This window comes from Phyllobates terribilis, unplaced genomic scaffold (assembly GCF_046119375.1).
Source record: "Phyllobates terribilis strain yellow unplaced genomic scaffold, ASM4611937v1 Scaffold_7__3_contigs__length_470593459, whole genome shotgun sequence".
NCBI lineage: Eukaryota > Metazoa > Chordata > Amphibia > Anura > Dendrobatidae > Phyllobates > Phyllobates terribilis.
Genome location: NW_027362767.1, coordinates 197,622,874 through 198,180,816, shown reverse-complemented (window position 1 = coordinate 198,180,816; position 557,943 = coordinate 197,622,874). Strand labels below are relative to the sequence as shown.

Here is a 557,943-nt window from a genome sequence, read left to right as displayed (position 1 = left end):
GGACATGGCCAAGGTAAGGAAAGCTGAAAAACGACCACCTTTGAACAAGAAACATAAGATAAAACGTCAAGAATGGGCCAAGAAATATCTTAAGACTGATTTTTCAAAGGTTTTATGGACTGATGAAATGAGAGTGACTCTTGATGGGCCAGATGGATGGGCCAGAGGCTGGATCAGTAAAGGGCAGAGAGCTCCACTCCGACTCAGACGCCAGCAAAGTGGAGGTGGGGTACTGGTATGGGCTGGTATCATCAAAGATGAACTTGTGGGACCTTTTCGGGTTGAGGATGGAGTGAAGCTCAACTCCCAGACCTACTGCCAGTTTCTGGAAGACAACTTCTTCAAGCAGTGGTACAGGAAGAAGTCGGTATCGTTCAAGAAAAACATGATTTTCATGCAGGACAATGCTCCATCACATGCATCCAACTACTCCACAGCGTGGCTGGCCAGTAAAGGTCTAAAAGGAAGAAAAAATAATGACATGGCCCCCTTGTTCGCCTGATCTGAACCCCATAGAGAACCTGTGGTCCATCATAAAATGTGAGATCTACAGGGAGGGAAAACAGTACACCTCTCGGAACAGTGTCTGGGAGGCTATGGTGGCTGCTGCACGCAATGTTGATCGAAAACAGATCAAGCAACTGACAGAATCTATGGATGGAGGCTGCTGAGTGTTATCATAAAGAAAGGAGGCTATATTCATCACTAATTTTTTTTGTTTTTGTTTTTGCATGTCAGAAATGTTTATTTCTAAATTTTGTGCACTGATATTGGTTTACCTGGTGAAAATAAACAAGTGAGATGGGATTATATTTGGTTTTTATTAAGTTGCCTAATAATTCTGCACAGTAATAGTTACCTGCACAAACAGATATCCTCCTAAGATAGCCAAATCTAAAAAAAACCCACTCCAACTTCCAAAAATATTAAGCTTGGATATTTATGTGTCTTTTGGGTTGATTGAGAACATAGTTGTTGATCAATAATAAAAATAATCCTCTAAAATACAACTTGCCTAATAATTCTGCACACAGTGTATATCACAGTGTCTTATGACTGCCAGCCACAGGCTGGTCTTCATAGGAGTACTGTAATGGCAGGCATGGTTGTCTTCGGCAGACCCCCTAGCTGTCGTGGTAAATCCCATTGCGGGGGGGGGGGGGGGGTAGGGTGGCACAAGGGGTGGTCTGCCCCCTGATCCACATGCTTTAAATGCCACTGTCAGACATTGACTGCAGCATTTAAATTGTTAACAGCAGCAAGCGGAGCTCCCAACTTCTTTTTCAGATGGGTGCGCTCCGTAAGCCAGAGGCGCTTAGCTTTTCCTGGAACTGGAGCAAAAATTCAGTTTGGCACCCCTCTTATATAGGAACTGGCCTTACAGCAATCAATTGCAATATCAGGTCAGATCCAAATACAATTGTATTGTATGAACCTACATCCCTCAGTATGTCCTTAACAATGGTTAGCAGGTACTGGGAGTTGGCATTACCAGCCATCATCAGACTGGGGACCATACAGGAACCACAGTATGGATGAGATACAGTCAGTATCACAAATAAACATTTACATCCTACTACCTCTTCTCTGATTGGAGCCTTTTTCTTTTTTTCTTCATCTGGTCCTGATGCCAGGATGACTTTTCACAGCCACAGCTCTTCTCTGCAGACTTCCATCTTCTCCGGTCTTCTGCAGCACATCCCAACACAGTGCCCTTAAAAATGACAGAGTCATTATAATGCTACTGAATAAACCCCCCCCTCATTCTGCCCCTCTCATTGAACATGGTCTTGACACTGTCCCCTCTTATAAAATATGGCCTCCACACTGTCCGCCCTTATGAGCTTTTACTACCACTGTCCTCCCTTATTAGCTATAACCGCCACACCCTATCTTAAGTTGCCCCCTCCAGGCTACTTCCTTTCTATAATGGGCCCCCTCTGCACATTATCCCCTCCCTCTTTGTCCCCTCTATACTGCCCAGTCTCTGTATTGTGCCCCATCCTCACACTCCCCTCCTTCTGCCTCCTGTCCCTTACTTGCTGTGCCCACACACTGTCCCACCATGCTGACACATATACATTATCCCCTTCCACACTAACCAGTCTCTATACTGTGGCCCCTCACACTTCTCCCCTCCATATTGCCCCCTCACACTTTCCCCCCTACTTTCTCCTCACACTATTCCCCCCATACTGCCCCCTCATATGTTTCTCTCAATATTGTCCCCTCATAAGATTCTACCTCCGAGTCCCAAGTTAAAACTCATCTGTTTCTTCAGCTCCATTGAAGCGCTTACCTTACCTTAGGCTGAAACACACAAGTACAGTTGAATGCAGGGAGCTGGCATTTTCCATGTTCTCCAAGTTGGCAGTCAATTTGACAACCTACATAGAGAATGGTTGAATCCCAATCCTGGGAGCTTTGAAATTTCCACCTCCTTGGAGACACCTAGAACTGCTGCATTAGGCAGCCTGACAGCAACCCACTGCTGGTTGCATCATGGGAAAATGCCCCGCCTGCTCCACCTAGTTAGGCCCCTGCATAACCCACCTGAAAAAGCACTAAATAAACACTAAAATCAAATTAATATATGCACTGCAATGTAAAAACAACTGAATGTACATATGTTTTTGGCTTTAGAGCTTTTTTTAAGTGCTTCAGGTTTCAAAAGATGCAATGTGGTTGAAAGAAGTGTGGCGCCCCTGCAGGTCCAGTTGCCACAGAGGTACTGCATCTCAGCCAGAGGTGTGGTACCTCACTCTCAGGTAAGGAGGTAGCACTACCCGGGACCCAACCACTCACATCCAACACTACATCACTCCATTAGGGAAGGTCCAGATAGCTCCTAAGGGAGAACACAGGCCTGGTCCCTGTCAGGGGGGTGGAACTAAGTAGAGGAGGTGGGTGGAGGAAGTAGTTTAGGGGAGCACTGAAGTGTGGCGCCCCTGAGGGTTCAGTCGCCACAGAGGTACTGCACCTCACCCAGAGGTGTAGTGTCTCCTTCTTTCAGGTAAGGAGGGAGCGCTGCCCAAAACTCCAACACCTGCATCTGTGGCACCCCAGGGGTCTGGTTACCACAGTAATAGAAATATTATGTCTGAGAGCAAGTGGGAGGTTTCTCTGGTCAGGAGCCCTAAGCATGCAACACTGCCCGCCCAGACCTGGGAGGGGAGGAATCTGCCCTTATAAACTGGGTCTGGGGCAGGATTAGGTCAGACAGAGTCTGAGAGTCAGAGCTTGGAGAGGGAAAGATACAGCAGGAGCTCTGTAGGAACAGTAGCTGAAGACCAGGGGGTGGAGCTGAGCAGAGCTCGCCCTGGCTGAGGACACTACAACCGGACACCGGAGTCCGAGGCTGTGGGGACTGATATACACCCAGCAGCAGAAACCAGTCGGCAGGGGATTCCAGGTCCTCTGGCCATAGAAGCCCGGAGACTCAGTCACAAGAAAGGGACCGGGTCGCCGCCACACTGAGACTACCACCCCCAGCATCCCACCAGAGGCCCGGTTCCGGGTTCCCCACGCGGCCCAGGGGGCGAGTCAACTTTGGCGTAGTCGGCAGGATTTCGTGCCCGCAACCACCGGGTACTGCGTGCCTGAAAAAGACTTTTGTACTTACCTGTGGCGAAGTTTCCCGCCGTCCGGAGTCGTTTCCCGCCATCGGATGCCATCTTGGGTCGTTTCCCGCCGTCTTCTGCTGTCTTCCCGCCATCTTAAGGACGCCGCGCGGGAAGAAGAGGGGCGTGGACGCCGAAATCGCGCGAGATTCGAAGCTCCGCCCCACGCACTGATGCTGCGCAAGGTCCTGGAAGGGAGGAAGAGCGACGCTGACGTCATCGGAGCGCGACGCCAGGTCCTCTACCCCGACGATTGACTGCGGAGCCGCGGCCTACGGAAGAAGAGCATCGCAAGGTAGGCCACGGTCCACTAGGGGGGTAGAAGGATGTCGGATACCGAGGGGAGCTCCACCGCCACACCGGCCGCCAGCGCAACCGCTGCAGCGGTCATGCCATTCACCATGCCCTATATCCCGGGGGCAACCTGGCTACCCCAGTACTCAGGGGAGTCACATACCCTAAGTGACTTTAGGGAAAGATTGGATAGCCTCTTCCAGGTATACCCCCTCACGGAAGAGCAAAAAGTAAGCATCCTGGTGGCCCAGTTAATCAGGGCAGCCCAAAGGGAGGTAAAGTCCTGGTCACCTGGGAAGAAGAGGACTGTCAGAGAAATACTAGCCCGGCTGAAAGACACATTTGATACCCGAACCTCAGCCGAAATAAAGCTCAGATTTTACGGGTGCAAACAGCGGGCACATGAAAGTATAAGAGACTATGCTCTAAACCTACAAGAGGCCCTGAGAGCCATTAAACAGGCAGACCCTGACAGCGTGGAGAATGAAGACAAGCTGTTGACCGAACAATTTATTGAGGGTCTACTGTGCAATGCCCATCGAACCCAGTTGCGGGCAATGGCCTTACAGGACCCTGACCTGGAATTTGCACAGTTCAAGGACAGAGCCATCCGGGTGGTCCGAGAACCGGCACCAGGTGGCGCTGTGACCCACAGGCGCCCTGCTATCACTTATCACCAGGACGCGGCGCCCTTGTCTGCAGGGCCTGTGGGAGCTGATGCGCAGGCTTTGAACAATAACCCGGCCACAGACCTGCACCATCAGGTCCAAGAGCTGACTAAGAGCGTTGCCGCGCTAACCAGAACTGTGCAGTCTTTGCAGGTCTCTTCTCCAGGAAAGATCCAGCTGGCATCCAGACCGGAGGACGTCCTGTGGCGCCGACTGAGGAGGACCCCACCGGCCAGAGGAAGACCCAGCGACCGGTACAACGAGGACAGACGACCCATCTGCCGCCGCTGCAATCAACCCGGACATATGGCAAGGTACTGTCATTTAAACGGGCACAACCTGGGGTAGAGGGCCAACCCCCAGGCCTAAGATCATCAGGCCCATCGAACTGGCGTGACAAGTACGTAGGGGGACGTCCGGTCTTGCCTGTGGTACTGGACGGCATTCCTATGAGTGCCCTACTGGACACCGGGTCACAGGTCACCACCATCCCGTACGTGCTCTTCAAGCAGTACTGGAATGACTCGGACATAACCTGCTACCCAGATGACGACCTGAGCATTATCGCCAGCAATGGTCAGCCTGTGCCACAGATAGGATTTAAAGAAGTGACCATCAAGGTCGGTAAAGTTGAACTGCCGGCACAAGGACTGATCATTGTGGACATTGACCGTCGCGAGAGTCACCCAAAAATAACCCTTGGTACTAACGTAATTGAAAACTGTTTTGCAGAGGTAATTCTTATTTTGCAGCAGGTTGCCAAGAATGCCAGTTCCAGCCAGCAGCGTGTGCTCCAAAAAGAGATCCGGGCACTGATGAAGCGGCAACAAGTGGAACTATCTGGTGGTGAGATAGGTAGCGTGAGAATGTGTGACCCGTTCCTTATTGCCATGCCCCCAAAAAGTGAGATGATGATTTGGTGCCGGGCAGCTATTGGTCTAAGAGGTAGAGACTACCAAGCAATGGTAGAACCCGTCTACTCAGACAGTAGGCCCACCATTTTGACAGCACGGGGGGTGGTCGATGTACGTCATGGGAGGGTGCCCGTCCGCATCATAAATATCGGGGAGAGAGAAGTATACCTGCCCCTGTATGCCACGCTAGCCAAATTGTTCACCATAAACCAGAACTCTGTACAGGCCGTGGAACCCTTGCCTCCATCTCAACCAGAGGAAGGTAACGGCTCTAAGAAACCAATGGAGGACTGGTGTCAGCAACTGCATTTGGGTACTGACTCCACTCCCTCACACCAAAAACAGGGAGTCTACCGGGTGGTTCAGGAGTACGAGAGAGTGTTTAGCAAACACCCGCTAGACTTTGGGCGAGTAAAGGGGGTAGAACATCACATCCCAACGGGAGACCATCCTCCCATAAAGGAGGAGCACGCCAAGGGGATGTTAAAAGACATGAAGGAGGCTGGGGTAATTAGGGACAGCTGTAGCCCCTGGACAGCTCCACTAGTCCTAGTGAAAAAGAAAGACAACACCATGAGAATGTGTGTAGACTACAGGAAGGTCAACCGTATCACACACAAAGATGCGTACCCGTTACCAAGGATAGAAGAGTCCTTAGCCGCATTAAAATCTGCTAACTTCTTCTCTCCTTTGGATCTCACGAGCGGGTACTGGCAGGTTCCTGTAGCAGAGGCGGACCGGGAGAAGACCGCATTCACCACCCCGATGGGTCTCAGCGAATTTAACTGTATGCCGTTCGGGCTCTGCAACCCACCAGGAACCTTCCAACGGTTGATGGAATGCTGTCTGGGACACCGGAATTTCGAGACGGTCCTGTTATACCTAGACGATGTCATCGTTTATTCCAAGACTTACGAGGACCACCTGAAACTCCTGGCAGAAGTGTTTGATGCCCTGGCAAGCTACAGCCTAAAGGCGAAACCCTCCAAGTGTCACCTCCTGAAACCAAAGGTGCAATACCTGGGACACGTGGTGAGTGCTGACGGAGTGGCTCCCGACCTCGATAAGATCACCGTGATTAAAGACTGGCCAAGACCCTCCAGCATAAAGGAAGTGCGGCAGTTCCTCGGGTTGGTAGGCTACTACCGAAGATTCATTCCCGGTTTCATCAAAATGGCAGCCCCTATGCAGGACCTCTTGATAGGTCAATCTCGGAAAGCCAAAAACCAGAAGCCGCCCTTCAGGTGGGAAAAGCTGGAAGAAGAGTCCTTCTGCCAGCTGAAGATGGCCCTCACGGGGGATGAAATCCTGGCATATCCTGACTACAGCCAGCCCTTTATCCTCCACACGGACGCAAGCAACATCGGGCTAGGAGCCGTACTGTCCCAGATCCAGCAGGGGAAAGAACGGGTAATGGCTTACGCCAGCCGAAAGCTACGGCCCACGGAGAGGAACCCTGAGAATTATAGCTCATTCAAGCTGGAGTTCCTGGCAGTGGTGTGGGCAGTGACCGAAAGTTTCAAGCATTACCTTGCCTCTTCCAAGTTCACTGTGTACACGGATAACAACCCGTTGACACACCTGGACACTGCAAGGCTCGGTGCCCTGGAGCAGAGATGGATGGCCCGCCTGTCCAACTATGAATTCACCATTAAATACCGGGCGGGACGCTCAAATGCCAACGCGGATGCCCTGTCTAGAATGCCAAACTTACCGGACGTAGGGGAAGATCCAGAAGATCTGGAAGAAGTCGAGCTCCCTGCGTTCCACCGTCATGGGATTACCCTGTATTCCCACCGTGTGAAGGACAGGCGCTCTGTGACGTTCAATCCCTTGCCCCACTACAGCTGGGCGGAAACGCAAGACAGTGATCCCGCAGTGCGTCTGGTGAAGGAAATGCTGACACAGGCCGATGCCCGTCTTGACCCAGACGCTCCGGAGGAGACCAAGCAACTGTGGAAGGAGAAAAGTAAGCTGTTCCTCTACAGGGAGAAGCTGTGCCGAAGAATGGTTAACTCTCGAACACATGAGTTGACCTGGCAGGTAGTGGTCCCAAGACGAGCCGCGGCTATGGTTCTGGAGGCATACCACAACGGAGCAGGACATTTTGGATGGAAGAAGCTGGAGTACTTGTTGCGTGAACGGTTCTACTGGGTAGGCATGAGAGGAGCCATCGAGAGGTGGTGCAGGGACTGTGGCCCGTGCAACCTCAGAAGAAAGGACCGTGCCAGCCAGAAGACTCCCCTGCAGCCCATCATCACCAGACAGCCACTGGAACTGGTAGCCCTGGACCATGTGAAACTGGCTCCGAGCAGATCTGGGTATGTCTACGCCCTCACAATCGTAGATCACTACTCCCGGTTCCTGGTGGTGGTTCCCGTCAAGGACTTAACGGCTCAAACAGCAGCTAGAGCCTTCCAGCAGCACTTCTGCCATCCACACGGGTACCCGGAGCAAGTGTTGACATACCAAGGACCAGCCTTCGAAGCAGAGGTCTTCCAGGAGTTCCGTAACCTGTATGGCTGCAAGAAGATAAGAACAACGCCCTATCACCCCCAAACCAATGGACTCTGCGAGAAGATGAACCAGGTGGTGATAGATCTGCTAAAACATTGCCCCTGGAAGAACGCAGCCTGTGGCCTGAGAAACTGCCCGATCTGGTGGACCTGTACAACCACATCCCGGTAGGTTCCACCAACTGTACCCCGGCTTATCTAATGAGAGCAAGACCTGGTAAGCTGCCTATTGACCTGGATATGTGAGTCCTGACACCTGAGGACACCTCGCCGGAGGCAGACTGGGATACAGAACGGCAGCAGCAGAACCAGAAAGTACAGGAGAGCGTCGAGCGAAGTCTCTGTCAATCAAGAGAAAGGCAGGAGAGAACTTATAACCAACATGCTCCCGCTGTTCCACTGGTACCTGGAGAGCAGGTCTTGAAAAGAAAAAGGTGGCTCCATAAGTTGGACGACCAGTGGGAAAAGGACCCGTACACCGTACTGACCTCAAGCCACAATAATCCAAAGGTGTACGTCATCAGCAAGGATGGAGGAGAGACCACAGCCACTGTCTCCAGAGACCACCTGAAAAAGTGCCCCGAGAAGTTGCAAAGCACAGATGAAGATCAGGAAGACCCTCAACCCGTAGAGGAAAAGGAGGAAATGATCAGCACCGTACTCGGAGACTTTCCCCGGTCCTGGACACAAGTAAACAATGCTATCGTGGTGCCCATCCTCACCTTTCTCCAGCGAGCCCCTCAAGTGCCTACAGAAGACCAGGTAGAGCTGGAAGAGCAGCCGGCCCAGGAGGCAGAAGAGTCCACACCAGCAGCGCAGGAGGATCAACCCTCTGCTAGTAGTGAGCCTGCCGTGCCCCTAGTGAGCCAAAGAGTACGCAGACAGCTGCCCAGCTTACCCATAACATGCCCTACACCCTGTAGTGCAGGACCAGTTAGTGAGCTTCGTAGGTCCACTAGAGTCAGATGCCCGCTCGCTGGAAAATATAAAGTAATGCACTGTAAATTTACCTGTTTCTTGAAAATGTTTATGGTTTTTGTTGTTGCCTGTTATTAATTATGTTTCTCAGTTACCCTGCAGATTTATTTGGACTAACAGGTTATGGACGCTGGATAACCGGAACAGTTTTGTAGATAGTTGCACATTGTGCCTCTTGCGAAGATGGCCGCGGAAGAGAAAACCTGTCTGGTGTGGCCTCCTTGCGGCCCAAAGTAGCTAGCTTCAGCCTTGCAGCCACGCCCAAGACCAACGCAAGGGGTTTGCTTTGGACAGGTCCCCTACTTCGCTTAAAGCTTCACCTTGGGTGACATGGACACCCTCTTGTTTCACAAACTTCACCTTGGGTGATATGGACACCCGGTTGCGGACATGCCGTGACCTTCAAAGAACTAAAGCTTCTTGTAAATATGTTATTGTATTATCGTTTATACCCTTGTATTTATGTTTCTTTAAAAATGTGTTTAGTCCCGGAGTACTAAAATTTTACTAGGGGGGAATGTGGCACCCCAGGGGTCTGGTTACCACAGTAATAGAAATATTATGTCTGAGAGCAAGTGGGAGGTTTCTCTGGTCAGGAGCCCTAAGCATGCAACACTGCCCGCCCAGACCTGGGAGGGGAGGAATCTGCCCTTATAAACTGGGTCTGGGGCAGGATTAGGTCAGACAGAGTCTGAGAGTCAGAGCTTGGAGATGGAAAGATACAGCAGGAGCTCTGTAGGAACAGTAGCTGAAGACCAGGGGGTGGAGCTGAGCAGAGCTCGCCCTGGCTGAGGACACTACAACCGGACACCGGAGTCCGAGGCTGTGGGGACTGATATACACCCAGCAGCAGAAACCAGCCGGCAGGGGATTCCAGGTCCTCTGGCCATAGAAGCCCGGAGGCTCAGTCACAAGAAAGGGACCGGGTCGCCGCCACACTGAGACTACCACCCCCAGCATCCCACCAGAGGCCCGGTTCCGGGTTCCCCATGCGGCCCAGGGGGCGAGTCACATCCAACACTACACTACTCCAGGCCGGCTGGAAGGACAACATGCATGTGCGTAGCTGCTCAGCCCTGTCCCTGGCTGGAGTGGGGAGAACCCAAAGGTAGGGGGGAACCAGTAGTGGGTGTGGGTGGAGGAAGTAGTTTAGGGGAGCACCAAAGAAGGAGATATAAAAAGGGAAGCCATCTTAGGGTGGGAGTTCTAGTCAGTAAGAGGAGAGAGGACAGTCAGTCAGGGAGCAGAGTCTCTTTAGGAGCTCTGCTCCACAAGTAGGGCCCAGTCCTAGAGGCCCAGGAGGGGAGCAGAGGAGTAGGCTCCGATCTAAAGAAGGGATCCCAGGGAGTACGGCGAGTGCAGGACAGTACCCGTACGCCCCGCATCTGTCAGAAGACAGAGGGATCGTAGGCCGCAAGAAGGGAACTGGCCCCTGGACCAGTCGTGTAACTCCAAGTCTCGGCTGGGAAAACCGGAGGCTTCTGGCTTATATAGTCAGTCGCTGAAGCCTCATTCTAATCTCCTTGAGGGTCAAGCAGGTCCGGGAACTCCGACAAGACAGGAGGGACTTCAGAACACCCGAGCGGGACTAAGAGTGGGGAAGCGCAGGGCAGGAGGGAGAAAGACCCAGCGTGAAGACGGTCTAGCTAGGGACACAAGGAAGTGGGGTTCTGTCAGGTGCTCCTAATCTGCCTGAGGAAGAGCTGAACCCCTGCCTGGTGAACGCAGTGCGATGTGGGAGGCTGGCACCCGTACAGTGCACCAGTGGAACTGTCATAAGAACTGTGAGTAAAAACTTGGATGACTGCACTGTACTGCCTCCGTCCATTCTTTCATCTGCGCCCTCTTGCCTCCCGGCACTACAACGCCCAGCGCAACTCACACTACCTACACTGCCCTGGAGCTAGCTCTACCTGTGGAGAGCCACACCATCCCTGCTGCCGTAACACCAGCTCCAGAGGACTGCTCCGCAGCGACGGCTCCCTTTAGCCGCATACCACAGGTGGCGCCACTAACACTCTACAAATCCCCTATAAATAGCGTTAAGCATTCTGATACTGAAATATAGGCTATCGACCGATATTCGCTGTATCGGTGTTCCGATACTGAGTTCCTATACTTTTAGAATATCGAATACCGGAATCGGAAATTCCCATAATGCAATGAGCCAGTTTGATGTTATTCAGCCAATGAGGATCCTAAGAAGTGTGGGCACATCCTGTTAGGCATGTTAGGCATGCTAACTAATGGCATGGCTGTGATTGGCTGCTGAAATGATGTCATGATGCACTATAAAAGCCGCCGCCGCCATTTTGGGTTCACTCTGCTGTGAATTCAGTTAGGGATAGGACGCTGCTGTTCTGAGGGACAGTTTTAGCTACCTATTTGCTCTATTGTGCTTTACCCAAGCTACTTTATAAACTGCTGTGCCTTGCAGCACTAGTGCACAGTTCTCTGTGCTGTTCACCGCTGTCTGCGAGGTCTCTGTGTGTGTGAGTGCAGCTCATGCTGTAGTGTGTTCTGCAGCCACGTCCGGTTGTAGACCGCTCAGCGTGCGTCACTGCCTCATACATTGTCCTTTTTTGCATTAGTGCTGCTCATTTTTCCTGATTTCTCCTATTAGTGTGGTTCCATCCGTATCCAGCTAGATTGCTTCCAAACACACTATATAGGAGTAGATAGAGAAGCTTTCTTTTGCCTTGCAGCGCTAGTGCACAGTTCTCTGCACTGTTCACGGCTGTCTGCGAGGTCTCTGTGTGTGAGTGCAGCTCATGCTGTAGTGTGTTCTGCAGCCACGTCTGGTTGTAGTCCGCTCAGCGTGCGTCACTGCCTCATACATTGTCCTTTTTTGCATTAGTGCTGCTCATTTTTCCTGATTTCTCCTATTAGTGTGGTTCCATCCATATCCAGCTAGATTGCTTGCAAACAAACTATATAGGAGTAGATAGAGGAGCCTTTCTGCAGCCTTGTGCCCTGCAGCCCCAGCCCGATTAGTATTAGCCTATTTTTTGTAGCCTCATCTATTGCATTGTAGGTTACCTTCCTGCATTGTAATAGCTACAAAAGTTTGTGATACTATCGGTTTTACATCTTTGGGCAAATCCAGTGTCTTTTTGTGAAAAAAAAACTTAAATAAAGTTCACCAAACACTCCACTTTACAGTTGTGTAGGCCACATTAGCTCATGTTAAAGTCTAGTCCACACTTTATAAAATTAGTGTTTCTTATACCTGTTAGCAGCTGTTCAGGAATAAGCACACTAAGCCCTTAGTAATTTTCTGCCTATCTTTATCAATCTACCAATATGAAGAAGGCAGGGAGTAAGGCATGTGGTCGTGGGCGTGGGCGTGGAGTTTCTGCAGGGAGAGGACGTGGGGATTCTGTGCCGGCTGTGGGCACCAATGACTCAGCATCCCCCAGTTTTACCAGGGAACAGTCCTTTATGCGCAGCTTTGTAGGAGCTCGCCGTACCCCACTGCTGCGGGAGGACCAAATTGAAGCCGTTGTTGGATGGATGGCAGCTAACGTATCGACTTCAATTAGTTCCAGATCCTCTCAGGTCCTGAGCACTGAAGAGCACCCATCTGTCTCTTCAACACCTGCCAAATTGCTCAGGCAGTCAGAGAGCCCTGGACAAGAGCCATCTCTACTTCTGTTCTCTGAATCTCTTGGCTTGGAAAGAGGGGGCCAGCCAAGTAGAATTCTAGAATTTGAAGAAGAGGTAGTATGCAGTGATGCGCAACCGCTTTGTCTCTCTGAATCTGAAGAGGCGGGTGGGCCAGTGCCTATGGTCTGCACACCTCAGTACGCATCTGATGATGAGACTCAGGTGCCACTTTCCGGTGCGTACTGTGCTCTCGAGACTACACAGGAGAAGCAGTTGTTTGAAGAGGGTAGTGTAGATGATGAGGTCCTTGACCCATCATGGCGTGAGGTACAGGAAGGTGGTGGGAGCAGCTCTGAGGAAGAATCCCCGAACGGCCCAAAAAGGAGGGAGAGGGAGGGGGCAGACTTGGATGCCTGTAGCCTCCACTTCTGCACCCATTAGGAGCATGCATCTTCCAAAACCCAAAACGGACGCTCCCAAGACTTGCAGTGCCTGGTCCTTTTTTGACACAGTTGCAGATGACATTTGCTTTGTCCAATGCAAGCTGTGTAATCAGAAAGTGAAAAGAGGGAAAAGTGTCAGCAACCTCAATACCACAAATATGTGGAAACATGTGCAGACCAAGCACGTGGTGGAGTTACAAAGACACACTGAAGATCTAGGCCTACCTACAGCGCCACCTACCACCTCTTCAGCTCGTGTTGTAGCCTCTTCCTCCAGCTCACACACAGCTGGTTCGGCTTCCTCACAGGATCGCCATGGAAGAACCTCTGGCACTGTTGTACAGAGACACAGTGTCATTCCACCCACAGCACCATGTTCCTGTCATCCTCACACTCCCAGGCCAGTCTACAGCCATCGTTAGCACAGGCATGGGAGAAAAGGCGCCCATACTCTGCAAACCACCCCCGAGCACAGGCTCTGATTTCTGGCATTGCAAAACTACTGTCCCTTGAAATGCTATTGACTCGCCCAGGGGAATGGGGATGACTCGGTATCCGGGCCTTTAGCCTGGCCTTGTAGGGATGTCGCAGTGGTCGGCTCCCGGGCCCATACCCTGGGGTCGCTCCTTAAAAAGGGGTGGATAATTTGTTAAGTTTATAAAAGAGTTCGTGACACCACCTGTGGCTTCTGGTGAGAATCACCAGCGCTGCGCAGTCCACTGAGGCCGGTGATAAGGCAGCCTGATGGTATAGCTCCCCACAGGTGGAGCTAGGCCTCAGGGCAGTGTATGACGGGGAATGCAGGACAGGCGAGACCCAGCCGGGTCTGAGCAAGAACAGGGACAGACACGAAAGTCACTTCAGTACCTTTTACTGGTGGAAATTCAGGCACATCCCGGAGCACTGTAGGGTGAAGGGTGCATGTCAGGATCCTCCCCAATGAGCGGGTTTTGGGCCTCCTGTTTCTTGCCTCTGCGTAGTAAGTTTCTGACCTGCCTGGAGCTAGGCCTAACTTTGCTCCTGTCCTGCGCTGGCTGACCTTGTGGTAGGGCCTTTTCTTGGAGTACACGCTCCTTAATTGTGGGCCTATGTGTCTCCTGGCTCTGTTACATATCAGCACTTTAGCGATCCTGGGACTTGTAGTTCTCCAGGGATTCCGGTTATATCTTACTGGGTCGTGGAGATCCCGGTAAGCTTCGGACCCGGTGTCCGGTAACTTCTTCGGGGTGAGCCAGTTAAGCTCCTCTGCCCCCTATGCACTAACTCTCCTCTCGCCTTCGGCCTACTCGGGCCCACACTAGGCTACTCACACTAACGGCAGCTTGCCGTGCTTCACCGATCTTATGGCGCCGGCACACCTAAAGCTAACCTCTCTGAGCTACAACTGAGTCTGGACTGTGCTCCACTGCAGACTGACCTCTCCCAGACTTTTGCACTGCAGGAACTCTCTCAACAGGTTTGCTTTCTGTCAACTCCAGTCTAGACCAGACTAACTGCTGCTTGGCCCCACCTTCTCTATTTATCTATCCCTAATGGGCTCCCTCTGGTGGTCTGAGGTGGAAGGTGGAGATGTGTGAATGGTTATGGGGGCCTCTTGTGGAGGAATCCTTCAATACACCCTTCTAGGATCTGTGATACCAAGCGCAGTTGGGCGTCACACTATCATTCAGGCTGGTGAAGACTGACACCTTCCGTAACTTGATGGCATTGGCAGTCCCACAATACAACGTGCCCAGCCGCTTTTATTTCTGCAGACAAGCTGTCCCTGCCCTGCAACAGCATGTGGAGGGAAAAATTAAACATGCGCTACAAAACTCCGTCAGTAGCAAGGTCCACCTGACCACCGATGCGTGGACCAGTAAGCATGGACAGGGACGATACCTTTCCCTCACTGCCCTTTGGGTAAATGTTGTGGAGCCGGGTACAGATCTTGAGAGTGGTGCTGTATGTGTTCTGCCAACTCCAAGGATTGCAGGAATCCAGTCTGTACACATTGACTCCTCCTCATACTCCAGTTCCTCTGAATCAGCGCTGCAGGAGCCATCACGGTCTACCTCCACATCGACCCGTGAACGATTACCTGTTACGACCGATAGGGGCACAGCCGTGGCAAAACGTCAACAGGCCTTATTGAAATTAATTTCTTTGGGGAATCGAAGCCACACAGCGCAGGAGATCTGGAATGCCATCAAGCAACAGAGTGACATGTGGTTTGTGCCAGCGAATCTCCAGCCAGGCACGGTAGTGTGTGACAATGGCCGAAATCTGGTGGCAGCTCTGGGACTAGGCAACCTCACTCACATCCCATGTCTGGCACATGTGCTCAACTTGGTCGTGCAGAGTTTTTTGAGGGACTATCCGGATCTTGATGCACTGCTGCACAAGGTCCGCATAGAGTGCGCTCACTTTCGGCATTCCAGCATCTCAAGATCGCGCATTGCAGCTCTGCAGCGCCGATTACGCCTTCCGGAACATTGCATGATATGTGACCTACCCACCAAGTGGAATTCAACGTTACATATGTTGGAGAGGTTGTGTGAGCAGCAGGCAGCAGTAATGGAGTACCAGCTGCAGCAGGCGCAAACAAGTCGCATTGCGCGCCGTTCACACTTCACCACCACTGAGTGGGCCTCTATGAAGGACATCTGCCACGTTTTGCGTGCCTTCGATTATTCCACACGGATGGCGAGTGCAGATGATGCACTAGTCAGCATGACTATCCCCCTTATCTGCCTGCTTGAAAAAACACTGCAAGCACTAAGGGAGGAGGTTTTGGAAGAGGTGGAGGATGAGGAGTCACAAATGCCATCTGCTTCTGTACAGTCTGCGCAACGTGGTTCCTCACAAAGACCTAGGCAGGGGACACTTTGTGAGGAGGATGAGGAGGAGTCAATGGAGGAGGAAGACATCTGTCCAGAGGAGGGAGGTACACAATGCTCTAGTAGTCAGTATCTAGAGCGAGGGTGGGGTGATGCAGAGCAGGCAGAGATCACGCCTCAAGCAGGGGACAGCGTTTTTTGGCCAGTTGGTAGTCTGCAGCACATGGTTGATTTCATGCTGCAGTGCCTGAGAAACGACCGCCGCATCGCCCACATTCTCAACACGGCTGATTATTGGGTGTCCACCCTTCTAGAGCCTTGCTACCGGGACAACTTACAAAGCCTCATAACACCGTTGAACCGGGAGCGTAAAATGCGGGAGTACCAAGATACACTGGTGCATTCCATCATGTTCTCCATTCCACCCGAGAGCAGTGCTGCTAGTGCTTTACAAAGCAGCTCAGTGTGTCGAGGCAGTGGAGGAAGCTCTGCACAAAGCGGGAGCAGAAGCAGCGCCTCAGCACAAGGCAAGACCAGTATGGCCGAAACGTTGCAAAGTTTTGTGTCCCCGCCACAAATGTCTACACCATCACAGACGGCTCCAGTCAGCAGGAGGCAACGTTTCCGTCAGATGGTGACAGACTACATGTCTTGCCCTCTCAGTGTACTCCCAGACGGCTCTTCCCGCTTCAAGTTTTGGGTCTCTAAGCTGGATACATGGCCACAGCTTAGCCAGTATGCATTGGAGGTGCTGGCTTGCCCTGCTACTAGTGTATTATCGGAACGCGTCTATAGTGCCGCAGGTGGTGTACTAACAGACCGTCGCATCCGACTATCCTCCGATAACGTTGACCGGCTTACTTTTCTGAAAATGAACAAGGGCTGGATCTCGCATGAATTTGCCAGTCCTCTTCCAGATTAAATAATTGGTTGGCAACAGTATCCAGGTCTCCTCTTGTGTTCATGTTTCTACCACCTGAACTGTAATCCCTGGGCTCCAACACCGCCAGTTGCTGCTCAGAAGTGCCGTCTGCACAGTCAACACTTGCTCCAGTGTTATTGGGGTTCAGTAACGTCAGCTGATCCCCTGCTGTGCGTCCGGCAATTTCTCCTGCTCTGTCCACATTCACACTACTACTGATTTTAAACTTGCTCCAATTAGGCCTCTGGCTCCTCTCTGTTTTCAGTATTTACCCTGGGCTCCAACACCGCCAGTTGCTGCTCAGAAGTACCATTTGCACAGTCAACACTTGTTCCAGTGTTATTGGGGTTCAGTAACGTCAGCTGATCCCCTGCTGTGTGTCCGGCAATTTCTCCTGCTCTGTCCACATTGACACTACTACTGATTTTAAACTTGCTCCAATTAGGCCTCTGTCTCCACTCTGTTTTTAGTATTTACCCTGGGTTCCAGCACCGCCAGCTGTTTCCCAGCAGTGTCTTTGGCACGGGTACTCCCTCCTGCCCAGCCTGGTTCCAGCACGCCAGCTGTTTCCGGGTAGTGTCAACGTCACTTTGCCTCCAATACGTTGTCCTGTCGTGTTGCGGTCGGGTTAGCCGACTCTATAGTGCCAGCAGTTTAGGTGACTCCTATGTGGGCTGCGGGATCTGGCAATGAAGGCTGGTTCCATAGTGCCAATAGGACAAGCACCCCCTGTAGGAATGTGGGTTTCGGTAACTCCAGCCGGCTCGCGGCCTTGCAACTTTTTTTTTTCATGTGTACCTTCTGCTGCCTATCTGAGTTCCAGTACCATTAGCTGGTTCTTTGGAAGTCAATCTTGAATATGTCCCCCTGGTTCCAGTAACATCAGCTGGTTCCAGGCAGTGCTTTTGGCTTAGGTGCCTCCTTCTCGGTATCCGAGTTCCACCAACGTCAGCTGGTCCTTGGTAGTGCTTTCTGGCACAGGTACCTCCTGCTTAGTAACCGGGTTCCAGTACCATCAGCTGGTCCTCGGTAGTTCCATTGGTTCTTGTACCTTCTGCTACCCATTCGGGTACCAGTACCGTCAGCTGGTTCTCGGCAGTTCCTCAGCCTTCTTGTACTTTCTGCTACATTTCCAAGTTCAAGCTTTTTGAAATGGTTTTTGGTAATCACTCTAAATCTCCCTGACGACGACCCTGAAGACGACCCTGAAGACTACCCTGAAGAAGATGAGGACCCCGAAGACGACGATCCTGAAGACGACGACCCTGAAGACCACCCCGAAGAAGACGAGGACCCCGAAGACGACGACCCTGAAGACGACGACCCTGAAGACCACCCCGAAGAAGACGACGACCCCGAAGATGACGACCCTGAAGACCACCCCGAAGAAGTCGAGGACCCCGAAGACGACTACCCCAAAGACAACCCTGAAGACGACGACTCTGAAGACCACCCCAAAGAAGACCAAGAAGATGACCCTCAAGAAGATGACCAAGAGGACAAAGAACAAGAAGACAACCACCAAGATACAGAAGAACAAGAGACAGAAGACCAAGAAGCAGAAGAACAAGAAGCTGCAGAACAAAAAGCAGAAGAACATTAAGTGACTCGCCTCTTGTCGCCCTCCCTGGGTTTTTGGGGTACTCGGAGCCGGGTCAGTGTAGGGGTCGCGGGGGATGCAGTCGTGGCCTAGATCCGTTCCGTGCCCAGAGCCGTCACATTAAAAATAATGGGCTTTCAAGTAAGAGTGGTATTTCGACTACGCCACCTGCGGTTTCCGGTGATGGACACCAGCACTGCTACAGTCCACTGGGGCTGGTGTTACGGGCAGCTAAGATGGGACAGCTCCCTGCAGGCGGAGCAGGCCTCAGGGCAGTGTGAGAAGGAATGGTGGGTGCAGTGCCGCGCAGGAAATAACAGGCTGAGGCGGTGTGTGAAGTCATCCAGGGCTTTACTCACTTTAGATGAACTTTCAGCCGCAAAGCTTCTCTCTGCTACACATGGAATACTGCGGCCACCGGGAAGGGGGTCCAGCACTTCCCAGGTAGAACAGGAGCACCTGTCGAGACCCCTCTGGTGTGTGTTCCTCTCCTTTGTAAGTTCTCCTACTAAGTCTCCTCCTGACTGTGTGTGGTACGAACGTGGTGTAAGGCTGGGTCCCACTGGATAAACGCAGTGTGAGAGATACAGGTGGCGACTCCACTCCGTCCGTATCCCCTTGGGATCCACTAAGCCTCTGGGCTTTTCTGACTGAGACGTGAAGTAACAAAGTCAGATATCGGGGGCCGGTCACCCCTCTTGCAGCAGGAATCCCTCTGACTAGGCCAGAATAAAGAATACAGGTGGCGACTGCGCTCCGTCCGCATCACCCTGGGATCCTTTTGCCTGTGAAGCCTATCTCCTCTGCTCCCCTCCAGGGCCTTCTTAGGTCAGGACCTTGACCGGGTAGAGACAGTGGTTAACTCTGACCCGCTCCTCGTCTCAAGGCCAGAGTACGAGGACCGCGAACCTTCCGCCAGCTATTGCCTCTAGCTGGACCCTGACAGAAGACCCTCAATCAAAAACCTTGAACTTAAGATGGCCGTAGATTAAATATGAATCAATAAGTGTTTCCTAAAAGTGTGTCCTCCACCCTCACCCACTACATGGTTCCCCCTATCTTTGGTTCCCCCCATCTCCTCTATCCCGGGCCGGGGCAGCACCCTGGTGCATTTAGGCCCCCTTAGGACAGGAGTGTTGAGTGGTGAAGTGGGGTCCTGAGAGATGCTCCATCCTTACCTGGAAGAGGAGATACCACACCTCTATCTGAGGTGCAGTACCCCTGTGGCGACTGAACCCTCAGGGGCGCCACATTAAGCATAAGACTAAAAATCAGAGCAAAAGATATTATCTAAATTAACAACAGGATTTGTCCGCGTTCAGTTTGGCCTGCAGCAGCAGGTATTTTCCAGGGGCACCACGAGGAGGAACGGACTCACTCCCATACACTGCTTAGTCTTCTTCTGCTTATAATCTTTTGTGACAGGCAGAACGGAAGGTGTAATCTTCAAACTTTTATAGATAACAACTACAGGAATGCCTGTCACAAATAAGAATATGATGAAGAAGAAGAATATGAAGAAGATGAATAAGTAGAATATGAAGAAGAATAATAGTTGAATAAGAAGAGTATGAAGAATGTAAAAAAAAAAGAATAATAGGAAGAAGGTGAAGAAGAAGAAGATGAAGAAGGTGAAGAAGAAGATATTGGGAATCCTGCAGAAAATACCTGTGTGAATTGCGTTTGCGAGTGTGAACGAGCTGCGTGTGTCCGGAGCGTAAGTGCGAGCGAAAGTAAGTGTGTGACTTGTTTTTCAGTGACTTTGGATTCAGGGAGTTTGGAAGGGAGGACTTAGGACTGAATTGCTGACTGTATTTCATTCTTTCTTTACTTTACTTTTTACTTCATTAATCCACCTGACCTACTTATCTGATTCCCCCGTCCATACTTGATACTTAATTGATCCCCCGTCCATGCTTAACTGATCCCCCGCCGATATCTAATTGATACACTTGCACATCCCTAATTGATCCCCGTCCATACACCTATATATAAATAATTGTGTTTTGTACTTGTATATATATACTGACTGTATCCCCATATTTAGAATGACGTCCATGTTGGCCGGAGCCGTGCAGTGTACATCTTGCGCAATGTATGCATTCCGTGAGCAACAGCTCGAGGATCCATACTGCTGCGAGAGATGTGAGCATATCGTGCACTTGGAAGCCCAAATTCTGGATCTAAGTGCTCAGATAGCGATACTGAGGAGCATCGACAACATGGAACGGAGTTTGCTGCTCACCGAGCAAACACTCAATGGGTCAATACTGGGGGTGGAGCATAGAGGGGAAGTGCAGGCTGAACAGGCAGGGAGCTGGATAACAGTTAGGAGGGATAGAGGGAAGAAGTATAGGAAGGCTGGTTCAGAACCGGCATTATTGGAGCACGACAGATCCTCTGACCGCCGGGGGAGTGTATGCTCCAGTAATGAGGGGGAGGGGGGAAGTGTAGGGCAGGCAAGACAGGTTCTGGTAGTGGGTGACTCTATTATTAGGGGGACAGACAGGGCAATCTGTCACAAAGACCGGGATCGCCGAACGGTGTGCTGCCTCCCTGGCGCTCGAGTCCGGCACATCGCGGATCGGGTTGACAGGTTACTGGGTGGGGCTGGCGAAGACCCAGCGGTCATGGTCCACATCGGCACCAATGACAAAGTGAGTGGTAGATGGAGGGTCCTTAAAAATGATTTCAGGGACCTAGGTAGGAAGCTTAGGGCAAGGACCTCCAAGGTAGTTTTCTCAGAAATACTACCAATCCCGCGAGCCACACAGGAGCGCCAACGGGAAGTTAGGGAGGTGAATAAGTGGCTAAAGAGTTGGTGCAAGGCAGAAGGGTTTGGGTTCATGGAGAACTGGGCCGACTTCGCGGTCGGCTACAGGCTCTACCGTAGGGACGGGCTGCACCTCAATGGGGAGGGTGCAGCGGTGCTGGGGAAGAAGATGGCTAATAGGTTGGAGGAGTTTTTAAACTAGAGACGGGGGGGGGAAACCAAGGAAATAGGTGGGATGTGAGGCAAGCAAGGGGGAAGGGGAGAAGTGAATATAATGAGGGTGGAGAGGGGGGTGGGGATAGTACAGTTAGATTGTTAGAGAAGAATAGGATGCTAAATAACCCCAAAGTTTTATCTTGCATGCTGACCAACGCAAGAAGCCTGACCAATAAGGCGGATGAGCTGCGGGCGCTTATATCGGAGGAGAGGTATGACATCGTAGGTATAACAGAGACTTGGCTAGACGATAGCTACGACTGGGCGGTAAATTTATTAGATTATAGTTTATTTAGAAGGGACCGGAAACAGGGGAAAGGCGGAGGAGTCTGCTTATATGTAAAGTCATGTCTAAAACCCAGACTAAGGGAAGATATAGGAGAGGGAGAAGAGGGGGTCGAGTCCATGTGGGTAGAGATAGAGGCGGCAAAAAATAATAATAAAATATTACTGGGGGTCTGCTATAAGCCACCAAATATAACAGAGGAGAATGAGAATCTGCTATTAGGACAAATAGACAAAGTAGCAAAACATAATGAAGTGATTGTAATGGGGGATTTCAACTACCCGGATATTGACTGGGAAACAGAAACCTGTAGATCTCAGAAAGGAAAAAGGTTCTTGACAAATATTAAGGATAATTATCTCTCCCAACTAGTGCAGGAACCAACGAGAGGGAAGGCCGTGTTGGACTTAATATTGACTAATAGGCCTGATAGAATAACTGAGGTACAGATAGGGGGGCACCTAGGTAATAGCGACCATAATATTATCAACTTCAAAATGCCCTTCAGTAGGGTTATCAATAAGGGAACAGCAAAAACATTAAACTTTAGGAGGGAGAAGTTTGATCAGCTGATAGAAAACCTTCAACTTATTGACTGGGACAAAGTTCTTAATCAAAGGAATACGAATAGTAAATGGGAAACCTTCAAAAGAATTCTGAATACTCAGTGCGAGAGGTATATACCGTATGGGAATAAAAGGGCCAGAAATAAGAGGAAACCAATATGGTTGAACAAGAACGTAAAAGGGGCGTTAAATAGCAAAAAAGAGGCATTCAAGAGATTAAAACAGGAAAACAGTAAAGAGGCACAATGTGTTACAAGGAAAAAACGAGAACCTGTAAAAAACAAATAAAAATAGCGAAGGAGGAAACAGAGAGACGTATTGCTAGGGAAAGTAGATCAAATCCCAAACTGTTCTTTACGTATATAAATAGTAAAAGGATTAAATCGGATAATATTGGACCGATAAAAAGTGAGGAAGGCAAAATCATAGAGAAAGATGAGGATAAAGCTAATCTATTAAATAATTTTTTTTAGACAACTTTCACAAAGGAAATAGAACTAACAGGAGAAATGAGAAGTGACAAGCTTAATCCTCCACTAAGTATGACAAATCTAACCCAAGCTGGAGTACAGAAACGCCTCAGTAACATTAAAATAAACAAATCACCAGGACCTGATGGCATACACCCACGGGTACTAAGGGAACTAAGTAATGTGATAGACAGACCGTTATATCTTATATTTAAGGACTCTGTTGAGACTGGGTCTGTGCCACTTGATTGGCGACAGGCGAATGTAGTGCCAATATTCAAAAAGGGAGCGAAAAGTGACGCCGGAAACTATCGGCCGGTGAGTCTGACGTCCGTTGTGGGCAAAATTTTTGAAAGCTTCATTAAAGAGGCAATTACGGAGCATCTTGATGCTAATAATCTTTTAATCCCGAACCAACATGGATTCATGAGGAATCGCTCCTGCCAAACAAACCTGATTGACTTCTACGAGGAGGTTAGCTCTCGAGTAGATCAGGGGGAACCAGTGGATGTCGTGTATCTCGACTTCTCAAAAGCGTTCGATAGCGTGCCACATAATAGGTTGGTATACAAAATGAGAATGATGGGGCTGGGGGAAAATGTCTGCAAGTGGGTAGCTAACTGGCTAAAGGATAGAAGGCAGAGGGTGGTTATAAATGGAATATACTCAGATTGGGTAAGCGTCACTAGTGGGGTACCACAGGGGTCTGTACTAGGCCCAATGTTATTTAATATCTTTATTAACGACATAGTCAACGGGATAAATAGTAAAATATCAATATTTGCAGATGACACAAAGTTATGTAAAACAATTAATACGAAAGAGGACAGTGCAGACCTACAGAGGGATTTGGATAAGCTGGGTAGGTGGAGCATTAAATGGCAAATGAGGTTTAACGAGGAGAAATGTAAGGTCATACATATGGGAAGGAAAAATGGAAGTCACCAGTACTCACTGAATGGGAAATCATTGGGGAATTCAGAGATGGAGAAGGACTTGGGCATCTTGATTGATAGCAAACTAAATTGGAGTGCCCAAAGTCAGGCGGCTGCTGTAAGGGCAAACAGGGTAATGGGATGTATCAGAAGAGGTATAGCTGCAAAGGATGAGAACATTGTTCTTCCACTGTACAAAGCACTGGTCAGACCACACTTGGAATACTGTGCTCAGTTATGGGCCCCAATATATAGAAAGGATATAAATGAGCTTGAAAAGGTACAAAGGAGTGCAACAAAATTACTAAAGGGAATGGAGGGACTGCAATACCCAGAGAGGTTGGCAAAACTAGGACTATTCAGCCTGGAAAAGAGAAGGTTGAGGGGGGACATAATAAATGTGTACAAATATGTTAGGGGACAGTATAGAGATCTTGCCCGGGATTTGTTCAAAAGGAGGGATATTACGGTAACAAGAGGGCATTCACTAAGACTGAAAGAGAAAAGGTTTCAGCACCAGCATAGGAAGGGGTTCTTTACGGTAAGAGCAGTGAGAATATGGAATTCACTGAGTGAGGAGACGGTAATGTCGGATTCACTACACCAGTTCAAGCGGGGACTGGATGCATTTCTAGATACCAGGCAGATTTCAGCGTATACTTAAAAATAAAATAAAATAGTAGGTTGATACGGGGATTTATTCTGACTGCTGGTTTCAGAGTCGGGAAGGAATTTTTCCTCAGGTGAAGATTGGCCAAATCATTTGGGGTTTTTGCCCTTCTCTGGATCAACTTTAGCAATTACAGAACTAACAGGTCGAACTTGATGGACGCAAGTCTTTATTCGGCTTTACAAACTATGTTACTATGTTGATGAAAAAGATGCTGCTGCTGAGGATGATGAAGAAGAAAGTGTGGGAGAAGTAAAAAAGAAGGTGAAGAGCATGGAAGTAGTGAAACATAAATATCTGACAAAATATAAAAAAGCTTAACATAGTCAATATCTTTGTAACTCCGAACGTCTTAAAAAAAATATTAATTCCTGCTATTCCATTTGATTGGGCTAAACCTCTATGCCTTTAATGTCTCCTCCACCTCCCCCAATACATTCTACATTATTCTTAGTTGTTTTCCTTCATATAGAATTAACCTACAAGGAAAGAAAGGGTTTATTTTCATTCCGATATTTGTGTCCCATTGACTTGCATTGGTTTCCGGTATCGGAATCTGTGATATCCGATATTTTTTGGGTATTGGTCCGATCCGATCAGATACTTCCCGATATCGGAAGGTATCGCTCAACACTACCTATAAATAATCCCCTTTTGGGTGACCGCCCTGGGCCACGGACCGGACCAGCCACCATGATATCCCCCACCGGCATCCAGAGGCCCGGCTGCCGAGTACCCCACGGCCCTGGGGGCGCGTCAGAAGGAAGAGTATAAAAGCAGGGTAGAAACATCTAGACAGAGTTTTGAGGAGTGAGAGGGAAGTGAGGGGGGAGAAAGCAGCAGAGGGAGAAGGAGAAAGTTCTGGGGAGCAGAGCAAGTGAAGAGTTCACCCCAGGCAGCGGAGCAGAGGACGCCAGAGTCCTGGGTTGTGCGGGCATTGCACGTCCCGGCAACCGAATCTGGGGGACAGGAAACTGCAAGTTTTCTGGCCACAAGCAGAAGCCCGGCAGCACAGCAGCATAACTAGAACCCGGAGCTGCACCCAAGACGGCAGTACCCTTTATAGGTTCCCACTGCCTGCTAGTACGGAGCTTAGGGCAGGGGTGAAGAAAAGGGGCCGCATGATAGCTCACAGGCAGCGGGGCCTGCAACCGAGAAGCGCAGCAGGCAGGCCGCCAAACACACCTGACGGGGTGGACTCTGATTGCTTCCAGGCTGACCGGACCCTCCTGGACCTAGTGACCAGTGCCCCGGACTCCACAGCTTTCTCTGTAGCAAAGGTAACCGGACTGCATTCCTCGTGTCTTTCTTCTTCGGCGCCTCCCCGCAGCTGTGCTACCACCGCGACTATCATCACTGCTGCTGCCCTGCTCTCTGCACCCTGTTTCCCCCGCCACCATCCTCCATTTAAACTTTCTCAATCCCCGAGGGGCCGCTTCACCCGTGGGAAGTGTTTCACCCCAGCTGCTATACCATCTATCTACCAGGGTCCACACAGCAGTGCTGGTCATCCCTGACCAGGCAGCACAGGTGGCGTCACATAAAGACTACGAATCCCCTGTAAATACTCCCTTCATCTGCTCGGCCAGGGCCACGGAGCTGGGCCACTGCCACCGTGACCTCACTGGAAGACTGCCGGCCCGGCTACCGAGTACCCTAGGCCATTACTGCTGCTGCACTAGCTTAGTCAATGCAAGTTTTTTTTTAAAAAAGCAACTTTTAAAGACATTGCAAAAAACAACCAAAAAAGCCTAAAAAGACGCTCCAGCAAAAAAGATGTTACCGTGTCCTGAAGCAACCACCCCATGAACAACTTTGGCAGGTTGAAACAGTTTCTGAGCCTGCTTCAAGGACTGATACACGATATACAGTAATTGACAATATAATTTACGTAATCGTGTGTCATATGTCGGGAAGGGGTCAGGAGGTTGGATGAAAAACTTGAATGTGAACTGAGGCACCAGACAGAACAAAGCAAACCCATCAAGGACTGTTTGGCACTTAGTGGTACTGCTCCATGTCCATAGGAACTGGTTCACACAGCAACAAGCATTGCATCTATTGGTCATCTGTGCTGCTCTCACAGTTGTCACATGTTATTACTATGAAGTGGTTGGTAACAGAGTCCAGATGCTTACACATAGTTTCACCACATGGAAGAGAAGTGTCAGCAATTCTGCTGTTGTAGTGGAACAGTTTATATATTTGGTTCTACTATACATAGTTCACTAGAAATATCCATCTGTTTAATATACAGTAATCCGGGTCACTGTTTCCTCTGCATTAGGACTATGTCTAAATAATTTCTAAAACCAGGAGCTAAGTGCTACTGCTAATTCTGTAACCTGCCTTTGGATGCCCATAGCAAATGCAGCCCCAGCATACTGTACACAAAGCATACCATTTTACCAAGCTACATCCTATACATAAATCATAAAAACCAAGGAACACACCAGACATGTCAGGGATAAAGTTGTGGAGAAGAGTAAAGCAGGGTTAGGGTATAAAAAAAATAGCCCAAGCTCTGAACAACTCACGGAGCACAGTTCAATCCATCATCCAAAAATGGAAGGAGTATGACACAACTGCAAACCTACCAAGACATGGCTGTCCACCTTACCTGACATCCCAAGCAAGAAGAGCACTAATGAGAGAAGCAGCCAAGAGACACACGGTCACTCTGGAGGAGCTGCAGAGACCCACAGCTCAGGTGAGGGAATCTGTCCACAGGACAACTGTTAGTCGTATACTCCACAAATCTGGCCTTTTGGGAAGATGGACTTTTCAGTTTGCAAAAAGCCATGTTGGGGACACAGCGAGTAAATGGAAGAAAGTGCTCTTGTCAGATGAGACCAAAGTAAAACATTTTGGGCTAAATGCAAAACGCTATGTGAGGAAAACTAACACCAGACATCACCCTGAAAATATGGCGGTGAGAAAACTAACACCAGGCTTTTCTTAAGTAGGGACAGGGAAGCTGGTCAGAGGGTCATGCTTGAGAAAGGCTCATTATTTTTTGAGCTGAAACGTCTCCACACATGGGCTAATAAAATACGTTATTTTTGGAAATATTTTTCAGAGTGCTCTATTTTGGGATTCTTTATATACACACAGATATGCTTACTTTTTGTACAGGATGTTGGAACGCTGTCATTATAAATATTATTAACCATAACTCACATCAAAGAAGTATAGACAGAGTTCTGTAGTTGGTAAAGAGTAAAAATCCAGAGATTCCACTTCTTAAATGAAGAATCAGTCCTTAGTCATTTCCATTAAAAGGCATAGTGTGATGGCCAATAAGATAAAATTCATATCTTTCTTACACGTCTCATACTGATGTACAGAGTCCTGACTCCTAGATATAAGATCCGTATTGTGGAAAGGCTTAAATGGCTGCAGATATACAGTTCAACTCATTAATTAATAGAAAATCCTAAGCAACAGGTGTGTGCCAGGAAGGAGTTAAAAAAAAGGCCAAGCACAGTTTAAAGTGAAAAACATAAAAACAACTGCCATAATGTCATAAGTGAAGAGACATTATATCTGTGTCACCCTGGCCTGGATGCCACAAAATGTAATAAAGCTGTGTCTGAGAGCAAGGGGGAGGTTCTCTAGTCAGGGGAACATTAGCATGCAGTACCTCCTGTCTCAGGCCAGTAGGGGAAGCAGGCTGCCCCTATAAAAGCTGGTACTGGGGGCAGGGTTAGGGAGAACTTGAAGGCCTGTCTCAGGACTGAGACTTGTCCCAGAGCAGAGCAGAGACAGACAGTTGTGTTGCACCTAAGAGGAAGTGTGGCAGTAGGAGAGCCACAAGCCAGAGACAAGAGGCGAAGTGAGCCTGTCTTGGCAGAAAGAGGACTTAATTTAACAGACTTTGGTGTCTAAGGCTGGAAGGATTCCACATTCTCCAGCAGATAACCAGTTCGCAGGGGACTGTATATTCCTTGGCCTAAGAAGCCTGGAGGCCCTGCCACAACAGAAGGGACCAGCAAAGCCGTACAAGGCTGGGAGCAGAAAGGAACCCACGTCGCAGGCCATACAGGCGAGAATACAAGGAAAGCTCGGAAACGTGGGCTGTTACCCTATAACGAGGAGATAGCCAGAAGGAGCGCAGAAAGCACGGTAGGCCTACGCCCTCACCCTGACCAGGGCCAATTTCCCCGTTGCTCTCAGACATCCAGGTCCCTTCCTAGCTGGGACTGTTTGTGGGTCAGTTTACCTGTTCAAGTAAAGACCCTAGACTGCAACCTGTTGTCTGTGTGCTCCTTCGCGCCTCCAGCACTACCGGTACTGGGACTCTCACTACCATCACTCCCACCATCCATTATACTGCCCTGGGGCCGCACTCTTCCCGTGGGGAGTCACACTACCCTAGCTGCACACCTCATCAGCCCCAGCGGTCTGCATGCAGCGGCGGTTCCTAATAACCGCAATCCACGGGTGGCGTAGTCGGACATAATCATCAGCACATAACGGACTACCACTGGCCTGACCACCCTGAGCCACGGAACCGGGTTGCCACTACTACTCCCATCGTTCCCCTATTGCCGGATCCGAGTGCCCCACGGCCCAGGGGGCAAGTCAGCTTTGGCGTAGTCGGCAGGTTTGTTACCAACCCGCCACAAACGGGTATTGCGTGCCTGAAAGAGACTTTGCACTTACCTGAAAAGAGGTTTCCCGCCATCCGGAGCCGTTTCCCGCCATTTCCAGCCGTCTCCCGCCATCTTCCATCGGTTCCCGCCATCTTCAGACGTTTTCCCGCCATCGAACGCCATCTTCAGGACGCCGCGCGGGAAGAAGAGGGGTGTGGACGTCCAAACCGCGCGAGATCCGAAGCTCCGCCCCACGCACCGACGCTGCGCAAGGTCCTGGAAGGGAGAGAGAGCGACGCTGACGTCATCTGGACGCGACGCAAGGTCCTCGTCCAGAGCAGCAGCAGCGGAGCCGCGGCCTACAGAAGAGGATCGTCGGAAGGTAGGCCACGCTTAACTAGGGGGGAGGAAGATGTCGGACACAGAGGCGCCCATTACCACCAACGCAGCTGCAGCAGCGGTGATGCCCTTTTCCCTGCCCTACATCCCTGGAGCGGCCTGGCTGCCCAAGTACTCAGGGGAGCCCCATGCCCTAACTGACTTTAAGGAAAGGCTGTACAGTTTGTTCCAGGTTTACCCCCTGACAGAGGAACAGAAGGTCAGCATATTGACAGGGCAGTTAACTGGCGCAGCCCAAAGGGGGTAAAATCATGGCCCACTGAGGAGAAAAGGACTGTGAAGGGTATTCTGGCCCGGCTGCGGGGTACATTTGACACATGTACCTCCGCTGAGATTAAAATGAGGTTCTATGGATGTAAGCAGCGGGCACAGGACAGCATCAGAGACTATGCCCTAAATCTGCAGGAAGCCTTGAGGGCTATCCAACACACTGACCCTGGCAGTGTGCAGGAAACGGATAAACTACTAACAGAACAATTCATAGAAGGTCTGCTGTCCAGCGCCCACAGGGCCCAACTGCGCCTCATGTTCTTTCAGAACCCTGATCTGACCTTTGCCCAATTTAAGGACAGGGCCATAAGGGTGCTCCGTGAACCTGCAACCAGTGGCGCTATAAACCCCCGGCGCTCTGCTCTCACCTACCACCAGGAGGCGGCGCCCTCCTCTATGGACTCCGCGGGGGCTGATGCACTGGCCCTGAACCAAGTCCCGTCGAAAGACCTGCACCACCAAGTCCAGGAGCTGACCAGGAGCGTCGCGGCGTTGATCTGGACCGTCCAGGCGTTGCAAGTGGACCCGTCAAGACCCATCGAGCTGGCTTCAAGTCCGGAGGATGTCCCATGGCGTCGACAGAGGAGGATCCCGTCATTCCGAGGGAGGCCCACAGACCGCTACGCAGAGGATGGACAGGCCATTTGCCGTCGATGCAACCAGCCCGGACACATTTCCAGGTACTGTAATTTAAACGGGTCCAACCTGGGGCAGAGGGCCAACCCCCAGGCATAAAAACAAGCTGTCAAGCACATTTCCAAGTGATGCTAAAATCGTTGGAAAGCACTTGAATAACCCGCATGCAGAAATGCATGTGAAGAACGCTTGACAAACGCTTCTACCTGGTGGGAAAAATGCATGTACAATCCGCATGTACAATCCGCATGCATATTTTCTGCCAGGGAGAAGCGGAAAAATTATGCAGCATTTCTGCATCGTGGGCACATAGCCTTATACCATCTAATGTCAGTACACAGCACTGTATATACAATGCTGGTAGACGAGATACTGTGACTACAGACATCAGATGTATACAGTATATGTAGCACCCTGAGGACTCGGCTGCTACAGGGGTATTACACCTCAAGCCAGAGGTGTGGTATTCCACTCCCGGGTAAGGATGGAGTGTGGAACTGAGCTCAGATAGCTGCATACACTACATACATCCCATTTCCGGGGGACAGATCGACGGTACTCCCACCAATATATGTGCAGGTACGACAGTGTCTGTCCCTGGCTGGAGTGGGAGGGGGGTGGAACATCCCAGTAGTGTAGGGGCAGATAGGGGGAGCAGTCTGGGTAAGGCTAGGAGCTCATTGGGTGCTGGTCACCTGAGCTCACACATAGAGGGAGTATATAAGGTGGGCACCATCTTAGATCAGGGTCAGTCTGTCAGAGTTTAGTCAGAGGAGCAGAGCAGAGAAGCTCAGCCAGAAGGGCTGACAGGGAGTTGTGGTTCCGGCTGGGCCCAGCTCCAAGGCCAAGTCTGAGAGAGAGAGAGAGGAGTCAGAAGGACCCAGAGAAAAGAAGAAGGAACCCCAAGACCCCAGAATACAAACAGCAGGGTGAAGGGTTGGCACCCAGGGTACCGTATCCCAAGCTGGTGGAGGCCACTAATCCTCAGCCAGAGACCGGAGGTCGTGGGCAGGATCTGCCACGACCCTCACTAAATCCACTAGGAAAGCATACCAAGTATAGGGTCAGGGAACCCAGAAGAGGTGTACCCACCAAGAGACCCGAGGGAGCCGGACATAAGTGGATCCCTAGTGAGAACGGCCAGAAGAGAGGGAAAGTCAGACAGGAGCTCAGGACCACGCTCCAGAATTGCTTGGGGGTTGGCCGAGTCCAGGACCTGGTGGACGCAGCACGGCTCGGGTGGTCGCTTCAGGCCAGAGTGACCATAAGAACACCGGTAAGTAAAAACCCCTGAACTGCACAGCCCGACTCTGAGTCTTCTTGCTTAGCTCTCCTGCACCTTCACAACCACCATCCTCTACATCTGACCCCCTGAGGCTATACCCCTCCTGTTGGGGGTTATACTACCACAGCTGCACACAAACCACCAGCCTCAGCGGACCCTTCTGCAGCGGCGGCCTTTTGACCGCAAATCAACGGGTGGCGTAGTCGACATTAAGAACATTTAACAACATCTGTAAAGACTGCCACACACTGAGTTTGACACCCTGGGCACGGACCGGGTCGCCGCCACTCGGAGACTACAACCCCCATCTGATCCGGCTCCGGGTAATCCCCAAACAGCACTGGCCCAGGGGGCGCGTCAACTTTGGCGTAGTCGGCAGGATTCCGTGCCCACAACCACCGGGTACTGCGTGCCTGAAGAGAAGTTCAAATTTACCTTAAGAAGAAGTCTCCCGCCGGTTCCAGAGGGTCCCCGCCATGGGACGCCATCACGGATCGTTTCCCGCCGGTTGCCCGCCATCTGCAGCTTTTTCCCGCCATTTCCAGAAGATTTCCCGCCTTGGAAGAGCGGACGCCATTATGGGCGTGCCAGAGGGTGGCAAGAGGTCACCTCCCATCGTGGGCCAGGTCAAGGAATGGCGCCAAAAGCGGAAACCGCCCCCACCAACAGAGACTGTGATGCTGGAGATGTCCATCAGCGTGAGAGAACTGCCCCTGGAACTGACAATCACAAAGTTGCCCCGGGACCACCTTCAATGTGGGCGGAGACAGAACAAGAGAGCGAAGATGGGTGCAGCCTGGGGGAGTCTGGAGAGAGCGCACCCGGAGACAAGAAGTCTGGAGAGGACTCCGGAGAAGTCGTACCCGGAGATGGAAGGAGAGTCAGGCAGCACCGACCCAGTGGTCAGGAGCCTGCTGCAAGCAACAACCCCACTAGGCTTAGTGGAGATCCTGGCACAGCTTCCCCGAGACCGGGAGTGTGCGCAGACCGCGCTGGAGCGCCTCGCATGGAGGATGGCCGAGGTGCAGCGAGAGACGCTGACGGAGTGGAGCCGAGAGATGGCCCTGCAGGCAAGAACCCGCCAGCGAAGCACGCCACCCGAGACGAGGAGACAGACCGCCTCTGAGGATGGTGCAGGAGGAGTGAAGGCCGGAGACGGCGCCGAGGAGGGAGCTGAACAGATGGAGGCAGGTAAAGGGGACGTCACTACCCCGAGCCGAAAAACCGCGTGCCTGCCCCAGCTCCCCGTCGCAGAGCCCGAAACTCCCCCTGCCGTGCCCGTCGCTGCATCGTCACCGCTCCAGACAAGGCCTCAAGCAGAAGCCGCGGCCGCGACCCCTGTGACGTCACGCGCCTCAACCCTGAGCGCGGCAAAGCAGGAAACACCACCGGCCTGGTCGCAAGGTCTAGTACCCCCGGGCGCCGCAGTACCAACAGCGCCCTCTACCTCCACTGAGCCACCGGCCTGGTCGCTGGGCCAAGTAACCCCGGGCGCCGCCGTCTTCACGGTGCCCTTTACGTTCAGGGTACCCCAGGCCTGGTCGCAAGGCCTGGCGAACCCGGGCGCCGCTTCCACCACCGCGCCCTCAACATCTAGAGTGCCGCACCTGGGTGAAGACTTGTTTGCCCAGCATACGTGCCCGGATGGGCAGCCCTCCATATGGCCACCGGAGTATTACCAACTGGAACTCCAAAAAGCAAGGCCCCTGTGCGAGCCCCTGATTCCGGCTCCGAAGCCCGTTAAGAGGACCCCGCTCCCGCTGGAAGAAGCGCAGTTCGAGTGGGACCCCACCGGAGGAGACCTCATGGGGTTCACTCAGGAAACTCGGGCAGCCGCAGCGGAGCGTGCGGAGTGCTGCCGCCAGCAGTTGGCAGTCTTCGAGCAAGAACGGAGAGAGAGGCGGGTCCGTGAGCAGCGGCTGCAGGAACAGAGCGCAGGGCAGAAGAGCAGGACCAGGAGAGACCCCCGTGCAGCTCATGGTCCCCGTACCACCGGGACTGTGATAAAGTTTCAATTGCAGCACGGGTGGGGCTTCATCAGGGATCACCACACCCCCGGCGACGTCTTTGTGACCAGGAGAGACGTGGAGTCCCATCTGCCGGAGGGACACAGAGGTCGTGACCTATATGTAGGGGACGAGGTCACGTTCACCCGGCACAAGTGTGCCAAAGGACCCTACGCCCTCCATGTACACCGGCTGACGGAGGAGGAGCTACGGTGTGAAGAGGAGCAAGAGGATCCGGACGGGTCTGAAGGAGGAGCAGGAGTACGCCGTCATTAAATTACGGTAAAGAGACTATACATAGTTACCCGCCAGGGTATAAGAACTGTTACTGCTGCTAGTTAAAATATAGTCCCCGTTGGGACCAGCAAATTGAACTGAAACCCGTGTGTCCCTATTCCCACTGACCGAGGACTGAGAGCGGTCATTCCTTTTCTAATACCTGGCCGAGGACTGAGAGCGGCCATATTTCCCCTTGTATATAGTTGCGCTTTCTAAGGCGCCCCCTACCGGTTTTATAGGAAACTGTTGTTTTTACTACAAGAGACTGTCGCACTTTACCCGGTCACAAGTTGCACCGTGGCCGGAGGAACAAGAGTGTTATTTATGAAAAGCTTTATATGAAAAGTTTATGCTGATAATATATGATGTTTTATATGTTTATGTTTTATGAAAAAAATGTATGTTTATGGATGTTTATTCTCTTACAGCCCGAGGACGTGCTGTGATTTACCAGGGGGGAATGTAGCACCCTGAGGACTCGGCTGCTACAGGGGTATTACACCTCAAGCCAGAGGTGTGGTATTCCACTCCCGGGTAAGGATGGAGTGTGGAACTGAGCTCAGATAGCTGCATACACTACATACATCCCATTTCCGGGGGACAGATCGACGGTACTCCCACCAATATATGTGCAGGTACGACAGTGTCTGTCCCTGGCTGGAGTGGGAGGGGGGTGGAACATCCCAGTAGTGTAGGGGCAGATAGGGGGAGCAGTCTGGGTAAGGCTAGGAGCTCATTGGGTGCTGGTCACCTGAGCTCACACATAGAGGGAGTATATAAGGTGGGCACCATCTTAGATCAGGGTCAGTCTGTCAGAGTTTAGTCAGAGGAGCAGAGCAGAGAAGCTCAGCCAGAAGGGCTGACAGGGAGTTGTGGTTCCGGCTGGGCCCAGCTCCAAGGCCAAGTCTGAGAGAGAGAGAGAGGAGTCAGAAGGACCCAGAGAAAAGAAGAAGGAACCCCAAGACCCCAGAATACAAACAGCAGGGTGAAGGGTTGGCACCCAGGGTACCGTATCCCAAGCTGGTGGAGGCCACTAATCCTCAGCCAGAGACCGGAGGTCGTGGGCAGGATCTGCCACGACCCTCACTAAATCCACTAGGAAAGCATACCAAGTATAGGGTCAGGGAACCCAGAAGAGGTGTACCCACCAAGAGACCCGAGGGAGCCGGACATAAGTGGATCCCTAGTGAGAACGGCCAGAAGAGAGGGAAAGTCAGACAGGAGCTCAGGACCACGCTCCAGAATTGCTTGGGGGTTGGCCGAGTCCAGGACCTGGTGGACGCAGCACGGCTCGGGTGGTCGCTTCAGGCCAGAGTGACCATAAGAACACCCGTAAGTAAAAACCCCTGAACTGCACAGCCCGACTCTGAGTCTTCTTGCTTAGCTCTCCTGCACCTTCACAACCACCATCCTCTACATCTGACCCCCTGAGGCTATACCCCTCCCGTTGGGGGTTATACTACCACAGCTGCACACAAACCACCAGCCTCAGCGGACCCTTCTGCAGCGGCGGCCTTTTGACCGCAAATCAACGGGTGGCGTAGTCAACATTAAGAACATTTAACAACATCTGTAAAGACTGCCACACACTGAGTTTGACACCCTGGGCACGGACCGGGTCGCCGCCACTCGGAGACTACAACCCCCATCTGATCCGGCTCCGGGTAATCCCCAAACAGCACTGGCCCAGGGGGCGCGTCATATACACATTGTTATATGTACACACACATATAGATGACAATATGTATTATAACATCTGATGTCTGTGTGGCGCCCTGCTGCACATTGGTGCCACAGATCCTAGAGGGGTGCATGGACGGATTTCTCCACAAGAGGCCCTCATAGCATTCACACACCTCCACCCTACCACCTCAGACCACCAGAGAGAGCCCGGATAGGGGTATATATTCGGAGGGTGGAGTTAGGCAGGCAGTTCCTCTGGAGAGTTCAGTAAGTACAGGTCTGAATACAGAGTCAAGGTCAGTCTAGAGAACAGAGTTCCTGCTCAGAGCCAGAGAGAGACAGAGTTCTCAGTTCAGTTCCTCTAGTGAGAAAGCCTAGAGTGGAGCTCAAGTTAATGAGCCCAAGGCGTGCCGACGCCATAAGAGCGGTGAAGAGTAGCGAGGCCTACTGCCAGTGTGAAGCCTAGTGAGGACCCCGAGCGTGGCCGAAGGCGAGTGGAGCTACATAGGGGGCAGAGGAGCTTAACCAGCTCAGCCCAAGACCATATACCGGACACCGGGTCCGTGTCTGCAAGGATCTCTAGGACCAGCAGAAACAACCGGAACCCCTGGTGAACTACATGTCCCAGGAATACCAGAAGCTGACCGTTATCCCAGGGTCAGGAATCACAGAGGCCCAAGAGACCAGGGAGTGTGATCTCCAACAGAAGGCCCTACCACCAGGTCAGCATGTGCCAGACAGAGACCAAGTTAGGCCTAGCTCCAGGCAGGTCATAAACTTACCAGGAAAAGGCAAGAAACAGGAGGCCCCATACCCGCTCACTGGGGAGAGTCCTGAAATGCACCCTTCACCCTACAGTGCCCTGGATCGTGCCTGAAAACACCACCAGTAAAGGTACTGAAGTGAACTGTTGTGAGTGTGCCTGTTCTTCTCCTGACCCGGCTGGGTCCTCTCTGTCCTGCATCTCTCCTCCTTACGCTGCCCTGAGGCCCCGCTCCACCTGTGGGGAGCCGCACCAACTAGCTGCCTGACCACCGGCCTCAGAGGACTGCAGCAGCGCTGGTGATCCTCACCAGACACCACGGGTGGCGTCACGAACATTTCCCTATCCCAAATAACCTTTCCCCCCTTTTTAAGAGTGATCCCAGGGTACGGGCCCGGGAACCGGCCACCGCGGCATCCCCCAAAACTAAGAGCAAGGCCCGGGCGCCGAGTCGTCCCCATCCCGCGTCATCTGTATTACTGTGTATCATATACCAGTCACATTGTTATGGATCCGGGTGGTGGAACCTCTGTGCCGCGGCAGGCTGAAGTCTCTAGGTTAGCAGACAGGTAGACACGGCAAGTGACAGCGGGAGCCTCCAGGTAGGCTATCAGGTGGTCACGGCAAGTGACAGCCAAGCAGGCTGAAGTCTCTAGGTTAGCAGGCAGGTGGTCATGGCAAGTGAACCAGGCAGGTCCTATGGCAGTCCTGCCCCCACCGGAGTACTTCACCAGATTACCAGTTCAGCACGGGTTTTGTCTGGAGCCAGGGTAGACCTAGCAATAGGGAGTGAGAGAGTCCGGACAGCACATGGAAGGAGATTTTCTCCGAGTGCAGCATTCCCACCTGCAGGGTTAGGGGCTCAGTGACGAGCAGGATGGTCACCGGAAGGAATCTTCCATCCACGGAGGCGACGGACAATGGTTCAGCCAGAAGTTTGGTGGGAATTCGGTATCTCTCTACCAGAGACTGGGAAATGAGGTTTCCAGCAGCTCCAGAATCCAGATGAGCAATTTCAAAGAGACGGTTCTCTCCCCAGGAGATAGAGACAGACAAAGTCAGGGATGGAGAGGGCTTACTTTTGCCTAGGACGACCTCTCCGAGTGGTCCTAGACACTGAAGTTTCCTGGCCTCTCTGGGCAGGAACGGATCAGGTGCTCTTTACTGCCACAATAGAAACAGCTCCCCTCGGCTCGACGTGACTCTTGGCGAGATTTAACCATCTTGGTCTGGTCATCTGCATGGGTTCGGCCGAGTGTGCCTGGGGAGTGACTGGTTGAGAGGCAGGTCTCTGGAAAGTAGGAGCAAGGCGGGGGGACTTTCTCTCCCGGGTGGTCTCTTTGGTGCGTTCTTGGAACCGGATGTCAATCGGGGTAGCGAGTGACACCAGGTCATCCAGGGTGGTAGGAATGTCCCGACCGGCTAGCTCATCCTTAATCCGACCGGAAAGACCCTCCCAGAAGACGGACACCAGAGCCTCGTTATCCCAGGCAAGCTCAGAAGCGAGGGTACGGAACCGTATGGCATATTGGCCCACGGTGAGACTCCCTTGGCGGAGACGTAGCAGAGAGGAGGCTGAAGAGGTTTTTCGCCCTGGTTCATCAAAGACTTTCCGGAAAACAGCGAGGAAAGACGACAGGTCGGACACCAGGGGATCGCCTCTCTCCCACAAGGGATTTAGCCATGCCAGTGCTTCCCCAGTGAGATGGGATATGATGAATAGAGATGAGCGTTGTTCTACTCGAACTGTTCGCCAATCTCAAATTCGAGCTGTTTTGGGCGGTGTTCGAGCCGTTCGGCGAACACGAACAATTTGAGAAAAATTCGGCTGTTCGAGGTTATGTTCGATAACTGTTCGTGCACCAAAATCATAACTGGATTTTTTCTCAGTAATGATGAAAATTAATGTTAATACGCAGTTTGAGTGTACAGCGGGGTGGGGGGAGGGGCAGGGGATGGATCTCTGCAGGAACAATGAAGATCTCCATTTTTTTTTCTCTTTCCCGCATTTACAGTGGGGAGGTGCAATCTGTCAGCCTATCAGCAGCGCACACACGGAGCGAAGTGCTTTTTTTCACACAAGCAAGGGCATGTGTCATTGGCAGTGTATGTCACATGTCCTTGCCCTATAAGACCAAGCCATTTTCCCCGTCGCCACCATTTTCTCACTGCTGCAGCTGCGTGTTAGACGGCACCGCTGTTGCTGTGTGCGCTATACCTTGTTAATTTCAAGCCAATTTTCGCACAAATATACAGATAGCTTGGGAGTAGGGAATAGTTGTGATTGCAGTCCTTTTAAGGACTAGGTTACAGCATTTCCTACGACTTTTATCAGGGAGGTCTGTGCTCTTAAATAGATCGGTTGTGGGAGTAAAGACTAATTGTAATTGCAGTCCTTTTCAGGACTAGGTTACATGAGTTCCTATCAGTTTTTGCGAGGCAGGTCTGTGCCAGTGCTGTGCAAGTTTTTTTCACAGCATTTGGCTGAATCTAGCAAAGCTAATCCTTTTTGGCCTATTGCAGAGTGTGTTAGTCAGTGGAGTAGCCTATCTGTGTTGCAAGATATACCACCTGTGTATAGAATACCAATTTTTTTACTGCACCTAGTGAAGTAAAATCTTTTGGGCATAGCATCATTCTATTAGTCCATCTATACTGACCTCCATCAGGTTGCAAATTAAAACTAATTTTTATCTGCATCTACAGTACCTCTGAAAAAATATTTGGGCTTCTAGCAGTGTGTGGGACTTGTTCTATTAGTCCATCTATACTGACCTCCATCAGGTTGCAAACTGAATATATTTTTTTCTGCATCTACCTCTGAAAAAATATTGGGCTTCTAGCTGTGTGTGGGTCTTGTTCTATTAATCCATCTATACTGACCTCCATCAGGTTGCAAACTGAATATATTTTTTTCTGCATCTACCTCTGAAAAAATATTTGGCCTTCTAGTAGTGTGTCGGACTTTCTCTATTAGTCCATCTATACTGACCTCCATCAGGTTGCAAATTAAAACTAATTTTTATCTGCATCTACAGTACCTCTGAAAAAATATTTGGGCTTCTAGCAGTGTGTGGGACTTGTTCTATTAGTCCATCTATACTGACCTCCATCAGGTTGCAAACTGAATATAGTTTTTTCTGCATCTACCTCTGAAAAAATATTGGGCTTCTAGCTGTGTGTGGGTCTTGTTCTATTAATCCATCTATACTGACCTCCATCAGGTTGCAAACTGAATATATTTTTTTCTGCATCTACCTCTGAAAAAATATTTGGCCTTCTAGTAGTGTGTCGGACTTTCTCTATTAGTCCATCTATACTGACCTCCATCAGGTTGCAAACTGAATATAATTTTTTTCTGCATCTAGCTCTGAAAAAATATTTGGCCTTCTAGTAGTGTGTCGGACTTTCTCTATTAGTCCATCTATACTGACCTCCATCAGGTTGCAAATTAAAACTAATTTTTATCTGCATCTACAGTACCTTTGAAAAAATATTTGGGCTTCTAGCAGTGTGTGGGACTTGTTCTATTAGTCCATCTATACTGACCTCCATCAGGTTGCAAACTGAATATATTTTTTTCTGCATCTACCTCTGAAAAAATATTGGGCTTCTAGCTGTGTGTGGGTCTTGTTCTATTAATCCATCTATACTGACCTCCATCAGGTTGCAAACTGAATATAATTTTTTTCTGCATCTAGCTCTGAAAAAATATTTGGCCTTCTAGTAGTGTGTCGGACTTTCTCTATTAGTCCATCTATACTGACCTCCATCAGGTTGCAAATTAAAACTAATTTTTATCTGCATCTACAGTACCTCTGAAAAAATATTTGGGCTTCTAGCTGTGTGTGGGACTTGTTGTATTAGTCCATCTATACTGACCTCCATCAGGTTGCAAACTGAATATATTTTTTTCTGCATCTACCTCTGAAAAAATATTTGGCCTTCTAGTAGTGTGTCGGACTTTCTCTATTAGTCCATCTATACTGACCTCCATCAGGCTGCAAATTAAAACTAATTTTTATCTGCATCTACAGTACCTCTGAAAAAATATTTGGGCTTCTAGCAGTGTGTGGGACTTGTTCTATTAGTCCATCTATACTGACCTCCATCAGGTTGCAAACTGAATATATTTTTTTCTGCATCTACCTCTGAAAAAATATTGGGCTTCTAGCTGTGTGTGGGTCTTGTTCTATTAATCCATCTATACTGACCTCCATCAGGTTGCAAACTGAATATATTTTTTTCTGCATCTACCTCTGAAAAAATATTTGGCCTTCTAGTAGTGTGTCGGACTTTCTCTATTAGTCCATCTATACTGACCTCCATCAGGTTGCAAATTCAAAATAATTTTTTTCTGCATCTAACCCAGCCAATAGTTTTGGCCTAATACCACAGTTTGGCCACTCAGCTCTGCTCGGTTACCATCCATTGTTTTTTTGTGCAAACAACTCCAGAGTTGTGAATTAGTTAACCACCAAAATGAGTGGAAAAAGGCCTGCTGCTGGTGGAAAGGGGAATAGGCGTGTTGGGAAGGGGAAAAAAGGTTGTGTCCGTGGGGTAGGTGTTAAAGCAACAGTAACATCTGCAGAAGAAAGACCATCTTCCAGCCAAACTAAAATGTCTACTTCTTTTAGCGGACAATGTGATAAGATCCCTTTCTTACAGCCACGCCAATCGCTACAAATTCCAGATGAGGCACAAAAACAGCAGGTGCTTCAACGGATATCAAGTGCTCCTTTAAGTGGGCTCTCCTCCACATCAACTTCAACATCACAAATACTCCAGTCCTCAAAGGTGTCACCCAAATCGCACTTGCTTCCTCACAGCTCCCAAATCTCCAGCTGCCCGTCTGAGTATGAGGTAGAACAGATGGTTGAGTCTGCAGAGCTGTTTACTCATACTATAGCCTGGGAATCAGAGGTCGACTCCAGCGCTTCTGTGAATCCAGACGAGGAAATGATCTGCACTGATGCCCAGAATCTTTATGAGTCGGATCCAGGACCAGACACAGAAGGTTCTGACTATAATGTAGACCCTCATTCCCAAACTGTAACTCCTGTTGGTGGAGACAATGAGGAAGACGATGATAAGACTCAAATACCTGATTGGAGCGACAACTTTAGTTTTTTGTCAGGGCAGGAACAGGTTGGCTCTGAGGACGACGGGTGTGATAACGCACAGGGTGATGATGATGAGGTCGGAGATCCCACTTACTGTCAACCCACAGTCAGCCAAGAGATGAGGTCAGCAGAGGAGGTGGAGGAAGATGCTAGTGACGACGAGGTCAGGTTGCGCCTTCCTGGACAGAGACGTAGTACTGGAAGCACGTCAACAACTGCATCCTCAAACACAACTCTGCCTCTCACCACAAGTCGTGGTGGCTCTTCAGGTCGCATGGGTGCTAAGCCTTGCATAGCCTGGGCATTTTTTCAGATCGATAAAGATGACCCAACTCATGTTATCTGTAACATTTGTCAGCAAAAGCTAAGTAGAGGCCAAAAAATACATAGTTTGAGTACTTCATGCATGAACCGGCACATGGACATGAAGCATAAGTTGCAGTGGGAAGCTCAGTGTGCTACAATGCGGCCTAGACGGCCGGGCCAACCACCGTCTGCCATATCTTGTGCATCCGCGGCCTCTTCATCCTCTGTGACTGGGGGGACAGCAGTCACACCTATTTTGGGGCGCAGACCTGCCACCTCTTTACCCGCAACAGCCAGCGTGATTGGCAGGTCATCATTTTCTTTGGAGGTGGTAACACCAGCTGGTGTTGAGCGCTGTCCGACATCGATAGCACCACCTTTGGATCAAGGCAACCTAACATGTCCGCCTGCATCTTCCTCACAGACCGGCAGTTTGCCGGGGACACCCTTATCAACCCCGTCTAAGCACAATAGCCAGCCCTCGGTCCCTCAGATGTGGACAAGTAAAAGACCATTTCCTCCTAGCCATGAGAAAGCTAAGAGGTTGAATTTCACCATCTGCAAGCTCTTGGCTACAGAAATGCTGCCTTTCCGCCTGGTGGACACAGAGGATTTTCGAGACCTTATGTCCGTCGCAGTGCCCCAGTACCAGATGCCCAGTCGGCACTACTTCTCAAAGAAAGGTGTGCCTGCGCTCCACCAGCATGTCGCACACAACATCACCGCTTCTTTGAGAAACTCTGTGTGTGACAGGGTGCATTTCACCACAGACACTTGGACGAGTAGGCATGGACAGGGGCGTTACATGTCGCTGACTGGGCACTGGGTAACTACGGTGACAGCAGGACAAGGGGCTGCTGTCCAAGTCTTGCCGTCCCCACGAGTTGTGCGTCAATCCTCTTTATGTCAAAGTTCCTCCACTGCTTCTGCCTCCTCAACCTCCTCTCGGTCTTCCACCTGCACCCAAAGCCTGTCTGGTCATGCCACAAGCTTTCTAACTGCGCAGAAGGGATCCTGCACACCTCCTTACTATGCTGGCAGTAGGGCTCAACGTCATCAGGCGGTTTTTACATTGAAATGTCTGGGAAATGTGAGTCACACAGCTGAGGAGTTGTGGTCAGCTCTGGAGAACCAATTTCATGAATGGTTGTCTCCACTGGACCTGAAACCAGGGAAGGCCGTGTGCGACAATGCTGCAAACCTGGGTGCGGCCCTTCGCCGGGGCAATGTCACACACGTGCCTTGTATGGCTCACGTGTTGAACCTGGTTGTCCAGAAATTTTTAGCCCACTATCCCAGACTAGATGGCCTTCTGCAGAGGGCACGGTCGCTGTGTGCTCACTTCCGCCGTTCGCATCCCGCAGCTCAGCGACTTACATCTCTACAGAAGTCGTTGGGCCTGCCACTTCACCGGCTAAAATGCGATGTGCCTACCCGGTGGAATTCAACTCTGCACATGTTGCAGCGACTGTGGCAGCACCGACAAGCCCTGGTGCAATACGTTCTGACGTATAGCCTGGGCCAACGAGATTCAGAGGTGGGGCAAATCACGCTGGAGGAGTGGTCTCAGATCAGGGACCTATGCACCCTTCTGCACAGTTTTGAAATGGCGACGAAGATGTTTAGTGCTGACGATGCCATTATCAGCATGACTATTCCGGTGATTTACATGCTGGAGCACATGTTAAACAGAATTCGGAGTCAGGTGGTGGCACAAGAGGAGGTGGAGGAAGTAGAGGAGGAGGAGTTGTATGCGGAAGGGCTAACATCTGCAAGGTCCAGAAGGTCGGCAGCACCAAGGCGGCAGGCATGTGAGGGTGGGGGAGATGGTTTTACCAGGGCGCATGGTAGCAGCCAAACTAGTGAGGAAGGTGCAGGAGCCCAGGAAGAAGTGGAGGACGAACTGATGGAAGACTCATCAGATGAGGGAGACCTTGATCACATTTCTGTTGTGCGAGGTTGGGGGGAGAGGACAGAGGAAGGAAGCATGATTGTTACCTCGCCACCAACACAACAGGGACTTGGTGCTCCTGGATGCGCAACACACATGAGTGCCTTCTTGCTGCACTACCTGCAACATGACCCTCGAATTGTGAGAATTAGAAATAATCCTGACTACTGGGTTGCCACACTGTTAGATCCCCGGTACAAAAGTAAATTTGCAGAAATTATTCCTGCCATAGAAAGGGATGCACGCATGCAGGAGTATCAGCAGAGACTGTTGCAGAATCTTACATGTGCTTTTCCACAAAATACCAGTGGTGCACGTAGTGAATCTCACAGTTCCAACTTGCCAACCGTGGGACCGTCAAGTGTTCAGCACTCAAACCGTAACAGAACCACAGTATCTGCTGGTAACATCAATTTTGCGGAATCATTTCACCACTTTTTTAGCCCATCCTTTGCAAGGCCACAGGAGACAAGAAGTCTGACACATAGTCAACGCCTAGAGACGATGGTACAGGAGTATCTCCAAGTAAACATTGAAGCCACGACTGTGTCACTGGACCCTTGCTCTTTTTGGGCTTCCAATCTGGATAAATGGCCGGAGCTAGCCACTTACGCCTTGGAGATCTTGTCATGCCCCGCAGCCAGCGTTCTGTCTGAACGTGTGTTCAGCGCTGCTGGTGGTGTGCTGACAGATAAGCGCACGCGGCTCTCCACTGATAATGTAGACAGACTCACGTTCATAAAGATGAACAAATCATGGATCCGAAACGACTTTTCTACCCCTGTGTCATCCTGGGGAGAGTAAAAGCTTGATGATTGGTTAAAATCACCCTACCAAACGTTTTAAGCTTTCAAATTACTAATCATGTTTATCTGTATCTTGACTGGAAAATAATTTGGGCTTTGTAGCAGTGTGCAGCACTGATCCTATTAGGCCATCTATAATAAGCTCCACCAGATTTAAAATTAAAAATAATTTTTAGCTGCATCTAGCCCGGAAAATAATTTTGGGGCTCCGAGATGCGCAAGACACATAAGTGCCTTCTTGCTGCACTACCTGCAGCATGACCCTCATATTGTCAGAATTCGAAGTAATCATGACTACTGGGTTGCCACACTCTTAGATCCCCCAAACTTTTCGATCAACCTTTTCATTTTAATAAAGACCAAAAAAATGGTCATTTTTGAAATTATAAGCATTAGCAGGTTGTTAGAAACTGAAATCAAACAGTTTTCAACTCAAAACTTTATTCTAGGTGATGTTACATTTTCACATAGGACCCCTTGTTCGAAAGGAGCTTCTGAACTCTCTCGTCCATTGAATTTGTCAGGTTTTGGATGGTTTCTGCTTCAATTGTTTTGCATGAGGACAGAATACCCTCCCAGAGCTGTTGCTTAGATGTGAACTGCCTCCCGCCATCATAGACACTCCTTTTAATGATGCTCCAAAGGTTCTGAATGGGGTAGAGGTCAGGGGAGCATGGGGGTCACACCATAAGTTTGTCCCCTTTTATGCCCATATCAGCCAGAGATGCAGATGTTTTATGTGCAGCATGAGATGGTGCATTATCATGCAGAAAAATGATCTTGCTGTGAAATACACGGTTCTTCTTCTTGAACCATGGCAGGAAGTGCTGTTTGAGAAAATCCACATACATTATGGAGTTCATCTTTAGCGCCTTCAGGGATCCTAAAGGGGCCGACAATCTCTCTCCCCATGATTCCAGCCCAAAACATTACTCCACCTCCTCCTTGTTGGCGCTGTAGCCGTGTTTGCGTGGGGTGTCCATCAACCAGCCATCCTCCACTCCATCCATCTGGACCATCGAGCGCTGCACGGCACTCATCCGTGAACAAAACAGTTTTGAAATCAGTCTTCATGTAATGTTTGGCCCACTGGAGCCGTTTCTGCTTGTGTGAAGTGGATAGAGGAGGTCGACAGGATGGCGTATGCACAGCTGCAAACCTCTGAAGGACCCTGCATCTTGTTGTTCGGTGGACGTTGGAGGCACAAGCAGCTTCAAAAACTTGTCTGCTGCTATGACAAGGCTTTTTTGCCGCTGCTCTTTCAACCTGACGTAATTGCCTGTAAGAAAGAGTCCTCAATTTGCCCTTATCAGCACGCACACGTGTGTACTGTGAATCAGCTACATACTTCTTGATTGCCAAGACACTTCATCCTGATCATCGCACAATGTTGATTGTAGTCATGCCTTGACCTAAACACTCCACAATTTGTTGCTTCTCAGCAGCCAACACATCCTTTTTCTTTCCCATTTTGGCAGAAAATGTAGGCTGCTTAATAATGTGAGAGAGCCTTCTTAAGTAGTCTTGCCTTTCATTGGACACACCTGCCAAACTAATTAGCACAGGTGTCTGCAATTGCTTACAGTGATATAAAGAGCCCTGACACACATCACCATCAATGAGTTTAACTGACAAACAAACAAATTCTTCCCTTATCACTCCTAAACACTTTTTGCATAATAATTTGGAACGCGGTGTACATGTGCTTTTCCACAAAACACCAGCGGTTCACGTAGTGAATCTTACAGTTCTAACTTGCCAACCGTGGTCTGTATGGAATTGTTCAATAAAGGGCCCAAAATTAAGATAACATAGATGGGAGAGGTCTCTATGAATAGGAATTCCTAAGTATTTGATACCCTGTGAGGGCCAGGCAAAGGGAAAGTTGGACTGGATGGAATCCTATATGGATTTGGGGAGGGAGACATCGAGGGCCTCAGACTTCGCTGCATTGATTTTAAAATTTTACCATGTAACAAAGTGATCTATTTCAGCCATAACAGCATGGATGGATATATGTGATTGAGTGATATATACTAGGACATCATCAGCAAATAGAGAGCACTTGTACTCGGTGCCTCCCACCTCAATCCACCTAATATTGGGGTTATGGCGAATTGATGAGAGCAGGTGCTCCGTCACTAGGATGTATAAGAGAGGGGACAGAGGACATCCCTGCCTTGTCCCATTGGTGGATGCTGGTGGTTGTAGTCTTCGTGGCGGCGACCCGGTTCCGTGGCTCAGGGCGGTCAAACCAGTGGCGGAACTATTTATGTGGTTTTGATGTTTAAATGTCCGACTACGCCACCCGTGGATTGCGGTCAGAGTGAACCGCCGCTACAGGGCAGACCGCTGAGGCTGGTGTTGTGGGTGCAGCAGAGCGTAGCATAACTCCCCACGGGAGGAGTATAGCCTCAGGGCAGTGTATGCGGAGGATGGGGGTGATGGTGCAGGGCAGCAGCAGTAACGACACGGAGTCAGTGATGCAGTCCAGGGCCTTTACTCACAGTTCTTATTATCCAGACCACGTCTGCAGGTAACGGCTGCCCACGTCGTACTGTGCTCACCAGGTGAGGGGCTCAGACAACTCCCAGATAACTTTGGAGCACTTCACAGGACCCCCTTTGTGTGTCCTTTGTCTGGCCTTTCTTACCAACACTTCTGTCCGGCTGCCTCGGGCCTCCTCTTGGTAAACTTGGCGCCAGTTTCCCTGACCCTATGTGGTGCCTTCCTAGCGGGTGTAGCGAGGGGCTGTGCCACATAAAATGTCAGAGCCTCCGGTTTCTAGCTGAGGGTCGTTTCCTGCCTCCACTAGTTCGGGGACCGGTCTCCCCCTTTGGCCTGACCCCTCCACGCAGGTGGATTCGGGCGTGCGGTGGCGACTCGCCCGTCCGCACCCCTGGGATCCCTTCATTCCTCGTTCCTGGAGCCTTCTCCGCTCCTCTTCCTTCCTTCTCCCTCTTCCAGGCCTGGGCCTCTGTTACTAGGCCCGCCTCCGGAGCAGAGCTCACTCAGAGCCCCTGCTCCCTGCCACTTCTGCTCAGACTTCTCTGCACTGAACTAAGATGGTGCCCACCTTTTATACTCCCTTCTCAATGCACCCAGGAACTGCTTCCTCCCTGCTCCTGCACTACAGGGTTCCCCTTCCTCAGTGTTCCCTCCCCCCACTCCAGCCAGGGACAGGGACTGTCGTGCCCATCTCAGGGGCATATTGGTCGCCCTGCCCCACGGCAATGTGGTGTAATGCATGCAGGTGTCGGGTCCTGATCCACACTCCATCCTTACCTGAGAGTGAGATATCACACCTCTGGGTGAGGTGCAATACGTCTGTAGCAACCGAGCCCTCAGGGTGCTACAGTTCCATTTATCTTCAGCCTAGGTGACGTATTGCGATACAGGGCCGTGATTTTGGCTATAAAAGGGTCCCCTAGACCCCTACCCCAAGCTTTTTAAGAGAATCATATATGGCGTGCCAGGAGACTCTATGGAATGCTTTCTCAGCATCCAACAAGAGTATCTAATTACAAATTTTTAACTGCATCTAGCCCAGGAAATACTTTGTGCCTAGTAGCAGTGTCTGCTAGTCAGCGGATTATCCCGGCTGTTAAGCAAGCTACACCACCTGTAGTTTAGACACTTAATTTTTTCAAAGGAAATGCTTCGGGACCATGGGATACTCAGTGAAGAGCATCAGGAGGCACCCCAAGGCATAGGGGCTGGGACTGGCAGTAGGATGCCTTGCGGTGGACAGCCGAGCTCGATCCTTATAAAAGCTTTTTAACTGCAGCAGCTTTAGTGGACGCTACTGGAGCTGGAATTACGCGGCTGCTGGCATGAGACTTGCCCTCCAATAGATCCTTGTAAATGGATTTAAAGTGTATTCATTCAAATTAGAGAGACAATTTAAATTAAAAAGCTTAGAGCTGCCTCCACCACAGGGGGGCTCGCTCGACCCACCAGCGGACAGGCACCAGTATTGGGAGAGGGGGGCTGGCCATCAGGGTTCACCGCGGCTCTGGCACAAACCCGGCGACACGGAGGTGGCACGGGCAGGAGCGGACTGGCCGTGTCGGCTTCTCAGTTTTTGGATTTTAGTAGGGCATGACATGCCTATATCTGTGTCTCCCCCTCCTTTTACTCCTCCACCTCTTTTATTTTCGCATGACTATATGTACTTGTCACTTTTCCATGTGTTAGTTGTGTCTTCTGAGCAGTTTGTCAGCTTTTGGACACCTTTGAAGGTGTTTTCTATGTGTTTCTATGTGTTTTTGTTTGCCTGCCATTGGTTTTAACGGTGTTCGAAGGTGTTCGACGAACAGTTCGACGAACAGTTCGGCGAACACACGGGTGTTCGACGAACCGAACCGAACTCGAACACTACGGGGGTGGCTCAACACTAATGATGAATGCCACTTTGGCCCGGTCGGAGATAAACTGATGTGCTAAGAGTTCAAAGTGCAGGGTGCACTGGTTTATGAAACCTCGAGCTAAGGCGGGGTCGCCACCAAAACGAGGAGGTGCAGAAAGCCGGGGACTGGGGCTGGATGCCATGGTATTGGTGGGCAGCGGCGCTGCCGAAGCGGGAGTCGTACGACTCGAGGTGGACGCAGGAGGAACAGTCAGTGTGTCCAGGCGGGAGTTGACACTCCGCAGGAAGTACAGGATGGTTTCCTGTTGGGATTTCTGACGGGACACCTCCTGGTATAGGTCAGAGAGCGAGGGAGCTTGGGTGCCGCCGGGTTCCATGGTCCGAGCAAACTGTTACGGATCCGGGTGGTGGAACGTCTGTGCCGCGGTGCAAGGAGGGACCCAGAGGGGCATAACTAAGTATCAACTCAGACCGACCCTGGTCGTACGGCGGCTAACGACTCTGTGACCAGGGAGGGACCGAGCAGAGGGACCAGGTGCTACTCTGGGGATGACCTTGTAAGAGAGCAGGTGGCTCCCACGGGTCAGAAGACTGGGACTGACCGGTATAGCGGATGGGCACAACAAGCAGGCAGAAGTCTCTGGGTTAGCAGACGGGTGGTCACGGCACGTGACGGCAGAGCAGGCTGAAGTCTCTAGGTTAGCAGACAGGTAGTCACGGCAAGTGACAGCGGGAGCCTCCAGGTAGGCTATCAGGTGGTCACGGCAAGTGACGGCCCAAGCAGGCTGAAGTCTCTAGGTTAGCAGGCAGGTGGTCCCCGCAAGTGACAGCAGGAGCCTCCAGGTAGGCTATCAGGTGGTCACAGCAAGTGACGGCCAAGCAGGCTGAAGTCTCTAGGTTAGCAGACAGGTGGTCACGGCAAGTGACAGCAGGAGCCTCCAGGTAGGTTATCAGGTGGTCACGGCAAGTGACGGCAGAGCCTCCAGGTAGGCTAGCAGGTAACCGGCAGGTAACAGGCGAGTGCTCCCAGGTGAGCAGGCTAGCAGGCACGGCAGGTAGCAGGCAGGTAACTGGCAGGTGCTTCCTGGTAAGCAGGCGGACTTGCCCATAGACAGACTGGCGGATTGAACGGAAGACAGACTGTCGGGCTGGAGAGTAGTCAGACTGGCGGACTGGAACAGTAGTCAGGCTGGTGACTGGACCTGAGGTCTGAAGCAGAGGTAAGTATGCTGTGCATCAACTATTGGTCGGGCGCCTTCATTTTGGAGGAGGTGCCTTATATATGGGAGGTCCTCAGCTATTGGCCGGGGACTCCTTAGGACGGCGCGCGTGGCCCCTTTAAGAGAGAGGGAGCGCGCGCGCGCCCTAAGCACAGTGCCCGGGAAGCTGCGCGCGCCGGCGGCAGCAGCAGGAAGAGGAGCGCAGGAGGATGCCACGCGGGGAGCGGGGAGGTGAGAGGGACGGCGTCTGTGCCTGGCAGGGGGCAGAGAAGCCGATGCTACACACATATTTTCCAGGGGCGAACATATCATTGGTGCAACCAGTGTAGTCACACAGGTACCCAAGAGGTAAGGGGGCCACTACCACCTCCAAAATATGTGGAATGATGCATTATGATGAGCTACTGGTCTGTAAAGGGCCCATATACTGCTCCTGCACAGGCCTCTTGTGTCTGTGTCCACCAGTGATCCTGTGTACTGGATGTGTACAAACATCCGATCTAATATACAGGATAATATGAGACTGGTGTAATATCTGATGTCTGTATTCATAGTGTAGTATATAACTGGCACATCCTATACATGACATTGGATGTCTTTAGTCAGAGTATATCATACACCAGTCACATATTCTCCTATATACTGGAAGTACAGGGTGGGCCATTTATATGGATACACCTAAATTAAATGGGAATGATTGGTGATATCAACTTCCTGTTTGTGGCACATTAGTATATGGGAGGGGGAAAACTTTTCCAGATGGGTGGTGACCATGGTGGCCATTTTGAAGTTGGCCATTTTGGATCCAACTTTATTTTTTTCAATGGGAAGAGGGTCATGTGACACATCAAACTTATTGAGAATTTCATAAGAAAAACAATGGTGTGCTTGGTTTTAAAGTAAATGTATTCTTTTTTACAAGTTTATGACCACTTGTAAAATGTGTTCAAAGTGCTGCCCATTGTGTTGGATTGTCAATGCAACCCTTTTCTCCCACTCTTGACACACTGATAGCAACACCGCAGAAGAAATGCTAGCACAGGCTTCCAGTATCCGTTGTTTCAGATGCTGCACATCTCGTATCTTAATGGTATGGTGTGGTATATGGTGAACTGGGGTACACCAGGACTAAGGCGGGTCTATTCGCTAGGAACACACAGGCCGCTAAATCGTAGGGATTCAGCTTAGTTTTACTGTAGGGACAGCTTTCCCCTATCTTTCCTTAGTACATGTTGCAGATCATAACACAGACCCCTTGTGAGACCATATGCTGGTGCGGTTGTCGCTGGGTTGCTCCTAATGCAGGGCAATGCCAGACCTCATGTGGCTGGAGTGTGTCAGCAGTTCCTGCAAGATGAAGGCATTGAAGCTATAGACTGGCCCGCCCATTCCCCAGACCTGAATCCGATTGAGCACATCTGGGACATCATGTCTCGCTCCATCCACCAACGTCACGTTACACCACAGACTGTCCAGGAGTTGGTGGATGCTTTAGTCCAGGTCTGGGAGGAGATCCCACAGGAGACCATCCACAACCTCATCAGGAGCATGCCCAGGCGTTGTAGGGAGGTCATACAGGCACGTGGAGGCCACACACAATACTGAGCCTCATCAGGAGCATGCCCAGGCGTTGTAGGGAGGTCATACAGGCACGTGGAGGCCACACACAATACTCAGCCTCATCAGGAGCATGCCCAGACGTTGTAGGGAGGTCATACAGGCACGTGGAGGCCGCACACAATACTCAGCCTCATCAGGAGCATGCCCAGGCAGTGTAGGGAGGTCATACAGGCACGTGGAGGCCACACACAATACTCAGCCTCATTGTGACTTGTTTTAAGGACATTACATCACAGTTGGATCAGCCTGTAGTGTGTTTTTCCACTTTAATTTTGGGGGTGACTCCAAATCCAGGCCTCCATTGGTTAATAAATTTGATTTCCAATGATGATTTTTGTGTGATTTTGTTGTCAGCACATTCAGCTTTGTACAGAACAAAGTATTCAATGAGAAGATTTATTAATACAGATCTAGGATGTGTTATTTCAGTGTTCCCTTTATTTTTTTGCGCAGTGTACTATGTACAGACATCCGAAGTTATATACAGGATAATATGCAGCTGGTGTAATATCTGATGTCTGTAGTAATGGGTGAAATACACAAAACGCTGAAAAAACGCTGAAAGAAGTGACATGCTCTATTGTGCAAACAAACACGCAAAGCACAAAATACTGGTGAAACAAAAACCGAGCTGTGTGCAGGAGATTTCTGAAATCTCATAGACTTTGCTGGTACTGTAAAACGCAGCTGAAAATTTACATAAAAAAGCATAAAAAAAATGCAATGTGTGAACATAGCTTTACAGACAGCAAACTATCTGTAATTACATAGGTGTGTTCTATCCCAATAACACACCAGTTTTCATTTTTTTAAAGCCTTGTTACCATTAATTTATGAAGCAGACAGGGGTAAATATGATACTGATGAGCCGCGACTCATGGGCCACCGTTGTGTGCTTGCCCCCCAGGCTAAAATTTGCCAGCCAGCCCCCTGCCGCTAATTATGTCTCTGATAAACGATTCCTTGGATCCCCAGGGGTCCAAGGTGAACAGTTACTGGATCCGTGATACCTTCCAGCGAGCAGGAATAGAATCCTCTGGGAAAACACTTATTTTCTCTTGTAACAGTGTTCTTTATTCTATGCACTTCTGAACTCCTGGGCAAAGCACTTCACTGCTCATTATATGAAGAAAGAGCAGTCTCTCAGTTTAGCACAGATTCAGGAAGTCTCTGTGCTCCAGAGACTGATACTGTGCCTTGAGCAGCTTGTACTTGCAGAGAGGGCACTGCTCTCCCATGCACCTTCATGATGCTCCATATTCCTCACATTTCACTGCTCCACACACTACACTTCAGAAGCACCTGCTCCCCTCTGAGGGATTGTGCACAACCTCCTGGTTTAGGCAAAAGTGCACAGTCCCTCAGTAAGGAATCGGGTACAACATGTGGATGCGGTTTCCCAGCAGAAAAAAACAACCCTCACCATAGCTGGCAATATATATAAAATTATATTACACATGCAGGCATTTTGTGGCACTACAGACACAGGTGCCACACTTCCACGGGCGGTCTTTGCACTAACCACTCCGCTTATCAGATCCCTAGAGAGCCTGGCCTTCACCCTTTAGCCCATGTACAGGGATATGGCTTTACAGAGGGACCACAGAGGGCCTGATGACTGGTGGAGCGAGCTGGTAGTGAAAGGGTAGTATAAACCTGGTCAAAACAAGTGAAGTCAGAATCGTCAGGCAAAGGTCAAACAATTTGAGGTCAGCAACTGATTAACACACAGCATCAGGACAACAAAAGTATACAGACAGAACCAGACCTGGGTCAGGTGTAAGGGTTTGGCCCCTAGTCAGCCTACCAACTGAATTACACTGTTACTCTAAGAGACAATACCCCCCTCTGATTTGTGTGTACGTGTACTAGTTCTTTCCCCCCCTGCAGCCTGCGGTGTGTTGGTTGGGACGTGGGGCAGTTGGTGTCGGTTGAGCAAGGGACGAGGGGGACTCGTGGATGCTGTGAGAGACTTTTGCCCTGGTGAGCCGACTGCTGCCCTGAGAAAGAGACAGGCAAGACTGCAAAGAAGAAAGCTATGCTTCTGGAATGACACGAACCCAGACAGTCCCGACCCTCGGGGGTGTGAGGAGTGAAGAGGAACTGATCAGAGTGGCAGAAAATCTGCAGAGTTCCCTGAATGTTATGCAAGAAAAGTTGACTCAAATGGAAAAATGGATAGGGACCGGCCCCGCTTTGGAGGCCGCTTACCGGCCCTTCAAAATCCTTATCGGGCCTTTCCTCATGTTCCCGAACCTAACCCTTAACCCTCCACCTACTACGCCTGGGTGTGGACCGTTCTACCAAGTTCCTCAATATCTTCCACTGGTGGGCCCTTGTTCTGGACCGATATATCCAAAACCCCAGCGTCCCCCACCGATGCCAGCTGGTCAGGTTCCAAGGGCGCCTTCTAAAGAGTCGGAGTGATTTGCAAAGACACCCAGAACCGCCGCTAAACTTCCGGTTTTCGAGGTAGAGGGACAAGCCACCCAGCATAATTCTGAACATTTGGTTGCAGGATGTCCCATCCTGCGAGCTGAGTTTGAAAGCATCCCAGTGGACTGCTTAGTGGATACTGGGTCACAGGTAAAGACCATGCCGGAGTCATACTTCAACCGTTACTTTCAAACAATGGCCAATTCAGAGCAGGAGACGTTGATCCGGGTAACAGCGGATAATCAGCAACCGATCCCCGTCCCAGGAGTCGTGTGTATGAATGTGCGGCTATGTGGACAAGATGTTGGAAGAAAAGGTATTTTGCTGGTTCCCGAGCCATTCAAAGAAGATGTACCGGTGATAATGGGCATGAATATCCTGCAAGAGTTGGACCATATCATGTTCACTAAACGGGGGCCTGGCTACTGGAAACAGGCTACTCTGCACAAACCTACCCAGAAAGCATTCCAACGGTTGATCTGTGTTTGTGGGACACAGAAGAGCGTACCTGTGCACCAGTCTGTGGGAGTTGTTTGAGTGCTGGGAAGGATATCCCTCGCCCTCCCTCCTTGTCGAGAGACCATTCTACCAATGCCAGTGGGAACCTTCCGCAACCTTGAAGGCATGGAGGTGGTCATCGAACCAGTGAGCCTAGGAGAAGTAGGCCAGAATTCCCTGGTAGCCCATACATTAGCAGTGGTCCATAATGGACGAGTACCCATCAGAGCCGTGAATGTGGGACAGAGAGAAGTCCAGGAGTGGAGCTGGCTCTTGTGTATCTACATCGAAGTGAAGTGCCGAGTCAGAAAGAAGTGACACTGACACCAGTAGATGATGCTGTCTGGACCCTGGCAGTCACGGCTGCAACGAAAGATGGCCCGACCTCGGAATGGAATGAGTGACCCATCTTATCCCAAATGGAGGTAGATGTGAAGGCTCTCGATCAAGATCGCATACAAGCAGTTGAAAAAATGCTGTGGGAGAATCAGGCCGCATTTGCCCACCACGCCGATGACTTTGGCTGCACAGACGCCATCACCCATGATATACCGACGGGGGACACTCCTCCGATTCCAGAAAGATATTGACAAGATACCTCCCAAGCTGTACCAGGAGGTGAAGATCTTGTTGAAACAGATGTTGGAGTTGGTGCAGAATAGTCAGAGTCCATGGGCAGCCTCAGTAGTGCTTGTCAAGAAGAAGGACAGAACCATTTGTTTTTGCGTGGACTGCAGGTGGTTGAACGCGTGCACTGTGCGAGACTCGTATCTACTGCCCACATTGAAGAGTCATTGACGGTCCTAGGGAATGCTAAATACTTCTCCATTCTGGATCTAGCTAACGGGTACTGGTAGGTATCAGTGGCAGAAAAAGACAGGACAAAGACAGCATTTATACTCCCCATGGGACTGTTTGAATTTAACAGAATGTCGTTCGGACTATCCAACGCACCGGATACATTTCAGTGGCTGATGGAGAAGTGACTGGGCACCCTGAACTTTGAAGTGACTCATATATATCTGGATGATATCATTGTGTACTCCGCTACCTTTCAAGAACATCTGAACAGACTCGGGCAGGTACTCGGGCGATTTCCGGCCTATGGCCTGAAGGTGAAGCCAAAAAAGTGTCATCTGTTCAAGAAGTAGATCAAGTACCTGGGCCCGAAGGTGTCCCAGAGCGGAGTCCTGCCATCACAAGAAAAAGTAGCTGAGATCAAGCAATGGCCACACCCAGAACCCTGCGGGAGTTAAAAGCCTTTCTTGGATTGGCCGAGTACTATTGGCGGTTCATCAAAGACTATGCAAAAAGAGGGGGCGCACTGATTGAGCTGTTAAGAGGGACAGCTGGGGCACCCAAGAATCAAAGCATACCCTGGGAACAGAAGCAGGAGGAGGCCTTCCAGACCTTGAAATAAGCCTTGACATCGGCCCCCTTCCTAGCTTATGCAGATTTCGATAGACCATTCCTCTTATACACGGATGGCAGTCTCTATGGACTCGGGGCAGTCCTATCACAGATAAATGGATGGACATGAAAAGGTTATCGCTTCTGCCAGTCGGTCCTTACGGGATACAGAGCAAAATTCTCACAACTACAGCTCCTTCCACCTGGAACTCCTTGACCTGGTGTGGGCTATGACGGAGAAGTTTGCAGAATACCTGACAAGGGCCAAGATCCTGGTACATACTGACAACAATCCGCTGACCCATCTGGACACTGCCAAGCTGGGAGCCCTGGAACAGCGTTGGGTAGCTCGCCTTGCAAAATTTGACTTCTCGATCTCTTACCGCTCTGCCATGGAAAACACCAACGCTGATGGCTTGTCAAGGGTAACCTTCGATAGTCCGGAAAGGGACCTCGATGAACACCTGGAGGAAGAGAAGATTCCAGACTTCTGCAAATTCACACCCCCAGCAGTAGTGGCAGAGTCAAGTGGGGAGGCCTGCTCTCTACCCAAGTCACTAGGGAGAACTAACGAAGAATAGGGTCGAGTACAAGATGAAGATGCAGAGTTGCAGCAAGTGAAAAGCTGGGAAGCCCAGTGAAAAGTACCCCACAAGGAAGAAAGCGCTGACCTAGATGCCGAAATGAAGTCCGTGCTGCGCCAGTGGGATAGGTTGAAAGTTCGAGGAGCTGTTCTATACTGCAAGTGGCAACAGCTTGCTGACTTAGAGGCAAAATGGCAAGTAGTAATCCCCGGGAGAGTGGCACGAGAAATTGCCGAAGAAGCTCATGGGTTCGGAGCCCACTTCGGACAGGGAAAGACCTACCACTGGCTGCAGCGCTACGTATATTGCCCCCAGCTGGAAGCCACGGTTGAGAAAGTTTGCCGAAAGTGCAGAGTGTGTGACCTCACCAAAAGCACAGAACAGTGGGCACCTGTACAAACCATAAAGACCAAAGAATCGCTTGAAGTGTTAATGATAGACTACCTCCTCGTGGGACAATCAACTAGAGGTCCACAGTACTGCCTGGTCATGACTGACCACTTCTCCAAGTTTGCAGTGGTCACCCCAACTTGGGACCAGACAGCTGCTTTGGGTCTATGGGTGTCCAAAGCGGATTCACTCACACCAGGGAGCGTGTTTTCAGGGTAAAGTGATGGAGGAACTGTACCGACTGTACAGCATCGATAGGTCCCGAACAACCCCACATCACCCCCAAGGTAATGGGGCCTGTGAGCGCTTTAACCGGACTCTACTTCAAATGTTGAGAACATTAGAGGAAGCCAAGAATGCACATTGGCCTGACTACATGACCGAATTGGTCTGGACCTATAACAATCGGTTCCACACCACCACGGTTTATACCCCGTACATGCTAATGTTTGGAAGAGCCAGCCGAGAAATCATCGAACTAAATCTAGAACAGCCAGAGGATATATTTGGACGATCTACCACCTCATGGGTAAAAGAACATCGCCATCGGCTCCAGACCATCTGCCGGCTAGCAGGCCAGCGATTACAAGAGAAGACATATAATAGCCGACCTCTAATTCAGGAAGTTACGCTCCAACCAGGAGACCAGGTGCTGATGCGGGAAAGATGTCCCAAAGGCAAGCTGAGTGAACGTTGGGAGGTGCAACCATACAAAGAGATCAAAAGAGTGTACCCCAACAGCCCGGTGTATGAAGTACAAGCTGAAAATGAAGAATCTGCTCCGCGAACTCTACATCGTAATATGTTACGGCCATGCCGGTCTGAAGATCACCCATCTGTCCCAGGGCTGGATTCCCCAGTTCCTTCAGCAAGGCTGGCTTTCCCTGACAGTGACTTTAATGAAGACTGGTGGGCTGTTCCTGAGACTGCGGAAAGTCCCCAGTCCATGGATACTGGTGTTCCCAAAACAGAACCATTGCCAGTTCGCAGACAAGAGGAACCCCAGGGTCTGTCCGATATTTCTGTTGAAAAGAACGGTCTTACCATTACTGTTCCCATTGAAGATAGTCATGACCTCCGGAGATGTGGTAGGCCTAATGCAGGGGTTCCACCAAATAGGTATGATGCTGATCAGTTCATTTGGTCCACCTGTATATTTTGTGGGCAACGATGCGCTGCTGTATAAACAGTTGCATAGAGTCTTTTTTATCCCTCTACCTGGACTATGCGGCAAGGCTGAGGAAGACCGCTTTTAAGTGGTCGAGGCATGTAGGGGGTTGGCCCCTAGTCAGCCTACCAACTGAATTACACTGTTACTATAAGAGACAATACTCACCTCTGATTTGTGTGTACATGGACTAGTCCTTCCCCCCCTCCCCTGCAGCCTGTAATGTGTTGGTTGGGATGTGGGGCAGTTGGTGTCGGTTGAGCAACGGACGAGGGGGACTCATGGATGCTGTGAGATACTTTTGCCATGGTGAGCCGATTGCTGCCCTGAGAAAGCGACAGGCAAGACATTAAGTCTGTCCTAACAAGAGAAAAGATAGTGCCCGTTTACCACAGGATCGATCTCCAGCACCATGTCAGAAGGAGAAATGCGCATCTCATGTCCAGGGTAATTCTCCCCGAATGCCTGTAATCTGACTGAGGAAAACGACTCTGTGGTACCAGTAATCCTTCAACATTGAAAGTGGGAATGAAACTTGCCCGGATCTGGGAGAGGATGGATCTATTAACCTGAAGGAAGAGCTCAACACAGCAAACTCTGCTTCATTGCATCAGGACCAAGTAGCAGTTATAAAACCTTCTTCTAAGACTACAAATCTGTGAGTGACAACGGTGTCAAACTGTTTTAGAGTTTAGAGCAGGTTCCTCTATTTAGGGCGCTGTAGCAGTGGGGCCCGATTATCTGAAGCCAGATAGGAAATTAGCAGAGAGTTGTTGATAGAAATGGTTTTGTGCTGTTTGTATTGTAATTTGCATTGCTATTTGCACGGCCTGTATGACGGGCTCCAGCTATCTCTTCTTGTAACCACCATTGTATTTATCATTACAACTGTTAGTCTTATTTTCCGGCATATAATCCTCTCTCTCGCAATAAAGCCGGTGTTTTGTTTCTGTCTCCTCGTCTACGGTACCATATTTGAGACCTGCCTTGCGGTGTTCTTTGGACACCACTACACAGGTATCACCTATAACTGGCAATGACAGGCATGGACCAATAGAGATAGAGATGAGGCTAAGCTATTGACTCGCCCCCTGGGCCGTGGGGCACTCGGATCCGGGCAATTAGGGAAACGGTGGGAGTAGTAGTGGCAACCCGGTTCCGTGGCTCAGGGTGGTCAGGCCAGTGGTAGTCTGTTATGTGCTGATGATTATGTCCGACTACGCCACCCGTGGATTTGCGGTCATTAGGAACCGCCGCTGCAAGGCAGACCGCTGGGGCTGATGATGTATGCAGCTGGGATGGTGTGACTCCCCACGGGAAGAGTGCGGCCCCAGGGCAGTGTAGTGGATGTTTGGAGTGATGGTAGTGAGAGTCCCAGTGCTGATAGTGCTGGAGGAGCAAGGAGCACACAGACAACAGGTTGCACTCCAGGGTCTTTACTAGAACAGGTAAATTGACCCACAAACAGTCCCGGCTAGGAGGGGACCTGGATGTCTGAGAGCAACGGGGAAATTGGCTCTGGTCAGGGTGAGGGTGTAGGCCTACCGTGCTTTCTGTGCTCCTTCTGGCTATCTCCTCCTTATAGGGTAACAGCCCACGTTTCCGAGCTCTCCGTGTATTCTCGCCTGTATGGCCTGCGACGTGGGTTCCTTTCTGCTCCCAGCCTTGTACGGCTTTGCTGGTCCCTTCTGTTGTGGCAGGGCCTTCAGGCTTCTTAGGCCAAGGAATATACAGTCCCCTGCGGACTGGTTATCTGCTGGAGGATGTGGAATCCTCCCAGCCTCAGACACCAAAGTCTGGTAGATTAAGTCCTTTATCTGCCAAGACAGGCTCACTTCGCCTCTTGTCTCTGGCTTGTGGCTCTCCTACTGCCACACTTCCTCTTAGGGTGCAATACAACTGTCTGTCCCTCTCTGCTCTGGGACCTGAATCCTCAGACAGGTCGTCCAGTTCTCCCTAACCCTGCCCCCAGTACCAGCTTTTATAGTGGCAGCCTGCTCCCCCTACTGGCCTGAGACAGGAGGTACTGCATGCTAATGTTCCCCTGACCAGAGAACCTCCCCCTTGCTCTCAGACACAGCCTTGTGGCATCCAGGCCAGGATGACACACTATCATCTACTAAGCTACTTATTTTCCTAACACAGAAGTGAAGGTGTTAATTATGGAAACCATCAGTTGTTCAGGTACAGGGTATCAAGTCACACAATATTAGCAGTAATGGCGATAACAACAACTCAACAGTTTCAATATCTTATTCTCTATTCTATCTAACTATTTTCAAGTGTGAACTGCGCTTTGATGTATTCAAGCTTTAGCTTTTACGGGCTGCACTTGCATCGATAGGCCCATCACTACAATGGTACTTCAAGCGGTTTCAGTTATCACATAGGCACTAACGGTGGTAACTGGTCTTTCCCGCTAGGCCACAAGTCTTTAGTAGCCAGTCATTTAATACTCTATGTGTGCTCCTCACACTGACCAGCCCTGGTCCACACCCTGTACCATGCGCCTCCACTGGAAGTAACGGCCCAGTTCACTCGTATCTCCTGGACACCACAGCAGATGTCCAGCTCCGTATGATGATAAGGATTAGATCTTCGGTGCTTGACCTGCAGCGTCCAGATATTGGGTCTCAACTGGGGAAAACTGGGCTTCATGTCTTGACTGGCACAGTCTGGATCTGGGGTCTTGTCTGGTGCCGTCTGTACTTCAGTGCTTGACCTACAATGTCCCGCTGGTCTCGGTCCCCAGCCACTCCTTGGTCATTCTGACGCGCCCCTGGGCCTGTGTCGCGCTGCGTTGCACACGCGGGAGCTTACCCGGAGCCGGATCTCTTGAGGGTTGTAGTCTCGTGGCGGTGATCCGGTCCGTGCCCAGGGAGTCAGACTAAGTGGCGCTGTATTAGCGGTAGATGTTGGACGACTACGCCACCCGTTGAGTACAGCTAAGGAGCTGCTGCTGCAGGGCAGACCGCTGAGGCCGGTGGTAGGATTGTGCAGCGTGATAGTATAACCCCCAACGGGAGGGGTATGGCCTCAGGGCAGCCGACGTGGATGATGGGGGTAGCAGGAACCACTCGGAGACGGTACGGTGTAGTTCAGGGTCTTTACTGGTGACAAAGATAGACCCTCCCGGAGTACTGGCTAGCGATTGGGGCCTGGTCAGTCCTTGAGCAGATGGGATCTCCCCTGGCCAGGCGGAGTTGTAGGCCTCCCAAACTAACGATACTCTTCCGGCTACCTTGCTAGAGGCGGTTTTAAGTAGCCCACGTCCCTGAGTGTACCGTGCGGTGCTCACCCGTATGGCCGGTGACTCGGGGCCTTCTAGTAGCTTCCGCTCCACGACGGCGGTGCTGGTCCCACGCGTGTGACCGTGCCTTCGGGTTTCTGGGCCAGAGGACCTGCAATCCCCTGCCGGTCGGTTTCTGCTGCTGGATAGGAGTTAGTCCCCACAGCCTCGGACTCCGGGTCCGGTGATAACTTCTCAGTCAGGGCGAGCTCTGCAGCTGCCAGCCCCTGACTCCTTGTAGCACTGCTCCCACAGAGCTCCTGATGTTCTTTTCCTATATCTGCTTCTCTGTCTCTACTTCTTCTCTACTCACTCACCCTGCCTCAGCCCTAGGTTTATATAGGGGAAGTTCTTCCCCTCCCAGGACTGGGCAGGAGGTGTGGCATGCATAGGATCCCTGACCAAGAGACCTCCCACCTGCTCTCAGACATAACATTGCTGTTACTGTGGAAACCAGACCCCTGGGGTGCCACAATTCTGCCTCTGCCTTCCACCACTCACACGTGCTTCATCTCTTACTGGTTGGTGCCAACTGGCTTCCCACATTGCCACTCCACCCTTTTATATGTGGTAACCGCGCCACAGCTACCACCTGACCTGGTGCTCTCTTCAAATCCATTCCCCCAGGAAAACATCCTCCATCTTCCGGTTCTACCTTACTCGGCTTACTCACTAGATGGTGACATTTGGTCACAAGTGCCGGGAAACTTTGATGATCAGTACCTTTGACTCTCCACACCCTTACAAATGTTTACCCAATCTTTCTTCCTGGACGGCTCCACAGTTACTGACTATGAAACATACCTGCTGCACTGTCGCCCCAGGTCACCGCTAAGAAAGGTGCAATGCCGCCCAAAGACAGAATCAAAGGGAGCAAGCACAGATATGGATGTAACAGTCAGACAATATTAAAACATGGGACTTTTCCCTTCCTCTAGATCAACTTATAGACTGAACTCAGTGGACTATAAGACTACCTTTAACCTAAAAACTATGACCAGATGAAGCTTGGGTGGCAGAACAAAGCATAAAAATGTCAATCGTTTAACAAAACCTCAATAATGTAAAATTAAGTAGTATTTTTTATTTAATCCTTTAGGTACACAGATTTAAAATAAACATCCAAAATGTTTTTTTTATCAAATATCTTACAACGAAAGTAACCACCTCTCTTTTCTATTCTGTACCCTTCTCTATACTGCTCTACCAATACTATGCCAAATCTCTATTCTACCTCCACCCTATACTGCCCTTCTAAACTATGCCCCCTGCCTTTACTGTGCCTCCTCTCTATACTGCCCCCTCTATACTACTGTATGTCATAACATACAATCCAAATGCCAGCAAATCAATTTTAAAAGGGAAGCAACTCTTTATTAATGACATCAAACAATTAACTTAATGACAGAATTACAAAATATGAAGGACTAATAGAATTTTTATTTTTTTTTATAAATATACATCAAATTATTATGGAAATTCATACCTTGTGGGAATCTTGTGTTCAATTTCGTTATCCACGATGCCTCTTTTTTAAGCAATAGCTTTCTCTAATCACGCCTATGTTTGGGTCTATTAACCCCTTTACGCCCGAGGGTGGTTTGCACGTTAATGACCGGGCCAATTTTTACAATTCTGACCACTGTCACTTTATGAGGTAATTACTCTGGAATGATTCAACGGATCCTCCTGATTCTGAGAATGTTTTTTTCGTGACATATTGTACTTCATGATTGTGATAAAATTTCTTCGATATCACTTGCGTTTATTTGTGAAACAAACGGGAATGTGGCGAAAATTTTGAAAATTTAGCAATTTTCAAAATTTGAATTTTTATGGCCTTAAATTAGAGAGATATGTCACACAAAATAGTTAATAAATAACATTTCCCACATGTCTACTTTATATCAGCACAATTTTGGAACCAAATTTTTTATTTATTAGGGAGCTATAAAGGGTTAAACGATGACCAGCGATTTCTCATTTTTCCAACAAAATTTACAAAACCATTTTTTTAGGGACCACATCACATTTGAAATCACTTTGAGGGGTCTTTATGACAGAAAATACCCAAAAGTGACACCATTCTAAAAACTGCACCCCTCGAGGTGCTCAAAACCACATTTAAGAACTTTATTAACCCTTCAGGCGCTTCACAGGAATTTTTGGAATGTGAAAGAAAAAAATTAACATTTAACTTTTTTCACAAAAATGTTACTTTAGACCCAATTTTTTTTTTGCAGGGGTAACAAGAAAAAATGTACCCCAAAATTTGTTGTGCAATATCCCCTAAGCATGCAGATACACCATAACAGAAGTTTAGAACATTGAGCCTTAAAAATACAATTTTCACATTTTTGCAGCAAAAATGTTTTTCAGCCTCCAATTTTGCATTTTCATGAGGGTAACAGGAGAAATTGCACCATGCAATTTGTTGTGCAATTCCTCCTGAGCACGCCGATACCCCATATGTGGGAGAAAACCACTTTTTGGGCTCACGGCAGGGCTCGGAAGAGAAGGAGCCCCATTTGACTTTTTGAATGTAAAATTTGCTTGAATAATCAGCAGACGCCATGTTGCGTTTGGAGAGCCCCTCTGTGCCTAAACAGTGAAAAAACCCCACAAGTGACACCATTTTGGAAACTAGACCCCTCAGGGAACTTATCTAGATGTGTAATGAGAACCTTGAACCCCCAGGTGCTTCACAGAAGTTTAGAACATTGAGCCGTAAAAATAAAATTTTCACATTTTTCCCACAAAAATGTTTTTCAGCCCCCAATTTTGCATTTTCATAAGGGTAACAGGAGAAATTGCACCATGTAGTTTGGTGTGCAATTTCTCCTGAGTAAGAAGATACCCCATATGTGGGGGAAAACCACTGTTTGGGCTCACGGCAGGGTTCGGAAGGGAAGGAGCGCCATTTAACTTTTTTAATGTAAAATTTGCTTGAATACTTAGCGGATGTGCCCCTGATGTGCCTAAACAGTGGAAAAACTCCACAAGTGACACCATTTTGGAAACTAGACCCCTCAGGGAACTTATCTAGATGTGTGGTGAGCACCCTGAACTCCCAAGTGCTTTACACAAGTTTATAACATGGAGCCTTGAAAAAAAAAAAATCAAACGTTTTCCATAAAAATGATGTTTTAGCCCCAATTTTTTTATTTTCGCAAGTGTAAGAGGAGAAAATGGACCCCAAAAACTGTTGTGCAATTTCTCCTGATATTTTCCCCATATGTTGGGAAAATACACTGGGCGCACAGCAGGGTTCAGAAGGGAAGGAGCACTGTGTGACTTTCTGAACGCAAAATTGGCTGCATTTGAGAGCGGACGCCATGTTGCGTTTGGAGAGCCCCCGATGAGCCTAAATAATGGAAACCCCCCACAAGTGACCCCATTTTGGAAACTACACCCCTCAAGGATTTTTATCAAGGGGTGTAGTGAACATTTTGAACCCAGAGGTACGACACAGAATTTGATAACATTAGGTCATCATATTGAATAAGTTGTCATTAGTCTAGAGCACAAGTGCTCACTACTTGAGTTTGCACCATGTATCGCACGTGCTCGAGTGACATGCTCAAGTCCCCGCTCGCATGCTTCACGGTTATTAGATACCCAAAAAAAACATGCGGGGATCGCTCGTGCATGGCAGGCAATCCCCATGAGGTTTTTTGGCCACGAAGTATATGGGGTTGGGACTCGAGCATGTCACTCGAGCACCTGCGATACTCAGTGCATACCCGAGCACCCGATGCAAACTCAAGTAGCGAGCACTTGTGCTCAACACTAGTCGCCTTATCGTCATCTTTTTTTTTTACTTTTGAAAAAAATCCCAACCCCAACCCTAACCCTAGCCCAACCCTAACCCCAATCCCAGCCCCAACTCCAACCCTAACCCTAGCCTAACCCTAACCCTAGCTCAACCCTAACCCTAGAGTTTATTTTTTACGCCGTTGCCCGTGCAGTATAAGTGATTAGACGACTTTATTCTTCGAGTTGGTGCGATTACAGCGATACCAGAATCATATGGGGTTTTTATGATTGACAGCTGTCACACACTAAAAGACGCATTTTTTGTAAAATCTAGTTTTTGCATCGCCTATTTTGAGAGGTATAATTTTTCCATATTTTGTCTGACAGAATCATGTGACAGCTTGTTTTTTGCGGGATGAGTTGACGTTTTTATTAGTACCATTTTCAGGCACTTAACATTTTTTGATCACTTTCTATTCTGATTTTTGGGAGGCAGAATAAACAAAAAACAGCAATTCCAGAATTGTTTTTATGTTTTTTTTTTATTCTGCTCCGTGTGTGGTAAAATTGATAAGGTAGCTTTATTCTTCAGGTCAGTACGTTTACAGAGGTACAACATTTATATAGTTTTTCTATGTTTTGGCGCTTTTACGCAATAAAAGCTATTTTATAGAAAAAAATATTTTTTTGCATCGCTTTATTCTGAGAGCTATAACTTTTTTATTTTTCGGCTGATGGAGCTGTATAACCACTTGTTTTTTGCAGAACAAGATGTCGTTTTCAGCAGTACCATTTTTATTTATATTCGTCTTTTTGATCACTTGTTATTCCATTTTTTGTTTGGCAATATGATGATAAAGCATTGTTTTTTGCTTCATTTTTTATTTTAATTTTTTTACCGTGTTCACTAAAGGGGTTAACTAGTGGGGCAGTTTTATAGGTCAGGTCGTTCCGGACACGGCAATACCAAACATGAGTACTTTTATTGTTTTTTTGTTTGTTTGATGGGTACATTATATTTTTATTTTTGGTGGGTTATTATTATTATTTTTTTTTTTTAAATATTTTTACAATTTTTTTTTTCATTTTTTAACACTTTTTGGACTTTTAGTCTGTCTCACTATGGGACTTTCACTTTTTTTATTCTGATAGCCTTTATAGCATGGGGATGGAGCATATCCCTGTGTTGTACAGGCTGTCAGCACTGCAGATGCAGAAAATACTTTGGTCATGCACTGCGCATGACCAAAATATCTTCTTGCTGTCTGGTGACCTGGATGTTTATAGGGGGACCCTACGTAAAAAAAAAATTCTGGGGCCCCCTCTATCTAGCCAGTAAGGGCTAAGCAAACAGCTGTGGGCTGTTATTAATAGACAGGGAACATTTTTGGCTAATGGCCCCTTCCCCGGCTACTAATATCAGCTCCCAGTGGTTGGCTTTCACTCTACTGATTATGAAAATGACGTGGGAGCCCACGCCATTTTTTTTTATTTTAGGCTATGTGGGCACAATCCAGACGTAGCAGCGCTTTGGACGCAGCATATTTTTGCTGCGTTCTATTGAACGCAGGTAGATCCACATGTGTTCAATACACTCTAGTGGTCAAATTTCTGTTGCAGAGACTAGCGACTCCGTAAGAGAATTTGACATGCTGCGGTCCTGAAAGACGTGCCGCATGTCACTATGCACGCATAGTGGACATGGGAATTCTAGAAATCCCATCCACTATGCTGTAACATCTGGATGCTTCGGGTTTGACTCTGCATATACACGCAGCTTCAAACCAGCAGCTGCTCCTGATCATGGGCACATACCCAAACTCACCCGCAGCATGTCAAATTCTGTAGCGGAGCCTAGTCTCCGCTGCAAATTTTGACCGATTGAAGTGTCATTACATGCGGTGGATTCTCAACAAAACAAAAGTGTGGCATTAGAACACAGCGTTTTGAACGCCGCTAAAATACGCTGAGTCCAAAGCGCTGCTGGTTGCTGATCGTGGGGGCGTGGGGGCTAACCAAACAGCTGTGAGCTGTTATTAATAGCCAGGGAACATGTTTACCTAATGGCACCTTCCTAGGCTAAAAATAGCAGCTCTCAGCTGCCCCAGAAATGACATGAATGGGAATGCTAATGAGATTAAGGTTCATGTAATTAGCTGACCCCTAGCCCTTTTGTTTAGTGATGAAAAGATGTCAATCAGACCCTTTCATTGCTAAACCTAAGTATAGTAAAGAGTTAAATAAACACACACACTGAGAGTAAAACACTTTATTTGAAATACAACAGACACATTCTTTAATCATTTAATTAACCAATATACTCACCCAAGGTCTGAAGGTAATCCAAGGGTTAAAGCAATGTCCCACGTTTATTTTTTCAAATATCTTTATTTAGCTCCAAAAAGCATTCATTGCTGTACAAAAACGCATAAAAAACACATTAAAAGCTTCAAAATCGCAGCAAAACACCCGTTTTTTCGGCAGCGTTTTTCCTGCCAAGAGATGCAGAAACCTTAAGGAATTTTCTGCATTCAGAACCTGAACGTGCGCACATAACCTAAATGTACTAATGGTGGCTCTGGTGATATATTCATGTATGTAATTTTTTTTCAGCCTTTCAGATTGGTTCAGTATCGCAATGTGGCACCCCTGCTCTGTACTGTACACCCTCTTCATATTGTGCCCTCACACAATCCCATCCATGCTGCCCTTTCTCTTTACTGTGCCCCTCTTCACACTATTCCTCTTTACTCCCCTAACTGTTATTACTATAATTTATTATTATAGTGCCATTCATTCCATGGCGCTTTACATGTGAAAGGGATATACATAGCACAAACAATTACAATAAATTTGAACAATACAAGTCAGCGACTGGTACAGGAGGAGCGAGGACACCGCCCGCGAGGGCTCACAATCTACAGGGGATGGGGGAGGATACAGTAGGTGAGGGTAGAGCTGGTCATGTAGTGAATGGTGGAGTGAGGGTTACTGCAGGTTGTAGGCTTGTCGCAAGAGGTGGGTCTTCAGGTTCCTTTTGAAGGTTTCCACGGTAGGCAAGAGTCTGATGTGTTGGGGTAGAGAGTTCCAGAGTAGGGGGGATGCACGGGAGAAATCTTGTATACGATTGTGGGAAGAGGAGATAAGAGGGGAGTAGAGAAGATGATCTTGTGAGGATCAGAGGTTGTGTGTAGGTAAGTACCGGGAGACTGGGTCACAGATATACAGGGGAGACAGGTTGTGGATGGCTTTGTATGCCATGGTTAGGATTTTGAACTGGAGTCTCTGGGCAATGGGGAGCCAGTGAAGGGATTGACAGAGAGGAGAGACCGGGGAATAGTAGGGGGACAGGTGGATTAGTTGGGCAGCAGAGTTTAGGATAGATTGGAGGGGTAGAGGGGAGGCCACAGAGCAGGAGGTTGCAGTAATCGAGGCGGGAGATGATGAGAATGTGCACTAGTGTTTATGCAGATCCGTGGTTGAGGAATGTGCGGATCTGGGGGATATTTTTGAGTTGGAGTCTGCATGAAGTGGAAAGGGCTTGGATATGTGGTTTAAAGGAGAAGTTAGAGTCCAGGGTTACCCCGAGGCAGCGCGCCTGCGGGACTGGGGAGAGTGGGCAACCATTGACTTTGATGGATAGGTCAGTTGGAGGGGTTGAGTGAGACAGTGGAAAGATGGTGAATTCAGTTTTGTCCATGTTAAGTTTTAGAAATCTGTCAGAGAAGAAGGATGAAATAGCAGACAGACATTGTGGGATTTTGGTTAGTAGTAAGGATATATCGGGTCCAGAGAGGTAGATCTGTGTGTCATCAGCATAGAGGTTTTACTGAAAGCCATGCTACTCTATGAGCTGTCCCAGGCCGAAGGTGTAGATGGAGAAGAGTAAGGGTCCTAGGACTGAACCCTGGAGGACACCGACAGATAGGGGGCGAGATGAGGAGGTGGTATGTGAGTGGGAGACACTGAATGTCCTGTCAGTTAGGTATGAAGAGATCCAAGATAGGGCCAAGTCCGTGATGCCAAGAGATGTGAGAGACTGTAGTAAGAGACTGTTGTGGTAAAGCGACAAGCTCGGCTCTCCAGAGGCAGACACAGGACACACAGTTCGGGTAAACTTCCTGTGGGTTTATTGTGCGGCATAAACTCCAGCAGCCTCCCATAAAAAATAAGCAGTCCCTCTCTGGGTTAATGGGAAAACAAAAGATAAAGTATAACAGAGTCCTTTCGCCCGAGAGACTCTGTCCGCTACAGGTAGCACAGTGTAGTCTCAGCAACATCAGTCCTTCGGTGTTGCTCTCTGGCTTCAGCCCAACACAGCCTGGAGACTTCCCTCTCCAGACCACACACTACACCCAGGAAACAATAGCGACTGAGCATTTAAACCTTGCTCTGCCACACCCTGATGGAGGTAGGGGGAATGGCCTCCCACCCTCTTTGCCATTCCCATAAAAGCACACCCTTTAAGAGAGTTAACCCCCAGCATATAATATGCTGGCAGAAATTTAGTAGATTTCAGTTCACACAGGAGAGCAACCTGCGTGACACATACCTCTCCTCGTATATCACACCAGTGACTCTGTCACACCGTTTACAGTGGAAGTCACTTTGATCTCCAGCTGCAATATGGAGCTCTTACTTGTCCCATTGTTCTTGCCGACCAGTGTGACGCAGCAGTATAACATCAGCAACAGTGACCTCATCACGCCGCTGTACATTCGGTCAGGGGACTGATTAGTGCTCAGTGCTGGCATGCTAATAGTTCAGTTGTATTAAAGGTTTGAATAAAACTGTATCTAGGAAGCAACCAGGTCAGCATCCTGCATTATATCGGTCTGCTGAACAGACTGCCATTTTAACAACCGGTTCAGGTGAACCTGTAAGATAAATCCAAATCCCACCCCTCACTGATCTAAATCTGGGAAAGATGGAAGAGTGGTGCTCCTCTTCCTGTCCACAGTTACATATAGTTACATATCTACATAGGTTGAAAAAAGACCCTGGTCCATCAAGTTCAACCTTCCTCCCCCAATTGTACATTTTGTCACTAAATTAACTAGAACCCACAATGTTATGTGTATCAAGGTAATCATCCAGCCCTTTTATAAAGCTGTTGTAGTGTCTGCCATTACTACCTCTTGTGGTCGGCATTCCACAGTCCGACTGCTCTAACTGTAAAGAATCCTTTCCTATTTAGCTGCCGGAATAGCCTTTCTTCCACCTGTAATGAGTGCCCCCTTGTCCTTAGTATGATCTTTGGAAGGAATAATTCATGTGCTGGTCCTTTGAACTGACCACACATATATTTATACATGTAAATGAGATCCCCTCTGAGGTGTCTTTGCCACGGGTGTGTCAGATGTCTTCATCTGGCTGCAGAAGGTCACTGCGTTTGGCATTGCAGATGCAATCCTTCTTACTTTTGGACCCAGCAGCATCCTTCCTCCTGCTCTGATTGACACACCCTGGTCTGGGTATTTGTAAACTCTCAGACTGCTTCAGGGAGTCGCCGATGATATTCTCATTTTTCCTTTTGAAGGCTTGGAGAAATAGCATTTGGTTAGCTTCCTCTCTGGTGCCCTTGGAAGACATTTGGTGTTATCTCTCTGGTGTCTGCTCAAGCTAAGTTTTCCCCCTTTGTTTGTCTCCCTTGTTGTCTTTAGTTAATAGTGGGGACTGACCAGTGCTTACCACCTCCCTATCTAGGACCTAGCTCTAGGGATATACAGGAATTAGGTTTCCTGTTCAGCGATGGGAGAGGAACCTATATAGGGAATTTAGGACCCTTAGGGTGATATTAGATCTGCCTAGGGGTCTCCACTCCCCTTTTCCCTGCACTTAGTCTTTCCCACACCGTATGTGACAGTCTTTTTTCTAAGCTAAACAAGCCCAAAGCTAAACATCACACCAAAGAAGCCCAAAAGGATTTCCTAGGTTAGATGCAGTAAAAAATTAGAATTAGATACACAGGCGGTGTAGCTTCATTCACAGGTGGGCTACTCCGCTGACCACGAGACACTGCTACTTGGCCCAAAAAGATTTCCTGGGTTAGATGCAGTAAAAAATTCGAATTAGATACACAGGCGGTGTAGCTTCCTTCACAGGTGGGCTACTCCGCTAACTACCAGACACTGCTACTAGGCCCAAAAAGATTTCCTGGGTTAGATGTAGTAAAAAATTGATATTAGATACACTGGTGGTGTAGCTTGCTTCAGATGGGCTACTCCACTGACTACCAGACACTGCTACAGGCCCAAAAGGATGGGCTGACTTAGATGCACTAAAAAATTGGTATTAGATACACAGGTGGTGTAGCTTGCAACACAGGGTACTCCAATGACTAACAGACACTGCTACAGGCCCAAAAGGATTGGCTGAGCTACATTTCGCCAAATGCTGTGAAAAACACTTGCACAGCACTGGCACAGACCTGCCTGGCAAAAAGTGCTATGAACTGCTGTAACCTAGCCCTCAAAAGGGCTGCAATTAGAACTAGTCCCTACTCCATAAACCTATCTCTCTATGTAACTGGAAATTCGCTCGCAATTCACACAGTTATACTGTATAGCGCACACAGCAGCAGCGGTGCCATCTAACATTCAGCTGCAGCAGTGAGAAAATGGTGGCGACGGGGAAAATGGCTGGGTCTTATAGGGCAAGGACATGTGACATACACAGTCAATGACACATGCCCTTGCTTGTGTGAAAAAAAAGCACTTCGCTCCGTGTGTGCGCTGTTGATAGGCTGACAGACTGCACTGCCCCACTGTAAATGCGGGAAAGAAAAAAAAAATGGAGATTGGCATTATTTCTGCAGAGATCCATCCCCTGCCCCTCCCCTGCCCACTCTACACTGAAACTGTCTATTAACATTGATTAATAGTGATGAGCGAGCACTAAAATGCCCGGGTGCTCGAAGCTCGGGTCGAGCACATTGGAATATTCGGGTGCTCGACCCGAGCAATGAGCCCAATGTAAGTCTATGGGAAACTCGAGCATTTTTCTGGCGGTCTGCATAAGGTCAAAAATTTCCCAAATCTATGGGAACAGTGCTCAGTTAAACGTCAGGCAAGCAGAATATATAGGCAGACAGGCAGGCAGGGTATATAGGAGGGTGAATAAAAAACATAGCAGGGCACTTGCAACACACTAGTGCCCTCCGATTTTCATGCACCCTTCTCTTTAAAAAAGCCGGCCTGCAATTCATCAGTGGCATACACTGGTACCCGACAATTTAGAACAGAAAGAATAGAGCATCACACATAGATTAGATAGATAAAAACATGTCAGTCACATATATGATAAGTACAGTGACAGTGTTGGTTTCTGTACTTGTCATTTAGTGTTAAAATAAAGGATTTATTAAAAAAAATAATAGTGTTTTCATGCACCTGTCTCTTTAAAAAAGCCGGCCAGCAATTCATCATCGGTACCTGACAATTTAGAACAGAAAGAATAGAGCATCACACATAGATTAGATACATAGAAACATGTCAGTCACATATATAATAAGTACAGTGACAGTGATGGTTACTGTACTTGTCATTTAGTGTTAAAATAAAGGATTTATAAAAAAAAAATGGCGTGGAGTTCCCCATAATTTTAGTCTCTAGCGGAGATTAAGCAGACGGCTGGGGCAGATGTTTGAAGCCTGGGAAGGGGGTAATACCCACGGAGCTTCCCAGGCTACTAATATCAGCCCCCAGCTGAATACCTAGCCTTTACTAGCTATTAAAATGGGTAACCCCCAAAAAAATTACATGGGGTCCCCCCTATTTTAATAGCTAGCAAAGGTTAGGCTGACAGCTGGGGGCTGATATTAATAGCCCAGGAAGGGTGCCATGAATATTGCCCCCCTCCCAGGCTAGAAACACCAGCCGTCAGCCGCGCCAGAAATGGCGCATCCATAGAATGTGCCAATTCTGGCACCTAGCCTCGCTCTTCCCACTGCCCTGTAGCGGTGGCAGTGGGGTAATAGGGTTGGGGTTGATGTCAGCTTATAATGCCAGTTGACATCAAGCCCAGGTTAGTAATGGAGAGGCGTCTATAAGACACCCCCATTACTAACCCCATAGTCAAAGTTAAAAAAACACAAACATCCAGAATAAAGTCCTTAATTTGAAATAAAGACACAATTCTTTATTGTTCTAAATTAAACCCTACTAACCATATCGCCCATTCCAGCTGAAGCCAATGATCTCCTTCAATAAAAATAAAATAATAAACCAACCTCATCCTTACCTTTCCATGGTTCCCAGGACAGCTTCACCTCTGCTACATTGACATGACAGGCTGGAGCGTAGCAGAACGCTGCCATCCAGCTTGCCATGCCGCAGACACTGAGAAGCTCCTCAGTGAAGCTACTCAGTGTCTGGCTGTGACGGCATCCAGATGAGCCGAGTTCATGTCTAATGAACTTAGCTCACCTCATGCACGTCACTGACAGCGTGGGAGAATTCTCCTGAGCATAAATCATAAGGAAGGGGAAAAAGGGGGGGAAGAGAGTGTGAATAGATATAAAATATAACTTTTAATATAGATTCAATTAAAATACTAATATTTTTTTATATGGTATAAAATCGAATTCTTACATACATCCAAATGGATGCATATGGGGTCGATATTAAATTGTAAGCTCAGGCTGGCATATCAATACGCAGGACATAGACGTCCCTGACGTGCGTTTCGCCGGGGGTACCAGCTTTTTCTAGAAAAAGCCGGTACCCCCGGCGAAACGCGCATCAGGGACGTCTATGTCCTGCGTATTGATATGCCAGCCTGAAATCCTCTGTTCCCTTCCCTATCCACCCACTATGTCCCCGTCTGGTAACATAGCATAGCGTCTCATTGAATTAGATGATTACACTGACCGCGTGCATACCACGTGTACGCGACCAGCGTGCGAGACTGCTTGCCGGTGGTAGGGGCGAGAATGCAGCTACGATTATAGCTGCTGCTGATAGATCAATGCTCGCTCCTAACATCGTTGCGGAGATTGAGGAGTGCCAGTGCAGCCTTGCATATAACTGCCTTGACAGATCCCTGTCCGCTCCTCACACCGCTGCGGGGTTTGATAATAAGGGTGCTGGACACCGTTATTAACGGGGACAATACACCCCCATAATATCTTTTGGGTTGATTTTTGCGGGAATCAAGCCTCATTCATCTGTGGAGTCACTTATAATATAAGAGTGACCTTTATTAATATGTGACAGTAGATATTCTTATAATAGTTACAGCTGTCACATTCACAGTTATCCACAGCGTTCAAACTGTATATTTATTTATATTTATCTCAAATTAGAATGTAGCGGTGACCCACAATTATCTCTTACAATTGTTTATGTGGAGTTAATAGGGAAATATACACCTAAAAGGGACAACACAATATAATTCCCCACCTTTAACTTTGAGGGACATGGGTGGTGGATCTGTATAAATTTATTGGCTGTGACATACAACACAGGACTTATAGGGTCTGAGCTTACAATTTAATATCGACCCCATATGCATCCATTTGAATGTATGTAAGAATTCGATTTTATACCATATAAAAAAATATTAGTATTTTAATTGAATCTATATTAAAAGTTATATTTTATATCTATTCACACTCTCTTCCCCCCCTTTTTCCCCTTCCTTATGATTTATGATCTATTTTGGTGATGTTCACCAGTGTGGATATTGTCCAATAAATCGGACTTTATTGAGTTTAAAAGAATTCTCCTGAGCTCACCGCTTGAGCAGGAGAATTCTTCCATGCTGGGATGGCATTGGGATGACAGGCTGGATCGCAGCAGAACGCTACCATCCAGCTTGTCATCCTTCAGAGACACTGCAGAGCGCAAACATGCTTGTGCTCTGCAGTGTCTCTGAAGCACTACCTGCAGTGTCTCTGAAGTGCTGGATTGCAGCAGAGCGCTACCATCCAGCTTGCCATCCTTCAGAGACACTGCAGAGCGCAAGCATACTTGCGCTCTGCATTGTCTCTGAAGGATGACAAGCTGGATGGTAGCGCTCTGCTGCAATCCAGCCTGTCATCTCAATGCCATCCCAGCATGGCAGAATTCTCCTGCTCAAGCAGTAAGCGCAGGAGAATTCTCCCACGCTGTCAGTGACGTGCATGAGGTGAGCTTAATTCATTGGACATGAACTCGGCTCATCTGATGCTGTCACAGCCAGACACTGAGGAGCTTCACTGAGGAGCCTCTCAGTGTCTGCTGCATGGCAAGCTGGATGGCAGCGTTCTGCTACGATCCAGCCTGTCATGTCAACGTAGCAGAGCTGAAGCCGTCCTGGGAACCATGGAAAGGTAAGGATGAGGTTGGTTTATTATTTTACTTTTATTGCAGAAGACATTGGCTTCAGCTGGAATGGGGCGATATGGTAAGTAGGGTTTAATTTAGAACATTAAAGGAATGTGTCTTTATTTCAATTAAAGGACTTTATTCTTGTTTTTTTTTTTTTTTTTTTTAACTTTGACTATGGGGTTAGTAATGGGGGTGTCTTATAGACGCCTCTCCATTACTAACCTGGGCTTGATGTTAGCTGGCATTATAAGCTGACATCAACCCCAACCCTATTACCCCACTGCCACCGCTACAGGGCAGTGGTTAGAGGGAGGCTAAGTGCCAGAATTGGCACATCCTATGGATGCGCCATTTCTGGAGCAGCTGACAGCTGGTGTTTCTAGCCTGGGAGGGGGGCAATATTCATGGCACCCTTCCTGGGCTATTAATATCAGCCCCCAGCTGTCAGCCTAACCTTTGCTAGCTATTAAAATAGGGGGGACCCCATGTAATTTTTTTGGGGGTTACCCATTTTAATAGCTAGTAAAGGCTAGGTATTCAGCTGGGGGCTGATATTAGTAGCCTGGGAAGCTCCGTGGGTATTACCCCCTTCCCAGGCTTCAAACATCTGCCATCCGTCTGCTTAATCTCCGCTAGAGACTAAAATTATGGGGAACTCCACGCCATTTTTTTTTTATAAATCCTTTATTTTAACACTAAATGACAAGTACAGTAACCATCACTGTCACTGTACTTATTATATATGTGACTGACATGTTTCTATCTATCTAATCTATGTGTGATGCTCTATTCTTTCTGTTCTAAATTGTCTGGTACCGAAGATGAATTGCTGGCCGGCTTTTTTAAAGAGACGGGTGCATGAAAACACTATTGTTTTTTTTAATAAATCCTTTATTTAAACACTTAATGACAAGTACAGTAACCAACACTGTCACTGTATTTATTATATATGTGACTGACATGTTTCTATCTATCTAATCTATGTGTGATGCTCTATTCTTTCTGTTCTAAATTGTCAGTACCGATGTATGCCGCTGCTGAATTGCCGGCTTTTCATGTTTCACTGTGAGCACTGTTCCCATCGATTTGGGCAATCACTGTAATGCCACAACCACCATGGCTGTGGCATTACAGTGAGTGGCAGACAATCCCTGCATGATTGGTGCTCTAAATAGCGCCAGACATGCAAGACGGGGACCCGAGCTCCCGCCCGAGCATCTCGAAAGTACTCGGCGAGCTCCAAGCATCTCGAGTACTGAGATGCTCGGGCGAGTACTGAGCAGTGACGAGCATGCTCGCTCATCACTATTGATTAACAGTATTACTGTGAAAAGATCCAGTTACGCTTTTGGTGCACGAACAGTTATCAAACATAACCTCGAACAGCCGAATTTTTTGCAAATCGTTCGAGTTCGTCGAACGACTCGAACACCGCCCAAAACAGCTCGAATTTGAGATTGGCGAACAGTTCGAATCGAACACCGCTCATCTCTAATCACAAATAGAAGCTAATGGGGGCGAAACCGAGAACCAAAACATTCAGTGACATAACAAGTAGTAGCTTATGGGGGCAAAACCAAGAACCAAAACATTCGGTGACATCACAAGAAGTAGCTCATGGGGGCGAAACCAAGAACCAAAACATTCCATGAAATGACAAATAAAAGCTAATGTGGTCGAAGCCAACAACCATAACTTTTGGTGACATCATATGAAGCATGGAAACCAGAGAAAATAGGTATAGGAGGTCCTAAACAAGTAAACAAAAGAAAGAAAAAAAACCCTTAAAAATATTCTTTATTATAATACTTGTTAAAATTTGGAAAATTTAGCAACATATATAAACATACAAAAACCAGAAGATATATCAAGCAGGGTGATAGGGTGTTCAATTCTAAAGTCCCTAATAGGATCATGTGTTCATCCCTACCTATTGTGGAGGTTGGCACCCCAAACTATAAGCGATATGGCGCCCCTGCTCACCGTAGACTGACCCTATTGGCCCTGGTCCTTATATGACCCTATTTTTTCAATTGAGCACCAACCAAATATCATAAGACACCTTAAACACTAAAATATCCCAATAGTGCTACTACACCAGGTATACACACATATGTGTAGGCCACTACAATAAAAGATGCCCAGCAAAGATATCAAACAGGCTATTATAAAATATATTTTTTCTCTAAAGTCCCTAAAAGGACCCTATTTTCACCTCTACCTAACTCGGAGGTTGGCACCCTAAATTATAAACTATATGGCGCCCCCGCTCTCTGTAGACTGACCCTATTGGTCCCTTCTGTATAATGATTGGGTAGTGACAGAGACCAAAAGGACCATGCCTGTAACACCAATCATCCACCATCTCCAATTTTGAATATAAAATGGAAATACAGTACAGACCAAAAGTTTGGACACACCTTCTCATTTAAAGATTTTTCTGCATTTTCTTGACTATGAAAATTGTACAATCACACTGAAGGCATCAAAACCATGAATTAACACATGTGGAATTATATATTTAACAAAAAATTGTGAAACAATTGAAAATATGTCTTATATTCTAGGTTCTTCAAAGTAGCCACCTTTTGCTTTGATGCCAGCGTCAGCCTGATCCCGGGCCCCCTGGTGGAGCCGCCGATCCCGGGCGTCATCAACAGCGGCCCTCTCCAGGCCCGGTCGCAAGGCCTGAACTCCCCAGGTGCCTCCCAACCGCATGCGCCCCCGGTCCCGAAGCCACAACCCCTTGGGACTGACCTGTACAGCCAGCTCGCCGAACCCGAGTACCAAGAGGACCCGGACGGGTCTGAAGATCACCACCATGAGGAGCAAGGAGCGGCTGGAGGGTATCGCTACCAGTGAACAGTAGCATACCAGTGTACATAGTTACCTGTCAGGGTACAGAGACTGTTTTGGGACTGTTTCCAGATTAAAGCGTGGTCTCCGTTGGGACTGATATGGAACTGTTAAAAGTTGCCCCCTTTCCTAAATCTGGCTGAGGACGGAGAGCAGCCATCCCCCTTCCCAAAGCTTGCAGAGGACTGAGAGCGGCCATCCCTGTAAATAGTTGCGCTTCCTAAAGCGCCTCCTACTGGTTTTATAAAAAGACTGCAACGTCTACCTCAAGACAAGTTTGCTCAAGTTTTGCACCTTTAAGAAAAATGGACGCCTGGTTGCAAGTTGCACCGTGGCCAGGGCACAAGAATATGTCTTACTTAAAAATGTTTTATATGAAGAGTTTTATATGCTGCTAGGTGATAATGCAAATGTTTTATATGACGTTTTATATGACAAAAGAGTTCCGGTAGTATTGACAATATCTAGTGAAAGAAAAATGTTGAAAAAGAGAAAAGTGTTTCCCATAAAGGGAATTGAACAATGTCGTCCGTTTTCTAATGTAAAAAGTTATTGAAAAAGTTTTGCATGTCTTGTAATGAAATGTCTTTACTCTTTTCCAGCCCGAAGACGTGCTGTGGTTTACCGGGGGGGAATGTAGCGCCCCAAGGGTTCGGCCGCTACAGGGGTATTGCACCTCTCCCAGAGGTGTGATATTCTACTCCCGGGTAAGGATGGAGTGTGGACCAGGGCTCAGTTAGCTGCATGCATCACACACACCCCATTTCCGGGGGACAGCTCAACGGTGCTCCCATTTATATAGTAATGCAGGTGACGCGCCCCCTGGGCCTAGTGTTCACATGTGTGGGATACCTGGAGCCGGGTCTCTGGGGGTTGTAGTCTCCGTGGCGGCGACCCGGTCCGTGGCTCAGGGTGGTCAAACCAGTGGCAGTCTATTTGTAAGTTTTAGGTTAATTGTCCGACTACGCCACCCGTGGATTGCGGTCAGGGTGTACCGCCGCTGCGAGGCAGTCCGCTGAGGCTGGTGTGGTGTGTGCAGCAAAAGATGGGATATCTCCCCACGGGAAGAGTATAGCCTCAGGGCAGGGAATGTGGATGATGGGAGTGATGGTGCACGGGAGTCCCAGTACTAGTAGTGCTGTATGCAATGAGAAAGCAGGAACGACTCAGAGTCTTTGCAGTGCAGTTCAGGGTCTTTACTGATGATATTAAGGCAGACCCTCCCGGGAGTACTGGCTAGCATAAGAGGCCTGGTCAGTCTGTGAGCAAGCAGGAGTTCCCCTGGCCAGGTGGAGTTGCAGGCCTCCCCGTCTATCTGCACTCTTCCTGGCTACCTTGCTGTAAGCGAGTGGAAGTAGCCCACGTCCCTGAGTATACGGTGTGGTGCTCACCCGTATGGCTGGTGACTTGGGGCCTTCTGATAGCCTCCGCTCCTCGATGGCGGTGCTGGTCCCTTCCTTGTGACTGAGCCTCCGGGCTTCTATGGCCAGAGGACCTGGAATCCCCTGCCGGCTGGTTTCTGCTGCTGGGTGAATATACGTCCCCGCAGCCTCAGACTCCAGTACTTGGATTCTTCTGCCAGGGCGAGCTCTGCTCAGCTCCAGCCCCTGGTCTTCAGCTCCTGCTCCTACAGAGCTCCTGCTGTTTCTCTCCCTGTGTCTGGAACTCACTCCAGGCTCTGACTGACTAATCCCGCCCCTGACCCAGTTTATAAGGGCAGATTCCTCCCCTCCCAGGACTGGGCAGGAGGTGTTGCATGCTTAAGGGCTCCTGACCAGGAAACCTCCCACTTGCTCTCAGACGTAATATTTCTATTACTGTGGCAACCAGACCCCTAGGGTGCCACACAGGCACGACAGACCATGTCCCTGGCTGGAGTGGGGAGGGGGGAGGAAACTCAGTGATGTAGGAGCAGAAGGGGACAGTTTCTAGAGCATAGGTAGGAGCTCATTGGGTGCTGGTCACCTGAGCTCACACTCAGAGGGGAGGTATAAAAGGTGGGCACCATCTTAGGACAGGAGTCAGTTCAGAGTGAGAGGAGAAGACAGGGAGCGGAGGCTCTGTAGGAGCTCTGCTCAAAGGCAGGCCTAGGGTGAAGGCCGGAGCCTGGCAGGAGGAGGAGAAGTAGGCCTGGAGAAGAGGCTACGGAAGGAGGAGAAAAAGGAACAGGAAAGGAGGAGAAGTGACAGAGAAGCAGAAGGGCTCAGAAACAAGAAGGCAAAAGGACTAACGTGAAATCGGGTGACGGGTCAGGCAAGAAAAGGGTACCGGATCCCAAATTGGTGGAGGTAAATTATCCCTCAGCCAAGAACCGGAGGTCGTGATCATTACTTGGTGCGACCCCCTGCTAAACCTTGCTAGGAAGGCACCATATAGGATAGCGGGAAATTGGGCCCCCGTTTACCCGCATAGATCCGCGGCAGCTGGACAAAAGCTTGGTCACTGGTGGGGCACGAGCCAGAGGAAGGATAGAAGGGAGTCCTGTGCCATGCTCCTGAATTGCCTGGGGGTTGACCGAGCCCCTCACCTGGTGGACGCAGCACGGCTTGGGCAGTCATTCCCTGCAGAAGTGACTTGGACTATATGAACTGTGAGTAAAAGACCCTGGATTGCAACACGTTGTCTTTGTATTTCTTGCCGCGCCAGCACTACCGGTGCTGGGACGCCCTGCACTACAATCCCCACCATCTGCGCTCACTGCCCTGAGGCTACACTCTTCCTGTGGGGAGTTATACTATCTCAGCTGCACACACCATCAGCCTCAGTGGACTGCCTTGCAGCGGCGGTTCATAATAGCCGCAATCCACGGGTGGCATAGTCGGACATTACCTAAAACATATAAAAGACTGCCACTGGTCTGACCACCCTGAGCCAGGGGACCGGGTCACCACTACTACTCCCAGCATTGCCCTGAAATCCGGTCCCGAGTGCCCCACGGCCCAGGGGGCGAGTCATAGACATGTCACCACATCAGCAGGGTCAGCCTCTTTTAAACATTTATCCCATGATTCACTTAATCCAACACATTGCGACCACTCTTTGGCCAAAATATGGTAAGAAGCCTGCTCGCTCCCTGGAATTTCTACAGAAACACTTACAGCCTCTTTTTTCTTAAAGAGAGGCATGTTTTACGCAATATCACACTATCACACAGAATCCATTCTACTTTAAAAAAAAATTCTGAGCCTTCGGCGTAGCCTGCCAACTATGCCAAATTATGTACGGCCAAGTTTTTAGCAATAAGGTTCGGATACGGCTTTAAAGAAGGAAACCACTTGTAATATAACGCAATTTTATTTATAATAGTTCATTTGAAAGATAAAATACAGAATCAAAGGAATAGTATGATATTATGATATTGCGTACACTTTTGTAGATTAAAGGTTACAAAGGTTAAATACTTATAAAGGTTCCATACTTACTATTAGATAGAAGAAGAAAAGATTTCCTTAGTAGCATTTACATCATCTGTCCGGAAACTTCAGCTGGAGAAGCGTTCAGCGATGGGCGGAGAATGCGTCCTAGGTCCTACACTGTGAAGAGCATCCTCTTCACAGGTCCACAATGCTTCTGCCATAACTGAATTCTTCAACAGCTTTTATATTTTAGAAAAAGGCTTACACAACCTAATATTACGCAAGCATGAAAATTCATAGGTTGTTGTCCAACATTCCAATCCCGTGACAGTGGCCAGCTAGCACAGATAAGCAATACCGGACAAGACCTGTTCACGGACCATTCTACTTCTGTCATAATGTTTACATATGATAAGAGTAAATCCTACACCGGGCTATAAATCAGAACAAGGTTTTCTTCCCAGACAGTATATTGTTTTTAAGAAGCTATGTATCAGTGAGATACATTCACAGATAAAGTATACCTTAACACAGAAAATATAATCAGAATATTAATTAAAGGTTGGATACATCATAATGGGTTTCAGATAGCCACTTATATTTTTGGTACTACCATAAGCTTCTCCATCTTAAGCCATATGCCTGTAGTCTTATTTACAATATTGTGCAATCGTCTGTCTCTGGTTCTAGCAAACACAGCCTATACAAAGTCTAATTCCCTTCAGTAATAAAGATTAAACCTCAGACTGTTAGCAAACTTAAACTAAAGCTATGTTTTAGTATGTCTGGACTAATGACCCCTAGTCTACTGAGGTAGGATACCTACAAATGCTGACATGTCTGGTTCCTATTTTATTTCAATATGGATTTGAAATATAAAATAGCCATTTTTCATGTTCATACTACAACATAGCCACCACTCGCATCTCTGGTAACATGGTCCCCCATCCCCAACCTGGTATACATGGCCCCCATCCTTATCCTGGTATATATGGCCTCCACCACCATCCAGGTATACATGGCCCCCACCCCCATACCGATATACATGGCACCCAATCAAGGTATACATGGCCCTCCATCACGCTGTACACATAAAAAAGGATTCTACTTACCTTACTTCCACTCCCTCACAGCGCTGCATCCTGTTCTGATTCCAGCTGATGATTTCAGCATGTAAGCAGTACATTACGACACTGCTATGCGCCCTCACATGCCGTAATCAGCTGCCAGAATATTCACTGTTCCCCACACCCTGGACTATGGGCGTAGCGAGTAGTGAATATTCATTCCCTTTAATAGTGGGCACATATGATTGCCCAGCTGCAGGAACCCGGCAGCTGTGGCTAACACTGTGCCCACTATTAAAGAAAATGAATATTCACTGCTCCACATGCCCATAGTCCCTCCCACCTCTCGGCTTCAGTGCATAGAGGTGGGAGGGACTATGGGTGTGGGGAGCAATGAATATTCATTTGCTTTAATAGGGGGAACACCTGTTAGCTGCAGCTGCTGGCTCCTGCCTGCTGTGACTTGTTCTTCCGCTGCTGCTGCTGCCCCTCCATCCACAACAGTTGCATCCGCACTTTAAGAAGCACACCCCTCTTTCCTCCAAAATTTTGGAGGAAAAAAGTACGTCTTATAGTCTAAAAAATACAGTACACATATTGCAGAAGAAGGAAGAAAAGCACCAAACAAAACAGGAAAATAAACAATTACAACCGAACATACATTTAATTACAATATAATCAATCCTAAAAAGATTTTACACAATACTATAAATACAGTGGTGTGAATGTTTGTCCCTTAAATGTTTCAGATCACAAAATAAATTTAAATATTAGACAAAAATAACTCAAGTAAACACAAAATGCAGCTTTTAAATTAAGGTCTTTATCATTAAGGAAAACGAAATAATCGAAACGTACAGGGCCCTGTGTGAAAAAGTGACTGCCTTCCCCTTTCCTTAAAGCATAAATTAATTGTGGTTCATCACATCTTTAGGAATCTGAGTTCAATTTCCCTAGCCACACATAGGCCTTATTACTGCCACACCAGTCCTCAATCAAGAAATAACTTAAATAGGACCTGCCTGATAAAGTGAAATAGACCAAAAGATCCTCAAAAGCTAGACATCATGCTGCAATCCAAAGAAATTCAGGAACAAATGAGAAACAACATAATTGAGATTTATCAGTCTGGAAAAGGTTATAAAGCCATTTCTAAAGCCATGGGACTCCAACGAACCACAGTGAGAGCCATTATTCACAAATTTCGAAAACATGGAATAGTGGTGAACCTTCCCAGGAGTGGCTGGCCGACCAAAATTACCCCAAGAGCGCAGCGACAACTCTTCCAAGAGGTCACAAAAGATGCCACAACAACATCCTAAGAACTGCAGGCCTCACTAGCCTCAGTTAAGGTCAGTACAAAAGTCAGGAACCGGCACCAAATGTCCTAAGCGTACCTTTGCTGCAGAACACGAGGGACAGGAGCAGCTGCAGCAATCACCCTCATCAGCAGGTGCAGCACCATCCACGATAAGAGTCGATAAGAATAAGGTGTGACACCTGGACCCGTAGAAGCATGTATACCATGCGAAATGGCCATCGTCCAGTGATGGGCCGACATCCCTGCATCCTTGATTTTATTTGTACATGGGTTCTATTTTACCTCTAGCGGAGTGCCAACCCGTGCATTTCTCCTCGTATGTATCAGTTAAGGTCAGTGTTCATGACTCCACCATAAAAAAGAGACTGTGCAAAAATGGAATGCATGGCAGAGTTCCAAGATGAAAACCACTGCTGAGCAAAAAGAACATAAAGGTTCATCTCAGTTTTGCCAGAAAACATCTCAAGACTTTTGGGAGAATACTTTGTGGACTGACAAGACAAAAGTTGAACTTTTTGGAAGGTGTCTGTCCCATTACATTTGGTGTAGAAGTGACACAGCTTTTCAGAAAAGGAACATCATACCAACAGTAAAATATGGTGGTGGTAGTTTGATGGTCAGGGGCTGTTTTGCTACTTCAGGACCTGGAAGACTTGCTGTGGTAAATGGAATCATGAATTCTGCTGTCTACCAAAATATTTAGATTTGAGAGTCCTCAGTGGTTGATATCTTTTAATGGCTAACTGAAATCATGGTAACAAATTGCAAGCTTTCAAGACTACTTAGGTCTCTTCATCAGGCTAGTATACCACAAAATCTTAAGAGTCACATATTTATACACAATAAGACACAAAAATAATGCAATAGATAAGACAGGTGATGGAAAGCAGAGTTATTATGGAAGAGATACAGTTCTGGCTATAAATAATTTAGCAGTTAATAGATAAGGAGTGTGAAGGTTTTATTGTCCCGTGACTAGGTCCAGTGTTATGATGGCCTCACAAGTCTGAGGGGCACATTCCTTAGTTGATGTAGAATGACATAAATCCATGCGACGCATTCATTCCTGCTCTGAAAGTGTTAAAGGTCATCATCAGTTTATATTCTGAGATTCTTCTTTCTCTTTGAGATTTGAAGTTACCTTTTAATACCAGTAATTTCATGTCTTTTATGCTGTGATCAGGGGAACAAAAATGCTTGGCGACAAGTAGATCTCAGGCAGCTCTCCTTAGCGCCTCCAGATTTGGATTGTAGGCGACTACTAGAGGCACCCGGTTGCTTTCTTGTTTGGTTTTGTAATGTAGGAGATGATTCCTTGATATTCTGGTGGCTCTTGTAATCATTATTTTTCTATCTACTGGCTAACACGGTACAAGAATATTTATTTTCCCTGCTGTCTACCAAAAAATCCTGAAGGAGAATGTCCGGCCATCTGTTCGTGACCTCAAACTGAAGCGCACTTGGGTTATGCAGAGGGACAATGAGCCAAAACATACCAGTAAGTCCACCTCTGAATGGCTTAAGAAAAACAAAATTAAGACTTTGGAGTGGCCTAGTGAAAGTCCTGACCTTAATCTGATTGAGATGCTGTGGCATGACCTTAAAAAGGCGGCTCATGCTCGGAAACCCACCAATGTGGCCGCATTACAACAATTTTGCAAAGATGAGTGGGCAAAATTCCTCCAGAGTATTGTAAGATACTCATTGCCAGTTATTACAAACGCTTGATTGCAGTTGTTGCTGCTAAGGGTGGGCCAACCAGTTATTAAGTTTAGTCGGCAATCACTTTTTCACACAGGGCCCTATAGGTTTGGATTTCTTTTTCCCTTAATAATAAAGACCTCAATTTAAAAACTGCATTTTGTGGTTACTTGTGTTATCTTTGTCTAATATTTAAATTTGTTTTGTGATCTGAAACATTTAGGTGCAGCAAACATTCAAAAGAATAAGAAATCAGGAAGGGGGCAAACACTTTTTCACAGCACTGTATATTGCACAGTATTATAAATATGAATACTAGAAAAACATTGCACAGTAGATATAGCGCACTACATTCTACAATAATAATCCTACACTAGATATAGTGTGCCACATTCCACAAGATTAATCCCACAGTAGATATAGCGCTCCTGTCAGGATTGGTTGTGCCGTACCTGAGCGGACCCCTCGCGCTTCTGGGTGGGCTCCAGCTCTCCAGCAGGTCACCCATTGCACCCACCCACTCCACTCCACTCCACTCCAGCAGGTCACCCCCCACTGGTCATGGGGGGTGGGGTTTCACCTCCAGGGGCAGAGCTTGCGGGGGTGCTCGCTCAGTCCAGATATCGCATTCTAAGAGATACACTCCTAGAATGCTGGGAGGTGGGACGCCTCTGCTCCCAGTGATTATGATGTGCGGGGACCCCGGGATGCCGGGTCCCCTGGTGTTAGTTGCTGCCAATGGGTGCGGGACTCCGTACCTACTGGGGAAGTCAGATAGTGGGAGGTTCCCTCCAGTCTTTGCTACCCTCCTCCAGTGTCTCTGTGGTCTGGGGGTGGAGATTGGGCGTTGCCCCAGCATGGTCAGGTGACTGGTGGGAGGCAGATTTAAACCTGCCATTTCCTAAGGTCGGCATTTCTATGCTTCTGAGGTGGTTCATGCTTTGGTGCCTGTGCTTGGTTTATTATTGTTCACCTTAGTTAATGCAGTTGCACTGTGGTTTTTTGGTTCTGGTGAGTTTGCCCTGTCTGATGTTCATGTGTTTGTTCATCCGCCACGGTGCTGCTCTCCTCTTGGGAAGGGCTCTGCTAAAGTTCTCCCTTGCCAGGACCAGGAGGCGGGTGAAGAGTATACCCGACACTCAAGGGTGCGCGGCAGTGCGACGGCTAGCGCCAAGTGTGACCGACACACTGCTCTTACTGGTTAGCAGAGGGTAATTTCACCATCACCCAGCGTTACAGCGCAATATTCCACAAGAATAATCCTACAGTAGATATAGCGCACCATATTGCACAAGAATAATCCTGTAAGCTCATAATTAGAAAGTATTATTTCATAGAAAACATGAACAATATAAATCCAACATCAGACAGAATAGAATAAAAACCAGCAATCACAAATAGACATTGTAGTTGAGAACTAAATTTAACCCCCTAAAGGGAGAGTAATTCCAAGGAATAAATGCAGAACACCTCTCTCTGTAGAAGTTTCAGACGCACTGATTGCGAATCCGCTGGAGTCACTTCCTCTAACACCAAACATCTTAGGTCACAGTTTTTCTGACCCATTTCTTTGAAATGGGTCAGAAAAACTGTGACCTAAGATGGTTGGTGTTAGAGGAATGTGTCGCGACCTTGGTGTCGCCAAATTTCTGTTCTTTTTCATTCTTTTTGACAGTGGCTGCAATGGATTTCATCCTGGACTCAAATAGTCTAATCGAGCAGCAATGTTCATTCAGTCTAATGTTAATTAATCTTGACTTCTGTTCAACGTAGATGTTTCCACAAGGGCAATTTAAAGTATAAATCACGTCAGAACTGTTACAACCTCCAATATTCATGGGTATTCCCTTTAAAGGGTGGGGAAAGCTATCTCCTCTAATAAGCCCTGAACAGTTCTGGCATGATAAACATGGAAAAGTACCCTTTTTTGAGTTTGATGATTAGAAAAAAAACTTATGATATTTAGCTGCAGAAGCAGATATCTCATCTATTTCTTTCCCAACCTGTAAAACATTCTTTCATGGGTATCCTCTTGTCACAAACTTTTTTTCTTCTCATATTCTTCTCGCCTTCATCATTTAACTCTTAGGAATCGTTTTAGGGGCATGGCCGCTGTCACGTCACAAATTATTATGATCCGTTGGTTTAGAAAATATTGTTGTAGAAAAACCCTGAGTACTTTTCCATTTTTCCACATCTAAATAGTGTATTAAACATTGATCAAACTCAATATGAAACTGATTTAATTGATGACATTTATCGAGTTATTCATGTAACTCAACTCATTTTTGTGGCTCTCCAAGTGAGAAACACTTTGTCAATGTAACATACCCAGAATAAAAAAGAATCCGCCCATTTTGAATTATAGGCAAACGATGTTTCAAAATTAGACCTAAATATGTTAGCCAACCTTGGGGCTACAAGGGACCCCGAATCGGAAGTAATTTTTCTTCAAAATTGTTTCCAGAAGAGTCATCAAAAACTTAATCTGTTGGTTAAAAGTTTAGGATTCTCAGATAATTTGTCTTTAACAGCTGCCATGCTCTCAGTAAATGGGATATTAGTGTTGTGTGATTTCTACTTACTTGGGTGCATCGTGAGGCAACACAGGAAGCGTTTCCATTTAAATGTCCGTGCTCGTTTGTTGGTGCTTCATAAACCAGCCACAAGCAAAGGAAAAACAAATGGCCTTCTAGGGCAGGCAAAATAAAACAAACAGTCCTTCACAAAGGCTCTTTAGAGCCAGTCCAGATCACACAAGCTGAATAGCATCCAATATACCGGCTCAGTCTGGATATAACACACAGGAGGATTCTTCCTCCATACACGCAGACCATGTGTCAAACAACAGACTCCATTTTAATATGTGAACCACACCCAGAGGTGAGGTATGTGAGTAGCCAGACCAGCCCATCTCTCAGGTTGCCCGTAAAACCTGGCTTGGATGCACCAAACAATCCTCTTGGTGCTAACATGCACTAGAGCAACACTCCAGGATTACTTCACAGATGACAACCATCTCTGTGACACATACCTCCCATCAACTATGTGTAGCTGCCTTACAGTGTACAAACTCTCTATATCAAAGGTGGCCAAAAAAGTCACATCATCAGTGTTAACAATATTTAGTTTACTCAAAAAAACATTAGTGTCATTTAAACAATTAGTTTTTTTTCTAATGATCTGCTGTAAGAAACCATCCAGGTATATTCTATAGGTTCAAAATACAGAATTAACGCTAGACACAATAGGGCGTCCGCGAGGATTTCTCAAATCCTCAGGGATTTTAGAAAGTAAATACAAAACTGGTATGTTTTTTTGGATAGTCATTCATTGACAACATGGAAAGGAGTCTGCTGCTCACTGAGCAGCAGCTCACTGGGGTAGATGTGGGGGAGGGTGGTAGTCGGGAGCTGCAGGACAGTGAGGCCGTTAGTTGGGTGACAGTTAGAAGGGGGGGGTAGAGGGAAGAGTGCCAGGGAGGCTAGTCCTGATCTGGTACACCCCAATAAGTTTGCAAAGTTGACAGATGAGGGGAGTGACGGTACAGGGGTAGCACTGCTGCAGCAAGGCATGTCCCTTGAAAGCCGGAGGAGTGTCAGCTCCAGTAAAGAGGGAAATAGGAGAGTATTATTAGGGGAATAGATAGGGCAATCTGTCACAAAGACAGGGATCGTCGAACAGTGTGCTGCCTACCTGGCGCTCGAGTCCGGCACATCGCTGATCGGGTTGACAGATTACTGGGAGGGGCTGGTGAGGACCCAGCGGTCATGATGCACATTGGCACAAATGACAAAGTTAAAGGTAGGTGGAAGGTCCTTAAAGATGATTTCAGGGAATTAGGCTGCAAGCTGAAAGCAAGGACCTCCAAGGTGGTATTCTCTGAAATACTACCAGTACCACTTGCCACGCCAGAGAGGCAACGGGAGAATAGGGAGATAAATAAGTGGCTCAAGAACTGGTGTAGGAAGGAGGGATTTGGGTTCCTGGAGAACTGGGCCGACTTCTCAGTTGGCTACAGACTCTACGCTAGGGACCGGCTGCACCTTAATGGGGAGGGTGCAGCTGTGCTGGGGGAGAAAATGGCTAGAAGGTTGGAGGAGTGTTTAAACTAGGGATTGGGGGGGAGGGTATTCATTTTTAAGGTGGGGAAGATAGTTCAGATAGTGACCTGGGCACAAATAAAGAAATTGGGGGTGGGGTTAGAGCAGTCAATAAAGTAAGAAGGAATAGAGGTACAGAGAGATACATAAAATGCATGTACACTAAGTATGCCAGAAGCCTCACCAACAAAATGGAGGAATTAGAATTAATTTTGTTGGAAAATAATTATCACATGGTAGGGATATCTGAGACGTGGCTGGACGAGAGCCATGACTGGGCAGTTAATTTACAGGGCTATAGTCTGTTCAGAAATGACCGTACAAACAAGCGAGGGGGGGTGTGTGTTTATATGTAAAATCATCCTTAAAACCTGTCTTGCGGGAGGATATATGTGAATCTAATGAAAATGTAGAATCCCTGTGGGTGGAGATAAGGGGACGGGGAAAAAAAAATAAATTACTAATAGGGGTTTGTTATAAGTCTCCAAAAATAATGGAAGTAGCGGAGAATATCCTCGTAAAGCAAATAGATGAAGCTGCGACTCAAGGAGAAGTCATTATTATGGGGGACTTCAACTACCCTGAAATACATTGGGGGACAGAAACATGTAGTTCAAGCAAAGGTAATAGGTTTTTGACAACTATGAGAGACAATTACCTTTCACAACTGGTTCAGGACCCAACAAGAAGGGGGGCACTGCTAGACCTAATATTAACCAATAGGCCAGACCGCATATCAAATATACGAGTTGGGGGTCACTTGGGTAATAGTGATCATAAAATAATACGTTTTCATGTAACCTTTAATAAGATGTGTAGTAGAGGGGTTACAAGGACACTAAACTTCAGGAAGGCAAATTTCCAACGGTTGAGAGATGATCTTAGTGCAATAAACTGGGACGATATCATGAAACATAAAACTACACAAAGCAAATGGGAGACATTTATTAGCATCCTGAATAGGACCTGTGCACAATATATACCCTTTGGGAATAAACATGCTAGAAATAGGAGGAAAACACTATGGCTAAATAGAGCTGTAAGGGGCGCAATAAGTGACAAAAAGGAAAGCATTTAGAGAACTAAAGCAAGTAGGTAGTGATGAGGCATTAAATAAATACAGAAAATTAAATAAATTATGTAAAAAACAAATCAAGGCAGCAAAGATTGAGGCAGAGAGACTCATTGCCAGAGAAAGTAAACATAACCCCAAAATATTCTTTAACTACATAAATAGTAAAAAACTAAAAAATGATAGTGTTGGCCCCCTTAAAAATAGTCTGAGTGAAATGGTGGATGAGAATGAGGAAAAAGCCAATATGCTAAATGATTTTTTTTCAACCATATTTACACAAGAAAATCGCATGACAGAAAACATGATCAGTGATAACAAAAATTCTCCAGTAAATGTCACTTGCTTAACCCAGCAGGAAGTACGGCAGCGTCTAAAAATCACTAAAGTTGACAAATCCCCGGGCCCAGATGGGATACACCCGCGAGTACTGCAGGAATTAAGTAACGCCATAGATAGACTATTATTTTTAATCTTTAAAGATTCCATAATAACAGGGTCTGTACCACAGGACTGGCGTATAGCAAATGTGGTGCCAATATTCAAAAAGGGGACAAAAACCGAACTTGGAAATTATAGGCCGGTAAGCTTAACCTCTACGGTGGGTAAAATCCTGGAGGGTTTCCTAAGAGATGCTATACTAGAGTATCTGAAGAAGAATAACCTCATGACCCAATATCAACATGGGTTTACGAGGGACCGTTCCTGTCAAACTAATCTGATCAGTTTTTATGAGGAGGCAAGTTCTGGACTGGACGAAGGAAATGCAGTGGATGTTGCGTATATGGACTTTTCAAAAGCTTTTGATACGGTTCCACACAAAAGGTTGATACATAAAATGAGAACAATGGGGATAGGGGGAAATATATGTATGTGGGTTAAGAATTGGCTCAGTGATAGGAAACAAAGGGTGGTTATTAATGGAAAACACTCAGACTGGGTCTCAGTTAACAGTGGGGTACCACAGGGGTCAGTATTGGGCCCCCTTCTTTTTAACATATTTATTAATGACCTTTTGGGGTGGCATACAGAGTAATATTTCAATATTTGCAGATGACACTAAACTCTGCAGGGTAATCAATACAGAGGAGGACAATTTTATATTACAGGAGGATCTATGTAAACTAGAAGCTTGGGCTGATAAATGGCAAATGAGCTTTAATGGGGATAAATGTGAGGTAATGCACTTGGGCAGAGGAAATAAAATGTATAATTATATGCTTAATTGTAAAACACTGGGCAAATTTGTAACTGAAAAAGACCTGGGTGTATTGGTGGACGACAAGCTCACGTTTAGTGGCCAGTGTCAGGCAGCTGCTGCAAAGGCAAATAAAATAATGGGATGCATTAAAAGAGGCATAGATGCTCATGAGGAGAAGATAATTTTACCTCTATACAAGTCATTAGTGCGACCACACTTAGAATACTGTGTACAGTTCTGGTCTCCGGTGTATAGGAAAGACATAGCTGAACCAGAGCGGGTGCAGAGAAGAGCGACCAAGGTTATTAGAGGACTGGGGGGTCGGCAATACCAAGACAGGTTATTACACTTGGGGTTATTTACTGTGGAAAAAAGAAGGCTGAGGGGTGATCTTATTACTATGTACGAGTATATAAGGGGACAGTACAAAGACCTTTCTACTGATCCTTTTACTCTGAGGCCAGAGACGGGGACAAGGGGGCATCTTCTACGTCTGGAGGAAAGAAGGTTTAATCATAATCACAGACGGGGATTCTTTACTGTAAGAGCAGTGAGACTATGGAGCTCTCTGCTGCATGATGTTGTAATGAGTGATTCACTGTTAAAATTTAAGAAGGGCCTGGATGCCTTTCTTGAAAAGTATAATATTACAGGTTATAAATACTAGATTTCTTGATAGGGCATTGATCCAGGGAACTAGTCTGATTGTCGTATGGAGTCGGGAAGGAATTTTTTTCCCCAATGTGGAGCTTAGTGTTGCCACATGGTTTTTTTTTGCCTTCCTCTGGATCAACATGTTCGGCTATGGGTTGAACTAGATGGACTTGGTCTTCCTTCAACCTTAAAAACTATGTAACTATAAGCTTTTTTAAAGGTCCAAAGAAATGAGATTAGCTTAAAATGCTGAATCAGTAATCAAATCAATATCTCCTCCTACTCCATTCATTAACTGCTCTTAGGAGACCTTTTACCCACCTTTTCATGAACTTCATTACTGACCTGCCAAAAGTAGACTGATTTTTGGCCAATGGTGGACAGATTTAGCAAACTGTCATTTTGTTCCTTTGTCTGGTTTGCCGAACTCTCTTAAATCGCTTATTAAACTCTTTGTGTGCATTCTGTAAGACAATTAATATTAAATTGTCCTTTTAATCATCACATCACCCAGAGACCAATGATCAGACTGAACGTGCCAACCATATACTCAAGCAATATCTTCAGTGTTATGTCTCTGACCATGAATCTGACTGGGTGAAATACCATCGACTGAGTTTGCCATTATTAATCAAGAATCCATTAAGACCTCTCAGTTTTTCTGTAATCCTGCGTTTCATCCTCGATTTGGTCCTTTTTAAACCTCTAAATTTGATAATCCATAGGTTGGTAAATCTGTAGACAAGTTGAAGCTTATCTGGTCTGAGGTCAGAGGAAAACTGTGAAGGACACAAAGTAGACAGACTGCTTTTTCTAATAAGAGACAAACATAGGGCCCAAGCTTTGCTATTGGAGACAAGGTGTAGCTTTCCACCACAAATATCAAAATCAATGTGGGACCTAAATTCGTTGATCACTATCAGATATCTGAGATTATCAGTCTGGTAGCCTTCCGGCCAGAACTTCCTCCCTCCTTCCGGATTCCAAATGTGTTTCACAAATCCTTGCTAAAGACATATTGTTTGCCCATACACCCTGTTAATCATCCTCCCCTACCATGTTGGTTAGAAACAGCCATGAGTTTGTAGTAGAAAAATCCTTGCTTCCCATATAGAGGTCCGTGCAATACCTTATACACTAGAAGGGTTTTGGTCCAGAGGAGAGATCTTGGGAGCTGGCTAACATCAATGCCGAAAATCTCATCAGTCATTCTCTGACAAGTCTTGCCCTAAGGATCCAAAGGCCCCTCATAAAAGGAGGAATACTGTGACATCCGTAATGGATCTTATCCGCTCATTCTCTGCTTTAGTCATTGGGCATCGCATAGTAACCATACGGTAGCCCTTTTTTACTACTAGGACTTGTTGTTCCTTATTCAGGGGTAAAAAGATGGGACCTGATAGATGGAGTAGCCAGTGCAAAGCTTGTCCATGATAGCCCTTTTTACAGCTGCCAGACCTCCATTGATGGCTCTTTCTCGCTGGGATCTTGCTGTATGATAGTTAGTGCAATAATATCACTGTGCAAATAAATAAGGTGCTGATCAGGGAGATGAGGAGGTGTCCTGCACCACTTCTGCTATATGTAATTATATGTACGACCTTATTCTGGCAATAACACCATCTCCCCTACATCCTTGGGCCCCAGTGCTGCAAAAATAGCATATTGTGTGGTGTATTATGGCCGATGTATGCCATGGTATAGGCATGTTATAAACTCTCATTTTCTGAGTGAATCCAGATTATGGTGTGGAGACGTGAGTGTGTTGGACATCTGGATTTGGGATATCTGCTCTTTTCATACAACCTATGGTCTATACATTATACGCCTGGCACCCCGTAACAAGCTTCGTCCTATCTCTTCATTCTGGGTATATGATATGACCGAGATACAATCTGCATGGATGATATTTCTGTCGGAATATACAGAAATCGAAGTGTCCTTCCATTATAGGCAATTGGCCTTCTTTGCACTAGACTGGAGCTGAAGTGTGTCCCTTTTCTCGGTCACAGCAGGCCGACACGTGACCTCATTGTGTATAAATGGTGTACTGAATGCTAGAAATGGCAATAATAGGAACAGAAAGGAGGTGTGCTGGGCAAGCAGAAAAAGGAGAGGAGGAGGAGGGGGTCTGTGTCTCCATCTGATGTCAGCCCTCCCTCCCTCCTACATCTGGAAAACGCTTCGTTTGACGAAATAGACACAGAGGCCATACTACATACATCATATCTACAGACAGAATATGAATATATGAGGGGATCCTATGGGTCAGTCGCACAGGTGGATTGTTGTATTGTGTGGCAGTTCTGGGAATCCACGGGAGCTAGAATACATGAGTGATCGAGGGACTGACACCTGCAGATATTAGAGGAAATCTCTACATGGTCGGAGCCAGAGGTGCATCGATTACTGTGGTGTCTGCCGGATTATTGTGCCAGGCTGCAAGTGGCGGCAGGTATCCATAGTGGGCATTGTACTGTAGAGTCCAAGCAGAAAGGCGTCCACGAGCGGAGGTATGTATGTGTGTGTGGCGGTCATTTATTATTCCCTGTATGTCTGGTGGTATACTGCTCTGTATGCTCCCTCCTCTTCTTCATCATGTGTTTCACACACTTTCATGGAGATTTCACTGCTGTTTAGATGCACGTTCTTCAGGTTACTCCATAACTACAAGGTGAATTGCTGCTTCTCTGCTCTTGATGCTCGCTGGTCACTATTTTATATATTTCTTTGTACTTCTGCCCGTGCTGTTTCACTTGGCCCTATTTTATGTTTCTTTGTCAGCTGCTTGTCCCTGCTGTTTCTGACTGGTCATTATTCTATATATTTCTATCTACTGCTGCCTGTGATATTTACACTTGTCACTATTTTACATAATGTGATTCATTTCAGTGCCTTGAAAAACTATTCATACTGCATGAAATTTTCCACTTTTTTTCACGTTACACCCACGAACTTAAAGAGGTTGTCCATTACTTTATCATTGATGACCTATCCTCAGGATAGGTGATCAATGTCCGATCGTGGAGGCCGCCGGCCGGAAATGCTCATTTGCGGAACTAGCCGTTTTCTGATAGTGGCTGCCGCAGGGTACTACACTTCCGCCTCCTATTGATTTGAATAGGAGGCGGATATGCAGTACCAAGCCTCGGCCAGTACCAGAAGATGGCCAGCTCCACAGAATTCCTAGCTGGCGGCCTCCGCCACTGACACCGATGGCAGCTGATCAGAGGGGGTGCCGGGTGTCGGACCCTGGCCTATCAGACATTGATGACCTATGCTAATGATAAGTCATCAATCAAAAATAGTGCACAACCTCTTTAAATGTATTTTATTGGAATTATATGTGATATACCAACACAAAGTAACAAGTATTTGTGACGTGTAAAGGAAATGATAAAGGTTTTCTAATTATTTTAAAAATACAAAACTGATAATTGTGAGGTACCTTTGTATTCAGTCCCTCAGTCAATACTTTGTAGGACCACCTTTCTCTGCAATTACTGCTGCAGTCTTTCGGGGTCTGTCACTCCAGCTTTGCACATCTAGAGGTGACATTTTGCCGCTTCTTCTTTGCACGCTCGCTCTCGCTCAGTGAGATTGGATGTAGATGTCTGTGATCAGTAATTTTCAAGTCTTGCTGCAGATTCTCAATGTGATTTAGGCCTGGACTGTGACTGGGCCATTCACACATAGGAATATGCTTTGATGTAAACCAGAGCTGGGCAAAATGTGGCCCATGGGCCACATCCAGACCTCTGGCTGTTCCAGTCCCACCCGGGAACCAAGATGGTTGAAGGTTTGAAAACAGTGGCCCAGGGGTCACACCAGGCTCTCACCTGACACCCGTCCTCCGCCTGCTTCCTAGTGTCACCGCTATCCAGATCCTCAGGGATGCAGACACCAGTGAATACATTGGTGGGGGAAGGATCTTCTTCCACCAATCAGCGTGTACAACCGAGACAGTATATGCGATGACATCATTACATTGCATCTCCTGTATGAAGAGTCAGTGCATCGGAGACAGGAGCTGAGCGCCAAGGGAACAGAAGCAAGGTGAGTATGTGTTTTTTTTCATATGTGTATGAAATGTTTGTATGTATATAGGAGGCTATATGGGTGCTCATACTGTATATAAGGGGCTTTGTGGGGGCTCATATTGTATATAGGAGACTATGTGGACGCTCATACTGTATGAAGGGTGCTATGTTGGGGCTCATACTGTATATTGAGAGGTTATGTGAGGGCTCATACTGCATATAGGGGGCTATGTGAGGGCTCATATTATATAGAGAGGCTATGTGGGGGCTCATATTGTAAATAGGGTGCGATATATGGGGGTTGTCCTGCAGGAAGGTGAACCTACACCACAGTCTCAAATCTTTTGCAGCCTCTGTGATGGTGTGATATGGTATGTGGGTATCATTTTGTGTAAAAGTCCCTCCCCCGACCTGTGAATGAGGAGAGGGACTTTTAAATATCAGCCAGGAGAGACACTGGTCAGCTTCTGTGTGGGACAATGACGTGAGCACAGCATGTCAGAGAGAATGGGAGAAACCTGGATGACTTTCAAAATACTGCTGGAGGAATATATATGGAGAAGCATATGGACTATTTTATCCTCTGTCTGCTGGATTGTTGGACTCTCATCTTCAGGGACATTTATCCCGTTACCGGACTGCATTTGTATTTCTGGACTATATTATCCTAGGTGTGGTGGATTGTATATGGACCTTTCAGTTTTGCCTATAATAAAGGTCTGGGAATTGTTCAATCTCCTCTTGCTCTGTTGATTGTGTGATGTTGGAGAAGGACCCCGTGACAACTGGTGGCAGCGGTGGGATCAACAGAGCGCAACCAAATGTAGAGCCACCTGTTGGTATATGCAACAGTTGTGGACTTCTTTGATTGTGTGAAGGAGGACTTTATGATGAACTGATAGTAGATGGTGATGTTGTGTATAGTTTCCTTGTTTACTGTATTGTAAAAAGAAAAAAGTCTCACTTGTATTTTTCCTGTTTCGTTCTTACTACCTAATGCAGTACTGTGTGACTGTGCGTTTTTTCCTTTACCTCATGTTCTGAGAAGTAAAAGCTTGTAATCTGCTCTGTGACGTTTCTACCGCAACTGTGGGTATCCAGAAGCTGTGCAACAGGTTATGGGCCCAGGCACCGGGGACCCCAGGCACCGAGGACCCCAGACACCCAGGACATCGAAACTCTCAGCAAGACCCTGGTGAATGCAGAAGAATTCTTCAGTACAATTCTCTCCAAAACAAGTAAGACAAGCTAAAGATGACAAGTAGCACAGAGCTAAAACTCACAGTAGCTAAGCTGAATAATGAGAATTATCAGTTATGGAAGTTTAAAGTAGAAATGTTATTGTCTAAAGATGATTTATGGGAAGTAATCACTACAGATAGACCTGATGAGCATAATCAGACATGGGATAAGAAAAATAGACAAGCAAGAGCTACCATCATCCTATTAGTGGATGATGCTCAATTAATCCACATAAGGAATGAGGATACAGCAAAGGGAATGTGGGAAGCACTAAGAAAGCTACATGAAAAACCCAGCTTAAATCACAAGTTATTTCTGCTAAGAAAGCTTTACAGTATGGGACTAAGTGCAGACAATGACATGCAGAAGCATATATTCTCTATTATGGAAGTGATATCACAGCTGAGATCAATTGGTGAAGATATTAAGGAAAGCTATGTAGCAGCAATATTATTGTGCAGTTTACCGGATTCATATACTGCTTTGAGAAATGCACTAGAGACAAGACCTGAAACAGACATTACATTAGAGTTTGTGAAGACCAGACTCATAGATGAATATCAAAGAAGGAAAGAACAAACAAATGATTCTTCTACTGAAAAAGATAATGGAAATGTTCTTAAAGCCACAGAATCAAAAAGACCCTATAATAAAGAGACAAGAGAATGTTTCATATGTAAGAAAAAAAAGGACATTTAAAGAAAGACTGTACTATATGGAAAGCAGAACAACAGAATTTACATCATAAAGAGAATACACAGAAGGTAAAAAACACAATTTTTCATTCATGTGAAAATAATTGGAATGGCACATTTAAAGTGACTGATAAGAAATCATTGTTGGGTTGGTTTATTGACTCAGGAGCAACAAGTCACATGACAAGTAATAAAAATTTCTTTACTGAACTTATAAGAAGGAAGCCATTTATCTTGCAGATGGAAGCAAAATAACTGCACAAGGTGTTGGACAAGGAATGCTAAACTGTTCTAACTAGTGTTGAGCGAGCATGCTCGATACTGCTTGGTACTCGCCCGAGCATCTCACTACTCGGGATGTTCGGCGAGCACCGAGCATTTCCGGGTTACTCGGGTGGGAGCTCGGGTCTCCGCCCTGCACATTTGGTACTCTTTACAGAGCCAATGAACATGCAAGGATTGCCAGCCAGTCACTGTAATGCCGCAGCCATGTTGGTTGTGGGCATTACAGTGATTGGCTGGCCGCACAGCGTCACCTCGAGTATTTAAAACAGAGCGCCGCCATCTTGGACACAGTCGCTCCGGATCAGCCAGTGTAGGGTCAGTGCTGCTGAGTTAGGGAGAGATTTATACTCCGAAATAGTTAGTGTAGGGTCTCTAAAGCCTGCCAAATCAAACAAACAGTCCTTCTCAGGATTAATATCCATCCCAGATATCAGGCAGGCAGGCAGGTTGTATAGGAGACGCAGTAGTTATACCAGCAAACGCTGCATTACAGTCCTGTGTGCTCCTGTTGGTCAAATTGCTAGACTTATCACCCCGGTCTCAGGGGCCAGGAAAAATTATTTATTTTTTCATCTAAATCTTGTATTTTTTTTTCCTCAGACTGTCCAAATACGCGTCATATTAACCTTTTGGTATCCCCCCCCCCCCAAAAAAAAAAAAAAAGTTGAGTGTGTCTGTGACTGTTCAGACACAAATATATCTTTTTGAAAGATTCTGGTGTAGGCCAGAAAAATATAACTGTGGTTTTGCAGTTCCACGGGTCAAATCTCTGTATTATCCTGTTTTTGGCATTTTTTGCCGTAAAAAAAACAGTAATAGTGTCTCCCTGACTGGTCAGACACCAATATATCTGTTTAAAAGAGTCTGGTGTAGGCCAGAAAAATATAACTGTGGTTTTGCAGTTCCACGGGTCAAATCTCTGTATTATTCTGCTTTTGTCATTTTTTGCCGTTAAAAAAACAGTAATAGTGTCTCCCTGATTGTTCAGACACAAATATATCTGTTTGAAAGATTCTGGTGTAGGCCAGAAAAATATAACTGTGGTTTTGCAGTTCCACGGTTCAAATCTCTGTATTATCCAGCTTTTGGTATTTTTTCCGTAAAGAAAAACAGTAATAGTGTCTCCCTGATTGTTCAGACACAAATATATCTGTTTGAAAGATTCTGGTGTAGGCCAGAAAAATATAACTGTGGTTTTGCAGTTCCACGGTTCAAACCTCTGTATTATCCAGCTTTTGGTATTTTTTCCGTAAAGAAAAACAGTAATAGTGTCTCCCTGATTGTTCAGACACAAATATATCTGTTTGAAAGATTCTGGTGTATGCCAGAAAAATATAACTGTGGTTTTGCAGTTCCACGGTTCAAATCTCTGTATTATCCAGCTTTTGGTATTTTTTCCGTAAAGAAAAACAGTAATAGTGTCTCCCTGATTGTTCAGACACAAATATATCTGTTTGAAAGATTCTGGTGTAGGCCAGAAAAATATAACTGTGGTTTTGCAGTTCCACGGTTCAAATCTCTGTATTATCCAGCTTTTGGTATTTTTTCCGTAAAGAAAAACAGTAATAGTGTCTCCCTGATTGTTCAGACACAAATATATCTCTTTGAAAGATTCTGGTGTAGGCCAGAAAAATATAACTGTGGTTTTGCAGTTCCACGGTTCAAATCTCTGTATTATACAGCTTTTGGTATTTTTTCCGTAAAGAAAAACAGTAATAGTGTCTCCCTGATTGTTCAGACACAAATATATCTGTTTGAAAGATTCTGGTGTAGGCCAGAAAAATATAACTGTGGTTTTGCAGTTCCACGGTTCAAATCTCTGTATTATCCACTTTTGGGCCTTTTTTACATGAATAAACAGTTTGAGTGTGTCGCTGACTGTTCAGCCCCAAATATATCTATTAAAAAAAGTCTGGTATACGCCAGTAAATTAGAACTGTGGTTTTGCAGTTCCACAGTTCAAATCTCTGTATTATCTTGCTTTTGGCCTGTTTTACGTAAAAAAAAAAAAATAATGTCTCCATGTCTGTTCAGTCACAAATATACCTGTTTAAAAGATTCTGGTGTAGGCCAGAGAAATAGAACTGTGGTTTTCCTCTTCCACGGTTCTAATCTCCTTTTTATTACCCTTTTTCCATTGATAGTGCGAGTGTAAGCTATTTCACTTCATTTACAATGGGCAAGGCGCGTGGCAAGAGACGTGGAACTGGACGTTCTGGTGATGGTGCGTGTAGAGGACAGGGCCGTGGCCAAGGTGAAAATGTGCCACAACCAACAGCCACATCTTCTCGCTCCCACTTCTTGACCGAATTACTAGGGATCCACACTACAACACCAGTATTGCAAACTGATCAGTGTGAACAGGTTATTAATTGGGTAGCAGATAATACCTCCAGTTACCTGGGCACTACCACCTCTGGTCTGTCTTCCACACGGTCAAGTTTTAGTAGCCGTGAGTCTCGACCGCATACTCCTCCTCACCCTGATGCACCTTTCCTCCCACCATGCCGAGTGTCGTCAGGCAGCAACTGATCCCACACTTGGACACTCTGAAGAGCTGTTCACTGGTCCATTTCCATATTTGTGCCCTTCGCCTGCTCCGCTTGAAGTGGTGGTAGAGGAGATCCCATGTAACGATGCCCAAATATGTGAACAGCCACGGCCACAGGAAGTCGACGCTGGCAATTTGTTACAAGAGGTGGACGATGACGAGACACAATTGCCACGAAGTGAGGAGGAGGATCGTGGTGCGCAAGTGGAAGAGGAGGAGGTGGTGGATGATCTAATAACTGACCCAACGTGGCAGGAGGACACGCAGAGCGAGGCCAGCAGCACACAGGGGGAGGGAGGCAGAGTACCCCAACAGGCAGGAAGAAGCAGTGTGGTGGCCGCACACAGAAGGCGGGCAACCATTCCTCGTAACACCAACACGAGGGACGTTGCCAGTACAAGCGGTAGGTCTTCCAGAGTCTGGAATTTTTTAAAGACTCTGCTGATAACCCCAAAAAGGCCATTTGTACCACCTGCCATGCCAGCATCAGCAGGGGTGACAAAACTATCAGCCTGACCACCACCAGCATGATCAGGCACATGGCAGCAAAGCACCCGACTTTGTGGGGCGAACCCCAGGGTCCACGACCAGTGTCAGCGGGTTTCACCACTGCTTCTTCTGCTGTTGTGAGTGTAATAGAACCCCCAGTTGTGCGTGTAAGGAAATCCCCTGTCCATACAGCATGCAAAGATGCCCCCTCCTCTCAGTCTTCACTTGTTATGGCAGTTTCTCAAGAAACAGCATCAACATCCACGTCCACATCCCACCGCAGCGTTCAGTTGTCCATATCCCAGAACTTTGAACGAAAGAGCAAATTCGCAGCCAACGCCCCACAGGCCACAGTCTTAAATTCGCACATTTCACGACTGCTTGCGTTGGAAATGCTGCCTTTTAGGCTGGTGGAGACGGAATCCGTCCCTCGGTACTCGGTCCCCAGCCGACACTATTTTGCCCGGTGTGCCATCCCCGCACTACACAAGCACGTGTCCCAAAACATCTGCCGTGCCCTCAACAACGCAGTTACTGGGAGAGTCCACCTGACAACGGACACGTGGACAAGTGCTTGTGGCCAGGGACAGTACATCTCCCTGACGGCACACTGGGTAAACATAGTGGAAGCCGGGACCCAGTCAGATCTTGGGATGGAACACATCCTCCTCACACCGATGATTGCGGGCCCTATGTCAGTCAGAGTTGCCCCCACAGTGTACAGCTCCTGCGCATCATCCTCCTCCTCCTCATGTTCAGCCTCCATCTCAGATATCACCACATCAGTTACAAGCTGGAAGCACTGCAGTACTGCCTCAGCCAAGCGGCAACAGGCTGTGCTGAAACTCATAAGCTTAGGTGATAAACCTCACACTGCTTGTGAGTTGTGGACAGCTGTGAAAGAGCAGGCAGATCTGTGGCTGAGACCGCTGAGCCTACATCCAGGAATGGTCGTGTGTGACAATGGCTGTAACCTGGTGGCGGCTCTGAGGCAAGGCAAGATCACACACGTACCATGCCTGGCTCATGTGCTTAACCTCGTGGTTCAGCGGTTTCTGTAATCGTACCCTGAGTTCCCAGATCTGCTCGTCAAAGTACGCCGCCTGTCAGCTCATTTTCGTAAGTCGGCTACAGCTTCCGCCGCCCTTGCTGTGTTGCAGCAGCGTTTGCAGCTTCCGGCACACTGACTGGTGTGTGATGTCCCCAAACGTTGGAACTCTACCCTCCACATGTTGCAAAGGATTTGTGAGCAGAAGAGAGCAGTTGTGGAGTACCAGCTGCAACAAGGCTGTCGATATTCAGGTCAGACTCCACACATAAGACCTCAGGAGTGTACCTGGATATCTGACATATGTACCATCCTGACAAACTTTGAGGAGTCCACCAAGATGGTGAGTGGCGATGATGCCATCATTAGCGTCAGCATCCCACTTGTCTGTCTTTTGCAACACTCTCTGCAGAGAATTAAAGAGGAGGCATTGCAGCGAGAGTATGATGAGATGGATCAAGAAGCCATAATGGGTGATTACACACATCCCAGCCTCATCTCATCCCAACGTGCATTGGGGGACAATGAGGGAGAGGAGGAGGAAGAACAGGAGCTGGTATCATGCGCTGTAGACAGAAGTACCTGTACAACTGTCATACCGTCGGTTCAGCGTGGGTAGCCTGAGGACAGGGGGGGAGGAGGAGGAGGAGGAGAGCATGGTCAGTTGTCATCTTGGTGAGGACACAGAAGTCTTGCCCGTTACCAGTCTGGCATGCATGGCTGACTTTATGTTACGCTACCTTAACTGTGACCCTCGCGTTGTCATAATGTTGGATGACAGTCATTACTGGTTGGTGACACTTTTAGACCCCCGCTACAAGGAGAACTTTCACTCTCTTATTCCTGAGGTGGAGAGGTCTACAAAAATGTGGCAGTACCAGAAAGCCCTTGCTGCACATCTGTTAAAAAAAATTCCCATCTGAACACGCTAGCAGCAGAGGTCACAGTTCGTTGACCAACCAAGGCGTACAGGCGAGAGAGACGCAAATCCAATCCAGCAGAGGCAGGGGAACACTGTCAACATTCTGGGACAGTTTTCTGAGACCCGCCCAGGTTACAGGCCCTGAGGCGCAGTGTACTCTCACAAGGAGTGGAAAGTTTCAAAAGATGGTGAGGGAGTACCTTGCCAACCGTACCAGCGTCCTCCATGATTCCTCTGTGCCTGTTAATTATTGTGTATCCAAGCTGGACACTTGGAGTGAACTCGCTCTGTACGTCTTGGAGGTCCTGGCCTGCCCTGCCGCTAGCGTGTTATTGGAGCGTGTTTTTAGTGCCGCTGGGGGAATCATAACTGATAAGCGCACTCGCCTGTCAACTGACAATGCGGATAAGCTGACCCTTATCAAAATGAACACGGGCTGGATTGGGCCAGACTTCTCATCACCACCAAATGACAGCAGAGTAACATAAAGTCAATTCCACTGTGTTATTTCAGGAGGTGTATTCCCATGCACCGCTTCACACCCACACATGGGTATATGCTTCCTCATTTCGGCTGTTTTTTGCTCTTCTCCTTATCCTCAGCCTCCACCACTACTATACCACCAGGGTGACCGTGGTCCGTGTTGCCAGCATTGCAAGTTCCTCCGTCCTAATTTTTGCCAGCTTTTGCTTGGAAGGCATAGGCAAAGACTATGGGAGACCCACTCCCCAATATTGGGAATAATGTTTTTAATATGCTGTACTGCATATCTCTTGTAAGGGGCATTAAAACCGTCTTGTTAAGCTACTCTGACCTTCACGTCTCTTCCAAGGGGCATTAAAACCATCTTGTTGAGCTACTCTGACCTCCACGTCTCTTCCAAGGGGAATTAAAACCGTCTTGTTAAGCTACTGTGACCTCCACAACTTTTCCAAGGGGCATTAAAACCATCTTGATAAGCTACTGTGACCTCCACCACTCTTCCAAAGGGCATTAAAACCATCTTGTTAGGCTACTGTGACCTACACCACTCTTCCAAGGGGCATTTAAACTGTCTTGTTAAACCACTCCGACCTCCATGTCTCTTTCAAGGGACATTAAAACCGTCTTGTTAAACCACTCTGACCTCCACGTCTCTTCCAAGGGGCATTAAAACCATCTTGTTAAGCTACTGTGACCTCCACCACTCTTCCAAGGGGCATTAAAACCATCTTGTTAAGCTACTCTGACCTCCACGTCTCTTCCAAGGGGCATTAAAACCATCTTGTTAAGTTACTCTGACCTCCACGTCTCTTCCAAGGAGCATTAAAACCGTCTTCTTAAACCACTCTGACCTCCACGTCTCTTCAAAGGGGCATTAAAACTGTTTTGTTAAGCTACTGTGACCTCCACCACTCTTCCAAGGGGCATTAAAACCGTCTTGTTAAGCTACTCTGACCTTCACGTCTCTTCCAAGGGGCATTAAAACCATCTTGTTAAACCACTCTGACCTCCACGTCTCTTCCAAGGGGCATTAAACCGTCTTGTTAAGCTACTGTGACCTCCACCACTCTTCCAAGGGGCATTAAAACCGTCTTGTTAAACCACTCTGACCTCCACGTCTCTTCCCTTTGCATTAAAACCATCTTGTTAAACCACTCTGACCTCCACGTCTCTTCCAAGAGGCATTAAAACCGTTTTTTTAAGCTTCTGTGACCTCCATCACTCTTCCAAGGGGCATTAAACCATCTTGTTAAGCTAATGCGACCTCCACCACTCTTCCAAGGGGCATTAAAACCGTCTTGTTAAGCTACTGTGACCTCCACCACTCTTCCAAGGGGCATTAAAACTGTCTTGTTAAGCTCCTCTGACCTCCACCACTCTTCCAAGGGGCATTAAAATCGTCTTGTTAAGCTACTGTGACCTCCACCACTCTTCCAAGGGGCATTAACCCGTCTTGTTAAACCACTCTGACCTCCACGTCTCTTCCTCTGGGCATTAAAACTGTCTTGTTAAGCTACTCTGACCTCCATGTCTCTTCTAAGGGGCATTAAAACCATCTTGTTAAGCTACTGTAACCTCCACCACTCTTCCAAGGGGCATTAAAACCATCTTGTTAAGCTACTCTGACCTCCACCACTCTTCTAAGGGGCAATAAAACCGTCTTGTTAAGCTACTCTGAACTCCACGTCTCTTCCAAGGGGCATTAAAACCATCTTGTTAAACCGCTCTGACCTCCACGTCTCTTCCAAGGGGCATTAAAACTGTCTTGTTAAACCACTCTGAACTCCACAGCTCTTTCAAGGGGCATTGAAATGTTGTTTTTAATTAACTCTAACCTCCACGACTCTTCCAACAGGCATTGCATTTTCTCCTTATTTTAGTCAGCTTTTGCTTTTCAATGCATAGGCGAACACTAAGGGAGACCCACTCCCCAATAATGGGTAGAAGGTTTTTAGTACGCTATAATCCACGTCTGTTTCAAGGGGCATTGCAGTTCCTCATAATTTTTGGAAAGCCTTCCATTCACTGCTTAGGCCAACAGTGTACAGGAGACCCAGTTGCTATAAATGGAAAAAACGGTTTAGTTAAGGCCCTCTGACCTTCATGTCACTTCCAAGGGGCATTGGAGTGCCTCTAAATTTTTGGTAGGCATTGCACTCACTGTATGCCCTATAACTGTGTAGCCGAACTGCTCTTTTTGGTACAAAAACATATCCTACAAGATATGTGTGGTTAACTGGCCTGATATTGATGTGAATGGTCCCTGTTCCTACTGCTCTTTCTCCTTTGCCACCACCTCATCCATCATTCATCACCTGAAGCTTTGTTTTAATGGCAGTCATAGAACTGGGATAGTAGCAGGAAAACATACAGCAATCCTCGGAGGAGGTAGGATATGCGCCAAAACGCTGACCACCTCAGGCCTAGCCGCTACTACATACATGCGCTTGCATTCCAAGGAACAGAAAGCTAAGGAGATGGATGGCCTCATGATCATGAATAATTTACTCGTTGTGTAGGAGGCCGACCACTGCTGCTGTCTACCTTCTGAACTTTGTGTTGAAGCCTGATTGACCCAGGACCCGCAATCCTCTATGTCTGTAGGACGTGTTGCATCCCAGTGTCCAACTGTGTCCCGGCTTCCACAATATTAACCCAGTGTGAAGGCGTCAGTCAGATGGACCATCCCTTGCCACATTCACTTGTCCACGTGTTTGTGGTTAGGTTGTCCTTCAAATAGGGGTGGCTGGAGACCGTTTATGGACACCCCGCTGCCCCTAGGCGGCTGGGGACCGAGTATGGACACCCGGCCGCCCTCTAGCGGCAGGAGACCAAGCGTGGTAACCCGGCCACCGGGCGGCTGGGGACTGAGTATGGATACCAGGCCGCCGACGCAGCCATGACGTGGTGGCCAGATTCTGCCTCCACATGCCTAAAAGGCCCAATTTCAAGTGCAAGCAAGCAGTATGGTATTGCAGCCTGGGGGTGGGTGGGTGGCAGGCTGCATACTTGCGCTTGCATTGCAAGGAATGGGGGAGGTACAATTGAACACTGCCCTGGGATAAGGACTTGCACGGGGATAGTTGCAAGTCTGCATCTTCTGATGCGGCAAGGATCACTTCTGATGGGCACACTTTTAGGCAGTGACCTGGGTGTAAGAGATGCTTCCAGGGGTCTTCCCCATGCTGTTCCCATGTCTTTTCAGCACTGTATGCATGTGTCACACAGCACATGGCCAGATAAGGTTGTAAAATGTTAAAATTACATTTCCAGGTGAATGCATTTGTCACGGTTGAAAGCAATAGAAAAGTGCAAAAACGCATAAAAAATGCTACTTGTGAACATAGCCCAAGGTGTGGAGGACTATTTTTGTTTTTTGTTATTTATTTTACCTTATACACAAGTCTTTACCCTGGAAAGGAGCTTCCATACCATATTTCACAGGAAAACTGTTTCAGTTTTGTTTTTGAACGTTTTATTGTGAGCCCGTAAAAGTGGCTTAATACCTCTGACCACGTTGTTGACAGCTGTGACCTGGGGGTCATAAATGCTTCCTGGGGCGATCCCCATGCTGTCCCCGTGTCATTTGAGGACTGTCACTATTGTTTTGGGCACTTTTTAGGCTTTCTACAGACTGCCGGGGGTGCCGCAGCAAAAATGCTCGGGTCTCACATAGACTAACATTGGGCTCGTTGCTCGGGTCGAGCAGGCGAGTATCACTGAGCTTCCAGCACCCGAGCATTGTAGTGCTCGCTCAACACTAGTCAGCATGGTTACTGGCCTCGTTCAGCGACCAAACCATCCTCCTTTTATATAGGTAAGAAACCTCACCTCTCATTATCATCCAAGAGCCTCCCTCAACCAATCGTTTAAATGCATTATAACCACGCTCACTTTTTTTTTTTAATATCTAGTTTTTATTAACATTTTCAAAGAGGAACACAACATACCAAATCAAGTTAATAATCAAATACCTGCTCGCAGACAGGGTATGAAGTAATGATTTTCACTTGTTTGATTGGTAAAGCAAAACAATGTAAATAATATAAACAATATAAAAACTTAATAACATTGTAACTTACAGTACAGACCAAAAGTTTGGACACACCTTCTCATTTAAAGACTTTTCTGTATTTTCATGATTATGAAAATTGTAAATTCACACTGAAGGCATCAAAACTATGAATTAACACGTGGAATTATATACTTAACAAAAAAGTGTGAAACAACTGAAAATATGTCTTATATTCTAGGTTCTTCAAAGTGGCCACCTTTTGCTTTGATGACTGCTTTGCACACTCTTGGCATTCTCTTGATGAGCTTCAAGAGGTAGTCATCGGAAATGGTTTTCACTTCACAGGTGTGCCCTGTCAGGTTTAATAAGTGGGATTTCTTGCCTTATAAATGGGGTTGGGACCATCACTTGTGTTGTGCAGAAGTCAGGTGGATATACAGCTGATAGTCCTACTGAATAGACTGTTAGAATTTGTATTATAGCAAGAAAAAAGCAGCTAAGTAAAGAAAAACGAGTGGCCATCATTACTTTAAGAAATGAAGGTCAGTCGGTGCGAAAAATTGGGAAAACTTTGAAAGTGTCCCCAAGTGCAGTTGCAAAAACCATCAAGCGCTACAAAGAAACTGGCTCACATGAGGACCGCCCCAGGAAAGGAAGACCAAGAGTCACCTCTGCTTCTGAGGATAAGTATATCCGAGTCACCAGCCTCAGAAATTGCAGGTTAACAGCAGCTCAGATTAGAGACCAGGTCAATGCCACACAGAGTTCTAGCAGCAAATACATCTCTACAACAACTGTTAAGAGGAGACTTTGTGCAGCAGGCCTTCATGGTAAAATAGTTGCTAGGAAACCACTTCTAAGGACAGGCTACAAGCAGAAGAGACTTGTTTGGGCTAAAGAACACAAGGAATGGACATTAAACCAGTGGAAATCTGTGCTTTGGTCTGATGAGTCCAAATTTGAGATCTTTGGTTCCAACCACCGTGTCTTTGTGCGATGCAGAAAAGGTGAACGGATGGACTCTACATGCCTGGTTCCCATCGTGAAGCATGGAGAAGGAGGTGTGATGGTGTGGGGGTGCTTTGCTGGTGACACTGTTGGGGATTTATTCAAAATTGAAGGCATACTGAACCAGCATGGCTACCACAGCATCTTGCAGCGGCTTGCTATTCCATCCGCTTTGCGCTTAGTTGGACCATCATTTATTTTTCAACAGGACAATGACCCCAAACACACCTGCAGGCTGCGTAAGGGCTATTTGACCAAGAAGGAGAGTGATGGGGTGCTACGCCAGACGACCTGGCCTCCACAGTCACCAGACCTGAACCCAATCGAGATGGTTTGGGGTGAACTGGACCGCAGAATGAAGGCAAAAGGGCCAACAAGTGCTAAGCATCTCTGGGAACTCCTTCAAGATTGTTGGAAGACCACTTCCGGTGACTACCTCTTGAAGCTCATGAAGAGAATGCCAAGAGTGTGCAAAGGAGTCATCAAAGCAAAAGGTGGCTACTTTGAAGAACCTAGAATATAAGACATATTTTCAGTTGTTTCACACTTTTTTGTTAAGTATATAATTCCACATGTGTTAATTCATAGTTTTGATGCCTTCAGTGTGAATGTACAATTTTCATAGTCATGAAAATACAGAAAAATCTTTAAATGAGAAGGTGTGTCCAAACTTTTGGTCTGTACTGTACATCAGTTTAATCAGTATGTAATCCAGTTGATACTCTGACTTATTTAAGCCATCTTGTTAGATTAGACCACCTATGTTAGTGACGCGCCCCCTGGGCCTGTGTTGTGCAGGGGATACCCGGAGCCGGATCGCTGGGGGTTGTAGTCTCCGTGGCGTTGACCCGGTCCGTGCCCAGGGTGGTCAATTCAGTGGCAGTTTTAGTATTGTGATAATTGTCCGACTACGCCACCCGTGGATTGCAGTCAGTGGGGACCGCCGCTGCAGGGCAGACCGCTGAGGCTGGTATTGTGTGTGCAGCTTAGAATGGGATGACTCCCCATGGGAGGAGTATAGCCTCAGGGCAGTTAGTGTGGATGATGGGAGTGATGGTGCACGAGAGCAGCAGTAATAACTCAGAGTCCGTGCAATGCAGTTCAGGGTCTTTACTGGTATTATGAAGCAGACCCTCCCGGGAGTACTGGCTAGCAGTAGGGGCCTGGTCAGTCTGTGAGCAAGCAGGATCTCCCCCTGGCCAGGTGGAGTTGTAGGCCTCCCCGTCTATCTGCACTCTTTCCTGGCTACCTTGCTCTATGCGGGTAGAAGTAGCCCACGTCCCTGAGTATACCGTGTGGTGCTCACCCGTATGGCCGGTGACTTGGGGCCTTCTGTTAGCCTCCGCTTCACAATGGCATTGCTGGTCTTTTGCTTGTGACCATGCCTCCGGGCTTCTATGACCAGAGGACATGGAATCCCCTGCCGGTAGGATTCTGCTGCTGGACCTGGATGTCCCCACAGCCTCGGACTCCGTGTCCGGGTTTAGTGTCTTCAGCCAAGGCGAGCTATCTAGCTTCCAGCCTCTGGCACTCGCTCCTGCTCCTACAGAGCTCCTGCTGTCACTTTCCCTCTCCAGGCTCTGACTCTCCTAATCCCGCCCCAGACCCAGTTTATAAGGGCAGATTCCTCCCCTCCCAGGTCTGGGCGGGCAGTGCTGCATGCTTAGGGCTCCTGACCAGAGAAACCTCCCACTTGCTCTCAGACATAATATTTCTATTACTGTGGCAACCAGACCCCTGGGGTGCCACATTAGTATTATAGACCATTACCAAATGATCCCTCCATCCCATTCTCTCTCTCCCTCCATTAACTTAGGCGTAGTGGTCCTAGGTTACCCTTAAGATCCTCCAGAATGTACCATGCTGTGGAAGTGAAGGGTTCCACCATTTTCCTTTTTTCATCTAACGAGCAGCAATTTACATTAAACTGCTTCCATTTTGGAAGAAATTTGCCAGCCTGCGTCTCCTTATTGCTAAGGGCGTCCTGTTGCTCCACTCCCATAAAACGTTTCATTTGAGCTGTCAGCTCTTCAATGGGCGGTGCTGGGGTCTAGCCAATGTTTAAGTAATTGTTTTTTTGCCAGGATAAGTAGGGTGTGGAGCAATTTGTGAGGGTTTCCCCTCTTCCTCTTTGGGTTTCTGTGTTGTTCCAAAAATGTAACAAGGCTAGACAGGGGGAGAGAGTATACCCCGGACCCCAAATGGTATTGATCATATTTGATACTTGTCCCCAATACGAACCTGAGGCCGGGCATGACCATGAGGTCAGAGAATGGAAGGTGGCATTTAGGGTAAGCTGTTAGCCTGTTTGAAAGCAGATCTTTTTGGGGTATGTTAAAGGCATAGATGGCGCCATGCATGATTTTATACTGCGTTTCTCTCCAAGCTTCGTTTATAATGTGTTTTCTTAGCAAATTCCAGCCTGACCTGATCTTATCAGAGATTTCCTCATCTTCCATCTGTTGTCTCCAATATTTGAAGAAAGTATCTGGGTGAACTCCCAGTAGATTAGATCTCATTACAGAATAGAGGACAGATATTGAAGGGGTACCCATTGGAGATAACAGAATGACATCCAATTCATTTTGAGAGACTTAAAAGGTCACATCTTTTAAATTGGCCATAATAGATAGTTTGATTTGTTCATATTGGAAATAATGTTGGGGAGGTAGATTGTATCTGTCCAAACACTCGGTACATGTCATCCATCTCGGCTCAGTTGGATGGAGAAGATGAGATACGTTGTCTACACCCCTGCTTGCCGCCATTTCAAAAATAGTTTATTTTCATTACCCTGGAGGAATTCTTGGTTTTGCCATATCGGAAGGTATTTTGAAATCCTGAAAGAAAGGTCATATTTTTTCCTGACTGCCTTCTAAGTGGAAATAGTGTCCCTAAGGATTGTTGACTTTTTAACTGCCAAGGGAAGGGAGGTGAAACGAGAGTGAAGGAGGGCAACCAAGTCAAGGGGGTATGCATAGTCGGCTTCCAACGTGCAGTCAGAATATGTACATCTCTTATGAAACCAGTCTATTATATACCGGAAAAGGCAAGCAAGATTGTAGGAAGGCCCTATTGAGTGTAGATACAGTACAGACCAAAAGTTTAGACACACCTTCTCATTTAAAGATTTTTCTGTATTTTCATGACTATGAAAATTATACATTCACACTGAAGGCATCAAAACTATGAATTAACACATGGAATTATATACTTAACAAAAAAGTGTGAAACAACTGAAAATATGTCTTATATTCTAGGTTCTTCAAAGTAGCCACCTTTTGCTTTGATGACTGCTTTTCGCACTCTTTGCATTCTCTTCATGAGCTTCAAGAGGAAATGGTCTTCCAACAATCTTGAAGGAGTTCCCAGAGATGCTTAGCACTTGTTTGCCCTTTTGCCTTCACTCTGCGGTCCTGCTCACCCGCAACTAAACGCAAACCGAATGGAATAGCATGCCGCTGCAAGATGCTGTGGTAGCCATGCTGGTTCAGTATGCCTTCAATTTTGAATAAATCCCCAACAGTGTCACCAGCAAAACCCCCCCACACCATCACACCTCCTCCTCCATGCTTCACGGTGGGAACCAGGCATGTAGAGTCCATCCATTCACCTTTTCTGCATCGCACAAAGACACGGTGGTTGGAACCAAAGATCTCAAATTTGGACTCATCAGACCAAAGCACAGATTTCCACTGGTCTAATGTCCATTTCTTGTGTTCTTTAGCCCAAACAAGTTTCTTCTGCTTGTTGCCTGTCCTTATCAGTGGTTTCCTAGCAGCTATTTTACCATGAAGGCCTGCTGCACAAAGTCTCCTCTTAACAGTTGTTGAAGAGATGTGTCTGCTGCTAGAACTCTGTGTGGCATTGACCTGGTCTGTAATCTGAGCTGCAGTTAACCTGCGATTTCTGAGGCTGGTGACTCAGATAAACTTATCCTCAGAAGCAGAGGTGACTCTTGGTCTTCCTTTCCTGGGGCGGTCCTCATGTGAACCCATTTCTTTGTAGCGCTTGATGGTTTTTGCAACTGCACTTGGGGACACTTTCAAAGTTTTCCCAATTTTTTGGACTGACTGACCTCCATTTCTTAAAGTAATGATGGCCACTCGTTTTTCTATACTTAGCTGCTTTTTTCTTGCCATAATACAAATTCTAACAGTCTATTCAGAAGGACTATTAGCTGTGTATCCACTAGACTTCTGCACAACACAACTGATGGTCCCAACCCCATTTACAGTGCTAGCCAAAAGTATTGGTACCCCAGCAATTCTGTCAGATAATACTCAGTTTCTTCCTGAAAATGATTGCAATCACAAATTCTTTGGTATTATTCTCTTCATTTAATTTGCTTGCAAGGAAAAAACACAAAAGAGAATGAAGCAAAAATCAAATCATTGATCATTTCACACAAAACTCCAAAAAAGGGCCAGACAAAAGTATTGGCACCCTCAGCCTAATACTTGGTTGCACAACCTTTAGCCAAAATAACTGCGAACAACCGCTTCCAGTATCCATCAATGAGTTTCTTACAATGCTCTGCTGGAATTGTAGACCGTCCTTCTTTGGCAAACTGCTCCATGTCCCTGATATTTCAAGGGAGTCTTCTCCAAACTGCCATTTTGAGATCTCTCCACAGGTGTTCTATGGGATTTAGGTCTGGACTCATTGCTGGCCACCTTAGAAGTCTCCAGTGCTTTCTCTCAAACCATTTTATAGTGCTTTTGGAAGTGTGTTTTGGGTCATTGTCCTGCTGGAAGACCCATGACCTCTGAGGGAGACCCAGCTTTCTCACACTGGGCCCTACATTATGCTGCAAAATTTGTTGGTAGTCTTCAGACTTCATAATGCCATGCACACGGTCAAACAGTCCAGTGCCAGAGGCAGTAAAGCAACCACAAAACATCAGGGAACCTCCGCCATGTTTGACTGTAGGGACCGTGTTCTTTTCTTTGAATGCCTCTTTTTTTTTCCTGTACACTCTATGTTGATGCTTTTTCCCTAAAAGCTCTACTTTTGTCTCATCTGACCAGAGAACATTCTTCCAAAACGTTTTAGGCTTTCTCAGGTAAGTTTTGGCAAACTCCAGCCTGACTTTTTTATGTCTCGGGGTAAGAAGTGGGGTCTTCCTGGATATCCTACCATCCAGTCCCGTTTCATTCAGATGCAGACGGATAGTACGGGTTGACACTGTTGTACCCTCGGACTGCAGGGCAGCTTGAACTTGTTTGGATGTTAGTCGAGGTTCTTTATCCACCATCCGCACAATCTTGCGTTGAAATCTCTCGTCAATTTTCTTTTCCGTCCACATATAGGAAGGTTAGCCACAGTGCCATGGGCTTTAAACTTCTTGAAGACACTGAGGACGGAAGACACAGGAACATTCAGGTCTTTGGAGATGGACTTGTAGCCTTGAGATTGCTCATGCTTCCTCACAATTTGGTTTCTCAAGTCCTCAGACAGTTCTTTGGTCTTCTTTCTTTTCTCCATGCTCAATGTGGTACACACAAGGACACAGGACAGAGGTTGAGTCAACTTTAATCCATGTTAACTGGCTGCAAGTGTGATTTAGTTATTACCAAGACCTGTTAGGTGCCACAGGTAAGTTACAGGTGCTGTTAATTACACGAATTAGAGAATCATCACATGATTTTTCAAAGGGTGCCAATACTTTTGTCCATCCCCTTTTTTAGGTTTGGTGTGGAATTATATCCAGTTTGGCTTTATGACAATTCTTTTTGTGTTTTTTTCATTAAAGACAAATTAAATAGAATAATACCAAACAATTTGTGATTGCAATCATTTTCAGGAAGAAACTGAGTATTATCTGACAGAATTGCAGGGGTGCCAATACTTTTGGCCAGCACTGTATAAGGAAAGAAAGCCCACTTATTAAACTTGACAGGGCACACCTGTAAAGTGAAAACCATTTCCGGTGACTACCTCTTGAAGCTCATCAAGAGAATGCCCAGAGTGTGCAAAGCAGTCATCAAAGCAAAAGGTGGCTACTTTGAAGAACCTAGAATATAAGACATATTTTCAGTGGTTTCACACTTTTTTGGTAAGTATATAATTCCACATGTGGTAATTCATAGTTTTGATGCCTTCAGTGTGAATGTACAATTTTCATAGGCATGAAAATACAGAAAAATCTTTAAATGAGAAGGTGTGTCCAAACTTTTGGTCTGTACTGTACGTCCGTGTGTTTCAGAAGTAATGGTTAATGGTAAGGTTTGTAGTTTATTCACAATCCTGGCTGTACTGATCATTTTTACTACATGTGCCCTACCCATAAAAGATAGGAGCAAATCATGCCATGATTTTAATTGGTTGATGATTTTTTTTTATAAGAGGAGGGTAGTTTAAGGTGTATATAGATGAAGGTAAATGGCCTATTTTAATTCACAGGTAGGTGATAAGCGAGGGTGCTAAGGGTATACCATCTAAGGACTCAGCTGGGTAGAGTTTTAATCCCTTTTCGGCTAATGGGAGTATTTCACATGTTTTTACATTGATTTTAAATCCTGAGCAAGAACCAAAATTTTTAAGTAAGTCTAACACTATAGGCAAATGTTGAGTGGGGTCAGACATAAATAGAATGACATTGTCTGCAAAAAAAGCCGCCTGGATTGATTTCCTTGTAAACTGAATACCTGTGAAAGTGCTTGGATCAGACAAGATACAGACTAAGGGTTCCAAAGCTAAGTTGAAGAAAAGGGGGGACAACGGACAACCTTGCTCGATCCTTTCTCAAGGGGGAATGTAGCGGACAGGAAACCTGGGGTGTATACCTGAGCCCTTGGAGATGAATATAGATTACGAATATAGTTAAAAAAAGGGGCCTGCTAGTGACATTTTTGTTAAGACCATATATAGCCACTGCCAGTTTATTTTATCAAAGGCTTTTTCCGCATCCAAGGAAACAATCGCTGGGGAGCCCTTTAAATCTGGTGAGAAGTGATTTTATCTAGTACCAGTAGTACTTTTCTGATATTTAGTGTGTCCGAGCGACCTTTTACAAAGCCCTCCTGGGCAGGAGCAATGAGATGGGGTAAGATGGAGGCCAGTCTGTCAGCCATTATTTTAGATATGATCTTAATATCAGTATTAATGAGAGAGATTGGTCTGTTATGAGATAGGGAGTAGTGGGTCTTTATCTGGTTTTAGTAGTAATTTAATATACGCTGTGTTTGCAGAAGGAAGAATGGAGTCGTCTTGCGATATTTTGTTAAAAATTGATTCCAATAATGGGGAAATTTCCTCTCTCAAGAGATTTAAAAAATTCATTTGTGTAACAGTCTGGGCCGGGTTCTTTGTTCATTTTTAGATTCTTAATTGTATTTGTGACCTCTTCCAAAGAAATAGGTTTGTTTAAAATAGATTTTTGTTCCTCTGAGAAGATGGGTAACTTAACCCTATCTAAAAGTGTAATTGAAGGGGGATGGGTTTGTTTTGAATTTTTGTAGAGGTTTTTATAAAAAGAACCTAATATATCGTTTATTGTTTTAGGGTTGGTGTGGATTTCTCCGTTGGTATTTTTTAATTGAAAGATTCCCTGTGGTTTTCTCAACCCCTTAGACAAATTAGCCAACATCCGCCCCGATTTATTTCCGAATTTATAAAAAAAAGCTTCAGATTTAGATAAGTGAGATTTTTCCCTCAGGTCTGCGTATTGATTTAATTCCGCATGTTTTTGCGACCAGTGGTTTTTATTTATGGTGGAGGGGTCAAGCAAGAAATTGGTGTAGGCTTGTTTTAAGTCAGTAGAGAGTTCCCCATATCTCTTTAGAACTTTTTTTTTGTGGGAAAATGTATACACCAAAATTTTTCCCCTGAGCACCGCCTTGGCTGACTCCCAAAGTAACATCGGGTCGTTTTGGTGTTCCGTGTTGTCTGACATAAATTCTTGCCACCATAATTTGAGGGAAAAGATGAAGGCGTCATCTTTACCACACTCACATATTATCCAGCGCTTGGATAATATACCGAAAGGCCTTTGTGGAACTGGAACCTGATAGTTGCATCGTTGCACAGAACTTCAGTGGATCACTGCCAGAACTCAGTGCAGTAGCCCTCAGCAAGATTTTTTTTCCTTTAAAAATGCTTGTTTGCTATATTTTTGTTTGAGACCAAGGTCCTCTGGGAATGAATCACAGCGCATTGGTTTTATTATGTCACTTTTGCGCAATGAACCACAGGGCTGGGTCTTTTCTCTCCAACCTAATGATCCGTGTTTAAGGTCTGTTGAAGAGTTTTTTTTCGGCTATGGGGCTATTATATGACGATCCTGATCGAATCTCATCTGCTGAAGCAGAACTCAGGCATTTGGATCAGGGGTCAGGTGATGTTGAAAATTATTGCACACACTTCAGGAGATGGGCCTCAGAAGTTAAATGGAATGATCCTGCGCTGAAATGTTTATTTCTTGATGGTCTGAGTGAAAAGGTTAAGGATCTGCTAATTGCATTCCCTGCACCTGAGACTCTGCAGGATGCCATGCAATTAGCTGTTCTGGTGGACAGGAAGCCGAGGTGCAGGCTGAATGAGGTAAAGACTCCTGTAACGTCAATTCCTAGTCCCCAGAAAATCTGCTCAGACTCCCTTGAAATGTATTACTCACAAGGTTGCTGCATTTCCCCTCACTATCAATGGAGTTCAACAAGAAATTTTGGACTTGGTTGTTTTAGATAATTTATCCTCTCCGGTTGTTCTAGGATTGTCTTGGTTAAAACTGCACAATCCTTTACTGGACTGGTCTACTAATATGATTAAGTCTTGGAGTCCGAAGTGCTATGATAAATGTTGTAATAGTCGCATTGCGGCTGTGGAAAAAGGGGAATTACCTGTACCTATTCAAGATTTTTGGAGGGTTTTTCGGAGGAGGAGTCACAAGTTTTACCTCCTGATAGGGATTATGATTGCGCCATTGAGTTTGTTCCGGGAGCTACTCTTCCCAAGAGTCGCTTGTTTAATCTGACTATCCCTGAAAGAAAGGCCTTGGAGGAGTACATAGAGACTAGCCTGGCTGCTGGTCACATTAGACCTTCTAAGTCGCCTGTGGCAGTTGGATTTTTCTTTGTGAAAGAAAAGGACGGGGTTTTACGTCCATGTCTGGATTTTCATGAAATTAACAAGATTACCGTATGCAATTCCTACCCATTGCCGTTAATTCCTGACTTGTGGGGACTTAGTGGGGACCAAGTGGTTCCCTAAAATTGATCTCCGGGGGGCATACAATTTGTTACGAGTGAAGGAGGGTGATGAATGGAAAACTGCTTTTAACACTCCGATAGGTCATTTTGAGAATCTGGTGATGCCTTTTGGTCTTACCAATGCACCTGCATTTTTTCAGAACCTTATTAATGACATCCTGAGACCTTTGATTGGTAAGAATGTGGTTGTGTATTTGGATGACATTTTGATTTACTCACCAGATCCAGAGTCCCATTGGCAGAGTGAACGTGAAGTTTTGCAGTTATTGAGTGATAATGCACTCTTTGCTAAGCTGGAGAAATGTGAGTTCGCTGTGCAGAAAATTCGTTTTTTGGGCTACATTGTCTCCAGCGAGGGCTTTGAGATGGACCCTGTTAAGGTACAGGCTGTGCAGGTATGGCCTAGGCCTATTGGTTTGAAATCTATACAGAGATTTTTGGGTTTTGCCAATTATTACAGGAAATTCATTAAGAATTTTTCTGTAATTGTTAAACCTCTAACCAATCTCACCAGGAAAGGTGTGAATACGGTCCAGTGGACTACTGAGGCCATTCAAGCGTTTGAGTATCTCAAAGAGAGGTTCAGTTCTGCCCCTATCTTTATGCAGCCTGATGAGACCAAGCCTTTTTTGGTCGAGGTCGATGCTTTATCGGTGGGGGCCGGAGTAGTTTTGTCTCAGGAGAACAAGGGTGGAGTACATCCTTGTGTCTTCTTTTTGAAAAATTTTTCGGAAACCGAACTGAATTATAATGTTGGAAATCAGGAGTTGCTGGCTATTAAACTCGCGTTTGAACATTGGCGTCATTTTTTGGAAGGCGCTAGATTTCCTATACAGGTTTTCACAGATCATAAGAATTTGATCTATCTGGATGCTGCCAAGCGCTTGAATGCCCGTCAAGCTAGGTGGGCACTTTTTTTTTCTCGGTTTCATTTTTCTGTTACCTATATCCCTGGTACTAAGAATGTTAAAGCCAATGCTTTATCTCGCAGCTTCTCTCCTACGGTTGGTGCCGAGGAGGAGGAGAGCATTTTACAGAAAGGAGTTGTGGTGGCGGCATTGGACTCCATTTTGGAGAATGGGATTCTGAAAGCTCAAGATGATGCTCCATCTAACACTCCCCATGGGAGGTTGTTCGTGCCTAGAGCCTTTAGGAGAGATTTTTTTGTGGAGTGTCTTGAGCCTCGGTTGGCAGGTAATCCAGGAGACTAAGAGACTTATCAGTCGCAGTTTTTGGTGGCCTGGATGGCAGAAGGAAGTGATCAAGTGGGTGCGTCAGTGTACTGTGTGTGCTAGGGCAAAGGCTTCACATACTCCTGCTGCGTGGTTGCTTTGCCCTCTGGAGGTTCCTAGTGTGCCTTGGACGCATCTCACAATGGATTTCATTACTGATCTTCCTGTGTCCGAGGGTTTTACTGTCATCTGGATGGTCGTGGACCGTTTTAGTAAGATGTGTCATTTGGTTCCATTCATTAAGTTGCCCTGCGCCAAGACACTCGCTAAGGCTTTTGTTAAGGAAATTGTCAAGCTCCATGGTGTTCCCACGGATATTGTTTCTGATAGAGGACCTCAGTTTGTGGCTCACTTTTCGCGTGCTTTTTGTGACAGGTTGGGAGTCCATTTGTCATTTTCGTCTGGTTATCATCCTGAGTCTAATGGACAGACTGAAAGAAAGAAAGAACCAGGATGTTGAACAGTTTTAGCGTTGTTTTGTGGCGGACAATCAAGAGGTATAGTCTGAGTTTCTGCTTCTCGCAGAATTTGCTCTTAACAATCATACATCCTCCTTGCTGGGTGTTCTCCTTTTTTTTGTTGTACTGGGAGACATCCATCTTTTGGTTCGTTCTCCAAACTGGGGTCGGCGGTGCCGGAGGAGGAGAATTTTTCCGGTGATTTGGAGAGAGTTTGGACTAATGTATGTTGCAACCTTCAAGAGGCTAACAAAAAGTCCAAGAAGTATTTTGACAGGAAATGTAAGGAGGTTTTGTTTACTATGGGTGACATGGTTTGGTTGTCCTCAAAGAACCTGCGGTTGAGGATTCCCTCTAAAAACCTGGGTCCTAAGTTTGTGGGTCCATTTAAAGTTCTTCAGGTTGTTAATCCGTCTGCTGTTAGGTTGGATGTCCCTACTTCCTGGAAGATTAATCCTGTGTTTCATGTTTCCTTGTTGAAAAAGGCTGATGTATCTGATAGCGACGCCACTGTCACAGTTCCTCCTGTGGTGGAAGACGGCGAATATGAAAATTCTCGTATCTTGAATTCTAGATGGTATAGAGAGAGATTACAGTATCTTGTCTCCTGGAAGGGTTTCGGTTTCGAAGACAAATCCTGGGTAAGGACGGATGATGTCTCTGCTCCTAGGCTTGTTAAAGCTTTCCACAGGATGGTTCCCGATAGGCCTGGGCCTGGAGGATCCTCATAGAAGAGGGGGTACTGTTAGAACCCTCCTGTTTGTTTTTTTCATCTTGTGTTTTGCGGTCACGTGACCATCTACCTTTATATTCCAGCTCCGCCCTTCTGGCTGTGCTGGACTTCAGTTGTTTGACTGTTTCTCTAGCCTGGTGCTTCGGTGCCTTTCTCTGTCAGTTCGCTTTGTCCTTCTGGGACCTCTAGTACCTTTTGTCAGTTTGTCTTTTTGTGTTCTGCAACAACTTCTCTGTTTAGGAGGTGTCCCATTTTTGTCCCAGTCCTTAGTTCTTTTAGGGACCCCTCCCTTAATGCTTTAGGTCTTCGTTCAGACTAACCGAGGACTAAGGCGGGTCTGTTCGCTAGGAACAGGCAGCCCGCTACATCGTAGGGATTCAGCTTAGTCTTACTGTAGGGACATCTTTCCCCTATCTTTCCTTAGTACATGTTGCAGATCATAACACTTCCTGTGCCAGGTTGATGATCTTAGCCTCAGCAACCTGAATCCTGTAGGGTTCGTCACAGATCAGACCTAAACTGTCAAAAAAGGCATCAACAGAAGACCGTTCTGGGGCTTATGGAGACAAGGAAAATGCCCAGATCTGAGGACCCCCTCGCAGTAGAGACATGATTATTCCCACTCACTGGCACTCATCCCCTGAAGACCGGGGAAGAAGGGTAAAAACTAATCTACAGCTCTCACTGAACACCTTACACTGGTCTTTCTCTCCTGAAAATGTATCAGGTAGGGCCATTTCAGGTTTGGGAGAGACCAACTGCACATCAGAAGGTACTGACATCACAACCACTGCCGGCAGTGGTGGGCTATAGAAAGTATTCATAAGATTAATTATCTGACCCTGCAACTGATATTGTCATGACTCCAGACACTGGCATTCCTTAGCCAGAATCTGAGTCATCTGTGTCAAATTCACCACTTTGTCACAAAGCGTGTGAACAGGATCCATTAGTGAAAAAAAACAAACTCATAAGCCAGCCATAATGTGGCACTGAGTCACTTCCCACAGACAAGCTGTGAGTCGGGAGAGTCAAGGAGTCAGAGGTCAAAAGCCAGGAGGGTACGTGATAAACAGAGGGAAAAAACAAAGGTGTAGTAAGGTAACAGTCCGAGGTCAAAATACAAGGAAGATAGCAGATCTGAACATAGGAGTTAAACAGATGGATGGTCAGAACAAGAACGATCCAAGGTCATGCAACGAAACATCAACAATCAAAACACTAAGCACAGAGAAAACCAACCACATGTTATGGGTCCGGGTGGTGGAACCTCTGTGCTTTGGTGCAAGGAGGGACCAGAGGGGCATGACTAAGTGCCTACTCGACCTGACCAAGGTTGCACGGCGGCTCAATCGACTCCGTGAAACAGGGAGGGACCGAGCAGTGGGACCAGGTGCCACTCTGGGACCGACCTTGTGTGAGAGCAGGTGACTCCCACGAGTCAGATGGCAGGAACTGACCGGTACAGTGGATGCACACGGCAGAAAGACTGATGGGTGGTCCGGATAGATAAGCAGGCTGGTTCGGCAGATAGCCAGACGGGTGCTCCGGGTAAGCAGGCTGGCGGGCACAGCAGGTAACTGGCAGGTGTTTCCAGGTAGGCAGGCTGGTGAGTATGGCAGGTAACTGGCAGGCAGACTGGCAGGCAGGTAACTGGCAGGCAGACTTGCGAGCAGGACTGACAGGCAGACTGGCAGGCAGGACTGACAGGCAGCGGGGCCTGAGGGCTGAAGCAAGTGTTAGCTCACAAAACAACAACCTTGCACAGGCACCTCCATATTGGAGGAGGTGCTTTAAATAGGGGAAGTCCTCCGGCCATTGGCGGGGGACTTTTTAGGACGGCGTGCGGCCCCTTTAAGAGGGAGGGAGTGTGTGTGCGCACTAAGCACAGTGCCCGGGAAGGTGCGCGCAGTGCACGCCACAGTAGCTACAGAACGGGAGCCGGAAGACGTCGGACCAGGGCCGTGGCGGTGAGGGGAATGGCGTCTCTGCCCGGCAGGAGGCACAGACGTCGATGCTACAGCACGCTTACCTGAAACTACATCTAGCAGAGGTCTGGGACTAACAGCCCAGCTAAGTAGCCAAGCAATACCCTGGGACATGAACACTTGGAGACAGTAAGCGCTTCCCAGTCACAGATTGGACAGCTGAGCTGTCAATCAAAATACCGACAAATCAGCACGCCCCTGCACCAGACTGTACTAGAAAAAAGTATTGTCTGAAATTAAATTCAATTAAAGGGGTACCCTCATGTTACTAAATTGTTATAGTTTGTTAGCGTGAAAATAAGTACGTTTGCAATTGTGATATACCCTAGAGCAGTGGTTCTCAACTCCGGTCCTCAAGACCCACCAACAGATCATGTTTTCAGGATTTCCTTAGTATTTCACAGGTGATGGAATTATCACCTGTGCAATACTAAGGAAATCCTGAAAACATGATCTGTTGGTGGCTCTTGAGGACTGGAGTTGAGAACTACTGCCCTAGAGCCATATATCTAATGCCATCATGCATGATATGCCACAGACCCGTGCATCCTATGCTTATCATGCACGATACACTCCAGAGCCGTGTACCTAATCTCATCATCTGTTATACCACCAAAGACGTGTATCTAAGACCCATCTTCTGTGATACGCCTCAGAGCCATGTATCTAAAACCCATCCTGTGTGATACGTCCCAGAGCTGTGTAATTAATGGCCATCACATTACACAACTGATCACACAGAAGTGAATGGAGCGGTGTCACATATTACACCACTGCTCCCAAAGAAGTGGACGGAGCGGCATCACACATTACACCACTGCTCCCATAGAAGTGGATAGAGCAGTGTCACACCTTACACTACAGCGCCAACAAAAGTGAATGGCGTGGTGTCACATAATACACCACCACCGAGACAGAAGTAGATGGAGTGGCGTCACACATTACACCACTGCTCTCATGAAAGTGGACAGAGTGGCGTCACACATTATATCTTTTCTCCTATAGAAGTGGATAGAGCAGTGTCAAACATTACACTACTGTGCCCAAAGAAGTGAACATAGTGGTGTCACATAATACACCATTGGTGTTACAGAAGTAGAAAGAGCAAGGTCACGCATTACACCACTGTGCCCATAGAAGTGGATAGAGCAGTGTCACACATTATAGAGCTGCTCCCACAGAAGCGGATGGAGCGGAGTCACAAATTACACCACTGCTTCCATAGAAGTGGACAGAGCAGGGTCACACATTATAGAGCTGCTCCCACAGAAGCGGATGGAGCAGAGTCACACATTACACCACTGCTTCCATAGAAGTGGACAGAGCAGGGTCACACATTATAGAGCTGCTCCCACAGAAGCGGATGGAGCAGAGTCACACATTACACCACTGCTTCCATAGAAGTGGACAGAGCAGGGTCACACATTATAGAGCTGCTCCCACAGAAGCGGATGGAGCAGAGTCACACATTACACCACTGCTTCCATAGAAGTGGACAGAGCAGGGTCACACATTATAGAGCTGCTCCCACAGAAGCGGATGGAGCAGAGTCACACATTACACCACTGCTTCCATAGAAGTGGACAGAGCAGGGTCACACATTACACTACTGCTCCCATAGAATTGGTGTGAATGGCGTCACACACTACTCATATAAGATACTGAATATCTAATTCCGTCTTGTGTGATACACCCCACTGAGCGCTATATCTAATCCCATCATGTGATACACTACACTGAGTCCTGTATCTAATCCTAACATGTGTTACACACGTGTTATCCCAGCACATGATACAGCAAGCAGCACCAACTAACAGAATTGACACGTGTCAGAGACACGTGTCAGAATAACTTTGCGGCCACCAAAAAAATGGCTCCTTCATCTTCCTTTATCCTTTTTCAAATGCCTAGCCTAGAAGTGGAGGAGAGATATCAGACACAAGAAAACAGACACCGCCCACATTTACTGCAGTCGTAATGCAAGCTAGTTGTACACTAGGTTTTCATGACAAATTTCAGCAGCTGCTCCCCCTAGTGTTTAAAAATGGAAAGTATCAAACGTTTTAAATTTATTTCTCATATTTTATTCCATTAAAAAAAAAGATAATATATTTTTTTAAATGAAAACATTAATATTTTACAATTTTTCAATTGGTGCAAAAAATTTTTTTGATGGCACCTTCCCTTTAAATTCCATCCCCATCGTTATACATGGTGGTGGCAGCATCCTGCTTTGGGGAGGTTGTTTTTCAGCAGGGACAGGGAAACTGGTAAGAGTTGATAGGAAGATGGATGAAGCTAAATACAGGGCAAATCTGGAGAAAAATATGTTAGAGGCTGCAAAAGACTTGAGATTGTGGTGTAAGGTTCACCTTCCAGCAGGACAACGACCCTAAACATCCTGCGAGAGCTACAATGGAGGGTTTAGACCCGAGCATATTCCTGTGTGTGAACAGCGCAGTCACAGTCCAGACACAAATCCCAGAGAATCTGTGACGAGACATGAAAATTGCTGAACCCCAACGCTCAGCCCCCTTTAACAATACAATAATGTAACTCTTACAACTGGATGGGTGAGGATCGGTCACAGCTTTATTAACTCTTTACACTCATTCCATTAGAAAAGCATTTTATTCCACAATAATTCCGCTTGTTGCAGCATGCCCTGTGTCTCCACACCGGCAAGTTGGCCAACAAGTGTAACTGTCCAACATGTCCTTTCTATTTCCAGGCCACAGAGGATCCTGCATACTCGTAGGCAGGACTCTGACTCCCACCCATCATCACTAACACTTGTTCTGTGGCGCCCTGAGGGTTTGGTTGCTACAGAGGTATTGCATCTCACCCAGAGGTGTGATATCTCACTTCCAGGTAAGGATGGAGTGTGGCTCAGGACCCTAACACCCACATGCACTACACCACATTTCCGGGGGACAGTGCGACAATGCTCCCGGGTGTGAGCACAACTGTCCCTGTCCCTGGCTGGAGTGGGGGGAGGGAACACCTAGAAAGGGGGAACCCGGTAGTGTGTGGGTGGGTAGAGTAGATCCCGGGTGCACTGTATAGGAGAGTATATATGGTGGGCACCATCTTAGAGTCAGGGGGAGTAGAGAAAGAGAGTAGAAAGTGAAAGGGAGCAGAGGCTCTGCATGGGCTCTGCTCCACAGGCAGGCCAAGTCTTAAGGCCTGGGCCTGGAGGAGAAGGAAGGAAAGGAGAGGAACGGAGGAGGCTCCAGGAGTGGATTGAAGGGACCCCAGGGGTGCGGACTGGCCAGCCGCCACCGCACGCCCGCCGCTACCAGAGTAGGGGGGTCAGGCCAAGAAAGGGAACCAGATCCCTCATCTAGTTGAGGAGAGCAACTACCCTCAGCTAGTAACTGGAGGCCGTGGCATTGCATGTGTTACGGCCCCTCACTACACCCATTAGGAAGGCTCCATATAGGATCCAGGGAAACGGAACATACGTTTGTCTGCCAAGGCCCGAGGCAGCTGGACAGAAACGTGGTCAATTGTGGGGTACGACAGGCCAGAGAAAGGACACACGAAGGGGGTCCTGAAAAGCATTCCAAAGGTACCTGGGAGTTGGCCGAGCCCCTCACCTGGTGAGCACAGCACGATGTGGGCAGCCATTACCTGCAGAAGTGGCTTGGAGTGTAAAACTGTGAGTAAAGACCCTGGACTGAATCACTGGACTCCGAGTCATTACTGTTGATCCCGCGCACCATCACCCCCACCATCTGCACTCACTGCCCTGAGGCTATACTCCTCCCGTGGGGAGTTATACTACCCCCTGCAGTGCACACAACATCAGCCTCAGTGGTCTGCCCCACAGCGGCGGTTCTCAGTGACCGCAATCCACGGGTGGCGTAGTCGGACATTTAAGCGTTACAAAAACTAAAGAAATAGATCCGCCACGGGACCGGGTCGCCGCCACGGAGACTACAACCCCCAGCATTACGCAGAGACCCGGCTCCGGGTATTCCCCTACACACACGGCCCCGGGGGCGCGTCAGTTCCACTCCGTCCTGGAGTCCTAACAGGAATATGTCCAGTCCAGTATCGGTTAGGTGCACCCCATCAGGCCGTATGAGGCCTGCTCTATCTCCTTCCAGCTCTCGGTGTTGTATCACTACACCACCTATTTCTTTTACAAATTTTGCCATCTGAATATTTATTAGCCGCCTTGTCCGTTCGGTGGCCGTGATGTCTCGCGCACCTCGCCATACGCTCTCGGCACCATCTCCGACCATACTATCGTTAGTTTTCTAAAAAATGCTCTGAAGCGCTCAGTGTCTAGCTTCATTATTGCCATTAGTTCTGCGCTTTTGTAATGACCGAGGTCGTTTCCCCCAGCGTGTATCACTAATATGACCGGATCTGTCGCTTGTCTACCTATCTCGATCACCTCCATTAGCACCTGTGGCCATCGCAGACCTCTAATCCCTCTCCAGTTGAAATATGTGTTATGAAACCCCATATTCCTCCCGCCTGGGTGGACTTTCGCCCTTTTTTCTGCCCAGCATATGTACGAGTGGCCTATCACCCACACTGTTGGCTTTGTGTCACCTGTAAGAGAAATAAACGATGTTAGGATAACAAGTCCGGTCTTATGTATCTCGCCAAACACGTGGATCGCCATCTCTCTATCCTCTGAACGTCCGTTTCTGACAGTCCTGCTCTAGCTGCTTCCGTGGCCGTGCCTATGCGGAATGAGTGTGTCCCGCAATCTTTGGGGTGGTTCCCTGCCGATGTTATGCATTTATTAAATATAGCTTGGAACTGGTATCTTGATAATGGCATTCCATCAATGTGTGATAGGAAGAAATTACTTTGTGGCTTGATGGCAGTATATGTTTTTACTATTGTTACCGGACACAGTGTACTGTTAGTGGGTTGTAAAAGCACCCAAGTGCCTTTGCCCGCTGGGTCCGTTTTGGATTTGTGTATGCGTAGGCATCTTGCATTATTGGCTATGACTACGTCCTGGTGTAATAAGCCTCTATTGGTGATGATTTTGGATTGAAGGACTAATTCGCTTATGCGTAGTGCCCCGAAGAAGGCGATAGCAAATGCAGTAGACAGTAGTGTTGCTTCAAATTGTGAGTGGCATGTTACTGGTGTTAGGGATATGATTTGTGTAAGCAGTTTTAGTGACACGGGATGTCTGCAGTCCTGACTTGGCTGAGCCCTTTTCCATCCTTTTAAGGCTTGTCTAATGATGAATCTCTTTGTCACATGTCCCCAATTCAGTAATTGAAAGTGAAATGCCACTCCAGTCAGCCACCGCTGCGCTGACGCTCCTGATATGCCCCTCATCATTAGCTGGTGAAGAAATTCTATGGTGACTTGTAACCTGGCTTGTTCACATTGGTCAACCCGTCTGCCTGCTACTAGTCGTGTCCACTCTTCCCATGCCTTACCGTATGCTTGCCACGTCGACGGGGCAACTGACGCTCTTATTAATGGCATCAGCTGTTCGCCACTATATCCCGGAGGGATTGGGGGCAAGTGGTGCCCGATGGGTGGGCGTTGGGGATGAGCTGTCTGAAAACCTGCCAATTGAATTGTGATAAAGAGTTAGCAGCAGCATTAGACCCCTCAGCATTATAGCTCGCGCAAACCCATATATTGTGTTTTAGGCACAGGAATGCTAGCCGGCGTAGTAGGCCTAGCACTGGGAGAGACTATGATGCCATCTTATTAATGCAGTGCGCTAGGCTAGTGTTTCTTGTTATGAAGCGTATATTTTTGTTCGCCAGGTGCGTACTCCATATTTCTATTGCTACCACTATTGAGAAGAGTTCTAGTAGTGTGTGGTTATTTGTAAACCCTTGTTCTGCCCAATACAGAGGCCATAAGCTTGTGCACCATTGGTTATCTAGTATCGCTGCATATCCGCCTGATTCTGCCGCCGCAGTGAATAATCTTAATTCAATGTTGGATTGCTCCTCTGACATAAATAACGTGTGCCCGTTGAATCATTGTAAGAAGATTTTCCACACCTCTAAGTCTGCCCGAAGCTCCTGGTAATTCTGATTCTATGACTTGGTTTTAATGCACGTTTTGTTGCGAGGGATAAGCGACGAGAAAACACCCTTCCGACTGGCATCACCCGGCTCGCAAACACGAGGAGACCTAGTAATACTTGCATCTGTTGTAGTGTTACTTTTCGTGCCGCGCAAAATCATGTACGCTGGCTAATGGTGGAGTTGTTTTCGTAGAATTATGTATTGCGCCTGGTGGCGTGGATAGTTGTTCGACCAGGGCCTTAAGGGCCGCTATTAAGTTGGTGTTACTATTTCCCATTTCAGTTATCATCATATTGCACTCACCAATTCCTGCGGCTGGAGGAGGGTCTCCGATGTGTGGAGGAACTCCGGCACCAGACTCCAGCGGGGTGAGCGGCGTGCCTCTGCTCGTAGACCTGCGTGAAATCGATGCATCGTGCAGGCTGTAAGCTCTGGAGAGTGCCATTGTATCATTTCTGTCACCCGCAGGATGGGATCGGTGCAGGCGGCTATTGGGGCTCGATGATGCGCTCGACATCTCTGAAATGGAGAATGGTGAGCGCCACCTTGAGGACCTTGACCTGTGACCCCTCCTGTGGGATGCCGATCTCCGCTTTGTTTTGGACGACCGCTTCCTTCGCCAGTGACTTGTGTGCGATGGCGTAGATCTGTCGGAGGAGGAACTACAGCGAGTTCGCCTGGAGCGAGTATGCCTGGAGTCTCTCTGTGCCTGAGGGTGTATGGGGGGTTCTGCGCCATTTACAAGCGTCCCGCCGGGACATGTCGGTGCTATTTGTGGCCAACTGGAGGGCGTCAGGGGAACATTAACTGATAAATGATCAAATGGGCACTGCGATGCTATAGCGGTGTCAAGCGCGTGCGTCACTGCGCTATTATAGGGGTACATGGAGGAGGCGAGGATGGGCGCTGAAGCGTTTAAGCTGCGCGTAGTATCCATCATGGGGGTATTGATACCGGGAATGGGCGATAGATGGGCTGCGGTGATTACAGGGGCCGCAATGTCCCCTGGTTGCGTAATGTCATGTGTTCTGTTTTGGGAACTTTTTCTTTTATTTTTATTATAGAGGTTTCTGCGGGGGGGTGTTTGGGGGGGAGGCAGAGCACAGCCCCTGGCAGAGGATTCCTGTCCAGAGCTCTGCTCTGCCACAGCCCCTGCTGTGTGTTGAGGTAGCGGGGACTGAGTAATATATGGACGGCAGCTTCTTCTGTGAGGCTGCGGGGTGCTGTGCCTAAAGGGCTCTGGAGGGCGGGAGTGCCGGCTGGACCTCTGCTCTCCAGGGCGCTCCTCGGCGGGATGTGGGACAGGAGTGGTCTTGGGGGTGGGGAACAATGGGCTCTGTGCTGTCCCCAGAGCCGGCGGCGGGCAGGAGCCCTGAATCCGCTCTGCGCCCGCCGCCGACCCAGCGGACAGCACTTCTGCAGTTATTAGTGCAGCGGAGCCCTGCGCCCGCTGTGAGGCGCAGGGCGAGCCGCCGCATGAGGAGCAGCCTCCTTCCCTGCCCCGCAACATCCTGGACTGGGGCGTGCGGCCTGCCGGGTCACGTGATGCGCTGCCGGCTCTCTAGCCACGCCTCCTCCAGGAAGCATATCCGGGCCAGAGGAGTCACGTGCCCGCTCCCCAGTTCGTGTGTGCGACCGCTGCGCAAAACCCCCCAGCACCTCGCCGGCCAGTGCCCGTCGCACCGCCGCAGCTGAGCGCCCCCCCGCCGCCATGCGCCCGCTGGACCGACGCGGCTGCCCGCTCCCCGGCCGCCGGCTCCCCGGCGCAGCCACCTGAGATCTCTGCCGCTGTGTGGCTAAAGTGGCCGGGCGAGAACGGGGGACATGGCCGGGCAGCGGCAGCAATGAAACTGTGGGTAATTCCTCCTGCTGGAGTGGGTGAGTGGGCCCAAGGGGAGAGGGGACTGGGTGTTGGGTGCAAGATAGTCCCATGAGAGGTTGAGGGCCTGGGGCAGGGTGCTCCGGGGATTTAAAACTGGGGCCAGGGGGATGAACGCTGAGCCCAGACATTAGGGCCTGTAACCAGCGCTCGCCCCCCTGTGCAAACCCAGCCTGGACCTGGAGGGCCTCAGCAATCTGACCTGATCCAGGATTGTCGATATCGATGTTCGGCTCCGGGACCTACAAAGAAAGGGAGGAAGGTGGGATGTCCCGGCGTTTATGTATCTATGGAACGGCTTGTAGCAGCCCTTCCTTCTGCACTATTGGACCCTTCCGGGGACTTCAGGATCACTGGTCAGTAAGGGGCAGCGAAGGGGGGTCACCAATCGCAACGGCCCGGGGAGGGGCCACCACAGTCAGTGACTCCTTCCTTATTTAGTATGGAGTCTACCATTCTCACTGAGCGAGTGTGCAAAGAAGAAGGGGCAAAATGTCACCTCTAGATGTGCAAAGCTGGAGAGACAGACCCCAAAAGACTGCATAGAAAGCTGGAGAGACAGACCCCAAAAAAACAGAAAGCAGTAATAGCAGCAAAAGGTGGTCCTACAAAGTATTGACTCAGGGGGGCGAATACAAATGCACATAGCAATATTCAGATTTATATTTTTTAAATAAGTATAAAACCCAGTATCATTTCCTTTACATTTCACAAATACTTGTTACTTTGTGTTGATATCACATAAAATCCAAATAAAAAATGTTTAATTGTGGGTGTAACATGAAAAATTGTGGAAAAATTCATGGGGTGTAGATATTTTTTTTAAGGCACTGTATGTACTTGGTGGGGGGAGGGGACCTGTCAGATCAAAGCTTAAAAAGGGTTGTTGTGAGGAAGGACTAATGCCCGTCTGCTGCTGTCCCTAAAATGCTGATAATGTTTAAGCTGATCGCTGGACTACATGGTAACAAGAGCCCGTGCATGCGCGGGGATGGGATACCTTCATTTAACAACCAGCACTGTGCACAACCCGGTCAATACAAACTTCACAACTACATGCAATATTTACACTCATTAGCTCTGGATGAATTTAACAGCGTATTACAGGGGGAGCAAACCAGATGCAATTTTACCAAAAGCAATCTGCAAGCTGCATGAAAAAAACAGTTTTTGTTGTCATTTTGTAAGACCCATATTTTTTGTTCTGTAGATGGAGCTGTAAAGGGTTTGATTCTTTTGCAGAGTGAGAGGACGTTTCCGTTGAGGAGAGAACGAGATGTCTGAAAAACTGCAAAACTGCAATTTAAGTGTTATTATTTTTAAAGTTAAATCCTTTTATATTTTGAAATATTAGACTTTTGCATTGTGTGCAAGATCTTTCTAAAATCCTTATCCTCAACTCTGGTACTGAAAATGAAGCAGGTCTTCCAACTGGAAAATTTGAGAATATAATCCAAAAGTGGAGCTGTTATTGTTACTCAATGTGATGAAAAAATATTAGTGTGTGATATATTCTGACACAATCAAAGATCCTAAATAGAAATCTTGCACTCAATCAAGATTTGCTTTAGCATTATCTCTTCCATTCTCTGTTGTCTCTATCACTTCATCTCTTGACTCTATTATTCTATACACTGATGTGACACAGCACACAGCTCACACAGCACACAGCTCACACAGCACACAGCTCACACAGCACACAGCTCACACAGCACACAGCTCACACAGCACACAGCTCACACAGCACACAGCTCACACAGCACACAGCTCACACAGCTATGGGACCTTTAAACGAGCAAATAATCAACAAATAAGGTCATAGGAACTCATTCCTGATTATCGGCCTATAAAAACAGCCGGGCAATCACTCGACGAATAAGCAAAACTTAGAAGAAGCTAAAGAAACACTAAAGAAACTGTAAAGATAGTTTGTGATTAGTGTGTAAGGAGAAAGAATAATACAGATAGGAAAGCAGATCAAGCCTGTCAGGCATACTGTACAACACATCAGGGTTGTCAATTTGACTTTTGTGTTTTCTGGTCAGTTTATCCAAAAATCATGGACAGATAAAAAATTTTGCAAGCACATTGAAAAACCATAATAAATCATTGTAACTGTAGCTGATATGAGACGTCAGCTGCAGTCACTATAAGCTGTAAACTGAAGATAATCACAGTCAAGATGATCGGTAGAAGTTTCTTCAGTTTAAAAAAATCACGGGCAAAAAAGTGCCCCTATTTTTATAGACTGTCCTGGAATTTCCGGATGGTTGGGGACCCAGCATCACAGGTGTACCAACACAGGAACGGCAGGCATCTGTCCTAAAAAGAGATTATTTTTGGAAGGTTTTTAATTTGAAAAATAATGAAAAGTCTGAAAGTGCAGTGTGTTATTAAACTGCAGGTTACCAGGGGTGGATTAAGAGAAGCCAAGGCCCCGGGCAGTTAAGAAGGAATGGTCCCCCCGCACCCAGGTACCTGATGTATCGTATCATGTGACATGTCACATGATCCCTTTTTCATAGATCATGTGATAGGTCATGTGAGTAACACAGGTGCTCTGGCGCACATCTGTAGATGGAAAATGACAGCACTACACATAACATAGCACTATACATAATAGAGCTGGGGTGGAAGATTAATTTTCCAGAGGGGCCACATGAGACCTCGTGACTGTTGTGGAGACCAAACCAATAGGCTGAAATTAATTCTGCTCAATATTAATATTAACATATTAATTATAATTTATTTTCATATTAATTGTACAGTATGACTTAATATTGAGCAGAATTAAGTACGCTGACATCCCCATATATACTGTATGAGCCCCCACATAGCCCCTCTATATGCAGTATGAGCCCACACATAGCCCCCTACATACAGTATGAGCCCATACATAGCCCCCTACATACAGTATGAACCCACACATAGCCCCCTACATACAGTATGAGCCCACATATAGCTCCCTATATATACAGTATGAACAGTATATATACATACATACATATATATATATACAGTATATAGCCTCCTACATACTGTATAAGCCCACACATAGCTGCCTATACACAGTATGAGCCCCACATAGATGCTGATATACAGTATGAGCCCAATATGGCTGCTTATATACAGTATGAGCCCCACATAGCTGCCTATATACAGTATGATCCCATATAGCCGCCGATATACAACATGAGCCCCCACATAGCCGCCTATATACAGTATGAGCCCCACATAGCTGCTTATATATAGTATAAGCACCACCATAGCAGCTTATATATAGTATGAGCCCCACATAGCCTTCCTTATACAGTATAAGCCCTACATAGCTGCCTATATATAGTATGAGCCAGCACATAGCCGCCTATATACAGTATAAGCCCCACATAGCTGCTTATATACAGTATGAGCCCCACATAGCCTTCTATATACAGTATGAGCCCCACATAGCCTCCTATATACAATATGAGATGAGCCCCACATCGCCTCCTATATACAATATGAAATGAGTCCCACATAGCTGCTTATATACAGTATGAGCCCCCACATAGCTGCATATATACAATATGAGCCACACATAGCCTCCTATATACAGTATGAGCCTGCATATAGCTGCCTACATACAGTATGAGCCCCACATAGCAGCTTATATATAGTATGAGCCCCCACATAGCTGCTTTTATACAGTATGAGCCCTACATTGCCTTCTATATACAGTTTGAGCCCCACATAGCTCCCTATATAGAGTATGGGCCTGCACATAACCTCCTATATACAGTATGAGCTCCATATAACTGCCTATATACAGTATGAGCCCCACATAGCCTCCTATATACAATATGAGCACCACATAGCCTCCTGTATACAGTATGATCCCCACATAGCTGCCTATATACAGTATGAGCCCTACATAGCCCCCTACATATAGTATGAGCCCACACATAGCCACTACATAGAGTTTGAGCCCACACATAGCCCCCTACATACAGTATGAGCCCCCACATAGCCCCTATATACAGTATGAGCCCCCATATAGCCTCCTATATACAGTATGAGCCCCATATAGCTGCCTATATACAGTATGAGCCCCATATAGCTTCCTATATACAGTATGAGCCCCACATAGCCTCCTGTATACAGTATGATCCCCACATAGCTGCCTATATACAGTATGAGCCCTACATAGCCTCCTATATACAGTATGAGCCCAACATAGCTGCTTATATACAGTATGAGCCCCACATAGATGCTTATATACAGCATTAGCCCCACATAGTCTTCTATATACAGTATGAGTCCCACATAGCCTCAGTTGGCTACAGACTCTACGCTAGGGACCGGCTGCACCTTAATGGGGAGGGTGCAACTGTGATGGGGGAGAAAATGGCTAGAAGGTTGGAGGAGTGTTTAAACTAGGGATTGGGGGGGAGGGTATTCATTTTATAGGTGGGGAAGATAGTGCAGATAGTGACCTGGGCACAAATAAAGAAATTGGGGGTGGTGTTAGAACAGTCAATAAAGTAAGAAGGAATAGAGGTACAGAGAGATACATAAAATGCATGTACACTAATGCCAGAAGCCTCACCAACAAAATGGAGGAGTTAGAATTAATTTTGTTGGAAAATAATTATGACATGGTAGGGATATCTGAGACATGGCTGGACGAGAGCCATGACTGGGCAGTTAATTTACAGGGCTATAGTCTGTTCAGAAATGACCGTACAAACAAGCGAGGGGAGTGTGTTTATATGTAAAATCATCCTTAAAACCTGTCTTGCGGGAGAATATATGTGAATCTAATGAAAATGTAGAGTCCCTGTGGGTGGAGATAAGGGGAGGGGGAAAAAATAATAAATTACTAATAGGGGTTTGTTATAAGTCTCCAAAAATAATGGACGTAGAGGAGAATATCCTCGTAAAGCAAATAGATGAAGCTGCGTCTCAACGAGAAGTCATTATTATGGGGGACTTCAACTACCCTGAAATACACTGGGGGACATAAACATGTAGCTCAAGCAAAGGTAATAGGTTTTTGACAACTATGAGAGATAATTACCTTTCACAACTGGATCAGGACCCAACAAGAAGGGGGGCACTGCTAGACCTAATATTAACCAACAGGCCAGACCGCATATCAAATATACGAGTTGGGGGTCACTTGGGTAATAGTGATCACAAAATAATAAGTTTTCATGTAACCTTTAATAAGATGTGTAGTAGAGGGGCTTACAAGGACACTAAACTTCAGGAAGGCAAATTTCCAACGGTTGAGAGATGATCTTAGTGCAATAAACTGGGACGATATCCTGAGACATAAACCTACATAAAGCAAATGGGAAACATTTATTAACATCCTGAATAGTACCTGTGCACAATATACAGTGCCTACAAGTAGTATTCAACCCCCTGCAGATTTAGCTGGTTTGATAAGATGCAAATAAGTTAGAGCCTTCAAACTGCAAACGAGAGTAGGTTTTATGAACAGAAGCATAAATCTTACAAACCAAAAAGTTATGTTGCTCAGTTGAATTTTATTAAATTTTAAACATAAAAGTGTGGGTCAATTATTATACAACCCCTATGTTTAATATTTTGTGGAATAACCCTTGTTTGCAATTACAGCTAATAATCGTCTTTTATAAGACCTGATCAGGCCGGCACAGGTCTGTGGAGTTATCTTGGCCCACTCCTCCATGCAGATCTTCTCCAAGTTATCTAGGTTCTTTGGGTGTCTCATGTGGACTTTATTCTTGAGCTCCTTCCACAAGTTTTCAATTGGGTTAAGGTCAGGAGACTGACTAGGCCACTCCAACACATTGACTTTTTCCCTCTTGAACCAGGCCTTGGATTTCTTGGCTGTGTGCTTTGGGTCGTTGTCTTGTTGGAAGATGAAATTACGACCCATCTTAAGATCCTTGATGGAGGAGCGGAGGTTCTTGGCCAAAATCTCCAGGTAGGCCGTGCTATCCATCTTCCCATGGATGCGGACCAGATGCCAGGCCCCTTGGCAGAGAAACAGCCCCACAGCATGATGCTGCCACCACCATGCTTGACTGTAGGGATGGTATTCTTGGTGTCTTATGCAGTGCCATCCAGTCTCCAAACGTCACGTGTGTGGTTGGCACCAAAGATCTCGATCTTGGTCTCATCAGACCATAGAACCTTGAACCAGTCTGTCTCAGAGTCCTCCAAGTGATCATGAGCAAACTGTAGACGAGCCTTGACATGACGCTTTGAAAGTAAAGGTACCTTACGGGCTCGTCTGGAACGGAGACCATTGCGGTGGAGTACGTTACTTATGGTATTGACTGAAACCAATGTCCCCACTGCCATGAGATCTTCCCGGAGCTCCTTCCTTGTTGTCCTTGGGTTAGCCTTGACTCTTCGGACAAGCCTGGCCTCGGCACGGGAGGACACTTTCAAAGGCTGTCCTGGCCGTGGAAGGCTAACAGTAGTTCCATAAGCCTTCCACTTACGGATGATGCTCCCAACAGTGGAGACAGGTAGGCCCAACTCCTTGGAAAGGGTTTTGTACCCCTTGCCAGCCTTGTGACCCTCCATGATCTTGTCTCTGATGGCCTTGGAATGCTCCTTTGTCTTTCCCATGTTGACCATGTCTGAGTGCTGTTCACAAGTTTGGGGAGGGTCTTAAATAGTCAGAAAAGGCTGGCAAAAGAGATCTTTAATCCACACATGTGAAGCTCATTATTCTTGGTGCCTGAACTACTTCTTAATACTTTTGGGGGACCAAACAGAATTCTTGTGGTTTGAGGGGTTGAATAATAAATGACACTCTGAATTAACTTTTAACGTTTTTTAAAAAAAAACAAAAACAAAATTTGCTGCAGGGCATTTCCCACTTCCAGGCTGATCTACAGTACAAATGTCACAATGCCAAGTTAATTCCGCATGTGTCAACCAGCTAAATCTGCAGGGGGTTGAATACTACTTGTAGGCACTGTATACCCTTTGGGAATAAACATGCTAGAAATAGGAGGAAACCACTATGGCTAAATAGAGCTGTAAGGGGCGCAACAAGTGACAAAAAGAAAGCATTTAGAGAACTAAAGCAAGTAGGTAGTGATGAGGCATTAAATAAATATAGAAAATTAAATAAATTATGTAAAAAACAAATCAAGGCAGCAAAGATTGAGGCAGAGAGAATCATTACCAGAGAAAGTAAAAATAACCCCAAAATATTCTTTAACTACATAAATAGTAAAAAACTAAAAAATGATAGTGTTGGCCCCCTTAAAAATAGTCTGGGTGAAATGGTGGATGAGGATGAGGAAAAAGCCAATATGCTAAATGATTTTTTTTCAACCGTATTTACACAAGAAAATCGCATGACAGAAAACATGATTAGTGATAACAAAAATTCTCCATTAAATGTCACTTGCTTAACCCAGCAGGAAGTACGGCGGCGTCTAAAAATCACTAAAGTTGACAAATCCCCGGGCCTGGATGGGATACACCCGCGAGTACTGCAGGAATTAAGTAATGTCATAGATAGACCATTATTTTTAATCTTTAAAGATTCCATAATAACAGGGTCTGTACCACAGGACGGGCGTATAGCAAATGTGGTGCCAATATTCAAAAAGGGGACAAAAACTGAACTTGGAAATTATAGGCCGGTAAGCTTAACCTCTACTGTGGGTAAAATCCTGGAGGGTTTCCTAAGAGATACTATAATAGAGTATCTGAAGAAGAATAACCTCATGACCCAATATCAACATGGGTTTACGAGGGACCGTTCCTGTCAAACTAATCTGATCAGTTTTTATGAGGAGGCAAGTTCCGGACTGGACCAAGGAAATTCAGTGGATGTTGTGTATATGGACTTTTCAAAAGCTTTTGATACGGTTCCACACAAAAGGTTGATACATAAAATGAGAACAATGGGGATAGGGGAAAATATATGTATGTGGGTTAAGAATTGGCTCAGTGATAGGAATCAAAGGGTGGTTAGTAATGGAAAACACTCAGACTGGGTCTCAGTTAACTGTGAGGTACCACAGGGGTCAGTATTGGGCCCCCTTCTTTTTAACATATTTATTAATGACCTTGTAGGGGGCATACAGAGTAATATTTCAATATTTGCAGATGACACTAAACTCTGCAGGGTAATCAATACAGAGGAGGACAATTTTATATTACAGGAGGATCTATGTAAACTAGAAGCTTGGGCTGATAAATGGCAAATGAGCTTTAATGGGGATAAATGTAAGGTAATGCACTTGGGCAGAGGAAATAAAATGTATAATTATATGCTTAATTGTAAAACACTGGGCAAAACTGAAACTGAAAAAGACCTGGGTATATTGGTGGACGACAAGCTCACGTTTAGTGGCCAGTGTCAGGCAGCTGCTGCAAAGGCAAATAAAATAATGGGATGCATTAAAAGAGGCATAGATGCTCATGAGGAGAACATAATTTTACCTCTATACAAGTCATTAGTGCGACCACACTTAGAATACTGTGTACAGTTCTGGTCTCCGGTGTATAAGAAAGACATAGCTGAACTAGAGCGGGTGCAGAGAAGAGCGACCAAGGTTATTAGAGGACTGGGGGGTCTGCAATACCAACACAGGTTATTACACTTTGGGTTATTTACTGTGGAAAAAAGAAGGCTTAGGGGTGATCTTATTACTATGTACAAGTATATGAGGGGACAGTACAAAGACCTTTCTACTGATCTTTTTACTCGGAAGCCTGAGACGGGGACAAGGGGGCATCTTCTACGTCTGGAGGAAAGAAGGTTTAATCATAATCACAGACGGGGATTCTTTACTGTAAGAGCAGTGAGACTATGGAACTCTCTGCCGCATGATGTTGTAATGAGTGATTCACTGTTAAAATTTAAGAAGGGCATGGATGCCTTTCTTGAAAAGTATAATATTACAGGTTATAAATACTAGATTCCTTGATAGGGCATTGATCCAGGGAACTAGTCTGATTGTCGTATGGAGTCGGGAAGGAATTTTTTTCCCCAATGTGAAGCTTAGTGTTTGCCACATGTTTTTTTTTTGCCTTCCTCTGGATCAACATGTTAGGCTATGGGTTGAACTAGATGGACTTAGTCTTCCTTCAACCTTAAAAACTATGTTACTATATAAAGTATGGGCCTGCACATAGCCTCCGATATACAGTATGATCCCCACTCAAGCCTTGAGCCCTGGGCGGTAGCCCAGATTGCCCTCAATATAATCCGCCAATGTTGGTTATTACTGCTTGCCATTCTTTATCCACAGCCATATATGTTGAGAACACTTTTTAACATTTCTATTTCTGTGTTTGCATTAAAGAGCTCAAAAGGGATTGGATGCAGTCCCAGGAGACCTCAGAGTGCCATACACCATGTTTGGAGGCTTTGGATTCACAGACAATTGATTCAAATCAAATTTCCTGACAAAATTCTGCAAAGCTGGTGAATTCAAAAGATTTTCCAATCTCTAATAGATATACTGTATATGAGATACATAGACAAAAAATATGAAGCAGCACAAGCAAAAGTACAGGTATACACACATGGACAAAATTGTTGGTTCCCATCACATCCATACACTTTTTCAGGCATCCAGTTCACAAGGAGATCAATACAGGCAGCCTTTTTTGCTGACGACGTCATTTTATTTATATCTGATCCCATTCAGCATTTGCCTAAAGTTCTCGAACTACTTAAAAACTTCGGCATTTACTCCGGGTTTAAAATAAATGTCAAAAAATGCAAAATACTCCCCTTAACCGAGAGAGGAATAAAATTATTCCCGAGTGGATCTTTCGGTGGCATAACGTTAGCCCCCTCATATATTACATACTTGGGTATCAAGATAGATCTCTCACCCTCGTCTTTATACACTCTAAACTATCCCCCCCTTATTAAGAAAATTATTAATCAGCTAAAGACCTGGCAAGATCTACACTTATCCTTTATGGGTAGCGCACACTTGGTGAAGATGATAAGTATGGCAAAGCTCATGTATCATCTACAAACCTTACCATTACTTTTAAAACACTCAGACGTTACTATACTTAATAGAGCTTTTAGTCAGTTCATTTGGAAGGGAAAACATCCTAAAATTAATATGAATAAACTGACAGCCTCCAAGGAAGAGGGAGGCATCAACTTTCCATGTGTGTCGCCCAGGGGGATATAGGGGAGACTCAGTACCCGGGCCTTTTACCTTGCTTAGGAGGTCATGGCAGTCGGCTCCCGGGCCCGTACTCTGGGGTCTCTCTTGAAAAAGGGTTTTTTTAGTGTACAGTTTGTTTCGTGACGCCACCTGTGGTTTCCGGTAACGGTTACCGGCACTGCTGCAGACTTCCCGCGCTGGGTCTTCTCCCTCCTGCCCTGCGCTTCCCCACACACAGTCCCGATCGGGTGCTCTGAAGTCCCTCTGGGCAACCTGGAGTTCCCGGACCTACTTGATGCCCTTCACAGTGACTAGGGTGAGACTGAGGCAACTGCACCATGGAAGTGCAGAAGCCTCCAGTTTTCCAGCCGAGACCTGGAGTAACACGGCTGGTCCAGGGACCGGTTCCCTTCTTGCGGCCTGATCCCTCTGACACTTGGCAGATTTGGGTGTACGGGTGCCGTCCTGCACTCACCGTACCCCCTGGGATCCTTTATGTTACTGGAGCCTTTCTCCTCTGCTCCCCTCCTGGGCCTCTATTACTAGGCCCCACTCATGGAGCAGAGCTCCTGAAGAGACTCTGCTCTCCTCCTCTCCTTTCACTGAGTCCAGTCTGACTCACTGTCCTGCCACCCTAAGATGGCTTCCCTTTATATATAACTCCTATTATGGTGCTCCCTTATTCTACATCCTCCACCCACACCCACTACTGGTTCCCCCTCTCTTTGGTTCCCCTTGTTATGATCTGCAACAAGAACTAAGGACAGATAGGGGAAAGCTGTCCCTACAGTAAGACTAAGCTGAATCCCTACGATGTAGCGGGCTGCTTGTTCCTAGTAAACAGACCCGCCTTCGACCTCGGCTAGTCTGAACGAAGACCTATAGAATTAAGGGAGGGGTCCCTAAAAGAACTAAGGACTGGGACAAAAATGAGACACCTCCTAAACAGAAATAGTAGAACACAAAAGACAAACTGACAAAAAGTACTAGAGGTCCAAGAGGACCAAGCAAACTGACAGAGATAGGCACCAAAGCACTTGGCTAGCAAAATAGTCAAACAACACTGAAGTCCAGCAAAGCCAGAAGGGCGGAGCTGGAATATATAGGCAGATGGTCACGTGACCGCAAAACACAAGATAGTAAAAACTAACAGGAGGGTTCTAGCAATACCCCCTCTTTTATGTGGATCCTCCGGATCGTCCAGGCCCAGGCCTATCCGGAAACCTCCTGTGGAAAGCTTTAACAAGCCTAGGAGCAGAGAAATCATCCGTCCTTACCCAGGAGTTGTCTTCGGGACCGAAACCCTTCCAGGAGACAAGATACTGTTATCTCCCTCTATGCCATCTAGAATTCAAGATACCCGAAATTTCATATTTGCCATCTTCCACCACAGGAGGAACTGTGACAGTGACGTCCCTATCAGATACGTCAGCCTTTTTCAACAAGGAAACATGAAACACAGGATATCTTCCAGGAAGTAGGGACATCCAACCTAACAGCAGACTGGTTAACAACCTGAAGCACTTTAAATGGACCCACAAACTTAGTACCCAGTTTTTTAGAGGGAATCCTCAACCGCAGGTTCTTCGAGGACAACCAAACCATGTCACCCACAGTAAACAAAACCTCTTTACATTTCCTGTCAAAATACTTCTTGGACTTTTTGTTAGCCTCTTGAAGGTTACAACGTACATTAGTCCAAACTCTCTCCAAATCACCGGAAAAATTCTCCTCCTCCGGCACCACCGACCCCAATTTGGAGAACGAACCAAAAGACAGATGTCTCCCAGTACAACAAAAAAAAGGAGAACACCCAGCAGAGGAGGATGTATGATTGCTAAGAGCAAATTCTGCATGAGGCAGATACTCCGACCACACCTCTTGATTGTCCGCCACAAAACAACGCAAAAACTGCTCAACATCCTGGTTCTTTCTTTCAGTCTGTCCATTAGACTCAGGATGATAACCAGACGAAAATGACAAATGGACTCCCAACCTGTCACAAAAAGCATGCGAAAAGCGAGCCACAAACTAAGGTCCTCTATCAGAAACAATATCCGTGGGAATGCCATGGAGCTTGACAATCTCCTTAACAAATGCCTTAGCGAGTGTCTTGGCGCAGGGCAACTTAATGAATGGAACCAAATGACACATCTTACTAAAACGGTCCACGACCACCCAGATGACAGTAAAACCCTCAGACAAAGGAAGATCAGTAATGAAATCCATAGTGAGATGCGTCCAAGGCGCACTAGGAACCTCCAGAGGGCAAAGCAACCCCGCAGCAGGAGTATGTGAAGCCTTTGACCTAGCGCACACAGTACACTGACGCACCCACTTGATGACTTCCTTCTGCCATCCAGGCCACCAAAAACTGCGACTAATCAGTCTCTTAGTCTCCGAAATTCCTGGATGACCTGCCAACAGAGACTCATGACACTCACTCCACAAATAAATCTCTCCTAAAGGCTCTAGGCACGAACAACCTCCCATGGGGAGTGTTAGATGGAGCATCATCTTGAGCTTTCAGAATCCCATTCTCCAAAACGGAGTCCAAAGCCGCCACCACAACTCCTTTCTGTAAAATACTCTCCTCTTCCTCGGCACCGACTGTAGGAGAGAAGCTGCGAGATAAAGCATCGGCTTTAACATTCTTAGCACTAGGGATATAGGTAACAGAAAAATGAAACCGAGAAAAAAAAAGTGCCCACCTAGCTTGACGGGCATTCAAGCGCTTGGCAGCATCCAGATAGATCAAATTCTTATGATCTGTGAAAACCTAAATAGGAAATCTAGCGCCTTCCCAAATATGACGCCAATGTTCAAACGCGAGTTTAATAGCCAGCAACTCCCTGATTTCCAACATCACAATTCAGTTCGGTTTCCGAAATTTTTTTCGAAAATAAGGCACAAGGATGTACTCCACTCTTGTTCTCCTGAGACAAAACTGCTCCGACCCCCACTGGTGAAGCATCGACCTCGACCAAAAAAGGCTTGGTCTCATCAGGCTGCATAAGGATAGGGGCAGAACTGAACCTCTCTTTGAGATACTCAAACGCTTCAATGGACTCAGTAGTCCACTGGACCGTATTCGCACCTTTCCTGGAGAGATCGGTTTAGAGGTTTAACAATTACAGAAAAATTCTTAATGAATTTCCTGTAATAATTGGCAAAACCCTAAAATCTCTGCATAGATTTCAAACCAATATGCCTAGGCCATTCCTGCACAGCCTGAACCTTCACAGGGTCCATTTCAAAGCCCTCGCTGGAGACAATGTAGCCCAAAAAACAAATTTTCTGCACAGCGAACTCACATTTCTCCAGCTTAGCAAAGAGTGAATTATGACCCAATAACTGCAAAACTTCACGTACACTCTACCAATGGGACTCGAGATCTGGTGAATAAATCAAAATGTCATCCAAATACACAACCACATTCTTACCAATCAGAAGTCTCAGGATGTCATTAATAAGGTTCTGAAAAAATGCAGGTGCATTGGTAAGACCAAAAGGCATCACTAGATTCTCAAAATGACCTACCGGAGTGTTAAAAGCAGTTTTCCATTCATCACCCTCCTTCACACGTAACAAATTGTATGCCCCCCGGAGATCAATTTTGGAAAACCACTTGGCTCCTACTAACTGGTTAAACAAGTCAGGAATTAACGGCAATGGGTAGGAATTGCGTACGGTAATCTTATTAATTTCACGAAAATCCAGACATGGACGTAAACCGCCATCTTTTTTTTTAACAAAGAAGTATCCAGCTGCCACAGGCGACTTAGAAGGTCTAATGTGACCAGCAGCCAGGCTAGTCTGTATGTACTCCTCCAAGGTCTTTCTTTCAGGGATAGTCAGATTAAACAAGCGACTTTTGGGAAGAGTAGCACCCGGAACAAACTCAATGGCGCAATCATAATCCCTATGAGGAGGTAAAACTTGCGACTCCTCTTCCGAAAAAACCTTCCAAAAATCTTGAATAGGTACAGGTAATTCCCCTTTTTCCAAAGCCGCAATGTGACCATTACAACATTTGTCATAGCACTTCGGACTCCAAGACTTAATCACATTAGTAGACCAGTCCAATAAAGGATTGTGCAGTTTTAACCAAGGCAATCCTAGAACAACTGGAGAGGGTAAATTATGCAAAACAACCAAAATTTCTTGGTGAACTCCATTGATAGTGAGAGGAAATACAGCAGTCTTGTGAGTAATACATTTCAAATGAGTGTTATCAATTGCAACCACAGAAATAGGTGATGACAAAGGTTTGGATTTCAATTTAAGGTTTTCCAAAAACCCTTTATCAATCACATTAAGTGTTGAACCACAATCCACAAATACCTGAAATTCAATCAAATCTCCCTGCAGAGTAGTACTCCCAGAAAGAAATACTCCTGCAGAGCGTAAACAAGCTATACGGGCGTAACTGACCTTTTTTTGTTCTGTACTTAAACGATGCTCACAATACTTAATCAAATGGTCACCTTTACCACAATAAAAACACAATCCCTCGGCGAATCTCCGGTCTTTTTCCTGAGAGCAGAGTGACATCCCCCCAACCTCCATCGGTTCCCCACCGTCAGAGCAGATTTTCTGGGGACTAGGACCTGACATTACAGGAGTCTTTACCTCATTGAGGCTGCACTTCAGTCTCCTGTCTATACGAACAGCTAACTGCATAGCTTCCTGCAGAGTCTCAGGTGCAGGGAATGCAATTAGCAAATTCTTAACCCTTTCACTCAGACCAGCAAGAAATAAACATCTCAGCGCCGAATCATTCCACTTAACATCTGAAGCCCATCTCCTGAAGTGTGTGCAATAATTTTCAACATCATCAGACCCCTGATTCAAACGTCTAAGTTCTGATTCAGCAGATGAAATTCGATCAGGATCGTCATATAATAGCCCCATAGCAGAAAAAAATTCTTCAACAGAACTTAAACACAGATCATTAGGCTGGAGAGAAAAGGCCCAACCCTGTGGTTCTTTGCGCAAAAGTGACATAATAAAACCAATGCGCTGTGATTCATTCCCAGAGGATCTTGGTCTCAAACGAAAATATAACAAACAAGCATTTTTAAAGGAAAAAAAATCTTGCTGTTTACCATAAAAAAACATCAGGCAGTCCTACCTTGGGTTCGACAAAATGCGCTCCAGGACAGCTACTCACATGTTGCTGAAGCTCGGCCACCTCCAGAGACAATCCCTGCAGGCGTTGAGCCAACTCCTGGACGGAAACCATACTGATCCCCGAATTTCTTTCCTTTCAGTTTTTTTTTGGGCTGGACTTACTGTTATGATCTGCAACAAGAACTAAGGAAAGATAGGGGAAAGCTGTCCCTACAGTAAGAGTAAGCTGAATCCCTACGATGTAGCGGGCTGCCTGTTCCTAGTGAACAGACCCGCCTTCGTCCTCGGCTAGTCTGAACGAAGACCTATAGAATTAAGGGAGGGGTCCCTAAAAGAACTAAGGACTGGGACAAAAATGAGACACCTCCTAAACAGAAATTGTAGAACACAAAAGACAAACTGACAAAAAGGTACTAGAGGTCCAAGAGGAACAAGCAAACTGACAGAGATAGGCACCGAAGCACCAGGCTAGCAAAACAGTCAAACAACACTGAAGTCCAGCAAAGCCAGAAGGGCGGAGCTGGAATATATAGGCAGATGGTCATGTGACCGCAAAACCCAAGATAGAAAAAACTAACAGGAGGGTTTCTAACACCCCCCACTCCAGCCAGGGACAGGGCTCAGCAGAACACAGTGCATCTTGCCCTTCCAGCCAGCCTGGAGTAGTGTAGTGTTGGATGCAGGTGTTGGGGTTCCGGGCAGTACTCCCTCCTTACCTGAGAGAAGGAGACACCACACCTCTGGGTGAGGTGCAGTACCTCTGTGGCGACTGAACCCTCAGGGGCGCCACACATGCATTAGAAATTACAACCTAGCTTGCCTTTTTCGATATATAGATTGGCTTCATAAAAGACATACATATTCGGACTGCTCGCTAGATTCTGACTGTGCATCCCCCTACAACTTAACAGTTCTCCTCCACTCATGATTTACCTCGCTACCCTTAGTAATCAAGAAATCTGTGATATTTAGAGATACTATCTCTACATGGAAAGCAGTCAGGAAAAAATCTGGCCTTTCATTCAGAATCTCAAAACACCTTCCTTTGTGGCACAACCCAGAATTCCCCCAAGGTAGTGAAAATAAATTCTTTATAAAATGGCAACAATCAGGTGCTGTGAACATATCTCACCTTCTTCACCCAATTGAACAGAGATGGCTAACATGTGCAGAAACTTTGGGAAAATATGAACTACCCCCACAGAACTATTTCCAATATGAACAGATCAAACTCTCCGTCATGGCTAACTTAAGAGATTTTACCTTTGAAACTTCCCGAAATGAGCTGGATAATATTCTGTCATCTCCAATGGGTACCCCCTCAATATCTACACTATACTCATCAATGAAACCTAACCTTGTGGAAACACATCCAGATACCTTTTTTAACTACTGGAAACAACAATTTGTTGATGTAGATATCACTGAGAAGATTAGAATGGGTTGGAGGATATTCAGGAAACATATTATAAATGAGCCGTGGAGAGAAACTCAGTTCAAAATCATACATGGTGCGATATATGCCTTTAATCTACCAAAAAAGACCCACTTTCTAATAGACTAATTGCATGTCCCAAGAGCCAATATCCACACTCTGACCTCCAACATGGCCTTCGGTCCTGTCCTGCATCGGTTTCCTATTGGGACCAGGTAGCTGACATGATTAACACCACATGGGCACCAGGATATGTCCTTTCTCCATGTTTAGCCCTGCTGCATGTTTGGACAACAAACAACCCTAACAAATTAATAGCGAGTCCCCCCCAAGCTACCACATACCTGGCTTATATTTGCAAAAAAACACCTCCTATAACATTGGCTAGATCCCAATTTCCCCCCCTCCCCATTATGAAACTAGCACAAATGAAGCATTATATGGCGGTAGAACAACAAGACGCCCTATGTAATAAAAAGAAGCAAGCAGGCAAATTCCTTCTAAAGTGGAAACAGTTTATTATAAATTGTTGTTCAATAGAGGACAAAAGGAAAATGGTAGAACCCTTTACATCTACAGCATGGTATATACTAGAAGATCTCAAAAATAACTTAGGTCCACTTCCTTTAACTAAAAATGAAGAAGAAAATGGTGAGGAGAACAATCAATGGGCCCGGACTTTTGGCATAGATATAAATGCATTAATTATCCATGATGGCTTCAATAAGATATAAGACATACTGTCTACTAATTCATTTTGTTGTTTGTTATATCTGTTATTGTGGCGCCCCTGCTGCGCATTAGTGCCACAGATCCTAGGGGGGTGCATGGATGGATTTCTCCACAAGAGGCCCCCACAGCATACACACACCTCCACCTTCCACCTCAGACCACCAGAGGGAGCCGGTAGGGATATAAATAGGGAAGGTGGAGCTAGGTAGTCAGTCTAGTCTAGAGAACACAGTTAATAGTTCAGCAGTGGAGCACGAGGCTCCTGCAAGATAGACTCAGGGAGCTCAGTTCGAGCCCAAGGCGTGCCGACGCCATAAGAGCGGTGAAGCGCGGCAAACTGCCGCTAGTGTGCATAGCCTAGTGAGGGCCTCGAAGGCTAGAGGAGTGAGTAGAATTGGGGGCAGAGGAGCTGTACAAGCTCACCCCAGAAAACATATAGCGGACACCGGGTCCGCGTCTACAGGGCCGTATATCCCCCTGTAGAGACAACCGGAGACCCCTGGAAGACTTCAGGTCCCAGGATCACCCAAGAGCTGATACGTACCAGAGCCAGGAGTCATGGAAGCCCCGCAAGCTGGGAGTGTGTACTCCAAGAGAAGGCCCTACCACAAAGTCAGCCGGTGCAGGACAGAGACAAAGTTAGACCTAGCTCCAGGCAGGTCAGAAACTTACTACGCAAAGGCAAGAAACAGGAGGCCCTATACCCGCTCACTGGGGAGAATGCTGATATGCACCCTTCACCCTACAGTGCTCCGGAATGTGCCTGAGCTTCCATCAGTAAAAGGTACTGAAGTGAACTGTGTGTTTGCCTAACCTTCTTCAGACCCGACTGGGTTCCCCCTGTCCTGCATCCCTACATCCACGCTGCCCTGAGGCATAGCTCCACCTGTGGGGAGCCATTCCACCCAAGCTGCCTTAACAACGGCCTCAGTGGGCTGCCACAGCACTGGTGATCCTCACCAGACACCACAGGTGGCATCACGAACTTTCACATAATTATCCACCCTTTTAAAGAGAGGCCCAGGGTACGGGCCTGGGAGCCGACTACTGCGACATCCCCAAGACCAGGCAACAAGGCCCGGGTGCCGAGTCATCCCCATCCCCTGGGCACGACATCTCTTTCCTGGCGTCACGAACAGGATTCCGTGCCCGCTGCAACGACGGAGTGTTATGCCCGTTGCCACCAGGTACTGTGCGCCTTTAATCAAAAACTGTGTATTAAACTGTGGCGAAGATTGCCGCCGTTGTTGGGCCGCCGTGCGGGAAGAAGGGCGTAACCGCGGGAAACTGAGAGGCGTGCCTGCAAAAGCGCGCGAAGCCCCGGACACGCCCCACGCATCGACGTCAAACCAGGAAGTGCCAGGTCCTGGAAGGAGCCCCGGTGAGCGCTCTGACATAGGACGCAAGCGACGCAAGGTCCTGAAGAAGACCGTCACCTGCGGAGCTGCGGCCTACCGGAAGAAAATAAAAGAAGGTAGGCCACGGTTCACTAGGGGGGAGCTAGAATGTCCGAAGAACAGCACAACGCCGGAGTACCGGTTAACCGCCCTGATGCTCAACCCGTGCCTGATGCCGAGCTGGCCGAAGCAGCAGCTCCACCAGCAGGGCCTGTAACCCCTGTCATACCCATGGCCCTACCGTACATCCCTGGAGTGAAGTGGCTCCCCCAGTACAACGGCAAACCAGATACCCTGTCTGGATTTAAGCGGAAAATATGCGGTATACTGGACATGTACTCTATGACAGTCAAGCAAAGAGCCGCTGTTGTATTAGGACAATTGACTGGTGCTGCTGAGCGAGAAGTAGAAACCTGGTCGGCCACAGACCAGGAGTCAGTGTCCACAATCTTTAAAAAGTTACAGACTGTCTTTGAGAATCGTACTGAGACAGACCTCCGGATGAGGTTCTACAACTGCTCTCAGAAACCGGAGGACAGTGTTCGGGACTATGCCTGCCGTTTACAAGGGGCCCTGCGGGCTCTGAAACAAGTTAGTCCAACCATCATCAACGATGAAAATAAAATGCTGAAAGAACAGTTTAACCGGGGACTGAGATCCCAAGAGGAGAGCAGGACTGTGCGTTGGTGGTCCCTGGATCATCCAGATGCCACCTTGGACACCCTTAAGGACATGGCTATAAAAGGACTGCAGCCCCTGGAAACAACTGCTATCCAATGTTACCAGGGTGGGGCCACCCCAGTGCCTGCAGCGTCCACCTTTTCCCCGGTGGCTGCTGAAGCCAAGGTGCAAGCAACGTCCCCTAGTGAGCTGGACAGCCTGCGCTCTGAAGTGCGTCAGTTGAGCTAAACCCTGACAACTTTACTGAGTGCCCTGCAGCTGCGGACGGAGCCCGAGGAGGAAGGAAGGATCCTACTAGCCGACAGCCCTGAGGATGTCCCCTGGATGAGAAGGAGAAAGAGGACAACTCCACCCCCTGGGAGGATCAGCGACCAACGCCGTCCACCGAGGGACCCTGTCTGCCACCGCTACCACAAGTCAGGTCACACCATCCAGAGCTGTCCTTTAAACGAGAAAACCCTGGGTCCGAGGGCCAACACCCAGGAATAGACTCAGCAGGCTCCTCAGACTGGCACAGCAGGTAAGTGGGAGGAAGACCTTTCCTGTCCATAATCCTGGACGGCATTGCGATACCTGCCCTGCTGGACTCTGGATCTCAGGTAACAATTATGCCTGATGTCCTTTACAAGAGATACTGGTCCATGGACAGTCTCCAACCCCCGAACCCAGATTTTTCAGTGTATGCCTCTAACGGCCTCCCTCTTAACCTAGTCGGGGTTAAGGATGTGACGGTAAAAGTGGGGAGAATGGAGCTGAAGGACCAGGGACTCATTGTAGTAGAGACAGTCTCTAATAACTCAGGACTGAATATGGTACTAGGCACTAACATTGTTGGTAACTGTTTGGAGGAAGTGGTGTTTTTGCTCCAACAGCTTGCTAACGCCGCCAGACGGGGGCAGAGAAGAGCGATCCAGAAGGAGATTCGAGCCCTGATGTACCAGCAGCAAGTAAAGCTATCCGGTGGTGAGATTGGTAATGTGCGGGTAACAGACCCCATACCCATTGCGATTCCCCCAATGAGTGAAAAGCTTATCTGGTGTAGAGCAGCAATAGGACTTAAAGGACAGAGCTACCAGGCGGTAGTAGAACCCCTTAGCTCAGAGCACAGACCTACACTCTTAACTGCCAGAGGGGTAGTGAATGTACGCAATGGGAGGGTGCCCGTCCGTCTTCTCAACTATGGGGAAGATGAGGTCAGATTACCACGCTATGCCACTGTTGCCAAGTTACACGCTGTAAATAACAACTCTATACACACGGCATAGTCCTTGACCTCCCCAGACCAGGTGGAGGATAATGACCCGGCAACCCAGGTGGAGGATTGGTGTCAACAGCTCCATGTTGGGACAGACACCACTCCTGCCCACCAAAAGCAGGGTATACACCGGGTGGTTCAGGAATACGAGCAAGTATTCAGTAAGCACCCACTTGACTTTGGGATGATTAAGGGGGGTCAACACCATATCCCCACAGGTGATCATCCACCCATAAAAGAACGTTACAGGCCTATACCACCAGCACACTACCAGAAAGCCAAGGAGATGTTGCACGACATGAAGGAGGCAGGGGTAGTAAGGGATAGTTGTAGTCCCAGGGCAGCTCCCCTAGTGCTAGTCAGGAAAAAGGACGGAAGCATGAGAATGTGTGTAGATTACAGACCAGTAAATCGCATTACACATAAAGATGCATACCCTTTACCACGTATTGAGGAATCCCTGGCTGCCTTAAAGTCTGCAAATTACTTTTCCACCCTTGACCTCACTAGTGGGTACTGGCAAGTAGCTGTGGCTGAGGAGGATCGGGAGAAGACGGCCTTCACCACCCCGATGGGACTCTGCAAGTTCAACAGTATGCCGTTTGGACTCTGCAATGCCCCGGGAACGTTCCAGAGATTGATGGAGTGCTGCCTGGGACACCGCAACTTCGAGACTGTGTTACTATACCTGGATGACGTGATAGTGTACTCCAAAACGTATGAGGACCACTTGAGGCACCTGGCGGAGGTATTTGAGTCACTGTCCCGGTATGGGATGAAGCTGAAGCCCTCAAAGTGCCACCTGCTCAAGAGAAAGGTACAGTACCTGGGGCATATTGTCAGTCCAGAAGGGGTAGCACCAGACCCGGAGAAGGTCACGACCATCCAGAAGTGGCCGGAGACGAAGAACCTCAAGGAGGTGCGTCAGTTCCTTGGACTAGTAGGATACTACCGGAGGTTTGTAAAAGACTACACTAAGAAAGCAGCCCCTCTGCAAGACCGCTTGGTAGGACAGTCCCCCAAAGGCAGAAATCCCCCATTCCACTGGGGTAAGGAGCAAGCCGAGTCATTTCAGGAGATGAAGGAGATCCTGACAGGCAACGAGATCCTAGCCTACCCTGACTACAGCCAACCGTTCCTGCTGTATACTGATGCCAGCAACGAAGGACTGGGAGCTGTCCTAAGTCAGAAGCAGAATGGCCAAGAGAAAGTGATCGCATACGCAAGCAGGAAGCTCCGCCCGACTGAGAGGAACCCAGAGAACTATAGCAGCTTTAAGTTAGAGTTCCTCGCCTTGGTCTGGGCCATCACTGAAAGGTTCAAACACTACCTAGCCTCCAGCAAGTTCACTGCCTACACAGACAATAACCCCTTGACCCATCTTGAAACAGCCAAGCTGGGAGCCTTGGAGCAGCGATGGATGGCTCGGCTGTCAAACTACCAATTCACAATTAAATACCAGGCGGGCCGCAAGAACGCCAACACCGATGCCCTGTCAAGGATGCCTCACCAGTCAGACACAGAAGAAGAAGTGGATGACCTGGAGGGGATTGAGCTACCTGCCTTTCAACGGAATGGGATGATCCACGAGCAACGAGCCTCTAGGAGGCAGCGTGGGAAGATGTTAAACCCCTTGCCTCACCACAGCTTGAAAGACACCCAGGACAGTGACCCGGTTGTCAGCCGTATCAAGGGGCTGATAACCCAAGAAGGTTCCTCCCTGGAGAAGGATGCGTCTATGCAAGCAAAGCAGCTGTGGAACGAGAGAAGCCGGCTGTTTATCCACCGTGAGAAGCTGTGCCGGAGGTACGTCAATCCAAAAACCCATGAGATGGTATGGCAGATAGTGGTCCCCAAGACAGACATCCAAATGGTGTTGGAGGCCTACCACGATCAGGCGAGGCACTTTGGCTGGAAGAAGCTAGAGACCCTGTTGAAGTGTCGATTCTACTGGGTAGGAAAGCGCAGCTCTATTGAGCGGTGGTGCCGAAACTGTGGACCCTGTAGCCTCAGAAGAAAAGACTACAGCAGCCAGAAGGCACCCCTGCAACCCATCAAGACGACTCGACCCCTGGAGATCGTGGCCCTGGAACATGTCAAGCTGTCACCCAGCAGGTCATGGTACTCCTATGCCCTGACCATGGTGGATCACTACTCCAGGTTCCTGGTGGTTGCCCCCGTCAAAGACCTGACGGCAGAGACAGCAGCAAAAACGTTCCAGGCGTGTTTCTGTAGACCCCATGGATACCCTGAGCAGGTGCTGACGGACCAAGGCCCGGCCTTTGAGGCTGAGTTGTTCAAAGAGTTCTGCCATCTCTACGGGTGTAAGAAGATAAGAACTACACTGTACCACCCACAAACCAATGGTCTCTGTGAAAAGATGAACAACATCGTCATCGACCTGCTGAAGACCTTACCACTTGAGGAGAGAAACCAGTGGCCAGACCTACTACCTGACCTGGTAGATCTGTACAATCATATACCTGTAAGTTCCACCAATTGCACTCCAGCATATCTCATGCGAGCAAGACCAGGAAAGTTGCCCATGGACCTGGAGCTCGGTGTTGTAGAACCAGAAGCAGATGTGACCACTGAGGACTGGGACACGACCAGACAGGAGCAGTACAGAAGAGTACAAGCCTGTGTCGAAGACAGTCTCACTCAGGTGAGGGACAAGCAGGAAGCTCAATACAACAGAGGTGCCCCAGCAAAACCCTTCACACCTGGTGAAGTAGTGTTAAAAAGGAAGAGAAGAAACCACAAACTTGATGAGCAGTGGGAGAAAGAACCCAACCTACACTGTGTCGAATTCAAGATTTGATAATAAGAAAACCTGTTTGATTAGCAAAGACGGGGGGAAGAACAACTGCTACGGTATCTAGAGACCACCTGAAGTTGTGTCCAGATCTGCTAAAGCCCCAAGGAGAAGTGCCTCTCATTATCCCGGAGGAACCTAAAGAAGCAGTAATTCATACTGACTTAGGAGACTTCCCGGCAGATTGGCCTCAATTAGGAGGAGCAGTAATAATACCTGTGATCCACTTCTTTCAACAGCCAGAGGACCCTCCACAGCATGTTGAACCTGTAAGTGCTGTAGAAGAGCCTAGTGCTGCAGAAGAGCCAGCTCAAGAAGAATCCCCGGACGAAGGATCCCCGGTAGGAGAAGAGCAAGAAGGCTCAGCCAATGGTGAACTTGCCAGGCCCAAAGGGAGGTTAAGGCAGTTTCTCAATACCATCACTAGTAGAACAAACCGTGTAGCTGACAATACTGATACCACACAGACCACTGCACTGCGCAGATCTACACGTACTACGAGAGGTCAACCCCCTGTCAGATACACTGAGTAAAATAGTTAAACTTCTGACAAGTGTAGATAGTTGCCCCTGGGGTATTGTATAGCATTGTATTGTATATTACTGTATTATCTTGTATATTGCCATGTATTCATTGCCTTTTATATGCATTTAACTTATATTTTTGCCTTCATTAATGGACAATTCAAGTGATATGGACACTTTACCTATTTACTTCCCATTACCCGTATGGATACCTAAGAACTCTGTGGCTGAGGACTATGTGCAGCCCAAAGACTTTTCTTTGTAAATATTTGCACTCCTTGGAGTGCCCCATTGAGCAGCATCTCTGGAAGAGACTTGGACTTCTAGGTTGCTTATTCTAATACATATATCTATTTATTACTTATTAATGTTATATGCAACGTTTAAGAATGTGCCTCCCATAAAGGGAAGATTGTTGTAGTTCATGCTATATTGTTGTTTCAAAATGTACTTCAGCCCGGGAGTGCTGAGCTTTGCTAGGGGGGAATGTGGCGCCCCTGCTGCGCATTAGTGCCAAAGATCCTAGGGGGCTGCATGGACGGATTACTCCACAAGAGGCCCCCACAGCATACACACACCTCCACCTTCCACCTCAGACCAACAGAGGGAGCCCGTTAGGGATATAAATAGGGAAGGTGGAGCTAGGTAGTCAGTCTAGTCTAGAGAACACAGTTAATAGTTCAGCAGTGGAGCATGAGGCTCCTGCAAGCTAGACTCAGGGAGCTCAGTTCGAGCCCAAGGCCTGCCGACGCCATAAGAGCAGTGAAGCGCGGCAAACTGCCGCTAGTGTGTATAGCCTAGTGAGGGCCTCGAGCGAGGCCGAAGGCTAGAGGAGTGAGTAGCATTGGGGGCAGAGGAGCTGTACAAGCTCACCCCAGAAAACATATACCGGACACCGGGTCCGCGTCTACAGGGCCGTATATCCCCCTGTAGAGACAACCGGAGACCCCTGGAAGACTTCAGGTCCCAGGATCACCCAAGAGCTGATACGTACCAGAGCCAGGAGTCACGGAGGCCCCGCAAGCTGGGAGTGTGTACTCCAAGAGAAGGCCCTACCACAAAGTCAGCCGGTGCAGGACAGAGACAAAGTTAGACCTAGCTCCAGGCAGGTCAGAAACTTACTACGCAAAGGCAAGAAGCAGGAGGCCCTATACCCACTCATTGGGGAGAATCCTGACATGCACCCTTCACCCTACAGTGCTCCGGAATGTGCCTGAACTTCCATCAGTAAAAGGTACTGAAGTGAACTGTGTGTTTGCCTATCCTTCTTCAGACCCGACTGGGTTCCCCCTGCCCTGCATCCCTACATCCACGCTGCCCTGAGGCCTAGCTCCACCTGTGGGGAGCCATTCCACCCAAGCTGCCTTAACACCGGCCTCAGTGGGCTGCCGCAGTGCTGGTGATCCTCACCAGACACCACAGGTGGCGTCACGAACTTTCACATAATTATCCACCCTTTTAAAGAGAGGCCCAGGGTACGGGCTCGGGAGCCGACTACCGTGACATCCCCAAGACCAGGCAACAAGGCCCGGGCGCCGAGTCATCCCCATCCCCTGGGCGCGACATTATACCAATTAAATATGTGAATAGAGTTGTTATAGACCCAGTCTGCGTACGGGCACTCTTAACTCTCTATGTACCAGATTAGATGTATGTTATCTATTTGTGTTTTGAAAAATCAAATAAAAATGATGTTGAAAAAAAAATGTTGGTTCTCTTCTGGTAAAGTAGCATAATCCCAAAAAGGTCACTGAAATAACTTCAATCTGATAAAAGTAATTTTCAATTTAAATGTATTTAATATAAACTAATGACAATCAGACTTTGCTTTTTTGCTTTTAAATCGGTGTTTAACTGAAAAATAAAAAAAAATAAAAATAATGAAAATAGCCTGGACAAAAATGATGTTCAATTAAGATAATATTTTAACAAGTTTTTGAGGCAATCAGTGTAAACAAACGATTTTTCTAACTCTCTATAAGACTTCTGCTACTACTTCTGTCTACAAGTATTTTGGCATGCTGCCACCACCATGTGTGACAGTGGGGATGGTGTTTTGTGCAGTGTTAGTTTTCCGCCACATATGGCATTTTATATTTAGCCTAAAAAGTTCTCCTTTGATCTCATCTGACCAGATCACCTTCTTCCACAATGTGTCCCCTGCACAGATTTTTGCAAACTACAACCGGGACTTGCTTTCAAAAATGGCTTTCTTCTTGCCACTTTTCCATAAAGGCCGGATTTGTGTTTATACAACTAATAGTTGTCTTGTGACTAGATTCTCCCATCTGAGCTCTGTATCTCTGCAGCTCCTCCAGAGTGACCATGGGCCTCTTGGCTGCTTCTCTAATTAGTTATCTCCTTGCTTGGGATGTCAATTTAGGTGAACGGTAATGTCTTAGTAGGTTTCCAGTTGTGCCATACTCGTTACATTTTTTGAAGATGGATTGCACAGTGCTCCGTGAGATGTTCAGAGCTTGGGCTATTTTGTTTAACTAACCCTGCTTTACTCTTCCCCACAACTTTATCCCTGACCTGTCTGGTGGGTTCTTTGGATTTCATGATGCTGTTTGATCCATAATGTCCTCAGACAAATGCAAATGGCCGCCCCAGTGGCTGAAGAATAAATTAATAAATAAAAAATAGTTAAAGCGGTGCATTTAATTTTGTAGTAAAAATAATTGATTATATAATCAATAATTATTAATACAAAACATCGCAGCACCTTCCCTTTAAATTTGATGTGTAGTGTTAATTTATTCACAAAAGAAAGAAGACTGAGGGCACTACCTGATATATTTATATGGGATCATTGATTACACACTAGAAACCTGAACAATGCACTAATAGAGAAAAGAAGTGTGTATGTGAACAATCGGGATCACCACTATTTTTGTGAAATAGTAATATACAAATTTTTTATTAGTCAATGAAATGAGCCACACACTTAAAACATTAAAAAAGCCCAAGAATGGCTATACAGTTCATCTCAGCTGCCCATGTTAGGTCTGGCTGTGTTTGAACACAAACATTTTTAAATATTACTATTTCACAAAAATAGTGGTGCTCCTGATTGTTCACATACACACTACTTTTCTCTATTAGTGCATGTGTTAGTTTTCATCATGCATAGCATTTTTGCCCAAAAAGTTCTACTTTGGTCTCATATGACCAGAACACCTTCTTCCTCATGCTCGCAGTATCCCTACATGACTTTTTACAAACTGCAAACAGGACTTCTTATGGATGCTTTCAAAAATGTCTTTCTTCTTGCCACTCCTCAATAAAGGCCATATTTTTGGAGTACAGCTCCTCCAGAGTGACCGTGGGCCTCTTGGCTGCTTCTCTAATTAGTGCTCTCCTTGCTTGGGATGTCAGGTTAGGTGGACGGACATGTCTTCGTAGGTTTGCAGTTGTGTCATACTCCTTTCATTTTTGGATGATGGATTGAACAGTGCTCCGTGAAATGTTCAGAGGTTGGGCTATTTTTTTATAACTTAACCCTGTTTTATTCTTCTCCACAACTTTATCCCTGACCTGTCTGGTGTGTTCCTTGGTTTTAATGATGATGCTTGATCCCTAATGTTCTCAGGCAAACCTCCGAGGCCACAGAACAAATGCATTTATACTGAGAAGAAATTAGACCCAGGTGGACTCAATTTACTAATTATGTGACTCAGGAATTAGTCACTCAGGATTTTATTTAGGGATATCAGACTGTAAACAGGTAAGTTGATGCAACAGCGCAGAGAAGGATGACACAGTGGTGACTTAACCAACTTATATTTATTTGATTAACACAGGTATATGTTATTCCTACGGCACAATATCAAAGGGTAAAGTAAACAGTAGAATTACAGTAAATTATCAGGCCTTAATGGCAGGGGCGTACATAGAAATTATTGGGCTCCATAGCAAAAGTCCCAATGGGGCCCCCCACCAAAAAAAAATATTTGGTGGAATATGTTTGGACACAGTGCATAGGCATCAATGTAGAAGGGCATACCTTCCATGTATTGTGACACTTAGAAAGTAATTTTGCCCCTATTGAAGCCGCTTAATATCACAGGCTCAACTCAAGGGCCCCATAGTGGCCTTGTAGTCTGCCACCATTAGTGGTAAGCTACTGATTCATAGAAAGATGTTTGCTGGCTTTGATTTTCTCCTGTTTGTATTGCTGATGTCTAGCAGTTAAAGGGAACTTGTCAGGCGGTTCATGCTGCTCAATTCACAGACAGCATGATTCGCATCCTGGCTGCATGACTGTAGCTACGTATATAATACTCTGAAACACTGCAGCGTTTCAGAGGAAATATAATTAGAAGATCGGGCTCGCCATCGGTTGGCTTCTCCCAGTACTGCACCATGTGATTGACAGGTCTCTCGTGGAGGGGATCTTTAAAGTATATTATTCTCTGAAATACCACAATATTTCAGAGGATAATATGCCTGGCTGCAATGCTGCTGTCAGGATGCGATAAATGCTTTCGGGTGGCTTGACATGTTCCCTTAAAAAGCCTCTCTCCATGGGGTCAGGCAAACATCTCAAGGAAAAAGTGATAAAATGAGGCAAGACATTTTTTTTGTGAACATTGATACCTCATACACTTTAGATCTCTGTTGGCTGAATAATGGTCTGGCCAATTGTTCGGCTCACTGCCATCTAGGCCATTTTTCTCATACACTAGAGAGCTCACTATCAGACATCTTTGGTGCCAGTTTATCTTTAGAGAGCAAAAGGAGTATGAAATCGGACATGCCAGATGATTATCTATCCTACATCATAGGTTGGGGGAGAGTTGGGAAGCCCCCATACACATTAGACTGTCATCTGAGCTGCTGATATTGGCAAGTTCAGCTGATGTTGATCTAATGTGTATGATGGCCTTTAGGGCGGCTACCTTCTGTCATGGGTCAGATAGGGATTCCTTCTATGTAGGGGGTGATGGAGGGGTCAACGGCACAGAGCACTGATTATCAGGATTTCTATCTTAAATGTAGACAGGGGTCAGGACCAGCAGCATCCTGTGAGCTGCTCTACTCAGATACAGTCCCCACACTGCTGCCTGGAGCCCGTCCTCCTAAGTCCAGACATCCATCATGACAATGCATTAGTGCAGACTCACCCTCACCGCTCTGCTGCCCTGCTTCTGCTGCTTGATGATGATTGGTAGCAGTACAGCAGGAGAGCAGGATTGAATGACTGAAAGCTCCTCCTCTCTTTTCCTGTGACTCCATTAGTTACTCTCTCAGTCTTCCTATCATAATGAAGCTCCACCTACCTACTGCCTGCGAAGACTGGTAAGACGCTACAGCCAGCAGAAAAATCCCCCACAGCCCTGGCACCTGGTCCCCCAGCTCACGGGCCCCATAGAGGCTGCATGGTCTGCCACTATGGGTGGTACGCCCCTGCTTAACGGTAGTCTTCGATGCTGCGCCGTTAGACCGCAAGTCCCATATCGATGAGTTACTTTGCACACTGGTCACGCTGCCGCCTCATCCCCTGAATCATGGCCCCAATCCCCTTTATAGCGTACATCTACAATGGAAGCTACAGCTTCCAAAAACGTCTCTCTTCTGCGACCTGGTCGTCTCTCTCTCAGCCCTGCCTTGCTCATGTGGCTCAGATCTCCTAGCTCTGGTCTCTGGTTCTGGTCACTCGGCTTAGGATTTGGTTACTCGGTTCCTCACTTGGGTCTAGTTACTTGGTTCCTCACTTGGATCTGGTTCCTTGGTTCCACACTCAAGTCTGGTTGCTTGATTCCTCACTCGGGTCTGGTTACTTGGTTGTTCATTCATAATAACGGTTGTAAGCCAACTCTGCAGTATCACATGTCCGACCTGCCACAGGTCCAGGCGCCAACTCCTCCCCTTCACTGCCCTAATGGGCCTTTTATAATTACGAACAGCGCCACAGCTGTCACCCACCTGACCTGGAGTCTCCTCCAATCTCTTCCCTCAGGTAACATGCACTTCACTCTTCAGTTCCTACTAATGTAATTCTCTCTGCTTTTTCCTTCCTGTCATATTTGATTAGCAGATTGTGGTGCTCGCTTGCAGACACTCAGTTAGGCATTAATTGTGTGAATCTTCTCCATTGTCTATCTCCTTACAAGATTTCAGGGGGTTAAATACTAGTGATGAGTGAACATACTCGCAAGTACTCGCTACTCGCCCGAGCATCTCAGTACTCGAGATGCTCAGAACTCACTGAGTACTTCCGAGATGCTCGGGCGGATGCTCGGGTCCCCTCCCTGCATGTTTGGCGCTCTTTAGAGTGCCAATCAACATGCAGGGATTGCCTGCCACACACTGTAATGCCGCAGCCAAGTTGGTTGTGGAATTACAGTGATTGGCCGCACAGCGTCATCAGGTCTATATCAGACCTGGATCCGCTGTGCTCATCACAGTCTACTCTTCAATCAGGCAGTGTAGGAAGAGGAGCTGCTGAGCTAGGGAGAGATTTGGTTGTTTTTTAGTTAGTGTAGGTATTCCACAAGATTCTCTACATATCCATCTCACCTAACAGTCCTTCTGAGAACTAATCCACCTACAGAGATATCAGTGCTAGGCAGGCAGGGTATATAGCAGACTGCAGTGCACATAGCAAGAGGGTCCATTCCAGTTTTGTCTGCTGGTGCTTTTACAGATATTTGTAGAAACAGCCCCAGGTATCAGGGGCAAGGAATATTTTTTTTGCTTAAAAAGCAATCCAGAGAACACCGTTTTTCTGAGCCATTTGCTTGTTGGCACTGCAGAATACTGCCAGGTCCTTTCCATGTTACAACGTTAAAAATCCATCTATTTAAAACTGTGGTTTGTCCGTCACATGGATCACATATAATTGCGCTGAAAATTCTGCCATTTCTGGCCTCCATTAAAATTTTATTTCAGTGTGTCAGCAAAGTTATTGACACCAGTTTGCTTTTAAAAATAGTTACCTACAGGTCATCTCAGCTATTTAAAACTGTGGTTTGTCCATCACATGGATCACATATAAGTTCGCTCCAAATTCAGCCATTTGTAGTGAGGGTGGCAGATATTATCCTCCATTTAAAATGGGCAAGGTGCGTGGAAAGGGACGGGGAACTGGACATGATGGTGATGGTGCATGCAGAGGCCGAGGCCGTAGGCAAGCTGAAATTGTGGCACAACAAACACCCACATCTTCTCGCCCGACCTTCCTGTCCCAATTCCTAGAGGACCGCAGAACACCACTAATGAACCCAGAGCAGTGTCAAAAGGTTGTTGGTTGGATAGCGGATAATACTTCCAGTCACTTTGCCACCACCACCCTGTCTTCCACACGGTCAAGTCTCAGTAGCCGTAAGTCTGGACCGCATATTCCTCACCCTGATCCTCCTTCCTCCCACCATGCCGAGTGCCCGGAGACACCTGATCCCACACTTGGACACTCCGAAGAGCTGTTCTCTTTTTCATTTATAGATTCGGGCCTCTCGCCTTGTCCACTTCAAGCAGGGCAAGAGGAGATCGCATGTAGCGATGCCCAAATACTTGAGCAGCCACGGTCATACGAAGGTGACGGTAGGAAAGTGTCACAAGAGGTGGACGATGATGAGACACAATTGCCAGAAAGTCAGGAGGAGGACCAGGGTGCGGAAGTGGAAGACGAGGTGGTGAATGTTATAGTAACTGACCCAACCTGGCAGGAGGACATGCAGAGCGAGGACAGCAGCACACAGGGGGAGGGAGGCATAGCACCACAACAGGCAGGAAGAAGCAGTGTGGTGGCTGCAAAGAGAAGGTGGGCAGCTGTTCCCCATAACATCAACACGACGGAAGTTGCCAGTACAACTGTTAGGTCTTCCCGAGTCTGGTTGCTTTTTAAAGACTCTGCTGCTAACCCCAAAAAGGCCATTTGCACCACCTGCCCGGCCAGCATCATCAGGGGTTGCAAAACTACCAGCCTGACCACCACCAGCATGATCAGGCACATGGCAGCAAAGCACCCGACTTTGTGGGCCGAATCCCAGGGTCCAGGAACAGTGTCTGCGGGTAACACCACTGCTTCTTCCGCTGTTTTGCGTTCAAGCCAATCCCCTATCCATAGTGCATGCAAAGATGCCTCCTGCCTTGCACCTGTCATTGCACACTCTCAACTAGCACCATCAGCAAGCACGTCCTTGTCCCAGCAAAGCATTCAGTTGTCCATACCCCAGTCCTTGGAACACAAAGGCAAATATGCAGCCAACGCCCCACAGGCCACACTACTAAATTCCCACATTTCGTGACTCTTCTACGTCTCTTCCAAGGGGCATTGGAGTAGGTCCAAATTTTTGGCAACCCTTGCATTCACTGCATAGGCAAACAGTATGGGAGACCCACTTCCTAATAATGGGAACATTGTTTTCAGGTGGCCCTCCTCTAAGTCTCTTCAAAGGGGTATTGGGGTGCATCCAAATTTTCAAAGAGGTATTGGGGTGCATCCAAATTTTGGGCAGCCCTGCCACTCACTACATATGCAATAACAGTATAGGAGACCCACTCTTTAGTAATGGGAACAACAAAGCATAGCCAGCTGATGGCTGTCTAAGAATAGTGAGGGGTGACTGCTGGCCCTTTAGGGATAGTAAAGGCCGCCTGATGGCCCTATAAAAATAGGCTTTGTGACTTTCAGAGGCCCTCCTTCATAAATGAAACAGGATGTGTCTGATCATGTCTCACACACCACATGGCCAGATAAGGTTGCAAAATGTTAAAATGACATTTTCCAGTGAATGCATTTGTCATGGTTGAAAGCAATGCAAAGGTGCAAAAACACATCAAAAACGCTACGTGTGAACATAGTCCAAGGTGTGGAGGAGTATTTTTGTTTTTGGTTATTTATTTTGCCTTATATACAAGTCATTACCCTAGAAAGGATGGTCATTAACATATTTCCCAGGAAAATCCAGTTTGGTTTCGTTTTTGTATATTTTTTGTGAGTCTGTAAAAGTTGCGTAATTCCTCTGACAACATTGTTCACAGCAGTGACCTGGGAGTCAGAGATGCTTCCAGGGGTCTTCCCCGTGCTGTTGCCATGTCATTTGAGCACTGTTCCCATTGATTTCGGCCATTTCCAGTGCCTCTGCAGACCTCCGGAGGGGCTCGAGTTTCCCGTAGACTTACAATGGGCTCAATGCTCGGGTCGAGCACCCGAGTATTCCAATGTGCGTGACTCAAGCAACGAGCACCCGAGCATTTAAGCTCTCGCCCATCACTACTGAAAACAAATGCACCTCACAATGATCAGATTTATATTTTTAAAGTAATTAGAAAATCTTGTATAATTTCCTTTACATTTAACAAATATTTGCTACTTTGTGTTGGTATATCACATAAACTCCAAATAAAATCCATTTATGTTTGTGGATGTAACGTGAAAAATTGTGGAAAGTTCATGGGGAATGAATACTTTTTCAAGGCCTTTTTCCTAGGAGTATAGGTGCATAGGAGAGGTAGCTTTAAGTGTAGAATAATAACACAATCTGAAGTTCAGACTTATACAGAAGAATATTATGATTCATGTACACTTAATATAGTAGAGGCTAGAGGTTTGTTTGAAAAAATGCAATTAACCATTTGTTAATAAATAACAATAATCTAACATTTTTAACACTAGAGCCATAATAATAACTGGCATCATATCTTCGTGACTTAGCTAGAAAAACCCAGTAATGAGGCAATTATATTATTCTCGATAAAGTGTAGCCAAATGCTCCATACCTTTGAAGATTTTGCAACAGTATAGTTCTTGTAGGCCATCATTTTTTCATAGGAACAGGTTCTGCTTACTGCAGTGATAATTTTGTCCTGGGTGGGAATCGGGGAGCTCTTCCAATTCCTTGTCAAAGCTAATTTAGTATCTACTAGAATTGCGTTTATAACTAGAATGTATGCAGTTACCACTTTACCACTTTACACTGAGAAGGGAGTCCATGAATATCCAAAAGCGCTAAGAAAAGAAATGAGCAGGACTGGCGTCAGCACCTGGGCAAGTGCTGGGGCCCTGGACCATCAGGGAGGCCCACTCTCTATCGGGGCCCGGGCAGCTACCCCAGCAGCTGTGCAGGGTCACTGGTGCTGTTTGATAGATGTCATTTTACCAGACATGGTTGCGTGCAGTGCGCTGTGCCTGCTTGTAATGACGAGACTGGGTTGGCACTGCGACTTTCATTTTACAGCGCACTGCAAACGTCCATGTCTGGTAAATTGATGCCCCTCATACAGCACCGGTGACTCCGTAAGTGGGCCCCCCTGATGGTCCAGGGCCATGTCTATGAAAGTGACAGCCATCAAACACATTCCGGCGGCCCTGCACAGCCACATACCAGAGTAGCTAGATGGGAGACAGGTCGGAGGCAGGTGAGCGAGGCTTGTTGCCAGCTTCCCCAATCCCCATATTTATTTATTTTACTCACTTATATAGCATTAATGCCACAGCGCTTTACAGACATCATTGGCACTGTCCCCATTGGGGCTTATAATCTAGATTCCCTATCAGTATGTTTTTGGAGTGTGGGAGGAAATTGGAGAACCCAGAGGAAACCTACACAAACATGAGAAGAACATACAAACTCCTTGCAGATGTTGTCCTTGGTGGGGTCCTCTCTCTCTCCTGTAGAGTGTAAGCTCTTATGGTCAGCGGGGTTCTCTCTCTCTCCTGTAGAATGTAAGCTCTTATGGTCAGTAGGGTCCTCTCTCTCCTGTAGAGTGTAAGCTCTTCAGGTCAGCAGGGTCCTCTCTCTCTCCTGAAGAGTGTAAGCTCTTATGGTCAGCGGAGTCCTCTCTCCCTCCTGTAGAGTGTAAGACGACAGAGACGACACTGGGAAGATCACACAATATCTCGCCGTGCCGTCACTCTGTCAGTATTTTGTCAGGGACCCGCGAGCACACAGTCCCCACTACTCACTATGGAGATATCGGCAAGTGTCCAGTGAGCGTATGGGGTCACACCTCTGGATTCCAATGCATGGAATATGTGTATACGCCCCCGTACGGTATGGCGTATGGCGTCACACCTCTGGATTCCAATGCATGGAATATGTGTATATGCCCCCGTATGCTTCACGATAGCCCAATTATTATTACTCTCTGCCACCACCAGTCAGATTTGGAATATAATACAGGCCTGGTCAGACGCTTGCGTTCTGATAGTGTATATGGCTTCGGGGGAGGGAACGATTACAGACAAAATAAAAAAGAACTATTACATTTTATATTTAGTCCAAAAGGGAGGCAGTGTTAAGAAAAATATACAAGGATTTTACAAAGGGGACATTTACAGTACAGAATAGACAGTTATATAAAATAAAAAGGATTAGAGAAGAAACTTACTATAGAGTTCGCGGAGACAGATCATTATAGCTAGAGGAGGGGCTCCCCGATTTGATTTGAGCTTTATCGATCCATTGCTTATAGAATCTATACCCCCCTGGCAATGAATGCTCAAATATCCTCTGTGGATTCTTTTATGTCTGAGGGGGGACCTACCCACATGCCCCTTGTGCTGACATCACAGGGGCTGGGCTCCGCCCTTCATGTTTTTATTAAAAACACTAACTTCTGTGATAACTCATCCCTGGTTGCTTGCAGAAGCTTGCAAGCGATGCCATATTTTCCGTTATGAGTTTACCTTTCCGTAGAAATATTCCATATTCCGTATTGGTGCCGGTCTGACTGGGAACTTGTGGCTGGGAATCGTTCCAATTATTTGCCAGTGTGTTTGAAGCCTAACAAGCTATTTCCTCTTTTCTTCAATCTCTGCCCATCTGCTGGGGGTGTCTATTTCGCAGGTCTGTGTTTAATTCTCCCCTGCCTCTGCCAGGGAGAAAGACCCTTGCATTTTAGTTAGGTTATAGCTTTACAAGTCACTTCTGCTGTTGGTGATAATTTGCAGAGAGACAGAAGCTGGACTGTCAGCTCTCCTCTTGTGACAAAGGGTGAATAAAGGAGGGGTGAGAGGGGTTTCAGAGGGAGAAAGAATATTTTCAATATTTCTCAATATTTCCCTGACAGTCAGTGGGGTCCTCTCTCTCCTCTCTCTCCTGTAAAATGTAAGCTCTTATGGTCAGCAGGGTCCTCTCTCTCTCCTGTAGAGTGTAAGATCTTATAGTCTGTGGGGTCCTCTCTCTCTCTCCTGTAGAGTGTAAGCTCTTATGATCAGTGAGGTCTTCTCTCTCTCTCTTCTCTAGAGTATAAGCTTTTATGGCCAGCAGCGTGCTGCCTGTCTCTCTCTCACATTCTTTTCTATGCAATGTGTATTTTCTGAGTAATTACACACTTTCTATTATTTAGAAACAAATTTTTGGGAAGATTCAGCAAAGTCGAATTTCAATAGATTCGCTTATCTCTAATTGCTGCAATAAAAAGATTTTAATTTTCATTGTATGGGGAGTGCGCCTTATTGCGCCTAGGACTTTACCTTCTATGTGTGGACTATATTCATAGGTGGATTATAATGAGGGCTACCGCTCAGGGCCCAAGGCTCTGGGGGGGGCCAATGGCCAGATTGCCCTCATTAAAATGTGTTGTGCGCCGCCGATGCAGTGCACATATCCCAGCAGGCACTGGCAGGCCGGGCCAGGGTGGCCCGGCCCGTTCCCCCAGCAGATGTGCAGGGCCGCCTGCTTCTTTTTCAGCTTTTCTTTTTTTGTTAGTGTGCTGGTCCTGCTGTGTGTGGCCATGTATGCTAAAGTGACATTACCCAGTGCGCCCAGCCTATACACGCAGCGTCAAACCTGCAGAGGCTCCTGACCATGGCCACATACCCAAACTCACCCATAGCGGATCAATTTCTGTAGCAGACACGCTACTCTCCGCTGCAGATTTTGACCGATTGCAGTGTCATTATATGCGGTGGATTCACATGTACCGAGAACAAAACTGCGGTATTAGAACGTCGCGTTTTGGATGCAACATAAATACTTGTGTCCAAAGTGCTGCTGATTGCTGATCAGTGGCTAAGGAACCAGCTGTGAGATGTTAATTATGGCCAGGAAAATGTTTGCCTAATGGCACCTCCCCAGGCTAAGTAAAAACATCTCACAGCAGTCATATAAATTACGCGAATAGAAATGCTAATGAAGATTGAGTGATGGGACAAGCTGACACCCAGCTCTTTTGTTTGGTGATGTCAAGGTGTCAATCAGACCTTTTCATGACCAAACAAAGTAAAGAAACACACAGACATAGTGTAAACATTTTATTTGAAATACAACAGACACGTTCTTTAATCATTTAAATTAACCAATTTACTTACCTCAGCTCTTATGGTAATCCAAGGACTTAAGCAATGTCCCACCAACTTTATTTAGCTCCAAAAATCATTCATTGATGCTCAAAAACGCATCAAAACGCATGTAAATCCGCATGCGTCTTTTTCTGCCAGGGAGAGACAAAAACGCTCAGGAAATTTCTTCTTCAATTCCTGAACGTGTGCACATACCCTTACAAAATATAGATCAAATTCTTTGGCATTTTGATTGTTTATTAATTTGCATTTTTAATCTAATTTATCATATTTATTGTTTTTAAAATATATTTTTTAAAAACGATCTGTTTTTCTGAATTTTCAGGGGAACAATATTTTGGCATGTATTGGTTTGAGATTTGTATTTGAGCCTGATGAAGATCTTGTGCCGAGGTTGAAACATGTTATCCCTTACAGTAAGCGGGGTTACTTATCACTGCTGTGCAGTCTACTACCTTTGGTGTTACATAGTATAGTGCATTCTGCAGCATTTTCTTCAGCGCCTCTCGATATGGCCACGTACAGCGTTATGATCCTTGTGGATCTACTGCTAACCATCCTCGGGATGCAGCAGCCACTACTGACTTCAACATCTGGAGGGTTAAGCAGCCAAGATTGTTGCTGCCACCAGCCCTAACTCTTGTTGCATGAGATCTTTTGTTAATTAGAGCGCCTGCGGTAATCGTGTCGGACTCAGCTCCTGTGCCTGCACAATGACCTGGATGTACTGGTCCGTGCATTTCCAGGAACCCCATTCCCAAATGGCACATACCAGTACATGTAATGTCAAGATGTGGTTAAAGTGCAAAAACTTCAAACATTACTACCGCTACCCAGTGGCACCGTGCATTAGGTATTTTTTTACACTGAGTGCATCTCCCACATATCCAGTAGTAGTGAACGCTCTCCTCACTTGCCTCACTCCTGTGATAAAACAATCAGTTTTTGTCACAACTCAGTTACACATCTGTCGTGACAAACACATAAAGTGACGGAATTAATAAAGATCAGTTATATAATAATTAACAATATATCACATGTCATGGCATTAAATAGCATTATAATGATCTTGATCAGTGGGGTCTGACCACTGGGACCCGCATCGATGAGCACTTTTATCCCTGTTAGATTGGAACAGCAGTGATCAGAGCGTGGCAAACTCAATTTTCACGTTTCTTAGATGTATGCCCCCTATTTCATGTGGAAGCAAATTGTAGTCCATTCCTTCAGAAGGAATGTCAATGTGCTCTCATATAGGTTCCATGGGTGCATGACACCATATTAGCTGTTGGTTTTAATGTTTTGGTATTTTTTTTAAGCAAAATGATTACAATTTTGAATTGAAGGTTTAGAAATATATATATTTTTCCTCTACAGGTCTAGCAGATAGCCCCCTTATGGCGCGGGGGCAGGAAGAGACATCTTTACTATCGCTGGTTGCTCTCGGATTCCTGCTGCAGATGTGCCTACTGCCCCCAGGAAGAGGGTAAGACAAACAGGTCTGGATACTCTGACTGCAAGCAAGGTCTGCTCAGCTCAGTGAGGTGTGCAATTCCTCAGTAAAGTGCCATTGCACAATTAAAACCTGATTTCTACATGTGACTTACGTAACAAATCTTGTTGCAGTCATTTTTCTAAGTGATTCCTCCTTCTGTGAATTATGTCCCCCTGTCCAGAGTCTAGTCTCCTAAGTGCTCGCTCACACTGGCGTATAACACGGCCGAGTTCTGTGCAATGTTTTACCGGACAGCACTCGGCCCAATGTTATTCTACGGGGCAGTGCAGATCAGTGATTATTTTCTCATGCCGATTCAGCTGCATATGCCAATAAGGCCACGGCCCCACTATCAGTATTCGGTCAGTATTTTTCTCAGGAGTGGGAGACAAAACCAGGAGTAGGTGATAAATGCAGAATTGGTGACTTGTTTCTATTATACCTTTTCTCTGATTGTTCCTCACCTGGTTTTGGCTCCCACTCCTGAGAAAAAACACTGACCGGATACTGACCAAATACTGATAGTGGGGCTGTGATAATTGGATCGCACTCATCCATTCAATTCTATGGGTGCAAGTGAAACATCACACTGCACTCGGATGTCATCCGGGATAAAAAGAAAATAATAAATGTTATGTGTCCCTCAAATGCTACCAATAAAAACTTTACCTTATCTAGTCAAAAACATCTACATTTACAAACATCTGTCAATGGCCAGAGTCAGGCTGCTGCTGGAAAGGCAAATAAAATAATGGGATGCACTAAAAGAGGCATAGATGCTCATGAGGAGAAGATAATTTTACCTCTATACAAGTCACTAGTGCGACCACACTTAGAATACTGTGTACAGTTCTGGTCTCCGGTGTATAAGAAAGACATAGCTGAACTAGAGCGGGTGCAGAGAAGAGCGACCAAGGTTATTAGAGGACTGGGGGGTCTGCAATACCAAGACAGGTTATTAGAGGACTGGGGGGTCTGCAATACCAAGACAGGTTATTAGAGGACTGGGGGGTCTGCAATACCAAGACAGGTTATTAGAGGACTGGGGGGTCTGCAATACCAAGACAGGTTATTAGAGGACTGGGGGGTCTGCAATGCCAAGACAGGTTATTAGAGGACTGGGGGGTCTGCAATACCAAGACAGGTTATTAGAGGACTGGGGGGTCAGCGATACCAAGACAGGTTATTAGAGGACTGGGGGGTCTGCAATACCAAGACAGGTTATTAGAGGACTGGGGGGTCTGCAATACCAAGACAGGTTATTAGAGGACTGGGGGGTCTGCAATACCAAGACAGGTTATTAGAGGACTGGGGGGTCTGCAATACCAAGACAGGTTATTAGAGGACTGGGGGGTCTGCAATACCAAGACAGGTTATTAGAGGACAGGGGGGTCTGCAATACCAAGACAGGTTATTAGAGGACTGGGGGGTCTGCAATACCAAGACAGGTTATTAGAGGACTGGGGGGTCTGCAATACCAAGACAGGTTATTAGAGGACTGGGGGGTCTGCAATACCAAGACAGGTTATTAGAGGACTGGGGGGTCTGCAATACCAAGACAGGTTATTAGAGGACTGGGGGGTCTGCAATACCAAGACAGGTTATTAGAGGACTGGGGGGTCTGCAATACCAAGACAGGTTATTAGAGGACTGGGGGGTCTGCAATACCAAGACAGGTTATTAGAGGACTGGGGGGTCTGCAATACCAAGACAGGTTATTAGAGGACAGGGGGGTATGCAATACCAAGACAGGTTATTAGAGGACTGGGGGGTCTGCAATACCAAGACAGGTTATTACACTTGGGGTTATTTACTGTGGAAAAATGAAGGCTTAGGGGTGATCTTATTACGATGTACAAGTATATGAGGGGACAGTACAAAAACCTTTCTACTGATCTTTTTACTCTGAGGCCTGAGACGGGGACAAGGGGGCATCTTCTACGTCTGGAGGAAAGAAGGTTTAATCATAATCACAGACGGGGATTCTTTACTGTAAGAGCAGTGAGACTATGGAGCTCTCTGCCGCATGATGTTGTAATGAGGGATTCACTACTAATATTTAAGAAGGGCCTGGATGCCTTTCCTGAAAAGTATAATATTACAGGTTATATATACTAGATTCCTTGATAGGGCGTTGATCCAGGGAACTAGTCTGATTGTCGTATGAAGTCGGGAATGAATTTTTTTCCCCAATGTGGAGCTTAGTGTTTGCCACATGTTTTTTTTTTGCCTTCCTCTGGATCAACATGTTAGGCTATGGGTTGATCTAGATGGACTTAGTCTTCCTTCAACCTTAAAAACTATGTTACTATGTAACGGAAAAATAGAGAATTTCCAAGTTACAAGTAGCTCAAAGGCGCGGTACAAGTGATATGGTTCCCAAAAAAACAATCCTATAAAATCCATGCTCCCAAGTCCTATGGTCCCTCGTCTGAACCCTTTTGCGTCCCCAAACCATAGTTAACCTCTATATGTACACCATGGCTGCAGAGAGGAGGATCCACTTACAGGGGTTGTCCAGGACTTACTGATCGATGGACTATCTGTTGGATAGTTTATCAAGAGGAGATCAGTGGGGGATTTGACCCCTGATGATCAGCTGAAAATTGCAGCAGCTAAAACTAAGGAAAATACAGGCAGAACACAGCAGCTCCATACATTGTTAATGGCCACAGGCGAATACTACATCATTGAAGTGAATGTGCTGCAGGACTCGGCAGTGGCTACAAGCAGTGTACAGGGCCGCTGTGTTCTGCACACACGTCGCTTAGCTCAGGACGTTACATTTTTCAGCTGATTGGTGAAACTGTCGGAGCCCCAACGGAATCATATAGAGTTTGTATGTTCTCCCCGTGTTTGTGTGGGTTTCCTCCAGGTTCTCTGGTTTCCTCCCACATTCGAAAGACATACTGATAGGGAATGTAGATTGTGAGCCCCAATGGGGACAGTGCCGATAATGTCTGTAAAGCGCTGTGGAATTAATGGCGCTATATAAGTGAGCAAAATAAATAAATAAATATAGGAGATAAGTCATAAATAATTAAGTCCTTTAAAACCCATTAAACAATTTATGGGGCGCGTGTCTCCAGAAGCACAAGTTGGGCATTATGCATTGGGCACGATAATGGCATATTTGCACATCCACTGTGCACTAATTTCTAAAAACGCAAAATAGTCATTACACCCATAGATGAATTCCATCAGTGTAATTTGCAAAATGGGGCCAGTTTTTGGAGATTCCTTAAGTTTTGGTACCTTAAGGCCTCTGCAAATGATGGCCACAAATTAGTCCAGAAAACTGCGCTCCAAAATCAAAATGGCGCTTCTTCTCTTTTGAACCCTGCCGTATGCCGAAATAGTAGTATATGACCACGTATAGGGTATTATATAGAGAAAGGAGCAGCACACTACCCAGTTACATATCCACGGTATGACACCATAAATACAAGTACAAGATAAGAAGACCGCAGCCTCCAGCTTCATCCAGGGTGTTATATCCACCAGAAATGCGAAGCTTCATCCACCATGGTCTTTGCCAAGTGGAGTGATACACATGAACAGCATTTCCTTGTACCCATAAATCACCATTATCCAATCAGATAATCAATTAGAAAGTTGCTACAAATAGTTCTCTATATGATAATATATTCATGATTTAATAATTGACGTAGTTATTACATGGATGCAAGCGCTCGGGACATTAGCCCGCCAGGTCATCATGTGCATCTTTTAAGATCCAGTTAATCAAGGACACACCTCCCCATCACAGTTAAGTCCACTGCGCTGCACAGAGGCTCCGCAAACACACTGTGATCATATGGAGCATAGAGCTGAGTGATGACACCTCTAGTGGTCAAAGAAGGAAATACCAGCTAGAATTCACTGTGCATAGAGAAGCATTAGATTAAGTTCACCAACATATCCAAGGTGGCAAAGTGCGACCCCTACTGGTCCACACTACATGTAAGCCATATAGCCACACTATTCTATATAGAAGCAGTTTATTATAATTAGATTATTTAATCAGCTTGATAAACATTTTCTTATTCACTTGTTACTGTTCTGCTCATAGGGGTGAAAAAAAATAATAGGGGTGCAAAAGCCTCTGAAGAATGAGAACTCTCCAGTAAACCACTGCCGAATGCCCAAACAGCCTGCCCTGACTTACATAGGGCCCGATTCATCATTTGTGGGGGAGAGGGCAGGAGGGGGGCTTTGATGGTTATTTTTTATGCTACTGGCTGTTTACTTCCATTAAATTTGTAGGTTGTTTCTGGTGACCAAGACTAGATGGTAAACTTGGGAAAATCACAAAAATAAATGTGTTTTACATACTGCTGTACTTGCTTTTTTCACTAAAAACACAGCAAAACTTGACACCTGTGTTTCGATAAGCGTATTTTCAGGTTTTTTTTTTGGACCATTCATTGCATTCAATGGGTGAAAAACGCTGAAAAAACTCTGAAAGAAGTGTCATGCTGCTGTAGTAGATTGGCTTACTTGGCTGCACATAGAGGGAAATACAAGAACACTGTCTCTTTCAATCTTCAGTGGTTTATTAACAGCACTCCATAAACCATGGCAATGTTAGCAAAAACAAACACGGCCTTCCCAGCCTAACATGAAAAACAAAACATAAAATATGGCACAGTCCTTGTTGCTACGGGTAACCCCTGCTTCAGGAACAAACAATCCAAGGTTTAGTTTCCTTCACAAGACAAAATAGCTCCAGAGCTTGTGCCTCCAGGCCCACCACACACACAAATGTTCTAAAAGGTTGGGAATTTATAATCTGACCTCCTTCCTTTCTACAGGCATTTAATCACCCTAGCACTAAGATGGCTGATTAACCCTTTTCTATACTTCATGTGCTGGAACATTTTTTCTATGTATATATCACTGGAACTAACAATCTCAGTCTTCTCTCCAGTACTTTGTCAGTGACCTTGTCATATATCCCCCCCACCCTCTGCCCAAAGCTGTAGGGTTTGGCACCTTCAGTCACCAAAAAGGTAAGTCTAAACAGGGCATCTGCTTTGCCGTGCAGCTTCCCAGGTCTGTGTTCCACATGAAAGTTGAAGTCCTGTAGCCCTGAGTTTCAACTCTTGGAACGCCTTCTCTGCTTCAAGAGACCATTTGAAGAAATGGAAAAGCGGTCTGGTTAGAGTGCTAGGGCACAGAATCCACAGGGGCAAGGGCAGTAAAAAACAAACCTTTTATTAAACCACAGCGCTTTTCGGTAGCGAATTGCTACCTTCCTCTGGCGGTATCATGCCCCTGTGGCTTCTGTATCCTAGCACTCTGACCAGACCGCTTTTCAATTTCTGCATCTTCACGTCCCTGCCTCGAGGGTACGCGGCAGGAGCTGCTCTGGACCATTTTTTTCCACTTATTATTCATCTTTGAGGACCTGCGGTGACGCTTACTTGGACCACCCCATCATGTGAACGACTGACTGATCACGTCACCGGACACAACCTTGCAGGACCTGCTTTGACACCCCCCGGGATTGTCCACGTGACAGGTCTCTGGATCACGGGACCGGATCCGAAAAATACCCTCATGCTAGCGGCAAAGCTGTGCCTTCGCTGTGGAGCGATTCACTGAGGTTGTGTAGGGGTGCACAAGCTGATCAGGTGAGAGGCATCCACACAAGAGTTTCCATCAGGATTTCATGTTCAACCACCTCCATACGTCCTGGAAACTCTGAGAACAGGTCCTGGTTCCTCTGAAGTAGTTCTCGGTACTGTTGTTTTTGGGCCAGTGACAGTGTCTCTGCCACTGACATTCTCAGTGTCTCCTTCTGGCTTGTCCAGCCCACATAGAGATTCAAGGGGATTCCTCTGTTGCCCTGTCTCTATAGATATTGGTGACTCGCCCCCTGGGCCGTGGGGCACTCGGATCCGGGCAGTAGGGGAACGATGGGAGTAGTAGTGGCAGCCCGGTTCCGTGGCTCAGGGTGGTCAGGCCAGTGGTAGTCCGTTATGCGCTGATGATTATGTCCGACTATGCCACCCGTGGATTTGCGGTCATTAGGAACCGCCGCTGCAAGGCAGATCGCTGGGGCTGATGATGTATGCAGCTGGGATGGTGTGACTCCCCACGGGAAGAGTGCGGCCCCAGGGCAGTGTAGTGGATGTTGGGAGTGATGGTAGTGGGAGTCCCCGTGCTGATAGTGCTGGAGGAGCAAGGAGCATGCAGACAACAGGTTGCAGTCCAGGGTCTTTACTACAACAGGTAAATTGACCCACAAACAGTCCCAGCTAGGAGGGGACCTGGATGTCTGAGAGCAACGGGGAAATTGGCCTTGGTCAGGGTGAGGGTGTAGGCCTACCGTGCTTTCTGCGCTCCTTCTGGCTATCTCCTCGTTATAGGGTAACAGCCCACGTTTCCGAGCTTTCCGTGTATTCTCGCCTGTATGGCCTGCGACGTGGGTTCCTTTCTGCTCCCAGCCTTGTACGGCTTTACTGGTCCCTTCGGTTGTGGCAGGGCCTCCAGGCTTCTTAGGCCAAGGAATATACAGTCCCTTGCGGACTGGTTCTCTGCTGGGGGATGTGGAATCCTCCCAGCCTCAGACACCAAAGTCTGGTAAAGTAAGTCTTTTATCTGCCAAGACAGGCTTGCTTCGCCTCTTGTCTCTGGCTTGTGGCTCTCCTCCTGCCACACTTCCTCTTAGGTGCAATACAACTGTCTGTCCCTGCTCTGCTCTGGGACAAGTCTCAGTCCTGAGACAGGCCTTCAAGTTCTCCCTAACCCTGCCCCCAGTACCAGCTTTTATAGGGGCAGCCTGCTCCCCCTACTGGCCTGAGACCGGAGGCATTGCATGCTAATGTTCCCCTGACTAGAGAACCTCCACCTTGCTCTCAGACACAGCTTTAATTACACTTGTGGCATCCAGGCCAGGGTGACACATTGGCATGAGAGGATTTTGGAAGGGAGAGGTGGTAGCAGTTAACTGGCAGGTGGGACAGGACTTGCAATAACTTAGGATTTCTCTGTGACATCTGGGCAAATAGAACCTCTGCATGATTCGTTCTTTAGCTTTGTCCACCACTAGATGGTCATCTAAGACATGTGAATGGGCCCTGTCCAACACCCTTTGTCTATAGGGCCCTGGCATCAACAACTGCTCCACTATCTCCTCTCTCACTTTATTAACTCGGTACAATAAGTCCCCACTCAACATAAAATAGTGAAACCTGGTATCAGCCCCCGACTCCTGTACTATGCCGTTTATGCCTGTTACCTTATTGAACGCTTCTTTTAGCGATAGGTTTCTATGCTGGGTGAACCACAAATTTTCTCACGTCACCCCATCTCAAGAATGTCTGCCTCAGGGAATACTACTTTTTCCTCTTTTCCCATTACACGGAAGGGAAACTCGTCAGAGTCTGGGGTTGGTGAGACTTTTTTAGGGCCAATCCGTTTCTTAGCCGAGTAATCCAGGTCTCCACCCCTTCCCCACAAGTCCCAAAACAACACAAAGTCCTGGCCTATGATGATTGGGTGCTACAAATCCGGGACCACACCGACCTCATGGGACTCAGTATGTCAGGCTGTTTCAATGACCACTCTGGCCACCGGATAGTCTTTATCTTCCCCGTGAATGCAGCAGGCACCCACCTTCTTTCCAGGGATCAATTGGAGAGGGAGTGTGGCCCTCACAAAGGTCACCAAACTTCCTGAGTCTAGTAGTCCATTCACTTGCAGGTAATTCACTGTTACAGATGAGCTTGGGGCCCCTCTCCCGGTGGACAGTTCACACTGCAAGCTGGATATGCGTAGAAGGAACACCGGTGTCCCATGCTACAGCTCATTACTCGGTGGTCAGGGGGCAGTGGGCTGCTATATGACCTGGACCGTGACATTTCCAGAAAATTACATCCCCCTATGAGGGCCTTGGCATGACCTCTACTGCCCCCTTGGATTTTGGATGCCTACACCCTTTTTAACCTTTGCTCCCCAATATGGAATGGGTTGCCTCCCCATGGATCCGTCGACCCCCTGATACCTTTCGACCAGTCAGACCAAGTCATCAGCATTCCGAGGATCTCCCTGGGCAACCCAAATCTGCATCGGGCTTGGAAGGGAGTGCACGAACGGGTTCATTACAACTCACTCCACCATCTGTGCTGGGGTAGAGGACTCCAGCTGTAACCACTTTTGGGCAAGGTGCAGAAGATCAAACATTTGGGAGAAAAGGGGGTTTGTCACAGTGATATGCCCAGCGGTAGACCCATTGTGCTCTGACAGACATTGTCAGCACCAAGCACACCAAAATTTCTGTTTTAAATTTTTCATATTCTTTGGCATCCTGTAAGGCCAAATCATAGTAGGTCTTTTGTGACTCCCCCATTAAGTATGGCATCAGGAATACCGCCCATTGCTCTGGCGGGAGTTTCTCTCTATCAGTGATCCTTTCAAAAACGGTTAAAAAGGCCTCTGTGTCATCACACGGGGTCATTTTCTGTAAGGCTATCCTCGCCGCCTTCCGGACGGAGAAATCATCAGCTGACATTAAATTTGGAGCCACTGCTGTGCCACGAACCGCCTCTGCGAGTAAATCAATCTGCTGCTGTTGTCGGCTCTGTTGCTGGTGCTGTAGCTGCTGCTGGTGGAGCTGCAGCTTTTGCTGTTACAGCTGTTGCATCAGCAGCTTACTTGTTTCCTGTTGTGCCAGCTGTTGCTGCTGCTGCTCCCTCCGCTGCTGCTGGTGTTGGCTTTGGACCAGGTGCTTGATTAGCTCTTCCATTTTGTCTGATTGCTGTTCCATGCTCACAGCTGCCTTCACCCCAGACATGCAGTCTGTCCACAGCCATCACACTTGCTTGCCTGCATTCTCCACCAACTGTGGTAGATCAGCTTACTTGGCTGCACATACAGGTAAACACAGGAACACTGTCTCTTTAAATTTTCAGTGGTTTATTAAGAGTGCTGCATACACCACGGTAATGTTAGCAAAAACAAACATGGCCTTCCCAGCCTAACAGGAAAAACAAAACATAACGTATGGCCCACTTCAGGAACAAACAATCCAAGGTTTAGGTTTCCTTCACAAGGCAAAACAGAGCTTGTGCCTGCAGGCCCACCACACACACAAATGCTCTAAAAGGCTGGGAATTTATCCTATGACCTCCTTCCTTTCTACAGGGGTTTAATCACCCTAGCACTAAGATGACTGATTAACCCTTTTCTATACTTCATGTGCTGGAACACCTTTTCTATGTTGTATCACTGGAACTAACAATCTCAGTCTCCTCTCCAGTACTTTGTCGGTGACCTTGTCAAACTGCATTCTGCAAAACCCAAGGTTTTCAAAAAACACTGAGGACAAATAAAGCAAGCTGTGTGCATGAGATTTCTGAAATGTCATTGACTTTGCAGTACTGTAAAGGGCAGGTGAAAATATGCATAAAAAACGCAACATGTGAACATAGTCTAAAAGTTGAACTGAAAATTGTTTATTTTTTTAGGTTCAAATAAAAATAAACATCCATCCCAGAGAAAATGTTCCTACCTGTCCCTAAGGCCATGTTCATGAGCAACATTTTTGCAGAGTTTTTTTACTACCTTTTTTTATGCAAGTAATGAGCTTCTTTTTACAGCACCAGCAAAAGCTCTGAGATTTCAGAAATCTCATGCACACACTTGTTTTTTTCCTGACTGAACTTGAGAACTGCAGAATTTTTTTAAATCTGCAGCATGTCAATTCTTTCAGCAGTTCTTCAGCATTTTTTCATCCTTGGACAGCAAAAAACACTGCAAAAACTCTGCAAAATACTTTTTATTAAACATGTACTGTAGACAAATCACACATGTAATCCGCACCAAAAAACACAGCTAAAAAACACTGCAAAATAGCCGTAGAAACATAGAAGAGCAAGTGTTGGCTGCTGAAGAAAAATGCTGCAAAAACGCTGTGTGTGAAGACGGCCTAAATCTCTGTTTCTAACAAACTGGCTGTTACTCAACCGTTCCGGCCCCAGCGATGCCAGTCTGACTAGGCCGGGTCTCGCTAATGTTTTCCATAGGGACCCAGCAGGCACCGGTGAAGACACATTGTAAGGTCTTACAGGCTTATTGGGTAGTTGATGACCCTCACTGCTCCTTTGGACTTCATTGCCAATGACAACCTCAGCTCTGCTACATGCTGGGAACTCTGCTTCATTGCTGGTCAGTATTATCACTGGTCTCATCACAACCTCAGCTCTGCAACATGATGGAAACTCTAATAACTACTGGTATTGACCTTGTAGCAAACTCAGCCTTGTTACATGCTAGGAACTCTGCTATATTGTTAGTCAGTACTGAATGGAACTCTGTGGCAGACCCAGCTCTGCTTTACTGCTGTGGACTCTGCCTTTCCTCTGTTCCTGCTTAGACTCTGACTAGTAGTCACTATACATCACCAGGTGTCACTTCTGTAACTCTGCTTCAATGGTTTATGTGATTCCAGCCCTGTGCCTTTAGCAGCCATTTGCTTCATCAACCCCCTTTAAGTGTACTGCGCCGTCCTGCTGCACTAACGCATTCAGTCCATGCTTCATCAGTTCTCCTCTACTGGATCAATGGCTTTGAGATCACATCTCTAGATCAGACAAAACAAAGGCTATGATTTATATTTTCTAATATAATATCCCTTACATTATCCCTAACAATGCTACATTATAAGATGTCCCTAAAGTCTTCTATGTACAGCAGTGGATGACAGCTCCAATCACAGTGCGGTCACCGTGTCAGTTCACAGGATGACAGTTTAATGGTCTGATGTATCTTGGGAGGCAGTGAAGCACCACTCTCAATCCTGATGTAAAAATATGTTGTTTTACAGGAAGGAGTTAAATAAAATCCGACTTCCACCAGACTTCTAAATACATTTTGCACTTCGACTAGTCTCCTAAAGAAATTCCTAATGTTGCTGTATTTATGCATTCATGCAATACACGATATCATAAATAGAATTATTTACTATGTAACATTTAAAACTAATAAAATCAATGTTAAAGAAATTCATACCAAATTGTTACATACAGTATATCAAATATAAAAAAGAACATTCACTTACCAATATCTTCAAATACATTGTCTCTGTAAATGGCATTATAGGGAATCTGTCAGTAGAATCGTCCCTCCGCAGCCGTCTATATGGGCATGTAGGTCATAGGAAGCTGAATATCATGACACCTGGATATCTGCGATCTGATATCTTATTCCAGAGAAACCCACATTTTTCTTGATGTGTAAATGAGCTGTTGAGATCTCTGGGCTGGACATAGATCTCCCTGAGAATCTGACCCCAGAGATTAATGAAAATGAAAGGAGGAGTTACCAGTTTGACCAGGCCAGGCGTCAGCACCCGGGCAAGTACTGGGGCCCCTCACACCCATGCTTTAAACTGTTCGCAATACTTACTTCTCCCAGTTCCTCCACTGCCCTGCGTCTTCCTCATATTCTGAATCTGTGACGTCTCAGGGCGGAGGGCACAATGACGTCACCACAGCGCTCTGTGCTGAGCAATGCAGAGAGCTGGAAGACGCTAAAGATACTGGACCTGTGGCCAGTGAGGAAAGGTGAGTATTTGATTTTTTTTTAATGTATGGAGCAATATATGGGGTCCATTATTCTGTATGGAGCATTATATGGGGTCCATTATTCTGTATGGAGCATTATATGGGGTTTATTATTCTGTACGGAGAATTATATGGGGTCCATTATTCTGTAGGGAGCATTATATGGGGTCCATTATTCTGTATGGAGCATTATATGGGGCCCATTATTTTGTATAAAGCATTACACAGTAACATAGTAACATAGTTTTTAAGGTTGAAGGAAGACTAAGTCCATCTAGATCAACCCATAGCCTAACATGTTGATCCAGAGGAAGGCAAAAAAACCCATGTGGCAAACACCAAGCTCCACATTGGGGAAAAAAATTCCTTCCCGACTCCATACGACAATAAGGCTAGTTCCCTGGATCAACGCCCTATCAAGGAATCTAGTATATATAACCTGTAATATTATACTTTTCAAGAAAGGCATCCAGGCCCTTCTTAAATGTTAGTAGTGAATCACTCATTACAACATCATGCGGCAGAGAGCTCCATAGTCTCACTGCTCTTACAGTAAAGAATCCGCGTCTGTGATTATGATTAAACCTTCTTTCCTCCAGACGTAGAAGATGCCCCCTTGTCCCCGTCTCAGGCCTCAGAGTAAAAAGATCAGTAGAAAGGTCTTTGTACTGTCCCCTCATATACTTGTACATAGTAATAAGATCACCTCTAAGCCTTCTTTTTTCCAAACTATATAACCCCAAATGTAATAACCTGTCTTGGTATTGCAGACCCCCCAGTCCTCTAATAACCTGTCTTGGTATTGCAGACCCCCCAGTCCTCTAATAACCTTGGTCGCTCTTCTCTGCACCCGCTCTAGTTCAGCTATGTCTTTCTTATACACCGGAGACCAGACCTGTACACAGTATTCTAAGTGTGGTCGCACTAGTGATTTGTATAGAGGTAAAATTATCTTCTCCTCATGAGCATCTCTGCCTCTTTTAATGCATCCCATTATTTTATTTGCCTTTGCAGCAGTTGCCTGACACTGGCCACTAAACGTGAGCTTGTCATCCACCAATACACCCAGGTCTTTTTCAGTGACAGTTTTGCCCAGTGTTTTACAATTAAGCATATAATTATACATTTTATTTCCTCTGCCCAAGTGCATTACCTTACATTTATCCCCATTAAAGCTCATTTGCCATTTATCAGCCCAAGCTTCTAGTTTACATAGATCCTCCTGTAATATAAAATTGTCCTCCTCTGTATTGATTACCCTGCAGAGTTTAGTGTCATCTGCAAATATTGAAATATTACTCTGTATGTCCCCTACAAGGTCATTAATAAATATGTTAAAAAGAAGGGGGCCCAATACTGACCCCTGTGCTACCCCACTGTTAACTGAGACCCAGTCTGAGTGTTTTCCATTAATAACCACCCTTTGTTTCCTATCACTGAGCCAGATCTTAACCCACATACATATATTTTCCCCTATCCCCATTGTTCTCATTTTATGTATCAAAAGCTTTTGAAAAGTCCATATACACAACATCCACTGCATTTCCTTGATCCAGTCCGGAACTTGCCTCTTCATAAAAGCTGATCAGATTAGTTTGACAGGAACGGTCCCTCGTAAACCCATGTTGATATTGGGTCATGAGGTTCTTCTTCTTCAGATACTCTAGTATAGCATCTCTTAGGAAACCCTCCAGGATTTTACCCACAGTAGAGGTTAAGCTTACCGGCCTATAATTTCCAAGTTTGGTTTTTGTCTCCTTTTTGAATATTGGCACCACATTTGCTATACGCCAGTCCTGTGGTACAGACCCTGTTATTATGGAATCTTTAAAGTTTAAAAATAATGGTCTATCTATGACGTTACTTAATTCCTGCAGTACTCAAGGGTCTATATCATCCGGGCCGGGGATTTGTCAACTTTAGTGATTTTTAGATGCCGCTGTACTTCCTGCTGGGTTAAGCAAGTGACATTTAAAGGAGAATTTTTGTTATCACTAATCATGTTTTCTGTCATGCGATTTTCTTGTGTAAATACTGTTGAAAAAAATCATTTAGCATATTGGCTTTTTCCTCATCCTCATCCACCATTTCACCCAGACTATTTTTAAGGGGGCCAACACTATAATTTTTAGTTTTTTACTATTTATGTAGTTAAAGAATATTTTGGGATTATTTTTACTTTCTCTGGCAATTTGTCTCTCTGTCTCAATCTTTGCTGCCTTGATTTGGCTTTTACAGAATTTATTTAATTTTCTGTATTTATTTAATGCCTCATCACTACCTACTTGCTTTAGTTCTCTATATACTTTCTTTTTGTCACTTATTGCGCCCCTTACAGCTCTATTTAGCCATAGTGGTTTCCTCCTATTTCGAGCATGTTTATTCCCATAGGGTATATATTGTGCACAGATCCTATTCAGGATGCTAATAAATGTCTCCCATTTGCTTTGTGTAGTTTTATGTCTCAGGATATCATCCCAGTTTATTGCACTAAGATCATCTCTCAACCGTTGGAAATTTGCCTTCCTGAAGTTTAGTGTCCTTGTAACCCCTCTACTACACATCTTATTAAAGGATACATAAAAACTTATTATTTTGTGATCACTATTACCCACGTGACCCCCAACTCGTATATTTGATATGCGGTCTGGCCTGTTGGTTAATATTAGGTCTAGCAGTGCCCCCCTTCTTGTTGGGTCCTGAACCAGTTGTGAAAGGTAATTGTCTCTCATAGTTGTCAAAAACCTATTACCTTTGCTTGAACTACAGGTTTCTGTTCCCCAGTGTATTTCAGGGTATTTGAAGTCCCCCATAATAATGACTTCTCCTTGAGTCGCTGCTTCATCTATTTGCTTTATGAGGATATTCTCCGTTGCATCCATTATTTTTGGAGACTTATAAGAAACCCCTATCTGTAATTTATTATTTTTTCCACCTCCCCTTATCTCCACCCACAGGGACTCTACATTTTCATTACATTCACATATATCCTCCCGCAAGACAGGTTTTAAGGATGATTTTACATTTAAACACACACCCCCCCTCGCTTGTTTGTACGGTCATTTCTGAACAGACTATAGCCCTGTAAATTAGCTCTCATGCAGCCATGTCTCAGATATCTCCACTATGTCATAATTATTTTCCAACAAAATTAATTCTAATTCCTCCATTTTGTTGGTGAGGCTTCTGGCATTAGTGTACATGCATTTTATGTATTTCTCTGTACCTCTATTCCTTCTTACTATATTGACTGTTCTAACCTCACCTCCAATTTCTTTATTTGTGCCCAAGTCACTATCTGCACTATCTTCCCCACCTATAAAATGAATACCCCCCCCCAATCCCTAGTTTAAACACTCCTCCAACATTCTAGCCATTTTCTCCCCAGCACAGCTGCACCCTCCCCATTGAGGTGCAGCCCATCCCTAGCGTAGAACCTGTAGCCAACTGAGAAGTTGGCCCAGTTATCCAGGAACCCAAACCCCTCCTTCCTACACCAATTCCTGAGCCACTTATTTATCTCCCTAATCTCCCGTTGCCTCTCTGGCGTGGCACGTGGTACAGGCTGTATTTCAGAGAATACCACCTTGGAGGTCCTTGCTTTAAGCTTGCAGCCTAATTCCCTGAAATCATTTTTAAGGACCTTCCACCTACCTCTAACTTTGTCATTTCTGCCAATGTGCACCATGACTGCTGGGTCCTCACCAGCCCCTCCCAGTAATCGGTCAACCTGATCAGGGATGTGCTGGACGCGAGCGCCAGGTAGGCAGCACACTGTTCAACGATCCCTTTTTTGTGACAGATTGCCCTATCTGTTCCCCTAATAATTGAGTCCCCCACTTCCAGCACCTGCCTGGCCTGCCCTGCTCTCCTATTTCCCCCCTTACTGGAGCTGACACTCCTCCGGCTTTCAGAGGACATGCCTTGCTGCAGCAGTCCTACCCCTGTACCGACACCCCCCCCTCATCTGCCAACTTTGCAAACTTATTGGGGTGTTCCAGATCAGGACTAGCCTCCCTGGCACTCTTCCCTCGACCCCCCCTTCTAACTGTCACCCAGCTAGCACCTCACTGTCCTGCAGCTCCCTACTACCACCTTCCCCCACATCTACCCCAGTGAGCAGCTGCTCAGTGAGCAGCATACTCCTTTCCATATTGTCAATGGATCTCAGTGTTGCCAGCTGCTCATTTAGATCCAGTACCTGGGCTTCCAAACGCACAACGTTCACACATCTCACGCAGCAGTATGCACCCACGACCGGCTGCTCAAGGATTGCATACATGTGGCAAGATGTACACTAGATAGCATTGTCAATAATGGAGCTCATTTCCTAATGGGGATTGCACTAGACAGAAATGTTAAGTATTATTAATTATTATAGCGCCATTTATTCCATGGCGCTTTACATGTGAAAAGGGGTATACATAGCAAATACAAGTACAATAATCTTGAACACTATGTGACAGCGACTGGTACAGGAGGAGCGAGGACCCTGCCCGCGATGGCTCACAATCTACAAGGGATGGGTGAGGGTACATTAGGTGAGGGTAGAGCTGGTCATGCAGTGGTGGTTACTGCAGGTTGTAGGCTTGTCGGAAGAGGTGGGTCTTCAGGCTCCTTTTGAAGGTTTCCACGGTCGATGAGAGTCTGATGTGTTGGGGTAGAGAGTTCCAGAATAGGGGGGAAGCACGGGAGAAATCTTGTATGCGATTGTGGGAGGAGGAGATAAGAGGGGAGTAGAGAAGGAGATCTTGTGAGGATCGGAGGTTGCGTGCGGCTATGTAACGGGAGACTAGGTCAGAGATATATGGAGGAGACAGGTTGTGAATGGCTTTGTATGCCATGGTTAGGATTTTGAACTGGATTCTCTGAGGAATTGGGAGCCAGTGAAGAGATTGACAGAGAGGAGAGGCCGGGGAATAGCGGGGGGACAGGTGGATTAGTCGGGCAGCAGAGTTTAGGATAGATTGGAGGGGTGCAAGAGTGGTAAAAGGGAGGCCACAGAGCAGGAGGTTTCAGTAGTCGAGGCGGGAGATGATGAGGGCGTGCACTAGTGTTTTTGCAGATTCATGGTTGAGGAATGTGCGGATCCGGGAGATATTTTTGGGTTGGAGTCGGCAGGAAGTGGAAAGGGCTTGGATATGTGGTTTGAAGGAGAGATCAGAGTCCAGGGTTACTCCAAGGCAGCGAGCTTGAGGGACTGGGGAGAGTGGACAGCCATTGACATTGATAGATAGGTCAGTTGGGGGGGTGAATGGGATGGCGGAAAGATGATGAATTCTGTTTTGTCCATGTTAAGTTTTAGAAATCTAGCAGAGAAGAAGGATGAAATAGCGGACAGACATTGTGGGATTTTGGTTAGTAGGGAGGAGATATGGGGTCCAGAGAGGTAGATCTGTGTGTCGTCAGTATAGAGGTGATAATGAAAGCCATGAGACTCTATGAGCTGTCCCAGGCCTAAGGTGTAGATGGAGAAGAGCCGAGGTCCTAGGACTGAACCTTGGGGGACATCGACAGATAGGGGGCAAGATGAGGAGGTGGTACGTGAGTGGGAGACACTGAATGTCCTGTATGTTAGGTATGAGGAGATCCAGGATAGGGCTAAGTCTGTGATGCCAATAGATGAGAGAGTTTGTAGTAAGAGGGAATAGTCCACTGTGTCGGAGGCAGATGACAGGTCTAGGAGGAGGAGGACGGAGTAGTGTTGCTTAGATTTGGCAGTAAAAAGAAATGTAAAGAATTAATAAAATACAGACAGCAATTCAGTCCAAATTCCTCCCTTACAAACTCCCTGAATCCAAAGTCACTGAACAACAAGTCACACACTTACTTCTGTTTGCACTTACACTCAAGTCACACTCAGCTCGTTCACACTCGCTAAGGAAGAAGATTTAAAGAGTTTGTTTTTTTTCTCCTTTAGCAGCAAACCAACCTACAACTCAATGCACTTCCAAAAAAGTGGGACCCATTATTATGTATGGAGCATTATATGGGGTTTATTATTCTGTACGGAGCATTACATGGGGTCTATTATTTTGTGTGGAGCATTATATGGGGCCCATCATTCTGTATGGAGCATTATATACGGTCCATTATTTTTTATGGAGCAATATATGGGGTTTATTATTCTGTATGGAGCATTACATGGGGTTTATTATTCTGTACAGAGCATTTTATGGGGCTCATTATTCTGTATGGAGCATTATATGGGGTCCATTTTTCTGTATGGAACATTATATGGGGGCCCATTATTCTGTATGGAGCATTATATGGTGTCCATTATTCTGTATGGAGCATTATATGGGGCCCATTATACTGTATGGAGGACTATGTGGGGCCCATTATTCTGTATGGAGCATTATATGGGGGCCCATTATTCAGTATGGAGCATTATATAGAGTACATTATTCTGTATGGAGCATCATATTGGGCCCATTAAACTGTATGGAGGACTATGTGGGGCCCATTATTTTGTATAAAGCATTATATGGGGCCCATTATTCTGCATGGAGCATTATATGGGGTCCATTATTCTTTATGGAGCATTATATGGGGTCCATTATTCTGCATGGAGCATTATATGGGGCTCATTATACTGTATGGAGCATTATACGCGGTCCATTATACTGTGTAGAGAAATATATGGGGCTCATTATTCTGTATGAAGCAATATATGGGGCCCCTTATACTGTATGGAGGACTATGTGGGGCCATTATACTATATGGAGGACTATGTGGGGCCCATTATACTGTATGGAGGACTATGTGGGGCCCATTATACTGTATGAAGCACTATGTGGGGCCCATTATACTGTATGGAGGACTATGTGGGGCCATTATACTGTATGGAGGACTATGTGGTGCCCATAATACTGTATGGAGGACTATATTGTCCAGTCTACCCTGTGCGCTGTGAGGATTCACCGGTTTCTGAGCTATTGTAGAATTTACAATAGATATCACTCATGTAATGTAAGAAGTGAAATCTTTGCCTTGTACTATATATTTATTTCTCTGCGGTATCTGTGCATCATGAATCGTGGTATGTGTTAAAGAGGCCCACTGAGACTCTTTCGCCCATGGCCCACGAAAACCTGGAGCCGGCCCTGAGTTTGACACATGTAATGACTGACAGTCTGCTCTCCTGATCTCACTCTTTGGCCACGGCCCCACTATCAGTATTTTGTCAGTATTCGGTCAGTATTTTTGCTCAGGAGTGGGAGCTATTTTATTCACTAGAAGAGTGCCATTAATTCCACAGCGCTTTACAGACATTATTGGCACTGTCCCAATTGGGGCTCACAATCTACATTCCCTATCAGTATGTTTTTGGAATGTGGGAGAAAACTGGAGGACCCAGAGGAAACCCATGCACACACAGGGAGAACATACAAACTTCTTGAGGAGAGCTACAACTGCAGATGTGTTAAAAATGAGACAAAGTTTAGCTCTGCTGTAGTTTGTTAGTTACTCAGCTCTGCAGTGAGATCAGGACAGAAAAGTGTCTCATACTGGTAATGTTCCCTTTCATATAAAAAATCTCTTGAGCAGGGGTGTACATACAAATCATAGAGCACCATAGCAGAAGTTCTAATTGGGCCCCCCATGTCCCCCAAAAAGTGTATATTCGGCAGTGTCAGCATATCTCACAATTTTGCAACTTTACAGCCCTTACAAAGTAATTTTCCTCCTACTGAAGCCCTAGATTCCCTTATCATAAAACCCATAAAGTATGATGACTACAAAAGTGCCCCACAAACACTGTATGATATCACTTCAGCGAATTCGTCCACAGTACCCTACACAATCAGAGTTGGATGACCATTCTGTACCCCTCTCAACTCCTCCAGCAAAGTATGGTGACCACAAAACAGTATGATCCCCAATTGTGACCCCCACACAGCCCTCCATGCAGCAAAATGGGTCTACATACAGTATAATTGGCCCCACACCTCTCCAGGTTTCCTGTCTCCAACAGTTTCATGACCCCCACACAGCCCTCTACACTGTATGATGGACCCAACACAAACCTTCACACTGTGTAATTGCTTGCATACAGTATAATGACACCCACCTAGTCCTCCAAATATTATAATGGCTCCTACATAGCCCTCCAAATGTTATAAAAGCCCCCACACAGCCTTTCACACAGTATTATGGACCCCACACATACCTTTACACTGTATAATTGCTCCCATACAGTATAATGGACCCACGTAACCCTCCAAATATTACAAGGGCCCTCACATAGTCTTCCAAATAAGATAATGGCCCCCACATAGCCTTCCATATAGTATAATGCACCCCCATAGTTCTCCATATAGTATAATGCACCCCGAATAGTCCTCCATATAGTATAATGCACACTCCATATAGTATAATTGGCCCCATAGTCCTCCATATAGTATAATGCACAGCCCATAGTCCACAATATAGAATAAAGACCCCACATAGCCCTCCATATAGTATAATGTACCCCATAGTCCCCCATATAGTATAATGCACTCCCCATAGTCCTCCATACAGTATAATGGCCTCACATAATCCTCCATATAGTATAATGCACCCACCATTGAACTCCATATAGTATAATGCACCCCCAAAGTAATCCATATAATAAACTGCACTCTCAATAGCCCTCCATATAATAAACTGCACTCCCCATAGTTCTTCATATAGTATAATGCACACCCATAGTCCTTCTTATAGTATAATATATTCCATAATCCTTCATTTAGTATAATGCACCCCTCATAGTTCTCCACATAGTTTACTGGGCTCCACATAGCCCTCCATATAGTATAATGTACCTGTAACGAGTCTGGGAGGAGGAACCTCTGGGCAACTATACAAGGGGGCGGTCCTTGTAAGGAAGCGGGTGGCTCCCAGGGAAGACGGGCAGGTAGTCACGGCAAGTGACAGGGACAGTCTCTGGGTAGAAGGGCAGGTAGTCACGGCAAGTGACAGGGACAGTCTCTGGGTAGAAGGGCAGGTAGTCACGGCAAGTGACAGGGACAGTCTCTGAGTAGAAGGACGGGTACTCACGGCAAGTGACAGGGACAGTCTCTGGGTAGAAGGACAGCCGGCAGGTGGCTGGTGAGCGCTCCCAGGTGAGCGGGCGAGAGTCTTTGGACAGGCAGGTGGTCACGTCAAGTGACGGCAAAGCCTCCAGGTAGGCTAGCAGGCAGGTAGCAGGTGAGCGCTCCCAGGTGAGCGGGCAAGAGTCTCTGGACGGGCAGGTGGTCACGGCAAGTGACGGCAGAGCCTCCAGGTAGGCTAGCAGACAGGTAGCAGGTAAGCGCTCCCAGGTGAGCAGGCAAGAGTCTCTGGACAGGCAGGTGATCACGGCAAGTGACGGCAGAGCCTCCAGGTAGGCTAGCAGACAGGTAGCAGGTGAGCGCTCCCAGGTGAGCAGGCAAGAGTCTCTGGACAGGCAGGTGGTCACGGCAAGTGACGGAGGAGCCTCCAAGTAGGCTAGCTGGCAGGTAGCAGATGAGCGCTCCCAGGTGAGCGGGCAGGCTGGTCCATAGACAGACTGACAGGTGTCGGAAGGCAGACCGTCGGACCGCAGGCTTGCAAGCAGGTAAAGGGATATCAGGCAGGTATCAAGCAGGAATCTGGCAGGTGACTGGCAGGTAACAGGCAGGAATCTGGCAGGTGACTGGCAGGTAACAGGCAGGAATCTGGCAGGTGACTGGCAGGTAACTGGCAACGGGACCTGAGGGCTGAAGCAGAGTGAAGGCTTTGCAACAACATTGCTCGGGCACCTCCATTTTGGAGGAGGTGCCTTATATATGGTGAGGCCCTCCGGCCATTGGCCGGGGACTCCTTAGGACGGCGCGCGCGGCCCCTTTAAGAGAGGGGGAGCGTGCGCGCGCCCTAAGCACAGTGGCCGGGAAGCAGCGCGCGCTGCCAGCAGAGCGGGAGGAGGACGCCGGGCACGGAGTGGAGGGGTGAGGGGAACAGCGTCCCTGCCTAGCAGGAGGCAGGGACGCCGACGCTACAGTACCCCATAGTCCTCCATGTAGTATAATGGCCCCACATAATCCTCCATATAGTATAATGTACACCATAGTTCTCCATATTGTATAATAAACCCCATAGTCCTCCATATAGTATAATGCACCCCCCATAGTAATCCTTATAATAAACTGCACTCTCCATATAGTTTAATGGGCCCCATAGACCTCCTTATAGTATAATGCACTACCCATTGTCCTCCATATAGTGTAATGCGCTCCCCATAGTTCTTCATATAGTATAATGCACACCACATAGTATAATGCACTCCCCATAGTCCTCCTTATAGTATAATGTACCCCATAATCCCCCATACAGTATAATGCACTTCCCATAGTCCTCCATATAGTATAATGCACGCCTCACAGATCTCCTTATAGTAAAATGCACCCCTATAGTCTTACATGTAGTATAATGCACTCCCCATAGTTCTTCATATAGTATAATGCACACCCGTAGTCCTTCTTATAGTATAATGTATTCCATAGTCCTCCATTTAGTATAATGCACCCCTCATAGTTCTCCACATAGTATAATGGGCTCCACATAGCCCTCCATATAGTATAATTTACCCAATAAACCTCCATGTAGTATAACTGCCCTACATAATCCTCCATATAGTATAATGTACACCATTGTTCTCCATATTGTATAATACACCCCATAGTCCCCCATATAGTACAATGCACCCCCCATAGTAATCCATATAATAAACGGCACTCCCCATAGTTCTTCATATAGTATAATGGCCCCATAGATCTCCTTATAGTATAATGCACTCCACATTGTCCTCCATATAGTATAATGCGCTCCCCATAGTTCTTCATATAGTATAATGCACACCCCATAGTATAATGCACCCCATAGTCTTCCATATAGTATAATGTACCCCATAGTCCTCCATATAGTATAATGGACCCCACATTGCCTTCCATATAGTAAAATGCACCACCCATAGTCCTTCATATAGTTTAATGGGCCCCAAAGTCCTTCATATAGTATAATGTACTCCCCATAGATCTCCATATTGTATAATGGGCCATACATTGCATTCTATATAATCACATTGCACCTCAAAGTCCTCCATACAATATACTGCGCTCCCAAAAGTCCTCCATACAGTATACTGCGCCCTCATAGTCCTCCATACAGTATACTGCACCACCCATAGTAATGCATACAATATACTGCACCCTCATAGTCCTCTATAGAGTATACTACACTCCCCATGGTCCTCCATACAGTATACTGCACTCACCATGGTCATCCATACCCTCATAGTCCCCCATACAGTATACTGCACTCCCCGTAGTCCTCCATACAGTATACTGCACTCCCCATAGTCCTCCATACAGTTTACTGCACTCCCCATAGTCCATCATAGTTTACTGCACTCCCCATAGTCCTCCATACAATATACTGTACTCCCCATAGTCCTCCAAACAGTATACTGCACCCTCATAGTCCTCCATACAGTAAACTGCACTTCCCATAGTCCTCCATACAGTATACTGCACTCACCATAGTCCTCCATTCAATATACTGCACTTACCATAGTCCTCCATACAGTATACTGCACTCCCCATAATCCTCCATACAATATACTGCACTCACCATAGTCCTCCATACAGTATACTGCAGCCTCATAGTCCTCCATACAGTAAACTGCACTTCCCATAGTCCTCCATACAGTATACTGCACTCACCATAGTCACCTATACAGTATACTACACTCCCCATAGTCCTCCATACAATATACTGCACTTCCCATAGTCATCCATACCCTCACAGTTCCCTATACAGTATAATGCACTCCCATAATCTTCCATACAGTATACTGCACCCTCATAGTTCTCCATACAGTATACTGCACTCCCCATAGTCTTCCATAAAGTATACTGCACTCCCCATAGTCCTCCATACAATATACTGTACTCCCCATAGTCCTCCATACAGTATACTGCACCTTCATAGTCCTCCATACAGTAAACTGCACTCACCATAGTCCTCCAAACAGTATAATGCACTCCCATAATCTTCCATACAGTATACTGCACCCTCATAGTTCTCCATACAGTATACTGCACTCCCCATAGTCTTCCATAAAGTATACTGCACTCCCCATAGTCCTCCATACAATATACTGTACTCCCCATAGTCCTCCATACAGTATACTGCACCTTCATAGTCCTCCATACAGTAAACTGCACTCACCATAGTCCTCCAAACAGTATAATGCACTCCCCATAGTCCTCCATACAATATACTGCACTCTTCATAGTCCTCCATACAGTATACTGTACCCTCATAGTCCTCCATACAGTATACTGCACTCCCCATTATCCTCCATGCAGTATACTGCACTCCCCATAGTCCTCCATACAGTAAACTGCACTCACCATAGTCCTCCAAACAGTATAATGCACTCCACATAGTTCTCCATAGAGTATACTGTAGCCTCATAGTCCTCCATATAGTATACAGCACTCCCAATTATTCTCCATGCAGTATAATGCACTCCCCATAGTCCTCCATACAGTATACTGCATCCCCATAGTCCTCCATACAGTAAACTGCACTCACTATAGTCCTCCAAACAGTATAATGCACTCCACATAGTTCTACATAGAGTATACTGCACCCTCATAGTCCCCCATACAATATACTGCACTCTTCATAGTCCTCCATACAGTATACTGCACTCACCATAGTCCTCCATACAATATACTGCACTCCACATAGTTTTCCATAGAGTATACTGTACCCTCATTGTCCTCCATACAGTGTACTGCACTCCAAATTATCCTCCATGCAGTATACTGCACTCCCCATAGTCCTCCATACAGTATACTGCATCCTCATAGTCCTCCATATAGTATACTGCACTCACCATAGTCCTCCATACAGTATACTGCACCCTCATAGTCCTCCATACAATATACTGCACTCCCCATAGTCCTCCATACAGTATACTGCACACTCATAGTCCTCCATGCAGTATACTGCACTCACCATAGTCCTCCATGCAGTATACTGCACTCCCCATTGTCCTACATACAGTATACTGCACCCTCATAGTCCTACATATAGTATAAAACACTCCCCATAGTGCTCCATACAGTATACTTCACTCCCCATAGTCCTCCATACAGTATACTGCACTCCTCATAGTCCTCCATGCAGTATAATACACTCCCCATAGTCCTCCAAACAGGATAATGCACTCCCCATAGTCCTTCATATAGTATAAAGCACTCCCTATAGTCCTCCATATAGTATAAAGCACTCCCCATAGTTCTCCATACAGAATATGGCACCCCCCATAGTCCTCCATACAGTATACTGCACTCCTCATAGTCCTCCATGCAGTATAATGCACTCCCCATAGTCCTCCGTATAGTATAATGCAATCCCCATAGTCTTCCAATCAGCATACTACACTCCCCATAGTCCTCCATACTGTATACTGCTCTCCTCCTAGTCCTCCATGCAGTATAATGTACTCCCCATTGTCCTCCAAACAGGATAATGCTCTCCACATAGTCCTCCATATAGTATAATGCACTCCCCATAGTCCTCCGTATGTCATTTTGACAGATGGCACTTCTAGCCATGATATTCTATGGGGCTGTGCACGTCTGATTTTTCTCATCAGACCGAGTGGTTAGAGGAAAAAATCACAGCATGCACAATTTACTTCTGAGAATCGGATGGCACTTGTTCGTGCATGTCTATGGGACCATGAACATATGACATCTGAATACAGTCCGATTTTCACAGTCTGACATTATGTAGCAGGTGAAGAAACTTTTTTTTTCTCTCCACCTTCAAGAAAATCGGGTCACACTCTGATCAAACACCGATGAGAGTGTGAATATGATAATCAGATTATTTTACTGGAGAGAAAACGGTTGTGTGCACCTGCTCTTACTAGTAAGAACTCTAAAAATATTAGGTCTGTGAGACTCTTTGTAACGGGTCTGGGAGGTGGAACCTCTGAGCTACTATACAAAGGGGCAGTCCTTGTAAGGAAGCGGGTGGCTCCCAGGGAAGGCGGGTAGGTAGACACGGCAAGTGACAAGAACAGTCTCAGGGTAGAAGGGCAGGACGGTCACAGCAAGTGACGGGGACAGTCTCTTGACAGGCGGGTGGTCACGGCAAGTGACAGCAGGGTAAAATTCTCTAGAGAGGCAGGGGGTCACGGCAAGTGACGGCAGAGCCTCCAGGTAGGCTAGCAGGCCGGTAGCAGGTGAGCGCTCCCAGGTGAGCTGGTAAGAGTCTCTCAGCTAGCTGGCAGGTGATCACGGCAAGTGACGGCAGAGCCTCCAGGTAGGCTAGCAGGTGGGTAGCAGGTGAGCGCTCCCAGGTGAGCGGAAAAGAGTCTCTGGACAGGCAGGTGGTCACAGCAAGTGACGGCTAAGCCTCCAGGTAGGCTAGCAGGCGGGTAGCAGGTGAGCACTCCCAGGTGAGCGGATAAGAGTCTCTGGACAGGCAGGTGGTCACAGCAAGTGACGGCTAAGCCTCCAGGTAGGCTAGCAGGCGGGTAGCAGGTGAGCGCTCCCAGGTGAGCTGGAAAGAGTCTCTGGACAGGCTGGCAGGCAGGCAGGTATCAGGCAGGTAACTGGCAGGTACTTCCTTGTCCGCGGGCGGACTTATCCATAGACAGACTGGCAGGTGCTGGTAGGCAGACTGTCGGACCGCAGGATTGCAAGCAGGTAGACAGCACTGGAAGACAAGCTGGCAACGGGACCTGAGGGCTGAAGCAGAGTTGAACGGCTTTGCAACAACATTGCTCGGGCACCTTCATTTTGGAGGAGGTGCCTTATATATGGTGGGATCCTCCGGCCATTGGCCGGGGACTCCTTAGGACGGCGCGTGCGGCCCCTTTAAGAGAGAGGGAGCGCACGCGCGCGCGCCCTAAGCACAGTGACCGGGAAGCAGCGCGCGCTGCCAGCAGAGCGGGAGGAAGAAGCCGGGCACGGAGCGGAGAGGTGAGGGGAACGGCGTCCCTGCCTAGCAGGAGGCAGGGACGCCGACGCTACAGTACCCCCCCTTTAGGCCCCCCTTTCTTTAGGCCAGAGAGAAATTTATCAAGGATGAGAGGGGCATGGATGTTCTCCCGGGGCTCCCACGTTCTCTCCTCAGGACCAAACCCCTTCCAATCCACTAGAAAAAAGGTCTTTCCTCTTACCCTTTTGGTGGCCAGAATGTTCTCTACCTCAAACTCATTTTCAGCGGAAACCGGAGCAGGAGGCGTACTTGTAGACTTGGAAAAAGAGTTAAGTACAACGGGTTTGAGTAGAGATACATGGAAGGAGTTAGGGATCCGCAAGTTGGCCGGGAGTTTCAATTTATAGGCCACCGAGTTGATTTGTTTGATAACTTCCTGTGGGCCGATGAACCAAGGCCCTAACTTGTAGGAAGGAATCTTGAGCCGGACATATTTGGACGAGAGCCAGACTTTATCTCCAGGACGGAATTGTGGTGGATCCAGACGTCTTTTGTCAGCCTGTTTTTTCATCCGCTCGGATGACTGAAGAAGTGCGGATCTGGTACTCTCCCAAATGGAGGAAAATTCGCTAACAAGAGATTCCGCAGCCGGATTGTCCACCGAGGTGGAGACGGGAAACAGGATCCGAGGATGCTGACCGTAGACTATAAAAAACGGGGATTTGGAGGAAGATTCGCTCTCGTGATTATTGTAGGAAAATTCGGCCTATGGTAAAAGATCCACCCAGTCCGAATGGTGAGCATTAACAAAGTGACGGAGGTAACTCGTTAAAATTTGGTTGATCCGCTCTACTTGACCATTGGACTGTGGGTGATAAGCAGAAGAAAAGTCCAAAGTGACCCCCAGCAATTTACACATGGCTCGCCAAAAGCGAGAGGTGAACTGAACCCCTCGGTCGGATACGATGTGGAGAGGAAGACCATGAAGACGGAAAATATGATGGATAAAGTCTTTAGCCAACTCAGATGCAGACGGGAGACCCGGCAGGGGAATGAAGTGAGCCATCTTAGAAAAGCGGTCAGCGACCACCCAAATGACCGTACAACCGGCAGAGACAGGGAGGTCCGTTATAAAGTCCATGGCTATATGCTGCCACGGGGCAGCAGGTATAGGAAGAGGAAGGAGGCGGCCGGCTGGCAGGTGCCTCGGAACCTTGTTGCGGGCGCAGGACGCACAGGCTGAAACAAAGTCTATTACGTCCTTGTGCAGGGTAGGCCACCAGTAGTGCCGGGTAATAAGCTGGAGGGTCTTTTTCTGACCAGCATGGCCAGCTAGCTTAGACGAGTGTCCCCAGTGTAGGACCTTCTCACGATCAGGTACTGTTACGAACATCTTACTGGGTGGAAGACTATTCAGATTCACGGGGGCCACCTGCATTACTTTGGCGGGGTCGATGATGTGCTTAGGCTCCTCCGCTAGATCAGAGACCAAAAAGGATCGGGACAAGGCATCAGCTTTGATGTTTTTGTCTGCCAGGCGAAAATGAAGAATGAAATCAAAGCGGGCGAAGAACAAGGACCACCGGGCTTGGCGCGGGTTAAGTCTCTGGGCACTCTGGAGGTAAGCCAAGTTCTTGTGGTCCGTGTAAATTATTACCGGGTGAAGAGCCCCTTCGAGCAGGTAACGCCACTCCTCCAGTGCCAGCTTAATGGCTAATAATTCTCGGTCTCCTATAGAATAATTGCGCTCAGAAGAGGAGAAGAGTTTGGAGAAGAAGCCGCAGGTTACCATTCTTCCGGAAGACGACTTTTGGGTGAGTACCGCTCCGGCTCCGGAGGAGGGAGCGTCAACTTCTAGGAAGAATTGTTTGTTGCTGTTCTGACGATGCAGCACAGGAGCGGAGGAGAAAGCTTGTTTCAAGGAAAGGAAGGCCTCCTCTGCTTCGGCCGGCCATTCTCTGGGATTAGCGCCCTTACGGGTGAGCGCAGAGATAGGGGCAGTCCGGGAAGAGAAGTGCGGGATGAAGAGGCGGTAGTAGTTGGCGAAGCCCAGGAACCGCTGAATAGCCTTCAACCCCTCCGGTCGGGGCCACTTCTGGATGGCAGACAGTTTCTCAGGATCCATTCGTAGGCCGGTCTGAGAGATTATGTAGCCCAGAAACGGAAGCGAAGTCTGCTCAAAGAGGCACTTATCATATTTTGCGTAGAGAAGGTCACGGAAGATGTCATTGACCAACTCTTGAAAGACGGCGGGAGCGTTACAGAGACCGAAGGGCATTACGAGTTATTCATAGTGGCCGTCCCGGGTGTTGAATGCCGTCTTCCATTCATCCCCTTGACGGATACGGACCATGTTATACGCCCCACGGAGATCCAGCTTGGTGAAGATTCTAGCACCCCTCAGACGGTCAAATAATTCAGGAATGAGCGGAAGAGGGTATTTATTTTTGACCGTGATCTGGTTAAGGCCTCTATAGTCTATACAGGGACGGAGTGAGCCGTCTTTCTTTCTGACGAAGAAGAAGCCTGCTCCCGCCGGGGAGGTAGATTTCCGGATAAATCCCCGGGCCAGATTCTCCTCGATATATTCAGACATAGACCGGGTCTCAGCAGCGGACAAAGGGTAAATACGCCCACGGGGAGGAGTGGTGCCAGGTATCAGGTCGATTGGGCAATCGTATGGTCTATGAGGGGGTAATGTCTCTGCTTCTCTTTTGTTAAAGACGTCCGCATAAGACCAATAGGGAACCGGTAGGCCGGGCAGATTGGCTGGGGTAGGAGAAGGACGGGCAGGATGAACGGGAACTAAACAAGTCTTATGGCAGTCCTGTCCCCAGCGAAGGACTTCTCCGGTCTGCCAATCAAGCATGGGTACATGTCTCTGGAGCCAAGGTAGGCCTAGCAAGAGGGCGTGAGAGAGTCCAGGCAGAACGTGGAAGAAGATGCTCTCAGAGTGCAGCATTCCCACCTGCAGAGTTATGGATTCGGTGATGAGTTGGATGGGATGCAGTAAGAGACCCCCATTCATGGCGGCGACAGATAAGGGTACAGCCAGAGGTTTGGTGGGAATGCAGTATTTCTCTACCAGGGACTGAGAAATGAGATTTCCGGCAGCTCCAGAGTCAAGTTGAGCTAGTTCAAAGTAACAGTTCTCCCCGCAGATGATAGAGACTGACAGTATCAGAGATGGAGAGGGATTACTTTTGTCTAGGACGACCTCTCTGAGCGATCCTAGACACAGGCGTTTCCCGACCTCTCCGGGCAGGAACGGATCCGGTGCTCCTTACTGCCACAGTAGAAGCAGCTCCCCTCGGCACGGCGTAATTCTTGACGGGTTTTGACCATCTTTGTCTGGTCGACCTGCATAGGCTCGGGTGAGTGCGCTTGGGAAGTAACGGAGGAAGTGACGGGATTCTGGAAGGTAGGAGCAAGGCGTGGAAACCTCCTCTCCCGGGTGACCTCTTTGGTGCGCTCCTGGAACCGGATGTCAATCCGGGTGGCAAGTGTTATTAAGTCGTCGAGAGTGGTAGGAACGTCCCGACCGGCGAGTTCATCTTTAATCCGGCCGGACAGACCCTCCCAGAAGACGGACACCAGGGCGTCGGTTTCCCAGGCAAGCTCCGAAGCAAGGGTACGGAACCGTATGGCATATTGGCCCACGGTGAGACTCCCTTGACGGAGGCGTAGCAGAGATGAGGCGGATGAGGTCTTTCGTCCTGGTTCGTCGAAGACTTTCCGGAAGGCTGTGAGAAAGGCTGGCAGGTTGGACACCAGGGGGTCTCCTCTCTCCCATAGAGGATTTAGCCAAGCCAGCGCCTCCCCCGTGAGATGGGACATGATGAAGGCCACTTTGGCTCGGTCGGTGGAAAACTGGTGTGCCAAAAGTTCGAAGTGCAGGGTGCATTGGTTAATGAAGCCCTGTGCCTGACCGGGATCTCCGCCAAAACGAGGCGGGGCGGAGAGGCGGGGACCGGGAAGGGATGCCATGGTATTGATGGGCAGCGGCGCTGCCGGGGTAGTAATTGTGCGAGTGGAAGCAGCTCCCGATGAGGCAGTCAGTGTATTCAGGCGGGAGTTAACACTACGCAGGTGACTCAGGATGGATTCCTGTTGGGACCTCTGACGGGAAAGTTCATGACATAGGTCCGAGAGCGAGGGAGTTTGGGTGCCACCGGCTTCCATGGCCAGAGCAAACTGTAACGGGTCTGGGAGGTGGAACCTCTGAGCTACTATACAAAGGGGCAGTCCTTGTAAGGAAGCAGGTGGCTCCCAGGGAAGGCGGGTAGGTAGACACGGCAAGTGACAAGAACAGTCTCAGGGTAGAAGGGCAGGATGGTCACAGCAAGTGACGGGGACAGTCTCTTGACAGGCGGGTGGTCACGGCAAGTGACAGCAGGGTAAGAGTCTCTAGACAGGCAGGGGGTCACGGCAAGTGACGGCAGAGCCTCCAGGTAGGCTAGCAGGCCGGTAGCAGGTGAGCGCTCCCAGGTGAGCGGGTAAGAGTCTCTCAGCTAGCTGGCAGGTGATCACGGCAAGTGACGGCAGAGCCTCCAGGTAGGCTAGCAGGCGGGTAGCAGGTGAGCGCTCCCAGGTGAGCGGATAAGAGTCTTTGGACAGGCAGGTGGTCACAGCAAGTGACGGCTAAGCCTCCAGGTAGTCTAGCAGGCGGGTAGCAGGTGAGCACTCCCAGATGAGCGGGAAAGAGTGTCTGGACAGGCTGGCAGGCAGGCAGGTATCAGGCAGGTAACTAGCAGGTACTTCCTGGTCCGCGGGCGGACTGATCCATAGACAGACTGGCAGGTGCTGGTAGGCAGACTGTCGGACCACAGGATTGCAAGCAGGTAGACAGCACTGGAAGACAAGCTGGCAACGGGACCTGAGGGCTGAAGCAGAGTTGAACGGCTTTGCAACAAGATTGCTTGGGCACCTCCATTTTGGAGGAGGTGCCTTATATATGGTGGGATCCTCCGGCCATTGGCCGGGGACTCCTTAGGACGGCGCGCGCGGCCCCTTTAAGAGAGAGGGAGCTCACGCGCGCGCGCGTCCTAAGCACAGTGACCGGGAAGCAGCGCGCGCTGCCAGCAGAGCGGGAGGAAGACGCCAGGCACGGAACGGAGAGGTGAGGGGAACGGCGTCCCTGCCTAGCAAGAGGCAGGGACGCCGACGCTACACTCTTTATTCAATATTAGTGTATATATAGCAGTCATTTTCCCATTTCAGACCTAGTGGTCATCTTGTATTTAAAGCAAGAATCCAGGATGCCCTTGCAGAGAGAAGTATTGTTGTGTGCATGCACCGGATTTACTTCCGGGTCTTCAGTGCTCTTTAGCCTTTCCTGGCGCATGCACACTGCAGTGCCTTACGCGCCTGTGTAGGAGTGCAATTGGGGAATCTTATGTGGATGATGTAGGATGCGTCATCGACACGAAGCCGGGAAGGAACTGGCGATTGTAAGAAGAGAGGAGGCACCGGATCAAGACCACATTTTGGGTTAACGCCTATATGGGGAAAATCCTTATTTTTGCTTTTAATTTAAATTCTGAGTACTGGGTCAGCTTTCTTATGCTATTATTAAGAGCAGTAAACATTCAAAACGTGTAAGACCTCAAGGACCACTGTAATATGTTTTTAATCAGGTTTAAATAAAATGAATTTTTTTTTGTCCAATCAAGGTCCTAGAATGACTTTCCTACAGAATACATACTGCATTTGCTGATTCCAGAGCTCTAACTTAATTTTTAAATTTAGACATCTACAGTGCTGGCCAAAAGTATTGGCACCCCTGCAATTCTGTCAGATAATACTCGGTTTCTTCCTGAAAATGATTGCAATCACAAATTCTTTGGTATTATTATCTTCATTTAATTTGTCTTCAATGAAAAAACACAAAAAGAATTGTCCTAAAGCCAAATTGGATACAATTCCACACCAAACCTAAAAAAGGGGGTGGACAAAAGTATTGGCACTGTTTGAAAAATCATGTGATGCTTCTCTAATTCGTGTAATTAACAGCACCTGTAACTTACCTGTGGCACCTAACAGGTGTTGGCAATAACTAAATCACACTTGCAGCCAGTTAACATGGATTAAAGTTGACTCAACCTCTGTCCTGTGTCCTTGTGTGTACCACATTGAGCATGGAGAAAAGAAAGAAGACCAAAGAACTGTCTGAGGACTTGAGAAACCAAATTGTGAGGAAGCATGAGCAATCTCAAGGCTACAAGTCCATCTCCAAAGACCTGAATGTTCCTGTGTCTTCCGTGCGCAGTGTCATCAAGAAGTTTAAAGCCCATGGCACTGTGGCTAACCTCCCTAGATGTGGACGGAAAAGAAAAATTGACGAAAGATTTCAGTGCAAGATTGTGCGGATGGTGGATAAAGAACCTCGACTAACATCCGAACAAGTTCAAGCTGCCCTGCAGTCCGAGGGTACAACAGTGTCAACCCGTACTATCCGTCTGAATGAAAAGGGACTGTATGGTAGGATACCCAGGTAGACCCCACTTCTTACCCCGAGACATAAAAAAGCCAGGCTGGAGTTTGCCAAAACTTACCTGAGAAAGCCTAAAACGTTTTGGAAGAATGTTCTCTGGTCAGATGAGACAAAAGTAGAGCTTTTTGGGAAAAAGCATCAACATAGAGTATACAGGAAAAAAAAGAGGCATTCAAAGAAAAGAACACGGTCCCTACAGTCAAACATGGCGGAGGTTCCCTGATGTTTTGGGGTTGCTTTGCTGCCTCTGGCACTGGACTGCTTGACCGTGTGCATGGCATTATGAAGTCTGAAGACTACTAACAAATTTTGCAGCATAATGTAGGGCCCAGTGTGAGAAAGCTTGGTCTCCCTCAGAGGTCATGGGTCTTCCAGCAGGACAATGACCCAAAACACAGTTCCAAAAGCACTATAAAATGGTTTGAGAGAAAGCACTGGAGACTTCTAAGGTGGCCAGCAATGAGTCCAGACCTGAATCCCATAGAACACCTGTGGAGAGATCTCAAAATGGCAGTTTGGAGAAGGCACCCTTCAAATATCAGGGACCTGGAGCAGTTTGCCAAAGAAGAATGGTCTACAATTCAAGCAGAGCATTGTAAGAAACTCATTGATGGTTACCGGAAGCGGTTGTTCACAATTATTTTGGCTAAAGGTTGTGCAACCAAGTATTAGGCTGAGGGTGCCAATACTTTTGTCTGGCCCATTTTTGGAGTTTTGTGTGAAATGATCAATGATTTGATTTTTGCTTCATTCTCTTTTGTGTTTTTTCCTTGCAAGCAAATTAAATGAAAAGAATAATACCAAAGAATTTGTGATTCAATCAATTTCAGGAAGAAACTGAGTATTAACTGACAGAATTGCAGGGGTGCCAATACTTTTGGCCAGCACTGTAAATAAATTCAATTCTCAGACCAGATACCTAAATATATTCCAACTCCCGACTAAATTCCTATATTAAATTCAGACTCCAAACTAAACCCATGAATAATTGCAGTCAAAATTCCTATTTTGCTCTTTGAAAACACGTCTAAATAAATTCACATCCCAGAGTTTACCACAAACCAAATGCACATTTCAGCACCTAATTACATTTTGTCCCCTAAATATATTTGACGCTCCTTTAATTTTAGTCTGACCCACTTAATAAATTCAGACCCCAGACTTATGCTTTTAAGAGATTCAGGGAATGACAAAATATCATTGGCAAACTGTGGTCTTTTGTAAGGTTGTTTAAACCATCAAGGTCGTTGTCTTATGTAAAACTCTGTAACTATCAAGCTTGTCGACTCCCTGTGCCTTATTTGGAAGAACAATTTGTTAATTTGGAGACCATCCATTTTCTTACCAAGCTATTGACTTTACAACTGGACGCACTCCATTAGGAATACATTTCAATTTCTGTCTTTCAGAGGTCTACTAGTCCACTTGTCTGGACCTACCATAGCTAAAAGTCAAGCACCTGTCATTGAGTGGAGCTCTCTCTAGATAAATTATTTTATAGTGTGTTTATTTCCAAGGCAAACAAATACTAAAAAATAGTCATCCTATATGGCAGGTTAAAAATTACACAAAAGGCAAAAAAGAGTAATAGAAATCAATAAATATGCTTACTTACCGAGATCTCACCTTAGAACTGTGTTTGCAAATATATATGAAGCACTTTCTCTACTCCATACAGTTTTCAAAAGCCATAGAGTCATCAAATGCAAATGTGGCACCCCAGGGGTCTGGTTGCCACAGTAATAGAAATATTATGTCTGAGAGCAAGTGGGAGGTTTCTCTGGTCAGGAGCCCTAAGCATGCAACACAGCCCACCCAGACCTGGGAGGGGAGGAATCTGCCCTTATAAACTGGGTCTGGGGCGGGATTAGAGAGTCAGAGTCTGGGAGTCAGAGCCTGGAGAGGGAAAGTAAGAACCAGGAGCTCTGTAGGAACAGTAGCTGAATACCAGGGGCTGGAGCTGAGCAGAGTTCGCCCTGGTTGAAGACACTAAAACCGGACACGGAGTCCGAGGCTGTGGGGACATCCAGGTCCAGCACCAGAATCCAACCGGCAGGGGATTCCAAGTCCTCTGGCCATAGAAGCCCGGAGGCACGGTCACAAGCAAGGGACCAGCAACGCCATTGTGAAGCGGAGGCTAACAGAAGGCCCCAAGTCACCGGCCATACGGGTGAGCACCACACGGTATACTCAGGGACGTGGGCTACTTCTACCCGCATAGAGCAAGGTAGCCAGGAAAGAGTACAGATAGACGGGGAGGCCTACAACTCCACCTGGCCAGGGGGAGATCCTGCTTGCTCACAGACTGACCAGGCCCCTACTGATAACCAGTACTCCCGGGAGGGTCTGCTTTATACCATCAGTAAAGACCCTGAACTGCACCACACGTCTCTGTGTTTCATCGCCGCACCAGCACCATTAGTACTGGGACGCTCCCGCCATCACTCCCATCATCCACATTAGCTGCCCTGAGGCAATACTTCTCCCGTGGGGAGTTATCCCATACTCGGCTGCGCAAACAACATCAGCCTCAGCGGTCTGCAGCGCAGCGGCGGTCCCCACTGACCGCAATCCACGGGTGGCGTAGTCGGACACTTATTATAACACCAATAGACTGCCATTAGTTTGACCGCCCTGGGCACGGACCGGGTCACAGCCGCGGAGGACTACAACCCCCAGCGATCCGGTTCCGCGTATCCCCTGCACAACACAGGCCCAGGGGGCGCGTCACAAACTTTTCTGTAATTTAGCTAAAGGGCTTATCCACAAAAACTGATGCAGATTATTCAAATAGTTATTTTAGCAGTATATCAGATAAAATCTAACTTTTAATCTATAAATATTAAAATACAAAAGTGAAAAAGTGCAAGTGCTCAACAATAGTTTGACAATCTCTTCCAAGATATTAAACTCATACATAAACATCTTTTCGTCAAGTCTAACTTTTTTTGTTTATTGAGGGGGACTTGGGAATCCTTATTGGCATCTTTTTGGCCTGGATGTACCATCCTTCCCTGTATATTCCTGTTCGGTTTGCTCAAGGTGCTCATTGTGTGTTCAACAATATCTCATCGGTCGTGGTCCATTCTCAGTCACTGCAAAACTAGCTGAGCTTCAGCACCTGGGAATGTCCTCTACACATGCTGTGCTGTATGGGCTCCATCTGTAAGCCCAGAGTTACATCATTCTAGTACGCTGTATGTAAGTCCCCAATCGCCTCTGCAGTTACCAAACAAAGAGCTTTTATTATACTCACAGACGGAGCTGTCCAGCCTGACGGGTGTCTCTGCTCTGGATCGCCGTTCTCCTGCCCTGCTTCATGTAGATGATGCATCCTACGTCACCCACACAGTGTCCTCCATCGCGGTCCTGTGCAGCCGTACTTCCCTCTGTCTTGCCACAGTCAGAGAGAAGTATTGTTGTGCGTATGCAGTGGCTTTACATCCGGGTCATCAGCGCTCTTTGATCTTTCTTGCGCATGCGCACTACAGTACATTACATACTGCGCCTGTGCAGGAGTGCGATTGGGGGATCCTGTGTGGATGACATAGGAAGCGTCATCTGAATGAAGCAGGGAAGGAATATAGTGATTGCAAAAAGAAAGGAGGCGCCGGATCAAGACCAGGGAGGCCCATTAGACTGGATTGCGCCATCTGTGAGTATAATCCTACATCCATGATCTTTTCCATTACTAACAAACTCTCGTTCCTCGGCATCACAGAAACCTGGCTCACCCCCTCTGACACAGCTTCTCCAGCTGCACTTTCCTATGGTAGATTCCATCTTTCCCCCATGCCCCTCTCCAGTGGCAAGAATGGCGGAGGAGTTGGTATCCTCCTGTCAGATAACTGCTCCTTCTCCCCAATTCCACTGCCGCCCTCTCTTACCTTCCACTCTTACGAGGCACAGTTTGTGTGCATCTACTCCCCCTCCAGCTTCCAACTGACTGTCATTTACTGCCTCCCAGGGCCAGCCACTTCTTTCTTCGATCACTTCACCACCTGGCTGCTTCACTTCCTTTCCGCTGACATCCCCACTATCATCATGGGTGACTTCAACATCCCCATTGACACTTCCCACTCATCTGTCTCTAAGCTTCTATCCCTTACTTCCTCCTTTACCCTTGCTCAATGGTCTTCCTCAGCCACTCACAAAGATGGTCACACACTAGACCTCATCTTCACCCGCCTGTGTTTCCTACCTAACCTCTCCAACTCACCTCTCCCTCTATGTGACCACAACCTACTCACTTCTCTTCCCTCTACTTCCCAGATGCACTATCCCCACTCCACAAACTTGCATACCCTCGCAGAAATCTCAAACACCTCAACCTACACTCATTCTCTGAATTCCTTCTCCCTCTTATAGACATAAGCTCCTTACATGATACAGATGTTGCTGCAGCTTTATGTAACACCACAGCAGCTGCGGACCTCAATTTGGTAGCCCCCTTCACACATACCAAAGCTGGCACTATCAACAGGCAACCCTGGCACACCAGCCTGACTAAAGAACTGAGACGGACCTCCAGGGTTGGAGATGGAAAATATCCCACTCCAACGAGCACTTCATCGCATTCAAACAGTTCCTCACCACGTTCAAGTCCACACTCACTGCAGCAAAACAAACCTACTTCTCATATCTCATATCCTCCCTGTTACACAACCCTAAACAGCTATTCAACACTTTCAATTCTTTCCTCTGTCCCCCAGCCCCTCTTCCCTCTCCTCTCATCTCAGCCGAGGACTTTGCCTCATTCTTCAAGCAGAAGATTGCTACCATCAGACAAAGCTTTTGCCTAAAGTCCCCACAGTCCCTTCTCATATCTACTCAATCCTCCTCTTCCAAAACCAGCTTCTCCGCCATTACGGAAGATCAACTTTTCTCTTTACTCTCCAAGTCACACCTCACCACCTGTGAACTTGACACTCTCCCATCTCACTTCATCCCTAACCTTACTACAGCCTTCATCCCAACTATAACCCACCTCTTCAACCAGTCACTAACAACTGGTATCTTCCCATCATGCTTCAAACATGCCTCCATCACACACATCCTCAAAAAATGCTCCCTTGACCCATCCTCTCTGACTAGCTATCACCCCATATCACTTCTCCCCTATGCCTCAAAACTACTGGAACAACACGTCCATTTTGAACTGTCCTCCCACCCGCTTACAATCTGGCTTTTGACCACACCATTCTACTGAAACTGGCCTGACTAAAGTCATCAATGACCTACTAACCGCCAAGTTCAAGCGACACTATTCTGTCCTTCTCCTCTTGGACCTGTCATCTGCCTTCGACACAGTGGACCATTCCCTCTTATTACAGATTCTCTCATCTCTTGGCATCAAAGACTTGGCCCTATCTTGGATCTCCTCATACTTAATACACAGGACCTTCAGTTTTTCTCACTCACACACCACCTTCTCATCTCGCCCCCTATCTGTCGGTGTCCCCCAATGTTCAGTCCTAGGACCTCTGCTCTTCTCAATCTACACCCTTGGCCTGGGACAGCTCATAGAGTCCCACGGCTTTCAGTATCATCTCTTTGCTGATGACACACAGATCTACCTCTCTGGACATGATATCACTTCCTTACAAACTAGAATCCCACACTGTCTATCCGCTATCTCATCCTTCTCTGCTAGATTTCTAAAATTGAACATGGATAAAACTGAATTCATCATCTTTCCCCCATCTCTCTCTGTCCCCCCCATCTGACCTATCCATCAAAATCAATGGCTGTCCACTTTCCCTAGTCCCACAAGCTCGCTGCCTCGGGGTCACCATGGTCTCTAACCTCTCCTTCAAACCACATATCCAAGCCCTTTCCACTTCCTGTCCACTCCAACTCAAAAACATCTCCCGGATCTGCACATTCCTCAACCACTAATCTGCAAAAACACTAATGCACGCCCACATTATCTCCCGCCTCGACTACTGCAACCTCCTGCTCTGTGGCCTCCCCTCTAACACTCTCGCAGCCCTCCAATCTATCCTAAACTCTGCAGCCTGACTAATCCACCTGTCTCCCTTGCTATACCCCAGCCTATCCTCTCTGTCAAATGCTTCACTGGCTTCCCATTGCCCAGGGACTCCAGTTCAAAACCCTAACCATGGCATACAAAGCCATCCACAACCTGTCTCCTCCATATATTTGTGAACTAGTCTCCCGGTACATACCTACAAGCAACCTCTGATTCTCACAAGATCTCCTGCTCTACTCCCCTCTTATCTCCTCTTCCCACAATCACATACAAGATTTCTCCCATGCATCTGTGTCACCCTGGCCTGGATGCCACAAAATCTAATAAAGCTGTGTCTGAGAGCAAGGGGGAGGTTCTCTAGTCAGGGGAACATTAGAATGCAGTACCTCCTGTCTCAGGCCAGTAGGGGGAGCAGGCTGCCCCATATAAAAGCTGGAACTGGGGGCAGGGTTAGGGAGAACTGGATGACCTGTCTCAGCACTGAGACGTGTCCCGGAGCAGAGCAGGGACAGAAAGTTGTATTGCATCTAAGAGGAAGTATGGCAGGAGGAGAGCCACAAGCCAGAGACAAGAGGCGAAGTGAGCCTGTCTTGGCAGATAAAGGACTTAATTTACCAGACTTTGGTGTCTGAGGCTGGGAGGATTCCACATTCTCCAGCAGATAACCAGTCCGCAGGGGACTGTATATTCCTTGGCCTAAGAAGCCTGAAGGCCCTGCCACAACAGAAGGGACCAGGAAAGCCGTACCAGGCCGGGAGCAGAAAGGGACCCACGTTGCAGGCCATACAGGCGAGAGTACACGGAGAGCTCGGAAACGTGGGCTGTTACCCTATAAGGAGGAGATAGCCAGAAGGAGCGCAGGAAGCACGGTAGGCCTACACCCTCACCCTGACCAGGGCCAATCTCCCAATTGCTCTCAGACATCCAGGTCCCCTCCTAGCCGGGACTGTTTATGGGTCAGTTTACCTGTTTTAGTAAAGACCCTGGACTGCAACCTGTTGTCTGTGTGCTCCTTCGCGTCTCCAGCACTACCGGTACTGGGACTCTCACCACCATCACTCCCACCATCCATTATACTGCCCTGGGGCCGCACTCTTCCCGTGGGGAGTCACACTACCCTAGCTGCACACCTCATCAGACCCAGCGGTCTGCATGCAGCGGCGGTTCCTAATAACCGCAATCCACGGGTGGCGTAGTCGGACATTATCAATAGCGCATAGCAGAGTACCACTGGTCTGACCACCCTGAGCCACGGAACCGGGTTGCCACTACTACCCCCATCGTTTCCCTACTGCCCGGATCCGAGTGCCCCACGGCCCAGGGGGCGAGTCACATCCCCCCTACTCTGGAACTCTCTACCCCAAAGCATCAGACTCTTGCCTATCGTGGAATCCTTCAAAAGGAACCTGAAGACCCACCTCTTCCGACAAGCCTACAACCTGCAGTAACCCTCGCTCCACCATACAGCTGCTTGACTAGCTCTACCCTCACCTACTGTATCCTCACCCATCCCTTGTAGACTGTGAGCCCTTGCGGGCAGGGTCCTTTCTCCTCTTTTACCAGTTTGCCGTTGCGTTTTTGTTCAAGATTTTTATAATTGTTTTTGCTATGTACACCCCCTTTTTCACATGTAAAGTGCCATAGAATAAATGGCGCAATAATAATAAATAATAATAATAATAATTAAAGGTCTATGGAATTGGGGACATATACAATGTACTAGAATGCTGTAAAAAAAGGGCTTACAGGTGGTGGCCATACTTTATATTGGAAAAACCCTGTGACAGTTTCCCTTTAAAGTGGGAAACTGTATTTGATTTAGTTTATTCTTTACAGTAAAGTGATTATAGCGCACTCACTGTGTAGTGAGTGGGGACTGTCACAGCCCCCTGCACCGCCCGATGATTGGAAGCGACAGACTGCAGGCAGAATTTACAGTAACTCCATCTTCTCGCTGTAGCCTTACATTCAGGAACTCAATCTAATATGATTTAAACACTATTTACCTGCAGACTACCACTATATCTGCAAGTAAATAACTTTTTTTGTTTGTAGGTAACACTTTTCCTTTAAGACTGTGCAATGTAAGTTGATACTATCTTGGCGTACAAGTCCGCAGTCACTCTATGTGAATACAGACTTGTGAATCCTAACGGCATGCAGATTGCCAGTGCCGGAGGGCACGTGACCACAAGTATGTGACTTGCATACATATTGTCATGTGCCGACTAGATGTGCGTAGCCTCGCTTAATACATATGAATTGAGCGAGGCCGGACACACGTCTAGTTGGAATGTGGCTGGAAGTATGAAAACTTTCCATCACATTATCACCCGCTCACATAGAGTGACTTCTGAGTTAAGCTCAAGCCTGGACAACACCTTTAATAGCTTTTTAGGTCAAGTTCTAATAAAACCTGGTAAAAGGACAATACCAGTGAAGGTGGAATATAATTACTCATTTCCTGTGATGAAGCTCTGACTGTCGCTCTGTGGTTTCTTGCACAGGTTGTCACCTAAACACGCTCCTGAAGTCGTTGATGACAGTAAGGACAACATAACTTTATTCACCAGGATCCTGGACCGACTTCTTGATGGATATGACAACAGATTAAGGCCCGGACTAGGGGGTAAGGATTTGCTTGATCTACTGCTTCATTGAATTGAATGGTTCTTTTGGGGTTCCCGTCGGTATCCTGCTTTTTCTGGGATTCCGACAGAAACCCCCATGTAGTACTCAGAGGAGGGCACTATATAAGTGTAAACCAAGCCTTTAAGGGTTATTCCTATAATTATTATAAGGTCTCCAGTGAATAAACTGCAAGATCTGTTGTTTTGTAACTTTGTCAGTTATTGTAATCTGGCTCATAACCGCAAACCACAAATCTAGAAGAATTTATTATTAGTTGAAAATCATCTGACAAAAAAAAATAATTAAAATGTGCAAACCTCTTACAACAAATTATACAAAGAATACTTCTTTTAGCTGTTTCCATGTTATATGGATTTCTGGGAAAAGAGTTACCAATCAATTACTCATGAAAGCTCACAGGCTCAAGTGAGAGATGGAAGTGAGAATATATTGCTTGTCACCCATCTATTCCATCATCGGATGAACCAAGGAGATCATATACGAGGCTACATTGTGGCTGTATTTGTTTGAGGCCTTAGTAGAGCATCCATAGAGGCACACAGGGAATCTGTTATATCGCTGAAACCCTGGAAAGTCCTACGCAGAGGAGCTGTGGCCACCGGACAGGAGCCCTGTGAACCTCTTACCTGACGCCATTCCCGGCTCCACTCTTCATTGGCTGGTGCAATGTCATCGTGCTAGGGTGACATACATGTGATGTTGGCCAGGACAACTAATCAAAAGAAGAGGCGCGTAAACTGGCAGGTAAAAGGTGGCTCACAAGGCTCCAGTCTGATGGACACAGTCTGACCACTGGATCGATTCGCACAATCTCTTTTAAGCGTGTTGTCCCATAATTGATTTATTATGACCAAGTGTGATTTGTTAAGGGGAAAGACCCCAGAGACAATACCATAAAATCAGCCTATGATCGGTCTAAATGTCTTCCCCTTTAACATTTGCCCAAGTGCATTCAAGGTTTCAAGATGTCTCAGTAACAGAATTGGGCTTGAGGCTTCATGGGAACATAATGTAATGTGAACCTAATTTTCATATCCGTACAAATGGAGCTGCTATGTGTAGCGTCCTTGTCCACAGGAGGAGATGCATACCTTGTCTGAGTATTCCCATTTAAAGAGAACCTGTCACCATGAAAATACAGCCAAATCTGCAGGCACCATGTCATAGAGCAGAAACCCTTCTGCTCTTTCCAGTGGCCAGTCCTATCAGTGACTGACAGCTCCCTCTGTATGCACAGTTATACAAGGACAGCTTTCAGTCAATGATAGGACCGCCTACTGGACCAAAAACCCCAGAAAGAACAGAGGATTAAATGATTAAAATAAAATACTGAATTATTGTTCACATAACTATGCATCAATCTCAGCTTCCCCTGCTGTATGGCTTGCTGCCTGCAGACAGATTACCTTTAAGTGCTGTGCTTCAGGTATTAAATATGTAGACATATTTCTAGTCCTGGTTTGGCAGAATCAATGCACTGATAATACAAGTCCTTCCCCGTTTTCACATCCTTCCTATTCTGGTTCCAATGTCTGTCTTCCATATATCCCTTTCTAAAGTTTGGGTGCTGTACTCCCTATCCTAGAATATTGAGAACAGCTCTTACCAAGTCTACACGGTGCAGGACACTGGTCTTCCTGACCTTCAGCTACACTATAAGGCGTTAGTAGTGATGCATGTATAGGGCAGTTTCACTCCGTGTTCATGAACTGTGTTGTGTTATAGGACTCTTTTTTGCTTGTAATTATCACACTTTCCCTTGGATTCCTGCAACAAGATCCAAAGATGTAAATCTTCACCTTCTTGTAATTCCGCTTTTGATTTTATGGGACCGTTTGGTTTATAAATGGCCACTTACCAGTAGACATGCATGGCCCTATTTTCACGTACCTGCCCCGGTCTGTTTCATTTCCTTCCGCTCCACGTCAGGCTTTGCAAGGAGTCCGGCATGCATTCACGTGTTGCATTTACTGGGTTTTTTAAAGCCTCCCAAAACACACCTGTGTTTGCTATTGCTCTAAGACTTCCTAGTAACTCTTATAGTGTCTGTGCACAGTTCCAGTCCATATTCATCAGGACGTCTACTGATCGCCTGTGGTTTCCTGTACATGAGTCACTTGTCTGCAGATTCCAGTAACCTTGTTACCTGTCAGTGGTCTTCATGACTTTACCTACCTGCCTGCGGTTTATAGTATCACTACCTACCTGCCTGCAGTTTCCAGGACGTATTCCTGGCTGTCTATGACTTCCAAGGTATTAGACTTTCTTGTTTCTCCGGAGTTTTGTTTGCTATCTGTCCCGGTGTTCTAGGACATCTTCTATGTGCCCACCTGCGGTTTTTAGGACGTCTTCCTGGCTGTGTGTAGTTTCTATGGTATTAGACAACCTTGTTACTTCGGAGTTTTGTTTGCTACTAGCCTGTGTCTCCATGCAGCCTTCCCAAGGTCTTCAGTAACTCTACAATCTGACCGAGGTCTTCAGTAACTCTTAAATCTGACCGAGGTCTTCAGTAACTCTTATATCTGACCGAGGTCTTCAGTAACTCTACAATCTGCCCAAGGTCTTCAGTAACTCTACAATCTGCCCAAGGTCTTCAGTAACTCTACAATCTGACCGAGGTCTTCAGTAACTCTACAATCTGACCGAGGTCTTCAGTAACTCTTAAATCTGACTGAGGTCTTCAGTAACTGCAATCTGACCAAGGTCTTCAGTAACTTTGCAATCTGACCGAGGTCTTCAGTAACTCTGCAATCTGACCAAGGTCTTCAGTAACTCTGCAATCTGCTCGAGGTCTTCAGTAACTCTACAATCTGCCCAAGGTCTTCAGTAACTCTACAATCTGACCGAGGTCTTCCGTAACTCTACAATCTGACCGAGGTCTTCAGTAACTCTTAAATCTGACTGAGGTCTTCAGTAACTTTGCAATCTGACCGAGGTCTTCAGTAACTTTGCAATCTGACCGAGGTCTTCAGTAACTCTGCAATCTGACCAAGGTCTTCAGTAATTCTGCAATCTGCTCGAGGTCTTCAGTAACTCTGCAATCTGACCAAGGTCTTCAGTAACTCTGCAATCTGACTGAGGTCTTCAGTAACTCTGCAATCTGACCGAGGTCTTCAGTAACTCTGCAATCTGACCGAGGTCTTCAGTAACTCTGCAATCTGACCGAGGTCTTCAGTAACTCTGCAATCTGACCGAGGTCTTCAGTAATTCTGCAATCTGCTCGAGGTCTTCAGTAATTCTGCAATCTGACCAAGGTCTTCAGTAACTCTGCAATCTGACTGAGGTCATCAGTAACTGCAATCTGACCAAGGTCTTCAGTAACTCTGCAATCTGCTCGAGATCTTCAGTAACTCTGCAATCTGACCAAGGTCTTCAGTAACTCTGCAATCTGACTGAGGTCATCAGTAACTGCAATCTGACCAAGGTCTTCAGTAATTCTGCAATCTGACCGAGGTCTTCAGTAACTCTGCAATCTGACTGAGGTCATCAGTAACTGCAATCTGACCAAGGTCTTCAGTAATTCTGCAATCTGCTCGAGATCTTCAGTAACTCTGCAATCTGACCAAGGTCTTCAGTAACTCTGCAGTCTGACTGAGGTCTTCAGTAACTCTGCAATCTGACCGAGATCTTCAGTAACTCTGCAATCTGACCGAGGTCTTCAGTAACTCTGCAATCTGACCGAGGTCTTCAGTAATTCTGCAATCTGCTCGAGGTCTTCAGTAACTCTGCAATCTGACCGAGCTCTTCAGTAACTCTGCAATCTGACTGAGGTCTTCTGTAACTCTGCAATCTGACCGAGGTCTTCAGTAACTCTGCAATCTGACCGAGGTCTTCAGTAACTCTGAAATCTGACCAAGGTCTTCAGTAACTCTGCAATCTGACTGAGGTCTTCTGTAACTCTGGAATCTGCTCGAGGTCTCCAGTAATTCTGCAATCTGACCGAGGTCCTCAGTAACTCTGCAATCTGACCGAGATCTTCAGTAACTCTGCAATCTGACCGAGCTCTTCAGTAACTCTGCAATCTGCCTGGATGTCTTCCGCCTGCTTGCAGTTTCCAGCATCCCACCTGCTTGCCTGTGGTCTCCTGAATGTCTCCTGCCTGCCAGTGGTTTCCAACATCCCGCCTGCTTGCCTGCAGTCTCCTTGATGTTTCCTGCTTGCCTACGATTTCCAGCATCCCGCCTGCTTGCCTGTGGTTTCCAGTCCTTCAGCTGTCTATGTTCCACATGCTCCACCAACTGCTGCACTGACATCCGTGGCCCGTGTGCAAGATGTTGGGCTACTTTGTGTAACATTTATGATTCCTCTGCTCAATAATCCAGAGTTACTGCCAGCTATGGGGGTTTCCTGTTATGTTATTCGGGAAGGTGGAGACCTCCCATGTCTTCTAGACATCCATTCTGGCATATTGGCTATATCATTAACTGATTTAAAAGGGCTTTCCAACTCTCTGTACCTTGTTTACATCCGGCCTCTGCCAGCACTGCACACAGCTGATCAGTGGGGGTGCTGGGTGTCGGACCATCACTGTTCTGATACTGATGACCTATCTAAAAGATAGCTCAGTAATATCAAAGTTGTGAAACAGCCCTTTAACTGGTCTCCCATGTGGCAGACCTCTTCCTTGTTGGAATATTATATGAACGATAATCATTTGTCGACTCAACATTTACAGAACTTCCTATCCTTTATTTTTGACAGATTTTGAAAAGCTTCTTCTTCTCTTTTCTGGCCCAAATCGTCCCCTCTCCAGAGTTTATAGCCTCCTTCTTCAACTCACAAATTCTGTTTTCCCTGCTTAGTTAAGAGGTCAGCTGTGTGTGCCGGTCTGATGACAATAAATCTAAAGCGTGCTAATTGGCACAATGTTACATCCTTCACTTGGTGCAGGAGCGGCTCTGTGGAACCACAGGGCCATGTTCAGCTACTTTGATAATCTTGGTCTATTGGATTTGTTTCTTTATCCTCTCCAAAAAAATGTTTTGTTATCTTCTGATCACAGCTCAGGTGGTGGTCCTTTGCCATTGGCAATCCACCTCCCCTCCATACCTTGCAGGATGGGCTACTAAAGTAAATTCATTTTTGTGTATAATTGACCTTATGGCTGAGCACACTGAAATAATGGCTCACGTTCAGATGCTGTTGGTTGATCAGTGACAATGGGTTAAAAAAAAGTCATAATTATTTTATTGGTCTTTTCTTATGGTTTTCTTCTGCTATTGTGCAAAATAATGAAATAGTTTTGTTTATATTGTTTTAGATTCAGTGACAGAAGTTAAGACAGAAATATATGTCACAAGTTTCGGCCCAGTTTCGGACACAGATATGGTAAGTCATCCAAGGGAAACGTCTTCAAGGATCCGGGTTATTTTACTACATTCGATGTAGCATTTATTACATTCATTATGTATAGTAAAGTTCAGTAATTGTTCTTCAAGTTCTTGTAAACTTTGTGAACTCAAAAATAGTGATACATTTGTCCTGTGCAATTTTTCAGGATGTGAATAAGTTTTTTCAGAAATGATTACTGACAAAATTCCAATAAAAATTCAGTCGTAAGGAAGAATTCATGATCTAAAAATACCAGGACATATTTTCTCAAAGAACTTACACGAGCGGCAGCATATAAAGCGACTGTGGCAGCAATTAAAGAAGTGTACAAAAGTGTGGGCAGAACTTCAGAATCCCGCAGAGTGTGACTGGTTTATTTCTGATCATTTTCTGCCATTTCTCTAGTTATTGAACATCTTCCCTGTAACCGGTGTACATCGGTGGATGAGCCTGGAAAAATATCAGTAGTGCCGTCTTTTCAGTTCAACAGGACCTAAGGTTTTGATCTTAAAGGGAAAGTATCATATCCCCAGACGCTATGAACCTGTAGATATGGGGTCAATATGCAGGCTGATTGCATTCCAAAGCAATGCCACCACCGAAAACCCGGCTATCCGGAGGAAATTAACTTTATTCCTCCTGGCAGCCTCCAGCTTTTAGTCACAGAGGTGTGCAGCACGGATACAGTCACCGCTCAGTATACAGCATTGACTGACAGCTGTCTGTGCATAATATCACTGCTGTCAGTCAGTGCTGGGGCATTGGGTAAAGCCATCACTCACTATGTACTGAGCGGTGACTGAAAGCCGGGGCTGCTGGAAGGAATAAAGTTAATTCCCTCCCGGTAGCCGGACTTTCAGTACAGTGGGTGCAAATCGTTGAAGTGCTATAAATATACAGATTAGCCCCATATTTACAGGTTAGTAGCGTTTCCTCCACTGCCGCGGTTGCAGTGGAATGTATTGTGCTCAATATGTAAGAGGTAGACGGAGCCCCTCTATGCCTATATGTGCCACCGCATTACTAGAACTGCCTTCCCACGCTCTGTACCGTCACCTCCATCAGGGAGAGCAACATAATAAATAACGTCTCCCGCAGAAGCTGGTTCTGATTCAGACTACAGCATGGTGGATGCCATCTCAGAACTAGATCACCTGCTTGCCATAATGTCACTTCAATATAAATGATGGAACAAAAGTATATATAATATTTTGCAATTTGTCTTCTTAAAGCAGATCTCTCACAATGCTAACTGCATACATTATTAAATATATTTCTTACACCTGATGAGGCTGGTGCACTTACTTACAATACTCATGTCATGTCAGAATGGATGTAATCCTTTCTGAAAGTTTTCTCCTCGGTGCTCTTACTCCCCTCTGCTGCTGTATCTCCTCCCACCTGGCCTGATTGACAGCTCCTCAGTGCCGCTCCTTCTCCTCCCTGCTGCTGAAATCGCACTGCTTTAAAGGAAACATGTAACTTGTGTTTGATTGCTGTAATGCAGATTAATTCTGGCCTCTCTCTCTGTCCCTGACCCCCGCCATCCTCTGGTCACTGAATGTCCGGTGTGGGTGACCTGCGTCCCCCGCCAGAGATCTCCTGCGATCTAACACAGATTAGATCAGTTGTGAGCACTAAAACCTTCTGCCATGTTCCCTTTAAGCCCTAAATGCACAGTACATACAAAAAAACTTATTATGTAACTAATGCACAAATATGTAATACATCTGAAGGGTGAATCAATTTACCCATGACATAATATCCAGGTATAGTAAGTGAAAAAACCACGCTTATTCCACCTGAAACATTGGCATGATGCAAGCTTTGTTTCCTTGGATTGATTTGGACCCAGTGGTAGGTTCTTTACACATCCGCTTACAAATAATGTTGGTCTCCCATGGTTTAATATATTAGATACCACAGTCAATAGCAACCGCAGCATCTCCGGTGTTTGACAGAGGAAGAAGGCTGCTTCTGCTGAGCAGTGAATGCCACAATTGTAGGGGGACGATGATTACCCCTTCATTAGTCCAACAGCCTAACAGTTTGCTGCACATGGGAATTATTAGCTGATTTTTGTACCTGATGGTACAGGGTCAGCATGATTATTCTGCGCTGCTTTTGTGTTATTTTGAAGTTAGTGTGCAATATAAATTTACCACAGTCTCTGATATGAAACAGAAAGAAAATGGAGATGGTCATGATCTGGAGAACCTTTTCTCCAACAGTTACGCCAGCTAGCTCTGCCCTGGCTGGGGGAGGAAGGTTGCTCTGGGCTGGGCAGTTCCATCCATGGTGCCCCCAGGACCACTTTTGCATACAAACATAAGGAATTCTGTGGATGTATAATCAAAATCTTAAACATTTCTTTCTAGACAAAAAAAAGAATGGATTCCAGCAATATTGATTAAAGTACTTGACATTAAAGGGCTTGCCCGGAACATTTACATTCATGGCCGATCCTCAGGGTAGGTCATCAATAGCTGATTGGTGGGTGTGAGCAGCTGTTACTGGGGTCAGCAATGGATGGAAGTGCTTAGTTGCAGAGCTGCACAGCACAGCTCCATTGACTTATTTGAATCAATAGGGGGTGTATGTGCAGTACCGGCAGCTGGCACTATAAAGTTGATGGCGCTGTGCAGTTCTGTAACTGAGCATTTCTAGCTGCCGCTTACCCCAGAAATGGTGCCAGGAGTCGCTTCCCCACTGATCAGATATTAATGACCTATCCTAGGGATAGGCCATGAATATAAAAGTCCCGGACAACCCTTCTAAGTGAATGGGCACTTTTATACTGTTGTTTCAGAATGTTATAGTAGTTGGAACCCCCCATAGTGGAGATTGTAGGTAAAACTATAATATTAAACAATGATTAAAGGGAAACTATCAGGCGATTCATGCAGCTCAAACTGTGGGCAGCTTGAATCAGATCATAGTTGCATGATTGCAGTAAGGTATATACAAGTATCTCTCTGGGATTCTCCAGTATTCAGAAAAAATATACTTTAAATTCAAGCCAGGTACCAGACCGCAGGTATCAGATCTTGGCTGCCTGAGCATTTCACAGAAATTATACTTTAAAGATTTGGCAGGGAACCACAGCCGGAGAGCAAATTAGTCCTGTTCTTCTCAGCTCTGCTGCAGATGATTGACAGGTCTCTGACAGCATACACATGGGGAAGATATTAGAACCCTCCTGTTTGTTTTTTCCATCTTGTGTTTTCGGTCACGTGGCCATCTGCCTTTATATTCCAGCTCCACCCTTTTGGCTGTGCTGGACTTCAGTGTTCTTTGACTGTTTCTCTAGCCAGGTGCTTCTGAGCCTTTCTCTGTCAGTTCGCTTGGTCCTTCTGGGACCTCTAGTACTTTTTGTCAGTTTGTCTTTTTGTGTTCTGCAACAACTTCTCTGTTTAGGAGGTGTACCATTTTTGTCCCAGTCTTTAGTTCTTTTAGGGACCCCACCCTTAATGCTATAGGTCTTCGTTCAGACTAGCCGAGGACTAAGGTGGGTCTGTTCACTAGGAACAGGCAGCCCGCTACATCGTAGGGATTCAGGTTAGTCTTACTGTAGGGACAAGCTTTCCCCTATCTTTCCTTAGTTCATGTTGCAGATCATAACAGTAAGTCCAGCCCAAAAAACTAAAAGGAAAGAAATTCGGGGATCAGTATGGTTTCCGTCCAGGATTTGGCTCAACACTTGCAGGCATTGTCTCTGGAGGTGGCCGAGCTTCAGCAACACGTGAGTAGCTGTTCTGGAGCGCATTTTGTCAAACCCAAGGTAGGACTGCCTGATGTTTTTTATGGTAAACAGCAAGATTTTTTCTCCTTTAAAAATGCTTGTTTGTTATATTTTTATTTGAGAACAAGGTCCCCTGGGAATGAATCACAGCGCATTGGTTTTATTATGTCACTTTTGCGCAATCAACCACAGGGGTGGGCCTTTTCTCTCCAACCTAATGATCCATGTTTAAGGTCTGTTAAATAATTTTTTTTTCTGCTATGGGGCTATTATATAACGATCCTGATCGAATCTCATCTGCGGAGGCAGAACTTAGGCGTTTGAATCAGGGGTCAGGTGATGTTGAAAATTATTGCACACACTTCAGAAGATGGGCCTCAGAGGTTAAATGGAATGATCCTGCGCTGAAATGTTTATTTCTTGCTGGTCTGAGTGAAAGGGTTAAGGATCTGCTTATTGCATTCCCTGCACCTGAGACTCTGCAGGATGCCATGCAATTAGCTGTTCGTGTGGACAGGAGGCTGAGGTGCAGGCTGAATGAGGTAAAGACTCCTGTAATTTCAGTTCCTAGTCCCAAGAAAATCTGCTCAGACGGCGGAGAACTGATGGAGGTTGGGGCAATGTCACTCCGCTCTCAGGAAAGAGACTGGAGGTTTGGCGAGGGATTGTGTCTTTATTGTGGTAAAGCTGACCATTTGATTAAGTATTGTGCGCGTTGTTTAAGTAAAAAAACAAAAAAAGTCAGTTACGCCTGTATTGCTTGTTTACGCTCTGTAGGAGTATTTCTTTCTGGGAGTACTACTTTGCAGGGAGATTTGATTGAATTTCAGGTATTTGTGGATTGTGGTTCAACACTTAATGTGATTGATAAAGGGTTTTTGGAAAACCTTAAATTGAAATTCAAACCTTTGTCATCACCTATTTCTGTGATTGCAATTGATAACACTCCCTTGAAATGTATTACTCACAAGGTTGCTGCATTTCCCCTCACTATCAATGGAGTTCACCAAAGAAATTTTGGACTTGGTTGTTCTCGATAATTTACCCTCTCCGGTTGTTCTAGGATTGCCTTGGTTAAAACTGCACAATCCTTTACTGGGCTGGTCTACTAATATGATTAAGTCTTGGAGTCCGAAGTGCTATGATAAATGTTGTAATAGTCGCATTGCGGCTGTGGAAAAAGGGGAATTACCTGTACCTATTCAAGATTTTTGGAGGGTTTTTACGGAGGAGGAGTCGCAAGTTTTACCTCCTCATAGGGATTATGATTGCGCCATTGAGTTTTTTCCGGGAGCTACTCTTCCCAAGAGTCACTTCTTTAATCTGACTATCCCTGAAAGAAAGGCCTTGGTGGAATAGATACAGACTAGGCTGGCTACTGGTCACATTAGACCTTCTAAGTCGCCTGTGGCAGTTGGATTTTTCTTTGTTAAAAAAAAAGACGGGGGTTTACGTCCATGTCTGGATTTTCGTGAAATTAATAAGATTACCGTAAGCAATTCCTACCCATTGCCGTTAATTCCTGACTTGTTTAACCAGTTAGTGGGGGCCAATTGGTTCTCTAAAATTGATCTCCGGGGGGCATACAATTTGTTACGAGTGAAAGAGGGTGATGAATGGAAAACTGCTTTTAACACTCCGGTAGGTCATTTTGAGAATCTGGTGATGCCTTTTGGTCTTACCAATGCACCTGCATTTTTTCAGAACCTTATTAATGACATCCTGAGACCTTTGATTGGTAAGAATGTGGTTGTGTATTTGGATGACATTTTGATTTACTCACCAGATCTAGAGTCCCATTGGCAGAGTGTACGTGAAGTTTTGCAGTTCATAGAATCATAGAATCATAGAATGGTAGAGTTGGAAGGGACCTCCTGGGTCATCTGGTCCAACCCCCTGCTCAAAGCAGGATTCACTAGATCATCTCAGACAGATGTCTGTCCAGCCTCTGTTTGAAGACGTCCATTGAAGGGGAACTCACCACCTCTCGTGGCAGCCTGTTCCACTCATTAATCACCCTAACTGTCAAAAAGTTTTTTCTAATATCTAATCTGTGTCTCCTCCCATTTAGTTTCATCCCATTGCTTCTAGTCTTTCCTTGTGCAAATGAGAATAAAGATGATCCTTCTACAATGTGACAGCCCTTGAGATATTTATAGACAGCTATTAAGTCTCCTCTCAGTCTTCTTTTTTGCAAGCTAAACATTCCCAAATCCTGCAACCGTTCCTCATAGGACATGGTTTGCAGACCAGTCACCATTCTGGTCGCTCTTCTCTGAACTTGCTCCAGTTTGTCTATGTCTTTTTTAAAATGTGGTGCCCAAAACTGTACACAGTATTCCAGATGAGGTCTGACCAAAGAGGAGTAAAGACCGATAATGACTTCACGTGATCTAGACTGTATGCTTCTGTTAATACATCCCAGAATTGTATTTGCCTTTTTTGCTGCTGCATCACACTGTTGACTCATGTTCAGTCTATGATCTATTAGTATACCTAAGTCTTTTTCACATGTACTGTTGCTTAGCTCTATTCCTCCCATTCTGTATATGCTTTTTTCATTTTTATTGCCCAGATGTAGTACTTTGCATTTTTCCCTGTTAAAAACCATTCTGTTGGTTGCTGCCCACTGCTCCAGTTTATTTAGGTCTTTTTGAATCCTCTCTCTCTCTTCTCTAGTATTAGCTATCCCTCCTAGCTTTGTGTCATCAGCAAATTTAATCAGTTTACCCTCAATTCCTTCATCTAAATCATTGATAAAGATGTTGAACAATACAGGTCCCAGGACGGAGCCCTGTGGTACCCCACTTGAGACATTCATCCAGCTGGATGTGAAGCCATTTACATCCACCCTTTGAGTCCGATCACTAAGCCAGTTATGAATCCACCTAACAGTTGCCTGGTCCATTGCATACTTGGTCATTTTTTCAATAAGGATGGTGTGAGATACTTTGTCAAATGCTTTGCTGAAGTCAAGATATACTATATCTACAGCATTTCCCTGATCCACCCAGTCAGTGATTCTGTCATAGAAGGAAATTAAGTTAGTCTGACATGACTTGTTAGTTACAAACCCATGCTGACTCTGGTTAATCACTTCATTCTTATCCATGTACTTACATACATGTTGTTTAATAATTATTATTGAGTTATTGAGTGATAATGCACTCTTTGCTAAGCTGGAGAAATGTGAGTTCGCTGTGCAGAAAATTAGTTTTTTGGGCTACATTGTCTCCAGCGAGGGCTTTGAGATGGACCCGGTGAAGGTTCAGGCTGTGCAGGAATGGCCTAGGCCTATTGGTTTGAAATCTATACAGAGATTTTTGGGTTTTGCCAATTATTACAGGAAATTCATTAAGATTTTTTCTGTAATTGTTAAACCTCTAACCGATATCACCAGGAAAGGTGCGAATACGGCCCAGTGGACTACTGAGGCCATTGAAGCGTTTAAGTATCTCAAAGAGAGGTTCAGTTCTGCCCCTATCCTTATGAAGCCTGATGAGACCAAGCCATTTTTGGTCGAGGTCGATGCTTCACCGGTGGGGGTCGGAGCAGTTTTGTCTCAGGAGAACAAGGGTGGAGTACATCTTTGAGCCTTCTTTTCAAAAAATTTTTTCGGAAACCGAACTGAATTATGATGTTGGAAATCGGGAGTTGCTGGCTATTAAACTCGTGTTTGAACATTGGCGTCATTTTTTGGAGGGCACTAGATTTCCTATTCAGGTTTTCACAGATCATAAGAATTTGATCTATCTGGATGCTGCCAAGCGCTTGAATGCCCGTCAAGCTAGGTGGGCACTTTTTTTTTTCTCGGTTTCATTTTTCTGTTACCTATATCCCTGGTACTAAGAATGTTAAAGCCGGTGCTTTGTCTCGCAGCTTCTCTCCTACAGTCGGTGCCGAGGAGGAGGAGAGCATTTTACAGAAAGGAGTTGTGGTGGTGGCATTGGACTCCGTTTTGGAGAATGGGATTCTGAAAGATCAAGATGATGCTCCATCTAACACTCCCCATGGAAGGTTGTTCGTGCCTAGAGCCTTTAGGAGAGATTTGTTTGTGGAGTGTCATGAGTCTCGGTTGGCAGGTCATCCAGGAGTTTCGGAGACTAAGAGACTTATCAGTCGCAGTTTTTGGTGGCCTGGATGGCAGAAGGAAGTCATCAAGTGGGTGCGTCAGTGTACTGTGTGTGCTAGGTCAAAGGCTTCACATACTTCTGCTGCGGGGTTGCTTTGCCCTCTGGAGGTTCCTAGTGCACCTTGGACGCATCTCACAATGGATTTTATTACTGATCTTCTTGTGTCCGAGGGTTTTACTGTCATCTGGGTGGTCGTGGACCATTTTAGTAAGATGTGTAATTTGGTTCCATTCATTAAGTTGCCCTGCGCCAAAACACTCGCTAAGGTGTTTGTTAAGGAGATTGTCAAGCTCCATGGCGTTCCCACGGATATTGCTTCTGATAGAGGACCTCAGTTTGTGGCTCGCTTTTGTCGTGCTTTTTGTGACAGGTTGGGAATCCATTTGTCATTTTCGTCTGGTTATCATCCTGAGTCTAATGGACAGACAGAAAGAAAGAAAGAACCAGGATGTTGAGCAGTTTTTGTGTTGTTTTGTGGCGTACAATCAAGAGGTGTGGTCTGAGTTTCTGCCTCTCGCAGAATTTGCTCTTAACAACCATACATCCTCCTCTGCTGGGTGTTCTCCTTTCTTTTGTTGTACTGAGAGACATCCGTCTTTTGGTTCGTTCTCCAAATTGGGGTCGGCGGTGCTGGAGGAGGAGAATTTTTCCGGTGAGTTGGAGAGAGTTTGGACTAATGTACGTTGTAACCTTCAAGAGGCTAACAAGAAGTCCAAGAAGTATTTTGACAGGAAATGTAAAAAGGTTTGGTTTACTGTGGGTGACATGATTTGGTTGTCCTCAAAGAACCTGCGGTTGAGGATTCCCTCTAAAAAACTGGGTCCTAAGTTTGTGGATCCATTTAAAGTGCTTCAGGTTGTTAACCTGTCTGCTGTTAGGTTGGATGTCCCTACTTCCTGGAAGATTAATCCTGTGTTTCATGTTTCCGTGTTGAAAAAGGCTGATGTATCTGATAGGGACGCCACTGTCACAGTTCCTCCTGTGGTGGAAGACGGCGAATATGAATTTCCTCGTATCTTGAATTCTAGATGGCATAGAGGGAGATTACAGTATCTTGTCTCCTGGAAGGGTTTCGGTCCGGAAGACAACTCCTGGGTAAGGATGGATGATGTCTCTGCTCCTAGGCTTGTTAAAGCTTTCCACAGGAGGTTTCCGGATAGGCCTGGGCCTGGAGCATCCGGAGGATCCTAATAAAAGAGGGGGTACTGTTAGAACCCTCCTGTTTGTTTTTTCCATCTTCTGTTTTCGGTCACGTGACCATCTGCCTTTATATTCCAGCTCCGCCCTTCTGGCTGTGCTGGACTTCAGTGCTTGACTGTTTCTCTAGCCTGGTGCTTAGGTGCCTTTCTCTGTCAGTTCGCTTGGTCCTTCTGGGACCTCTAGTACTTTTTGTCAGTTTGTCTTTTTGTGTTCTGCAACAACTTCTCTGTTTAGGAGGTGTCCCATTTTTGTCCCAGTCCTTAGTACTTTTAGGGACCCCTCCCTTAATGCTATAGGTCTTCGTTCAGAAAAGCCGAGGACTAAGGCGGGTCTGTTCGCTAGGAACAGGCAGCCCGCTACATCGTAGGGATTCAGCTTAGTCTTACTGTAGGGACAGCTTTCCCCTATCTTTCCTTAGTACATGTTGCAGATCATAACAGAAGAGACCTGTCAATCACCTACAGTCACCCGAAGCAGCACTGGGAAGAGCCGGACTAATCTGCTCACCGGCTATGGTTCTCGGCCGAATCTTTACAGTATACTTTCTGTGAAACGCTCAGGCAGCCAGGATCTGATACCCGCGGTCTGGGCAGCATGAATCTCATGACAGGTTCCCCTGGAGAAGATAATCCAATAAAGAGAATAAATATCACACATAATTATAGCATTTTGTTTACCATCATCTCTTAATATATTCCCTTTCTAGGAATACACCATAGACGTGTTCTTTAGACAGAGTTGGCTGGATGAGAGATTGAAATTTGATGGTCCAATAAAAACTCTACCCCTGAATAACCTGCTGGCAAGTAAGATTTGGACTCCAGACACCTTCTTCCACAATGGCAAGAAATCTGTGGCGCACAACATGACCACCCCAAACAAGCTGCTGAGACTGACGTACAACGGGACCTTACTCTACACCATGAGGTGGGAGATTTTGTGTGTTCGCCTTTATTCAGACTGTTTGTTATTCAAATCTGAAAATATAACTCGGTTTTATGGATGAACTCAGAGTGCCTGAGACATTCTTGTGAATTTCTAGCTAAACTGCAAAGTATTTAGTATGTTCTGATAATATTAGTGAAAAAGATAATCAGCTCAACTGTCCGGTCAAATGCTGAACAAGTAGAAGTACAAAGAGAAGTCGGTGCTCGTTTCATCCATGTAACGGGTCTGGGAGGTGGAACCTCTGAGCTACTATACAAAGGGACAGTCCTTGTAATGAAGCGAGTGGCTCCCAGGGAAGGTGGGCAAGTAGACACGGCAAGTGACAGGAACAGTCTCTGGGTAGAAGGGCAGGAGGTCACGGCAAGTGACGGGGAAAGTCTCTTGATAGGCGGGTGGTCACGGCAAGTGACAGCAGGGTAAGAGTCCCTAGACAGGCAGGTGGTCACGGCAAGTGACGGCAAAGCCTCCAGGTAGGCTAGCAGGCAGGTAGCAGGTGAGCGCTCCCAGGTGAGCGGGTAAGAGTCTCTCGGCTGGCTGGCAGGTGGTCACGGCAAGTGACGGCAGAGCCTCCAGGTAGGCTAGCTGGCGGGTAGCAGGTGAGCGCTCCCAGGTGAGCGGATAAGAGTCTCTCGGCTGGCTGGCAGGTGGTCTCAGGCAGGTATCAGGCAGGTGCTTCCTGATCCGCAGGCGGACTGGTCCATAGACAGACTGTCGGATGCTGGTAGACAGGCTGTCGGACCGCAGGAATGCAAGCAGGTAGACAGAGCTGGAAAACAGACTGGCAACGGGACCTGAGGGCTGAAGCAGAGGTGAAAGGCTTTGCAACAACTTTGCTCGGGCACCTACATTTTGGAGGAGGTGCCTTATATATGGGAGCTTCACCGGCCATTGGCCGGGGACTCCTTAGGACGACGCGCGCGGCCCCTTTAAGAGAGAGGGAGCGCGCGCACGCGCGCCCTAAGCACAGTACCCGGGAAGCGGCGAGCGCTGCCAGCAGCGCGGGAAGAGGACGCCGAGGACGGAGCAGGGAGGTGAGAGGAACGGCGTCTCTGCCTAGCAGGAGGCAGGGACGCCGACGCTACAATCCATAAGCCATTGCTTTGTACTGCTGTGCTAACCAGCCTTGTTTGCTGGATTCTCTTTAAACTTCTACATTCTGACAATATTGCAGCAATACAGCATCCATTTTGGGACATGATCAGATATCAAAGTCAAATATCAGAATGATGTCAAATTTGAGGCTAACTACCTTGTCTGATAACTAATTTTGATAAGTGACTTTGATAAGTTACTTTTACAACTGTGATAATAAAAAAGTCAATGTTCGCTGATGGGACTTGAACACAAAACTCTATGTCTAGAAGCCAATGCACTAACCATTGAGCTATAAACTCAGCTGAAGAAAGCTAAGTGTTCTATGTGGTTATGTGATTTTCAGTGCAAACCTGTATGAAACTCACTGGGACTTTCACAAATACCTCCTCCAAGCCAAATTCAAATGATGTGTGATTTTGATAAGTGAGTTTCTTCAAACATCAGAATAACGATGACTTTTAATCATCCTGAGTATTTTCATGGTTGATCTCATAAGACAAGTAAATCTATCAGTTACTATCACTTGACCCTATGCCTGAATGGTAAGGTTTCAGGCTCACAGAGTGGAGATTTCAGATACAAATCCGAGGAGCAGAAGATTTTTTTTTTTGTAAATTAAGTTGTAAAAGTCGCTTATCAAAGTCACTTATCAAAGTCAGATGTCAAAGATATGTGAGTTTGACAACTTACTCTGACACCTAACTTATTGTTTGCTAATTATATATTACTACCTAAATAATCAAATAATGAACCTCTAGTTTAATGGTTAGGCATCTGTGTCACACATAGTTTTGGTTTGAAAGGATAATAATTAAAAAAAAGTCAGTGTTCGCTGCTGGGGCTTGAACCCAAAACTCAATGTCTAGAAGCCACTGCTCAGTTGAAGTTGAAGAAACCAAGGAGTTTTATTTGGTTATGTGATTTTCAGTGCAAACCTGTCTGAAACTCATTGGGACTTATGCACAGACTTCAAGCAAGACAAATTCAAATGATGTGTGATTTTGATGTGTGAGTTTGATATCTGACTTTCTTCACACATCAGAAACAGAATCACAATGACTTTTTAATACCCTGACTATTTTCATGGATAATCCCATAAGCGAAGAAAAACTTCCAGACTGGTGACCATCTCCTTTTACACCATAATGATATAATGGTATTGATGTATTTAGCTGGTGGATTGGATTACCTTATCCCTATTACCCTTGGGTACAATTTTTTGGTTGTATTGAGTTGTGTTACCTCCCCCTTTTTTTGGAAATTATTTTTGCCCTGTCTGATTTTTAATTTTAAGTTTATTTTATCCTTGATGTTTTTATGATGATGATTAATAAAGTACTACATTTTAAACCTTTGCAGTTAGAATCTCTTCTTATCTGATCGGTTGATATACCGACTTACAACTGCTTCTCACTAAATTAGAATATCATCAAAAAGTTAATTTATTTCAGTTATTCAATACAAAAAGTGAAACTCATATTTTATATAGAGTCATTACTGCCAGGAACATATTAATGTAAGGGACATATTAACAGAATATTAGCCCCTTCTCCCATGCCCTCTCCTGTAGTGTCCAGAGATGACAATTATACAGTGTCTTACTGCAAATTATCACCACTTGTCAGCACCGAGCTGTCCCATTTTCCTCAGCACAAAAGCCCCAATTAACAAACGCCTGAGAAATAGCTTATGTGAACAATGCCAGCCAAGGAGTGTTATAACTTCGTTAGGAAGCAAACATCTTGTCTCTGAAAGACGCAGGTAATTAAAAAGCAGGCTTGCACTAATTTGCGTGTAACCGTGAGGCTGCTTCCCGAGCCTCAAAGGGAAATTTGCAGACGCGCTGACTCCGATATTAACTATGAAATATTGTGAGTTCCATACGTCCGACAGTAACGGGACCCATATGTTTAGTGACCAAATCAGCCCAGGAATGTATAGGTAGTTTTCCAGGGCTTCAAGCAAAATCAGGGAGCTGTAGCGCAAAAACACCAGAATAGCAGATGGCAGCTATGTGATGTGTGGTCTCTAAATAAAGATAAAATCATAAGGGAAAAAATGGCGTAGTTTATAAGCTTCTGCGATCAACGAGCAATGAGTTATTGCAGAAGTTAGCGTTTTTAATAAAAATGTACAGGCTGGAAACTGGCCCACATGATGTCACCAAAAGGAGCGTGTGGCCAGATTTCCCTTTAGGTATAAGAGAATCCATGGACAGTACAGTAGCACTCATTGCCAGGGGGGAATAACAATTATAAGCAATGGGTCCTGTTCAATAACAGCATAATCAAACTGGGGAGCCGTTCCTCCACCTATATTGAATCGTCTCCGCGATCGTATAGTGTAAGTTATCTTCTTTCATCCTGTTTATTTTATGTAACTGCATATGTATTTTAATGTCTCCTTTGTAACATCCTTATGTATATATTTTTCCTAAACACTGCCTTCCTTTTGGATTAAACATAAAATTTAATAGTTCTGTTTCTTTTGTTCTGTAATCGTTCCCTACCCCGAAAACATATATGCTACCAAAACGCAGGCGTCCAGCCAGGCTTATATTATATTTCAAACTCGGCCGGTGGTGGCAGAGAATATTAATAATTAGGCTATTGTGAAGCTAACAGTGACCGTACGGAGGGTGTTAAACACAGATTCCAGGCTTTGGAATCCCCGAGGTGTGACACCATACGCTCACTAGTCGCTTACTGATACCTACGTAAAGAGTAGTCTGGATTGCGTCCTTGCGACTACAGACGAAATACGGACAGCATGACGGCAAAGGCGAGATATTGCGTGATCTCCTTGGTGTCGTCCCTCTGTGTGTGTTGGAATTCCTGAAAATTACATACAGAGTGATCTATTTCAAGTGTTTATTTCTGTTAATGTTGATGAGTATGGCTTACAGCCAATGAAAACACAAAAGTCATTATCTCAATAAATTAGAATAATTAATAGTGATGGGCGAGCACTAAAATGCTCGGGTACTCGTTGCTCAGGTCGAGCACATTGGAATACTCGGGTGCTCGACCCGAACAATGAGCCCAATGTAAGTCTATGGGAAACTCAAGCATTTTTCAGGCGGCTCCCCCCGGCGGTCTGCAGAGGGCCTAAAAATTGCCCAAATCGATGGGAACAGTGCTCAAATTACATGGGAACAGCATGGGGAAGACCCCTGGAAGCATTTCTGACTTCCAGGGCACTGCTGTCAACAATGTTGTCAGAGATATTATGCCACTTTTACGGACTCACAATAAAACATACAAAAACGAAACCAAAATGGATTTTCCTGGGAAAGATGTTAAGGAACATTCTTTCCAGGGTAATGACTTGTATATAAGGCAAAATAAATACACAAAAACAAAAATGCTCCTCCACACCTAGGGCTATGTTCACACATAACGTTTTTGATGTGTTTTTGCACTTTTGCATTGCTTTCAACCAAGACAGATGCATTCACTGGGAAATGTAATTTTAACATTTTACAACCTTATCTGGCCATGTGGTGTATGACACATCATCAGATACATCCTGTTTCATTTATGATGGAGGGACTCTAAAAGTCACAAAGTGTATTTTTATAGGGCCATCAGGAGGCCCTTACTATTCTTAAAGGGCCAGCAGTCGGCACTCGCTATTGTTAGAGAGCCATTAGCCGGCTATGCTTTGTTGATCCCATTATTAACGAGTGGGTCTCCTATACTGTTATTGCATAGGTCGGAGAGCTAAAAACAATGTTCCCATTATTAGGAAGTGGGTCTCCCATAGTGTTTGCCTATGCAGTGAATGCAAAAACTGCCAAAAATTTGGAGAAACTCCAATGCCCCTTTCAAGACACGTAGAGGAGGTGATATGGTAGATATGGTGGTGAATGATATGGTGATGTAGGATGAGGAGAAGGAGGAGGACAAGAGCGAATAGACAAAATAAGGAAGCGTATACCCATGTGTAGGTGTGAAGAGGTGCATGGGAATAGACCTCCCAAAAAAAGACACAAGATTTGAGTTTGTTTTGCTGCTATCATTCAGTGGTGTTGAGAAGTCTGGCCCAATCCAGTCCTTGTTCATTTTTATAAGAGTCAGCCTGTCAGCATTTTCAGTTGACAGGCGGATGCACTTATCGGTTATAATTCCACCGGCGTCACTAAAAACCCGCTCTGACAAAACGCTAGCGGCAGGGCAGGCCAGGACCTCCAAGGCGTAGAGAGCCAGTTCATTCCACGTGTCCAGCTTGGATACCCAGTAATTATAAGGCACAGAGGAATCACGGAGGACGTTGGTACGGTCGGCAAGGTACTCCCTCACCATCTTCCCAAACTTTGCACTCCTTGTGAGAGCACCCCAAGCCTCAGGGCCTGTAAGATGGGAGGGTCTGAGAAAACTGTCCCAGAACTTTGACAGTGTTCCCCTGCCTCTGCTGAATTGGAGTTGTGTCTCTCTCGCCTGTACTCCTTGGTTGTCCAACGAACTGTGACCTCTGCCGCCAGCATTCTCAGATAGGAATTTTTTTAATAATTCCGCAACAAGGGCCTTCTGGTACTGCCTTATTTTAGTAGACCTGTCCGCCTCGGGAATAAGAGACAGAAAGTTCTCCTTGTAGCGTGGGTCTAGAAGTGTCACCACCCAGTAATGACTGGCACCCAAAATTTAGAGAACGCGAGGGTCACGGGAAAGGCAGCGTAACTGCTAACAGGCTAGACTTCCATGTCCTCACGAAGAGGACGAATGACCATGCTCTCCTCCTCCTCCTCCTACTCCATGTCCTCAGACCATCCACGCTGAGTGGACGGTATGACAGTTGTGCAGGTAGTACTGTCTATAGCGCAGGAAACTAGCTCCTGTTCTTCCTCCTCCTCTTCCTCATTGTCACCCAATCCACTTTGGGATGAGATGAGGCTGGGATGTGTGTAATCACCCTGTATGGTTCCTTGCTCCATCTCATCGTGCTCCGCCTGCAATGCATCCTCTTTGATTGTGAGCAAAGAGCATTTCAGAAGACAGAGAAGCGGGATGGTGATGCTAATTATGGCGTCATCGCCACTCACCATCTTGGTGAAGTCCTCAAAGTTTTGAAGGATGGTACATATGTCTGACATCCATGTCCACTCCTGAGGTCTTATGTGTGGAGTCTGAACTGAATACCAATGGCCTTGTTGATGCTGGTAGTCAACAACTGCCCTCTTCTGCTCACAAATCCTTTCCAACATCTGCAATGTAGAGTTCCAACGCGTGGGGACATTACACACCAGTCGGTGAGCCGGAAGCTGCAAACGCTGCTGAAACACGGCAAGGGCGGCAGAAGCTTTGTGTGATTCCCTAAAATGGGCACACAGGCGGCGTACTTTGACAAGCAGATCCGGCAGCTCCGGGTAGGTTTTGAGAAACTGCTGAACCACGAGGTTAAGCACATGGGCCAAGCATGGTACATGTGTGAGTTCGCCTCGCCTCAGAGCCGCCACCAGGTTCCGGCCATTGTCACACACGACCATGCCTGGCTGTAGGTTCAGCAGTGTCAGCCACAGATCTGCCTGCTCTTTCAGAGCTGTCCACAATTCTTTAGCGGTGTGCGGTTTGTCACCTAAGCATATCAGGTTCAGGTGCCGCTTAGCCGAAGCAGTGCTGCAGTGCTTCCAGCTTGTGACTGATGTACTCATTTCGGAGATGGAGGCTGAAGAGGAGGAGGAGGTGCAGGAGCTGTAGAATATGGAGGCAATCGTGATTGACCCAGGGCCCGCAATCCTCGGCGTCGGGAGGATGTGTTCCGTCCCAAGGACCGACTGGGTCCCGGCTTCCGCTATGTTAACCCAGTGTGCCGTCAGCGAGATGTACCATCCCTGCCAATAAGCACTTGTCAACATGTCCGTGGTTAGGTGGACTTTCCCATAACTGCATTGTTGAGGGCACGGCTAATATTGTGGGACATGTGCTCATGTAATGCGGGGACACTGGGAGAAATAGTGGTGGCTGGGGACTGAGTACCGAGGGACGGCCGCTGCCATCAAGTTGTGGAAAGCTTCCGCCTCCACGATTCTAAAAGGCATCATTTCGAGGGCAAGCAGTCGCGAAGTCTGTGAATTCAGTAGTGAGGTCTGTGGGGCGTTGGCTGCGTATTTGCGCTTGCGTTCCAAGGACTGGGGTACGGACAACTGAACGCTGTGCTGGGACAAGGACATGGATGTGCTTGCTGATGGTGCTACTTGAGAGTGTGCAACGACAGGTGCAGGGCAGGAGGCATCTTCGCATGTGCCATGGACAGAGGATTGGCTTGCAAGCACAACAGTGGAAGAAGCAGTGATGCCACCCGCAGACACTGTTCCTGGACCCTGGAGTTCGGGCCACTTAGTCGGGTGCTTTGCTACCATGTGTTTGAACATGCTGGTGGTGGTCAGGCTGGTAGTTTTGCTACCCCTGATGATGCTGGCCTGGCAGGTGGTGAAAATGGCCTTTTTGGGGTTATTGGCTGATTATTAAAAAACAACCAGACTCAGGAAGACTTAACAGTTGTACTGGCAACTTCCGTCGTGTTGATGTTACGGGGAACAATTGCCGCCTTCTGCCTGCGGCCATCACACTGCTACTTCCTGCCTGTTGTGGTGCTACGCCTCCCTCCCTCTGTGTGCTGCTGTCCTCGCTCTGCATGTCCCCCTGCCAAGTTAGGTCAGTTACTATATCATCCACCACCTCGTCTTCCACTTCCGCACCCTGGTCCTCCTCCTGACTTTCTGGCAATTGTGTCTCATCATCGTCCACCTCTTGTGACAGTTTCCCACCGTCGCCTTCATGTGAGCGTGGCTGCTCAAATATTTGGGCATCGCTACATGTGATCTCCTCTTGCCCCGCTTCAAGTGGACCAGGTGAGAGGCCCGAATCTAAAAATGAAAACGTGAACAGCTCTTCGGAGTGTCCAAGTGTGGGATCAGTTGACTCCGGGCACTTGGCATGGTGGGAGGAAGGATGATCAGGGTGAATATGCGGTTCAGACTCACGGCTACTAAGACTTGACCGTGTGGAAGACAGAGTGGTGGTGGAGGCTAAGTGACCGAAAGCATTATCCATCTGCTATCAAACCAATAACCTTTTCACACTGCTCTGTGTTCAACAGTGGTGTTCTGCGGTCCCCTACTAATTGGGACAGGAAGGTCGAGCAAGAAGATGTGGGTGTTTGTTGTGGCACAATTTCAGCTAGCCCACGGTCTCGGCCTCATCCTCTGCAGGTACTATCATCACCATCACGTCCACTTCCCCGTCCCTTGCCACGCGCCTTGCCCATTTTAAATGGAGGACAATATTTTCCACGTTCAGTACAAACGGCTGGATTTGAACCGCAGTGATATGTGATCCGTGTGACGGAAAACCATAGTTTTAAAGAGCTGGCCTGTAGGTATCTATTTTTAACAGCAAACTGGTGTCAATAACTTCACTGACACACTAAAACAAAATTTCAATGGAGGCCAGAAATGGCAGAATTTTGAGCGTACTTATATGTGATCCGTGTGATGGACAAACCACAGTTTTAAATAGCTGGCCTGTAGGTAACTATTTTTAACAGCAAACTGGTGTCAATAACTTTGCTAACACACTGAAACAAAATTTCAATGGAGGCCAGAAATGGTAATATTTTCAGCGCAAATATATGTGATCCATGTGACGGACAAACCACAGTTTTAAATAGTTAGAATTTTAGCGCTGTAATATGGAAAGGATCTGGCTGTATTCTGCAGTGCCATCAAGCAAATTGCGCATAAAAACTGTGTTCTATGGATTGCTTTTTAAGAAAATAATCAGGATTAAGATAAAAAAAATATTCCTGGCCCCTGATACCTGGGGCTATTTCTACAAATATCTATAAAAGCACCAGCAGACAAAACTGGAATGCACCCTCTTGCTATGTGCATTGCAGTCTGCTATATACCCTGCCTGCCTGCCTAGCACTGATATCTATGTAGGTGGATTAGTCCTCAGAAGGACTGTTAGTTGAGATGGATATGTAGAGAATCTTGTGGAATACCTACACTAACTAAAAAACAACCAAATATCTCCCTAGCTCAGCAGCACCTCTCCCTACACTGCCTGATTGCGGAGTAAACTGTGACGAGCACAGCGGCGCCAGGTCTGATATAGACCTCCTGACGCTGTGAGGCCAGACAATCACTGTAATGCCACAACCAACATGGCATTACAGTGTGTGGCAGACAATCCATGCATGTTGATTGGCTCTCTAAAGAGCGCCAAACATGCAGGGAGGGGACCCGAGCATCCGCCCGAGCATCTCGGAAGTACTCGGCGAGCTCCGAGCATCTCGAGTACTGAGTACTTGCGAGTATGCGCTCTCATCACTAATAATTAACAAAAAACACCTGCAAAAGCTTCCTAAGCATTTAAAAATGTCCATTAGTCTGTTTCAGTAGGCTCCACAATCAAGGGGAAGACTGCTGACTTGACAGATGTCCAGAAGGCAGTCATTGACACACTCCACAAGGAGGGTAAGCCACAAAAGGTCATTGCTAAAGAAGCTGACTGTTCACAGAGTGCTGTATCCAAGCATATTAATGGAAAGTTGAGTGGAAGGAAAAAGTGTGGTAGAAAAATGTGCACAAGCAACCGAGATAACCGCAGCCTCGAAAGGATTGTTAAAAAAAGGCTATTCGAAAATTTGAGGGAGATTCACAAGGAGTGGACTGCTGCTGGAGTCATTGCTTCAAGAGCCACCACACACAGACGTATCCAGGACATAGGCTACAAGTGTCGCATTCCTTGTGTCAAGCCACTCATGACCAATTGCAACGCCATAAACGTCTTACCTGGGCCAAGGAGAAAAACACCTGGACTGTTCTCAGTGGTCCAAGGTGCTGTTTTCAGATGAAAGTAAATTTTACATTTCATTTGGAAATCAAGGTCCCAGAGTCTGGAGGAAGAGTGGAGAGGCCACAATCCAAGCTGCTGGAGGTCTAGTGTGAAGTCTCCACAATCAGTGATGGTTTGGGGGCCATGTCATCTGCTGGTGGAGGTCCACTGTGTTTTATCAAGACCAAAGTCAGCGCAGCCGTCTACCAGGACATTTTAGAGCACTTCATGCTTCCCTCTGCCGACAAGCTTTTTGGAGATGGAAATGTCATTCTCCAGCAGGACTTGGCCCCTGTCCACACTGCCAAAAGTACCAATACCTGGTTTACACACAACAGTATCACTGTACTTGATTGGCAGCAAACTCGCCTGACCATAACCCCATAGAGAATCTATTATAGAGAATCTATGGGGTATTGTCAAGAGGAAGATGAGAGACCCCAGACACAACAATGCAGACGAGCTGAAGGCTGCCATCAAAGCCACCTGGGCTTCCATAACACCTCAGCAGGGCCACAGGCTGATCGCCTCCATGCCACATTGCCGCATTGATGCAGTAATTGATGCAAAAGGAGCCCGACCAAGTATTGAGGGCAGTTACTGAACAGACATTTCAGATTTTAAAAATCATTTTTCAAGCTGTTGTTATAAAGTATTCTAATTTACTGAGATAATGACTTTTGTGTTTTCATTGGCTGTAAGCCATAATCATCATTAACAGAAATAAACACTTGAAATAGATCCCTCTGTGTGTAATGACTCTATATAATAGATCACTCTGTGTGTAATGACTCTATATAATAGATCCCTCTGTGTGTAATGACTCTATATAATAGATCCCTCTGTGTGTAATGACTCTATATAATAGATCCCTCTGTGTGTAATGACTCTATATAATATAGGAGTTTCACGTTTTGTATTGAAGAACTGAAATAAATTAACTTTTTGATGATATTCTAATTTAGTGAGAAGCACTTGTAGATCATGAGGTTATAACTTTCTGTCGGCTGAGTGTCTGGCTGCTGGGATCAGTGATCCCAAGAACGGGGCGCTGCAGAGGTGTCATGTACATCACTGCACTCATTGGCTATGACACTGATGGAAATAGTTGAGGGCTGTTTTCTGTTTTCTTCGGGAGTCCATAGACAATGAATGGTGACCTCCTCTCTATTCTGAAAGGGCTCTTTGGTGCCCATGACGCGGCCCCTGGGCCGTGGGGTACTCGGTGCCGGGTCGGTCGTTGCTAGGGGAGATGTCACAGTGGCGGTGACCCGGTCCGTGACCCAAAGCGGTCATTCAAAAGGGGATTTATTTTTTATAAGGGATTTATGTACAAAGTTTGTGACGCCACCTGTGGATTGCGGCTAAGGGAGCCGCCGCTGCGGAGCAGTCCTCTGGAGCTGATGTTACTGCAGCAGGGATGGTGTGGCTCTCCACAGGTAGAGCTAGCTCCAGGGCAGTGTTGATGTAATAGGTTGTACTGGGTGTTGTAGTGCAGGGGGTGACAATAATCACAGAGACAGTGGGGTGCAGTCTTCGGAGTTTACTCACAGTAGTTAAGTTCCTCAGGTTGCACTGTCCAGCTTACAGCCTCCCACGTCGCACTGCGTTCACAAAACAGGGGTTCAGCAATCCCCCAGATAATTCAGGAGCACTTAATGGGACCTCAAGTGAATGCAAGCCCTACAATGACTAAAATATGTATAAAAACCTAAATAGAAAGCTTTTTCTTGTCATTTCAGGCTGACAATTCACGCTGAATGCACAATGCACCTTGAAGATTTTCCCATGGATGTTCACGCTTGTCCATTAAAATTTGGAAGCTGTGAGTATTTTCTGATTTTTGCTACTATATAAAATAATTTTGACCCCTTCCAACATGTGGCGTACTCTAGAGCCTGTCTGATGCAGGCTGTGCTACACAGACAGAACCTGCATTCAACACCAATAATTGGATCTAACACAGATTGCCATTTTTTAACCACATACAAGAGGTTGTAACTGGCGGAAGCGTTACTTCAGCGCCCATTGCTCTCCCTCCGCCCAACACATGCCTGGCCGCCACCACTAAAAACACAAAACACAACAGATAACACAGCAATAACTCTGAGTACAGCTAATACACCAGATGTTATCTGCAGTCCCATGTAAGCTCACAGATAACATACATACACGGTAAGGCCAGCAGCACTGTTAGAATAGTTTTGTGCTCGAGGAAAGGACCATGGTCCAAACATAACTAATATAGAAGTAACCTCAGTACAAAAGAGGATGAATGCAGATTATTGGCTGCAGATATTATCCAACGTTTCGATCTATGCAAAGGTCTTTTTCAAGGACATCTGTATTAAGGAGAAAACAAATAAGTCCATCTGTGTAGCGGGCGGCGTCCCGAAATATGGGGAAAAAAATCAGGATAGAATGATAAAACAAACTGCTACTTTTGCTATCCAATCTGAAAGCAGCCTGATGTAGAGCCAGAGACCCTGATTCCATGGATGTGTCACTTACTGGGCTGCTTGCTGTAGTTTTGATAACATCACAGTTTTCTCTGCTGAAGATCCAGCAGTTCTCTGAATGTTGAGCTGTGTATAACCCCTCCCACCACTGATTGGCTGTTTTCTGTGTAAACTGTGCATAGGCAGAAAGCTGCCAATCACTAGTGGGGCAGGGTTACATAGAGCTCATGAGTATGGAGGACTACATGGCAGCAGGTTTACTAGTCCTCTAGTGATAATCTCCTGCTGATAAAACTGTGATTTTATCAAAACTACAAGAAGCAGCCCAATGACACATCGTTGGAATCAGGTTCCTTGCCTCTACAGCTTGCTGCTTTCAATTTACATAGCAAAAACCTGGTGACAGTTTCCCTTTATAAATGTCCTGATAACATGATTTTCCATGTTAGTACTATTAGGCTATGTGCACACTGTGCATTTTTGATGCATTTTCGCATTTATTCCACACGGAAATGCACCAAAAACGTTAGGTAATCCGTGTTCCAGCTATTGCAACGACCATCCTGAAGTGCTGTACACATGATCAGGAATTGTCCTGTCAGGATTGTCATTGCGTTTAAATCTGCAGCATGTCAATTCTTTGTGCATTTCTGCAGCGTTTTTCACCCATAGACTTGAATTGAGTCAGTCAAATCCACAGCAAAAAGGCAGGTATAAATATATCTGTGGATTTGCTGCAGATGTTTGCTGCTTATTTGACTTGAGTCAAGTCAATGAGTCAAAAACACGGCAAAAATGCACAAAGAATGTTACCCGGGCCAGGGAAGACTACTCCACCCATCATCCGACAGCCGCTCCTGCTAATAACAGAGGGGTCAGACGCGGCTGAGGGGAGAAGTAGTCTCTTCAGCCGTTGTCTGTGTGCGGGGTTTAAGAAAAAAAGTAAAAATCTACATTAAAATAAAAACACCTTATTCTCACTTGTCCGCCATCCTTCCAATGTCCCCCAGGGACCCGATCACCCGGCGGCCGGAAATACACTGAGAGGAGCGCGCTCGCTCCCGGCAGTGTACATCGATCTAGACAGCAGGCTTGGCTGTCTGGATCCCAGAAACTCACTCAGCTTTTATGCACACACACACTGATTACAAGCAAACAGGTCACAGGTGAGGATGTTACCTTTAGTAGCCATTCAAACCCATTTGTGTCAAATTCTGTGCATGTTATCAGGCCAAAATCACCAGTTTATGTGAACTTTTGATCAGGGTCATTTGGATGTTTTTGGCTGTCATTAATATTTAAAAAGAGAAAACACAGTAGTTTGACAATAAATGGCTTCACCCAACCAATAACCATGAGTGGAGAAAATGTTTTTTTGTTATCAATCATATTCTCTGAAACAAGGCCAAGAAAGCAAAAATTCTGCCGGGGTATGAAAACTTTTGAGCACAACTGTAGCCGCCTGTTTTTAAAGGGACCAAAAGTAATCAGACAATTATCTCAAAAGCTCTTTAATGGGCTTCATGGGCTTTTCCCTTGTTAATCCATCATCAGTTAAGCAGGTAAAATGTCTGAAGTTGATTTCATGTGTGGCATTTGCATTTGGAAGCTGTTGCTGTGAACCCACAACATGTGGTCAAAGAAGCTCTTAGTGGAAGAGGAATAGACCATCATTAGGATAAATAAAGAAGAAATCCATCAGATAGCAGAAATGTTAGCAGCGGCCAAATGAACAGTTTGGTACATTCTGCAAAAAAAAAGGTGCACTGGTGAGCTTGAGAACTCAAAAAGGCCTGGACTTCCAAAGCAGACAACAGTGGTGGATGATCGCAGAATCCTTTTCAAGATGAAAAATAACCCCTTCACAACATCCACCCAAGTGAAGAACACTCTCCAGGAAGAGAAGAGAACATGAAAGCAAATACAGAAGGGTCACCACAAGGTGCAAACCATTAATCAACCTTAAAAATAGAAAGACCAGATTAGACATTGCCAAAAACATCTGAAGAAATGCAGGCATGCATGGATTCCTGTGGCACCGGGTCACTAGTGTTTATTGATGATGTGACTGAAGACAGAAGCAGCCTGATAAATCCTGTGTGTACAGGGCCAGACATTCTGCTCAGATTCAACCAAGGTTGATTGGACGGTGCTACACAGGACAATGACCCAAAACATCCTGCAAAAGCAAAAAAGTGGAATATTCTGCAAAGGCCGAGTCATCACCAGATCTCAACCCATTGAGCCGAATATCATAGACTGAAGACAAAACATAAGACAGAAAGTGTGTTACTCTCCTAGGTTACAGATTGGACTTACCCTGGAGAGGCGTCACTAAGCAGCTAACTTGGTGTTCGCTGGGGCCTCTAGTGGTGAGGTCAGGCTTCTGCGGCAGGTTGCTGCCAGATGCCACTCCAGGGCACTTCCAGCAGTAGCTGCTGACCCTAAAGGTGAGAGACAACCACTTGGGACAAGTTCAGACAGGACGGCCACTTGGGACAGGGATCAAAATCACTGGTCTCGGGTAACGGGCAAGTGCCGCCGATTCGGCCACGGGGTGCAGATACTGCTGATGTGGTTTCAGATTCAGGGTTCTGGCCTGTGTACTCAGCCCCCAGGGAGGATGACAGGTGCAGCAGATGTGGCTACAGGATACGGACACCTCCGAAGTGGTCACAGGAACAAAGGCAACCTAGACTAGACGAAGGGACTCAGGATAAGGGAAACAAGATGTGGAATAAATGGACGGGCAACCTGGCAACATACAGTTGCTCACACTAAACACCTACATAACTACAGGGGTTGCTCAGGCATCTTCCAATTGGGGAGGGTGCCTTTTATTCAAGGTGTCTCCCAGCTATTTACTGGCAGGTGAACATGCATTTGACTAAATGCCTTCCAGCTATTGTTGGGAGCATTTACACACTGCACCTTTAACAACAGGGAGTGCGCACTCACAATCCATACCAATGAGACATAGTGGGGAGGAAGGAGGCAGGAGCAGGAGCAAGCCGAGGGCCGCGCCGAGGGCCGGGGCGGTGAGTAAACCAGAGACTCTGCACGCAGGGAGAAAGGGACAGCATGCAGGGGAGCCGGGCACACCGCGACAACTGAAGTCACTGCAGTAAGGCTACGTGCCCATAATCAGGAGCTGCTGCGGGTTTGAAGCTACGTGTTTATGCAGCCTCAAACCCGCAGCGGCCAGATGTTAAAGCATAGTGGATGGATTTCTAGAAGCCCCATGTCCACTATGCATCTCTGTGCACCTGTGGATCACCCGCAGACACTGACATGCGGCGCGTCTTTCAGACTCGTAGCATGTTAGTTTCTCTTGCGGGTCCGCATGTGGACTCTCTCCATAGATTAACATCAATGAGGAAAATAGGCATGTGAAAAAAAAAAATTTGCATAATGAGGGCGGAAGCCGTGCGGCTGCACTGCAAGGTCGGCACCGCAGCGCCTCCGGATCGTGGGCACATACTCTTAAGGCGGCAAAGCCTCACACTGGAGGAGATCAGCGATAGTGACGTCGATGGCATCCAGACTTTAGGCAGTCATTGCTGCAAAGGATTCTCTACAAAGGACTAAAAATAAACATTTTATTTATGGGAAAGTTATTTGTCCAATTACTTCTGAGCCCCCGAAATGAGGAGGCTTTGAAGAAAAATGGCTGCAATTCCTAAACGTTTCACTGGATATTTTTGTTCAATCCCTTTGATTAAACCTGAAAGTCTAAACTTCAATTGCATCTAAGTTGTTTCATTTTACATCCAAAATAGTAGCCTGCAGAGCTGAAATCATGAAGATTCGAGCACTGGCCAAATATTTCTGGACCTAACTGTATTTTGCCTCTGATGTTAAAACATAAAAAATGCTTTATTCGATTTTGTTTTAGCATTTTTCCTTACAAAAAAGAAGAAAATCAAGATTAAAATCAATAATTATTCACAATGTAAAAAAATATATATACATGCAAATTGTGGCTGGTTAGCTGCAAATAGTACACAAAATTAAGGTTCAGAATCAGAGAGACAATTTATAGAAGGTAAAACAAACTCGGTTGTCCATCAGCACATCAAGTCCAACAGAAGAACAAAATTACGAGCCCTTTTCTTAGGCACACTTCACACAGTCCGTATTCCCACACAATAGGACGTCATGGGAAAGTTCACAGAAAGTAAGTGAAATCCAGCAGTGATATTGAGGGCTCTATGTGAGAATGATCATGATGGTGCTTTGTTCCCTCTGCAGATGCTTATCCCAGCACTGAAGTGGTTTATGCGTGGACCAATGGTTCTGATAAATCAGTCGCTGTGGCTCCGGATGGCTCCAGACTCAATCAATATGACCTGTTAGGTTTAGTAGTCGGAACTGAAACCATTCGTTCCAGCACTGGTAAGTACTGACACATGTATTTATTGTGGGTTTTGCCTCATTAAAGACCTGGAGTTCCATGGAGAATGTCCTCATCTGGATTGTTTGTAGTGGAAAACCTAAAGGGAACCTGTCAGCGATCCATGCTGCCCAAACTGCAGGAAGCATGATCAGCAGCATGGTTGCAGTATTCAGACAGGTATATTATTTTCTGAAACACTCTGGTGTTTCAGAGAAAGCATAATTTGAAGACCTGTTAATCACAATCAGCAGCGCTGGGAAGAGCCGACCAGGGTCCATAGCCAGATACCAGAGTAGTCCAGCTCTTCACAGCACTGCTGCAGGTGATTAACAAGTGCCTCCTGACAGTGGCACAACTAGAGTCCGATGGGCCCCGCTGCAAGATTCGGATTAGGTCCCCTCGTCGCATCTTGGTCAGATGTATGGGCCCTTGTAGTGTTCTAAATGTTATAAGGACATACAAATTGCACCCCTCCCCCGTTATGTAGTAATGTCCCCCATACATATATATATACACTGCTCAAAAAAATAAAGGGAACACTGAAATAACACATCCTAGATCTGAATGAATGAAATATTCTCATTGAATACTTTGTTCTGTACAAAGCTGAATGTGCTGACAACAAAATCACACAAAAATCATCAATGGAAATCACATTTATTAACCAATGGAGGCCTGGATTTGGAGTCACCCCCAAAATTAAAGTGGAAAAACACATTACAGGCTGATCCAACTTTGATGTAATGTCCTTAAAACAAGTCACAATGAGGCTCAGTATTGTGTGTGGCCTCCACGTGCCTGTATGACCTCTCTACACCGCCTGGGCATGCTCCTGATGAGGCTGAGTATTGTGTGTGGCCTCCACGTGCCTGTATGACCTCTCTACACCGCCTGGGCATGCTCCTGATGAGGCTGAGTATTGTGTGTGGCCTCCACGTGCCTGTATGACCTCCCTACAATGCCTGGGCATGCTCCTGATGAGGCTCAGTATTGTGTGTGGCGTCCACGTGCCTGTATGACCTCCATACAACACCTGGGCATGCTCCTGATGAGGCTCAGTATTGTGTGTGGCGTCCACGTGCCTGTATGACCTCCCTACAACGCCTGGGTATGCTCCTTATGAGGTTGCAGATGGTCTCCTGTTGGATCTCCTCCCAGACCTGGACTAAAGCATCTGCCAACTCCTGGACAGTCTGTGGTGCAACGTGACGTTGGTGGATGGAGCGAGACATGATGTCCCAGATGTGCTCAATCGGATTCAGGTCTGGGGAACGGGCGGGCCAGTCCATAGCTTCAATGCCTTCATATTGCAGGAACTGCTGACACCCTCCAGCCACATGAGGTCTGGCATTGCCCTGCATTAGGAGGAACCCAGGGCCAACCGCACCAGCATATAGTCTCACAAGGGGTGTGAGGATCTCATCTCGGTACCTAATGGCAGTCAGGCTAACTCTGGCGAGCACATGGAGGGCTGTGCGGCCCTCCAAAGAAATGCCACCCCACACCATTACTGACCCACTGTCAAACCGGTCATGCTGAAGGATGTTGCAGGCAGGAGATCGCTCTCCACGGCGTCTCCAGACTCTGTCACGTCTGTCACATGTGCTCAGTGTGAACCTGCTTTCATCTGTGAAGAGCACAGGGCGCCAGTGGCGACTTTGCCAATCCTGGTGTTCTGTGGCAAATGGCAATCGTCCTGCACGGTGTTGGGCTGTAACCATTTGTGCAGACACATGCACATTTGTGGCCTGCTGGAGGTCATTTTGCAGGGCTCTGGCAGTGCTCCTCCTGTTCCTCCTTGTACAAAGGCGGAGGTAGCGGTCCTGCTGTTGGGTTGTTGTCCTCCTACGGTCCCCTCCACGTCTCCTGGTGTACTGGCTGTCTCCTGATAGCGCCTCCAGCCTCTGGACACTACGCTGACAGACACAGCAAACCTTCTTGCCACAGCTCGCATTGATGTGCCATCCTGGATGAGCTGCACTATCTGAGCAACTTCTGTGGGTTGTAGAGTCCGTCTCATGCTACCACGAGTGTGAAAGCACAACCAACATTCAAAAGTGACCAAAACATCAGCCAGAAAGCATTGGTACTGATATGTGGCCTGTGGTCCCCACCTGCAGAACCTCTCCTTTATTGAGGGTGTCTTGATAATTGCCAATAATTTCCATCTATTGTCTATTCCATTTGCACAACAGCATGTGAAATTGATTGTCAATCAGTGTTGCTTCCTAAGTGGACAGTTTGGTTTCACAGAAGTTTTGATTTACTTGGAGTTATATTCTGTTGTTTAAGTGTTCCCTTTATTTTCTTGAGCAGTGTATATATATATACATATGTATATATACACTACCGTTCAAAAATTTGGGGTCACCCAGACATTTTTGTGTTTTCCATACTTTTATTTATCTAACGAGTTGCAAAATGATTAGAAAATATCGTCCAGACATTGACAAGGTTAGAAATAATGATTTTTATTAGAAAGAATAATTTTCTCCTTCAGACTTTGCTTTGGTCACAGAATGCTCCTTTGCAGCAATTACAGCATTGCAGACCTTTGGCGTTCTAGCTGTTAATTTGCTGAGGTCAGCTTGAGAAATTTCACCCCATACTTCCTGAAGCCCCGCCACAAGTTGGATTGGCTTGATGGGCACTTTTTGCGGACCATACGGTCAAGCTGCTCCCACACCAGCTCAATGGGGTTGAGATCTGGTGACTGCGCTGGCCACTCCATTACAGACAGAATACCAGGTGCCTGCTTCTTCCCTAAATAGTTCATGCATAATTTGGAGGTGTGCTTTGGGTCATTGTCCTGTTGTAGGATGAAATTGTCTCCAATCAAGCGCTGTCCACAGGGTATGGCGTTGCAAAATGTAGTGATAGCCTTCCTTATTCAAAATCCCATTTACCTTGTACAAATCTCCCACTTTACCAGCACCAAAGCAACCCTAGACCATCACATTACCTCCACCATGCTTGACAGATGGCGTCAGGCACTCTACCAGCATCTTTTCAGTTGTTCTGCGTCTCACAAATGTTATTCTGTGTGATCCAAACACCTCAAACTTTGATTCGTCTGTCCAGAAAACTTTTTTCCAATCTTCCTCTGTCCAATGTCTGTGTTCTTTTGCCCATATTAATCTTTTCCTTTTATTAGCCAGTCTCAGATATGGCTTTTTCTTTGCCACTTTGCCCTGAAGGCCAGCATCCCGGAGTCGCTTCTTCACTGTAGATGTTGACATTGGCGGTTTGCGTGTACTATTTAATGAAGCTGCCAGTTGAGGAGCTGTGAGGCATCAATTTTTCAAACTAGAGACTCTAATGTACTTGTCTTGTTGCTCAGTTGCGCAGCGGGGCCTCCCACTTCTCTTTCTACTCTGGTTAGAGCCTGTTTGTGCTCTCCTCTGAAGGGAGTAGTACACACTGTTGTTGGAAATCTTAAGTTTCTTGGCAATTTCTCGCATGGAATAGCCTTCATTTCTAAGAACAAGAATAGACTGTCGAGTTTCACATGAAAGTTCTCTTTTTCTGGCTATTTTGAGAATTTCATAGAACAAACAAATGCTCCAGATTCTCAACTAGCTCAAAGGAAGGTCAATTTTATAGCTTCTCAAATCAGCCAAACCATTTTCAGCTGGGCTAACATACTTGTGCAAGGGTTTTCTAGGGTTTTCTAAACATCCATTAGCCTTCTTACACAGTTAGCAAGCACAATGTACCATTAAAACACTGGAGCGGTGGTTGTTGGAAATGGGCCTCTATACACCTATGTAGATAGTGCAATAAAAACAAGACGTTTGCAGCTAGAATAGTCATTTACCACATTAACAATGTATAGAGTGTATTTCTGATTCATTTAATGTCGGATTCATTGAAAAAAATGTGCTTTTCTTTAAAAAATAATGACATTTCTACATGACCCCAAACTTTTGAATGGTAGTATATATATATATATATATATATATTCATTCCATCCTGGTATATATACCCCTCATCCTGGGCTTATCCTGGTATATGTATATCTCCCATCCTAGTATGTATGTTCTCCATCCTGGCATATGTCCCCTGTTCTTTCTGCCTCTGATTCTACTCGCCTTCTTCCGCTCACCCGCTGCGTGGTGTCCTCTTCTGAAGCCGGCAGCTGACTTCAGCGTGCAAGAGACAGGAGGGCATGATGTCACTGCCATGCGCTCGCAGTCACGTGCACGCCAATGTCAGTTGCCGACCTCTAATTGGCTGGCAGCATTTATTGCAGCGCCCAGACCTGGCGGGTCTGTGTGCAGCAATACACTTCAGCTGAATGTGCGTCCAAAGACGCACATCCAGTTAAAATTTGCGCTGGTGTCGGTGGGCTGTCTCCTGTGTCTAAATAGGAAGAGATCTGTCAATCACTTGCTGTAGTGCTGGGAAGGTCTCCAGCTATGGTCCCCAGACAGATCTTTAAAGTATATTTTCTGTGAAACACTTCAGCATTTCAGAGAATAATATACTTGTCTGCAATCCCGCAGCCAGGCTGCAATTCATGCTGCCCGCAGTTTGAGCAATTCCCTATAAAGAATTCCTATCTCCAGTCTGGGGTTGCCCTTTTTATTTAAAGAATAACTAAACCTTTTTAAGGCTTTTTCATATTTGAGTTCCCTTATAATTAGAAGCAAATCAGTGGGGGTCCAGGTCCTGAGACCACCACTGATCGCTCAAACTCCAAGTATGGATTCAATGTAAAGCATATGAAGCTTATGCTGTTTATTGAATCCATACCCCTCTCTGTACTTGTGCTCAGACAGGAACTTTGTGGTCATGTCGCCTGAGCTGTGCACCTCAGAGTGGGGTAATTGCGCGATTGGTGGTCGTCTCTGGACCACCACTAATCTAAGAAGCCTTCAGAAGAAGCGAGGCAAAATGCACTTCAGCGTAAAGGGACCCAACGCCTGGTATTCCCTGTGCTCTGATGATCATTGCAGCATTAGGTTATTGTACCAACCTTTGAAGAAGCGTGGCGAAACGGCGGCGTCGGGGTGCAGCCACAGGGTCCATGGATGCTTTCCCTATCTAGCTGTAAGTATGCCCACTTTATATCCTTTCCACATCTAATCTGGAATCTCTACTCTCTGCTCATTATTGATACAGGGTTGTTTCTATTGGTGATCTTTACTGCTGTAAACACTTGCACTTTATTTTGTCTCCATTGTTGGACTTTTTTCACTACTGCAGTAATTGCTATTTATTCACCTTGTGTTACAACTAACTCCCAAATGGTGATATGGATGTAGATTCATTGTTAGTGATCCCAGTTATTTATCCTTTTTTTTTGATTGACAGCATAAATTTATTGCATGCTCAAAATTCACTATTTGGGATAGGTCTGCATCATGATTCCCTGTTTGGCTGAGTTCACATTCTCCTGTTTATTTTATATGTTTTTTAATTTTTTTTGATCAATAAAATATTACATTTTATATTTTTGTGTCTATACTCCTGTATGCCGACGACTGTTGGTCTATAGGCATTGTGGTTTAATAATATTCTACCATCATGTATATTTTTTACACCTTGGGCACAGCTGTGGAGGGTGATCGAGGCTCCAGGCAGCCATCTTGGAGGGGAATTATAGTACTTTTTTAATTGACATTGGGTCTATAATAAAAATGTTACCCATTTATTTTGACACTATATGTACCTATTTGATCACTTTATATTCTATGCCGGGCGTATTGTGCATCCCTTTTTTGAGGCATCACCTTATCTACTTATTTTTTAATTTTTTTTTTCTTTATATTTTTGATTCATAAACTAATTATATTTTATCTTAATTATGGATCTCTTCTGTTTTTGGGTAAGAATATGATACCTGGTAAAATGGGTTGTTAGATTATTTATTGAAGTGCCATGCTTTCACATACTGTATATACGGACATCTTTGGTAAACATTTGTTTTTCTTTCCTTGGCTTGCTCTATATAAACATGACAAAATCAACCTTACTTTCCCCAGCCAATCAGTGGGCCTGCATCGTCCAGACCGCTGCGCCCAGTGATGGGTTGCAGCTGATTGGCTGCTCTTCCCAGTTGTATCCCTACACACGGCCATTGTCAGTGCTGACGGTGCCAAACTGTATAGGATACAGCCCTTTGGCTGGAGGAATGGTAAAGCCCATTTGTCAGTTTTGCAGAAAATAACAATGGAACAGCATAACGCTGAGGTTTCATGCGCTCGTATTTGGCTTTGTCATAACCTATATATTGTACTGTATATGTAGGACTGAGTTATTCTTTTGTTTGCCTCTCAGGTGAATACATTGTTATGACCACGCACTTCCACCTAAAGCGCAAGATTGGCTACTTTGTCATTCAAACGTACCTCCCGTGTATAATGACCGTCATCTTGTCCCAAGTGTCGTTCTGGCTGAACAGAGAGTCTGTGCCCGCGAGGACCGTGTTCGGTGAGTTAAGAACCTATAGAAAATGTACAATAATCCAGATTATTCTGTGTCTTGTCCTCTCCCAAGAGCAGTGTACTCCTGCAATCTGCAGAGGTTTACATGCAGAACTAGCAGCAATTGTCACTCATGGCTCTGTGGAATCTGCGATTATCATGATCGGCTCCCAGTAAGGCCGCGTGCAGACAGCCGCACTTCACAGTCCTTCACCATCTACCCATGTGGCTTTTCACTTACTCTTAGAGCCTATGCTCTGCCTATGAAGATTCAGTATAAGTTTGGGTCGGGAGACCTGCGGTCAGTTCGGGCATTACGGTCTGTATAAAGTCATATGAACCTGTCTAAATCAGAATAAAGCCCACCCAAATCACACAAGCACAATACACTCCTCCATAAATGTCTTAGGGTGTAGTTGGTGTCACAGCATCCGCTGTCCACTTCTTTTGTAGTCACAGGAGACCCCAACAATTTGTCTACTTAAATCAGCCCCCCCCCCGCCTCACTTCCATAGTAATAGGGTAAAAACGTCCAACTACCCTGAAATACATTGAGGAACAGAAACCTGTAGTTCCAGCAAAGGTAATATGCGTGTTTATATGTAAAATCATCCTTAAAACCCATCTTGCGTGAGAATATATGTGAATCTAATGAAAATGTAGAGTCCCTGTGGGTGGAGATAAGGGGAGGGGGAAAAAATAATAAATTACTGATAGGGGTTTGTTATAAGTCTCCAAAAATAATGGAAGTAGTGGAGAATATCCTCGTAAAGCAAATAGATGAAACAGCGACTCAAGGAGAAGTCATTATTATGGGGGACTACAACTACCCTGAAATACACTGGGGGACATAAACATGTAGTTCAAGCAAAGGTAATAGGTTTTTGACAACTATGAGAGACAATTACCTTTTACAACTGGTTCAGGACCCAACAAGAAGGGGGGCACTGCTAGACCTAATATTAATCAACAGGCCAGACCGCATATCAAATATACGAGTTGGGGGTCACTTGGGTAATAGTGATCACAAAATAAACAGTTTTCATGTATCCTTTAATAAGATGTGTAGTAGAGGGGTTACAAGGACACTAAACTTCAGGAAGGCAAATTTCCAACGGTTGAGAGATGATCTTAGTGCAATAAACTGGGACGATATCCTGAGACATAAAACTACACAAAGCAAATGGGAGACATTTATTAGCATCCTGAATAGGACTTGTGCACAATATATACCCTATGGGAATAAACATGCTAGAAATAGGAGGAAACCACTATGGCTAAATAGAGCTGTAAGGGGCGCAATAAGAGACAAAAAGAAAGCATTTAGAGAACTAAAGCAAGTAGGTAGTGATGAGGCATTAAATAAATATAGAAAATTTAAATAAATTCTGTAAAACCAAATCAAGGCAGCAAAGATTGAGACAGAGAGACTCATTGCCAGAGAAAGTAAAAATAATCCCAAAATATTATTTAACTATATAATTAGTAAGAAACTAAAAAAATGATAGTGTTGGCCCCCTTAAAAATAGTCTGGGTGAAATGGTCGATGAGGATGAGGAAAAAGCCAATATGCTAAATGATTTTTTTTCAACCGTATTTACACAAGAAAATTGTATGACAGAAAACATGATCAGTGATAACAAAAATTCTCCATTAAATGTCACTTGCTTAACCCAGCAGGAAATATGGCTGGCGTCTAAAAATCACTAAAGTTGACAAATCCCCGGGCCCGGATGGGATACACCCGCGAGTACTGCAGGAATTAAGTAACGTCATAGATAGACCATTATTTTTAATCTTTAAAGTTTCCATAATAACAGGGTCTGTACCACAGGACTGGCGTATAGCAAATGTGGTGTCAATATTCAAAAAGGGGACAAAAACCGAACTTGGAAATTATAGGCCGGTAAGCTTAACCTCTACTGTGGGTAAAATCCTGGAGGGTTTCCTAAGAGATGGTATACTAGAGTATCTGAAGAAGAATAACCTCATGACCCAATATCAACATGGGTTTACGAGGGACCGTTCCTGTCAGACTAATCTGATCAGCTTTTATGAGGAGGCAAGTTCTGGACTGGACCAAGGAAATGCAGTGGATGTTGTGTATATGGACTTCTCAAAAGCTTTTGATACGGTTCCACACAAAAGGTTGATACATAAAATGAGAACAATGGGGATAGGGGAAAATATATGTAAGTGGGTTAAGAACTGGCTCAGTGATAGGAAACAAAGGGTGGTTATTAATGGAACACACTCAGACTGGGTCTCAGTTAACAGTGGGGTACCACAGGGGTCAGTATTGGGCCCGCTTCTTTTTAACAAATTTATTAATGACCTTGTAGGGGGCATACAGAGTAGCATTTCAATATTTGCAGATGACACTAAACTCTGTAGGGTAATCAATACAGAGGAGGACAATTTTATATTACAGGAGGATCTATATAAACTAGAAGCTTGGGCTGATAAATGGCAAATGAGCTTTAATGGGGATAAATGTAAGGTAATGCACTTGGGCAGAGGAAATAAAATGTATAATTATATGCTTAATTGTAAAACACTGGGCAAAACTGTAACTGAAAAAGACCTGGGTGTATTGGTGGACGAAAAGCACACGTTTGGTGGCCAGTGTCAGGCAGCTGCTGCAAAGGCAAATAAAATAATGGGATGCATTAAAAGAGGCATAGATGCTCATGAGGAGAAGATAATTTTACCTCTATACAAGTCACTAGTGCGACCACACTTGGAATACTGTGTACAGTTCTGGTCTCCGGTGTATAAGAAAGACATAGCTGAACTAGAGCGGGTGCAGAGAAGAGTGACCAAGGTTATTAGAGGACTGGGGGGGTCTGCAATACCAAGACAGGTTATTACACTTGGGGTTATTTAGTTTGGAAAAACGAAGGCTTAGGGGTCATCTTATTACTATGTACAAATATATGAGGGGACAGTACAAAGACCTTTCTACTGATCTTTTTACTCTGAGGCCAGAGACGGGGACAAGGGGGCATCTTCTACATCTGGAGGAAAGAAGGTTTAATCATAATCACAGATGAGGATTCTTTACTGTAAGAGCAGTGAGACTATGGAGCTCTCTGCCGCATGAAGTTGTAATGAGTGATTCACTACTAATAGTGTTGAGTGAACATGCTCGACACTGCTCGGTACTCACCCGAGCATCACGCTACTCGGAATGTTCGGCGAGCACCGAGCATTTCCGGGGTACTCGGGCGGGAGATCGAGTCTCCGCCCTGCACGCTTGGAACTCTTTACAGAGCCAATGAACATGCAGGGATTGCCAGCCAGTCACTGTAATGCCGCAGCCATGTTGGTTGTCGGCATTACATTGATTGGCTGGCCGCACAGCGTCACCTCGAGTTTTTAAAACTGGGCGCCTACATCTTGGACACAGACGGCTGGGATCAGACAGTGTAGGGACAGCGTTGCTGATTTAGGGAGAGATATATATACTGCGAAATAGTTAGTGTAGGGTCTGTAAAGGCTGCCAGATCAAACAAACAGTCCTTCTCAGGACTAATATCCATCCCAGATATCAGGCAGGCAGACAGGCTGTATAGGAGACGCAGTGGTTATACCAGCAAACCCTGCATTACAGTCCCGTGTGCTCCTGTTGCTGAAATTGCTGGACTTAGCTCCAGGTCTCGGGGGCCAGGAAAAATCCTTTTTCTTCATCTAAATGCTCTTTTTTTTCCCTCCTTCACACTGTACAAATACCCATCATATTAACCTTTTGGTGTGCCCCCCCCCTCCCCCCCCCCAAAAAAAAAAAAAAAAAAAAAAAAAAAAAGTGTGTCTGTGACAGTTCAGACACAAATATATCTGTTTAAAATAGTCTGGTGTAGGCCAGAGAAACAGAAGTGTCGTTTTGCAGTTCCACTGTTCAAACCTCTGTATTATCCACTTTTGGGCCATTTGTACCTAAAAAAAACAGTTTGAGTGTGTCGCTCACTGTTCAGCCGCAAATATATATATTTAAAAAAGTCTGGTATACACCAGTAAATTATAACTGTGGTTTTGCTGTTCCACGGTAAAAAATCTCTATTATCCTGCTTTTGGCATTTTTTGCCGTAAAAAAAAACTGTAATAGTGTCTCCCTGATTGTTCAGACACAAATATATCTGTTTAAAAGAGTCTGGTGTAGGCCAGAGAAATAGAACTGTGGTTTTGCAGTTCCACGGGTCAAATATCTGTATTATCCTGCTTTTGTCATTTTTTGCCGTAAAGAAAAACAGTAATAGTGTCTCCTGATTGTTCAGACACCAATATATCTGTTTAAAAGAGTCTGGTATACATCAGTAAATTATAACTGTGGTTTTGCCATCCCACAGTAAAAAATCTCTATTATCCAGCTTTTGGTATTTTTTCCGTAAAGAAAAACAGTAATAGTTTCTCCCTGATTGTTCAGATTGTTTAAAGAGTCGGGTGTAGGCCATAGAAATAGAACTGTGGTTTTCCTCTTCCACAGTTCTAATCTACTTTTTATTACCCTTTTTCCATTGATAGTGCGAGTGTAATCTATTTTACTTCCTTTACAATGGGCAAAGCGCGTGGCAAGGGAGGTGGAACTTGACATTCTGGTGATGGTGCGTGCAGAGGACGGGGCCGTGGCCAAGGTGAAAATGTGCCACAACCAACAACCACATCTTCTCGCTCCCACTTCTTGACCGAATTACTAGGGAAGCACAGAACACCACCAGTATTGCGAACTGATCAGTGTGAACAGGTTATTAATTGGATAGCAGATGATAATTCCTGTTACCTGGGCACCACCACCTCCGGTCTGTCTTCCACACGGTCAACTCTTAGTAGCCGTGAGTCTCGACCGCATACTCCTCCTCACCCTGATGCTCCTTCCTCCCACCATGCCGAGTGTCGTCAGACAGCAACTGATCCCACACTTGGACACTCTGAAGAGCTGTTCACTGGTCCATTTCCATATTTGTGCCCCTCGCCTGTTCGCTTGAAGTGGTGGAAGAGGAGATCCCATGTAGCGATGCCCAAATATTTGAACAGCCACGGCCACAGGAAGTCGACACTGGCAATTTGTCACAAGAGGTGGACGATGACGAGACACAATTGCCAGGAAGTGAGGAGGAGGATCGTGGTGCGCAAGTGAAAGAGGAGGAGGTGGTGGATGATCTAGTAACTGACCCAACGTGGCAGGAGGACATGCAGAGCGAGGCCAGCAGCACACAGGGTGAGGGAGGCAGAGTACCCCAACAGGCAGGAAGAAGCAGTGTGGTGGCCACACACAGAAGGCAGGCAACAGTTCCCCGTAACACCAACATGAGAGACGTTGGCAGTACAACCCGTAGGTCTTCCAAAGTCTGGAATTTTTTTAAAGACTCTGCTGATAACCCCAAAAAGGCCATTTGTACCACCTGCCATGCCAGCATCAGCAGGGGTGACAAAACTACCAGCCTGACCACCACCGGCATGATCAGGCACATGGCAGCAAAGCACCCGACTTTGTGGGGCGAACCCCAGGGTCCACGAACAGTGTCAGCGGGTGTCACCACTGCTTCTTCCACTGCTGTGCGTGCAATAGAACCCCCTGTTGTGTGTGCAAGGCAATCCCCTGTCCATACTGCATGCAAAGATGTCCCCTCCTCTCAGTCTTCACTTGTTATGGCAGTTTCTCAAGAAACAGCATCAACGTCCACGTCTACGTCCCACCGCTGCGTTCAATTGTCCATATCCCAGACCTTTGAACGAAAGCGGAAATTCGCAGCTAACGCCCCACAGGCCACAGTTCTAAATTCACACATTTCAGGACTGCTTGCATTGGAAATGCTGCCTTTTAGGCTGGTGGAGACGGAATCCTTCCGCAACCTTATGGCGGTGGCCGTCCCTCGGTACTCGGTCCCCAGCCGACACTATTTTGCCCGGTGTGCCATCCCCGCACTACACAAGCACGTGTCCCAAAACATCTGCCGTGCCCTCAACAACGCAGTTACTGGGGGAGTCCACCTGACAATGGACACGTGGACAAGTGCTTGTGGCCAGGGACAGTACATCTCCCTGATGGCACACTGGGTAAACATAGTGGAAGCCGGGACCCAGTTGGACGTTGGGATGGAACACATCCTCCCCACACCGAGGATTGCGGGCCTTATGTCAGTCAGAGTTGCCCCCACAGTGTACAGCTCCTGCGCATCTTCCTCCTCCTCATGTTCAGCCTCCATCTCAGATATCACCACATCAATTACAAGCTGGAAGCACTGCAGTACTGCCACCGCCAAGCGGCAACAGGCTGTGCTGAAACTCATAAGCTTAGGTGAGAAACCTCACACTGCTTGTGAGTTGTGGACAGCTGTGAAAGAGCAGGCAGATCTGTGCCTGACACCGCCGAACCTACATCCAGGCATGGTCGTGTGTGACAATGGCCGTAACCTGGTGGCGGCTCTGAGGCGAGGTGAGATAACACACGTACCATGCCTGGCTCATGTGCTTAACCTTGTGGTTCAGCGGTTTCTTAAATCGTACCCCGAGTTGCCAGATCTGCTCGTCAAAGTACGCCACCTGTCAGCTCATTTTCGCAAGTCGGCTACAGCTTCCGCCACCCTTGCTGTGTTGCAGCAGCGTTTGCAGCTTCCGTCACACCGACTGGTGTGTGATGTCCTCACACGTTGGAACTCTACCCTCCACATGTTGCAAAGGATTTGTGAGCAGAAGAGAGCAGTTGTGGACTACCAGCTGCAACAAGGCCGTCGATATTCAGGTCAGACTCCACACATAAGACCTCAGGAGTGGACCTGGATGTCTGACATATGTACCATCTTGACAAACTTTGAGGAGTCCACCAAGATGGTGAGTGGCGATGATGCCAACATTAGAGTCAGCATTCCACTTGTCTGTCTTTTGCAACGCTCTCTGCAGAGAATTAAAGAGGAGGCATTGCAGCCAGAGTATGATGAGATGGATCAAGAAGCCGTAGCGGTCGATTACACACAGCCCAGCCTCATCTCATCCCAATGTGCATTGGGGGACAATGAGGGAGAGGAGGAGGAGGAGGAAGAACAGGAGCTTGTATCATGCGCTGTAGACGGTAGTACCTGTACAACTCTCATACCGTCGGTTCAGCGTGGGTGGCCTGAGGACAGGGGGGAGAAGGAGGAGGAGGAGAGCATGGTCAGTCGTCATCTTGGTGAGGACATGGAAGTCTTGCCCTTTACCAGTCTGGCATGCATGGCTGACTTTATGTTACGCTCTGCCTTAACCGTGACCCTCACGTTGTCAAAATGTTGGGTGACAGTCGTTACTGGTTGGTGACACTTTTAGACCCTCGCTACAAGGAGAACTTTCACTCTCTCATTCCTGAGGTGGAGAGGTCTACAAAAATGGGGCAGTACCAGAAGGCCCTTGCTGCAGAACTGTTAAAAAAATTCCCATCTGAACACGCTAGCGGCAGAGGTCACAGTTCGTTGCCCAACCAAGGCGTACATGCGAGATAGACGCAACTCCAATCCAGCAGAGGCAGGGGAACACTGTCAACGTTCTGGGACAGTTTTCTCAGACCCTCCCTTCGGACAGACCCTGAGGCGCGGGGTACTCAACCAAGGAGTGGAAAGTTTCAAAAGATGGTGAGGGAGTACCTTGCCGACCGTACCAGCGTCCTCCGTGATTCCTGTGTGCCTTTTAAGTATTGGGTATCCAAGCTGGACACTTGGAATGTACTCGCTCTGTACGCCTTGGAGGTCCTGGCCTGCCCTGCCGCTAGCATGTTATCGGAGCGTGTTTTTAGTGCTGCTGGGGGAATTATAACTGATAAGCGCACTCGCCTGTCAACTGACAATGCTGACAAGCTGACCCTTATCAAAATGAACAAGGGCTGGATTGGGCCAGACTTCTCATCACCACCAAATCACAGTAGAGTAACATAAAGTCAAATCCACTGTGTTATTTGGGGAGGTGTATTCACACCCACACATGGGTATATGCTTCCTCATTTCGGCTGTTTTATGTTCTTCTCCTTATCCTCAGCCTCCACCACCACTATACCACCAGGGTGACCGTGGTCCATGTTGCCATTATTGAAAGTTACTCCGTCCTTATTTTTGTCATCTTTTGCTTGGAAGGCATAGACAAAGACTATTGGAGACCCACTCCCCAATAATGGGAATAATGTTTGTAATATGCTATACTGTATGGCTCTTGTAAGGGGCATTAAAACAGTCTTGTTAAGCTACTGGGACCTCCACGTCTCTTTGAGGGGCATTAAAACCGTATTGTTAAGCTACTGGGACCTCCACGTCTCTTCCAAGGGGCATTAAAACCATCTTGTTAAGCTACTGGGACCTCCACGTCTCTTCCAGGGGGAATTAAAACCGTCTTGTTAAGCTACTGCGACCTCCAAGTCTCTTCCAAGGGGCATTAAAACCGTCTTGTTAAGCTACTGGGACCTTCGCGTCTCTTCCGAGGGGCATTAAAACCATCTTGTTAAGCTACTGTGACCTCCACCACTTTTCCAAGGGGCATTAAAACCGTCTTGTTAAGCTACTGGGACCTCCACGTCTCTTTCGAGGGGCATTAAAACCATCTTGTTAAGCTACTGTGACCACCACTTTTCCAAGGGGCATTAAAACCATCTTGTTAAGCTACTGGAACCTCCACGTCTCTTCCGAGGGGCATTAAAACCGTCTTGTTAAGCTACTGGGACCTCCACGTCTCTTCCGAGGGGCATTAAAACTGTCTTGTTACGCTACTGGGACCTCCACGTCTCTTCCGAGGGGCATTAAAACCGTCTTGTTAAGCTACTGGGACCTCCACGTCTCCTCCGAGGGGCGCTAAAACCGTCTTATTAAGCTACTGGGACCTCAACGTCTCTTCCGAGGGGCATTAAAACCGTCTTGTTAAGCTACTGTGACCTCCACATATCTTCCGAGGGGCATTAAAACCGTCTTGTTAAGCTACTGGGATCTCCACGTCTCTTCTGAGGGGCATTAAAACCGTCTTGTTAAGCTACTGGGACCTCCACGTCTCTTCCGAGGGGCATTAAAACCGTCTTGTTAAGCTACTGTGACCGCCACCACTTTTCCAAGAGGCATTAAAACCGTCTTGTTAAGCTACTGTGACCTCCACCACTTTTCCAAGAGGCATTAAAACCATCTTGTTAAGCTACTGTGAAGAACCTAGAATATAAGACATATTTTCAGTTGTTTCACACTTTTTTGTTAAGTATATAATTCCACATGTGTTAATTCATAGTTTTGATGCCTTCAGTGTGAATGTACAATTTTCAAAGTCATGAAAATACAGAAAAATCTTTAAATGAGAAGGTGTGTCCAAACTTTTGGTCTGTACTGTATATTTACACGACCAATCACTTGAACCAACATAAAATGTACACAGTTCACTGTCTTCTTTGTGAGCACTCAGGGCGGACGCCTTAGCAGAATATCCTCAAACAGAAAACAACTGGACCTGTTATTATGACGTCCAGCCACTAGATTTGATCAGCTTCCTAGGTCACCAATGTCTCTGTTACAGGAGCAGAAACAGGTTCAGATCAATCCCAGTATTATTTCTCGGAGCTCTCCTATGGTGTCCACGTTTACCAGAGTCTCGATATACTGGAGCTCACACAGTCTCCATCAGTCCATCTGTATTCTCAGTAATAGTAATGTTCCTTGTGATGCTGTGAATCCTATCTAGCTCTCCCTAACTAACTGAACAGTCTGTGGCGGGTCACACAGTAAAGTTTACTGACGGAGCCTCTCCCTCTGTATTACACCGTCCAATTTGGGTCACTTTTAGGCTCCCAATCCTCCGTGTCTTTCTGGCAGAACCTCTCCTCCTCAAAGTCACCTCACGACGACTCTGTTTTCTACTTCCTATTTTCAGTGTTTCCTTCTCTTGTTCAATGGTGACCTCTACTGGCCGGACTAAATTATTGCGGCATCATATCTTATAACAGAAAACATTAACATACTACACTCCACCGCATTTATAGTTTGGCGTCCCGACAAACGGTTTCTCACTACTCACACTAGTAACATTAGGGGCTGTCCCAGGTACATCAGGAATTTGCACTGTCGGACTCTGCATGTCCGGGGAATCGGCCCCAAAGTCATCCCAACAGTCACATTCAACATTGCTCGGTGAAACCGCCGCAGACGGCTCAGGCGATTCTGAGGGAGAGATAGGTAGGTGTGTCAGACATACACCTCTTTAACCAATTTCGGTGCATGGTGCAACGGATTCCAATGCACCCTTCAGGAACCACTGTATACACACTTCCCCTGGAAATACCCTTTCCACTACTGTGTAAGGCGCATCCTCCCACCTGTCACTTAATTTCCCTCCCGGACATGTGACTTATCACCCACCAGGAACTCATCCTCTTGCAGCAGTCCCCGATCTCAGTGGGGATGATCCTGTACGCTTTCTTACACTATTTGGTGGATTTCTCGCAACTTTTGGCGATGATACTGGACTCACTCACTGGCTGTATGATACTCCGACTCATCCAGTGCAGTCAGTCCCAGTTCTTCGATTTCTCGTCCAGGCCGACCAAACATCATCACGTAAGGCATGTGTAGCGCCCCGAGGGTTCGGCCGCTACAGGGGTATTGCACCTCTGCCAGAGGTGTGATATTCCACTCCCGGGTAAGGATGGAGTATGGACCAGGGCTCAGTTAGCTGCATACAGCACACACACCCCATTTCCGAGGGGCAGCTCAACGGTGCTCCCATTAGACATAAATGCAGGCACGACAGACCATGTCCCTGGCTGGAGTGGGGAGGGGGGAGGAATACCCAGTGATGTAGGAGCAGATAGGGGTTGGGTCCTGAGCGTAGGTAGGAGCCCATTGGTTGCTGGTCACCTGGGCTCATGTTTTAGGGGAAGGTATATAAGGTGGGCACCATCTTAGATCAGGGTCAGTCGGGTCTGTTCAGTGAGAGAAGACAGGGAGCAGAGGCTCTGTAGGAGCTCTGCTCAGAGGCAGGCCTAGAGAAAAGGCCGGGAACAGAAAGGAACAAGAACAGAAAGGAACAGAAACAGCAAGGAACAGCAGGGGAAGAGAGAGAGAATAACAGAAGGGCTCAGGAACAAGAAGGCAGAAGGGACCCTAAGAACCCACGAGAATACCGGGTGAAGGGTCAGGCAGATTAAGGGTACCGGATCCCAAGTTGGTGGAGGAGAAACAACCCTCAGCCAAAGACCGGAGGTCGTGATCATTTATTGGTGCGACACCTCATCAAACCTGCTAGGAAGGCACCATATAGAACAGCGGGGAACGGGATCCACGTTTACCCGCACAAGTTCGCGGCAGCTGGACAAAAGTGGGTCACTGGTGAGGCAGGCCAGAGAAAGGATAGAAGGGGGTCCTGGGCAATGCTCCTGAACTGCCTGGGGGTTGACCGAGCCCCTCACCTGGTGGACACCGCACGGCTTGGGTGATCACTACCTGTACAGAAGTGACCCGGAGAATCTGAACTGTGAGTAAAAGGCATTGGACTGTAGTACGTTGTCTGTGTACTCTTTCGCTCCTCCAGCACTAACGGCACTGGGACTCTCTTCACCATCATCCCCACCATCCACCGCACTGCCTTGGGGTTACACTCTTCCCGTGGGGAGTTATACAATCTCAGCTGCACACACCATCAACCTCAGGGGACTGCCTTGTAGCGGCGGTACCTAATAACCGCAATCCACGGGTGGCGTAGTCGGACATCACTTAACACATCTAAGGACTACCACTGGTCTGACCACCCAGAGCCACGGGACCGGGTTGCCACCACTACCCCCATCGTCTCCCTATTGCCCGGTTCCGAGTGCCCCACGGCCCAGGGGGCGAGTCACATGAACCCTGTGGTGCTATGGACTCTGTTATAGGCCCACATAAGTTCTGGGATGAACTCAGTCCATCGCTCCTTTTGCCTCTGTTCCAGCGTTCTCAGCATCTGGAGCAGTGTTCGGTTGAATCGCTTGCAAGCCCCATTTCCTTGTGGGTGATAAGGCATCATCCGCGATTGCTGAATCCCATAGACCTGCAGCAACTCCGTCATGAGCTGACCCTGAAAGAAAGAACCTTGATCTGAATGCACCCTTTGGGGACACCCATAAACCAGAATGAAATGCTTACAAATCGCCTCTGCTGCGGACTTAGCTGTCTGATCCTTGGTGGGAACAGCCACAGCAAACTTTGTAAAATGATCGGTCATGAATGATGGCCACTTTTGGAGTACCCGACTGTTAGGTAATCCACCATTAATATCTCCAACGGGGCAGACATCACGATCGTCTGAACAGGGGCGCTCTGTTCTGGTGACTTATTCCATTCACATGGCCGGCAACTAGCACACACCTCTCTCACAACTTCTTCAAAGCCTGGTGTGTACTTGAACCTGTGTAACTATTGATAAGTCTTCTCCAGCCCAAAGTGTGCACCCCATGCATGAGCCTCTCGTGCAATATCTGGAGCAACTGAGGATGGGATTACCACCTGCCAATGGTACCCCAGCTCTGCCTCTACATAGATCCAGTGATACAGTACCCCTTCCGCTATTGCCAATCGGTCCCACTGCCGTAGCAGTTTCTGCCCTTCTACGCCCAGCCGAGCTCTCGACCTTCCATCGGGCCAGGACTTTTGACTCAGCCATTTTTTTCCTATTACCCATGACAGCACCACAATGAGAGAGGGGATCCGCCCTTCCAGGACAGGAAACCTACAGAATAAAAGGGCGGCACCTCTCCACCACCTCAGTTGGCTTCCTTTTAGAACCCTCCTGTTTGTTTTTTACATCTTGTGTTTTGCGGTCATGTGACCATCTGCCTTTATATTCCAGCTCTGCCCTTTTGGCTGTGCTGGACTTCAGTGTTTGACTGTTTCTCTAGCCAGGTGCTTCTGTGCCTTTCTCTGTCAGTTAGTTTTGTCCTTTTGGGACCTCTAGTACTTTTTTTCTGTTTGTCTTTTTGTGTTCTGCAACAACTTCTCTGTTTAGGAGGTGTCTCATTTTTGTCCCAGTCCTTAGTTCTTTTAGGGACCCCTCCCCTTATGCTATAGGTCTTCGTTCAGACTAGCCGAGGACTAAGGCGGGTCTGTTCGCTAGGAACAGGCAGCCCACTACATCGTAGGGATTCAGCTTAGTTTTACTGTAGGGACAGTTTTCCTTTATCTTTCCTTAGTTGCAGATCATAGCAGTAAGTTCAGCCCAAAAAAACTAAAAGGAAAGAAATTTGGGGATCAGTATGGTTTCCGTCCAGGATTTGGCTCAACGCCTGCAGGGATTGTCTCTGGAGGTGGCCGAGCTCCAGCAACACGTGAGTAGCTGTTCTGAAGCGCATCTTGTGGAACCCAAGGTAGGACTGCCTGATGTTTTTTATGGTAAACAGCAAGATTTTTTTTCCTTTAAAAATGCTTGTTTGTTATATTTTCGTTTGAGACCAACCTCTGGGAATGAATCACAGCGCATTGGTTTTATTATGTCACTTTTGCGCATTGCCGTTAATTCCTGACTTGTTTAACCAGTTGGTGGGGGCCAAGTGGTTCTCTAAAATTGATCTCCGGGGGGCATACAATTTGTTACGAGTGAAGGAGGGTGATGAATGGAAAACTGCTTTTAACACTCTGGTAGGTCATTTTGAGAATCTGGTGATGCCTTTTGGTCTTACCAATGCACCTGCATTTTTTCAGAACCTTATTAATGACATCCTGAGACCTTTGATTGGTAAGAATGTGGTTGTGTATTTGGATAACATTTTGATTGATTCACCAGATCTAGAGTCCCATTGGCAGAGTGTACATGAAGTTTTGCAGTTATTGAGTGATAATTCACTTTTTGCTAAGCTGGAGAAATGTGAGTTCGTTGTGCAGAGAATTAGTTTTTTGGGCTACATTGTCTCCAGTGAGGGCTTTGAGATGGACCCGGTGAAGGTTCAGGCTGTGCAGGAATGGCCTAGGCCCATTGGTTTGAAATCTATACAGAGATTTTTGGGTTTTGCCAATTATTACAGGAAATTCATTAAGAATTTTTCTGTAATTGTTAAGCCTCTGACCGATCTCACCAGGAAAGGTGCGAATACGGTCCAGTGGACTACTGAGGCCATTGAAGCGCTTGAGTATCTCAAAGAGAGGTTCAGTTCTGCCCCTATCCTTATGTAGCCTGAGGAGACCAAGCCTATTTTGGTCGAGGTTGATGCTTCATCGGTGGGGGGTCAGAGCAGTTTTATCTCAGGAGAACAAGGATCATTGTGCCTTTTTTCTAAAAAATTTTTGGAAACCGAACTGAATTATGATGTTGGAAATCGGGAGTTGCTGGCTATTAAACTCGCGTTTGAACATTGGCATCATTTTTTGGAAGGCGCTAGATTTCCTATTCAGGTTTTCACAGATCATAAGAATTTGATCTATCTGGATGCTGCCAAGTGCTTGAATGCCCGTCAAGCTAGGTGGGCACTTTTTTTTTTCTCGGTTTCATTTTTCTGTTACCTATATCCCTGAAACTAAGAATGTTAAAGGTGATGCTTTATCTCGCAGCTTCTCTCCTACGGTCGGTGCCGAGGAGGAGGAGAGCATTTTGCAGAAGGGAGTTGTGGTGGCAGCATTGGACTCCGTTTTGGAGTATGGGATTCTGAAAGCTCAAGATGATGCTCCATCTAACACTCCCCATGGGAGCTTGTTCGTGCCTAGAGCCTTTAGGAAAGATTTGTTTGTGGAGTGTCATGAGTCTTGTTTGGCAGGTCATCCAGGAATTTCAGAGACTAAGAGACTTATCAGTCGCAGTTTTGGGTGGCCTAGATGGCAGAAAGAAGTCATCAAGTGGGTTCGTCAATGTACTGTGTGCTAGGTCAAAGGCTTCACATACTCCTGCTGGAGGTTCCTAGTGCGCCTTGGACGCATCTCACAATGGATTTTATTACTGATCTTCCTGTGTCTGAGGGTTTTACAGTCATCTGGGTGGTCGTGGACCGCTTTAGTAAGATGTGTCATTTGGTTCCATTCATTAAGTTGCCCTGCGCCAAGACACTCGCTAAGGCGTTTGTTAAGGAGATTGTCAAGCTCCATGGCGTTCCCACGGATATTGTTTCTGATAGAGGACCTCAGTTTGTGGCTCGCTTTTGGCGTGCTTTTTGTGACAGGTTGGGAGTCCATTTGTCATTTTCGTCTGGGTATCATCCTAAGTCTAATGGACAGACTGAAAGAAAGAACCAGGATGTTGAACAGTTTTTGCGTTGTTTTGTGGCGTACAATCAAGAGGTGTGGTCTGAGTTTCTGCCTCTCGCATAATTTGCTCTTAACATTCATACATCCTCCTCTGCTGGGTGGTCTCCTTTTTTTTGTTGTACTGGGAGACATCCGTCTTTTGGTTCGTTCTCCAAATTGGGGTCGGCGGTGCCGGAGGAGGAGAATTTTTCCGGTGATTTGGAGAGAGTTTGGACTAATGTACGTTGCAACCTTCAAGAGGCTAACAAAAAGTCCAAGAAGTATTTTGACAGGAAACGTAAGGAGGTTTTGTTTACTGTGGGTGACATGGTTTGGTTGTCCTCAAATAACCTACGGTTGAGGATTCCCTCTAAATAACTGGGTCCTAAGTTTGTGGGTCCATTTAAAGTGCTTCAGGTTGTTAACCCTTCTGCTGTTAGGTTGGATGTCCCTACTTCCTGGAAGATTAATCCTGTGTTTCATGTTTCCTTGTTGAAAAAGGCTGATGTATCATATAGGGACGCCACTGTCTCAGTTCCTCCTGTGGTGGAAGACGGCGAATATGAAATTTCTCGTATATTGAATTCTAGATGGCATAGAGGGAGATTACAGTATCTTGTCTCCTTGAAAGGTTTCGGTCCCAAAGACAACTCCTGGGTAAGGACGGATGATGTCTCTGCTCCTAGACTTTTTAAAGCTTTCCACAACAGGTTTCCGGATAGGCCTGGGCCTGGAGGATCCGGAGGATCCACCCAAAGGAAAGGTTTATCCTTCATTCAGATGGATTACTCTTTTAAATAAAAATCTGAGCGCAGTGCCTCACAGTGCCTCATAAAGCCTTTTGCGCTTCACAAAGAGCACATCATAATGCCTCATAGCATAGCGCTTTATAGCACATCATAGTGCCTCACAGCGCCTCATGGCACATCATAGTGCCTCAGCATAGCGCTTTATAGCACATCATAGTGCCTCACAGCGCCTCATGGCAACTCATAGTGCGTCATAGCATAGTGCTTCATAGCACATCATAGTGCCTCATGGCACATCATAGAATAGTGCCTCATGGCACATCATAGTGCCTCATGGCACATCATAGCATAGCGCTTCATAGCACATCATAGTGCCTCATAGTACATCTTAGTACCTCATAGCATAGCGCTTCATGGCACATCATGGTGCCTCATGGCACATCATAGCATAGTGCATCATGGCACATCATAGCATAGTGCATCATAGCAGATCACAGTGCCTCATAGCACTTCATAGTGCCTCATAGCATAGCGCTTCATGGCACATCATAGCATAATGCCTCATAGTACATCACAGTGCCTCATAGCACATCACAGTGCCTCATGGCACTGCACAGTGCCTCATAAAGCATCATAGTACCTCATAGCATAACATATCATAGAGACTCATAGCATATCATAGTGCCTTATGGTGCATTCATGGTGCATTCATAGTGCCATATAGCACCTGTTAGTACTTCATGGGGCCTCATAGTGTCTCTCGGTGCTTCAGGGTGCCCCTGTGCCTTGTAGTGCTTTATAGGGTGTCTGTGCCTTGTAGAGCCCCTGTGCCTCATAGTCCCTCTTTGTAAAGGTACTGGTTGCACAACTAAGTTTATGTCTGACAAAACCAAGTTCAGCGACTATAAACTGTGTATGGCAAGTTTACTGAATTCAGGGGGAAAAATATCTTAGCCTCTATTTTGAGACAGAGGGTGGCAGTATTCCTGGCTGGTGCTCAGCTGGCTCTGTGGAATGCTGGTTGGAGGCAGGTGACAATAAGAGCGCTTCCTTAATTTTTGCATGTTAATAATAAACCTTGTAGGGTTTCACTCTTAAAGGTAGGAGGCATCACATAATGCTTATACAGCCATTGTGGGTTTGGTCCACCCAAGCGCAGTTTTATTGCTTTTTACAAGTTGCACAGAAGTCATAAACATAATATTTCTGGTCTTGTCCAAGTACTGACTAAATAGGACAGACCCTTCCTTACTACTCATATACAGCTCCGCTAACCCAGCTTGATCAAACAAAACAATATTTATCCAGGGCAACCACTGATACTTGTGGAGTCTGGCCTGTGTCTCTGATTAGCTCCAAGACGCATACCATCTGCTCTGCTTTCCAGCAGTCTGACTAAGGTGAATGCCTAGCCTGCTCTTTACTGCTTAGCTCTCCAGGGGCCCTAATCAAGACCTGTAAAGCTATTACTTAACCCAGGCCTACCTGGGTTTGCTACAACCCGAAGGGGCTGTACAGACTCCTGAGAGTTAGATCAATAGAAATGGACTCTATAAGATCTGCTATTAAATCTGCAGTTCCAGATTGCTATATAGTAGTATAGGTGTTTAAGGAGGAATACAGTAAGGTTCCAATTCACATGAAACATCAAATTTCCTGAGAATAGTTCTTGGCATAAAATGAGGATTTAGGCTTTTAGTTTGTGTCCTTCCATTCAGATGTTAATGAGCCTTAAGGCTTTATGGAGAATTATAGTAGTTAGGACAACTCTCATACCGAAGGAAGAGGCATTCACAATAGTTTACCTCAACTATTTCGGGATTATGGGCAGATCCATCTAGCGCTGCAGAACTCACTAGGCTGTGAGTAAGAGTTGTGGTCTCCCAAGGTAGAATAAGGAGTCCTGCTATATATCAAAGTTAATAAGCAGTCTGGCCACAACTCTGAACAAGGCAATATTGCTGTTAATAACTCTAATCTTCTACATTCCAGTAGTAGCATGGTCACAGGTACACACCAGTGTGTTGCCTCTAAAGATCCGGTTCCTCTAACCTAACGAAGCTTTAGGCAGTATATAAGAAAGCTCCATTCATCTATACATGGTCACCATGTAAAGGTCTTGTCATACAACAGAGTAGCTTTAGCTTACGTAAACCATTATGGAGGAACTCGGCCTAGATCCCTAATGACACTTATGTCTAATCAGTTCAGATGACGAAGTCTCACCTTTTATCTTTAACAGCACCTCATATAAAGAGGAAGAGAATTGCAAGTGGACTTTTTTAGCCGTAGACTACTGGAACAGTGTCCAGCCTGCATTGAATAAGCAAGGAATGTGAAAGTGAGTTTTGGATCTAGGCCCATTTCCAGTCCAAAGATAGCACCCTGGGATCTGAATCCAGTGCTTACGGCTGTAACAATCCTTCCCTTGAACCCATGGATTCAGGGTCTTCACATTAAAGACTATTATCCCAGTGGCCCTGACTTCAGCATGGTAAGTTAGTGATATTCAAGCTTTGTCGGTTAATCCTCTGTTTATACAGATCCTAGAAGATGGGCCAGTTCCAGAGCTACCCTATCTTCCGAAGATGGCTTCCAATTTCCATAGAAGTCAGGAAATTGTGCACCCTACTTTCTGTGCTAATCCGGGGAATCCATGGCAGAACAATAAGAAAGCCAATGTCCCCATCAAGCATTATGTAAGGTTGTGATTCAGTCTTCACCTTGCACCTTCTATAGACACTATAGGCTTGATCTGGGATCTTCTTGTGTCCTTTTCTTTAGGAAAACTGTTCTACAGGCTGTGGTCCCACCCTAACTTTAAAGTTTTTTCTCTGTAAATATCTCGTTTTGGTGCTGTCATGGGTGATATGAAAACACCAAATTACTTACCAGTAATGTGATTTTCCTGAGCCCATGACAGCACCCTTATATTCCCTCCCGTCACTGGTAGAAGTTGATCACTTCATTTCCTTTGTGGTGTTTGATTCACCCGATGAGAAGGAAAAATCATGGGATATAAAACTATTAAGTAGTGTCCTCTCATGCTCTCTAAACAACTAAGGTGGTGGAGAGGTGTCGCCCTTTTATTCTATAGGTTTCCTGTCCTGGAAGGGCGGCGGATCCCCTCTCTCGTTATGGTGCTGTCATGGGCTCAGGAAAATCACATTACCGGTAAGTAATTTAGTGTTTTACTCGTGACAGCTCGGAGTCTGCATCCTCTAGATCGACCCACTCCTGATGAGTCTTTCCCAACAACGTAGCGACCCATGTCGCCACCCCACTTGAACGTGTCACGTCTATGAACACAGGTAATCGACTCAGATCGGGGATCTCGGTATCCTCGATATCTTCATCCACCACATGCTCGGGTCTGCCTCAAGTCACTCGTGACAATGCATCGTCATCCTCTTTACCAGAACAAAACCGAATTCGGTAATTGAACTTGGACATCCGTGCCACCCACCTCTGCTCCAAGGCTCCCAGTCTGGCATTCTCCAAGTGTGCCAGCGGATTATTGTCCGTCATCACGAGAACCTCCGAACCAGCCATGTACTTTGCGAACTTCTCGGTCATGGCCCACAGCAGGGCCAACATCTCCAACTTGAACAAGCCGTAATTGTCTGGATTTCGCACAGTGTCCCGTAGAGACCGGCTGGCATACACAATGACCTTTTCACGCCTCTCTTGTTCTTGGGCTAACACAACTCCCAGACCATGTAAACTCCCGTCAGTGTACAGGGTGAAAGGTCGGTCAAAACGTGCATACGTTAACAAGGGTGCCTGCACAAGGGCGGCCCAAATCTGATCAAATGCCTGTTGTTGTCGGTCTATCCATCGGATAGGCTGGTTCCTGGGCCCCTGCGCCGTCCCTCTCAACAGCTCACAAAACAACAGTAGTATCCGACTAAACCGAGAAATGCCTGTACTTCCCTCAGGGTCTTGGGCCTGGGCCACTCTCCTTTAGAGAGCCAATGAACATGTAGGGATTGCCTGCCACTCACTGTAATGCCGTAGCCATGTTGGTTGGGGCATTACAGTGATTGGCTGGGCGCATAGCGTCATCGGGTCTATATCAGACCTGGTGCCGCCATGCTCGTCACAGTCACTCCAGAATCAGACAGTGCAGGGAGAGCTGCTGCTGAGCTAGGGAGAGATTCACTTGTTTCTAGTTAGTGTAGGTGTACAGAATATATTAGAGACACATATCCATCTCAACAAGCAGTCCTTCTGAGGACTAATCCATCTGCAGAGATATCAGGCAGGCAGTGTATATAGGCAGGCAGGGTATATAGCAGACTGCAGTGCACATAACACAAGAGGCTCCATTCCAATTCTGCCTTCTGCTGCTGTTAGATATTTCTATACAAAGGCCCAGGTCTCAGAGGCTAGGAATAATTTTTTTTTGGATCTTAATCCTCATTATTTGCTTAAAAAGCAATCCAAAGAACACCGTTTTTCTGCACCATTTGCTTGTTGGCACTGCAGAATACAGCCAGGTCCTTTCCATATTACAGCGCTAGAAATCCAGCTATTTAAAACTATGTTTCCTCCTACACACAGATTACATATACGTTTTCAGAAAATACTGCCATTTCTGGCCTCCATTAAAAATTTCCTTCAGTGTGTCAGTGAAGCAATTCACACTAGTATGCCGTTCAAACTACTTACCTACAGGCCAGGTATTTAAAACTCTGTTCTCTCCATCACAAGGATCACATATATGTTTTCAGAAAATACTGCCATTTCTGGCCTTCATTGAATTTTTTTTTCAGTGTGTCAGCAAAGTTTTTGACACCAGTTTTCTGCTCAAAACAGTTACCTACAGGCCAGGTATTTAAAACTGTGTTTTCTCCGTCATACGGATTACATATACGTTTTCAGAAAATACTGCCATTTCTGGCCTCCATTAAAAATTTGTTTCAGTGTGTCAGTGAAGCAATCAACACCAGATTGCTGTTCAAAATAGTTACCTACAGGCCAGGTATTTAGAACTATGTTTTCTCCGTCACACGGATCACATTCAGTCATTTGTTGTGAGCGTGGAAGATATTGTCCTCCATTTAAAATGGGCAAGGCACGTGGCAAGGGATGGGGAACTAGACGTGATGGTGATGATGGTGCATGCAGAGGCCGAGGCCGTGGGCAAGCTGAAATTGTGCCGCAACAAACACCCATATATTCTCGCTCGACCTTCCTGTCCCAATTAATAGGGGACCACAGAACACCACTATTGAACACAGAGCAGTGTCAAAAGGTGGATAGCAGATAATGCTTCCAGTCACTTAGCCACCACCACCTTGTCTTCCACACGGTCAAGTCTCAGTAGCTGTGAGTCTGGACCGCATATTCCTCACCCTGAACCTCCTTCCTCCCACCATGCCGAATGCCCAGAGACTACTGATCCCACACTTGGACACTCCGAAGAGCTGTTTACTTTCCCATTAATAGATTCGGGCCTCTCGCCCGGTCCACTTGAAGCGGGGCAAGAGGAGATCACATGTAGCGATGCCCAAATATTTGAGCAGCCACGGTCACACGAAGGCGACGGTGGGAAAGTGTCCCAAGAGGTGGACGATGATGAGACACAATTGCCAGAAAGTCAGGAGGAGGACCAGGGTGCGGAAGTTGAAGACAAGGTGGTGGATGATATAGTAACTAACCCAACCTGGCAGGAGGACATGCAGAGCGAGGACAGCAGCACACAGGGGGAGGGAGGCAGAGCACCTCAACAGGCAGGAAGAAGCAGTGTGGTGGCCGCAGAAAGAATGCAGGCTACCTTTCCCAGTAACACCAACACGAAGGAAGTTGCCAGTACAACTGTTAGGTCTTCCCGAGTCTGTTGTTTCTTTTAAGACTCTGCTGATAACCCCAAAAAGGCCATTTGCACCACCTGCCAGGCCAGCATCAGCAGGGGTGGCAAAACAACCAGCCTGACCACCACCAGCATGATCAGGCACATGGCAGCAAAGCACCCGACTTTGTGGGCAAACCCCAGGGTCCAGGAACAGTGTCTGTGGGTGGCACCATTGCTTCTTCCGCTGTTTTGTGCATGCAAGCCAATCCCCTGTCCATGGTGCATGCGAAGATGCCTCCAGCCCTGCACCTGTCATTGCACACTCTCAAGTAGCAGCATCAGGAAGCACGTCCACGTCCTTGTCCCACCGCAGCGTTCAATTGTCCCTACCCCAGTCCTTGGAACGCAAGCGCAAATACGCAGCCAACGCCCCACAGTCCCAGTACTAAATTCCCGCATTTGAACGACTGCTTGCGCTCAAAATGTTGCCTTTTAGGCTCTTGGAGATGGAAACATTCTGCAACCTGATGGCGGCAGCTGTCCCCCAGTACTCTATCCCCAGCCACCATTTTTCTCCCAGTTTGCCATCCCCGCATTACACAAACACGTGTCCCAAAACATTAGCCGTGCCCTCAACAACACAGTTACCAGGAAACTCCACCTAACCACGGACACGTGGACAAGTGCTTGTGGGCAGGGACGGTACATCTCGCTGATGGCACACTGGGTTAAAATAGTTGAAGCCAGGACCTAGTCGGACCTTGGGACGGAACACGTCCTCCTGACGCCAAGGATTGCGGACCCTAGGTCAATCAGGGTTGCCCCCCAAGTCTACAGCTCCTGCACCTCATCCTCCTCAGCCTCCTCCTCCTATTCAGCCTCCATCTCTGAAATGACCACATGAGTCACAAGCTGGAAGCACTGCAGCACTGCCTCGGCCAAGTGGCAACAGGCTGTGCTGAAGCTAATATGCTTAGGTGACAAACCGCACAATGCTGAAGAGTTGTGGACAGCTCTGAAAGAGCAGGCAGATCTGTGTCTCACACTTCTGAACCTACCCAGAGCTGCCGGATCTGCATGTCAAAGTAAGCTGCCTGTTTGCCCATTTTAGAAAGTCACCTACAGCTTTAGCTGCCGTTGCCGTGTTTCAGCAGTGTTTGCAGCTTCCGGCTCACAGACTGGTATGTGATGTCCCCACACATTGGAACTCTACACTGCAGATGTTGGGAAGGATTTGTGAGCAGAAGAGGGCAGTTGTTGAGTACCAGCATCAACAAGGCCGACAGTATTCAGTTCAGACTCCACACATAAGACCTCAGGAGTGGACATGGATGTCAGACATATGTACCATCCTCCAAAACTTTGAGGACTCCACCAAGATCGTGAGCGGCGATGACGCCATAATTAGAGTCACAATCCCGCTTCTCTGTCTTCTGAAACGATCTCTGCTCACAATCAAAGAGGATGCATTGCAGGCGGAGCAGGATGAGATGGAGCAAGGAACCATACAGGGTGATTACACACAGCCCAGCCTCATCTCATCCCAACATGGATTGGGTGACCATGAGGAAGAGGAGGAGGAAGAAAAGGACCTAGTTTCATGCGCTATAGACGGTACTACCTGCACAACTGTCATACCGTCTGTTCAGCGTGGATGGCCAGAGGACAGAGAGGAGGAGGAGGAGAGCATGGTCAGTCATCCTCTTGGTGAGGACACGGAAGTCTTGCCTGTTAGCAGTCTGGCATGCATGGCTGAGTTTATGGCTGCCTTTCCCATGACCCTCGAGTTCTCAAAATTTTGGGTGACAGTCATTACTGGTTAATGACACTTCTAGACCCACGCTACAAGGAGAATTTTATATCTCTTATTCCTGAGGCGGACAGCTGTACAAAAATGGGGCAGTACCAGAAGGCCCTTGTTGCGGAACTATTAAAAAAATTCCCATCTGAAAATGCTGGTGGCAGAGGTCACAGTTCATTAGACAATCAAAGAGTACAGGCGAGTGAGACACAAATGCAATCCAGCAGAGGCAGGGGAACACTGTCAAAGTTCTGGGACAGTTTTCTCAGACCCTCCCATCGCACAGGCCCTGAGGTGCAGAGTACTCTCAAAAGGAGTGCAAAGTTTGGGAAGATGCTGAGAGAGTACCTTGCCGACCGTACCAACGTCCTCCGTGATTCCTCTGTGCCTTTTAATTGTTGGGTATCCAAGCGGGATACGTGGAATGAATTGGCTCTCTACGCCTTGGAGGTCCTGGGCTGCCCTGCCGCTAGCGTTTTATCAGAGCGGGTTTTTAGTGCCGCTGGTGGAATTATAACTGATAAGCGCATCCACCTGTCAACTGAAAATGCTGACAGGCTGACTCTTATAAAAATGAACAAGGGCTGGATTGGGCCAGACTTCTCAACACCACCGAATGATAGCAGCATAACATAAACTCAAATCCAGTGTCTGTTTTTGGGAGGTGTATTCACATGCACCTCTTCACACCCACACATGAGTATACGCTTCCTGATTTTGGCTATTTGCTCTTGTCCTCCTCCTTCTCCTCATCCTCATCCTCCACCACCATATCACCAGGTTGACCGTGGTCCGTGATGCAACACCCACATCATTTTTTTAAAGGGTGTTTATGATGCCCGTAAAAAAATTTTTTTATACAGTATGTTCATGTATACCCCCCAGGGGTAAATGTTTGTCAGCCCATACACTTAGTGCATGGGCATTCCAAGTATAGGAGACCTGCTCCTTTCTAATGGGAACATTTTTTTATGAGGCCCTCTAAGTCTCTTTCAAGGGGCATCGGAGTGCCCCCCAATTTTTGGCAGCCCATGCATTCACTGCATAGGCCAACACTATGGGAGACCCTCTCCTTTCTAATGAGAATTTGTCATTACGGTGGCCCTGCTCTGTGTGTCTTTAAATTCTTAGTGGGGTTTTTCCTAAAATTGGTCAGCCGTTGGACTCACTGCATACCCTATAACTGTATAGCAGATCCTCTCCTTTCTAATGGGAACATGTCATACTTGTTACTGTGGCCCTGCTCTATGTGTCTTTAAATTCTTAGTGGGGTTTTTCCTAAAATTGGTCAGCTGTTGGACTCACTACATACCCTATAACTGTATAGCAGACTCTCTCCTTTCTAATGGGAATTTGTCATTACTGTGGCTCTGCTCTATGTGTCTTTAAATTCTTAGTGGGTTTTTTCCCAAATTTTGGCAGCCCTTGCAGTCACAGCATGGGCATTACCACTATAGGAGACCCGCTCCTTTATAATGGGAACGAACATTTTTTTTACTGAGACCCTCCTCTATGTCTCTTCAAAGGGCTATTGGGTTGCGTCCAAATTTTTGGCAGCCCTTGCAGTCACTGGATACGCAATACCAGTATAGGAAACCCACTTGTTAATAATGGGAACAACAAAGCATAGCCAGCTGGTGTCTCTCTAACAATAGCGAGGGCTGCCTGCTGGCCTTTTAAGAATAGTAAGGGCCGTCTGATGGCCCTATAAATATAGGTTTTATGACTTTCACAGTCCCTCCATCATAAATAAAACAGGATGTGTCTGATGATGTGTCAAACACCACATTGCCAGATAAGGTTGTAAAATGTTAAAATGACATTTCCCGGTGAATGCATTTGTCCTAAAAAATAACATAAAAACCCCCAAAACAATAGGATCTTTCTTTAGTATAAAAAACAGCGTCACTAATTTAGCCTCAATGTAATCACATTGTTCAGCTCCTGCACCTCCTCCTCCATCTCCAAAATTACCACATCAGTCACAAGCTGACATCATTGCAGCACTGCCTTGGCCAAGCGGCAACAGGCTGTGCTGAAGATAACATGCTTAATGCTTAGTTGACAAACTGCCCAGTGCTGCAGAGTTGTTGAAAGCTGTAACACAGCAGCCTGATCTGTGGCTCTCACCGCTGAACATACAGCCAGGCATGGTCGTGTGTGACAATGGGCGGAACCTGGTGACGGAGAAATGACAGCCGGAGTAGATACGGTTTCCCTCCAAGCCAGTCCTTTCACCGAGCTAAAGAATATGGCTGTGGTGAAATACAACTTCCACTGAGAAGCTGTTTCAAATTGAAAAACATTGTGCCCACCAGAGGATTTGATTCTGAGGGCTCACCTTTCTCCCCCGCTCAAGAGCCCCATAGCAGCTGCAAAGTTAGCGTTATCATGAACTCTCCTGAGGTAGAAGCCAAGGCACACCAGAGGATTCTCTGGTTGGACCGCCCAACGCTGACGAGAAGCAGTCCTGGCTAAGAAAAGTATGGGGGAAGGTTCCCGGACACTCTATGGCTGCTTTTTTAATGTGGATCGGACGTGCTTATGCATGTTACTTCTCAAACCGCATTGCAGATCAGGCCATTGCCCAACTCTGTAGTCATGAAATTAAATGCGCAAAGAAAGATGTGTGTGTGTCAAAGCACCACCGACAAGTGTGAGTTGATGTTGGATGGGCTGCCATTGCTTCTGCAACAAGCTGCATTAGAGGACTTCCTAGGTGAAATGTCACCCAGAGTAGATATGGTTTCCCTCTATGCCAGTCCTTTCACCGAGCTAAATACAACTCTCTGCAAAAAAAACTGTGGACTGGCTCCATACCGTCCCTGGCCACATTCACCTGTCCACGTGTTTGTGGTTAGGTGGTCCTTCCCAGTAGGTGCACTAGGGAGGGCACGGGTAATGTTGTGGGACCCGTGCTTGTGGAAGGCAGAGACGATACCGGGAGAAATAGTGGCGGCTGGGGACCGAGTATGGACACCCGTCCGCTGCCGGCATGAGGTTATGTAAAGCTTCCGCTTCCATGAGCCTAAAAGGCCACATTTCAAGTGAAAGCAGCTTTAGAGGACTTCCTGGGAGAAATAACAGCTGGGTAGATATGGTTTCCCAAGTCCTTTCACCAAGCTAAAGAATATGGCTGTGGTGAAATACAACTCAGCAAAAAAAGCTGTGGACTGGCTCCGTACTGTCCCTGGCCACATTCACCTGTCCACGTGTTTGTGGTTAGGTGGTCCTTCCCATTAAGTGCACTGGGGAGGGCATGGGTAATGTTGTGGGACCCGTGCTTGTGGAAGGTGGAGACGATACCGGGAAAAATAGTGGTGGCTGGGGACCGAGTATGGATACCCGGTCACCACCACCATAAGATTGTGGACAGCTTCCGTCTCCACAAGCCTAAAAGGCCACATTTCAAGTGCAAGAAGCTGTCAAAAATTTGCAGCCTGTGAGAGGGTGGGTGGCTGGCTGCATACTTGCGCTTGCATTCCAAGGAATGGGGTAGGGACAACTGAACGCTGCACCGGGACAAGGACGTGGACGGTGATTATTGCAAGTCTGCAACGACAGGTGCATAGCGGGAGGCATCTTCGCATATGCCAAGGATCACTTCTGATGGCCACGCTTTTAGGCAGCGACCTGGAAGTCAGAAATGCTTCCAGAGGTCTTCCCCATGCTGTTCCCATGTCTTTTCAGCATTGTATCCATGTGTCTGATGATGTGTCACACACCACAAGGCCAGATAAGGTTGTAAAATGTTAAAATGACATTTTCCAATGAATGCATTTGTCTTTGTTGAAAGCAATGCAAAAGTGTAAAAACGCATCAAAAACGCTACGTGTGAACATAGCCCAAGGTGTGGAGGGGTATTTTTGGTTTTGGTTATTTATTTTGCCTTATATACTAGTGGCGTAATACTCTGACAACGTTGTTGACAGCAGTGACCTGGGAGTCAGAAATTCTTCCAGGGGTCTTCCCCATGCTGTTTCCATGTCATTTGAGCACTGTACCCATCGATTTGGGCAATTTTTAGGCCCTCTGCAGACCGCCGGGGGGAGCCACCTGAAAACTTCTCGAGGTTCCCATAGACTTACATTGGGCTCGTTGCTCGGGTCGAGCACCCGAGTATTTCAATTTGCTCGACCCGAGCAACGAGTACCCGAGCATTTTAGTGCTCGCTCATCACTAGTACAGACCCGTTGGTAAGATGAATGCTGTCTTCTGCCGGTCTCGAGCCATCATGGGCACCTGCCAGTAGCCCCAGCCTGGTCAAGCGTGGAGAAGCACTTTGCCTTTCCCAGAGCAGACAGGGATTCCTCGATTCTTGGTAACGGGTAGGAGTCATGTACAGTATGTGCATTCAGCTTGCTGTAATCAACACAAAACCGTATGGACCCGTCCTTCATCCATACCAACACGACCAGTGTGGCCCAAGGACTCTGACTCGGGCGGATCACCCCATTATCCAGCATTTGTGCTATCATCCCCTTAACTGCTTGGTAGAGGTTCGGTGGGATCTTGCGATATCTCTCCCGAATTGGGGGGTGTTCCCCGTGAGTATCTCATGTTCCAATGCCTTCATACAACCAAAGTCTTCATCACTCCTGGAGAAAGCAGCCTGATATTCCCACAGTCTAGCCTCCAGCCTGTGCGCCTGCTAGGCTGTTAACCGAGAGTCATCCACTCCCATAATCTCCATAATCTTCCTGCCATTTCACGCAGGTGTGGGGGACTCTTCTGCAGCCATCTGCATTGACAGGGTTCAGGCGATCCGGTGGTCTGTCCTCAGTATGAACTGGCTTTTAAGAATGACTCCTTTACCACACAAATATACATCAGCTAGCTTAGTGCCCACTGCCAGAGTCACCTCATAATTCTGCAGATTTAGACACCTTACTGGTACACTTCCATCTTGTACAATGGCCTAGGTTCGGGCTATCATCAGACTATCCGTATCGTCTTACTGACTCACTGGTTCCAGAACCACCTCTACACCATTCAGTTTTCTGTGTGTCCCTACCGGTATCAACACAAGCCTCTCTTGACCCGGGGCGATCACAAAAGCAGACCCGCATGGGACATACACCGCTCCCACTGTTCTTCCCTCTGCCGAACTCTTCTGAATATCGCACAAATGGACTACCTGCTGCAGGGATTTTTAAGTGGCTTTGTGGGGTGTTGCCAGTTTCCAATACCTTGGACCATCGCACTCAAACAGAAGGGAGTCCAGCTCTCTCAGGATATTCATTCCCAGAACCACCGAGAGGTTCGGTCTCGCCTGTGTCTTCACGAGTACCACTCCTTTGGTTCCCAATTCCTGGCCGTACAGCTGTACTTTCATCCATGCAATGCCCACCAATGGAATTTCTTCATTACTAGCGGCTTTCAGCCTTAACAGTTGTCCCGACTCCGGTTTGACTGTCTCCTCGAAGTGTGTCTTGAAAAATTTCATCGGCATGGTCGTCACCTCCGATCCGGTATCCACCAAGCACGCCAGCTTTTTTCCTGCAAACTGCACCTCCAAAGTAGGAATCTCTGCAATCAGATCTTCGGAACAGACCTTGGGCATTGATTTTCATTCCTGCCTCGCCGTATGCTCAACTACAGTGAGGGTCTCTCTTTTGCCAATGCCGGAACTTCAGCTGGCAGGTTCTTCTGGCAGTCTCGCTGCATATGACCTAGCTCTTGGCATCGCCAACATTGGACCGGTCTTCTTGCTCTTCTTCCAGATGCCTCAGATCTTAACACAATTGACGTCCTTCCTGGGGCATAGGATGCTTGCTCGTACAGGGGAGCAGAGGGGTTAGTCGGCGCCGAGTATATCGGAGGCGTTTCTCAAACCCAAATCTGCTGCATTTGTTCCACAAGCCTTTCCACGGTTTTCTGTAAAACCGCCAACTGTGTTTGTATAGGGTCTGGTCTCGGCCCCCTTGTATTAGCCACTAGAGATGAGCGTTGTTCGACTTGAACTGTTAGCCAATCTCAAATTCGAGCGGTTTTGGGCGGTGTTCGAGACGTTCGGCGAACATGAACGATTTGAAAAAAATTTGGCTATTCGAGGTTATGTTCGATAACTGTTCGTGCACCAAAATCATAACTGGATTTTTTCTCAGTAATGATGAAAATTAATGTTAATACGCAGTTTGAGTGTACAGCGGGGCGGGGGGAGGGGCAGGGGATGGATCTCTGCAGGAATAATGAAGATCTCCATTTTTTTTCTCTTTCCCGCATTTACAGTGGGGAGGTGCTATCTGTCAGCCTATCAGCAGCGCACACACGGAGCGAAGTGCTTTTTTTCACACAAGCAAGGGCATGTGTCATTGGCAGTGTATGTCACATGTCCTTGCCCTATAAGACCCAGCCATTTTCCCCGTCGCCACCATTTTCTCACTGCTGCAGCTGCGTGTTAGACGGCACCGCTGTTGCTGTGTGCGCTATACCTTGTTAATTTCAAGCCAATTTTCGCACAAATCTACAGATAGCTTGGGAGTAGGGAATAGTTGTGATTGCAGTCCCTTTAAGGACTAGGTTACAGCATTTCCTACGACTTTTATCAGGCAGGTCTGTGTTCTTAAATAGATAGGTTGGGAGTAAAGACTAATTGTAATTGCAGTCCTTTTCAGGACTAAGTTACATCAGTTCCTATCAGTTTTTGCCAGGCAGGTCTGTGCCAGTGCTGTGCAAGTTTTTTTCACAGCATTTGGCTAAATCTAGCAAAGCTAATCCTTTTTGGCCTATTGCAGAGTGTGTTAGTCAGTGGAGTAGCCTATCTGTGTTGCAAGCTACACCACCTGTGTATAGAATACCAATTTTTTTACTGCACCTAGTGAAGTAAAACCTTTTGGGCATAGCATCATTCTATTAGTCCATCTATACTGACCTCCATCAGGTTGCAAATTGAATATAATTTTTTTCTGCATCTAGCTCTGAAAAAATATTTGGGCTTCTAGCAGTGTGCAGGACTTGGTCTATTAGTCCATCTATACTGACCTCCATCAGGTTGCAAATTGAATATAATTTTTTTCTGCATCTAGCTCTGAAAAAATATTTGGGCTTCTAGCAGTGTGTGGGACTTGGTCTATTAGTCCATCTATACTGACCTCCATCAGGTTGCAAATTAAAAATAATTTTTTTCTACATCTAGCTCTGAAAAAATATTTGGGCTTCTAGCAGTGTGTGGGACTTGGTCTATTAGTCCATCTATACTGACCTCCATCAGGTTGCAAATTAAAAATAATTTTTTTCTGCATCTAGCTCTGAAAAAATATTTGGGCTTCTAGCAGTGTGTGGGACTTGTTCTATTAGTCCATCTATACTGACCTCCATCAGGTTGCAAATTAAAAATAATTTTTTTCTGCATCTAGCTCTGAAAAAATATTTGGGCTTCTAGCAGTGTGTGGGACTTGGTCTATTAGTCCATCTATACTGACCTCCATCAGGTTGCAAATTAAAAATATTTTTTTTCTGCATCTAGCTCTGAAAAAATATTTGGGTTTCTAGCAGTGTGTGGGACTTGTTCTATTAGTCCATCTATACTGACCTCCATCAGGTTGCAAATTAAAAATAATTTTTTTCTGCATCTAGCTCTGAAAAAATATTTGGGCTTCTAGCAGTGTGTGAGACTTGTTCTATTAGTCCATCTATACTGACCTCCATCAGGTTGCAAATTGAATATAATTTTTTTCTGCATCTAGCTCTGAAAAAATATTTGGGCTTCTAGCAGTGTGTGGGACTTGTTCTATTAGTCCATCTATACTGACCTCCATCAGGTTGCAAATTAAAAATATTTTTTTTCTGCATCTAGCTCTGAAAAAATATTTGGGCTTCTAGCAGTGTGTGAGACTTGTTCTATTAGTCCATCTATACTGACCTCCATCAGGTTGCAAATTGAATATAATTTTTTTCTGCATCTAGCTCTGAAAAAATATTTGGGCTTCTAGCAGTGTGTGGGACTTGGTCTATTAGTCCATCTATACTGACCTCCATCAGGTTGCAAATTGAATATAATTTTTTTCTGCATTTAACCCAGCCAATAGTTTTGGCCTAATACCACAGTTTGGCCACTCAGCTCTGCTCGGTTCCTATCCATTGTTTTTTTGTGCAAACAACTCCAGAGTTGTGAATTAGTTAACCACCAAAATGAGTGGAAAAAGGCCTGCTGCTGGTGGAAAGGGGAATAGGCATGTTGGGAAGGGGAAAAAAGGTTGTGTCCGTGGGGTAGGTGTTAAAGCAACAGTAACATCTGCAGAAGAAAGACCATCTTCCAGCCAAACTAAAATGTCTGCTTCTCAAAGGTGTCACCCCAATCGCACTTGCTTCCTCACAGCTCCCAAATCTCCAGCTGCCCGTCTGAGTATGAGGTAGAACAGATGGTTGAGTCTGCAGAGCTGTTTACTCATACTATAGCCTGGGAATCAGAGGTCGGCTCCAGCGCTTCTGTGAATCCAGACGAGGAAATGATCTGCACTGATGCCCAGAATCTTTATGAGTCGGATCCAGGACCAGACGCTGAAGGTTCTGACCATAATGTAGACCCTCATTCCCAAACTGTAACTCCTGTTGGTGGAGACAATGAGGAAGACAATGATGAGACTCAAATACCTGATTGGAGCGACAACTTTAGTTTTTTGTCAGGGCAGGAACAGGTTGGCTCTGAGGACGACGGGTGTGATAACGCACAGGGTGATGATGATGAGGTTGGAGATCCCACTTACTGTCAACCCACAGTCAGCCAAGAGATGAGGTCAGCAGAGGAGGTGGAGGAGAATGCTAGTGACGACGAGGTCAGGTTGCGCCTTCCTGGACAGAGACGTAGTACTGGAAGCACGTCAACAACTGCATCCTCAAACACAACTCTGCCTCTCACCACAAGTCGTGGTGGCTCTTCAGGTCGCATGGGTGCTAAGCCTTGCATAGCCTGGGCATTTTTTCAGATCGATAAAGATGACCCAACTCGTGTTATCTGTAACATTTGTCAGCAAAAGCTAAGTAGAGGCCAAAAAATACATAGTTTGAGTACTTCATGCATGAACCGGCACATGCACATGAAGCATAAGTTGCAGTGGGAAGCTCACTGTGCTACAATGCGGCCTAGCCAGCCGGGCCAACCACCGTCTGCCACATCTTGTGCATCCGCGGCCTCTTCATCCTCTGTGACTGGGGGGGACAGCAGTCACACCTGTTTTGGGATGCAGACCTGCCACCTCTTTACCCGCAACAGCCAGCGTGATTGGCAGGTCATCATTTTCTTTGGAGGTGGTAACACCAGCTGGTGTTGAGCGCTGTCCGACATCGATAGCACCACCTTTGGATCAAGGCAACCTAACATGTCCGCCTGCATCTTCCTCACAGACCGGCAGTTTGCCGGGGACACCCTTATCAACCCCGTCTAAGCACAATAGCCAGCCCTCGGTCCCTCAGATGTGGACAAGTGAAAGACCATTTCCTCCTAGCCATGAGAAAGCTAAGAGGTTGAATTTCACCATCTGCAAGCTCTTGGCTACAGAAATGCTGCCTTTCCGCCTGGTGGACACAGAGGATTTTCGAGACCTTATGTCCGTTGCAATGCCCCAGTACCAGATGCCCAGTCGGCACTACTTCTCAAAGAAAGGTGTGCCTGCGCTCCACCAGCATGTCGCACACAACATCACCGCTTCTTTGAGAAACTCTGTGTGTGACAGGGTGCATTTCACCACAGACACTTGGACGAGTAGGCATGGACAGGGGCGTTACGTGTTGCTGACTGGGCACTGGGTTACTATGGTGACAGCAGGACAAGGGGCTGCTGTCCAAGTCTTGCCGTCCCCACGAGTTGTGCGTCAATCCTCTTTATCTCAAAGTTCCTCCACTGCTTCTGCCTCCTCAACCTCCTCTCGGTCCTCCACCTGCACCCAAAGCCTGTCTGGTCATGCCACAAGCTTTCTAACTGCGCAGAAGGGATCCTGCACACCTCCTTACTATGCTGGCAGTAGGGCTCAACGTCATCAGGCGGTTTTTACTTTGAAATGTCTGGGAAATGTGAGTCACACAGCTGAGGAGTTGTGGTCAGCTCTGGAGAACCAATTTCATGAATGGTTGTCTCCACTGGACCTGAAACCAGGGAAGGCCGTGTGCGACAATGCTGCAAACCTGGGTGCGGCCCTTCACCGGGGCAATGTCACACACGTGCCTTGTATGGCTCACGTGTAGTGTTGAGCCACCCCCGTAGTGTTCGAGTTCGGTTCGGTTCGTCGAACACCCGTGTGTTCGCCGAACTGTTCGTCGAACTGTTCGTCGAACACCTTCGAACACCGTTAAAACCAATGGCAGGCAAACAAAAACACATAGAAACACATAGAAAACACCTTCAAAGGTGTCCAAAAGCTGACAAACTGCTCAGAAGACACAACTAACACATGGAAAAGTGACAAGTACATATAGTCATGCGAAAAGAAAAGAGGTGGAGGAGTAAAAGGAGGGGGAGACACAGATATAGGCATGTCATGCCCTTCTAAAATCCAAAAAGTGAGAAGCCGAGACGGCCAGTCCGCTCCTGCCCGTGCCACCTCCGTGTCGCCGGGTTTGTGCCAGAGCCGCGGTGAACCCTGACGGCCAGCCCCCCTCTCCCAATACTGGTGCCTGTCCGCTGGTGGGTCGAGAGAGCCCCCCTGTGGTGGAGGCAGCTCTAAGCTTTTTAATTTAAATTGTCCCTCTAATTTGAATGAATACACTTTAAATCCATTTACAAGGATCTATTGGAGGGCAAGTTTCATGCCAGCAGCCGCGTAATTCCAGCTCCAGTAGCGTCCACTAAAGCTGCTGCAGTTAAAAAGCTTTTATAAGGATCGAGCTCGGCTGTCCACCGCAAGGCATCCTAGTGCCAGTCCCAGCCCCTATGCCTTGGGGTGCCTCCTGATGCTCTTCACTAAGTATCCCGTGGTCCCGAAGCATTTCCTTTGAAAAAATTAAGTGTCCAAACTACAGGTGGTGTAGCTTGCTTAACAGCCGGGATAATCCGCTGACTAGCAGACACTGCTACTAGGCACAAAGTATTTCCTGGGCTAGATGCAGTTAAAAATTTGTAAGTAGATACTCTCGTTGGATGCTGAGAAAGCATTCCATAGAGTCTCCTGGCACGCCATATATGATTCTCTTAAAAAGCTTGGGGTAGGGGTCTAGGGGACCCTTTTATAGCCAAAATCACGGCCCTGTATCACAATACGTCACCTAGGCTGAAGATAAATGGAACTGTAGCACCGAGGGCTCGGTTGCTACAGACGTATTGCACCTCACCCAGAGGTGTGATATCTCACTCTCAGATAAGGATGGAGTGTGGATCAGGACCCGACACCTGCATGCATTACACCACATTGCCGTGGGGCAGGGCGACCAATATGCCCCTGAGATGGGCACGACAGTCCCTGTCCCTGGCTGGAGTGGGGGGAGGGAACACTGAGGAAGGGGAACCCTGCAGTGCAGGAGCAGGGAGGAAGCAGTTCCTGGGTGCATTGAGAAGGGAGTATAAAAGGTGGGCACCATCTTAGTTCAGTGCAGAGAAGTCTGAGCAGAAGTGGCAGGGAGCAGGGGCTCTGCATGAGCTCTGCTCCGGAGGCGGGCCTAGTAACAGAGGCCCAGGCCTGCAAGAGGGAGAAGGAAGGAAGAGGAGCGGAGAAGGCTCCAGGAACGAGGAATGAAGGGATCCCAGGGGTGCGGACGGGCGAGTCGCCACCGCACGCCCGAATCCACCTGCGTGGAGGGGTCAGGCCAAAGGGGGAGACCGGTCCCCGAACTAGTGGAGGCAGGAAACGACCCTCAGCTAGAAACCGGAGGCTCTGACATTTTATGTGGCGCAGCCCCTTGCTCCACCCGCTAGGAAGGCACCACATAGGGTCAGGGAAACTGGCGCCAAGTTTACCAAGAGGAGGCCCGAGGCAGCCGGACAGAAGTGTTGGTAAGAAAGGCCAGACAAAGGACACACAAAGGGGGTCCTGTGAAGCGCTCCAAAGTTATCTGGGAGTTGCCTGAGCCCCTCACCTGGTGAGCACAGTACGACGTGGGCAGCCGTTACCTGCAGACGTGGTCTGGATAATAAGAACTGTGAGTAAAGGCCCTGAACTGCATCACTGACTCCGTGTCGTTACTGCTGCTGCCCTGCACCATCACCCCCATCCTCCGCATACACTGCCCTGAGGCTATACTCCTCCCGTGGGGAGTTATGCTACGCTCTGCTGCACCCACAACACCAGCCTTAGCGGTCTGCCCTGTAGCGGCGGTTCACTCTGACCGCAATCCACGGGTGGTGTAGTCGGACATTTAAACATCAAAACCACATAAATAGTTCCGCCACTGGTTTGACCGCCCTGAGCCACGGAACCGGATCGCCGCCACGAAGACTACAACCACCAGCATCCACCAAAAAGGGTCCGGCTCCGGGTGTCCCAAGGCCCAGGGGGTGCGTCAGAACATTTTCATCACCTTTCACAATCACCAATGGGACAAGGCAGGGATGTCCTCTGTCCCCTCTCTTATAAATCCTAGTGACGGAGCACCTGCTCTCATCAATTCGCCATAACCCCAATATTAGGTGGATTGAGGTGGGAGGCACCGAGTACAAGTGCTCTCTATTTGCTGATGATGTCCTAGTATATATCACTCAATCACATATATCCATCCCTGCTGTTATGGCTGAAATAGATCACTTTGTTACATGGTAAAATTTTAAAATCAATGCAGCGAAGTCTGAGGCCCTCGATGTCTCCCTCCCTAAATCCATATAGGATTCCATCCAGTCCAACTTTCCCTTTGCCTGGCCCTCACAGGGTATCAAATACTTAGGAATTCCTATTCATAGAGACCTCTCCCATCTATGTTATCTTAATTTTGGGCCCTTTATTGAACAATTCCATACAGACCACGGTTGGCAAGTTAGAACTGTAAGATTCACTACGTGAACCACTGGTGTTTTGTGGAAAAGCACATGTACACCGCGTTCCAAATTATTATGCAAAAAGTGTTTAGGAGTGATAAGGGAAGAATTTGTTTGTTTGTCAGTTAAACTCATTGATGGTGATGTGTGTCAGGGCTCTTTATATCACTGTAAGCAATTGCAGACACCTGTGCTAATTAGTTTGGCAGGTGTGTCCAATGAAAGGCAAGACTACTTAAGAAGGCTCTCTCACATTATTAAGCAGCCTACATTTTCTGCCAAAATGGGAAAGAAAAAGGATGTGTCGGCTGCTGAGAAGCAACAAATTGTGGAGTGTTTAGGTCAAGGCATGACTACAATCAACATTGTGCGATGATCAGGATGAAGTGTCTTGGCAATCAAGAAGTATGTAGCTGATTCACAGTACACACGTGTGCGTGCTGATAAGGGCAAATTGAGGACTCTTTCCTACAGGCAATTACGTCAGGTTGAAAGAGCAGCGGCAAAAAAGCCTTGTCATAGCAGCAGACAAGTTTTTGAAGCTGCTTGTGCCTCCAACGTCCCCCGAACAACAAGATGCAGGGTCCTTCAGAGGTTTGCAGCTGTGCATACGCCATCCTGTCGACCTCCTCTATCCACTTCACACAAGCAGAAACGGCTCCAGTGGGCCAAACATTACATGAAGACTGATTTCAAAACTGTTTTGTTCACGGATGAGTGCCGTGCAGCGCTCGATGGTCCAGATGAATGGAGTGGAGGATGGCTGGTTGATGGACACCCCACGCAAACACGGCTACAGCGCCAACAAGGAGGAGGTGGAGTAATGTTTTGGGCTGGAATCATGGGGAGAGAGATTGTCGGCCCCTTTAGGATCCCTGAAGGCGCTAAAGATGAACTCCATAATGTATGTGGATTTTCTCAAACAGCACTTCCTGCCATGGTTCAAGAAGAAGAACCGTGTATTTCACAGCAAGATCATTTTTCTGCATGATAATGCACCATCTCATGCTGCACATAAAACATCTGCATCTCTGGCTGATATGGGCATAAAAGGGGACAAACTTATGGTGTGACCCCCATGCTCCCCTGACCTCTACCCCATTCAGAACCTTTGGAGCATCATTAAAAGGAGTGTCTATGATGGCGGGAGGCAGTTCACATCTAAGCAACAGCTCTGGGAGGGTATTCTGTCCTCATGCAAAACAAATGAAGCAGAAACCATCCAAAACCTGACAAATTCAATGGACGAGAGAGTTCAGAAGCTCCTTTCGAACAAGGGGTCCTATGTGAAAATGTAACATCACCTAGAATAAAGTTTTGAGTTGAAAACTGTTTGATTTCAGTTTCTAACAACCTGCTAATGCTTATAATTTCAAAAATGACCATTTTTTTGGTCTTTATTAAAATGAAAAGGTTGATCGAAAAGTTTGGGGGATCTAAGAGTGTGGCAACCCAGTAGTCATGATTACTTCGAATTCTGACAATATGAGGGTCATGCTGCAGGTAGTGCAGCAAGAAGGCACTTATGTGTCTTGCGCATCTCGGAGCCCCAAAATTATTTTCCGGGCTAGATGCAGCTAAAAATTATTTTTAATTTTAAATCTGGTGAAGCTTATTATAGATGGCCTAATAGGATCAGTGCTGCACACTGCTACAAAGCCCAAATTATTTTCCAGTCAAGATACAGATAAACATGATTAGTAATTTGAAAGCTTAAAACGGTTGGTAGGGTGATTTTAACCAATCATCAAGCTTTTACTCTCCCCAGGATGACACAGGGGTAGAAAAGTCGTTTCGGATCCATGATTTGTTCATCTTTATGAACGTGAGTCTGTCTACATTATCAGTGGAGAGCCGCGTGCGCTTATCTGTCAGCACACCACCAGCAGCGCTGAACACACGTTCAGACAGAACGCTGGCTGCGGGGCATGACAAGATCTCCAAGGCGTAAGTGGCTAGCTCCGGCCATTTATCCAGATTGGAAGCCCAAAAAGAGCAAGGGTCCAGTGACACAGTCGTGGCTTCAATGTTTACTTGGAGATACTCCTGTACCATCGTCTCTAGGCGTTGACTATGTGTCAGACTTCTTGTCTCCTGTGGCCTTGCAAAGGATGGGCTAAAAAAGTGGTGAAATGATTCCGCAAAATTGATGTTACCAGCAGATACTGTGGTTCTGTTACGGTTTGAGTGCTGAACACTTGACGGTCCCACGGTTGGCAAGTTGGAACTGTGAGATTCACTACGTGCACCACTGGTATTTTGTGGAAAAGCACATGTAAGATTCTGCAACAGTCTCTGCTGATACTCCTGCATGCGTGCATCCCTTTCTATGGCAGGAATAATTTCTGCAAATTTACTTTTGTACCGGGGATCTAACAGTGTGGCAACCCAGTAGTCAGGATTATTTCTAATTCTCACAATTCGAGGGTCATGTTGCAGGTAGTGCAGCAAGAAGGCACTCATGTGTGTTGCGCATCCAGGAGCACCAAGTCCCTGTTGTGTTGGTGGCGAGGTAACAATCATGCTTCCTTCCTCTGTCCTCTCCCCCCAACCTCGCACAACAGAAATGTGATCAAGGTCTCCCTCATCTGATGAGTCTTCCATCAGTTCGTCCTCCACTTCTTCCTGGGCTCCTGCACCTTCCTCACTAGTTTGGCTGCTACCATGCGCCCTGGTAAAATCATCTCCCCCACCCTCACATGCCTGCCGCCCTGGTGCTGCCGACCGTCTGGACCTTGCAGATGTTAGCCCTTCCGCATACAACTCCTCCTCCTCTACTTCCTCCACCTGCTCTTGTGCCACCACCTGACTCCGAATTCTGTTTAACATGTGCTCCAGCATGTAAATCACCGGAATAGTCATGCTGATAATGGCATCGTCAGCACTAAACATCTTCGTCGCCATTTCAAAACTGTGCAGAAGGGTGCATAGGTCCCTGATCTGAGACCACTCCTCCAGCGTGATTTGCCCCACCTCTGAATCTCGTTGGCCCAGGCTATACGTCAGAACGTATTGCACCAGGGCTTGTCGATGCTGCCACAGTCGCTGCAACATGTGCAGAGTTGAATTCCACCGGGTAGGCACATCGCATTTTAGCCGGTGAAGTGGCAGGCCCAACGACTTCTGTAGAGATGTAAGTCGCTGAGCTGTGGGATGCGAACGGCGGAAGTGAGCACACAGCGACCGTGCCCTCTGCAGAAGGCCATCTAGTCTGGGATAGTGGGCTAAAAATTGCTGGACAACCAGGTTCAACACGTGAGCCATACAAGGCACGTGTGTGACATTGCCCCGGCGAAGGGCCGCACCCAGGTTTGCAGCATTGTCGCACACGGCCTTCCCTGGTTTCAGGTCCAGTGGAGACAACTATTCATGAAATTGGTTCTCCAGAGCTGACCACAACTCCTCAGCTGTGTGACTCACATTTCCCAGACATTTCAATGTAAAAACCACCTGATGACGTTGAGCCCTACTGCCAGCATAGTAAGGAGGTGTGCAGGATCCCTTCTGCGCAGTTAGAAAGCTTGTGGCATGACCAGACAGGCTTTGGGTGCAGGTGGAAGACCGAGAGGAGGTTGAGGAGGCAGAAGCAGTGGAGGAAAAATGACATAAAGAGGATTGACGCACAACTCGTGGGGACAGCAAGACTTGGACAGCAGCCCCTTGTCCTGCTGTCACCATAGTTACCCAGTGCCCAGTCAGCGACATGTAACGCCCCTGTCCATGCCTACTCGTCCAAGTGTCTGTGGTGAAATGCACCCTGTCACACACAGAGTTTCTCAAAGAAGCGGTGATGTTGTGTGCGACATGCTGGTGGAGCGCAGGCACACCTTTCTTTGAGAAGTAGTGCCGACTGGGCATCTGGTACTGGGGCACTGCGACGGACATAAGGTCTCGAAAATCCTCTGTGTCCTCCAGGCGGAAAGGCAGCATTTCTGTAGCCAAGAGCTTGCAGATGGTGAAATTCAACCTCTTAGCTTTCTCATGGCTAGGAGGAAATGGTCTTTTACTTGTCCACATCTGAGGGACCGAGGGCTGGCTATTGTGCTTAGACGGGGTTGATAAGGGTGTCCCCGGCAAACTGCCGGTCTGTGAGGAAGATGCAGGCGGACATGTTAGGTTGCCTTGATCCAAAGGTGGTGCTATCGATGTCGGACAGCGCTCAAGACCAGCTGGTGTTACCACCTCCAAAGAAAATGATGACCTGCCAATCACGCTGGCTGTTGCGGGTAAAGAGGTGGCAGGTCTGCGCCCCAAAACAGGTGTGACTGCTGTCCCCCCAGTCACAGAGGATGAAGAGGCCACGGATGCACAAGATATGGCAGACGGTGGTTGGCCCGGCCGGCTAGACCGCATTGTAGCACACTGAGCTTCCCACTGCAACTTATGCTTCATGTCCATGTGCCGGTTCATGCATGAAGTACTCAAACTATGTATTTTTTGGCCTCTACTTAGCTTTTGCTGACAAATGTTACAGATAACACGAGTTGGGTCATCTTTATCGATCTGAAAAAATGCCCAGGCTATGCAAGGCTTAGCACCCATGCGACCTGAAGAGCCACCACGACTTGTGGTGAGAGGCAGAGTTGTGTTTGAGGATGCAGTTGTTGACGTGCTTCCAGTACTACGTCTCTGTCCAGGAAGGCGCAACCTGACCTCGTCGTCACTAGCATCTTCCTCCACCTCCTCTGCTGACCTCATCTCTTGGCTGACTGTGGGTTGACAGTAAGTGGGATCTCCGACCTCATCATCATCACCCTGTGCGTTATCACACCCGTCGTCCTCAGAGCCAACCTGTTCCTGCCCTGACAAAAAACTAAAGTTGTCGCTCCAATCAGGTATTTGAGTCTTATCATCGTCTTCCTCATTGTCTCCACCAACAGGAGTTACAGTTTGGGAATGAGGGTCTACATTATGGTCAGAACCTTCTGCGTCTGGTCCTGGATCCGACTCATAAAGATTCTGGGCATCAGTGCAGATCATTTCCTCGTCTGGATTCACAGAAGCGCTGGAGTCGACCTCTGATTCCCAGGCTATAGTATGAGTAAACAGCTCTGCAGACTCAACCATCTGTTCTACCTCATACTCAGACGGGCAGCTGGAGATTTGGGAGCTGTGAGGAAGCAAGTGCGATTTGGGTGACACCTTTGAGGACTGGAGTATTTGTGATGTTGAAGTTGATGTGGAGGAGAGCCCACTTAAAGGAGCACTTGATATCCGTTGAAGCACCTGCTGTTTTTGTGCCTCATCTGGAATTTGTAGCGATTGGCGTGGCCGTAAGAAAGGGATCTTATCACATTGTCCGCTAAAAGAAGTAGACATTTTAGTTTGGCTGGAAGATGGTCTTTCTTCTGCACCTACCCCACGGACACAACCTTTTTTCCCCTTCCCAACACGCCTATTCCCCTTTCCACCAGCAGCAGGCCTTTTTCCACTCATTTTGGTGGTTAACTAATTCACAACTCTGGAGTTGTTTGCACAAAAAAACAATGGATGGTAACCGAGCAGAGCTGAGTGGCCAAACTGTGGTATTAGGCCAAAACTATTGGCTGGGTTAGATGCAGAAAAAAATTATTTTTAATTTGCAACCTAATGGAGGTCAGTATAGATGGACTAATAGACCAAGTCCCACACACCGCTAGAAGCCCAAATATTTTTTCAGAGCTAGATGCAGAAAATTTTTTTATTCAATTTGCAACCTGATGGAGGTCAGTATAGATGGACTAATAGACCAAGTCCCACACACCGCTAGAAGCCCAAATATTTTTTCAGAGCTAGATGCAGAAAAAAATTATTTTTAATTTGCAACCTGATGGAGGTCAGTATAGATGGACTAATAGACCAAGTCCCACACACCGCTAGAAGCCCAAATATTTTTTCAGAGCTAGATGCAGAAAAAAATTATTTTTAATTTGCAACCTGATGGAGGTCAGTATAGATGGACTAATAGACCAAGTCCCACACACCGCTAGAAGCCCAAATATTTTTTCAGAGCTAGATGCAGAAAAAAATTATTTTTAATTTGCAACCTGATGGACGTCAGTATAGATGGACTAATAGACCAAGTCCCACACACCGCTAGAAGCCCAAATATTTTTTCAGAGCTAGATGCAGAAAAAAATTATATTCAATTTGCAACCTGCTGGAGGTCAGTATAGAAGGACTAATAGAACAAGTCCCACACACTGCTAGAAGCCCAAATATTTTTTCAGAGCTAAATGAAGAAAAAAATTATTTTTAATTTGCAACCTGATGGAGGTCAGTATAGATGGACTAATAGACCAAGTCCCACACACTGCTAGAAGCCCAAATATTTTTTCAGAGCTAGATGCAGAAAAAAATTATTTTTAATTTGCAACCTGATGGAGGTCAGTATAGATGGACTAATAGACCAAGTCCCACACACCGCTAGAAGCCCAAATATTTTTTCAGAGCTAGATGCAGAAAAAAATTATTTTTAATTTGCAACCTGATGGAGGTCAGTATAGATGGACTAATAGACCAAGTCCCACACACCGCTAGAAGCCCAAATATTTTTTCAGAGCTAGATGCAGAAAAAAATTATATTCAATTTGCAACCTGCTGGAGGTCAGTATAGAAGGACTAATAGAAGAAGTCCCACACACTGCTAGAAGCCCAAATATTTTTTCAGAGCTAGATGCAGAAAAAAATTATTTTTAATTTGCAACCTGATGGAGGTCAGTATAGATGGACTAATAGAACAAGTCCCACACGCTGCTAGAAGCCCAAATATTTTTTCAGACATAAATGAAGAAAAAAATTATTTTTAATTTGCAACCTGATGGAGGTCAGTATAGATGGACTAATAGACCAAGTCCCACACACTGCTAGAAGCCCAAATATTTTTTCAGAGCTAGATGCAGAAAAAAATTATTTTTAATTTGCAACCTGATGGAGGTCAGTATAGATGGACTAATAGACCAAGTCCCACACACCGCTAGAAGCCCAAATATTTTTTCAGAGCTAGATGCAGAAAAAAATTATATTCAATTTGCAACCTGCTGGAGGTCAGTATAGAAGGACTAATAGAACAAGTCCCACACACTGCTAGAAGCCCAAATATTTTTTCAGAGCTAAATGAAGAAAAAAATTATTTTTAATTTGCAACCTGATGGAGGTCAGTATAGATGGACTAATAGACCAAGTCCCACACACTGCTAGAAGCCCAAATATTTTTTCAGAGCTAGATGCAGAAAAAAATTATATTCAGTTTGCAACCTGATGGAGGTCAGTATAGATGGACTAATAGAATGATGCTATGCCCAAAAGATTTTACTTCACTAGGTGCAGTAAAAAAATTGGTATTCTATACACAGGTGGTATATCTTGCAACACAGATAGGCTACTCCACTGACTAACACACTCTGCAATAGGCCAAAAAGGATTAGCTTTGCTAGATTCAGCCAAATGCTGTGAAAAAAACTTGCACAGCACTGGCACAGACCTGCCTGGCAAAAACTGAAAGGAACTGATGTAACCTAGTCCTGAAAAGGACTGCAATTACAATTAGTCTTTACTCCCACAATCTATCTATTTAAGAGCACAGACCTGCCTGATAAAAGTCGTAGGAAATTCTGTAACCTAGTCCTTAAAAGGACTGCAATCACAACTATTCCCTACTCCCAAGCTATCTGTATATTTGTGCGAAAATTGGCTTGAAATTAACAAGGTATAGCGCACACAGCAACAGCGGTGCCGTCTAACACGCAGCTGCAGCAGTGAGAAAATGGTGGCGACGGGGAAAATGGCTTGGTCTTATAGGGCAAGGACATGTGACATACACTGCCAATCACACATGCCCTTGCTTGTGTGAAAAAAAGCACTTCGCTCCGTGTGTGCGCTGCTGATAGGCTGACAGATTGCACCTCCCCACTGCAAATGCGGGAAAGAGAATAAAAAATGGAGATCTTCATTGTTCCTGCAGAGATCCATCCCCTGCCCCTCCCCCCGCCCCGCTGTACACTCAAACTGCGTATTAACATTAATTTTCATCATTACTGAGAAAAAATCCAGTTATGATTTTGGTGCACGAACAGTTATCGAACATAACCTCGAACAGCCGAATTTTTCTCAAATTGTTCGTGTTCGCCGACCGGCTCGAACACCGCCCAAAACAGCTCGAATTTGAGATTGGCGAACAGTTCGAGTAGAACAACGCTCATCTCTACTCACGTGTTGAACCTGGTTGTCCAACAATTTTTATCCCACTATCCCGGACTAGATGGCCTTCTGCAGAGGGCACGGTCGCTGTGTGCTCATTTCCGCCGTTCGCATCCCGCAGCTCAGCGACTTGCATCTCTACAGAAGTCGTTGGGCCTGCCACTTCACCGGCTAAAATGCGATGTGCCTACCCGGTGGAATTCAACTCTGCACATGTTGCAGCGACTGTGGCAGCACCGACAAGCCTTGGTGCAATACGTTCTGACGTATAGCCTGGGCCAACGAGATCCAGAGGTGGGGCAAATCACGCTGGAGGAGTGGTCTCAGATCAGGGACCTATGCACCCTTCTGCACAGTTTTGAAATGGCGACGAAGATGTTTAGTGCTGACGATGCCATTATCAGCATGACTATTCCGGTGATTTACATGCTGGAGCACATGTTAAACAAAATTCGGAGTCAGGTGGTGGCACAAGAGGAGGTGGAGGAAGTAGAGGAGGAGGAGTTGTATGCGGAAGGGCTAACATCTGCAAGGTCCAGACGGTCGGCAGCACCAAGGCGGCAGGCATGTGAGGGTGGGGGAGATGGTTTTACCAGGGCGCATGGTAGCAGCCAAACTAGTGAGGAAGGTGCAGGAGCCCAGGAAGAAGTGGAGGACGAACTGAGGGAAGACTCATCAGATGAGGGAGACCTTGATCACATTTCTGTTGTGCGAGGTTGGGGGGAGAGGACAGAGGAAGGAAGCATGATTGTTACCTCGCCACCAACACAACAGGGACTTGGTGCTCCTGGATGCGCAAGACACATGAGTGCCTTCTTGCTGCACTACCTGCAACATGACCCTCGAATTGTGAGAATTAGAAACAATCCTGATTGCTGGGTTGCCACACTGTTAGATCCCCGGTACAAAAGTAAATTTGCAGAAATTATTCCTGCCATAGAAAGGGATGCACGCATGCAGGAGTATCAGCAGAGGCTGTTGCAGAATCTTACATGTGCTTTTCCACAAAACACCAGTGGTGCACGTAGTGAATCTCACAGTTCCAACTTGCCAACCGTGGGACCGTCGAGTGTTCAGCACTCAAACCGTAACAGAAACACAGTATCTGCTGGTAACATCAATTTTGCGGAATCATTTCACCACTTTTTTAGCCCATCCTTTGCAAGGCCACAGGAGACAAAAAGTCTGACACATAGTCAACGCCTAGAGACGATGGTACAGGAGTATCTCCAAGTAAACATTGAAGCCACGACTGTGTCACTGGACCCTTGCTCTTTTTGGGCTTCCAATCTGGATAAATGGCCGGAGCTAGCCACTTACGCCTTGGAGATCTTGTCATGCCCCGCAGCCAGCGTTCTGTCTGAACGTGTGTTCAGCGCTGCTGGTGGTGTGCTGACAGATAAGCGCACGCGGCTCTCCACTGATAATGTAGACAGACTCACGTTCATAAAGATGAACAAATCATGGATCCGAAACGACTTTTCTACCCCTGTGTCATCCTGGGGAGAGTAAAAGCTTGATGCTTGGTTAAAATCACCTCACCAACCGTTTTAAGCTTTCAAATTACTAATCATGTTTATCTGTATCTTGGCTGGAAAATAATTTGGGCTTTGTAGCAGTGTGCAGCACTGATTCTAATAGGCCATCTATACTAAGCTCCACCAGATTTAAAATTACTAATCATGTTTATCTGTATTTTGGCTGGAAAATAATTTGGGCTTTGTAGCAGTGTGCAGCACTGATTCTATTAGGCCATCTATACTAAGCTCCACCAGATTTAAAATTACTAATCATGTTTATCTGTATCTTGGCTGGAAAATAATTTGGGCTTTGTAGCAGTGTGCAGTACTGATTCTATTAGGCCATCTATACTAAGCTCTACCAGATTTAAAATTAATAATAATTTTTAGCTGCATCTAGCCCGGAAAATAATTTTGGGGCTCCGAGATGTGCAAGACACATAAGTGCCTTCTTGCTGCACTACCTGCAACATGACCCTCAGATTGTCAGAATTCGAAGTAATCCTGACTACTGGGTTGCCACACTCTTAGATCCCCCACACTCTTCGATCAACCTTTTCATTTTAATAAAGACCAAAAAAATGGTCATTTTTGAAATTATAAGCATTAGCAGGTTATTAGAAACTGAAATCAAACAGTTTTCAACTCAAAACTTTATTCTAGGTGTTGTTACATTTGCACATAGGACCCCTTGTTCGAAAGGAGCTTCTGAACTCTCTCGTCCATTGAATTTGTCAGGTTTTGGATGCTTTCTGCTTCAATTGTTTTGCATGAGGACAGAATACCCTCCCAGAGCTGTTGCTTAGATGTGAACTGCCTCCCGCCATCATAGACACTCCTTTTGATGATGCTCCAGAGGTTCTGAATGGGGTTGAGGTCAGGGGAGCATGGGGGTCACACCCATTATGCCCATATCAGCCAGAGATGCAGATGTGTTATGTGCAGCATGAGACGGTGCATTATCATGCATAAAAATGATCTTGCTGTGGAATACACGGTTCTTCTTCTTGAACCATGGCAGGAAGTGCTGTTTGAGAAACTCCACATACATTATGGAGTTCATCTTTACCCCTTCAGGGATCCTAAAGGGGCCGACAATCTCTCTCCCCATGATTCCAGCCCAAAACATTACTCCACCTCCTCCTTGTTGGCGCTGTAGCCGTGTTTTCGTGGGGTGTCCATCAACCAGCCATCCTCCACTCCATCCATCTGGACCATCGAGCGTTGCATGCCACTCATCCGTGAACAAAACAGTTTTGAAATCAGTCTTCATGTAATGTTTGGCCCACTGGTGCCGTTTCGGCTTGCGTGAAGTGGATAGAGGAGGTCGACAGGATGGCGTGCGCACAGCTGCAAACCTCTGAAGGACCCTGCATCTTGTTGTTCGGGGGACGTTGGAGGCACCAGCAGCTTCAAAAACTTGTCTGCTGCTATGACAAGGCTTTTTTGCCGCTGCTCTTTTAACCTGACGTAATTGCCTGTAGGAAAGAGTCCTCAATTTGCCCTTATCAGCACGCACACGTGTGTACTGTGAATCAGCTACATACTTCTTGATTGCCAAGACACTTCATCCTGATCATCGCACAATGTTGATTGTAGTCATGCCTTGACCTAAACACTCCACAATTTGTTGCTTCTCAGCAGCCGACACATCCTTTTTCTTTCCCATTTTGGCAGAAAATGTAGGCTGCTTAATAATGTGGGACAGCCTTCTTAAGTAGTCTTGCCTTTCATTGGACACACCTGCCAAACTAATTAGCACAGGTGTCTGCAATTGCTTACAGTGATATAAAGAGCCCTGACACACATCACCATCAATGAGTTTAACTGACAAACAAACAAATTATTCCCTTATCACTCCTAAACACTTTTTGCATAATAATTTGGAACACAGTGTACATGTGCTTTTCCACAAAACACCAGTGGTTCACGTAGTGAATCTTACAGTTCTAACTTGCCAACCGTGGTCTCTATGGAGTTGTTCAATAAAGGGCCCAAAATTAAGATAACATAGACGGGAGAGGTCTCTATGAATAGGAATCCCTAAGTATTTGATACCCTGTGAGGGCCAGGCAAAGGGAAAGTTGGACTGGATGGAATCCTGTATGGATTTGTGGAGGGAGACATCGAGGGCCTCAGACTTCGCTGCATTGATTTTAAAATTTGACCATGTAACAAAGTGATCTATTTCAGCCATAACAGCAGGGATGGATATATGTGATTGAGTGATATATACTAGGACATCATCACTTGTACTCAGTGCCTCCCACCTCAATCCACCTAATATTGGGGTTATGGCGAATTGATGAGAGCAGGTGCTCCTTAACTAGGATGTATAAGAGAGGGGACAGAGAACATCCCTGCCTTGTCCCATTGGTGATTATGAAAGGTAATGAAAATGTTCTGACACGCCCCCTGGGCCTTGGGACACCCGGAGCCGGACCCTTTTTGGGGGATGCTGGTGGTTGTAGTCTCCGTGGCGGCGACCCGGTTCCGTGGCTCAGGGCGGTCAAACCAGTGGCGGAACTATTTATGTGGTTTTGATGTTTAAATGTCCGACTACGCCACCCGTGGATTGCGGTCAGAGTGAACCGCCGCTGCAGGGCAGACCGCTGAGGCTGGTGTTGTGGGTGCAGCAGAGCGTAGCATAACTCCCCACGGGAGGAGTATAGCCTCAGGGCAGTGTATGCGGAGGATGGGGGTGATGGTGCAGGGCAGCAGCAGTAACGACACGGAGTCAGTGATGCAGTCCAGGGCCTTTACTCACAGTTCTTATTATCCAGACCACTTCTGCAGGTAACGGCTGCCCACGTCGTACTGTGCTCACCAGGTGAGGGGCTCAGACAACTCCCAGATAACTTTGGAGCGCTTCACAGGACCCCCTTTGTGTGTCCTTTGTCTGGCCTTTCTTACCCGCCCTTCTGTCCGGCTGCCTCGGGCCTCCTCTTGGTAAACTTGGCGCCAGTTTCCCTGACCCTATGTGGTGCCTTCCTAGCGGGTGTAGCGAGGGGCTGCGCCACATAAAATGTCACAGCCTCCGGTTTCTAGCTGAGGGTCGTTTCCCGCCTCCACTAGTTTCGGGGACCGGTCTCCCCCTTTGGCCTGACCCCTCCACGCAGGTGGATTCGGGCGTGCGGTGGCGACTCGCCCGTCCGCACCCCTGGGATCCCTTCGTTCCTCGTTCCTGGAGCCTTCTCCGCTCCTCTTCCTTCCTTCTCCCTCTTCCAGGCCTGGGCCTGTGTTACTAGGCCCGCCTCCGGAGCAGAGCTCATGCAGAGCCCCTGCTCCCTGTCACTTCTGCTCAGACTTCTCTGCACTGAACTAAGATGGTGCCCACCTTTTATACTCCCTTCTCAATGCACCCAGGAACTGCTTCCTCCCTGCTCCTGCACTACAGGGTTCCCCTTCCTCAGTGTTCCCTCCCCCCACTCCAGCCAGGGACAGGGACTGTCGTGCCCATCTCAGGGGCATATTGGTCGCCCTGCCCCACGGCAATGTCGTGTAATGCATGCAGGTGTCGGGTCCTGATCCACACTCCATCCTTACCTGAGAGTGAGATATCACACCTCTGGGTGAGGTGCAATACCTCTGTAGCAACCGAGCCTTCAGGGTGCTACAGTTCCATTTATCTTCAGCCTAGGTGACGTATTGCGATACAGGGCCGTGCTTTTGGCTATAAAAGGGTCCCCTAGACCCCTACCCCAAGCTTTTTAAGAGAATAATATATGGCGTGCCAGGAGACTCTATGGAATGCTTTCTCAGCATCCAACGAGAGTATCTAATTACAAATTTTTAACTGCATCTAGCCCAGGAAATACTTTGTGCCTAGTAGCAGTGTCTGCTAGTCAGCGGATTATCCCGGCTGTTAAGCAAGCTACACCACCTGAAGTTTGGAAACTTAATTTTTTCAAAGGAAATGCTTCGGGACCACGGGATACTCAGTGAAGAGCATCAGGAGGCACCCCAAGGCATAGGGGCTGGGACTGGCGGTAGGATGCCTTGCGGTGGACAGCCGAGCTCGATCCTTATAAAAGCTTTTTAACTGCAGCAGCTTTAGTGGACGCTACTGGAGCTGGAATTACGCGGCTGCTGGCATGAGACTTGCCCTCCAATAGATCCTTGTAAAAGGATTTAAAGTGTATTCATTCAAATTAGAGAGACAATTTAAATAAAAAAAACTTAGAGCTGCCTCCACCACAGGGGGGCTCGCTCGACCCACCAGCGGACAGGCACCAGTATTGGGAGAGGGGGGCTGGCCGTCAGGGTCCACCGCGGCTCTGGCACAAACCCGGCAACACGGAGGTGGCACGGGCAGGAACGGACTGGCCGTGTCGGCTTCTCACTTTTTGGATTTTAGAAGGGCATGACATGCCTATATCTGTGTCTCCCCCTCCTTTTACTCCTCCACCTCTTTTCTTTTCGCATGACTATATGTACTTGTCACTTTTCCATGTGTTAGTTATGTTTTCTGAGCAGTTTGTCAGCTTTTGGACACCTTTGAAGGTGTTTTCTATGTGTTTCTATGTGTTTTTGTTTGCCTGCCATTGGTTTTAACGGTGTTCGAAGGTGTTCGACAAACAGTTCGACGAACAGTTCGGCGAACACACGGGTGTTCGACGAACCGAACCGAACTCGAACACTACGGGGTTGGCTCAACACTATTAGCCACCTGTAGGTTACTCCACTGCAGTGCAGGCTTCACTTCTAAGGTCCGTGCTATCGCATCTTCTTGTACTTCAGAATAGGTGACACCAGGGGTATTCCGTGCCTTCAGTAACAATTCACTCCTTAGCGTCTCACTCCGTAATCCCTCGATGAACTGATCCCGAAGAATGCTGTCAACATCGGCCTCAGTACCCACAGTCACAGGTGATTTTTTTTTGATCTCCTGATGAAGTTCCTCCAATGCTATAGCATACTGAATCAGGCTTTCTCCATCTCTCTGTATCCAGGTGAAAAATTGTACTCGCAGTTGCTCTGCCGCCACATGATCAAATGCTTTTTCCAATATCCAAATAACGTCATCGACCATCTTCCGCTTATCTTCGGATTTAAACAAGACAACTTTGTGGGTGTCCACGTCCAGAGCATTCAGCGCAACTTCTGGCTGCAGTGGGGGGCTAACACCGTGCAAAGCAATGGCGTTCTTCAACCTGCCTACCGAATCACTGGATGGCATGTTGTACCCATCGAACTTGGCCAGGTGGTTAAGCAGTTCTCCCGTGGCGGAGCAACCCTCTAACAGATCCCTATCTGACACAATGGGGGAAATGGGATGAAGACCTCCAGAAGGCATGGCAGTGCCTTCTGCTCTATTGGCATTATCCATAGCAAGCACCGTATCCTGACGACTACGCCAAAATGTAACGACTGTAACACCAGTTGTATGTGGGTGTGAATGAGATGCGGAGCTGATATGACTGACTCCGACTCCGATATGATACAAAACAAACTTCTTTTTTATAACTTACAATAAATGACAGTATTTCACTTCTAAAAGAAAATATGGGCCACAAAAGCCAACAATCATAGAATACAATTTATACAGCCTGAGAGATCCCAAGTGCCAGCTTTACAGTAAGGAGAAGGACTACCCCCAGGCTATACCACTCTCAACCTTATCCGGTACAGGGCTTAACCGTAATTCTACCGTGACCGTGACACGTGGTCAGGGGTGGATTAAGGATAACCAGGGCCCCGGGCAGTTGAGACTGTGTGGGCCCCCCCACATGACGGGTCAGGGGTCACCATATACCTGAAACATTCTTTCTGAAAAAAATAGCTGCCGAGTGAAACTATAACCTAAAAAACATCCATTAATCTAAAATTTACCTTCAGTTAAAAAAATACTTTAAGCCATAGTATTGAACAGACCAACTTTAATATGTAAACAAGTCTCTTGCCAATTTTCACAAGGTTTTCATATCAATAGTGCAACACAAACACAGAATACTGTAGAAAACATTTACAATATAACACTTCCATTACAATAGAAACATCAGTCATTATATCAATAAAGTGTCAAATGCATAACAATAAATATATATATATATATATATTTTTTTTTTTTTTTCAAAAGGTGTCAGAACCATAAACTGTAGAACCAAAGTATCATCTCACTAAGCCTAAGCTCAAGCACACCAGATACTTTTGGATATGTAATTTGTTATGTTTTATAGGTTAATTTGACCTTCAACCAAGGAATGTTAGTAAAGATTTGTCTCTGGAAGCGTTACCTATTTCCCCTGTATGAGGTTGACCAATCAAAAACTGGAGGCATGGAGGAAAAAAAAAAGAAAACACCCACAGATTAAGGCAAGACCTCACCTTTTCTGAGTAATATAAGACTCTCCTTCTGTCTCTATTTAGTAATGAACATAAAGTTCTGTGACAAAAAAAAAGACTCCCATTCTATTTCGCCATCAAAAACCCTGCAAATTCATCCTCCCATTACTTCCTATGGGTGAAAAAACGCTGAAAAAATGCTGAAAGAAGTGAGATGTCACTTCTTTCAGCATTTTTCTAATCGCTGAAAATACGCAGCAAACAAAAAGCAACATGTGGGGATAGTGAATTCTGGTTTTTCATAGACTTTGCTGGTACTGCTAGACGCAGCTGAAAATTTGCATAAAAATCTGAAGCAAATATGCAGCAAAACACAACGTGTGTGCACATACCCTTACACTGAGAGCTTCTGACCATTACTCCAGACTTCAGGTCAGTCTGAAGTTGCAGTCACAACATGGGAAGAGCTTAAGACAGTGGCTAGTAAGTATAATAATAGGGTTATGGAACCACTAGTTTAGTTGCACCACTCCAGCACTGAAATTAAAAAAAAAAAAAAGCCCTGGCGTGGGGTTTTAACCAGGTTACAAAACTGTCACTAGCAGTGATTACTGTGCAGGCGGAGGAGAGCAGAGGTGTGTGATTCCATATACTGCTCTGTAGCTATCTCAGGCTGTGTGGAATAATGCCCTGGTACCTGCTATGAGACTAGAGCTGTAGTGTGCGATCAGCACTTGTAACATACAGAGCTCAGCATTTAGCCCAGGTGCCTGAAAGTTATTCCCCAAAGCCTGGGATGGATGCAGAGCAGTATATAGAATCATACACCACTGCATAGCAATCAATAGAAGTGAGTTTTTTTTTTTAACTAGTTAGACAAGAGTATTATATACAGAGAAAGGCAGCTCTCATATCCTTTGGGATTGTGCGCTTTATCCTCTGCCTGACACCTCCTGCATATTATTGGATAACATCATACAGGGGAAAAAGTAAATGCCCCCTTAGTTGAAGGGGAAATTGGCATAAAGTTTACAAGTTAATATCTCTGCAACGGAGATGAGAAATAAAAAAAAACAATGTTTTATTCATATCTGCAGACTAGTGTTGATCTAGCACTAAAATGCTCGGGTGCTGGAAGCTCGGGCCGAGCTCACCGTGATACTCAGGTGCTGGACCCGAGCAACGAACCCAATGTTAGTCTGTGGGAGACCCGAGCATTTTTGCGGCGGCACGCCCGGCAGTCTGTAGAAAGCCTAAAAAGTGCCCAAAACGATAGTGACAGTGCTCAAATGACATGGGGACAGCATGGGGATCACCCCTGGAAGCATTTCTGACCCCCAGGTCACTGCTGTCAACAACGTGGTCAGAGGTATTAAGCCACTTTTACGGGCTCACAATAAAACATTCAAAAATGAAACTGAAACGGTTTTCCTGTGAAATATGTTTAAGGAACTTCCTTTCCAGGGTAAAGACTTGTGTATAAGGTAAAATAAATAGCCAAAAACAAAAATACTCCTCCACACCTTGGGCTATGTTCACAAGTAGCATTTTTTATGCATTTTTGCACTTTTGTATTGCTTTCAACCGTGACAAATGCATTCACCGGGAAATGTCATTTTAACATTTTTCAACCTTATCTGGCCATATGCTGTGTGACACATGCATACAGTGCTGAAAAGACATGGGAACAGCATGGGGAAGACCCCTGGAAGCATCTCTGACACCTAGGTCACTGCCTAAAAGTGTGCCCATCAGAAGTAATCCTTGCCGCATCAGAAGATGCAGACTTGCAACTATCCCCGTGCAAGTCCTTGTCCCAGGGCAGTGATCAATTGTACCTCCCCCATTCCTTGCAATGCAAGCGCAAGTATGCAGCCTGCCACCCACCCACCCCCAGGCTGCAATACCATACTGCTTGCTTGCACTTGAAATTGGGCCTTTTAGGCATGTGGAGGCGGAATCTGGCCACCATGTCATGGCTGTGTCGGCGGCCTGGTATCCATACTCAGTCCCCAGCTGCCCAACGGCAGGGTGTCCATGCTCGGCCCCCAGCCGGCAGGGGGCGGCCGGGTGTCCATACTCGGTCCCCAGCTGCCCCGCGGCCGGGTGCCCACACACGGCTCCCAGCCGCCTGGGGGCGGCCGGGTGTCCATAAACGGTCCCCAGCCGCCCCTATTTGTCCCGGTGTGCCTTATACACAAGCGCGCATACCAAAACATTACCTTTGCCCTCCCCAGTGCATTTAGTGGGAAGGACAGCCTAACCACAAACACGTGGACAAGTGAATGTGGCCAGGGATGGTCCATCTCACTGACGCCTTCACACTTGGTTAATATTGTGGAAAACAGTTGGACACTGGGATGCAACACGTCCTCCAGACATAGAGGATTGCGGGTCCTGGGTCAATCAGGCTTCAACACAAAGTTCAGAAGGTAGACAGCTGCAGTGGTCGGCCTCCTACACAAGGAGTAAATTATTCATGATCATGAGGCCATCCATCTCCTTAGCTTTCTGTTCCTTGGAATGCAAGCGCATGTATGTAGTAGCGGCTAGGCCTGAGGTGGTCAGCGTTTTGGTGCATATCCTATCTCCTCCGAGGATTGCTGGATGTTTTCCTGCTACTATCCCAGTTCTATGACTCCCGTTAAAATAAAGCTTCAGGTGATGAATGATGGATGAGGTGGTGGCAAATGAGAAGGAGCAGGAGGAACAGGGACCATTGACATCAATATCAGGCCAGTCAACCACACATGTCTTGTAGGATATGTTTCTGTTCCAAAAGGAGCGGTTCGGCTACACAGTTATAGGGCATACAGTGAGTGCAATGCCACCAAAATTTTTGAGGCACTCCAATGCCCCTTGGAAGTGACATGGAGGTCATAGGGCCTTAACTAAACCATTTTTTCCATTTATAGCAACTGGGTCTCCTGTACTCTGTTGGCCTAAGCAGTGAATGGAAGGCTTTCCAAAAATTATGAGGAACTGCAATGCCCCTTGAAACAGACGTGGATTACAGTGTACTAAAAACCTTCTACCCATTATTGGGGAGTGGGTCTCCCTTAGTGTTTGCCTATGCATTGAAAAGCAAAAGCTGACTAAAATTAGGAGGAAATGCAATGCCCGTTGGAAGAGTCATGGAGGTTAGAGGTAATTAAAAACAACATTTCAATGCCCCTTGGAAGAGCTTTGGAGTTCAGAGCGGTTTAACAAGACGGTTTTAATGCCCCTTGGAAGAGACGTGGAGGTCACAGTAGCTTAACAAGATGGTTTTAATGCCCCTTGGAAGAGGCGTGGAGTTCAGAGTGGTTTAACAAGATGGTTTTAATGCCCCTTGGAAGAAACGTGGAGGTCTCAGTGGAATAAAAAGACAATATCAATGCCCCTTGGAAAAGTGGTGGATTGCCTTGCACGCACAACAGGGGGTTCTCTTAGATGCACAACAGCGGAAGAGGCAGTGGTGACACCCGCTGACACTGGTCGTGGACCCTGGGGTTAGCCCCACAAAGTCGGGTGCTTTGCTGACATGTGCCTCATCATGCTGGTGGTGGTCAGGCTGGCAGTTTTGTCACCCCTGCTGATGCTGGCCTGGCAGGTAGTACAAATGGCCTTTTTGGGGTTATCAGCAGAGTCATTAAAAAAATTCCACACTCTGGAAGACCTACCGATTGTACTGGCAACGTCCCTCGTGTTGGTGTTACGGGGAACGGTTGCCCGCCTTCTGTCTACGGCCACCACACTGCTTCTTCCTGCTTGTTGGTGGGGTTCTCTGCCTCCCTCCCCCTGTGTGCTGCTGGCCTCGCTCTGCGTGTCCTCCTGACACGTTGGGTCAGTTACTAGATCATCCACCACCTCCTCCTCTTCCACTTCCGCACCACGGTCCTCCTCCTCACTTCGTGGCAATTGTGTCTCGTCATCGTCCACCTCTTGTGACAAATTGCCAGCGTCGCCTTCCTGTGGCCGTGGCTGTTCAAATATTTGGCCATCGCTACATGAGATCTCCTCTTCCACCACTTCAAGCAGAGCAGGCGAGGGGCCTAAATATGGAAATGGACCAGTGAACAGCTCTTCAGAGTGTCCAAGTGTGGGATCAGTTGCTGTCTGACGACACTCGGCATAGTGGGAGGAAAAAGCATCAGGGTGAGGAGGAGTATGCGGTCGAGACTCACGGCTACTAAGACTTGACCGTGTGGAAGACAGACCGGAGGTGGTGGTGCCCAGGTGACTGAAAGTATTATCTGCTATCCAATTAATAACCTGTTCACACTGATCAGTTGGCAATAGTGGTGTTGTTGTGTGCTTCCCTAGCAATTCGTTCAAGAACTGGAAGAGAGAAGATGGGGCTGTTGGTTGTGGCACTTTTTTACCTTGGCCACGGCCCCGTCCTCTGCACGCACCATCACCAGAATGTCCAGTTCCACGTCCCTTGCCACGCACCTTGCCCATTGTAAATGAAGTAAAATAGTTTACACTCGCACTATCAATGGCAAAAGGGTAATAAAAAGGAGATTAGAACCGTAGAAGAGGAAAACCACATTTCTATTTCTCTGGCCTACACCAGAATCTTTTAAATAGATATATTTGTGTCTGAACAGTCAGCGAGACACTGAAACAGTTTTTTTTATGCAAAAAGGTGGATTACACCCAGATTTGAACCGTGGAAGAGGAAAACCACAGTTCTAGTTCTCTGGCCTACACCAGAATCTTTTAAACAGATATATTTGTGACTGAACAGTCAGCGAGACACTCAAACTGTTTTTTTTTTATGGAAAAAAGGCAAAAAAGTGGATAATACAGAGATTTGAACTGTGGAACTGCAAAACCACAGTTCTAGTTATCTGGCCAAAACCAGACTCTTTTAAACAGATATATTTGCGTCTGAACACTCACAGACACACTCAATTTTTTTTTTGGGGGTGGGGGGGGGAAACCAAAAGGTTAATAAGACGGGTATTTGTCCAGTCTGACTGAGGGGAAAAAAAAAAAGAGGATTTAGATGAAAAAAAAAAGGATTTTTCCTTGCCCCTGAGTCCTGGGGTCAAGTCTAGCAATTTGAGAAGCAGCAAACAGGACTGTAATGCAGTGTTTGTTGGTCCAACCACTGCATCTGACGCGCCCCCTGGGCCGAGTGTACACGCGTGTGGGTTAACCGGAGCCTGGTCTCTGGGGGTTGTAGTCTCCGTGGCGGCGACCCGGTCCCGTGGCTCAGGGTGGTCAAACCAGTGGCAGTCTTTATAGGGTTTTTGTGGTTTAATGTCCCACTACGCCACCCGTGGATTGCGGTCAGGGTGTACCGCCGCTGCGAGGCAGTCCGCTGAGGCTGGTGTGGAGTGCGCAGCTAAAGATGGGATAACTCCCCACGGGAAGAGTATGGCCTCAGGGCAGGGAATGTGGATGATGGGAGTGATGGTGCGCGGGCGTCCCAGTACTAGTAGTGCTTTTTACTTAGAAAGACAGAGTGATTACACATGCAGCAATTTTTGTGAAAAAGTATAAATCCATTTATTTTACATATATGCTGACAAACAATTAAAAACAGTTATTTAGCAGACAGTGAGCCATAGTAAATAATGAACCGATCAATTGGGGTGGTTTGCAGGTTTACAAGTATATATCCTGAGTGGCATTAGCATCAATCAAATCACATTGCAGTAAACAGTTTAACACCAGTCTTTTTAGTAATCAGAAGGGCCAGGTGGAGTTGTAGGCCTCCCTGTCTATCTGCACTCTTCCTGGCTACCTTGCTGTAAGCGAGTGGACGTAGCCCACGTCCCTGAGTATACCGTGTGGTGCTCACCCGTATGGCTGGTGACTTGGAGCCTTCTGATAGCCTCCGCGCCTCGATGGCGGTTCTGGTCCCTTCCTTGTGACTGAGCCTCCGGGCTTCTATGGCCAGAGGACCTGGAATCCCCTGCCGGCTGGTTTCTACTGCTGGACTTAGAGGTTCCCACAGCCTCGGACTCCGTTGTCCGGTCGTAGTCTCTTCAGCCAGGACGAGCAATATCTGCTTCCAGTCCCTGGCACTCAGCTCCTGCTCCTACAGAACTCCTAGCTGTTTCTCGCCCTGTGTCTGGAACTTCACTCCAGGCTCTGTCTGTCTAACCCTGCCCCAGACCCAGTTTATATAGGGCAGATTCCTCCCCTCCCAGGTCTGGGCAGGAGGTGTTGCACGCTTAAGGGCTCCTGACCAGGAAACCTCCCACTTGCTCTCAGACGTAATATTTCTATTACTGTGGTTACCAGACCCCTGGGGTGCCACATTCCCCCCTAGTAAATTTTAGTACTCCAGGACTAAACACATTTTTAAGAAAACACAAATACAGGGTATAACAGTAGCATAACATATGTACAAGAAGTTTTAGTCTTTAGAGGTCACGGCGTGTCCGTAACCGGGTTTCCATGTCACCCAACAAGGTGAAGTCTTGGAACAGAGTAGGGGACCTGTCCAAAGCAAACCCCAAACGTTGGCCCTGGGCGTGGCTGCAAGGCTGAGGCTAGCTACTTTGGGCCACAAGGAGGCCACGCCAGACAGGTTTTTCTCTTCCGCGGCCATCTTCGCAAGAGGCACCAAGGTGCAACTATCTACAATGTAGTTCCGGTTACTCAGCGTCCATAACCTGTCAGTCCAAATAAACCTGCACCTGCAGGGTAACTTGAGAAACATAATCAATGAACAGGCAACAAAAACATAAACCTTTTTTAGCATTTACGTATGTACAGGTAAATATATACTTGGCATTAAACTCTCCAGCTAGCGGGCATCTATCCTCTAGTGCTCCCCGTGGACCTACGTAACCCACTATCTGGTTCAGCACTACAGGGTGTAGAAGGTGTTGCGGGTAGGCCTGGCAGCTTTCTGCGTACTCTTTGGCTTACTAGGGGCACGGCAGGCTCACTACTAGCAGAGGGTTGATTCTCCTGGGCTGCTGGTATGGATTCTTCTGCCTCCTGGGCCGGCTGCTCTTCTGACTCTACCTGTTCTTCTGTAGGCCCTTGAGGGGCTGGCTGGAGAAAGGTGAGGACAGGTACCACGACTGCGTTGTTGATTTGAGTCCAGGACCGGGGAAAGTCTCCGAGTACGGTACTGATCATTTCTTCCCTTTCCTCTGCGGGTTGAGGGTTTTCTTGATCTTCGTCAGGGCTTTGCAGCTTTTCGGGACACTTTTTCAGGTGGTCTCTGGAGACAATGGCTGTGGTCTCTCCTCCATCCTTACTGATTACACAGACTTTTGGGTTATCATGACTTGAAGGCAGTACTGTGTACAGGTCCTTCTCCCACTGGTCGTCCAACTTGTGGAGCCGCCTCTTTCTCTTCAAGACCTGCTCTCCAGGTACCAGGGGAACAGCGGGAGCATGCTGATTATAAATCTTCTCTTGCCTTTCTCTTGCTTTGCTCTTCGCTCAACGCTCTCCTGTACTTTCCGATACTGCTGCTGCCGTTCTGTATCCCAGTCTGCCTCTGGCGAGGTGTCCTCAGGTGTCAGGACTCCCATATCCAGGTCAATAGGCAGCTTACCAGGTCTAGCTCTCATTAGGTAAGCCGGAGTACAGTTGGTGGAACCTACAGGGATGTGATTATATAAGTCCACCAGATCAGGCAGTTTTTCAGGCCAGAGACTGCGTTCTTCCAGGGGCAACGTTTTTAGCAAGTCTATCACCACCTGGTTCATTTTCTCACATAGTCCGTTGGTCTGAGGGTGATAGGGCGTTATTCTTATCTTCCTGCAGCCATACAGATTGCAGAACTTTTGGAAGACCTCCGCTTCGAAGGCTGGCCCTTGGTCAGTCAACACTTGCTCCGGATACCCGTGTGGACGGCAGAAGTGCTGCTGGAAGGCTCTAGCTGCTGTTTGAGCCGTTAAGTCCTTGACAGGGACCACCACCAGGAACCGGGAGTAGTGATCTACGATGGTGAGGGCGTAGACGTACCCAGATTTGCTTGGAGCCAGTTTCACATGGTCCAGGGCTACCAGTTCCAGTGGCTGTCTGGTGATGATGGGCTGCAGGGGAGTCTTCTGGCTGGCGCGGTCCTTCCTTCTTAGGTTGCACGGCCCACAGTCTCTACACCACCTCTCGATGGCTCCTCTCATGCCTACCCAGTAGAACTGTCCACGCAACAGGAACTCCAGCTTCTTCCATCCGAAGTGTCCTGCTCCGTCATGGTATGCCTCCAGAACCATAGCCGTGTCTCGTCTTGGGACCACTACCTGCTAGGTCAGCTCATGTGTTCTAGAGTTGGCCATTCTCTGGCACAGCTTCTCCTTGTAAAGAAACAGTCTACTTTTCTCCTTCCACAGTTGCTTGGTCTCCTCCGGAGCGTATGGGTCAAGACGGGCATCAGCCTGTGTCAGCATTTCCTTCACCAGACGGACTGCGGGATCACTGTCTTGTGTCTCCGCCCAGCTGTAGTGGGGTAAGGGATTGAACGTGGCAGAGCGCCTGTCCCTTACACGGTGGGAATACAGGGTAATCCCATGACGGTGGAACGCAGGGAGTTCAACCTCTTCCAGTTCTTCTGGATCTTCCCCTACGTCTGGTAAGTTTGGCATTCTGGACAGGGCATCCACGTTGGCATTTGAGCGTCCCGCCCGGTATTTGATGGTGAATTCATAGTTGGACAGGCGGGCCATCCATCTCTGCTCCAGGGCACCAAGTCTTGCAGTGTCCAGGTGTGTCAACGGGTTGTTATCCGTGTACATGGTGAACTTGGAAGAGGCAAGGTAATGCTTGAAACGTTCGGTCACTGCCCACACCACTGCCAGGAACTCTAGCTTGAATGAGCTATAATTCTCAGGGTTTCTCTCTGTGGGCCATAGTTTTCAGCTGGCGTAAGCGATTACCCGTTCTTTCCCCTGCTGGATCTGGGACATTACGGCTCCTAGCCCGATGTTGCTCGCGTCCGTGTGGAGGATAGAGGGCTGGCTGTAGTCAGGGTACGCCAGGATTTCATCCCCCGTGAGGGCTATCTTCAGCTGGCGGAAGGACTCTTCTTCCAGCTTTTCCCACCTGAAGGGCGGCTTCTGGTTTTTGGCCTTCCTGGATTGACCTATCAGGAGGTCCTGCATAGGAGCTGTCATTTTGGTGAAACTGGGAATGAATCTTCGGTAGTAGCCTACCAACCCGAGAAACTGACGCACTTCTTTTATGCTGGAGGGTCTTGGCCAGTCTTTAATCACGGTGATCTTATCGCGGTCGGGAGCCACTCCGTCAGCACTCACCACGTGTCCCAGGTATTGCACCTTTGGTTTCAGCAGGTGACACTTGGAGGGTTTCACCTTTAGGCCGTAGCTTGCCAGGGCGTCAAACACTTCTGCCAGGTATTTCAAATGGTCCTCGTAGGTTTTGGAATAAACGTTGACATCGTCCAGGTATAACAGGACCATCTCGAAATTCCGGTGTCCCAGACAGCATTCCATCAACCCCTGGAAGGTTCCTGGTGCGTTGCAGAGCCCGAACGGCATACAATTGAATTCGCTGAGACCCATCGAGGTGGTGAATGCAGTCTTCTCCTTGTCTGCCTCTGCTACAGGAACCTGCCAGTACCCGCTAGTAAGATCCAAAGTGGAGAAGAAGTTAGCAGATTTTAATGCAGCTAAAGATTCTTCTATTCTAGGTAACGGGTACGCATCTTTGTGTGTGATATGGTTGACCTTTCTGTAGTCTACACACATTCTCATTGTGTTGTCCTTCTTTTTCACTAGAACTAGTGGAGCTGTCCAGGGGCTACAGCTGTCCCTGATTACCCCAGCCTCCTTCATGTCCCGCAACATCCCCTTTGCATGCTGATAGTGTGCAGGGGGTACAGGTCGGTATCTTTCCTTTATGGGTGGATGGTCTCCTGTGGGGATGTTACTCGCCCGAAGTCTAGCGGGTGTTTACTAAAGACTCTTTCATACTCCTGAACCACCCGGTAGACTCCCTGCTTGTGGTGTGAGGGAGTGGAGTCAGTACCCAAATGCAGTTGCTGACACCAGTCCTCCATTTGTTTCTTAGAGCCGTTACCTTCCTCTGGTTGAGATGGAGGCAAGGGTTCTACGGCCTTTACAGAATTTTGGTTTATGGTGAACAATTTGGCTAGCGTGGCATACCGGGGCAGGTGTACTTCTCTCTCCCCGATATTTACGATGCGGACAGGTACCCTCCCATGGCGTACATCGACCACTCCCCGTGCTGTCAAAATGGTGGGCCTACTGTCTGAGTAGACGGGCTCTACCATTGCTTGGTAGTCTCTACCTCTTAGACCAATAGCTGCCCGGCACCATATCATCATATCACTTTTCGGGGGCATGGCAATAGGGAACGGGTCACACATTCTCACGCTACCAATCTCACCACCAGATAATTCCACCTGTTGCCGTTTCATCAGTGCCCGGATTTCTTTTTGGAGGACACGCTGCTGGCTGGAACTGGCGTTCTTGGCAACCTGCTGTAAAATGAGAATCACCTCTGCAAGACAATTTTCAATCACGTTAGTTCCCAAGGTTATTCTAGGGTGACTCTCATGACGGTCAATGTCCACAATAATCAGTCCTTGTGCCGCCAGTTCGACCTTACCGACCTTAATGGTCACCTCTTTGAACCCCACCTGCGGCACGGGCTGACCATTGCTGGCGATGATACTCAGGTCGTCATCTGGGTAGCAGGTTATGTCCGAGTCATTCCAGTACCGCTTAAAGAGCACGTACGGGATGGTAGTCACTTGTGACCCAGTGTCTAGTAGGGCACTCATAGGAATGCCATCCAGTACCACAGGCAAGACCGGACGTCCCCCTACGTATTTATCACGCCAGTTTGATGGGCCTGATGATCTTATGCCTGGGGGTTGGCCCTCTGCCATATGTTCGGGTTGATTGCAGCGGCGGCAGATGGGTTGTCCGTCCTCGTTGTATCTGTCGCTGGGTCTTCCTCTGGACGATGGGATCCTCTTCTGTCGGTGCCACGGGACGTCCTCCGGACTGGTGGCCAGCTTGATCCTTCCTGGAGGAGAGACCTGTAAAGACTGTACAGTTCGGGTTAGCGCGGCTACGCTTTTAGTTAGCTCTTGGACCTGATGGTGCAGGTCTGTAGCCGGGTTATTGTCCAAAGCCTGCGCACCAGCTCCTACAGGCTCTGCAGACAAGGGCGCCGCCTCTTGATGATAGGTAATAGCAGGGCACTGGTGGGTTACAGTGCTACCAGGTGCCGGTTCTCAGAGCACCCGGATGGCCCTGTCCTTGAACTTTGCAAAGACTAAACCAGGGTTCTACAAGGCCATTGCACGCAACTGGGTTCGGTGGGCGTTGGACAGCAGACCCTCAATGAATTGCTCAGTTAACAGTTCATCTGCATTCCACACACTGTCAGGGTCTGCCTGTTTAATTGCTTCCAGGGCCTCTTGCAAACTCAAAGCATAGTCTCTTATACTGTCTTGGGCCCGCTGCTTGCACCCATAAAATCTCATTTTGATCTCGGCTCAGGTGCGGGTATCAAAAGTGTCCTTCAGACGGGCCAAGATCTCCTTTACGGTCTCCTTCTCCCAGACTGACCAGGACTTTACTTCACGCTGGGCTGCGCCGGTTAGCTGGCCTATCAATATGCTCACTTTCTGGCCCTCCGTCAGGGGGTATACCTTAAATAGGCTGTACAGTCTCTCTTTAAAGTCGCTTAGGGTATGCGACTCCCCTGAGTATTGGGGCAGCCAGGCCGCTCCGGGGATGTAAGGCATTGTAAATGGCATTACTGCGGCAGTGGCCGCGCTGGTGGTAGAGGGTCCCTCCGTGTCCGTCATCTTCCTCCCCCCTAGTTAAGTGTGGCCTACCTTCCGACGATCCTCTTCTGTAGGCCGCGGCTCCGCCGGTGCTGCTCCGGACGAGGACCTTGCGTCGCGTCCTGGTGACGTCAGCGTCGCTCTCTCTCCCTTCCAGGACCTTGTGCAGAGTCGGTGCGTGGGGCGGAGCTTCGGGTCTCGCGCGCTTTCGGCGTCCACGCCCCTCTTCTTCCCGCGCGGCGTCCCGAAGATGGTGTCCGATGGCGGGAAAACAGCTGCGGATGGCGGGAAACTTCTGAAGATGGCGGGAAACGGCCCTGGATGGCGGGAACCTTCACCATGGCAGGTATGACAGTCTTTTGAAGGCACGCAGTACCCGGTGGTTGCGGGCACGAAATCCTGCCGACTACGCCAAAGTTGACGCGCCCCCTGGGCCGAGTGTACACGCGTGTGGTTTACCTGGAGCCGGGTCTCTGGGGGTTGTAGTCTCCGTGGCGGCGACCCGGTCCCGTGGCTCAGGGTGGTCAAACCAGTGGCAGTCTTTATAGGGTTTTTGTGGTTTAATGTCCGACTACGCCACCCGTGGATTGCGGTCAGGGTGTACCGCCACTGCGAGGCAGTCCGCTGAGGCTGGTGTGGTGTGCGCAACTAAAGATGGGATAACTCCCCACAGGAAGAGTATGGCCTCAGGGCAGGAAATGTGGATGATGGGAGTGATGGTGCGCGGGCGTCCCAGTACTAGTAGTGCTGTATGCGGTGAGAAAGCAGGAACGACTCAGAGTCTTTGCAGTGCAGTTCAGGGTCTTTACTGATGATATTAAGGCAGACCCTCCCGGGAGTACTGGCTAGCATAAGGGGCCTGGTCAGTCTGTGAGCAAGCAGGAGTTCCCCTGGCCAGGTGGAGTTGTAGGCCTCCCCGTCTATCTGCACTCTTCCTGGCTACCTTGCTGTAAGCGAGTGGAAGTAGCCCACGTCCCTGAGTTTACCGTGTGGTGCTCACCCATATGGCTGGTGACTTGGGGCCTTCTGATAGCCTCCGCTCCTCGATGGTGGTGCTGGTCCCTTCCTTGTGACTGAGCCTCCGGGTTTCTATGGCCAGAGGACCTGGAATCCCCTGCCGGCTGGTTTCTGCTGCTGGACTTAGAGGTTCCCACAGCCTCGGACTCCGTTGTCCGGTCGTAGTCTCTTCAGCCAGGACGAGCAATATCTGCTTCCAGTCCCTGGCACTCAGCTCCTGCTCCTACAGAACTCCTAGCTGTTTCTCGCCCTGTGTGTGGAACTTCACTCCAGGCTCTGTCTGTCTAACCCTGCCCCAGACCCAGTTTATATAGGGCAGATTCCTCCCCTCCCAGGACTGGGCAGGAGGTGTTGAGTGCTTAAGGGCTCCAGACCAGGAAGCCTCCCACTTGCTCTCAGACGTAATATTTCTATTACTGTGGTAACCAGACCCCTGGGGTGCCACACATCTCCTATACAGCCTGCCTGCCTGCCTGATATCTGGGATGGCTATTAGTCCTGAGAAGGACTGTTTGTTTGATTTTGCAGACTTTAGAGACCCTACACTACCTATTTCGCAGTATAAATCTCTCCCTAGCTCAGCAGCACTCTCCCTACACCGTCTGATCTGGAGCGACTGTGTCCAAGATGGCGGCGCCCGGTTTTAAAATACTCGAGGTGACGCTGTGCGGCCAGCCAATCATTGTAATGCCCACAACCAACATGGCTGCGGCATTACAGTGACTGGCTGGCAATCCCTACATGTTCATTGGCTCTGTCAAGAGCGTCAAACATGCAGGGCAGAGACCCGAGCTCCCGTCCGAGTAACCCGAAAATACTCGGTGCTCGCCGAACATCCCAAGTAGTGAGATGCTCGGGCGAGTACCGAGCAGTGTCGAGCATGCTCGCTCAACACTACTTCAGACACTTGAATGTGAAGTAACTAGTTCGTCTTTAAAAAGGGAATAGTTTAATAAGATGAACCTAGCCCAAACCACATATATAGGCATGCAGGTCCTTGCAACCTAAATCCAATGACACTTTTAGATCTTTTATTTGTTACTGCATACCCAATAAAGGCCCCGTCACACATAACGAGATCGCTAGCGAGATTGTTATTACGTCACGATTTTGGGATCGCTGGAGAGTCGTTTCGTGATCGCTGGAGAGCTGTCAAACATGCAGAACTTCCCAACGATTTTGGCCGCCCCAGCGATCTAACTAATGATCTCGGCGGTCGTTGGGACTAGAGATGAGTGGTGTTCGACTCGAACTGTTCGCCAATCTCAAATTCGAGCGGTTTTGGGTGGTGTTCGAGCCGTTCGGCGAACACGAACAATTTGAGAACAATTCGGCTGTTCGAGGTTATGTTCGATAACTGTTCGTGCACCAAAATCATAACTGGATTTTTTCTCAGTAATGATGAAAATTAATGTTAATACGCAGTTTGAGTGTACAGCGGGGCGGGGGGAGGGGCAGGGGATGGATCTCTGCAGGAATAATGAAGATCTCCATTTTTTTTTCTCTTTCCCGCATTTACAGTGGGGAAGTGCAATCTGTCAGCCTATCAGCAGCGCACACACGGAGCGAACTGCTTTTTTTCACACGAGCAAGGGCATGTGTCATTGGCAGTGTATGTCACATGTCCTTGCCCTATAAGACCCAGCCATTTTCCCCGTCGCCACCATTTTCTCACTGCTGCAGCTGCGTGTTAGACGGCACCGCTGTTGCTGTGTGCGCTATACTTTGTTAATTTCAAGCCAATTTTCGCACAAACCTACAGATAGCTTGGGAGTAGGGAATAGTTGTGATTGCAGTCCTTTTAAGGACTAGGTTACATAATTTCCTACGACTTTTATCAGGCAGGTCTGTGCTCTTAAATAGATAGATTGTGGGAGTAAAGACTAATTGTAATTGCAGTCCTTTTCAGGACTAGGTTACATCAGTTCCTATCAGTTTTTGCCAGGCAGGTCTGTGCCAGTGCTGTGCAAGTTTTTTTCACAGCATTTGGCTAAATCTAGCAAAGCAAATCCTTTTTGTCCTCTTGCAGTGTGTGTTAGTCAGTGGAGTAGCCTATCTGTGTTGCAAGCTACACCACCTGTGTATAGAATACAATTTTTTTACTGCACCTAGTGAAGTAAAATCTTTTGGGCATAGCATCATTATATTAGTCCATCTATACTAACCTCCACCAGGTTGCAAATTCAATATAATTTTTATCTGCATCTAGCTCTAAAAAACATATTTCGGCTTGTAGCAGTGTGTGGGACTTGTTCCATTAGTCCATCTATACTAACCTCCACCAGGTTGCAAATTCAATATAATTTTTATCTGCATCTAGCTCTGAAAAAATATTTTGGCTTGTAGCAGTGTGTGGGACTTGTTCTATTAGTCCATCTATACTAACCTCAACCAGGTTGCAAATTCAATATAATTTTTTTCTGCATCTAGCTCTGAAAAAATATTTCGGCTTGTAGCAGTGTGTGGGACTTGTTGTATTAGTCCATCTATACTAACCTCCACCAGGTTGCAAATTCATTATAATTTTTATCTGCATCTAACCCAGCCAATACTTTTGGGCTAATACCACAGTTTGGCTACTCAGCACTGCTCGGTTCCCATCCATTGTTTTTTGTGCAAACAACTCCAGAGTTGTCAATTAATTAACCACCAAAATGAGTGGAAAAAGGCCTGCTGCTGGTGGAAAGGGGAATAGGCGTGTTGGGAAGGGAAAAAAAGGTTGTGTCCGTGGGGTAGGTGTTAAAGAAACAGTAACATCTGCAGAAGTAAGACTAAACTTAGCTAAACTAAGATGTCTACTTCTTTTAGCGGACAATGTGATAAGATCCCTTTCTTACGGCCACGCCAAACGCTACAAATTCCAGATAAGGCACAAAAACAGCAGGTGCTTCAAGGGATATCAAGTGCTCCTTGAAGTGGGCTCTCCTCCCCCTCAATTTCAACATCACAAATACTCCAGTCCTCAGAGGTGTCACCCCAATCGCACTTGCTTCCTCACAGCTCCCAAGTCTCCAGCTGCCCGTCTGAGTATGGGGTAGAAAAGATGGTTGAGTCTGCAGAGCTGTTTACTCATACTATAGCCTGGGAATCAGAGGTTGGCTCCAGAGCTTCTGTGAATCCAGACGAGGAAATGATCTGCACTGATGCCCAGAATCTTTATGAGTCGGATCCAGGACCAGACGCAGAAGGTTCTGACCATAATGTAGACCCTCGTTCCCAAACTGTAACTCCTGTTGGTGGAAACAATGAGGAAGACGATGATGAGACTCAAATACCTGATTGGAGCGACAACTTTAGTTTTTTGTCAGGGCAGGAAGAGGTTGGCTCTGAGAACGACGGGTGTGATAACACACAGGGTGATGATGACGAGGTTGGAGATTCCACTTACTGTCAACCCACAGTCAGCCAGTTGATGAGGTCAGCAGAGGAGGTGGAGGAGGATGCTAGTGACAACGAGGTCAGGTTGCGCCTTCCTGGACAGAGACGTAGTACTGGAAGCACGTCAACAACTGCATCCTCAAACACAACTCTGCCTCTGACCACAAGTCGTGGTGGCTCTTCAGGTCGCATGGGTGCTAAGCCTTGCATAGCCTGGGCATTTTTTCAGATCGATAAGGATGACCCAACTCGTGTTATCAGTAACATTTGTGAGCAAAAGCTAAGTAGAGGCCAAAAAATACATAGTTTGAGTACTTCATGCATGAACCGGCACATGGATATGAAGCATAAGTTGCAGTGGGAAGCTCACTGTGCTACAATGCGGCCTAGCCAGCCGGGCCAACCACCGTCTGCCACATCTTGTGCATCCACGGCCTCTTCATCCTCTGTGACTGGGGGGACAGCAGTCACACCTGTTTTGGGACACAGACCTGCCACCTCTTTACCCGCAACAGCCAGCGTGATAGGCAGGTCATCAATTTATTTGGAGGTGGAAACACCAGCTGGTGTTGAGCGCTGTCCGACATCGATAGCACCACCTTTGGATCAATGCAACCTAACATGTCCGCCTGCATCTTCCTCACAGACCGGCAGTTTGCCGGGGACACCCTTCTCAACCCCGTCTAAGCACAACAGCCAGCCGTCGGTCCCTCAGATGTGGACAAGTAAAAGACCATTTCCTCCTAGCCATGAGAAAGCTAAGAGGTTGAATTTCACCATCTGCAAGCTCTTGGCTACAGAAATGCTGCTTTTCTGTCTGGTGGACACAGAGGATTTTCGAGACCTTATGTCCATCGCAGTGCCCCAGTACCAGATACCCAGTCGGCACTACTTCTCAAAGAAAGGTGTGCCTGCGCTCCACCAGCATGTCGCACACAACATCACCGCTTCTTTGAGAAACTCTGTGTGTGACAGGGTGCATTTCACCACAGACACTTGGACGAGTAGGCATGGACAGGGGCGTTACATGTCGCTAACTGGGCACTGGGTAACTATGGTGACAGCAGGTCAAGGGGCTGCTGTCCAAGTCTTGCCGTCCCCACGAGTTGTGAGTCAATCCTCTTTATCTCGAAGTTCCTCCACTGCTTCTGCCTCCTCAACCTCCTCTCTGTCCTCCACCTGCACCCAAAGCCTGTCTGGTCATGCCACAAGCTTTCTAACTGCGCAGAAGGGATCCTGCACACCTCCTTACTATGCTGGCAGCAGGGCTCAACGTCATCAGGCCGTTTTTACTTTGAAATGTCTGGGAAATGTGAGTCACACAGCTGAGGAGTTGTGGTCAGCTCTGGAGAACCAGTTTCATGAATGGTTGTCTCCACTGGACCTGAAACCAGGGAAGGCCGTGTGCGACAATGCTGCAAACCTGGGTGTGGCCCTTCGCCGGGGCAATGTCACACAAGTGCCTTGTATGGCTCACGTGTTGAACCTGGTTGTCCAGCAATTTTTAGCCCACTATCCCGGACTAGATGGCCTTCTGCAGAGGGCACGGTGGCTGTGTGCTCACTTCCGCCGTTCGCATCCCGCAGCTCAGCGACTTACATCTCTACAGAAGTCGTTGGGCCTGCCACTTCACCGGCTTAAATGCGATGTGCCTACCCGGTGGAATTCAACTCTGCACATGTTGCAGCGACTGTGGCAGCACCGACAAGCCCTGGTGCAATACGTTCTGACGTATAGCCTGGGCCAACGAGATCCAGAGGTGGGGCAAATCACATTGGAGGAGTGGTCTCAGATCAGGGACCTATGCACCCTTCTGCACAGTTTTGAAATGGCGACGAAGATGTTTAGTGCTGACGATGCCATTATCAGCATGACTATTCCGGTGATTTACATGCTAGAGCACATGTTAAACAGAATTCGGAGTCAGGTGGTGGTACAAGAGGAGGTGGAGGAAGTAGAGGAGGAGGAGTTGTATGCGGAAGGGCTAACATCTGCAAGGTCCAGACTGTCGGCAGCACTAAGGCGGCAGGCATGTGAGGGTGGGGGAGATGGTTTTACCAGGGTGCATGGTAGCAGCCAAACTAGTGAGGAAGGTGCAGGAGCCCATGAAGAAGTGGAGGACGAACTGATGAAAGACTCATCAGATGAGGGAGACCTTGATCACATTTCTGTTGTGCGAGGTTGGGGGGAGAGGACAGAGGAAGGAAGCATGATTGTTACCTCGCCACCAACCCAACAGGGACTTGGTGCTCCTGGATGCGCAAGACACATGAGTGCCTTCTTGCTGCACTACCTGCAACATGACCCTCGAATTGTGAGAATTAGAAATAATCCTGACTACTGGGTTGCCACACTGTTAGATCCCCGGTGCAAAAGAAAATTTGCAGAAATTATTCCTGCCATAGAAAGAGATGCACGCATGCAGGAGTATCAGCAGAGACTGTTGCAGAATCTTTCATGTGCTTTTCCCCAAAACACTAGTGGTGCATGTAGTGTGAATCTCACAGTTCCAACTTGCCAACCGTGGGACCGTCGAGTGTTCAGCACTCAAAACGTAGGAGAAACACAGTATCTGCTGGTAACATCAATTTTGCGGAATCATTTCACCACTTTTTTAGCCCATCCTTTGCAAGGCCACAGGAGACAAGAAGTCTGACACATAGTCAACGCCTAGAGACGATGGTACAGGAGTATCTCCAAGTAAACATTGAAGCCATGACTGTGTCACTGGACCCTTGCTCTTTTTGGGCTTCCAATCTGGATAAATGGCCGGAGCTCGCCACTTACGCCTTGGAGATCTTGTCATGCCCCGCAGCCAGCGTTCTGTCTGAACGTGTGTTCAGCGCTGCTGGTGGTGTGCTGACAGATAAGCGCACGCGGCTCTCCACTGATAATGTAAACAGACTCACATTCATAAAGATGAACCAGGGATTGAAGCTTGAAGAGGACAATTTGCATATTCCAGGTGCCTTCTGGGAAAAGCGAAGAGTCTCCTTCAGCTAGAAAATCGTTGGGTACAGCCGGGACCAGCTGCTTGGAAAGCATCGCCAAACCGCGAATTTGTTTAATTTGTTTATCCTAGGGTATCACAAGAAAGAAGACAGTCATCAAGTCAGCAGGAACAAGGAGCAGCATGGCAGATGTGACAACCTACATGGTGAGCTGCAACATGTGCTACATGTTCACAGATCGACCAGAAGCTGAAACCAACTTCACCTGCCAGAAGTGTAGACTACTCGCTCTTTTAGAAGAAAAGGTGCAGGGACTGGAAGAAAGAATTGTGACATTAAAACTCATCAAGGAAAATGAAGACTTCCTGGACAGAACAGAAGCGTCACTACTGGTCACGGAAAGTGAAGGAAGCGTCAGAGAACCTCCAGAGGCAGACAAGTGGAGGCAAGTGACCAAAAGAAGCAAGAAGACCATGGAGACACCACCAACCACACAACTGAGAAACAGATTCCAAGGACTTGTGGAGGACGAAGATGGCACACCTAAGGATGAGGAACTACCAGCAAGCAAAAAAGAAAAGTGCACCCAGAAACACCCAGAAGCGACAAGAAAAAGGACAGCCAAGATGGGAAGAAGAGTGGTGGTGGTGGGAGACTCACTACTGAGAGGAACAGAAGCAGCTATCTGCAGACCGGACATAACCGCAAGAGAAGTATGCTGCCTCCCAGGGGCGAAGATCAAGGATGTTACCGATAGGATACCGAAGCTCATCAGTTCCAAGGATGTCCACCCATTTCTTCTGATACATGTTGGCACCAATGACACGGCAAAGAAGGACCTACCGACAATCTGCAAGGACTTTGAAGCATTGGGGAAGAAAGTAAAAGAACTGGATGCGCAGGTAGTTTTTTCTTCTATCCTTCCAGTAGACGGGCATGGCGTCAGGAGATGGAACAGGATCCTTGATGTGAACAACTGGCTGAGACGATGGTGCAGACAACAAGGATTTGGATTCCTGGACCACGGTGTGAATTACCTCTATGACGGACTCCTTGCCAGAGACGGACTACACCTCAACAAACCCGGGAAACACACATTCGCCAGGAGACTCGCAACACTCATCAGGAGGGCGTTAAACTAGAAGAAGAGGGGATGGGAAGAAAAACGCCGGACACGAACATGCAACCAGAGAACATACTAATGAAAGATATGAAGTGCGACAAAGAAGGTCCAAGACAAGATACTTGGAAGGGAGGTAAGAAAATTTCTAATACAATCCACAGGGAGAAGATTGGAACAAAACAAAATCGTGTAAACTGCGTGCTAGCAAATGCCAGGAGCCTGACAAACAAGATGGATGAACTGGAAGCAGAAATATCTACAGGTAACTATGACATAGTGGGAATAACCGAGACATGGTTAGATGAAAGCTATGACTGGGCAGTTAACTTACAGGGTTACAGTCTGTTTAGAAGGGATCGAAGAAGTCGGAAAGGGGGTGGAGTCTGTCTATATGTAAAGACGTGTCTAAAGCCTACAATACGGGAGGATGTATGGGAGGGAAATGAGGAGGTCGAGTCCTTATGGGTGGAGATACATGGGGCAAAAAACAATAATAAAATTATCATAGGAGTCTGTTATAAACCACCAAATATAGCAGAAGCCACGGAAAGTCTATTAATGAGACAAATAGACGAAGTAGCAAAAAATAACGAGGTGATTATTATGGGGGACTTCAACTACCCCGATATAGACTGGGAAACCGAAAGCTGTAGATCTCAGAAAGGAAACAGGTTTCTGTCAATTATCAAAGACAATTATTTGTCACAACTTGTGCAGGAACCAACTAGAGGGACGGCCCTTTTAGACTTAATATTAACTAACAGGCCAGACAGAATAACTGAGGTGCAGGTCGGGGGGCACCTGGGAAATAGTGACCCCAACATTATACAATTCCACATGTGCTTCAGTAGGGTGCCCAGCAAGGGAGTCACAAAAACACTGAACTTCAGGAGGGCAAAGTTTCATCAGCTAAGAGATGCCCTTCACCTTATAGACTGGGATAGTATCTTCAGTAATAGGAGCACGGATAGAAAATGGGAAATTTTCAGAACAGTCCTACATAGTCACTGTAGAAGGTAAATATGACGCGCCCCCTGGGCCAGTGTTGTTGGGGATACCCGGAGTCGGATCAGATGGGGGTTGTAGTCTCCGAGTGGCTGTGACCCGGTCCGTGCCCAGGGTGTCAAACTCAGTGTGTGGCAGTCCTTACTGATGTTACTAAAGTTCTTTATGTCGACTACGCCACCCGTTGAATTGCGGTCACTACGGCCGCCGCTGCAGCAGGGTCCGCTGAGGCTGATGGTGTTTGTGCAGCTTAGGTGGTATAACCCCCAACGGGAAGGGTATAGCCTCAGGGGGTCAGGTGCAGAGGATGGTGGTTGTGGAAGTGCAGGGAAGATGGTAAAGAGAGTCAGAGTCGGGTTGTGCAGTTCAGGGTTCTTTACTTACTGCTGTTCTTGTACCGGTCACTCCGGCCTTGAGTGACCACCCGAGCCGTGCTGCGTCCACCAGGTCCTGGACTCGGCCAACCCCCAAGTAGTTCTGGAGCGTGGTTCTGAGCTCCCTTTCTGTCCTGTCCTCGTCTCTGGCCTTCCCCACCAGGGATCCACCTATGTCCGGCTCCCTCGGGCCTCCTGTTGGTGAACCCTTGTCTCTGGGTTCCCTGACCCTATGCGTGGTCTGCCTTCCGGGTGGATATAGTGGGTGGCCGTGGCAGATGCTGCCCACGGCCTCCGGTCTCTGGCTGAGGTATGCTGTAGCCCCCACCAGTTTGGGATCCGGTACCCTGTTGCCAACTCTTCACCCTGTGATTGTATTTGGGCTCTCAGAGTTCCTTCTTTCTCCCCCTCTGGGTCTTTCGTTCTCTCGTCTCTCACTCTGGGCCTGGGGCTGCTCTGCTCTTCTGCTCTCTTCCTCTGACTTCTCTGCAAAGACTGGCTGACTGACTGACTGACTGACCCTGATCTTAGATGGTTCCCACCTTTTATACTCCCTCTATGTGTGAGCTCAGGTGACCAGCACCCAATGAGCTCCTATCTTTACCCAGGCTGCTCCCCCTATCTGCCCCTACACTACTGGGATGTACCACCCCCCTCCCACTCCAGCCAGGAACAGACTCGGTCGTACCTGCACATTTCTAAGTGGGAGTACCGTTGGTCTGCTCCTCGGAAATGGGATGTGTGTAGTGCATGCAGCTTTCTGAGCTCAGTTCCACACTCCATCCTTACCCGGGAGTGGAATACCACACCTCTGGGTTGAGGTGCAATACCCCTGTAGCAGCCGAATCCTCAGGGTGCTACAAATACCTTATGGGAATAAAAGGGCTAGGAATAGGAGGAAGCCAATGTGGCTAAATAAGGAAGTCAAGAGGGCAATGAAAAACAAAAAAAGGGCTTTCGGTAAACTTAAACAAGAAGGCAGCGAGGAAGCGCTAATATCTTATAGGGAAAAAAACAAAATCTGTAAGAAACAAATAAGAATAGCAAAAGAGGAGACAGAGAGACTAATTGCCAAGGAAAGTAAAACGAATCCCAAACTGTTCTTTAACTATATAAACAGTAAAAGGATTAAAACTGATGGAGTTGGCCCATTGAAAAATAACCTGGGTAAAATCATAGAGGGCGATGAGGGTAAAGCAAACCTACTCAATAGCTTCTTCTCCACTGTTTTCACAAAAGAAAACAATTTATCGGAGGAAATGCAGAGTGATAAAGTAAACCCTCCGCTAAATATCACCCACCTAACCCAGGAGGAAGTTCAGAAACGCCTAAATAATATCAAAATAGACAAGTCACCAGGCCCAGATGACATACACCCCCCGGGTACTAAAAGAATTAAGTAATGGGATAGACAGGCCACTGTATCTTATATTCAAGCACTCTTTATGGACAGGGACTGTCCCACTAGACTGGCGCCAAGCAAATGTGGTACCAATATTCAAAAAGGGGTCTAAAAGTGACCCTGGGAACTATAGACCAGTCAGCTTAACGTCTGTTGTGGGTAAATTGTTTGAAGGATTTCTTAGAGATGCTATTGTAGAATATCTTAATGATAATAACTGTCTAACTCCATATCAACATGGATTCATGAGGGATCGCGCCTGCCAAACAAACCTGATGGCCTTCTACGAGGAGGTGAGCTCACAGCTGGACCGGGGAGAGTCAGTGGATGTTGTATACCTTGACTTCTCCAAAGCGTTTGATACCGTGCCACACAAAAGGTTGGTCTATAAAATGAGAATGCTTGGTCTGGGGGATAATGTGTGCAAGTGGGTAAATAGCTGGCTGAGTGATAGAAAGCAGAGGGTGGTTATCAATGGAGTAAGCTCAGGGTGTGTCAGGGTTACTAGTGGGGTGCCTCAAGGGTCTGTCTTGGGCCCTATATTATTTAATATATTTATTAATGATCTAGTGGAAGGGTTGCATAGTAAAATAGCAATATTTGCAGATGATACTAAACTTTGTAAAGTAGTTAATACAGATAAGGATAGGGCACAGCTACAGGAGGATTTAGATAAATTGGGGAGTTGGGCCAAAAAATGGCAAATGGGGTTCAATGCCGATAAATGTAAGGTCATGCACATGGGAAAGAAAAACAGCAGTCACCCATACATATTAAATGGGAAACCGTTGGGGAAATCTGACATGGAGAAGGACCTGGGCGTCTTGGTTAATAGCAAATTAAATTGGAGTGCCCAGTGTCAGGCAGCAGCTGCGAAGGCAAATAGAGTCATGGCATGCATCAGAAGAGGAATAGGGGCATATGATGAGAACATTGTTCTTCCTCTGTATAAAGCACTGGTAAGGCCGCACTTAGAATATTGTGCACAGTTCTGGGCTCCGGTGCTCAGAAAAGACATATTGGAGCTAGAGAGGGTACAAAGGAGGGCGACTAAGGTAATAAAGGGAATGGAGGGACTAGAATACCCAGAGAGGTTGTCAAAATTAGGCCTATTTACGTTGGAGAAAAGAAGGCTTAGGGGAGACCTCATAAACATGTATAAATACATCAGGGGGCAGTACAGAGATCTCTCCCATGACCTGTTTGTACCAAGGATGGTGACAAAGACGAGGGGGCACACTATGCGTCTGGAGGAAAGGAGGTTCCTGCACCAGCATAGAAGGGGATTCTTTACGGTCAGAGCCGTGAGACTCTGGAACTCTCTGGGAGAGGAAGTGGTGATGTCCAACTCACTTAATGAGTTCAAGAGAGGCCTGGACGCCTTTCTTGAGAACAATAAAATTACATCTTATGCTTACTTAATTAATCCAGGGATTTAATCTGACTGCCAGATTGGAGTCGGGAAGTGAATTTTTCCTCAATGATGTAAATTGGCCTATACCGCATGGTTTTTTGTTGCCTTCCCCTGGATCAACGCTGCGGAATAGCTGCAGTGCACAAGAAATAGGCTGAACTGGATGGACGCTTGTCTTTTTTCGGCCTTATAAACTATGTAACTATAAACTATGTAACTATGTAAAAATCATGGATCCGAAACGACTTTTCTACACCTGTGTTATCCTGGGGAGAGTAAAAGATTGATGATTTGTTAAAATCACCTCACCAACCATTTTAAGCTTTCAAATTACTAATCATGTTTATCTGTATCTTGGCTGGAAAATAATTTGGGCCTTGTAGCCGTGTGCAGTACTGATTCTATTAGGCCATCTATACTAAACTCCACCAGATTTAAAATTACTAATCATGTTTATCTGTATCTTGGCTGGAAAATAATTTGGGCCTTGTAGCAGTTTGCAGTACTGATTCTATTAGGCCATCTATACTAAGCTCTACCAGCTTTCAAATTAATAATAATTTTTAGCTGCATCTAGCCCAGAAAATAATTTTGGGGCTCCTAGATGCGCAAGACACATGAGTGCCTTCTTGCTGCACTACCTGGAACATGACCCTCAGATTGTCTGAATTAGAAATAATCCTGACTACTGGGTTGCCACACTGTTAGATCCCCCACACTCTTCGATCAACCTTTTCATTTTAATAAAGAGCGAAAAAATGGTCATTTTTGAAATTATAAGCATTAGCAGGTTATTAGAAACTGAAATCAAACAGTTTTCAACTCAAAACTTTATTCTAGAGGATGATACATTTGCACATAGGACCCCTTGTTCGAAAGGAGCTTCTGAACTCTCTCGTCCATTGAATTTGTCAGGTTTTGGATGGTTTCTGCTTCAATTGTTTTGCATGGGGACAGAATACCCTCCCAGAGCTGTTGCTTAGATGTGAACTGCTTCCCGCCATCATAGACACTCCTTTTGATGATGCTCCAGAGGTTCTCAATGGGGTTGAGGTCAGGGGAGCATGGGGGTCACACCATAAGTTTGTCCCCTTTTATGCCCATATCAGCCAGAGATGCAGATGTGTTATGTGCAGCATGAGACGGTGTTTTATCATGCATGAAAATGATCTTGCTGCGGAATACACGGTTCTTCTTCTTGAACCGTGGCAGGAAGTGCTGTTTGAGAAACTCCACATATATTATGGAGTTCATCTTTACCCCTTCAGGGATCCTAAAGGGGCCGACAATCTCTCTCCCCATGATTCCAGCCCAAAACATTACTCCACCTCCTCCTTGTTGGCTCCGTAGCCGTGTTTGCATGGGGTGTCCATCAACCAGCCATCCTCCACTCCATCCATCTGGACCATCGAGGGTTGCACGGCACTCATCGGTGAACAAAACAGTTTTGAAGTCAGTCTTCATGTATTGTTTGGCCCACTGGAGCCATTTCTGCTTGTGTACAGTGGATAGAGGAGGTCAACAGGATGGCTTATGCACAGCTGCAAACCTCTGAAGGACCCTGCATCTTGTTGTTCGGGGGACGTTGGAGGCACCAGCAAATTCAAAAACTTGTCTGCTGCTATGACAAGGCTTTTTTGCCGCTGCTCTTTTAACCTGACGTAATTGCCAGTAGGAAAGAGTCCTCAATTTTCCATTATCAGCACGCACACGTGTGTACTGTGAATCAGCTACATACTTCTTGATTGTGCGATGATCAGGATGAAGTTTCTTGGCAATGTTGATTGTAGTCATGCCTTGACCTAAACACTCCACAATTTGTTGCTTCTCAGCAGCCGACACATCCTTTTTCTTTCCCATTTTGGCAGAAAATGTAGACTGCTTAATAATGTGGGACAGCCTTCTTAAGTAGTCTTGCCTTTCATTGGACACACCTGCCAAACTAATTAGCACAGGTGTCTGCAATTGCTTACAGTGATATAAAGAGCCCTGACACACATCGCCATCAATGAGTTTAACTGACAAACAAAAAAATTCTTACCTTATCACTCCTAAACACTTTTTGCATAATAATTTGGAACACAGTGTACATGTGCTTTTCCACAAAACACCAGTGGTTCACGTAGTGAATCTTACAGTTCTAACTTGCCAACCGTGGTCTGTATGGAGTTGTTCAATAAAGGGCCCAAAATTAAGATAACATAGACGGGAGAGGTCTCTATGAATAGGAATTCCTAAGTATTTGATACCCTGTGAGGGCCAGGCAAAGGGAAAGTTGGACTGGATGGAATCCTGTATGGATTTGGGGAGGGAGACATCGAGGGCCTCAGACTTCGCTGCATTGATTTTAAAATTTGACCATGTAACAAAGTGATCTATTTCAGCCATAACAGCAGGGATGGATATATGTGATTGAGTGATATATACTAGGACATCATCAGCAAATAGAGAGCACTTGTACTCAGTGCCTCCCACCTCAATCAACCTAATATTGGGGTTATGGCGAATTGATGAGAGCAGGTGCTCCGTCACTAGGATGTATAAGAGAGGGGACAGAGGACATCCCTGCCTTGTCTCATTGGTGATTATGAAAGGTGATGAAAATGTTCCATTTATCTTCAGCCTAGGTGATGTATTGCGATACAGGGCCGTGATTTTGGCTATTAAAGGGTCCCCTAGACCCCTACCCCAAGTTTTTTAGGAGAATAATATATGGCATGCCAGTAGACTCTATGGAATGCTTTCTCAGCATCCAACGAGAGTATCTAATTACAAATTTTTAACTGCATCTAGCCCAGGAAATACTTTGTGCCTAGTAGCAGTGTCTGCTAGTCAGCGGATTATCCCAGCTGTTAAGCAAGCTACACCACCTGTAGTTTGGACACTTAATTTTTTCAAAGGAAATGGTTCGGGCCCCCGGGAGACTCAGTGAAGAGCATCGGGGAGGCACCCCAAGGCACAGGGGCTGGGACTGGCGGTAGTACGCCTTGCGGTGGACCGCCAAGCTCGATCCTTATAAAAGCTTTTTAACTGCAGCAGATTTAGTGGACGCTACTGGAGCTGGAATTACGCAGCTGCTGGCATGAGACTTGCCCTCCAATAGATCCTTGTAGAAGGATTTAAAGTGTACTCATTCAAATTAGAGAGACAATTTAAATTAAAAAGATTAGACCTGCCTCCACCGCAGGGGGGCTCGCTCGACCCACCAGTGGACAGGCACCAGTATTGGGAAAGGGGGGCTGGCCGTCAGGGTCCACCACGGCTCTGGCACAAACCCAACGACACGAAGGTCGCACGGGCAGGAACGGATTGGCCGTGTCGGCTTCGCACTTTTTTGGTTTTAGAAGGGCATGACATGCCTATATCTGTGTCTCACCCTCCTTTTACTCCTCCACCTCTTTTCTTTTCACATGACTATATTTACTTTTCACTTTTCCATGTGTTAGTTGTGTCTTCTGAGCAGTTTGTCAGCTTTTGGACACCTTTGAAGGTGTTTTCTGTAAAGCACACGCCCGGGCTGAGCGGCGTGTGCGTGTGATTCCACTGGACCGTGCCGGAGAGTGAATGCCTGGAGGGGCGTAACTAGGTATTCACCCGATCCGACCAGGGTCGCACGACGGCATACGACGCCAGTGCACCAAGGAGGAACCGAGCAGAGGGACCAGGTGCTACTCCAGGACAGACCCCGGACACGGCTGTTGACCCACACAGGGGAATACAGGAACAGACTGGTTAGGCTGGCACACAGACTGGTGGGTATAGGCAGGCACGACTGGTATGCAGGCAGGCGGGTATGCAGGCAGGGGGGTACAGGCAAGCACGGCTAGAGTGCAGACAGGGAGGCACTAGCAGGTAGGAACACAGGCGGGATAGGACCCAGTACACACTGGGACTCAGGAACAGAACCACCGATGTGGCGGACAAACACAGCAGAGTAAGGCCGCCTAGAGTTGTGAGCGAGAGCAGGGCTAGACGAGACCGCCTAGAGCGGTGAGCGAGAGTAGAGCAGGACGAGGCCGCCTGGAGCGGTGAGCAAGAGTAGAGCAGGACGAGGCCGCCTGGAGCAGTGAGCAAGAGTAGAGCAGGACGAGGCCGCCTGGAGCGGTGAGCAAGAGTAGAGCAGGACGAGGCCGCCTGGAGCGGTGAGCAAGAGTAGAGCAGGACGAGGCCGCCTGGAGCGGTGAGCAAGAGTAGAGCAGGACGAGGCCGCCTGGAGCGGAGCAAGAGTAGAGCAGGACGAGGCCGCCTGGAGCGGTGAGCAAAGGGTCAGAGCTGAGCGAGACTGCCAGAGCAGTGAGCAAAGGGTCAGAGCGGAGCGAGACTGCCGGAGCAGTGAGCAAAGGGTCAGAGCGGAGCGAGACTGCCGGAGCAGTGAGCAAAGGGTCAGAGCGGAGCGAGACTGCCGGAGCAGTGAGCAAAGGGTCAGAGCGGAGCGAGACTGCTGGAGCAGTGAGCAAAGGGTCAGAGCGGAGCGAGACTGCCGGAGCAGTGAGCAAAGGGTCAGAGCGGAGCGAGACTGCCGGAGCAGTGAGCAAAGGTTCAGAGCGGAGCAAGACTGCCGGAGCAGTGAGCAAAGGGTCAGAGCGGAGCAAGACTGCCGGAGCAGTGAGCAAAGGGTCAGAGCGGAGCAAGACTGCCGGAGCAGTGAGCAAAGGGTCAGAGCGGAGCAAGACTGCCGGAGCAGTGAGCAAAGGGTCAGAGCGAAGGAATACTGCCGGAGCAGTGAGCAAAGGGTCAGAGCAGGCCAGAACCGCCGGAGCGGTGAGCAAAGGAAGAGCAGGCTAGAACTGCCGGAGCGGTGAGCAAGGCAGAGCAGGCTACAACCACCGAAGCGGTGAGCAAGGCAGAGCAGGCTAGAACCGCCGGAGCGGTGAGCAAGGCAGAGCAGGCTAGAACCGCCGGAGCGGTGAGCAAGGCAGAGCAGGGGGGACAGGGCTCTGTACACACGGAACAGGCAGGAAGGGAAAGGCAGAACCAGATACCCACAGGGTACTTGCAGTGAAGTAGCGAGTGGACCACAAACTCACAAACGGAAGTACAGTGACAATGAGCAGGAGTTAGGTACGAGTTCAGACTCTGCAGAAAAAGGAAAGGTACGGACATAGAGAAACACAGGTAACAGGCTAGAAGAGTATACCGACAAGAACAGACACAGTAGCAAGATACAGGAGCGGGTCTAGGTATGCAGCCCCTAGAAGGCGGGAGGAACATGCTAGGAGCGTGTTCAGACAGGACAGACAAGATACGGGAGCAGGTCTAGGTATGCGGCCCCTAGAAGGCGGAACGAACAGGCAAGGAGCGTGTTCAGACAGGACTGGAAATACAGCCTACAAGAAAGGCAAGCAAGCAAACACAGAAAGGGACCTGGCACATTCAGAGTGAAAGAGCACACTGAATGAAACACAATGCTCAGGCATGGGTTAATTGGAGCAGCTGGTTTAAATACCAGGTGACAGACAGCAATAGGCTGAGGACGCACAAGGGGTGTGCCTGCAGCAGGTACAAAAAGCAGGAAGTGATCGGGCGCCGCCCTTAAGCAGCAGAAACAGAATCAAACAGACAGCATGAAAGGAAGCCAGAAAGATCTTTGGATTGGAGATCAAGTGCGCGCTCTTGCACAGTGGGAGATGGACCACTATGCAAGGACGCCGCCAGGTATGTTACAGTACCCCCCCCCTTACGCCCCCTCTTTTTCAGGCCTACCAGAATGTTCCGCAGGGAATTCAAGGGCCAATCCTTCACTTCAAGGAGATCACTTCCACTGTCCGCCGGAAAAACTGGTCTCCTCTGGGTAGCTAGGATGCTACCTCCTATCCAGCCATCCTCAGCAACAGACGAAACGGGTGGAGTACCAGGAACAGCACACAAGGAAGTCTCTCTCCACTTATTATCAGGTAGCACCCCAGAGGGTTCAGGAGACAACTGGAAGCCCTCCGCTGGTTTGGAGGGGTGCAGAGACTCGGGGGTAACCTCTGCTTCGGGGTACAACTTGTCAAGCTCACAGGATGAAATGGGCGAGGTATCAGGTACAAGGTGTAGAAAAGTCACTGTCTCTTTGTTATCAGGTGGTACCCCGGAGGATTCAGGAAACAACTGGGGGTCCTCCGCCGGGTCGGAAGAGTGCAGAGACTCGGGGGTAACCTCTGCTTTGGAGTACACTACGTCGGACTCACTGGAAGAAGCGGGTGAGGTATCAGGTACCGAGTATAGGAGAGTCTCTGTCCATTCGCTATCAGGTAGCACCCCGAATGGTTCAGGAGACAACTGGAGGTCCTCCGCCTGGTCGGATCGGTGTAGAGACTCGGGGTTAACTACAGCTTCTCGGTACCCATTGTCAGGCTCACAGGACGGAGCGGACGAAGAATCGGGTACCGGGTGTAGGGAAGTCTCTCTCCATTTGTCATCAGGTGGTATCCCGGAGGATTCTAGGTGGGCAGAAGTCTCTTCGGGCAGGAGAACAGGTGCGCTACCCACGCATATTACCCGTAGGGGCTGCTCCGGGATACAGGGAAATTAAGCTTCAGCAGGGACTTCAAGGTTGGGATCAGGAGGTCTTTGGGAGGACAGACCCAGTCGTGACGGCTTGCCTCTACGCCTAGCACGTCTGGACTGCCTCTTGAGGTTGGGAGAAGTATTCCGAAGAGCGTAGTCATCCTGTGTAGATTCTGGATGGGCAGTAGTCTCTTCGGGCAGGAGGACTAGTGCGCTACCCACACACATTACCCATCGGGGCTGCTCCGGGATATTGGGAAGTGAAGCTTCAGCAGGAGCCTCCGGGTTAGGATCATCGAAGACCATTAGAAAGGCCACCAGGAAGGCCATTATGTCCAGGACGATAGGATCCTGTGCATCCCATAGGGGGGGTGATCCATTTCAAGGCATCACCCGCTAGGTAAGACATCATGAATCCCACCTTAGCCCGATCGGTGGGAAAACAAAGATGGTAGAACTTGAAGTGTAGCATGCATTGCTCCACAAATGCACGACTCTGTCTTGGATCCCCATAGTACCGTGGCGGATCCGCAGGAACGAGTGCAGAAAGATCCATCTGGATGGGTGCGTAATTCGCCTGGATCTCAGCTAAAGAAAAAAATATATATATATATTTTTTTTATTTATTTTTAATGCACGTATTCGCTGGAAAACGTTTGAGAGCGAAGGCCATGGGGCTCAACGGGAACCATGGCCTGAGCATGCTGTAATGCACACGCCCGGGCTGAGCGGCGTGTGCGCGTGATTCCACTGGACCGTGCCGGAGAGTGAATGCCTGGAGGGGCTTAACTAGGTATTCACCCGATCCGACAAGGGTTGCACGACGGCATACGACGCCAGTGCACCAAGGAGGAACCGAGCAGAGGGACCAGGTGCTACTCCAGGACAGACCCCGGACACGGCTGTTGACCCACACAGGGGAATACAGAAACAGACAGGTTAGGCTGGCACACAGACTGGTGGGTATAGGCAGGCATGACTGGTATGCAGGCAGGCGGGTTTGCAGGCAGGGGGGTACAGGCAAGCACGGCTAGAGTGCAGACAGGGAGGCACTAGCAGGTAGGAACACAGGCAGGATAGGACCCAGTACACACTGGGACTCAGGAACAGAACCACAGATGTGGCGGACAAACACAGCAGAGTAAGGCCACCCAGAGTGGTGAGCGAGAGCAGGGCAAGACGACACCGCCTAGAGCGGTGAGCGAGAGTAGAGCCGGACGAGGCCGCCTGGAGCGGTGAGCAAGAGTAGAGCAGGACGAGGCCGCCTGGAGCGGTGAGCAAAAGTAGAGCAGGACGAGGCCGGCTGGAGCGGTGAGCAAGAGTAGAGCAGGAAGAGGCCGCCTGGAGCGGTGAGCAAGATTAGAGCAGGACAAGGCCGCCTAGAGCGGTGAGCAAAAGTAGAGCAGGACGAGGCCGCCTGGAGCGGTGAGCAAGAGTAGAGCAGGACGAGGCCGCCTGGAGCGGTGAGCAAGAGTAGAGCAGGACGAGGCCGCCTGGAGCGGTGAGCAAAGGGTCAGAGCTGAGCGAGACTGCCGGAGCGGTGAGCAAAGGGTCAGAGCGGAGCGAGACTGCCGGAGTAGTGAGCAAAGGGTCAGAGCGGAGCAAGACTGCCGGAGCAGTGAACAAAGGGTTAGAGCGGAGCGAGACTGCCGGAGCAGTGAGCAAAGGGTCAGAGCGGAGCAAGACTGCCGGAGCAGTGAGCAAAGGGTCAGAGCGGAGTAAGACTGCCGGAGCAGTGAGCAAAGGGTCAGAGCAGAGCAAGACTGCCGGAGCAGTGAGCAAAGGGTCAGAGCGGAGCAAGACTGCCGGAGCAGTGAGCAAAGGGTCAGAGCGGAGCAAGACTGCCGGAGCAGTGAGCAAGGCAGAGCAGGCTAGAACTGCCGGAGCGGTGAGCAAGGCAGAGCAGGCTAGAACCGCCAGAGCGGTGAGCAAGGCAGAGCAGGCTAGAACCGCCGGAGCGGTGAGCAAGGCAGAGCAGGGGGGACAGGGCTCTGTACACACGGAACAGGCAGGAAGGGAAAGGCAGAACCAGATACCCACAGGGTACTTGCAGTGAAGTAGTGAGTGGACCACAAACTCACAAACGGAAGTACAGTGACAACGAGCAGGAGTTAGGTACGAGTTCAGAATCTGCAGAAAAAGGAAAGGTACGGACATAGAGAAACACAGGAAACAGGCTAGAAGAGTATACCGACAAGAACAGACACAGTAGCAAGATACAGGAGCGGGTCTAGGTATGCAGCCCATAGAAGGTGGGAGGAACAGGCTAGGAGCGTGTTCAGACAGGACAGACAAGATACGGGAGTGGGTCTAGGTATGCGGCCCCTAGAAGGCGGAACGAACAGGCAAGGAGCGTGTTCAGACAGGACTGGAAATACAGCCTACAAGAAAGGCAAGCAAACAAACACAGAAAGGGACCTGGCACATTCAGAGTGAAAGAGCACACTGAATGAAACACAATGCTCAGGCATGGGTTAATTGGAGCAGCTGGTTTAAATACCAGGTGACAGACAGCAATAGGCTGAGGACGCACAAGGGGTGTGCCTGCAGCAGGTACAAAAAGCAGGAAGTGATCGGGCGCCGCCCTTAAGCAGCAGAAACAGAATCAAACAGACAGCATGAAGGGAAGCCAGAGAGACATTCTGGATTGGAGATCAAGTGCGCGCTCTTGCACAATGGGAGATGGACCACTATGCAAGGACGCCGCCAGGTATGTTACATTTTCTATGTGTTTCTATGTGTTTTTGTTTGCCTGCCATTGGTTTTAACGGTGTTCGACGAACAGTTCGACGAACAGTTCGACGAACATACGGGTGTTCGACAAACCGAACCGAACTCGAACACTACGGGGGTGGCTCAACACTAGTTGGGACGCTTTCACACTGCAGCTATTTCAACGATCCACACCTTGATAGGGACTGTACTGTGTCACAAAGGTGTGCATAAAATTACTTTTCCGCGCCCCCTCATCTCCGATTGGTGGACGCTACTGCATTCTGATTGGGCGGCCTTGGTTTAACACAAGGCCGCCCACCAGACGGGATCGCTACTGCGTCTCCGGTCAGACGGGAACACTGGTGTGTGCATTGTTCCTGTACAGATGTATGGATGTCCATATATTTATATGAATATATATAGAGATGTAAATGGCCATTTATGTGTATGCATATCTGTATGTTTGAGAGTATGTATGTGTATATATAGTTATCTGTATACGTATGTGTATATGAGTGTGTGTGTATATATTTATGTACTTAAAAATATGTATGAGTACATGGATGAATCTGTTTACATACGGGTACACGAATGTATATGCGTGTATGGATGTGTATATGTATGTATGTATGTATGTATGTATCTGTATACGCATGTGTATACATATGTATATATATATATATATATATATATATATGGACTGCTTACTGCGGTGACTACTGCTACTACTGAAAGAATGAGAAACAAAGCTTTTGCATAGTAGAACACACAGTTTATTAGACACATCAGTACAGATATGTCAGTAGTGTAGAAACATGAGTAGTTGCCCACTATAGGTTCTGATGCTGCCAAGGAACAGCACCAGGACCGTTAAAATACTGGCAGTAGTTGTCGCGGCAGGTCTTCGCATCATGGGTGTTTCTGCCATGTCCCACTGGTTAAAGGCCTGCAATTGCAGGATCGTTTGCACGCCATTCACCGAGCTCCACTTCCCCACTGGCTAGGTCCACAGAGTCCACGAAGCCAGGCGGACAGTACGTAATTGCATCACGTTGACGAAGAAAGTTGTGAAGCGTGCAACAGGCCAAAACAACAGAGTCTATTGATTTAAGCTTCATGTTAATTGGCGTGTGAAAAACTCTGAATTGGTTGGCCAGGACAGCGTGTCAGAAAACGTGCTGTGTGGGTGTGTGTGCACGAGACCCCTAAAATATCTGCCCATGCAAAAGCATATATATACAGATAGAAGCCAAGCCCTCCCTCCCTGAAAAGCAATGATAGCAGATAATTGGTAGATGTCCTATAAATGAATTAAAAATGGAAACTCATTTGAGACCCCAAACAATACCTACATCGCTAAAGATGTCTGATTTGTTCAAAGTGGAGTCACAGCCGGAGAACGCTGGTGGGATCCGAAAAACAAGGACGCAGTAGCGACCATCAATCGGGGACGAGGGGCGCGGAAAAGTCCAATTTATGCACGCCTACGTGTCTCTGCTCTGAATCGCTGACGAGGTCGTTGGTTAGGTGTCAAATACAGCGATGCACACTGCCCAGCGGGAGCACAACGACCCAGGAATGGTCCAGGAAGCTTTGTAACGATCAGCGATCTCACAGCAGGGGCCTGATCGTTGCTACCTGTCAGACATAACGAGATCGCTAGCGAGATCGCTATTGCGTCACGAAAAACTGTGACGTATCAATGATCTCGCTAGCGATCTCGTTATGTGTGACGGGGCCTTAAATCAGTTTTGTAACTGGGCTCACAATATGATAACTAGTGGTCATTGTTTTCCTTAGACTAATTGTTCCACTAATCATGTTATCATGCCCTGAGGGACTGAGTGACATTATTTGCAAGAGCAGTGTCAGCAACAGCTATTTGTAAATTTTAGCATCTCTGATAATGCACAGTAAGCCAGGTGTGCACCTTGGCTTCATCAGAACACTGTGCATGGCCGGGTATGCAGCATGGACGCAGGACATAGCCAGCTGCGAAATTTGCAGAGAGCTGTCTGTAAAGGTGGGCTGTGTCCTGTGTCATCATTGCCTGTAGTTAATACACAGTGTGGCGATAAAGTTCGGGTGCATACGTACGTCTGCCTTATTGCGCAATGTCAAGGAGGCAAAGATTTGCAAAGATCCAGTGGTAACAATGCTTTGCAAATAATGTCACTCATGCCCACAGGGGTATACCATGATTAGTGGAACAACTAGCCCAGGGAAAATAACGCCCTCACAACTAGTCCCCCACTACTTAGAAAATTGCAAGCTCTGTTATAAAATTGATCTTCTGTATAGGCAGCAATTAATAAGCCCAAAAAAGCCTAATAAGAAGAGTATAAAGAGATCAATAAATGTGTGGTTACAGATTGGAGATTCTGGAGAAGCAGACAAGTTCCCTTTAAAATAAAAATTTCTTAGAAATTAATAGACATAATTAAAATTAACATATTTTTTTCCTACATTTCTTGGCGCTGTATTCATCAATTATTTGGGATATGTCCAGGGTTTTCAAAAGTTTGCATTAAATGCTTAAAAGAGACAGGTGATTTAACCGTTCTTGGCCTATTTTACTCCTTAGTTAGTTTTTTATCCTTTTCAGTTTGGAAAAAGACCTCTCGCCAGCACAGTTTGATACCATCATACTCAAATATATTCTAAGTATAATTTCAGTCTTACAAAATGTCTGAGTAAAGTTATGCTCATGTAGAAATAGAAACAAATTCGGTTCCGTCAATTCATTTTTTATGATCTTCTCTCTTATAAAGGAGGTGGATAAAAATTTGGAGAACTGAACCAACTCCATCTCAGTTACACCTGGCATTAGGTCTTCTGGATATGAGCAAACAAGATTGCTTCCAGCTTTTTTATCTCCAATGGAGAAAGTTTGGACAAATTTGCTAAAGATCCAAATTTGGAGCAAACATCTGTATATGCTCAAAGACTCAGGCCACTCATTAGGTTATCTAACAGAGTTAGAAAAACTTCAGCTTTGAATTTATCCCTTGGTGTTGCTCCAGAGTTACCATCATCAAAGCGACGATTTCTTTTCCGAATTCGACATACAGAAGAATTATACATATTATGGCCACAAAGCTTGACAGCTTCACTTTCATATGCATCAAATTCCTCCCTCAGACTACTGACAAAGTCTAACAAAGACTGAAGTAAAGCTACAACAGTATTTAAAAGTAAACCTGCCTCTTGAAGCGACAGATTGGTTTTATGAAATCGATCCAAAAATTGCATGCCACACTACAAGAATGAAGGTAGAATCAAGTTCACTGAATTTCTCACCCATGTAAGGGCATACATTTCTAACATGTGCTTGGACCCCATTGTACTTCCCACTCATATTGGCAGCATTATCATCAGACTGACCACGACAATCTTTAATATTAATACCATTTTTAGAAAGCATATCAACAATCAACTCTGCTATTTGTTTGCCAGTGTGACCAATAATAGGAATGAATTGTAAAAATCTTTCAACGGGTCCAGTGGGCAAAACATAATGGACAATAAATGTTAGTTGGTCACAGTTGGAAACATCCACAGAGAGTGAGTAAAATTTAGCTTTATTTAATTCCTGCACAATAAGTGAGAGGACATTGGTTCTTAAGATCTGTAGCAGCTCTTCACACACTGTAGAAGACAAATATGATGTATGCCCCCTGCCTTTATTTACATGTTGTTTTATACGTTCATCTAGGAATTCGTTCACATTCACCATTACTTCCATGAACCCAAGATAATTCCCATTGTGAGAAGAGCCAATTATTTCATCTTTTCCCCTAAAAGGAAGCCCTCTTTCAGCAAGGAACATTATAACTGAAAGGGATCTTTTTAAAACTATACGCCAATATAATTTATCACTTTCCATTTGCAACAGCATCTGACTGTCCACCCGACATGATGTCTGTTGTCTGCTCACTACTGATAGAACAGATTGCTTGTGGAACTCACTATATTCATGAGTAGCTATCCTGTCCTCAGCATGTTTCCAGTCATTGAAACCATACGCAAATCCATCCACCTGCTAGAAAGCAGTATACATGGAAAACAGTACAATTTCCCTTGAGATGGCAAATAGCATAACCAATTTCTTAATGAGATTTCATTTGTTTTTGGGTTTACATGTGTGAACACTTTTTTTGTTACAGTACCCATGATAGTTAGCAGTTGTTAGCACCGCAGAGTTGTGGAAGTCTGCCTCAGAGTTTTGGAAAAAAAATAGCTCCTTTTGCAATACAATATTCTTGCAATTCTTTTGAAATTTCTTGCAATATCTGATGGAAACTCTGAAATAGCTTCCACCCCTTCCTGAGCACACTCCATTTCGTCGATGACATTTTCTGCTTCTGCGTCTGGTGTTTGGGGCACTACAATTAAAAAATCCGTGTGCTCAGAACAGTGAGATGGAGATGGACATTTGCTGTTGTTATTGACATCACATTCAGTCGGCCCATCAGATTCTGTAGATTTTCTTTTAAAGAAAGTCTGTAACTTAGGAATTTTAGAAATCTCTTCATTTATTTGTTGAGCTCTCTGTTGCTGCTCTTTTCTTTTCTGAGCACCCGATTTTAGTGAAGAATGCATCTATGGGCATAGGAGGATAAAGTATAAGTATAAGAATAGTTATAAGAACTTAAAATGGCTGCTGTGTCAGTCTGTGTGTGTGTTTTGTGAGTAACTTACAGTTTGGCTGGTACTTTGAAGAGGAAACGCACGATGGTATGTGCTGTACTTCAATATTCAATACCTAAAAGAAATGATGCAAAAAATAAGTTTTTCTTAACATCAGCTTACACCTGGTGAATTTGATAAGAGTGTGTGTGTCGTGTGTGAGTGTACTTGAGAAACACTTACTAGAAAGTCACTGGGTCTGTGTTTTGTCTTTCTCCAAGAGCTTCTTGGTCCTGACACCTGTTCCATTGATCAAAACATGAGAGAAGTTCCTGTAGACAAACCCCGAAAAACATAATGCGAGTCAGTTCTGACGAGATTGTCATCTACTTTTCTCAGAATGTCTATTTCTGCTTCTCTTAACGTGAAAAAATGGGTGTGGATTTTTCTTTTTAACATTTCTTTTACTTTGTTAGTCCCCTTAGGCAACTTGAAACTGAACGTTAGATCACTTGTACTATATTCGACAGTACTTTTGCATTGCTACATATAGGAAAAATCACTATTGCCTGTGAAGCCCATGACAGTCGCATGTGAAGAGAACCTATCATGTCCATGTCCCCAAATGCTATTAACCTGCAGGTTAATAGTATAGAAAGGTGCCCAACCGCTGTACTGAAAGTGCAGCTTATGGGAAAAAAATGGAATTTAAATCATTCCAAGAATAGTGTTGAGCCACCCCCGTAGTGTTCGGGTTTGGTTCGTCGAACACCGGCATGTTTGCCGAACGGTTCGTCGAAACACCATCGAACACCGTTAAAACCAATGGCAGGCAAACAAAAACACATAGAAACACATAGAAAACACCTTCAAAGGTGTCCAAAAGCTGACAAACTGCTCAGAAGACACAACTAACACATGGAAAAGTGACAAGTACATATAGTCATGCGAAAAGAAAAGAGGTGGAGGAGTAAAAGGAGGAGGAGACACAGATATAGGCATGTCATGCCCTTCTAAAATCAAAAAAGGCTGGAGTAAAAATCAGCCTACCAACACCCAGATGTCATGACAAGAAAATTAAGAAAATAAATATCTTTAGGTAGAATGGCGGTTCCATTCAGAACACTTTCCTTACAAGACGTAGTGGTATCCCCGTTGGGAGTCGTGCCAAAATTGGAAACCAATACATTCGGACTAATCCACCATTTGTCATATCCAAGCGGCTGGTCAGTAAATGACAACATCTACGCTGAACCAAGTACAGTAGTATATACTGTACCTCCTTTGACAAGGCAATCAGGCGGGTCAAGAAGTCGGAAAGGGGCACCCTAATGGCCAAAACAAACATTGAGGGGGAGTTCCGGTTACTTACTACCTGTGCCTCCGAATAGTGTCCGCCTATTGGGCTGCTTCTGGGAAGGAGCATACTATATAGATCGCTGTTTGCCCATGAGGTGCTCCATATCCTGCTCACTATTTGAGGCGTTTAGTTGCTTCCTCGAATGGGTCGTCATGGACGTTTCTAAGGGGGCACATATTATCCATTACCTCGATGACTTCTTATGCCTGGGCCCAAAATATTCGCCACAGTGTGAATACACACGGTAGTCCACCTGTGAGAAGGAGAGAGCTGGAGGGAGAGCGGACACCACAAAGCTGAGGGGTTAGATGGAGAACGAAAGAAGGAAAGAGGGTGAGGGAGATAAGGGAGTACGGTGGAAGGCCGACCTGAGCTTCCTGCTGGACGGGGAACAGCCCTGGGAAGAAAAGCCGCTTGCGCATCCCTTTGAGGTTCCAGGCGCGAGCGGGCAGAGGGACTACGCTGGAGTGCGAAGCCGACACAGCCAGGCCGTTCCTGCCCGTGCGACCTCCGTGTCGCCGGGTTTGTGCCAGAGCTGCGGTGGACCCTGACGGCCAGCCCCCCTCTCCCAATACTGGTGCCTGTCCGCTGGTGGGTTCGAGACCCCCCGCGGTGGAGGCAGGTCTAAGCTCTGTAATTTAAATTGGCTCTGTAATTTGCATGAGTACGCTTTAAATCCTTTTACAAGGATCTATTGGAGGGCAAGTCTGGTGCCAGCAGCCGCGGTAATTCCAGCTCCAGTAGCGTCCACTAAAGCTGCTGCAGTTAAAAAGCTTTTATAAGGATCGAGCTTGGCGGTCCTCCGCAAGGAGTGCTACCGCCAGTCCCAGCCCCTTTGCCCTGCGGTGTCTCCCCGATGCTCTTGATTGAGTGTCCCGGGGGCCTGAAGCGTTTCCTTTGAAAAAATTAAGTGTCCAAAGCACAGGTGGTGTAGCTTGCTTAACAGCTGGGCTACTCCGCTGACTAGCAGACACTGCTACTAGGCCCAAAGTATTGCCTGGGCTAGATGCAGTTAAAAATTTGTAATTAGATCTACAGGCGGTGTAGCTTGCTTAACAGCTGGGCTACTCCGCTGACTAGCAGACACTGCTACTAGGCCCAAAGTATTGCCTGGGCTAGATGCAGTTAAAATTTTTTATTAGATACAAAGGCGGTGTAGCTTGCTTCAGATGGGCTACTCTGCTGACTACGAGACACTGCTACTAGCCCAAAAGGATTTCCTGGTTAGATGCAGTAAAAAATTGTTATTAGATACAAAGGTGGTGTAGCTTGCTTCAGATCGGCTACTTCACTGACTACGAGACACTGCTACTAACCCAAAATGATTGGCTGAGTTAGATGCAGTAAAAAATTGTTATTAGATACACAGGCGGTGTAGCTTGCTTCACAGCTGGGCTACTACGCTGGCTAGCAGACACTGAAGCTTTGGAGCAGACTGATTCTCAGGCTATAGTATGAGTAAACAGCTCTGCAGACTCAACCATCTGTGTTACCCCAAGCCATAGTGTATGTAGTTTATTACGGTTAAAAGGGGGGTGGGGCGACCCGACCCACCTGGAATTGATGATGCCAACATCATGTAAAACAAAGCAAGGGGACTCCAAAAAGAGTCTCCATTTTTTCCAAAAATTGTGGCACAGACACCACTTAAGTGGCATCAATTGCCCCAGAGTTGCTTAAAATGGTTGGTGAGGTGATTTTTTAAAATCCTAAAGCTTTTAGTCTCCCCAGGATGACACAGGGGTAGAAAAGTCCTTGCGGATCCATGATTTGTTCATCTTTATGAACGTGAGTCTGTCTACATTCTCAGTAGACAGCCGCGTGCGCTTATCTGTCAGCACACCACCAGCAGCGCTGAACACACGTTCAGAGAGAACACTGGCTGTGGGGCACGACAAGATCTCCAAGGCGTGAGTGGCGAGCTCAGGCCATTTTTCCAGACTGGAAGCCCAAAATGAACAAGGGTCCAGTGACACAGTCATGGCTTTGATGTTCACTTGGAGATACTCCTGTACCATCTCAGACTTCTTGTCTCCTGTGGCCTTGCAAAGGATGGTCTAAAAAATTGGGGAAACGATTCCACAACATTGCTGTTACCAGCAGATACGGTGTTACTGTTACGGTTTGAGTGATGAAGACTCGACAGTCCCACGGTTGGCAAGTTAGAACTGTGAGATTCACTACGTGCACCACTGGTGTTTTGTGGAAAAGCAGATGTAAGATTCTGTAACAGCCTCTGCTGATACTCCTGCATGCGTGAATCCCTTTCTATGGCAGGAATTATTTCGGCAAATTTACTTTTATACCGGGGATCTAAGAGTGTGGCAACCCAGTAGTCGGGATTACGTCGAATTCTGACAATCCGAGGGTCATGTTGCAGGTAGTGCAGCAAGAAGGCACTCATGTGGGCTACTCCACTGACTACCAGACACTGCTACTAGGCCCAAAAGGATTTCCTGGGTTAGATGCAGTAAAAAATTAGAATTAGATACACAGGCGGTTTAGCTTCCTTTACAGGTGGGCTACTCCACTGACTACCAGACACTGCTACTAGGCCCAAAAAGATTTCCTGGGTTAGATGCAGTAAAAAATTAGAATTAGATACACAGGCGGTTTAGCTTCCTTCACAGGTGGGCTACTCCGCTGACTACCAGACACTGCTACTAGGCCCAAAAAGAATTCCTGGGTTAGATGCAGTAAAAAAGTTAGAATTAGATACACAGGCAGTGTAGCTTCCTTCACAGGTGGGCTACTCCGCTGACTAAGAGACACTGCTACTATGCCCAAAAGGATTTATTGGGTTAGATGCAGTAAAAAATTGTTATTAGATACACAGGTGGTGTAGCTTGCTTCAGATGGGCTACTCCACTGACTACCAGACACTGCTACAGGCCCAAAAGGATTGGCTGGCTTAGATGCAGTAAAAAATTGGTATTAGATACACAGGTGGTGTAGCTTGCAACACAGATAGGCTACTCCAATGACTAACAGACACTGCTACAGGCCCAAAAGGATTGGCTGAGCTACATTTCGCCAAATGCTGTGAAAAACACTTGCACAGCACTGGCACAGACCTGTCTGGCAAAAAGTGTTATGCACTGCTGTAACCTAGCCCTCAAAAGGGCTGCAATTAGAACTAGTCCCTACTCCATAAACCTATCTCTCTATGTAACTGGAAATTCGCTCGCAATTCACACAGTTATACTGTATAGCGCACACAACAGCAGCGGTGCCGTCTAACATTCAGCTGCAGCAGTGAGAAAATGGTGGCGACGAGGAAAATGGCTGGGTCTTATAGGGCAAGGACATGTGAAATACACAGCCAATGACACATAACCTTGCTTGTGTGAAAAAAAAGCACTTCGCTCGGTGTGTGCGCTGCTGATAGGCTGACAGACTGCACCACCCCACTGTAAATGCGGGAAAGAGAAAAAAAATGGAGATCGGCATTATTTCTGCAGAGATCCATCCCCTGCCCCTACCCCTGCCCACTCTACAATGAAACTGTCTATTAACATTGATTAACAGTATTAATGTGAAAAAATCAAGTTACGCTTTTGGTGCACGAACAGTTATCTTACATAACCTCGAACAGCCAAATTTTTTGCAAATCGTTCGAGTTCGTCGAACGACTCGAACACCGCCCAAAACAGCTCGAATTTGAGATTGGCGAACAGTTCGAGTCGAACACCGCTCATCTCTATCCAAGAACCTTTACCGGCCTTCAGTAATACAGGTGTGTATGAATAGTCTACAATTGCAGCTCATAGCACTGCGAGTAGCTGCTGCAAGCACGCCCTGGCACTTTGTAGCTGGCTCTACAGTGATGTACTGCATCAGCAGAAGTCAGTCAAAATGCTAGGGTGGGCTTACAGCAGCCACTCACATACACACATGTATGACTGAAAACCGGCGGTTCTTGGGATGAAGTCTATTTTTTTTTTCATGAGCCACACTTTCAGTACAGCAGTTGGGCACCTTTCTACACTATTAACCTGCAGGTTAACCCTATATCTGCAGGTTAGTAGCATTATCCAACATGACAAGTCCCTTTAAAGGCGTTGTTCACTACTCAGACAACCCCATATCAATCCCTATGTTTCCCCCTTGTAAAAAAAACACTTCTACTCATTGCCGATGCTGTACTAGCGGCAGCGTTGGTACACAACTGGCAGTGGGTAGAAGTGTTGGTATTTTACAAGGGTGAAACATATGGATTAACATAGGGTAATTTGAGTAGTGGGAAACCCCTTTAAAAAGGAGTTAACAGCAGCCGGTAAAGCTCAGCTCCACCCACAGCTGCAAGAGACAGATCCAGCCAGCTCTAAGTCAGAGTTGGGCCGCAGTTTCGGCTGCCACTCACTATGCACTAAGCAGTCACTGAAGCTGCCCAGCAGCACCGCTATGACTGAAAGCCTGAGGCTACCGTGAGGATTAGTTTATTTTCTCCTGGCAGCGGGGCTCTAAGTGCAGTGGCTGCACGGCTTCAGAACACTATTAATCTGCAGATTAACCCCATATCTGCAGGTCAACAGTGTTTATTTTCCTAGAGAGGGCTTGTCTGGTTCCAAACAATAATCTGCAGTCACTATGTGACTGCAGATCGTGAAATAGGGACAGTAGTATCAGGTTGTGTGCCCATAATCAGGAATAGCAGCATTCTGAAAGAAGCTCACCTTCGCTATGTCCAAAACGCTGCATTCTACATTACAAGCACAGTGAATAGGATATATAGAAATCCCATGCCCACTGAGCTTCTGTTTAAGGGCTCTTTCACACGTCAGTATCTCCAGTACAAGTTGTGACAGTTTCCACACGTACTGGAGACACTAACACACACAGACCCATTCAAATCTATGGGTCTGTGTACATCTCATTGTGTTTCCACGGACCGTGTGGTCCACACGGAGACATGTCCGTGTGTCATCAGTGTGACATGTACCGGCTTCTGGGAATCAGCGCTACAGTTAGCCCTGTTCCCAAGCACCGGGGGATGAACACTGGCCTCAACATGGATCCCTGATGGTGCTGCGAGCAGCATGAGCAAGGACAATAACAAGAGTAGTAGTGTCTGCTCCCGCAGGATCCACCTGCAAAATTTAGATTAAAATAATAAAATCCTTATACTCACCTCTCCTAGGTGTCCTGCACTGTAATCCATGCGACCGCTGCTGCAGAGGAGCCAGGGAGAATGAGCTGCTCTGTAGCTGTGCTCAGTGAGTGATAGGACACCGCTCCTGAGCGCAGCTGTGGAACGGCTCATTTTCCCCGGCTCCGTCAGCGGATTACAGCGTGGGACACTTAGGAAAGGTGAGTATATGGAATGTATTGTTTTAATCTTATTTTTACACAAGGACTCTGTGGGAGCAGACACTTCTACCCTCATCATTGTCCCTGCTGTTGCTGATCTAAGCGCCGGCAGGGAACCGTGATGAGGGCAGCGTTCAGCACCCGGCGCTTGGGAACAACGCTAACTGTACACTGATTCCCAGGCGCTGGTCCGTGTGATCCTGATGCAGCACACGGGCGGCAGATGTGTGACACACTCAGACACGGATATCTCCGGTACATTTTTTTCAGTACCGGAAATAGTTGGATGTGTGAAACCAGCTTAATGATATGTAATCTCACCCATGGTGCGGGTTTACAAGACGCAGTATGGCTGCATGTGAATTTCTGTAGCAAAGACCAGTGTCTTCAGTGTATGACCAATAGCATGTCATTAGAAGAGGTAAATCTGTATGTAACTAAACACAAGTGCTGTAATTACAATGCAGCGAAAATACACTGCATCCAAAACGCTACCATTCCTGAATCCTGATCATGGGCATGTACAAGCAGAATTTGCAGTGGCGCTCTGTATCTAAGGGCAAGGAGCCTTTCATTGTGTAAACAATGTGGGGGATGGGAGTGGACTGAAACTACATGGGACAAATTCCCCTGCACACTATGTACCCCTCCACCTTGGAAATTTTGCTTGCATTGCATAATATATTTATACAAATAATAAAATACAAGATGCAAGCAAAATTTCTAAGATGATGGGGGGAGGGAGTAGACAGTGTGCAGGGGCATTTGTCTTTATGTAGTTTCAGTCCACTCCTCTCCCATCCCCAACATTATATACAAATTTTAAAAATGACAATGATCGCCTGCCCTTTCATACAAAGTGCTGCTGGCTGCCTACCAGTTCCACGGCTGTATAGTCACTAGCGCGGGCGGGCAGTTTAAATGATGTTGGGACCGCCCTGCCACATGACGTCAGGCAGGGCAGTCCCAACAGCATTTAAACTGCCCGCGCTAGTGAATATACAGCCGCGGTGGCCAGATGGGAGCGGCTGCATGATGCAGCCAGCATGTCTGAGTGGCTGCTTTGAACTTTGGGACCGCCCCACCTGACGTAATATGGCACTGGCAGGGCGGGGTGACACAGCATGATTCAAACCGCCTGAGGCTGCGGGCCCGCATCGGTGATCAGCTAAACCTTCGGCCAGCAAAGCGGTGACAGAAAAAAAAGCGCATTATAATGGGAGCAATTCATGGGCCGGGGCCTCCCTGGAGACACGGGCCCCGGGCGGTAGCCCAGATTGCCCTCATTATAATCCGCCTATACACGTGGTCCTCTCAGGAATACAATCTTACACCTGCCTCCCGCCTTAATTATAAGAGATTCCGGGTACACTGTTTTCCCCCTGATATATACATATTTACATGACCAATCACTTGAACCAACACAAAATGTACACAGTTCACTGTCTTCTTTGTGAGCACTCAGGGCGGACGCCTTAGCAGAATATCCTCAAACAGAAAACAACTGGACCTGTTATTATGACGTCCAGCCACTAGATTTGATCAGCTTCCTAGGTCACCAATGTCTCTGTTACAGGAGCAGAAACCGGTTCAGATCAATCCCAGTATTATTTCACGGAGCTCTCCTATGGTGTCCACGTTTACCAGAGTCTCGATATACTGGAGCTCACACAGTCTCCATCAGTCCATCTGTATTCTCAGCAATAGTAATGTTCCTTGCGATGCTGTGAATCCTATCTAGCTCTCCCTAACTAACTGAACAGTCGGTGACCGTTCACACATTAAAGTTTACTCATGGAGCCTCTCCCTCTGTATCACCAATTTGGGTCACTTTTAGGCTCCTGATCCTCCGTCTCTCTCCGGCAGAACCTCTCCTCCTCAAAATCCCCTCGCAATGACTCTCTGTTTTCTACTTCCTGTTTTCAGTGTTTCCTTCTCTTGTTCAATGTTGACCTCTAGTGGCCGAACTAAATTATTGCAGAATCATATCTTATAACAGAAAATATTAACATACATATATATTTATATATATATACACAGTACAGACCAAAAGTTTGGACACACCATCTCATTTAAAGATTTTTCTGTATTTTCATGACTTTGAAAATTGTACATTCACACTGAAGGCATCAAAACTATGAATTAACACATGTGGAATTATATACTTAACAAAAAAGTGTGAAACAACTGAAAATATGTCTTATATTCTAGGTTCTTCAAAGTAGCCACCTTTTGCTTTGATGACTGCTTTGTACACTCTTGGCATTCTCTTGATGAGCTTCAAGAGGTAGTCACCGGTAATGGTCTTCCAACAATCTTGAAGGAGTTCCCAGAGATGCTTAGCACTTGTTGGCCCTTTTGCCTTCACTCTGCGGTCCAGCTCCCCCCAAACCATCTCGATTGGGTTCAGGTCTGGTGACTGTGGAGGCCAGGTCATCTGGCGTAGCACCCCATCACTCTCCTTCTTGGTCAAATAGCCCTTACACAGCCTAGAGGTGTGTTTGGGGTCATTGTCCTGTTGAAAAATACATGATGGTCCAACTAAACGCAAACCGGATGGAATGGCATGCCACTGCAAGATGCTGTGGTAGCCATGCTGGTTCAGTATGCCTTCAATTTTGAATAAATCCCCAACAGTGTCACCAGCAAAGCACCCCCACACCATCACACCTCCTCCTCCATGCTTCACGGTGGGAACCCAGCATGTAGAGTCCATCTGTTCACCTTTTCTGCGTTGCACAAAGACACGGTGGTTGGAACCAAAGATCTCAAATTTGGACTCATCAGACCAAAGCACAAAGTCTCCTCTTAGTTGTTGTAGAGATGTGTCTGCTGCTAGAACTCTGTGTGGCATTGACCTGGTCTCTAATCTGAGCTGCTGTTATCCTGCGATTTCTGAGGCTGGTGACTCGGATAAACTTATCCTCAGAAGCAGTGGTGACTCTTGGTCTTCCTTTCCTGGGGCGGTCCTCATGTGAGCCAGTTTCTTTGTAGCGCTTGATGGTTTTTGCAACTGCACTTGGGGACACTTTCAAAGTTTTCCCAATTTTTTGGACTGACTGACCTTCATTTCTTAAAGTAATGATGGCCACTCGTTTTTCTTTACTTAGCTGCTTTTTTCTTGCCATAATACAAATTCTAACAGTCTATTCAGTAGGACTATCAGCTGTGTATCCGCCTGAGTTCTGCACAACACACCTGATGGTCCCAACCCCATTTATAAGGCAAGAAATCCCACTTATTAAACCTGACAGGTCACACCTGTGAAGTGAAAACCATTTCCGGTGACTACCTCTTGAAGCTCATCAAGAAAATGCCAAGAGTGTGCAAAGCAGTCATCAAAGCAAAAGGTGGCTACTTTGAAGAACCTAGAATATAAGACATATTTTCAGTTGTTTCACACTTTTTTGTTAAGTATATAATTCCACATGTGTTAATTCATAGTTTTGATGCCTTCAGTGTGAATGTACAATTTTCAAAGTCATGAAAATACAGAAAAATCTTTAAATGAGAAGGTGTGTCCAAACTTTTGGTCTGTACTGTACATATATATATATATATATATATATATATATATATATATATATATATATCCCTCCTCCTGGTATATGTCCCCTGTTCTGCTGCTGTTTTTTAATGTATAGGAAAAAATTAATTATTATACACAGCAGGGGTGTACATAGAAGTAATGGGGCCCCATAGCAGAAGTATAATGCACTCCTGTGAAAACCCGGGGTCTTCCATGGGTGTAACACTACTCAAACAGCACAGGGTGAGGGTAAAACAGCATGGCAATACTTTATTGAACGACAATGTGGACAATAAACACATAGAACAGCCCCAGCAAATACCCAAGATGGTACAACATTACACAGTCTTACCCTTCCGCTCCGCCTGCCTTGGATAGAACAGCTGCTACTTTGGGACTTCCAGAACCAACTACCTCAACCAGTGGCCCCCGGCTTCTAGCGGGCCCCCACAGAGAGAAGGTAGCGGCAAGCTTAGGAAGCTAGCCGTCCATCGAGGTAAAAAGCCAGGAGACCCGAGAGTCCCACCCTGGCCGCTTCGAGAGTTTCAATGGGGCAGACAACTGGCGAGTCCCAATCTGGCTTCTGGGAATGTCTGCATGAATTCCAGGCGACGCCAAACAGCATATCAACAGGGTCAGGTGACTTCATCGTCCCAACCTCGTCTCCCCAAATGTATCCATGTGCTCTCTGATGGTAAATGGAGCAAATCTGAACCTTTCCAGTCAGGGCCAATACTCCTTAGACCGGAATCATGTAGAATCCAAATCTGTGTCTCTTTGGATGGAGCTGACATACAATCCATCTACTTTCTTGAAGGATGTCTCTCATTCTCCTTGTAAAACCTTTCTGATTCTCCTTGATTCTCTGTCCCAAGTCTCTGACTGCTACAGAAGCACATGTCCTTTTTATGTACATACTCACAGGTTGGGGAAGGGGGCATCCTCATGTCTCAGTGTTTGAGCATTTCATGAATTTGCTTAGTTTGTCCTCCTGTCTTGTGAGTCAATAAGCCACAGGGTCAACAAAGGTTAATCAATTTACATAGTTGGCTCATAGTGGGCTCTTTAAATCAACATTATTGTTTCAGTGTCAAAGAGGAGACAGCAATGAGGGTTATACAAATACTTGTCTGTTCTTATTGATCAGGCACATAAATATACAAAGATAATAGTGTATTTCTCTTGGATTGATAATCTAAATGTCTGGCTTATTAAGATTACAGGCTGTATCGTCACAACTTCCCATAGTCCTCCATATAGTATAATGTTCACCGTAGTCTTCCATATAATATTATGCTCTCTGTATAGTCCTACATATTAGTCTAATGCATAGCCCATAGTCCTCCATATTAGTAGAATGGACAGCCCATAGTCAACCATGTAGTATAATGCACAGCCCATATTCATCTGTGTAGGGCAATGCACAGCCCATAGTCATACATGTAGTATAATACCCAACCCATAGTCATCCGTGTAGTATAATGCACTGCTCATATTCATCCATGTAGTGTAATGCACAGCCCATAGTCATCCATGTAGTATAATGCACAGCCCATAGTCATCCATGTAGTATAATGCACAGCCCATAGTCATCCATGTAGTATAATAGTAACATAGTAACATAGTTTTTAAGGTTGAAGGAAGACTAAGTCCATCTAGTTCAACCCATAGCCTAACACGTTGATCCAGAGGAAGGCAAAAAAAAACCATGTGGCAAACACCAAGCTCCACATTGGGGAAAAAAAATCCTTCCTGACTCCATACGACAATCAGACTAGTTCCCTGGATCAACCCCCTATCATGGAATCTAGTATATATAACCTGTAATATTATACTTTTCAAGAAAGGCATCCAGGCCCTTCTTAAATTTTAGTAGTGAATCACTTATTACAACATCATGCGGCAGAGAGCTCCATAGTCTCACTGCTCTTACAGTAAAGAATCCGCGTCTGTGATTATGATTAAACCTTCTTTCCTTCAGACGTAGAAGATGCCCCCTTGTCCCCGTCTCTGGCCTCAGAGTAAAAAGATGAGTAGAAAGGTCTTTGTACTGTCCCCTCATATACTTGTATATAGTAATAAGATCACCTCTAAGCCTTCGTTTTTCCAAAGTATATAACCCCAAGTGTAATAACCTGCTTTGGTATTGCAGACCCTCCAGTCCTCTAAAAACCTTGGTCGCTCTTCTCTGCACCCTCTCTAGTTCAGCTATGTCTTTCTTATACACAGGAGAACAGAACTGTACACAGTATTCTAAGTGTGGTCGCACTAGTGACTTGTATAGAGGTAAAATTATCTTCTCCTCTTGAGCATCTATGCCTCTTTTAATGCATCCCATTATTTTATTTGCCTTTGCAGCAGCTGCCTGACACTGGCTACTAAACGTGAGCTTGTCGTCCACCAATACACCCAGGTCTTTTTCAGTGACAGTTTTGCCCAGTGTTTTACAATTAAGAATATAATTATACATTTTATTTCCTCTACCCAAGTGCATTACCTTACATTTATCCCCATTAAAGCTCATTTGCCATTTATCAGCCCAAGCTTCTAGTTTACATAGATCCTCCTGTAATATAAAATTGTCCTCCTCTGGATTGATTACCCTACAGAGTTTAGTGTCATCTGCAAATATTGAAATACTACTCTGTATGCCCCCTACAAGGTCATTAATAAATATGCTAAAAAGAAGGGGGCCCAATACTGACCCCTGTGGCACCCCACTGTTAACTGAGACCCAGTCTGGGTGTTTTCCATTAATAACCACCCTTTGTTTCCTATCACTGAGCCAGTTCTTAACCCACATACATATATTTTCCCCTATCGCCATTGTTCTCATTTTATGCATCAACCTTTTGTGTGGAACCGTATCAAAAGCTTTTGAAAAGTCCATATACACAACATAAACTGCATTTCCTTGGTCCAGTCCGGAACTTGCCTCCTCATAAAAGCTGATCAGATTAGTTTGACAGGAACGGTCCCTCGTAAACCCATGTTGATATTGGGTCATGAGGTTCTTCTTCTTCAGATACTCTAGTATAGCATCTCTTAGGAAACCCTCCAGGATTTTACCCACAGTAGAGGTTAAGCTTACTGGCCTATAATTTCCAAGTTCGGTTTTTGTCCCCTTTTTGAACATTGGCACCACATTTGCTATACGCCAGTCCTGTGGTACAGACCCTGTTATTATGGAATCTTTAAAGATTAAAAATAATGGTCTATCTATGACGTTACTTAATTCCTGCAGTACTCGCGGGTGTATCCCATCCGGCCCCTGGGATTTGTCAACTTTAGTGATTTTTAGATGCCGCGTACTCCCTGCTGGGTTAAGCAAGTGACATTTAATGGAGAATTTTTGTTATCACTGATCATGTTTTCTGTCATGCGATTTTCTTGTGTAAATACTGTTGAAAAAAAACCCATTTAGCATATTGGCTTTTTCCTCATCCTCATCCACCATTTCACCCAGACTATTTTTAAGGGGTCCAACACTATCATTTTTTAGCTTTTTACTATTTATGTAGTTAAAGAATATTTTGGGATTATTTTTACTTTCTCTGGCAATGATTCTCTTTGTCTCAATCTTTGCTGCTTTGATTTGTTTTTTACAGAATTTATTTAATTTTCTGTATTTATTTAATGCCTCATCACTACCTACTTGCTTTAGTTCTCTATATACTTTCTTTTTGTCACTTATTGCGCCCCTTACAGCTCTATTTAGCCATAGTGGTTTCCTCCTATTTCGAGCATGTTTATTCCCATAGGGTATATATTGTGCACAGATCCTATTCAGGATGCTAATAAATGTCTCCCATTTGCTTTGTGTAGTTTTATGCCTCAGGATATCGTCCCAGTTTATTGCACTAAGATCATCTCTCTACCGTTGGAAATTTGCCTTCCGAAGTTTAGTGTCATTGTAGCCCCTCTACTACTTATCTTATTAAAGGATAAATGAAAACTTACTATTTTGTGATCACTATTACCCAAGTGACCCCCAACTTATATATTTGATATTCGGTCTGGCCTGTTGGTTAATATTAGGTCTAGCAGTGTCCCCCTTCTTGTTGGGTCCTGAACCAGTTGTGAAAGGTAATTGTCTCTCAAAGTTGTCAAAAACCTATTACCTTTGCTTGAAGTATGGGTTTCTATTCCCCAATGTATTTCAGGGTAGTTGAAGTCCCCCATAATAATGACTTCTCCTTGAGTCGCTGCTTCATCTATTTGCTTTATGAGGATATTCTCCGCTGCTTCCATTATTTTTGGAGACATAACAAACCACTATCAGTAATTTATTATTTTTCCCCCCTCCCCTTATCGCCACCCACAGGGACTCTACATTTTCATTATTCACATATTCTCACGCAAGATGGGTTTTAAGGATGATTTTACATATAAACACACACACCCCCCCTCGCTTGTTTGTACGGTCATTTCTGACCAGACTATAGCCCTGTAAATTAACTGCCCAGCCATGGCTCTCATCCAGCCATGTTTCAGATATCCCAACCATGTCATAATTATTTTCCAACAAAATTAATTCTAATTCCTCCATTTTGTTGTTGAGGCTTCTGGCATTAGTGTACATGCATTTTATGTATCTCTCTCTATTCCTTCTTACTATATTGACTCTTCTAACCCCACCCCCAATTTCTTTATTTGTGCCCAGGTCATTATCTGCACTATCTTCCCCACCTATAAAATGAATACCCTCCTCCCCAATCCTTAGTTTAAACACTCCTCCAACCTTCTAGCCATTTTCTCCCTGAGCACAGCTGCACCCTCCCCATTGAGGTGCAGCCCGTCCCTAGCGTAGAATCTGTAGCCAACTGAGAAGTTGACCCAGTTCTCCAGGAACCCAAACCCCTCCTTCTTACACTAGTTCCTGAGCCACTTATTTATCTCCCTAATCTCCTGTTGCCTCTCTGGCGTGGCACGTGGTACCGGTAGTATTTCAGAGAATACCATCTTGGAGGTCCTTGCTTTAAGCTTGCAGCCTAATTCCCTGAAATCATCTTTAAGGACCTTCCACCTACCTCTAACTTTGTCATTTGTGCCAATGTGCACCATGGCCACTGGGTCCTTACCATCTCCTCCCAGTAATCTGTCAACCCGATCAGCGATGTGCCGGACTCGAGCACCAGGTAGGCCGCACACTGTTCAACAATCCCTGTCTTTGTGACAGATTGCCCTATCTGTTCCCCTAATAATTGAGTCCCCCACTTCCAGCACCTGCCTGGCCTGCCCTGCTCTCCTATTTCCCCCCTTACTGGAGCTGACACTCCTCCGGATTTCAGGGGACATGCCTTGCTGCAGCAGTGCTACCCCTGTACCGACCCCCCCTCATTTGCCAACTTTGCAAACTTATTGGGGTGTTCCAGATCAGGACTAGCCTCCCTGGCACTCTTCCCTCTACCCCCTCTTCTAACTGTCACCCAGCTAGCTGCCTCACTGTCCTGCAGTTCCCTACTACCACATCTACCCCAGTGAGCAGCTGCTCAGTGAGCAGCAGACTCCTTTCCATATTGTCAATGGATCTCAGTGTTGCCAGCTGCTCATTTAGATCCAGTATCTGGGCTTCCAAACGCACAAAGTGCACACATCTCGCACAGCAGTATGCACCCACGACCGGCTGTTCAAGGATTGCATACATGTGGCAAGATGTACACTGGATAGCGTTGTCAATAACGGAGCTCATTTCCTAATGGGGATTGCCCTAGACAGAAATGTTAAGTAAAAAGGAATGTAAAGAATTAATAAAATACAGACAGCAATTCAGTCCAAATTCCTCCATTCCAAACTCCCTGAATCCAAGTCACTGAACAACAAGTCACACACTTACTTCCGTTTGCACTTACACTCCGGTCACACTCAGCTCGTTCACACTCGCTAAGGACAAAGATTTAAAGAGTTTTTTTTTTTTTTCCCTTTTAGCAGCAATGCACCCTACAGCTCAATGCACTACCAAAGTATAATGCACAACCCATAGTCATCAATGTAATATAAGGCACAGTCCATAGTCATCCATGTAGTATAATGCACAGCCCATAGTCCTTCATATAGTATAATGCACAGCCCATAGTCATCCATGTAGTATAATGTACAGACCATAGTTGTCAATGTAGTGTAATGCACAACCCATAGTCATACATGTAGTATAATGCACAACCCATAGTCATCCATGTAGTGTAATGCACAGCCCATAGTCCTCCATATTAGTATAATGCACAGCCCATAGTCCTCCATGTAGTATAATGCACAGCCCATAGTCCTCCATATTAGTATAATGCACAGGCCATAGTCCTCCATATTAGTATAATGCACAACCCATAGTCATCCATATTAGTATAATGCACAACCCATAGTCATCCATGTAGTGTAATGCACAGCCCATAGTCATACATGTAGTATAATGCACAGCCCATAGTCATCCATGTAGTGTAATGCACAGCCCATAGTCATACATGTAGTATAATGCACAACCTATAGTCATCCATGCAGTTTAATGTACAGACCATAGTTGTCCATATAGTATAATGCTCTCCGCTTATCCATGGGCAGTCTTTTATATTGTAACTAGATCCAATTCATTTAAATAGGGCTGAACTGCAATCACAAAAATAGTGCATGGACAAGACTTGTCTTCAGGAAAAGCATAAGACTTTTTTTTAACCCCTTCCCAACATCCGCCGTACATTTATGGCCCAAGTCAGAAGCGGTTGTATGGATCGGAGGCCACTCATAGCCAGGATCTGCCTCTAACAGATGTGGATGGAGTGAAGCTCTGACCGTGGCTGGTAAACTGCTAATTGCAGCTGTCATTTAGAAGATCCTCATGCCCGCCATCACAGAGCTGCCTTGAAACCCAGTCTGTGGTCAGGTTTCAAGACAGACTGTGATTTTTACTATGTACAGCAATTTTGAACTATTGTTGTATGTAGTACAAGCAATCAGACGATCACCGGTTCAAATCCCTTAACAAATACACTAAAAAGTTAAATAAAAAGTTAATATTAAAAGCACATAACCGCTTCTATCACCCCCATTTGAAAAAAAAACACACACTAGGTATCACCACATCCATAAAAGTCCAATCGATCAATCTATAAAATTTAATTAACCTGATCAGTAAACACTGTAAGCAGAAAAAAAATCAAAACGCCGAATTTAGGTTTTTTGGGTTGTTGCAAAAAAATGCTGTAAGAAGCGATCAAGCTGTCACATCCATCCCAAAATGGTATCAATAAAAACGTTGTCTTCCCCCCAAAAATAAGCCCTCACAGAGCTCCATCGACCGAACAGTGAAAACTTTACAGGTCTCAGAATATGTTTTTTTTGTAACCACTGTTGGGATTTGTACTCACTGAGCCGCGTTGGAGGTAGGCATGGGTTCACACAGTGATGCAGTCCGCGGGTTTAAACAAACTGGTGGCTTATTTAGTGTCCATACACCAGTGAAGAAACAAAAGTAACAGCCTTTTTCTGGCACAAAAAGGAATAACAGAACAAAGCTCAAAATAACAAGTCCCTGCAGCACGGCCTCAGCCGTTTAAGGAAAGTGCTTTTTCTCTGCCTCCAGCAGACTCTGAGAAGCACATTCAAGGTCTGCTCACCTTGCCCAACAAACACAGACAGACAGAGACAGACACAGCTGTATTAAATCAGCCTTCCATGATCTGGACTGGAGGTAAGTGAGCAGCTGTTCCTCCCCAGCTCTTTCAGCTGCTCGTAAAACCCGTCCCTGTAATCCGGGCTCATTAAATTCCTCTCAGCACTATGTGTGCTGGAGCCTGCTTCTCCGGGTCCTACATCACCGAAGCTTGGCACTTCGGGGACACATACCTCCCGTCCACAACCTGTCCGGCAGCCACCTTACATACCCCCCCTCTGCCCAAAGCCAGGGGGCTTGGCACCTTCTGTCACCATACAATAAACCCTTGACAAGGCATCAGCATTCCCATGTTGTTTCCCAGGCCTATGCTCTGCCCGGACACTAAAATCTTGTAGAGCCAGGAATGTCCTAGTCACTCTGGCATTGTTCACCTTCTTTTCTCGCATCCTCAGTGGGGCATGGTCTGAAAATAACCTGAACCTTCTACCTAACAGGTAATACCTCAGAGTGTCTAACACCCACTTAACCCCTTTACAGCCCATGACGTACTAATACGCGTCTGTGCCCTGGGCTTTAAGAGCCTGACCCATATTAGTACGTCATGGTGATCGCGCGCGCACACAGGCTGTTCGGGCGCGATCGCCGCCAGGTGTCAGCTGATAGTACTGGGTGTCAGCTGTGACAATGTGCAGGGAGCGGTCCCGCACCGCTCCCGGCACATTAACCCCCGCAATGCTGCGATCGAAGTCAATCGCAGCATTGCGGTGGCAAGAGGAGGTGATCGCAATACTCACCTCCTCTTCCGGCCTCCAGCGCTGTCTGCCGGGGCTTCCTGGGTGTTGCCATGACTAACCGATGTCGTCATGACAACATCCGGGTCACCAGGCAGCAGGAACTTTGTTTGGTCATGCGCAGTGCACGACCAAACAATCTCACTGTGCAGCGCTGACTGCCTGCATGGCACAGGGATGGTGCTCCATCCCTATGCTATGCAGGCGATCAGAATAAAAAAAGTGAAAGTCCCACAGTGGGACAAAGTAAAAAAGTGTAAAAACTCTCAGAAAGTGAAAAAAAAAATTGTAAAAATATTTTAAAAAAAATAAAAAAATAATCCACCAAAAATAAAAATATAATGTGCCCATCGATAAATATTATTATGAAAAAAAAGCAAACAAACAATAAAAGTACACATATTTGGTATCGCCACGTCCGGAACGACCTGACCTATAAAACTATCCCACTAGTTAATCCCTTCAGTGAACACGGTAAAAAAAATAAATAAAAAAAGAAGCAAAAAACAATACTTTATCATCATACTGCCAAAAAAAAATGGAATAACACGCAATCAAAAAGACGAATATAAATAAAAATGGTACCGCTGAAAACATCATCTTGTCCTGCAAAAAACAAGCTGCCATACAGCTCCATCATCCAAAAAATCAAAAAGTTATAGCTCTCAGAATAAAGCGATGCAAAAAAATAATTTTTTCTATAAAATATCTTTTATTGTGTAAAAACGCCAAAACATAGAAAAACGATCTAAATGTGGTACCGCTGTAAACATACTGACCCAAAGAATAAAGCTGCCTTATCAATTTTACCACATGCAGAACAAAATAAAAAAAAAACAAAAAAAACAATTCCTGAATTGGTGGTTTTTGTTTATTCTGCCTCCCAAAAATCGGAATAGAAAGCGATCAAAAAATGTCACATGCCTGAAAATGGCGCCAATAAAAACGTCAACTCATCCCGCAAAAAACAAGCTGTCACATGACTCTGTCTGCCAAAATATGGAAAAGTTATAGCTCTCAAATTAGATTTTACAAAAAATGCGTCTTTTAGTGTGTGACAGCTGTTAATCATAAAAACCCCATATGATTCTGGTATCGCTGTAATCGCACCGACCCGAAGGATAAAGTCGTATAATCACTTATACCGCATGAGGAATGGCGTAAAAAATAAACTCTCGGGTTAGGGTTGTGCTAGGGTTATGGTTGTGATGGGGTTGGGATTTTTTTCAAAAGTAAGAAAAAAAGATGACGATATGGCGACTAGTGTTGAGCGCAAGTGCTCGCTACTTGAGTTTGCATCGGGTCCTCTGGTATGCATTGAGTATCGTGGGTATTTGAGTGACATGCTCGAGTCTCCGCCCCATATGCTTCGCGGCCAAAAAAACTTTGCGGGGATTGCCTGCCATGCTCGAGCGATCCCCGCATGTTTTTTTGGGGTGTCTAATAACCGTGAAACATGCAGGGCAGGGACTCGAGCATGTGACTCGAGCACACGCAGTACATAGTGCATACCTGAGTACCCGATGCAAACTCAAGTAGCGAGCACTTGCGCTCAAGACTAATGACAACTTATTCCATATGATGACCTAATGTTATCAAATTCTGTGTCATACCTCTGGGTTCAAAATGTTCACTATACTCCTTGATAAAATCCTTGAGGGGTCTAGTTTCCAAAATGGGGTCACTTGTGGGGGGTTTCCACTGTTTAGGCACACAGGGGCTCTCCAAACGAGACATGGTGTCCGCTAACAAATTGAATGGAAAATCGGCTCAAATTGTTAGCGGACTCCATGTTGCGTTTGGAGAGCCCATGTGTGCCTAAACATTGGAGCGCCCCCACAAGTGACCCCATTTTGGAAACTAGACCCCCCAAGGCACCTATATAGATGCATAGTGAGCACTTGGAACCCCCAGGTGCTTCACAAATTAATCCTTAAAAATAAAAAAGTGTTTTTTTTCCACTTTTTAATTTTTACGAATCAATTTGTGAATTTGTGAAAAAAATTTTGGTTCTAAAATTGTGCTGATGTAAAGTAAACATGTGGGAAATGTTATTTATTAACTATTTTGTGTGACATATCTCTCTGATTTAGGGGCATAAAAATTCAAATTTTGAAAATTGCAAAATTTTCTAAATTTTCACCAAATTTCCCTTTTTTTCACAAATAAACTCAAGTGATATCGAAGAAATTTTACAACAATCATGAAGTAAAATATGTCACGAAATAACAATCTCAGAATCAGGGGGATCCGTTGAAGCGTTCCAGAGTAATTACCTCATAAAGTGACAGTGCTCAGAATTGTAAAAATTGGCCTGGTCATTAACGTGCAAACCACCTTGGGTTGTAAAGGGGTTAATGACCAAACATTCTTTTTCTACAATGGAGTAGTTCTTCTCACAAGTGGAGAGCTTCCGACTGAGGTATATTACAGGATGTTCTTCTCCGTTAATCTCCTGGGACAAAACTGCTCCCAGCTCGACATCCGATGCATCCGTCTGGACCACAAACTCCTTGGAGAAGTTGGGCACCACCAAGACTGGCTGTTTACAGAGGACCAGTTTCAATTCCTGGAAGGCCACTTCTGCTTCCGGGGACCACTTGGCCATAGCCGACTTTGTCCCTTTCAGAAGATCCGTCAGTGGGGCTGCTATCAGGGCAAAGTTAGGGACAAATCTTCGATAGTAACCCACAATGCCTAGAAACGCCCTGACCAGCTTCTTCGAGAGGGGCTGTGGCCAGTTCAAGATCGACTCGACCTTATTTATTTTTGGTTTTATTTCCCCTCTACCAACCATGTACCCTAGGTACTTGGCTTCCTCCATCCCCATGGCACATTTCTTCGGGTTGATGGTAAAGCCCGCCTTCCTTAGGGCATCAAGTATGGCTTGAACTTTGTCCAGGTGACTTTCCCAGTCCTGGCTGAATATGACGATGTCATCTAGGTAGGCCGCTGCATACTTTTTGTGGGGTGCTAAGATCCGGTCCATGACTCTCTGGAAGGTGGCCGGAGCTCCCTGCAACCCAAACGGCATCCTGACATATTGATAACATCCGTCAGGTGTCGAGAAGGCTGTCTTCTCCTTGGCCTCTTTGGACAGGGGAATTTGCCAATATCCTTTGGTGAGGTCCAGTGTGGTGATGTACCGAGTGGGTCCTAGCCTTTCAATAAGCTCATCTACCCTAGGCATTGGGTAGGCGTCGAGCTTCGAGACCTCGTTCAGCTTCCTATAGTCGTTGCAAAACCGCCATTCCCCATCTGGTTTCGGCTGGACCATCCACTTTTGGACTCTTCAGTGACTCCCAGGTTAAGCATCCACCTCACTTCTTTTGAAATCACCTCTCTGTGGGCCTCTGGGATCCGGTATGGTTTTAGATTGACGCGAACATGAGGCTCTGTGAGAACCTCATGCTCTATGACCTGAGTGAGTCCTGTCAACTCCGAAAACAGGTCTTTATTTCGCTGTAGCAACTCTTTGTACTGTTCCTTTTGGGCACGTGACAGTGACTCTACCACCTTGACCTCTTTCACATCGGCCTCAGCCTCAGCCACTAAACAGGGAGCTTCTATGGGCTCTCTATCTTGCCATGGCTTAATCAAGTTAACATGGTAAATTTGGTAGGGATTCTTCTTCCCCGGTTGGTGGATTTTATAGTTGACTTCCCCCACTTTCTCTAACACCTCATAGAGGCCCTGCCGCTTGGCCATGAACTTGCTCTCCACTGTGGGCACTAGCAAAAGCATTCGATCTCATGGGTTGAACAATCTCACCCTGGCCGACCTATTATACACCCTAGACTGTGCCTCTTGTGCCTTGAGGAGGTGCTCCCTCACAATGGGCATCACGTGGGCAATCCTCTCTTGCATCTGGGCAACATGCTCCACCACGCTCCTATAAGGAATGGGCTCAGCTTCCCAGGACTCTTTTGCCACATCCAGGAGTCCTCGAGGGTGTCGTCCATAGAATAGTTCAAACGGGGAGAAACCTGTGGAAGCTTTGGGAACTTCCCTGATGGCGAACAACAGATAGGGAAGTAGACAGTCCCAGTCTCGTCCATCCTTTTCCACTGCTTTCCTCAACATTGCTTTCAAGGTTTTGTTAAACTTCTCGACCAGTCCATCCGTCTGGGGATGGTACACAGAGGTTCTCAGTTGTGCAATCTGCAATGTCTTGCACAATTCTCTCATGACCTTCGACATAAATGGAGTTCCTTGGTCTGTTAGGATCTCCTTAGGCAACCCCATTCTTGAAAACATGTTGCCTAACTCCCGGGCTATACACCTGGCGGAGGAGTTTCGTAGTGGTACGGCCTCCGGATACCATGTAGCATAATCTAATACCACCTAGATATACTGATGCCCTCGGGGGGACTTGACCAGAGGCCCCACTAAATCCATTGCTATGCGTTCGAATGGGACCTCGATGACGCATAGGGGCACTAGGGAACTGCGGAAGTGGGCCACTGGGGAGGTTATCTGGCATGTGGGGCAGGAATGACAATAACGCTTTATTTCTCTATAGCAACCTGGCCACTAGAATCTCTGGAGGATCCGTTCCTGAGTCTTGTCTGCACTCAGGTGGCCACCCAACACATGAGAATGAGCCATGTCTAACACCCTGCATCTATAGGGCCCTGGCACCAGCAACAGTTTTTTTACCTCACCCCTTGGCTTGGCTACTCTGTACAGCAAATCCCCATTCACAGCAAAATGAGGAAACCGAGTGTCAGCCCCCGGTTCCTGAGGCACCCCATTTAACACAGTAACATTTTCAAAGGCCCCTTTCGGAGTTAAATCCCTCAGTTGGGCAGCTCCAAAGTTTCCCTCGGACACCTCCAGCTCAGGGATATTGGCCTCAGGGGATGTTGCCTCATCCTCATCGTCCACATGGGAAACTCATCTACCATGTTCTGCGGGTAAGTTTCCTTAGGGGCGATCTGGCTGTCGGTTGAGCAACCAGGTGTCCCCGCTTTCCCCCACATTTCCCAGAATAATGCAAAGTCACGTCCAATTATTATGGGATGCAATAGGTCCTTAACGACCGCCACTTCATGAGATGTGGTGCCACAGTCCGTGTTTACATCCACCTGGGCCACAGGATAGTTCTTAGCGTCCCCATGGATACACCGGACACCCACCACCTTCCCAGGAACCAGTCGATGAGGGAGTGTGGCCCTTATCAGGGTCACCAAACTTCCTGAGTCCAATAGTCCAGAGACTTGTGCCCCGTTTGCTGACACTGAGCATGCCTGAAAGCCCTTGCCATGTTGAGAAACCGCGCTGCAGCGGGGTAGGCAAAATAAGAGCAACGCCGGCCCATGTTGCAGTCCATTGGCTCAGAGCTTACGGGACACCGGGCAGCAATATGGCCAGGGGTATGACATTTCCAACACACTATATTATGGGGTGGGACCTTGGGCAGCAACTCAGACCCCTCCTGAACTCTAGGACGCCCCCCAGGTGTGGCGCTAGCTCCCTTCTTTTGGGTGTCTGCAGCCTTTTGGGAACCCCAGTATTGAGAGGCTACGACCCCTTGTTTTCCCAACGGACTCTCAACCGCCTGGTATCTTTCCACCAACCCTACAAAGTCATCGGCATTATGGGGATCTCCCTGGGCAACCCAAGATTTCACCGACTTCGGGAGAAAGTGTATTAACCTGTCTATAACGACCTTCTCCACCATCTGTGCTGGGGAGGAAGATTCAGGTTGCAACCACTTTTGGACCAGGTGTAGGAGGTCGAACATCTGGGACCGGGGAGGTTTGTCACTGCAATAGGCCCAGTGGTGCACCTGTTGCGCCCTGACTGTCAGAGTCACTCCTAAGCGTGTCAAAATCTCAGTTTTCAACTTAGCGTATTCTTTTGCGTCCTGCAAGGCCAAGTCATAATAGGCCTTCTGCGGCTCGCCTGTCAAATATGGCGCCAGCACCTCCGCCCACTGCTCCGGAGGCAATTTCTCCCGCTCTGCCACCCTCTCAAAGACAGCCAGGAACGCCTCAACGTCATCTTTTGTAATACTCTTACAGTCTTCCTGACGTATGAGTCATCACCTGGATCTGAGGATGTGGCGGTCGTCCTGCCACGGATCTGCTCTGCCAAGATTTCCATTTGTCTTTGCTGCTGTTGGATCTGCTGCATCAGAAGTTTACTGCTGCTGGTGTTGCGCTTGCTGCTGCGCTTATTACGCCTGCTGTGCCTGCAACAGATGTTTAAGCAGGTCCTCCAGTTTGTCCGGCAAAACTTGCTGGCTTATCGCCGACTTCACCCAGGACATATACGTCTTTTTGTAGCAGTCACACTGCCGCTTGGGATCTGTGCCCGTGCTTCTAGCACCAAATGTAGGGATTTTACTCACTGAGCCACGTTAGAGGTAGGCACAGGTTCACACAGTGATGCAGTCCACAGGTTCAAACAAACTGGTGGTTTATTTAATGTCCATACACCAGTGAGGAAACAAAAGTAACAGCCTTTTCCTGGCACAAAAAGGAATAACAGAACAAAGCTCAAAATAACAAGTCCATGCAGCACGGCCTCAGCCGTTTAAAGAAAGTCTGCCTCCAGCAGACTCTGAGAAGCACATGCAAGGTCTGCTCACCTTGCCCAACACACACAGACAGACAGAGACAGGCGCAGCTGTCTTAAATCAGCCTTCCAAGATCTGGACTGGAGGTAAGTGAGCAGCTGCTCCTCCCAACTCTTTCAGCTGCTCGTAAAACCAGGCTCTGTAATCCGGGCCCATTAAATTCCTCTTAGCACTATGTGTGATGGAGCCTGCTTCTCCGGGTCCTACATCACCGAAGCTTGGCACTTAGGGGACACATACCTCCCGTCCACGACCTGTCCGGCAGCCACCTTACACACTAAAATAATAAAAAACTGGACAGGATTGGTATCAATGTAATTGTACAGCTAAGCAGAATCATGTTGCCAGGTCATTTTTATCACTCAGTGTACTCCGTAAAGACAAATCCCAAAAAACAATGTCAGAAATGCATTTTGTTTTTTTTCCACAATTTCCAGTTCACTATGTTGAAAATAAATGTTGTCATTCAAAAGTGCAACTTGTTCGGCAAAAAAACAAACCTCATATGTCTATGTGGATAGAAAAACAAAAAGTTCTGGCTCTGGGAAGAAGGGGAGGAAAAAATAAAACACAAACCAGAAATTGGCCGCGTCGGAAAGGGGTTTAAAATTTTGATGACTCCATTAAATCTTTTCTTTATCAGTGAATATGGATGGGGCTAACATTCATGATAATTTGGACCTTTTCAGTCTGATGTGGATGTTATCGAGCTGTATGTCTGAGGTCTGATTTACCGTCATTTTCATCAGTTTGTCTGATTGCTTATTTTTTGTTTTTTAGGGGTCACCACTGTTTTGACAATGACGACATTAAGTATTAGTGCGCGGAACTCTCTGCCCAAAGTGGCTTATGCCACCGCTATGGACTGGTTTATGGCAGTGTGCTACGCTTTTGTGTTCTCAGCACTTATTGAGTTTGCTACAGTCAATTACTTCACTAAAAGAGGATGGGCATGGGATGGCAAAAGGGCTCAGGAAGGTCAGACATTCAAGGTGAGTTACCATAAATGGGTGTAATATGTAATGTAGAATAAGGACAGAAAATTAGGCAGTTATATGCAGGCTTAAAGGGACTGTCCGGCCTTAGGCTACCAGGCTGCAGTTATTTTATGTGACTGTAGATTTTTAAATCCTCGCAGCCTGCAGTGTGCACGCTGTGAGGATTGTCCGGTGCCGGCGTGTGACCCAAGTATGTGATTTGCATACATGTGGTCACATGCCGACTAAACGTGCGCTGCCTCACTCAATATGAGTGCATTGAGTGGTGCCGGACACGTCTAGTTGGAATGTGACTGGGAGTATTTGCAGTGACGTTATTGTCCACTCCTGGCACCAGAAAATCCTCACAGCGTGCAGTGCACAATATGAGGATTCACCAGTCTGCAGTCACAGAGTGATTGCAGAGCTTGTAGACTAAGGTTGGGAGTTGGTCACATTAAAATTTATTTCTAAATGTATTTTATTTATTTACTGTATATATCACCATTAATTCCACAGCACTTTACAGACATTGAAATCACTGTCCCCATTGGGGCTCGCAATCTAAATTCCCTATCAGTAGATGTGGGAGGAAACCAGTGAATCCGGAGGAAATACACACAAACACGGAGAGAACATACAAAACACGCGGAGTGCTGTATACCGCCTCTTGTGCAATTATTTATGTGGGGCACTATGATGCACTGTTGCATTGCTTACATGGGCGCTCTTACGGTGGTTTTATACTGTGACTATGTATTGTAAGTAGTGTTGAGCCACCCCCGTAGTGTTCGGGTTCGGTTCGGTTCGTCAAACACCGGGATGTTCGAGGAACTGTTCGTCGAACTGTTCGTCGAACACCTTAGAACACCGTCGAACACCGTTAAAACCAATGGCAGGCAAACAAAAACACATAGAAACACATAGAAAACACCTTCAAAGGTGTCTAAAAGCTGACAAACTGCTCAGAAGACGCTCTCTTTAAAAAAGCCGGCTGGCAATTCAGCAGCGGCATACACCGGTACCCGACAATTTAGACAAGAAGGAATAGAGCCTCACACATAGATTAGATAGATAGAAACATGTCAGTCACACATATAAGAAGCACAGTGACAGTGTTGCTTACTGTACTTGTCATTTAGTGTAAAGGATTTATTTAAAAAAATAATAGTGTTTTCATGCACCGTCTCTTTAAAAAAGCCGGCCGGCAATTCAGCAGCGGTACCCGACAATTTATAACAGACAGAATAGAGCTTCACACATAGATTAGATAGATAGAAACATGTCAGTCACATATATATGAAGTACAGTGACAGTGTTGCTTACTGTACTTGTCATTTAGTGTAAAGGATTTCTTTAAAAATATACAGTTATATGAAAAAGTTTGGGCACCCCTATTAATCTTAAGCTTAATGTTTTATAAAAATTGGTGTTTTTGCAACAGCTATTTCAGTTTGATATATGTAATAACTGTTGGACACAGTAATGTTTCTGCCTTGAAATGAGGTTTATTGTACTAACAGAAAATGTGCAATCTGCATTCAAACAAAATTTGACAGGTGCATAAGTATGGGCACCTCACCAGAAAAGTGACATTAATATTTAGTAGATCCTCCTTTTGCAAAAATAACAGCCTCTAGTCGCTTCCTGTAGCTTATAATGAGTTCCTGGATCCTGAATGAAGGTATTTTTGACCATTCCTCTTTACAAAACAATTCCAGTTCAGTTAAGTTTGATGGTCGCTGAGCATGGACTGCTCCCTTCAAATGATCCACAGATGTTCAATGATATTCAGGTCTGGGGACTGGGATGGCCATTCCAGAACATTGTAATTGTTCCTCTGCATGAATGCCTGAGTAGATTTGGAGCGGTGTTTTGGATCATTGTCTTGCTGAAAGATCCATCCCCTGTGTAACTTCAACTTTGTCACTGATTCTTGGACATTATTGTCAAGAATCTGCTGATACTGAGTGGAATCCATGCGTCCCTCAACTTTAACAAGATTCCCGGTGCCGGCATTGGCCACACAGCCCTAAAGCATGATGGAACCTCCACCAAATTTTACTGTGGGTAGCAACTGTTTTTCTTGGAATGCTGTGTTTTTTTGCCGCCATGCATAACGCCTTTTTGTATGATCAAACAACTCAATCTTGGTTTCATCAGTCCACAGGACCTTCTTCCAAAAAGAAATTGGCTTCTCCTAATGTGGTTTTGCATACCTCAGCCGACTCTGTTTGTGGCGTGCTTGCAGAAAAGGCTTCTTTCGCATCACTCTCCCATACAGCTTCTCCTTGTGCAAAGTGCGTTGTATAGTTGACCGATGCACAGTGACACCATCTGCAGCAAGTTGATGCTGCAGCTCTCTGGAGGTGGTCTGAGGATTGTCCTTGACTGATCTCACCATTCTTCTTCTCTGCCTTTCTGATGTTTTTCTTGGCCTGCCACTTCTGGCCTTAACAAGAACTGTCCCTGTGTTCTTCCATTTCCTTACTATGTTCCTCACAGTGGAAACTGACAGGTTAAATCTCTGAGACAGCTTTTTGCATCCTTCCCCTGAACAACTATGTTGAATAATCTTTGTTTTCAGATCATTTGACAGTTGTTTTGAGGAGCCCATGATGCCACTCTTCAGAGGAGATTCAAACAGGAGAACAACTTGCAAGTGGCCACTTTAAGTAGCTTTTCTCATGATTGCATACACCTGGCTATGAAGTTCAAAGCTCAATGAGGTTACAAAACCAAAAAAAGGGCTTTAGTAAGTCAGTAAAAAGTAGGTAGGAGTATTTAAAACAAGAAAATGATAAGGGTGCCCATACTTATGCACCTGTCAAATTTTGTTTGAATGCAGATTGCACATTTTCTGTTAGTACAATAAACCTCATTTCAAGGCAGAAACATTACTGTGTCCAACAGTTATTACATATATCAAACTGAAATAGCTGTTGCAAAAACACCAATTTTTATAAAACATTAAGCTTAAGATTAATAGGGGTGCCCAAACTTTTTCATATAACTGTAATAGTGTTTTCATGCACTGTCTCTTTAAAAAAGCCGGCCGGCAATTCAGCATCTGTACCCGACAATTTAGAATAGAAGGAATAGAGAATCACACATAGATTATATAGATAGAAACATGTCAGTCACATATATATGAAGTACAGTGACAGTGTTGATTACTGTACTTGTCATTTAGTGTTAAAATAAAGGATTTATTAAAAAAAAGAATTGGCGTGGGGGTCCCCGTAATTTTAGTCTCTAGCGGAGGTTAAGCAGACGGCTGGGGCAGATGTTTGAAGCCTGGGAAGGGGGTAATACCCACGGAGCTTCCCAGGCTACTAATATCAGCCCCCAGCTGAATACCTAGCCTTTACTAGCTATTAAAATGGGGGACCCCCAAAAAAATGACGTGGGGTCCCCCCTAATTTAATAGCTAGCAAAGGCTAGGCAGACAGCTGGGGGCTGATATTAATAGCCCAGGAAGGGTGCCATGAATATTGGCCCCCTCCCAGGCTAGAAACACCAGCCGTCAGCCGCCCCAGAAATGGCGCATCCATAGGATGCACCAACTCTGGCACTTAGCCTCGCTCTTCCCACTGCCCTGTAGCGGTGGCAGTGGGGTAATAGGGCTGGGGTTGATGTCAGCTTATAATGCCAGCTGACATCAAGCCCAGGTTAGTAATGGAGAGGCGTCTATAAGACACCCCCATTACTAACCCCATAGTCAAAGTTAAAAAAAAAAACACAAACACCCAGAATAAAGTCCTTTAATTGAAATAAACACACAATTCTTTATTGTTCTAAATTAAACCATACTTACCATCACGCCCATTCCAGCTGAAGCCAACGATCTCCTGCAGTAAAAGAAAAATAATAAAGCAACCTCATCCTTACCTTTCCATGGTTCCCAGACAGCTTCAGCTCTGCTACATCGAGATGACAGGCTGGACCGCAGCAGAACGCTGCCATCCAGCCTGTCATCCCGCAGACACTGAGAAGCGCAGGCATGCTTGCGCTCCTCAGTGTCTCTCTGTGACGGCATCCAGATGAGCCGAGGTCATGTCCAATTAACTCAGCTCACCTCATGCACGTCACTGACAGCGTGGGAAAATTCTCCTGCACTCAGCGCTTCAGCGTGAGAATTTTCCCACGCTGTCAGTGACGTGCATGAGGTGAGCTCATGTCCAATGAACTCAGCTCACCTCATGTACGTCACTGACAGTGTGGGAGAATTCTCACGCTGAAGCGCTGAGTGCAGGAGAATTTTCCCACGCTGTCAGTGACGTGCATGAGGCTGATATTTAAATTTGGCGCACAAATCGGTGATTGGTCGCGGGCAGCGTCCGCGACCAATCAGCACAGTAGTGTTTAACTTTGGCGGCAAGATCAGTGATTGGTCGCGGTCAAGACGGCGACCAATCACCGATTTGTGCCGCACATTTAAATAGCGGCCGCGACCAATTGGATGTCAGCGCCGCTCCCCGGTCCTCCCTTCACACCCTAGCCGCATGGATGTCAGCGGCGCTGCCTGTGCGGCTACTTCCGCTGCGAGAACCCGGGACATGAGCGGGCGCTCGCAGCAGAAGTATCCCGACCCGCAGCGCCGCTCCCCGGTCCTCCCTTCACACCCTAGCCGCTGATGTCCCCACAGTATCCGCATGGTGTTACAAAGGTCCGGACATTTGTGTTAAAAATCGCTGATTGGTCGCTGGCGCTGCCCGCGACCAATCACCGATTTGGGCGCCAAATTTAAATATCAGCCGCGACCAATCACCGATTTGGGCGCCAAATTTAAATATCCTCCGCGACCAATCACCCATCTTGGCTCCACATATAAACACCGCTGTACTGATTGGTCGCGGACGCTATTTAAATGTGGCGCCAAAATCGGTGATTGGTCGCGCCCAGCGTCGGCGACCAATCAGCACAGCGGTGTTTAAATGTGGAGCCAAGATTGGTGATTGGTTGCGGCCGATATTTAAATTTGGCGCCCAAATCGGTGATTGGTCGCGGGCAGCGCCCGCGACTAATCAGCGATTTTTAACACAAATGTCCGGATCTTTGTAACACCATGCGGATACTGTGGGGACATCAGCGGCTAGGGTGTCAAGGGAGGACCGGGGAGCGGCGCTGCGGGTCGGGATACTTCTGCTGCGAGCAGTCGCCCATCTCCCGGCTCCTCGCAACGGAAGTATCCGACCAGGCAGCGGCGCTCCCCGGTCCTCACCAATACGATTAGCTGATTGGTCGCGCTCTCCGCACGCGACCAATCAGTGATCTTGGCGCTAAAGTTAAACACTGCTCTGCTGATTGGTCGCGGACGCTGCCCGTGACCAATCACCGATTTGGGCGCCACATTTAAATAGCGGCCGCGACCAATCAGCGAGCTTGGCGCCAAATTTAAACAACGCTCTGCTGATTGGTCGCGGACGCCAGACGCATCCAATCAGCGAGATTGGCGCCAAATTTAAACCCCGCTCTCCTAATTGGTCGCGGATGCCGGCCGCGACTAATCAGCATTATTGGCGCCAAATTTAAACACCGCTCTGCTGATTGATCGCGGTCGCCGTCCGCGACCAATCAGCAGTATTGGCGCCAAATTTAAACCCCGCTCTGCTGATTGGTCACAGTTGCCTTCCGCGACCAATCAGCGATTTTGACGCCAAATTTAAACACCGCTCTGCTGATTGGTCGCAATCGCCGGCCGCGACCAATCAGCATTATTGGCGCCAAATTTAAACCCCGCTCTGCTGATTGGTCGTGACCGCCGGCCGCGACTAATCAACATTGTTGCCGCCAAATTTAAACACCGCTCTGCTGAATGGTCGAGGTCGTGACCAATCACCATTATTGGCGCCAAATTTAAACACCGCTTTGCTGATTGGTCGCGACCACAACCTATCAGCATTATTGGCGCAAAATTAAAACCCCGCTCTGCTGATTAGTCGCGACCGCCGGCCGTGACTAATCAACATTGTTGCCGCCAAATTTAAACACCGCTCTGCTGAATGGTCGAGGTCGTGACCAATCACCATTATTGGCGCCAAATTTAAACACCGCTTTGCTGATTGGTCGCGACCACAACCTATCAGCATTATTGGCGCAAAATTTAAACCCCGCTCTGCTGATTAGTCGCGACCGCCGGCCGTGACCAATCAGTGATATAGTCGCCAAATTTCAACACCGCTTTGCTAATTGGTCGCGGTTGCTGACCGCGACCAGTCAGCGATTTTGGCGCCAAATTTAAACACCGCTCTGCTGATTGCGCCGGGTCTGCCGCATACATATTCTAGAATACCCGATGCGTTAGAATCGGGCCACCATCTAGTTTCATGAAATAATTTAAAAAAAAATTGACGTGGGGCTTCGCACTATATTTGTGTCCAGCCAGGTACAGCAGGCAGGAACGGGCTGCCCCCAACCACCAGCTGCCTATTTGTACCTGGCCAGACACAACAATATAGGGAAGCCCTTTTTTTCTTAATTATTTCATGAATTTCATGAAATAATTAAAAAAAAAAATAAGTGGGGCTTCGCCCTATTTTTGTGTCCAGCCAGGTACAACTAGGCAGCTGGGGGCTGGAATCTGCAGCGCAGGGAGGCCCAAGCTTTCTGGGCCCCACCCGCTGCAAATTGAAGTCCGCAGCCACCCCGGAAAATGGCGCGTTCATAGAAGCGTCATCTTCTGGCGCTGTACCCAACTCATCCAGGGCCCTGGTGCGGTGGCTCACTGGGTAATAAAGGGGTTAGGGCCAGCTTGGCATTATCAGCTGGCCCTAAGCCCGAAATTCATGGGGTCACGCCAATATTAGACATGACCACTATGAATTTCTAGTAAAGTATTTAAAAAAACACAACACCCAGAATAAAGTCCTTTAATTGAAATAAACACACAATTCTTTATTGTTCTAAATTAAACCATACTTACCGTCACGCCCATTCCAGCTGAAGCCAACGATCTCCTGCAATAAAAGTAAAATAATAAAGCAACCTCATCCTTACCTTTCCATGGTTCCCAGACAGCTTCAGCTCTGCTACATCGAGATGACAGGCTGGACCGCAGCAGAACGCTGCCATCCAGCCTGTCATCCCGCAGACACTGAGAAGCGCAGGCATGCTTGCGCTCCTCAGTGTCAGGCTGTGACGGCATCCAGATGAGCCGAGGTCATGTCCAATGAACTTAGCTCACCTCATGTACGTCACTGACAGCGTGGAAGAATTCTCCTGCACTCAGCGCTTCAGCGTGAGAATTCTCCCACGCTGTCAGTGACGTACATGAGGTCAGCTGAGTTCAATGGACATGAATGAGCTCACCTCATGCACGTCACTGACAGCGTGGGAAAATTCTCCTGCACTCAGCGCTTCAGCGTGAGAATTTTCCCACGCTGTCAGTGACGTGCATGAGGTGAGCTCATTTATGTCCAATGAACTCGGCTCACCTCATGCACGTCACTGACAGCGTGGGAAAATTCTCACGCTGAAGCACTGAGTGCAGGAGAATTCTCCCACGCTGTCAGTGACGTGCATGAGGTGAGCCGAGTTCATTGTCGGCTCATCTTTATGCCGTCACAGCGAGACACTGAGGAGCGCAAGCATGCCTGCGCTTCTCAGTGTCTGCGGGATGACAGGCTGGATGGCAGCGTTCTGCTGCGGTCCAGCCTGTCATCTCAATGTAGCAGAGCTGAAGCTGTCCTGGGAACCATGGAAAGGTAAGGATGAGGTTGCTTTATTATTTTACTTTTATTGCAGGAGATCGTTGGCTTCAGCTGGAATGGGCGTGGTGGTAAGTATGGTTTAATTTAGAACAATAAAGAATTGTGTCTTTATTTCAATTAAAGGACTTTATTCTGGGTGTTTGTGTTTTCTTTTAACTTTGACTATGGGGTTAGTAATGGGGGTGTCTTATAGACGCCTCTCCATTACTAACCTGGGCTTGATGTCAGCTGGCATTATAAGCTGACATCAACCCCAGCCCTATTACCCCACTGCCACTGCTACAGGGCAGTGGGAAGAGCGAGGCTAAGTGCCAGAATTGGCGCATCCTATGGATGCGCCATTTCTGGGGCGGCTGACGGCTGGTGTTTCTAGCCTGGGAGGGGGCCAATATTCATGGCACCCTTCCTGGGCTATTAACATCAGCCCCCAGCTGTCTGCCTAGCCTTTGCTAGCTATTAAAATAGGGGGGACCCCACGTCATTTTTTGGGGGGGGTCCCCCATTTTAATAGCTAGTAAAGGCTAGGTATTCCGCTGGGGGCTGATATTAGTAGCCTGGGAAGCTCTGTGGGTATTACCCCCTTCCCAGGCTTCAAACATCTGCCCCAGCCGTCTGCTTAACCTCCGCTAGAGCCTAAAATTACGGGGAACCCCACGCCAATTTTTTTTTAAATAAATCCTTTATTTTAACACTAAATGACAAGTACAGTAATCAACACTATCACTGTACTTCTTATATATGTGACTGACATGTTTCTATCTATCTAATCTATGTGTGATGCTCTATTCCTTCTATTCTAAATTGTCGGGTACAGATGCTGAATTGCCGGCCGGCTTTTTTAAAGAGACAGTGCATGAAAACACTATTATTTTTTTTAATAAATCCTTTACACTAAATGACAAGTACAGTAAGCAACACTGTCACTGTACTTCATATATATGTGACTGACCTGTTTCTATCTATCTAATCTATGTGTGAAGCTCTATTCTTTCGGTTCTAAATTGTCGGGTACCGGTGTATGCCGCTGCTGAATTGCCGGCTTTTCATGTTTCACTGTGAGCACTGTTCCCATCGATTTGGGCAATCACTGTAATGCCACAACCACCATGGCTGTGGCATTACAGTGAGTGGCAGACAATCCCTGCATGATTGGTGCTCTAAATAGCGCCAGACATGCAGGACACGCTTTTGGTGCACGAACAGTTATCGAACATAACCTCGAACAGCCGAATTTTTTGCAAATCGTTCGGGTTCGTCGAACAACTCGAACACCGCCCAAAACAGCTCGAATTTGAGATTGGCGAACAGTTCTAGTCGAACACCGCTCATCTCTAATTGTAAGTTCTAGCAGAGATCAGGACACTGCTGTAGTCATCACTAAGCTGAAACTAAGCTAAACTATGAATGTTCATGTTAGAATAATTAATAAAATTAAATAAAAGTAAAATTCCCCCCTGATCTCCAGCAGGGTGCACTTTTATATCTCCATCTGGATTATTCTTTTTTGCCCCCACAGTCACAATCTTGTACAAACCCCATACAGCGGCCATGGTTCTCATTACATTTGGTTGTTATGATTTATGATTGTGTTATTTTCCCAGATAAAGGAACCTATAATCCTGGCGAAAAAATCCAACACGACTTACAACATTGTGGGAACAACTTACACACTCAACATTAAGGAACCAGCCCTGGCGGCCATAGCGAAGAACGCATCTCTGCCTCCGCCGCCTCTCTCTCCTCCTCACCCCGATCTAAAACCTCTGGATGGGAAAAAAACCTATAACAGTGTCAGTCGCATTGATAAGATTTCTCGCATTGTCTTCCCTGTACTCTTTGCCATCTTTAATCTGGTGTACTGGGCAACATATGTCAACCGGGAATCGGCAATTAAGGGAATGATTCCAAAATAGTGACCACTTGTTTCGGACATGGTAACTGTCTTTTCTACATGGTGTTCTCTGCTGGTGACTGGCTGATGTGTAGGGTTGAGATGTTTAATTTCTCTCCATTTTGCTCACTGTGATATCTACCCCAGAGGGGTAATTTACTTGTTTTTACTGCAGCCCTAAATGTTTGACCTTATAGTTGACGTAACTTTATTCAGCCCGTGGTTTGGATACAAGTCTGTAGAGGCCACGATATCCGCTCCCAACACGGCACTGGTGGACTATTGCCTTCACCCTCTGATATTTGTAATGTTCCATTCTTTCTTGGCTAAAAGTACAACCTGATTATTTTTGGTAGTTCCCGATTTCTACTACAATCTATTCTGCAGTATTTTCTTTGGCTAAACTGTGATCTTATTATTTATACTTGAATTAATTTTTCTTAAGATATAGTTACATCTGCACATGTACAGGTACATTGTCTTCTGCCTGTTTTCCATCTCCATGTTTCTGTTCATTGTGTAGTCCTTTATTGGGCTGGGGCCACACGGCGACTTTGGCTGCATCACCTGTGTGCAACCAAAGATTGCCAGTTGTCGCTGCTATCGCTGCTACATCTCAGCGCAATACAAGTGAATGTGGCAATCCAACCACATTGGATTTTTTGCGCCTTGCTTTACTCAGTTGCAGAACCCTCAGGGCTGCAATGAGACCCCAAGCATTTGTATTGCTCTGTATTGGTGTAGCAGCGACACCTGGTGAACTCTTTTCACGAGCAACAGGTGACGCTGCCAAAGTCGCTGCGTAGCCGTAGCCCTAAAGAAGCACTACTCCTCCCATCAGTTTTTATCCTCTTAATATATTGCAGTCATCATATTATATAGTGCTGTGTACTTACAATTGCTCATTTTGCCTTTGTATCCAGATAATTCTTCACTCGAACCATAAAAATTCATAACTGATGGATCACTCTGGACTCCAGTCGATTCTGATGGCTGGGGTTTTACTGTATATGCACTTTTGGTTGATTAAATGGCTTTTTGAGAGTTTTTTTTAACTAGTTTGGTGAAAGTACTAGTAAGTAACAAAAAACTACATGAAGAAAGCAAGAGATTATATATTTGATAAAGGACTTACCTTGATAAGACAATAGAGTGTGACGTATTGTGTGGCTGTGGTTTGCCATTTCAAAGTTCTATCATAAAAGTGATGTTTAATTTAAAAAAAAAGCGTATTTCAGGTGTTTTGAAGTGTATAATATGTGTAAGTAATTACCTGCTGGTAAAAAAAAATATGCATCATTTTGCTATGTGCTGCAATTTTGTACTTTTTGTATGATGTCTTTACTCAACTCATGCTCTTCTGATCTCACCATAGAAAATAAAGCAGTTAGTACAGGCTCGTTCCCACCACAAGTAGTGTCCCTCCCTCTCACGACTCCATTGTTCACTCCTTAAGTGTCTTGTTGAAGGTAAGATTTATGAAAAGTGAGTGAGAAATAAAATAGGAAACAATCCCAGCCTTCATTCTGTAACCTGTACTACAAAGTCAACAACAGATTATTTGCATTTGTAATTAGAAGTTTCAACTTTAAGGCTCTGTTCACACTTCGTTTCTGCAGTGGGTTCAGCTTGAATTTCCCTAAACGTGGGATTCAGACAACCCCATCGACAAAGCCAATCATGGGAATGGAGTGGATTTTTTTTGCTGAAAGCGTCCTTTTGTTTGGACGAAGTAGAAAGCTGGAATAACAATAAGTACAATAGGGTCTTATCCGAGTAACAAAAGGGGGAAGACCGAAAGCAATGGTACTCACCTGGTGTGGTTGTGTGACCACTAGGGTCTTATTCAAGTAACAAAAGGGGGAAGACCGAAAGCAATGGTACTCACCTGGTGTGGTTGTGTGACCACTAGGGTCTTATTCAAGTAACAAAAGGGAGAAGACTGAAAGTAATGGTACTCACCTGATGTGGTTGTGTGACCACTAGGGTCTTATCCGAGTAACAAAAGGGAGGAGACTGAAAGCAATGGTACTCACCTGATGTGGTTGTGTGACCACTAGGGTCTTATCCGAGTAACAAAAGGGAGGAGACTGAAAGCAATGGTACTCACCTGATGTGGTTCTGTGACCACTAGGGTCTTATCCGAGTAACAAAAGGGAGGAGACTGAAAGCAATGGTACTCACCTGATGTGGTTCTGTGACCACTAGGGTCTTATCCAAGTAACAAAAGGGGGGAGACCAAATGCAATGGTATTCACCCGGTGTGGCTGTGTGACCACGACCACTATAAAAGCTCAAGGCTGCTGCAGATCCATAGCTAAGATAACGTCAGAAATGGAATAAAGGGTTAATTCTGTGCTGCTGGTATTAATGATAGAAGAAGAGGACGATATCCAAGAATGCAGTTTATTAGTCAACGCGTTTCGAAGTTCTAAACTTTTTCATTGGTACACTTTGGTTTGTCCTGATGAAGACGTTTGGAACTTTGAAATGTGTTGACTAATAAACCACATTCCTGAATACCATCCTCTTCTTCCATCATTAATACTGCCAGCACAGAATTATCCCTTTATTCCATTTCTGATGTTACCTTTGTTAAGATGGGCACAGAAATATAGCAGACCACTTTTCTGTTCCCACCTGAACAAACTTTTAGAAAAAAATGCACAAATGGAGTTTTTCGGAACATCGTGTCTTGGCAGTCTATGACCCCATTTGGGGTTTGTATGAATCGCTGTTTTTTGATGATGAAACCCAGACACACTGCAGAAACTCATTGTGAACAAGGACCTAAGAGTGATTGACCATGAAAAAACTATAGAATTTTTGGTTGTTATTTTCTGCATGCAGGTTACAAAATTAAAGCTGTGATCTGAAAAACTAACAAAGCAGAGTCCAGATCCATAGAAAGTGTATGGAATCTCTATGTACACCTGACGCTGGGCTCTCCAAGGAGAAAGGAGCAGAGGTGATCAGAAGGGGCACGCTCCTTCGCTGAGCACATCTGCCACTTGGTTTTAGCAATGATCAGCTCTTTCAGCCCCCAAATCTCATGGGTCAAGGAGTGCCGCAGTTTTTGGAAGAATGCAGCCTTGTTTTTCTAATCTGATACTCTTTGTGACCATATTACTGTAAATCCTGATACTGCCATGCTCCCTGCATTTGGTTTGAGTCTTCTATACTTATTCCAAAAAGCACTTTAGAGATTAATATATACTGTATTTCATTTTTTCCATCATAGTAAATCAAAGTCTTTCTTTTAGAATTCATTACCTGTTTGCCTACATTAAACGCATGCAAAACCTACACTGTGTGAATAAGGCCGAAACAGTCAGAAACGACTTGAGCAGATAATACACTGTTAACAATGGAGGAATTACTCTTACCCTGCTTAAATAGGCTCCTTCACAAAGACCACCTCTGACCATATTACCCACAAGGGCAATAGAGACATCAGAATGGGATCCCCCATGGGAGACCTGTTTATGAGGCAGAATAGCTAACCAAAAAAGCAGCTCCCACTGTGGTCGATGTGTACATGCATTGCATGGGTGACCATTGATTGGAATGGCCAGTATGTAGGGTAATGCATTTTCCCCTGACAATCAGCTAGCTTCTTTTTAAAAATGGCATTTCTTAAAGAGACAAAGAGAAAAATATAAACCTTATAAATAACCAAATAAAAAAAACATTAGATTTAAATGGTTAAAGTTTTTTGTTTTTTAAAGGTCAAATAAATGTAAAAAATAAAGAAACAACTTACTAGAATATTAAAAGAATTAGATTTTAGCCAAAAACTCATAACATAACATAGTTTACACTCCCAAAAGGAACAATAAATTCAATCACGTCAAATAAAATTGCTGTGATAGAACAGGACAATTTACAATATGCAGGGTGGGTGGGCATTTTCACTTATTAGGGACAGAAGATTCTGCAAGAATCCCAAGTTCCAACCTCAGGGAGGTCCCAGGGCTGACCCCATGGATTCCTGGGCTTAACGTGCCCTTGCTGCCATGTCACAATGCAACAAATGGCTCTGTGCTTATGAAGTAAAGCAAGCGTTTTAAAAAACAACTGGGCAATTAACCTGGTAACATCTTTGGGGAAAGATAATCTTTCACAAAGAGAGGCAACTAAATCTGTCAAGTTTATCATAGGATCCACAAGGGATCCTTTATTTTAGTTGTGCAAAATTCTGTATTTCAGTAGCAAGAAGGATGAGTTGCCTAAACATAGATACGCAAAACTACAGCAGAGGTTAAATAAGATTACTAACAGCAAAATGGAACCTATGTACTACTCAGGTGCTGACTAAATTATAGTTCTGCATTATTATAGCATCAGAAGGGTTTTGGGTTGACATTTAACAGTTTTGGGACTTTTCGCAGTACGCACGATTATGGCCATTTTCTTTATTGACCTTAGCACAGGACACATTTTCTTTGTAACAGGTTTAGTTTGTGTTATGAAAAGTGTTAAAGACTAACTGCAATTTTAGAAAACTTTTGACGTGTCATAAAGGAATGTCGGAAATTTTGATCGGTTGGGTATTTTGTGCTAAGACCCCCAACGATCGCTAAAACAGAAGGTCAAAAACATTCAGCCAAGCACTGCTCTCTTCCAAGAGTTAAAGGGAACGCCATTAATGCAGGTTAATAGTGCTATAAAGCTATATTCACATATTGCTTTTTTGCTGCTTTATTTTCTGCAGCCAAAACCTGATCTCTTGGCAGTGAAGCAGCAGACAAAATGCAGGTTTTGCTGACTTTGTTGCTGCTTTTCTTGATGTGTTTTTTGCTGGGTCTTTTTTTTTTGCAATTTTTTTCAGGATCCAAAGTTCAGCTTAGCAAGGTGTTAGGTCACCAATGCAAGACATGTGTGGCACTATAAAACATTTTTGTTAAAAAAAGAAATTTGATCAAATAATTAGTTTAAAAAGTTTTTTATGTCTGAAAAAATAGTGACTATTCTGAACAAAAAAGTTCATATGAGTTTATGAAAAAATACATGCAAATGTAAAAACAGCAAGGGGAGTTGAAATGGTCTGGCATTGTTTACCTAAAACCTTGGTAGGGCCTTGAGTTGGTCAGGCATTGTTTACTTTCTCACACTGGTAGGGCATTGAGTTGGTCAGGCATTGTTTACTTTCACACATTGATAGGGCATTGAGGTGGTCAGGCATTGTTCACTTTCATACATTGGTAGGGCATTGATTTGTTTAGGCATTGTTTACTTTCACACAGTTGATAGGGCACTGTGGTGGTTGAGCATTGTTCACTTTCAAATATTGGTTGGCATTGTTCAATTTCACACACATCACTATTTTAAGTAAACTGTACTAATACTAACATCTAGGCTCATGTGAGGAAACCAAGACATTGTGGAAAATCACAAAAATAATTGGGTTTCACATCCTGCTGTTCCTGGGTTTTCTTCACTAAAAAACGCTGCAAAAACTGATGGCAACGTTTTTTGCTGCTTTTTTGCACTTATTGCTTTCTATTGGTAAAAAAATGTTGCAAAAACGCTGAAAGAATTGACATGCTACAGTTTTTAAAATCCTAACAGTTTTCCAATTCAGTCAGGAAAATAAAAACAAGCGCATGCATGAGATTTCTGAAAGCTGCCGGCTTTCAGTCATACAGGCATGCCAGTACAGGGTCAGTCACAGCATTATGAGTAGTGGCTGTAAGCATGTCCGTGACTTTGACAGCCGGCTCTGCATTGATGCACTGCTGACCCGGCTGTCAGTCAAAATCTGATGTACTGTAAATGCATTGGCCTGCCTGCATGACTGAAAGCTGGGGACTCCTGGGAGAAATAAAGTTAATTTTCTCCAAAGTGCTGCACTTTCACTACAGTGGCCGGGCACCTTACTAAAGCTATATTAGTGTTATATCTGGAATAAATGGCGCTATAATCATGATAATCTGCAGGTTAATAGCGTTATCCGACCTGAAAGGTTCCTTTCAGACGATCTCAACAGACATTTTATTGAGCTCATCACAGAAGAGGTCAGGGCTCAGCTCAGCAGTTCTGCCCTTCATCATCTAGACCCAAAACTGAACTGTGACATGTCAAAAGTTTTCAAAACGTGCAATCGCTCTTTAAAGTGCCTGTTTTGCCTTTCTTACGGTCTCTCAGTACTCTTTATGACTACAGCATAGCTCAGTGTATCATTCCTTCTGTTAGAAGTCTGCTTACAAAATATGATGAATAGTAAACCCCCCTTTAGCATTTCAGTGTTTTAAAGGGTTGTACAAGATTGGAAAAAAGTAACTTAAAAAAAAACCAAAAAAAACACCACAGTACCACACCTGTGTGATATTGCTACACATCTCTTCTGAAATAATTGGAGCTTGAGGACCATAAATGTTTTAAATGGTTGTTCTGCTGCTGGGTAGCTCTAGTAAGTAATTAGACACTAAGCAAAGGTTTCCTATGTTTTTACAGTGTTAATTTACTTGTCCATGTCATGTTTTCGTAAAAAATCATGCCAAAGTGTAAGGTTCTTAAAAATAACAAAATAAATTGTTTACACATGTGCTGTGATTACAAATTGGGGATTTCTTTTAACAATCCCTTTCTTTTAACAATAAATATTTTGCTATAGATTGATTATTACTCATTTTATTTTTATCTGGGGGTTCCAGGTTCTCAAAACTGTAACAGGCTATGCATAAGAGGGCATGCAAAACTCATCAGAGGAAGTAAGGTGGACCATTGTGGTCCACCTTTGTATGAAGAAAAAGACTTTTTTCATTAATTGTCCTTACTAATACGAATGCCTTCTATCACCCCTAACACATTCATCCTCTAATAACTTTGTGCTAGTGCACTGTTCTTGGTTCTTATATGTTGTTTTTGTAGTGTAACTTGCATTTTTTATGCCTCAAAACTTTAAATAACGAGTTTACGTTGTGCTTCTTGAACAGTAGATAAAATGTTGTAAACCTGTACATCTCAGAATGTAAATATCATGATTTGACAATAAAGAAACATTTAGAATGAATTTGAATTTGTGTTTGTATTGTCTTAAATCGAACCTGTCAGTCAATATACAGTATACAGGCTGCACGATTGCCATGCATTTAAGAGAAAAAATAGTTGAATGATGAATTTCTCCTGATCTACACACATGGGAGAGCTTTGTCAATCAACTATGATGACACAGGCAAAAGCCAGCTAGGTGGTCATTGGATACGTCTCGTCACTCCCTATAATTCCCATATGGCTCTTCAAACTATATTTTATCTCAGACATAGGAGCATTTAAGAGAAAAACATACCTGGGTGCTGCTTTCCCCACACTAAAAGAAGCATCATCAACTACGTCCATTTTAGGGGCTGGGTTAATCCCTTCTCTACTGACCATCAGTAGGGTGACAATTCTGGCGCATGCTCCTCACAGTGCTGTATTACTTTGAATGCACAGTGACAGTGCGCTCCCTCGCTGGGTCTAATGAGAAGTGATAAGCAAGTGTAGGGGACCAGCCCTTACTGGACATTAAATGCACTGTGACTTTAAGAAGCCATGCTCCCCTCTGGGATTTCTGGTTTTGGTCTAGTCGCCTCCCCCCCTGCTCAGGTTGCTTTGGTGATGGAGAAGATGAAGATGAGGAGATGAAGAATCAGGAAGCAGGAAGCTCAGGGTGTGTGTGTCTGAGGGAACGGAGAGAGTCCTGATTGTGGTTCCCTGATAAGGTGTCACTCCAGGTGTGGAAATATTTAGTGCAACACAGAGGGAAGAGGGAAAGGGTGCCCAGACTCTAGGGAAAGGGGGAAGTGGAGACCTCCTAGTCTGGTCTAGTATCACCCTGTCTCAAATAACGTTTCTATATTGGCTCCTTGCCAATCGCCGACACGTGCCTTGCCCTGACTTTCCCTGGCGTATGGCTAAGGCTAGGGATGGGAGAAGATGAGCACTAGTCGGTCTCCACTAAACTCTATAGACAACAAGGGAAGACAAACAGGGGGGAATTGCTTAGCTTTAGACTACTCCAAATGCGCACATGGCCTCAAGCTCCAGAGAGGACGACACACTGCTCTTGCTAAAGCCACAAGCAGTAATGAATATAGCCAGCACGTCCCTCTCAGACACACCAGGTATTTATACACCCATGCCAGAGAGCTAATTAGCCAGAGGGAGGTAGCCGTTAGGTCCTAGAGACAGCCTCTCATCTAAGATGTCTGTAATGCCAAACATAAACCGACTGTCTGTCATACACCCATGACAAAAGGAGAGGTTATAAAAAAAGGAACTGTTAACTAGTGATGAGCGAGCATGCTCGCCACTGCTCGGTACTCGCCCGAGCATCTCAGTACTCGAGATGCTCGGAGCTCGCCGAGTACTTTCGAGATGCTCGGGCGGGACCTCGGGTCCCCGTCCTGCATGTTTGGCGCTCTTTAGAGCACCAATCATGCAGGGATTGTCTGCCACTCACTGTAATGTCACAGCTATGGTGGTTGTGGCATTACAGTGATTGCCCAAATCAATGGAAACAGTGCTCACAGTGAAGCATGAAAAGCCGGCAATTCAGCAGCGGCATACACCGGTACCCGACAATTTAGAACAGAAAGAATAGAGCATCACACATAGATTAGATAGATAGAAACATGTCAGTCACATATATAATAAGTACAGTGACAGTGTTGGTTACTATACTTGCTATTTAGTGTTAAAATAAAGGATTTATTAATAAAAAAATTGGCGTGGGGTTCCCCGTAATTTTAGTCTCTAGCAGAGGTTAAGCAGACGCCTGGGGCAGATGTTTGAAGCCTGGGAAGGGGGCAATACCCAAGGAGCTTCCCAGGCTACTAATATCAGCGCCCAGCTGAATACCTACAGTGCTGGCCAATAGTGTTGAGCCACCCCCGTAGTGTTCGAGTTCGGTTCGGTTCGTCGAACACCCGTGTGTTCGCCGAACTGTTCGTCGAACACCTTCGAACACCGTTAAAACCAATGGCAGGCAAACAAAAACACATAGAAACACATAGAAAACACCTTCAAAGGTGTCCAAAAGCTGACAAACTGCTCAGAAGACACAACTAACACATGGAAAAGTGACAAGTACATATAGTCATGCGAAAAGAAAAGAGGTGGAGGAGTAAAAGGAGGGGGAGACACAGATATAGGCATGTCATGCCCTTCTAAAATCCAAAAAGTGAGAAGCCGACACGTTCAGTCCGCTCCTGCCCGTGCCACCTCCATGTCGCCGGGTTTGTGCCAGAGCCGTGGTGAACCCTGATGGCCAGCCCCCCTCTCCCAATACTGGTGCCTGTCCGCTGGTGGGTCGAGCGAGCCCCCCTGTGGTGGAGGCAGCTCTAAGCTTTTTAATTTAAATTGTCTCTCTAATTTGAATGAATACACTTTAAATCCATTTACAAGGATCTATTGGAGGGCAAGTCTCATGCCAGCAGCCGCGTAATTCCAGCTCCAGTAGCGTCCACTAAAGCTGCTGCAGTTAAAAAGCTTTTATAAGGATCGAGCTCGGCTGTCCATGGCAAGGCATCCTACTGCCAGTCCCAGCCCCTATGCCTTGGGGTGCCTCCTGATGCTCTTCACTGAGTATCCCGTGGTCCCGAAGCATTTCCTTTGAAAAAATTAAGTGTCCAAACTACAGGTGGTGTAGCTTGCTTAACAGCCGGGATAATCCGCTGACTAGCAGACACTGCTACTAGGCACAAAGTATTTCCTGGGCTAGATGCAGTTAAAAATTTGTAATTAGATACTCTCGTTGGATGCTGAGAAAGCATTCCATAGAGTCTCCTGGCACGCCATATATGATTCTCTTAAAAAGCTTGGGGTAGGGGTCTAGGGGACCCTTTTATAGCCAAAATCACGGCCCTGTATCACAATACGTCACCTAGGCTGAAGATAAATGGAGCTGTAGCACCCTGAGGGCTCGGTTGCTACAGAGGTATTGCACCTCACCCAGAGGTGTGATATCTCACTCTCAGGTAAGGATGGAGTGTGGATCAGGACCCGACACCTGCATGCATTACACCATATTGCCGTGGGGCAGGGCGACCAATATGCCTCTGAGATGGGCACGACAGTCCCTGTCCCTGGCTGGAGTGGGGGGAGGGAACACTGAGGAAGGGGAACCCTGTAGTGCAGGAGCAGGGAGGAAGCAGTTCCTGGGTGCATTGAGAAGGGAGTATAAAAGGTGGGCACCATCTTAGTTCAGTGCAGAGAAGTCTGAGCAGAAGTGGCAGGGAGCAGGGGCTCTGCATGAGCTCTGCTCCGGAGGCGGGCCTAGTAACAGAGGCCCAGGCCTGGAAGAGGGAGAAGGAAGGAAGAGGAGCGGAGAAGGCTCCAGGAACGAGGAATGAAGGGATCCCAGGGGTGCGGACGGGCGAGTCGCCACCGCACGCCCGAATCCACCTGCGTGGAGGGGTCAGGCCAAAGGGGTAGACCGGTCCCCAAAACTAGTGGAGGCAGGAAACGACCCTCAGCTAGAAACCGGAGGCTGTGACATTTTATGTGGCGCAGACCCTCGCTACACCCGCTAGGAAGGCACCACATAGGGTCAAGGAAACTGGCGCCAAGTTTACCAAGAGGAGGCCCGAGGCAGCCGGACAGAAGGGTTGGTAAGAAAGGCCAAACAAAGGACACACAAAGGGGATCCTGTGAAGCGCTCCAAAGTTATCTGGGAGTTGTCTGAGCCCCTCACCTGGTGAGCACAGTACGACGTGGGCAGCCGTTACCTGCAGACGTGGTCTGGATAATAAGAACTGTGAGTAAAGGCCCTGGACTGCATCACTGACTCCGTGTCGTTACTGCTGCTGCCCTGCACCATCATCCCCATCCTCCGCATACACTGCCCTGAGGCTATACTCCTCCCGTGGGGAGTTATGCTACGCTCTGCTGCACCCACAACACCAGCCTCAGCGGTCTGCCCTGCAGCGGCGGTTCACTCTGACCGCAATCCACGGGTGGCGTAGTCGGACATTTAAACATCAAAACCACATAAATAGTTCCGCCACTGGTTTGACCACCCTGAGCCACGGAACCGGGTCGCCGCCACGAAGACTACAACCACCAGCATCCACCAAAAAGGGTCCGGCTCCGGGTGTCCCAAGGCCCAGGGGGTGCATCAGAACATTTTCATCACCTTTCACAATCACCAATGGGACAAGGCAGGGATGTCCTCTGTCCCCTCTCTTATACATCCTAGTGACGGAGCACCTGCTCTCATCAATTCGCCATAACCCCAATATTAGGTGGATTGAGGTGGGAGGCACCGAGTACAAGTGCTCTCTATTTGCTGATGATGTCCTAGTATATATCACTCAATCACATATATCCATCCATGCTGTTATGGCTGAAATAGATCACTTTGTTACATGGTCAAATTTTAAAATCAATGCAGCGAAGTCTGAGGCCCTCGATGTCTCCCTCCCCAAATCCATATAGGATTCCATCCAGTCCAACTTTCCCTTTGCCTGGCCCTCACAGGGTATCAAATAATTAGGAATTCCTATTCATAGAGACTTCTCCCATCTATGTTATCTTAATTTTGGGCCCTTTATTGAACAACTCCATACAGACCACGGTTGGCAAGTTAGAACTGTAAGATTCACTACGTGAACCACTGGTGTTTTGTGGAAAAGCACATGTACACTGTGTTCCAAATTATTATGCAAAAAGTGTTTAGGAGTGATAAGGTAAGAATTTGTTTGTTTGTCAGTTAAACTCATTGATGGTGATGTGTGTCAGGGCTCTTTATATCACTGTAAGCAATTGCAGACACCTGTGCTAATTAGTTTGGCAGGTGTGTCCAATGAAAGGCAAGACTACTTAAGAAGGCTGTCTCACATTATTAAGCAGCCTACATTTTCTGCCAAAATAGGAAAGAAAAAGGATGTGTCGGCTGCTGAGAAGCAACAAATTGTGGAGTGTTTAGGTCAAGGCATGACTACAATCAACATTGTGCGATGATCAGGATGAAGTGTCTTGGCAATCAAGAAGTATGTAGCTGATTCACAGTACACACGTGTGCGTTCTGATAAGGGCAAATTGAGGACTCTTTCCTACAGGCAATTACGTCAGGTTAAAAGAGCAGCGGCAAAAAAGGCTTGTCATAGCAGCAGACAAGTTTTTGAAGCTGCTGGTGCCTCCAACGTCCCCCGAACAACAAGATGCAGGGTCCTTCAGAGGTTTGCAGCTGTGCATACGCCATCCTGTCGACCTCCTCTATCCACTTCACACAAGCAGAAACGGCTCCAGTGGGCTAAACATTACATGAAGACTGATTTCAAAACTGTTTTGTTCACGGATGAGTGCCGTGCAGCGCTCGATGGTCCAGATGGATGGAGTGGAGGATGGCTGGTTGATGGACACCCCACGCAAACACGGCTACAGCGCCAACAAGGAGGAGGTGGAGTAATGTTTTGGGCTGGAATCATGGGGAGAGAGATTGTCGGCCCCTTTAGGATCCCTGAAGGCGCTAAAGATGAACTCCATAATGTATGTGGATTTTCTCAAACAGCACTTCCTGCCATGGTTCAAGAAGAAGAACCGTGTATTTCACAGCAAGATCATTTTTTTGCATGATAATGCACCATCTCATGCTGCACATAAAACATCTGCATCTCTGGCTGATATGGGCATAAAAGGGGACAAACTTATGGTGTGACCCCCATGCTCCCCTGACCTCTACCCCATTCAGAACCTCTGGAGCATCATCAAAAGGAGTGTCTATGATGGCGGGAGGCAGTTCACATCTAAGCAACAGCTCTGGGAGGGTATTCTGTCCTCATGCAAAACAATTGAAGCAGAAACCATCCAAAACCTGACAAATTCAATGGACGAGAGAGTTCAGAAGCTCCTTTCGAACAAGGGGTCCTATGTGAAAATGTAACATCACCTAGAATAAAGTTTTGAGTTGAAAACTGTTTGATTTCAGTTTCTAATAACCTGCTAATGCTTATAATTTCAAAAATGACAATTTTTTTGGTCTTTATTAAAATGAAAAGGTTGATCGAAAAGTTTGGGGGATCTAAGAGTGTGGCAACCCAGTAGTCATGATTACTTTGAATTCTGACAATATGAGGGTCATGTTGCAGGTAGTGCAGCAAGAAGGCACTTATGTGTCTTGCGCATCTCGGAGCCCCAAAATTATTTTCCGGGCTAGATGCAGCTAAAAATTATTATTAATTTTAAATCTGGTGGAGCTTAGTATATATGGCCTAATAGGATCAGTGCTGCACACTGCTACAAAGCCCAAATTATTTTCCAGCCAAGATACAGATAAACATGATTAGTAATTTTAAATCTGGTGGAGCTTATTATAGATGGCCTAATAGAATCAGTGCTGCACACTGCTACAAAGCCCAAATTATTTTCCAGCCAAGATACAGATAAACATGATTAGTAATTTGAAAGCTTAAAACGGTTGGTAGGGTGATTTTAACCAATCATCAAGCTTTTACTCTCCCCAGGATGACACAGGGGTAGAAAAGTCGTTTCGGATCCATGATTTGTTCATCTTTATGAACGTGAGTCTGTCTACATTATCAGTGGAGAGCCGCGTGCGCTTATCTGTCAGCACACCACCAGCAGCGCTGAACACACGTTCAGACAGAACGCTGGCTGCGGGGCATGACAAGATCTCCAAGTCGTAAGTGGCTAGCTCCGGCCATTTATCCAGATTGGAAGCCCAAAAAGAGCAAGGGTCCAGTGACACAGTCATGGCTTCAATGTTTACTTGGAGATACTCCTGTACCATCGTCTCTAGGCGTTGACTATGTGTCAGACTTCTTGTCTCCTGTGGCCTTGCAAAGGATGGACTAAAAAAGTGGTGAAATGATTCCGCAAAATTAATGTTACCAGCAGATACTGTGGTTCTGTTACGGTTTGAGTGCTGAACACTTGACGGTCCCACGGTTGGCAAGTTGGAACTGTGAGATTCACTACGTGCACCACTGGTGTTTTGTGGAAAAGCACATGTAAGTTTCTGCAACAGTCTCTGCTGATACTCCTGCATGCGTGCATCCCTTTCTATGGCAGGAATAATTTCGGCAAATTTACTTTTGTACCGGGGATCTAACAGTGTGGCAACCCAGTAGTCAGGATTATTTCTAATTCTCACAATTCGAGGGTCATGTTGCAGGTAGTGCAGCAAGAAGGCACTCATGTGTGTTGCGCATCCAGGAGCACCAAGTCCCTGTTGTGTTGGTGGCGAGGTAACAATCATGCTTCCTTCCTCTGTCCTCTCCCCCCAACCTCGCACAACAGAAATGTGATCAAGGTCTCCCTCATCTGATGAGTCTCCCATCAGTTCGTCCTCCACTTCTTCCTGGGCTCCTGCACCTTCCTCACTAGTTTGGCTGCTACCATGTGCCCTGGTAAAACCATCTCCCCCACCCTCTCATGCCTGCCGCCTTGGTGCTGCCGACCGTCTGGACCTTGCAGATGTTAGCCCTTCCGCATACAACTCCTCCTCCTCTACTTCCTCCACCTCCTCTTGTGCCACCACCTGACTCCGAATTCTGTTTAACATGTGCTCCAGCATGTAAATCACCGGAATAGTCATGCTGATAATGGCATCGTCAGCACTAAACATCTTCGTCGCCATTTCAAAACTGTGCAGAAGGGTGCATAGGTCCCTGATCTGAGACCACTCCTCCAGCGTGATTTGCCCCACCTCTGGATCTCGTTGGCCCAGGCTATACGTCAGAACGTATTGCACTACGGCTTGTCGGTGCTGCCATAGTCGCTGCAACATGTGCAGAGTTGAATTCCACCGGGTAGGCACATCGCATTTTAGCCGGTGAAGTGGCAGGCCCATCGACTTCTGTAGAGATGTAAGTCGCTGAGCTGCGGGATGCGAACGGCGGAAGTGAGCACACAGCGACCGTGCCCTCTGCAGAAGGCCATCTAGTCTGGGATAGTGGGCTAAAAATTGCTGGACAACCAGGTTCAACACGTGAGCCATACAAGGCACGTGTGTGACATTGCCCCGGCGAAGGGCCGCACCCAGGTTTGCAGCATTGTCGCACACGGCCTTCCCTGGTTTCAGGTCCAGTGGAGACAACCATTCATGAAATTGGTTCTCCAGAGCTGACCACAACTCCTCAGCTGTGTGACTCACATTTCCCAGACATTTCAAAGTAAAAACCGCCTGATGACGTTGAGCCCTACTGCCAGCATAGTAAGGAGGTGTGCAGGATCCCTTCTGCGCAGTTAGAAAGCTTGTGGCATGACCAGACTGGCTTTGGGTGCAGGTGGAAGACCGAGAGGAGGTTGAGGAGGCAGAAGCAGTGGAGGAACTTTGACATAAAGAGGATTGACGCACAACTCGTGGGGACGGCAAGACTTGGACAGCAGCCCCTTGTCCTGCTGTCACCATAGTTACCCAGTGCCCAGTCAGCGACATGTAACGCCCCTGTCCATGCCTACTCGTCCAAGTGTCTGTGGTGAAATGCACCCTGTCACACACAGAGTTTCTCAAAGAAGCGGTGATGTTGTGTGCGACATGCTGGTGGAGTGCAGGCACACCTTTCTTTGAGAAGTAGTGCCGACTGGGCATCTGGTACTGGGGCACTGCGACGGACATAAGGTCTCGAAAATCCTCTGTGTCCACCAGGCGGAAAGGCAGCATTTCTGTAGCCAAGAGCTTGCAGATGGTGAAATTCAACCTCTTAGCTTTCTCATGGCTAGGAGGAAATGGTCTTTTACTTGTCCACATCTGAGGGACCGAGGGCTGGCTATTGTGCTTAGACGGGGTTGATAAGGGTGTCCCCGGCAAACTGCCGGTCTGTGAGGAAGATGCAGGCGGACATGTTAGGTTGCCTTGATCCAAAGGTGGTGCTATCGATGTCGGACAGCGCTCAACACCAGCTGGTGTTACCACCTCCAAAGAAAATGATGACCTGCCAATCACGCTGGCTGTTGCGGGTAAAGAGGTGGCAGGTCTGCGCCCCAAAACAGGTGTGACTGCTGTCCCCCCAGTCACAGAGGATGAAGAGGCCGTGGATGCACAAGATATGGCAGACGGTGGTTGGCCCGGCCGGCTAGGCCGCATTGTAGCACACTGAGCTTCCCACTGCAACTTATGCTTCATGTCCATGTGCCGGTTCATGCATGACGTACTCAAACTATGTATATTTTGGCCTCTACTTAGCTTTTGCTGACAAATGTTACAGATAACACGAGTTGGGTCATCTTTATCGATCTGAAAAAATGCCCAGGCTATGCAAGGCTTAGCACTCATGCGACCTGAAGAGCCACCACGACTTGTGGTGAGAGGCAGAGTTGTGTTTGAGGATGCAGTTGTTGACGTGCTTCCAGTACTACGTCTCTGTCCAGGAAGGCGCAACCTGACCTCGTCGTCACTAGCATCTTCCTCCACCTCCTCTGCTGACCTCATCTCTTGCCTGACTGTGGGTTGACAGTAAGTGGGATCTCCAACCTCATCATCATCACCCTGTGCGTTATCACACCCGTCGTCCTCAGAGCCAACCTGTTCCTGCCCTGACAAAAAACTAAAGTTGTCGCTCCAATCAGGTATTTGAGTCTCATCATCGTCTTCCTCATTGTCTCCACCAACAGGAGTTACAGTTTGGGAATGAGGGTCTACATTATGGTCAGAACCTTCTGCATCTGGTCCTGGATCCGACTCATAAAGATTCTGGGCATCAGTGCAGATCATTTCCTCGTCTGGATTCACAGAAGCGCTGGAGTCGACCTCTGATTCCCAGGCTATAGTATGAGTAAACAGCTCTGCAGACTCAACCATCTGTTCTACCTCATACTCAGACGGGCAGCTGGAGATTTGGGAGCTGTGAGGAAGCAAGTGCGATTGGGGTGACACCTTTGAGGACTGGAGTATTTGTGATGTTGAAGTTGATGTGGAGGAGAGCCCACTTAAAGGAGCACTTGATATCCGTTGAAGCACCTGCTGTTTTCGTGCCTCATCTGGAATTTGTAGCGATTGGCGTGGCCGTAAGAAAGGGATCTTATCACATTGTCCGCTAAAAGAAGTAGACATTTTAGTTTGGCTGGAAGATGGTCTTTCTTCTGCAGATGTTACTGTTGCTTTAACACCTACCCCACGAACACAACCTTTTTTCCCCTTCCCAACACGCCTATTCCCCTTTCCACCAGCAGCAGGCCTTTTTTCCACTCATTTTGGTGGTTAACTAATTCACAACTCTGGAGTTGTTTGCACAAAAAAACAATGGATGGGAACCGAGCAGAGCTGAGTGGCCAAACTGTGGTATTAGGCCAAAACTATTGGCTGGGTTAGATGCAGAAAAAAATTATATTCGATTTGCAACCTGATGGAGGTCAGTATAGATGGACTAATAGAACAAGTCCCACACACAGCTAGAAGACCAAATATTTATTCAGAGGTAGATGCAGAAAAAAAATATATTCAGTTTGCAACCTGATGGAGGTCAGTATAGATGGACTAATAGAACAAGTCCCACACACTGCTAGAAGGCCAAATATTTTTTCAGAGCTAGATGCAGAAAAAAATTATTTTGAATTTGCAACCTGATGGAGGTCAGTATAGGTGGACTAATAGAACAAGTCCCACACACTGCTAGAAGGCCAAATATTTTTTCAGAGCTAGATGCAGAAAAAAATTATATTCAGTTTGCAACCTGATGGAGGTCTGTATAGATGGATTAATAGAACAAGTCCCACACACAGCTAGAAGCCCAATATTTTTTCAGAGGTAGATGCAGAAAAAAAATTATTTTTAATTTGGAACCTGATGGAGGTCAGTATAGATGGACTAATAGAGAAAGTCCCACACACTGCTAGAAGGCCAAATATTTTTTCAGAGCTAGATGCAGAAAAAAATTATATTCAGTTTGCAACCTGATGGAGGTCAGTATAGATGGACTAATAGAACAAGTCCCACACACAGCTAGAAGCCCAAATATTTTTTCAGAGGTAGATGCAGATAAAAATTATTTTTAATTTGCAACCTGATGGAGGTCAGTATAGATGGACTAATAGAGAAAGTCCCACACACTGCTAGAAGGCCAAATATTTTTTCAGAGCTAGATGCAGATAAAAATTATTTTTAATTTGCAACCTGATGGAGGTCAGTATAGATGGACTAATAGAGAAAGTCCCACACACTGCTAGAAGGCCAAATATTTTTTCAGAGCTAGATGCAGAAAAAAATTATATTCAGTTTGCAACCTGATGGAGGTCAGTATAGATGGACTAATAGAACAAGTCCCACACACAGCTAGAAGCCCAAATATTTTTTCAGAGGTAGATGCAGATAAAAATTATATTCAGTATGCAACCTGATGGAGGTCTGTATAGATGGATTAATAGAACAAGTCCCACACACAGCTAGAAGCCCAATATTTTTTCAGAGGTAGATGCAGAAAAAAATTATTTTTAATTTGCAACCTGATGGAGGTCAGTATAGATGGACTAATAGAGAAAGTCCCACACACTGCTAGAAGGCCAAATATTTTTTCAGAGCTAGATGCAGATAAAAATTATTTTTAATTTGCAACCTGATGGAGGTCAGTATAGATGGACTAATAGAGGAAGTCCCACACACTGCTAGAAGGCCAAATATTTTTTCAGAGCTAGATGCAGATAAAAATTATTTTTAATTTGCAACCTGATGGAGGTCAGTATAGATGGACTAATAGAACAAGTCCCACACACAGCTAGAAGCCCAAATATTTTTTCAGAGGTAGATGCAGATAAAAATTATTTTTAATTTGCAACCTGATGGAGGTCAGTATAGATGGACTAATAGAGAAAGTCCCACACACTGCTAGAAGGCCAAATATTTTTTCAGAGCTAGATGCAGATAAAAATTATTTTTAATTTGCAACCTGATGGAGGTCAGTATAGATGGACTAATAGAGGAAGTCCCACACACTGCTAGAAGGCCAAATATTTTTTCAGAGCTAGATGCAGATAAAAATTATTTTTAATTTGCAACCTGATGGAGGTCAGTATAGATGGACTAATAGAGAAAGTCCCACACACTGCTAGAAGGCCAAATATATTTTCAGAGGTAGATGCAGATAAAATTTATTTTTAATTTGCAACCTGATGGAGGTCAGTATAGATGGACTAATAGAGAAAGTCCCACACACTGCTAGAAGGCCAAATATTTTTTCAGAACTAGATGCAGATAAAAATTATTTTTAATTTGCAACCTGATGGAGGTCAGTATAGATGGACTAATAGAGAAAGTCCCACACACTGCTAGAAGGCCAAATATTTTTTTTGAGCTAGATGCAGAAAAAAATTATATTCAGTTTGCAACCTGATGGAGGTCTGTATAGATGGATTAATAGAACAAGTCCCACACACAGCTAGAAGATCAATATTTTTTCAGAGGTAGATGCAGAAAAAATATATATTCAGTTTGCAACCTGATGGAGGTCAGTATAGATGGACTAATAGAGAAAGTCCCACACACTGCTAGAAGGCCAAATATTTTTTCAGAGCTAGATGCAGAAAAAAATTATATTCAGTTTGCAACCTGATGGAGGTCAGTATAGATGGACTAATAGAACAAGTCCCACACACAGCTAGAAGCCCAAATATTTTTTCAGAGGTAGATGCAGATAAAAATTATTTTTAATTTGCAACCTGATGGAGGTCAGTATAGATGGACTAATAGAGAAAGTCCCACACACTGCTAGAAGGCCAAATATTTTTTCAGAGCTAAATGCAGATAAAAATTATTTTTAATTTGCAACCTGATGGAGGTCAGTATAGATGGACTAATAGAACAAGTCCCACACACAGCTAGAAGCCCAAATATTTTTTCAGAGGTAGATGCAGATAAAAATTATTTTTAATTTGCAACCTGATGGAGGTCAGTATAGATGGACTAATAGAGAAAGTCCCACACACTGCTAGAAGGCCAAATATTTTTTCAGAGCTAGATGCAGATAAAAATTATTTTTAATTTGCAACCTGATGGAGGTCAGTATAGATGGACTAATAGAGGAAGTCCCACACACTGCTAGAAGGCCAAATATTTTTTCACAGCTAGATGCAGATAAAAATTATTTTTAATTTGCAACCTGATGGAGGTCAGTATAGATGGACTAATAGAGAAAGTCCCACACACTGCTAGAAGGCCAAATATATTTTCAGAGGTAGATGCAGATAAAATTTATTTTTAATTTGCAACCTGATGGAGGTCAGTATAGATGGACTAATAGAGAAAGTCCCACACACTGCTAGAAGGCCAAATATTTTTTCAGAACTAGATGCAGATAAAAATTATTTTTAATTTGCAACCTGATGGAGGTCAGTATAGATGGACTAATAGAGAAAGTCCCACACACTGCTAGAAGGCCAAATATTTTTTTTGAGCTAGATGCAGAAAAAAATTATATTCAGTTTGCAACCTGATGGAGGTCTGTATAGATGGATTAATAGAACAAGTCCCACACACAGCTAGAAGATCAATATTTTTTCAGAGGTAGATGCAGAAAAAATATATATTCAGTTTGCAACCTGATGGAGGTCAGTATAGATGGACTAATAGAGAAAGTCCCACACACTGCTAGAAGGCCAAATATTTTTTCAGAGCTAGATGCAGAAAAAAATTATATTCAGTTTGCAACCTGATGGAGGTCAGTATAGATGGACTAATAGAACAAGTCCCACACACAGCTAGAAGCCCAAATATTTTTTCAGAGGTAGATGCAGATAAAAATTATTTTTAATTTGCAACCTGATGGAGGTCAGTATAGATGGACTAATAGAGAAAGTCCCACACACTGCTAGAAGGCCAAATATTTTTTCAGAGCTAAATGCAGATAAAAATTATTTTTAATTTGCAACCTGATGGAGGTCAGTATAGATGGACTAATAGAGAAAGTCCCACACACTGCTAGAAGCCCAAATATTTTTTCAGAGCTAGATGCAGAAAAAAATTATATTCAGTTTGCAACCTGATGGAGGTCAGTATAGATGGACTAATAGAACAAGTCCCACACACTGCTAGAAGCCCAAATATTTTTTCAGAGCTAGATGCAGAAAAAAATTATATTCAATTTGCAACCTGATGGAGGTCAGTATAGATGGACTAATAGAATGATGCTATGCCCAAAAGATTTTACTTCACTAGGTGCAGTAAAAAAATTGGTATTCTATACACAGGTGGTATATCTTGCAACACAGATAGGCTACTCCACTGACTAACACACTCTGCAATAGGCCAAAAAGGATTAGCTTTGCTAGATTCAGCCAAATGCTGTGAAAAAAACTTGCACAGCACTGGCACAGACCTGCCTGGCAAAAACTGATAGGAACTGATGTAACCTAGTCCTGAAAAGGACTGCAATTACAATTAGTCTTTACTCCCACAATCTATCTAAGAGCACAGACCTGCCTGATAAAAGTCGTAGGAAATGCTGTAACCTAGTCCTTAAAAGGACTGCAATCACAACTATTCCCTACTCCCAAGCTATCTGTAGATTTGTGCGAAAATTGGCTTGAAATTAACAAGGTATAGCGCACACAGCAACAGTGGTGCCGTCTAACACGCAGCTGCAGCAGTGAGAAAATGGTGGCGACGGGGAAAATGGCTTGGTCTTATAGGGCAAGGAGATGTGACATACACTGCCAATGACACATGCCCTTGCTTGTGTGAAAAACAGCAGTTCGCTCCGTGTGTGCGCTGCTGATAGGCTGACAGACTGCACCTCCCCACTGCAAATGCGGGAAAGAGAAAAAAAAATGGAAATCTTCATTATTCCTGCAGAGATCCATCCCCTGCCCCTCCCCCCACCCCGCTGTACACTCAAACTGCGTATTAACATTAATTTTCATCATTACTGAGAAAAAATCCAGTTATGATTTTGGTGCATGAACAGTTATCGAACATAACCTCGAACAGCCGAATTTTTCTCAAATCGTTCGTTTTCGCCGAACAGCTCGAACACCGCCCAAAACAGCTCGAATTTGAGATTGGCGAACAGTTCGAGTAGAACAACGCTCATCTCTACTGGCCAAAAGTATTGGCACCACTGCAATTCTGTCAGATAATACTCAGTTTCTTCCTGAAAATGATTGCAATCACAAATTCTTTGGTATTATTCTCTTCATTTAATTTATCTTCAATGAAAAAAGCACAAAAAAAATTGTCCTAAAGCCAAATTGGATATAATTCCACACCAAACCTGAAAAAGGGGGTGGACAAAAGTATTGGCACCCTTTGAAAAATCATGTGATGCTTCTCTAATTCATTTAATTAACAGCTCCTGTAACTTACCTGTGGCACCTAACAGGTGTTGGCAATAACTAAATCACACTTGCAGCCAGTTAACATGGATTAAAGTTGACTCAACCTCTGTCCTGTGTCCTTGTGTGTACCACATTGAGCATGGAGAAAAGAAAGAAGACCAAAGAACTGTCTGAGGACTTGAGAAACCAAATTGTGAGGAAGCATGAGCAATCTCAACGCTACAAGTCCATCTCCAAAGACCTGAATGTTCCTGTGTCTTCCGTGCGCAGTGTCATCAAGAAGTTTAAAGCCCATGGCACTGTGGCTAACCTCCCTAGATGTGGACGGAAAAGAAAAATTGACAAGAGATTTCAACACAAGATTGTGCGGATGGTGGATAAAGAACCTTGACTAACATCCAAACAAGTTCAATACCGATATCGATACCCAGGAAGACCCCACTTCTTACCCCGAGACATAAAAAAGCCAGGCTGGAGTTTGCCAAAACTTACCTGAGAAAGCCTAAAACATTTTGGAAGAATATTCTCTAGTCAGATGAGACAAAAGTAGAGCTTTTTGGGAAAAAGCATCAACATAGAGTGTACAGGAAAAAAAAAGAGGCATTCAAAGAAAAGAACACAGTCCCTACAGTCAAACATGGCGGAGGTTCCATGATGTTTTGGGGTTGCTTTGCTGCCTCTGGCACTGGACTGCTTGACCGTGTGCATGGCATTATGAAGTCTGAAGACTACCAACAAATTTTGCAGCATAATATAGGGCCCAGTGTGAGAAAGCTGGGTCTCCCTTAGAGGTCATGGGTCTTCCAGCAGGACAATGCCCCAAAACACACTTCCAAAAGCACTATAAATTGGCTTGAGAGAAAGCACTGGAGACTTCTAAGGTAGCCAGCAATGAGTCCAGACCTAAATCCCATAGAACACCTGTGGAGAGATCTCAAAATGCAGTTTGGAGAAGGCACCCTTCAAATATCAGGGACCTGGAGCAGTTTGCCAAAGAAGAATGGTCTACAATTCCAGCAGAGCATTGTAAGAAACTCATTGATGGTTATCGGAAGCGGTTGTTCGCAGTTATTTTGGCTAAAGGTTGTGCAACCAAGTATTAGGCTGAGGGTGCCAATACTTTTGTCCGGCCCTTTTTTGGAGTTTTGTGTGAAATGATCAATGATTTGATTTTTGCTTCATTCTCTTTTGTGTTTTTTCCTTGCAAGCAAATTAAATGAAGAGAATAATACCAAAGAATTTGTGATTGCAATCATTTTCAGGAAGAAGCTGAGTATTATCTGACAGAATTGCAGGGATGCCAATACTTTTGGCCAGCACTGTAGCCTTTACTAGCTATTAAAATATTAAAATGGGGGACCCCCCAAAAAATGACGTGGGGTCCCCCCTATTTTAATAGCTAGCAAAGGCTAGGCAGACAGCTGGGGGCTGATATTAATAGCCCAGGAAGGGTGCCATGAATATTGACCCCATCCCAGGCTAGAAACACCAGCCGTCAGCCGCCCCAGAAATGGCGCATCCTATGGATGCACCAATTCTGGCACTTAGCCTCGCTCTTCCCACTGCCCTGTAGCGGTGGCAGTGGGGTAATAGAGTTGGGGTTGTTGTCAGATTATAATGCCAGCTGACATCAATCCAAGGTTAGTAATGGAGATGTGTCTATAAGACACCCCATTACTAACCCCATAGTCAAAGTTAAAAAAAAACACAACACCCAGAATAAAGTCCTTTAATTGAAATAAAGACACATTCCTTTAATGTTCTAAATTAAACCCTACTTACCGTATCGCCCATTCTAGCTTAAGCCAATGTGTTCTGCAATAAAAGTAAAATAATAAACCAATCTCATCCTTACTAGTGTTGAGCCACCCCCGTAGTGTTCGAGTTCGGTTTGGTTCGTCGAATACCCGTATGTTCGCCGAACTGTTCGTCGAACACCTTCGAACACAGTTAAAACCAATGGCAGGCAAACAAAAACACATAGAAACACATAGAAAACACCTTCAAAGGTGTCCAAAAGCTGACAAACTGCTCAGAAGACACAACTAACACATGGAAAAGTGACAAGTACATATAGTCATGCGAACAGAGAAGAGGTGGAGGAGTAAAAGGAGGGGGAGAGACGGATATAGGCATGTCATGCCCTTCTAAAACCAAAAAAGTGTGAAGCCGACACGGCCAATCCGTTCCTGCCCGTGCGACCTCTGTGTCGCCGGGTTTGTGCCAGAGCCGCTGTGGACCCTGACGGCCAGCCCCCCTCTCCCAATACTGGTGCCTGTCCGCTGGTGGGTCGAGCGAGCCCCCCTGCGGTGGAGGAAGGTCTAATCTTTTTAATTTAAATTGTCTCTCTAATTTGAATGAGTACACTTTAAATCCTTTTACAAGGATCTATTGGAGGGCAAGTCTCATGTCAGCAGCCGCGTAATTCCAGCTCCAGTAGCGTCCACTAAAGCTGCTGCAGTTAAAAAGCTTTTATAAGGATCGAGCTCGGCGGTCCACAGCAAGGCGTCCTACCGCCAGTCCCAGCCCCTAAGTCCTGGGGTGTCTCCCAGGTGCTCTTCACTGAGTGTCCCGGGGGCCCGAACCATTTCCTTTGAAAAAATTAAGTGTCCAAACTACAGGTGGTGTAGCTTGCTTAACAGCTGGGATAATCTGCTGACTAGCAGACACTGCTACTAGGCACAAAGTATTTCCTGGGCTAGATGCAGTTAAAAATTTGTAATTAGATACTCTCGTTGGATGCTGAGAAAGCACTCCATGGAGTCTCCTGGCACGCCATATATTATTCCCTTAAAAAGCTTGGGGTAGGGGTCTAGGAGACCCTTTTATAGGCAAAATCACGGCCCTGTATTGCAATACGTCACCTAGGCTGAAGATAAATGGAACATTTTCATCACCTTTCATAATCACCAATGGGACAAGGCAGGGATGTCCTCTGTCACCTCTCTTATACATCCTAATGATGGAGCACCTGCTCTCATCAATTCGCCATAACCCCAATATTAGGTGGATTGAGGTGGGAGGCACCGAGTACAAGTGCTCTGAATTTGCTGATGATGTCCTAGTATATATCACTCAATCGCATATATCCATCCCTGCTGTTATGGCTGAAATAGATCACTTTGTTACATGGTCAAACTTTAAAATCAATGCAGCGAATTCTGAGGCCCTCGATGTCTCCCTCCCCAAATCCATACAGGATTCCATCCAGTCCAACTTTCCCTTTGCCTGGCCCTCACAGGGTATGAAATACTTAGGAATTTGTATTCATAGAGACCTCTCCTGTCTATGTTATCTTAATTTTGGGCCCTTTATTGAACAACTCCATACAGACCACGGTTGGCAAGTTAGAACTGTAAGATTCATTACGTGAACCACTGGTGTTTTGTGGAAAAGCACATGTACACTGTGTTCCAAATTATTATGCAAAAAGTGTTTAGGAGTGATAAGGGAAGAATTTGTTTGTTTGTCAGTTAAACTCATTGATGGCGATGTGTGTCAGGGCTCTTTATATCACTGTAAGCAATTGCAGACACCTGTGCTAATTAGTTTGGCAGGTGTGTCCAATGAAAGGCAAGACTACTTAAGAAGGCTGTCCCACATTATTAAGCAGCCTACATTTTCTGCCAAAATGGGAAATAAAAAGGATGTGTCGGCTGCTGAGAAGCAACAAATTGTGGAGTGTTTAGGTCAAGGCATGACTACAATCAACATTGCCAAGACACTTCATCCAGATCATCGCACAATCAAGAAGTATGTAGCTGATTCACAGTACACACGTGTGCGTGCTGATAAGGGAAAATTGAGGACTCTTTCCTACAGGCAATTACGTCAGGTTAAAAGAGCAGCGGCAAAAAAGGCTTGTCATAGCAGCAGACAAGTTTTTGAAGCTGCTGGTGCCTCCAACGTCCCCCGAACAACAAGATGCAGAGTCCTTCAGAGGTTTGCAGCTGTGCGTAAGCCATCCTGTCGACCTCCTCTATCCACTGCACACAAGCAGAAATGGCTCCTGTGGGCCAAACAATACATGAAGACTGACTTCAAAACTGTTTTGTTCACCGAAGAGTGCCGTGCAATGCTCGATGGTCCAGATGGATGGAGTGGAGGATGGCTGGCTGATGGACACCCCACGCAAACACGGCTACAGAGCCAACAAGGAGGAGGTGGAGTAATGTTTTGGGCTGGAATCATGGAGAGAGAGATTGTCGGCCCCTTTAGGATCCCTGAAGGGGTAAAGATGAACTCCATAATGTATGTGGATTTTCTCAAACAGCACTTCCTGCCATGGTTCAAGAAGAAGAACTGTGTATTCCGCAGCAAGATCATTTTCATGCTTGATAATGCACCGTCTCATGCTGCACATAACACATCTGCATCTCTGGCCTCAACCCCATTCAGAACCTCTGGAGCATCATCAAAAGGAGTGTCTATGATGGCGGGAGGCAGTTCACATCTAAGCAACACCTCTGGGAGGGTATTCTGTCCTCATGCAAAACAATTGAAGCAGAAACCATCCAAAACCTGACAAATTCAATGGACGAGGGAGTTCAGAAGCTCCTTTCGAACAAGGGGTCCTATGTGCAAATGTAACATCACCTAGAATAAAGTTTTGAGTTGAAAACTGTTTGATTTCAGTTTCTAATAACCTGCTAATGCTTATAATTTCAAAAATGACCATTTTTTTGTTCTTTATTAAAATGAAAAGGTTGATCGAAGAGTGTGGGGGATCTAAGAGTGTGGCAACCAAGTAGTCAGGATTACTTCGAGTTCTGACAATCTGAGGGTCATGTTGCAGGTAGTGCAGCAAGAAGGCACTCATGTGTCTTGCGCATCTAGGAGACCCAAAATTATTTTCCGGGCTAGATGCAGCTAAAAATTATTACTAATTTGAAAGCTGGTGGAGCTTAGTATAGATGGCCTAATAGAATCAGTACTACAAACTGCTACAAAGCCCAAATTATTTTCCAGCCAAGATACAGATAAACATGATTAGTAATTTTAAATCTGGTGGAGCTTAGTATAGATGGCCTAATAGAATCAGTACTGCAAACTGCTACAAAGCCCAAATTATTTTCCAGCCAAGATACAGATAAACATAATTAGTAATTTTAAATCTGGTGGAGCTTAGTATAGATGGCCTAATAGAATCAGTACTGCAAACTGCTACAAAGCCCAAATTATTTTCCAGCCAAGATACAGATAAGCATGATTAGTAATTTTAAATCTCGTGGAGTTTAGTATAGATGGCCTAATAGAATCAGGACTGCACACTACCACAAGGCCCAAATTATTTTCCAGCAAAGAAACAGATAAACATGATTAGTAATTTTAAATCTGGTGGAGTTTAGTATAGATGGCCTAATAAAATCAGTACTGCACACTACCACAAGGCCCAAATTATTTTCCACCAAAGAAACAGATAAACATGATTAGTAATTTTAAATCTGGTGGAGCTTAGTATAGATGGCCTAATAGAATCAGTACTGCACACTGCTACAAGGCCCAAATTATTTTCCAGCCAAGATACAGATAAACATGATTAGTAATTTTAAAGCTTAAAACGGTTGGTGAGTTGATTTTAACAAATCATCAAGCTTTTACTCTCCCCAGGATGACACAGGGGTAGAAAAGTCGTTTCGGATCCATGATTTGTTCATCTTTATGAACGTCAGTCTGTCTACATTATCAGTGGAGAGCCGCGTGCGCTTATCTGTCAGCACACCACCAGCAGCGCTGAACACACGTTCAGACAGAACGCTGGCTGGAGGGCATGACAAGATCTCCAAGGCGTAAGTGGCGAGCTCCGGCCATTTATCCAGATTGGAAGCCCAAAAAGAGCAAGGGTCCAGTGACACAGTCATGGCTTCAATGTTTACTTGGAGATACTCCTGTACCATCGTCTCTAGGCGTTGACTATGTGTCAGACTTCTTGTCTCCTGTGGCCTTCCAAAGGATGGGCTAAAAAAGTGGTGAAATGATTCCGCAAAATTGATGTTACCAGCAGATACTGTGTTTCTGTTACGGTTTGAGTGCTGAACACTCAACGGTCCCACGGTTGGCAAGTTGGAACTGTGAGATTCACTACGTGCACCACTGGTGTTTTGTGGAAAAGCACATGTAAGATTTTGCAACAGTCTCTGCTGATACTCCTGCATGCGTGCATCCCTTTCTATGGCAGGAATAATTTCTGCAAATTTACTTTTGTACCGGGGATCTAACAGTGTGGCAACCCAGTAGTCAGGATTATTTCTAATTCTCACAATTCGAGGGTCATGTTGCAGGTAGTGCAGCAAGAAGGCACTCATGTGTCTTGTGCATCCAGGAGCACCAAGTCCCTGTTGTGTTGGTGGCGAGGTAACAATCATGCTTCCTTCCTCTGTCCTCTCCCCCCAACCTCGCACAACAGAAATGTGATCAAGGTCTCCCTCATCTGATGAGTCTTCCATCAGTTCGTCCTCCACTTCTTCTTGAGCTCTTGCACCTTCCTCACTAGTTTGGCTGCTACCATGTGCCCTGGTAAAACCATCTCCCCCACCCTCACATGCCTGCCGCCTTGGTGCTGCTGACCCTCTGGACCTTGCAGATGTTAGCCCTTCCGCATACAACTCCTCCTCCTCTACTTCCTCCACCTCCTCTTGTGGCACCACCTGACTCCGAATTCTGTTTAACATGTGCTCCAGCATGTAAATCACCGGAATAGTCATGCTGATAATTGCATCGTCAGCACTAAACATCTTCGTCGCCATTTCAAAACTGTGCAGAAGGGTGCATAGGTCCCTGATCTGAGACCACTCCTCCAGCGTGATTTGCCCCACCTCTGGATCTCGTTGGCCCAGGCTATACGTCACAACGTATTGCACCAGGGCTTGTCGGTGCTGCCACAGTCGCTGCAACATGTGCTGAGTTGAATTCCACCGGGTAGGCGCATCACATTTTAGCCGGTGAAGTGGCAGGCCCAACGACTTCTGTAGAGATGTAAGTCGCTGAGCTGCGGGATGCGAACGGCGGAAGTGAGCACACAGCGATCGTGCCCTCTGCAGAATGCCATCTAGTCCGGGATAGTGGGATAAAAATTGCTGGACAACCAGGTTCAACACGTGAGCCATACAAGGCACGTGTGTGACATTGCCCCGGCGAAGGGCCGCACCCAGGTTTGCAGCATTGTCTCACACGGCCTTCCCTGGTTTCAGGTCCAGTGGAGACAAGCATTCATGAAACTGGTTCTCCAGAGCTGACCACAACTCCTCAGCTGTGTGACTCACATTTCCCAGACATTTCAAAGTAAAAACCGCCTGATGACGTTGAGCACTGCTGCCAGCATAGTAAGGAGGTGTGCAGGATCCCTTCTCCACAGTTAGAAAGCTTGTGGAATGACCAGACAGGCTTTGGGTGCAGGTGGAGGACCGAGAGGAGGTTGAGGAGGCAGAAGCAGTGGAGGAACTTTGAGATAAAGAGGATTGACGCACAACTCGTGGGGACGGCAAGACTTGGACAGCAGCCCCTTGACCTGCTGTCACCATAGTTACCCAGTGCCCAGTCAGCGACATGTAACGCCCCTGTCCATGCCTACTCGTCCAAGTGTCTGTGGTGAAATGCACCCTGTCACACACACAGTTTCTCAAAGAAGCGGTGATGTTGTGTGCGACATGCTGGTGGAGCGCAGGCACACCTTTCTTTGAGAAGTAGTGCCGAATGGGCATCTGGTACTGGGGCACTGCGACGGACATAAGGTCTCGAAAATCCTCTGTGTCCACCAGGCGGAAAGGAAGCATTTCTGTAGCCAAGAGCTTGCAGATGGTGAAATTCAACCTCTTAGCTTTCTCATGGCTAGGAGGAAATGGTCTTTTACTTGTCCACATCTGAGGGACCGAGGGCTGGCTGTTGTGCTCAGACGGGGTTGAGAAGGGTGTCCCCGGCAAACTGCCGGTCTGTGAGGAAGATGCAGGCGGACATGTTAGGTTGCCTTGATCCAAAGGTGGTGCTATCGATGTCAGACAGCGCTCAACACCAGCTGGTGTTACCACCTCCAAAGAAAATGATGACAGTGGTTGGCCCGGCCGGCTAGGCCACATTGTAGCACAGTGAGCTTCCCACTGCAACTTATGCTTCATGTCCATGTGCCGGTTCATGCATGAAGTACTCAAACTATGTATTTTTTGGCCTCTACTTAGCTTTTGCTGACAAATGTTACAGATAACAAGAGTTGGGTCATCTTTATCGATCTGAAAAAATGCCCAGGCTATGCAAGGCTTAGCACCCATGCGACCTGAAGAGCCACCACGACTTGTGGTCAGAGGCAGAGTTGTGTTTGAGGATGCAGTTGTTGACGTGCTTCCAGTACTACGTCTCTGTCCAGGAAGGCGCAACCTGACCTCGTCATCACTAGCATCCTCCTCCACCTCCTCTGCTGACCTCATCTCTTGGCTGACTGTGGGTTGACAGTAAGTGGGATCTCCAACCTCATCATCATCACCCTGTGTGTTATCACACCCGTCGTCCTCAGAGCCAACCTGTTTCTGCCCTGACAAAAAACTAAAGTTGTCACTCCAATCAGGTATTTGAGTCTCATCATCGTCTTCCTCATTGTCTCCACCAACAGGAGTTACAGTTTGGGAACGAGGGTCTATATTATGGTCAGAACCTTCTGCGTCTGGTCCTGGATCCAACTCATAAAGATTCTGGGCATCAGTGCAGATCATTTCCTCGTCTGGATTCACAGAAGCTCTGGAGCCGACCTCTGATTCCAGGCTATAGTATGAGTAAACAGCTCTGCAGACTCAACCATCTGTTCTACCCCACACTCAGAAGGGCAGCTGGAGACTTGGGAGCTGTGAGGAAGCAAGTGCGATTGGGGTGACACCTCTGAGGACTGGAGTATTTGTGATGTTGAAGTTGAGGGGGAGGAGAGCCCACTTAAAGGAGCACTTGATATCCGTTGAAGCACCTGCTGCTTTTGTGCCTCATCTGGAATTTGTAGTTATTGGCGTGGCCATAAGAAAGGGATCTTATCACATTGTCCGCTAAAAGAAGTAGACATCTTAGTTTGGCTGGAAGATGGTCTTTCTTCTGCAGATGTTACTGTTGCTTTAACACCTACCCCACAGACACAACCTTTTTTTCCCTTCCCAACACGCCTATTCCCCTTTCCACTAGCAGCAGGCCTTTTTCCACTCATTTTGGTGGTTAACTAATTCACAACTCTGGAGTTGTTTGCACAAAAAACAATGGATGGGAACCGAGCAGAGCTGAGTGGCCAAACTGTGGTATTAGCCCAAAAGTATTGGTTGGGTTAGATGCAGAAAAAAATTAAATTGAATTTGATGGAGGTCAGTATAGATGGACTAATAGAACAAGTCCCACACACTGCTACAAGCTGAAATATGTTTTCAGAGCTAGATGCAGAAAAAAATTATATTGAATTTGCAACCTGATGGAGGTCAGTGTAGATGGACTAATAGAACAAGTCCCACACACTGCTACAAGCTGAAATATTTTTTCAGAGCTAGATGCAGAAAAAAATTATATTGAATTTGCAACCTGATGGAGGTCAGTATAGATGGACTAATAGAACAAGTCCCACACACTGCTACAAGCTAAAATATTTTTTCACAGCTAGATGCAGAAAAAAATTATATTGAATTTGCAACCTGATGGAGGTCAGTATATATGGACTAATAGAACAAGTCCCAAACACTGCTAGAAGCCGAAATATTTTTTCAGAGCTAGATGCAGAAAAAAATTATATTGAATTTCCAACCTGATGGAGGTCAGTATAGATGGACTAATAGAACAAGTCCCACAAACTGCTAGAAGCCTAAATATTTTTCCAGAGCTAGATGCAGAAAAAAATTATATTGAAATTGCAACCTGATGGAGGTCAGTATAGATGGACTAATAGAACAAGTCCCACAAACTGCTAGAAGCCGAAATATTTTTTCAGAGCTAGATGCAGAAAAAAATTATATTCAATTTGCAACCTGATGGAGGTCAGTATAGATGGACTAATAGAACAAGTCCCACACACTGCTAGAAGCCTAAATATTTTTTCAGAGCTAGATGCAGAAAAAAATTATATTGAATTTGCAACCTGATGGAGGTCAGTATAGATGGACTAATAGAACAAGTCCCACACACTGCTAGAAGCCTTAATATTTTTTCAGAGCTAGATGCAGAAAAAAATTATATTGAAATAGCAACCTGATGGAGTTCAGTATAGATGGACTAATAGAACAAGTCCCACACACTGCTAGAAGCCGAAATATTTTTCCAGAGCTAGATGCAGAAAAAAATTATATTGAATTTGCAACTTGATGGAGGTCGGTATAGATGGACTAATTGAACAAGTCCCACAGACTGCTAGAAGCCTAAATAATTTTCAGAGCTAGATGCAGAAAAAAATTATATTGAATGTGCAACATGGTGGAGGTTAGTATAGATGCACTAATAGAACAAGTCCCACACACTGCTAGAAGCCGAAATATTTTTTCAGAGCAAGATGCAGAAAAAAATTATATTCAATTTGCTACCTGATGGAGGTCAGTATAAATGGACTAATAGAACAAGTCCCACACACTGCTACAAGCCGAAATATTTTTTCAGAGCTAGATGCAGAAAAAAATTATATTGAATTTGCAACCTAATGGAGGTCAGTATAGATGGACTAATAGAACCAGTCCCAAACACTGCTAGAAGCTGAAATATTTTTTCAGAGCTTGATGCAGAAAAAAATTATATTGAATTTGCAACCTGATGGAGGTCAGTATAGATGGACTAATAGAACAAGTCCCACACATTGCTAGAAGCCGAAATATTTTTTTAGAGCTAGATGCAGAAAAAAATTATATTGAATTTGCAACCTGATGGAGGTCAGTATAGATGGACTAATAGAACAAGTCCCACACACTGCTAGAAGCCTAAATATTTTTCCAGCGGTAGATGCAGAAAAAAATTATATTGAATTTGCAACCTGATGGAGGTCAGTATAGATGGACTAATAGAACAAGTCCCACACACTGCTAGAAGCCTAAATAATTTTCAGAGCTAGATGCAGAAAAAAATAATATTGAATTTGTAACCTGATGAAGGTTAGTATAGATGGACTAATAGAAAAAGACCCACACACTGCTAGAAGCCTAAATATTTTTTCAGAGCTCGATGCAGAAAAAATTATATTGAATTTGCAACCTGGTGGAGGTTAGTATAGATGGACTAATAGAACAAGTCCCACACACTGCTAGAAGCCGAAATATTTTTTCAGAGCTAGATGCAGAAAAAAAATTATATTCAATTTGCTACCTGATGGAGGTCAGTATAGATGGACTAATAGAACAAGTCCCACACACTGCTAGAAGCCGAAATATTTTTTCAGAGCTAGATGCAGAAAAAAATTATATTGAAGTTGCAACCTGATGGAGGTCAGTATAGATGGACTAATAGAACAAGTCCCACACACTGCTACAAGCTGAAATTTTTTTTCAGAGCTAGATGCAGAAAAAAATTATATTGAATTTGCAACCTGATGGAGGTCAGTATACATGGACTAATAGAACAAGTCCCACACACTGCTAGAAGCCGAAATATTTTTTCAGAGCTAGATGCAGAAAAAAATTATATTGAAATTGCTACCTGATGGAGGTCAGTATAGATGGACTAATAGAACAAGTCCCACACACTGCTAGAAGCCTAAATATTTTTTCAGAGCAAGATGCAGAAAAAAATTATATTGAATTTGCAACCTGATGCAGGTCAGTATAGATGGACTAATAGAACAAGTCCCACACACTGCTACAAGCTGAAGTATATTTTTAGAGCTAGATGCAGAAAAAAATTATATTGAATTTGCAACCTGATGGAGGTCAGTATAGATGGACTAATAGAACAAGTCCCACACACTGCTGGAAGCTGAAATATTTTTTCAGAGCTAGATGCAGAAAAAAATTATATTGAATTTGCAACCTGATGGAGGTCAGTATAGATGGACTAATAGAACAAGTCCCACACACTGCTAGAAGCCTAAATATTTTTTCAGAGCTAGATGCAGAAAAAAATTATATTGAATTTGCAACTTGGTGGAGGTTAGTATAGATGGACTAATAGAACAAGTCCCACACACTGCTAGAAGCCGAAATATTTTTTCAGAGCTAGATGCAGAAAAAAATTCTATTCAATTTGCTACCTGATGGAGGTCAGTATAGATGGACTAATAGAACAAGTCCCACACACTGCTAGAAGCTGAAATATTTTTTCAGAGCTAGACGCAGAAAAAAATTACATTGAATTTGCAACCTGATGGAGGTCGGTATAGATGGACTAATAGAACAAGTCCTACACACTGCTACAAGCTGAAATTTTATTTCAGAGCTAGATGCAGAAAAAAATTATACTGAATTTGCCAACTGATGGAGGTCAGTATAGATGAACTAATAGAACAAGTCCCACACACTGCTAGAAGCCGAAATATTTTTTCAGAGCTAGATGCAGAAAAAAATTATGTTGAATTTGCAACCTGATGGAGGTCAGTATAGATGGACTAATAAAACAATTCCCACACACTGCTAGAAGCCGAAATATTTTTTCAGAGCTAGATGCAGAAAAAAATTATATTGAATTTGCAACCTGATGGAGGTCAGTATAGATGGACTAATAGAACAAGTCCCACACACTGCTAGAAGCCGAAATATTTTTTCAGAGCTAGATGCAGAAAAAAATTATATTGAATTTGCAACCTGATGGAGGTCAGTATATATGGACTAATAGAACAAGTCCCACACACTGCTAGAAGCCGAAATATTTTTTCAGAGCTAGATGCAGAAAAAATTATATTGAATTTGCAACCTGATGGAGGTCAGTATAGGTGGACTAATAGAACAAGTCCCACACACTGCTAGAAGCCTAAATATTTTTCCAGAGCTAGATGGAGAAAAAAATTATATTGAAGTTGCAACCTGATGGAGGTTAGTATAAATGGACTAATAGAAAAAGTCCCACACACTGATAGAAGCCTAAATAATTTTTCAGAGCTCGATGCAGAAAAAAATTATATTGAATTTGCAACCTGGTGGAGGTTAGTATAGATTGACTAATAGAACAAGTCACACACACTGCTAGCAGCCAAAATATTTTTTCAGAGCTAGATGCAGAAAAAAATTATATTGAAATTGCTACCTGATGGAGGTCAGTATAGATGGACTAATAGAACAAGTCCCACACACTGCTAGAAGCCTAAATATTTTTTCAGAGCAAGATGCAGAAAAAAATTATATTGAATTTGCAACCTGATGGAGGTCAGTATAGATGGACTAATAGAACAAGTCCCACACACTGCTATAAGCTGAAATTTTTTTTCAGAGCTAGATGCAGAAAAAAATAATATTGAATTTGCAACCTGATGGAGGTCAGTATAGATGGACTAATAGAACAAGTCCCACACACTGCTACAAGCTGAAATTTTTTTTCAGAGCTAGATGCAGAAAAAAATTATATTGAATTTGCAACCTGATGGAGGTCAGTATAGATAGACTAATAGATCAAGTGCCACACACTGCTACAAGCTGAAATATATTTTTAGAGCTAGATGCAGAAAAAAATTATATTGAATTTGCAACCTGATGGAGGTCAGTATAGATGGACTAATAGAACAAGTCCCACACACTGCTAGAAGTTGAAATATTTTTTCAGAGCTAGATGCAGAAAAAAATTATATTGAATTTGCAACCTGATGGAGGTCAGTAAAGATGGACTAATAGAATAAGTCCCACACACTGCTAGAAGCCTAAATATTTTTTCAGAGCTAGATGCAGAAAAAAATTATATTGAATTTGCAACCCGGTGGAGGTTAGTATAGATGGACTAATAGAACAAGTCCTACACACTGCTAGAAGCCGAAATATTTTTTCAGAGCTAGATGCAGAAAAAAATTCTATTCAATTTGCTACCTGATGGAGGTCAGTATAGATGGACTAATAGAACAAGTCCCACACACTGCTAGAAGCTGAAATATTTTTTCAGAGCTAGATGCAGAAAAAAATTCTATTCAATATGCTACCTGATGGAGGTCAGTATAGATGGACTAATAGAACAAGTCCCACACACTGCTAGAAGCTGAAATATTTTTTCAGAGCTAGATGCTGAAAAAAATTATGTTGAATTTGCAACCTGATGGAGGTCAGTATAGATGGACTAATAAAACAAGTCCCATACACTGCTAGAAGGCGAAATATTTTTTCAGAGCTAGATGCAGAAAAAAATTATATTGAATTTGCAACCTGATGGAGGTCAGTATAGATGGACTAATAGAACAAGTCCCACACACTGCTAGAAGCCGAAATATTTTTTCAGAGCTAGATGCAGAAAAAAATTATATTGAATTTGCAACCTGATGGAGGTCAGTATAGATGGACTAATAGAACAAGTCCCACACACTGCTAAAAGCCTAAATATTTTTTCAGAGCTAGATGCAGAAAAAAATTATATTGAATTTGCAACCTGGTGGAGGTTAGTATAGATGGACTAATAGAACAAGTCCTACACACTGCTAGAAGCCGAAATATTTTTTCAGAGCTAGATGCAGAAAAAAATTCTATTCAATTTGCTACCTGATGGAGGTCAGTATAGATGGACTAATAGAACAAGTCCCACACACTGCTAGAAGCTGAAATATTTTTTCAGAGCTAGATGCAGAAAAAAATTCTATTCAATATGCTACCTGATGGAGGTCAGTATAGATGGACTAATAGAACAAGTCCCACACACTGCTAGAAGCTGAAATATTTTTTCAGAGCTAGATGCTGAAAAAAATTATGTTGAATTTGCAACCTGATGGAGGTCAGTATAGATGGACTAATAAAACAAGTCCCATACACTGCTAGAAGGCGAAATATTTTTTCAGAGCTAGATGCAGAAAAAAATTATATTGAATTTGCAACCTGATGGAGGTCAGTATAGATGGACTAATAGAACAAGTCCCACACACTGCTAGAAGCCGAAATATTTTTTCAGAGCCAGATGCAGAAAAAAATTATATTGAATTTGCAACCTGATGGAGGTCAGTATATATGGACTAATAGAACAAGTCCCACACACTGATAGAAACCGAAATATTTTTTCAGAGCTAGATGCAGAAAAAATTATAGTGAATTTGCAACCTGATGGAGGTCAGTATAGATGGACTAATAGAACAAGTCCCACACACTGCTAGAAGCCTAAATATTTTTCCAGAGCTAGATGGAGAAAAAAATTATATTGAAGTTGCAACCTGATGGAGGTTAGTATAAATGGACTAATAGAAAAAGTCCCACACACTGCTAGAAGCCTAAATATTTTTTCAGAGCTCGATGCAGAAAAAAATTATATTGAATTTGCAACCTGGTGGAGGTTAGTATAGATGGACTAATAGCACAAGTCACACACACTGCTAGCAGCCAAAATATTTTTTCAGAGCTAGATGCAGAAAAAAATTATATTGAAATTGCTACCTGATGGAGGTCAGTATAGATGGACTAATAGAACAAGTCCCACACACTGCTAGAAGCCTAAATATTTTTTCAGAGCAAGATGCAGAAAAAAATTATATTGAAATTGCTACCTGATGGAGGTCAGTATAGATGGACTAATAGAACAAGTCCCACACACTACTACAAGCTGAAATATTTTTGCAGAGCTAGATGCAGAAAAAAATTATATTGAATTTGCAACCTGTTGGAGGTCAGTATAGATGAACTAATAGAACAAGTCCCACACACTGCTAGAAGCCGAAATATTTTTTCAGAGCTAGATGCAGAAAAAAATTATGTTGAATTTGCAACCTGATGGAGGTCAGTATAGATGGACTAATAGAACAAGTCCCACACACTGCTAGAAGCCGAAATATTTTTTCAGAGCTAGATGCAGAAAAAGATTATATTGAATTTGCAACCTGGTGGAGGTTAGTATAGATGGACTAATAGAACAAGTCCCACACACTGCTAGAAGCCGAAATATTTTTTCAGAGCTAGATGCAGAAAAAAATTTTATTCAATTTGCTACCTGATGGAGGTCAGTATAGATGGACTAATAGAACAAGTCCCACACACTGCTAGAAGCTGAAATATTTTTTCAGAGCTAGATGCAGAAAAAAATTACATTGAATTTGCAACCTGATGGAGGTCGGTATAGATGGACTAATAGAACAAGTCCTACACACTGCTACAAGCTGAAATTTTATTTCAGAGCTAGATGCAGAAAAAAATTATATTGAATTTGCAACCTGATGGAGGTCAGTATAGATGGACTAATAGAACAAGTCCCACACACTACTACAAGCTGAAATATTTTTTCAGAGCTAGATGCAGAAAAAAATTATACTGAATTTGCAACCTGTTGGAGGTCAGTATAGATGAACTAATAGAACAAGTCCCACACACTGCTAGAAGCCGAAATATTTTTTCAGAGCTAGATGCAGAAAAAAATTATGTTGAATTGGCAACCTGATGGAGGTCAGTATAGATGGACTAATAGAACAAGTCCTACACACTGCTACAAGCTGAAATTTTATTTCAGAGCTAGATGCAGAAAAATATTATATTGAATTTGCAACCTGATGGAGGTCAGTATAGATGGACTAATAGAACAAGTCCCACACACTACTACAAGCTGAAATATTTTTTCAGAGCTAGATGCAGAAAAAAATTATATTGAATTTGCAACCTGTTGGAGGTCAGTATAGATGAACTAATAGAACAAGTCCCACACACTGCTAGAAGCCGAAATATTTTTTCAGAGCTAGATGCAGAAAAAAATTATGTTGAATTTGCAACCTGATGGAGGTCAGTATAGATGGACTAATAGAACAAGTCCCACACACTGCTAGAAGCCGAAATATTTTTTCAGAGCTAGATGCAGAAAAAAATTATATTGAATTTGCAACCTGATGGAGGTCAGTATAGATGGACTAATAGAACAAGTCCCACACACTGCTAGAAGCCGAAATATTTTTTCAGAGCTAGATGCAGAAAAAGATTATATTGAATTTGCAACCTGATGGAGGTCAGTATAGATGGACTAATAGAACAAGTCCCACACACTGCTAGATGCCTAAATATTTTTCCAGAGCTAGATGCAGAAAAAACTTATATTGAGTTTGCAACCTGATGGAGGTTAGTATAAATGGACTAATAGAAAAAGTCCCACACACTGCTAGAAGCCTAAATATTTTTTCAGAGCTAGATGCAGAAAAAAATTATATTGAATGTGCAACCTGATGGAGGTCAGTATAGATAGACTAATAGATCAAGTCCCACACACTGCTACAAGCTGAAACATTTTTGTAGAGCTAGATGCAGAAAAAAATTATATTGAATTTGCAACCTGATAGAGGTCAGTATAGATGGTCTAATAGAACAAGTCGCACACAGTGCTAGAAGTCGAAATATTTTTTCAGAGCTAGATGCAGAAAAAAATTATATTGAATTTGCAACCTGATGGAGGTCAGTATAGATGGACTAATAGAACAAGTCCCACACACTGCTACAAGCTGAAATATATTTTTAGAGCTAGATGCAGAAAAAAATTATATTGAATTTGCAACCTGATGGAGGTCAGTATAGATGGACTAATAGAACAAGTCCCACACACTGCTAGAAGCTGAAATATTTTTTCAGAGCTAGATGCAGAAAAAAATTATATTGAATTTGCAACCTGATGGACGTCAGTATAGATGGACTAATAGAACAAGTCCCACACACTGCTAGAAGCCTAAATATTTTTTCAGAGCTAGATGCAGAAAAAAATTATATTGAATTTGCAACCTGGTGGAGGTTAGTATAGATGGACTTATAGAACAAGTCCCACACACTGCTAGAAGCCGAAATATTTTTTCAGAGCTAGATGCAGAAAAAAATTCTATTCAGTTTGCTACCTGATGGAGGTCAGTATAGATGGACTAATAGAACAAGTCCCACACACTGCTAGAAGCTGAAATATTTTTTCAGAGCTAGATGCAGAAAAAAATTACATTGAATTTGCAACCTGATGGAGGTCGGTATAGATGGACTAATAGAACAAGTCCTACACACTGCTACAAGCTGAAATTTTATTTCAGAGCTAGATGCAGAAAAAAATTATATTGAATTTGCAACCTGATGGAGGTCAGTATAGATGGACTAATAGAACAAGTCCCACACACTACTACAAGCTGAAATATTTTTTCAGAGCTAGATGCAGAAAAAAATTATATTGAATTTGCAACCTGTTAGAGGTCAGTATAGATGAACTAATAGAACAAGTCCCACACACTGCTAGAAGCCGAAATATTTTTTCAGAGCTAGATGCAGAAAAAAATTATGTTGAATTTGCAACCTGATGGAGGTCAGTATAGATGGACTAATAGAACAAGTCCCACACACTGCTAGAAGCCGAAATATTTTTTCAGAGCTAGATGCAGAAAAAGATTATATTGAATTTGCAACCTGGTGGAGGTTAGTATAGATGGACTAATAGAACAAGTCCCACACACTGCTAGAAGCCGAAATATTTTTTCAGAGCTAGATGCAGAAAAAAATTCTATTCAATTTGCTACCTGATGGAGGTCAGTATAGATGGACTAATAGAACAAGTCCCACACACTGGTAGAAGCTGAAATATTTTTTCAGAGCTAGATGCAGAAAAAAATTACATTGAATTTGCAACCTGATGGAGGTCAGTATAGATGGACTAATAGAACAAGTCCTACACACTGCTACAAGCTGAAATTTTATTTCAGAGCTAGATGCAGAAAAAAATTATATTGAATTTGCAACCTGATGGAGGTCAGTATAGATGGACTAATAGAACAAGTCCCACACACTACTACAAGCTGAAATATTTTTTCAGAGCTAGATGCAGAAAAAAATTATATTGAATTTGCAACCTGTTGGAGGTCAGTATAGATGAACTAATAGAACAAGTCCCACACACTGCTAGAAGCCGAAATATTTTTTCAGAGCTAGATGCAGAAAAAAATTATGTTGAATTTGCAACCTGATGGAGGTCAGTATAGATGGACTAATAGAACAAGTCCTACACACTGCTACAAGCTGAAATTTTATTTCAGAGCTAGATGCAGAAAAAAATGATATTGAATTTGCAACCTGATGGAGGTCAGTATAGATGGACTAATAGAACAAGTCCCACACACTACTACAAGCTGAAATATTTTTTCAGAGCTAGATGCAGAAAAAAATTATATTGAATTTGCAACCTGATGGAGGTCAGTATAGATGGACTAATAGAACAAGTCCCACACACTGCTAGAAGCCGAAATATTTTTTCAGAGCTAGATGCAGAAAAAAATTATATTGAATTTGCAACCTGATGGAGGTCAGTATAGATGGACTAATAGAACAAGTCCCACACACTGCTAGAAGCCGAAATATTTTTTCAGAGCTAGATGCAGAAAAAGATTATATTGAATTTGCAACCTGATGGAGGTCAGTATAGATGGACTAATAGAACAAGTCCCACACACTGCTAGATGCCTAAATATTTTTCCAGAGCTAGATGCAGAAAAAACTTATATTGAGTTTGCAACCTGATGGAGGTTAGTATAAATGGACTAATAGAAAAGGTCCCACACACTGCTAGAAGCCTAAATATTTTTTCAGAGCTAGATGCAGAAAAAAATTATATTGAATGTGCAACCTGATGGAGGTCAGTATAGATAGACTAATAGATCAAGTCCCACACACTGCTACAAGCTGAAACATTTTTGTAGAGCTAGATGCAGAAAAAAATTATATTGAATTTGCAACCTGATAGAGGTCAGTATAGATGGACTAATAGAACAAGTCGCACACAGTGCTAGAAGTCGAAATATTTTTTCAGAGCTAGATGCAGAAAAAAATTATATTGAATTTGCAACCTGATGGAGGTCAGTATAGATGGACTAATAGAACAAGTCCCACACACTGCTAGAAGCCAAAATACTTTTTCAGAGCTAGATGCAGAAAAAAATTATATTGAATTTGCAACCTGATGGAGGTCAGTATAGATGGACTAATAGAACAAGTCCCACACACTGCTACAAGCTGAAATATTTTTTCAGAGCTAGATGCAGAAAAAAATTATATTTAATTTGCAACCTGGTGGAGGTTAGTATAGATGGACTAATAGAACAAGTCCCACACACTGCTAGAAGCCGAAATATTTTTTCAGAGCTAGATGCAGAAAAAAATTATATTGAATTTGCAACCTGATGGAGGTCAGTATAGATGGACTAATAAAACAAGTCCCACACACTGCTAGAAGCTGAAATATTTTTTCAGAGCTAGATGCAGAAAAAAATTATATTGAATTTGCAACCTGATGGAGGTCAGTATAGATGGACTAATAGAACAAGTCCCACATACTGCTAGAAGCCGAAATATTTTTTCAGAGCTAGATGCAGAAAAAAATTATATTGAATTGGCAACCTGATGGAGGTTAGTATAGATGTACTAATAGAACAAGTCCCACACACTGCTAGAAGCCTGAATATTTTTATGGCGCTCGATGCAGAAAAAAATTATATTGAATTTGCAACCTGGTGGAGGTTAGTATAGATGGACTAATAGAACAAGTCCCACACACAGCTAGAAGGCCAAATATTTTTTCAGAGCTCGATCCAGAAAAAAAATATATTGAATTTGCAACCTGGTGGAGGGTAGTATAGATGGACTAATAGAATGATTCTGTGCACAAAAGGTTTTACTTCACTAGGTGCAGTAAAAAAATTTGTATTCTATACATATGTGGTGTAGCTTGCAACACAGATAGGCTTCTCCACTGACTAACACACTCTGCAATAGGCCAAAAAGGATTTGGTTTGCTATATTTAGCCAAATGCTGTGAAAAAAAACTTGCACAGCACTGGCACAGACCTGCCTGGCAAAAACTGATAGGAACTGATGTAACCTAGCCCTGAAAAGGACTGCAATTATAATTAGTCTTTACTCCCAACCTATCTATTTAAGAGCACAGACCTGCCTGATAAAAGTCGTAGGAAATTATGTAACCTAGTCCTTAAAAGGACTGCAATCACATCTCTTCCCTACTCCCAAGCTATCTGTAGATTTGTGCGACAATTGGCTTGAAATTAACAAAGTATAGCGCACACAGCAACAGCGGTGCCGTCTAACACGCAGCTGCAGCAGTGAGAAAATGGTGGCAAAGGGGAAAATGGCTGGGTCTTATAGGGCAAGGACATGTGACATACACTGCCAATGACACATGCCCTTGCTTGTGTGAAAAAAAGCAGTTCGCTCCGTGTGTGCGCTGCTGATAGGCTGACAGATTGCACCTCCCCACTGTAAATGCGGGAAAGAGAAAAAAAAAATGGAGATCTTCATTATTTCTGCAGAGATACATCCCCTGCCCCTCCCCCCGCCCCGCTGTACACTCAAACTGCGTATTAACATTAATTTTCAGCATTACTGAGAAAAAATCCAGTTATGATTTTGGTGCACGAACAGTTATCGAACATAACCTCGAACAGCTGAATTTTTTTCAAATCGTTCGTGTTCGCCGAACGCCTCGAATACCGCCCAAAACAGCTCGAATTTGAGATTGGCGAACAGTTCAAGTCGAACACCGCTCATCTCTAATCCTTACCTTCCATGGTTCCAAGGACAGCTTCAGCTCTGCTACATTGATATGACAGGCTGGATCGTAGCAGAACGCTGCCATCCAGCTTGCCATGCCACAGACACTGAGAAGCTCCTCAGTGTCTCGCTGTTACGGCATCCAGATGAGCCGAGTTCATGTCCAATGAACTCAGCTCACCTCATGCATGTCTCTGATAGCGTGGGAGAATTTTCCTGCGCTCAGTGCTTGAGCAGGAGAATTCTCCCACACTGGGATGGCATTGAGATGACAGGCTGGATCACTAGCTGAGCGCTGCCATCCAGCTTGTCATCCTTCAGAGACACTGCAGAGCGCAAGCATGCCTGCGCTCTGCAGTATCTATGAATAATGGCATGAAGGATGGCAGCGTTCAGCTGCGATCCAGCCTGTCATCTCAATGCTATCCCAGCATGGGAGAATTCTCAGCGCTCAGCGCTTGAACAGGAGAATTCTCCCACGCTGGGATGGCATTCTGATGACAGGCTGGATTGTAGCTGAGCGCTGCCATCCAGCTTGTCAACCTTCAGAGACACTGCAGAGCACAAGCATGCCTGCGCTCTGCAGTGTCTATGAAGGATGACAATCCCAGCGTGGGAGAATTCTCCTGCTCAAGTGCTGAGAGCAGGAGAATTCTCCCACGCTGTCAGTGACAAGCATGAGGTGAGCTGAGTTCATTGGACATGAACTCGGCTCATCTGGATGCGGTCACAGCGAGACACTGAGGAGCTTCACTGAGGAGCTTCTCAGTGTCTGCGGCATGGCAAGCTGGATGGCAGCGTTCTGCTACGATCCAGCCTGTCATGTCAATGTAGCAGATCTGAAGCTGTCCTGGGAACCATGGAAAGGTAAGGATGAGGTTGGTTTATTATTTTACTTTTATTGCAGAAGACATTGGCTTCAGCTGGATTGGGCGATACGGTAAGTAGGGTTTAATTTAGAACTTAAAAGGAATGTGTCTTTATTTCAATTAAAGGACTTTATTCTGGGTGTTGTGTTTTTTTAAAATACTTTACTAGAAATTCATGGCGGTCATGTCTAATATTGGCGTGACCCCATGAATTTCGGGCTTAGGGCCAGCTGACCCTTTTATTATCCAGTGAGCCACCGCACCAGGGCCCTGGATGAGTTGGGTACAGCGCCAGAAGATGGCGCTTCTATGAACGCGCCATTTTCTGGGGTGGCTGCGGACTGCAATTCGCAGCAGGGGGGGCCCAGAAAGCTTGGGCCACCCTGCACTGCGGATTTCAGCCCCCAGCTGCTTAGTTGTACCTGGCTGGACACAAAAATAGGGCGAAGCCCCAGGTATTTTTTTTTAAATTATTTCATGAAATTCATGAAATAATAAAAAAATGGGCTTCCCTATATTGTTGTGTCCGTCCAGGTACAAATAGGCAGCTGGGGGTTGGGGGCAGCCCATTCCTGGATGCTGTACCTGGCTGGCATACAAAAATATGGCGAAGCCCACGTCAACATTTTTGGGAAAAATTAATTAAAAAATAAAAAAAATAATAATTTAGTGACTGCATCTTTATTAACCCCTCAAGTGGAGGGGTTAATAAAGATGCAGTTCCTAAATGTGTTTTTTTTTTATTTTTTTTATGAATTTTTCACTAAAAATTTGACGTGGCCTTCGCCATATTTTTGTGTCCAGCCAGGTACAGCAGGCAGGAACTTGCTGCCCCCAACCCCCAGATGCCTATTTGTACCTGGCTGGAAACAAAATTACAGGGAAGCCCTTTTTTTAAGCCCTTTTTTTAATTATTTCATGAATTTCATGAAATAATTAGAAAAGTTTGACGTGGGGCTTCGCCCTATTTTTGTGTCCTGCCAGGTACAACTAAGCAGCTGGGGGCTGGAATCCGCAGCGCAGGGTGGCCCAAGCTTTCTGCCCCCCCCTCCGCTGTGAATTGCAGTCCGCAGCCACCCCAGAAAGTGACAAAAACACTATTATTTTTTTTTTAATAAATCCTTTATTTTGACACTAAATAACAAGTACAGTAACCAACACTGTCACTGTACTTAGAAACATGTCAGTCACATATATAATATCTATCTAATCTATGTGTGATGCTCTATTCTTTCTGTTCTAAATTGTCAGGTACCGGTGTATGCCGCTGATGAATTGCAGGCCAGCTTTTTTAAAGAGACGGGTGCATGAAAATCGGGGGGCACTAGTGTGTTCCAAGTGCCCTGCTATGTTTTTCATGCACCCTCCTATATACCCTGCCTGCCTGTCTGCCTATATATTCTGCCTGCCTGATGTTTAATTGAGCACTGTTCCCATCAATTTGGGCAATTTTTGACCTTTTGCAGACCGCCGGGGGGGACCGCCAGAAAAATGCTCGAGTTTCCCATAGACTTACATTGGGCTCGTTGCTCCGGTCAAGCACCCGAGTATTCCAATGTGCTCGACCCGAGCTTCGAGCACCCGAGCATTTTAGTGCTCACTCATCACTACTGTTAACCTATGAGAGACAAGAGTGTGGACTCCAGCAAGATTTGTTGCCAAGACTTTGTTAGAGTGGAGAAATTCATCACTGGTTGAAAAACGATCCCCCTGGAGACTTGTGAGCTGATGCAAGAGACAGCACAGAGTGTCAGCCATTCCCCAATAGTGAAAGTGAAACAAGATTTGCCTGCTTGCAGAGGAAGGAGATCCAGTACACAGCAGAAAGGCCTCAAGTGCATTGATTTGGGACAGTTACACGGGGAACAAGTGGCGGCTGCCATATGCTCCTGATCTGCGCCATTGTAAGTGATTCAACCAGTTTTGAACTGTGCTAGGGTTAAGTATAGGTTTGCTCAGTAAACACGCTGGCCAGAATATGCCACTGACAGACTGGGTCACCAGATTGCAGAGCGCTGCCAAAATTTATAATGTCAGCCCAGAATTGCAAGTTGAAATCGCTCTGGTCGTCCTGGAGGGTGAAGCACGCAGAAATGTTTTCTTGCAACCGGAAGACACACCTACCACCTTAGAAGAGATGGTGGCATTTCTAGAAGAGATATATGGCGAAACAGCTAATGCGTGGCATCTCCGGGCAAAATTCTTATATTGGTTGCAGCGAGAAGGGGAAGGAGTCTCCCAATACGCCACAGCGTTAAAATAAGTACTTGCAGAGGTACAAAAGAAAGAGGCAGATGAAGTAGGCGGCATGGGATCTGTAGACCGGACACTACGAGAACAATTTATTCTGGGACTCTACAGTACTTCCCTGAGACAGATTCTGCATGAGTGAGTAAGAGTGGATTCGACTTTAACCCTAGAACGCATGACCATAAAAATCTACTTTTTCACATACCTGGGGCCTTTTAGGCCCGTGTGCAAATAACATGGAATAACTCAAACAAAAATGACAAACAACTATATACCTGAGGAATACCTAGAGTTTCAAAATTCTAACTAAAGTAATCTTGCAGAAAATAGAAAACAATAACAGGGCGGGCCTGCGAGGCCCCAGGTATGCGTTCTAGGGTTACGTTTCTGACAAATATTAGTAGAAGAGGTGGCCCAAAGCAAAGAAGACAGCTGTGCCTCTGTAGTGGTGCGTACTCAGGCCGCCACTACTGTTGGGGGTGGAGGGAATGAAGAAACTCTATTCCGGGTAGTGCAGGACCTGCAAAGTTCCCTGAATATTATCCAAGAAAAACTGATAGAAATGGAAAAGAGGATGGGAACTGGCTCCGCCACTGAGATAACATACCCCACCCTGACAGACCCTTATCAGACTCTCCCTCAGGCTCCTGAACCTGGACCTCCCTACGTTGGTCCGTTGAACCCTTACGGTCCCCCACCTACAAAGTCTGTGGGTTGGCCATGTTACCAAGGTCCTCAATATCACCCGCCAGTGGTTCCCTGGCCTGAGCAATTTTACCTGAGGCCCCAGCATCCTTCACTGCCACCAGCCAGTTGGGCATCAAGGGCACCTCCCGCACGCGGATGAAGAGAGGGACGCCCCCTGATGAAGCTGCTTGTAACATAGTAACATAGTTTTTAAGGTTGAAGGAAGACTAAGTCCATCTAGTTTAACCCATAGCCTAACATGTTGATCCAGAGGAAGGCAAAAAAAAAACATGTGGCAATCTCTAAGCTCCACATTGGGGAAAAAAATTCCTTCCTGACTCCATACGGCAATCAGACTAGTTCCCTGGATCAACGCCCTATCAAGGAATCTAGTATATATAACCTGTAATATTATACTTTTCAAGAAAGGCATCCATGCCCTTCTTAAATTTTAACAGTGAATCACTCGTTACAACATCATGCGGCAGAGAGCGCCATAGTCTCACTGCTCTTACAGTAAAGAATCCGCGTCTGTGATTATGATTAAACCTTCTTTCCTCCAGACGTAGAAGATGCCCCCTTGTCCCCATCTCAGGCCTGAGAGTAAAAAGATCAATAGAAAGGTCTTTGTACTGTCCCCTCATATACTTGTACATAGTAATAAGATCACCCCTAAGCCTTCTTTTTTCCACAGTAAATAACCCCAAGTGTAATAACCTGTCTTGGTATTGCAGACCCCCCAGTCCTCTAATAACCTTGGTCGCTCTTCTCTGCACCCACTCTAGTTCAGCTATGTCTTTCTTATACACCGGAGACCAGAACTGTACACAGTATTCTAAGTGTGGTCGCACTAATGACTTGTATAGAGGTAAAATTATCTTCTCCTCATGAGCATCTATGCCTCTTTTAATGCATCCCATTATTTTATTTGCCTTTGCAGCAGCTGCCTGACACTGGCCACTAAACGTGAGCTTGTCGTCCACCAATACACCCAGGTCTTTTTCAGTTACAGTTTTGCTCAGTGTTTTACAATTAAGCATATAATTATACATTTTATTTCCTCTACCCAAGTGCATTACCTTACATTTATCCCCATTAAAGCTCATTTGCCATTTATCAGCCCAAGCTTCTAGTTTACATAGATCCTCCTGTAATATAAAATTGTCCTCCTCTGGATTGATTACCCTGCAGAGTTTAGTGTCATCTGCAAATATTGAAATATTACTCTGTATGCCCCCTACAAGGTCATTAATAAATATGTTAAATAGAAGGGGGCCCAATACTGACCCCTGTGGTACCCCACTGTTAACTGAGACCCAGTCTGAGTGTTTTCCATTAATAACCACCCTTTGTTTCCTATCACTGAGCCAGTTCTTCACCCACATACATATATTTTCCCCTATCCCCATTGTTCTCATTTTATGTATCAACTTTTTGTGTGGAACCGTATCAAAAGCTTTTGAAAAGTCCATATACACAACATCCACTGCATTTCCTTGGTCCAGTCCAGAACTCGCCTCCTCATAAAAACTGATCAGATTAGTTTGACAGGAACAGTCCCTCGTAAACCCATGTTGATATTGGGTCATGAGGTTCTTCTTCTTCAGATACTCTATTATAGCATCTCTTAGGAAACCCTCCAGGATTTTACCCACAGTAGAGGTTAAGGTTACCGGCCTATAATTTCCAAGTTCAGTTTTTGTCCCTTTTTTGAATATTGGCACCACATTTGCTATACGCCAGTCCTGTGGTACAGACCCTGTTATTATGGAATCTTTAAAGATTAAAAATAATGGTCTATCTATGGCGTTACTTAATTCCTGCAGTACTCGCGGGTGTATCCCATCCGGGCCCGGGGATTTGTCAACTTTAGTGATTTTTAGACGCCGCCGTACTTCCTGCTGGGTTAAGCAAGTGACATTTAATGGAGAATTTTTGTGTAGCGGCGATACGCGTGGGGCTTTTGTTTCTTTCTCTACCCTCTCAGGTATAGCTTATGGCTCACCTTTTGGCTCAGACATATCATCTTCTGACCACCTACTGATGTTTTATTTAATCAGTAGCTTTGCCACATTTCATCATGGCACTTATGCTCCTTAAATAATTCCTTATGTTAGCAGCATACTTCTACATAACTTATTTTAGTTTTTTTGTGCTGCCTTACCACTTTTTTTCTACCAATGACACTTTAAGGTGTTGTCGTTATAACAGACCTCCTAATACTTTGCAAAAAAAATGAGCATGGACCGCACCTGCAAAAATCATACATTTGATCTAATGCCTCTCGGCAAAAATATATATAACTTAACATGAGGTTCTTAGGTTAACATTCTGATCAGACTGTATGAAGCCCACTGCCACGTCACAGCAAACCTCGTAGTGGGTCCTAACATTTCCTGCCTGAATGGGAGCGGAGCCGTGCGCCAACCACAGCCACAGCGACAATTCACCAGTAGGGCGGGCGGCCTGGTGCCTCACAGCACCCATGCTTCAAGACCGAGTCCCCATGACTCCAGGCCACGCCGCCCCACAAGCACAAAACCACAGCAACAATGGCCGACACACTGCACCAACACCACATGAAAGGAGCATTGTGACTCACCTTCCTCAAGCTCTCAAATGAGAGCAAAAATAGACTAGACCCTCTTTGCAGTCTCCTGCTAATTAAAATCACCTGTGCCAAATGGGAGGAGTGCTGGTCCAAGAAAGGAGAAAGAATATGCAATGCAAAAAAAAGGAGCATGGACCGCACCTTCAAAAATCATACATTTGATCTAATGCCTCTCGGCAAAAATATATACAGTGGTGGCCAAAAGTATTGGCACCCCTGCAATTCTGTCAGATAATACTCAGTTTCTTCCTGAAAATGATTGCAATCACAAATTCTTTGGTATTATTATCTTCATTTAATTTGCTTGCAAGGAAAAAACACAAAAGAGAATGAAGCAAAAATCAAATCATTGATCATTTCACACAAAACTCCAAAAATGAGCCAAACAAAAATATTGGTGTGGCACCCCAGGGGTCTGGTTACCACAGTAATAGAGATATTATGTCTGAGAGCAAGTGGGAGGTTTCTCTGGTCAGGAACCCTAAGCATGCAACACGGCCCACCCAGACCTGGGAGGGGAGGAATCTGCCCTTATAAACTGGGTCTGGGGCGGGATTAGGCTAGTCAGAGCCTGGAGTGAAGTTCCAGACACAGGGAAAGGAAGAACTAGGAGCTCTGTAGGAGCAGGAGCGAGTGCCAGAGGCTGGAAGCTAGAAAGCTCGCCTTGGCTGAAGACACTAACCCGGACACGGAGTCCGAGACTGTGGGGACATCCAGGTCCAGCAGCAGAATCCAACCGGCAGGGGATTCCATGTCCTCTGGCCTTAGAAACCCGAAGGCACGGTCACAAGCAAGGGACCAGCACCGCCATCGTGAAGCGAAGGCTGACGGAAGGCCCCAAGTCACCGGCCATACGGGTGAGCACCACACGGTATACTCAGGGACGTGGGCTACTTCTACCCGCATAGAGCAAGGTAGCCAGGAAAGAGTGCAGATAGTCGGGGAGGCCTACAACTCCAAATGGCCAGGGGAGATCCTGCTTGCTCACAGACTGACCAGGCCCCTACTGCTAACCAGTACTCCCGGGAGGGTCTGCTTTATATCATCAGTAAAGACCCTGAACTGCACCACACGTCTCTGTGATTCCTTGCCGCACCAGCACCATTACTACTGGGACGCTCACACCATCACTCCCATCATCCACATTAGCTGCCCTGAGGCAATACTTCTCCCGTGGGGAGTTATCCCATACTCGGCTGCGCAAACAACATAAGCCTCAGCGGTCGGCAGCGCAGCGGCGGTCCCCACTGACCGCAATCCACGGGTGGCGTAGTCGGACATTGTTATTACTTAAGACCGCCACTGGTTTGACCGCCCTGGGCACGGACCGGGTCACGCCACGGAGAACTACAACCCCCAGCGATCCGGCTCCGGGTATCCCCCTGCACAGCACAGGCCCAGGGGGCGCGTCATTGGCACCCTCAGCCTAATACTTGGTTGCACAACCTTTAGCCAAACTAACTGCGAACAACCGTTTCCGGTAACCATCAATGAGTTTCTTACAATGCTCTGCTGGAATTGTAGACCATTCTTCTTTGTCAAACTGCTCCAGGTCCCTGATATTTGAAGGGTGCCTTCTCCAAACTGCCATTTTGTGATCTCTCCACAGGTGTTCTATGGGATTCAGGTCTGGACTCATTGCTGGCCACCTTAGAAGTCTCCAGTGCTTTCTCTCAAACCATTTTATAGTGCTTTTGGAAATGTGTTTTGGGTCATTGTCCTGCCGGAAGACCCATGACCTCTGAGGGAGACCCACACTGGGCCCTACATTATGCTGCAAAATTTGTTGGTAGTCTTCAGACTTCATAATGCCATGCACACGGTCAAGCAGTCCAGTGCCAGAGGCAGCAAAGCAACCCCAAAACATCATGGAACCTCCGCCATGTTTGACTGTAGGGACCGTGTTCTTTTCTTTGAATGCCTCTTTTTTTTTCCTGTACACTCTATGTTGATGCTTTTTCCCAAAAAGCTCTACTTTTGTCTCATCTGACCAGAGAACATTCTTCCAAAACGTTTTAGGCTTTCTCAGGTAAGTTTTGGCAAACTCCAGCCTGGCGTTTTTATGTCTCGGGGTAAGAAGTGGGGTCTTCCTGGGTATCCTACCATACAGTCCCTTTTCATTCAGATGCCGACGGATAGTACGGGTTGACACTGTTTTACCCTCGGACTGCAGGGCAGCTTGAACTTGTTTGGATGTTAGTCGAGGTTCTTTATCCACCATCCGCACAATCTTGCGTTGCAATCTCTCATCAATTTTTCTTTTCCGTCCACATCTAGGGAGGTTAGCCACAGTGCCATGGGCTTTAAACTTCTTGATGACACTGCGCACGGAAGACACAGAAACATTCAGGTCTTTGGAGATGGACTTGTAGCCTTGAGATTGCTCATACTTCCTCACAATTTGGTTTCTCAAGTCCTCAGACAGTTCTTTGGTCTTCTTTCTTTTCTTCATGCTCAATGTGGTACACACAAGGACACAGGACAGAGGTTGAATCAACTTTAATCCATGTTAACTGGCTGCAAGTGTGATTTAGTTATTGCCAACACCTGTTAGGTGCCACAGGTAAGTTACAGGTGCTGTTAATTGCACGAATTAGAGAATCATCACATGATTTTTCAAACAGTGCCAATACTTTTGACCACCCCCTTTTTAGGTTTGGTGTGGAATTATATCCAATTTGGCTTTAGGACAATTCTTTTTGTGTTTTTTCATTGAAGACAAATTAAATGAAGATAATAATATCAAAGAATTTGTGATTGCAATCATTTTCAGGAAGAAACTGAGTATTATCTGACAGAATTGCAGGGGTGACAATACTTTTGGCCACCACTGTATAACTGAACATGAGGTTCTTAGTTTAACATTCTGATCAGACTGTATGAAGCCCACTGCCACGTCACAGCAAACCTCGTAGTGGGTACTAACATTTCCTGCCTGAACGGGAGCGGAGCCGTGCGCCAACCACTGCCACAGCGACAATGCACCAGCAGGGCGGGCGGCCTGGTGCCTCACAGCACCCATGCTGCAAGACCGAGTCCTCATGACTCCAGGCCACGCCGCCCCACAAGCACAAAACCACAGCAACAATGGCCGACACACTGCAACAACACCAAAAGAAAGGAGCATTGTGACTCACCTTCCTCAAGCTCTCAAATGAGAGCAAAAATAGGCTAGACCCTCTTTGCAGTCTCCTGCTAATTAAAATCTCCTGTGCCAAATGGGAGGAGTGCTGGTCCAAGAAAGGAGAAAGAAAATGCAATGCAAAAAAAGAAGCAGCTTTATGCATGATCTGTCCTTTTTTTTTCTGGATGAGCACTCCTCCCATTTGGCACAGGTGATTTTAATTAGCAGGAGACTGCAAAGACGGTCCAGCCTATTTTTGCTCTCACTTGAGAGCTTGAGGAAGGGGAGTCACAATGCTCCTTTCTTTTGGTGTTGGTGCAGTGTGTCGGCCATTGTTGCTGTGGTTTTGTGCTTGTGGGGCGGCGTGGCCTGGAGTTATGGGGACTCGGTCTTGCAGCATGGGTGCTGTGAGGTGACGCGCCCAGAGGATGGGGGCGACTCGGCGCCCGGGCCTTGCTGCTGGTTTTGGGGGATGCCGCGGTGGCTGGCTCCCGGGGCCGTACCCTGGGTTCCCTCTTAAAAGCAAGGAATGGTGGGGGGAGAGGTGTACGGGAAAGAGGAAATTGTTTGTGATGCCACCCGTGGTGTCTGGTGAGCATCACCAGCGCTGCTACAGTCCTCTGAGGCCGGTGGTCAGGCAGCTTAGTTGGTGCGGCCCCCCACAGGAGGAGCGGGGCCTCAGGGCAGCATAGGAAAAGGGATGCAGGACTGAGGGGACCCAGCCGGGTCAGAAGAAGAATAGGCACACTCACAACAGTTCACTTCAGTACCTTTACTGGTGGTGTTTCAGGCACGATCCAGGGCACTGTAGGGTGAAGAGTGCATTTCAGGACCCTCCCCAGTGAGTGGGTGTGGGGCCTCCTGTTTCTTGCCTTTTTCTGATAAGTTTATGACCTGCCTGGAGCTAGGCCTAACTTGGTCTCTGTCTTGCACCTGCTGACCTGGTGGTAGGGCCTTCTATTGGAGATCACACTCCCCGGTCTTTTGGGCCTCCGTGACTGCTGACCCTGGAAAATCAGTCAGCTTTTGGTGTTCCTGGGACATATAGTTCGCCAGGGGTTCCGGTTGTTTTCTGCTGGGCCTTAGGGATCCCTGCAGACGCGGACCCAGTGTCCGGTAAATGGTTGTGGGGTGAGCTGGTTAAGCTCCTCTGCCCCCTATGTAGCTCGCTTACTCCACTTGCCTTCTGCCACGCTCAGGGCCCTCACTAGGCTTCACACTGGCAGTAGGCCTCGCTACTCTTCACCACTCTTACGGCGTCGGCACGCCTTAGGCTCACTAACCTGAGCTCCCTGAGTCTGGGCTGGACTGACTTCCTCACAGACTGTAGGTTCCAGACTGACTGTGACTGAACTCCTTACAGACTTGACTTCAGACCAGACTGACTGTAACTTCAGACTCAACTGAACTGCTTAGCTCCACCTTCCCTATTTATATCCCTAATGGGCTCCCTCTGGTGGTCTGAGGTGGAAGGTGGAGGTGTGTGTATGCTATGGGGGCCTCTTGTGGAGGAATCCGTCCATGCACCCCTCTAGGATCTGTGGCACCAATGCGCGGCAGGGCACCACAGAGGCACCAGGCCGCCCGCCCTGCTGGTGCATTGTCGCTGTGGCGGTGGTTGGCGCATGGCTCCGCTCCCGTTCAGGCAGGAAATGTTAGGACCCACTATGAGGTTTGCCTTGACGTTGCATTGGGCTTCATACAGTCTGATCAGAATGTTAAACTAAGAACCTCATGTTCAGTTTCAAATATTTTTGCTGAGAGGCATTAGATCAACGTATGTTTTTGGAGGTGCTCTCCATCCTGTTTTTCAGCTTAATGCATGATCTGTCCTTTTTTTTCCGGATGAGCACTCCTCCCATTTGGCACAGCTGATTTTAATTAGCAGCAGACTGCAAAGAGGGTCCAGCCTATTTTTGCTCTCACTTGAGAGCTTCAGGAAGGTGAGTCACAGTGCTCATTCCATGTGGTGTTGGTGCAGTGTGTCGGCCATTGCTGCTGTGGCTTTGTGCTTGTGGGGCGGCGTGGCCTGGAGTCAAGGGGACTCGGTCTTGCAGCATGGGTACTGTGAGCATAGGCGGATTATAATGAGGGCAATGTGGGCTACCGCCCGGGGCCCTGAGGCTCCAGGGGGCCCATGAATTGCTCCCATTATAATGCGCACTTTTTTCAGTCACCGCCGCGCTGGCCGAAGGTTTAGATGATCACCGCTGTGGGCCCTCAGCTGTAGGCGGTTTGAATCATACTGTGCCGCCCCACCCGGCCAGTGCCACATGACGCTGCATTTGGCCGCCGCGGCTGTATATTCACTAGCACGGGTGTGCAGTTTAAATGCTGTTGTTACCGCCCTGCCTGACGTCATGTGGCAGGGCGGTCCCAACATCATTTAAATTTCCCGCCGGCGCTAGTGCATATACAGGGCTGCGTGATGCCGCCAGCGTGTATGTGAGTGGCTGCTTTGAACTTTGGGCCACCCTGCCACATGACATCAAGCAGGGCAGTCCCAAAATTCAAAGCAGCCACTCGCAGACACGCTGCATCACGCAGCCGCTCCCATCCAGCCAGCTGCAGATCCACCGGGGCGGGCAGTTTGAATGATGCTGGGACCGCCCTGCCACATGACATCAGGCAGGGCCCAGCATACACAGGGGCGCGGCATACAGGCAGACAGTGGTGGGGGGTGCCCGGACCGCTCCCCTAGCAGCGGCGCACGACCGCTACTTCTTCTTCGGTCGGACCAGCACTTCAGCAGTTAACTTCCCTGTGCTGGCCCGGCCGCGTCACAGCTAGGAGACACGGCCCTGTGCGTGGCCGTGTCTCCTAGCTGTGATGTCACGCAGTGCGCGCCTGGCCTGCACTGCTGCAACGGAGAGGAGCAGGAGGACTGGAGCCGAGCCGGGGGATGGTGAGTGTGTGAAAGTGAGTGAGAGTGAGTGTGTGTGTGTGTGCAGGCAGACATAATTGTTCGATGTCTGTTTATATGTATTTTTGTGTTTCAAATGTGTTTATGCGTGTATGTATGTGTATGTCTGTATATGTTTGTGTGTGTGCGTGACAGCGTGCAGCCTCCTGCTGAGTATAGATGGCGCCGTGCAGCCTCCTTCTGTCTCGGTGGGGGCGATGTGCGGCCTCCCGCTGTGTATAGATGGCGCCGTGCGGCCTCCCACTGTGTATAGATGGCGCCGTGCAGCCTCCCGCTATGTATAGATGGCGCCGTGCGGCCTCCCGCTGTGTATAGATGACGCCGTGTGGCCATCCCCTGTGTATAGATGGCGCTGTGCGGCCTCCCGCTGTGTATAGATGCCGCCATGTGTCCCCTGCTGTGTATAGATGGCGCCGTGCGGCCCCTGCTGTGTATAGATGGCTTTGTGAGGCTTCCTGTTGTGTATAGATGGCTACGTGCGCCCTCCTGCTGTGTATAGATGGCTACGTGCGGCCTCCTGCTGTGTATTGATGGCTCTGTGCGGCCTCCCGCTGTGTATAGATGGCTACGTGTGGCCTCCAGCTCTGTATAGATGGCTACGTGCGGCCTCCCGCTGTGTATAGATGGCACCGTGCAGCCTCCCGCTGTGTATAGATGGCACCGTGCGGCCTCCCGCTGTGTATAGATGGGCACCGTGCAGCCTCCCGCTGTGTATAGATGGCACTGTGCGGCCCCCTGCTGTGTTTAGATGGCACCGTGCAGCCTCCCGCTGTGTATAGATGGCACTGTGCGGCCCCCTGCTGTGTTTAGATGGCACCGTGCGGCCCCCTGCTGTGTATAGATGGCACCGTACGGCCCCCTGCTGTGTATAGATGGCACCGTGCGGCCCCCTGCTGTGTATAGATGGCACCGTGCGGCCTCCCGCTGTGTATAGATGGGCACCGTGCAGCCTCCCGCTGTGTATAGATGGCACTGTGCGGCCCCCTGCTGTGTTTAGATGGCACCGTGCGGCCCCCTGCTGTGTTTAGATGGCACCGTGCGGCTGACTCGCCCCCAGGGCTGTGGGGTACTCGGCAGCCGGGCCTATGGATGCTGGTGGGGGATATCACGGTGGCTGGCCCGGTCCGTGGCCCAGGGCAGTCAACAAAAGGGGAAATATTATTTGGGATTTTAAGAGTTCATGACGCCACCCGTGGAATGTGGCCAAAGGGAGCCGCTGCTATGAAGCAGTCCTATGGAGCTGGTGTTACGGCAGCAGGGATGGTGTGGCTCTCCACAGGTAGAGCTAGCTCCAGGGCAGTGTAGGTAGTGTAAGTTGCGCTGGGCGTTGCAGTGCCGGGAGAAAGATGGCGCCGATGAAAGCATGGACGGAGGCAGTACGGTGCTGTCATCCGAGTTTTTACTCACTGTTCTTATGACAGTTCCACTGGTGCACTGTACGGGTGCCAGCCTCCGACGTCACGCTGCGTTCACCAGGCAGGGGTTCAGCTCTTCCTCAGGCAGATTAGAAGCACCTGACAGAACCCCACTTTCTTGTGTTCCTAGCTAGACCGTCTTCACGCTGGGTCTTTCTCCCTCCTGCCCTGCGCTTCCCCACTCTCAATCCCGCTCGGGTGCTCTCAAGTCCCTCCTGGCTTACTGGAGTTCACATACCTTCTTGACCCTCACGGGGATTAGGATGAGACTTCGGCAGCTGACTATATAAGCTAGAAGCCTCCGGTTTTCCCAGCCGAGACTTAGAGTAACACGGCTGGACCAGGGGCCGGTCCCCTTATTGCAGCCTACGATCCCTCTGTCTTCTGACAAATTTGGGGTGTACCGGTGCCGTCCTGCACTCGCCATACCCCCTAGGATCCATTCTGTAAATCGGAGCCTACTCCTCTGCTCCCCTTCTGGGCCTCTGAGACTAGGCCCCACTTGTGGAGCAGAGCTCCTAAAGAGACTCTGCTCCCAGACTGTCTTCCTGAACTGTTCTTCTGAACTGACCTGCCACCCTAAGATGGCTTCCCTTTTTATATCTCCTACACTGGTGCTCCCTTTAACTGCTTCCTCCACCTACACCCACTACTGGTTCCCCCTACCTTTGGGTTCCCCCCACTCCAGCCAGGGACAGGGCTCAGCAGGAAACACATTGCATCTTGCCCTTCCAGCCAGCCTGGAGCAGTGTAGTGTTGAATGTGAGTGTTGATGTTCCGGGCAGCACTCCCTCCTTACCTGAGAGAAGGAGACACCACACCACTGGGTGAGGTGCAGTACCTCTGTGGCGACTGAACCCTCAGGGGCGCCACACTCCCCCCTGGTAAAACACAGCACGTCCGCGGGCTGGAACTGAGCAAAGCAGGGATATTACTGACATGCAAATTTTTAGATGCATCAAACATAAGATCATGAAACATTTCTTCCCTTTATGGGAGGCACATTTTCTTAAACGTTACAGGTTATCATAACAGTTTTCATATAAAACATTTTGTCACAGGTTACAGTACATGCTGTAACCGGGTGTCCATTTTACTTTTAAACAGGTGCCACAAGTAGCAGCATGAGGGACCCGTCCGCAAACCCTCAACATAGGCCCTGGGAGTGGCTGCAGGGCATAGGTGATCCAGGTGCTGGACCGCGTCTTCCGACACGCCAAACGGGTTTTTCTTCTGAGGTCATGGCTGCTCATATAAAACCAATAGGGTGCACTTTAAGAAGTGCAGAACTATTTACACAATCAGTTTCTGGCTGTTCCCAGTCCCCAGCCTGGAGTCTGTATACTCTGATGAGTAATTATGAAAACACACTCAAAACAAAAATACTGGTTGTACCCTTACAGGTGACTATATACATAATGTTCAGTCCCACTTACTGGACTAATAGTGGAGTCCCCGCCTGGGGTACTTTTGGTTTTTGCTGGACCCAGCCGGGTCATCAGCAATGTCCTGCGGGGCTGTGTCCTCGATCACACGGTACACTTGTAGGGCGTACCACCCGCGTTCCCCGTGGTGATGTTTGTAGGTGACATGGTCACCGGGGTATAGATTCCGGTCGGGATGGCCCTGTTCCAGCTCGGGCTCAACATCCCCCGGTTCACGAAAATGTCTCTCGCGAAGTCGGGATCACGTATAAAGCCCTACCCAGCCTTCATGTCAAACTTTACCACGAGTCCTTCCTTGCGGGGGCTGGGGTTGGCTGAATCCGACTGATGTACTTGAGCCTTTGCGGCCTTGTTCCGGGCCTCCAGGCGTTCACAGCGTGCCCGCCAAGCGCGCTGCTCCTTCTCCAGCTGCTGGAGCTCCCGCCTGCAGAATTCCTTCCTCTGCAGGGCTTTGGCCTGGGTCTCCCGCGGGAACCCCATCAGGTTCCCCCCCGGTTGTCCCAGCAAAACTCTTCTCCGCTGGGGCAGGCAACCGGGGGTGCTGGTGTCGGGAGTAGCGGGCACGGCTGCTGGTCCTCAAACCGGGTGGACCAATCGAAGACCGGCGCGCCGTACACCCACTTGGGTGCCGGAGGTGGAGGCTCCGGGAGGGAACCAATCAGAAGGTTCCTGGCTTCAGTGCCCGGGAGTGGAGGTTCCGGGAGGGCACTAAGTGGAAGGTCCTCAGGGTCAGTGCCCGGGGGTGGAGGTTCCGGGCTGAGCAGCTGCTCTAGAGAGGGCATGGCGGGGTACGGGGAGTGCTGATGCAGGAGACCCAGGAGCAGGTCGGCGCTTGCGGTGCCCGGGACAGGGGATTCTTTCCTACCTGCTTCCGTGCTGCATACGGCCTCCTGGTATTCCGCAAGCTCCGCCGGGGCCGGGGTGCCACTGCTGGTATCCTGTGCTGCTCTCCGCCGTGCTGCCAATTTCTCCAGCAGCTCGCTCCTCCACTTGGTGAACGCTGCTTGCTGGGCCCGTTCCACTTGTTGGCTCAGCTCCAGTATCTCGCTCTGGAGGAACTCCGCATCCTCCGAGGATAATTTACTGGCTTCTCCCTCCAGGGTGAGGGGGGTCACTTGCCATTGCAGCAGGCCAGAGGCGGAGGCTTGGTCCTGGCTTCCGTCCATGCTGGCTGCCGGGTGCGGTCTGTCTAGACTGGTTAAGACCACACCCTGTCTCCATCCTTTCTCTCCTCCTCCTCTCCTCTTTCGGGGGTGGTCCCATGGCAATCTGCTGTCGGTCACTCCCTGTGATGGCTTCCCTGCCTTGACGGACACATCTATGCAGACAGTCACTGTTGCAAGGGGCAGGGTGTGCTTTTGGCGCCATTTCGGGACCCGGCCCACGATGGGAGGTTCCATTTTGTTGTCCTTGAGCACGCACATAATGGCGCCTGCTCTTCCGGGGTGGGTGGCGCCACATTCAATGTTGAAAAGCAATCCTTAGGCACACAATACCTGCTAATGATGGGCTGGTCACGTATCCTGTTCGTGACGCCAGAGATGACTCGCCCCCAGGGCTGTGGGGTACTCGGCAGCCAGGCCAATGAATGCTGGCAGGGGATATCACAGTGGCTGGCCCGGTCCGTGGCCCAGGGCGGTCAACAAAAGGGAAAATATTATTTGGGACTTTAAGAGTTCGTGACGCCACCCGTGGAATGCGGCCAAAGGGAGCCGCCACTGTGGAGCAGTCCTCTGGAGCTGGTGTTACGGCAGCAGGGATGGTGTCGCTCTCCACAGGTAGAACTAGCTCCAGGGCAGTGTAGGTAGTGTAAGTTGCGCTGGGCGTTGTTGTGCCGGGAGAAAGATGGCGCCGATGAAAGAATGGACGGAGGCAGCACGGTGCTGTCATCCGAGTTTTTACTCACAGTTCTTATGACAGTTCCACAGGCATCGTGCGGCCTCCCGCTGTGTATAGATGGCGCCGTGCGGCCTCCTGCTATGTATAGATGGCTACATGTGCTCCATATTGAGTCATACAATTAATGTAAGGCTATGTGCCCACGATGCAGAAATGTTCCGGATTTTTTTTGAGCGTTTCTGCATCTCCCTGGCAGAAAAAACGCATGCGGATTGTACATGCGTTTTTCCTGCCAGGGACATGCGGATGTGAAGCGTTCTTCATATGCATTTCCGCATGCGGGTTGACAAGCGCTTTCCAAGTGATTTTAGCATCACTTGGAAAGTGCTTGACAACTTGGTCACACTATATAAATCCATGCTATCAGTTTCATATATTTTTGCCGAGAGGCATTAGATCAACGTATGTTTTTGGAGGTGCTCTCCATCCTGTTTTTCAGCTTAACTCCTAATACTTTGTTTTTGGCTTGCGTATATGAGGGTTTGCCATATCATGACTTGCTATGGTTTTGACATATAATGAAACATTCTTGTTTTTAAGTGGTTGTTGCTTAATAAATATTGATTTATAGTGATCCCTGCCTTTGCATACAGTCTTTCCTTCTCTTTTGTGCTATTAATTTAACTGTATGTGGTGGGCTGATCATTTAATGTTTTTATAGTGGTGCCCTGCCTATTTGCTTGAAGAGAGGGACGTCAGGATGTACAGTGCTGGCGATGTGGAAGTGAAAAACACTTCGCTAGAGAGTGTCGGAGTGATTTGCAGGGGAATCCAGAGCCACCGTTAAACTTCCATCCCCTGCAGCAGTGGGGTGTACTGCAGTGGGGGTAGAAGGACAAACCACCCAGTACAACTCTAAACATCTTGTTGCAGGCTGTCCCATCCTGCGAGCCGAGTTCGTAGGAATCCCAGTCAACTGTTTGGTGGATACCGGACCACAGGTGACAACTATGCCCGAGTCGTACTTCAATCGCTACTTCCAGGCGATGGCCAAGCCAGAGCGGGAGACTTTCATTTGGGTGATGGCGGCTAATTAGCAACCGATCCCTGTAACGGGTGTCGTGTGGATGAATATGCGGTTATGTGGACAAGATGTGGGAAGGAAAGGTATCCTGTTGGTCCCTAAACCATTCAAAGAAGATGTACCGGTGATAATGGGTATGAAAATCCTGCGGGAGCTGGACCAGATAATGTTCACTAAACGGGGGCCTGGCTACACGCCACCCTGGAAACACGCCACCATGCATAAACCCACTCAGAAAGCGTTTCAACAGCTGATCCATGTTTGTGGGACTCAGAAGAGTATTCCAATACACCAGCCTGAATGAATTATCTGAGTGCCGGGAAGGGCGTCCCTCATGCTCCCTCCTGGTTAGGAGACCATTCTCTCACTGCCCGTAGGAACTTTCCGCAACCATGAAGGAATGGAGGTGGCTATTGAACCAGTGGGCCTAGGTGAAATAGACCAGAATGTCCTGGTGGCCCAGACACTGGCAGTGATCCAAGAAGGGAGAGTACCCATCTGAATCGTGAATATGGGGCAGAGAGAAGTCCATTTACCCCCGAGAGTGGAACTGGCTTGGGTGTTCCTACATCAAAGTGAAGTGTTGATTCCAAGAGAAATGACCATGGCCCCAGTAGATGATGCAATCTGGACCCTGGCCATCATGGCTGAACAAAAGAGGCACCGACTCCAGAATGGAATGGGTGAGCCCTCCTGACCCAGATGGGAAAGCTCTCAATACAGAGCAGATGCAAGCAGTGAAAGCAATGCTGTGGGAGATTCAGGCCGTGTTCGCCTGTCACTCTGATGACTTTGGCTGCACTGACGCCATCACCTATGAGATACTGATGGGGGACACTCCTCCGATTTGAGAAAGATATCGACAAATACCTCCTAAGCTCTACCAAGAGGTGAAGTCCCTACTGAAACAGATGTTGGATTCGGGAGTGGTGCATGGTAGTCAGAGCCGATGGGAAACACCAGTGGTGCTTATCAAGAAGAAGGACGGAACCCTTCGTTTCTGCGTGGATTACAGGCGGTTGAATGCGTGCGCATTGCAAGACTCATACCCCTTACCGTGTATTGAAGAGTCCTTGACAGCCCTGGGAAAAGTGAAATATTTCTTTACTCTGGATTTAGCTAGTGGGTACTGGCAAATACCAGTGGCAGAAAAGGACAAGGCGAAGACAGAGTTCATACTTCCCATTGCACTTTTTGAATTTAATCGGATGCCGTTCGGATTATCCAACGTGCCAGGGACGTTCCAGCGGCTGATGGAGAAGTGTTTGGGTGACCTAAACTTTGAAGCTACTCTGATCTATCTGGATGACATTATTGTCTACTCTTCTACTTTTCAGGAACATCTGAACAGACTTGGGCAGGTGCTTGGACGATTACAGGCCCATGGCCTGAAGATAAAGCCGAAGAAGTGTCATCTTTTCAAGAAAGAGATCGAGTACCTCTGCCACAACGTGTCTTAGGATGGGACTTGCCTTTCCAAGCTAAAGTAGGTTCGATACAACAATGGCCAGCACCCAGAGCCCTACGGGAGTTAAAGGCCTTCCTCGGAGTGACCGGGTACTACCGACGGTTCATCAAAGATTATGCAACGATAGCGAGCCCTCCTGGTGAAGACCGTGATGAGCACCTAGAAGAAGAGGAGATCCCAAATTCCCTCAAATTCACGCCCATTGTGGTAGCGGCACAGTCAAGTGGAGAGGCTAGACCTCTACCCAAGTCACTGGGAAGGGCTAACAAAGAATGGGGTCAGGTCCAAGATGAGGATGCAGGGTTGCAACAAGTGAAAAGCTGGGTAGCACAAGGAAATTGGCCTGACAAGGAAGAGAGAGCTGCCCTTGATCTCGAAACAAAGTCCGTGATACGCCATTAGGATAGATTGGAAGTCAGAGAAGCCGTTCTATATCGCAAGTGACTACAGCCTGCTGACTTAGAGGCAAGATAGCAAGTAGTAGTCCCTGGAAGAGGAAACTCATGAGTTTGGGGCTCACTTTGGCTTGCGGAAGACTTACTGGCTGCAGTGTTCTGTATATTGCCCCCGATTAGAGGAGACTGTTGAAGAAACGTGCCGACAGTGCCGCATGTGTGACCTTACCAAAAATACAGAACAGATAGCACCCATACTGACCATATGGACCAAAGAACCACTGAAAGTGTTGATGATAGATTACCTCTTCGTGGGACAGTTGGCTGGAGGCCCACAGTACTGCCTGGTCATGACCAACCACTTTTCCAAGTATGCGGTGGTCACTCCAACTCGGGACCAGGCGGCTGAGTTAGCTGCGAGAGCCATCTGTCAGAATTTCATCTGGGTTTATGGGTGTCCATAGTGGATTCATTCAGACCAAGGAGAGTGTTTTCAGGGGAAATTGATAGAGGAATTGTACCGACTGTATGGCATTGAAAGGTCCCGGACAACTCCATATCATCCCCAAGGGAATGGGGCCTGTGAGCACTTCAACCAGACTCTGCTTTAAGGACATTAGAAGAAGATAAGAAGACACATTGGCTTGACTACGTACCCGAACTAGTCTGGACCTATAACAATCGGGTCCACACCACCACTGGGTATACCCCATAGAAGCTACTGTTTGGTAGAGCCGGTCGAGAGATTATGGAGCTAAATCTGGAACAACCAGAGGATCTATTCGAATGATCTACCACTTCCTGGGTGAAGGAGCATCGGCGATGACTTCAGACTATCCACTGGCTGGCGGGCCAGCGATTGGAAGAAAAGATGCACCACAACCAAACGCCAATTCAGGAAGCCCTATTCCGACCTGGAGACCGGGTGCTGGTTCGGGAGAAATGTCCCAAAGGGAAGCTGAGCAGACGTTAGGAAGTACAACCATGCAAAGCGATCAAAAGAGTATATCCCAATGGTCCAGTGTACGAAGTGCAAGCTGAAAATGAGGAGTCTGGTTGGAGAACTCTACATAGGAATATGTTACGGCCATGCCGATCTGAAGATCCCACACCCGTCCCCAGAGTTGCCCCTCCTGTTCCTTCATCGGGGCCAGTTTTCCCAGACAGTGACTGTGTCGAAGACTGGTGGACCGTTCCTGAGTACGCGGAAGGTCCCCAGTCCGTGGGAGTTGACATTCCCGACACGGATCCATTGCCAGCTCGCGGAGGGGAGGAACCCAAGGCTCCAGGCAAACCTCCAGCTGAAGATGACAGTCCGATGGCCGCTATGCCAATGGAGGACAGTCCGGACCTCCGGAGATCTAGTTGGCCTAATGCAGGGGTTCCGCCAGACAGGTACAATTCTGATCAGTTTATTTGGTCCACCCATATGTATTGTAATGAAAGTGGTCCTGTTATGTATACCGCTGCATAAAGCCTTATTCCTTTCAGAGCTATACAGCAAAGCTGAGGACGTCCAGTTTTAAGTGGTGAGGCATGTGAGGGACCAGCCCTTACTGGACATTAAATGCACTGTGACTTTAAGAAGCCATGCTCCCCTCTGTATTTTCTGTTTTTGGGCTAGTCACCTCTTTCCCTGCTCAGGTTGCTTTGGTTGGTGCTAAAAGAGATGAAGAATCAGGAAGCAGGAAGTTACTGGTGTGTGTGTCTGAGGGAAAGGAGAGAGTCCTGATTGTGGTTCCCTGATAAGAATAGGTTATAAAAAAAGGAACTGTTAACCTATGAGATATAAGAGTGTGGACTCCTGCAAGATTTGTTGCCAAGACCATGATAGAATGGAGAAATTCATCACTGGTTGAAGAACGATCTTCCCTGGAGACTTGTGAGCTGATGCAATAGACAGCATAGAGTGTCAGCCATTCCCCAATAGTGAAAGTGAAACAGGATTTGCCTGCTTGAAGAGGAAGGAGATCCAGCACACAGGAGAAGTACTAAAGTGGATTGATTCAGGACAGTCACAGCAGGAACAAGCGGCGGCCGCCATCTGCGCCTGATCTGTGCCATTGTAAGTGACTCAACTGGTGTTGAACTATGCTAGGGTTAAGTATAGGTTTGCTTAGTAAGGACGCTGTAGCAGTGTGACCCGAATAGGGTAAAGCCAGATAGGGAATAGCCTAGAGTAGTTTGTAAGACTTGACTTGTACTGTTGTATTGAGCTTTCCTTGCCATAGCTAAAGCATAGTTTTGTAACTCGCTTCAGCTATTTTTTCTAATGTTCATGTTATTGATATTATCATTGTAAACACCATTAATCTTACTTCCCGGCATATAACCCTCTTGTACATAATAAAGCCGGGTCCTTGTTTTAGCCTTCTCATGTGCTGTCTCGTACTTGAAACCTGCCTTGCGGTGTTCTTTGGAGCACTGTTACACTAGCAAGAGAGTGCACTGTCACTGCGCATTGAAAATCAGCAAGTTGGGAGAGCAGAGACCAGACCAGCCTCTGAGACAGACGTCACTTATGATGTTCCGTTTCAGGTCAGTGATGTCTGTTTTGGAGGCTGGGCAGGATGGCCTTCCTTCTACATTGATTAATGTGGATGACGCACCCTGTATCATCCACAAATCACTGCAAATCGTGCAACTGTGCAGTTTTAGCGCAGGTGCACTTTGCTTTCCCCTATTAAGGGCAAACCAAAGTCATGTAATGCCCGTGCACCGGCAGCACCTACTCCCTCCCAACACCCAGCGATCACATGACCACTGGGCTCGAAGGAAGAAGCACCATTAGCGCTTCTATGATTGTATACACAGTGCTTGTTTAGCGCTGTGTATACACAGATCAGGAAGGCAGAGACAGCAATAAACTATTTCTTCTACCTCTATGGTGAGTCTGAATGTGTCTGACAGCAGCTGCATGATTGTGTGGATAACTTGTGTGGATAATTTCAAAGTGGATGCTGACGTTTATCATCTATGGGCAGTCTGGAAGTAATTATTTACTACTTCATTGTTCACACTGTGCAGTACAAATGTGACGTTGGACCAAAACCAATATACTCAAACAGACACATTAAAAATCTTGCTTAATTTTGGCACACTTATCTATGCATCCATTGTTTGCCATTTTTTGGCCCGCTCAACCTTAAAATCAGCTGAATGACATTTGATAAATATTTTAAACTGAACGTACGTAACTATTGTAAACGTGAGTCGAGACAAGAATGTAATGTTTCTCTTGGGAAGACATAACAGGACTTCATCTGACAATGTGTGGAAGTAACAGGGATGAAGGGGACGGGAATGGGAGGGGTGTGATTGGCATTCTTCTGTGCTTCTGTCATTGTCAATATCTCTGTCATTTTTGCCATCCACTCCAAGTTTTTTTATGGTTTAATATTGTATATGAAACTATGTAAGGAAATCACTTCCAAACTATTTGATGCGTCATTGAAGTTTCAGTATTACAATCATTTCATCTAATATAGAAAACATCCTTGTGGAACTGGCTCAAGCAGTATAGTCAGTACAGTCATAGGACTCGCAGATCCTTAAGGACACTGCCTAGTTTGGACCTTTTAGGCACAGTGGTCTTTTATTCATCGTCTCATATCGAAAGCATTAGGCTGTGTGCACACATTGCGTTTTTGGTGCATTTTCGTGTTTTTTTTTGCTCTAAATTGGGCCAAAAATGCTAGGGAATCCTTCTGCCAGCTAATGGCATGAAAATCCTGAAGTGGAATTTTTCTGTCAGGATTTTCATTGCATTTAAATCTGCAGCATGTCAATTCTTGCTGCGTTTTTGTGGTGGTGCCGTAAGTGAGGTCACTGGGGCTCATCAGCTGATTGAACTCTGATGACCTCTCTGCCGACAGCTCAGCGCTATACACTGACACAGGAGTATGTGACACCTATAGAATGTCAGTTTCTGTAGTGGAGACGCTAGTCTCCACCGCAGATTTTGACTGATTGAAAAACAAGTGCGGCATTAGAACGCAGCCTTCTAATACTCCCCTGATGGTTCCTCATTGTGGGGACGTACCCTAAAGTCTAACCAGACAGCTGTGAACTGTTATTAATAGCCAGGTCCTCAACTACCCTAGAAATGGCACTTCATATTTGAATGGGATTAGAGGTAATAGGATTAGGTAATGGGTAGTGTTGAGCGAGTATGTTCTATTAACCCTTTCGCCGACTATGCTCGGGCCGAGCTCCGAGTATTTACAGCTGCTCGGTGTTATGTTTGAATCGCTCCCGTGTGCATGATTTGTGACTGTTTGACAGTTTTATTACATGTGAAGAGTGTCTATTTCTTACACATTCCTCACATGTAATAAAGTTGTCAAACAGTTGCAAATCATGCACACGGGAGCGATTCAAACATAACACCGAGCAGCTGTAAATACTCGGAGCTCGGCCCGAGCATACTCGGAACAGAACATACTCGCTCAACACTAGTAATGGGATTAGGTGTCGCTGACACCAAGCCCTAGGTTTAGCAATGTAGAGATGTCAGCCAGACACCCTCATTACTAAACCTGTAAGTAAAAAGTTAAATAAACACACACACTTTGAATAAAACTTTATTTGAAATAAAACAGACACATTCCTTAATCATTTAAATTAACCAATATACTCATCGCAGGTCCGACGGTAAACCAAGGGTTAAAGAGATGTGCCATGTTTTTTTTTTCAAATATTTTTATTTAGCTCCAAAAACCATTTGTTGCTGTACAAAAATGCAGCAAAAAATGCATACAAAAAAAGCAGCAAAAACGCATTTTTTCCGCAGTGTTTTTGCTACCAAGAGATGCAGAAACCTTGCAGAAATTTCTGCAATCAAATACTCAACATGCGCACATAGCCTTAATGTTATCAACGTTCCATCAATGTAGCAATTACATATGAGCTAGTTTGTTTGAGGCAGATTGAATTTGCCTATCATTTTATAAAAAATTTGGATTTTTCTTAACAAAAATTGAGGCCGCAGCAGAGAGATCCAGGAAAATCAGCAGGGAGTAGTGACCATTAGATTTAGCTATTAGTGCATCATTAAAGACTTTAGTAAGGGCAGTTTCAGTAGAGTGTAAGGAGCGGAAACCAGAATCAAGAAGAGAGTTATCTGAGAGATAGCGGTTTAGACAGGAGTGGACCAAGCATTCCAGGAGTTTAGAGATGAAGGGAAGATAAGAGACTGATCTGTAGTTAGCAGTGCAGTTCTGGTTGAAGGATCTTTTTTTTTAAATAGGGTTATGACGGCGTGTTTAAAGGAGGCGGGAAAGATATCAGATGATAAAAAGAGTTTAAATATTTTAATTAGGTTGATAACAGCTGGGGAGAGAGACTAAACAAGGTGAGAGGTAATAAGGTCCTTGGTGCAGGTTGTAGGGGTAGAAGATGCAAGGAGTTTGGTAACTTCTTCTTCTGTGACCTGTTTAAAGACAGAAAATTAACTTGGTGAAGTCTGGGAGGGAAGAGAATGCATGATATTAGGGGGTTGGTAGAAATATTTTTTTTGAAATGATACTTTTTTCTTTGAATAAATAGGCAAGGTCGTCAGCGCTGAGGTTTTGCTGTTGGGGCCTGCATTTTAGGATTGGGGAAATGAAAAGTGCCAAACAGTCATTTAGAATTGTTGGATAGTGCGGTGATAAGGGTGTTGAAGTACGCTTGTTTAGAAGGGCAAAGGGCAGAGATGTATGTTTTAAGCATAAATTTATAATGGATGAACTCTTCGGCTAGATTAGATTTTTTCCAAAGACATTTAGAGAACCTGGAAAACTGCTGGAGAAAACGTGTTTGCAGCATGTGCCAGGGTTGCCACCCTCTGCTCCGCATTGTTCTTTGTGTAGAAGGTGTAGCTTCATCCAGGGCACTCTACAATGTTTCATCATAATGTTTCAGTGCAGAGTTAGGACATGAGAGGGAGGAGATTGGGGCCAATGATGACTGCAAATTCTCCGTAAGTTTCTGCGTATTAATGACATGTATATTTCTATAAGTGTGGAAAGTGGGGGTGTCCTGGGTGTGGAAACAGTTATTGATAGAGAATGAAAAAGTTGTGGACAGAGAGCGGGAGAGGGGACTTAGTAAAGTCATGCACTGAGCAGAGTCAGGAGAAGACTAGGTCCAGAGTATTCCTGTCTTCATATGTAGGAGAGTTAGTAAGCTATGAAAGACCATGAGAGAAGGTTAGAGAAAGAAGATGAGTGGGAAATTTGGAGAGTGTATCATCAATGGGGATGTTAAAGTCCCCCTTGATGAGAGTAGAAATGTCAAAGGATGGAAAGTGTGGAAGCCAGGTGGCAAAGTAGTAGAGATACTAGCACAATTTCCCCAGAGGGCGGTACACAACCTCCACTCTCAGGGAGAAGGGTTGAAAAGTCTAATAGTATTGACCTCAAAAGAAGGGAAGAAAAATGAGGGTGCTGGGGGAATAACATGAAAAGTCCATTTTGTTGAAAGGTGCCAACCAACACCTCCACCTGGTCTGTTCTCAGGTCTGGGGGTATGTGAAAATGTAGCCCACCATTTGATAGAGCAGCAGCGGCAGTGGAATCTGAATGCTGGATCCAGGGTTCAGTAAAGTCCAGGTTAAGAGAATATGAAATAAAAAAGTCATGGACGTAGGGGACTATGTTCTACGCTGACCTTAAGTTGCAGAGGGCACAGTTAAAGGGTATAGAAGGCATGCAAAGAATATTAATGATATTCACAGAGTTTCTGAGTGTAGCAGAGTTGGAGCTAAATGTACTATTACAAGAAGGGTCTGCGTTAGGGGAGATTTCTCCACTAGAAGTAGGAGAATAGAGAGTGTGAGCAGATGGTTCAGAGATTTGTGAGAGAATCTCTTATGTTGCATGGTTGGAGTTATTGGAGCTGTGTGGTTTAAGAATTTAGAAAGAGCGTGTGAGCTGTACATAGTAGAGGGGCTTTAAGAGGGACTGATATGGATGGAGTGCGCAGAGTGTGTGAAAGGGCGGTAGATATGTCACACCAGGTGTGGGAAACACAGAGGGAAAGGGAGCCCAGACACTAGAGAAAGGGGGGGGTAGGGAGTGGAGACCTCCTAATCTGGTCTAGTGCAACTACTATCCCTATATTGGCTCTGCCCTGACTTTCCCTGGCATATGGCTAAGGCTAGGGAAGGGGGGAGATGAGCACTAGTCGATCTCCACTAAACTCTATAGACAACAAGGGTAGACAAACATAGGGGATTACTTAGCTTTAGACAACTCCAAATGTGCACAGGGCCTCAAGCTCCAGAGAGGACAAAGTACTGCTCTGGCTAAAGCTTCACAAGTAGTATTGAATATTGCCGGCACCTCACTCTCAGACACACCAGGTATTTATACACCCAGGCCAGAGAGCTAAGTAGCCAGAGGGAGGTAGCTGCTAGGTCCTAGCCAGCCTTTAAGAAGATGTCTTTAATACCAAACGTAAAGATCTCCTGCAACCGACTTCAGGGCGACTGTCTGTCACCTCTGACACACCCATGGCCTCTGGACACTCAGGACTGGGTTTCTCAGGACAAAGGTGTGAAATGAGCAAACCAATCTGGGAGAGTGTAACATACATGGTGGCGGGCTTGCATGGTGCACCATCTCTCACTATGCAAGATCGCAAACTTGATCTTCAGTCCAGTCTGCTAGCCTGGCTTCTATTCATGCTGTCTGTTTGTCTCTGTTATGACTGCTTAGGGCGGCGGCCCGGTTACTTCCTGTTTCTTTTAGCTGCTGTGGGCACACCCCTAATGCGTCCTCAGCCTATTGCTGTCTGTCACTGGATATTTAGACCAGCTCCACCTGGAAGCTGGGGCCTGAGCAACTCTAACATTCAGTGTGCTCCTTGACTCTGAATGTGCCAGGTCCTGTTCTGTTCTTGCCTGTCCGCCAACCTGGGGCTGTATTCCCAGGCCTGTCTGAACTATCTCCTAGCCTGTTGTCTGTCCGCCTTCCTGGAGGCTGTATTTCCAGGCCAGTCTGAACACGCTCCTTGCCTGTTCATCCCGCCTTCTGGGGGCTGCATACCCAAAACCACTCCTGTATCTCGCTGCAGTGTCAGTTCCTGTCTGAACACTCAGTTCCTGTCTGAACACTCTCCTAGCCTGTTACCTGTTTTTCTCTATGTCCGTACCTTCCCTATTTCTGCCGAGTCTGAACCTGCACCTAACTCCTACTCATTGTCGCTGTACTTCCGTTTGTGAGTTTAGAGTCCACTCGCTACTTCATTGCAAGTATCTTGTGTGTATCTGGTTCTCCCTTTCCCTTCCAGTCTGTTCCGTATGATCAGATCCCTGTCCCCTCTGCTCTGCCTTTGCTCACCGCTCCGGCGGTTTATCTCTGCTCTGCCTTGCTCACCGCTCCGGCGGTTCCTGCCTGCTCTGCCTTGCTCACCACTCCGGCGGTTCCTGCCTGCTCTGCCTTGCTCACCGCTCCGGCGATTCCTGCCTGCTCTGCCTTGCTCACCGCTCCGGCGATTCCTGCCTGCTCTGCCCTGCTCACCGCTCCGGCGATTCCTGCCTGCTCTGCCCTGCTCACCGCTCCGGCGGTATCTGACTGCTCTGCCTTGCTTACCGCTCCGGCGGCTCCTGCCTGCTCTGCCTTGCTCACCGCTCTGGCGGCTCCTGCTTGCTCTGCCTTGCTCACTGCTCCGGCGATTCCTGCCTGCTCTGCCTTGCTCACCGCTCCGGCGGTTCCTGCCTGCTCTGCCTTGCTCACCGCCCCGGCGGTTCCTGCCTGCTCTGCCTTGCTTACCGCTCCGGCGGTTCCTGCCTGCTCTGCCTTGCTCACCGCTCTGGCGGTTCCTGCCTGCTCTGCCTTGCTCACCACTCCGGCGGTTCCTGCCTGCTCTGCCTTACTCACCGCTCCGGCGGTTCCTGCCTGCTCTGCCTTGCTCACCGCTCCGGCGGTTCCTGCCTGCTCTGCCTTGCTCACCGCTCCAGCGGTTCCTGCCTGCTCTGCCTTGCTCACCACTCCTGTGGTTCCTGCCTGCTCTGCCTTGCTCACCGCTCCGGCGGTTTCTGCCTGCTCTGCCTTGCTCACCGTTCCGGCGGTTTCTCTCTGCTCTGCCTTGCTCACCGTTCTGGCGGTTTCTCCCTGCTCTGCTTGCTCACCACTCCGGCGGTACCTCTCTGCTCCGCTTGCTCACTGCTCCGGTGGTACCTCTCTGCTCCGCCTTGCCCACCGCTCCAGCGGTTCCTCTCTGCTCTGCTTGTCTACCGCATCTGTGGTTCTGTTCCTGAATCCCTGTCTGTACTGGACCCTATCCAGCCTGTGCTCCAACCTGCTAGTACCTCTCCGTCTGCACGCCAGCCGTACTTTTCAGTACCCTTCTGTCTGCCTACCAGCCTTGCCTGCCAGTATCCTCCTGTCTGCACTCCAGCCGTGCCTGCCAGTGCCCACCTGTCTGCATGCCAGCCGTGCTTGGCAATACCCACCTGTCTGTGTGCCAGCCTAACCTGCCTGTTCCTGTATTCCCCGGTGTGGGTCAACAGCCGTGTCCGGGGTCTGGCCTGGAGTAGCACCTGGTCCCTCTGCTCGTTTCCTCCCTGGTGCACGGCGTCGTTAGCCGTCGTGCGACCTTGGTCGGATCGGGTTGATACTTAGTTACGCCCCTCCAGGCACTCTCCAGTTCATGGCACAGTGGAATCACTAAATCATGCACACGCCAGTCAGCCCGGGCGTGTGCATAACAGTTTGCTCAGGCCATGGTTCCCGTTGAGCCCCAAGGCCCTTCGCTCTCAGAGACATTTTGAACCCGTGTCCAGCGAATACGTGCATTAAAAATAAAAATAAAAAAAAAAGATACATTTTTTTTTCTCTAGCTATGGCCCAGGTGATTTATGCACCAGCCCAAATGGATCTATCAGCACTTGTTCCTGCGGATCCACCACGGTACTATGGGGATCCTTAACAAAGCCGTGCATTTGTGGAGCAATGCATGCTGCATTTCAAGTTCTACCCTCTCTATTTTCCTACCGATTGGGCTAAAGTGGCATTTATGATATCCTACCTAGCGGGTGATGCTTTGAAATGGATCACCCCCCTATGGGAAACATGGGAACCTATCGTCCTTGACCTGCAAGCCTTCCTGGTGGCCTTTCTAATGGTCTTCAATGGCCCCAATCCTGAAGCCTCTGCTAAAGCTTCCCTTACCAATATCCTGGAGCAGCCCTGATGGGTAATGTGTGTGGGTAACTCACCAGTTCTCCAGCCTGAAGAGACTGCTTCCCACCCAGAATCCACACAGGATGACTACGCTCCACAAAATACTTCTCTTCCCAACCTCAAGAGGCAGTCCAGATGTGCTAGGTGTAGAGGCAAGCCATCACGCCAGGTTCTGTCCTCCCAAAGACCTCCTGTTCCCCAGCCTGTAGAAGCAGCTACCCGCATGGAATCCATGAAAGTTGACCATGTTCGGCAGGCAAAGCAGAGGCCGGAACTCAGTCACGAAATCGGTTTGCAGTCCCGCTGCGGTTGTTTTGGACCCCCTGACGGTCTTTGTCCAGTGAAGGTTGGAGAATCCCAAGACATTAGGCCTGTAGGAGAAGCTGCCCTGGGCGTTAGTGTTTCCTCTGCACAGATGACCATGACTGTCTCCGTGGCAAGTAAAAGCCTCGGATTAATCGGAAGTTTTGGGCTTAAAGCCTTGAAGAGTCAATGTCTGATTCCTGTCCGAAAACTCCAGAAGCCGGTTTGGGTATTGTCTGCAGAAGGACGAGCCCTACTCAGAAACAGTCAAAAGATGTCTGTACAAATTAAGCTCCAGATTGGAGCATTACACTTGAAGAAGCTTTCCTTTCAGGTGCTGACTGGCTTACCCACAAGTCGTCCAGAGCCGAGAGATCTAGTGACCGCTCAGGTCTGGAGACTTTGCATGGTGTATCTTGGGGGATTGTTAAGGTACGAGGGGTGTCCAGCCCCCATATCTTCAGGACAGTCAGCAATGTCTTCTCCTTCTTCACCAGATCTGTTAGTCGCTGACTCGCTGTGCGCTGAAGACTCCGAAGGAAGAGAAGCGGAGGCAATGTCCCCACACAGTCTCGACGATTGTACCAATGATCTGGCTTCAGGTACCGTCCCGCCTCACAGACATGTCATCTCTGAAACCAGTTTTAGGATGGTCCAAAAGCATGGACTCTCCATCTTTAATAAATCTGGCCTTGCGTCCATCGAGGCGGTGGATACCCCCAAGTCTCTGCACCCCTCCAACCAGGCGGAGGACCTCCAGTTGCCTCCTGAATCCTCTGGAGTACTACCTGATAACAAATGGAGAGCGACTTTCCTATGCCCTGTACCTGATACCTCGCCCGCTTCATCCAGTGAGCGTGACCAAGTGGACCCCGAAGCAATGGTTACCCCTGATTCTCTGCACCCCTCCAACCAGGCGGTGGACCTCCAGTTGTCTCCTGAACCCTCCGGGGTGCTACCTGATAAGAAATGGACAGAGACTTTCTTACACCCTGTACCTGGTACTTCACCCACTTCATCCGTTGCTGAGAATGGCTTGATGGGAGGAAGCATCCTAGTTACCAAGATGATGAGACCAGTTTCGTTTCCTCTAGTGGACAGAAGAGGTAATCCTCGTGAAGAGAAGGATTGGCCTCCCAATTCTCTGCAGAACACACTTGCAGGCTTGAAGAAGAGGGGGCATAAGGGGGGGGTACTGTAACATACCTGGTGGCGGACTTGCATGGTGCACCATCTCTCACTATGCAAGATCGCAAACTTGATCTTCAGTCCAGTCTGCTAGCCTGGCTTCTATTCATGCTGTCTGTTTGTCTCTGTTCTGACTGCTTAGGGCGGTGGCCCGGTTCCTTACTGTTTCTTGTAGCTGCTGTGGGCACACCCCTAATGTGTCTTCAGCCTATTGCTGTCTGTCACTGGATATTTAGACCAGCTCCACCTGGAAGCTGGGGCCTGAACAACTCTAACATTCAGTGTGCTCCTTGACTCTGAATGTGCCAGGTCCTGTTCTGTTCTTGCCTGTCCGCCAACCTGGGGCTGTATTCCCAGGCCTGTCTGAACTATCTCCTAGCCTGTTGTCTGTCCACCTTCCTGGAGGCTGTATTTCCAGGCCAGTCTGAACACGCTCCTTGCCTGTTCATCCCGCCTTCTGGGGGCCGCATACCCAGACCCACTCCTGTATCTCGCTGCAGTGTCAGTTCCTGTCTGAACACTCAGTTCCTGTCTGAACACTCTCCTAGCTTGTTACCTGTTTTTCTCTATGTCTGTACCTTCCCTTTTTCTGCAGAGTCTGAACCTGCACTTAACTCCTACTCGTTGTCGCTGTACTTCCGTTTGTGAGTTTAGAGTCCACTCGCTACTTCATTGCAAGTATCTTGTGTGTACCTGGTTCTCCCTTTCCCTTCCAGTCTGTTCCGTGTGAACAGAGCCCTGTCCTCTCTGCTCTGCCTTTGCTCACCGCTCCGGCGGTTTATCTCTGCTCTGCCTTGCTCACCGCTCCGGCGGTTCCTGCCTGCTCTGCCTTGCTCACTGCTCCGGCGGTTCCTGCCTGCTCTGCCTTGCTCACTGCTCCGGTGGTTCCTGCCTGCTCTGCCTTGCTCACTGCTCCGGAGGTTCCTGCCTGCTCTGCCCTGCTCACCGCTACGGTGGTTCCTGCCTGCTCTGCCTTGCTCACTGCTCCGGCGGTTTCTGCCTGCTCTGCCTTGCTCACCGCTCCGGCGGTTTCTGCCTGCTCTGCCTTGCTCACCGTTCCGGCGGTTTCTCCTTGCTCTGCTTGCTCACCGCTCCAGCGGTACCTCTCTGCTCCGCTTGATCACCGCTCCGGCGGTACCTCTCTGCTCCGCCTTGCCCACCGCTCCGGTGGTTCCTCTCTGCTCTGCTTGTCTACCGCATCTGCGGTTCTGTTCCTGAATCTAAGTCTGTACTGGACCCTATCCAGCCTGTGCTCCAACCTGCTAGTACCTCCCCGTCTGCACGCCAGCCGTACTTGTCAGTACCCTCCTGTCTGCATACCAGCCGTACCTGCCAGTATCCTCCTGTCTGCACTCCAGCCGTGCCTGCCAGTGCCCACCTGCCTGCATGCCAGCCATGCCTGCTAATACCCACCTGTCTGTGTGCCAGCTTAACCTGCCTGTTCCTGTATTCCCCGGTGTGGGTCAAAAGCCGTGTCCGGGGTCTGGCCTGGGGTAGCACCTGGTCCCTCTGCTCAGTTCCTCCCTGGTGCACAGCGTCGTTAGCCGTCGTGCATCCTTGGTCGGATCGGGTTGATACTTAGTTACACCCCTCCAGGCACTCTCCGTTTCATGGCACAGTGGAATCACTAAATCACGCACACGCCAGTCAGCCTGGGTGTGTGCATAACAGAGTGTTCACCTCTGACTCTGAAACCCACATCCTCTCCTCTGGCCCATAGCCTTTCCAGTGCACCAAGTATTGTAGAGAACGACATCGGAGAGGCGAATCTACAATCCTCGAAATCTGGAGCTCCAGATTACCATCAACCATTACTGGGGTCGGTGGTAGAGGCGAGGGCTCAAGAGGTTGCACATATTTTTTAAGTAAGGACCTATGGACCACGTTGTGGACCTTAAGGGCCTGAGGAAATTCAAGATGAAACGCTGCAGGGTTAAAAGGGTTTTCCACTTCTTTTATATTGATGCCCTATCCGTTTTTACATTGATGCCCTATCCCCGCCAATCAGCTGTTATCGGTGCCGGTGGCAGCAGTCGCCGGCCGGAAGTCCTTACCTGCGGTGCTTGGCTATCTAACTGTAGTGGCCGCCGTGGGGTACTGCACATCCGCCTCCCATTCATTTGAATGGGAGGCGGATGTGCTGTTACAAGCGCCGGCCACTACAGTTAGACGGCCAGGCACCAGAAGATAAGGACTTCCAGCCGGCACCTATAACAGCTGATCGGCGGGGGTGCCGCGTGCGGGACCCCGGCCGATCATACATTGATGCTCTATCCTACAGATAGGGCATAAATGTAAAAGTAGTGGACAACTTCTTTAGTGACGGTGGTTATTTTATAGGGACCAATAAACCTATGTCCCAGCTTCCAAAAAGGAAGTTTCATTCTTACATTCTTGGTGGATAACCACACAAAGTCATTCACATTCAGGTCTGGACCTGGCAAACGTTTTCTGTCAGCCTTATGTTTATACCTGTCTCCCATGATCTTTAAATTACTCAGCACACCCTGCCATACCGAGGAGAGTGACAAAGCAAACCGTTCCTCCTCAGGAACTCCTGAAGCTCCTCCCCCACTAAAGGTACCAAACTGTGGGTGATAACTGTATGCACCGAAGAACGGTGACCTGCCAGTGGATTCTTGATGATGATTATTAATGGCAAATTCTACCAGTGGTAGGTAGGATGCCCAATCCTCCTGATTTTCGGAAACGAAACACCTGAGGTAGGTGAAGTCTTTCATCTTTGCAAAGAACCGGAAGGTCCGACTTAAGTTTGCCAAAGAACACAGACAATGGAAGGAGACAGATTGGTCTAAGGTGTTGTGGTCAGATCAATCCAAGTTCAATCTGTTTGGTAGTGATGGTAAGCACTATATATACCACCCAATTGGAAAACGTAATGATGTAAGGTACCAAACACCTACAGTGAAGCATGGTGATGGCAATATCATAGTTTCAGTCTGCTTTTCTGCATCTGCCATTGGCCCTTTGCATAGAATTGATGGAAATATGAATGCTATCATGTACAAGGATATACTGGAGAATGTAATGCTGCCACATGGTAAAACCAAAGTAGGCCGGGGAAGAAAATTCCAGCAATGATCCTAAGCACACATCCAATTTAGTCAAAAATTGGTTAACAAAGAAAAATGTTCTTCTGTTGCAATTGCCAAGCCAATCACCTGATTTACACAGTATAGACATCTTTGGGGTAATTTAGGGCGACGAGTTGGGGCCCTTACCCATAGCAACAAAGATGAATTGTTTGTAGATTTGCAAATGGATTGGAGCAAGATCCCTCAAGATGTCTTGAATACCCGATTGGCTTCAATGCCTCGTCGGTGTGAGGCAATAATTAAAGCAAGTCGTTATGCTACAAAATACTAAGTTATGGCATTGTGATCAATAAATAGTAGATGCAAAACTTTTGGCAGTCGGTTTTCTTTAAAGGGAATCTGTCACCCCCTGGGACTTTTCAGACCTCTAATATAGGCATACAGGTGATAGAAATGTGAATCTATACTTACCTGTATGGCCCATATTAGCCGTCTGGTTGCTGTGTAATAGCTTTTTATTAAATTATTTCTGCTAAGCTTGGTGTCTGGAGGACGCCAAGAAATCCCTTGCACGTCACAGGGTCCTGTGATGTGCAGTTCCCGGCCAGATCTCGCACCTGCGCAGTTTCCCCTGTACGGATGGCACTCTTCTTTCTGCCGTCTGTGTAGTGTTGTGCAGCAGAAAACTTGTGTACAGGCGCTGGTGAGTGACTCTGCCTTCCCAGCACCTGCATATAAGTTTCCTGCTGCATAACACTACACAGACGGCAGGAAAAAGAGTGCCATCCGTACAGGGGAAACTGCGCTGGGGAGGTGGGGTGAGTATGACATTTTTTTCTTAATATGTAAATGAGCTGTTAAGATATCTGGGCCGGTCATAGATCTCCCAGAGAATCTGCCTCAAGTGCATTTTATATGAAAGGAGGAGTCACTAGTGTGAGGCATGTAATAACCCAAGACAGAAACAAAATGAACATATACCCTGCTGTAAGTAAATAAGTAAAAGCAATAGTGCATATAAATAACATTGAGTACTTATTAAACACAGTTTTTGATAAAAAAAAGCATAAAAGCCATCCCACCAGCGTCAAGGTGTACCACCTGTAACCTGTGGTACTAAAACCTTACTATGTGTCAAAGTGCCTTCCCCGCATTACACGAACATGTGTCACGCAACATTAGCCATGCCCTCAACAACGCAGTTACTGGGAAAGTCCGCCTAACCACGGACACGTGGATAAGTGATTGTGGGCATGAACGGTACGTCTCCCTGACGGCACACTTGGTTAATATAGTGGAAGCTGGGACCCAGTCGGACCTTGGTATGGAACACGTTCTCCCGATGCCGAAGATTGCGGGCTCTGGGTCAATCAGGGTTGCCCCCACATTCGGAGTGCATTTATGCATATAGAATTTATGCATATTTTTTCAAAGTCCCGGCACAGTTAGACATGGCAAATCTAATATTCATTTTTCTTCTCTTCTTGCAGGTATATATTTCCCACTCATCTGCTGTGTTTTAACCCTTCTGAAGTCTACATTGCATCTTCATGCATGTATTGCTCTGCTACTCATTGGTATATATTTCCCATTCATCTACATTTTTTTAAGCCATGATGCTTTAAGGTCATCACACATACTTGACCAAGTTTTATGATCTATGTAGATCTGTTTGTCTTTTTTTTGTGCAGTTTTATTGTCTCCTGTTGCCTATAGCTAGTTGACTGACTGCTAAGTAGTGATGGGCGAGCACTAAAATGCTCGGGTACTCGTTCGGGTCGAGAAAATTGGAATGCTCGAGTGCTCGGACCAAGTAACGAGCCCAATGTAAGTCTATGGGAAACTGGGGCATTTTTCCGGCAGCTCCCCCCGGCGGTCTGCAGAGGGCCTCAAAATTGCCCAAATCGAAGGGAACAGTGCTCAAATGACATGGGAACAGCATGGGTAAGACTCCTGGAAGCATTTCTGACTCCCAGGTCACTGCTGTCAACAACATTCTCAGAGGTATTACGCCACTTTTACGGACTCACAAGAAAACATACAAAAACGAAACCGAATGGATTTTTTGGATTATCTTGGGAAATATGTTAAGGAACATCCTTTAAAGGGTAATGACTTGTATATAAGAAAAAATAAATATACAAAAACAAAAATGCTCCTCCACACCTTGCCCTATGTTCACAAGTAGCGTTTTTGATGTGTTTTTGCACTTTTACATTGCTTTCAAGCAAGACAAATGAATTCACAAGGAAATGTCATTCTAACATTTTGCAACCTTATCTGGCCATGTGGTGTGGGACACATCATCAGACACATCCTGTTTCATTTATGATGGAGGGACTCTGAAAGTCACAAAGCCTATTTTTATAGGGCCATCAGGCGGCCCTTACTATTCTTAAAGGGCCAGCAGTCGGCCCTCGCTATTGTTAGAGAGCCATCAGCCGGCTATGCTTTGTTGTTCCCATTATTAATGAGTGGATCTCCTATACTGTTATTGCGTATGCAATGACTGCAATGGCTGCCAAAAATTTGGAGGAACTCCAATGCCCCTTGCAAGAGACGTAGAAGTAAGAGAGCCTCCTAAAAACAATGTTCCCATTATTAGGAAATGGGTCTCCCATAGTGTTTGCCTATGCAGTGAAGCAACGGCTGCCAAAAATTTGGAGGAACTCCAATGCCCCTTTCAAGAGACTTAGAGGTCGGAGGGCCTCCTGAAAAAAATGCTCCCATTATTAGGAAATGGGTCTCCCATAGTTTTTGCCTATTTGCCTATACAGTGAAGCAACGGCTGCCAAAAATTTGGGGGAACTCCAATGCCTCTTGCAAGAGACGTAGAGGTCAGAGAGCATCCTAAAAATAATGTTCCCATTATTAGGAAATGGGTATCCCATAATGTTTGCCTATTCAGTGAAGCAACGACTGCCAAATATTTGGAGGGACTCCAATGCCCTTTCCAAGAGATGTAGAGGTCGGAGGGCCTCCTGAAAAAAATGCTCCCATTATTAGGAAGTGGGTCTCCCATAGTGTTTGCCTATGCAGTGAAGCAACGGCTGCCAAAAATTTGGAGGAACTCCAATGCCCCTTTCAAGAGACTTAGAGGTCGGAGGGCCTCCTGAAAAAAATGCTCCCATTATTAGGAAATGGGTCTCCCATAGTTTTTGCCTATTTGCCTATACAGTGAAGCAACGGCTGCCAAAAATTTGGGGGAACTCCAATGCCTCTTGCAAGAGACGTAGAGGTCAGAGAGCATCCTAAAAATAATGTTCCCATTATTAGGAAATGGGTATCCCATAATGTTTGCCTATTCAGTGAAGCAACGACTGCCAAATATTTGGAGGGACTCCAATGCCCTTTCCAAGAGATGTAGAGGTCGGAGGGCCTCCTGAAAAAAATGCTCCCATTATTAGGAAGTGGGTCTCCCATAGTGTTTGCCTATGCAGTGAAGCAACGGCTGCCAAAAATTTGGAGGAACTCAAATGCCCCTTTCAAGAGACTTAGAGGTCGGAGGGCCTCCTGAAAAAAATGCTCCCATTATTAGGAAATGGGTCTCCCATAGTTTTTGCCTATTTGCCTATACAGTGAAGCAACGGCTGCCAAAAATTTGGGGGAACTCCAATGCCTCTTGCAAGAGACGTAGAGGTCAGAGAGCATCCTAAAAATAATGTTCCCATTATTAGGAAATTTGTATCCCATAATGTTTGCCTACCAGTGAAGCAACGACTGCCAAATATTTGGAGGGACTCCAATGCCCTTTCCAAGAGATGTAGAGGTCGAAGGGCCTCCTGAAAAAAATGCTCCCATTATTAGGAAGTGGGTCTCCCATAGTGTTTGCCTATGCAGTGAAGCAACGGCTGCCAAAAATTTGGAGGAACTCAAATGCCCCTTGTAAGAGACGTAGATATGTACTTGATATGATACATATAGTGGTGGAGGATGAGGATGCGGACAAGGAGGAAGATAAGAGCAAATAGACAAAATCAGGAAGCATATACCCATGTCTGGGTGTGAAGACAGAGGTGCATGGGAATAGAGTTAGATCTCCCCAAAAAAAGACACTGCATTTGAGTTTATCTTGCGCTACTATCATTCGACGGTGTTGAGAAGGCTGTCTCAATCCAGCCTTTTTTCACTATTATAAGAGTCAGCCTGTCAGCACTTTCAGTTGACAGGCGGATGCGCCTATTAGTTATAATTCCACCGGCAGCACTAAAAACCCCTCACCATCTTTCGAAACTTTGAACTCCTTGTGAAAGCCTCAAGACCTGTGCGATGGGAGGGTCTGAGAAAACTGTCCCAGAACTTTGACAGTGTTCCCCTACCTCTGCTGAATTGCATTTGTGGCTCTCTCACCTCTCGCCTGTACTCTTTGGTTGTCCAACGAACTGTGACCTCTGCCACCAGCGTTTTGAGATGAGAATTTTTTCACTAATTCCTCAACAAGGGCCTTCTCGTACTGCCCCATTTTATTAAGCCTGTCCTGCAAAGGAATAAGAGACATAAAGGTCTCCCTGTAGCTTGGGTCTAGAAGCGTCACCAACCAGTAATGACTGTCACCCAAAATTTGGACAATGCGAGGGTCACGGGAAAGGCAGCGTAACAAAAACTCAGCCATGTGTGCCGGACTGTAAAGAGGCAAGACTTCCGTGTCCTCACTAAGAGAACGACTGACCCTGCTCTCCTCCTCATCCTCCTCTTCCTCCTCCCTGTCCTCAGGCCATCCACGCTGAACAGAAGGTATGACGGTTGTGCAGGTAGTACCATCTATAGCACAGAAAACCAGGTCCTGTTCTTCCTCCTCCTCCTCTTCCTGTCACCCAATCAACATTGGGATGAGATGAAGTTGGGCTGTGCGTAATCACCCTGTATAGTTCCTTGCTCCATCTCAACGTGCTCCGCCTGCAATGGATCCTATTTAATTGAGAACAGAGAGCATTTCGGAAGACATGAGAAGAGGAATGGTGATGCTAATTATGGCATCATCGCCGCTCACCATTCTTGGTGGAGTCCTCAAAGTTTTAGAGGATGGTACATATGTCTGACATCCATGTCCATTCCAGAGGTTTTATGTGTGGAGTCTGACCTGAATACCGACGGCCTTGTTGATGCTGGTAATCAACAACTTCCCTCTGCTGCTCACAAATTCTTCTCAACTTCTGCAACGTTGAGTTCCAAAGCGTGGGGACATCGCACACCAGTCGGTGAGCTGGAAGCTGCAAACACTGCTGAAGCATGGCAAGGGCAGCGGAAGCTGTAGCTAACTATCTAAAATGGGCACACAGGCGGCGTACTTTGACAAGCATATCTGGGTAGGTTTTGAGAAACTGCTGAACCACGAGGTTAAGCACATGGGCCAGGCATGGTATGTGTGTGAGCTCGCCTCGCTTCAGAGCTGCCACCAGATACCAGCTATTGTCACACACAACCATGCCTGTTTGTAGGTTCAGCGGTGTCAGCCACAGATCTGCCTGCTCTTTCAGAGCTGTCCACAACTCTGCAGTGGTATGCAGTTTGTCACCTGTAGCGTCGGCGTCTCTGCCTCTTGCCAGACAGAGATGCCGTTCCCCTCACCGCGGCAGTCCCGGTCCGGCAACCTCCAGCCCCCCTGCCGCAGTTGCGTGCACCGCGCGCAGCTTCCCAGGCACTGTGCTTAGGGCGAACGCTTGCTCCCTCTTAAAGAGGCCACGCGCACCGTCCTAAAGAGTCTGCGGCCAATGGCGGGTGGACCACTCCTATTTAAAGCACCTCCTCTAAAATGGAGGTGCCTGTGCAAGGTTGTTGTTTGTGTGCTAACACTCTCCTCAACCCTCAGGTTCCAGTGCCCGCCAGTCTGTCTGTCAGCCATGCCTGCTGGCTTGCCTACCCGGATCACCTGTCTGGTCACCTGCTGTGCCCGCCTGCTTGTCTACCTGGATCACCTGTCTGTCTACCTGCTGTGCCCGCCTGCTTGCCTACCCGGATCACCCATCAGGCTACTTGCCGTGCTCATCCACTGTACCTGTCAGTCTCAGCCACCTGACCAGTGGGAGTCGCTTGCTCTCACACAAGGTCGGTCACAGAGTGGCACCTGGTTCACCTGCCCAGTCCCTCCTTTGTTCACGGAGTCGACTAAGCCACCATGTGGCCAGGGTCGGTCCGAGTTGGCACTTAGTTACGCCCCTCTGGTCACTCTTTGCATCCCAGCACAGAGGTTCCACCACCCGGACCCGTAACAGTTTGCACAGGCCATGGAATCTGGTGGCTCCCAGGCTCCTTTGCTCTTAGACCTGTACCAAGAGGTCTCTCCCCAGAGAGCCCAACAGGATACTATCCTGTCGTACCTGTGGACAGTCAACTCCTGCCTGGATGTGCTGTCCACCCCGACTGTGTCCGCCTCTAACCGAGCGGCACCCACTTCGGCCGCACCTCAACCCAGTGGCACTGTAGCATCTGGCTTTGGACCCCGGCTATCTGCTCCTCCACATTTTGGTGGTGACCCTACCCTATGTAGGGGCTTCATAAATCAGTTCACGCTGCACTTTGAACTCCTGGCACACCAGTTCACCTCTGACCGGACCAAGGTGGCATTCTCCATGTCTCATCTCACCGGAGAGGCGTTGGCGTGGCTTAACCCTCTGTGGGAGAGGGGGATCCTCTGGTGTTGGATCTCCAGGCTTTCCTCACGGCTTTCCGGAAGGTGTTCAATGAGCCTGGACGAAAATCTTCTACTGCCTCCGCTCTTCTCCAACTCTGCCAAGGGAGTCTCTCCGTAGGACAGTATGCCGTGTGTTTCCGAACCCTCGCATTTGAACTTGCCTGGAACAATGAGGCTCTGGTGTCCACCTTTTGGGAGGGCCTCTCCGGACTGATCAAGGATGAGCTAGCCGGTCGTGACATACCTCTCTCCCTGGACAACCTGGTGTCATTAGCTACCTGGATTGACATCTGTTTTCTGGAGCGTGCTAAGGAGACGACTCGTGAGTGGAGACCCCTGCATCTCGCTCCAACCTTCCAAAGTCCAGTCTTGCAAGCTGCACTCCCCCGAGAGTTTTCTCCAGAGTCAATGCAAATTGATCAAGTTAAGATGGTCAAGTCTCGCCAGGAAACCCACCGCACCAAGGGGAGTTGCTTTTATTGTGGCAATATAGAACACCAGATCTGCTCTTGCCCGGTGAGACCTGGAAACACCAGTGTCTAGGACCGCTCAGAGAGGTTGTCCTAGGCAAGAGTTCTTCCTCTCCGCCCTTGACTCTGTCCGTTTCCGTTACCAGTGGTGGGACCCGCTTCTTCGAGACTGCCCACCTGGGTTCCGGAGCCGCTGGGAATCTCATCCAAAAGGCCGTTGTAGAATATTTTCAGATTCCTACCATACATCCTTTAGCGGATTCCTCTGTGGATGGAAAGCTTCTCCCTGAGACCATCTTGTTGGTCACTGAGCCTTTAACTCTTCAGGTGGGAATGTTGCACTCGGAGAAGATCTCCTTTTACGTACTGTCCGATCTCTCTCATCCCCTCTTGCTTGGCCTGCCTTGGTTACAGAGACATGAGCCCATCCTGAGTTGGAGCTCGGGTGAGGTGCTCCGTTGGGGTCAGGAATGCCATAAGACCTGTCTGGTTCCGGTTCGTCTGCTCGACCCCCGTCTTCTCCGGCTAACCTACCTGGCCTGCTAGCACCCTACTGGTCTTATGCGGACATCTTCGATAAAAAGGAGGCAGAGACACTACCACCTCATAGGCCGTATGATTGCCCCATCTACCTAATACCTGGTGCTTCACCTCCTTGAGGGCAGATCTACCCCTTGTCGCTGGCCGAAACCCGTGCCATGTCTGAATACATTGAAGAAAATCTTGCTAGAGGATTTATCCAGAAATCTACCGTAACTAAGTGCCTACCCGGACCGACCCTGGCCACACGGTGGCTTAGTCGACTCCGTGAACCAAGGAGGGACCGGGAAGGTGAACCAGGTGCCACTCTGGGGCCGACCTTGTTTGAGAGCAGGCGACTCCCTCGGAACTGATGGCCGAGGCCGACAAGCACAGCAGGTGAGCATGGCTGGTAGACAGGCAGGTGATGCGGGTAGACAAGCAGGCGGGCACGGATAATAGATAGGCAGACTGGTACGGCTGATAGACAGGCTGGTGGGCACGGCTGATAGACAGCCAGACGGGCACGGCTGATAGACAAGCTGGTGGGCACGGATGATAGACAGGCAGGCAGGCACGGCTGATAGACAGGCAGGCAGGCACGGATGATAGACAGGCAGGCATGGCTGATAGGCAGGCTGGCGGGCACAGCAGATAGACAGCCTGGCGGGCACTGGAACCTGAGGACTCAGGAGAGTGTTAGCGTTAGCACACAAACAGCAATCTTGCACAGGCACCTCCATTTTGGAGGAGGTGCCTTATATGAGGGCAGTCCTTCGGCCATTGGCTGGGGACTCTTTAGGATGGCGTGCGGCCCCTTTAAGGGGGGGGGAGTGTATGCGCACGCGCCCTAATTACAGTGTCCAGGGAGCTGCGCGCGGTGCGCCCACCCCGGACAGACGCAGGAAGGGAGCCGGAGGACGCCAGACCGGGACCGTGGCAGTGAGGAGATTGCCGTCTCTGCCGGCAGGAGGCAGAGACGCCGATGCTACAGTACTCACCCTTTACGCCACCTCTTCTTTAGGCCCTCAAGAAATTTTTCTAGAAGACGAGGAGCATGAATGTTCTCCCTGGGCTCCCAAGACCTCTCCTCAGGGCCAAACCCCTTCCAATCCACATGAAAGAAAGTCTTTCCTCTTACCCTCTTGATGGCCAAAATATTCTCTACCTCAAAGACGTCCTCAGCGGAGACTGGAGCTGGAGTGGTACCTGGATCGTCAGAGAAAGGATCAAGGACAACAGGCTTGAGGAGAGACACATGTAAGGAGGCCAGGAGTTTCAGCTTGTACGCCACTGGATTTATTTAGTTCAAAATCTTGAAAGGACCAATGAACCGCAGACCCAACTTGTAGGATGGTATCTTGAGATGGATATATTTGGAGGAAACCCAGACCTTGTCTCCCGGATGAAATAGAGGCGGATCCAGACGTCTCTTAGCATGCTTCCACATCCGCTCGGAGGACTGAAGAAGCGCAGATCTAGTGTCATCCCAAATCACCAAAAAGTCACTGATGAGATACTCCGCGGCAGGATTGTTCACTGAAGAAGAGACGGGAAACGGAATTCGGGGGTGTTGACTGTAAACCACAAAGAATGGAGACTTAGCAGAGGACTCACTCACATGGTTGTTATAAGAAAACTCGGCACAAGGCAGAAGTTCTACCCAATCGCTATGGTGAGCTTTGACAAAGTGCCGAAGAAAACTGGTAAGGATCTGATTAATACATTCCACCTGACCATTGGACTGAGGATGATAGGCCGAAGAAAAGTCCAAAGTGAAATCCAGCAGCTTGCACGTGGCTCTCCAGAGGCGAGAAGTGAACTGATCTCCTATGTCCGATACAATATGGAGGGGTAAACCGTGGAGATGAAAGATGTGACTGATGAAGTCCTTAGCCAGCACAGGTGTGGACGGAAGACCAGGCAAAGGAATGAAGTGAGCCATCTTGGAGAAGCAGTCAGCGACCACCTATATGATGGTAGAACTGGCAGATACTGGAAGATCAGTGATGAAGTCCATAGCAATGTGTTGCCAAGGAGCAGAAGGCACGGGGAGAGGAAGAAGACCACCAGCTGGAAGGTGCCTAGGTATCTTGTTATGGGCACAGGATGAACAAGCTGCGACAAAATGCACAACATCCTTGTGCAGGGTGGGCCACCAATAATCTCGGGCAATGAGCAGAAGCATCTTCCTCTGGCCGACTTGACTAGCCAGTTTGGACGAATGACCCCAGAGTAAGACCCTCTTCTGATTCTGAGCTGCTCCAAAGGTCTTACCAGCAGGTAGATGATACAGGTCAAACTGAGCAACAGTCATTATTCTGAAGGGGTCAATGATGTGTAGAGGCTCCTCCTCTTGGTCGGAAGACAGGAAAGAGTGGGATAGAGTGTCAGCTTCAATACTCTTGTTCTGCTGGGCGGTAATGGAGAATGAAACTGAAACGAGCAAAGAACAAAGACCATCTGGCCTGACGCGGATTTAGTGTTTGGGCAGTCTGCAAGTAAGCGAGGTTTTTATGGTCAGTGTAGATGACTACCGAGTGCAGAGCCCCCTCAAGCAAGTAGCGCCACTCCTCCAGTGCTAATTTGATGGCCAGCAATTCTCAATCTCCTATGGCGTAATTGCGCTCGGACGGAGAAAAAAGTTTGGAGAAGAAGCCGCATGTTACCATTCACCCGGACGAGGATTTCTGGGTGAGCACTGCTCTGGCACCGGAGGAAGAGGCATCAACCTCCAGAAAGAACTGTTTATTGCAATCTAGACGATGTAGCACAGGAGCGGAGGAGAAGGCTTGTTTAAGAGAGACAAAGGTACTTTCCGCCTCGTAAGTCCATTCCCTATGATTTGCTCCTTTACGGGTGAGAGCAGAGATGGAAGCAGTCCGGGAGGAGAAATGAGGAATGAAGAAGCGGCAATAGTTAGCGAATCCCAGACACCGCTCAATAACCTTCTACCTCTCAGGTTGGGGCCACTTTAAGACGGCAGACACCTTCTCAGGATCCATCTACAGTCCGGTCTCAGAGATGATATACCCCAAAAATGGTAGGGAGGTCTGCTCAAAGAGGCATTTCTCGCACTTTGCATACAGGCGATTCTTCCGGAGCCTCAGCAGTACTTTATGAACATCCCTCCGGTGAGAGGGCAGATCTGGGGAGAACACCAAGATATCGTCCAGGTACACCACCACGCAGGAATACAGGAGATTTCGAAAGATGTCATTCACTAACTCCTGAAAGATGGCTGGAGCATTACAGAGACCGTAGGGCATCACATTGTACTCGTAGTGACCATCCCGAGTGTCGAATGCTGTCTTCCACTCGTCCCCCTGGCGAATCCGGACCGGACCAGACTGTACGCCCCATGAAGATCGAGCTTAGTGAAGATCTTCGCGCCTTTTAGGTGCTCAAACAGCTCCGAGATGAGAGGCAGGGGGTACTTATTTTTGATGGTGATCTGGTTTAGGCCCCTATAGTCAATACATGGACGAAGAGAGCCGTCTTTATTTTTGTCAAAGAAGAATCCTGCTCCAGCCAAAGAGGTAGATTTCTGGATAAATCCCCTAGAAAGATTCTCTTCTATGTACTTAGATATAGCACGGGTCTCGGCCAGCGACAAGGGGTAGATTCGCCCTCAAGGAGGTGAAGCACCAGGTATTAGGTCGATAGGGCAATCATACGGCCTATGAGGTGGTAGTGTCTCTGCCTCCTTTTATGCTGTATAGATTGGCATTAAGAATGACATGGTAAAACCAATGGATTTATTTTTGAACTTATTAAATAGCGATTCAATGTTCACTGCCCTTCTGGACAAGTGCTTTAATTTCTCATGTTCCAGTGGCTTACTGGGTTAATGCACCAGTCTTGTGAGCAGGTGGTCATGAGTTCAAATTCACAGAGTGCCATTTACTCACAATAAAGCTTTCTAACCAGCCAAGGAAAATTTGCATTACCTTTAAGCTTGAGATAATGCAATTGTGAGATATAGAATCTGTATTAACTTTTTTTCAATTTTACCCCCGTGGGATATATATTCTACCCACACATTTGAAACTCTACTGGGGTACCCTCAAACATATTATTACCTCATTTAGCGGATATTTTCACAAAAAAAAGTGAAATTTTCAAAAAGTAAGAAAATTGGCCGAAAACGACTAAATATCAAGGACTCATCGGGCGAATTGCTCTGGAACTGAAATTTGACACTCTCTCTGACATTTCCCCTTCTTTGGAAATCTGACACACGCTGGAAAAATGACTAAGTCCAAAAAAAATTATTTTTTCAACTTTTTTTCAATTTTACCCCCATGGGATATATATTCTACCCACACATTTGGAACTCTCCTGGGGTGCCCTCACACATATTATTCCCTCATTTAGCGGATATTTTCACAAAAAAAGTGAAATTTTCAAAAAGTCAGAAAATTGGCTGAAAACGACTAAATATCAAGGACTCATCGGGTGAATCGCTCTGGAACTGAAATTGGACACGTTCTCTGACATTTCCCCTTCTCTGGAAATCTGACACATGCCGGAAAAATGACTAAGTCACCCCAAATTGTTTTTTTAAACTTTATTTCAATTTTACCCCCCCGTGGAATATATATTCTACCCACACATTTGGAACTGTCCTGGGGTACCCTCACACATATTATTCTCTCATTTAGCGTATATTTACACAAAAAAGTGACATTTTCAAAAAGTCAGAAAATTGGCTGAAAACGACTAAATATCAAGGACTCATCGGGCGAATCGCTCTGGAACTGAAATCGGAATGCGCACTGACATTTTCCCTTCTCTGGAAATCTGACACACGCCGGAAAAATGACTTAGTCCCCCAAATTTTTTTTCAACTTTTTTTCAATTTTACCCCTGTGGGATATATATTCTACCCACACATTTGGAACTCTGCTGGGGTACCCTCAAAAATATTATTACCTCATTTAGCAGATATTTTCACAAAAAAGGGAAATTTTCAAAAAATCAGAAAATTGGCCGAAAACGTCTAAATATCAAGGACTCATCGGGTGAATCGCTGTGGAACTGAAATCGGACACGCTCACTGACATTTTCCCTTCTCTGGAAATCTGACACATGCCGGAAAAATGCCTAAGTCCCCCCAAATTTTTTTTTAAACTTTATTTCAATTTTACTCCCCGTGGGATATATATTGTACCCACACATTTGGAACTCTCCTGGGGTACCCTCACACATATTATTCTCTCATTTAGCGTATATTTTCACAAAAAAGTGAAATTTTCAAAAAGTCAGAAAATTGGCTGAAAACGACTAATTATCAAGGACTCATCGGGCGAATCGCTCTGGAACTGAAATGGGACACGCTCTCTGACATTTTCCCTTCTCTGGAAATCTGACACACGCCGGAAAAATGACTAAGTCCAAAAAATATTATTTTTTCAACTTTTTTTCAATTTTACACCCGTTGGATATACAGTACAGACCAAAAGTTTGGACACATCTTCTCATTTAAAGATTTTTCTGTATTTTCATGACTATGAAAATTGTACATTCACACTGAAGGCATCAAAACTATGAATTAACACATGTGGAATTATATACTTAACAAAAAGTGTGAAACAATTGAAAATATGTCTTATATTCTAGGTTCTTCAAAGTAGCCACCTTTTGCTTTGATGACTGCTTTGCACACTCTTGGCATTCTCTTGATGAGCTTCAAGAGGTAGTCACCGGAAATGGTCTTCCAACTATCTTGAAGGAGTTCCCAGAGATGCTTAGCACTTGTTGACCCTTTTGCCTTCACTCTGTGGTCCAGCTCACCCCAAACCATCTCGATTGGGTTCAGGTCTGGTGACTGTGGAGGCCAAGTCATCTGGCGTAGCACTCCATCACTCTCCTTCTTGGTCAAATAGCCCTTACACAGCCTGGATGTGTGTTTGGGGTCATCGTCCTGTTGAAAAATAAATGATGGTCCAACTAAACGCAAACCGGATGGAATAGCATGCCGCTGCAAGATACTGTGGTAGCCATGCTGGTTCAGTATGCCTTCAATTTTAAATAAATCCCCAACAGTGTCACCAGCAAAGCACCGCCACACCATCACACCTCCTCCTCTATGCTTCACGGTGGGAACCAGGCATGTAAAGTCCATCCGTTGACCTTTTCTGCATCGCACAAAGACACGGTGGTTGGAACCAAAGATCTCAAATTTGGACTCATCAGACCAAAGCACAGATTTCCACTGGTCTAATGTCCATTCCTTGTGTTATTTAGCCCAAACAAGTCTCTTCTGCTTGTTGCCTGTCCTTAGCAGTGGTTTCCTAGCAGCTATTTTACCATGAAGCCTGCTGCACAAAGTCTCCTCTTAACAGTTGTTGAAGAGATGTGTCTGCTGCTAGAACTCTGTGTGGCATTGACCTGGTCTCTAATCTGAGCTGCTGTTAACCTGCGATTTCTGAGGCTGGTGACTCTGATAAACTTATCCTCAGAAGCAGAGGTGACTCTTGGTCTTCCTTTCCTGGGGCGGTCCTCATGTGAGCCAGTTTCTTTGTAGTGCTTGATGGTTTTTGCAACTGCACTTGGGGACACTTTCAAAGTTTTCCCAATTTTTCGCACTGCCTGACCTTCATTTCTTAAAGCAATGATGGCCACTCGTTTTTCTTTATTTAGCTGCTTTTTTCTTACCATAATACAAATTCTAACAGTCTATTCAGTAGGACTATCAGCTGTGTATCCACTAGACTTCTGCACAACACAACTGATGGTCCCAACCCCATTTATAAGGCAAGAAATCCCACTTATTAAACCTGACAGGGCACACCTGTGAAGTGAAAACCATTTCCGGTGACTACCTCTTAAAGCTCATCAAGAGAATGCCAAGAGTGTGCAAAGCAGTCATCAAAGCAAAAGGTGGCTACTTTGAAGAACCTAGAATTTAAGACATATTTTCAGTTGTTTCACACTTTTTTGTTAAGTATATAATTCCACATGTGTTAATTCATAGTTTTGATGCCTTCAGTGTGAATGTACAATTTTCATAGTCATGAAAATACAGAAAAATCTTTAAATGAGAAGGTGTGTCCAAACTTTTGGTCTGTGCTGTATATTCTACCCACACATTTGGAACTCTCCTGGGGTACCCTCACACATATTATTCTCTCATTTAGCGTATATTTTCACAAAAAAGTGAAATTTTCTAAAAGTCAGAAAATTGTCTGAAAACGACTAAATATCAAGGACTCATCGGGCGAATCGCTCTGGAACTGAAATCCGTCATGCTCACTGACTTTTCCCCTTGTCCGGAAATCTGACACACGCCGGAAAAATGACTAAGTCCCACCCCAAATTTTTTTTCAACTTTTTTTCAATTTTACCCCCGTGGGATATACATTGCTCAAAAAAATAAAGGGAACACTTAAACAACAAAATATAACTCCAAGTAAATCAAAGTTCTGTGAAATCAAACTGTCCACTTAGGAAGCAACACTGATTGGCAATTTCACATGCTGTTGTGCAAATGGAATAGTCAATAGATGGAAATTATTGGCAATTATCAAGACACCCTCAATAAAGGAGTGCTTCTGCAGGTGGGGACCTCAGACCACATCTCAGTACCAATGCCTTCTGGCTGATGTTTTGGTCACTTTTGAATGTTGGTTGTGCTTTCACACTCGTGGTAGCATGAGATGGACTCTACAACCCACAGAATTTGCTCAGGTAGTGCAGCTCATCCAGGATGGCACATCAATGCGAGCTGTGGCAAGAAGGTTAGCTGTGTCTGTCAGCGAAGTATCCAGAGGCTGGAGGTGCTACCAGGAGACAGGCCAGTACACCAGGAGACGTGGAGGGGGCCGTAGGAGGGCAACAACCCAGCAGCAGGACCGCTACCTCCGCCTTTGTGCAAGGAGGAACAGGAGGAGCACTGCCAGAGCCCTGCAAAATGACCTCCAGCAGGCCACAAATGTGCATGTGTCTGCATAAACAGTTAGAAACCGACTCCATGAGGGTGGTATGAGGGCCCGACATCCACAGAAGGGGGTTGTGCTCACAACCCAACACCATGCAGGACGCTTGGCATTTGCCACAGAACACCAGGATTGGCAAAGTCGCCACTGGCGCCCTATGCTCTTCTCAGATGAAAGCAGGTTCACACTGAGCACATGTGACAGACGTGACAGAGTCTGGAGACGCCGTGGAGAGCAATCTGCTGCCTGCTACATCCTTCAGCATGACCGGTTTGGCAGTGGGTCAGTAATGGCGTGGGGTGGCATTTCTTTGGAGGGCCGCACAGCCCTCCATGTGCTCACCAGAGGTAGTCTGACTGCCATTCGGTACCGAGATTAGATCCTCAGACCCCTTTTGAGACCATATGCTGGTGCGCTTGGCCCTGGGTTCCTCCTAATGTAGGACAATGCCAAACCTCATGTGGCTGGAGTGTGTCAGCAGTTCCTGCAAGATGAAGGCATTGAAGCTATGGACTGGCCCGCCCGTTCCCCAGACCTGAATCCGATTGAGCACATCTAGGACATCATTTCTCGCTCCATCCACCAACGTCACGTTGCACCACAGACTGTCCAGGAGTTGGTGGATGGTTTAGTCCAGGTCAGGGAGGAGATCCCACAGGAGACCATTCGCAACCTCATCAGGAGCATGCCCAGACATTGTAGGGAGGTCATACAGGCACGTGGAGGCTACACACAATACTGAGCCTCATTTTGACTTGTTTTAAGGACATTACATCAAAGTTGGATCAGCCTGTAGTGTGTTTTTCCACTTTAATTTTGGCGGTGACTCCAAATCCAGGCCTCCATTGGTTAATAAATTTGATTTCCATTGATGATTTTTGTGTGATTTTGCTGTCAGCACATTGAACTTTGTACAGAACAAAGTATTCAATGAGAATATTTCATTCATTCAGATCTAGGATGTGTTATTTGAGTGTTCCCTTTATTTTTTTGAGCAGCGTATATTCTATCCACACATTTGGAACTCTCCTGGGGTACACTCACACATATTATTCTCTCATTTAGCGGATATTTTCACAAAAAAGTGAAATTTTCAAAAATTCAGAAAATTGGCAGGAAATGACTAAATATCAAGGACTCATCGGGCGAATTGGTCTGGAACTGAAATCGGACATGCTCACTGACATTTCCCCTCACTGAAAGTCTGACAAACGGCGGAAAAATTACTAAGTCCCCCAAAATTTTTTTTTCAACTTTTTTTCAATTTTACCACCCCGTGGGATATATATTCTACCCACACACATTTGGAACTCTCCTCGGGAACCCTCACACATATTATTCCCTCATTTAGCGGATATTTACACAAAAACAGTGAAATTTTCAAAAAGTCATAAAATTGGCTGAAAAAGACTAAATATCAAGGACTCATTGGCCGAATTGCTCTGGTACTGAAATCGGTCATGCTCACTGACATTTCCCCTTCTCTGCAAATCTGACACACGCCGGAAAAATGACATTTCCCCATTCTTAAAGTCTGACAAGCGACGGAAAAATGACTCCCAAAATTTTTTTTCAACTTTTTTTCAATTTTACCCCCGTGGGATATGTATTCTGCCCACACATTTGGAACTGTCATGGGGTACCATCACACATTACTACCTCATTTAGCGGATATTTACACAAAAAAGGGAAATTTTCAAAAAGCCAGAAAATTGGCTGAAAACGACTAAATATCAAGGACTCATCGGGCGAATCGCTCTGGAACTGAAATCGCAATGCTCACTGACATTTTCTCTCTCTGAAAGTCTGACAAACGCTGGAAAAATGACTAAGTCCCCCAAAAAATTTTTTTTACTTTTTTTTTCAATTTTACCCCTGTGGGAAATATATTCTATCCACACATTTGGTACTCTCCTGGGGTATCCTCACACATATTATTCCCTCATTTTATAGACATTTTCACCAAAAAAGTGACATTTTCAAACAGTCAGAAAATTGACTGAAAACGACTAAGTATCATGGACTCATCTTGCGAATCGATCTGGAACTGAAACTGGAAAAGCTCACTGACATTTCCCCCTCTCTGAAAGTCTGACAAATGCCGAAGTCTCCAAAAAATTTTTTTCAACTTTTTTTTCAACTTTACCCTTGTTTGAAATATATTCTACCCACACATTTGATATTTTCCTGGGGTACCCTCACACATATTAGACCCTTATTTAGCAGATATTTTCACAAAAAAGTGACATTTTCAAAAAGTCAGAAAATTGGCTGAAAACGACTAAGTATCAAGGACTCATCGGGCGAATTGCTTTGGAACTGAAATCAGAAAATGAGTAAGTCCCCTCAAATTTTATCTAAACTATTTTTTTGATATATACCCCTGTGGGATATATATTCTAACCTCACATTTGGTACTTTCCTGGGGTACCCTCACAGATATTAGTCCCTCATTTAGCGGATATTTTCACCAAAAAAGTGAAATTTTCAAAAAGTCAGAAAGTTGGCTGAAAACGATTAAAAATCAAGGATTCATCGGGTGAATCGCTCTGGAACTGAAATCGGACAAACTCACTGACATTTCCCCCTCTCTGCAGATCTGACACACGACGGAAAAATGACTATGTCCAAAAAATATATTTTTTTCAACTTTCTTTTTTAATTTTACCCCTGTGTGATATATATGTTCTACCCACACATTTGGTACTTTCCTGGGGTACCCTCACACATATTAGTCCCTCATTTAGCGGATATTTTCACAAAAAAGTGAACTTTACAAATAGAAAATTGGCAGAAAACGACTAAATATCAAGGAGTCATCGGGCAAATCGCTCTGGAACTAAAATCGGACACGCCCACTGACATTTCCCCCTCTCTGAAAGTCTGACAAATGCCGGAGAAATAACTATGTCCAATAAAAAAAAAATGTCAACTTTTTTTTTTAATTTTACCCCTGTGGGATATATATAGAATATATATTCTACCCACACATTTGGCACTTTCCTGGGGTACCCTCACACACATTAGTCCATCATTTAGCGAATATTTTCACAAAAAAGTGAAATTTTCAAAAAGTCAGAAAATTGGCTGAAAACGACTATCAAGTATTCATCGGGCGAATCGCTCTGGCACTGAAATCGGACATGCTCACTGACATTTCCCCCTCTCTGAAAGTCTGACAAATGCCGAAGTCCCCAAAACATTTTTTTAAACTTTTTTTTCAATTTTACCCCTGTGGGAAATATATTCTACCCACACATTTTGTACTTTCCTGGGGTACCCTCACACATATTAGTCTCTCATTTAGCAGATATTTTCACAAAAAAGTGACATTTTCAAAAAGTCAGAAAATTGGCTGAAAATGTCTAAATATCAAGGACTCATCGGGCGAATTGCTCTGGAACTGAAATTAGAAACGCTCACTGACATTTCCCCCTCTCTGAAAGTCTGACAAACGCCGGAAAAATGAGTAAGTCCCCCCCAACATTTTTTTCAACTTTTTTTCAATTTTACCCCTGTGGTAAATATATTTTACCCACACATTTGATACTTTCCTGGGGTACCCTCACACATATGAAAGTATGACAAACGGCGGAAAAATGACTAAGTCTAAGAAAAAAATTTTTTCACCTTTTTTTTCAATTTTAGCCCTGTGGGATACATATTCTACCCACACATTTGGAACTTTCCTGGGGTACCGTCACACATATTATTGCCTCATTTAGCGAATATTTTCACAAAAAAAGTGAAATTTTCAAAAAGTCAGAAAATTGGCTGAAAACGACTAAATATCAAGGACTCATTTGTCAAATCGCTCTGGAACTGAAATCGGAAAAGCTCACTGGCATTTCCCCCTCTCTGAAAGTCTGACAAACGCTGGAAAAATGACTAAGTCCCCGCAAAAAATTTTTTCAACTTTTTTTTTGCATTTTACCCCTGTGGAATTTATATTCTACCCACACATTTGGTACTTTCCTGGGGTACCCTCACACATATTAGTCCCTCATTTAGCGGATATTTTCACAAAAAAGTGAAATTTTCAAAAAGTCAGAAAATTGGCTGAAAACGACTATCAAGGATTCATCGGGCGAATCGCTCTGGAACTGAAATCGGACACGCTCACTGACATTTCCCCCTCTCTGAAAGTCTGACAAAAGCTGGAAAAATGACTAAGTCCCAAAAAAAATTTTTCAACTTTTTTTTCAATTTTACCCCTGTGGGAAATATATTCTACCCACACATTTGATACTTTCCTGGGGTACCCTCACACATATTAGTCCCTCATTTAGCAGATATTTTCACAAAAAAAGTGACATTTTCAAAAAGTCAGAAAGTTGGCTGAAAACTGCTAAGTATCAAGGACTCATCGGGCGAATTGCTTTGGAATTGAAATCAGAAACGCTCACTGACATTTCCCTCTCTCTGAAAGTCTGAGAAACGCCGGAAAAATGAGTAAGTCCCCTCAAATTTTATCTAAACTTTTTTTTGGAATTTTACCCCTGTGGGATATATATTCTAACCTCACATTTGGTACTTTCCTGGGGTACCCTCACACATATTAGTCCCTCATTTAGCGGATATTTTCACCAAAAAAGTGAAATTTTCAAAAAGTCAGAAAGTTGTCTGAAAACGATTAAATATCAAGGATTCATCGGACGAATCGCTCTGAAACTGAAATCGGAACGCTCACTGACATTTCCCCCTCTCTGAAAGTCTGATAAACGCTGGAAAATGTAATGCACACGCCCGGACTGACTGGCGTGTGCGGGTGTTGTGGTTCCACTGGACCATGGACCGAAGAGTGCCTGGAGGGGCGTGACTAAGTATCTGGCCGATCCAACCAAGGTGGCACGACGGCATACGACGCCAGTGCACCAGGGAGAAACCGGGCAGAGGGACCAGGTGCTACTCCAGGTCAAACTCCGGACACGGGGGTTGACCCACACAGGGGAATACAGGAACAGACTGGTAGGCTGGCACACAGACTGGTGGGTATAGGCAGGCACAACTGGTGGGTATAGGCAGGCACGACTGGTATGCAGGCAGGCGGGTATGCAGGCAGGGGGGTACAGGCAAGCACAGCTAGAGTGCAGACAGGGAGGCACTAGCAGGTAGGAACACAGGCGGGATAGGACCCAATACACACTGGGACTCAGGAACAATACAGGCAGAGGGGTACAGGCAAGCACAGCTAGAGTGCAGACAGGGAGGCACTAGCAGGTAGGGACACTGGCGGGATAGGACCCAGTACACACTGGGACTCAGGAACAGAACCACAGATGTGGCGGACAAACACAGCAGAGTGAGGCCGCCCAGAGAGGTGAGCGAGAACAGGGCAGGACAAGGCCGCCTGGAGCGGTGAGCAAGAGTAGAGCAGGACAAGGCCGCCAGGAGCGGTGAACAAAGGATCAGAGCTGAGCGAGACTGCCGGAGCAGTGAGCAAGAGTAAAGCAGGACGAGGCCGCCTGGAGCGGTGAGCAAGAGTGGAGCAAGACTGCCGGAGCAGCGAGCAAAAGGGTCAGAGCGGAGCAAGGCTGCCGGAGCAGCGAGCAAAGGAGTCAGAGCAGGCTAGAACCGCCGGAGCGGTAAGCAAAGGAGTCAGAGCAGACTAGAACCGCCGGAGCGGTAAGCAAAGGAGTCAGAGCAGACTAGAACCGCCGGAGCGGTAAGCAAAGGAGTCAGAGCAGACTAGAACCGCCGGAGCGGTAAGCAAAGGAGTCAGAGCAGACTAGAACCGCCGGAGCGGTAAGCAAAGGAGTCAGAGCAGACTAGAACCGCCGGAGCGGTAAGCAAAGGAGTCAGAGCAGACTAGAACCGCCGGAGCGGTAAGCAAAGGAGTCAGAGCAGACTAGAACCGCCGGAGCGGTAAGCAAAGGAGTCAGAGCAGGCTAGAACCGCCGGAGCAGTGAGCAAAGGAGTCAGAGCAGGCAAGGCTGAGTAGGGGGGACAGGGCTCTGTACACACGGAACAGACAGGAAGGGAAAGGCAGAGCCAGACACCCACAGGGTACTTGCAGTGAAGTAGCGAGTGGACCACAAACGGGAGTACAGAGACAACAGGCAGGAATTAGGTACGAGTTCAGACTCTGCAGAAAAAGGAAAGGAACGGACATAGAGAAAAGATAGATGAAAGATAGGAGAGAGTACAGACTGGAACTGAGTGTACGGACGAGACCGACACTGCAGCGGGACACAGGAGCGGGTCTGGGAATACGGCCCCCAGAGAGGCGGGACGAACAGGCAAGGAGCGTGTTCAGACAAGATACAGGAGCAGGTCTGGGTAATCGACCCCCAGAGAGGCAGGACGAACAGACAAGGAGCGTGTTCAGACAGGACAGACAAGATACAGGAGCGGGTCTAGGTAATCGGCCCCTAGAAGGCGGGAGGAACAGGCTAGGAGCGTGTTCAGACAGGCCTGGAAATACAGCCTCCAGGAAAGGCAGCAGGCAAGAGTACACAGACAGGACTCAGTTCAGACACGGGAACTGATACCGCAAGGCAGGAGACAAAGACAGGACTCAGCTCAGACACGGGAACTGATACCGCAAGGCAGGAGACATAGACAGGACACAGTTCAGACACGGGAACTGATACCGCAAGGCAGGAGACATAGACAGGACTCAGTTCAGACACGGGAACTGATACCGCAAGACAGGAGACAAAGAACGGGACCTGGCACCTTCAGAGTGAAAGCACACACTGAATGAAACACTATGCTCAGGCAGGGATAGATCGGAGCAGCTGAGCTATATACCAGGTGACAGACAGCAATAGGCTGAGGACGCACAAGGGGTGTGACCCACAGCAGGTACAAAAAGCAGGAAGTGATCGGGCGCCGCCCTTAAGCAGCAGAAACAGACACAAACAGACAGCATGGAGGGAAGCCAGAGAGACATTCTGGACTGGAGATCAAGTGCGCGCTCTTGCACAGTGGGAGATGGACCACCATGCAAGGACGCTGCCAGGTATGTTACAGAAAAATTACTAAGTCCAATAGAAAATATTTTTTCAACTTTTTTTTTTAATTTTACCCTTGTGGGATAATCATTCTACCCACACATTTGGAACTTTCCTGGGGTACCCTCACACATATTAGTCCATCATGTAGCAGATATTTTCACAAAAAAGTGAAATTTTCAAAAAGTCAGAAAATTGGCAGAAAACAACTAAGTATCAAGGCTCATCGGGCGAATCGCTCTGGAACTGAAATTGGACACACTCACTGGCATTTCCCGCTCTCTGAAAGTCTGATAAACGCCGGAAAAATGACTAAGTCCCAAAAAAAATTTTTTCAACTTTTTTTCAATTTTACCCCCGTCGAATATACATTATACCCACACATTTGGAACTCTCCTGGGGTACCCTTACACATATTATTCCCTCATTTATTGGATATTTTCACAAAAAAGTGAAATTTTCAAAAATTCAGAAAATTGGCTAAAAACGACTAAATATCAAGGACTCGTCTGGTGAATCGCTCTGGAACTGAAATCGGACATGCTCACTGACAGTTCTCCTTCTCTGAAAGTCTGACAAATGCTGGAGAAATTACTAAGTCCAATAAAAAAAAAATTTCAACTTTTTTTTTTAATTTTACCCCTGTGGGATATATATAGAATATATATTCTACCCACACATTTGGCACTTTCCTGGGGTACCCTCACACACATTAGTCCATCATTTAGCGAATATTTTCACAAAAAAGTGACATTTTCAAAAAGTCAGAAAATTGGCTGAAAACGACTATCAAGTATTCATCGGGTGAATCGCTCTGGCACTGAAATCGGACATGCTCACTGACATTTCCCCCTCTCTGAAAGTCTGACAAATGCCGGAAAAATGACGAAGTCCCCAAAAATTTTTTTTAAACTTTTTTTTCAATTTTACCCCTGTGGGAAATATATTCTACCCACACATTTGGTACTTTCCTGGGGTACCCTCACACATATTAGTCTCTCATTTAGCAGATATTTTCACAAAAAAGTGACATTTTCAAAAAGTCAGAAAATTGGCTGAAAATGACTAAATATCAAGGACTCATCGGGCGAATTGCTCTGGAACTGAAATTAGAAACGCTCACTGACATTTCCCCCTCTCTGAAAGTCTGAGAAACGCCGGAAAAATGAGTAAGTCCCCCCCCAAATTTTTTTAAACTTTTTTTTTGAATTTTACCCCTGTGGGATATATATTCTGACCTCACATTTGGTACTTTCCTGGGGTGCCCTCACACATATTAGTCCCTCATTTAGCAGATATTTTCACAAAAAAGTGAAATTTTCAAAAAGTCAGAAAATTGGCTGAAAAAGACTAAATATCAAGAACTCATCGGGCGAATCGCTCTGGAACTGAAATCGGACACCCTCACTGACATTTCCCCCTCTCTGAAAGTCTGACAAAAGCGGGAAAAATGACTAAGTCCCAAAAATTTTTTTTTCAACTTTTTTTTCAATTTTACCCCTGTGGGAAATATATTCCACCCACACATTTGATACTTTCCTGGGGTACCCTCACACATATTAGTCCCTCATTTAGCAGATATTTTCACAAAAAAAGTGACATTTTCAAAAAGTTAGAAAATTGGCTGAAAACTGCTAAGTATCAAGGACTCATCGGGCGAATTGCTTTGGAACTGAAATCAGAAACGCTCACTGACATTTCCCTCTCTCTGAAAGTCTGAGAAATGCCGGAAAAATGAGTAAGTCCCCTCAAATTTTATCGAAACTTTTTTTTTGAATTTTACCCCTGTGGGATATATATTCTAACCTCACATTTGGTACTTCCCTGGGGTACCCTCACACATATTAGTCCCTCATTTAGCGGATATTTTCACCAAAAAAGTGAAATTTTCAAAAAGTCAGAAAGTTGGCTGAAAACGATTAAATATCAAGGATTCATTGGACGAATCGCTCTGGAACTGAAATCGGACAAACTCATTGACATTTCCCCCTCTCTACAGATCTGACACACGATGGAAAAATTACTATGTCCAAAAAATATATTTTTTTCAACTTTTTTTTTGAATTGTACCCCTGTGTGATATATATGTTCTACCCACACATTTGGTACTTTCCTGGGTAACCCTCACACATATTAGTCCCTCATTTAGCAGATATTTTCACAAAAAAAGTGACATTTTCAAAAAGTCAGAAAGTTGGCTGAAAACTGCTAAGTATCAAGGACTCATCGGGCGAATTGCTTTGGAATTGAAATCAGAAACGCTCACTGACATTTCCCTCTCTCTGAAAGTCTGAGAAACGCCGGAAAAATGAGTAAGTCCCCTCAAATTTTATCTAAACTTTTTTTTTGAATTTTACCCCTGTGGGATATATATTCTAACCTCACATTTGGTACTTTCCTGGGGTACCCTCACACATATTAGTCCCTCATTTAGCGGATATTTTCACCAAAAAAGTGAAATTTTCAAAAAGTCAGAAAGTTGGCTGAAAACGATTAAACATCAAGGATTCATCGGACGAATCGCTCTGAAACTGAAATCGGAAGGCTCACTGACATTTCCCCCTCTCTGAAAGTCTGATAAACGCTGGAAAATGTAATGCACACGCCCGGACTGACTGGCGTGTGCGGGTGTTGTGGTTCCACTGGACCATGGACCGAAGAGTGCCTGGAGGGGCGTGACTAAGTATCTGGCCGATCCAACCAAGGTGGCACGACGGCATACGACGCCAGTGCACCAGGGAGAAACCGGGCAGAGGGACCAGGTGCTACTCCAGGTCAAACTCCGGACACGGGGGTTGACCCACACAGGGGAATACAGGAACAAACTGGTAGGCTGGCACACAGACTGGTGGGTATAGGCAGGCACGACTGGTATGCAGGCAGGCGGGTATGCAGGCAGGGGGGTACAGGCAAGCACAGCTAGAGTGCAGACAGGGAGGCACTAGCAGGTAGGAACACAGGCGGGATAGGACCCAGTACACACTGGGACTCAGGAACAATACAGGCAGAGGGGTACAGGCAAGCACAGCTAGAGTGCAGACAGGGAGGCACTAGCAGGTAGGGACACTGGCGGGATAGGACCCAGTACACACTGGGACTCAGGAACAGAACCACAGATGTGGCGGACAAACACAGCAGAGTGAGGCCGCCCAGAGAGGTGAGCGAGAACAGGGCAGGACAAGGCCGCCTGGAGCGGTGAGCAAGAGTAGAGCAGGACAAGGCCGCCAGGAGCGGTGAACAAAGGATCAGAGCTGAGCGAGACTGCCGGAGCAGTGAGCAAGAGTAAAGCAGGACGAGGCCGCCTGGAGCGGTGAGCAAGAGTGGAGCAAGACTGCCGGAGCAGCGAGCAAAAGGGTCAGAGCGGAGCAAGACTGCCGGAGCAGCGAGCAAAGGAGTCAGAGCAGGCTAGAACCGCCGGAGCGGTAAGCAAAGGAGTCAGAGCAGACTAGAACCGCCGGAGCGGTAAGCAAAGGAGTCAGAGCAGACTAGAACCGCCGGAGCGGTAAGCAAAGGAGTCAGAGCAGACTAGAACCGCCGGAGCGGTAAGCAAAGGAGTCAGAGCAGACTAGAACCGATGGAGCGGTAAGCAAAGGAGTCAGAGCAGACTAGAACCGCCGGAGCGGTAAGCAAAGGAGTCAGAGCAGACTAGAACCGCCGGAGCGGTAAGCAAAGGAGTCAGAGCAGACTAGAACTGCCGGAGCGGTAAGCAAAGGAGTCAGAGCAGACTAGAACCGCCGGAGCGGTAAGCAAAGGAGTCAGAGCAGGCTAGAACCGCCGGAGCAGTGAGCAAAGGAGTCAGAGCAGGCAAGGCTGAGTAGGGGGGACAGGGCTCTGTACACACGGAACAGACAGGAAGGGAAAGGCAGAGCCAGACACCCACAGGGTACTTGCAGTGAAGTAGCGAGTGGACCACAAACTCACAAACGGGAGTACAGAGACAACAGGCAGGAATTAGGTACGAGTTCAGACTCTGCAGAAAAAGGAAAGGAACGGACATAGAGAAAAGATAGATGAAAGATAGGAGAGAGTACAGACTGGAACTGAGTGTACGGACGAGACCGACACTGCAGCGGGACACAGGAGCGGGTCTGGGAATACGGCCCCCAGAGAGGCGGGACGAACAGGCAAGGAGCGTGTTCAGACAAGATACAGGAGCAGGTCTGGGTAATCGGCCCCCAGAGAGGCAGGACGAACAGACAAGGAGCGTGTTCAGACAGGACAGACAAGATACAGGAGCGGGTCTAGGTAATCGGCCCCTAGAAGGCGGGAGGAACAGGCTAGGAGCGTGTTCAGACAGGCCTGGAAATACAGCCTCCAGGAAAGGCAGCAGGCAAGAGTACACAGACAGGACTCAGTTCAGACACGGGAACTGATACCGCAAGGCAAGAGACAAAGACAGGACTCAGCTCAGACACGGGAACTGATACCGCAAGGCAGGAGACATAGACAGGACACAGTTCAGACACGGGAACTGATACCGCAAGGCAGGAGACATAGACAGGACTCAGTTCAGACACGGGAACGGATACCGCAAGACAGGAGACAAAGAACGGGACCTGGCACCTTCAGAGTGAAAGCACACACTGAATGAAACACTATGCTCAGGCAGGGATAGATCGGAGCAGCTGAGCTATATACCAGGTGACAGACAGCAATAGGCTGAGGACGCACAAGGGGTGTGACCCACAGCAGGTACAAAAAGCAGGAAGTGATCGGGCGCCGCCCTTAAGCAGCAGAAACAGATACAAACAGACAGCATGGAGGGAAGCCAGAGAGACATTCTGAACTGGAGATCAAGTGCGCGCTCTTGCACAGTGGGAGATGGACCACCATGCAAGGACGCTGCCAGGTATGTTACAGAAAAATTACTAAGTCCAATAGAAAATATTTTTTCAACTTTTTTTTTTAATTTTACCCTTGTGGGATAATCATTCTACCCACACATTTGGAACTTTCCTGGGGTACCCTCACACATATTAGTCCATCATGTAGCAGATATTTTCACAAAAAAGTGAAATTTTCAAAAAGTCAGAAAATTGGCAGAAAACAACTAAGTATCAAGGCTCATCGGGCGAATCGCTCTGGAACTGAAATTGGACACACTCACTGGCATTTCCCGCTCTCTGAAAGTCTGATAAACGCCGGAAAAATGACTAAGTCCCAAAAAAAAATTTTTCAACTTTTTTTCAATTTTACCCCCGTCGAATATACATTATACCCACACATTTGGAACTCTCCTGGGGTACCCTTACACATATTATTCCCTCATTTATTGGATAATTTCACAAAAAAGTGAAATTTTCAAAAATTCAGAAAATTGGCTAAAAACGACTAAATATCAAGGACTCGTCTGGTGAATCGCTCTGGAACTGAAATCGGACATGCTCACTGACAGTTCTCCTTCTCTGAAAGTCTGACAAATGCTGGAGAAATAACTAAGTCCTATAAAAAAAAAATTTCAACTTTTTTTTTTAATTTTACCCCTGTGGGATATATATAGAATATATATTCTACCCACACATTTGGCACTTTCCTGGGGTACCCTCACACACATTAGTCCATCATTTAGCGAATATTTTCACAAAAAAGTGAAATTTTCAAAAAGTCAGAAAATTGGCTGAAAACGACTATCAAGTATTCATCGGGCGAATCGCTCTGGCACTGAAATCGGACATGCTCACTGACATTTCCCCCTCTCTGAAAGTCTGACAAATGCCGGAAAAATGACGAAGTCCCCAAAAATTTTTTTTAAACTTTTTTTTCAATTTTACCCCTGTGGGAAATATATTCTACCCACACATTTGGTACTTTCCTGGGGTACCCTCACACATATTAGTCTCTCATTTAGCAGATATTTTCACAAAAAAGTGACATTTTCAAAAAGTCAGAAAATTGGCTGAAAATGACTAAATATCAAGGACTCATCGGGCGAATTGCTCTGGTACTGAAATTAGAAACGCTCACTGACATTTCCCCCTCTCTGAAAGTCTGAGAAACGCCGGAAAAATGAGTAAGTCCCCCCCCAAATTTTTTTAAACTTTTTTTTTGAATTTTACCCCTGTGGGATATATATTCTGACCTCACATTTGGTACTTTCCTGGGGTACCCTCACACATATTAGTCCCTCATTTAGCAGATATTTTCACAAAAAAGTGAAATTTTCAAAAAGTCAGAAAGTTGGCTGAAAACTGCTAAGTATCAAGGACTCATCGGGCGAATTGCTTTGGAATTGAAATCAGAAACGCTCACTGACATTTCCCTCTCTGTGAAAGTCTGAGAAACGCCAGAAAAATGAGTAAGTCCCCTCAAATTTTATCTAAACTTTTTTTTTGAATTTTACCCCTGTGGGATATATATTCTAACCTCACATTTGGTACTTTCCTGGGGTACCCTCACACATATTAGTCCCTCATTTAGCGGATATTTTCACCAAAAAAGTGAAATTTTCAGAAAGTTGGCTGAAAACGATTAAATATCAAGGATTCATCGGACGAATCGCTCTGAAACTGAAATCGGAACGCTCACTGACATTTCCCCCTCTCTGAAAGTCTGATAAACGCTGGAAAATGTAATGCACACGCCCGGACTGACTGGCGTGTGCGGGTGTTGTGGTTCCACTGGACCATGGACCGAAGAGTGCCTGGAGGGGCGTGACTAAGTATCTGGCCGATCCAACCAAGGTGGCACGACGGCATACGACGCCAGTGCACCAGGGAGAAACCGGGCAGAGGGACCAGGTGCTACTCCAGGTCAAACTCCGGACACGGGGGTTGACCCACACAGGGGAATACAGGAACAGACTGGTAGGCTGGCACACAGACTGGTGGGTATAGGCAGGCACGACTGGTATGCAGGCAGGCGGGTATGCAGGCAGGGGGGTACAGGCAAGCACAGCTAGAGTGCAGACAGGGAGGCACTAGCAGGTAGGAACACAGGCGGGATAGGACCCAGTACACACTGGGACTCAGGAACAATACAGGCAGAGGGGTACAGGCAAGCACAGCTAGAGTGCAGACAGGGAGGCACTAGCAGGTAGGGACACTGGCGGGATAGGACCCAGTACACACTGGGACTCAGGAACAGAACCACAGATGTGGCGGACAAACACAGCAGAGTGAGGCCGCCCAGAGAGGTGAGCGAGAACAGGGCAGGACAAGGCCGCCTGGAGCGGTGAGCAAAAGTAGAGCAGGACAAGGCCGCCAGGAGCGGTGAACAAAGGATCAGAGCTGAGCGAGACTGCCGGAGCAGTGAGCAAGAGTAAAGCAGGACGAGGCCGCCTGGAGCGGTGAGCAAGAGTGGAGCAAGACTGCCGGAGCAGCGAGCAAAAGGGTCAGAGCGGAGCAAGGCTGCCGGAGCAGCGAGCAAAGGAGTCAGAGCAGGCTAGAACCGCCGGAGCGGTAAGCAAAGGAGTCAGAGCAGACTAGAACCGCCGGAGCGGTAAGCAAAGGAGTCAGAGCAGACTAGAACCGCCGGAGCGGTAAGCAAAGGAGTCAGAGCAGACTAGAACCGCCGGAGCGGTAAGCAAAGGAGTCAGAGCAGACTAGAACCGCCGGAGCGGTAAGCAAAGGAGTCAGAGCAGACTAGAACCGCCGGAGCGGTAAGCAAAGGAGTCAGAGCAGACTAGAACCGCCGGAGCGGTAAGCAAAGGAGTCAGAGCAGACTAGAACCGCCGGAGCGGTAAGCAAAGGAGTCAGAGCAGGCTAGAACCGCCGGAGCAGTGAGCAAAGGAGTCAGAGCAGGCAAGGCTGAGTAGGGGGGACAGGGCTCTGTACACACGGAACAGACAGGAAGGGAAAGGCAGAGCCAGACACCCACAGGGTACTTGCAGTGAAGTAGCGAGTGGACCACAAACTCACAAACGGGAGTACAGAGACAACAGGCAGGAGTTAGGTACGAGTTCAGACTCTGCAGAAAAAGGAAAGGAACGGACATAGAGAAAAGACAGATGAAAGATAGGAGAGAGTACAGACTGGAACTGAGTGTACGGACGAGACCGACACTGCAGCGGGACACAGGAGCGGGTCTGGGAATACGGCCCCCAGAGAGGCGGGACGAACAGGCAAGGAGCGTGTTCAGACAAGATACAGGAGCAGGTCTGAGTAATCGGCCCCCAGAGAGGCAGGACGAACAGACAAGGAGCGTGTTCAGACAGGACAGACAAGATACAGGAGCGGGTCTAGGTAATCGGCCCCTAGAAGGCGGGAGGAACAGGCTAGGCGCGTGTTCAGACAGGCCTGGAAATACAGCCTCCAGGAAAGGCAGCAGGCAAGAGTACACAGACAGGACTCAGTTCAGACACGGGAACTGATACCGCAAGGCAGGAGACAAAGACAGGACTCAGCTCAGACACGGGAACTGATACCGCAAGGCAGGAGACATAGGCAGGACACAGTTCAGACACGGGAACTGATACCGCAAGGCAGGAGACATAGACAGGACTCCGTTCAGACACGGGAACTGATACCGCAAGACAGGAGACAAAGAATGGGACCTGGCACCTTCAGAGTGAAAGCACACACTGAATGAAACACTATGCTCAGGCAGGGATAGATCGGAGCAGCTGAGCTATATACCAGGTGACAGACAGCAATAGGCTGAGGACGCACAAGGGGTGTGACCCACAGCAGGTACAAAAAGCAGGAAGTGATCGGGCGCCGCCCTTAAGCAGCAGAAACAGACACAAACAGACAGCATGGAGGGAAGCCAGAGAGACATTCTGGACTGGAGATCAAGTGCGCGCTCTTGCACAGTGGGAGATGGACCACCATGCAAGGACGCTGCCAGGTATGTTACAGAAAAATTACTAAGTCCAATAGAAAATATTTTTTCAACTTTTTTTTTTAATTTTACCCTTGTGGGATAATCATTCTACCCACACATTTGGAACTTTCCTGGGGTACCCTCACACATATGTCCATCATGTAGCAGATATTTTCACAAAAAAGTGAAATTTTCAAAAAGTCAGAAAATTGGCAGAAAACAACTAAGTATCAAGGCTCATCGGGCGAATCGCTCTGGAACTGAAATTGGACACACTCACTGGCATTTCCCGCTCTCTGAAAGTCTGATAAACGCCGGAAAAATGACTAAGTCCCAAAAAAAATTTTTTCAACTTTTTTTCAATTTTACCCCCGTCGAATATACATTATACCCACACATTTGGAACTCTCCTGGGGTACCCTTACACATATTATTCCCTCATTTATTGGATATTTTCACAAAAAAGTGAAATTTTCAAAAATTCAGAAAATTGGCTAAAAACGACTAAATATCAAGGACTCGTCTGGTGAATCGCTCTGGAACTGAAATCGGACATGCTCACTGAGAGTTCTCCTTCTCTGAAAGTCTGACAAATGCTGGAGAAATAACTAAGTCCAATAAAAAAAAAATTTCAACTTTTTTTTTTAATTTTACCCCTGTGGGATATATATAGAATATATATTCTACCCACACATTTGGCACTTTCCTGGGGTACCCTCACACACATTAGTCCATCATTTAGCGAATATTTTCACAAAAAAGTGAAATTTTCAAAAAGTCAGAAAATTGGCTGAAAACGACTATCAAGTATTCATCGGGCGAATCGCTCTGGCACTGAAATCGGACATGCTCACTGACATTTCCCCCTCTCTGAAAGTCTGACAAATGCCGGAAAAATGACGAAGTCCCCAAAAATTTTTTTTAAACTTTTTTTTCAATTTTACCCCTGTGGGAAATATATTCTACCCACACATTTGGTACTTTCCTGGGGTACCCTCACACATATTAGTCTCTCATTTAGCAGATATTTTCACAAAAAAGTGACATTTTCAAAAAGTCAGAAAATTGGCTGAAAATGACTAAATATCAAGGACTCATCGGGCGAATTGCTCTGGAACTGAAATTAGAAACGCTCACTGACATTTCCCCCTCTCTGAAAGTCTGAGAAACGCCGGAAAAATGAGTAAGTCCCTCCCCAAATTTTTTTAAACTTTTTTTTTGAATTTTACCCCTGTGGGATATATATTCTGACCTCACATTTGGTACTTTCCTGGGGTACCCTCACATATATTAGTCCCTCATTTAGCAGATATTTTCACAAAAAAGTGAAATTTTCAAAAAGTCAGAAAATTGGCTGAAAAAGACTAAATATCAAGGGCTCATAGGGCGAATTGCTCTGGAGCTGAAATCGTAAATGCTCACTGACATTTCCCCCTCTCTGAAAGTCTGACAAACGCCAAAAAAATGACTAAGTCCTCGCAAAAAATTTTTTCAACTTTTTTTTTTGCATTTTACCCCAGTGGAATTTATATTCTACCCACACATTTTGGTACTTTCCTGGGGTACCCTCACACATATTAGTCCCTCATTTAGCGGATATTTTCACAAAAAAGTGAAATTTTCAAAAAGTCAGAAAATTGGCTGAAAACGACTATCAAGGATTCATTGGACGAATCGCTCTGGAACTGAAATCGGACAAACTCATTGACATTTCCCCCTCTCTACAGATCTGACACACGATGGAAAAATGACTATGTCCAAAAAATATATTTTTTTCAACTTTTTTTTTGAATTGTACCCCTGTGTGATATATATGTTCTACCCACACATTTGGTACTTTCCTGGGGAACCCTCACACATATTAGTCCCTCATTTAGCGGATATTTTCACAATAAAGTGAACTTTTCAAATAGTCAGAAAATTGTCAGAAAACGACTAAATATCAAGGACTCATAGGGCGAATCGCTCTGGAACTGAAACCGGAGACGCTCACTGACATTTCCCCCTCTATGAAAGTCTTACAAATGCCGTAAAAATGACTATGTCCAAAAAAAAATTTTTTTTCAACTTTTTTAAAATTTTACACCTGTGGGAAATATATTCTACCCACACATTTGGTACTTTCCTGGGGTACCCTCACACATATTATTCCCTCATTTAGCGAATATTTTCACGCAAAAAGTGAAATTTGCAAAAAGTCAGAAAATTGGCAGAAAATGACTAAGTATCAAGGAGTCATCGGGCAAATCGCTCTGGAACTAAAATCGGACACGCCCGCTGACATTTCCCCCTCTCTGAAAGTCTGACAAATGCCGGAGAAATAACTAAGTCCAATAAAAAAAACTTTTTTTTTAATTTTACCCCTGTGGGATATATATAGAATATATATTCTACCCACACATTTGGCACTTTCCTGGGGTACCCTCACACACATTAGTCCATCATTTAGCGAATATTTTCACAAAAAAGTGAAATTTTCAAAAAGTTAGAAAATTGGCTAAAAACGACTATTAAGTATTCATCGGGCGAAGCGCTCTGGCACTGAAATCGGACATGCTCACTGACATTTCCCCCTCTCTGAAAGTCTGACAAATGCCGGAAAAATGACGAAGTCCCCAAAAAAATTTTTTAAACTTTTTTTTCAATTTTACCCCTGTGGGAAATATATTCTACCCACACATTTGGTACTTTCCTGGGGTACCCCCACACATATTAGTCTCTCATTTAGCAGATATTTTCACAAAAATGTGACATTTTCAAAAAGTCAGAAAATTGGTTGAAAACGACTAAATATCAAGGACTCATCGGGCGAATCGCTCTGGAACTGAAATCGGAACGCTCACTGACATTTCCCCCTCTCTGAAAGTCTGATAAACGCTGGAAAAATTACTAAGTCCAATAGAAAATATTTTTTCAACTTTTTTTTTTAATTTTACCCTTGTGGGATAATCATTCTACCCACACATTTGGAACTTTCCTGGGGTACCCTCACACATATTAGTCCATCATGTAGCAGATATTTTCACAAAAAAGTGAAATTTTAAAAAATTCAGAAAATTGGCTAAAAACGACTAAATATCAAGGACTCCTCTGGCGAATCGCTCTGGAACTGAAATCGGACATGCTCACTGACAGTTCTCCCTCTCTGAAAGTCTGACAAACGCCAGAAAAATGACTAAGTCCAAAACATTTTTTTTTCCATCTTTTTTCAATTTTACTCCCTTGGGATTAGAGATGAGCGTTGTTCGACTCGAACTGTTCACCAATCTCAAATTCGAGCTGTTTTGGGCGGTGTTCGAGCCGTTCGGCGAACACGAACGATTTGAGAAAAATTCGGCTGTTCGAGGTTATGTTCGATAACTGTTCGTGCACCAAAATCATAACTGGATTTTTTCTCAGTAATGATGAAAATTAATGTTAATACGCAGTTTGAGTGCACAGCGGGGCGGGGGGAGGGTCAGGGGATGGATCTCTGCAGGAATAATGAAGATCTCCATTTTTTTTCTCTTTCCCGCATTTACAGTGGGGAGGTGCAATCTGTCAGCCTATCAGCAGCGCACACACGGAGCGAAGTGCTTTTTTTCACACAAGCAAGGGCATGTGTCATTAGCAGTGCATGTCACATGTCCTTGCCCTATAAGACCCAGCCATTTTCCCCGTCGCCACCATTTTCTCACTGCTGCAGCTGCGTGTTAGATGGCACCGCTGTTGCTGTGTGCGCTATACCTTGTTAATTTCAAGCCAATTTTCGCACAAATCTACAGATAGCTTGGGAGTAGGGAATAGTTGTGATTGCAGGCCTTTTAAGGACTACGTTACATCATTTCATACGACTTTTATCAGGCAGGTCTGTGCTCTTAACTAGATAGGTTGGGAGTAAAGACTAATTGTAATTGCAGTCCTTTTGAGGGCTAGGTTACATCAGTTCCTATCACTTTTTGCCAGGCAGGTCTGTGCCAGTGCTGTGCAAGTTTTTTTCACAGCATTTGGCTAAATCTAGCAAATCTAATCCTTTTTGGCCAAAATGAGCAAGGGTCCAGTGACACAGTCATGGCTTCGATGTTCACTTGGAGATACTACTGCACCATCCTCTCTAGGCATTGACTATGTGTCAGACTTCTTGTCTCCTGTGGCCTTGCAAAGGATGGTCTGAAACAGTGGTGAAACGATTCCACAAAATTGCTGTTACCAGCAGATACTGTGTTACTGTTACGGTTTGAGTGATGAAGACTCGACAGTCCCACGGTTGGCAAGTTAGAACTGTGAGATTCACTACGTGCACCACTGGTGTTTTGTGGAAAAGCACATGTAAGATTCTGCAACAGCGTCTGCAGATACTCCTGCATGCGTCAATCCCTTTTTATGGCAGGAATTATTTCGGCAAATTTACTTTTGTACCGGGGATCTAAGAGTGTGGCAACCCAGTAGTCGGGATTACTTCGAATTCTGACAATCTGAGGGTCATGTTGCAGGTAGTGCAGCAAGAAGGCACTCATGTGTCTTGCGCATCCAGGAGGACCAAGTCCTTGTTGTGTTGGTAGCGAGGTAAGAATCATGCTTCCTTCCTCTGCCCTCTCCCCCCAACCTCGCACAGCAGAAATGTGATCAAGGTCTCCCTCATCTGATGAGTCTTCCATGCCCATCGCCAGTTCGTCCTCCACTTCTTCCTCGGCTCCTGCACCTTCCTCAACAGTTTGGCTGCTACCATGCGCCCTGGTTAATCCCTCTCCCCCACCCTCCCATGCCTGCCGCCTTGGTGCTGCCAACCGTCTGGATCTTGGAGATGTTATCCCTTCCGCATACGACTCCTCCTCTACTTCCTCCACCTCCTCTTGTCCCACCACCTGACTCTGAATTCTGTTTAATGTGTGCTCCAGCATGTAAATCACCGGAATAGTCATGCTGATAATGGCATCGTCGTCAGCACTAAACATCTTCGTCGCCATTTCAAAACTGTGCAGAAGGGTGTGTGGCGCCCCTCAGGGTTCAGTCGCCACAGAGTTACTGCATCTCACCCAGAGGTGTGGTATCTCACTCTCAGGTAAGGAAGGCATATGGCTCGGGACCCTAACACCTGCATCCAACACATACCCGCAGTGGGGGTAGGGCGAGATTGCTCCTAAGGGAGAGCACAGTCCCAGGTCCCTAGCTGGTGGGAGGGTCCTATGTAGTGGTTGCTTAGGGGAGCAGCTTAGCAGAGCACATGACAGGGAGAGTATAAATAGGAAGCCATCTTAGAAAGAGCAAGCCAGTCAGAGGAGGAAAAGTGACAGGAGCAGAGGCTCGGCATGAGCTCTGCTCCAGAGGCGGGCCTAGCGTGGGAGGCCCAGGACTGAAGGAGAGAAGAGAGGAGTGGGAGCAGGAAGGCTCCAGGAACCGAAGGGACCCTAGGGCTACGGGCCGTGCAGAAGGCCACCCGTACTCCCGCTGCTACCAGGAGGTAGAGGGGTCAGGCCAGATAAGGGGAACCGGTCCCTCAACTAGCGGAGAAACAGCAAGGCTCAACTAGAAACCGGAGGCTGCAGCATTTCATGTACTGCAGATAAAAGTCCACACCAGTCTCACTAAGAAGGTAGCCACATAGGACCCAGGGGACGGAACACAAGTCGCCCGCCAAGGCCCGAGGATACCGGATAGAAGTGTCACTGGGTGTGAGGTGCAGGGAGAAGGCCAGAGAAAGGACACACAGAAGGGGGTCCTGCTAAGTACTCCGGAGCTATCTGGGGGTGGACTGAGCCCCTCACTGAGTACGCACAGCACGACGGGTGAGATTGCTCTGGTACCTGTAATCTGGACTGCAACAACTGTGAGTAAAGATCTTGGGACTGCATCACACGGACTCTGTGTTCATTACTGATTCCCTGCACTACAACCACCGTCATCCACCCACACTGCCCTGAAGCTACACTCTTCCTGTGGTGAGTAATAATACCATTGCTGCAAAACCACCAGCTTCAGAGGACTGTTCCGCAGCGGCGGCCCCTTTTGCCCTACTCCAGAGGTGGCGTAGTTGGACATTATAAAACCCATATATACAAATTACCCTTGGATTGACCGCCCTAGATCACGGACCGGGTCACCGCCACAGTGACTAGAACCCCCAGCGTCTACCGGCCCGGCTCAGGGTACCCCACGGCCCAGGGGGCGCGTCAACTTCATAGGTCCCTGATCTGAGACCACTCCTGCAGCGTGATTTGCCCCACCTCTGGATCTCGTTGGCCCAGGCTATATGTCAGAACGTATTGCACCAGGGCTTGTCGGTGCTGCCACAGTCGCTGCAACATGGTCAGAGTTGAATTCCACCGTGTCGGCACATCGCATTTCAGCCGGTGAACTGGCAGGCCCAACGACTTCTGTAGAGATGTAAGTCGTTGAGCTGCGGGATGCGAACGGCGGAAGTGAGCACACAGCGACCTTGCCCTCTGCAGAAGGCCATCTAGTCTGGGATAGTGGGCTAACAATTTATGGACAACCAGGTTCAACACGTGAGCCATACAAGGCACGTGTGTGACATTGCCCCGGTGAAGGGCCGCACCCAGGCTTGCAGCATTGTCGCACACGGCCTTCCCTGGTTGCAGGTCCAGTGGAGACAACCATTCATGAAACTGGGTCTCCAGAGATGACCACAACTCCTCAGCTGTGTGACTCACATTTCCCAGACATTTCAAAGTAAACACTGATGCCTTGAGCCCTGCTGCCAGCATAGTAAGGAGGTGTGCAGGATTCCTTCTGCGCAGTTAGAAAGCAGGTGGCATTACCAGACAGGCTTTGGGTGCAGGTGGAGGACCGAGAGGAGGTTGAGGAGGCAGAAGCAGTGGAGGAACTTCGAGATAAAGAGGATTGACGCAAAACTCTTGGGGACGGTAAGACTTGGACAGCAGCCCCTTGTCCTGCTGTCACCATAGTTACCCAGTGCCCAGTCAGCGACATGTAACGCCCCTGTCCATGCCTACTCGTCCAAGTGTCTGTGGTGAAATGCACCCTGTCACACACAGAGTTTCTCAAAGAAGCGGTGATGTTGTGTGCGACATGCTGGTGGAGCGCAGGCATACCTTTCTTTGAGAAGTAGTGCCGACTGGGCATCTGGTACTGGGGCACTGCGACGGACATAAGGTCTCGAAAATCCACTGTGTCCTCCAGGCAGAAAGGCAGCATTTCTGTAGCCAAGAGCTTGCAGATGGTGAAATTCAACCTCTTAGCTTTCTCATGGCTAAGAGGAAATGGTCTTTTACTTGTCCACATCTGAGGGACCGAGGGCTGGCTGTTGTGCTTAGACGGGGTTGAGTAGGGTGTCCCCGGCAAACTGCCGGTCTGTGAGGAAGATGCAGGCGGACATGTTAGGTTGCCTTGATCCAAAGGTGGTGCTCTCGATGTCAGAGAGCGCTCAACACCAGCAGGTGTTTCCACTTCCCAATGAACTGACGACCTGCCAATCACCCTGGCTGTTGCAGGTAAAGAGGTGGCAGGTCTGCGTCCAAAAGCATGTGTGACTGCTGTCCCCCCAGTCACAGAGGATGAAGAGGCCGCGGATGCACAAGATGGGGCAGACGGTGGTTGGCCCAGCCTGCTAGGCCGCATTGTAGCACAGTGAGCTTCCCACTGCAACTTATGCTTCATATCCATGTGACGGTACATGCATGAAGTACTCAAACTATGGATTTTTTGGCCTCTACTTAGCTTTTGGTGACAAATATTACAGATAACACGAGTTGGGTCATCCTTATCATTCTGAATAAATGCCCAGGCTATGCAAGGCTTAGAGCCCATGCGACCTGAAGAGCCACTACGACTTGTGGTCAGAGGCAGAGTTGTGGTTGAGGATGCAGTTGTTGACGTGTTTTCAGTACTCCGTCTCTGTCCAGGAAGGCGCAACCTAACCTCGTCGTCAATAGCGTCTGTGACGCCCCGCTGTGCTTGGTATCACAGATCCTAGAAGAGTGTATTGATGGAATCCTCCACAAGAGGCCCCCATAAACATTCACACATCTCCACCTTCCACCTCAGACCAGCAGAGGGAGCCCGTTAGGGATATAAATAGGGAAGGTGGAGCTAGGCAGTTCAGTTCCTCTGAAGAGTTCCTGCAGTAGAGAAGCCTAAGAGAGGTCAGTCTGCAGTGGAGCTCAGTCTAGTCTAGAGAACTCAGTTAATAGTTCAGCAGTGGAGCACGAGGCTCCTGCTAGCTAGATTCAGTAAGGCATAACCGGAATCCCTGGAGAACTACAAGTCCCAGGATCGCTAAGGTGCTGATACGTAACAGAGCCAGGAGACACTTAGGCCCCGCATAGTGGGAGCGTGAACTCCAAGAGAAGGCCCTACCACAAGGTCAGGCAGCGCAGGACAGAGACAAAGTTAGGCCTAGCTCCAGGCAGGTCAGAAACTTACTACGCAGAGGCAAGAAACAGGAGGCCCAAAACCCGCTCATTGGGGAGGATCCTGATATTCACCCTTCACCCTACAGTGCTCCGGGATGTGCCTGAATTTCCTCCAGTAAAAGGTACTGAAGTGACTACCGTGTCCGTTCCCGTTCTTGCTCTGACCCAGCTGGGTCTCGCCTGTCCTGCATTCCCCCTGCATACGCTGCCCTGAGACCTAGCTCAGAACCTTCTTCATCTGGTCCTGGATCCGACTTATAAAGATTCTGGGCATCAGTGCAGATTATTTCCTCGTCTGGATTAACAGAAGCTCTGGAGCAGACCTCCGTTTCCCAGGCTATAGTATGAGTAAACAGCTCTGCAGACTCAACCATCTGTGTTACCCCATACTCAGACAGGCAGCTGGAGACTTGGGAGCTGTGAGGAAGCAAGTGCGATTGGGGTGACACCTCTGAGGACTGGAGTATTTGTGATGTTGAAATTGAGGTGGAGGAGAGCCCACTTGAAGGAGCACTTGATATCCGCTGAAGCACCTGCTGTTTTTGTGCCTCATCTGGAATTTGTAGCGATGGGCGTGTCCGTAAGAAAGGGATCGTATCACATTGTCCACGAAAAGAAGTCGACATCTTAGTTTGGCTGGAAGATGGTCTTTCTTCTGCAGATGTTATCCCCCCCACCGCGGGGGAGCTCGACCCACCAGCGGACAGGCACCAGTATTGGGAGAGGGGGCCGGCCGTCAGGGTCCACCGCGGCTCTGGCACAAACCCGGCGACACAGAGGTGGCACGGGCAGGAACGAACTGGCCATGTCGGCTTCTCACTTTTTGGATTTTAGAAGGGCATGACATGCCTATATCTGTGTCTCCCCCTCCTTTTACTCCTCCACCTCTTTCCTTTTGCAGAGTGTGTTAGTCAGTGGAGTAGCCTATCTGTGTTGCAAGATACAACACCTGTGTATAGAATACCAATTTTTTTACTGCACCTAGTGAAGTAAAACTTTTTGGGCATAGCATCATTCTATTAGTCCATCTATACTGACCTCCATAAGGTTGCAAATTGAATATAATTTTTTTCTGCATCTAGCTCTGAAAAAATATTTGGCCTTCTAGCTGTGTGTGGGACTTGTTCTATTAGTCCATCTATACTGACCTCCATCAGGTTGCAAACTGAATATAATTTTTTTCTGCATCTACCTCTGAAAAAATATTTGGGCTTCTAGCTGTGTGTGGGACTTGTTCTATTAGTCCATCTATACTGACCTCCATCACGTTGCAAATTGAATATAATTTTTTTCTGCATCTAGCTCTGAAAAAATATTTGGGCTTCTAGCTGTGTGTGGGACTTGTTCTATTAGTCCATCTATACTGACCTCCATCAGGTTGCAAACTGAATATAATTTTTTTCTGCATCTACCTCTGAAAAAATATTTGGCCTTCTAGCAGTGTGTGGGACTTGTTCTATTAGTCCATCTATACTGACCTCCATCAGGTTGCAAATGAAAAATAATTTTTATCTGCATCTAGCTCTGAAAAAATATTTGGCCTTCCAGCAGTGTGTGGGACTTTCTCTATTAGTCCATCTATACTGACCTCCATCAGGTTGCAAATTCAAAATAATTTTTTGTCTGCATCTAGCTCTGAAAAAATATTTGGCCTTCTAGCAGTGTGTGGGACTTTCTCTATTAGTCCATCTATACTGACCTCCATCAGGTTGCAAATGAAAAATAATTTTTATCTGCATCTAGCTCTGAAAAAATATTTGGGCTTCTAGCTGTGTGTGGGACTTGGTCTATTAGTCCATCTATACTGACCTCCATCAGGTTGCAAATTGAATATAATTTTTTTCTGCATCTAGCTCTGAAAAAATATTTGGGCTTCTAGCAGTGTGTGGGACTTGTTCTATTAGTCCATCTATACTGACCTCAATCGGTTTACAAATTGAATATAATTTTTTTCTGCATCTAGCTCTGAAAAAAATATTTGGCCTTCTAGCAGTGTGTGAGACTTTCTCTATTAGTCCATCTATACTGACCTCCATCAGGTTGCAAACTGAATATAATTTTTTTCTGCATCTACCTCTGAAAAAATATTTGGGCTTCTAGCAGTGTGTGGGACTTGTTCTATTAGTCCATCTATACTGACCTCCATCAGGTTGCAAATTAAAAATATTTTTTTTCTGCATCTACCTCTGAAAAAATATTTGGCCTTCTAGCAGTGTGTGGGACTTTCTCTATTAGTCCATCTATACTGACCTCCATCAGGTTGCAAATTCAAAATAATTTTTTGTCTGCATGTAGCTCTGAAAAAATATTTGGGCTTCTAGCAGTGTGTGGGACTTTCTCTATTACTCCATCTATACTGACCTCCATCAGGTTGCAAATTAAAAATAATTTTTATCTGCATCTAGCTCTGAAAAAATATTTGGGCTTCTAGCAGTGTGTGGTACTCATTGTATTAGGCCATCTATACCAAGCTCCACCAGCTTTTAAATTAATAATAATTTTTAGCTGCATCTAGCCCTGAAAATAATTTTTCTTCCCAATAGTGGTAGCAATAGAAATATGGGGTGCGCGCCTGGCTTACAAAAATATACGCTTCATAACAAAAAACACCAGCCTAGCACACTGCATTAATAAGATGGCATCATCGTCTCTCCCAGTGCTAGGCCTACTACCCAGGCTAGCATTCCTGTGCCTAAAACACAATGTATGGGTCCGCGCTAGCCACTATGCTGAGGGTTCTAAAGCTGCTAATAACGCTTTATAACAATTCAATTGGCAGATTTTCACAGAGCTCTTCCACAACGCCCACCCATCGGGCAACAGTTGCCCACCTTCCCTATGGGATCTAGTGGCGAATAGTTGATGCCATTAATCAGAGCGTCAGTTGCCCCGTCGACGTGGCAAGCATACGGTAAGGCATGGGAAAAGTGGACACGACTAGTAGCAGGCAGACGGGTTGACCAATGTGAACAAGCCAGATCACAAGTCACCATAGAATTTCTCCACCAGCTAATTATGAGGGGCATATCAGGGGCGTCAGCGCAGCGGTGTCTGACCGGAGTAGCATTTCACTTCCAACTACTGAATTGGGGAGATGTGACAAAGGTTCATCATCAGACAATCCATAAAAGGGTGGAAAAGGGGTCAGCCAAGTCAGGAGTGTAGACGTCCAATTCTGTGTCACTAAAACTGATTTCTCACATCATATCCCTAACACCATTAACATGACACTCACAATTTGAAGCAACACTACTGTCTACTGCATTTGTGATCGCCTTCTTCGGGGCGCTATGCATAAGCGAATTAGTCCCTCAATCCAAAATTACCACCAGTGGAGGCTTATTACACCAGGACGTAGTCATAGCCAATAATGCAATACGTCTATGCATACACAAATAGAAACGGTTCCAGCGGGCAGGGGCACTTGGGTACTTCTACAACCCACAAACGGTACACTGAGTCGGGTAACAATAGTAAAAACATATCTAACCATTAGATCACAAAGTAATTTCTTCCTATCACACATTGATGGAATGCCATTATCAAGATACCAGTTCCAATCTATATTTAATAAATGCATAACATCGGCAGGGAACCACCCCAAAGATTACGGGACACACTCATTCCGCAGAGGCGCGGCCACGGAAGCAGCAAGAGCAGGACTGTCAGAAACGGAAGTTCAGAGGATAGGGAGATGGCGATCCACGTGTTTGGCAAGATACATAAGACCGGACTTGTTATCCTAACGTGGTTTGTTTCTTTTACAGGTGACGCTAAGCCAACAGTGTGGGTGATAGGCCACTCGTATATGTATTGGGCAGAAAAAAGGGCGAAAGTCTGCCCAGGCTGGAGGAAATTAGAGTTTCATAACACATATTTCAACTAGAGAGGTATTAGAGGCCTGCTATGGCCACAGGTACTAATGGAGGTAATCAAGGTAGGGAGAGAGGCAAGATGTCCGGTCATCTTAGTTATACAGGCCGGGGGAAACAACCTAGGTCATCACAGCAGCGCATAACTAATTGCAATAATGAAACTAGACACTGAGCGCTTCAGAGAATTTTTCACAAAGCTAGGTATAGTATGGTCAGAGATTGTGCCGATAGCGGTATGGCAAGGTGCACGAGACATCACGGCCATCGAACAGACAAGGCGGGTAATAAATATTCGGATGGCAAAATTTAGAAGAGACAGAGGCGGTGTAGTGGTACGACACCGACAACTGGAAGGAGATAAAGCAGGCCTCATATGGCCCGACGTTGTTCACTTAATGGATATTGTACTGGACATATTCCTGTCAGGACTCCAGGACGGAGTGGAACAAGCGTTAAGAGTGATGGGTGGGGGTCAGAGTCCTGCATACAAGTACGCAGGATCCTCCGTGGCCTGGAAATAGAAAGGACATGTTGGAGAGTTACACTTGTTGGCCAACTTGCCGGAGTGGAGACCCAGGGCATGCTGCAACAAGCTGAATTATTTTAGAAATAAAATGCCTTTCTAATGGAATGAGTATAAAGAGTTAATAAAGCTGTGACCGATCCTCACCCATCCAGTTGTAAGAGTTACATTATTGTATTGTCAAGGAAAGGGGGGCGGTAGGGGGGCTGAGTGTCTGGGTTTGGTTGGGGGTCCCCACACTCTGCCTAGGCTAGATGCATTTAAAAATTCTTATTAGATACACAGGCGGTGAAGCTTGCTTCGCAGCTGGGCTACAACGCCCAAAGTATTGCCTAGGCTAGATGCAGTTAAAAATTCCATGCTGACTAGCAGACACTGAAGATTTGGAGCAGACCTCTGAGTAAACAGCTCTTCAGACTCAACCATCTGTGTTACCCCAAGCCATAGTGTATGTAGTTTCTTACAGTTAAAAGGGAGGGGGAGCGACCCAACCTACCTGGAATTGACGATGCCAACGTCACGTAAGACACAGCAAGGGGACTCCAAAAAGAGTCTCCATTTTTTCCCAAAATTGTGGCACAGACACCACTTAACCCTAGAACGCATACCTGGGGCCTCGCAGGCCAGCCCTGTTAATTGTTTTCTATTTTCTGCAAGATTTCTTTAGTTTGAATTTTGAAACTCTAGGTATTCTTCATGTATATAGTTGTTTGTCATTTGAGTTTGAGTTATTCCATGTTATTTGCACACGGGCCTAAAAGGCCCCAGGTATATGAAAGTGTAGATTTTTATGGTCATGCGTTCTAGGGTTAAGTGGCATTAATTGCCCCACAGTAGCTTAAAACGGTTGGTGAGGTGATTTTACCAAATCCTCAAGGTTTTAGTCTCCCAAGGATAACACAGGGGTAGAAAAGTCCTTGCGAATCCATGATTTGTTCATCTTTATGAACGTGAGTCTGTCTACATTCTCAGTGGACAAACGCGTGCGCTTATTTGTCAGCACACCACCAGCAGCGCTGAACACACGTACAGAGAGAACACTGGCTGCAGGGCATGACAAGATCTCCAAGGCGTGAGTGCCGAGCTCCGGCCATTTTTCCAGATTGGAATACCAAAATGAGCAAGGGTCCAGTGACACAGTCATGGCTTCGATGTTCACTTGGAGATACTACTGCACCATCCTCTCTAGGCATTGACTATGTGTCAGACTTCTTGTCTCCTGTGGCCTTGCAAAGGATGGTCTGAAACAGTGGTGAAACGATTCCACAAAATTGCTGTTACCAGCAGATACTGTGTTACTGTTACGGTTTGAGTGATGAAGACTCGACAGTCCCACGGTTGGCAAGTTAGAACTGTGAGATTCACTACGTGCACCACTGGTGTTTTGTGGAAAAGCACATGTAAGATTCTGCAACAGCGTCTGCAGATACTCCTGCATGCGTCAATCCCTTTTTATGGCAGGAATTATTTCGGCAAATTTACTTTTGTACCGGGGATCTAAGAGTGTGGCAACCCAGTAGTCGGGATTACTTCGAATTCTGACAATCTGAGGGTCATGTTGCAGGTAGTGCAGCAAGAAGGCACTCATGTGTCTTGCGCATCCAGGAGGACCAAGTCCTTGTTGTGTTGGTAGCGAGGTAAGAATCATGCTTCCTTCCTCTGCCCTCTCCCCCCAACCTCGCACAGCAGAAATGTGATCAAGGTCTCCCTCATCTGATGAGTCTTCCATGCCCATCGCCAGTTCGTCCTCCACTTCTTCCTCGGCTCCTGCACCTTCCTCAACAGTTTGGCTGCTACCATGCGCCCTGGTTAATCCCTCTCCCCCACCCTCCCATGCCTGCCGCCTTGGTGCTGCCAACCGTCTGGATCTTGGAGATGTTATCCCTTCCGCATACGACTCCTCCTCTACTTCCTCCACCTCCTCTTGTCCCACCACCTGACTCTGAATTCTGTTTAATGTGTGCTCCAGCATGTAAATCACCGGAATAGTCATGCTGATAATGGCATCGTCGTCAGCACTAAACATCTTCGTCGCCATTTCAAAACTGTGCAGAAGGGTGTGTGGCGCCCCTCAGGGTTCAGTCGCCACAGAGTTACTGCATCTCACCCAGAGGTGTGGTATCTCACTCTCAGGTAAGGAAGGCATATGGCTCGGGACCCTAACACCTGCATCCAACACATACCCGCAGTGGGGGTAGGGCGAGATTGCTCCTAAGGGAGAGCACAGTCCCAGGTCCCTAGCTGGTGGGAGGGTCCTATGTAGTGGTTGCTTAGGGGAGCAGCTTAGCAGAGCACATGACAGGGAGAGTATAAATAGGAAGCCATCTTAGAAAGAGCAAGCCAGTCAGAGGAGGAAAAGTGACAGGAGCAGAGGCTCGGCATGAGCTCTGCTCCAGAGGCGGGCCTAGCGTGGGAGGCCCAGGACTGAAGGAGAGAAGAGAGGAGTGGGAGCAGGAAGGCTCCAGGAACCGAAGGGACCCTAGGGCTACGGGCCGTGCAGAAGGCCACCCGTACTCCTGCTGCTACCAGGAGGTAGAGGGGTCAGGCCAGATAAGGGGAACCGGTCCCTCAACTAGCGGAGAAACAGCAAGGCTCAACTAGAAACCGGAGGCTGCAGCATTTCATGTACTGCAGATAAAAGTCCACACCAGTCTCACTAAGAAGGTAGCCACATAGGACCCAGGGGACGGAACACAAGTCGCCCGCCAAGGCCCGAGGATACCGGATAGAAGTGTCACTGGGTGTGAGGTGCAGGGAGAAGGCCAGAGAAAGGACACACAGAAGGGGGTCCTGCTAAGTACTCCGGAGCTATCTGGGGGTGGACTGAGCCCCTCACTGAGTACGCACAGCACGACGGGTGAGATTGCTCTGGTACCTGTAATCTGGACTGCAACAACTGTGAGTAAAGATCTTGGGACTGCATCACACGGACTCTGTGTTCATTACTGATTCCCTGCACTACAACCACCGTCATCCACCCACACTGCCCTGAAGCTACACTCTTCCTGTGGTGAGTAATAATACCATTGCTGCAAAACCACCAGCTTCAGAGGACTGTTCCGCAGCGGCGGCCCCTTTTGCCCTACTCCAGAGGTGGCGTAGTTGGACATTATAAAACCCATATATACAAATTACCCTTGGATTGACCGCCCTAGATCACGGACCGGGTCACCGCCACAGTGACTAGAACCCCCAGCGTCTACCGGCCCGGCTCAGGGTACCCCACGGCCCAGGGGGCGCGTCAACTTCATAGGTCCCTGATCTGAGACCACTCCTGCAGCGTGATTTGCCCCACCTCTGGATCTCGTTGGCCCAGGCTATATGTCAGAACGTATTGCACCAGGGCTTGTCGGTGCTGCCACAGTCGCTGCAACATGGTCAGAGTTGAATTCCACCGTGTCGGCACATCGCATTTCAGCCGGTGAACTGGCAGGCCCAACGACTTCTGTAGAGATGTAAGTCGTTGAGCTGCGGGATGCGAACGGCGGAAGTGAGCACACAGCGACCTTGCCCTCTGCAGAAGGCCATCTAGTCTGGGATAGTGGGCTAACAATTTATGGACAACCAGGTTCAACACGTGAGCCATACAAGGCACGTGTGTGACATTGCCCCGGTGAAGGGCCGCACCCAGGCTTGCAGCATTGTCGCACACGGCCTTCCCTGGTTGCAGGTCCAGTGGAGACAACCATTCATGAAACTGGGTCTCCAGAGATGACCACAACTCCTCAGCTGTGTGACTCACATTTCCCAGACATTTCAAAGTAAACACTGATGCCTTGAGCCCTGCTGCCAGCATAGTAAGGAGGTGTGCAGGATTCCTTCTGCGCAGTTAGAAAGCAGGTGGCATTACCAGACAGGCTTTGGGTGCAGGTGGAGGACCGAGAGGAGGTTGAGGAGGCAGAAGCAGTGGAGGAACTTCGAGATAAAGAGGATTGACGCAAAACTCTTGGGGACGGTAAGACTTGGACAGCAGCCCCTTGTCCTGCTGTCACCATAGTTACCCAGTGCCCAGTCAGCGACATGTAACGCCCCTGTCCATGCCTACTCGTCCAAGTGTCTGTGGTGAAATGCACCCTGTCACACACAGAGTTTCTCAAAGAAGCGGTGATGTTGTGTGCGACATGCTGGTGGAGCGCAGGCATACCTTTCTTTGAGAAGTAGTGCCGACTGGGCATCTGGTACTGGGGCACTGCGACGGACATAAGGTCTCGAAAATCCACTGTGTCCTCCAGGCAGAAAGGCAGCATTTCTGTAGCCAAGAGCTTGCAGATGGTGAAATTCAACCTCTTAGCTTTCTCATGGCTAAGAGGAAATGGTCTTTTACTTGTCCACATCTGAGGGACCGAGGGCTGGCTGTTGTGCTTAGACGGGGTTGAGTAGGGTGTCCCCGGCAAACTGCCGGTCTGTGAGGAAGATGCAGGCGGACATGTTAGGTTGCCTTGATCCAAAGGTGGTGCTCTCGATGTCAGAGAGCGCTCAACACCAGCAGGTGTTTCCACTTCCCAATGAACTGACGACCTGCCAATCACCCTGGCTGTTGCAGGTAAAGAGGTGGCAGGTCTGCGTCCAAAAGCATGTGTGACTGCTGTCCCCCCAGTCACAGAGGATGAAGAGGCCGCGGATGCACAAGATGGGGCAGACGGTGGTTGGCCCAGCCTGCTAGGCCGCATTGTAGCACAGTGAGCTTCCCACTGCAACTTATGCTTCATATCCATGTGACGGTACATGCATGAAGTACTCAAACTATGGATTTTTTGGCCTCTACTTAGCTTTTGGTGACAAATATTACAGATAACACGAGTTGGGTCATCCTTATCATTCTGAATAAATGCCCAGGCTATGCAAGGCTTAGAGCCCATGCGACCTGAAGAGCCACTACGACTTGTGGTCAGAGGCAGAGTTGTGGTTGAGGATGCAGTTGTTGACGTGTTTTCAGTACTCCGTCTCTGTCCAGGAAGGCGCAACCTAACCTCGTCGTCAATAGCGTCTGTGACGCCCCGCTGTGCTTGGTATCACAGATCCTAGAAGAGTGTATTGATGGAATCCTCCACAAGAGGCCCCCATAAACATTCACACATCTCCACCTTCCACCTCAGACCAGCAGAGGGAGCCCGTTAGGGATATAAATAGGGAAGGTGGAGCTAGGCAGTTCAGTTCCTCTGAAGAGTTCCTGCAGTAGAGAAGCCTAAGAGAGGTCAGTCTGCAGTGGAGCTCAGTCTAGTCTAGAGAACTCAGTTAATAGTTCAGCAGTGGAGCACGAGGCTCCTGCTAGCTAGATTCAGTAAGGCATAACCGGAATCCCTGGAGAACTACAAGTCCCAGGATCGCTAAGGTGCTGATACGTAACAGAGCCAGGAGACACTTAGGCCCCGCATAGTGGGAGCGTGAACTCCAAGAGAAGGCCCTACCACAAGGTCAGGCAGCGCAGGACAGAGACAAAGTTAGGCCTAGCTCCAGGCAGGTCAGAAACTTACTACGCAGAGGCAAGAAACAGGAGGCCCAAAACCCGCTCATTGGGGAGGATCCTGATATTCACCCTTCACCCTACAGTGCTCCGGGATGTGCCTGAATTTCCTCCAGTAAAAGGTACTGAAGTGACTACCGTGTCCGTTCCCGTTCTTGCTCTGACCCAGCTGGGTCTCGCCTGTCCTGCATTCCCCCTGCATACGCTGCCCTGAGACCTAGCTCAGAACCTTCTTCATCTGGTCCTGGATCCGACTTATAAAGATTCTGGGCATCAGTGCAGATTATTTCCTCGTCTGGATTAACAGAAGCTCTGGAGCAGACCTCCGTTTCCCAGGCTATAGTATGAGTAAACAGCTCTGCAGACTCAACCATCTGTGTTACCCCATACTCAGACAGGCAGCTGGAGACTTGGGAGCTGTGAGGAAGCAAGTGCGATTGGGGTGACACCTCTGAGGACTGGAGTATTTGTGATGTTGAAATTGAGGTGGAGGAGAGCCCACTTGAAGGAGCACTTGATATCCACTGAAGCACCTGCTGTTTTTGTGCCTCATCTGGAATTTGTAGCGATGGGCGTGTCCGTAAGAAAGGGATCGTATCACATTGTCCACGAAAAGAAGTCGACATCTTAGTTTGGCTGGAAGATGGTCTTTCTTCTGCAGATGTTATCCCCCCCACCGCGGGGGAGCTCGACCCACCAGCGGACAGGCACCAGTATTGGGAGAGGGGGCTGGCCGTCAGGGTCCACCGCGGCTCTGGCACAAACCCGGCGACACAGAGGTGGCACGGGCAGGAACGAACTGGCCATGTCGGCTTCTCACTTTTTGGATTTTAGAAGGGCATGACATGCCTATATCTGTGTCTCCCCCTCCTTTTACTCCTCCACCTCTTTCCTTTTCGCATGACTATATGTACTTGTCACTTTTCCATGTGTTAGTTATGTCTTCTGAGCAGTTTGTCAGCTTTTGGACACCTTTGAAGGTGTTTTCTATGTGTTTCTATTTGTTTTTGTTTGCCTAACATTGGTTTTAACGGGTGTTCGACGAACCGAACCGAACGGGGGTGGCTCAACACTACTTGGGATATATAATCTACCCACACATTTGGAACTCTCCTGGGGTACCCTCACACATATTATTCCCTCATTTAACGGATATTTACACAAAAAAAATGAAATTTTCAAAAAGTCAGAAAATTGGCTGAAAACGACTAAATATCAAGGACTCATCGGGTGAATTGGTCTGGAACTGAAATCGGACATGCTCACTGACATTTCCCCCTCTCTGAAAGTCTGACAAATGCCTGAAAAATGACTAAATTCCCTCAAAAAAAATGTTCAACTTTTTTTCAATTTTACCCCCGTGGGATATATATTCTACCCACACACATTTGGATCTCTCCTGGGGTACCCTCACACATATTATTCCCTCATTTAGTGGATATTTTCACAAAAAAAGTGAAATTTTCAAAAAGTCAGAAAATTGGCTGAAAACTACTAAATTTCAAGGGCGCATCGGGCGAATCGCTCTGGAACTAAAATTGGACAAGCTCACTGACATTTCCCCTTCCCTGGAAATCTGACACATGCTGGAAAAATTACTAAGTCCCCCAAACATTTTTTTCAACTTTTTTTCAATTTTACCCCCGTGGGATATTTATTCTACCCACACATTTGGAATTCTCCAGGGGTACCCTAACACATATTATTCCCTCATTTAACAGATATTTTCACAAAAAAAGTGAAATTTTCAAAGAGTCAGAAAATTGGCTGAAAACGACTAAATATCAAGGACTCATCGGGCGAATTGCTCTGGAACTGAAGTCGGACACGCTCACTGACATTTCCCCTTCTCTGGAAATCTGACACACGCTGGAAAAATTACTAAGTCCCCCAAAAAATTTTTCCAACTTTTTTTCAATTTTACCCCTGTGGGATATATATTATACCCACACATTTGGAACTCTCCTGGGGGAGCCTCACACATATTATTACCTAATTTAGCGGATATTTTCACAAAAAAAGTGACATTTTCAAAAGTCACAAAATTGGCTGAAAACAACTAAATATCAAGGACTCATCGGGCGAATCGCTCTGGAACTGAAATCGCACACGCTCACTGACATTTCCCCTTCTCTGGAAACCTGACACACGACGGAAAAATGACTAAGTCCAAAATTATTTTATTTTTCAACCTTTTTTCAATTTTATCCCCTTGGGATATACATTCTACTCACACATTTGGAACTCTCCTGGGGTACCCTCACACTTATTATTCCATCATAGTGGATATTTACACCAAAAAAGTGAAATTTTCAAAAAGTCAGAAAATTGTCTGAAAACGACTAAATATCAAGGACTCATCGGGCGAATCACTCTGGAACTAAAATCGGACATGCTCGCTGACATTTCCCCCTCTCTTAAAGTCTGACAAATGCTGGAAAAATGACTAAGTACAAAAAAAAATTTTTTTTCAACTTTTTTCAATTTTACCACCGTGGGATATATATTCAACCCACACATTTGGAATTCTCATGGGGTACCCTCACACATATTATTCCCTCATTTAATGGATATTTTCACAAAAAAAGTGAAATTTTCAAAAAGTCAGAAAATTGACGGAAAATGACTAAATATCAAGGACTCATCGGGTGAATCGCTCTGGAACTGAAATCAGAACGCTCACTGACAGTTAGCCTCTCTGAAATTCTGACAAACGCCGGAAAAATGACTTAGTCCAAAAACTTTTTCTTTTTCAACTTTTTTTCAAATTTATCTCCGTGGGATATATATTCTACCCACACATTTGGAACTCTCCTGGGGTACCCTCACACATATTATTCCATCATAGTGGATATTTACACAAAAAAAGTGAAATTTTCAAAAAGTCGGAAAATTGGCTGAAAACGACTAAATATCAAGGACTCATCGGGCGAATCGCTCTGGAACTGAAATCGGAATGCTCACTGACATTTCCCCTATCTGAAAGTCTGACAAACGCCAGAAAAATGACTAAGTCCCCCAAATATTTTTTTCAACTTTTTTTCAATATTACCCCGGTGGGATATATAGTCTACCCACACATTTGGAACTCTCCTGGGGTACTCTCACACATATTATTCCCTCATTTAACAGATATTTTCACAAAAAAAGTAAAATTTTTAAAAAGTCAGAAAATTGGCTGAAAATGACTAAATATTAAGGACTCATCTGGCGAATAGCTCTGGAACTCAAATCGGAATGCTGACTGACATTTCCCTTGACTGAAAGTCTGACAAATGCCGGAAAAATAACTAAGTCAAAAAAAATTTTATTTAAACTTTTTTTCAGTTTTCCCCCGGTGGGATATATATTCTACCCACACATATTTGATACTCTCCTGGGGTACCCTCACACATATTATTCCCTCATTTAGCGGATATTTTCACAAAAAAGTGAAATTTTCAAAAATTCAGAAAATTGGCTTTAAACAACGAAATATCAACGATTCATCAGCCGAGTCACCCTGGAACTGAAATCGGAACACTAACTGACATTTCCCCTCTCTGAAAGTCTGACAAATAGTGTTGAGCGAGCATGCTCGACACTGCTCGGTACTCGCCCGAGCATCACGCTACTCGGTACTCGCCCGAGCATCATGCTACTCGGGACGTTCGGCGAGCACCGAGCATTTCCGGGTTACTCGGGCGGGAGCTCGGGTCTCCGCCCTGCATGTTTGGCGCTCTTTACAGAGCCAATGAACATGCAGGGATTGCCAGCCAGTCACTGTAATGCTGCAGCCATGTTGGTTGTGGGCATTACAGTGATGGGCTGGCCGCACAGCGTCACCTCGAGTATTTAAAACCAGGTGCCTCCATCTTGGACACAGTCGCTCCGGATTAGACAGTGTAGGGACAGCGCTGCTGATTTAGGGAGAGATATAAACTGCGAAATAGTTAGTGTACGGTCTGTAAAGGCTGCCAGAACAAACAAACAGTCCTTTTCAGGACTAATATCCATCCCAGATACCAGGCAGGCAGGCTGTATAGGAGACACAGTGGTTATACCAGCAAACGCTGCATTACAGTCCTGTGTGCTCCTGTTGCTGAAATTGCTGGACTTAGCACCAGGTGTCGGGGGCTAGGAAAAATCGTTTTTTTTTCATCTAAATCCTCCTTTTTTTTTCCTCCTTCACACTGTACAAATACCCGTCTTATTGACCTTTTAGTGTGTGTCCCCCCCCCCCCCAAAAAAAGCGTGTCTCTGATTTTTCAGACACAAATATAACAGTTGAAAATAGTCTGGTGTAGGCTAGAGAAACAGAAGTGTTGTTTTGCACTTCCACGGTTCAAACCTCTGTATTATCCATTTTGGGCCATTTGTATCTAAAAAAAAACAGTTTGAGTGTGTCGCTCACTGTTCAGCTGCAAATATCTCTATTTAAAAAAGTGTGGTATACCCCAGTAAACAATAACTGTGGTTTTGCCATCCCACGGTAAAAAATCTCTATTATTCAGCTTTTGGTAGTTTTTTCCGTAAAGAAAAACAGTAGTGTCTGCTGACTGTTGTGACACAAAAATATATCTGTTGAAAATAGTCTTGTGTAGGCCCGACATCCCAGTGTGGTTTCACAGTTCCACGGGTCAAATCGCTGTACTATCCAGTTTTGGGCCTTTGGTATCTAAAAAAAAAAGCAGTTTGAGTGTGTCGCTCACTGTTCAGCCGCAAATATCTCTATTTAAAAAAGTGTGGTATACCCCAGTAAACAATAACTGTGGTTTTGCCATCCCACGGTAAAAAATCTCTATTATTCAGCTTTTGGTAGTTTTTTCCGTAAAGAAAAACAGTAGTGTCTCCTAACTGTTGTGACACAAAAATATATCTGTTGAAAATAGTCTTGTATAGGCCCGACATCCCAGTGTGGTTTCGCAGTTCCACGGGTCAAATCGCTGTACTATCCAGTTTTGGGCCTTTGGTATCTAAAAAAAAAGCAGTTTGAGTGTGTTGCTCACTGTTCAGCCACAAATATCTCTATTTAAAAAAGTGTGGTATACCCCAGTAAACAATAACTGTGGTTTTGCCATCCCATGGTAAAAAATCTCTATTATTCAGCTTTTGGTAGTTTTTCCGTAAAGAAAAACCGTAGTGTCTCCTGACTGTTGTGACACAAAAATATATCTGTTGAAAATAGTCTTGTATAGGCCCGACATCCCAGTGTGGTTTCGCAGTTCCACGGGTCAAATCGCTGTACTATCCAGTTTTGGGCCTTTGGTATCTAAAAAAAAAGCAGTTTGAGTGTGTCGCTCACTGTTCAGCCGCAAATATCTCTATTTAAAAAAGTGTGGTATACCCCAGTAAACAATAACTGTGGTTTTGCCATCCCACGGTAAAAAATCTCTATTATTCAGCTTTTGGTAGTTTTTTCCGTAAAGAAAAACAGTAGTGTCTCCTGACTGTTGTGACACAAAAATATATCTGTTGAAAATAGTCTTGTGTAGGCCCGACATCCCAGTGTGGTTTCGCAGTTCCACAGGTCAAATCGCTGTACTATCCAGTTTTGGGCCTTTGGTATCTAAAAAAAAAGCAGTTTGAGTGTGTCGCTCACTGTTCAGCCGCAAATATCTCTATTTAAAAAAGTGTGGTATACCCCAGTAAACAATAACTGTGGTTTTCCTCTTCCACGGTTCTAATCTACTCTTTATTACCCTTTTTCCATTGATAGTGCAAGTGTAAGCTATTTTACTTCATTTACAATGGGCAAGGCGCGTGGCAAGCGACGTGGAAGTGGACGTTCTGGTGATGGTTCGTGCAGAGGACGGGGCCGTGGCTAAGGTGAAAATGTGCCACAACCAACAGCCACATCTTCTCGCTCCCACTTCTTGACCGAATTACTAGGGAAGCACAGAACAACACCAGTATTGAGAACTGATCAGTGTGAACAGGTTATTAATTGGATAGCAGACAATACTTCCAGTTACCTGGGCACCACCACCTCCGGTCTGTCTTCCACACGGTCAACTCTTAGTAGCCGTGAGTCTCGACCGCATACTCCTCCTCACCCTGATGCTCCTTCCTCCCACCATGCCGCGTGTCGTCAGACAGCAAGTGATCCCACACTTGAACACTCTGAAGAGCTGTTCACTGGTCCATTTCCATATTTGGGCCTCTCGCCTGATACGCTTGAAGTGGTGGAAGAGGAGATCCCATGTTGCGATGCCCAAATATTTGAACAGCCACAGCCACAGGAAGTCGACGTTGGCAATCTGTCACAAGAGGTGGACGATGACGAGACACAATTGCCAGGAAGTGAGGAGGAGGATCGTGGTGCGCAAGTGGAAGAGGAGGAGGTGGTGGATGATCTAGTAACTGACCCAACGAGAAGGAGGACATGCAGAGTGAGGCCAGCAGCACACAGGGTGAGGGAGGCAGAGTACCCCAACAGGCAGGAAGAAGCAGTGTGGTGGCCGCAGACAGAAGGCAGGCAACCGTTCCCCGTAACACCAACACGAGGGACGTTGCCAGTACAAGCAGTAGGTCTTCCAGAGTCTGGAATTTTTTTAAAGACTCTGCTGATAACCCCAAAAAGGCCATATGTTCCACCTGCCATGCCAGCATCAGCAGGGGTGACAAAACTACCAGCCTGACCACCACCAGCATGATCAGGCACATGGCAGCAAAGCACCCGACTTTGTGGGGCGAAACCCAGGGTCCACGACCAGTGTCACCACTGCTTCTTCCACTGTTGTGCGTGCAATAGAACCCCCTGTTGTGTGTGCAAGGCAATCCCCTGTCCATACTGCATGTAAAGATGCCCCCTCCTCTCAGTCTTCACTTGTTATGGCAGTTTCTCAAGAAACAGCATCAACTTCCACGTCCACGTCCCACCGCAACGTTCAATTGTCCATATCCCAGACCTTTGAACGAAAGTGGAAATTCGCAGCTAACGCCCCACAGGCCACAGTCCTAAATTTGCACATTTCACGACTGCTTGCATTGGAAATGCTGCCTTTTAGGCTGGTGGAGACGGAATCCTTCCGCAATCTTATGGCGGTGGCCGTCCCTCGGTCCCCAGCGGACACTATTTTGGCCGGTGTGCCATCCCCGCACTACACAAGCACGTGTCCCAAAGCATCTGCCGTGCCCTCAACAACGCAGTTACTGGGAGAGTCCACCTGACAACGGACACGTGGACAAGTGCTTGTGGCCAGGGACGGTACATCTCTCTGACGGCACACTGGGTAAACATAGTGGAAGCCGGGACCCAGTCGGACCTTGGGACGAAACACATCCTCCCCACACCGAAGATTGCGGGCCCTATGTCAGTCAGAGTTGCCCCCACAGTGTACAGCTCCTGTGCATCCTCCTCCTCCTCTTCCTCCTCATGTTCAGCCTCCATCTCAGATATCACCACATCAGTTACAAGCTGGAAGCATTGCAGTACTGCCTCCGCCAAGCGGCAACAGGCTGTGCTGAAACTCATAAGCTTAGGTGATAAACCTCACACTGCTTGTGAGTTGTGGACAGCTGTGAAAGAGCGGGCAGATCTGTGGCTGAGACCGCTGAACCTACATCCCGGCATGGTCGTGTGTGACAATGGCCGTAACCTGGTGGCGGCTCTGAGGCGAGGTGAGATCACACACGTACCATGCCTGGCTCATGTGCTTAACCTCGTGGTTCAGCGGTTTCTTAAATCATACCCCGAGTTGCCAGATCTGCTCGTGAAAGTACGCCGCCTGTCAGCTCATTTTCGGAAGTCGGCTACAGCTTCCGCCGCCCTTGCTGTGTTGCAGCAGCGTTTGCAGCTTCCGGCACACCGACTGGTGTGTGATGTACCCACACGTTGGAACTCTACCCTCCACATGTTGCAAAGGATTTGTGAGCAGAAGAGAGCAGTCGATATTCAGGTCAGACTCCACACATAAGACCTCAGGAGTGGACCTGGATGTCTGACATATGTACCATCCTGACAAACTTTGAGGAGGCCACCAAGATGGTGAGTGGCGATGACGCCATCATTAGTGTCAGCGTCCCACTTGTCTGTCTTTTGCAACGCTCTCTGCAGAGAATTAAAGAGGAGGCATTGCAGCCAGAGTATGATGAGATGGATCAAGAAGCCGTAGTGGGCGATTACACACAGCCCAGCCTCATCTCATCCCAACGTACATTGGGGGACAAAGAGGGAGAGGAGGAGGAGGAGGAAGAACAGGAGCTGCTATCATGCGTTGTAGACGGTAATACCTGTACAAGTGTCATACCGTCGGTTCAGCGTGGGTGGCCTGAGGACAGGGGGGAGGAGGAAGAGGAGGAGGAAGAGGAGGAGGAGAGCATGGTCAGTCGTCATCTTGGTGAGGACACGGAAATCTTGCCCGTTACCAGTCTGGCACGCATGGCTGACTTTATGTTACGCTGCCTTAACCGTGACCCTTGCGTTGTCAAAATGTTTGGTGACAGTCATTACTGGTTGGTGACACTTGTAGACCCCCGCTACAAGGAGAACTTTCACTCTCTTATTCCTGAGGTGGAGAGGTCTACAAAAATGGGACAGTACCAGAAGGCCCTTGCTGCAGAACTCTTAAAAAAATTCCCATCTGAACACGCTAGCGGCAGAGGTCACAGTTCGTTGCCCAACCAAGGCGTACAGGCGAGAGAGATGCAACTCCAATGCAGCAGAGGCAGGGGAACACTGTCAATGTTCTGGGACAGTTTTCTGACACCCGCCCAGCTTACAGGCCCTGAGGCGCGGGGTACTCTCACAAGGAGTGGAAAGTTTCAAAAGATGGTGAGGGAGTACCTTGCCGACCGTACCAGCGTCCTCCGTGATTCCTCTGTGCCTTTTAATTATTGGGTATCCAAGCTGGACACTTGGAATGAACTCGCTCTGTATGCCTTGGAGGTCCTGGCCTGCCCTGCCTCTAGCGTGTTATCGGAGCGTGTTTTTAGTGCCGCTGGGGGAATTATAACTGATAAGCGCACTCGCCTGTCAGCTGACAATGCTGACAAGCTGACCCTTATCAAAATGAACAAGGGCTGGATTGGGCCAGACTTCTCATCACCACCAAATGACAGCAGAGTAACAAAGTCAAATCCACTGTGTTATTTCGGGAGGTGTATTCACATGCACCGCTTCACACCCACACATGGGTATACGCTTCCTCTTTTCGGCTGTTTTATCTTCTTCTCCTTATCCTCAGCCTCCACCACCACTATACCACCAGGGTGCCAGCATTGCAGGTTCCTCCGTCCTTATTTTTGGCAGCTTTGGCTTGGAAAGCATAAGCAAATACTATGGGAGACCCACTCCCCAATAATGGGACTTATGTTTGTAATATGCTGTACTGCATGGCTCTTGTAAGGGGCATTGCAAGTTGCTCTGTCCTAATTTTTGGCAGCTTTTGCTTGCAAGGCATAAGCAAATACTATGGGAGACCCACTCCCCAATAATGTGACTTATGTTTGTAATTAGAGATGAGCGGTGTTCGACTAAAACTGTTCGCCAATCTCAAATTCGAGCTGTTTTGGGCGGTGTTCGAGTTGTTCAACGAACCCGAACGATTTGCAAAAAATTCGGCTGTTCGAGGTTATGTTCGATAACTGTTCGTGCACCAAAAGCGTGTCCTGCATGTCTGCCGCTATTTTGAGCACCAATCATGCAGGGATTGCCTGCCACTCACTGTAATGCCACAGCCATGGTGGTTGTGGCATTACAGTGATTGCCCAAATCGATGGGAACAGTGCCAACAGTGAAACATGAAAAGCGGCAATTCAGCAGCGGCATAGACCGGTACCCGACAATTTAGAACAGAAAGAATAGAGCATCACACATAGATTAGATAGATAGAAACAAGTCAGCCACATATATACGAAGTACAGTGACAGTGTTGCTTACTGTTCTTGTCATTTAGTGTAAAGGATTTATCAAAAAAAATAATAGTGTTTTCATGCACCGTCTCTTTAAAAAAGCCGGCCGACAATTCAGCAGCGGTACCCGACAATTTAGAACAGAAAGAATAGAGAATCACACATAGATTTGATAGATAGAAACATGTCAGTCACATATATATGAAGTACAGTGACAGTGTTGCTTACTGTACTTGTCATTTAGTGTTAAAATAAAGGATTTATTTAAAAAAAAATTGGCGTGGGGGTCCCCATAATTTTAGGCTCTAGCGGAGGTTAAGCAGACGGCTGGGGCAGATGTTTGAAGCCTGGGAGGGGGGTAATACCCATGGAGCTTCCCAGGCTACTAATATCAGCCCCCAGCTGAATACCTAGCCTTTACTAGCTATTAAAATGGGGGACCCCCCCCCCAAAAAAAATGACGTGGGGTCCCCCCTATTTTAATAGCTAGCAAAGGCTAGGCAGACAGCTGGGGGCTGATATTAATAGCCCAGGAAGGGTGCCATGAATATTGGCCCCCTCCCAGGCTAGAAACACCAGCCGTCAGCCGCCCCAGAACTGGCGCATCCATAGGATGCGTCAATTCTGGCACTTAGCCTCGCTCTTCCCACTGCCCTGTAGCAGTGGCAGTGGGGTAATAGGGCTGGGGTTGATGTCAGCTTATAATGCCAGCTGACATCAAGCCCAGGTTAGTAATGGAGAGGCGTCTATAAGACACCCCCATTACTAACCCCATAGTCAAAGTTAAAAGAAAACACAAACACCCAGAATAAACTCCTTTAATTGAAATAAAGACACATTCCTTTATTGTTCTAAATTAAACTATACTTACCATCACGCCCATTCCAGCTGAAGCAAATGTCTTCTGCAATAAAAGTAAAATAATAAAGCAACATCATCCTTACCTTTCCATGGTTCCCACGACAGCTTCAGCTCTGCTACATCGAGATAACAGGCTGGACTGCAGCAGAACGTTGCCATCCAGCTTGCCATGCCGCGGACACTGAGAAGCGCAGGCATGCTTGCGCTCCTCAGTGTCTCGCTGTGACGGCATAAAGATGAGACGAGTTCATGTCCAATGATCTCAGCTCACCTCATGCACGTCACTGACAGCGTGGGAGAATTCTCCTGCACTCAGCGCTACAGCGTGAGAATTTTCCCACGCTGTCAGTGACGTGCATGAGGTGAGCTCATTCATGTCCAATGATCTCAGCTCACCTCATGCACGTCACTGACAGCGTGGGAGAATTCTCCTGCACTCAGCGCTACAGCGTGAGAATTCTCCCACGCTGTCAGTGACGTGCATGAGGTGAGCTGAGTTCATTGGACATGACCTCACCTCATTCACGTCACTGACAGCGTGGGAGAATTCTCACGCTGTAGCGCTGAGTGCAGGAGAATTTTCCCACGCTGTCAGTGACGTGCATGAGGTGAGCTGAGATCATTGGACATGAACTCGTCTCATCTTTATGCCGTCACAGCGAGACACTGAGGAGCGCAAGCATGCCTGCCCTTATCAGTGTCTGCGGGATGACAGGCTGGATGGCAGCGTTCTGCTGCGGTCCAGCCTGTCATCTCGATGTAGCAGAGCTGAAGCTGTCGTGGGAACCATGGAAAGGTAAGGATGAGGTTGCTTTATTATTTTACTTTTATTGCAGAAGACATTGGCTTCAGCTGGAATGGGCGTGACGGTAAGTATGGTTTAATTTAGAACAATAAAGAATTGTGTGTTTATTTCAAATAAGGACTTTATTCTGGGTGTTGTGTTTTTTTTAAATACTTTACTAGAAATTCATGGCGGTCATGTCTAATATTGGCGTGACCCCATGAATTTCGGGCTGAGGGCCAGCTGATAATGCCAAGCTGGCCCTAACCCCTTTATTACCCAGTGAGCCACCGCACCAGGGCCCTGGATGAGTTGGGTACAGCGCCAGAAGATGGCGCTTCTATGAACGCGCCATTTTCCGGGGTGGCTGCGGACTGCAATTTGCAGCGGGGGGGACCCAGAAAGCTTGGGCCTCCCTGCGCTGCGGATTCCAGCCCCCAGCTGCCTAGTTGTACCTGGCTGGACACAAAAATAGGGCGAAGCTCCACGTATTTTTTTTTTTTAATTATTTCATGAAATTCATGAAATAATTAAGAAGAAAAGGGCTTCCCTATATTGTTGTGTCCAACCAGGTATAAATAGGCAGCTGGTGGTTGGGGGCAGCCCGTTCCTGCCTGCTGTACCTGGCTGGACACAAATATAGTGCGAAGCCCCACGTCAATTTTTTTTTAAATTATTTCATGAAACTAGATGGTGGCCCGATTCTAACGCATCGGGTATTCTAGAATATGTATGCGGCAGACCCGGCGCAATCAGAAGAGCGGTGTTTAAATTTGGCGCCAAAATCACTGACTGGTCGCGGCCAGCAACCGCGACCAATCAGCAAAGCGGTGTTGAAATTTGGCGACTATATCGCTGATTGGTCACGGCCAGCGGTTGCGACCAATCAGCAAAGCGGTGTTTAAATTTTGCGCCAATAATGCTGATTGGTTGCGGTTGCGACCAATCAGCAAAGCGGTGTTTAAATTTGGCGCCAATAACGGTGATTGGTCACGACCGCGACCATTCAGCAGGGCGGTGTTTAAATTTGGCGACAACAATGTTGATTAGTCGCGGCCGGCGGTCGCGACCAATCAGCAGAGCGGGGTTTAAATTTGGCGCCAATAATGCTGATTGGTCGCAATCACCGGCCGCGACCAATCAGCAGAGCGGTGTTTCAATTTGGCGCCAAAATCGCTGATTGGTCGCGGCCGGCATCCGTGACCCATCAGCAGAGCGGGGTTTAAATTTGGCGCCAATACTGCTGATTGGTCGCGGCCGGCAACCGTGACCAATCAGCCGAGCAGGGTTTAAATTTGGCGCCAATACTGCTGATTGGTTGCGGACGGCGACCGCGATCAATCAGCAGAGCGGTGTTTAAATTTGGCGCCAATAATGCTGATTAGTCGCGGCCGGCATCCGCGACCAATTAGCAGAGCGGGGTTTAAATTTGGCGCCAATCTCGCTGATTGGTCGCGGCTGGAGTCCGCGACCAATCAGCAGAGCGTTGTTTAAATTTGGCGCCAATCTCACTGATTGGTCGCGGCCGCTATTTAAATGTGGCGCCCAAATCGGTGATTGGTCGCGGGCAGTTTCCGCGACCAATCAGCAGAGCGGTGTTTAACTTTAGCGCCAAGATCACTCCGCACGCGACCAATCAGCGAATCGTATTGGTGAGGACCGGGGAGCGCCGCTGCCTGGTCGGATACTTCCGCTGCGAGAAGCCGGGAGATGAGCGACTGCTCGCAGCAGATGTATCCCGACCCGCAGCTCCGCTCCCCGGTCCTCCCTTGACACCCTAGCCGCTGATCTCCCCACAGTATCCGCATGGTGTTACAAAGATCCGGACATTTGTGTTAAAAATCGCTGATTGGTCGCGGGCGCTGCCCGCGACCAATCACCGATTTGGGCGCCAAATTTAAATATCGGCCGCAACCAATCACCAATCTTGGCTCCACATTTAAACACCGTTGTGCTGATTGGTCGCCGACGCTGGGCGCGACCAATCACCGATTTTGGCGCCACATTTAAATAGCGTCTGCGACCAATCAGTACAGCGGTGTTTAAATGAGGAGCCAAGATGGGTGATTGGTCGCGGCCGATATTTAAATTTGGCGCCCAAATCGGTGATTGGTCGCGGGCAGCGCCAGCAACCAATCAGGGATTTTTAACACAAATGTCCGGACCTTTGCAACACCATGCGGATACTGTGGGGACATCAGCGGCTAGGGTGTGAAGGGAGGACCGGGGAGCGGCGCTGCGGGTCGGGATACTTCTGCTCCGAGAGCCCGCTCATGTCCCGGGTTCTCGCAGCGGAAGTATCCGCACAGGCAGCGCCGCTGACATCCATGCGGCTAGGGCGTGAAGGGAGGACCGGGGAGCGGCGCTGACATCCAATTGGTCGCGGCCGCTATTTAAATGTGCCGCACAAATCGGTGATTGGTCGCCGTCTTGACCGCGACCAATCACTGATCTTGCCGCCAAAGTTAAACACTACTGTGCTGATTGGTCGCGGATGCTGCCCGCGACCAATCACCGATTTGTGCGCCAAATTTAAATATCAGCCTCATGCACGTCACTGACAGCGTGGGAAAATTCTCCTGCACTCAGCGCTTCAGCGTGAGAATTCTCCCACGCTGTCAGTGACGTGCATGAGGTGAGCCGAGCTCATTGGACATGACCTCGGCTCATCTGGATGCCGTCACAGCCAGACACTGAGGAGCGCAAGCATGCCTGCACTTCTCAGTGTCTGGGGATGACAGGCTGGATGGCAGCTTTCTGCTGCGGTCCAGCCTGTCATCTCGATGTAGCAGAGCTGAAGCTGTCGTGGGAACCATGGAAAGGTAAGGATGATGTTGCTTTATTATTTTACTTTTATTGCAGGAGATCGTTGGCTTCAGCTGGAATGGGCCTGATGGTAAGTATAGTTTAATTTAGAACAATAAAGAATTGTGTGTTTATTTCAATTAAAGGACTTTATTCTGGGAGTTTGTGTTTTCTTTTAACTTTGACTATGGGGTTAGTAATGGGGGTGTCTTATAGACGCCTCTCCATTACTAACCTGGGCTTGATGTCAGCTGGCATTATAAGCTGACATCAACCCCAGCCCTATTACCCCACTGCCACCGCTACAGGGCAGTGGGAAGAGCGAGGCTAAGTGCCAGAGTTGGCGTATCCTATGGATGCGCCAGTTCTGGGGCGGCTGACGGCTGGTGTTTCTAGCCTGGGAGGGGGCCAATATTCATGGCACCCGTCCTGGGCTATTAATATCAGCTCCCGGCTGTCTGCTTAGCCTTTGCTAGCTATTTAAATAGGGGGGACCCCACGTCATTTTTTTTGGGGGGGTCCCCCATTTTAATAGCTAGTAAAGGCTAGGTATTCAGCTGGGGGCTGATATTAGTAGCCTGGGAAGCTCAGTGGGTATTACCCCCTTCCCAGGCTTCAAACATCTGCCCCAGCCGTCTGCTTAACCTCCGCTAGAGACTAAAATTACGGGGAACCCCACGCCAATTTTTTTTTTAAATAAATCCTTTATTTTAACACTAAATGACAAGTACAGTGATCAACACTATCACTGTACTTCTTATATATGTGACTGACATGTTTCTTTCTATCTAATCTATGTGTGATGCTCTTTCTTTCTGTTCTAAATTGTCGGGTACCGAGGCTGAATTGCCGGCCGGCTTTTTTAAAGAGACAGTGCATGAAAACACTATTATTTTTTTAAATAAATCCTTTACACTAAATGACAAGTACAGTAACCAACACTGTCACTGTGCTTCTTATATGTGTGACTGACATGTTTCTATCTATCTAATCTATGTGTGATGCTCTATTCCTTCTTGTCTAAATTGTCGGGTACCGAGGCTGAATTGCCGGCCGGCTTTTTTAAAGAGACAGTGCATGAAAACACTATTATTTTTTTAAATAAATCCTTTACACTAAATGACAAGTACAGTAACCAACACTGTCACTGTACTTATTATATATGTGATTGGCATGTTTATATCTATCTATGTGTGATGCTCTATTCTTTCTGTTATAAATTGTCGGGTACCGCTGCTGAATTGCCGGCCGGCTTTTTTAAAGAGGCGGTGCACGAAAACACTATTATTTTTTTAATAAATCCTTTACACTAAATGACAAGTACAGTAAGCAACACTGTCACTGTGCTTCTTATATGTGTGACTGACATGTTTCTATCTATCTAATCTATGTGTGATGCTCTATTCCTTCTTGTCTAAATTGTCGGGTACCGGTGTATGCCGCTGCTGAATTGCCGGCCGGCTTTTTTAAAGAGAGCGTCTTCTGAGCAGTTTGTCAGCTTTTGGACACCTTTGAAGGTGTTTTCTATGTGTTTCTATGTGTTTTTGTTTGCCTGCCATTGGTTTTAACGGTGCTCGACGGTGTTCTAAGGTGTTCGACGAACAGTTCGACGAACAGTTCCTCGAACATCCCGGTGTTCGACGAACCGAACCGAACCCGAACACTACGGGGGTGGCTCAACACTATTTGTAATATGCTGTACTGCATGGCTCTTGTAAGGGGCATTGCAAGTTGCTCCATCCTAATTTTTGGCAGCTTTTGCTTGCAAGGCATAAGCAAATACTATGGGACACCCACTCCCCAATAATGGGACTTATGTTTGTAATATGCTGTACTGCATGGCTCTTGTAAGGGGCATTGCAAGTTGCTCCGTCCTAATTTTTGGCAGCTTTTGCTTGGAAAGCATAAGCAAATACTATGGGATACCCACTCCCCAATAATGGGACTTATGTTTGTAATATGCTGTACTGCATGGCTCTTGTAAGGGGCATTGCAAGTTGCTCCGTCCTAATTTTTGGCAGCTTTTGCTTGCAAGGCATAAGCAAATACTATGGGACACCCACTCCACAATAAGGGGACTTATGTTTGTAATATGCTGTACTGCATGGCTCTTGTAAGGGGCATTGCAAGTTGCTCCATCCTAATTTTTGGCAGCTTTTGCTTGGAAAGCATAAGCAAATACTATGGGACACCCACTCCCCAATAATGGGACTTATGTTTGTAATATGCTGTACTGCATGTGACGCGCCCCCTGGGCCGTGTGTACACGTGTGTGGGATAACCGGTGCCGGGTCTCTGGGGTCTGTAGTCTCCGTGGCGGGGACCCGGTCCCATGGCTCAGGCTGGTCAAACCAGTGGCTGTCTTTCTTAAGTTTTGAGGTTAATTGTCCGACTGCGCCACCCGCGGATTGCGGTCAGGGAGTACAACCGCTGCGAGGCAGACCGCTGAGGCTGGTGTTGTGTGCGCAGCAGAGAATGGGATAACTCCCCACGGGAGGAGTATAGCCTCAGGGCAGTGAGTGTGGATGATGGGGGTGACGGTGCACGAGCACAGCAGGAACGACTCAGAGTCTTTGCAGTGCAGTTCAGGGTCTTTACTGATGATTATAAGGTAAACCCTCCCGGGAGTACTGGCTAGCATAAGAGGCCTGGTCAGTCTGTGAGCAAGCAGGAGTTCCCCTGGCCAGGTGGAGTTGTAGGCCTCCTCGTCTGTCTGCACTCTTCCTGGCTACCTTGCTGTAAGCGGGTAGAAGTAGCCCACGTCCCTGAGTGTACCGTGTAGCGCTCATCCGTATGGCTGGTGACTTGGGGCCTTCTGTTAGCCTCCGCTCCACGATGGCGGTGCTGGTCCCTTGCTTGTGACTGAGCCTCCGGGCTTCTATGGCCAGAGGACCTGAAATCCCCTGCCCTGGATAAGAAAAGTGTGTGGGGGGATGTGCCAAGGAGAAATAGGGGCGGCTGGGGACCGTTTATGGACACCCGGCTGCCCCCAGGCGGCTGGGGACCGTGTGTGGACACCCGGCCGCAGGGCGGCTGGGGACCGAGTATGGACACCCGGCCGCCGGGCGGCTGGGGACTGAGTATGGATTCCAGGCCGCTAACACAGCCATGACGTGGTGGCCAGATTCCGCCTCCACATGCCTAAAAGGCCCAATTTCAAGTTGAAGCAAGCAAGCAGTATGGTATTGCAGCCTGGGGGTGGGTGGGTGGCAGGCTGCATACTTGCGCTTGTATTGCAAGGAATGGGGGAGGTACAATTGAACACTGCCCTGGGACTAGAACTTGCATGGGGATAGTTGCAAGTCTGCATCTTCTGATGCGGCAAGGATCACTTATGATGGGCACACTTTTAGACAGTGACCTGGGAGTCAGAGATGCTTCCAGGGGTCTTCCCCATGCTGTTCCCATGTCTTTTCAGCACTTTATGCATGTGTCACACAGCACATGGCCAGATAAGGTTGTAAACTGTTAAAATTACATTTCCCGGTGAATGCATTTGTCATAGTTGAAAGCAATACAAAAGTGCAAAAATGCATAAAAAATGCTACTTGTGAACATAGCCGAAGGAGTGGAGGAGTATTTTTGTTTTTGGTCATTTATTTTAACTTATACACAAGTCTTTTCCCTGGAAAGGATGTTCCTTAACATATTTCACAGGAAAAAGGTTTCAGTTTCGTTTTTGAACGTTTTATTGTGAGCCCGTAAAAGTGGCTTAATACCTCTGACCACGTTGTTGACAGCAGTGACCTGGGGGTCAGAAATGCTTCCTGGGGCGATACCCATGCTGTCCCCATGTCATTTGAGCACTGTCACTATCGTTTTGGGCACTTGTTAGGCTTTCTACAGACTGCCGGGGTTGCCACCACAAAAATGCTCGAGTCTCCCATAGACTAACATTGGGCTCGTTGCTCGGGTCGAGCACCCGAGTATCACTGCGAGCTCAGCCCGAGCTTCGAGCACCCGAGCATTTTAGTGCTCACTCAACACTACTGACAAACGCCGGAAAAATGACTAAGTTCCCAAAAAAATTTTTTCAACGTTTTTTCAATTTTACCCTCCGTGGGATACATATTCTACCCACACACATTTGGAACTCTCCTGGGGTACCCACATACATATTATTCCCTCGTTTAGCGGATATTTTCACAAAAAAGTGCAATTTTCAAAAATTCAGAAAATTGGCTGAAAACGACTAAATATCAAGGACTCATCGGGTGAATCGCTCTGGATCTTAAATCGGACATGCTCACTGACATTTCCACCTCTCTGAAAGTCTGACAAACGCCGGAAAAATGACTAATTCCCCCCCAAAATTTTTTCAACTTTTTTAAAATTTTATCCGCCATGGGATATATATTCTACCCACACACATTTGGAACTCTCCTGGGGTACCCTCACACATATTATTCCCTCATTTAGTGGATATTTTCACAAAAAAAGTGAAATTTTCAAAAATTCAGAAAATTGGCTTTAAACGACGAAATATCAAGGACTCGTCAGCCGAATCGCCCTGGAACTGAAATCGGAACGCTAACTGGCATTTCCCCTCTCTGAAAGTCTGACAAACGCCGGAAAAATGACTAAGTTCAAAAAAATGTATTTCAACTTTTTTTTTCTTTTACCCCCCGTGGGATATATATTCTACCCGCACACATTCGGAACTCTCCTGGGGTACCCTCACACATATTATTCCCTCATTTAGCGGATATTTTCATAAAAAAGTGAAATTTTCAAAAATTCAGAAAATTGGCTGAAAACGACTAAATATCAAGGACACATCGGGTGAATCGCTCTGGAACTGAAATCGGACATGCTCACTGACATTTCCACCTCTCTGAAAGTCTGACAAACGCCAGAAAAATGACTAATCCCCCCCCCCCCCAAATTTTTTCAACTTTTTTTCAATTTTACCCCCCGTGGGACGTATATTCTACCCACACACATTTGGAACTCTCCTGGGGTACCCTCACACATATTATTCCCTCATTTAGCGGATATTTTCACAAAAAAAGTGAAATTTTCAAGAATTCAGAAAATTGGCTTTAAAATACGAAATATCAAGGACTCGTCAGCCGAATCGCCCTGGAACTGAAATCAAAACGCTAACTGACATTTCCCCTCTCTGAAAGTCTGACAAACGCCGGAAAAATGACTAAGTCCAAAAATTATTTTTTTTTAAACTTTTTTAGAGTTTTACCCCAGTGGGATATGTAATCTACCCACACACATTTGGAAATCTCCTGGGGTACCCTCACACATATTATTCCCTCATTTAGCTGATATTTTCACAAAAAAGTGCAATTTTCAAAAATTCTGAAAGTTGGCTGAAAACGACTAAATATCAAGGACTCATTGGGTGAATCGCTCTGGAACTGAAATCGGACATGGTCACTGACATTTCCCCTTTCTGAAAGTCTGACAAATGCCGGAAAAATGACTAAGTCCAAAAAAATGTTTTTTTCAACTTTTTTTCAGTTTTACCCCGGTGGGATATATAATCTACCTATTAAGGGGAGCGGTTGCAGACAACTTTATTTAATGGAATACAACCGACCCCGGGGTCCGCGATGCAGCCTAGAGGACTGCTGCCGAACACTTTCCGGGTGGAAAGGCAAACGACAACTAAATGATAAACCCTTCCGTGTTAACTTCACACCGGACAGGGTATAGCGGTACGCTCTATCTCCATTTACAGCACAGAGGAGAGAGCGACCGGCAACGCACCTAACAATTATCTTAGCTCTTCGTGTTAACGCACACGGAAGGGTAAGACGGTTGCACAATCTCCAAGAACCGCAGGGAGACGTGCGAACAGCAGTAGCCCTGTCTTTGATACAGGCGCTACACTATGGGGATTGGCGCTAAAGCGGTTCACACAATCTCCAAGAACCGCAGGGAGACGTGTGACCGGACTATGAGCAGTAGCCCTGTCTTCGGTACAGGCGCTACGCTATAGGAGACGGTGCTAGTGTGCGGGTGTGATTCCCGCCAGGTATTTGAGCACTCAGCCGGCGTGCTACCGGACTCAGCAAACCCGCTCTAATTAACTCACAGGCGGCTCGGGGTGTAAGGCGAACCCCCTAGTTAGAGCCAGTCAGCGAGGCGAAGCTACCTGCCTACTTTCTCTACCTGCCTAGCTAAAGCTATGGCTCTTCGAGGAGCCCAGAGTAAGTGTGCACACCACAAACAGCTAGCTCTAATGATTTGAGCGTGCCGCCATGTTTGTGGGCGGGCCTTTTAAAGATTAAGCCCTGCCTCACTGTCGCACCATTGGTGACGACACCCGTGACCAATCAGGCGGTGCCAGGTCACCGGGTCAGGTGGGTGCCAACCCACCAATCATGATCCGCCAGGTCACGGACATGCTCAGTGTGGCAAATCCTGGACATAGATTCCGCAAGCCCTGTCTCCCTCTGCAACCCAGGCTTAACATTGCTAGGCACAACTACCTGAGAGACAAACAGTGCTCGTGGACCAGCTAGGCGTTGGGGCTGACAGGGATGCTAAGCAGCATCAGCCCTGGCTGGCCTGAAATGGAAGACCACAGAAGATCCTGGACCCATTTCAAATCCAGCACCAGACTGATGCCTAACACTACCCACACACATTTGTAACTCACCTGGGGTACCCTCACACATATTATTCCCTCATTTAGCGGATATTTTCACTAAAAAGTGAAATTTTCAAAAATTCAGAAAATTGGCTGAAAACGACTAAATATCAAGGACTCATCGTGTGAATCGCTCTGGAACTGAAATCGGACATGCTCACTGACATTTCCACCCCTCTGAAAGTCTGACAAATGCCGGAAAAATGACTAAGTCCCCAAAAAATATTTTTTCAACTTTTTTTCAATTTTACCCCCCGTGGGATATATATTCTACCCACACACATTTGGAACTCTCCTGGGGTACCCGTCACACATATTATTCCCTCATTTTGCGGATATTTTCACCAGAAAGTGAAAGTTTCAAAAATTCAGAAAATTGGCTGAAAACGACTAAATATCAAGGACTACTGTGTAGCATTCCGATACTGAAATATTGGGTATCGGCCGATATTCGCGGTATCAGAATTCCGATACTTAATTCCGATACTTTTACAATATTGTATACCGGAATCGGAAGTTCCCATAATGCAATGAGCCAGTTTCATTTTATTCAGCCAATGAGGATCCTAAGAAGTGTGGGCACATCCTGATAGGCATGTAGGCATGTTAACTAATGGCATGGCTGTGATTGGCTGCTGAAATGATGTCATGATGCAGTATAAAAGCTGCCGCCGCCATTTTGAGCTCACTCTGCTAGGGATAGGATGCTGTTGTTCTGAGGGACAGTTTTACCTACCTATTTGGTCTATTCTGCTTTACCCAAGCTACTTTATAAATCGCTGTGCCTTGCAGCGCTAGAGCACCGTTCTCTGTGCTGTTCACCGCTGTCTGCAAGGTCTCTGTGTGTGAGTGCAGCTCATGCTGTAGTGTGTGCTTCAGCCACGTCTGGTTGTAGTGCGCTCAGTGTGCGTCACTGCCTCATACATTGTCCTTTTTTGCTAATTGAACATTTTTCCTGATTTCTCCTATTAGTGTGGTAGTTCCATCCATATTCAGCTAAATTGGTTCCAAACACACTATATAGGAGTAGATAGAGAATTTTTTTTTGTCTTGCAGCGCTAGTGCACAGTGCTCTGCATCTGCACTGTTCACGCCTGTCTGCAAGGTCTCTGTGAGTGAGTGCAGCTCACGCTGTAGTGTGTGCTTCAGCCACGTCTGGTTGTAGTGCGCTCAGCGTGCGTCACTGCCTCATACATTGTCCTTTTTTGCTAATTGATCATTTTTCCTGATTTCTCCTATTAGTGTGGTGCTTCCATCCGTATTCAGCTACATTGGTTCCAAACACACTATATAGGAGTAGATAGAGGAGCCTTTCTGCAGCATTGTGCCATGCAGCCCCAGCCAGATTAGTATTAGCCTATTTTTTGTAGCCTCATCTATTGCATTGTAGGTTACCTTCCTACATTGTAATAGCTACAAAAAGTTTGTGATACTATCGGTATTACATCTTTGGGCACATCCAGTGTCTTTTTGTGACAAAAAAACCCTAAATAAAGTTCACCAAACACTCCACTTTACAGTTGTGTAGGCCACATTAGCTCATATTAAAGTCTTGTCCACACTTTATAAAATTAGTGTTTCTTATACCTGTTAGCAGCTGTTCAGGAATAAGCACACTAAGCCCTTAGTACTTTTCTGCCTATCTTTATCAGTCTACCAAGATGAAGAAGGCAGGGAGTAAGGCATGTGGTCATGGTCGTGGGCGTCGAGTTTCTGCAGGGAGAGGACGTGAGGATTCTGTGCCTGCAGGGAGAGGACGTGGGGATTCTGTGCCTGCTGCGGGCACCAGTGACTCAGCATCCCCCAGTTTTACCAGGGAACAGTTCTTTATGCGCAGCTTTGTAGGAGCTAGCCATACCCCACTGCTGCGGGAGGACCAAATTGAAGCCATTGTCGGATGGATGGCAGATAACGCATCGACTTCAATTAGTTCCAGATCCTCTCAGGTCCTGAGCACGGAAGAGCACCCATCAGTCTCTTCACCACCTGCCAAATTGCCCAGGCAGTCAGAGAGCTCTGGACAGGAGCCATCTATACTTCTGTTCTCTGAATCTCTTGGCTTGGAAAGAGGGGGCCAGGCAAGCAGAATTCGAGAATTTGAAGAAGAGATAGTATGCAGTGATGCGCAACCGTTTTGTCTCTCTGAATCTGAAGAGGCGGGTGGGCCAGTGCCTATGGTCAGCAGCACACCTCAGTACGCATCTGATGATGAGACTCAGGTGCCACTTTCTGGTGCTTACTGTGCTGTCGAGACTACCCAGGAGAATCAGTTGTTTGAAGAGGGTGGTGTAGATGATGAGGTCCTTGACCCATCATGGCGTGAGGGACAGGAAGGTGGTGGGAGCAGCTCTGAGGAAGAGATTCCCCGAACGGCCCAAAAAGGAGGGAGAGGGAGGGGGCAGACTTGGTTGCCTGTAGCCTCCACTTCGGCACCCATTAGGAGCATGGCTCTTCCAAAATCCAAAGCGGGCGCTCCCAAGACTTGCAGTGCCTGGTCCTTTTTTGACACAGTTGCAGATGACATTTGCTTTGTCAAATGCAAGCTGTGTAATCAGAAGGTGAAAAGAGGGAAAAGTGTCAGCAACCTCAATACCACAAATATGTGGAAACATATGCGGACCAAGCACGCGGTGGAGTGACAAAAACACACCGAAGACCTAGGCCAACCTACAGCGCCACCTACCACCTCTTCAGTTCGTGTTGTAGCCTCTTCCTCCAGCTCACACACAGCTGGTTCGGCTTCCTCACAGGATCGCCATGGAAGAATCTTTGGCACTGTTGTACGGAGACACAGTGTAATTCCACCCACAGCACCACTTTCCCTGTAATCCTCACACTCCCAGGCCAGTCTACAGCAATCGTTAGCACAGGCATTGGAGAAAAGGCGCCCATACTCGGCAAACTACCCCCAAGCACAGGCTCTGAATGCTGGCATTGCTAAACTACTGGCCCTTGAAATGCTATCATTCAGGCTGGTGGAGACTGACACCTTCCGTAACTTTATGGCATTGGCAGTCCCACAATACAACGTGCCCAGCCGCTTTTATTTCAGCAGGCAAGCCGTCCCTGCCCTGCAACAGCATGTGGAGGGAAAAATTAAACATGCGCTACAAAACGCCGTCAGTAGCAAGGTCCACCTGACCACCGATGCGTGGACCAGTAAGCATGGACAGGGATGATACCTTTCCCTCACTGCCCATTGGGTAAATGTTGTGGAGCCGGGTACAGATCTTGAGAATGGCACTGTACGTGTTCTGCCAACTCCAAGGATTGCAGGAATCCAGTCTGTACACATTGACTCCTCCTTATACTCCAGTTCCTCTGAATCAGCGCTGCATTAGCCGTCACGGTCTACCTCCACATCGACCCGTGAACGGTTACCTGTTATGATGACTGATATGAGCACAGCCGTGGCCAAACGTCAACAGGCCATATTAAAATTAATTTCTTTGGGGAATCGAAGCCACACAGCGCAGGAGCTCTGAAATGCCATCCAGCAGCAGAGCGACGTGTGGTTTGTGCCAGCGAATCTCCAGCCAGGCATGGTAGTGTGTGACAATGGCCGAAATCTGGTGGCAGCTCTGGGCCTAGGCAACCTCACTCACATCCCATGTCTGGCACATGTGCTCAACTTGGTCGTGCAGAGTTTTTTGAGGGACTATCCGGATCTTGATGCACTGCTTCACAAGGTCCGCATAGAGTGCGCTCACTTGCGGCGTTCCAGCAATGCAAGATTGCGCATTGCACCTCTGCAGCGCCGATTACATCTTCCGGAACATCGCATCATATGTGACCTACCCACCAGGTGGAATTCAACGTTACATATGTTGGAGAGGTTGTGTGAGCAGCAGGCAGCAGTAATGGAGTACCAGCTGCAGCAGGCGCAAACAAGTCGCAGTGCACGCCGTTCACACTTCACCACCACTGAGTGGGCCTCTATGAAGGACATTTGCCACGTTTTGCGTGCCTTCGATTATTCCACGCGGATGGCGAGTGCAGATGATGCACTAGTCAGCATGACTATCCCCCTTATCTGCCTGCTTGAAAAAACACTGCAAGCACTAAGGGACGAGGTTTTGGAAGAGGTGGAGGAAGAGGAGTCACAAATGCCATCTGCTTCTCTACAGTCTGCGCAACGTGGTTCCTCACAAAGGCCTAGGCAGGGGACACAGGATGAGGAGGAGTCAATGGAGGAGGAAGACATCTGTCCAGAGGAGGGAGGTACACAGTGCTCTAGTAGTCAGTATCTAGAGCGAGGGTGGGGTGATGCAGAGCAGGCAGAGATCACGCCTCAAGCAGGGGACAGCGTTTCTTGGCCAGTTGGCAGTCTGCAGCACATGGTTGATTTCATGCTGCAGTGCCTGAGAAACGACCGCTGCATCGCCCACATTCTCAACACAGCTGATTATTGGGTGTCCACCCTCCTAGATCCTCGCTACCGGGACAACTTACAAAGCCTCATAACACTGTTGAATCGGGAGCGCAAAATGCGGGAGTACCAAGACGCACTCGTGCATTCCATCATGTTCTCCATTCCAACCGAGAGCAGTGCTGCTAGTGCTTTACAAAGCAGCTCAGTGCGTTGAGGCAGTGGAGGAAGCTCTGCACAAAGAGGGAGCAAAAGCAGCGCCTCAGCGCAAGGCAAGACCAGTATTGCCCAAATGTGGCAAATTTTTGTGTCCCCGCCGCCACAAATGTCTACACCATCACAGACGGCTCCAGTCAGCAGGAGGCAACGTTTCCTTCAGATGGTGACAGACTACATGTCTTGCCCTCTCAGTGTACTCCCAGACGGCTCTTCTCCCTTCAAGTTTTGGGTCTGTAAGCTGTATACATGGCCAGAGCTTAGCCAGTATGCATTGGAGGTGCTAGCTTGCCCTGCTGCTAGTGTATTATCGGAACGCATCTTTAGTGCCGCAGGTGGTGTACTAACAGACCGTCGCATGCTCCTATCCTCCGATAACGTTGACTGGCTTACTTTTCTCAAAATGAACAAGGCCTGGATCTCACATGAATTTGCCAGTCCTCTTCCAGAATAAATAATTGGTTGACAACAGTATCCAGGTCTCCTGTTGTGTTCATGTTTCTACCACCTGAACTGTAATCCCTGAGCTCCAACACCGCCAGTTGCTGCTCAGAAGTGCCGTCTGCACAGTCAACACTTGCTCCAGTGTTATTGGGGTTCAGTAACGTCAGCTGATCCCCAGCTGTGTGTCCGGAAAATTCTCCTGCTCTGTCCACATCCACTGTACTACTGATTTAAAACTTGCTCCAATTACACCTCTGGCTCCTCTGTTTTCAGTATTATCCCTGAGCTCCAACACCGCCAGTTGGCGCTCAGAAGTGCTGTCTGCACAGTCAACACTTGCTGCCGTGTTATTTGGGTTCAGTAACGTCAGCTGTTCCCCTGCTGTGCGTAGGGCAATTTCTCCTGCTCTGTCCACATTCACACTACTACAGATTTTAAAGTTGCTCCAATTACACCTCTGGCTCCTCTGTTTTCAATATTATCCCTGAGCTCCAACACCGCCAGTTGGTGCTCAGAAGTGCTGTCTGCACAGTCAACACTTGCTGCCGTGTTATTGGGGTTCAGTAACGTCAGCTGTTCCCCTGCTGTGCGTACGGCAATTTCTCCTGCTCTGTCCACATTCACACTACTAAAGATTTTAAAGTTGCTCCAATTACACCTCTGGCTCCTCTGTTTTCAGTATTATCCCTGAGCTCCAACACCGACCAGAACTGCTGTCTGCACAGTCAATACTTGCTGCCATGTTATTGGGGTTCAGTAACGTCAGCTGTTCCCCTGCTGTGCGTACGGCAAATTCTCCTGCTCTGTCCACATTCACACTACTACAGATTTTAAAGTTGCTCCAATTACACCTCTGGCTCCTCTGTTTTCAATATTATCCCTGAGCTCCAACACCGCCAGTTGGCGCTCAGAAGTGCTGTCTGCACAGTCAACACTTGCTGCCGTGTTATTGGGGTTCAGTAACGTCAGCTGTTCCCCTGCTGTGCGTACGGCAATTTCACCTGCTCTGTCCACATTCACACTACTACAGATTTTAAAATTGCTCCAATTACACCTCTGGCTCCTCTGTTTTCAGCATTATCCCTGAGCTCCAACACCACCAGTTGGCGCTCATAAGTGCTGTCTGCACAGTCATCACTTGCTGCCGTGTTATTGGGGTTCAGTAACGTCAGCTGTTCCCCTGCTGTGCGTACGGCAATTTCTCCTGCTCTGTCCACATTCACACTACTACAGATTTTAAAGTTGTTCCAATTTCACCTCTGGCTCCTCTGTTTTCAGTATTATCCCTGAGCTCCAACACTCTTCCAAAATAAATAATTGGTTGGCAACAGTATCCAGGTCTCCTGTTGTGTTCATGTTTCTACCACCTGAACTGGTAATCCCTGAGCTCCAACACCGCCAGTTGGCGCTCAGAAGTGCCGTCTGCACAGTCAACGCTTGCTCCAGTGTTATTGGGGTTCAGTAACGTCAGCTTTTCCCCTGCTGTGTGTCTGGCAAATTCTCCTGCTCTGTCCACATTCACACTACTACTGATTTTAAAGTTGCTCCAATTACGCCTCTGGCTCCACTCTGTTTTTATTATTTACCCTGGGTTCCAGCACCGCCAGATGTTTCCCAGCAGTGTCTTTGGCATGGGTACTCCCTCCTGCCCAGCCTGGTTCCAGCACGCCAGCTGTTTCCGGGTAGTGTCAACTTCACTTTGCCTCCAATGCGTTGTCCTGTTGTGTTGCGGTCGGGTTAGCCGACTCTATGATGCCTGCAGTTTAGGTGACTCCTATGTGGGCTGCGGGATCTGGCAATGAAGGCTGGTTTCATAGTGCCAATAAGACAAGCACCCCCTGTAGGACTGTGGGTTTCGGTAACTGCGGCCTGCTCGCGGCCTTGCAACTTTTTTTTACATGGGTACCTTCTGCTACCCATCCGGGTTCCAGTACCGTCAGCTGGTTCTCGGCAGTGCCTTTGGCTTAGGTGCTTCCTTCTCAGTATCCAAGTTCCACCAACGTCTGCTGGTCCTTGGTAGTGCTTTCTGGCACAGGCACCTCCTACTTAGTAACCTAGTTCCAGTACCGTCAGCTGGTCCTCGGTAGTTCCATTGGCTCTTGTACCTTCTGCGACCCATCCGGGTTCCAGTACCGTCAGCTGGTTCTCAGCAGTGTCTTTGGTACGGGTACTCCATCCTGCCCAGCCTGGTTCCAGCACGCCAGCTGTTTCCGGGTAGTGTCAACATCACTTTGCCTCCAATGCTTTGTCCTGTCGTGTTGCGGTCAGGTTAGCCGACTCTATGTTGCCTGCAGTTTAGGTGACTCCTATGTGGGCTGCGGGATCTGGCAATGAAGGCTGGTTCCATAGTGCCAATAAGACAAGCACCCCCTGTAGGACTGTGGGTTTCGGTAACTGCGGCCGGCTCGCGGCCTTGCAACTTTTTTTTACATGGGTACCTTCTGCTACCCATCTGGGTTCCAGTACCGTCAGCTGGTTCTTGGCAGTGCCTTTGGCTTAGGTGCCTCCTTCTCGGTATCCAAGTTCCACCAACGTCTGCTGGTCCTTGGTAGTGCTTTCTGGCACAGGTACCTCCTGCTTAGTAACCGAGTTCCAGTACCGTCAGCTGGTCCTCGGTAGTTCCATTGGCTCTTGTACCTTCTGCTACCCATCTGGGTTCCAGTACCGTCAGCTGGTTCTCGGCAGTGTCTTTGGCACGGGTACACCCTCCTGCCCAGCCTGGTTCCAGCACGCCAGCTGTTTCCAGGTAGTGTCAATGTCACTTTGCCTCCAATGCGTTGTCCTGTAGTGTTGCGGTCTGGTTTGCCGACTCTATGGTGCCTGCAGTTTAGGTGACTCCTATGTGGGCTGCGGGATCTGGCAATGAAGGATGGTTCCATAGTGCCAATAAGACAAGCACCCCCTGTAGGACTGTGGGTTTCAGTAACTGCGGCCAGCTCGCGGCCTTGCAACTTTTTTTTACATGGGTACCTTCTGCTACCCATCCGGGTTCCAGTACCGTCAGCTGGTTCTCGGCAGTACCTTTGGATTAGGTGCCTCCTTCTCGGTATCCAAGTTCCACCAACGTCTGCTGGTCCTTGGTAGTGCTTTCTGGCACAGGTACCTCCTGCTTAGTAACAGAGTTCCAGTACCGTCAGCTGGTCCTCGGTCGTTCCATTGACTCTTGTACCTTCTGCTACCCATCTGGGTTCCAGAACCATCAGTTGGTTCTCGGCAGTTCCTCAGCCTTATTGTACCTTCTGCTACATTTCCAAGTTCAAGCTTTTTGAAATGGTTCTTGGTAATCACTCTGGATCTCCCTGACGAGGACCCTGAAGACGAGGACCCTGAAGACCACCCCGAAGAAGACGAGGACCCCGAAGACAAGGACCCTAAAGACGAGGACCCTGAAGACCAAACCGAAGAAGACAAGGACCACGAAGAAGACGACCCTGAAGACAAAGACCCTGAAGACCACCCCGAAGAAGACGATGACCCCGAAGACGACGACCCTTAAGACCACCCCGATGTAGATGAGGACCCCAAAGACGAGGACCCTGAAGACTACCCCGAAGAAGATGAGGACCCCAAAGACGACGACCCTGAAGACGACGACACTGAAGACCACCCCGAAGAAAACAAGGACCCCGAAGACGACGACCCTGAAGACGATGACCCTGAAGACCACCCCGAAGAAGACCAAGAAGATGACCCTGAAGTAGTTGACCAAGAGGACAAAGAACAAGAAGACAACCACCAAGATACAGAAGAACAAGAGACAGAAAACCAAGAAGCAGAAGTACAAGAAGCTGCAGAACAAAAGAACATTAAGCATAAGACTAAAAATCAGAGCAAAAGATAATATCTAAATTATAAGCAGAAGATGACTAAGCAGTGTATGGGGGTGACTCCGTTCCTCCTCGTGGTGCCCCTGGAAAAGACCTGCTGCTGCAGGCCAAACTGAACGTGGACAAATCCTGTTGTAAATCTTTTGTGACGGGCAGAACGAAAGGTGTAATGTTCAAACTTTTATAGATAACAACTACAGGAATGCCTGTCAGAAATAGGAATATGATGAAGAAGAAGAATATGAAGAAGATAAAGAAGTAGAATATGAAGAAGAATAATAGTTGAATAAGAAGAATATGAAGAATGTAAAAAAAAGAATAATACGAAGAATGTGAAGAAGAAGATGAAGAAGAAGTTGATGAAAAAGATTCTGATACTGAGGATGATGAAGGAGAAAGTGTGGGAGAAGTAAAAAAGAAGGTGAAGAGCATGGAAGTAGTGAAACATAAATATCTGACAAAATATAAAAAAACTTAACATAGTCAAAATTTCCGTAACTCATAACGTCTTAAAAAAATATTAATTCCTGCTATTCCATTTGATTGGGCTAAACCTCTATGCCTTTATTGTCTCCTCCACCTCCCCCAATACATTCTACATTATTCTTAGTTGTTTTCCTTCATGTAGAATTAACCTACAAGGAAAGAAAGGGTTTATATTTATTCCGATATTTCTGTCCCATTGACTTGCATTGGTTTCCGGTATCGGAACCGGCGATATCCGATACTTTTTGGGTATCGGTCCGATCCAATCCGATCCGATATTTCTCGATATCGGAAGGTATCGCTCAACACTATCAAGGACTCATCGGGTGAATCACTCTGGAACTGAAATCGGACATGCTCACTGACATTTCCCCCGCTCTGAAGGTCTGACAAACTCCGGAAAAATGACTAAGTCCAAAAAAATTTTTTTTTTCAGTTTTACCCCAGTGGGATATATAATCTACCCACACACATTTGGAACTCTCCTGGGGTACCCTCACACATATTATTCCCTCATTTAGTGGATATTTTCACAAAAAAGTGAAATTTTCAAAAAATCTGAAAATTGGCTTTAAACGACGAAATATCAAGGACTCATCGGCAGATTCGCCCTGGAACTGAAATCGGAACGCTAACTGACATTTCCCCTCTCTGAAATTCTGACAAACGCCGGAAAAATGACTAAGTCCAAAAAAATGCTTTTTCAAACTTTTTTTCAGTTTTACCCCCGTGGGATATATATTCTACCCAAAAACATTTGGAACTCTCCTGGGGTACCCTCACACATATTATTCCCTCATTTAGCGGATCTTTTCATAAAAAAGTGAAATTTTCAAAAATTCAGAAAATTGGCTTTAAACGATGAAATATCAAGGACTCATCGGGTGAATCGCTCTGGAACTGAAATCGGACATGCTCACTGACATTTCCACCTCTCTGAAAGTCTGACAAACACCAGAAAAATGACTAAGTCCCCCCAAAAATGTTTTTTTTTCAATTTTACCCACGTTGGATATGTATTTTACCCACACACATTTGAAACTCTCCTGGGGTACCCTCACACATATTATTCCCTCATTTAGCGGATATTTTCACAAAAAAGTGAAATTTTCGAAAATTGGCTGAAAACAACTGAATATCAAGGACTCATCACGTGAATCGCTCTGGAACTGAAATCGGACATGCTCACTGACATTTCCCCCTATCTGAAAGTCTGACAAATGCCGGAAAAATGACTAAGTCCCCCATAAAAAATTTTTCAATTTTTTTTCAATTTAACCCCCCCGTGAGATATATATTCTACCCACACACATTTGGAACTCTCCTAGGGTAACCTCACACATATTATTCCCTCATTCCCTCATTTAGCGGATATTTTCACAAAAAAGTGAAGTTTTCAAAAATTCAGAAAATTGGCTTTAAACGATGAAATATCAAGGACTCATCGGCTGAATCGCCCTGGAACTGAAATCGGAACGCTAACTGACATTTCCCCTCTATGAAATTCTGACAAACGCCAAAAAAATGACTAAGTACAAAAAAATGTTTTTTTCAACTTTTTTTCAATATTACCCCTGTGGGATATATATTCTACCCACACACATTTGGAACGCTCCTGGGGTACCCTCACACATATTATTCTCTCATTTAGTGGATATTTTCACAAAAAAGTTAAATTTTCAAAAATTCAGAAAATTGGCAGAAAATGACGAAATATCAAGGACTCATTATGTGAATCGCTCTGGAACTGAAATCGGACATGCTCACTGACATTTCCACCTCTCTGAAAGTCTGACAAACGCCAGAAAAATGACTAAGTCCCCCAAGAAATGTTTTTTTCAACTTTTTTCAATTTTACCCCTGTGGGATATATATTTTACCCACACACATTTGGAACTCTCCTGGGGTACCCTCACACATATTATTCCCTCATTTAGCGGATATTTTCACAAAAAAGTTAAACTTTTAAAAATTCAGAAAATTGGCTTTAAGCGACGAAATATCAAGGACTCATCGGCCGAATCGCCCTGGAACAGAAATTGGAACGCTAACTGACATTTCCCCTCTCTGAAAGTCTGACAAACGCCGGAAAAATTACTAAGTCCCCAAAAAATTTTTTTTCAACTTTTTTTTTATTTTACCCCCCGTGGGATATATATTCTACCCACACACATTTGGAACTCTCCTGGGGTACCCTCACACATATTATTCCCTCATTTAGCGGATATTTTCACAAAAAAGTGAAATTTTTAAAAATTCTGAAAATTGGCTGAAAACGACTAAATATCAAGGACTCATCGGGGAAATCACTCTGGAACTGAAATCGGACATGCTCTCTGACATTTCCACCTCCCTGAAAGTCTGGCAAACGCCGGAAAAAATGACTCAGTCCCCCTAAAAAAAATGTTCAACTTTTTTTCAATTTTACCACCCGTGGGATATATATTCTACCCACACACATTTGGAACTCTCCTGGGGTACCCTTACACAAATTATTCCCTCATTTAGCGGATATTTTCACAAAAAAGTGAAATTTTTAAAAATTCTGAAAATTGGCTTTAAAGGACGAAATATCAAGGACTTTTCGGGCCAATCGCTCTGGAGCTGAAATCAGAACTCTTACTGACATGTCCCCTCTCTGAAAGTCTGACAAACGAGGGAAAAATGACTGAGTCCAAAAAATTTTTTTTTCAACTTTTTTTTATTTTACCCCTCATGGGATATATATTCTACCCACACATTTGGAACTCTCCTGTGGTACCCTCACACATATTATTCCCTCATTTAGCGGATATTTTCACAAAAAAGTGAAATTTTCAAAAATTCTGGAAATTGGCTTTAAACGACGAAATATCAAGGACTCATCGGGCCAATCGCTCTGGAGCTGAAATCGGAACGCTTACTGACACTACCCCTCTCTGAAAGTCTGACAAACGCCGGAAAAATGACTAAGCTCAAAAAAATGTTTTTTTCAACTTTTTTTCAATTTTACCCCCCGTGGGATATATATTCTACCCACACACATTTGGAACTCTCCTGGGGTACCCTCACACATATTATTCCCTCATTTAGCAGATATTTTCACAAAAAAGTGCAATTTTCAAAAATTTAGAAAATTGGCTTTAAACGATGAAATAACAAGGACTCATCGGGTGAAACGCTCTGGAACTGAAATCGGAACGCTAACTGACATTTCCCCTCTCTGAAAGTCTGACAAACGCCGGAAAAATCACTAAGTCCAAAAAATATTTTTTTTAAACTTTTTTTCAGTTGTACTCTGGTGGGATATATATTCTACCCACACACATTTGGAACTCTCCTGGGGTACCCTCACACATATTATTCCATTATCTCATTTAGCAGATATTTTCACAAAAAAATTGAAATTTTCAAAAATTCAGAAAATTGGCTGAAAACGACTAAATATCAAGGACTCATCGGATGAATCGCTCTGGAACTGAAATCGGACATGCTCACTGACATTTCCCACTCTCTGAAAGTCTGACAAACGCCGGAAAAATCACTGAGTCCAAAAAAATGTTTTTTTAAACTTTTTTTCAGTTTTACCCCGGTAGGATATATATTCAACCCATACACATTTGGAACTCTCCAGGGGCACCCTCACACATATTATTCCCTCATTTAGCGGATATTTTCACAAAAAAGTGAAATTTTCAAAAATTCAGAAAATTGGCTTTAAACGAGGAAATATCAAGGACTCATCGGGCAAATTGCTCTTGAACTGAAATGGGAACGCAAACTGACATTTCCCCTCTCTGAAAGTCTGATAAACGCCGGAAAAATGACTAAGTACAAAAAAATGTTTGTTTAAACTTTATTTCAGTTTTACCCCGGTGGGATATATATTCTACCCATACACATTTGGAACTCTCCTGGGGTACCCTGACACATATTATTCCCTCATTTAGCGGATATTTTCACAAAAAAGTGAAATTTTCACAAATTCAGAAAATTGGCTGAAAACGACTAAATATCAAGGACGCATCGGGTGAATCGCTCTGGAACTGAAATCGGACATGCTCATTGACATTTCCCCCTCTCTGAAAGTCTGACAAATGCTGGAAAAATAACAGTCCAAATATATATTTTTTTCAACTTTTTTTCTATTTTACCCCGTTGGATATATATTATACCCACACATTTGGAGCTGGGGTACCCTCACACATATTATGCCCTCATTTAGCGGATATTTTCACAAAAAAGTAAAATTTTCAAAAATTCAGAAAATTGGCTTTAAACGACGAAATATCAAGTACTCATCGGGCGAATCGCTCTGGAACTGAAATCGGAACGCTAACTGACATTTCCCCTCTCTGAAAGTCTGACAAACGCCGGAAAAATCACTAAGTCCAAACAAAAGTTTTTTTCAACTTTTTTTCAGTTTTACCCTGGTGGGATATATATTTTACCCACACACATTTGGAACTTTCCTGGGGTGCCCTCACACATATTATTCCTCATTTAGCGGACATTTTCACAAAAAAGTGAAATTTTAAAAAATTCTGAAAATTGGCTTTAAGTGACAAAATATCAAGACTAATCGGGCGAATCGCTCTGGAACTGAAATTGGAACACTAACTGACATTTCCCCTCTCTGAAAGTCTGAAAAACGCCGGAAAATTGACTAAGTCCAAAAAAATGTTTTTTTAAACTTTTTTTCAGTTTTACCCCGGTGGGCTATATATTCTGCCCATACACATTTGGAACTCTACTGGGGTACCCTCACACATATTATTCCCTTATTTAGCGGATATTTTCACAAAAAAAGTGAAATTTCCAAAAATTCAGAAAATTGGCTTTAAACGACGAAATATCAAGGACTCATCGGGCGAATCGCTCTGGAACTGAAATCAGACATGCTCATTGACATTTCCCCCTCTTTGAAAGTCTGACAAACGCCAGAAAAATGACTAAGTCCAAAAAAATGTTTTTTTAAACTTTTTTTTCAGTTTTCCCAAGGTGGGATATATATTCTACCTATACACATTTGGAACTCTCCTGGGGTACCCTCACACATATTATTCCCTCATTAGCGGATATTTTCACAAAAAAGTGAAATTTTCAAAAATTCAGAAAATTGGCATTAAACGATGAAATATCAAGGACTCATCGGGTGAATCACTCTGGAACTGAAATCAGACATGCTCACTGACATTTCCCCCTCTCTGACAGTCTGACAAACGCCGGAAAAATCACTGAGTCAAAAAAAATGTTTTCTTAAACTTTTTTCAGTTTTACCCCGGTGATATATATATTCTACCCACACACATTTGGAACTCTCCTGGGGTACCCTCACACATATTATTCTCTCATTCCCTCATTTAGCGGATATTTTCACAAAAAAGTGAAATTTTCAAAAATTCAGAAAATTGGCTTTAAACGCCGAAATATCAAAGGCTCATCGGCTGAATCTCCCTGGAACTGAAATCGGAACGATAACTGACATTTCCCCATCTCTGAAAGTCTGACAAACGCCGGAAAAATGACTAAGTCCCCCAAAAAAATTTTTTTCAACTTTTTTTCTATTTTACCCCCCGTGGGATATATATTATACCCACACACATTTGGAACTATCCTGGGGTACGCTCACACATATTATTCCCTCATTTAGAGGTTATTTTCACAAAAAATGTGAAATTTTCAAAAATTCTGAAAATTGGCTGAAAACGACTAAATATCAAGGACTCATCGAGTGAAACGCTCTGGAACTGAAATTGGAACGCTCACTTACATTTCCCCTCTCTGAAAGTTAGACAAACGCGGGAAAAATCACTAAGTCCAAAAAAAAATTTTTTTAAACTTTTTTTCTGTTTTACCCCGGTGGGATATATATTCTACCCACACACATTTGGAATGCTCCTGAGGTACTCTCACACATATTATTCCCTCATTTAGTGGATATTTTCACAAAATAGTGAAATTTTCAAAAATTCAGAAAATTTGCAGAAAACGACGAAATATCAAGAACTCATTGGGTCAATCGCTCTGGAACTGAAATCGGACATGCTCACTGACATTTCCACCTCTCTGAAAGTCTGAAAAACACCAGAAAAATGACTGTCCCCCAAAAAATGTTTTTTTCAACTTTTTTTCAGTTCTCCCCCTTGGGATATATATTCTACCCACACACATTTGGAACTCTCCTGGGGTACCCTCACACATATTATTCCCTCATTTAGTGGATATTTTTACAAAAAAGTGAAATTTTCAAAAACTCAGAAAATTGTCTTTAAACGACGAGATATTAATGAGTCATCGGGCGAATTGCTCTGGAACTGAAATTGGAACGCTAACTGACATTTCCCCTCTCTGAAAGTCTGACAAACGCCGGAAAAATGACTAAGTCGAAAAAAATGTTTTTTTCAACTTTTTTTTTATTTTACCCCTTGTGGGATATATATTCTACCCATACACATTTGGAAATCTCCTGGGGTACCCTTACACACATTATTCCCACATTTAGCGGATATTTTCACAAAAAAGTGAAATTTTCACAAATTCAGAAAATTGGCTGAAAACTACGAAATATCAAGGACTCATTGTGTGAATCACTCTGGAACTGAAATCGTACAAGCTCACTGACATTTCCCCTTCTCTGAAAGTCTGTCAAACGTCGGAAAAAAGACTAAGTCCAAAAAAAATTTTTTTTCAACTTTTTTTCTATTTAACCCCCCGTGGGATATATATTATACCCACACACATTTGGAACTATCCTGGGGTACGCTCACACATATTATTCCCTCATTTAGCGGATATTTTCACAAAAAAGTGAAATTTTCAAAAATTCTGAAAATTGGCTGAAAACGACTAAATATCAAGGACTCATCGAGCGAAATGCTCTGGAACTGAAATCGGAACGCTCACTTACATTTCCCCTCTCTGAAAGTTAGACAAACGCGGGAAAAATCACTAAGTCCAAAAAAATTTTTTTTTAAACTTTGTTTCAGTTGTACTCCGGTGGGATATATATTCTACCCACACACATTTGGAACTCTCCTGGGGTACCCTCACACATATTATTCCCTCATTTAGCGGATATTTTCACAAAAAAGTGAAATTTTCAAAAATTCAGAAAATGGCCTGAAAACTAAGAAACATCAAGGACTCATCGGGTGAATCGCTCTGGAACTGAAATCGTACAAGCTCACTGACATTTCCCCCTCTCTGAAAGTCTGTCAAACGTCGGAAAAATGACTAAGTCCAATAAAAAAAATGTTCAACTTTTTTCTAATTTACCACCCGTGGGATATATATTCTACCCACACACATTTGGAACTCTCCTGAGGTACCCTTACACACATTATTCCCTCATTTAGCGGATATTTTCACAAAAAAGTGAAATTTTCAAAAATTCAGAAAATTGGCTTTAAACGACGAAATATCAAGGACTCATCGGGCCAATCGCTCTGGAACTGAAATCGGAACGCTTACTGACACTTCCCCTCTCTGAAAGTCTGACAAACGCCGGAAAAATGACTAAGTCCAAAAAAATGTTTTTTTCAACTTTTTTTCAGTTTTACCCTGGTGGGATATATATTTTACCCATACACATTTGGAACTCTCCTGGGGTACCCTCACACATATTATTCCCTCATTTAGCAGATATTTTCACAAAAAAGTGCAATTTTCAAAAATTTAGAAAATTGGCTTTAAACGATGAAATAACAAGGACTCATCGGGTGAAACGCTCTGGAACTGAAATCGGAACGCTAACTGACATTTCCCCTCTCTGAAAGTCTGACAAACGCCGGAAAAATCACTAAGTCCAAAAAATATTTTTTTTAAACTTTTTTTCAGTTGTACTCTGGTGGGATATATATTCTACCCACACACATTTGGAACTCTCCTGGGGTACCCTCACACATATTATTCCATTATCTCATTTAGCAGATATTTTCACAAAAAAATTGAAATTTTCAAAAATTCAGAAAATTGGCTGAAAACGACTAAATATCAAGGACTCATCGGATGAATCGCTCTGGAACTGAAATCGGACATGCTCACTGACATTTCCCACTCTCTGAAAGTCTGACAAACGCCGGAAAAATCACTGAGTCCAAAAAAATGTTTTTTTAAACTTTTTTTCAGTTTTACCCCGGTAGGATATATATTCAACCCATACACATTTGGAACTCTCCAGGGGCACCCTCACACATATTATTCCCTCATTTAGCGGATATTTTCACAAAAAAGTGAAATTTTCAAAAATTCAGAAAATTGGCTTTAAACGAGGAAATATCAAGGACTCATCGGGCAAATTGCTCTTGAACTGAAATGGGAACGCAAACTGACATTTCCCCTCTCTGAAAGTCTGATAAACGCCGGAAAAATGACTAAGTACAAAAAAATGTTTGTTTAAACTTTATTTCAGTTTTACCCCGGTGGGATATATATTCTACCCATACACATTTGGAACTCTCCTGGGGTACCCTGACACATATTATTCCCTCATTTAGCGGATATTTTCACAAAAAAGTGAAATTTTCACAAATTCAGAAAATTGGCTGAAAACGACTAAATATCAAGGACGCATCGGGTGAATCGCTCTGGAACTGAAATCGGACATGCTCACTGACATTTCCCCCTCTCTGAAAGTCTGACAAATGCTGGAAAAATAACAGTCCAAATATATATTTTTTTCAACTTTTTTTCTATTTTACCCCGTTGGATATATATTATACCCACACATTTGGAGCTGGGGTACCCTCACACATATTATGCCCTCATTTAGCGGATATTTTCACAAAAAAGTAAAATTTTCAAAAATTCAGAAAATTGGCTTTAAACGACGAAATATCAAGTACTCATCGGGCGAATCGCTCTGGAACTGAAATCGGAACGCTAACTGACATTTCCCCTCTCTGAAAGTCTGACAAACGCCGGAAAAATCACTAAGTCCAAACAAAAGTTTTTTTCAACTTTTTTTCAGTTTTACCCTGGTGGGATATATATTTTACCCACACACATTTGGAACTCTCCTGGGGTGCCCTCACACATATTATTCCTCATTTAGCGGATATTTTCACAAAAAAGTGAAATTTTTAAAAATTCAGAAAATTGGCTTTAAACGACGAAATATCAAGGACGCATCGGGTGAATCGCTTTGGAACTGAAATTGGAAAACTAACTGACATTTCCCCTCTCTGAAAGTCTGAAAAACGCCAGAAAATTGACTAAGTCCAAAAAATAGTTTTTTTAAACTTTATTTCAATTTTACCATGGTGGGATATATATTCTACCCACACATTTGGAACTCTCCTGGGGTACCCTCACACATATTCCCTCATTTAGTGGACATTTTCACAAAAAAGTGAAATTTTAAAAAATTCTGAAAATTGGCTTTAAGTGACAAAATATCAAGACTAATCGGGCGAATCGCTCTGGAACTGAAATTGGAACACTAACTGACATTTCCCCTCTCTGAAAGTCTGAAAAACGCCGGAAAATTGACTAAGTCCAAAAAAATGTTTTTTTAAACTTTTTTTCAGTTTTACCCCGGTGGGCTATATATTCTGCCCATACACATTTGGAACTCTACTGGGGTACCCTCACACATATTATTCCCTTATTTAGCGGATATTTTCACAAAAAAAGTGAAATTTCCAAAAATTCAGAAAATTGGCTTTAAACGACGAAATATCAAGGACTCATCGGGCGAATCGCTCTGGAACTGAAATCAGACATGCTCATTGACATTTCCCCCTCTTTGAAAGTGTGACAAACGCCAGAAAAATGACTAAGTCCAAAAAAATGTTTTTTTAAACTTTTTTTTCAGTTTTCCCAAGGTGGGATATATATTCTACCTATACACATTTGGAACTCTCCTGGGGTACCCTCACACATATTATTCCCTCATTAGCGGATATTTTCACAAAAAAGTGAAATTTTCAAAAATTCAGAAAATTGGCATTAAACGATGAAATATCAAGGACTCATCGGGTGAATCACTCTGGAACTGAAATCAGACATGCTCACTGACATTTCCCCCTCTCTGACAGTCTGACAAACGCCGGAAAAATCACTGAGTCAAAAAAAATGTTATTTTAAACTTTTTTCAGTTTTACCCCGGTGATATATATATTCTACCCACACACATTTGGAACTCTCCTGGGGTACCCTCACACATATTATTCTCTCATTCCCTCATTTAGCGGATATTTTCACAAAAAAGTGAAATTTTCAAAAATTCAGAAAATTGGCTGAAAACGACTAAATATCAAGGACTCATCGAGTGAAACGCTCTGGAACTGAAATTGGAACGCTCACTTACATTTCCCCTCTCTGAAAGTTAGACAAACGCGGGAAAAATCACTAAGTCCAAAAAAAAATTTTTTTAAACTTTTTTTCTGTTTTACCCCGGTGGGATATATATTCTACCCACACACATTTGGAATGCTCCTGAGGTACTCTCACACATATTATTCCCTCATTTAGTGGATATTTTCACAAAATAGTGAAATTTTCAAAAATTCAGAAAATTTGCAGAAAACGACGAAATATCAAGAACTCATTGGGTCAATCGCTCTGGAACTGAAATCGGACATGCTCACTGACATTTCCACCTCTCTGAAAGTCTGAAAAACACCAGAAAAATGACTGTCCCCCAAAAAATGTTTTTTTCAACTTTTTTTCAGTTCTCCCCCTTGGGATATATATTCTACCCACACACATTTGGAACTCTCCTGGGGTACCCTCACACATATTATTCCCTCATTTAGTGGATATTTTTACAAAAAAGTGAAATTTTCAAAAACTCAGAAAATTGTCTTTAAACGACGAGATATTAATGAGTCATCGGGCGAATTGCTCTGGAACTGAAATTGGAACGCTAACTGACATTTCCCCTCTCTGAAAGTCTGACAAACGCCGGAAAAATGACTAAGTCGAAAAAAATGTTTTTTTCAACTTTTTTTTTATTTTACCCCTTGTGGGATATATATTCTACCCATACACATTTGGAAATCTCCTGGGGTACCCTTACACACATTATTCCCACATTTAGCGGATATTTTCACAAAAAAGTGAAATTTTCACAAATTCAGAAAATTGGCTGAAAACTACGAAATATCAAGGACTCATTGTGTGAATCACTCTGGAACTGAAATCGTACAAGCTCACTGACATTTCCCCTTCTCTGAAAGTCTGTCAAACGTCGGAAAAAAGACTAAGTCCAAAAAAAATTTTTTTTCAACTTTTTTTCTATTTAACCCCCCGTGGGATATATATTATACCCACACACATTTGGAACTATCCTGGGGTACGCTCACACATATTATTCCCTCATTTAGCGGATATTTTCACAAAAAAGTGAAATTTTCAAAAATTCTGAAAATTGGCTGAAAACGACTAAATATCAAGGACTCATCGAGCGAAATGCTCTGGAACTGAAATCGGAACGCTCACTTACATTTCCCCTCTCTGAAAGTTAGACAAACGCGGGAAAAATCACTAAGTCCAAAAAAATTTTTTTTTAAACTTTGTTTCAGTTGTACTCCGGTGGGATATATATTCTACCCACACACATTTGGAACTCTCCTGGGGTACCCTCACACATATTATTCCCTCATTTAGCGGATATTTTCACAAAAAAGTGAAATTTTCAAAAATTCAGAAAATGGCCTGAAAACTAAGAAACATCAAGGACTCATCGGGTGAATCGCTCTGGAACTGAAATCGTACAAGCTCACTGACATTTCCCCCTCTCTGAAAGTCTGTCAAACGTCGGAAAAATGACTAAGTCCAATAAAAAAAATGTTCAACTTTTTTCTAATTTACCACCCGTGGGATATATATTCTACCCACACACATTTGGAACTCTCCTGAGGTACCCTTACACACATTATTCCCTCATTTAGCGGATATTTTCACAAAAAAGTGAAATTTTCAAAAATTCAGAAAATTGGCTTTAAACGACGAAATATCAAGGACTCATCGGGCCAATCGCTCTGGAACTGAAATCGGAACGCTTACTGACACTTCCCCTCTCTGAAAGTCTGACAAACGCCGGAAAAATGACTAAGTCCAAAAAAATGTTTTTTTCAACTTTTTTTCAGTTTTACCCTGGTGGGATATATATTTTACCCATACACATTTGGAACTCTCCTGGGGTACCCTCACACATATTATTCCCTCATTTAGCAGATATTTTCACAAAAAAGTGCAATTTTCAAAAATTTAGAAATTTGGCTTTAAACGATGAAATAACAAGGACTCATCGGGTGAAACGCTCTGGAACTGAAATCGGAACGCTAACTGACATTTCCCCTCTCTGAAAGTCTGACAAACGCCGGAAAAATCACTAAGTCCAAAAAATATTTTTTTTAAACTTTTTTTCAGTTGTACTCTGGTGGGATATATATTCTACCCACACACATTTGGAACTCTCCTGGGGTACCCTCACACATATTATTCCATTATCTCATTTAGCAGATATTTTCACAAAAAAATTGAAATTTTCAAAAATTCAGAAAATTGGCTGAAAACGACTAAATATCAAGGACTCATCGGATGAATCGCTCTGGAACTGAAATCGGACATGCTCACTGACATTTCCCACTCTCTGAAAGTCTGACAAACGCCGGAAAAATCACTGAGTCCAAAAAAATGTTTTTTTAAACTTTTTTTCAGTTTTACCCCGGTAGGATATATATTCAACCCATACACATTTGGAACTCTCCAGGGGCACCCTCACACATATTATTCCCTCATTTAGCGGATATTTTCACAAAAAAGTGAAATTTTCAAAAATTCAGAAAATTGGCTTTAAACGAGGAAATATCAAGGACTCATCGGGCAAATTGCTCTTGAACTGAAATGGGAACGCAAACTGACATTTCCCCTCTCTGAAAGTCTGATAAACGCCGGAAAAATGACTAAGTACAAAAAAATGTTTGTTTAAACTTTATTTCAGTTTTACCCCGGTGGGATATATATTCTACCCATACACATTTGGAACTCTCCTGGGGTACCCTGACACATATTATTCCCTCATTTAGCAGATATTTTCACAAAAAAGTGCAATTTTCAAAAATTCAGAAAATTGGCTTTAAACGATGAAATAACAAGGACTCATCGGGTGAAACGCTCTGGAACTGAAATCGGAACGCTAACTGACATTTCCCCTCTCTGAAAGTCTGACAAACGCCGGAAAAATCACTAAGTCCAAAAAATATTTTTTTTAAACTTTTTTTCAGTTGTACTCTGGTGGGATATATATTCTACCCACACACATTTGGAACTCTCCTGGGGTACCCTCACACATATTATTCCATTATCTCATTTAGCAGATATTTTCACAAAAAAATTGAAATTTTCAAAAATTCAGAAAATTGGCTGAAAACGACTAAATATCAAGGACTCATCGGATGAATCGCTCTGGAACTGAAATCGGACATGCTCACTGACATTTCCCACTCTCTGAAAGTCTGACAAACGCCGGAAAAATCACTGAGTCCAAAAAAATGTTTTTTTAAACTTTTTTTCAGTTTTACCCCGGTAGGATATATATTCAACCCATACACATTTGGAACTCTCCAGGGGCACCCTCACACATATTATTCCCTCATTTAGCGGATATTTTCACAAAAAAGTGAAATTTTCAAAAATTCAGAAAATTGGCTTTAAACGAGGAAATATCAAGGACTCATCGGGCAAATTGCTCTTGAACTGAAATGGGAACGCAAACTGACATTTCCCCTCTCTGAAAGTCTGATAAACGCCGGAAAAATGACTAAGTACAAAAAAATGTTTGTTTAAACTTTATTTCAGTTTTACCCCGGTGGGATATATATTCTACCCATACACATTTGGAACTCTCCTGGGGTACCCTGACACATATTATTCCCTCATTTAGCGGATATTTTCACAAAAAAGTGAAATTTTCACAAATTCAGAAAATTGGCTGAAAACGACTAAATATCAAGGACGCATCGGGTGAATCGCTCTGGAACTGAAATCGGACATGCTCACTGACATTTCCCCCTCTCTGAAAGTCTGACAAATGCTGGAAAAATAACAGTCCAAATATATATTTTTTTCAACTTTTTTTCTATTTTACCCCGTTGGATATATATTATACCCACACATTTGGAGCTGGGGTACCCTCACACATATTATGCCCTCATTTAGCGGATATTTTCACAAAAAAGTAAAATTTTCAAAAATTCAGAAAATTGGCTTTAAACGACGAAATATCAAGTACTCATCGGGCGAATCGCTCTGGAACTGAAATCGGAACGCTAACTGACATTTCCCCTCTCTGAAAGTCTGACAAACGCCGGAAAAATCACTAAGTCCAAACAAAAGTTTTTTTCAACTTTTTTTCAGTTTTACCCTGGTGGGATATATATTTTACCCACACACATTTGGAACTCTCCTGGGGTGCCCTCACACATATTATTCCTCATTTAGCGGATATTTTCACAAAAAAGTGAAATTTTTAAAAATTCAGAAAATTGGCTTTAAACGACGAAATATCAAGGACGCATCGGGCGAATCGCTTTGGAACTGAAATTGGAAAACTAACTGACATTTCCCCTCTCTGAAAGTCTGAAAAACGCCAGAAAATTGACTAAGTCCAAAAAATAGTTTTTTTAAACTTTATTTCAATTTTACCATGGTGGGATATATATTCTACCCACACATTTGGAACTCTCCTGGGGTACCCTCACACATATTCCCTCATTTAGTGGACATTTTCACAAAAAAGTGAAATTTTAAAAAATTCTGAAAATTGGCTTTAAGTGACAAAATATCAAGACTAATCGGGCGAATCGCTCTGGAACTGAAATTGGAACACTAACTGACATTTCCCCTCTCTGAAAGTCTGAAAAACGCCGGAAAATTGACTAAGTCCAAAAAAATGTTTTTTTAAACTTTTTTTCAGTTTTACCCCGGTGGGCTATATATTCTGCCCATACACATTTGGAACTCTACTGGGGTACCCTCACACATATTATTCCCTTATTTAGCGGATATTTTCACAAAAAAAGTGAAATTTCCAAAAATTCAGAAAATTGGCTTTAAACGACGAAATATCAAGGACTCATCGGGCGAATCGCTCTGGAACTGAAATCAGACATGCTCATTGACATTTCCCCCTCTTTGAAAGTGTGACAAACGCCAGAAAAATGACTAAGTCCAAAAAAATGTTTTTTTAAACTTTTTTTTCAGTTTTCCCAAGGTGGGATATATATTCTACCTATACACATTTGGAACTCTCCTGGGGTACCCTCACACATATTATTCCCTCATTAGCGGATATTTTCACAAAAAAGTGAAATTTTCAAAAATTCAGAAAATTGGCATTAAACGATGAAATATCAAGGACTCATCGGGTGAATCACTCTGGAACTGAAATCAGACATGCTCACTGACATTTCCCCCTCTCTGACAGTCTGACAAACGCCGGAAAAATCACTGAGTCAAAAAAAATGTTTTTTTAAACTTTTTTCAGTTTTACCCCGGTGATATATATATTCTACCCACACACATTTGGAACTCTCCTGGGGTACCCTCACACATATTATTCTCTCATTCCCTCATTTAGCGGATATTTTCACAAAAAAGTGAAATTTTCAAAAATTCAGAAAATTGGCTTTAAACGCCGAAATATCAAAGGCTCATCGGCTGAATCTCCCTGGAACTGAAATCGGAACGATAACTGACATTTCCCCATCTCTGAAAGTCTGACAAACGCCGGAAAAATGACTAAGTCCCCCCAAAAATTTTTTTTCAACTTTTTTTCTATTTTACCCCCCGTGGGATATATATTATACCCACACACATTTGGAACTATCCTGGGGTACGCTCACACATATTATTCCCTCATTTAGAGGTTATTTTCACAAAAAATGTGAAATTTTCAAAAATTCTGAAAATTGGCTGAAAACGACTAAATATCAAGGACTCATCGAGCGAAACGCTCTGGAACTGAAATTGGAACGCTCACTTACATTTCCCCTCTCTGAAAGTTAGACAAACGCGGGAAAAATCACTAAGTCCAAAAAAAAATTTTTTTAAACTTTTTTTCTGTTTTACCCCGGTGGGATATATATTCTACCCACACACATTTGAAATGCTCCTGAGGTACTCTCACACATATTATTCCCTCATTTAGTGGATATTTTCACAAAATAGTGAAATTTTCAAAAATTCAGAAAATTTGCAGAAAACGACGAAATATCAAGAACTCATTGGGTCAATCGCTCTGGAACTGAAATCGGACATGCTCACTGACATTTCCACCTCTCTGAAAGTCTGAAAAACACCAGAAAAATGACTGTCCCCCAAAAAATGTTTTTTTCAACTTTTTTTCAGTTCTCCCCCTTGGGATATATATTCTACCCACACACATTTGGAACTCTCCTGGGGTACCCTCACACATATTATTCCCTCATTTAGTGGATATTTTTACAAAAAAGTGAAATTTTCAAAAACTCAGAAAATTGTCTTTAAACGACGAGATATTAATGAGTCATCGGGCGAATTGCTCTGGAACTGAAATTGGAACGCTAACTGACATTTCCCCTCTCTGAAAGTCTGACAAACGCCGGAAAAATGACTAAGTCGAAAAAAATGTTTTTTTCAACTTTTTTTTTATTTTACCCCTTGTGGGATATATATTCTACCCATACACATTTGGAAATCTCCTGGGGTACCCTTACACACATTATTCCCACATTTAGCGGATATTTTCACAAAAAAGTGAAATTTTCACAAATTCAGAAAATTGGCTGAAAACTACGAAATATCAAGGACTCATTGTGTGAATCACTCTGGAACTGAAATCGTACAAGCTCACTGACATTTCCCCTTCTCTGAAAGTCTGTCAAACGTCGGAAAAAAGACTAAGTCCAAAAAAAATTTTTTTTCAACTTTTTTTCTATTTAACCCCCCGTGGGATATATATTATACCCACACACATTTGGAACTATCCTGGGGTACGCTCACACATATTATTCCCTCATTTAGCGGATATTTTCACAAAAAAGTGAAATTTTCAAAAATTCTGAAAATTGGCTGAAAACGACTAAATATCAAGGACTCATCGAGCGAAACGCTCTGGAACTGAAATCGGAACGCTCACTTACATTTCCCCTCTCTGAAAGTTAGACAAACGCGGGAAAAATCACTAAGTCCAAAAAAATTTTTTTTTAAACTTTGTTTCAGTTGTACTCCGGTGGGATATATATTCTACCCACACACATTTGGAACTCTCCTGGGGTACCCTCACACATATTATTCCCTCATTTAGCGGATATTTTCACAAAAAAGTGAAATTTTCAAAAATTCAGAAAATGGCCTGAAAACTAAGAAACATCAAGGACTCATCGGGTGAATCGCTCTGGAACTGAAATCGTACAAGCTCACTGACATTTCCCCCTCTCTGAAAGTCTGTCAAACGTCGGAAAAATGACTAAGTCCAATAAAAAAAATGTTCAACTTTTTTCTAATTTACCACCCGTGGGATATATATTCTACCCACACACATTTGGAACTCTCCTGAGGTACCCTTACACACATTATTCCCTCATTTAGCGGATATTTTCACAAAAAAGTGAAATTTTCAAAAATTCAGAAAATTGGCTTTAAACGACGAAATATCAAGGACTCATCGGGCCAATCGCTCTGGAACTGAAATCGGAACGCTTACTGACACTTCCCCTCTCTGAAAGTCTGACAAACGCCGGAAAAATGACTAAGTCCAAAAAAATGTTTTTTTCAACTTTTTTTCAGTTTTACCCTGGTGGGATATATATTTTACCCATACACATTTGGAACTCTCCTGGGGTACCCTCACACATATTATTCCCTCATTTAGCAGATATTTTCACAAAAAAGTGCAATTTTCAAAAATTTAGAAAATTGGCTTTAAACGATGAAATAACAAGGACTCATCGGGTGAAACGCTCTGGAACTGAAATCGGAACGCTAACTGACATTTCCCCTCTCTGAAAGTCTGACAAACGCCGGAAAAATCACTAAGTCCAAAAAATATTTTTTTTAAACTTTTTTTCAGTTGTACTCTGGTGGGATATATATTCTACCCACACACATTTGGAACTCTCCTGGGGTACCCTCACACATATTATTCCATTATCTCATTTAGCAGATATTTTCACAAAAAAATTGAAATTTTCAAAAATTCAGAAAATTGGCTGAAAACGACTAAATATCAAGGACTCATCGGATGAATCGCTCTGGAACTGAAATCGGACATGCTCACTGACATTTCCCACTCTCTGAAAGTCTGACAAACGCCGGAAAAATCACTGAGTCCAAAAAAATGTTTTTTTAAACTTTTTTTCAGTTTTACCCCGGTAGGATATATATTCAACCCATACACATTTGGAACTCTCCAGGGGCACCCTCACACATATTATTCCCTCATTTAGCGGATATTTTCACAAAAAAGTGAAATTTTCAAAAATTCAGAAAATTGGCTTTAAACGAGGAAATATCAAGGACTCATCGGGCAAATTGCTCTTGAACTGAAATGGGAACGCAAACTGACATTTCCCCTCTCTGAAAGTCTGATAAACGCCGGAAAAATGACTAAGTACAAAAAAATGTTTGTTTAAACTTTATTTCAGTTTTACCCCGGTGGGATATATATTCTACCCATACACATTTGGAACTCTCCTGGGGTACCCTGACACATATTATTCCCTCATTTAGCAGATATTTTCACAAAAAAAGTGCAATTTTCAAAAATTCAGAAAATTGGCTTTAAACGATGAAATAACAAGGACTCATCGGGTGAAACGCTCTGGAACTGAAATCGGAACGCTAACTGACATTTCCCCTCTCTGAAAGTCTGACAAACGCCGGAAAAATCACTAAGTCCAAAAAATATTTTTTTTAAACTTTTTTTCAGTTGTACTCTGGTGGGATATATATTCTACCCACACACATTTGGAACTCTCCTGGGGTACCCTCACACATATTATTCCATTATCTCATTTAGCAGATATTTTCACAAAAAAATTGAAATTTTCAAAAATTCAGAAAATTGGCTGAAAACGACTAAATATCAAGGACTCATCGGATGAATCGCTCTGGAACTGAAATCGGACATGCTCACTGACATTTCCCACTCTCTGAAAGTCTGACAAACGCCGGAAAAATCACTGAGTCCAAAAAAATGTTTTTTTAAACTTTTTTTCAGTTTTACCCCGGTAGGATATATATTCAACCCATACACATTTGGAACTCTCCAGGGGCACCCTCACACATATTATTCCCTCATTTAGCGGATATTTTCACAAAAAAGTGAAATTTTCACAAATTCAGAAAATTGGCTGAAAACGACTAAATATCAAGGACTCATCGGATGAATCGCTCTGGAACTGAAATCGGACATGCTCACTGACATTTCCCACTCTCTGAAAGTCTGACAAACGCCGGAAAAATCACTGAGTCCAAAAAAATGTTTTTTTAAACTTTTTTTCAGTTTTACCCCGGTAGGATATATATTCAACCCATACACATTTGGAACTCTCCAGGGGCACCCTCACACATATTATTCCCTCATTTAGCGGATATTTTCACAAAAAAGTGAAATTTTCACAAATTCAGAAAATTGGCTGAAAACGACTAAATATCAAGGACGCATCGGGTGAATCGCTCTGGAACTGAAATCGGACATGCTCACTGACATTTCCCCCTCTCTGAAAGTCTGACAAATGCTGGAAAAATAACAGTCCAAATATATATTTTTTTCAACTTTTTTTCTATTTTACCCCGTTGGATATATATTATACCCACACATTTGGAGCTGGGGTACCCTCACACATATTATGCCCTCATTTAGCGGATATTTTCACAAAAAAGTAAAATTTTCAAAAATTCAGAAAATTGGCTTTAAACGACGAAATATCAAGTACTCATCGGGCGAATCGCTCTGGAACTGAAATCGGAACGCTAACTGACATTTCCCCTCTCTGAAAGTCTGACAAACGCCGGAAAAATCACTAAGTCCAAACAAAAGTTTTTTTCAACTTTTTTTCAGTTTTACCCTGGTGGGATATATATTTTACCCACACACATTTGGAACTCTCCTGGGGTGCCCTCACACATATTATTCCTCATTTAGCGGATATTTTCACAAAAAAGTGAAATTTTTAAAAATTCAGAAAATTGGCTTTAAACGACGAAATATCAAGGACGCATCGGGCGAATCGCTTTGGAACTGAAATTGGAAAACTAACTGACATTTCCCCCTCTCTGAAAGTCTGAAAAACGCCAGAAAATTGACTAAGTCCAAAAAATAGTTTTTTTAAACTTTATTTCAATTTTACCATGGTGGGATATATATTCTACCCACACATTTGGAACTCTCCTGGGGTACCCTCACACATATTCCCTCATTTAGTGGACATTTTCACAAAAAAGTGAAATTTTAAAAAATTCTGAAAATTGGCTTTAAGTGACAAAATATCAAGACTAATCGGGCGAATCGCTCTGGAACTGAAATTGGAACACTAACTGACATTTCCCCTCTCTGAAAGTCTGAAAAACGCCGGAAAATTGACTAAGTCCAAAAAAATGTTTTTTTAAACTTTTTTTCAGTTTTACCCCGGTGGGCTATATATTCTGCCCATACACATTTGGAACTCTACTGGGGTACCCTCACACATATTATTCCCTTATTTAGCGGATATTTTCACAAAAAAAGTGAAATTTCCAAAAATTCAGAAAATTGGCTTTAAACGACGAAATATCAAGGACTCATCGGGCGAATCGCTCTGGAACTGAAATCAGACATGCTCATTGACATTTCCCCCTCTTTGAAAGTCTGACAAACGCCAGAAAAATGACTAAGTCCAAAAAAATGTTTTTTTAAACTTTTTTTTCAGTTTTCCCAAGGTGGGATATATATTCTACCTATACACATTTGGAACTCTCCTGGGGTACCCTCACACATATTATTCCCTCATTAGCGGATATTTTCACAAAAAAGTGAAATTTTCAAAAATTCAGAAAATTGGCATTAAACGATGAAATATCAAGGACTCATCGGGCAAATTGTTCTGGAACTGAAATGGGAACGCTAACTGACATTTCCCCTCTCTGAAAGTCTGACGAATGCCGGAAAAATGAAAGTCCAAAAAAATGTTTTTTTAAACTTTTTTTCAGTTTTACCCCGGTGGAATATATATTCTACCCACACGCATTTGGAACTCTCCTGGGGAGCCCTCACACATATTGTTCCTCATTTACTGGATATTTTCACAAAAAAGTGAAATTTTCAAAAATTCAGAAAATTGGCTTTAAACGACAAAATATCAAGGACTCATCGGGCGAATCGCTCTGGAACTGAAATCGGAATGCTAACTGACATTTCCCCTCTCTGAAAGTCTGACAAAAACGCCGGAAAAATGACTAACTCCAAAAAAATGTTTTTTTTTAACTTTTTTTTTAATTTTACCCTCGTGGGATATATATTTTACCCACACACATTTGGAACTCTCCTTGGGTACCCTCACACATATTATTCCCTCATTAAGTGGATATTTTCACAAAAAAGTGAAATTTTCAAAAATTCTGAAAATTAGCTTTAAACGACGTAATATCAAGGACTCATCAGGCAAATTGGTCTGGAACTGAAGTGTGAACGCTAACTGACATTTCTCCTCTCTAAAAGTCTGAAAAACGCCGGAAAATTGACTAAGTCCAAAAAATTGTTTTTTTAAACTTTATTTCATTTTACAAAGGTGGGATATATATTCTACAAACACATTTGGAACTCTCCTGGGTTACCCTCACATATATTCCCTCATTTTGCGGATATTTTAACAAAAAAGTGAAATTTTGAAAAATTCAGAAAATTGGCTTTAAACAACGAAATATCAAGGACTCATCGGGCGAATCGCTCTGGAACTGAAATCGGAATGCTAACTGACATTTCCCCTCTCTGAAAGACTGACAAACGCCGGAAAAATTACTAAGTCCAAAAAAATGTTTTTTTCAACTTTTTTTTATTTTTCCCCCGTGGGATATATATTCTACCCACACACATTTGGAACTCTCCTGGGGTACCCTCACACATATTATTCCCTCATTTAGCGGATATTTTCACAAAAAAGTGAAATTTTCAAAAATTCAGAAAATTGGCTTTATGGCTTTAAATGACGAAATATCAAGGACTCATCGGGCGAATCGCTCTGGAACTGAAATCGGAACGCTAACTGACATTTCCCCTCTCTGAAAGTCTGACAAACACCGGAAAAATGGCTAAGTCCAAAAAATGTTTTTTTAAACTTTTTTTCAATTTTCCCCCGGTGGGATATATATTCTACCCATATACATTTGGAACTCTCCTGGGGTACCCTCACACATATTATTCCTTCATTTAGCGGATATTTTCTCAAAAAAGTGAAATTTTCAAAAATTCAGAAATTTGGCTTTAAACGACGTAATATCAAGGACTCTTCGGGCAAATTGGTGTGGAACTGAAATGGGAACGCTATCTGACATTTCTCCTCTCTGAAAGTCTGAAAAACGCCGGAAAATTGACTAAGTCCAAAAAAATTGTTTTTTTAAACTTTATTTCATTTTACACATGTGGGATATATATTCTACCCACACATTTGGAACTCTCCTGGGTTACCCTCACACATATTATTCCCTCATTTTGCGGATATTTTCACAAAAAAGTGAAATTTTCAAAAATTCAGAAAATTGGCTTTAAACGACAAAATATCAAGGACTCATCGGGCGAATCGCACTGGAACTGAAATTGGAACGCTAACTGACATTTCCCCTCTCTGAAAGTCTGACAAACGCCGGAAAAATGGCTAAGTCCAAAAAAATTTTTTTTTCAACTTTTTTTCAGATTTACCCCGGTGGGATGTTTATTCAACCCACACATTTGGAACTCTCCTGGGGTACCCTCACACATATTCCCTCAGTTTGCGGATATTTTCACAAAAAAGTGAAATTTTCAAAAATTCAGAAAATTGG

The 557,943-nt window shown here is 46.3% G+C and overlaps 1 protein-coding gene and 1 long non-coding RNA gene across 2 annotated transcripts; one reads left to right on the top strand and one right to left on the bottom strand.

Annotated features, from left to right (window-relative positions):
* The first annotated feature begins 94,865 nt into the window (after positions 1-94,865).
* On the top strand, positions 94,866-378,432 carry GABRA3 (gamma-aminobutyric acid type A receptor subunit alpha3). Its single transcript, XM_073639648.1, has 10 exons — positions 94,866-95,292; positions 169,823-169,931; positions 211,473-211,594; positions 216,878-216,945; positions 226,730-226,950; positions 238,649-238,731; positions 243,617-243,760; positions 250,044-250,196; positions 366,787-366,998; positions 376,297-378,432. The coding sequence occupies exons 2-10, from the start codon at positions 169,843-169,845 to the stop codon at positions 376,606-376,608; spliced, it is 1,404 nt and encodes a 467-aa protein (XP_073495749.1). The 5' UTR covers positions 94,866-95,292; positions 169,823-169,842; the 3' UTR covers positions 376,609-378,432.
* Positions 338,449-349,415, bottom strand: LOC141154149 (uncharacterized). The gene is made up of 4 exons (XR_012247408.1): positions 349,008-349,415; positions 341,071-341,159; positions 340,900-340,963; positions 338,449-340,800 (listed from the first exon to the last, which is right to left on the bottom strand). It is a non-coding gene; the product is annotated as an uncharacterized lncRNA (long non-coding RNA).
* Positions 378,433-557,943: the final 179,511 nt, after the last annotated feature.

Bases quoted from the DNA above. Each gene is read 5' to 3' on its own strand.
- GABRA3 (XM_073639648.1), top strand. From the start codon at position 169,843: ATGGCGCGGGGGCAGGAAGAGACATCTTTACTATCGCTGGTTGCTCTC. The intron at 226,951-238,648 runs GTGGGAGATTTT...TTGTCATTTCAG, and splicing joins ACCTTACTCTACACCATGAG to GCTGACAATTCACGCTGAAT. The intron at 366,999-376,296 runs GTGAGTTACCAT...TTATTTTCCCAG, and splicing joins AGGAAGGTCAGACATTCAAG to ATAAAGGAACCTATAATCCT.